Genomic DNA, 519,870 nt, shown 5'->3' with positions numbered 1-519,870 from the left:
TAAGGCACACACACATGGTATATGTGTATATACATATATGTGTGTGTATAAATACACATATGTGTGTAAGTAGTCAATATGAAAAATTATTTTGATTCACTGAACATGTTTATAATGGGGATTATTTTTCTTTAATTCCTAAGTGGGAGAGGGGTTGGGATGAGAAGTTGAGTAGGCAAATTTTTCTGATTGAAAAACAAATTTTAATTATAAAATATAATAAAAATATTTTTAAAGCTTTCTGCTTCATCTCTTTCTCACTGTAAATTATAAGATGGTTGAGGGCAGGGACTGTTTGGAAAGACTTATTTCAATCTGTTTATCTCCAGCATATAGCATGATGCCTTACTAGTTTAAGAAGATGCTTAACAATTGTTTATCATATTGAATTGGATTGGAATCTGGTACATAGTGAGAAAAGATAGGAAATTATGTTGTTTAAAAAAATAAAAATGTCAGTGCCAGAGTCTTCATACATTAAACAGACATGGGAAATAGTTGAGAAAATTAGCAACATGGGTGGCTAAAAACTGAAAATATGTATCTCCATGGCTTATCTTCATAACAAGAATGTTTAAATGATCTGCAGGAATTATATTATGCTTGTGTTTGCACCAAAACCAAGTAGCAGATACATATGAATGAACTGCACATTTATCAGGGCTTTGTTCCAGGCTCTTTTTTTCTCTGTACTCTATTTCTTGGTGACATTATTAACTCCCATGAGTTCAATGATCATTTCTATACTGTTGACCCCTAAATCGACATATCTAGCCCAAGTCCTGTCTAACCTCTAGTCTTCTATTAACGTCTTACATTGGGCATTTCCAACAGGGTTTCCTATTCAACATGTCCAAAATAGGCTTCGTTATCTTCCTCTTTAAACTTGCATTTCCTCTAAACTTCTCTATTTCAAAGGAAGCCACCATAATTCTTTGAGTTATTGAAATCCACGGTCAATTCACAATTTTGGATTCTTTCTTTTTCCTCACTCCTCATATCCAATCAATTGCCAAATCTGGTCTATTCTACTTCCATATTCTGTCTTTTATTCATTTTTTTTCTCCATTACATGGTCTCCACCTTAGTTCAGACTCCCAATTATTCTCATCTGGACTATTGCACCAGTCTTCTAATTGGACTTTAAGGCTTTGGGGCTCTTTCCTCTTCAATCTATCCACATACAGTTGACAAAAAATGCTTTACAAAACTTGAGTCTAAACATGCTGCTTCCCTTCTCAAGAATCTTTAGAGGTTCTCTTTCATCATAAAGATAAAACAAAAACTATTTATTTTGCCTTTAAAGTCCTTCAGATTCTGGCTCTAGCCAACCTATCTTTCCAGAATTATTTGTTCATTGTTAAGGGATAGGTCAATTCTCTGAGAACCTCCACAGCTGTGGATCATTGTAGTGTTCTGGTTGGTTTTCTGGAGGTTTCTGGACCAGCCTTTGTTTCAGCAGAGTAATCCCCATGAGAATAGCCAGGGATAAAGTCCAAATTCTTTATTGTCTCCTTCATAGTCTGTCTCCTTCACCTGGGGCCCAGGGCCAGCTTTTTGAGGTCCTCCAGAATGCGTCTTGGTTTCTGTGCAGGAGGCAGGAGGACCACCACTATGGTCTTTGTCTTGAAGTCTGTCTCAGTTCGGGATCTTGAGCTCCAGCCACTGTGTTCCCCCAGTCTGTTCCAGTCCCCTTCTGAGTCTGTCTCTGGCTGAGTTTGTCCCAGTTTATATGCGTATACTGAGTATAAACCAATCATTATATTGCTAGGGAACCATTATTTGTTGTAAGATTAATTCAATCATACTGAACTAGAGAACTATTAATCACCATGCTAAACTAGATAACCATTGTATTAACAAGTCCACCTTGTAGGAATCCTTGTTTCAAGTACCAAGTTCTGGCCCTAATAGATCATAACATCTGAAGGAGTTGCAGGAAACTGGGAGTGATATAAGTTGGAGGCAGAGGGAAGAGGAGGGAGGTCAGACAATGCAACAGCCTCTCAGTCAGAGAGATCAGAGAACAGCAACTGCCTCTCAGTCTCCTTGTATCATCCTCTCACATGAGGAGATCCATTCTGCAGGTCTGGGTTGGATCTCCAGCAGCCACTGTCAGGTAGCTCCAGTGTATTCCAACAGTACATTGCTTCCCTTTATGCACTCTACCTTCTAAGCAAATTGACCTAGGCAAGTAACCTGAACTTATCCTATCTCCTGCCTTTGTATCTGTACAACTTGTTAATTTACTTGCCTTTCACCTTTAGCTCTCCAGTCCTCATATACCTTTAAGCTCAGTTTATGGACCATTTATTACAGAAAACTTATCCTCATTCTTATAGTTGTAAATGGTTTCTCTCTCTCTCTCAAATTATCGTATATAGATACATCTGTTTATTTGGTGCTTCCTCCAAATACTGTGAAAGCTCCTTGAATGGTGGAACTGTTTTTGTTTTATTTTCGTATCCCCAAAGTTTAGCACAGTATTTTACACATAGGAGGTGTTTGTAAAGCAAAAGGGCTAGTTGACTTTCTAGCCCAGTTATCAGAGACAGTGAGTTTTACTTGAGAGAAAAGAATAAGTACTTTCTAGGAAGAATAGACAATAAAAATAAATTACAGAATTTAGAAAAACACTGATCTTTGTCAGGAGTAAAGGATATAAGAGAGGAAACAAAAAAGGACCTTTGAACACTAGTGTACATGTGTGTATAAAAAGCAAATTTATATAAAATATATAAATATAAATATAGCAAATAATTTGGAGTACCATATATGAAATATATGTATAAAACATTCACATGAAATATATATAAATATATTTACATAGTTGACATCACTATATGAAGCAAATAATCTGTGCATATACACAAATTACATGTTTGAATTCTCTTAGGAGGAAGCAGTTTCTTCTTTAAAATAATAAGTAGCTCCACAGAGTTATAATGAGTCTCTAAAGTCAAAGGAAGTTAGAAAGCCTAATTATGAATCCCTCTTCTGTCTTAATTCCTGTGAGACATGGGGCAAGTTAATCATTGTGGACTTAAAACAAATGAGAAGATTGGATTGGATGACATTTAAGATTCCTTCCAGCCCTAACTGAATATAACTTAGGAAGAAGTACATCAGTTTTGAGTCCCAGGAATTCAATGAAGAGATTTTCCAGGGAGAAGAACACTAGTGATGCTCATGACTTCACATACAAATACTTAATTAAATCTCTAATCCAGTGATCCACCAGAAGTTATCTGTCTTGGTCAGATGAAGAAGAGATGAGTTTTGTTGGTTGATGAATGGCTTTCAAGTGAGGGAGAGCAAGGTGTCAACTCAATAATTTGGGAAGGAGCTTCCTAGGAAGTGCATCTTTGGAGATTGTTGGGACCTATGATTTACAGCTAGCATCAGCAGAAGAATATTGATGTTAAAATCTTGGAGTAGTTTTCGGGTCAGGGAGCGGCTTGGGGTTGTTTGAAAGTGCTGCATCATTTCTCCAGGATCATTCTTTTTCTCCTGTTCAATTTTGTGCTCAGCTCATCATCCATCTGCAAGTCCTATTCAAGAATGAGGTCCTGATGAACTAACTCAATGTATTACCTTTCCAACTACATGTTGTTATTTAAGCAATATGAATTTTTCATCCATTTGGTTTTTCCTATGTGGATTGTTAGGCCAATCTCTTTTGAATATCTGTTAATCTCACTGAAGAAGCTTGATAATCACAGTGTTATTATTTGAATTTTGAAAAAATTAGAGTCCCTTACTATCATCAAGAATCAAACCCTTTTCCTTTGAGTTCTGTGCTAGATGTAAACAAATACTTTTGACAAGTGGGCATTAACCTATTTTATGCATTGCTTAATGATGATAATCAGAGAATTACTGAACAAGGTTATCTCTATGATTTTACATATAAAAGAATCTTGTATGGATATGATCTATGCATGAGAGGTTCTTTGGAAGAGACACTTTAGAGATTTTTTTTCTCTATCACAGGAGAGTAGATGTAGATCTAAAAGGGACTTTAGAGGTCATATAGTCCAATGTTCCCACATTACTAAGTTTAATTTTTTGTTTACTAGGTTTTTGTAACTAATAAGAAAGACAAGCTAACAAACCAAAATTAACAAACTAAACAAAGAGCCAAACTAACAAACAATAAGAAATAAAGTCTATCATTCTTCATCTAATTGTGGGACTGTGAAGATATTGTTTGCTATATAAAATTGTTTATGAAAGCCTGTCTGTTCCCTTCACATATTTTCATCAAAGATACCCTTGATACATGTAAAGATCATTTTCATAAGGATTTTATAGAGATGAGAAAGTAGGCATATGGGGAGGTAGATGCTGGTGTCCTCTTAATTATCTTTTTTGGATAATGATGCCATCTGTGATTTTTTTTACCAACCATTTAGTACATTCTTCTCTTCCAGGTATTTGGAAAATTGTTCCCTCAGTACATACAAAATTATGTCATGGCAGCACAGATGTCTTTTATGTATACTTGGTCTGGCCCAGTCACTTATCTCAAGTGTTCTACTTTCTCATCTAAAACTTTAGTCTCTTTCAATGTAAGAGTCCAAATGTGGTGGTTATGACATATTATTCTAGAAATGTTTGCAAATCTGTTCCATTTTGTGTCTATTTGTTAAACTTCTGGTTTTGCCTATAGATATTTAGAAGCTGATCTGGTTGGCTTAGTTGAATCACAACCAGTTTTATACAGATTCATTTTCCATTTCAATGTTTTTTGTTCTATTTAAGAAGTCATTCCTCTGGTAATATTCCACTATCCTAGGTAATATTGTACAAATGTCTTTCCTTGTACTGAAACCCAATGTTTTCCTTGGCTGACATGTTTCTTTGCTTTTAATAAGTTCTATGTAGTATTTGTTGTCTGAGGTGGACTAAGGCCCTTCTTAAGTGCTGCTTTGACCTACACACAATCCATGAATCATGTGATAGAAGCCCTGAAAGTGTGTGAGTTATTACAACAATAGATAATTATTCATTCCCTGTTAAAATAGAGTAAATTTTAGATTTAATGACATTGTTCATCATGTCCAACACTTTGTGAATTTTCTCCTGAGGAAAGTATTTTTGGTGATGTAAGTACATCTTATTAGATCTACCTCTGCCTATACCCACAGATCCAGGATTGAAGGAAAGAGATCTGGAAGAAAGACTATGAGTGAGAGAACATTGATGGTGTAACTTTCTCCATACAAGACTGTTTGGATTACCTTATTTTTCATTTTATTCTATGTACACAGAATACCAAGTGTCTGAACCTATGTAAGCAGTGGAAAATAGTCTGAGAGAATGGACACCTTCTGTGAGGTAGAGGCTCAGAGTCAATTGTAGAAGATAGAGTTAATATTTTAATATTTTGAGCAATTTTCATTTAATTTCTTAGACTAATTTGAAATCTGACCCACTAAGAATTACTCAAAGGTGTTTTGATGCTAGTAGGATGGTGGATATGAGAATACTGCAGGAGCAACCTAGATAATTGTATGCTAAATACTTTCTCAGAAATCAACAGAGGTCCTGCAGAAGGTGCTCAACCTAGATTCCACTCCCTTCCTATTCAAAGGCCCTCCTGCTAGATTCTTCATCACACATTGGATAATAACTGATGAAGTAGGGGATAATAGCCCAAGTAGAATGTCCTCTGTTGGCTAATTTAGATATCGCACTACTATTAAATTAGTTTTCTACATAATTAACACATGGACACACCATCTCTCTACATGCTTAAGTTCCAGGAAAGAAATAGAGGTAACCTTACAAATGCAATTAGATTAAAAAATTCTATTTCACAAAGCAGAGGCAGCGGTTTATTTGCAAATTTTAACGGATCACACATTCAATGGGAATGAATCATGTGATCAGATCCCTGAAAGTGTGTGAGTTATTACAACATCAATGGAAAGATAACTAAAAGAAAGCCAGACTGAATAAAGATAACTAAAAGAAAGCCAGACTGAATAACTGAAAAACTAGAAATAGTCCCAGGTAATAGATAATAAAATACACCTTCTGGCAGAAGTGGAGGACATATAGAGAAAAATATTGTGTAGATTTCAGATGGAATCACATCTTTTGACTTAACTATTTCTCCTTTTCCCTCTTATTTATATATGAGAAAGTTATATTTCTAAGGCAGGAATGAGTGGTAGTAATGAAAGTCACAAAAGCTGCTGATAAAACTTATTTTTAAAAAAGGTAAAGAGAGTTCCAGCTATCTTAAAAGAAGCCCATGATTAGGGAGGTAATAATCTGGCTGTCTCCTGCCTTAGTCTGTTCACATCTGGAATGCTTGTGTTCAATTCTAGAAGTCACATTCTATTGAAAAACTATTAATACTGAAAAGCCGACTAAAGACCGTATTGTATAAGAATTGATTAAAAGAGCTGGAAGTATTAAAACTAAATGAGAGAAAGACAGCTTGATAGAATATGAAATCTGTCATCAAATATTTGAAGTTTTCAAGTAGCAGAGGTTAGATTTATTCTGTTTGGTCCTAGAAGGCAACATTAGGAGCAGTGGGTAAAACTTCTAATAGGCAAATCATTTTGCATATAAGGAACGATCTCCTAATAATTAACAGTTTATAAAAGTACCTTATGCTAGGAATTCTGTTAAAGATATTTTCGATTAGGTTAGATGGGACTAGATAGACTCTAAAGTCCTATGCAAAAATGTGAGATTCTGGAATTTGATTATTACTAAAGGAGAAAGGTTTAGGAGAGGGAGAGACAGAAAGCAGATGGGAGATGACAAGCTACAAGAGACAAGAGGAGAGGCAAAGTGAGAGGTCTAGGACAGTGCTAAAAGGATCCAAAGGGTAAGAGAGGTGAGCAGAATGCCAACCCCACAAACTTAACAGTCTAGTCTAAAGCTAGTGTTACCTCTTAGCTCTGAACTATCTGCCCAAGGTCCCTGAGGTTTGTGAGTTCCCCAAGCTGAAATGAGAAGTTCTATTCAGCTCTGGAAAAATAAAAAGTAAGTTCCAGCCAGAGGAAAGGTGAAAGGGAGGGGTGACTGCCCAACAGTAATTGCCATCCACTTTTTAATGGGAGTTTCTGAATATAGTAAACCTACTCAGAGCCTGAGGACACAGAATTGATTTTTTTCCCCCTGCTCTGCTGAAAAGTTTCAATCAATCCTTCTCCTGGCAGTATCAGTCGCCTCTTGACCTCTAATTAATCCCCTTCCCCTCTCTCCAGCTCCTGGTGCTGTAAACTTAAAGACACTGCCAATCTTCCCTCCGCTCCCTCCCTCCTTTCTTTAGGAGAAAGGTGAGGATGGAAAGAGGAGAGAGCCTATTCTACAGAAGGCCATCAGCTCAACAAGCCCAGGACCAAAAGCTTGCAGAATGGCAGTGTGATGTAGCAGAAAACATAACTAATAGGATCCTCAAAGTCATCTAATTCATATTTTTCATCTTACAAAAGAGTCCCAAAAAGGTTGATGTCTTGGGAGACACGACGCTGTCCACATTTCTCCCTCCTCGCCTGCCCCAAACTACTTCCCACAAGATGATCCAAGACCTGAGATTCCCACAATTCGAATCATTCCTTTGTATTGCGTTGTCTCCAGAAGGTCCTGGAGTTGTTATTATTATAAGCAAAAGCAAGCCTAATTAACAGCTCAGTTTGGTTGATAAGGGAATCGTTGGAGAGATATTTGGCGTAGGAGAAAGAAGGCTGTGCCAAGAGCAACAGACCTCCGCTCACGTTCTGCAGCCCTTCTGGGTAAGGCAGTAGCCCCCCTGGATTTCTTGGGAGGAGGGAGGCTGAGAGCAGGATATCGCTCAAATTCAGTTCTTTGCTGCAGTGCAGCTAAAATAGATCAGTTGTTTGCACTAAATTTAACACCAATATGGTGAGCCTCTAGAAGCAGGGGCTCCTAAAGGCTACCTAAAGAAAGATATAGATGGAACAAGTCAGTTTCCTTGCTGATCAGCACGGGGAAAAGCCCCATGAGTGGCTGCTATACTTCTAGCCTGGGCAAAATAAGAAACTCAGGGTCAAAAAACAGCAATTCCATAAATTCTGACTAGCTTTGTACCCACATACAAATCACTTTTCCTCTTAGAACCTTCATCTTCTTATCTATAAAATGGGAATAGTAATACTTGGTGACTACTTCAGGCTTGTTGTAAACTTTTTTTGTAAACTTTAAAACAATGTAAAAAATGTGAGTTACTATTATGATTATGATGCTGATCATTATTAGGAATTTCAAGTTACCTGATAAAAGGGGGAAATGTGAACTAGATTAGAAGCCAGATGCCAAGGAAAATACTAATGGGAAGCTAAAATGAAAGGTTTTATCCATTCTAGTAGTGTAACTCTGTCTCAAATATTTTTTGTTTTTTAATTTGTCATAAGCCAAGGGAAGATTTAAAAGGGAAGGATTTAGCTTTCAGAAGATTGAAAAGGTAATTTAAATCATTTAGAAGTAGTTTTTTAATACTCAAAAGTAATGAATGGATGGGAGAGATGAAAAAGCTTTTATTTGCTCATTGAAAATCTCTGCTAGAAAGTGAATGCTCTCAAGAAGTTTCTGCTCTAATGGAAGAGACATAACATACAGGAGGTCTTATTTACAATCAAATGGAAAGGTTCTATGGGCCTTAGGCTATAATAGTAGAACAGATGATAATGCAGCTTCTTTAATGTTATTTCCACTAATAAAATCGGAACCATTTCATAGTGCCAGGGATTCTAGTGAAGAGGGCCTCCTACTCCAGGTCTTTTGTAGCAAGCTGCAGAAGCAGTTGCCATAGTGAATCTTTATAAGGATTGATTCCTTGAACTATGGCTGCAGGGGTCATCTTGGAACCAAGGCCAGTGATCTAAGGGATACTTCTGTTTCCAGGGTTCTTAGATTTGCCTGACTATTTACAGATGCTGGTCAACAGATGGTGGTGACATGAATGATGGACCTCTTCTTCATAGACATTATTCCCTTCGATCATGGCTAAAAGAGTTGAACTGGTGTTAATGATGGGAAGGGAGTAGGAACACATTGCTATCCCTGAGACTGTTAGGCTGAAGGTTCTGGCCTATCATTATCAGAATTTGAGAGGGAGATGATGGTGGAGTTGTCTGACCTTCCTGGCACAGGCCTTTCTCCTATTTCTCCCTCAGAGAACCTTGCTTGCTGTTTCAGGCAGATTGGCTTGCCAGTAACAGTAAGTAATAGTAGTCATGAGGGTGGTGGGCCACTTTTTCAAAAGGATTGCTCCCCTCAATTATGGCTGATGAAATTGGTCTGGAAGTAGGAATAGGAAGGAATACCCTGCAAATGTGGCCAATGTTTCCAGAAACTCAGTATGACAAACCTCGGTTAATTCCTTCTCCAAGAGGTTAAGGGTAATTTAGAGAACCTTTTCTTTTCAGGCCCAGAGGTGAAACAAATTAGATCACCTCAGGAAAGAGATTTCAAAGTTTAAATTTTCTACAGTATAGGGGGCTATGACTCCTGAGACACTCCAAACAAATATACATACTTCCCTTTATGAATCCCTACTTTTAGCTGTAGCACATCCATTTTCCCCTACTTCCCTCCTAAAGAAAGGAGAGGGGAAAGTGGGCTAAGAATCACTGCATCTTCTTCCAAATTCTTCCATTGAGTCTATGATAATCATAACGCTTTTCCCAAAAAGTGATTAGAAGAAACTGAAGATCAATGTGGAATTATAGTCCTTTAAATCTTGCTCTAAATTATATAATCTATTCACATGTTCTTGACTATTTAAACATTCATTTAATTTAGATATATTGTTTTAGATGTTGTATGGATTTGCTTAATATTTGTTTTAAAAATTATTTGTTTAAAAAAATTGACTTTAGTCAATTATTCTTCCAAGAATTCAAGTAATCAAACTATAATCTAGGAAATAATGCTTACCTGATCAACAGCACTTACCTAAATTTTAAGCATAATTATTGTTCACTTGTTCAGATTTGTCTGACAATTCTTTGTGACCCTGTAAACAAACCATAGCATACCAGACCTTTCTATGCTTCACTATGTCTCAAAGTTTGTCCAAGTTCGTACTAATCATTTCCATGACACTATTTAGTCAACAAATCTTCTGCCATCCCCTTTTCCTTTTTCCTTCAATCTTTCCCAATATTAGGTTCTTATCCAGTGAGTCCCATCTTCTCATTAAATTTAAATAACCATTCTATCTAGGAGAAAAAAAAAAAGATGGTTAGCAGCACACTTTTCCATCCCATTCAAAGAAGATTTGATATGCACTTTCATTCTACATTCATAATCTCTCTCTAAGGTAATAATAGTAATAATAGGCAGATAATATTTCTCCCATTTTAAAGGTCATACTATTCAGGCACAGAAAACTTGAGGCTGCGGGACATAAGAAGAAAAGTGTGGATTTGGAGTCAGAAGACAAAGCTTTGATTCATCTTTGCCAAATTCTAGATATATGACTTTGGGTAAAGCATCCATTTCTGGATCACATTTTTCTTCTTTATAAAACTGGAATCATAAGCTCCCAATTTCATAGCCAATTTCATAGGATTATTATGAAACTCAGAATAATGTTTGTGAAAAGTTTTATGAACCTAAAGTACTACTAATATGATGACATCCAGGATCACATAGCAAATCAATGACATGCTTAGGACCTGAACTCAAAGCTGAATTTTGCTTTGTCTAGAAGCAGTACAGGTGAAGCCGGGTAAAATCCTGGGAGGTGGGGCTGCTTAAAGAGGGAGCCAATGTATTTTTCCAGGGTCTCTTCCCTCACACCTGAATCCCACCTTCCTACTTAACGTTTTGGCCAAGATCCAAGAGCTAGAGCAGTCTCCTCATTTGCATGCCAATTTCTCTGATTTGTTTAATCAAAACCAAATGCAATTACAGTAATGACTGATTTCTGGAACCTCAGAGTGGGCCCTGGGGTTGGAAAATCTTACTGAGAATAACTTCTGTTTCTCCCATGTCCTGTCTTTCTTATAAACCTTTTCCCAGTGATGAAGCATCTGAAGAAAACAGGCCTTGAATCTATTTATCTGTCTTCCCCACCCCCAACCCCAACAAACATCTTTCTCTCTCCTTTTCCTTTTCCCTTTCCCTCTTCCTTTATCTCCACTAACCTCTCTTACTTTCTGGAGCAGTAAGCCAAAGTCTCTTCACTTCTCCTGCCTTCAGTTTCCCTAAAAGGTTTAGACTAGATATCTAAGTTCTTTTAAACTCCAAAAACCCATGCTCTCAAGAAAGAGGAGGTGATGGTGGAGGACAAGGAGTATAGGTACCTTCAGACATGAGCTAAAGGTCCAAGTATTCTTGGAATTGGGTTGAGGATTGTTTTCCTGACTGCACATCTTTATGCTCATCCACTGAGAAATGGAAAGGTTGGATGCCCAAAGATCAACCTAGAGAAATACTTGTTTAAGGGCACAGAGATAATAAATATTAAAATTGAGATTTGAGTCTAGTTCCCCTGAGCACAGGACCAGCATTCTATCCACTGCATCCCTGTTTGGGTTTTGCCCTACTAGCCACAAAATTTTGGTATCATATACCAACATAAGGTCAAGATGTGTACTTGATTACCATGTGTACATAAAGGGTGATATCATAAACTAAGAAAGGCATGAATAGTTCACCTATCAGATCTATAAGTGCTATATAAATGTTGTTCAGTTGCTTCAGTTCTATCTGACTCTTTGTGATCCTATTTGAAATTTCTTCTAAAAAAATTTTGTTTTTTTCCAATTACATGCAAAAATAAGGAAGTTTTAATAATTTTGAGTTCCAAATTCTTTTCCACCTTCCTCTCCCCCACCAGGGGGAGAGGCGTGCCCTGGAGAAGGGCATGCAATCTGATAAAGGTTATACATGTGCAGTCATGCAAAACATATTTCCATATTAGTCATGTTGTGAAAGAAAACACAGATTAAAAACTAAGAAATATTAGAAGGTAAAATAAGAGTATGCTTTGATCTGCATTCATACTCATCAGTTTTTTTCACTGGAGGCAGATAGCATTTTTCATTATAAATCCTTTGGAATTGTCTCAGATTGCTGTATTGCTTGAAACAACTAAGCTAATTATTGTACAATATTACTATAGAATGATATCTTGGTTCTGCTCACTTCACTCAGCACCAGTAAGTCTTTTCAGTTTTTCTGAAGCCATCCTGCCCATCAATATTTTTATAACACAATAGTATTCTATCACAACCATATATCACAGTTTGTCCAGCCATTTCCCAATGGAGGGGCATCCTTTCAATTTTCAGTTCTTTACAACCACAAAAAGAGGTGCTTTAAATATGTTTAGAAATATAAGTCCTTCAAATGGTTAAAGGATATGAACAGACAATTTTCAGATGATGAAATTGAAACTATTACCACTCATATGAAAGAGTGTTCCAAATCATTATAATCAGAGAAATGCAAATTGACAACTCTGAGATACCATTACACACCTGTCAGATTGGCTAAGATGACAGGAAAAAATAATGATGAATGTTGGAGGGGATGCGGGAAAACTGGGACACTGATGCATTGCTGGTGAAGTTGTGAATGAATCCAACCATTCTGGAGAGCAATCTGGAATTATGCCGAAAAAGTTATCAAATTGTGCATACCCTTTGCTCCAGCAGTGCTACTACTGGGCTTATATCCCAAAGAGATACTAAAAAAGGGAAAGGGACCTATATGTGCCAAAATGTTTGTGGCAGCCCTGTTTGTAGTGGCTAGAAACTGGAAAATGAATGGCTGCCCATCAATTGGAGAATGGTTGGGTAAATTGTGGTATACTAATGTTATGGAATATTATTGTTCTGTAAGAAATGACCAGCAGGATGAATACATAGAGGCTTGGAGAGACTTACATGAACTGATGCTAAGTGAAATAAGCAGAACCAGGAGATCATTATATACTTCAACAACAATACTATATGAGGATGTATTCTGATGGAAGTGGATTTCTTTGACAAAGAGACCTAATTTAGTTTCAATTGATCAATGATGAACAGAAGCAGCTACACCCAAAGAAAGAACACTGAGAAATGAATGTAAACTGTTTGCATTTTTGTTTTTCTTCCCAGGTTATTTTTACCTTCTGAATCCAATTCTCCCTGTGCAACAAGAAAACTGTTTGGTTCTGCTCACATATATTGTATCTAGGATATACTACGACATATTCAACATATATAGGACTGCTTGCCATCTAGGGGAGGGGATGGAGGGAGAGAGGGGAAAAATCGGAACAGAAGTGAGTGCAAGGGATAATGTTGTAAAAAAAAATTACCCTGGCATGGGTTCTGTCAATAAAAAGTTATTATAATTAAAAAAATATAAGTCCTTTTACTTTTCTTTGATCTCTTTGGGTCGCAAAGAGTCAGACACAACCAAAATGACAAAACAGCAATATTTATGGAGCACTTAACCATGTACCAGGCATTGTGCTAAATGCTTCACAATTATTATTTCATTTGATCCCATGACAACTGAGATATAGGTATTGTAATGACATACAGATGAGGAAACTGAGGCAAACTCGAAGCTAAGTGATTGCCCAAAGTCACCCAACTAGTAAGTATGTGAGGTTAAATTTAAACTCAGGTCTTCCTGAGTACAGCATTCTATGAACTCAGATACCTGAAAAAGCTAATAATAATAATTTGCATGTTGTTTTGAGTCATTTGAGTAATATCTGACTCTTTGTGATCCCATTTGGAGTTTTCTTGGCAAAGATACTGAAATGGTTTGCTATCTCCTTGTTCAGCTCATTTTATAGATAAATAAACTGAGGCAAACAGAGCTAAGTGAAGTCAAGTGACCAAGGTCACACAATTAGGGTCTGAGGTCAGATTTGAACCAACATCTTTCTGAATCCAAACCCAGTACTCTATCCACTGTGCCACCTAGATGCCACCTGGCATATAATAGGAACTTAAGAGATGTTTGTTGAATTGAATTGAATCATATAACCTCTGGCTGAAAGCAAATAACTCACTATATATCAAGGCAATCCCTTCTTCTTTTGGAAATTATGATTTCTCCATTCAGAGTATCTGAACCCTGCTGAATCCACATTTGACACCTGAAGGCTCAGCACAAGGGATAGGAACTTAGATGAGGGAAGAAGGAGCTGGAGCATAGTGTCCTAGCTGTAGAACTGGAAGGATATTATGGCCCAAAGAAGTTAAGAAATTTGCCCAATGTCACCTAGAGAGAAAATGGCAGAGCCAAGATTCAAACCTAAACTATGTAATTCCAGACCTAACATTCTTTCTACTATACCAAGTTCTCTCCCTAGAAGGAGGGGATACAGAAAGAGAAAAGAGCAACAAATAAGAAATAATATTCTAGAGTAGAAAGAAGACTGAAACTAGTCAGAAAACCTGGCTTTACTGTCTGCTAGAGGAGAAAATTATTATCCACCATCTCCACTCAATGCTGTTGGTTCTGTGTTCTGGGACCCAGCCTTAACCCTTTCCAGATTATATATAGAGCCTGAAAATATCAAGGCTCACATGAAATAGTCTCCATCCTTAAAACACTCACCTTCTACCAGAGGGAAACAGCGTGTGCAATCATTTCACATGAATTTAAGACCCAACTAGACACTGGACTAGGTGCACTGTCCATGGTAAGTATGATCTCTTTCCCAAAGAGACCCCCCCACCTCTAAACTCATAATTACTTGGTTTAGTCCTTAGTCCCAAAAAAGTCAAGCTCTCTAAGGATTCTCTAGGATATTGTATCCCAGATCCTCAGAGAAAATCTCTTAAACAAAATTTAGGAATGTCTTATATCTTGGATATTCCCAAACGGGATCAACAGAATCTTTTCTAGAAGAATATTTTATTTACTCTTAGACACAAAGCCTTCTCCCATCCTACCTAGACAGCACATTTCATGTCCTGGCTTCAATCTTAATCCCTAAAGATTTCTTTAGCCAGAAATCACCATTCACCACTCACCTTCTTTTGCCCCTATGGTTTTCTTTATCCTGGAACTCAAAGAAGGACCTCTCCCTAACCAACAATACTCTGCCTGGATTTGTTCCGTGATAGTCAGAATACTCTTGCCTCTTTATACTCATTATCCTAACATAGAAAGAGAAGATAGCAAATGTGTCAAAATCCACAATGTCAGAAACACAGCAAGGAGAGGGATGAAACAAGGCCAGCATAAGCCTATCCCCAAAACAAAGACTCTGAAAAAGACTCACCAATGGGGAAAGAAGATTGGTATGGCAGAAGAATGCTTCAGGATGTGAATGTTCCAGGGGCTGGGGGAAGTTTTATAGTAAGAAGCTATATTGCTGAAGTCCAGGGAGCCAGAAACTTAGCTGGAAGAATAACCCAACTTTGAAGACTCTGTCAGCAGCATTGGCAGAGAGCCCTGTGTCCCTTCCCCAACCCACCACCAAATCTTGTATTAATCTACTTTTTATTGCAAGATTGTGCAATGAAGGATTATAGTCTTTAAAGAATTGAAAATAAGAATAAAAAGGGGACAATAGTTGAGCAACATAAGAATTATGAAAAAGAAGTAGTGTAAAAGATGAGACTGAATAAGGAAATGTATGAATAAAAAAGATGACCTGGTCATCTGTGAAAGGAAGGGACAATCTACTTCTTCTAGTGGTGTTCACTCAATAAAAGAAAGCAAGTAAGGTCCCAGGATATTAGGTGTATTCCCTGTGGCAAACATGTGTAAGAATACAGATAAGTGTCCACAAGACATCCATGAATGACATAAATGAATCATAATCTGCATCCTTGGAGCTAGTCCTCACATCATTGAGATGACGGGTCCAATAACTATTAGAATTGGTATTGTATGTGTGGTCAGCAGATACAATTTTTTTTATTTTAATTTTTAAAATTTGAAGTTTTTATTCCATAAAATCTGATTATTTTGAAGATGTTTTTGGGTCAACAATATTTTGGTCACTAAAAAAACCTCACATTGTGGTCATCAAGTTGTGTCCAAATCTTCATGATCCCATTTGGGATTTTCTTGGCAAAAATACTGGAGTGCTTTGCCATTTCCTTCTCCAGTTCACTCTACAGATGAAAAAACTGAGGCAAATAGAGTTAAGTGCCTTTTTCAGAATCACACAACTAGTAAGTGTGAAGCTGGATTTGAACTCTGGAAGATGAATGCTCTATCCACTTGCCACTTAATTAGCCATACACAACCATTTAGTTTGATGTGTTCAGCTCTCATGCTTACTACTTGTATAATCTATGACTTTAACCTCCATGAACCTCATTTTCCTCATTTGTAAAATGCAGGATTGTACTAAGTAGGCTCTAAAGTCTCTTCTAGACCTATGATCTGATGCAGTTCCCTATATTAGTTAGGAAATGGGAAGCCACAGCTTTCTTTCCTTTTCCAGAGATTAATAGGCAGGGATTTTGATTGGTTCTTTCTAAACTTTTAACAGACAGAAAGATAACAACTAATATTAAGCTCTTCACAATGATAAAATCACTGAGCCCAGAACTGGATAGAACATTATAACAGGAAAATTGCATGCTGTATTCTTATGTATGCCTTCCAGTATTATGCTTAAATTTTTAATAAAAAACAATGGAGAGACAGAGGTACAACCCAAAACTACCACCTCAGGCTTGTTTTTTTCACAAGGAAAATTGTTTTTATTGGCAGCCTCCTCTTCTACTCCATGTTTCTAAATAGACTGAAATCAGATCACCAATTTCTATTAAGATCCTCAAATTTTGTATCTCTTGGATTTCTAGCATTGTCCTTTGTACTGAATTAGCAGTAGTAACTTGGATTCTTGGAATTGGATCTTTGCTAAGAATTTCTAAGAATTCAGAAATTTCAAGAATTTCTTGTTTTGTTTACCCACTACATCCTGAACAAGTCCTTTCCCCCTCACTCTGATCCCACTTCTGCATCTCTACCCTAGAGAAAGAGTATATGCATGTCACCCTCTTATTAAACTATGAGTTCTTTGAGAGCAGAGATTGTGTTGTTTTTTATGTTTGTGTGGCTGAAGTTATACAAAAACAGCCTGGAATGGTACACAGAAAGCTGGCCACAGAGTAAAGATCTGAGATGAAGTCACCCCTTTGCTGTGACTCCAAGGATTTTATAACCTTGGACAAATCCTTTACTGGCTCAATACCCTTGACAACCATCCCAGACTATGAGTTGCAAAGCAAGTACTGAACTACAATGGCAGAGGAGAAATTTCCTCGCTGGTAGTACCCTAGATAAATTAAAACAAAATGGCCAAAACAGTGCCTTGCTTCTTAAAGTGTTTGTACATGTTTGTTAGATCACTTTATGTTCTGATGAATCCTAGAGACCAGAATATCCTAACCCTGAAAGTAGATTATATTATTCTAACTAGCTTGATAGTATCTACTGTTTATCTGTTATTGTTGTTTAATCATTTTCAAATATATCTAACTTTTTCTGGTCTCATTTGGGGTTTTCTACTCTTTTGCTGAGGCAATTGGAGTTAAGTGACTTGCCCAGGGTCACACAGCTAGGAAGTGTTAAGTGTCTAAGGTCAGATTTGAACTCAGGTGCTCCTGACTTCAGGGCTGGTGCTCTATCCACTGAGCCACCTAGCTGCCCTCACTTGGGGTTTCCTTGGTAGAGATACAATAATGGTTTGCCATATCCCTCTCCACTTAATTTTACAGAAGAGAAAACTGACGGAGAGTTAGGTGACTTGCCCAGGGTCACACAGTAAGAGTATAAAGCCAAATTTTAATTCATGAAGATAAATCTTCCTGATTCCAAATCAGTGTTCTATCCACTGTGCTACCTGCCCTAGCATCTATAACTTACTTACTACCTAAGTTGTAGGATTACTCTCGTTGGAGAAATTAGCCTCTAAGTGGCATGTGTCAGAAATTCACTCAGTCACTCGGGTAGTGCTGGTAGGGGGAAGAGATAATAACTATAATTTATTAATAATAAAGCTGGTAAGCAATTATTAAGCACCTACAATGCACCAGACACTGTTCTAATCAATGAAGATACAAAGAAACATGAAGGGGGCTTACAGTGAATGGAGAAGACAACATGCAAACATCTATGTAAAAAAAACAAGCACCAAAACAACAAAAGCAAAAAAAAAAAAAAAAAAAAAAAAAAAAACCTATCAAGCTACACACTGGATAAACTGGGGAGAATCAACAGAGGTGAGGCACTAGACTTAAGGGAGATCAGGAAAAGCTTCTCAAAGAAAGTAGGATTTTAACTGGAATTCAACACATATACTATATGTTCAACCTTAAAAAATGAAATGTGAAATGGACAAGAGAACTAATGATGCAAGATCAAATAAAATGACATATGCAACAGGTTTTTTTTTCAAATTTTAAGGTTATTTAAGTTATAACTATTGTCACCACTACTGCTACTTACTACACTGCTGCTACTACTACTAACTAGTGATAATAATAGCAACAATAAGAATGCCATAAATAATGATACTGTGAAAAATAACTATGGAATTCAGAGGAAGGAAAGGTTACAAAAGGTTGGAGATCAATGAGAGCTCTACAGAGGAGGTGACATTTCAGAGGAACCTAGAAAGATAGGATTTCAAAATGGAGAGCTGGAGGTAAGGAGGACTAAGGTGGCATTTTAGTCAAAGAGCAATAAAAGCAGAGATAAGAGGTCAACATTAAGTCATCTTCACTGACCTTCACCCAACTAATCCTGCACTGAACTTCACCACCACCATATAAAGGGAAGCTGTATTGTGAAGGACTTTAAATGACAAAGAGTTTGTATTTTATAGAGATAGGTTTTAGAAATATCAATTTGGCACCTGTGTGGAGGATGAGTTGGAAATGGGAGAAACAAATATAGAGTGACTAATTTGGAGACTGTTAGAGTAGTCCACAAGGACCTGACTAATGTGATAGATGTGTGAGTAAAATAATGACATAGAAGATAAATTGTAATCCAATTTATTAGATATGAATGGTGAGGGAAGAATTAATTGAAAGGCTTTAAGTTTGCAGAGCTGGAAGGTGGTAGATGGTTAAGGGTACCCACAACAGAAAATATGGAAGTTAGGGAAATGTAAAGATTTGAAGGAAAAGATGGTGTTTCATTTTGGACATGTTGAGTCTGAGATGTCTATCAGACATCTAGTTGCACCTGTCTAATATACAATTGATGATTCAAAACTAAAATTCAAAAGAAAGACTAGGAGTAGGTACATAGATATAGTTTGCTTAGGAACAATAATCAAATACATAGAAGTCAATGAAACTATCAAGAAAGAATGTTTGAGAGGAAGGAAGAGAGTCTAGGACAGAGTCTCAGAGTATATGCGTACTTAAGGAATGAGAGATGAGGATGGCCCAGCAAAGAAATCTGAGAAAAGATCAGAGAAGTCAGAGGAAAACCAGAAGAAATCCCTTTCGCAAAGACCCATGAAGAAGAAATTGTCTAGGAGGAGCTCATACCAACACCATCAAATACTCAGAAAAGTCAAGAAGATGAGACTGTGAAACACTCTAAAATTTGGCAATTAAGAGAGCATTGGTAACCTTGGAGAGAACAGCTTCAGTTGAATGATGAGGTCAGAGAAGCCAGGTTTCAAAAAACTGAGAAGTGAGTAGGAGGATAGGAAGTGAAAGTAGATATGTTTTTTTTTTTCCACCATGCCTCTGAAATCTCATTATCCCTGAAAATCATCCTGGGTCCTGGAATGTTTCTGCATTCCTTTCTCTCTTTCTCTCTGTTTCTGTCTCTCTCTGTCTTTCATTCTCTCTCATTCTCTCTTTCACTCTCTCTTCACACACACACACCTCAGAAACGCCATTTAAAAAAGAGGGCCCCCAGACTAGCCATTCTTTCATTTCTCACTATCTCATAGTCCCAATTTTTCCATTGCTCTTCCACCCCATCCCACCCCTGCTTTTCTGTTTCCTATGATGTTCTATCTTCCCCCAGAAAGATCCATAAAGATAAAAACTTTCCTTTTGCTTTTATTTGCATTTCTATTACCTAATACAGTGTCCAGCACATAATAAATACTTAATAAATCTTTGTCAACCAACAAAAGACTTTTTTCAAGGAGTTTGCTGTGAAAGAAAGGAGAGCTATAAGATGTTAATTTAAAGGACTGGTAAAAATCAAGTGAAATTTTTTTGAGGACAGATGAGCTGTAAAAATGTTTTTAATTTAAATTTTTATGTCAAACTATATTTTTAATGAACAAAAATCATGCCCCTACCCCAATTTTTTTTGGGGGAAAGATAATAAAAACAATACTATTGTAAAAAATACACAGTCAAGACGCAAAAATAATTCCCTCATTGACCATGTCCAAAAGTATATATACACCCATACAAACATATACATATATTTTTCAATTTGCAGCTAGAGATACATAGGGTGTTTTATCATGGGCCCTCTGGAATCATAATAGATCATTGAACTGATCAGAGTTCTTAAAACCTTTTAAGGCTATTTGTTTCAACAATGATGCTGTTATGATACAATTTGCTCTCCTGGCTCTGCTCACTCCACTCTCTACTAACTCAGTCAAGGTTTCCCAAATTTCTCAAAAACTGTCCACTTTAGCACACTAGTATCCCATCATACTTCTGCATTGTTATTTGCCCTACTATTCCTCACATAATGGGCACCCTCTTAGTTTTCAGTTCTTTGCTACCCCCAAAAAATAGCTGCTTCAAATATTTTTGTACATGTGGTCTAGGAATGACTGCATAAAGAAGGGAAGGCCCTAGTAAATAAAAGTAAATAAAAAGAGAATAAAATTTATGAATAAAGAAAGGATGATAAAGTGAGTATATTCCTAGAAAAGTTTGGAGAGAATGTGTCCAAGAGTAAAAGTAGTTAGGTTGATATTGGCAAGGAAAACACCCACCTCTTCCTCAAAGACTGGAACAAAACAAGGAAAACTTGGGAAGGAAGTTGAGATGATTTGAATTATAGAATTGGGAAGAAAAGGGCACTCACAATAGATGACCTCAACTTTGTCACTGAAAAATGAGGCAAACAGATCCTCTGCTGAGAGGGAGGTGGTGGAGTAGATGGGAAGAGAAGGTTGGAAATAGATTATATGGACAATGGAAGAGAGAATCCATCAGAAGAAGAATTAAAGTGTGGTTCTATTGATGAATCTATTAATTCATACTGAGATTATGGTCCCCTAAAAAAATGACCCTAATCTTTCTCACACAAACTATTATTTAATCACACTTTCTCCACCCTGAACTTAGTCTTTTTTTAATGTTGGACTTTACATTAATTTCTATTAAATTTCTTCTCATAAGAGTGAAGTAATTTTTCTGATTCATGAAGGTCTTTTTTGGATTGTAACTTTGTCATCCAAGGTTTTTGGCTCCCCCTCAAAGTTATGACCCATGCACAGTTTTTCTTTGTATTCAGTCAAATACTGTACAAAAGGAGGGAAGGAAGGAAAGATGGAAGAAAGGAGGGAGGAAAGGAGGGAACAAAAAAAGGAAGGAAGGAGGGAAGGAAGGAAGGAAAAAAGGGAGGAAGGAAGGAAGGGAAGGAAGGAAGAAAGGGAGGAAGGAAGGAAGAAAGGAAGGGAGGAAGGAAGGAAGGAAGGAAGGAAGGAAGGAAGGAAGGAAGGAAGGAAGGAAGGAAGGAAGGAAGGAAGGAAGGAAGGGAGGGAGGGAGGGAGAGAGAAAAGAAGAAAAGAGTTGTGTTGCCCAATGAGAACTAGTAGTAGTAGTAGAACTAATAAGTTATAAAGGAAGGTCATTGCTTCCCTATGCTCAATAGAAGAACAGAATTCTGAAAGCTGAATAGAAGGTCAATGAGAATCCAACGCTTATGAGCATGCACACCCATGTTTTGTGGGTTGCAATCCCCCATGTTTATTTTGTATAGAGGGCCAGTCCAATCCACTTATTGCCTGGGATCTGCTCTCTGTGAGGGTTCTGCTCTAGCTTAACAATGAATGAAAAACATACTCTAGATAAATTTAGAATAATCTTGATGGAGAGTGCATGTGACAGAAACCATGGCAGTACAACTGTGTTATTTTCTACTCTGTTTTGACAAATATCTTACTATTGATCATTTCTGTTACTGATGATTCTTTTATGATAAATATCTTGTTATTGCTGAATTAAAGTGTCAAAGTATGGCCTATGCCTTAACCCTGGAAGGTATATAGCATCACCTGGAGGTTAGCTAGTGTTTATGTAATATTTGTTTAAAGAGTATATAAACCCTGACACTCAGATTAATAAATGAAGATTCAAAAGCATATCTTCCACCTGGCTTCAGATATTCATTCCTGCTCTCTCGGTATTCACTGGAGCTGTACTCCAACAATTTTGGAGCTCAAACAGGTAATCTATGAACCTTTTCTATCCTCTTACTATGTTCTAAGAGTTTGTTGTTTTTTTTTTTTTTTTGGTTGGTTGCTGACCTGGAACTCAATCCCTTTCCCTGAAAGTTGACAGAGGGCAAACTCTGGGTGGGGGACAGGGCCTCAGACTCTCTCTTACCTAGAACAAGTCAGGACTAGCTGCTGCATTGTACTGGAGGTTATTCCTAGAGCAGTACAATACAAGAGGAGTCAGACAAGCAGGGGAAGAGAAATTGTGGAGGCAGGAAAGACAAAAATCCATGAACATGCAGACAACTCATACACTGACTTGTCATGTTCCCTAAGGTAGCCTGCCTCTGAGGCTTAAATACAAATAATTGATAACCTGGCTCAAATAAAGGTTTTCATCCTCATTTCCTAACTCCTCTAACTCTCTCTGATATAATGTTGACAAAAACATATTGTCGTATGAAAGATATTTTAGCAGAGTGGCATTTTGGAGGTTTGAGGGTGTTTTTGTTTTTCTGGAGAAGGACAGGAGCTAACCCAACCCAGAGACATCCTAGGCCCACTGAATCTGCCCCCCAGGGTCTCAGGTGAAGGGGCTGCCATGGAAACCCAAAGCCTTCAACTCCTTCAACTCCCCACTCACTAAGCATTCACTTCACTTGAGATGAGTCATAAAGCCACTTGCCAGTTCTTCCTGGTGACTTTTCCTTAGAAAAGCAGAAAGAAGAAAAGCTAACAGTGAAAAATCGAAGGCAAAGACTTTAGAAAGTAGGTATGTAGGTGGGATCGGGAGGGATAGAATTATATTACAGTAAACATTTCTAAAGCCTTTTTTTTTTTTAAACCATGTCTGATTCTCTCACCCAGGCTGGAAATTTAGGGACTACACACAGAGTAATCACAGGTGTTTTGAACTACCCCATTTCTGACTGAAGCCATTTCTTCCCTGCTCAGGCAACTTAGTGTTCATCCTCATCCTCTTCCTCCCTTTGCTCCCACCCCATCCTCACTATAGTGACATCAAATTTAATCACACACTACATCTGCTTAGCCCACTATAGCTCAGAATTCCTAGACTTAAGGTAAAAGATCCATCAGCTCCAGCTTCCCTGATAACTAGATTTACAGACATGGGCCATCATGTTCAGCCCTATAACTTTTTAAAGTGCTTTCTTTAGAACAACTTTATGTTATAGAGAAAGCAAGATTTATCATTTCCTTTTAAAAGAATTCATAATCACTGATGCTGAGTGAAATGAGCAGAACCAGAAGATCATTATACACTCCATCAACAATACTGTATGAGGATGTATTCTGGTGGAAGTGGATTTCTTCGACAAAGAGAAGATCTAAATCAGTTCCAGTAGATCAATGATGGACAGAATCAGCTACTCCCAGAGAAGGAACCCTGGGATATAAGTGTAAACTGTTTGCATTTTTATTTTTCTTCCCAGGTTATTTTTACCTTCTGAATCTAATTCTTCCCATGTAATAAGAGAACTGTTCAGTTCTGCACACATATATTGTATCTAGGATATACTATAATTTATTTAACATGTATAAGACTGTTTGCCATTTAGGGGAGGGGGTGGAGGGAGGGAGGGGAAAAGTCGGAACAGAAGTGAATGCAAGGGATAATGTTGTAAAAAATTACCCATGCATATGTACTGTCAATAAAAAGTTATAATAAAAAATAAATTAAAAAAGATTTTTTAAAAAAGAATTCATAATCAAATCAATTCTATATGAAAAACACTATGCTAGACACTTGGAGCACCATAACAAAAATATAAAAGTCCCTATTTGGTAATTTACTTTTTCCTTAGGGAATATAGTATATAAACAAGCAGATGATAATTTGAGGAGGGCAAAGTTTTATATAAGGGTTAGTACCTGAGTTGAATCTTGAAAGATTGGTTAGTAGTGGTGGTTGTTTTTCAGTCATATTGAAGAAGGGATCCCAAAACTAAAAATCCTTGAAGGAGAAAATCTCCTTCAACTCTGCCTCAGTAAGGGACCCCGCCTGAGGGACAAACAGTTTCATTCTTTTTATCTAGGTGGGGTCAGTTCAGTCCTAAAACTCAATGAATTCAATTCAAATTCCAGCTCAAGCTGAAACCCATCAAGGAGCCAATTTGGGACTCCACCACGAGTTCCCTTCAGCTAAACCTCCTATTATAAAAGAGCCAAACTAAAACCTTCTCTTTGCAGAGGTTCCAAACATGCCATACTATGCTATGCCATGCCAAGGAGCCTTTGTCCACTGGAATATTCTTTTCCAGTGTTATTCTCTCTTTACCCTCTCTTATTTCCTTAACAAGATTTTATTATGCCTCTCTGTCAGGAATTCTAACCCTACTTCCCAATCCCTATAATAAACCTCTTTTATCAATCTAGGTTTTCAGGTCTGTAAATTTCTTTATAGAGAATCTGCCCCACCAGAAGGGAGTTCCCCAAAAACTCCGTACCCTTGTGCCAAATCCCAAGGGGGTACAGGGGAGCCAAACTTCTCCATTTGGTTCCCTGAACTCCGAACCTGCCACTAGACCTTATCATTTAACTCCCTGACCACCAGAAACCCTAATCTCATTTTGGTTTCCTAAATCTAGACCTTATCAATATAAGACTTTTTCTGAACCCATTAGGATGTTTTGTATTTTGTTTTGTTTTTGGCAAAAATACTGAGGTGGTTTGCCATTTCCTTCTCCAACTTTTTTTATAGATGAAGAAGGTGAGAAAACAGGATTAAATGACTTGATCAGGATCACACAGCTTTTTGATTTAGATCTCTCTGACTCCAGGCTCAGGACTCTATCCACTATTCCTGAATGTGGGGTTTGCTAAATTATGATTTATTATCAGTAAATATTTGATTTGTGTAACTATTTTATATACCTATATATCTGGGTCACATAAAAATTTCTCAGGTGAAGGGGTCACAAGTGGAAAAAGTTAAAGAATCCTTGCTTCTAAAACACCACTTAGATTCTTGAAGAATTAGCTGGAGGATTCTAAAAGGCAATGATGAGGACAGAATTAATTGGAGAGGTTAAATCAGTCTATAACCATTTATTTAGTTCCTATTGTATGCCAGACACCGTGCTAAACTCTGGGAATACCAAGAAAGGCAAAATACAATTCCTGCTTTTGAAGAGCTCATATTCTAATGAGAGAGAAAATAAGTAAACAATTATGTGCAAACATAGGATAAATGGGAAATAATTAACAGAGGGAATGGAAAAGTCTTCCCATAAGAAAGAAGGAAGGAAAGAAAGAAAGAAAGAAAAAAAGAAAGAAAGAAAGAAAGGAAGGAAGGAACGAAGGAAGGAAGGAAGGAAGGAAGAAAGGAAGAAAGAAAGAAAGAAAGAAAGAAAGAAAGAAAGAAAGAAAGAAAGAAAGAAAGAAAGAAAGAAAGAAAGAAAGAAAGAAAGAAAAAAAGAAAGAAAGAAAGAAAAAAAGAAAGAATGTGTGCAGGTTATGAAGAGCTTTGAATGAAAAACACAGGATTTTGCATTTTATCCTGGAAGTAATAGGGAATCACTGAAGTTAGTTGAATATGTGGGTGACATTGTTGGACTGGCAGGCAGTAATTTTCCTGGTGTTGAATAGTTAATGTTAGAATTAGAATTCCAACTCAATTCTTCTGACACTGATGACACACCACTCATCCCAAATATTACCTTCTAGCCAAAAGAGTCCCCTTGCTGTTCCCTATCAGCAACTTTCCATCTCTTCCTCAATGCCTTTATCCCATTCTTGGAAACTTCTCCCTTTTAATTTCTGACTCTTGGAACTTTAGGTTCTCTTCAAATTTCAGCTCATATGCCAAATCATTCAAGAAGCACTCACATCAATGTGGATTTTTTTTCCATTTGTCTTGTTTTTACTTATCTAGAAATGTATTCTAATAGAACTTAAAGACTGTTTCACTATTGTTTTCTATCTCAAATGCTTAACACAGTGCTGTACACATAGTAGATGATAAATATATGCTTTTTAATTAATAAAGTAGAGATCATCCTGTTATCCCCATTCCCTTCATGTTTCCCCCTCCAACTCAAATTTCACTTTTGAGTTATCCATGCTTTCTACAATACTCTTATGGAACGGAATTCCATAGGTAATAAAATTGCTTTCATCTTAAATCATTTCCTTTCCCACTTCTATTTTCTTGAACTCACTAATACCTGGCTTCCCCCAGACCTTCCTTGATCACCCTTTTTATCACTGTTTGTACTTTCACTCATATTAAAGGAATTAGAATCCTCCTTGCTGCTATCACGCCTTAACCACTCCTTTGAAGTCCATTTATTTCCTAATTACCACCCAATCAAGAGTGTACTAGCTGTTGTTTACCAACTTACAGGTCACTATCCTTTCTTCAATGAGTTAAGTGCCTGGTACACAATTTCTCTTCTCCCTAACTCCTAACCTCACACTAGAGAATTTCAATATAATTGTGGATACTCTCGGAAACAATGACACCTCTCAATTGCTCCAACGCCTTATTTCCCATGACCTTCTCTTCCATACCATCACAGCTACACACAAAGATGGTCATGCCCTTAATCTTGTCATTGCAAACAAATACTGGCTCCACTTTTCACATTCATGAATTCTAAAATTCCCTTATATGATCACAATCTGTTGTCGTTCCTATTGTGATTTTAAAACCTGTTCTTCATCCTCACAAGTCCTCCTCATTTCTTCATCTTGACCCCTTTGAGAACTCTACACTATCCTTTTCTCTCAAGTCCCCTTTTTCCTTATCCTATGGCCAATTTTGCCCTGACATATTTCAGCCCTGGATTATTGCCATGGTACCTTTGTTTTTTATTCATATGCGACTGAATAAAGCTGGAGAAAATCATAAAACCAGGATGACTGGTTCACTCAAAAATTACTTTACATTATCTCAGCTTGGTCTTAGCTATAGTAAGGCAAGCTTTTTTTTTTCTTTTCTTTTGGAAGGCAATTAGGATTAAGTGACTTGCCCAAGTCATATAGCTAGGAACTATAAAGTATTTAAGGCTGAATTCCAACTCAGGTCTTCCTGACTCCAGAGCCAGTATTCTATCCACCACACCATCTCGCTGCCCCAAGATAATCCTTGATTGATTCATTATTTTCCCACACTAGCTTTTCCAAATTGTTTTCCATTTATTCTGACTTCCCAGGGCCCTTCGCCCCCATCAAAGAAACTTGTTTTATATTTTGTTGAAAATAAATAAGGTGGATACATTGTTGGCGGAGCTGTGAATACATCCAGCCATTCTGGAGAGTGATTTGGAACTATACTTTAAAAATTATCAAACTGTGCATACCTTTTGACCCAGCAGTGTTACTACTGGGCTTATACCCCAAAGACATTTTAAAGACGAGAAAGGGACCTATATATGCAAGAATGTTTGTGGCAGCCCTGTTTGTAGTGATCAGAAACTGGAAACTGAGTAGATGCCCATCAATTGGAGAATGGCTGAATAAATTGTGGCATATGAATGTTATGGAATATTATTGTTCTGTAAGAAATGACCAGCAGGATGAATACAGAGAAGCTTGGAGAGACATGAAATGATGTTAAGTGAAATGAGCAGAACCAACAACAATACTGTATGATGATCAATTCTGATGGACGTGGCCCTCTTCAACAATAAGATGAACCAAATCAGTTCCAATAGAGCAGCAATGAACTGAACCAGCTATACCCAGGGAAAGAACTCTGGGAGATGACTATGAACCACTACATAGAATTCCCAATCACTCTATTTTTGTCCGCCTGCATTTTTGATTTCCTTCACAGGCTAATAGTACACTATTTCAGAGTCCGATTCTTTTCATACAGCAAAATAACTGTTTGGACATGTATACTTATATTGTATTTAACTTATACTTTAACATATTTAACATGTAATGGTCAACCTGCCATCTGGGGGAAGGGATGGGGGGAAGGAGGGGAAAAATTGGAACAAAAGGTTTTTGTAATTGTCAATGCTGAAACATTACCCATGCATATATTTTGTAAATAAAAAGCTATAATAATAATTTAAAAAAGAAAATAAGTAAGGTGATTCTTTTTTATCCCATCTCCCCCATCTTATTTCACTCAGATGCTTTCTGTTATTAAATTCTTCACAAAAGAGGTAGTCCTTCTCTTTGTCCCCTTCATATGCACAAGAGACTTCATAGATACTTCTTCTGCAGCTGATTGTCCTTCTATCATGCCCACTTTTGCACTAATCTTCAATCTCTTCTTGTCTACCAATTGCTTACCTACTGCCTACAAACACAACCATGTTTTCCACAATCCTCACAAAACTCTCACTTGATTGGGACTTTAATGCACTATTGGTAGAACTGTGAACTGATCCAACTATTCTGTAAAGCAATTGGAACTGTATCCAAAGGGCAATAAAATTGTGCATGCCCTTTGATCCACTGATACCACTACTAGGGATACATCTCAAAAATAGCATAAAAAGATGAAAAGAATCCATATGTACAAAAATACAAAAATTCTTCCTCTTTGAAGTGCCAAAGAATTAGAAATTAAAGGGATGCCCATCAACTGAGGAATGGCCAAACAAGTTACAGTATATGATTGTGATGGAATACTATTATGCTATAAGAGCAGGGAGATTTCAGAAAAACCTTTAAAGACTTACATGAACAGATGACAAGTGAAATGAGCAGAACCAAGAGAACATTGTGTACAATAAGAATAACATGGTGTGATGATCTATGATACAGTTAGCTCTTCTCAGTAATTCAGTGATCCAAGACAATTCCAATAGACTTGTGATGGAAAATGTCATCCATGAGCAATTTGGAACTATGCCCAAAGGGCTATAAAATTGAATAAGTTGTGGTATATGAAGGTAATGGATTATTATTGTTCTATTAAAAATGATGAACAAGTTGATTTTAAAAAGATTTACATGAAGTGATGCTGAGTGAAACAAATAGAACCAAGAATACATTGTGCACAGTAACTGCAAGACTGTGCAATGACCAACTGTGATAGACTTGGTTCTTTTCAGTGGTTCAGTGATCCAAGGCAATCCAAATAAACTGGATAAAAAACACACAAAAAATGCCATCTGTATTCAGAGAAAGAAGTAATGCAGTATGAATGCAGATCGATGTGTACTATTTTCACTTTTGCGGGAGTTTTGTGGGGTTTTTTCCCTTTTACTTTATTTCTTCTTTCACAACACGACTAATGTAGAAATACGTTTTACATTATTGCACATGTATAATCTCTATCAGATTGCTTGTTGTCCTATAGGGGGAAAAGAAGGAGGGAAGGGAAAAAATTAGGAACTCAAAATCTTTCAAAAAATGAAGTTGGAAAAAATAAAATGCTATTAATTTTTTTTAAAGTACTCATTTGATCCATCCATTCCCTATAGCTACAGACCAGGCCATTAGTGATGAAATTTCTTGATACCATCTATAACAAATGATTCCATTTCTTTTTTTCTTTCATTATCATTACAAGTTACTTGCAAGCTGATTTCTGATCTCATCATTCAATTGAAACTATTCTCTCCAAGGTTATCAATGATCACTTAATTGCCAAATCTAATGGCCTTTTCTGAACCCTTCTCTTTTTTATTTCTCTCTGAAATCAAAGCATTATTGATCATCCTTTCCTCCTCTCTTCTCTCTAGTTGTTGGGCATCATTGTCATTCTCCTCCTACCTGTCTGTCTGTTCCTTCTCTGTCACCTTTGACGAATCTTCATGGCTACTAACTGTGAGTGTCACCCAAGGTTCTGTCCTGGATCTTCTTCTTTTTTCCCCTACACTATTTGGTGACCTCATCAGTGCCCATGGATTCAATTATCATCTCAATGACCATGATTCTCGGTCTATTTTTTCCATTCCTAATGTCCATACTCACATCCAATTTTACAACTCCAATTGCTTATAGAACTTCTTGGACTGAATATCTGAAGGTATCTTAAATTCAAAATGTCCAAAGCTGAACTCATTATGTTCCCCAAAAGATCCTCCCTTCTTCCTAACTTCCCTACTCCTTTCAAGGGTACAACCATCTTCTCAGGCATCCAGGAACTAAATCTGTTTCATCCTGGACTCTGCTCTCTACCCCTTCCTCATTTCCAATCCATTGATAAGGCCTATTGAGGCAACTGGATAGCAGTGGGTAGAGCACTGGTTCTGGAGTCAGGAAGACTTGAGTACACGAATCTAGCCTCATACATTTCCAACTGTATGATTCTGGGCAAGTCAGTTGATTTCTGTTTTCCTCAACTGTAAAATGGGGATAATCAATCTAATTTCACCTCACAGATTTGATGAGGAGGACAAATGTTTATAAAGTGTCTAGTATACAGTTGGAGCTATATAAATGCTTATTCTCTTCCTCCTCTTTCACAATATCTCTAAGGTAGAAGCTCTTCTCACCTCGGCCACTGCCATCATCCTAGTGCGGGCCTTCATTGACTCATGCCTTAGAGTCTTGCTGCCTCTCTTCTCACCCCACTGGAGTAATCAAAGTGATCTTCCTTAAAGCACAGATCTGACCATGTCATCCTGCTATTTAGTATACTCCAGTGGCTCCCTATAATCTTCAGTATTAACTACAAAATCCCCTATCAAGGTTAAAATCTCTTCACAGCCTGACTGACTCCCATATTTCCAGTCTTCTTATGTCATTCCTGTCTGGATACTTTCCAAACCTGTAACACTGGCCTCCTGGCTGTTCTCCACACAGACACTTCATCTCTCAGCTCTGCATTTTCACTTGCTTTCACTCCTGCTTAGAATGTTCTTCCTCCCATCTCCCAGCTTCCCTGACTTTCCTCTAAAATCTCACCTTCTAGAAGAAGCCTGTCCCAACCCCCCTGGACAGTGCAAAGTTACAGAGACAGGAGATGAAGGAAGCCATGTCTGAGAAGGCTGCTTTGGCTGGATTATTGAATACGGGAATAATGTATGGAAAGCTAGACCAGGGACATGTTATGTAGGATTTTAAGAGTTTCAGGAGGAGTTTATATTTTATGCTAGAGGCAATAAGAAGCTAGTGGAGCTTACTGGATAGTTGAAGGACATGGTGAGAATTGCTCATAGGAAAATCACTCTGGCAGTATAAGAGGATGACTTGAGGCAGGAAGCCCAATTAGGAGGTTGCTGCAGTAGTCTAGGGGAAAGGAGATGAGGGCCTGACCTACAGTGGGAGCTGTGTGACCAGAGAGAAGGAAACAGATTTGAGAGAAAAAGCATCAAGATTTGGCAACTGTTGGATGTGTGGGGTAAGGAAGAGTGAGAGGTGGAAGACAGTGCCAAGATTATGAACCTGAGTAGCTAAAAGGAGTTAGTCAGGGACAGCTGGGCTTGGAGGAAAATGCAATCATTCCCTTTATGGTGAGTGCCCTAACCTCCCTCCAGGCCAGCCAGCCACATTTGCCCTCAGGTTGCTTAGGACTCATCTAAAGGATTGAGGGTGTTCTCTGCAATGTTCTCTGACTCAATCCCTCATTCTGGTGGCCTCTGCACCACTGTTAAGTGGCAGTAATTGGCATCCAGATTCCATTTAACCAATGAACCACGATTAACTTTTATAAAGTTATTCAAAGATATACCAAGAACAAAAGGACAAACATTTTCCCCCAGCATTTCAGGGGTACATTTTGTCCATAGTACCTCACTCTCTGAGAAAAATGGGGTCAGACTTGACAAAGTTTCTCCATAGAACTGGTCCTGCCAATGCCTGGTTGCCTTCAGGCAACCACACAATTAAGTAGCATTTTGGATGTGTGTAGAATCTGGAGTCAGGAAAGCTTGAGTTCAAATTTGTGAAACTCATGGTAACTGTATGACCCTCGGTAAATCATTTAACCTCAGTTTCCTAAACTGTAAAATGTGAGGAACAATCCCAAACTACTTTGCAGGGCTACTATTAGGAGGATCAAATGAGATAATATGTGTAATGCATTTAGCGCCTTAAAAAACGGAATATATGAAATGGGAAAAAAAATCCATAGAGCAAAACAACTCATTTAAAAATTCAATTGGACAAATACAAAAAGAAGTTTTAAAAAAGTAAATGAAGAAAATAATTCACTAAAGTTCAGAACTGAACAAATAGAAATGAATGATTCAATGAGACATCAAGAATCAATCAAGCAAAACCAAAAAAAGAAAAAGAAAAAATAGAAGAAAAATATAATGAGAAAATAACTGACCTGGAAAATAGACTAGAAGAGACAATCTAAGGATTATTGGACTTCCCGAAATCCATGATGAAAAAAATAAAAGAGCCTAGACACTATTTTTCAGGAAATCATCAAAGAGAACTGGTGGACGTCATAGAATCAGAAGGTAAAATGACCATTGAAAGAATTCACTGAACACCTCCTGAAAGAGACCCCAAAATTAAAACACTAAGGAATATTGTAGCTAAATTTCAGAACTATCAGACCAAAGAAAACATATTACAAGCAGCCAGAAAGAAACAATTCAAATACGGAGGAGCCATAATAAAGATTACTCAGAATCTAGCAGCTTCCACTTTAAAGGATCAAAGGGACTGAAATCTGATATTCCAAAAGGCAAAGGAATTTGGAATGCAGCCAAGAATAAATTATCCAGCTAAGCAGAGAATTTTCTTTCAGGGAAGAAGATGGACATTCAATGAAACAGGTGAATTCCATTTATTTTTGATGAAAAGACCAGAACTAAACAAAAAATTTGACCTCCAAATATAGGACTCAAGAGAAGCATAAAAAGAAGGGAGGGTGACAGATATTGTGTGAACCTTACTCTCATGAGATTTGGCTCAAAGAAAGAATGTTAGATATATTTGGTTTCACCAAGAAACATCTCTCACCTTATAGAAAAGTGGGAGGGGACAGGGAAACAGAAATAGTAGGGGAAAAGTATAAGAAAGGGTGAGGGTCTCTAAAGGGGAAGGACTGCTTGAGACAAGTAATGTTCATAAGTAAAATACTGGGAAGGAGGAAAAGGGGAAAAGGAAAGAGAAAAGTATAATTTGGGGTTAATAAGATGGCAGGAAACACAAAATTAGTAGTTTTAATTGTATATGTGAATGGGATGAATTCTCCCATAAAACTCAAGTGGATAGCAAACTGGATTAAAAGCCAGAATCCTACAATATGTTGTCTAATAGAAACACATTTAAAGCAGAGCAATACATACAGAGTAAAGGTTAAAGACTGGAGCAAAATCTATTATGCTTCAGGTGAAGTAAAAAGAAGCTGGGGTAGCCATCCTGATCTCAGATCAAGCAAAAACAAAAATTGATTTAATTAAAAGAGATAAGGAAGAAAACTATATCTTGCTAAAGGATACCATAGATAATGAAGCAATATCAATATTAAACATATATACACTAAGTGGTATAGCATCTAAATTCCTAAAGGAGAAGTCAAGTGAGTTGCAAGAATAGACAGAAAACTATAATAGTGGGAGATCTCAACCTTGCCCTCTCAGAACTAAATAAATCAAACCACAAAATACATAAGAAAGAAGTTAAAGATGTAAACAGAATACTAGAAAAGCTAGAAATGATAAATCTTTGGAGAAAATTGAATGCAGACAGAAAGGGGTACACTTTTGTCTCAAGAGTTTTGCCCAACTTTATGCCAGTAAGTTTGATATAAGCAAAATGGAGGAATACCTACAAAAATATAGATTGCCCTGATTAACAGAAGAGGAAATAAATTACTTAAATAGTCCCATTTTAGAAAAAGAAATAGAACAAGCTATTAATCAACTCCCTAACAAAAAATCCCCAGGACCAGATGGATTTACATATGAATTCTACCAAATATTTAAAGAATAATTAATTCCAATACTATATAAACTATTTGAAAAACTAGGAAATGAAGAACTCCTACCAAATTCCTTTTATGACACAGGCATGGTAATGATACCTAAATCAGGTACAATGAAAACAGGGAAAGAAAATTATAGATCAATCTCCCTAGTGAATATTGATGCAAAAAGCTTAAATAAAATATTAGCAAAGAGATTAAAGAAAATGATCCCCATGATAATATACCACGACCAAGTAGGATTTATACTGGGAATGCAGGATGGTTCAATATAAGGAAAACTATTAGCATAACTGACTATATCAATAACCAAATTAACAAAAACCATATGATCATCTCAATAGATGCTGAAAAAATGTTTTGATAAAATCCAATAACCATTCCTTTTAAAAACACTATACTATATTCAGTATAAGAATAAATGGACTTTTCCTTAAAATATTCAGTAGCATCTATTTAAAACCGTCAGTAAACATCATATGTAATGGAGATAAACTGGAACCATTCCCAGTGAGATCAGGGGTGAAACAAGGTTGCCCACTATTACCATTACTATTCAATATTGTATTAGAAATGATAGCTTTAGCAATAAGAGATGAAAAGAGATTAAAGGAATTAGAGTAGGTAATGAGGAAACCAAATTATCATTCTTTGCAGATGATATGATGATATACTTAGAGAACTCCAGAGAATCTACTAAAAAGCTATTAGAAATAATCCACAACTTTAGCAAAGTTGCAGGATACAAAATAAATTCACATAAATCATTTGCACTTTTATACATTATTAATAAAATCCAGCAGCAAGAGATACAAAGAGAAATTTCATTTAAAATAACTGTTGATACTATAATATTTGGGAATCTATCTGCCAAGGGAAAGTCAGGAACTATATGAGCAAAACTACAAAACACTTTCCACACAAATAAAATCAGACCTAAACAACTGGAAAAATATCAAGTGCTCTTGGGTAGGTTGAGTGAATATAATAAAGATGACAATACCACCTAAACTAATCTATTTAGTTAGTACTATACTGATCAAACTCCCAAGAAACTACTTTACTGACCTAGGAAAAATTCATCTGGAAGAAGAAAAAGTCAAGAATTTTAATGAAAAAAAAAATCAAATCAAGGTGGCCTAGCTGCACCAGATCTAAAACTATATTATAAACCAGAGGTCATCAAAACCATTTGATACTGGCTAAGAAATAGAGAAGTTGATCAGTGGAATAGATTAGGTTCACAGAACAAAATAGTCAATGACTATTTCAGTCTAGTATTTGACAAACCCAAAGACCCTGGCTTTAGGGACAAGAATTCACTATTTGACAACAATTGCTGGGAAAAGTGGAAACTAGGCATTGACTCACACTTAACACGGTACACCAAGATAAGGTCAAAATCGGTTCATGATTTAGATATAAAGAATGAGATTATAAACAAATTAGAAGAACATAGGATAGTTTACCTCTCAAACCTTTGGAAGAGGAAGGAATTTGTGACCAAAGAAGAACTAGAGATCATTATTGATCACAAAATGAAAAATTTTGATTATATTAAGTTTCAAAATTTTTGTACACTCAAAACTAATGCAGAGAAGATCAGAAGGGAAGCAATTAACTGGAAAAGCATTTTTACAGTCAAAAAATTCTGATAAAGGCCTCATTTCCAAAATATATGGGGAATTAACTCAAATTTATAACAAATCAAGCCATTCTCCAGTTGATAAAAGGTCAAAGGATATGAACAGTTTTCAGATGAAGAAATTGCAACTATTTGTAGTTTCATGAAAAGGTGACCCAAATCACTATTGATCAGAGAAATGCAAATTAAGACAATTCTGAGGTACCACTAACATGCCTGTCAGATTGACTAAGATGACAGGAAAAGATAATGACGAATTTTGGAGGGGATGTGGGAAAACTGGGACACTGATACATTGTTTGTGGAACTGTGAATGGATCCAGCCATTCTGGAGAGCAGTTTGGAACTATGCTCAAAAAATTATCCAACTGTGAATACCCTTTGATCCAGTAATGTTTCTATTGGGATTATATCCCACAGAGATCTTAAAGGAGGGAAAAGGACCCGCATGTGCAAAAATATTTGTGGCAGTCCTATTTGTAGTGGCAAGAAACTGGAAACTGAGTGAGTGCCCATCAGTTGGAGAATGGCTGAATAAATTATGATATAAGCATATTATGGAATATTGTTCTGTAAGAAACAACCAGCAGGCTGATTTCAGAGAGGCTTGGAGAGACTTACATGAACTGATGCTAAGTGAAATGAGCAGAATCAGGACATCATTATACCTGGCAACAACAAGACTATACTACAGTCAATTCTGATGGATGTGGCTCTCTTCAGCATTGAGATGATTCAAACCAGTTCCACTTGTTCAGTAATGAAGAGAGCCATCTACACCTAGAGAGAGAACCATGGGAACAGAGCTTGGAATATAACATAGCATTCTCATTCTCTCTGTTGCTATTTGCTTACATTTTGTTTTTCTTTTCCTTCCTTCTTGATCTGATTTTTCTTGTGCAGCAAGATAACTGTATAAATATGTATACATATATTGGATTTAACATGTATTTCAACACATTTAACATGTATTAGACTACGTGCCAGCTAGGGGAGGAGGTGGGGGTAAGGAGAGGAAAATTTGGAACAAAAGGTTTTACAAGGGTCAATGTTGGAAAAATTGCCCATACACATGCTTTGTAAATAAAAAGCTTTAATTAAAAAAAATTTAAGCTGACTTTGCAATTATTTGCTTTAATATAGTATAAACACTGGGATAGAGCACTGAGTTCAAATCCCAGTTCTGCCCTTGATTTTGCCCTGTGATTTTCAGTGAGTCTGTTTCTACTCAGTTATTACTTTGCAAAATAGGAATAAAGTTATTTATACTGTTTACTGCATAGGGTTGTTTCAAGGATTAAATGAAATTGTGGAAGTGAAAGTATTTTGAAGTTAGAGAAATGATTAGTGTTATCTCCCAATTAAGAGGGGAAGGACCATCATGAAATGAATATTTTAACATTATCACTAAAAGTACGCAGACATTTCTATTCACAAAGTTACTTAGCAGCTCTCAGATTCAGTCATCTGTACAAGGGTGATAAAAATAGCACCTATTTCATAAGGTTGGTGTAAGGATCAGATGAGATAATATATAAAGCACTTCAAACTTAAAGTGATGCATAAATGTTAACCTAAAAATAACAATGATGTCCTCCCTTAAATCCTCCATAAGAGGTTCATCTAATGTTCTCAAAGCCTGTCTTTAGTTCTCTGGGCAATCATAATGGAACCCACATGATGCAGTTATCTCCTGCTCTCATTACATGACATCCTACCTTCTTTTCCATTTGTATATCACACCTTATGTCACTATTTTTACACAAGTCCAGTTGGCAATGTGTAGTTGCTGTTGTCTTGAGAGTTCTTAGGATTGCTTGACCACAGGATCAAAGATGATGCTGAGGGTGAAGCAACAAAAAAACAGGCTCACTCAATGAATCCTGATCTAGTACACAATGAACTCCTGACAAGTCATTTAACCCTGTTGCCTCAATTTCCTCATCTGTACAATTATCTGGAGAAGGTAATTTTTGCCAAGAGAACTCTTAAATGGGGTCATGAAGAGTAACATTGAGGGAATTTAACAGCAATTATATGTACGTGTGTGCATATTTATGTATAAACATATATGCATTGTATGTACATATGTGTATGTGTATTTGTATATATTTCCCTAGAAAGCTAAGTTGTAAGATATTTACTAATACATTTCTGTATTTTTTTTAATAAACATTGCTTGAGAGAAAACAAAAAATCAAGAATATCAAGGAAATTAATGGGAAAAAATGCAAAAGAAAATGGCCTGGCTGTTGGTGTTCTTTTTCCAAAACACAGCCAGGTGATAAAAGTTCAGATCTTTTATTGTGTGTCCTTCAATATAACCTGGTTAGCTCAGAGGCCTATCTCTCCGCTTGGTTCTAAGAGCTCCACCCAAATGTCTCCAAATCCAAAGGTTTGTCCTTCTGACTCCAACCAGCACCAAGGTAGAAGATCCAGTGAATCTCTCTTGCCTCGAAGATGGGGCTTGTGAGCTTCCTCCCAGAGTGCTCCTCAACAAAGATAAGGCTTGTGGGCTTTCTCCCAGAGTGCTCCTCTCTGACCCCAGTCAATGCTCCCAAGAAACTCTCTCGAGTGGCTTACTGGAGCTGTATTTATGCTACTTCTCCGATAGTGGGATTGTGGGATATCTCCCAGCATGCTCTCTGGCCCTAAAGGAATATGAATTCAGATATCTCTTCCTAAACCCTGAATTCTCCCAAACTTGTGAACTCCATTGAGTACTTAGATACTTATGAGCTCTCTAAAGGTGTGAACACAAGCATCGTTTCTATCAGTTGTACTTAGTACCTTGTTTCAAGTTCTGGCCCAAAATATCTCCTTCTAAGATCAAACCTATCATATTGAACCATGCCAAATTAGATAATTATTGTCTCTATCAACTCCAATGGCTTAACAATTCGTAAAGATTCCAACACCTGGCTATACCAGATCTCAAACTATATTATAAAGCAGTAATCAATCATCAAACCTTTCTGGTAGTGGCTAGAAATAGAGTTGTGGATCAGTGGAATAGATTTAGGAACATAGATGTAGTAATAAATGACTATAGTAAGCAAGTGTTTGATAAACCCAAAGATTCTAGCCTCTGAAACAAGAACTCAATATTTGAAAAAACTCCTGGGAAAACTGGAAAACAATATGGCAGAAATCAATACTATCTATAGTCATATGAGGAAATGCTCTAAATCACTTTGATTAGAGAAATACCAATTAAAACAGCTCTGAGTTACTTCCCAATACCTATCAGATTGGTTAATATGAAAGAAAAGGAAAATTATAAATGTTGGCAAATGTAGGAAAATTGTGACACTAATACACTGTTAGTAGAATTGTAAATTAATCCAACCATTATGGAGAGTAATTTGCAACTATGACCAAAGGACAATCAAATTGTGCATACCCTTTGATCCAGTAATTATCATTATTAGGTCTATTAATACAAAGAGATTATTAAAAGAAGGAAGGAAACTACATGTACAAAAATATTTATAACAGTCCTTTTAATGATGGTAAAAATTGGAAATCAAGGGGATACCCATTAATTGGGGAATAGCTGAATAAGCTGTCATGTATGAATGTAATGGGATACTATTGTGCAACAGGAAATAATGAGCAGATGGATTTCAGAAAAACCTGGAAAGATTTATAGGAACTGATGCAAAGTGAAATATATAGAACCAGGAACACATGTACACAGTGACAGCAACATTATGTGATACTCAACTAAGAATCCCTTACCTCTTCACAGCAATACAATGATTCAAGACAATTACAAAGGACTCATGATGGAAAATGCTATCTAAATCAGAGAAAGAACTGATAGACTCTGAATGCAGATGAAAGCATACTATTTTCACTTTATTTTTTCATGGGTTTTTTTTCCTTTTGGACTGTTTCTTCTTTCACAAGTATGACTAATATAGAAATATGTTTTATATGATTGCACATATATAACCTATATCAATTTGCTTACCATTTTAGGAAGAGAAGAGGAGAGGGAAAGAGGAAAAAAAATTGGAACTCAACGTTTTTGTAAAAATGAATGCTAAAAATTATCTTTACACATAATTGGAAAAAAAATAAAATGCTATTAAAAATAAAATAAACATTGCTTGAATTCCAAAGGAGTACAATAGAAGGCTATTATATAGAAGTCTGGAGTCATTTTCAGACTTGATGTCTGGTGACCATACGCAAATAAATAAAAATAAGAAAAACTGACATTTATATATTACTTTAAATTTTGCACAATATTTGGCATCTATTATCTAATTTGAACCTCACAACACCCATGGTGGAAGCTCCCAAAACAGTGAGATCTTAGACTGCATTAAGGGGCATAGTAGGAGCTTAGACTGCATAGTACGGGCAGCTGGATGGTGCAGTGGATAGAGCATTGACCATGGAGTCAGAAGAACCTGAGTTCAAATACAACTTCAGATGCTTAACACTTCCTAGCTGTGTGACACTGAGCAAGTCACTTAACTCCAATTGCAGAGAGAGAGAGAGACAGAGAGAGAGAGAGAGAGAGACAGAGAGAGACAGAGAGAGACAGAGAGAGAGACAGAGACAGAGAGAGAGACAGAGACAGAGAGAGAGAGATTGAGATTTTAGTAAAGATACTGACGATGATGAGACTTGAACCTATGCTATCTGATGTTTTATTGACAGAACTAAGGAGAGGTAGAGGGCTGTAGTCTAGAAATTAAATTTAAAAATTGGGAGGGGGCACCTCGGTGGCAAAGTGAATAGAGCACTGAGTCTGAAGTCAAGAAGACCTGAGTTCAAATCCTACCTCACGTACTTACTAGTTGTGTGACTTTAAGCAAGTCACCACAATGCTTGCCTCAGAGATAGAAGAGACATTCAAGATGATTTAGTCAACTCCCCTTTCATTTTACAGATGAGGAAATATAAACTAACAGAGGCTAAATAACTTATCCGGGAATGCACAGTGGCAAAGCTCAAAATAGAACTCATTCCTGACTTAAGAGTCCAGTGTTCTTCCTACTCTAAGTCAAGTTAGGAAAAGAGAGTAGACTTGTTCTGGAAGATACAACCAGGAATACTACATGAAAATTATAGGAAAGCAGATTTCAGCTCAAGGTAAGAAAAACATATCAAAGCTGTTCAAAATTGGTTTGGGCTGCTTTAAGAATTAGTGAGCTCCTTGTCACTAGAAGTATCCAAGAAGAGACCAGATGACCATTTGTATTGAATATTGCAGGAGTAATTGTTGGGCTAAATGTTGGGCTAAATTGACTTTAGGTTCCCTTCCAATTCTTAGTCTTCATGAAATCATGTCTAATTAATCTGCAAGTGTTCTCGGGGGCTGTAAATAAAAAGATAGCTATAGGAAACATTTTACTTAGACTTTCTTTTTTAATTTAAACTTTTTTAAATTTTAATTTATTTTATGTTAGATTTTCAAAAGGCCTTCCACAAAGTTTCATAGAAAACACCATTAAAATATTAGTAAGCATGGGATTTAAGGAAATGATTTTTCAAGGAAAAAACCTTTAGAAAATGAAGGAAGTGGGCAAGTGGAGTCTTTTCTGGTAGAGAAGTCCTCACATTTTCCTGAAGATTCTAGCCTCTTCTGCTGCCATGGCCAAAAATGCAATGTAGTGCATCCTGGGAAAACCATTAACAACAACAGAAAGGTTCTCATGCCCTCCCACAAAGCCTAACAAGGCAAAATGTGGACTATTATGTATGGTTCTATCTCAAGAAAGAAATAATGGGCCTAGATGGCTAAGGGTATGACTGCTATCTGAAGAGATTCTGAAAAGATTGGTTCTCTTCTCTCTCTGGGAAAACAGGCTAAGAGTGGAATGAAGTGTACAAAAATGCATATGACTGAAGTCAAAAAAAATAATGAAGGAATGAATCTATGAATGAAGTATGAAAGGTCCTTTCAGAAACTTGAAGGGAAATAGTTTTAGGAGGACCAATGAATCGATTAAGAAAGCCTTTACTAAGACCTATTCTATGCTAGGCTGGGTGATACAAGTACAAAGAATGAAAAAAAAAAATCCTGTTCTCAAGAAAATCATACCATTTGAGTAAGAGGGAGCCCTAGTCTTTCAAGAATTTATGTCCTCCCTAATAGAGAGCAAAATGCCTCTTGTGCCTTAATTAATGCGCTCCATGAAGAATTACAACCAAAAAATTCATTGATGATGATGAGCCCCTGGGCACTTGGCTAGGACAATCAGATACACTGATTGCTAGGCTCTCACTCAAAGCTGATCCAGATTAGTGTTGTTCTTTAGTTATGTTAGTCATGTCTGACTTTCCATGACTTCATTTAGGATTTTCCTGGCAGAGATAACCCTAAATGTCATTTCCTTCTCTAGTTCATTGTATAGATGAGGAACTGAAGCAAAAAGGATTAAGAGAACTTGTCCAGAGTCACACAGCTAGCATGTATCTGAGATCAGGTTTGAATTCAGGTCCTCTTGAATCCAAGGCTAATGCTTAATCCATTGCACTATCTAGCTGCCCTTTGTCTAGTTGCATAGCCTTCAAGAACCCAGGGCCACAGATTCTAGCTAAGGCAGGAAGTAGTAGGAAGTGGCAGGGGGGAGTGTTAAACTTATATAAATTGATACGTCAGGAGTTCCCTGTCATCTCCTAGGAAGAAGTCACTAATAAGCCCAAAGGATGTTTAAATAAATCTTCAAAATACAATTAATGAGATTAGTGGTCTTCCCTAATTTGTGAGTTTGTCATTTTGTCATTTCTGAGTCATTGAGAATGTCATTTGTGAGATGGTCATTCTTGTCTTTCTGTCCATCTAAATCTGGATCCCTGTCAGAGAGTAATCTCTGAGATGTTGAGCTGGAAGGGAAAAGAGACAAACCAAGAATCTTATTTAGAGTGGAAATCCCTCTGTGTTTATATGACAATGGGCATATGATGGAAAATGGTGGTCTAAGTGGTAGCTGAAAGAGGACATGTGTGTACAGAGATCAAAAGGTAGGGGAGATTACAGGGAAAGTTTGGACTCCAATTATTCTAGGCTCCATCTTGGAGAAACTCTAAGAGAGGAGGTTGACATAACCCTTCTGGCATTAGTGACTGGGACCAGCAAAGAAGGATTGCAGAACTGATGCTGTGGCTTCCATGGTTGCCATGGTGAAGGTGGACCCGAGAAGGGGGCGGGGAGTTCCCCAGAGAGGGAGGGAGGGAAGACCTTCACTTATTGATTGAACTCCAGTCAAATTCAATCGCAAGTGAAAATGGATTTTTTTAATGCGACTATTAGCTGCTTTAGAGAAGCAAATTGAGTTCAGTCAGACGGAGGGAGACCGCCATAAAAAAACAATTTGCAGTCTGAAGCCCACGGAGGGAAGTAGGGCTAGTACAGGGTATTCCCAGTTCTTGGTTCTGAGAAGCCCAGAGACAAGGCAGCCTCTATCTAGACTAAAATTGTTTAGACAGAATCCAGTTAGAAAGACAGGGATGTCAGAATTGGGAGGAAAAGACTAGGGGACATTTTGAAAGAAAGAAGTGAATTAGGGAGACAGGGAAAAGAAAGAAAGGGGGCTGAAAGGACACTGATGGAGAGGGAATGGGGCATTTATGGAGATGGGAAAGGCTCTAGGGGGTGGGGAAGAACTGGATGAGCCGAGGAAAAAGAGGGAGGGGAGAGGATTCTAGATGAAAGTACCCTAGCATTGAGAACTAGCAAGTCAGAAATAGCAGAAAGACAAATCAAAAGAAGGGTATATATAGGACAGTGCTCTATTGAATCGGTTAGTTATGGAGTCCCTGCTGTGAAAAGAGGGAAGAAGCTGGAGCAGGAAACAGAAAGGAAGACGATAAGAAGCCTAAGCTAACTTTGATTCAAGGTATCCAGAAATTTCTCCCTGACACAGCCCATCAGGATGCCTGAACACCACCATTCAGGAATCATTCCAAAATTCCCCATTGACTGGCAGAAGGAGCTAGTAGGGGAGAAGTACCGTCAGACTAATGGGAAAGCCTACCAGCCTCAGGCACTGGGGACAGAGGGAATAACAGGGTTCAGACAGAAAAATGTGGGACAACAGGGGAAAAGTGGTAGGGAGATAGAAGCTAGAGAAATTCTAGAAGGAAGCTTTGGGTCCTTTCCCTTAAACTTGAAGTAATGGGACACTCTGTGGGTGGCGGGCTAAGGCAGGAGCTGGGAACTGATGGAGAAGAGACTAAGAGATATAAACCACCCCATTCGCAATTTTGCTGCGGACAAGGGATGGGTCAAACGGGAAAGCAGGACATCGGCTTGGGAGGGAGCGGGGACGGCAAGTCTAGGGCAGGCAGGGGCTAGACTGAAAGATGGAAAGGCTGAGTTGGGAAAAAGCTAGTGGGTGAGCTGGGGAAGAGGAAGAAAGGCTAGTCAGGTGTAAGCGCCAGGTAAAGGCAGCTAAATTTCCCCAAAGCAGCTAATGCTGGGGGCTGCCCTCTTAAGGGTCCCATCGGAGCCTTGGTCTGGCGAGGAAGAGACTGCCAGCTTGAGGGAGAAAGGAAAGAGGGAGGTTGGCAGGGTAGGGGGCGGCAAGCCTGGAGCCGGTGGGCACGGCGGTGGGAAAGTGCAGCTTCCTCGGGAAGGGAGAGGGGAGTCGGGAGGACTAGGTACAACAGTCGACATTTCCTTTCTTCCGAATTGTTCTTTATCACCAGCCTCTGCCAGACGCCCTCTTTGCATATGCAAATGAGCCCATCCTCCAGCAATTACACAGTAATCAGGGGCAAATTACGTTCTTGCTGTTTACTTTCCATGTCCTTAATTAATCCGGTTATTAGACAATTAATGAAGCTTGTTTGGTGAGAAATTCATAGCAAGAATGGAGCGGGGTTTAGAGGGAGGGCAGCTCAAGAGGATGCGCATCTGTTAGTCGGGGGAGGGAGGGGGGACTGGGTGTTGGTTGGAGGGAGCTTCCCAGAGCAGGAGTCTCTGGGAGCACATCTGGGTCTGGGAGCCCAAAGTGTGTGTGTGTGTGTGTGTGTGTGTGTGATATGTGAATATGTGTGTCATATGCGCGTGTCATATGTGTGTTGTGTGTGAATGTATGTGGTGTGACATGTGAATGAGAGGGTATTGTGTGTGTCATGTGTGAGTGTGTGTGTGTCTATGGCTGTGGCTTATGGGAGGTTCCGTGCCCGTGCCATGTGTGAACACTCTGTGTCTGTGCCCCCCGACACGCACACCCCTCTCTGTGTGTAACTCTGAGCCACCCGTGTGCACACACCTCTGTGTGTTACACCGCTAACACCGCAGGTTACTCACTTACAAAGCGCTTTCAGACCTGCAAAGCTCTTTACAAAGATGGTCCCATTTTACCCTCACAACACCCTTGTTTCAGAGAGGAAGACGCTGAAAGCTGCTTAAGCGAGTTGCCCCAGACGGATGCGAACCCAAGGCGGGTGTTTTGTCCATTCTGCCACCGAGGTAAATACTCTCTGCGACAGCTCCGTGTGTCTCTGGGATGTACCTACATATCCCTTGGGGCTCCCATTTACTGTGCCTAGTATGGGTCCCCATGATGCCCCATGTGTGATCCCCTTCTCCCTTGAATGCTTCCAGTCGGAGCCTTCCAGACAGTTTCCATGCTCTTGCCCCAGGGAGAACAGGCGCCAGGTCTCCCACCCTCCGACCAGCTCCCTCAGGGAGGGCTCCCTTCCACCCCGCTTTGCACACAGTTACAGCTGGGGTTCTGGCTCCGTCCCACTCTCTGCAGCTAACCAATGGAACAACGTCATCCAAGGTGGGAGAATGCTGAGTTTGGTGTCAGAAGGCCTGGATTCAGGTCCTGCCGTTTCTTACTCCCGTCTGACCGTAGGCAAGTAAGTCCCTTTTCCTCCCCAACAAAACACGGAGGTTGGATTAGACCGGCGGGCTTTTGAAGTCCCTTCGGGCTCTAAATCTGTGAAACCAGACTGCTTAGAGCTCTAGTCTCCTTTTTCTCCCAGGACAGTTTTTAAGGGATTCTGACAAACTGATCCCCGCTGAAGTGTTAATAGGTGTTTGGCGCTTTCCTGTGTCAACCCCTCCCAGGTGACATATGTGCATTTTTAGCTGGGGCTTCCTGGGGACAATAAATGCCTTAACCTACGGGAATTAATTAGTATGTATGAAGCTCCTAGTGCAGCTCAAAGTCACTGCTGGAATTAAGATGTTTGGGAGTAGGAGTCCAATCTCTGAAGCTCTCAAAACTCTCATTGTGTATATGGGAGGCTGACTGCTCCGTTTCTGAATAGGGCTTCTCTTTGTTATAATTACTCAGTTCTTGGGCCAGGGATAGGGTTCATCGGTAAACAAGCGACTGATTCACCTATGACTAAACCTCCCACTACCTTCCAGCTTTGACTAACAGACTGGGTGAATGCCTGACTGAATAACTGACTGACCGAGTGATCACATGATGGACTGACAGGCTATTTTGATGTCATTTTGTGATGGTCATTTTGAAGAAGGGGCCCCTGCTAATAGATTTCTACCATTGAAGGGTATGGTCTTTCCCTTCTTCCCTCTTTTCTTTCCCCTCTCTGTCTCCACGCTTCAAACAGAACCAGATGAGCTAAAGGAGCCAATTAAGGTCCTCATTTACATGTTCCAGTCCCTCCCCCTGGGCACACCCCTTATTGTGTGCTGATAGTTACCTTAGCAACCAGACCCAAAAGACTCTCAATCCCTCCAGGCTCTTCCCCTTTCTGTTCTGCCAGAATGCTCCAATATTAGAGAAAGCAGGAAACTTCCTGCCAATCCAATAACCTCAGTTTTACAGATGAGGAAATTGAGGACCAGAGAGAAGTTATCTGACATTTATAGAGTTATATTTATATAGCAAATATAAATACTCTGAAGTTTAACTCAAATACTAGCTCCTCAGTAAAGCCCCTCCATGATTCTTCCCAGGTGATGCTTTCTCGAGGATCTGGCAAAAGCCTAATGCATTTATCATGTATCAGTATGAATTAGAATTATATGTTTGTGCCTTGACAACCAACTACTGGTGACAAAAGGGAGATACTTTGGTCTGGAAAATTACAAGGATGATAAGGATAAAATTACTAGGATTATTACAAGGTCTTTTGGGGGAGTAAATTGACAAACCCTGTCTAGGTTGTGTCAATAGCAGAGTTGATTTGATTATGGTTCATGGTTTCAAAATGAAGGGGAGGACAGGCGAGGATAAGGTTGGAGAAAAGGGAATGGTGTGAAACATGTCTGAAACTTTCCTGAAAGTGTTCTGAGATTAGCAGTGACCAAGTAGGACAGCCAAGGTGGAAGTTTTTCACAATGTGGTCTCTGCTATAAACCCCAGAAGGTTGTGAGGAGGTTGAAAGGAAGGCTAGTATTTATAGAGAACTTTAATATTGCAAGGCATTTTACATATTTTATTTTGTTTTATTCTCATAGCACTCCTATAAAGTAGGTGCTACATTGTCCTCCTTTTACTAATAATAAATCTGAGGATCAGCTAAAGTAAGTGATTTTCCCAGCAGAAACACACAACTAGTAGGATTCTAACTTAGGTCTTCTTGATTCCAGATCCAGATGGATACCAGATATTGATTATGATTAGATAGTAGATAGATAGTAGATTAGATAGATTATTATTAGATAGTAGATTGTTAGATGTAGAAATGACAAGGGGAACCCCGAAACTCTCTATCACTCTTTCTCTTGGACTTTGGGGGGAAAGCTTGGGAAGCTCCCTCAGAGAAGCTCTCCCCTGAGAAACGCGTCCCAGAGAATAAAGATCAAGTGGCTTCATTCTGTTATCTGGATGGGACTAGTTGAGTCCAGAACCATTCCTACTTAGCTGGAGCTGGAGATAGAGATTTCTATCCAACTCTATTGAGTTCAAATATTCTCTATTCAGATTCCAACTCAAACTGCTCCCAGCCCCCACCAAGAGCTGCCCATATAACAAGCTTCCTTCAGCTGGATTCCTTGCAGAGGCCAAAAGCAGGAACCATGCCAAAAAACCTCTCTCCTTGACATAGCTACAACCTTCTGCCCGCTGAAAAGGCATTCTCTTTTCAGGGTTACTCCCTCTTTATCTCTCTCACCTATTTCCCTAGTCAGCCTGTAAAGTAAAGTCAGCCTGTAAAAGTTGACTTCTCAGTTCTAATAATAACCTTCTTTTGCCAGTTTAACTTTTTGGGCTTGTAAATTCATCTACGAAGGACCTGGGCCGACCAGAAGGGGATTAGCACAACTCCCTGCCCTGCACCAAACCTTATCACTTTTGGCTGCCTCACTGGGACTGGAACTTCATCAAAAGCAGAGTTATGATTATCAGCATGACAACCAGCTCTCTATGAAAGAAAATGTAACCGCAACATTCTATTAAGTTTATCACCCAGATAATGGAATGAAACCACTAGATCTTGATTCCCTGGGGCAGGTCTCTCAGGGGAGAGTTTCTCTGAGGGAGCTTCCCAACTTTTTCTTCATCATTTTCTTAGAACCAGATAATCAACAAAACAATCGACCAATCCCTAATTTGCAGTATTTGTAGACATTTGAAATACAAATGCTGACAACTGAAAATTTAACAATTGAATCTTAGAAAGCTGGTGGGAGCTGGCCCCAGGTCCTGTCTGAAAGGAGCCTTAGAAATATCTAGTCCAAGGGACAGTTAGATGGCAGCCCTGAAGAGCTGGAGGGAGTGAGGCAGAAAAGAAGCATTCACAGATGAAATGCACTTCTTTGCCCTTTGTCTCTTACTTCAAGGCTTGCTCGGAATGGAAGAATTCTTCCCTCTTCCACATCTCACAAGTCTGAGAAAAGGAATTCCATATATATATATATGTTATACACACATATTATATATAATTATAAATATATGTAATATATATTTTACGCACAGTGTATAATTTGACTGTTCACACTTTTCTGGAGGTGACAGACAACTCCTATAGCTTCCAACTGTAAATATCCATTGCTACCATTTTGTCTGCAGTCCTCTGTAGCTTCCAGCAGGTATATTAACATATATATATATATAAATTCCATATGAATATTTATTTTAATTATTATATTGTTATTATAATATATAATAAATTATTGTTATATTAAATTAATTTATATATATATATATTTAAAGCCATTCATAGGCAATAGCTAGTCTACTTTTCTAGACAGACTTACAAAGTATTCCCCTTTACATACAAAATGAACTCTTTGGTTTCTCTTTTACATGACCTTATATCTCAAGGCTGTTTCTACAAGCCTAGAATGCACATTCTGCTTATTTCCAGCTCAATAGAATCTCAACGTCTTTCAAGTATCAGCTCATATGCTGACTACCACATAAGATTCTTCTTTTTTCCTTTCATTCTTAGCATGTTCTCCCCCATGAGACTCCCCATTATTATTGTGCACTTATCTTGTATGTCTTTTGTATTTACTTACACATCAATATGGTGTTGCCCTATAAGCTTTCTAAAAGCAGGGACTGGGTTTTTTGGGGCTTTTTATCCCCAGCAAAATCAGGCATACAGTATCCTAATAAGTGCTTATTGAACGAATGAATAATGAATGAAATCTACTGATACTTTCAATGTCTTGTATCAAAATTGTGTCAGAATGTCTCACATTGCCTCCACCCAGAAAATCTAGGCACTTCAAAGCATTCAGTAAGTAGTCCTTACCTCCCCCTTGTAAGCACCTTGTTCACAATGCTTAGAAAAGGGGAAAGAGCATTTATAGCTTAAAGGAAACAATTAAGATTCTTCTTAAAGATCATGAAAAATATCAATCCTCACCAATGAGCAGCCCTTCCTCAGACCTGTATGTACATCTCCCACCATGCCCAGGTTCTCAGTTGACAGTGTATAATTTGACTGTTCACACTTTCCTGGAGGTGACAGACACCTCCTATAGCTAGCTCCCAACTGTAAAGATCCATTGCTACTCCTTATACTTCCTTGTACCATTCTGTCTGCAGTCCTCTGTAGCTCCCAGCAGGTAGCATTGACAGCCCTTTTTCCAGAGTAAAAATATTTCCGTGGCCATCTTGCTAAGCAGTTGCTTTTTTCCTATTGTAACCAAAACAGGGTGAATACTCTAAAGCCATTCCTTTGTATTGTGAAGATCTCTGACCTGACAAAATATGCACAGGGAACAGGAAAACAGTCAATCTCTCATATCTTAGAAACAGCCTCCCTCACTGACACTAAGCTAAATAAGAATGAATTCACTGTCTAATATTCTCTTTCCCCCAACTCCTGTGAAATCTCCTGACCATGTAAACAATTTCCATAGGCCTTTTCCCAAAAAATCGTTTCTCCAAACTCATGACTCCTTCCCTTTCAGAGGACTGACCCTAATTCAAATATTTTCCACTAGGCCATCCCTTTTCATTCATAGATGTTCTCACATAAATATGTAAACATCACTGCTTGTGCTAGGAAGAAGCAAATAAGCAGATTTTATTGGCAGGAGATATGTATTATAAATATGGCTCTTCATTTCACTTTTCTTCTTTCATTTGTATGTTAATCAAAGAGGGTCTTGGGGAAAAGACTTACCTTATCTCCACATAATTCCTCTAGGCTTTGCTAAGAATCCCTGAAATAGGATTTGGAGACCCAAGTCCATGATCAAAAAATTAAAAAGAATTATAAGGAATTTCCCAACCCGAAGTCAGAAAATTGTCTAGGGCTGCAGACCTCAAATCAATACCAAATGCAAGCAGTTAAAAATGTGTATGTGTATATACAAATATAACATATATATGTGTATACCTATAAAATATATATTATTATAATTTGTTGTATAATAGTATAAACATATATTTATTATGTTAATATATAATACATGTTTATTATGTAAGTATTTTATATAGTAGCATTTTGTGCTAGCAAAGAATTATAAACAAAGCAGAAAGGTAGATCATAAAAGATAGGGAGATAGATGATAGAGCATTAAGTGCCTGTTATGTGTTAGGCATTTTACTGATAGGAATACAAATACAAGCAAGCAAGATAATCCCAACTCTCAAGGAGTTTGCATTCTAAGAGGGAAAGAGAACATTTAGAGTGGAACTGGAAAGTGACACAACAAGATAAGGCTATGGTCTTGAAAGAGTCTATGGTTTCAGTGGGGTATATGGAATGAGGATAATGGCCAGAATGCAGGTTTCATGATATGGAGAAGGCAGGAAAATGGTTGTCCATAGATTAGGGAATCACATGATAAATTGTGCTACATAATATAGCATGACTATTTTGCAATTAATTACTAACATGATGAATACAGAGAAGCATGAAAGACTTATATGAACTGATACAAAATGAAGTAATATGAAATATAAAATGACTACATTGAATGACTACAATGAAAACATGACTATAATAATGTAATTGGAAAAAATAATGACAAAATAATCAAAACTGGATCCTGTGAAATTAAATTGATCAAGCTTGGTCCCAATGAAGACTGATGAGAAGATATCTCCTCCCCTATCTCCTTTGTAGAAATGAGGATTTATAAGTTTGGAATATTGCATATAACATTAGATTTTAAAATGTATATTTTTTTAAGTTTTTCTTTTAAAATTTCTTCACTACAACAGCTCTTTGAAAGGGGAAGGGATAGTGTGGGAAATGTAGGTGATGCTGTAAAAACAAAAGGCATCAAAAATTAATTTTGTTAAAAGAAAATAGATAATCTCAGCTTGAAGCATTCTAGTTGCTTTTTATTCATAATTGCCTGTCTGGATGTTCATAGCCATTGGCTATGAATTGGCTATGAATTAAGAATTCTATCTCTCCCTGTTCAGGAGAAGCTTTTTAAGCTCTTCACTCAAACCATTGGTGGTAGAGAGCAGCATAGAAAACTAAAGCCTAATGGATGGAGGCAATTTAGCAACTTGGAGCATAGTGAAGGACCTTCACATGGAAAAGGGATTAAATTTGATTTTCCTGTTCCTAGAAAACAAAAACAAATACAGTGAGTGGAAACAATAGAGAAGCATGTTTAGAGTCCACATAAATCTTGTGTCTACTTGACCTGAGGTGAAGAGGAAGAGGAAGCAGCCCTATGGACCTCCCCTCCTTCTCACATAACGTGAGCATATTCCTTAACCATCCACCACTGTAGAAAAAGCCTCCATGAATCTTCTGTTGGGATATTTCAAAGACTTTGACTATTCCAGGTAAGCAGCCAATGGAAAATGGCTTTTCCAAAACACATAATAGGTCACCCCCAAATACCCTTTCATATTCCAATCTTCTAGTCTCCCAGAAGCAATGCCTTAATAACTTCCAAATGGGTGATTATGTCTTAGATAATTTAGGAATGCCATTACACAAGGAAAATAATAATAATAATAAATAATAATTTAGAGCTGTCCCAAAGGTATCTCAAGAGGTTATGAAGACCCCATCATTATAGGCCTTTAAACAGGCTAACCATTTGTCATGTGTACTGTGGTTAGGGTTCCCGTTCTGGTTGGGATTGAATTAGGTGACCTCTGATATCCTTTCCAACTCTAAATTAAAGGATTCTGCGACTTGTAAGCATTAGTAAAGGGGCTAAGAGTTGAGAGCTGGTATTAAATGTGAGCAGTAAGGGAGGCTAAGTCCCTGAGCAGAAGAAAAAAAGGATCTGGGTGGTGAAGTAAGGAGCTAGCTAGTCTTTCTCTCACTTACTCAGCCTTTAGGCCAATTGACATGATACCTAGGAAGAAGCACCAAAGGAGATTATCTTTTGAACTTCCAATCTGAAAGATCTTCTGGCCCCTCCAAATTCTATGATTAAAGTTTCTAAGTTCTACTAGTAAACTCCTTTAAAAACTCCTTTAAAACTCTATGAACTTGCTGGGGGTGAATGAATCATGATTCATTCATGAATACCTCTCCCCAAAAAAGAGAACAAAAAAGTATTTATCCAGTGGTCCAAACTCAGTTCAGTCATTGCATCTTTAAATGTGGATATTCCTGAAAATTCTGTCTTCCTTCTTGTCTTTTCTTTATTTTCACTTTTCTAACTATCTTAATTACTTTTACAAATTTAATTATTACTCTTTGAAGCTTCCATCCAAATTCACATCACTTCCTTCAATTCAGAATGTCTAGCTATTTTCTGGACAGTTCCCAGTGATGTTACAATAGATATCTCAAATTCAACATGTATAAAACTGAACTCGTTATCTTCTTTCTATCAAAACCAAAATATTATTGTCACTGAACCCTTCAAAAAAGGAAGAACAGGGGCAGATAGATAGTGCAGTGGATAGAGCACTGACTTGGAGTCCGGAGGATATGAATTCAACTCCAGCCTCAAATACTTAACACTTCCCTAGCTGTGTTACCCTATGACACTTAACACCAATTATCACACACACAAAAAGAAGAGGAAGAAAGGACAAACAACCTACTCCTCGTCCAAATCTCCCATTTTCTATTGATGATCCCCACTATCTTGCCATTCACTCAGACACAAAATCAAGGCCAGTAAATTGGTTAATAAACATTTATGAAGCCAGGCACTGAGCTAAATGCTAGATATTCAATAAAAGGCAAAAGATAGTCACTACCTTTAAGGAGGTAGTGACTCCCTCTAATGAGGGAGGCAAAATGCAAACAGCTATGTACAACCAAATTATGCACAGGATAAATTGTAGATAATCACTAGAAAAAAGAGTTCCTTCATATCTCCTATTACTTATCTCACAATGACCAGAAGTCAACTATCATTCTTTCTTCCTTCATCCCTGTCTTCACAAGGAAGAAGACTGGTCTTCATCCTTACCAAAGCAAATCCCTTTATAGGTACAAGGGATTGAATTCCTTCCCTTCTTCTCTAGCAGATTGTCCTCTCCATTTTCCTCACTCTTTCATTTATCTTCATTTCTCTTCTCTATTTCCTTTCTACCCTCAAGCATTCCCATTTCTCCTCTATCCTTAAAATCTCTCATTTCATCCATCCTTCCACCCCTACCGGCTATTACCTTATATTGCTCCTCCTTTTTTGTAACTGAACTAGAGAAAAGAATCTAGAATTAAGAAGGATTGTAAAAGGTTTCCTGAAGAAGGCAGGGTATTAAACTTAAACTGGGACTTAAAGGAAGCCAGGGAAGCCTGGAGGGCAAGAATTTCAGATACGGGGAAATAATCCATAAAATGCTCAGAGTTGAAAAAAGGAATATCTTATATAAAGTACTATTTTATGCAGTTAGAAATCCAGAGTCACTGATTCAAAGAGTAGGTGATGGAGTATAAAACTAGAAAAACAGGAGAAGCCAGTTTATGAAAGGCTTTGAGCACCAATTGGATTTGATAGTTGATCTTCAAGATGATGGGAAGCCAGGGGAGTTTATTAAATAGGAGACTAATGTGGTCAGACCTATTCTTTAGGAAGATTACTTTGACAGCTAAGTGGAAGATGAACTGCAGTGGAGAAAGATTTTTGTCAGGGACATCATCCAACATATTATTATCATAGTCCATGTGTCAGGTGATGAGGTCCTCACCAGAGTGATGGAAGAGTTAGAGAAAAGAAGAAGACATATAAGAGAGATATGGCAAAGATAAAAACTGAAAAGACTTGACAATGGATTGAATATGGAAGATGAGAGAGAATGAAGAATCAAGTACAATCCAGCTAGGTTGAGAGCCTAGGGAACTGAGACAATGTTGGCACCCTTGACAGTAACAGTGAAGTTAGGAAGAAGAGAGGATGTAGAGAGAAAGATATTGAGTATAATTTTAGACAGATCAGGTTTAATATGTTTGTAGAATATCTGGTTTGAGATATTCAATTGACAGTTTGAGATTCGAGATTGGAAGTCAGCAGGGAAGTAAGGATTGGACAAGTAGATCTGGAAATTATCAGCATAGAGATGACAATTGAATAAGAGATCACCAAATGAAATAGTATAAAGGGAGAAGAAAAGAAGAGTGAAAAGAAAGGAAGTTATGGGAAAGTTAAGAGAGGATAAAAAGGTTTGGAAAAGTTACTGCCATGGGATGGTGAATTAATCAGAGAAATGTGAATAGATCGCCTTGCTGCAGTGAGAGCTCAGTTGACATACTGTAACATCAATCTGTAGAGAATTCAATTGGTACCTTTTAAACCTCATTTCATAAATACATGAATAGGACTAAAGGTACTCCTGAAGAATGTTGGGACTACTCCAGAGCTGAAGCAGGGCAAGAGACACAAGGGAAGAGTAAAGCATGCAGTCAAATTGATTAAGTGGTTAAGATGAGGAAGAGAGGAAAGTGCAGCAAGTGCAAAGATGATAGTCTGGGAAAGAACTAAGGGGTTAAAATGTGAAGAGGGTAAAGTGTGAGGGTAAAGAATGGGATTTGGGATTTTTCAAGGAAAAGGGAGTGGTAGACTAATGACAGCCTGATCAGAAAAGATAATTTCAGAGCCTCATAAACATGAAAATTGTATACTTGCAAGTGATTGCCAGATCAAGGACATAACCATCTTTGTTTACAACTGAGGCAAGGTGGAATACTAGGTTATGTATAATGAGTAAATTGAGGAACTTTAAGACTAGGGTATTTGAGGAAGTATCAATATATCTAAAATTCCCTAGTATGCTGACAGGAATTAGAGAAAAGAGAAAGACTGTGAGCCAGGCATTTAACTTTGAGGAAAATTATCCTGGAGGGCAGTAGATAATAATATATGTAGTATATTTAGTAAATGATAGCTACTAGACTTTTGATTGAATGAATGAACCCAAAGAAAAGATGGTGGTAGACAATTGAAAGTAGCAATGGCGGGGAGCAAGGGGAATTTCAATTCTCCCACCTTGCCCAATGAGTTGGGGTGAATGAATGAAAATATGACAATATACTGGAAAGGATAACAAGGGAAGATGTGTCGTCTTGACATAGCCAGACCATGGTGAGAATCAAAACATAGAAGAAAAGTGAAAGGAAAAATGTTTACAATAAAAGAAATGTTTTTACCTAATAAAATTAACTGCATATTACTATGCGATACATATATTTTAGTTGCCAAATTCAGTCAATGCTACCCCATGCAGTTCTTGTCATGTCTACCCTTTTCTCTCCATTCACATAGCCATCAACGTGATTCAGGTGTTCATTGCTAAAATATTCACCTAGAACCAGAGTTACTGCCTCTAATTTGTGCCCTCTCCAATCTGAGTGACTTTCCCAATTCTAATCTCAAACATTTTCAGTGACTCTCCATTGTCTACTTAGTACATTTCTGATCTAGGCATTCAAGCCTACAATTTAATCCTTACTTACATTTTCGATCTTATTTTATATAACTCCCTTTCCTGAAGATTCTGGCCAAACTGAATTCTCTGTCCCCTATTCTCATCTATCTCTCTTCAATCTCAATCTTTACTCACACCAATACTCCATAATTGTGTAATGGGCATATGCAATTGAGACTAGGAATAGATTAATAATATAGATTAATAATCCTGTATCCAAGATGGAGGTAAAGTCTTCCATCCTGGAAGAAACTATAAGAAACAAGAAGGGAAGCCACATGATAGAGTGGTTAGTACTTCCAAAGGGTCACCTTTGCAAATTGTGGTACTTTTAAAAATAAGGACAATATCAAGTCCAGTATCTGCTAGATTTTATAAATGAGGAGGTACTGCATCAAGTAGAATGTGAGCACAGCTAGGACCTGGAATAGTGGAGTCCTGCACATCGAACCAAGAACTTTATTTGCTGAGTGATTGAGTAAAATAGTTAATCTCTCTCGATTTTAGTTACCTATAAAACCAGGGGATTGGATCCCTTGACCTCTATATTTCATTTTAAATTCATATTGGTTTTGACACTACTTGTCATACTCTTCTACTTTTTCTTCTCTAGATTTTCCAAATACTGCTATCTTGGCTCTCTTCTCCATACCTGACCACCCCTTCTTAATCTCCTTTGCTAAATCTTCCATGGCTTCCAAGTGATATCCTGAGTCCTATTTTGCTCTTGATCCTCACCATCTCATTCAATGGTTTCATCAGCTCTTATGTGTTCTCATGTGCAGATGATTCTCAGATTATTTATCTAGCCCTGACCTCTCTCCTCATCTAAATGTCTCATAGGCATCTCAAACTCATCATCATGTATCTCCCTCACCCCTTTTGAATTTTGGGCTCACAATCTCAATGTTGTGATTCCTCACTTATTTTCATCCTACATACCCATTCTGTACCAAATCATGTCATTTCGACCTTAAGAACATCCTCCACATATATCCACTTCTCTCTATTTATATAGTCATCATCCTAGTGCAGAACTCACCATCTTAGACCTTGATTATTGCAATAAGTGACTAATTGGTTTTCTTGTCTCAAGTATCTTCCCACTTCAGCCTATCCTCCATTCAGCTGCCAAAATAAGCTACATAAAGCATCGGTCTGACTCTGTTACGTCTTGATTCTTCTCAGTCAATGCCAATGGATCCCTATTGATTCAGAATCAAATGTAAAATCTTCTGTTTGGCTTTTTTATTTATTTTATTGGCTTCATGCATTTCTAGATTTCATGTATTGTACAATCCAGTGCCGTTGCCTTTGCCCTTTTCCTCCTGCTTGACTTTCTCTCCTTTGGTTCTGTCAGTGTCTTTTCACTTATGCCCGAAATGCTTTCCCTTCCTGGTTTCCATGACTTCTTTTCTATTTTAGCTTAACTTCTACTTTCTGAAAAAGGTTTTTTTTGTCTCTTCCAATTCTACAAGTGCCTTCCTGAGACCTTCCATTGCATCATCTATATCTTGTCTGAACATAGTTGATTTCATATCTCCTCCATTAGAATGTGAGCTTCTTGAGAATGGGAAGGATGGGTTTTGCCTTTCTTTGCAGGCTTAGCACAGGACTTAAAGTTTAATAAATGTTTATTTACTGATTTAATGACTAGTTCTCTAGGCACTCACAGGCCAGAGAATGAGAGGTATGAAAATAGGATAAGTAGGACCAGAGCTAATACACATGCAGGTATTACCTGTAACCAGTCCCAACTTGTCTCACACCATTGGTATTTCCCCCATTTGTAAGGTGAATTTATGCAGGGGCAGGCACTGATTCTGCTGGAGATTGTGAAGGAAAATAGCCCAATTCCCTTGGAGTCAATCGGGTGAATCCCATTTCTGCTCTTTACATATTGTAATAAATATGCTTTATATTCATATGTTTATTAGGGACTTGCTTCTTGCAGGCAAGTTTACTTGAATATCCCTACAGGAAAGCCAGAAATGAGCTAAATTTAGATATTCTCAGATTTTTCTGGGTAGAGAGAAAATGTGGAAAGCATTAATTATTGAGAAACCTCCAAGATTGAACCTGGGTTCAGATTACTTATTCATAGTGATTTAGCTATCCTAAATTTAGAGCTGGGAAGGACTATGGAGGTTATCTAATTTATTTTACAGACAAGAAACTGAGGCACAGAGATTTGCCTAAAGTAGGATTCAGACTCAGGTCTTCCTAATTTTGAATCTAGTACTCTTTCTGCTGTGCCACAGGGCTTCAATTGGAAACTTCTTTCAGTCAGGGACTGTCTTTTCTCTTTTTTGTTAATGGATATTTAATGTGTTTATTGATTGATTAATATTGATTGGTTGGATTTGCTATCACTTGCTCTTCTCCCTTTGTACTTCTTCACTTAGTGATCTCATCAACTTCCATAGATTTCAATGCCATTTCTATGGCTGACAACTCTCAAATGCATCTATCCTGCCCCAATCTCTCTGTTGACCTCCAATGTTGAATCTCCAGTTGTCATTCAGCTGTATCTCAAACTGTATGTTTAGTAGATATCTTAAACTCAATATGTCCAATATAAAATTCATAATCTCCTCTCCCTAACTCCTCTTCTACTCCTGCCTCCTACTTCTACTGATCACTACAAATAAGGCCTACAACCTGACAACCTCATCTCCTCACTCCTCACTGTCTCTCATCCCCATATACAATATGCTAAGAACTATTGATTTCACCTTTGCAACATTTCTTAAATATATTCCCTTCTCTCCCCCAACACTGCCAGTATCCCAGGATGGGCCTTCTTCCCACATACCTGGACTATTGTAATAGCTTCCTGATAATTCTGCCTACCTCAGATGTCTCCCTACTCCAATCCATCTTCCATTCTACAATTAAAATGATTTTCCTAAAGTTCACATTTGATCAAGTCACCCACTCCTACTCAATAATCTCCAGTGACTTCGTATTGCCTCCAGGAGCAAATACAAAATGCTCTGTTTGACTTTCAAAGCTCTTCATGGTATAGCCCCTCCTACTTTTCCAATCTTTTTGCACCTTGCTCCCTTGACATGTACTTTTTAATCTAGTGACACTGAATTTCTGGCTATTTCAAGAAGACACTCATTCTTAGCTTTGGGCATTTTCTTCAGCGGTCCTCCATGCCCCCCATCTACCTTAATCCTGCCTACCAGCTCCCCTGACTTGCTTTAAGTCCCAATTAAAATCCACTTGTATAGAAAGCCTTCCCCAACCCCTTTTAATTAAAGTGTCGACCTTTGGTTTCTTAATTATTTCTTATTTATCTTGTGTGTGTTTGTGTGGGTGTGGGTGGGTATGTGAGTATATGTGTATACATAAAGATAGACATTTGTTTGCATGTTGTCTCCCCCATTTAGCTCGTAAACTCTTGGAAGTTAAGAATTGTCTTTTGCTTCTTTTTGTATCCCAGCACTTAGTACACATTGTAGGTATTCAATAAATGTTTATTGATTGATTGTCAAAGTTCTTTCCTTCCTTCAAAGCTCACATCAGGTGTTATGTTCTCCCAAAAATCTTCTCCATAAAAATCTTCCCTGATCCTTTCTCCTAGATGAAAATGATCTTTCCTTCCTGAGATTTCTCCTAAAACCTTGCATGAACCTCCCCTTTATATTTAATTTATTCTTCTTTTTATTTATTTAAAATAAATGATATATATGTGTTCATATTCTATATATATTTAAATAATTTATTTCTGTACCTATCACTGTATCCTATTATTTTTTTAAGGACAGGGAGCCTTGTCATAGTCATACTCCTATCATTCAATATATCGACTTGTGGACAGCAGATGATTAATAAATATTTCTTTAATGTAATTGATGGGGAAGAGACGGACTTAAAAAAGAAAAAAGATTTCATGGAGAAACGCCAGGAATGTCATCCCCTCCTCTCTTCCCATTTGACTTCTACACATCTATTGAAATCCTAATAAATCCCATTTCTATGTATAAGGACTTTTCATCATATCAATCCCATGTAAGTATTATTACCCTCATTTTATAGTCACAATTTGGGAGTAATCTTGGACTCTTTTGTTTCCTTTCCTTACCTAATGGTTAAGAGATATCAGTTCCATATTCATCATGCCTCATCCATTTATTCCCTTCTTTCTACTCCTATGGCCATCATCCTAGTTCAGACTCTAATTACTCTTGCTTGGACTTCTGTCTCTAATCAAGAAATCTTAGAAGCTTTCTAACATATATAAATTCTCAGCTAAGCATTTTAAACCCTTCACCACCTGGTCCCAAACTACCTCTCCAGTTTTTTGCTTGTTTTGTTCCATACTTCCCTTCAATCAATCAATCAACATTTGCTAAGCAGGCACTGTGCTAATGGCTGGGAATACAAAAAGAGGCAAAAAACAATCCCTGCCCTCAAAGAGCTTACTGTCAAATGGCTGAGACAACAGGCAAAAAAATATGTGAAGAAAGTTATATAAAGGATGAATTTGAAATAATTAACAAATAGAAGAAAGGCACATGAATAAAGAGGGGAAAGCTTCCATTAAACAATGGGATTTTAATTGGGATTTAAGGAAAACCAGGGAAGTTAATAGGCAAAGTTGGAGGTAGGGGGGAAAGGAATCATTCCAGGCATGGGGGATAGCCAGAGAAAATGCCCAGAACCCAAAGATTGAGTACTTGGAACAACCAGGACTAAGGTATAAGAAGTCTAGGAAGGAATCTTACTTTCCAGCCAAATAAACCTATTCTCAGAAACCTGAATTTAATATTCTGCATCCCTTGTACCCACAGGGAACATGCCTGAAATGCACTTCATCTTTATGTATGCCTCTTAGAATATATAGCTTAATCCAGCTCATCTCTGACCAATCATTAGGAGCTTTTTCTAATCCCATTAGTTGTTACTCTTCTGTCTCTCTTCAAATGATCCTAAATATACTTATCTACTACATGCTTACCTATGCCTTTCCCAGGCTTTAGTCTTAGGACCTTTCCCCTGAGATTACCTTTCAATTTATTTTGTGTATATCTTATTGCTAGTTGATTTGTCTTTCCCATTAGGTTGTGAGCTCCATGAGGGCAGAGACTGGTGTTTGCCCTTCTTTGTGCTTGGTAGTAAATATCTAAGATAGGATGATATCTATGACTCTAGAGATGTAACAATAGGCTAGCTGGGATGGAGAGACAGAGAGTCAATTAAAAGGCTATTGCACCGGTCTGCATGGGCAGGTACATGGCACAATAGATAGAATGCCTGGTGGAGAGTCAGTCAGATTCACTTTACCAGGTTCAAATCTAGTTTCAAACTAGCTGTATGACTCTGGGCAAGTCATCTTAACCCTATTTGCCTCAATTTCCTCATTCATAAAAGAAGCTGGAGAAAGAAATGGCAAAGCACTCCAGTGTTGCCAAGAAAATTCCAAGTGGGATCCCTAAGAATTGAATATGACTGAAATAAATGAACAACAACAATTATCCAGTTAGAAGATGATGACTCTGTGGGTGGAGAGAAGACAGAAGGTGAAAAAGATGTAATGGAAGGCACAAGATAGGGCAACCGAGTGGATATACTCTCAGTGAATATCAATGAGGTTTTAACCTATGTTAATGCTCTCAACATAAATAGGGGAGTTTGGAATGAGAAAGTGGAAGCAAGAGATAATGGGTTCAATTTCAGATATGTTAAGTTTGATATAAACATCCAGATCAAAAATTGTAGGCAATTAAATTGTTTGTGGCAGCCCTTTTTGTAGTGGCCAGAAACTCGAAACTGAGTGGATGCCCATCAGTTGGAGCATGGCTGAATAAATTGTGGTATATGAATATTATGGAATATTATTGTTCTGTAAGAAATGACCAACAGGAGGATTTCAGAAAGGCCTGGAGTGACTTACATGAACTGATAATGAATGAAATGAGCAGAACCAGGAGATCATTGTACACAGTAACATCAATATTATCAAAGATCAATTCTAATGAACGTGACTCTTTCCAACAATGAGATGATTGATGCCAGCTCCAATTGTTCATTAGTAAAGAGAATCAGCTACTCTCAGAGAGAGAATGATGGGAAATGTGGACTACTTACATTTTTTTTTCTTCCCAGGTTATTTTTACCTTTCTGAATCCGATTTTTCTTGTGCATCTAGGGAACTGTATAAATATGTACACATATATTGTATCTAAGATATACTTTAACATGTTTAACATGTATGAGACTTCCTGCCATGTAGGGGAGGGGGTGGAGGGAGGGAACTGAAAAGTTGGAACAGAAATGAGTGCAAGGAGCAATGTTGAAAAATTACTCATGCATATGTTCTGTCAATAAAAAGCTATAATTAAAAAAATTGTAGGCAATTAATGATTCAGGACTAGACCTCAGAAAAAAGGGTAGGGCTAGAAATATAGATATGAGAGTCATGAGAGTAGGGATAATTGGAGCTGATGAGGTCATCAATAGATGTGGAGGAAGAAAAAGACCCAGAACAAAGCATTAGAATACAGCCATGTAACCTCATCTGGGGGATCTGGGAGAATTAGAGGCAGTAACCTCAAGTACCACCCTGATCATCAGAGAGTCATTGAACAAAATTATCTCTGCATCTGTATCTAGCAAGGAATCTTCTATGATTAATATATATACAAGAGACACTTCTTAAGAGGTAAACTAAAAATTTTAATTTGACTTCTGCTGTAATCAGTGAAATTCTTTTTAATTAAAAAACAATAACACAACAGAATCTTGTGTTTTCTATGTCTTTCAATCAGCTGTGTAACTACAAACATATTCTGGGGTAGAAAACAATTTGGGAAAGCCTGCCTGTTTCTTTCTCATATTTTCATCAAAGATGCCCTCAATAAATGTATAGATCATTTTTATAAAAATATTATAGACATGAGAAAGAAAGCATATGGGTAGATAATTGCTAACGTCCTTTTCATTGCCTCAAAAGTGCCATCTGATTTATTCTAGTCATTTGATATCTTCACTTCTTTGAGATAACTTAAAAATTAAACAGTTCAATGCTTTCAAAATTGTATTACCTGTGGGATGAGTTCCTTGTGTCTTAACTTAGTCTGATTCAGTTTCTCTTCCTAATTTCATCTTTATCTTCTTTAGGTCAATTCCTACTTCCTCATGTAGCACTGAGGTGTTAAAAGTCCAAATGTGGTGGTTCTGCTATCATTGTTAATTAGAATAGATCACTATAGAAACACTGACAAATGTTTCACTTTGTGCCAATTTTTGTCCTCTTTTCAGTCTCATCTATAAATGCTCTTGGGATAATTTGGATTAGCTGGATCTTAGACTAAGCTTTGTCTTACATCTGTTTTCCCTTCCATGGTTTTCTATGTTTTGTGAGGAAATATTGCTCATAGTTTTCTATCATCCTTCTGTATAATATTTTGCAGATGAGTTTATACTCTATGTTGGTGTTCCCCATAGCTGCTATGTCTCCCCACATGGCAAGGAAAATAAGTATTTGATGGCTAGAATGATTTCTGGACTCTTGGAGATGCCTTGTTGCTTTTCACTATTATAGGAAACAATGACAATCAAAATCCACTCCCCATTTTTAAACGATTCATACATTAGTATGAATAGATTGTAGAACAGGTTGGAGCTATTTTTATGTACTAAACTTGTCTTTTAGTTTTCTGTATAGAAGCTATAACTTGGATCATCTGACTACAGAGAACTGATTCAGAAATACATTCCATCAAAAGCCAGTCATTTCCTGATGTTAAGAACTACTTTATTTTTTGGAATGTAATTTGCTGTTTGCCATTTCTAGCATCTTTTGAATTTCTTGATGAAAGTCCACAGGAATTAGGGTCGTATTGCTTTTGAGTAATCTAAATATCCTTTGGCCTCTTTCCTTTGTAACTCTCAAAATATATTTTCCAATAGATTTTTTTTTTGCTCCCTATATTCCACATCTTCTTGAATTTACAAAATGTGAAGGTATGTATGTGGTGACTTGGATCCAGGGGATCTTGGCAACTTTTTCAGGCTTCTTTCAAAATGTCTGTCTAGCTTATTGCCCTCACCATGAAGAAATTATGGGGAAATCTCTAAAGTGAAGCTTAGATATATCTCATATCCAGGATCTCCCTAAAGAGCAGATAGCAGAGTACCTTCCAGCAGAGGTATTCAATATAAAATATGGATATCAGGTAGAGGAGAGTGGTTTATTTTCTCAACCATGGAAAATGCTTAAATCACAAAAGACTCATAAGTGTGAGTATACACAGAAACATAAAACAATAATCCATCAAACATTATACTTTACCAAAAGGCAAAAACAATTTTGCGGGACTGATGAAATAGATATTTCACATTCATCCCATACCTATACTGACTGAATAACTCACAAGGTCTAGATCTCCTGGCCAGCTAAAGCAAGAGCTTGCTTGTTTTTTAAGACTTTAGCTGTAGCATCACCTCAGAAATGGTGTTGCTGTGGCAATAAGCTCTCCCTGGGCAATCAGCAACCAATTCTAAAACTCCTGACCCTAAATTCACAAGGCCACCACTAGGTCTAGAAACATTCATTTCTCAACTAGTATGCAGATCACTAGACCCAGAATCCATGAAGACCTGAAATCAAATCTGGCTTGAGACACTTACTAGCTGTATGACATGGGGGGGGGGGGGGGGGGTTATAATAGCTCTTTAGCTCTTGTGAAGATGAAATAAATAATGAGTAAAGCACTTTCTGATTTTACATGTATAATTGATATCATATTGCTTGCTTTCTCAGTGGTTGGAGGGATTAGGGGGTTGGAGGGAGGGAGAGAATTTGGAATTCAAATTTTAAAAAGAAAAGGATGTTTAAAATTTAAAAAATACATTTGAATTTTTTTAAATTTAAAAACAAATAGTTATAAAGGTCTTAAGTCAGTGCCTGGCACATAGCAAAGTGCTATGGAAATGTTAGTTATTATAATTATTCTCAGAATTTTTGATTCCTTGCCTGTGCTTGCCCAGGTAAGCTTTTTTTTTTTTTTTTTTTTTTTCTGCTTGGACTTTGTGCCACCTTTGTAGCTTGGGAGAAGGGAAGGAAATTCCGCTCACCTTTGACTATAAGTCAAAAGAACTATATGGCTTGAAAAATTCCAATATGGAAGAGGAAGGTAGAGAGGAGGAAGGAGGGGGGAGGAAGAGAAAGAGGGAAAAGGTGAGAGGAAGAAGGAGAGGGAGTGGGAGAGGGAGAAGGAAAGGGAGAGGGATGAGGTAGAGAAAGAGAGATGGAGACAGAGGGAGACAGAGACAAACAGAGAAATGAAGACAGAGTGGAGAGAGAGAGAAGAGGAGAAATGGGGATAGAAGCAGAAAGAAAGAGACAGACAGAGACAAAAAGGGGAAGAGTTAGAGACAGAGAGAGAGAAGGAGGGAAAGAGGAAAGCATGTGAGAGACAGAGAGATAGAGAAGGAGGGATAGAGGGATGAGAGAAATGGAGAGAGACAGAGAGGGGAGAGAGAACAGAGAGAGGATGAAAGAGAGGAAAAAGAGAGAAGAAAAAAAAGAGGAAAGAGAGAAAGAAGAGAATAGAATGTTTTTTGTCTTCTATTGCTGTTATAATCCCCTAATCTGGCAGTTTCTCCCAGGTCACATATGAGTTTATATGACCAGTCATCTTCAATGTAATCTATAGGGCCCATATAGAAGAAGGAAAAATTATAAACGCCAAACAACTTTTATATTTTGTCCTGGAGGTGTTGGGAACCAATGGCGTTTGCTGAGTAGAGGAGTGACATGGTCAGATGTGCACTTGGGGAAGATCACTTTGGCAGTTTGATGGAGGACAATCTGGAGCAGGGAGAGACTTGAGACAGACAGACCCACCAGCAGGCTATTGCAATAGTCCAAGAATGAGGGGATAAAGGTTTGCACCAGAATGATGGCAGTATCAGAAGAGAGATGGGGGTATCTATGAGGAAATGTGATGAAGGTAAAATCTCATGACTTGGCAACAAATTGGATGTGGGGGATGGGAGATAGTGATTGTGAGAGATTGTGAGCCTGGTGCCTGAAAGGCTTAGATGTCACTCTATTCCTAAGGTTTGATCTTAAGAAAAAGTATACTATGGTTTAAAAAAAAAGGATAGGAGATATATTGGAGACATTAGGAATGGCCTTTTCCCTAAAACTCCATTTTCCAGTTATATTTAGTTTCAGTGTGGCCCAGATCCATTTGACAAAGAACACAAGATCAGTGGAGGAAGGTGGAGGAAGACAGGAAAAAGAAATGTCAGTGGGGATTAGAATACAATCACATTGTCCTCTTTCCCCTGTCAGTGCTAGATCTGTGACAATCAGTGGTGCCTCTTGCAGCACTTTTTTGGTTTATTTAAACAGCTCTCCCTTTCTAGAGCTGGGGTTTTAAGAGCAGACAGGAACATAAGCCAGACTGATGAATAGCAGTTTCTGGGACCTAGAAGCTTTCAAACTCTGAATTTAGTGATCCAAATGTCTTTTTTTTTGCTCATGAAACTGTACCCACAAGAAAGATCAAAAAAATTCTCTAGTCCCCATGTGGCAACCTTCTGTGAGTCAAACTTCCTGTGTCTTGTTCCCATTCTACTGAGAGGCAGGATATTTTTTAAATAAGGTACTAAACATCTAAGTTGGCTTTCCCCATAGTTCAAGATGCTCAAGAGAGTAAAAACAGACTCCAACCTAGAAAGGGGATTTTTCCCTTGGGGATTCAAGTTGAGAAGTAATTAGAATGATGCATTGGATGACTCATGTGCCTAAACCTTCTTTGATTTTACTTATCTAATTATCTAATTAAACAACATTTTAAAAGATGAACTTGAGGTCTAGGCAAATGTTAAAAACATCAATTCGCCTAAAGGGAGCTGCTACTAGGTGAGACCAATACAAGTCAATAATTGACTAATAAGCCTAGATACAAAAATGGGGTGAAACAGTCTGATCTACAAAGTACCTTTTTTCTCTGTCCTCACCTGTTGAAGGGGATGCTGGCCTGGAATATTTGTGAGACCATAATATCACAGATGAGAAATAGTAAGATACCTGCTTAGACACAAAATGCCTACTTTTCAGTGCCCAAATGTGGTACTTCTTGAGCAAATTAACTCCCTAAGTCTCAATTTCATCATTTGTTAACTGTGGATAGTAATGTTTGCACTATCTGCCTCATGGGACTGTTGTAAAGATAGTGTCGTATAAATGAACCATTATGATAGTGCGCCTCCATATTCATTTATTCCATTCTTATTTCTTATTTTAAGTTTGATCTCTTAAGACTAATAAAAAGTTCCTTTGTATCTATAGTGAATTCAGGCTAACATTTTCAGGGTTTTTGATTCCAAGGAGATTCAGATAGAGGTTGTCTGCCTTTGGTCTTGGAAACCCCTAGCCATATGGAGAGAGGGGTCTGTGTAAAAAGATGACCTAACTAAATGAATGGGCCTTTAAAGTCAAAATGAGATAAAGGTTTCTGGAGATGGTCTATTGTACTTCAGGACTTTAAAAAGAAAATCTGTATTAGGTCTTTGTAGATAATTGTATGAGCTTTTATGTTCTCCCCCCTCCCCAAATTATCCTCCAGAGACTAATTCTTTAGTAATCTATCATTTAAGCTGTACACTGAAAAACCAGAGATACTACTATTTGTCAGTCCTGTCCTGGAAAAAGTCCTAGCTTGGTAAAATCTGAGCTATGTCAGATACGGCCTTCCAAGATGTCTGGATATGAAAAGTTATCCATCAAGAAGATTGTAGTGGAAACAACACAGCAATCAATATGCTTAAGGGAATGGAGATAAGAACTAGACCTTTAACTTCAAAGGGGACTCCCAGATGAGGATATGTCCTCTACCAATTCAGAATAGCACCTTCTGGGCAACTGAGAGACTACCTCAAGTTCACAAAGCCAGTATGTGTCAGAGGCAGCACAATGTGCTTAAACAGGTAATAAACATCGGTGGTAACAAAGTACTGTGTTTGGAATCAGAGGACATGGGATGTGAGTGAGGACTCTGTATGACTGGACAAATTGCTTCATTTTTTGGACCAATAGTTCTACCTCTAAGAAACAGCAACAGCTCGTGTTTTCCAGAAGGCTTATAGATTTACAAAGCATTTTCTTTACAACTCTGAGGTAAAAATGCAAATCGTAGTGTTACCATTTCATAGAGGAGAAACCCAGGTTTAGGTGGAGTAAGAGATTTTTTTTCAGGATCACATGGCTAGTAAATGCCAAAGCAAGAATTTGAGCCCAGGTTTTTACTGATACAAAATCAAGTGCTTGACCCAGTACACCAGTTAACCCTGCCAAGTGAGAGGCTAATGCCAGGAGATCTCTAAGTTCTATTCCAGTCCTAAATCTTAGGATCCTAACAGGCCTTGGCAGATAATTAAAAAGCTGCCATAGCCCAAAAAACCAATTCATCACTTAGTGACCAACCAACAATGGACCTCTCCACACTTAATATTGATACTGAAAAGACTATTAATCATAATTCAATATGTAACAAGATAAGCTCCAAATGAGTATATGATTTAGATCTAAAAGATGATTTCATAAGTTAAAGGATCATGGGGAAAGGGGAATTACCTATTAGATTAGATAAGGGAAGAGTTTGCGACTAGGTTCAGAAGGTAATAAGGACAATTTTGAATTCATAAAATTAAAATGTTTATATGCAAATAAAATCAATGCAGCTAAAAATTTTTAAAGAAATAGTAAATTGGCCGTGATCTTTGCAGCAAGTTTTTCTGATAAAGATCTCAGTTCTGAGATATATAAGAAAATTGAGTCAAATTTATAAAAATAAGAGCTATTCATAAATTGATAAAAATAGGCAAAGGATATGTACAGTTTTAAGAGGAAGAAATCCAAGTTATCAATAGCCATTTCAAAAAAATTCCCAGAATCATTAATAAACAGAGATATGCAAATTAACATAACTCTGAAATGCCACTTCATACTCATCAGATCGGCAAAGTTGACCAAAAAGGAAAATAACAAGAGTTGGAGGGATGGAAAGGAGGTATTTTAATGCATACTTCATGGATCAGTGAACTATTCTAGCAGACTAACAGTTTGGAATTAATAACCAAAAAGCTATTAAACTGTATATATCCTTTGAAGCTGTGTATAACTGTATTTATCCTTTGATATTTCTTCTAGGTCTATATCCCAAAGAGAACAAAGAAAGAAGAAAAGAACCTATATGTACAAAAAATATTTTAGCAGCTTTTTTCATGATGAAAAAGAATTAAAAACTGAGAGTCAATTGAGGAATGACTGCAATAGAAGTGATGGAATTTTTTTTTGTTTTGTTTTTAGGGGAGTTTTTTACTGAGGCAACTGGGGTTAAGTGACTTGCCCAGGGTCACACAGCTAGAAAGTGTTGTGTCTCAGGTCACATTTGAACTTGGGTCCTCCTGATTTCAGGGCTCGTACTCTATCCACTGCACCACCTAGCTGACCTGAGGTGATGGAATATTATTGTACCTGGGAAGACTTATATGGACTGATGTAAAGTGAAATGAGCAGAACCAGGGGATTTATGCAATTTATATCATAATAGTATTTTATAGACAAACAACTTTAAGAATTTAAGAATTCTGATCAACACAAAAAATTTATGATAAGACATACTATCCACTAACCAAATAGGAAGTTGATAGACCCAGAGTATAGATAGAAACATTTTCTTTTTTTTCTTTTCCTTTTTTGGCATGGCCAAAATGGGAATTTGTGACACTTGATTATGTATATATATATATATGTGTGTGTGTGTGTGTGTGTGTGTGTGTGTGTGTATAATTATATATATATGTGATTTGTATGATTGCATATATTTATAAGTAGTTTTGTTTTTCTTCCCTTCTCAGTGGGTGGGGTTAAAGAAACAGGAGAGAAAATGTTCAGTTGTGAACAATGAGTTAAATTTTTAAAATAATTTAACGCCCTCATTTTACAGGTGAAGAATTTAATAGGCCTGGAGAAAAGAAAGACTGTGATTCTGTGAATGAACATGTGTTTGAGAGGAAGTTAAAAATGGAGACACACCTAGAAGAAGGCAGACTGTGGTTTAATATTACTCCATAGAAACCAATGTCTGAGAGTAGAAATTTCCCTAAGAGTAGGTTTATTTAGAAGGAAAAGGAGAGAATGAAGTTTGGACAGCTCAAGGACCCCAAAGAGAAAGAACTGCAAAAAGTGCAAGAAATCTAAAGATAATTTTCTGCTTTTCATGAAACTGAAAGAATCTAGAATGAGAGATTTAGAGCTGGAAGGGACTTTTAAAAGGTCCTTAAAAACATGGGGCAATGGGGAAAACACTGAATTTGGAGTCAGGAAACTGAGTTCAAATCCCAGATTTACCACTTAGTACCTGTATTACTCAGGACAATTCATTTATTCTCCCTAAGACTTAGTTTTCTCATCAATAAAAATAAAGAATATGATGCTTACAAGCCCTCTGGGGTCCCTTTAAAATTTAAATCTATGGCTCTATGATGTCAGTTATAACCAACTCCAACTACCTCATTTTATAGAAGAGTAAACTAAGACCTAGGAAAAGCAAGTGACCATAAGGTAGCCCCAACTGGAAGCTGGAAGGTCAGAGATTCCCATGCAAGTGGAGGTCAAAAAGTTGAGCCAACTTTTCAGAATTTGGAAAAGTTATTCAGGCCATTGGGAAGGTGGGCTGCAGGCTTTTTGACTGAACAGGGATGGGAAAGAAAGTCTAATCTGGGAATCCCCACTAGACTTGATCCTTGGGGATCTCCACTCCTTCCCTCCCTTTCTTTGTTTTCATTCCTGCCTCTCTTTTTCCCCCTCACTCGCAATAAAAACAAATTTAGGGGCTGTTTTAAGAAAAAGCAAATTATAGTGACATACTTTAATTATCTCCAAGCAATGGTGGTGGGGCTAAATTACCCAGGCAGGGACTCGGAGGTTACCTAAAAATAAAGCAGAAGCCTCATTAGATGCTAATTGCAGCTTTTGCCGGCTAAGTGAGATTTTAACACAATCTGCCATTCACTGGCTTTGCCATATGTGAGGTGGCATGTGATGGGAGAGAGCCCTAGAGTGGGGGTGGGTGTTGTGTGTGTGTGTGTGTGACAGAGAAAGACAGAGACAAAGACAGAGAGGAAGACAGAGAGACAGAGAAAGACAGAAAATGAGAAGCAGAGACAGAGAGATCGAGACACAGAGAGAGAGAGACAGAGAGAGAGAGGGAGACAGAAAAAGACAAGCAGAGACAGACAGAGGGAGACAGAGAGAAAGAGGTAGAGAGACAGAGAGAGACAGAAAGAGAAAAAGATAGCTAGAGACAGAGACAGAGATAGGGAGACAGAGAGAGCAGAACAGAGACAGAGAGGTAGAGAAACAGACAGAGAAAGAGAGGGGGGGAAGAGAGGGAGGAAGGGAGAGAAAGAGAGAGAGACAGAGACAGACAGAGACAGAAACAGACAGACAGAGAGAGGGATAGAGACAAACAGAGACAGAAAGAGAAAGTGAAAGGGGGGAAGGAAGGGAAAAAGAGAGGGTGAGGGAGCAGGAGATAAGAAAGAGGGAAGAGGAAGAGGAGAGAAGAAAAAAGAGAGGGAAAAGAGAAAGAGTTAAAAGGGGGAAGGGGAGAGGAAAGAAAGGTAAAATGAGATCAGAGAAAAGAGGCATAGAAAAGGGAGGTAGGAAGAAGAGAAAAATCAAGGGAGGGGAAGAGAGACATGACAAAAAACTAAGGCTGAAGAAACAAAAGAATGGGGATAAATAAAATTAAGAGAAAGAAAAGGGAAAGGATACAGAAGAGATATAGTGATAAAGTGGGGAGGGGAAGTGTTAGGTCAAAGCTGGGAAGAACAGAAATAGTCATATGATTTATTATCCTTCACTGGCACAAGGAGAATGCCTTCATCCTTTAGCATCTCCCTACAATCTTTTTCTTATAGTCCCTCTCTTTTCCTTCTTCTCCTCATCCTCTCTTCTGCATGAAACACATGGGGAGAGAGGTATAAAGGGCAGTTCATACCAAGGAAAGGACATTATGGAAGTCAGGGAATTGAGGGGATTGAACAATAAGTTAAAGGCTGGGAAGGAGAGGAGGAAAAGATCAGATGGCTCAAAGTATAAGCGTGCAGGACATGGAATTATGAAGGGTGGTTCAAATCCTGCCTCAGATGCTTACTAGCTATTTGATACTAGCAAAAACACTTAACTTCTCAGCTTCAGTTTCCTCATCTATAAAGTGGGGATAATAACAGCATCTGCGCTGTAGGATGGTTGTGACACTTTAATAAGGTAACATTTGTAAACTGTATTGCAGATCTAAAGTGAAATATAAATGCTAGCTTTTATCATTAACTGTAGTCAAGGTAGTTAGGAGATTGCCTCAGAATAAGCAATAATAATGTCGGTTTTAAGAGCTCTCTGTCTCTTTCTTGTTGCCTAATCATTTTGTTTCATTCCCAGAAAGATGCTCCTGAATGGCTAAGAGTTAGAGACAGGGGGCAAGGTGTGACAGAGATCCACTCTAACTCTCCTTGGAAATAGTCCTTATAAAAGGAAGTGAAGGTTGGAAGGAAAATGGAGGTTGAGGGCTGGATCTGGAAGGGAGGTAGAGAAGACAATTTAGTAGAAGTGCCCCATGGGGGCAAAACCTGGTGCTAGAGATGTTTGTCATTCCACCTGGGTTACTTTCAAACCACCCTCTAAACTAATAAAGGTGTAGTATCTATAGTTCTCCCTATCTTCTCCCCAATCCTGGAGCCTTGTGGCTAGTCTTCTATCCTACTTAAAATAAAATAAAATCTTTTATGTGACTTAAAAAATAATTTAACATTTTTTTTAATCTTCTAAGAGGACTACAGCTGGTTTTCTACTTTATGACAGAGACAAATGTGGGATTGGATAATTCCACTGTGATTCTCCATATTCCTATTTAATCAAAGCCTAATTTTTCAGCCAGGCTTTCAAGGGTCTCCAACAATTCTGTTCAATATGGTCAAAGCCCATCTTAATTCTCACCTCATCCTTTCTCAATAGATACCCTGCGGTTCTAATTAAGTCAGATTACTCTTCATACCCACATGCTACCTGATCCTTATTCCCATCTCTGATCCTCCCTTCTGCCATTCTCCTCACCTATGCTTGAACTTTTCTCTAAGAAAAATGTTCAAGGGTAACTAGGTGGCATAGTAGATAGAGCAACCAGCCCTGGAGGCAGGAGGACTCAAGTTCAAATCTGGTCTCAGGCAGTTGACACTTACTACTTGTATGACTTTGTGAAAGTCACTTAACCCTGATTGTCTTACAAAAAAAACCCAAAATTCAAAATTTACCTCCTCCAAGATACCTCCCTTGATTAACTCTACTCGGCCACATTCTATCATGTTGTGTTCCTCACACACTTACTGAGCTAGTTTATCTGGATCATATTAATTAATCTACTGCTTTACACTCTCGCAGTCATTTTCATGGATACTGTCATCAAAACTCATGCTAATAAAAACTCTTCTTCTCTCATATCCTCTCCTTATCCTTCCCTTCCCCTCTTTTCTCTCCTCTTTTTCTCTATCTTTTCTCCTCTCTTGTCTTGTCTTTTCTCCTTATTCCTTCCTCTCTTTTCATATTCTTTCTCCACATTCTTTTTCTTTTTTCCCTTTATCCATCTTACATATGGCCAAAAAGTTGGGGGAAAGGGAAAGACTACTACACTTTGCCAAGGCACTCCCTTTCTGGAGGTGGGAAAACTGGGACCCTGATACTGTGAGCTGATCCAACCAATTCTGGAGAGCAATTTGGAACTATGCACAAAGGCTATCAAAATGTGCATTCCCTTTGACCCAGCAGTGTTACTACTGGGCTTATATCCTAAAGAGATCTTAAAGAAGGGAAAGGGACCTGTATGTGCACGAATGTTTGTGGCAGTCTTCTTTGTAGTGGCCAGAAACTGGAAACTGAGTATATGCCCATCAATTGGAGAATGGCTAAATAAATTGTGGTATATGAATGTTATGGAATATTATTGTTCTGTAAGAAATGACCAACAGGATGATTTCAGAAAGGCCTGGAGAGACCTACATGAACTGATGCTGAGTGAAGTAAGTAGAACCAGGAGAACATTGTACACAGCAACAGCAAGATTATGTGATGATCAATTCTGAGGGATGTGGCTCCTTTCAACAGCAAGGTAATTCAGGCCAGTTCCAATGATCTTGGGATGAAGAGAACCATTTGTATCCATAGAGAGGACTGTGGGGACTGAATGGGGATCTCAACATAGCATTTTCACTTTTTTGTTTTTGTTTACTTGCATTTTATTTTCTTTCTCTTTTTTCCTTTTTGATCTGATTTTTCTTATGCAGCATGATAATTGTAGAAATATGTATAGAATTGCACATGTTTAACATTGGATTACTTGTCTTCTAAAGGAGGGGGCAAGAAGGGAGGGAGAAAAAATTTTGGAACACAAGATTTTGCAGGAGTGAATGTTGGAAATTATCTCTGCATATGTTTTGAAAATAAAAAGCTTTAAAAAAAGATACTCCCCTTCCCCTTCATCAAGTGGGAGAGTGGGGATCAATGCGATTTACTGAATTCATTCCCTATATTCCCATATGCTCCACTTCTAACCAATATTAATCTCCCGCCTCTCCTCCAACTGAGGTATTCTTTCCATCCTTTTTTCTCTAGCTTCTTCACTCCTGGTCTCAGAAACATATAGGTGAGAGGGGAAAAGAAGAAAAGGGACATGGGAAAGGTGAAGAACTTCCTTCCAGACTTCAGCTGCTTTTTGTGGCTTTTGGGGGGAGCCTCAATAATTTTCTCTCTAGTAATTCAGCTTCCTAGCTTTGGAGTGGTTCCTCCACACTCTCAACAGCAACCACATAGTAGAAATAATAACATTTTGAGATCTATAACAAGGACATGAAGATGGGCTACACATTCTATGACAGACAGATGTAGCTGGAGATAAACAATATATAGAACCAGACAGATAACCCAAGATCAACAAAACCAAACAATTAAGTTAGTGGCTTAGGAAACACGAAAAAAAACACTAAAAAAGTTATGAAAAACACTTAGGATGGGGAGGAGGAAAAGAGGAAGGAAGGAAGAAGAAAAGAAGGAAAGGAAGGTTGGAAAAATGAGAGAGAGAGAGAGAGAGAGAGAGAGAGAGAGAGAGAGAGAGAGATTGATTTGTATATGCTGTCTCTTTCCATAGAATGTAAGCTTGTTGAGGGCAAGGACTATCTCATTCTTGTCTCTGTATTTCCATTTCCTATCATAGTGCCTGCCATATTAGAAGGCATTTAACAAATACTTGCAGATTGCTAGATGAATTGAACAAAATCCTCATTTTCCCTATCTCTAATAAAGTTAGAGAGGAGCAAGTCTTGAAGCCTGAGTTTTTACAGGTGATTGAGAGACAGAAGCTGCCTTTAGGGAAATGAGTGGTCATCATAGAAGAAGGCAGAATGAGATACTAAAAAGAATGCTGCCATTTTGTTGGAAGATCCCAAGACCCAGCTTCATCACTTGATGGCTATATGATCCTTGTTTGGAATTTAGTTTCCTGATCTGGCTCCCCTTACCTTTCCAGGGTGTCACATCATCCCTCTCATATGCTCCGGACTCCAGTCAGATTGGGCTCCTAAGGTGTTCTTCCTTTCCCCATTCCATCTACTTTGGGAGAGAGGGATGGACAGAGTCTTTGAATATTCTCCCTCCACCTTCAGGCCCAGCTCAAGGGCCTACAGGAGGCCTCTCTTAATTCTTCCAGTCCTGAATGCTCACCTTTTCCCATCATTAGGCATGTGTTTTGTCTATATCTTCTGTTTCCTCTTCTATAAACATATATGCCCAACCTCCAGTTCCTTAAATTCCTTAAGGTGTGGAACTGCCTAACTTGTGTATTTGTGTTCCCTGAATCCCAAACCATGTCTGGAACACAACAGGCACTTAATATTTGATGGATTGATTGATCACCTCTTGTCTCAGCTTCTGTTTCATCTGTAAAATGGGGAAGTTGGACTACATGAAATCTAAGGCAGCTTTTGGCTATAAGATTCTATTTCTGCTCCTGGAAATCACTCCTATTGAACAAGTAGACCTAGGAAAGCAAGCTTTCAAGTCTAAGAAAAGTAGATTGGTAAGCCTGCAGGGCTAAGGTGAAAATGCACTAGGGAAGTCATTGGATCTCGAGGCCTTCTCAGCCCAAAACAATTAACTAAGAATCCTCCTCTATAAATATCCTCAATGAGTAATTATCCAATCTTTAAGATCTCTGATGAGAATTTTTTTTGGAGAGGACTTATTTCACTGGGCAGCTGGATGGCACAGCAGATAAAGTGACAAGAGTTAGAAAGATATTTTCCTGATTTGGAATTTGACCTCAGACACTGATTGCCATCAAACCCCGGACAAATCACTTAATTCTGTCAGCCTGCCTCAGTTTCCTCAGTTGTAAGATGAGCTGGAGAAGGAAATGGTAAACTAGTCAGTATCTTTGCCAAGAAAATCCTAAATGGGGTCACCAAAAGTTAGACAAGCCTGAAAAATGACAAAACTGAAATTATTTCATTGGCATAGGGAGCTTCTGATAAGGACTTCCTTCCACAGAGCAGCCAGGCATCTAATCTGCAAACTACAGTTTTAGAAAATTGTCTGTGGCATCGAGAGGTTAAGGGACTTTGCCCAGGGTCACAAAGGTAAGACTTGAATTCATGTCTTCCTGGTCTTCAAGGCCAGGTCATTGACTCACTAAGAAAGATGCCTCTAATAAAAACACACTTAATGTTTATAGTAGCACTTTCTTCACAATTTTCCTTACAACATTCCTGTAAAGTAGCACTACTATCACTAGTCCCATTTTACAAATCAGGAAACTGGAGCTCAAATATTACTATTATAGTAGTAGTAATATAGTAATAGTGATAATAGCTAATATTTATGTAGCACTTATGTATGTGCCAGCCTAAGTGAAGTGCTAAGCACTTTACAATTATTAACCTATTTGATCCTCACAACAATCCCATTTTAGAGATGATGAAACTAAAGTAAACAAAGATTAAGTGATTTGTTCAGGGTCACATAGCAATGTTTCAGAAGACACATTTGAACTCAGATCTTCCTAGCTCCAGGTCAAGGATTCTATCTACTGCACTGTGTAGGGATAAAGAGATTTGCCCGAGATCACACAACTAAATGTCAAAGACAGAATAAATCTACATCTCAAGATCTCTCTTTTTCTCTCTCCTCTGTCCCTCCTTCCTTCCCTTCCTAACTCTGTCCCTGTCTTTATGTCTGTCACTCCTTCCCTTATCTCCCCCTCTCTGCTTCTCAGTTTTTATCTCCATGTGTCCTCTCTCTCCCTCCCTCCCTCCTTCTTTCTCTCCCTCCTCTCCCTCTCCCCCCCTCTCTCTCCCTCCCTCCTTCCCTCTCTCTCTCTGTCTCTGTGTATCTGTCTCTGTCTCTATCTGCCTCTCTGTGTGTGTCTCTCTCTCCCTCCCTCCCTTCCTCCTCCCTCTCTCTCTCCCTCTCTGTCTCTGTCTCTCTGTCTCTCTTTTTCTCTCTCTCTCTTTCTCCCTCCCTTCTTCCCTCCCTCCTCCCTCTCCCTCTCTCTCTCTCTGTCTCTGTGTATCTGTCTCTCTCTCTCTCTGTCTCTCTCCCTCTCTGTCTGTCTCTCTCTCTCTCTCTTTATCTCTCTCTCTCTCTGTCGCTGTCTCTCTCTCTCTGTCTCTCTCTCTCTCTCTCCCTCCCTCCCTCCTCCCTCTCCCTCTCTGCCTCTGTGTATCTGTCTCTGTCTCTCTGTCTCTCTCTCTCTCTCTTTCTCTCTCTTTCTCTCTCTTTCTCTCTTTCTCCCTCCCTCCTTCCCTCCCTCCTCCCTCTCCCTCTCTCTCTCTGTCTCTCTGTATCTGTCTCTGTCTCTTTATCCCCAAATCTATGCACTTCCTATTATTGTTGCTGGGGAACCTACCACATCTAAAGGATTAGGAAAACTCTATTTCTCGAGAAACCTTTCTTACACAGAGGCAGATCATTCTGTCTCTACAATCTTGGTTGTCTTGTTGATTCTACCTTCTTAGACTAAGCCAAATATGAAAGGTCTTCAGATACTTGGAGGCAATTATATTGTCTTTCCCTATCCTTTATTATTCCAGGGGAAATATCCCAAGATATCATGGCATAGCCTAGATGCCCTTCACCCAATGGTAGAAAGACTAATGAACTCTGAGTCAGACCTGGGTTGGAGACTCCAGCATACTAGCCCTGGGCAAATCTCTTCATCCATGTGGGCTGGTGGGATGTGATGGTGGATGTCTATATGGCTGGATTCTCAGAGGAGAATTCTCACATTCTGGTTTCTTAATTATGGGGACCTGAACTTCCTACCTTTAGGGTACTTTATAGAAAACTTTGTAAACTACATGTCAAGCTATAGCATCTCATGCAAGTCATTTCATTTCAGACTCATTTCCCTTATTTATAAAATGGAAAAAATCTTAACTGTAATAAAGAAGTATGAGCTATACTACTTGAGATGCAAAGGGAAATGAGTTAGCAAGGGAGTGGGCACTCGCTGAGTCATTTCTAGATGGATAGAGTCATTAGCTTTCCTTTGATACTCCTATCTATAGGCCTCCTTACCCATATTCCAAGTCTTTGAAGGAGGATGTAGACAGAGGCAGTGTAAGTGACAGCAGTAGAGTTTAGCCACAGGGCTAGGTGTCCATCCCCCTGTCTGACCACCTTCCTTCCCTCCCAGTCACCAAGCCTTCCTTTCCCTCGAGTACCCCCCCCCCTCCTTTTGCAGCATCAGCACACAGTTCTCCTATAGGGCCTTGGGGCAAAGGAGGCGGGATGCAAAACCATGTGTTTTATTTTATTAGAAATGTCCTTGGTATAAAAACAATCATGCTCTACACATTGTCATCAATAATCATAAACATCCAGGCACTGAACTCTGTGTTGTTGGTGGGTGAGCGGGCAGGTGGGTGGGCGGGCAGGACACACAACAGACAGGCTTCAATCCGTGGGTTGGGTCACACAAATAGAGGCCACCAAGAGGACTCAGCACTTTGCAACACACTTGAGATTTGTTTTTGTTTTTCTTTTTGTTTTGTTTTGTTTTTTTGTTCCTTTTACTTTTTTGCAACACATAAGATTTATTAAGGGGAATGAAATAAGACAAAAATGAAGGAAGGAAGGAAAGACAAGAAAGCAAATGCAAAAGGAAGAAAGATGGAGGATTGGGAACAATTGGAGAGAAACAGAAGGAGGGACAAAAAGTTAGAGAGAGAGACAAAAAGTGAGAGAGAGAAAAGAAGATAAAAGAGAAATCAAGAACAAAAGACAGAACAGAGAGAAGGAAGGCAAGAAGGATGGAAAAAGAAGAGAGACAATAGAAGGCAAGACAGGAAGAAACACAAAAAGACAGACACAAAGACATAAACTCATAAGAGTCACAGATTGAACTGAACATTGAGTCCAAACCTCCTCATTTTATGGAGGAGGAAACTGAGGTCTGGAACAGAGTAATAATATTAATAGATTAAAGAGAAAGACAAAAAGGTAGAGAGAAGAAAGACAGGAGGCAAGACTGGGAAAGGATGAAAGAGAGAAAGGGAAAAGAAAAAAAGGAGAAAAAGAGGGAGAGACAGAGGAAAAAGAGGAGGAGGAGGAGAGAAGGACAAGGAGAAAGAGGAAGAGGAAGAAAGGAGGAGGAGAAAATGGAGGAGGAGGAGAAGAAGGAAAGAAGGAGAAAAAGGAAGAGGGAGACAAAGAGGAGGACGAAGAAAAGGGAGAGAGAAAGGAAAAAACAGAATAAGAGAAAGAGAGACAGACAAAGACAAAGACAGAAGAGAGAAGAGAACAAGAGAAGTCAATAGGTTTAACACAAATGAATATAACCTCCTATTGTTTGGGGCAGGAAAAGACAATTCGTCAAAGAACCAGGATCCGGGGAGCAGAGTACCAGCTCCCCCAGGCCTCTTCCTCCGGCCCCTTGACCTGGCTCTGCTACCACCCCCAGGCACTGGGGTTCTTGCTTTGTGAGCACCAAGCCTCTTCCCCAAGCTCCCAAGACAATCGAGGCAACTCCTGGGGTGCCTGGAGATCACAAGAGATCACAGCCCTGTCTGGACAGGAGACTATAACATTTTCATTCTCTCCTTCTTTTCCTCTTCCTTCTCTTCAAACCTGGCAGCTGCAAGGGACTCCAACTAAATTGCATGGTTGGTATAGGTGACATAGGTCTGTTTGGTCGCCAGAGCTGTGAGGAGAAAAAAGGGGACATACATGGAAGTTACAGGATTGCCTTCCTCCCCCCCCCCTCAGCTCCTAGCCCTTCTCTGCCCCTTTCTCTTACTGCCAGTGATGGGGATGAGGCAGGGGGTACAGCAGCTAAAGCCCTAGATTTAGAGACAGAAATCTCCGGTTTGAGCCTGGCCTTGGGCATCTGCAAGCTGTGTAACCGCCCACAAATGCGGAGATCCAGCTTCCTCGGTGGTCAGTGAGAGGATTCACTACCTACCTTATATCACTGTTCTGGGGAAAACTATATCACTCCAAGTTGCTACTGTCTCATACTATAGATAAGAAGAGCATCCAAAGAGACGAGTGTCAGTTAAAATTAAAACTCAGATTCTCTATGTACAAACCTGCTGCTAGTTCTCTCTCCTTGTATTGTCTCCCTCCAGGGAGACCCGTTCTGGCTCCTTTTGGAAAAGCCTGCGGACCTTTAATTCTTTTGAAATCAGACTCTAAGAAACCCAAATTCAAAGACCTCAGGTAAAAAGCTACCCCAATACACCCACCCCAACTGTGTGCTGGCAGAATGCCCAAGGACTCAGCCCACTCTCCTCCACCGTCCCAGGACTTGGCTTCCCATTCCTCTTGTAACTGCCACTATCTAGCTAATCTTAACCTAATAATAATACAGCAGAAGTTCATATTTCTAAAGACTTCTAGAGTCAATGAGGTACTTCACAGAGTAAAGTAAAGAGTACAAGTAGTATTAATCACATTTTACTGGGGAGTAAAGTGAGGATCAGGAAGTTGCATGAGGTAACAGGCAATAAGCATTAAAGCTAGAGCAGGTAATTGCCTCTCCTGCACTCAGGATGTCATAAGTCACTAGCCCATTAATAGGATATGTTTAAAAGGTTCCTTTTCAAAATGGGACTAGAGCACTGTGATGGTCCTTCCAAGGCAGGCCTTTCTCAAGCACATGAGAATGGGGGCACCAATATGGGGCAAAAAGGGAAGTGAGAATGAGGCAATGAAAAAAAGATGCTTTCTTCACAATTTTTCCAAAGCCCTGTCTTCCTCTGTAAACAAACATAAGTATTCTCACTTACAAATCACTCATTTGTGAGTGTGATTACTGGAGAACCCTCTCACCCTGGGAAAAATGATAAAATTGAGTTTGTGAATCTTCAAAGTAGAGGGCCAGACCCTGGTGGGCAGCAGTAACAGTTAAACCTCAGGAGCAGTCACAGAAAAATCCCTGTTGACAGGGCTGTGGGCAAGGATTGCAATGGATGACAGCACATTAAAAATGTAACTAGTGGGATTTTTGAGGGGCATGGGAGCAGGTATCATACTTCCAGCTGGGGGACGGACATCTCCAAATGCTTTAAGGCAGTTGGGAATTCTTTGACGCCCTATTTTTAAAAATAAGTACGTAGCCTATTTCTTGCCCAAAGTGAGAAATAATGAGTTTTTTTTTAATATAAAAGAAAACCCTTTTCTAGTCTTTTTCTGTGCATCCATTGGATTGAGGGAGAAGTTTAGCTCCCTCAGAAGCCATGATAGTGGCAAAATTTTTCTTTGTCAGTAATATAAAAGGGTTAGACTAACTATCCCTTCCATCTCAAAACTGATAATTCTCTGAACCACAGTCTAGTACCACTTAAATGAGCTGGATTTTGAAACTGACATTTGTCCCTTACAATGAGAAAACTATGACTCTTCAGTTTTGTAATTTATGCTAATACACTCGCCCACTTTATTATATTATATTGTTATTATATTATATTATAACTTTATTAATTTATGCTAATACACTCACCCACTTTATTATATTATATTATATTATATTATATTATATTATATTATATTATATTATATTATATTATAACTTTATTAACCACAAATCTAGAGTTAGATGGAACTTCTGGGCCTTCTAATTTGGGGTGTGCCTTAAACAGCTCATACCAGCTCTGGAGTCCAGTTGTTAAATTTTCAAATGAGAATTTACATCTCAGAAATAGGCAAACTCTACAAATCAGGAATTTCTTTCTTTTTAATTATATCCTATATATCCTATATATAGCATGTTTTATATATATTTGATTGCATATTGTTTTTCCCATTAACTGAAAATTCCTCAGCAAGTCACTCGCTGTTTGCCGCATTTTCCTCATCTGTAATATAAACTGAAGAAGGAAATGGCAAACCACTCCAGTGGTTTTCTTTGCCAAGAAAATTCCAAATGAGGTCACAAAGAGTCAGACACAACTAAAAAATGACTGAACAACAAAACTGAGGGCAAGGACTGCTTTTTTGCCTTTTTTTTTGTATCTTCAGTGCTTTGCACAGTGCTTGGAACATAGTAAGTGCTTAATAAATGTTTATGGATTGATTGTTTTGTTGATTGTATAGACTTAAGTTAATAATACTTAATATAATATAATAATATTCCAATAATAATAATAATAAAAAAACTTAAAAGTGTATCATGAGTACATTTCCATCTCTCTTCCCCGAGGGCTAGTGGTTAAACATTATCCAGCATATCTCTATGTTTTAGTCCAACCCTCTCATTATACAGATGAGGCAACACCATGTTTCATATCAGTTCTGTCAAGGTCTAGTTTAGTAGCATGTGACTGGAAGAATTTGAATACATGTCCTTCGATTCCAAAGCCAACAAGCTTTCTATATTTCAACATTTAGGAAGCATCTAGTCTGTGAAAATAGAATGGTTAAAGTTGAATGAGCACTGATACAATGGGATGTAAAGAATGTTGTTCTTGAGTCTGAACATTTTGGTTCAAATCTGGCTCCAATACTTACTAAAGTGAAGTAATATGATTTTGTAGAAAGAGCCCTGAATTGGGAGTCATAGACCTGTTTAATAGATGAGAAAAGTGAGGTCCACCCAGGAAGGTTAAATTATTTCTCCAAAGTCATAAGATTACTAAACATGGAAGGCAGTATTTGAACTATGGTCTTCTTGGATTGGACTTGGGCTAGAATTCTTGTTCTGTTACTTGTGAGACTTCAAGCAAATAACTTTTCCTGCTAGGTCTCCAGGGCTTTCTTAGCTGTTAAATAAGCAGGCCCAACCAGAGGATTTCTATGGTTCTTTCAAATGCTAAATTTTATGATTCTATGAAAACCATGGGAAATCTCTTAAAATTTCCTAAGTTTCCAGCTGTAAAAATAGGTGCAATCATAAATCTATCTCCCCTATCTACCTCAAATTGCCCACCTCATAGGGTTGTGGTTGTAAGAAAAGCACAAGAGAAATGTAAATAGCGATGGTTACTATTATTAACTGTTAAATGTTCTGAAGCTTCTTTAGGGTTTGGGGTCCAGGCTCACTCCCTGCTCCTCTTCCCTGGCCTCCCTGCCATCACCCAAATTGATTGATTGGTCCTGAGTTTGGCTATGAAACTATTAACTAAAGTTAAATTGCTACTCTGGGCAACTGCTGGAGCAAAGGGATACCTCCGGGAATGAAAATAGGAAGCACAGATCAGATAATCCCGAATTCTAATTAATCTCCCCACCTCGAGTTTCAGTCCTTCCATTCTGTCCTCAACTACCTAAGTGATTTTCCTACAACATGTCTGACCACGCCACTCCCCTCCGCCTCCTCCTGCCCCCATAGACTCTTGTTGGCACTTTATTGCCTCCGGATCAAATATAAAATCCTGCTTGACATTTAAAGCTCTTTGTAACCTGTCACCTTCCTACCTCTCCAGCCTTCTTAGGTCTCACCCTTCTCCACACACTTGACAATTCAGTCATATTGGCCTAATTGCCGTTCTTGAAACGCTCCTCTCCTGTCTCGTTGCCGTGGTACTGAACCCCCCCTCCCACCTTCCCCATGCCTGAAAGTGTTCTCCTCTCATTTCCTCCTCTTCAAGGGTCAGCTCAAATGCTACCTTCTGCAGGAAGCTTTTTTGGGTCTCTCCATCCCCCACTGCTAGTGCCTTCCCCCGAGAGTGCCTCTTGTCTACTGATACACATTTTGTATATACCGAGTTATTTATAAGTTGTTTTTCCTATTAAAATGTGAACACCTTGAGGGAAGAGATTGTTTTTGCCTTTTTTGATCATCCTAGAGCTTAGCACAGTGCCTGGCACTTAGTAAAACACCTTAAATGGGGTTTTTTGTTTATTATTACATGGTCTCAAGTTAAAATGAGGAGTGTAAGTGCTGATCTAGGGACAGTCCATGTACAGAAAGAAGTTTCTTCTTGGAAAAAACTTGGCTGTGTCATTGTAGATTCTGAAGGCTTCCTCCTTGTCTCCCCAAGGTTGAGAATCCTTAGACTCTAAGCCTGAATGTGTTGTGAGAGGTACCAGTCCTGAGAGATTTTCTGAAGCCCTTTCAGGAGAAGGAGGGAGAAAAAGAAAAGGAGGAAGGGAGAGAGAGAGAAAGACAGACAAGAGACAAAGACAGAAAGACTGAGATCAAGAAATAAAGATGGAGACAGACGCAGAAAAACATATACAGAGAGATGTAGAGAGAAAGGAGAGAGAGGAAAGAGAAGAGAGAAAAAGTAAAAAGAGAAAGAGAAAAAGAAAGAGAGAGAAAGAAAAAAGAGAAGAGAAGAAAGAGAAAGGGAGAGAGAGAAAGGGAGGAAGAGAGAGACAGAGAATGCAAGGTATATCTGTGTATGCATGTGCATGTTCCCAATAGTGGGTGAGCATTCCTGTTTCCTCATGTGCCTGCCATGTGCTCACACTCCACCCGTGCTGACAAATGACCCTTTATTGCAGACTTCAGATGCTGTTACCCTCAGATAACAATTAGACGGACCATACAAAATTAGAGCTGACAGCCTCTATTTGTTAGCCCCCATGTTTCCCTAGCCAATCTGCCAGCAATCAGGCCCTGTAAATTATTTATTCTGTTGTTTGTTTAAAGATACGTGGCCTGCCAGTGACAAAGTGAAAAATGTCCCTGCTTTCTAGGAGTGACAACTCTGCCATCTCTGCCCTCCCCAGCTCCCCCCCCCACTTCCCAACCTTTCCAGAATTAATCACCTGCCTGCCAGTTCCACCAGGAAGAGGGGCTCTTGTCTCAAAGCTGCAGACTGGTCTCTCGGGCCTTTGGCCTCCCTCTCTATGTGGGCATGCAAGGGGAGGGAGAGATGGGAAGTGCCCGGCTGCCTTCCCTGGCCCTCAGGTAGAGAGCGAGTCCCCCAAATAACGTACAAAGTAGGGCCTGGGATCCCAAACTCCTAAGTCTAGTCCCTCTCCTGCTACTCCTTCCCTCACTTCCTGCCTCAGTCTCCCAAGTATAAAACTGATTCAGTGATGTTAAGGTGAAGCTGAGGAGGAGCAAGAGGTGACTAAGATGGGGTCCCAGCCCTATAGATACATACAGCTCACACAATCATGTATCACAGGGATCACTCCTTATTCCATAATATCCCATCTCATGTGTCTGCAACTTAATCTTGAATCACCCTTGGGGGAGAAGACATTATTTTCAGAAGACCTTGTAAAATGTATCTGTTAGCAGGGAGGGATAACTTGAGATAGAAGGATATGGGGGATAACAGCCAACTAGCCTGGCTGTCCATATGTGGGGATCATGGGTTCCTCTACTACCATATGCACACAGTATGCTGGAGTTGGAAGGAACTTTGGACATCATTTACTTTAAAGCGCTCATTTTACTGCAGAGAAAGTGAAGACCCAAAGGGAACATAATTTGCAACAGATCATTGGAGGGTTTAGGCTCTTGCAGTAACTGGCTGAGGGGATGGAAGACTTTCACAGGTCAAAAAGCTTCTCTTGTCGGGGAGACAGGCAGGGCTGGAGGATGAAGAATAGCAAGTTCAAGCACTGGGTAGAAGGGAAAGTGCACTTGGCTGGGTACTAGGAGGCTGGGATTCTAACAGGGGCTCTACCACTGACTAGTTATCAGTACAACCTGGTAAAACAATCTTATGGGGGCTCAGTCTCTTCATCTGTAAAATAGGGGTCCTGCCATCCCTACCTGCCTCGCAGAACTGTTAGGATGTTGTTGAATGCTCAGATGAGATGATGAATGGGAAAGTGATCTGGAAATGATGAAGCCCCGGACAAAGTGAGTTGTTATGTTTTGAATAGGAAAAGAGCCAGTGCTGAAGGGAGCGATGAATCACTCAGATTGCTGAAGCTGGAAGGGCCTGTGAAAGTTAATCTTCTCCCCTCTGAGGCTTGCTCCAGCTGAAATAAGTTGGATGTAGGGAGGGGGTGTCCCGACTCCCTAGATACAAACTTGAGGAGAATGAGACAACATGATCTAGGGAAAAGATTGTTGGAGTAGGAATTAGGAGACCGAGGTCTGAGTCACAGTTCTATTACGATATTAGCCATGTGATCCTTGAACAAGCTCTGGCCTCTCTCTGGTTTTCTGCTCTGATCATATACAAGGATTGGACTAAAAATGTTTAAGGTCCCTTATAGCTCTGTGCTTCTGTAGAGATTCTCTGGACAATCCTTGTCCAAACTTAGCCTGCTAAATCCATCCCTCCTAGGTAACATAAACATTTTAACAGGTATCCATGGCTGATCTCAAAGGGGCTACTTTTAATGACCACACGCCTGATGTAGAGGGAAGGGTTTCCCCATAGTCCCCAAACCACATTACTCACACCCAGCACTGACCACAGTGATCCCCCAGACTCCTCCCTTCTTCCTAGCCTCATACTACCTGGGCTCCCACAGGCTCCCCCCAGGTTCCCTTGCTCTACAGAGGGCTCAGCTAAGTTTTCTCCTCCTTCTCCCATGCCTTAGAAGCTGGGGTTCCACTCCCATTAACCGTGCCCCACATTCAGCCTCTGTCCTTAAGGCTGCTGGATGCCTTGGCCCAGGACAGAGCCAAGTTCCTGTGGGGCCCCAGGGCAGGGGAGCTCACCTTGGGCCTCGAGGTTGTCACAGAGCTCAGACCTGGCCTCCCCATTGGGTCGGAAACTCCCCTTCTGAGTGAACTTGTTGGACATGGTGGCGGCAGTGACCACAGCCTTGAGACTTCGTTTGCGTTTGGGCACATTCTGCTCAGGGTGGAAGAGAATAATATAGACTTTGGGCATATACAACATCCCCAGGGATACAGAGGCGCTCAGGCTCACCGAAACAGTCAGCGTTGTTGTCTGGATGTACAGCTGGGGAAAAGGAGGGAGGGGGAACAGCATCAGAGAAGGATCCAGGACCGCAGGACCACCCTCTCCATTCACTTATTCATTCATTCCTTCTTTCATTTCTTCCACCTGTTCCTACTGCTGGACTATACTTCCTCCACCTCTCTTTTAGTCTTCAAAGCTTAGCTCAAATGTCCCAGAAAAAGTCTATCTTAATTCTATCCAACCCCCAAATTACTTAGTGTCTACTTTGCGTATATATGATTGACTTTTCTGTGTTTGCATCGTTTTGCTTTAGTAGAGGTAAAATTCTTGAAAATCAAGACTATCTTAGTATTGTTTTTTTATCTCCTAGAGCCTGACTTGTCAGGTATTAGGTATTTCATAAAATGCTTACTGAATGAAAGTGTGTACAGTAACTGGCACATAGTAGGGACTTAAGTAACTTTAACTTTAATTAAGTAAGCTCATTAACTTACTGAAATAAAATTTAGCTAATTCCCAATCCTAACATGAATGAAACTTATAGTCCATTAAATGAATAAGACAGAGCAAAACATATTACAGGTTAAACACATTTAAAAGGCATGGGGGAAAATATTTTGTATTGTATATACAAATATCATATATATTATATGAGAAGGTGGGTGAAAGTAGGGGAGAAATCATGGAAGGGTCTGTGGAAGAAGGAGTATTAAAATTATCCTTAAAGAAGAGGGGATGAAGAGAGGGAAAGTTCCCTCTTTCCAGGTATAGAGAACAGAATAATATATAATTTGACAATGGACCAGTCTGGCTGGCGTACAGAGGACATGGAGGGGAAGAGCATGGGATGGTGGGGGGCTTGAAAATCAAGAAACCATAACTCCTTTTTATTTGACTGGCATCGGAAACTCACTGAAATTATTTGATCAGAGGAGTAACATCATGAGATGTATGCACAAAGATGGATTTTGACAATGGTATGATGAATCTAATGGAATTTATAGGCAGCTACTAGGTGATGCAGCAATAAAGCGCTAAAGTCAGGAAGATCTGAGTTCAAATTTTACTTCAGTTACTTACTAGCTATGTGATCCTGGATAAATCACTTAATCTCTTTGCCTCAGTTTCTTCAACAATAAAATGAAACTACCTACTTCCCAAAGTTGTTGTGAAGATGAAATAAGATATAGCTCTATATAATAAAATAAATATAATATATATGTAATTTATAATTCCTTAATATATTATTATATTTTGCACATTGTTATATAATATATAATTTTATCTAACATATAATATACAAATTAATAAAATATTGTTATATAATGTATAATTTCATAACATATATTATTTATATTATGTACATTGTTATATAACAATTTTATGTTACATGTCACATACAAATTTATAATATATCATCGTACAATTGCATAAGGTATTATATGTGGTATGTATATATACATGTGTGTGTGTGCATATATATAAATCTTATATGATCCTCAAAACAACTCTGGGAGGTAGGTGCTGTTATTATCATAGAGAGTGATCTAGAGATCAATATAATATATTCCATCTATACAAAATATATATTATTATATAAACAACAACATAATATATGATATTACATGTAACATATGGCATGTTAGATTTTATATAATAGTGTACTCTGATATGTACTAATATTATATAGAAAGATAAATATGTCTATGTATATCACATATAGTCTTCATATTTATATATATATATATATGTATATGTTTAGGTATCTATATCTAAATAAAATATCAATAGAGAGACATAGACAGAGAGAGAGACTGATCTGCAATCTGGCCAAGGAGAACACTGGAAGGATGGAAGTAGTGCAGATCTGAGGGCTAGGCGTAGGAGAAATCTGGGCAGCAGAGAGGGATGGTAGTAGTAGTACAGATAGAATGAGTTCCAATTCATTTCCGTGGGAATTGTTTTATTGATCTCAAATGAGATAATATTTGTAAAGTGTTTCACACAGAACCTGGCATATAGTAGGTATTACATAAATGCTTATTTCCTTCTCTCCCCCCGTAGTGGGAAAAGACTCAAGGCTAGAAAACCAATTAAAGGCTATTGCAAGGGAGGGTGAGAGAGGGCAGTAAATAAGGCCCCATACTAGGGTGGTGGCAGGAAAATAAAGAAGAGGAGAAAGAGATAAGGTGTTAACAGAGTCAAAACCAACAATATAACAGTGTTAAGAGGTAAGAGAGAGGCAGAGGCTGGCCCCCTGCTCTCCACATCCACCTCAATTCCCACACCCTACCTCAGTCTCTTCTGAAAACAGAATAGGATCTTGGGAGCAGAGGGACCTAGAGGTAAGGAAAAGAGGTAACTACGAGGGCACAAAACAAGGACTAATATTATGAGAGATTTTTCATTCTTCTTTTTAGAAATGCACATATTTATCAGGCCAGAAAATGCTGTTCTCCAAGGCTCATAGGTACATATTTGGTTATAAATCAAGTCCCTTGAGAAAGGAAAGGGCTCAAAGTTTCACACAATCAAGAAATAATACCATTTTTAAACCTGCTGACCTGGGTTCAATTCTGCACTCCCAATCTATGCTCCCAATCTATCTGTATGTCTGTCACTTTCCTCTTCTTTGAAGGAACAACTGCTATGGGTGAGCTTTGGTCGTGAGTAACATAGGCTAGTAGCAAGGGTTCCCAGACTGAGTCTGATAACATATTAAATAATAGATTTAAAGATATTGGGAGAAGAGAGCAAAAGTCTCTGAGGTCTTAGGATTCAATTCAATTATTTATTAAGGCAACTAATATTGGACTTGCAATCAGGAAGTTCTGAGTTCAAATCTAGACTCTGCTAACTAAATATGTGGCCCACCCCTCCTTCATAGGTCCTTCCCTGACCATGCAAGGTTCCTTCAATCCGGGAACTGTTTTATTTTGGTCATTGTTCTCTTAGCTTCAGGCACATACTAGGTGCTTAATAAATGCTTGTTATTGGATTGACTTAACTGACACAAGTACGTTGGGATCAAGCTTCCTTATTAGGAGTTCCTGTGGACCTGACTATTAGTAAATCTTATTGGGTTATATCAATTCTATTTATTAACATGTATTGATAATTTTTTTCATGTGCTTCTGTCTTACCTTTCTGACTAAACAATGATTTCCGTGAGAGTAGGGATCATGTTTCCTATTTCTCTTACATCCCTTATTATAACCTTAGCAATATTACTACTACTACTACTACTACTACTACTACTGCTGCTGCTGCTGCTGCTGCTGCTGCTATTACTACTACTACTACTACTACTACTACTGCTGCTGCTGCTGCTGCTGCTGCTATTACTACTACTACTACTACTACTACTGCTGCTGCTGCTGCTGCTGCTATTACTACTACTACTACTACTACTACTGCTATTACTACTACTACTACTACTACTACTACTATTACTACTACTACTACTACAACTACTACTACTACTACTACTACTTTTGTTGTTGCTATTGTTCAGTCATTTCAATCACGTCTGAATCTTCATGACCTCATTTGGAGTTTTCTTGGTAATGATTAACAGAACGGTTTGCCATTTCCTTCTCCACCTCATTTTACAGATGAGGAATTAAGGCAAACAAGATTTAGTGATTTGTCCAGGGTCACACAGCTAATACATGTCTAAACCACATGTGAACTCAGGTTTTCCTGACTCCTGGCTCAACACTCTATCCACTGCATCATGTAGTTATGTCACTGCTACTACTACCATCACAAATAATAGTTTTTATATAATGCTTTACAATTTACAAAGTATTTTACAAATATTATCTCATTTCATCCTCACAACATCCTTTAAGTGGCTTGCTAGTAAGTGCCAGACAAAGCCCAACCTTCCTGATTCTAAACCAATTTTCTGTTCACTATATCTAATAATCTTGCTATTCTACATCAGAGAAGTTCAAAAGAAAAATTCTATGAGGTCTAATTCCACAGGTTGATTAGAATTAGGAATAATTAGATTCTTTTTTTCTGCCCCCTCTACTGTCAGCCTCCCACCACTCTACTGATGCAACTCTCCTAAATGATATTAATGACTATGTCCTTGCCAAATAGAATGGCCAGGAAGGAATGGGAGGAAAAGTAATACTGAGATATGATAGAAAAAAAAAATAAGTAATTAAATTGTAAACTTCTTGAAGTCAGGGACTGTCTTTTGTCTCTTTGTATTCCCAGAGCTTAATACAGTACCTGACACATAGAAGGCACTTAATAAAAGTTGATTGATTATTAAGTAGGAAAATTAGGGATGTGAGGACTAAGCACTTAATAAATGTTGATTAATTATTAATTAAATACTGAAATGAGTGATGGGAGGACTGAACAAACAGATAGGAGGAGAGGTAACTAAACTTCAGTGGCTCTCCTTTCTCTAGTAAATAAAATACAAACCCCTTGCTCTGGCATTCTGGACCCTCCAGTGTCTGGTTCTAACCTGCCTCCCATGATACTCCCTTTTGTACCAGGTGTGTCAGCACTTCTGGATTTCCAGCTAGATGGAACAGTGGATAGATGCTAAGCCTGAAGTCAGGAAGATGTGAGTTCAAATCCAGCCTCAGATACTTACTGGCTGTATGGTCCTGTTTGCTCACTTAACACTGTTTGCTTTTAAAAAGAAGCCACATCAGCTATCCTTAAACTTCATGTTTTCTCCACTGTTCTATGAGATGTTAGGTCATGGATTTCAAGAGGAAGGGACCTTGAGGGTCCATCAGGCCAACTCTCTCTTTATAAACATGAGGTAATTAAGAGCTTGAGCAAGGTCACAAGACATGATCTGAACTCCTGCTCTCTGACCTCAGAGCTGGCCCACTTTCCCCTGTCCCGAGCTCCTATTATGACTTATCATTATATAACCCCAGTGCCCTGGGCAGGGTGAGGCTTTAGTAACTATTTTGATAGAACGGATTGAACTGGATGGTTGAGATGACAAAGAGAAGGGACTTCGTCTCCCAAGATACTTGGCTGCCATAGGCCTTCTGTCCTCAGTGCATTTGGGGAGGGGGTGAAAAAGTGATGGAGAGATGGAGAGACAGAGAAAGGGGAGATAGAGAAGAAAAAAGGAGAGAAGGAAAGAAAGAGAAGATAGCAAGGGAAAGGAAAGAGAGATGGGCATGGAGAGATGCTGGTTCTGACCCTATAGTTTTTTTCATTTTTATTTGGCAAGAGAAAATTTGTATTCTCAGGGAGCTTCCCCTGGATAAACATCAAGGCAAGGGCTATAATAGGGGGGAAAACCTTCAGTTGGATATCCTGAAATCTGGTGGGTTGTGGTTCTGTCTCTGCCACTGACTCACCGAGTGCTTTTCATTGTGGGAAAGTCTGGCTCTTAAGTCCCATTTCTGTAAAATGGCATTCCCAGGATTGCCATGAAGGTCAGATGAGACAGTGATGAGAAAGTACTTTTTAATAGTGTAAAATACTATACTGAAGGCAAACCTCCCTGTTGCGAGGGAAGGAACAGAATCGAGGGCTTGATCTGCATCCCCCGAGTCACAGGCAGCTCTCCAAAGTTGAGATCCTGGAGATTCCAGCCACATCCCAAGTTTCTTACACAGGGGAAAACTTTATCATTGTCTCTCTCTCCCCTCCTTACCTTCCTCCCTCTCTTTCTCTCTCCCTCCCTTTCTCCCCACTCTGTTTTTCTATCTCTGTGTGATTTTGTCTCTCTCTCTCTCACCCAGAGAGAGAAGTAACATAGTGTAGTCCATAAAACCCTGATGACCTAATTTCCGATCCCACCTGTGACAAAACAGGCCTCTGAGTGCTCCAGGCTACTTATCTCCTAAGACCCAGTTGTAGAGACGGTACTGAACCGTCTTGGGGGAGGAAGTGTCCTAGGGATTCTTTGCTTCAATTGCTACCCAGCCTTAATTGCTGAATTGGTGTGGAAGACCTTAGATTAAAAACACCAAGGTCTTCCATCATCCTAATCTCCATCTCCAGTTCTCTTGATTCATTGGACCCAGATGGGGAGTGAGGCAGGTGACCTTGCACAGTCCTCCCTCATTTAAATCCAATTCACTGGCACGGCACAGCATCAGTTCTGGGATGTCTTGGCCCTCTTCGAGAACCACAGACAAACACCAACTCTCTCAGCAGCCTGAGGCATCCCCATGGCCTCAGAAGCTCCGTGTCCTCCCAGAAGCCTTCCAGTACTATTTCAACCCACAGTGATCTCTCCCTTTCCCGACTTCTCCAGGACATGATATAGTTTGCACTATATATGTTGACACATAATTTATAATAAGTTTAATGCTTTATTTTTCATTCTCCAGTCTGGTTCTTTTTCCCTTTCTTAAATGTTGGGCTTATAAACTCCTCAGGGACAAAAATCAAGCCTTAATAATAACTCACATTCTTAGCATGCTCAACTGTATTTTAAAAAAATACCTGAATCACAACTGTTCTCCTAGGGAGGGAGCTCAAGTATTATGACCCCGTTTTACAAGTGAAGAAATTGAGATCAAGAGAGGAGATATGATTTACTAATGGTAATACAGTTAGTATTGGAATCAGGATTCAAATCTAGAACTCCTGGATCAAAGTCCAATGTTATTTAAGCTATCAAAATTAACTTCTTCAGTATTCAAGTAAAAGCTAGATTAGTATCATGTTTTTAGAACTTATAGATTTATTTAGAGGTTCAAAGGATCTTAAAGGCCAACAAGTTTATTCTTCTCATTTTACAAATGAGGAAACTGAAGCAAATAGAGTAAAGTGACTTGCCCAGAGTCAAATAGCTAAGTGTGAGACAGAATTTGAACTCAAGTTTTCTTGACTCCAAGTCAAGGGTCATTGCTGAAGTGGGGTTTCTTTTTATTTCTTGGTCTAAACAGTGGGCTTTCTAATTGTCAAATTCCATTATTCTGGGCTTTATCTTTCTGTATTTTCCACACTACCTGGCACAGACAAGGATGGACACACACTGGGTGAGGTATTCCATAAAGGGAGGGAAGGGGAATGGAATTCACATCTATAGAATGCCTACTATGTGTCAATGCTGTGTTTAAGTACTTTGTAAATTTTTTAAATGCTTACTGAAATGAGGTGGAATTGAATGGCGTCCCTACCACTGTCCAAACTCCTTCCACGCCCAGCCCTTAGATCAGCCCCGCTTCCAGTCTCTTTCTGTATCCCTTTGTCTCTTTGCTCTTCTGCTCCACCTTCCTCTCCTGGGCTGACCCTGGTGCTCAGGGGCCCCGGGCCCTGCCCTGGCAGCTCTGGCCCAGCCAGTTGGCATGTAAGTCACATAGCCCACCAGGTCTGTGCCTCTCCACAGTCAAAACTAATTTCATGCTCACTCTCCAGGACTAACGGTGACAGATGTTAAGCAAAATGAAAGCCCATTAATCTGGATGTCGCATAATCCATTTTTCAATAGTGGGGCCTTCCAGGCAGCCCTTGTCAATTCCCATCCCTCCATCCCACCTCCTTTTTTCTCTAGCGGGATCTCCCATCCTTCCCTTCCTAACCTCCTAACAAGGCCTCTGGTCACTTAGCAGGATCTCTGACTCTCCCAGGTCAGGGGCAGCACCAAATCACAAAAGCTTGTGCCAGGGATTGACTCTGGGTGCCCTGGATTAATTCAAAAAATTCAATTATACAAACATTTATTAAATATCTGCCATGTGGGAGACATGGTACAATAAAGAGACTTGGCCAGAACTGGGTTCAAATCCTGACTGTGAGCAAGGGAAGGTCACTACTGTCAGATAATCCTATTAAGTTACACTAATTGCCCATCTCCATCAGTGGAGCAGTGTAGAGCTTTAGCATATACTAAGTACTTACATGCTAGACTTTTGTGTCAAAACTTTCCACCCCCTCCCATTTTACACATGAGGAAGCAGAGAAGGACTTGAAACCCAATCTTTCCTCACCTTCAGGTCTTTTCATCTACTGTTAATTAAGAATTTCCTACAGTGATGAAATCACAGGCTCAGACAACGTCCCTCCCAAATGCAAGATACTGCACTGCTATCTTGGTAGTATACTGCAAAACTTTGAGCCAGAAAGCCTAGTTTGAACCCTGTTACCAATAGGAACAGATAGGAATAGAGATGGAAAGAAAAAGAGAAATGAAGTTCTGGACTTGAGTCAGAAAAACCTGAATTCGAATTAGGCCTCAGGAATTTATTAGTTTTGTGATTTAATCTCTTTGCCTCAGTTTCCTCATTTGAAAAATGGGAATAATAATAGCACCTATTTCCCAGAATTGTAGTGAGCATCAGATGAGATATTTGTAGAGCACTTAATATAGCAACACGATTTAAATGTTGGCAGTTATTACTATTATTAGATAAAAAGATGAAAAAATCTAGATCTTCCCTTCAAACAGCTTACAAGCCAATTATAAAAAATGGCATGTGCCACTTCTGATCATGGACAGAAGAGAGGAAGGGAGCTGTAACTTCTCCCATCCCACACCTATCCCCACAAGCACGCTATCTGGCTCTGCAGCTGTGACAGAGGAGGGAAAAGTGGTTTTTTTGGGGGGGGGGCAAGGAAGGGGTGATCTTCCAAGTCAGCTAAGCTCCCTGGGGCTCCATTCCTTCATCTATAAAAAAGGAAGGTGCTGCACTCTGGCCTGGGAGCCTCCTTCACGCTCCATCTGCGTCTGGCTCCGGGGTTCTTCTTCTGGACTGCTCCTGTTTATACCTCAGGAGAATGAGGTCACAGCTTTGCCATTGGTTTATATGCCCTCCTCCCCTTTCTGAGTCTCAGTTTCCTCACCCTGAAAAAAGATCATCTCTGCTGAGATTATCAGAGGAGATCTTGGGAAGGCAGAGGCCACACAGATGGCAGGTTAGAGATCAGCCCCGACGTTTTCTTATCCCCAATTCCCTGGGCCGCAGGCTGGAAGGTGTGCTTCAGGGTCACAGGGGAAAGGATACCTGTGGGATCCCCCACCTACCACTGAGGCAAAGATGGGGGATCCAGGAGGAGCCCCAAGGAGCCCAGGCCCCAAGAGGTGAACTCACCAGATAATCTTGCCTTCCCTATGGCTCATTAACCAAAAATTGACAAGCCCATTGTTTCAGAAACACAAAAAATCAGCTAATTGGTCATAGTGGAAGCCAAAATTAAAGAGGCTGGCACTAATTACAGCCCAGGAGCAGTGACATAAGTTGGCTAAAGACTTACAAAAAAAGAAAAGAACATGAGGCAGGGCCTGGAAAAGCCAGGAGGATGGCAAGGGGGCTGTTTGGATAGAAAGGCACGTTGGCACAGGGAAAAGAACACTAGACTGGCAGACACAAGGCTTGGTTCTGGTCCTGGGTCTGCCACCAGCAAGGGGCATAATCACCAAGAGCTTCCTCTCTCTGGGCTTGTTGTGAGAAAGATGCTTTTCAGAATTGTAAAGGATTATATTCGTGTGTGTTTTTATTATTTTTAGACAGGAGGAAAAAAAAAACCATAGCATCATAGATTTCAAGCTGGAAGAAATCTTGGAGGTATCAGGTCTGTCCCTGCCCAGGGTCACACAGGATTCAAATCCCAAGTTTCCTTGCTCACTGCATGGGCCAAGATGCTATCTTCTTCATCAGCTTGCTGGAGCTGCCCCCGCCCTGCACTGGAAGGCTGATCTCTGGATAAGATGTAGTTGGTGGAAGAAAGGTCTTCCCTTTGCCTTGCCCCCTTCTTGGGGTGGGGTGAGTAAGGAGAGCACCCTCTTGAGTTTTCTGGGATACCAGGAGGTATCCAAGCTTCCCAGCTACTCTGTCTGGCCCTTGCCTTATATCTCCCTCTGATCATCTCCACCACCTCACCCCCACACAGTCCAACCTTTCTATGTCTTCTCATTCAACTGACTCTTCCCTTCACCTGCTTTCTCATCCCATCTTCACCTTTTCCTGTCCTTCATTCCCAACTTTCCATAGTGCCACCCCATCAGTCTTATCATCCCCCAACATCTATCCTTGTATCCCATTTCCTCATCCTCCCTCATGACCTTTTCTTCTTCCTAGTCTTTACCACCCTAACTCTCACCCACCCAACTCTCCATCTACCATTTGCTCACCCAGTCCCACTCGCCTGTCCTCACCCAAGAGGTGACCAAAGGAGCAGAGGGAATAAAGCTCATTTCTATCAGGGGAGTCTTCTGTTTTGCTTTCCTTAGAAAATGATTTGAGTTTCAGGTATTTCCAAACCTAATCAGGCTTACTGGCCTGAACCAACCTAACCTAATCCCCTTCATTTTGTCACCACAACACTCTGCCCCCACTTCCACATTCAGTTTGTATCTTGAGTTGTTCATTGATTCATATTTACTCAGTGGTTGACACATCTAGGCTAGTGTACTACTAGTCACTGAGAAAGCATACACAAAATATAAATGTCCCTGTTTTTCATGTTTTCTATAGAGAATAAATAACTCGATCCCAAATGAGTAAATACAAAATAATTCGGTATGGAAAGGCGTTTCTATAGAAGCTTTCTATAGAAGTTGGCACTTCAGGTAAGCCTTAAAGGCAGTGAGAAATTCTAAGACAGGGACGTGAAGAAGAGAATACTTCCCCCTACTCTCCATGAGGGAACAGCATGTACAAAGTCATGGAGGTGGGAAATGGAAAATCATAAATGGGGACTCGATTGAAAAGTAGAGAGAGGAGAGTCATATGCAATCAGAGGAGTTTGTGTTTTATCTTAGACACAAGTGGGAGCTACTGGATCCTCTTGAGCAGGGGAGGAACCCAGTCAGACTTGTATTTTAGGAATACTGGTTTGGCACCTGTATAGAGGAGGGACCATAAAGGGGAGAAACTAGAAACAAGGAAGATTATTGGAGTTGTCCAAGGGAGATGTCATGAGGATGGTGGCTGGTAAACGTAGAGAAGGAAACAGATATAGAGATGTTGAGATTAGATAGAAGAAATTTGACAAGGAAGCTCCTGGCCACCACTTGGGGAAGGATAGGGAGTGGGGTTGAATGAACAGGAGAAGAAAAGTTATATGAATGAGAGTTATGACGAAAAAGATGGATGAGATTGAACAAGAGTCCTATTGCCCCTTCCTCCCAGAACGGGCATGCATCACACACACACACACTCACCTCAGGAAGGAACTCACTTCATTCACTCCAGTCCCAGAAAAATTTCACAGTCTCTGATCTCCAAGAGCATAGGCCCCCATTCTCCGTACCCACATACACACACACTCACATTCACACACACGTTCAAACATGCGCTCCTCTCAGTAGAGCTTGAGAAAGGCCAGGGGAAATTCCTGGGCATGTTACCTTACAAAGGGACCCCTGGCAGAGATGATTACAGCATCATCTCTGCCCGCCGAGCTATGAGTGGCAATTAATGCAACAAGCAGAGAAATGTTCTTTGAGAAACTTTGTCAGGTGCCAGGAACGACTATGGTGCCTCTGTGTGGAAGGGGGCCGGAGGGATGGAGGGGAGTGCAGGGGGCCGTGGGGAGCCTCCAGAACTTGGAGCACACGCTGGCAGAAATCTTCATTAGATCTCCAAGGGGATTTGCAAGGCTCCTACTGCCCTCTTCCTGGGCCCCAGGCACAGATGTTCTGTGGTTAAAGGCTAGACACAGTCAGAACCCGGACCTCCCCAAACAAGTGAGAGGTGGGGGAAGGCTGAGCAGGAAAAAATGAGGATCAAGGTTCCCTGTTGGCTTTTGCCTTGGCAGCATCAGAAGTGGAGCTCTCTCTGAGTAGGGACTGAATTACCCTCATTAGTGGCAACTATTAACCCCCCCCCCCAAATAAGGGCCTCAGAGAGCCAAGAATGGTGGGAGAGAGAGATGGGGAAGGGGAGGAGGAAGGGAAGCTTCCTTGAGAAAGCCATTGTCTTACCTCCTTAAGCAATGATTCTGCTTCACGTGGGGAGCTTTCAGTCTGATGAAGGACACAACCAATAACAATGGACTCATATTCTGAAGTTTGTAGAGGCAGTCAGTGGCACAATGAATGGGTCTGCAGCTGGAAGACTCGAGTTTAAATTCAGCCTCAGACCCTTAACAGCTATGTGAATTTAGGCAAGTCATTTCGATTTGTCTCAGTTTCCACAGCTGTATAATGGAGATCATCATAGCATCTGCCTCCCTGGGTTGTCATGAAAATACGACATCATAATTGTAAAGTGGCCTTAGCACAGTGCCAGTCATACAGCAGGCACTTAATACATGTGTGTTCATTTCCTTCCCCCTTCTTTGTATAAACGAGTATGGTGCCAACTGTGCGTACACCAATGCGCCTCTCATTAAAAGAGGGGTTCTGTGAGGTGAACCCATGGAAGGTGGATACCAGAAAGAGATGGAGCAGAAGGGAAGACCTCCTGGTGAAGAGAATGGGAAGCCTGGCTGGCAGAGCTGAGAACGGAGGAGCCTCAGGGAAGAGCGCCTGATCAATGAGCTAGAGACAGGAGTCCCTGTTGGGTGGTAAGGAGAAATGAGGTTGGCAGGGCTGTCAGCTTAAGTTCTCTTTGCCAAGGACGCCTGCCCGGAGCTCACTGATGGCAGAAACATCCCAGCCAAGGTAGGAACCCCTCCTTACCCACACACACACACACACACACACACACACACACACACACTCACACACTGCACAGCCCTCAGACTCTCATACTGCGGGGTGAGCTGCTAGCTGATGGAGACGTCCCACACAGTTGATTCACAGGCCAAAGAAATCTTAGCGATCACCAAGTTTTTCATTTTACAGCTAAGGAACCGGAGGCCGAAACTCCCCAGGTTACACAGGTGGAAAGTGGCAAAGTCAAGATTTGAGTTCAGCTACTCGCATTCCCAAGTCCATAGGATCGCACAATGGAAGAGACTCTACAGCATCCAACACTTAGAATCTCAGGCCCATGATATTCCCAACTGTGGCCTGAACCAGATTAGAATAGAGTTTCTATCTGAGTTTAACCAGAAGGAAGAGGAGTCAGGCAGATGTGAGTTTAAATCTGGCCCCAGACATTTATTAGCTGTGTGACCTTGGCAAGTCACTTAACCTTCATCTGCCTCAATTTACTCATCTATAGAATGGGAATGATATAATAATAAAAACAACAATAATAATCCCTACCCACCAGGGTTGTTGAAAAGACCAAATGAGAGAATATTTGTAAAGGACTGAGCATAGTATCTGGCATACAGTAGGTGCTTTCTTCATCTATAAAATGAGCTAAAGAAAGAAATAGCAAACCACTCCAGTATCTTTGCTAAGAAAACCTCAAATGGGGTCACAAAGAGTTGGACATGAATGAGCAAAATAACCATCTTTCTGGAGGACATTTAATCTATCACTCCCATCATTTTACAAATGAGGAAACTGAGATGACAAGAATCTGAGGCCAGATTGAACTCAGGTCTTCCCAACTCCAAGTTCAGTACTAAACTAAGTGGAATTTAGTAGAAAATGTGCTTGGTTGGTGGTGATTTTTTTCCTCCATTGCTTAGAGATTCTGAGGATTTATACCCTCAACAGTCATCCTATGGATCAATGAGGAAAGGAAATTTCCCAGAGAGAACATGGACAGAGAGGATAAAAGGCTTGGATTCTAGTCCTGACAGTACCATTAGCTGTCATAGGCTAGGGCACGGACAAAGTAACCCTTCTTAGTTTCCTCGTTTGTAGACTGATCAATAGACCATTTGTGAGCAGATAATGCATGAAAAAGCATTATTTAAGTAAATAAATACTGTGTTTTAAGGATACCAAAAGAAAAGCCAGATAGTCCCTGACCTTACAGAACTCACATTTTATTTGGGAGAAAATACTTGGAGGGTTCATCTGTAGGGCAAACCCAGGAGTCCTGTGGTCTTAAGGGTACAATTTCAGGATGGATGGCCAGGCCTAGGATTGCTTAGGATGCAACTATAGGTCACTGATGTTATTGCAGGGGTCCTCAAACTTTTTAAATAGGGGGCCAGTTCACTGTCCCTCAAACTGCTGGAGGGCCGGACTATAGTAAAAACAAAAACTTTGTTTTGTGGGCCTTTAAATAAATAAACTTCATAGCCCTGGGTGAGGGAGATAATCGTCCTCAGCTGCCACATCTGGCCCGCGGACCGTAGTTTGAGGATCCCTGGTCTAGAGAGTTCAAAAGTAAGGGTAATAGTAGGCTCAGTAGTGCACTATTTTACTGAAAGGATTTAGTTCATGACTTCATGCTTATCCAAATGGTACGGTAAATTGGAAGATGGTATGGGATGAGTAGATCTGGAGGAGGACCAGATTATAACAGCTGGGAAGTGGGGAATGGCTTAAGGGTCAGAGTGGAGCAGGAATTGTGGGTTCCTTCCTGAGAGATGGGGAAGATGAACAATAGACCTTCCAAGGTTTCCCCCTGCCTAATGGATGGGGGCCAATATCCTCCCTACAGCATGCTGCAATCTTATTCGAAGCTCTATCCCTTCCAGAAAACATTCTCTGATCAGTCTAACCCACAGAGATTTCTCCCTTATCTAGGCTCTTGGGCTATTGATGGGCAGCTTAACATTCATTATTGTCTAGCTCTAGGAAGGCAGGGATTGTGTCTTCTAATTCCCTGTATTTGATGGCTAGGTGGTGAGGGCTTGAGTTCCAGGTAATCTTAAAAACTCACATTTCTAAAGCTTTATTTTGAACAAAGAAGCCATAGCAAGGAGCTGTCCTTGAAACCAGGAGACCAGGAAATTCTAAAAACTGCAGACATGTCCATCTGCATTAGTGGAGAGGAGTTTCCTAGATCAGTGAAACTACAAATCTCATCCCTATCCCTTTACTATCTCTATGATGTTGGTAGAACATGTTTTATTATTCTTATTTTCAAAAGCTGGAGCTCAGGAAAGTGCAGTCACCTGCTCTCAGACACATAATTACTTAATATCAGAGTCAGAATTCAAGAGTACAGAGGTTTCCAACTCTAACTTTGGCATGCGGAACCCTCCAGCAGTATCTAAGTCAGGACAGAAGGGATCTTGGGAGAAGGATGCTGCTGCTGAATCTCAGGCCAGGCTCCATCTGAACATCACTTTGTTCTTGGGTTTAGATGCCTGGGTATTTGATTCCCAGAGGCTTTGATCTAAAGTTACCTTATAGGTCTGGGTTTCCCTGTAGAGGTGAAAGAAAGCTAAGGGGAGGCTAGTATACATTGTGGAAGCTCTGCTGGTGGACATGGGGACAGACATACTTTTTCTAACCCTTCTCAGAACCCTGTAGGGAAGGCATTCTGCCTCCTGAATGCAAAGGTAATGGAAAAAAGGGGAGGACTGGAAAGCACTAAGAAATGGAGTGGGATGGGGATGGGTTAGGAAGCCTTCATCTCTGGGATTAATGTTATCATAGAAAGAACCCTGGTGCCACTGGTGGGTTTGTATCCCAAGGAAATCATATAAAAGGGAAAAAGACCCACATGTGCCAAAATGTTTGTAGCATCTCTTTGAGTAGTGGCAAAGAACTGGAAAATGAGTGGTTGCCCATCAGTTAGAGAATGGTTGAGTAAATTGTAAAATTGAGTAAATGAAAGAAATAGAATATTATTGTTTTATTAAAAATTATGAACAAACTGATTTTAGAAAGGCCTGGAAAGATTTACATAAACTGATGCTAAGTGAAACAAGCAGAACCAGGAATACATTTTATATAGTAACAGCAAAATTGTGAGATGATCAATTATGAAAGATTTGGTTCTTCTCAGTGGTTCAGTGATCCAAGGCGATCTCAAGCTTTGGGTAGAAAATGCCATCTCCAGAATATCCAGAAGGAGAACTATGGCGATTGAATGTAAATCAACACATACTATGTGTCTTTTTTCTGGGTTTTTTTCCTCTCATGGTTTTTCCCTTTTGTTCTAATTTTTCTTTCCTAACATGATTCATAAAGAAATTTGTGTTTTTTAAGTTTGTGTTTAATTTGTGTTTAAAAAGTTATTATACATGTATAACAAAAAAAAATAAAACAATATAAAAAGGAAAGAATACTGATTCTGGGGGTTAGAATAGCTAGGTTAAATGCTATATTTGCCATGAATTACTTTCATGGGACGTTGGGTAGATCATGTCCCTTTCTTGGAAAATGAAAGGGTTGGACCAGATGGTCTTTCTATGACACCCAAGGATTCTCAGATTCCTTTGGACTCAAAGCATTGTCTTCAGAAGGTCCCTATGAAATCAGTCTATTTCCTTCGATCCTGCTCAAATCTGTTTCACCTGTCAAATTTAGCAGACAGCAAATCCCTGGGGATGTGGGACATAGCACATAGTGAAAGTAGAGAGAGCTTTCAGGTATGATTTGACTGCATTAGGAAGGTTCCTTTTAACACAAACCCATCCCCAAACTGGCTTCAAAATGCCTAAAATACTATCAAGAAAGCTACATTCTTTTTGGTTTGGGTGAAATAAAAGATTTGTCCCCTTAACATCTCCCTATTTAGATGTAATAAATATAATATTCTTACCAGTCATTTCTTTATTCTCAAACATCAACAGGTTTATCAGATGGTGTAGAGGAAAGAGCACTAGATTTGAAATTTGCTACAGTGGATCTTTTCCTCTCTTTCTTGACCTCAATTACTTTCTTTTATAAAATAAAGATGTCTTTAAGTGTTGTCTAGGCAGCCAGGTAACACAATGAAAAGAGCACTGGGCCTGAAGAAAGGAAGATCCGAGTTCAAACTTGAGTTCAATAGCTGTGTGATCCTGAACCAGTCACTTAATTTGTTTCCCTTTAGCTTCCTCATCTGGAAAATGAACTAAAGAAGGAAATATCAACTCACTCTGATGAGATTCGGGTTCCTGGTGATCAGGGTGTTTAAATGATGAGATTTGACTCCCCTAAATCCCCTTTAGGATTCGGAGCATGGGAGGGAGTTCTGGGAACCCCCTTCTGGCAGCACAGAGATCCTTCGTAAATTTAGGAACCCAAAAAGCTAGACTAGCAAAAGGAAGTTTATTATTGGCATTGGGAAGTCAGCCTTTGCTACGCCCGAATAAAAAGGCTGAATTCCTTAATGGCAAGGTCCCGACAGGGGAATAAAGTAGTGGAGGAGTCCTGGCAGAGAGATAGAGAATTTCTAGCAAAGAAATCCCAACAGAGAGGTATAAAGTCTTAGGTGAGAGAGTTACGAGAGAATATAAGTCCAGTAGGCAGAGGTTTGCTTGCATGACATGTTAGGTCCTCTTCAAGGACTGGGTTTAAAATTGGCTCTTTTTATAATAGAAATCTTGGCTAAAAGCTGGAGGTTTTGCTCTTGATGGGGGCTGGTCAGCTTCAGCTGGAATTCGAATAGAATTGAATGAGTGTCTCTAGGCTTGATCTTTAATTCAATGGGAAGCTTAATCAGTAGTGAGTGTTATCAATGTGGGTGGTGCCCGTCTCTCAGGATCTTTTACAGAGGCCAGGATTCAGGGAGAATCTGTCCTTCTAGGAGTTTTAGAGAGTTTCGGAGCTCCCCTCATCAACTCCAGGATATTTGGCAAGAAAACCTCATTTGGGGTTACAAAGAGTCAGACATGAATGAAGGGACTAAGCAACAAGTCCCCATCAGCTGCTTCAGCTACTGAGCCAAACTAGGACTTTTTCTGAAAGTAGATTTTCATAAGATAGGAGCCCAAATTGGAGATGTTAAGGGGAAGCAGGGCAGGGAGTAAGAGAGAAAAAGCTGTTAGTTCTATGTCGTGGAAAGAGTCAGAGAATCTGGATTTTAAACCCAGATTTGTCATCTGGTTTTATTTAAGTTTATACAAACTTAAACAAGTCACTTAAACAAGAAGCTTAACATCTCAATTTCTTTATCCATAAAATGATGGGATTGTAATAGATGCCCTTGGAAGTCCTATTCAGCTCTAAAGCAATAATCCTAAGAGTTTATAGCGAGTTCCTCATTCACAATTTTGCCAAAGCTACCCTTGGAAAGGACTAGGAAGGCATAATATTGAGGAGGAAGTGACTTAGAGGGAGAGCATGCCTAAAGGCATTGTTATAGGGTCAAGGGCATTGAGGGAGTAAGGGAACACTGAGGGATTGGGGTGGGGGGAGAGGTTGAGAGATAAAGTACCGAGAACAAATCTTTTCTTCACATTGTAGAACCCCAGACTCCCAGAACACAAGAGCTAGAATGTACCTAAAATTCCATCTATTCCAATCCCCACTTCATCCCATTTTACAAAAGAGAAGAATTGGTGGAAGAAACTGATCCCAATACGCACTGTTTCCACTAAACCCCCCTCACCACTGACTGGTCCTTGGGGTGGCTCTGGTGATTGTGTAAAGCCTTAATACCTGTAAATCCTAGAGAAAATAAACTCTGTTAACCCCATGGCTGAACCCTAACCTCACAAACCTGAGAAATTCTTGGCTCAGTGTAATTCTGAAAGGTTGAGGAATTAAGCCCTGGAAATCCAGGCTAATACTGGGAAATCCATCCCACTCATCCAGGGAAAAGCACCAGCTACTTAGTTTTGATATAATATACCTGGTGCTGGAGTGAAAGGGCTTCTGGTTCTCTCTGTCTGTCTCTCTCTGTCTCCCTGTCTCTCTCTGTCTCCCCATCTCTCTTTCCTCCCTCCTCCCCCTCCCTTTCTTTCTCCTTTTCCCTTCCCTCCTCTTTTCCCCTCCCTTTTTTTCTCCTTCTTTCTTTCCCCCCCTCTCCCTTTCTCATGGTTTCCCCCATCTCTGGATCTCTCTTACTCTTTCCCCCATCTCTGTCTCTATATGTCTCTCTCCCCATCTCTATCTCTCTATCCCTGTCTAATTTACTGGAAATTCAAAGATTCATCTTGAAGAATGGTTATCCTACTCTTGGCAACTCAGAGAATTTATTCTAAACATTTACCAATCTTCTCCTATTAGCACACTATTTATGAAAAGATGCTGGCAAGAATGGATTTTTATTATCTTTCTTAGCATACTTCCTGTACACAATAAGTGCTAAATAAATGTTTGTTCACTATCTGAATGACTGAATTTTGATCTGCACAGCTGAAGGGGATCCTCACTCTGCAGAAGTTGCCAATCCATCAATCAATCTACCACATGGACTACCCAAGGATCCCATGGGCTCACAAACTGCCTTTCTGTGTTCCAGCCAAAATGGCCACATGTTCCCAGTATGTGATTCCATCTCCCATCTCTAGATCTTTGGACTGGCTGCACTCCTTTGCCTGGAAAGCTCTCTCTTCTCATCTCTGCTTCTTGAAATCCCTAGGGCTTTTTCCCATGGTTTATCTCAAGTATCACCACCTATATATGGCCTTTTCTGACCCTCCTGATTGTAAGTTGTTTTTCATCCCCTAAAAAGGTGATTCTGTGGATAGAATGCCAGGCCTGTAGTCAGAAGACCTGAGTTCAAATGCGCACTTCAGACACTTACTAGATGTGTGGTGCTGGACAAGTCACTTAAATTCTGTTTGCCTCAGTTTCCTTATCTGTAAAATATGGAGCATTACAGCACCTAATATTTGTGAAGAGCTTAGCACAAATCCTGGCACATAAGAAGTACTTTTATTTTTAATTTTATATTTACAATTCAAAAGTTTAATATTAACAAGTAGTAGAGGTAGCAACAGTAGTAGAAGTAATAATAATACTTAGTTGTAGTGGGAATGGGTAGTAGTAAAATGGAAATTATAATAGCAGTACCTCCTATTGTTCTGAGGATTAAGCAAGATAATATATGTGAAGCACTTATCACAGTGCCTGGCACACAATAGACACTATATAAATGTTAATTACTAGTAGTAATACTAGATAAATATTAACTCATAATTATTATTATTATATATTTTGCATTTATTTCTCAGTATACAAGTTGTTTCCTACTAGTAGCGTGTCAGCTCTTTGAAGGCAGAGACTACTCAGAACTTAGCACGGTACCTGGCACATAGTAGGTGTTTTATTATAATAATAGCTAAAACTATTTAAAACTTTAAATATATATATGTGTATATATGTATATATTATATATGTTATGTGTTTGTATGCATATGTGTGTGGGTATGTGTGTATATAACATACAAAAATCTCATTTGATGCTCTCTCATACTGTGGAAAAAATATTGACTCTGGAGTCAGAGGACTTGGTTTCAAATCCTGCTCTTGATACTGGGTGATTTTGGGCAAGTCATTTCCTCTTTCTGGGCCTCAGTTTACTTATCTGCAAAAGGAGCAGGCTAAGCTAAATAGCCTCAAGGAGGAAAGGGAGAAGATGAAGAAGAGGAGGAAGAGAAGAGAAAAGAAAAGAAAAGGAAGAGAAAGGAAAGATTGAAGGTATAGCAATTTCCCGTATTACTTCCTAAAGAAGATGTATATCCTCATCTAACTCATCCTTTCTATCCCTGCTGTTTCCAGGTGGATTCTCCCTAGGCCATTTTAGGTCAGATGAGTCTGACTGAAAAGCCTTCCCTGCCTCTCCTCACTTCCCATGGAAGGAGGGGGACTGCCTACAGCCTTCCTCACTAACCCACCCAAAAGGCTAGTATTTCCACTGCAAAGTTCTTTCCCAACACCTCACTCTAGTCTATGGGATTGTTTACATCCTTCCCCAACCCGCCTATTTTTTCCATTCAGCTGACAGGTATTTATTAAGCACCTGCTCTTTGTTTAGTCCTGTTCCTGGGCACTGTGGGGGACACAGACACAGACCCAGTCTCTGTCATTCCCTCTTTGATATAAGGATTTGCAACCTATTTGAAGACATAAAATATATACCATGACAACACACATTTCTCAAGACCTTTTTTCATACTTACCTGTGAAATAGGTAATAGAATGTTCATAAGAGCATCAATTTAGATCTGGAAGGGATTTTGAAGCCCCTTGAGTTCAACCTCCTCCTTTTACAGTTGAGGAAATTGAGACACAGAGATATTAAAAGAGTCATATAACAAGTAAGTATCTATGAGGAATCCAACTCCTGCACCCTGCCTCTCAAAGGTCATTACTATCCTTATTTTACAGATAAGAAAACTAGAGGATATGTTATCTGCTCGTGATCACAAAGTCGAGAAATATACACACAAAATCTTATATATTTTTATATAAAATACAAAATACCAAGCAATTTTATGGTAATAGTCACAGACCATAAGTGCTATAAGAAAGTAGAGAGAACACCTTAAAGTTGAGAGCTTCATGGAGGAGAAAGAAGAGTTTGAAGAGAAGAATGGTATGCTTAAACCTCCACAATGGCCGAGTCCACGGCTGAAGAAAGATGGCTCTCAGAGCTAGAACTGGGGGTGGGAGGAATCTTAGGGAGAGGAAAGTCTTCTTGAGAACTCCTAGGACAAGAAGTCCTATCTTTTGAATTTTCATCTGTTTGCACAATGACCCGTGGTTACACCTTTGGTGAGAAAGCCCAGCTGGGCTGAGGCAAACTATCTGGCATAGAGCTTGGCAACCCTAAATTATCCCAGGATGGAAAGCCTAAGGTAGAATAAAATTTACTGTATAACATACTTCTGTCAGAATCCCACTCCATCTTTATTACCCTCAGGAGGCAGACAGGTGAGGAGGGAAAGTGAATTTTAGCTGAGAATGATTTCCTTGCAGCCACTTCCTAAGGAATCAAATCTCTTCTCTTTCTATTCCTCATCATTGCCAAACTAAGAACTCCTGGAAAGGGAGTCTTTGCTCCAAGAGGTCCCTGACTGAGTTATGGAATGAAAAAGAAAAGCAGGAAAGTCACAGAGGAGGCTTTTGAATGACAGAGGAGGGGTCACAGGAAGGGGGACTTTGAAAACCTGATTTGGAATTTTGGTTGTGTCACCTACTATCTATATGACTTCTATGACTCTGGACTAAGAGTCTGGACTATGTACTCTGGACAGTAGCCTTTTCCATAAAATGGGTCTCTATATAGTCTCCAAGATGGAAATTTTGTTCTAGATGTGATTCTCACCAATAAGGAAAAATTGTTTGCTGGGCTAAAAGTGGGAAATTCTTAAGGAAAAGTAAATACTCTCTCTTAGAGTTTGTATTAGAGGAAAATAAATCTGGCATAATTTGACTGATAAAGCTTTATCAGTGGAAAAAGGAGATATTCCCATCTGCTTTGCTGTTGCCATGGGACTTTCCTATCAGACATGTAGCTAAACATTTCTGAGCTTCACCTCCCCCATTAATATGTAAGGACCTTGAGAGTAGAAACTGTCTTTTCTATCTGCATCCCCAGGGCTTAGTATACTGCCTTTGCACATAGTAAGTACTATTCACTTAATAAATGTTGATTGATTCTTACCAAAATCCCTAGATTTCAAATCAAATTTTCAAATATGTATCAGGCAGAGTGCTAAATGCTATGGCCACAAAAAAGGCAAAAGGCCTCAAGGAACTTACAATTTGATGTAAGAGAGAAGTAAACACATAAATACAAAGCTAGCTAGATGCAGGATAAATAGGAAATAACTAACAGAGGGAAGACTGGGAAATTAAGAAGGGCTTGGGAAAGACTTCCAATAAAAGATGGGGTTTTAGTTGAGACTTGAAGGAAGATGATTGAAAGGAGCCAAGAAGGATAACAGTTAGTGAATAGGCTGGAAGCCAGGAGATTTCAAAGGGTTCAGAGAAAAGACAGGAAAGAGTTCATGAATTAAAATTTTACAAAGGAAGTGGGTCTAAGTGAAACTTTTGAGGAGGTAAGTCTAAAAACATGAAAAAAAAATGACAAGAAAAAAAGTTCTCTAATGAGAACAAGGCACTCATCCATCTGAAACTTTATATAAAATGCAAAACAAAAAATTAGAGGTAACAGGAAATGTTTATGATCTGGAAGAGTGGCATCAGCAGTGTTTTTCTAGTGGGGAAAAGAGAGCACAGCAAAAAAGGTAATAGAGATGCTTAACTCTTTTTTGCTGATATTGATCTTCTTGGAGGGTTATCAAAGATATCAGATTTGCTCTACTGACCCAAGTTAATAACAATAATGTTAATATTATATTAAGTATTAACTCTCTATTATCTAGCTTTTTATCTATTCTTCCATAAAAGCATCTATCTCTATCTGTCCATCAATCTGCAATTCCCTCTTTTTCTAGACATTATAGACACCCATATGTTATATATACAAATAGCTATAATATTAACAATAATAATAGTTTGTATTTATTATAATAGCTGACCTCAAATAATATTAATATCTATCATTCTGAGCCTAGAATCAAAAAATGAGTTCAAACACTTTGTGAAGCTATGTGATCCTGGGCAAATCACCTAACTCTATTTACTTCAGTTTCTACATCTATAAAATGAGATGGAAAGGCAAATGACAAACCACGCCAGTGTCTTTGCCAAGAAAATTCCAAATGGGATCGTGGAGAGTTAGACATGCCTAAAAAATGACTAAACAATAAACCTACCCCTCAAATTCACTTCCTGAACCAGCCTGCACACCACTAGAGTGAAGCTTAATCTCCCTAAAAGATGCTTAGCATCTCTTACTGATACCTTTCAATCACAGGTATCCTTGTCGGTATTTACTGAGTACCTGTTCAACATGCAGCACTCTCATAGGTGCTGAGGATACAGTGATTAATAGCACGAGATCCATGCCATCAAGAAGTTGATAGTCTAGTTGGAGAGATGATAGCAAACAATGGGAGGTACTGGGAGATGGGCACCAGGTGAGTAAAAGAAAGAGTAAATGGCAAAGGAAGTCATCAGCTCCTCATTGCCTATGGGAAAATTCAAATGTTCTATTCTGGCATGCAGGGACTACCATAGTTGCTCCAACATACCATTGACTTGGAGAATATCATTTGAAATTATCTCACAGAAACTTTATCTCACAGAATTAGAGACCCATTGGATGTTACAGCCGGAAAGGACCTTAGATATGGTAGTTACATACAACAAAGAAAAAAGTCAATTCAAAGGATATGAACACTCAATTCTCAGATGAAGAAATTGAAATTATTTCTAGCCATATGAAAAGATGCTCCAAGTCATTATTAATCAGAGAAATGCAAATTAAGACAACTCTGAGATACCACTACACACCTCTCAGATTGGCTAAGATGACAGGAAAAAATAATGATGAATGTTGGAGGGGATGGGGGAAAACAGGGACCCTGATACTTTGTTAGTGGAGTTGTGAATAGATCCAACCATTCTGGAGAGTGATTTGGAACTATGCTCAAAAAGTTATCAAACTGCGCATACCTTTTGACCCAGCAGTGTTACTACTGGACTTATATCCCAAAGAGATTTTAAAGAAGGGAAAGGGACCTGTATGTGCAAGAATGTTTGTGGCAGCCCTTTTTGTAATGGCCAGAAACTGGAAAATGGAAATTGAATGGATGCCCATCAACTGGAGAAGGGAAGAATAAATTATGGTATATGAATATTATGGAATATTATTGTTCTGTAAGAAATGATCAACAGGATGATTTTAGAGAGGCCTGGAAAGACTTACATGAATTTGACGCTAAGTAAAATGAGCAGACTCAGGAGATCATTATACAAGGCAACAACAAGACTATATGATGATCAATTCTGATGCACGTGGCCCTCTTCAACAATGAGATGATTCAAACCAGTTCCAATTGTCCAGTAATGAAGAGAGCCATCACCCAGAGAGAGGACTGTGGGAACTGAGTATGGACCACAATATAGCATCTTCACTCTTTCTGTTATTGTTGCTTGCATTTTATTTTCCTCTCAGGTTTTTTTTTCTTTCTAGATTCGATTTTTCTTGTACAGCAAGATAACTGTATAACTATATATATATATATATATATATATATATATATATATATATTGGATTTAACATATTTAACATGTATTGGATTACTTGCCATCTAGGGAAGGGGGTAGGAGGAAGGAGGGGAAAATTTGGAACAGAAGGTTTTGCAAGGGTCAATGTTAGAAAAATTACCCATGCATATGTTTTGTAAATAAAAAGATGTAATAAAATTTTTTTTTCTAAGTCAATAACCATTGATTGGGAGATAGCTAAACAAACTCTGGTATATGAATGTAATAGAAAATTTTTGTACAATAAGAAATAGTAAATGTAAACAATTTCAAGAAGCAGGGAAGATTTATATCAATTGATGCAGAGTAAAGCAAGGAGAACTAAGAAAATAATACATGTAGCTACAACAATATAAATGGAAAGAGTAACAACAAAGAAGAAGAAAGTAAATGACATGTAACTATAATGCCCAAGTTGTTGTTATTCAGAAGTATCAGCCATAGCCAACTCTTTATGAGTTTCTTGAGATCCCCTACAGTTTCTTGAGAAACTGAGAGTTTCTTGAGAAAGGTACTTGGTTTACCATTTTCTTCTCCAGCTCATTTTTCAAATGAGACATGCAGACAGAGTTAAATGACTTGCCCAGAGTCATACAAACTAATAAGTTATCTAAGGCCAGATTTGAATTCAAATCTTCTTGACTCCAGGCTCTATCCACTCTACCACCTACCTCGACCTATAATTCCAAGCTTGGCACCCAAGAACTCCTTGCCTTCTTTGAAGAGGTTGAGAATTATGGGTGCAAAACATTGTATTAGGCTCGATATAGTGACCCTTGGTCTACCTACTCTGATAGCAGTTATAATGGTTCAGTCTCTTCACTATGGAGATTTTTCTTTCAAGCCTTAGTTGCTTGAGTAGAATATTAGGATCCAAGCTTTGCATGCTTTTATCATCAACCAAAGATACCCACTCTGAATAGCAACCACTTCTACTTTGGTGGAGTTGATTTAGCATTAAACACTGGCCATGAAAACCTTCAAAGTGTCAGGGAAAAAGGAAACCATCTGATGCTGTTTGGTTCATATATGTCTCCTCTAGAGGGTCAAATCTCTGGCACCACTCTCTACCTGAGGATAACCCAACAGAGTGACCCTTCCCCTGCTCAAGTTATGAAAATGTGCAGCATAAACCTTGTTGTTTTACCTGCTTCCTACCACTGAGATTCTGGCCCCTTCCAAGCTCAGTATGTCACAGGAATTCCTTTTGATCTTCCCATCCTTTGGCACCTTGTCCAGATTTAGCTTATAACCCCCCCAAAAAGGTCCCAAACTCCCAGCAATCACACTTATTTCCTTGGACATAGGAAACAAAGGGAGGAGCATTAACTCTATGTCCCAAGAGGAGGCATTCCTATGTTTCTAATCAGCAACCCTACCTCCATGTCCTTCAGTTCTCTTCTCCCTCCCCACTTCACAAGTAGAACTGGCAGGTGTTGGTTAGCTTTGCTAAATGACTTCCCTTTGTATTCTTTAGTACAAGGAATGATTTGGTATAAAGTAGGACAGGATGAAAGGATATTTGGAAATGAAGGGGGAAAATGTTTTTAATAAAAAGCCCTGAACCTGGAGTTAGAAAACCTAGAGTCAAATAGCATCTCTGACCTTGGGCCAATTATTGCAATTTATAGTTCTAACACCCTCTAATCCATCTGGGTAGAAGGGAAAATGATTTGCTCAGGTCATAGAGGTGATGCTGCCAGAAGCAAGATTCTAGATTCTAGCATTTCCCAATCTGAGTCTAAGTCTCTTTTCAATACCGCTTCTTCTGTTGCACTCAGAGTACTTTATACTCTGTCCAGCCTTCTTGTATTCACTCATGCCATTATTTCCCAACCCCTCACCTTCACCTCTCCAAATTCCACCCATCCTTGATCCAGCTTACTTATGTCCAGGTTTCCTCGTTGGAGATTTGACCTTTATTAAACCTCTATAGTCCTTACTTGGGACCACATAACAGATTTTATTAAATTGTTCTCTAGTACCATCATATTTAAACACTGCTTTTATAAAGACAAATTAGTCTTATTTCTTCTACAGACAATTAGTTCCTTGAGAATGGGATACTGTCTTATACTTCTTTTGGATGTCCCAGAGTCATGACATAGTAGTCATTTAAAAAATATTCACTGTTTTACTTTGACACTCAGAAGAGACAGGAAGAATGGAAGGGATTGTTTGGGCAAAGTGAGGGCATGAGTCTCCCTTGGCTGGCAAACAGGAATAATGAGAGCAAAATCTTGGAAGTATTTATTCATAGAATTTAGAGCATAAGAAATCACCTAATCCAATCCCCTTCATTTTATAATGAGGCAACCTGAGGCCAAGTGATTTGTCCAAAATCCAAGGTAAGTAGCAAAGTCAGAGCCTTTGAACCCAGAGCTCTCTATGGATGGTGAAAGCACCCAAAGACCATTACAAATAAGGTTCAGGGGTAGGTAGGGGTAGAGTAGATCAGTGAGACTCTAGACATGTGTCTTAGGCTATCTCATTGCATAGCTATTTCCCTATTTTTCTGCTTTTGCCAAAACAGAACTACAGAAGCACCTTTGGCCCCCCTGAATTTCTCTGTATTCATTTCCATTCCCAGTGCCAATCTCTTGAGGTAATGATGACTTTGGAGTAAAGGGGTCACTTGGTACCTCAGTCCAGGTCAGTGGACTCTAAGTGCCTTACACAGTTGTTAAGCCTCACAGAAATCTGTGATACTCCTAATATGACATAAAGCAAGGGGAGAGGGAAATGTGCAGGGAAGATGGGCTAGGATTTATCTCTGGTCCCTGTTCCACAGATTCCTCTAGGGAAACACACAGTGGAGGAAACCATATTTCAATAGGAGTATCATTGAGAATCAATTCTGGTTCTCTTTTCTGTTAAAGAAAAAGAGATGGATGGAAAAAGAGGATGAAAAGAGGAAACAGGGAAGGAAGGAAGGAAGGAAGGAAGGAAGGAAGGAAGGAAGGAAGGAAGGAAGGAAGGAAGGAAGGAAGGAAGGAAGGAAGGAAGGAAGGAAGGAAGGAAGGAAGGGAAGAGAAGGGAAAGAGAAGAGGGAGGAAGGAGGGGAAGAAGAGGGAAGAAGGAAGAGAGGTTGAGGAGGAAGAGAGGGAAAAAAAGAAAGAAGAAGGGAGGGAGGGAGGAAGTAGATAACTGAAGATAAAAAAAGACATGGACAAAGGGAGGGAAAGAAAGAAGGACAAAGAAAGATACAAAGAGAAAAAGAGGAAGGGAGAGAGGAAAAGGCAAAAAGGAAGAAATGAAGGGAGCAGGAAGAAGAAAGGGAGAGAAAGTAGGGTAAATGAAGAGATTAAAAAGAAGGGGAAAGGAGACTAGGAGAGAAAGATAAGAAATTAGGAAGTTGAAATCAAAACTAAGAAAGAAGGGAAATGATGAGAAGCAAAAAGATACACAGGTGCAAACAGACAATAAATGAAACTTAAAAAAAAAAAAAGAAGACAGAAAATAAAGAATAAGGGAAGGCTTGGAGTGACTGGGAAAGTTAAATGCTAAGAAAGACAGGCTGCAGAAGCCCCCTCTGCAGCCCCCTCAGCTGCTCACGCCCACCTCCCGCCCCCTCCTCCCCCCGCCCCCCGGCTCACCTTGTCCGCTGACTGTGAGGTCCCGAAGAAGATGGGGATGAAGGCGAGCCAGACGATGCAGGTGGTGTACATGGTGAAGCCGATGGGCTTGGCCTCGTTGAACGTCTCGGGCACGCCGCGTGTCTTGATGGCGTACACGGTGCAGGTGACCATGAGCAGCATGCTGTAGCCCAGCAGGCAGATGAGGGACAGGTCCGAGATGTCACACTTGAGGACGCCCCGGGCGAAGCGAGGGTCCAGCGTCCGCTGGTCCTGGAAGTCGACCACCGAGTGCGAGGGGTCCACCACAAACCAGACGCAGATGCCCAGCAGCTGCAGGGAGATGAGGCTGAAGGTGATGGCCAGCTGCGAGGCGGGGCTGATGAAGCGCGGGGCGCTCACCGACCGCTTGCCCTGCTCGAAGATGCGGTAGATGCGGTTGGTCTTGGTGAGCAGCGCGGCGTAGCTGATGCTCATGCCCAGCCCCAGGAAGACCCTGCGCAGCGAGCAGGTGCCCAGGTCCGGCTCGGCGATCATCAGGAAGGTGGTGGCGTAGCACAGGAAGATGCCGGCCAGCAGCACGTAGCTCAGCTCGCGGCCCGACGCCTTGACTATGGGCGTGTCGTTGTAGCGCACGAAGGTGACCACCACGAAGAGCGTGGCCGCGATGCCCACCACCGCCAGGAAGAGCGGGAGCACGGCCCAGGGGGAGCCCCACTCCAGCTTGACGATGGGGATGGGCTGGCAGCCCGTGCGGTTCTCGGTGGGGCGCATGTTGTACGGGCAGGTCTTGCAGGTGTAGCGGTCCTGCTGATACTGGTAGCCAGTGCACGGCTCACAGTGCCAGCAGCACGGGATGCCCTTCACCGTCTTCTTCCGCTCGCCCGGCTGGCAGGGGAGGCTGCAGATGGAGCTGGGGAGCTGCTGGCCCCCGCCTGGCCAATGGATGCGCTCCATCTAACAACAGGGATCAGAGAACCGCACAAGCTTAGAACACAGAGCGTGAGGACCAGAGGGAGCCCAGAGACAGCTAGTCGGGCTTCAGCGTTTGTAAAGGGAGGGAAAGACTAAGATCCAGAGGAGGGGAGGGACGTGACAACGGGTCACAATCACTAAGTGGCCCATGGATGGAGAACCAACCAAGAGGAGCAGCATTCAGATTCTGTATTCATACTGTGACCCTGAACAAGTCACTTTTACACTGGCATAATCAGGAGTTCCTACCGTCAATGAACTCATAAGTGCACTAAAAATTTAAATGTTTTTCTAAACCAATGGAACTCAAAGTTTTATGAATCTGAAGTTTTATTTGCATTCCTCCTTACTCTTAGAAACAGTGTGACTCCTGATATCTTTACAGAGTTAGCACAGTAGATAGAGCACCAGGCTTAGACTCAGGAAGACCTGAGTATGTGACCTTCTGTTTGCTTCAGTTTCTTCATCTGTAAAGTGGGAATAGTAATGGTACTTACCCCCAGAGGTGGTTATGAAGATCAAATGAGATAATAATTGTAAAGCTCTTAACACAGTATCTGGTACATAATAGGCACTATATAAATAGTAGCTATTATTATATTATTATAATAAATAACTTATTATAATATTAACTTATTATAATAAAAGAACTTAGAGGCTTTAATCTATAAGATCAAATAATTAGGCCACATATTTCTCACACTTGGTCATCAGAAGTTATCAGCTGTTTAATGTTGGCATTTTCACTTTTTAAATGTATTTTTAGGGCAAAAACATGATTAATTAGATCTTATACTATATGCCTGCTCACTCATTCTCAGTTAGGCACATCTGGAAATGTCATGTGTAGAGGGCTGAAACTATTGAATTCAATGCACTGAGGTTGAGACTGTCTAGCGCTTGAGGGTAACTACTGATTGGACAATACTCTATGGGTATATGCTTGGGAAATGGTCCTTTCCACTATCTGTACTGGCTCAATGATTGGTGTATAGAGGATTGTAGGAGGGACTAGGGGGTGGAGTAAATAAAGCTAGCCAGGGACATACATTTGGCGGGAGGCAAAGGAGAAAGGCTTGTGGAGATTCTCTTCCATCCTGTTCAATCCTGAGTCTAAGAACAAGAATAAAGACGGACTTTTGCTTATCCTGACTCCGGCTGATTCTGGGGTGTCCTAGATGCTAGTCGTTACAGTCATGGAATTATACAATGAGACACCACTATCACCACATGGTAAGATCTATCTGAATTTCAGCCAATGTGCCTAGGAAATAGCTTCTTTGGAAATCAACATTTTTAAAAGGATGGGGAACATAACAGTAACAATTATAGTGCCACTGGTTCTGGAATCATGGATGTCCAATGGAGCATCTAGTCAGTTCCACTTCCAGTCTTCAGGCAAGGCAGTCATTATTATCCCTATTTTATATTATTCTCCTTATCTTACAGATGAAGCAACTAAAGCCCAAGAATATGAAATAATTTGCCAAAGGTTATACAGTCACTGGGAAAGTTGGAATTAAAACCCAGGCTGAGTATTGAACTATTTTGCCTCCTCCCGGAAGAGAAAATATAGAGGAGTCCCTAGAAAAGCTAAAGACACAGAACTGAGGAAGAAAGAAGAAGACAGTGGATGATTTAAATAAAGTGTGGGGAGAGGCTTTCCCAGGGTACTAATGATGTCACAGCCTGACCCTTCCTAATTTACCAATATAGTGCCCTCTCCCAGCTCAGCTGATACATACCCACTCCCTCCAGGACCAGCCAAGCTTCCTTTCTTTTGAGATGAGATGAGATTTTGAGATAAGAACTAGGTCTATAGAAACTTAGGAGAGAGGGAAGAGTTCCTTTTCCCAAAGAATTCAAAGCACCTGGCAGATCCCATCTTGAATTTTGCTTCCTAGTCCCCATTTCTCAGGAAAAAAAAAACAAAAACGGAAATCCAAAGTTGAAATCATCCATCTGGACTTTGTAGTGAGTCTTAATAGAACTCACAAATTTCAACTCTGAATCCTGATTCTGTAACCAATTATTTCATCCTTTCTTCATCTTTTTTTATTGTCATCAGGCCTGTTAGATGACTCCATCCCTGATCTACTACCCTATCATAGCCCTGGTAAAGGGAGGACCCACTCTGACTCCAAAGTCCTCCTGTTCTTTGCCATCCTTGCCATGTTCCTTAATACCTGAAATTCTAAACTGAATTTCAACTGACCATAAGAACTTCATTTATTTGATTTTATACTTTATCTCCTTTTAAAATATAAATCTTCCTGGAATGGAAGAGGCCACACATTAAGCAGCTGTTCATCCTTTAAACCTCAATGTGAATCAGGTGATCAGATTCTTTCCTGGGGAAATAAGGCTTTATTGGAGAGTAAGGAGACCTCAGTATCATAGATTTAGAAGGAGATTTGTACAATGTCACAATCAAGTACTGACTCTAATGCTAGTTTGTTTTCCTCTGTACATTACATTTCCATCTAGATAATAATAATAAATAACTAGCATTTATATAGTGCTTCAGGGCTTACAAAGGACTTTACAAATATTATTTTAGCTTCCCAGAAACCTTGAGACATAGGTACTATTATTGTCTCTATTTATGGTTGAGGAAACTGAGGCAGACATAGAGTAAGTGACTTGCCTAGGATCACCCAGCTAGTGCATGAGACCAGATTTAAATTCACCTCTTTTTGACTGTAGGTCCAATCCAAGCTAGATGTCCCATAGTGACCTCCAATTCAATATGTGCAAAACAAAACTCATTATCTTCTCTCTAAAACCCACCCTTCTTAATTTTTGTCAAGAGCACCATCACTCTTCTAAGCATACAAATTCATCTGTGCCCTCTTTATTATCACTCACTCCTTCTATCCAACCAGTCCACAAGTCCTGTTGATTATCCCTCCAGCACTTCCAACCATTCCCTTCTCTCTACTCTACTCTCTATTCAAAACTCAACAATTAATTTGAGTCATTATCTCTTATCATATCATCTCTTGGCTAAATTATAAACACTCTCCTAACTGGTCTCCCTTCACCTAGCTTCTTCTCTCTTTAATCTATTCTCCACCCTGCTGCCCAAATTTATGTTTCTATGATGTAAATCTGACAGCATCATTCTCCTGCTCAAGACATGTCAATGACTCCCTATCGGTTCTAGGATATAAAACAGGTTGCCTGTTTGGGACTCCAAGCTTATCTTTCCAAGCTCATTACATTACTTATCTCATGTTTATAATCTCATGTTTATATCTCATGTTTAATAAAATTAGTCTATTTGTTTTTTCTCCTGAGTAGAGACTATGGCTGATAGGCTGGAGAGGCAAGAAAGATCAGGCAGAATTATAAAAGTGGGATTCTTAAGGGGAAAAGTGTTTGCTAACTTTACAATTTTGCCTTTGGGTGAGAAAAAAGCAAAATTGTATGGTCAGGTCTGGGTTGACAGCAACAGAGCTAGGTCAAAAAAAGAAACATCCCTGAGCCTGTTGAAGCTTGATGGGACATAGGGAGTGTTGTGCACAAGATCTAGGCTAATTTCTCCACCTCTAATCCTTTCATCTTTAATGAACAACACTTGAACAAGCCCAAGGACAAAGAGGGGTTAGAAATAAGTGACAGGTTCCCACTCATGTGCCCTTCTCAACTAGAACAGGAGAGGGAAGAAAAGAAGGAAATGGGTTTAAGGAGACTGACACCCCACTTCTTAAGCTGAAGAAATTAATAAATGTAAATAGCTCATCAATAGCTCAAGGCCTCTTCTAGGCCTGTGTGAGGATTAAATGAGATCATGTATGTAAAAAGACTTTGTAAATCTGAAAGCACTATATTGAATGTTCCTAAAAGTCTTACAGCAGATTTAAGCTTAAGTCTGCACTAAGACTCTTGGAGACAACCTATATAAATGTCAGTAATTATTATTATCGTTATCAGTTAACTTAGTCTCTCCCGTATCTGGTGAAACTTTGAGTTGCTTTCTTTGTTTGTTTTTCAATCCATACCATGTTTTGACTGGATTAAGTGAAGAGATATCTCCAGATCAGGAAGAAGAATAAGGAAGCTGAGGAGGAAAAGGAAGGGGCAAAGAGGATTTTCACATCCCAGAACATAGGAAGGGACTAGCAATGGCTAAGACATGGAAGGTATTTTTCTAGCATATCTTAAAACTAGAAGAGACTTCAACTAGGTGGCACAGTGGCTATGATGCCAGGCCTGGAGTGAGGATGATTCCTCATCCTGAGTTCAAATCCAGCCTCAGACACTAACTAGTTGTATGAACCTGGATGGTCACTGTATCCTGTTTGCCTCAGTTTCCTCTACTGGAAAATGAGCTAGAAGAGGAAATGACAAATTCTCCAGTGTCTTTGCCAAGAAAACCTTAAGTGGGATCATGAAGAGTCAGACCTAACTGAAAAATGATTAAACAACAATCCACCCTAGAAATGGGAAGTGACTTGCCCATAGTTATACAAGCTGATGGCTGAACTGGAATGGAAACCCAGGGAGGGACTGATTTCCCCATAAGATCTAAAAGTGTTTCTGTTAAGGAATGTAAAAGGTTCATGAAAAGGGGCTGGGATTTAGCTATGTAGGTATTCGTTTTCCTCCTGGGGCAGTCCTTTATATAGATGAGGACCTACCCAGCTAAGGAGCCAGGAACCACCCTGCTGTTCCTCCACAGAGCATCTGAGTCCCTCCTTGCCACCCTACCAGGCCCATCCCATATCTCTTACTTTGAGGTGCAGGTGATCTGTCCAGGAGCCGATGACTCTATATTCAGGGGTAGCATTCCGGATCTGATACTGATAGATGTCATAACGACCAGGGGCATCTCCATTCTCATTGAAAGTGACCGGGGTCCCAGCAATGCCTGGGGAAATGGAAGGGTATTGTTGGAGTCTGAGCCAATGGTGTACAGGGGGAAGCAGGATTGGGTGGGCCCACGCTTAGATTCTGGGCTGAGACTGGGTTGGGGAGTACTGGTTCATGTTTCTTGAATTCCTAGGCCTTTAGAATCATAGATCTAAACCTGAAAACTCTCATGTTACAGATGAAGAAAGCAAGGCTTGGAGAAACGCTTTGCTCAAGGATAAATAGGTAGCAAGTGGCAAGGCTGACATTTGGACCCAGGTTTTTGGACTTCATGTTGTTGCTGCCCCACAGTACTTTTCAAGGAACAGACCATAGAGAACTCCACCCACCCATTGGAAAGGCCCAATCCAGAAGCTTCTCTAAACTCTAGCAGGGGTCCTCAAACTATGGCCCGTGGGCCAGATGTGGCAGCTGAGGACATTTATCCCCACTCACCCAGGGCTATGAAGTTTATTTAAAGGCCCATAAAACAAAGTTTTTGTTTTTACTATAGTCTAGCCCTCCAACAGTTTGAGGGACAGTGAACTGGTCCCTTATTTAAAAAGTTTGAGGACTCCTGCTAGGGAGTTTGGGAACCTCCTCACTATCTGAGAAAACAAGGGAACATTTGGAAAGAGTTCCTCATTAAGGTTTAATGGATTCTTTTTCCCACCCCATCCCCACGAGCCCAGTTCAACCCAGCATGCACCTGGCCTAGAAGGAAAAGTTGAATGGCTGTCTTCAGGCTGCTCCAATCTTGTCTAAGTTTATTGCATTTGATGGGCACCTGTAGTGATTGGCTTTGACACCTCCTGACATTCAATTGTGTGTGAAAGAGGGGGGGAGAGAGAGGAGCTCAAGGAAGAAGGGAGGGAGGCTGGAGATGGATGGATGTACAGAGCCCATTTCCTCAGCCTCACTCAGTATGTTCTAAGGAACTCCAGGAGCTACTTTAGCTAGTTGCCTAAGCTGGGTAAGAGGGCTTGTCTTTTTCACCTGTGGTCTCACCTTCTGCCAGGTGTCCCCATCCTAGAGGTCCCCATCCCCTGCTCCCACCCAGGCCCAACCTCAGCCCAGATGGGCCAGCCTCACCTGAGAAATTAACGTTGCGAATGTATTTAAGCAGCTCCACACCATCCACGGGGTCCATGCGGGGGCACAGTCCCACCCTTCCAGGGCACAGGTCTCGGTGCATAGCATGCAGAGCATGGCCCATGGCATAGACAGCATCGATCACGAACTGCACCTTCCCTTCCTGCTCATAGGATGAATCCTGCCCAATGCGCTCTCGATCTGGAACACAGTTATCCAGGGGATCCCAGCTGAGATCCCGGGAATCCCCAGACCTCACCTCCCTAACCCCCACTGATCTCCTTCTTAGAGGACTAGGATAGATTCTAGTCTAATCCTCTCTTTAAAAATAAAATAAAATAAAGGGAAAACTGAGCCTCAGAGAGGCAGAAATGGCTTTCTCAGTTTTTTCTCATCTGGAAGTTAACAATGGAATTGAGATAAGACTCCCCAGGCTCCCTGGCTCCCAGTTGAGGATCCTCCTCCTCTTCCCACTAGTGCTACCTAAAGAAGCAAGGAACAGAACTGATTCCCTAAATACTGTCTTCCAAGTTCTTTGGATTTTGGGAAAGTAACCCAAGGCACTGATTCTAATGCAGTCCTGTCACCACAGGACAATGTAAAGAGAAGGAAAGCCCTGTATTCTACCTTCTTCCATTCAGAAAAGATTGTTCTCAATTAAAACTCACTCTTTTAACATTTCAAGTCCTTTAGGAACTTTATTCTGCATACCTAACTCTGTGCTTTTTTACACATAACATTCTACTTTTCATCCTACTGCCTGGATTTCACTCTTTTCTTATCCCTTATCCCTTTTCTTATCCCCTTCAGAGAATGCCTAGTTTCCTTCAATGTCCACCTCAAACACCATCTTCTAAAAGAAAGTCTTTCCTTTTTCTCCACTTGAACTACTAGGGAAGTTACTTTACATTTAGCGAGAGAAGGCAGGATGGTATAGTGATTAACATCAAGAAGATCCAATTCTAATCCTGCTTTTGACACTTACTAGATGTAAGAACCTGGAGAAAACATTTAATATTTCTCAAACTCCATTTGCAATTTGGCACCACACTGTCCTAATAGGTGCATGCTTTATCTGGCCCACTATTTTCTTCAAGGTCCATCTATGTTTAATTGTATTCCCTAAATCTGTGGTCACCTTTTCTCTAGTCACCTTATCTCTAAGAGTGTGCTCTCAACTCCTCTTTACTCCCTTTTCCAGTTGGAAACCATGATTTATCAATTCTGACATTGGTCCTGGTAAAGGTATGTCAATCTACTCTTCTGTGGCTCAAATTTACCATTCCTATAATTTTCTGGACCAAAATATACCAGTCACCATTTTGTGTATTATACCCCTTCGCTAGAATCTAAATCTAAAATTTACTGGTTTTGCTTTGTTAAGTGTGTATCCCCAGCTGTTAGCACAATGCTTGGCATATGATTCAATAAATGCTTCTTCATTCATTCATTTTCTACATTTGTAAAATGGGGATAACAAGAGTGCCTACCTTATGGGATTGTGAGTTATCAAACAAGAAAATATATGCAAAGCACTTTGCAAACCTTAAAGTATTATATGAATTTTGTTATTATTATTACTTTTTATTATATTTACTGTTACATGTTATATATTATATTTAAATATAATATATATAATCACAATAGATTTAATATATCATTGCTATTATTATATTTATATTATATTGTTCAACTTAATATTATATTGCTATATTTAACACATGTTAAATGTTAATTATATTGATGTTATAATTTAATTATATTGTTATTATTTAATCCATTTATCATTAATAATAATATTATTAGTTTTTAATATATTTTATATAGCAACTTTTCCAGAATCATCCAAACTGAACTTGAATTCACAAAGTGAGGCTGGAGCCCCACAGAGGAGGCTGTTATCTCAAGTTCATAGAATAATCCTGTAAGTCACTACTCCTAACACTGTAGCTCATAAGCTCCCCCTGTGTACTTCCCATTAACAATCAGTTAGTAGATTCAATTAAGTGCTTATGTTAGACATTAATAAAATGGAATAGAAAGAAAGTAATCAAGCATTTCCCTCTAGATACCTGAGCCAGCCTCTCCCACAAAGACACACAGTCTTAGAGAAAAGAAAGAACATGAGTTTCTAGCACAATAATGGTAAGGTAAAAATGGTCATGACAACTCACACCTCTTAACAATCCTGTCTCACTTAGCAGAGTCCTCATGAAGTACAGGGATCTCTCTTAAGCTGGGCTGGCTGCTTTTAGGGCACAGGGCATCTTCCCTGCACAGCTGCATTCTTTACCACTTTTAGTCTCTGACTGAGCTGGATATATTGCCCTCTTTTCAGCTCTTTCAACAAGAATAGTGGCTCACAACCTAGGATTGGCAGGTGTCCCTCCTCTGATTCCCCGGGAGTCGCAGTTCTTCTGGGCAAGAAGTAGCCTCTTAAATTTGTCCATTTCTCCCCATTCAGAGTATGGTTCCCTCAGTGAGGAAATCCATCTTTATTTATGGTGACCAACAGATTAAATTCCCAGATTCCTTACGGGATCTTATGCAAATAAGTGTCTAGGGAACAAACATATGAAGGCAATCTGGGCCCCAAGCCTTTGCTTAGGAAGTTGAGCTACTCAAGCCTTAAACCCCTGCTAAGGGCTGGAATACTTCTATTACACATCTGAAAGGACTTCCCTTTTACATTTCACTTGATCTTTATCCATTCTGACCTCAGTTTTGTTTATGTCTGATAGTCCTACATCTGCTTGTATTTATATGTATACATGTTGTCTCCCAGTATTCCATAAAATGTAAACTCCTTGAAGGAAGAGATGAATAAAATTTTGTCTTTGCAATCCCAGGGCCGAACTCAAAATCTGCCTCACAATTGAATATAATCAGAGGTATCAATTAATAAACACCCATCAAGCACCTACTACGCGGGAGGCACTGTTCTTTCAAATGGTGCTTTGGAAAGAGTCCTGGACTAGAAAACAGAAGACCTGGGTTCAAGTCTCAGCTTTGTTACTAATTCACTGAATGGTCTTAGATTTTCTCCCTCTGTATCTCAGCTTCCTCATTTGTCAAATGACAGTCCCCAATACCTATGTCTCTTTTCCATATGCCTAGAAGTCAAGAAATCAAGTATCTTTGCTCAAATATTCTTCTGCTTTCCTGCCCCCCAAATCCTTCTGCCCCTACCCTTTTCACCATAGCTATGTTCCCCTTCATTACAGTTATAAGTTCCCCTCCTGCCAAGCCTGGCAGAGGACTGGCTGGGCAGACACAGTAATTACGCAGGACAGCTGCCTGCCTTTCTCTGTCATAACCCCTCTTGATGGCTTCAGAAATATGTTAATCATTTAGCAAAAGACACCAATTAATGTAGCACACTGGTAATTAAGGTGGCGGCAAGGCCCCCTGTGGCAGACTCAACAGCTAGGACGACAGGACATAGGCTCTGGGTTTCAAGGACACAGATTAGTTCCCAAAGTGCTAAGGGTCTCATCCCCAGTGAAGGTTTAGGAGTTGAACAAAAAAGAAGCCTAGATTCTCTAGGGACCCTAGAAAGAGGCTACCATTGGCCTCCAGGTGCTTCCACCAGCACAAATCAAAGAAGTGAAATGTGAAAAACTCCTGGGGATTTTTTGTGAACAGAAAGCTCTATTAGTCTTTCTGTCATTAGTAATATGACCTTTGCTGTTCAGTCTCATTTCAGCTATGTCTGGCTTCTAGTGGCCCCATTTGCGGTTTTCTTGGCAAAGATAATGAAGTGTTTTGCCATTTCCTTCTTCAGCCCATTTTACAGATGAGGAAAATGAGGCAAACAGAGTGAAGTGACTTGCCCAGATTCACACATCTAGTAAATGTCTGAAGCCAGATTTGAATAAAGGAAGATGAGTCTTTTGACTCCAAGCCCTGTGGTCTACCCACAGCACCACTATTATTCTCATCCCATTAGAATATAAACTCTTTGAGGGTCAGGGATAGGGTATAGCTTCTAGGGGAGATATAACAGTAATCCTGAGGTCCCCTAAACTTAGAGTGCTGTTGTTCTAATCATCTATCAATGATTCTAGTCTTCTGGCCTTAGGAATACTATAGTATAATAGTACAAACACTGCTGACAATAGATAATTTATTAGTCAGTGACAAGGAAGTTCCTGAGACAATAGTGAATAGACCACCTCTCAGACCTACCTATAAGCTACAAAATTAGCAAATAAGTAACATGAAGCTCTGGTCTCTAATTTTGTTCTATACATTTATCTTCTTACTCCTGATTCTCTGCTAAATCCTTTTGGAACTTAGTCCGCTTCAATTCACCTTACAATTATAATAAACTTTGCCCCTTGACTTGGAGACAGTTTCAAGCCTGCAAATTCTTTTACAACACCAGTCTGTAACCCCAACCTTTGGGGCCTTCTTTTGAACCTCTACATCAGGACTGTCTTTTCTTTTTTTATATATATAATTGTATCTCTAATACTAACCATAGCCTGGCATGCAATAATCACTTAATAAATGCTTGTTGTAAAAACAAAGACTTGAGGAAGAAGAGAGTTGATAGTTGTTTTTTCTTTTCTTTTTTTTGCTGAGGCACTTGGGGTTGTGACTTGGCCAGGATCACACAGCTAGGAAGTGTTAAATGTCTGAGGACAGATTTGAACTCAGGTCCTCCTGACTCCAGGGCTGGTGCTCAATAGTTGTTTTTTCTTGATGGAATGCAAGCTCCCCAAGCACAGGACTATTTCATTTTTATTGTTGTATCCATTGGGCCTAGCACGGTGCTGAATACTTAATGGATGCTTAATAAATGCTTATTAACTAATAAATATTTTGTAATGGAAGCCTGGGGTATGGTCCTCTGTAGTACTAATATCATCTTAGATGGTCTAGACATTTACCAAGTTCCCATTACAATCTGAAGAACTGTCACATTGGAAGAGAGATTAGACTTCTCTTTCTTGGCCTCAGAGAGAGAATTACAGAACAAGTGGTAGTTGGCAAAGGACAGGTTTTGTTCTACATACAGAAAAACTTCCTACTCTCAATTTGTCTAACAGTGGGTTTTACTACTCTCTGGTTTTCATTAGCTATGTGACTCTAGGCAAATCATTTCATTTCTAAACCTCTGTTTCTTCTACAAAATGCTTATAATCCTATTTGCCTACCTCACAGAATAGCTGTGAAGAAAATGTTTTGAAACTATTATGTACATATGTGTTAGCATTGATTTATTTCTAACCCACATTCAACTTACTGCATTCAAGTCAGACCAAAAGTGTATAGCCCAGTCCAGAAGACAAAATTTGGGAATTCCCTCCAGTCTGCCAAACCTCCCAGAAAGGAGATATTTTAGAATCCCCCAGCAATGTCTTATCTCAGTTTGAATGCTGCAGGCAACCTGCCAAGGGCATCCGGGCAGGGACAGCCTACTGTGGATCTGATCCGGCCTTGGGGATAGAAAACACAAACGTACAAGCACTGCTGGAAACCCAGTGGAAACTGCTGATTTTAAAATCAGAAGACCTGAATTTTAACTGAAATGCTGCTATTTATCATTAGCATGATCATTACAATAAGTCATAATCTTCTCAGCCTCTACTTCCTCCTTTGAAAAATGATAGTGCTGGGTTAGATCAGGAGGTTAAGAACCTCAATCCATGAACTTGTGGGTGTTTTAATATATTCTGATAGCTGTATCCCAATAGGATTGGTTTTCTTTGCAATTTTATGTATTTTATTTTATGCTTTTAAAAACATTCTGTATGAAGAATGACATGTTTTAACTTAGATTGCTTATTGTCTAGGAGAAAGAGAAGGGGGAAAGAGAGAGAGAGAAATTTGGGACACAAGGTTTTGCAAAAATTAATGTTGAAAAATATCTTTGCATGTATTTGGAAAATAAAATCCTATTAAAATAAAAATAAACATTCAGGGAAGGGAGCCATAGGTTTCACCAAGCTGCCAAAAGTATCCATAGCACAAAAACATTAAGAACCCCTACCCTAGACCTTTGTCAATGTTTCTTTTTTCTGCTTTACCCACAAGGCAGGGGGTCCTTAACCATTTTGATGTCATGGACTCCTTTGGCAATTCGGTGAAGCCTAGGACCCCTTCTTACAACAATGTTTGTTAACTATATTCATAAGTGAAGGAAATGTTAAATTCCAGTTTGTTCATTAGTGAAAATAATATAATAATATCACTTTTTCCATGCAAGTATCATGATTATGGTCACACAATTAAAAACTCTGGAGTTCTGAGTCTCCTGGTTTTATGTCCAATATTCTTTTCACAAGGTCACACAGAGCTGGAGATGCCCTGTCTAGAAAGGTCTTTAAGGATCAACTAATCCAACTTTTACATCTTCCAGGTCAGGAGTCAGCAAAGGACAGCCCAAGGACCAAATCCAGACCACCGCCTGCTTATGTTGGTCCTTAGGCAATTGTAGCTTCCTTACTCTTGTTATACAGGTTACATAGCTAGATAGCAGAACTGGAACTAGGATCATAGCTTCAGTCTTAGAAGGACACTCAGAGACCATCTGGTCCATTTTATAGATAAGAGAATTGAGGCTCAGAGATGACACAGGTAGTACGCACCAGAAACTGGACATGAATCCAGGTCCTCTGATTCCAGAGGCTCTTTCCACTGAACCATAATGCTTCCCAACCTTGAATCTTGCCTCTTTGTTCCTATTTGAATCTTAATTCCAGAGCTCAAACTGCACCACCCTCAACCTCTGCCTAGTATCTTTTTTCAGTAATTTATTCTATTTTTAATTTATGGAATAAATTAAACCATTTCCATAACAGTATAATAAAAAGATGATTGTATATGAAACTGCAAATCTACTATGTACAACTTGCTATTCCTTTTAAATATACTACAAAGTTATCATATAAATTTCTTTTTTTCTCTTCCCTCCCTCTTGTCTTTATGCCCTATGTCACCAATAGACACAAATACATGTGTGTGTGTGTGCGTATGTGTGTGTGTGTGTGTGTGTGTTTTTATGAGAGAAAGAAAGAGAGACAGAGACAGAGAGAACCTGAGATCCAAAACTTACAGGGAAATGATTCCTGAAAAAAAAAGAAGAATGGGATTGTGCCACAAACAGAACAAAATTGGCAGATGGGGCCTTGTAAGAATCCATACTCCAAAGATGTGTCATCTCAATTTTCTAAGCAAAAAAAAATGTGGAAACCAAAATCAATATCCAAACGTCTTTATGTCTTTGAACCTCAAGGCAAGAAATCTGGATTCAAATCTCAATTCTAATATTTATTTATTGCTTATGTGACTTTGGTCAAATCATTTTGTTTTTCTGAGCCTCTGTTTCTTTATTTGTCAAAAACAGATACTATAACATTTATACTATTTACCTCACTGAGTTTGTTAGACAAAAACTACTTCGTATACATGACAATGCTATAGTAATATAGGACATAAAACCAGGCCTCCTTGTGAGGGAAGACAAAGGAAGCTGGTTTCTGGGACAGGGGCTTGGGGGTAGCAAGTTCCCTAGAATCACAGATCCTTAGAGTTGGGATCAACTCTTTTGAACTTCCTTATTTCTGTCACAGGTACTGGGTCATCCTCCCAATCACACAAGTTTGCAACTTCAGTATCATCCTCACTGTTCTTTGCCCCTTATATCAAATATGTAAGGAAATCTTGCTGTTTCTTTCTTCACAACCTTCTCACAATCTGCTCCTTTCTCACCACTCACATGCTCCCCCCAAGTCCCAACCCCCCCAGCTTTGTTCAGTTCCCTATTTAGCTTTTACCCAGATAATTACATTATCCACCTAGATAATCTCCCTACTCAAAAATTAGAAATTGAGGGTAAGTCCATCAGTTGGGGAATGATTGAACAAGTTATGGTATATGATTGTGATACAATATCCTTGTGCTACAAGAAATAATGATCAAGTTGCTTTCAAAAAAGCTTGCAAGATTTATATGAACTGATGCAAAGTAAAGCGAGCAGAACCAGGACATCATTGTACACAGTAACAGAAATATTATAAGGATGATCAACTTTAAAAAAAGCCTTAGCTATTCCAATCAAGACAATGATCCAAGACTATTCCAAAGGACCCACAATGAAAAATGCTGTTTATCTCCAGAGAGAGAACTGATGAACTCTGAATGCAGAGTAAAGTATAATTTTTTCATTTCCTTCATTTTTCTTGCTTTTTTGCAACATGGCTAATATGGAAATGTGCTTTATACAATTTCACATGTATAATTTATATCGTATTGCTTGCCTTCTCAATGGATGGAAGGGAGAGAGGAGGGAGGGAGAAAATTCAGAACTCAACATTTTTAGAAAGGAATGTTAAAAAGCATACTTTTAAAAGTATCTCCCTGCCTCAAGTATCTCTTCAATCCAGTCCATCTTCCACTTAGTTCTCAGCTACCAAAGCTATCCTCATAAAGTACAAATCTGACTACATCATTCCTCTACTCAATAAATTTCAGTGGCTCTTTCACTTCTAAGATAAAAATATACTGTTCTGTTTGACATCTAAAATATTTCCATCCTGATCCAACCTGCCTTTCCTGCCTCATCATACATTCCTCCCCACCCCAAATGCCATTGTTGTCTTCACTGTTCTTCCCTAATATTTCATTTCCCATCACCATGCCTTTGCACTGGCTGTCCCCCATGACTACCTCCTGGTCTCCACCTCATAGAATCCCTCACTTCCTTCAAAACTCATCTCAAACTCCCCCTTTTACACAAAGTCTTTCCTGATCCCTCCTAATGGTCAATGCTTAACTACCTGGTAGTTAACTTCCTTATTATGATAGTTTTAAAGCTTAGGAAATATGGCCATACATTGGAGGGTGGTGGAAAGAACGTTCATTTTGAATTCTGAAAACCCGGATGCAATTCCCACTTCTGCCACTGATTAAGCAAATCATTTCTGGGCCTCCATTTCCTCAGCTCATTTTTGGGTCTCTCTGGACCTCAATTTCCCCAGCTTTATGATGAGGGGAGTGATATACATACTATCTAAGGTTCCTTCTAGAGTCAAATCCTTGGGACTGATATGCACTGACTGGTCATTCAACTACTCAGACATGCTCCATCTGGTCGCTAGTAGAGAATTTTAATCTTCTTCATCTCCAAATCCTGCCATACTTTGCTCCTCAATGAATGGACAGGCCAATCCATCTTGCTATGAGACAGGACAAGTCAATTAATTGAAAGGATTAAAATATATTGTTCCTGAGCACCTTAAATATCAAGGCCAAGGTCTATAAAATGGCCAGTCAGGCAACTGCATTTATTAAGTATCTACTATGTGCAAGGCATGGTGGGAATGATCATTCTTCTACTGTCTACCATACAGGATTATAGTCAGCAAAGTGGCTTATCATCCATAGTACACTATAAAAATGGAGATTATAATTACTATGATCAGCACCATTATTTGAAAAGCAACAAGGCATAGTTAAAGGCAGGTAGATGGTACAGTGGGTAGAGCAATAGGCTTGGAATTAGGAACATTCCTCTTCATAAGTTCAAATCCAACCTCAGACCTTTACAAGCTGTGTGAAGCTATTTTAACCCTATTTGCCTTAGTTTCCTAAGAAGGAAATGGCAAACTACTCCAGTATATCTGCCAAGAAAACTCCAAAATGGGGTCCAGAAGAGTCAAGAATGATTGAAATGATCCAACAACAACATGGCATAGTGCAGAGAGAGCCAGTCTCAAAGCCAGAAAGATCTGGGTTTAAGCCCTCCCTCCCCCAATTACTTGCTGACTGGACAAGTTGGAGTGAAGTTGGTGACCTGCACTGATAAAGGAAATTTCCTAGACCAACACTACCATAGACTCAGTCCCAATCTGTACTGCTCTCATTATCTAGGGTCAGTGGCACAGCATACAGATAGTATACAGACAATAAAACTGTGGGTGAAGGTAGGGGTCATTGTCAGCAATAGGGAAGCCCCACCACAGCTTTCCTAACATCCGAGGACCATATCATGAAGATTTCCAGCAAGAGGGAGCCGAAGAAGGAAGGAAAAGGAAAGGAATAAGCATTTATTAGGCACCTCCTACATGCCTGGAACTGTGCGGAGAGCTTTGTGCAACTTTTATCTCACCCCGTCCTCACCACAACTCTGAAAATACATGCTATTATTTTCCCCAATTCACAGGTGAGGAAATTGAGGCAAATAGAAATTAAGTCACTGGCCAAGGCTCATGCAACTAGCAAGTGTCTGAGGCTGGATATGAACTCATGTCTTCTTGCGCCTAGGCCCACTACTCACTTGGGGAGCACAGTTTTATTATGCCTTGGGGAATCTCTGGGTGATCAGTGGATCCTAGATTTAGGGTGCTGGCAGTACGAAGGTCTAGTCCAAGGCTATGACTGGATCCCTGCAGACCAACATATTGACTTAGAAAACCATAAATTAACATGATTTATGTTGTTAAACTCTTCAGACTTGTTTCAGCTTTATAGATGTGGATAACTGAGGTCCAGACAGGGGGGATGAGGATTAAATAGGCAGTAAAGGATAGAGACAGGATTTGAACCCAGATCCTATAACTACTTTTCTTTCCATGGTATCATAGCTAGGTGATCCAGTGGATGGGGCACTGGATCTGGATTCATGGAGACCTGAGTTAAAATGTGGCCACAGATGCTGACCCTGCTCAGGTTACTATCTCAGTTTCTTCTACTGTAAAATGGGGATAATAATAGCACCTATCTCCAAGGATACTTGGGAGGATACAATGAGATCATCCTTGTAAAATTGCTCACTGTGATTCCTAGCACATAGTAGGTGCTTAATAAATGCCGGTTCTCTCCTTCCTTCTCAGAAGTAGTCCTTAACAGAGGCAGAGTCTGAGTTAAAAATTCAGGAAAGCCTCTCCTGCTGCAAGAGTCAGAGGAAGCTAGTGCAGAGACTGTTAATCCCATCAGTTCTGGCCTACTTTCCCCTCCTTCAGCCCTTCCGGGAAACCTGTGGGTAATTAATCAGTGATTGAATCATGTCAGGCAGCTAGGTGACGCCATAGTGCACAGACTGCCAGCCCTCAAGTCAGGATGATTCCTCTTTCTGAGTTCAAATCCAGCCTCAGACACTTACCAGCCCTGGAGTCCCAAGTCACTTAACCCTGTTTGCCTCAGTTTCCTCATCAATAAAACGAACTGGAAAAGAAAATGGCAAATGACCTCAGAATCTTTGCCAAGAAAATCCCAAATGGGGTCACTGAACAACAACTCATTGTAAGTCACATTTTCATACTATTTTAAGGTATTCAAAGGACTTCCCTCACAACCTGGAGATCCTGCTGTTAAGGAGGGGATCATATTCCCATTTTACAGATGAAGAAACTGAGGCTCCAAGAAATGAACAAAGTTATCCATGTCAGAAGCCCTGTTCTTTTTCCACTCAATCAGACTACAGATGACAAAGCGTCCTCCATTCCCACCATATCCTATCTCCCTCCCCATCAACTTGCTCCTCTTCCTCCTCCTCAGTCCCCTGACCCCCACCCTATGAATTTTTCTAATCCTCCGAATCTCTCCCTCCAATCCTGGCGAAATTCTGCCCATAACTCCGGTTCTTCAGCTCCAATTATAAGTCTTGTTCCATACTGACAGGAGAGTGAATTATTAATAAGGCATCCAGCAGTGACAGCATCTCAGGACCCGGGAGGGGAGGAGGGAGGCTTTCTCGTGGCTAGCTGAGCTGCGTGACTGTGGTATTTCAAGAATACTCTACAGAAAGCAAGGGGCTCTCCTTCCAACAGCCAGGGGAGGGGGGGGAGGGGATAGTATAAACGATCACAGGATCAGAGCAGAGAGAGACCTCAGGTATCATTAAAGTCAGCCACTTCATTTTATGGATGAGAAAGGTTAGGCGACATGCCCAGAATGAGACAGCTGGTAAATGTCAGAAACAGGAGATAAAGCTAGATCTTCTTGACTTTTAGTCCAATGTGGTCTTCACCTATCTTCATACCGTCTCCCCATTTTACAGAGGAGGAAACAAAGGTTTAAAGACAGAGGAAGTCACTCAGTCAAAGTCAGAGGGCTCTGAGAGAAGCCCGGGTCTTTGGTACTCTTTCTAATATATTCGTGATACTAAGGGGGGGAACACAGTGGATAGAGGCCCACACCTGTGACTCTCTTCTTCCTGAATCCAAATCCAGGCTCAGACACTCACCAACTGTGTGACCCTGGGTGAGTCACTTCATCACACCTGCCCCAGTTTCCTCATCTATAAAATGAGATGGAGGAGGAAGTGTCAAATCACTAGTTTCTTTGCCAAACCAGATCCCAAATGGGATAACTAAGAGTCAGACTTGATTGAAACAATTCAACCATAAGCTTGACGCCAAGGCAAGGGTCCTGAGAAGAGATTCCAAACCTTCCTTATTAGTTGAGAAAGAAGTCAAAGCGTAGTTAATGGGTGATGAATCCAAAGCATCCCCTTGGTCCAGGAAGCACACCGCTTTGACCTCCTGCCAGCACTGACTCTGAGACAGGCTAGCGATTCTCAGGCTTCAGAGATTCATGCCACCCTAATATTGGCAGAGAAGTGGGTGACTAAAGGGTCTAAGCTAAACATAGTTGGGCATAACCTTTGTTTAGGTTAATTGGGCTTTGTTCTAAGAGATGGTTCTCTTAGGTTGGAGAAATGGCAATAATGAAAAGTGATGGCAATATTAGAAAAAATTGGAGCATTAATAAATATTTTAAAAGAATCATAAGCTCTTGCTTAGTAGTCCCAGAGAGTTTGCTTTTCTCAGAAAACTACATGGCAATTATCAGGTGAAGGATCTCTAAATGACAAAGTTAACAAGTGCTAGATGATAGAGTCAAGATGTTCCAGAAGATGATAGTTGGGCTCCTGGCAAGCAATGTAAATGGTTACAATAATAATTAAGAATAAGAATCATAACTCACATTTATATAACCCCTGATGGTTACAAAGTACAAGGTATTTGATCATCACATCAGCTCTGTGAGCAATTTAACCCCATTTAACAGATGTGGAAACAGAGGTTCAGTCAGTTGACCCATGGTCCTATACCAAGTAAGTGAAAGAACCAGAACCCAAACCTTAATTCAGTGCCCTTTGTGAATCCCTCATTAAGAAAACTCACCCTGGGAGGAGGTGTAGAAGTTCCTTGGAGGGAGGATGAATAATTCCTGCTCTCCCCATTCATATCTAGAACCCAGCTTTTATCAGAAGGACCAGAGTTTGATCCCAACCATGACCTGCCTCCTCCATCAATCCCTGCCCTTACAACTTTCCTGAATATCCCCCTTCACATCTCCTGCATTGCTACCACTCTTACAAGTCAAGGAAACCAGAGTCATTGATTCGGACTCCAATCTCTACCCCCCTTCCACCCACACACCTCAATAGAAGTTTCCAGTACATCTCACAATTAAGAGTGATTGTCACTGGAAAACTAAAGCTGAGTCACTTGGAGTGTCAAGGCCCTATGACCTCTGACCCAAGAAAAGAGGCAAGGGCTTAGAACGTGCTATGATATAAGGTCATCATCACTCAAGTCTTGGTGCTGACTTTGTGACTATCTGTCTCTCTCTCTCTCTCTCTCTGTCTTTGTCTATGTGTGTGTGTGTGTGTCTGTCTCCTTCTGTGTCTGTCTGTCTTTAGTCTCTAGTCTCTCTCTGTCTCTTGTCTCTCTGTCTGTCTCTGTCCCTCTCTTGTCTCTCTCTGTATCTGTCTCTGGGTTCTCTCTCAATCCATCTCAGTCTCTGTTTCTGCTCTCTCTGACTCTCTCTCTCTGCCTCTTTCTCTCTGTTCCTGTTTCCTTAATCTCTGCCTCCTTATCTCTCTTCCTCCCTCTTCCTTTCTGTCTCCCTCCTTCCTTTTGTTCCTCCCTCCCTCCTTTTCTCCTTCCCTCCTTCTTTTTCCCTCTCTCCTTTCTCCCTCCCTCTTTCACTCCCTTCCTTCTTTTCTCCTTCCCTTCTCCCTCCCTCTCTTTCTGTATCTCTGTGTCTGTATGTCTGTCTGTCTGTCTCTCTCTCTCTCTCTCTCTCAATCTCTCTCTTTCCCCACCCCCTTCAAATACCAACAATTTTCAAACTACAGTAAACTGTACCAGCCAACAAACACCAGTCCAGAGTTTTTGACTTACTCCCTCATTTTAATTCTTGCCTAGGTCAGCTTTATAATAGGAGAGGGGCTGAAGGCTTTATTAGGACTATTAGCAGTAGCTGCTACCTTCCCACTGTCAAAGCCCAACTGCCCTGCCTTCCCTAATTGTGGATAGGGGTGCCCACCCATAAGCTAGCCAACCCCAGAAAGCAGCTGTCAGTGTCAGCCCCACCCCACCCCCACCTCCAAATAGCCCCTTCTTCTTCCCACTTCTTCAGGGAGGGCAGCCCCTTAGTCCTCTTCTACCAGGCCTCCAACAAGAGGCTGTACTGCCCAAGTAGGACAGCTCCACTGTGGATTGATGGGGGAAAGCAATGAGTCCAGGCAGTGGATGGAAGAAGGATGGCAGAAGGAGGGAGCTGGGGAAAGCTAGGAAGGGGGCACGTCCCACCCAGGCTTGAGGAGAAATCAATGCTTCAGGAGACAGTGAAAACACAAATCTCCCTTGGCTATTGGAAGAGATAAATCCAAGATACCCAGTGGTGGTGGGCAACAGTGACAGCAACAATAATGTGAAGATGTCCTAATTGTGTCCCGGGGCACAATGAGGTATCCCAGCAGCCCCGATCTGCCCCAAATGACAACCAGCCTGGGAACCATCCAGCAAAGGATTTCTCCCATCAGAAACCCAGCAGCTGCAGTTACTACGGCGACTGCAGCCTTTGTCTGGGTTGTAAATTGTATTTGAAATGAGTTTTTCAAGGTTGAAATCATCAGGGTCTCTCTTCTCCTGCTCATTCCTGGTTCCTAACACCTCACTCCTTTCAACCTCAGCCCTGAAAACAGAGGTGTACACACCCAGAGGTGGTACACGACAACCATAGTTACATACACACACACCCATCACAACAAGAATAACAATTACAAAAGCAGAGCTCACCTCTTTAGAACATTTTGTGGTTTACAAAGGGCTTCCATTTAAACAGTCCCATGAGATAGATGGTATAGATATTATTAACCCCCTTTTACAGAGGAGGGCACTGAGGTTCAGAGAGGTAAAGAAATATGCCCATAGTCACACAGCTGCTTAATAAATGCATTTATTAAGCACTTACTATGTGCCAGATACTGGAAATGCAAACACAAGCAAAATGAAATAGTCCCTGCCCATCCCAGTAGAGGAAGACAACTCACAAAAAGGGATAGGAAGAAGATACCTAAGTAGAGCCATGGTAGAGAAATAATATTAATGCCTAGGTAAGAGCCAAGACTCAAGCCCTCAACCTCTGGTTCCAAGTTTTTTCTATTCTACCCTAGTGCTCATTTTCAAAATGTTTTTCATATATGTTACTACCCATTAGTACTTCATACAACCCTGAAAAGCAGGTGAGACAAAGATTATTATCTCCATTTTACAGATGAGAAACTGAGGCCTGAAAGTGTGCAAAATCACACAGTTGACTTTTTGCCTCCCCTCGGGCTGACTTCTCACCCTATAAGATCCCTCAGCCCCTATGTCTCTCCTCTGCCCTCATGTCCTCCTCCTCCAATTGGTGAGTTCTTCCCAGAACTTCCATTTTTAGGAAGTCCCCAAGTCAACCATGATTACTCCTCAGTTCTGTTCCTCACTTTTTCAGTTTCTCCATCATATCCCCACACAGGTATCTCTTTCCTGTTCTTTTTCAGCTCTCTTGTGTAGGTTGTCTTCCCTCAGTAAGATGCTACTTGAGGACAGGGATTTCCATTTTGTTTGTGTTTGTATTTGTATTCCCAATGGCTGGCATAATAAATGTTTATTGACTTTACTTGACACAAGTAGTAAGCATGTGTGTGTGTGTTATCTCCACATATTTTCTTCTTGTTGTTCAATCATTTCAGTAATATGTAACGTTCCATGAGTCTATCTGGAGTTTTCTTGGCAAAGATGCTAGAGTTTGCCATTTCCTTCTTCAGTTCATTTGACAGATGAGGAAACTGAGGCAAACAGTGATTTTTTTTGCCCAGAGTCACACAGCTAATAAATGTCTGAGGCCATTTGAACTCAGGTCTTCCTGATTGCAGGCTGGCATTTGATCTACTATACACCTACCCCTTCCCCCCCTCTCCCCTTCCTTCCCTCCCTCCCTCTCTCTGTCTTCCTTTCTCTTTCTCTCCTCTCTATTTCTCTTTCTCTGTCTCTTTCTCAAACATCAAGCTCCAAAAAAGGCCTTCTAGGGACCACTTAGACCAGCCCTGAGGCCCCAGACAGGAATGTACCAGGCCCTGAAATGCCAGCTAGATTCCTCCTCTGAGAAGGAGAGGGAGAAAGCACATCATTTAGACTGAGCCAGGAAGACACCAGAAATCTTTTGACAAGGGTGGCTTTCTCAGAGCTCCCCAATCTTCCTATTCTCGGTAATGATGTCTCAGCCTATTCTTGACATTGAGACCAATTATATCACAGCCCCTAATTCCATTCTACTCCATGCAGGACCAACCTCTACAGCCCACTGGCTTTGCCACTCCCCATTTATGTACTACTGGACAGACCACTTACTCTCTTCAGGCCCCAATTTTCTCATCTATAAAATTAAGGGACTGAATTGTATATTCTGTCAAAGTTCCATCTAACTCTCAAATTATAATCTTATGATCCAGCCCCAGGAGAGAGAGCTAGCCTTAGAAACAGGATTCAGTTCCTGTCTTTGACACCTACTGTCTGTGTGACCTTCAAGTATGTCACCTAATCTCTTAGTACTCCAGGGAGTGCTCTAAAACTGAGTTTTAGACTATAATCAGCTGGGGGAAAGACTGAGTCCTAAAGAGGGGAAGTGATATCAAAAGTAACAGACTTGAATCAGGTCTCTTCACTATAAGTTCCCTACTAAAGGTGCCAATATAAAGGCAACTAGGTGGTACATGGATAAAGTGTCAAGCCTGGAATCAGGAAGATCTGAGTCCCAGCCTCAGACATTTACTAGCTTGTGATCCTGGGGAAGTTACTCAACCCTATTTACCTCAGTTTTTCATCTGCACATCACTCTAGTATCTTTGCCAAGATGAAGAGCTGGACACAAATGAAACAACTAAACAGAAACCAATCTTGATTCTTTACCACCCCTGGCTCCTTTGACCAAGCCAGAGTTCATATCAAGTAAATCCCCTCCAATTTTGGCTAATTCATAAGCATATGGCCCAGCTACCTGAGCAACAGAAGGCTGAGTACATAGGAGCAAACCTCAATATTGTTGCGTAAAACTCACACTAATGTTCATCCAATAACTAGTAATGACATATATAACAGTTATGCATGTGGCAATTAGCCATAAATGAAAAGCTGTTCACACCCATGATTGTAATCAAGATTCCTTTACATATGTCAGCCAAGTTTGTGGTCTTCTTCCCCTAGTATCTAAAGCACCATCAATGTTTTTATTTCAAAATCTTAGTATGAGAAGGGATCACAGGGGCTGCTGAGTTTCATTTGAACCTAAACCAGAAGGGATCCCTTGAAACACTCACTCAATGAATGCTCACCTTGCTTTTACTTGGAGAAGATTTCCAACGAGAGGACCATCTACACCTGTCAAGACAACCTCTGCTATGTTGGGATAATTCTATTCATTAGGAAAGTTTCTTTACCTCAAGCTGAAAGGTGCTTCTTTTCAACTTTCATTCACTGTTTAACTTCTTCCTTTGCAAAATAATGCTAGTTTTTGTCATTTTGACTTTGTTAATAAAGCAGTCTAAGGTTGTATTTATTTTCTTGGCCTCTGTATGAAATTCATACTATTATGAATACTATTCATATTATTCTATTAATACTATTAAATATTTATTGATTCATATTGAGCTTAAAGTTCACTAAAAATCCCAAATCTTTTTCAGATAAGCTTAACTATATATATATATATATATATATATATATGTATATATATATATATACATATATATATATATATACCTTTCCCTTGATAGAATTTAGAGGATTAAATGATGCGATTATTTTGCAGAGGAATGATAATAATATCACCTGTCTCTGAGTATTGGTGTGAAGATCAATTGAAATAATATTTATAATATATTGCCAAATACTTATTTGGCAAACCTCAAAGCCCTATATAAATGGTACTTATGACAATGATGATGATGGAGATGATGATGATAATGAAAGGAAGGAAATAAGCATTTTTATGTAACATCTACCATGTGACAGGTATTTTGTTCAGACTTTTAGAAATACTATCTCATTTCATCTCCACAACAATCCTAAGAGATAGATACTATTACTATCCTTGTTTTACATTTGAAGGATATTGAGGCAGACAGAAGTTAAGTAACTTGCCCACAGTCACACAACTTTAAATATGTAAGACTGGATTTAAACTTGTCATCCAGAATCCATGTTCAGTGTTCTATCACTATACCATCTAGCTGTTTCACTATTGTTGTTCCTGTGGCTACTGTTATTATTGTCATTGTTGACTCTCTCCTCTGGGGCCAAGAAAACAAGTCTATTCCCTCTTCTAGATGACATCCCTTCAAATGTCTGGTAGCCATTATATGTTTCACCTAAGTCTTCTCTTCTCCATGCTGAACTAACCCATTTTTTTAACTGATCCATATGTGTCATTAATTTGGGGATCTTCAATATCCTGATTATCTTCCTCTAGACACCCTCCAAATTATCAAAGTCTTTCTTATGTAGCACCTAACACAATCTGGCATGATCTGACATAGGCAGAGTCCATTGATATTGTCACATAGAGTTCCTGGAACTTTGATTATCTTACTGAAAGGTCCTAAAACTATATTCATTTTCTTAGCCAGCATTTTGAATTCATTCAAGACTATTTGACATTTAGTGATTCATAGCAAGATTAAAATTTACTCAAATTCCAGATTTTGTTCAGATACATTTAATCAAAAGAAATACATTTTCTCTTGATATCATTTGTGGAATTAAATGATCCCCATCTCACATATATTTATTATTTTTTTTTTTTAAATCCCAACAATTCTTAAGCCTGGCTACTCCAAGATTCTTTCCTTCCTCCATTCCTGTTGAAAAAAGGATAAACTTTGATATTCAAGGGCTTCTAGAATTTTATCTTCACTCTAACTTTCCAGCCTATTTTAATAACAAGTCCTTCCCTATATTTAATGTTCTAGCCTTTTCCCTATCATATGAATTGTTCTTTCCCACCTCAGTGCCTTTGCTTATATTCAAACTCAAAATCTTGTTCCACCTCTGATCATAAACCTTCAGTGGCTTCCTATTGCCACTAGAAAAAAATACAAATTCCTTAACCTGACATTTCAAGTCCTCCACAATACCTTCTGAACTTTGTCTCATATTATTGCTCTTCATGTATTCTATGACCCTTCTCCTACCTCTGTGGTCCCTCTTCAGCCTGGCCTTTCAGAATCTTTATCTTGCTTCAAATGCCGCCTCCTCCTTGGAGTCTTCCTTAATTCCCCCCATCTGAAATGTTACAAAGAAAAGTAAGAGCAATGGTCCTTCAAGGGACTTCCAATCTCCTTAAACAACAATAAGCACTTATTAAGTGACTACTATATACCAGGCCTGGTCATAACTACATAGTATGCTACCTACACTGTACTAAGCACTGAAGTTACAAAGGACAAAAAAGGCTCCCTCCCTCATGAACCTTACATTCTAAGGGGTGTCCTTTGGAAAGGCAAGATTAATACAGCATGTGAAAAGTGAAATTTCACCTCAACAAGGCTACACAGAATTCTGTGATTTATAAGACATATCAACTGATGCAGATTGAAATGAATAGAACCAGAGAAGAGTTTATACATTAGCAAGAGTATGATGAAGAGAAATAACTTTGAAAGACAGAAATTCAAATCAAAACAATCAGTCATGTCTGACTCTTCATGACCCTATTTGGTGTTTTCTTGGCAAAAATCCTGGAGTAGTTTACCACTTCCTTTTCCAGCTCATTTTACAGAAGAAAAAACTGAGATAAACAAGCTTAAGTGACTTGTCCAGAGTCACATAGCTAGTGTTGAAGACCAGATTTGAACTTGAGACAATGAGTCTCCCTGACTCCAAGCCCAGCATGCTATCCACTGAGTCACCTAGGTGCCCCATAACCAATCACACTGATTAACCACTATTCTAAAGCAGTGCTTTATTGTTTGTATTTATTGTATTTATTGAATTTATTTATTTATCTATTGTATTTTTGTAATTTGTAATATTGTAATTTTGTAATATTGTAATTTATTTATTGTATTATTGTATTTATTGTATTTTTTGTATTTATTGTATTTTTATATTTTGACAAATATTCTCCAATTACATTAATCTAGTTTCAGTTGTTCTCAAGAATGTTCTAGACCACAATGGGGCACCTGGGCCATGTGTCTGATACCTCTAAAATCTAGAAAACTTACAATAACACATACTACCCACCTCCTGAGAGAGGTAACAGACACAGACCACAGGAGACTTTTTGAACATGATCATTTCAGAAATTAATTTTGTCTGACTATATAAGTTTGTAACAGAGGTTTTATTTTTCTCATCTTTTTAATAGACAGAGTAGCTGGAAAGGAGAGAAGGTGGCTCTTTATGATAACAACATAAAATTTAATTTTAGTAAAAAAAAATTAAAAATTAAAAAAATTTAATAAAATCCTAACACATTAATATTCTGTGAATATATGAAGAAGGGCTAAACTCTTCACTAAAGCCTTGAGCCTCTCAGGAAAGTCTGCTTAACCTCTCCTATGTACTTAATCACATTATGAATTGTACTATAATTATCTTTGTGTGTCTACAAGTTCTTATATTCTTTCAAGGCAAAATCTGTGCCCTTCTCTGACCCTTCCATTTCTCTGACCATTACAGAGAATGTTCCATTCTCTGACCCTCAGCACCTTACACAATGTTTTCAACATTTGAGCTATCTATGAGTTCATAATGGGATGGACCATGTCTTATCTAAAATTTAGCAAAATTTTGGCACTTGATGCTTTTCATGATGTAGATGATCCAAAAATGTTTTTTGAATGAATGAATGAGTGAGTGCATGAATTAATGGATGAATAAGTGAATCAGGGTAGAGTGGACCCACTACTAAAGCAGATTGTAACATCTTCCTTGCTAAGGAGATCAACAGCAGGGACCATTATAATTTTAAAATATGATTACCTGGTGGCCAGAACTCTCCAACAGCCCCAGCTAAGCTAGCTGGTCTGAGCATAGGCTTCACATCAAAGCCTTCATAGCTGGGCAGACCCAGTCAGAATCTGACCTCTACAGGCAGAAACTCCTAGAACTATCTCTATACCAGAACTAGAACTCTCTATCACCATGAGGAACTAGCGTGTGACATCAGAGGACAACTTGTATACAGCAAGTGTTGTATTTTTGGAATTGAAGCTGAAGAGCAACTCAAATGATTTGTGATTCCATGACACCTGGAAAGAGTGACTATTCACTCTCTGTGACTCTCTCTGTGTCTTTCTCTCTGTCTCTCTGCACTGGCTCACTTGCATTTCTTGAACATGAGACGGGGGAGTTGGGTGGTACAATAGGCAGAACACCAAGTCTGGAGTCAGGAGGATCTGAGTTCAAATATGACATCAGACATCTACTAGCTATGTAACCCTGGACAATTCATTTCATCCAATTTGCCTCATTTTCTTCTTCTGTAAAATGAGTGGGAGAAGGAAATGATAAATCACTACCGTATCTTTGCCAATAGAACTTCAAATGGGGTCACAGCAAGAGAGACACATCTAAACTATTTGATAATAACAAATAGGAGACTCCATGTCTCATCTCTGTGCCTTGTATCTCTCCATGTCCCTTTATGTATGTCTCTGTCTCTCTGTCTCTGTATATTTCTCTATCTCTATCTCTCGTATCTATCTTTTTGTCTCTTTGTCTCTGCCTCTCTGTCTGTCTGTCTCTCTCATTTCTCTCTAGCACCCTGGTTTCTTCTGTTCTGAAGCACCCTACTTTCTGGCCTCATAGTTTCTCTCTGCCCCTAAGTTCTTAATATTCCTTTCCCAGAACCTCCCTGGAACAAGTCACTTGCCCCTTCCAAGACCCACAGGCCCTCCTTTCTCCCATCTGCCTCCTGGCTGTTCCTCCTCCCCTTCTGCTCTCCAGCTTTCCCCCCTGGCTTGTTCCTTGTATCCACACAACCCTGATCAAAGATTATCTCAAAGAACAATTATCTTGGAATCAGAACCCAGAGAACAGGATTCAAGCCTTGGCTCTAATACTTACTAGTTATGCTGTCCTGGACAAGTCACTTCACTCCTCTGAGTTTGTTTTCTTACCTGTAAACTAGCCTGTAATGTGAGGCATCAGGGAAGCTGAAGAAATGAAAGAAACCTTAGGGACCATCAAGCCCAACCCCCTAATTTTAGAGATGAGGATGTCAGATCCTCACAATTTTGTTCATTTTTCAGATGGAGAAACTGCAGACCCAGGGACCCATGAATTACCCAGCTAAGCTGAGTACCCTTCCCACCACACCACACTGTCTCTCTGTAGTACTTGGTAAATCCTAAGGCACCATAAAGTGTGAGCAGTTTCTATCATCTGCACACACACATACACACACACACACACACTTTCACACACACACACACACACACCCTGTCCTAACTGCCCTTCTCCCTCATTTCCAAGTGTTTGTCCCTATATTTCTCATCATATTAGTATTCTCGAACCATCACCAATATTTGAGAAGGCTCCTGGCCCTTGTCTTTAGGGAGCTCAGTTCTCAGCACAGAAAGTGGGTCAGATAATATTATCCTTGACTTAGATGGGACAACTTGAGAGCCAGAGAAATGAAATGACTTGTCTGAGAAAGATGGATTAGAGAGGAGCCTCCAATCACTCACAGTCCTACACCTTCTTTGACCACAGGAGATCCTGAATTGTAAGATACACTCAACCCCTGGTCCTGGCTCCTGGACCAAGGAAAGAATCAGGGCTGGAAAATGCCTCGAGGAGCTTCCTAGCTGTGGAGTGGAGCCGTCCCCAGCTATCTGTCTGGGAGTTTTCCATGTTGGGAATTCTCTATACAAATGTTCATCCCTGGTGGGCTTTCTTTCTTTAGTTCCCTAAACCAGCTTCAGTGCCTTCATTCCTTTCCTCATCCCTGCTATCAGTCAGGACTTGCTCAGTGAATGCAAACTCTCTATGATATAAACCTTCCTCCCAAGGAGGAATGGAAATGTGCCACAGCACATCCTAAATGCATTTCCCAAGCCTCTAGTCCCAGGGATTTGGGGATCATCCATTGTGTTTGGATTAGCCGCATGGCTACACCCATCCATCAGACTGGTACAAAGAATAGAGAGCTGGCTGGGTATCTGAGGGAGGGAATACCCAGTGTTTGAAAGCAGAGCACAGATGGGCTCTGGAGGTACATTTTCTCCAAACCCCTCCCTTTACAGAGGGAGAAACTGAGACCAAGAGAGACCGAGTAACTCACCCAAGATAATAACCTTCTAATGACTATGCCTGGGACCAGAAATCAGGTTTCCCAACTCCAAGAAGCATGTGCTTTTCTGTCCCAGCTAGGCTTTCTTTCCTCTTGGGACTAAGTCCACACTATAAAATAAAAGCAAAACCACTGGTATCAGATTAAAATCCTTGTGTTCCTTCACAGAACATCCTAACTACTCTGGGCTTCTGGTCCCTCTAGTCCCTGTTTGAATTGGAACAAAATTATTTCTCACAGTGTATGTGTCTGTGCATTTGAGCCCCAAGAAAAAAGTTTCAAAAAACCACACAATCCTATTTTTTAAATAAACAGATCTCCTATGAAGAGGAGTAAATCTCTCCCCCACAAAAATGCAGGAGCTGGTATGAAAGAAGTCTATCCCAAATCTGGGACTCTTCTAAGATTAAAGAAAAACTAAAGATATTCCCCATCCTGCTACTGTACCCTCTGGATTGAAAATAACCCCGGGAAGCAGGCAGAAAGGAAGTCCTAATGTCCAGATTATCTAAATCTTATTTGTGATCTCATAGGATCAAGATTTAGAGTTGAAAAATAAAACCCAGAGAGAAGTAACTTCCTTACAGGAGAAAAGCTAGTCAGTATTCTCAAGTTTGAAAATTGGCGCCAAGTTCTTCTAATTTTAGATCCAGTGGTCTGCCCACAGCATCAATTGATGAACTCTCTTAGAATAAAATCTGTCTTATCAATTGCAGTGAAGATCAGCACTTTGCAAACCTAAAAGGTCTACTAGCTATTGCTATTATCATTATTATTATTATTATCATAGCACCTTGCTTGATGCAAAACATCACAATCAGCCTTTTGTAGTCCTGACTTCCTTACATTATCTCTGCTCCAGATTGCAAACTCTTTAAGTGCAAAGACCCCTTATGATTCTTCTTTGTGGCCCCCACAATGCCCAGCATAGTCTAAGAATACAGTAAGCACTCCACAAATATTTGTTGAATTAATTAATTAATGATCTCATTGCTAGATAGGGGGAACAGAGACCCTTGGAGAGCTAACTCCTCACTCTGGAGAAGCCCAAGCTTGGATTGTAGAGGTGTGGGTCTCACAACATTCTTTAATGAGGATCAAATCATATTAAAATATGATTGGGAAATAATTAACAAAATAAACAAAAAAATACAATAAACAAAGAAAATGGTTTCTAAGTCAGTATGTTGCACATAATGGATCCTTAGGTATAGTTTAAGGGCTTCTATTTGTACCCTGGCCTAGAGCTTAGTTCTGAAGCATGACAAGGCAGGAGAATGTGGTGTCTGACACACCAACTCCCTAAATATCAGAGTGGCAACAAATTCTGGCTTGGCATGTGCACGGTTAATTGGGAATGGAGTCCCCTCCTTCCTGCCCAAGCTCACGGTGACCATGTGTCTATGTCCCCCCACCACCTGTGTTCAGAGCACCGGGCTCCCTCTCCAGCCCCCCAGGGAGCAGACAGGAAGTAAATCTCTCCTATCTCTCTGTAAACATGTCACCTCTTCAAGCCTCCAACCATCACCTCACTGGCAGGGCTGTCAACAAGACAGATGCCCCATTTCCCTTGTTTACTGCTCTTATCCATGCACACCCTGGCTGACAGAGAGGCTGGAGGAAAGCAAGCCCGAGGCTGAGAACCAAGGAAGGAGGGACTCAGCATCCTCCCCGCAGTGCCCAACTACCCCTTAAACAGCTACAGGAATACAAGAGGGGCAATGCGAGTCATTTCAGCAAATATTTATTAAGCAACTCTTAGTTACAAGGAACTATGAGAGTAACTAGGGAAATAGAAAGAGGCACACGTCCCTCCAATCCCCAACATCTCATGGACTTCCTTTATACCTAATGCGTTTCCCTCATTCAGGGAATGAGGTCTTTTATTGCTTGCCCACACTTGTGCTCCAAGCTATGAGAGATGAAAGAGACTATAAATAGTCCCTGCTCTCAGGGAGCTCCTAGGTGGGTAGGAGACAGACAGCCCCTGCCCTCAGTCCGATGGCCCATAGTTATGTCTGATCCTTCAGTCCAGACAAAACTCCTCAGAGGCAAGGACAGAGTTGTATTTATATCTGTCTCTTCCTCAGTGCTTCACACAGAGCTTTACTTGCAAAAGGTGCTTAATATTTGTTGACTTGCAAAGGTATATGATACAATGGAAAGAATGCTGAACTTGGAGTCAGGAAGATATGAATTCAAATCTGACTCAGATAGTAGCTGTGTGACCCTGACCAAGTCACTGAACCCTGTTTGTTCCATTTCCTCATCTGCAAAATGAGTTGGAGAAGGAAATGGCAAACTGCTCTAGAATGCTTTGCAAAGAAAACCCCAAATGAGGTCACTATTGAGGCTCATATGCCTGAAAAATGACTCAACAACAGCTACAAGAGCCCTTCATACGTTAAGTCTATGATCCTATGAACTATAATTTGGAACAACTAGGTTCAAATCTTTCTTCAAACATTTACTAAGTGATTTAAGCCTCTCTGGGACTCAGTTTCCTCACCTGTAAATGAAGGAGAATGACATCTAAAGTCCCTTCCAACTCTAAGTCAATATAAATTGATTTTAAATTGATGGGGGTGTGAATTCCACTCTGAAATTTTGTCCCCTTTGATTCCTGACCCCCTCCAGACTCCAGAGAGTCTATGAGAGCATATTCTCCTAGCTGGGCCATTTCTAAGGCAAATCATCCCCATTGATAGCCAGATCTCCATTCAAATTCAGGCTGGAAAAGCCTTCAAAGCAATTTCATTTGGGAGATCCTGGTCTGATCAGCTCAAACTGTCCCAGCCCCCGCCAAGATCTGCTCATATAACAGGTTTTTATTTACTCATTTCTTTGCAGAAGGTCAAAAGTAGCATGCCCTGCCTCTTTGGTATAGCTACAAGGACCCTGCCTGCTGAGAAGGCATTCTCTTCTCAGTGCCAGCCTCCATTTCCCTAATAGGACTTTGCCACTGAAGAAGTCAGTTTTTCTAGCAAAGCTGACTTCTCATCCAACAATAAACTTCCATTTTTGCCACCCAAAACTCTTTGGGTTTGTGAATTCTTTCACGAAGGACCTGTGCCTCCATTCAAAAGGGGATTTCCACAACTCTGACTGCCACTAGAACTCCATCAAAATCAATTGAATTGAATTGAACTACAATCTGTAAGTGCTGATGTGGAACCGAGTGATCTAAGAAATGAGTCAGATGGAATATCAATTCCAGGATAGCTTCCTGGAAGAGTTGACCTTGAATCCCAGTTTCAAAGGAGAACTATGGACTGAAAATCAGAAGATCCAAATAAAATCCCCGGCACTGCCACTCACAGGCTGTGCGACCCTTCATTTCTGTAAGCCTCAGTTTCCTTATCTAAAAGACAGAGGTAATAATACCCCTCCTACTTACTTTACTGAGTTGTTTTGAGACTCAATTGAGAAAATGTATGCAAAGTACTTAATATGCCTTAAAGTGCTACATAAATGTCAGTTCTCATTATGAAAAAGAGAGTTGGAAGGGGGGGCGGGGGGGGGGGGAGTGGAGAGAGCTGACAAAAGAAATAAAGATGTAGATAAGTGAGAATGGGAATAAAAATAGGACAGCCACTCTCCAGGTCTGGCAGAGATCCCTGATGGTTATAGGATTGGGACTGTCAAGTCAGGCTGGGGGAGCAGAGAAGGAGCTCTGGGGTAAGAAAATACCAGAGGCGATGGTTCTCTCAGGTCACTACCAGATATTGAATAAGCAGTGAATTCAAGCACTCTCACTTGGGGAGCAGCTAAGGGAGATAACATCCTCTACCATTGTCCAAACAGGCTTACCAGGTTCTCTATTTCAGCCAAGCCTTTAGGGATAGCCCCAGGCATTTGGAAAACTGGTTCAACTGCAGGAGGGCAGAAGAAAGTGTCATGATCCAAACCCCTTGAGAGGAAGCATGGTGTAGAAGTGGGTGAATATAATGTTAGAATCCAGTAACCCTGGGTTCAAATCCCCCTTGAGCACTTATTGGTTATGTAACTCTAGGCAAGTAATTTAACTTTTCTCAGGCTATTTCTTCTTTTCTAAAAAGATGATCTCAAAAACCTCTACAATCCTTTCTATCTCTATACCTTGGATCCTATGAATCTCAAAGAGCTGCTTTTCTCAACCACCCAACTATACCTTTTGTTATTCTCTTTGCAGAGGGGAGAAAACACATTTGGAAAGAAGAAAAGAGATTTTCCTAAGGTATTAGGAAATGCCTATTAAATGTCAGAGGCAGGATTTCTGCTCAAGTTTGTCTGCTCCCACAGCATTCTAAACACTGTGACATCTAATTGTCTCATAGACATGGAACAAAAAAAATAAATTGAAGTTAGGGCTGACACAGAGGGCCAGAATTTTGTATGGTGCCTGGCCACTAGAGGGTGGAGTTGTCACACTGGAAGCTTCCTATAGATATGACCAATAAGCACCTGAGCTTCCTTGGTCCTCTCCCCTCACGTTCTCCTCCCCTCCCCCAAAATTGACATCACTTTTCCATTTCCTCTCCCATATTCCCCAAAGGAGGCAACTAGAGTAGAGAAGGCACTGAACTGGAATGAGCTTAATGGTATCTGTTCCATGAAGATCAACGGGTGCTTAGAGGTCAAGCAAGTCCAATCCCCTTGTTGTGCAGAAGAAAAAACTGAATCCCACACACACATTTAAAAAAAAAAAAAAGTGTCTTGCCCAAAATTATTCAAATAATAAGAGGCAGAGCCAATATTGGAATTTGGGCCCTCTGACACCAAATTTAGGGCTGCCTCCTAGTGCTGGTAAAAAATATAGTGGCATTTCCAGAGCAAATGGGCTCTTCATTATTTGGTGCCCAGATGTACCTTACAGTGCCTCCCTACTAAAAATACCCCTACATACACAGAAGAGGAGAGGAAATGGGTGGAAGTTGAAAAGTTTAAGGTGGTGTTAAAAAAAAAAAAAAAAAGGACAAGAGGAAAAGACAGACAGATAGACAGAGACAGAGAGAAAAACTCACACATGCAGAATCCACAAGGTGGTTTCTGAGAAGCCCAGAATCTCCAAGTGAAGCACCAATCCCATCCCACCTCCCCAACTCAAAACACACAATCTCTCCCAGGAGACACTCAATAGGAAGTCTGGAATATCCTTAGGATGGAGTCATGATACCTATGTAGTAGGAGTTGTTTGATATTAACACTCCCCTACCTCAAATTATTCTTCCTCCCATCCAGTTATCTAAGTCAGAAATTCCACCATCAAATCATAGTGAGACTTTCTTAGTGAGAAAGGACCTCAGAGGCCAATCTGTACACAAACCTCTCCCCAATAGAGGAATCCTCTCTACAACAGAGTTTACAAGAAGTCCCAGGAAGACCTCTAGTGATGGAGAACTCATTACTTCACTATTCCATTTTTAAACAACTCTAATAGTTAGAAAGTACTTCCCTCTATTCAGCCTGACTAATCTCTCTTCCTCTTCCACTCCCTACTCCTAATTCTTCCCTCTGGGACCAAGCTGAGTAAGTCAATTTTTCCATGTAATAGACTCACATGCTTTGAGATTGCTATTCTATCCTCTTTATGTCTTTTTAAAAATTTATTGAAACCTTCTGTTTTTATAACACCTTCAGTTCCAAATATGTCTCTCCCTCCCCTACCCACAGAGTCATCTCTTATAGCAAGGAATGAAGGAGGGGCACCAACGGGGGAGAAAAAAATCAACAAATTAATCAACAGGTTAACCAAGTATAACAATATATGCAATGTTCCACACCCATAATCTCCCAAATATACATAAAGAAAAATAGGTTTTCTCATTTCTTCTCTGGGGCATCTTCCCTTTTTTCCAAGCAAAATATCACCATTATCTTGAACTGACCCTCACATATTGTGACTTGAAGTGTTCCCCCACCACAACCACAATTCTTAGCAACTTGGTGACAAGTTCCTTGCTAAAATGGGGTACCCAGAATGGAATTCTATATTCCTGAAATTTTCTGGCTGGGACAGGACTATCACTTCCATTAGCTAAATATTAGGCTTCTGCAAACTCACCTTAAATCCTTAAGAGCTTTTTTGGTTCTCTTATTATCCTGCTGACTGATATAAAATTTTCCTGCCATCCAAAAACCTCTGATTTTGGGTTTTTTCCCCCAGATAAACTGCTGTCTTGTCCTCTCTTCCCTCTGAGCTGTACTTGTATAGTTGTGTCAAACTTAACATTTCCTTATTAAACTTCATTCAACCCATCATTTCTAGCCTGTCAAGATCCTTGTGGATTCCTGATTCTGCCACCTAACATGTTAGCTACCTCTCTCAGTTTTATGGCTTCCAAAAATATGATGAGCATGTCATTTCTGCCTTCACCCAAGTAATTGATAAAAATGTTGAACAGAGAAGCACCATGGACAGATCCCAGGGGCACTCTGCTAGAATTCACCCTCCAGGATGACACATCTATCAGCTATACTCTAGGTAATATTATTCAACCAGTTATGAATTTATAGGATTCCAGCAACATGCTCCAGTCCCCCCCCCCTCCATTACCATCCTTTGGTCCCTGCCTCAGAATCCCTGGGACATTAGCCTCAGAATCCTCATGCCACCATTGTCCCCTCTCCTCGTCCCACCCTGTCTTCTCATTCTGACTCAATACCCTAAAGTGTTCTAACATCAATATGACCCTGACCCAGAACTGACCAGCAGCCACAAATATAAGAAATCTAATAAAGTTAGATGAAATAAAATTAGCTCAGAGATCAGACAGATCAGATATCTGTCCTTTCCTCCCTAGGATAGTTGATCCATAGAGTGGGCTCAATGAATATAGAATTTCAGAGACTGTCTGGTCCAATTCAAACATGAAGAGGAAATACTCTTGACAAAACCCCTGACAAGCCAGCCTTTGCCTATCCTTCCAGAGAACAGGAGCCCCACTACTTCCCAAGGCAATCTGTTCTATCTTGAAACATCTCTAATTGTTGGAAAATATTACCCTACATTAAACCTAAATCTACTTCTCTGTAACCTCTATCTATTCTTAGCTCTGACCTCAAGGACCAAGTGAACAAGTCTAATCTCTCTTCCCCAGGACAGCTTTCACAACACTTGAAGATAGCTATCATGTCTCTCTTGAATCGTCTTTTCCAAGTCAAACATTCCCAGTTCCTTTGAGCCTCCTGTAATATGGTTTCTAGTCAACTCATTGCTTACAATTCTCACACCATTTCATCTACTCCTATCATAGAAGAGGATAAATTTCCTCAGCTATTGTCCGTCCATACTATCAACCAGTACAGTAGCCCCTCACTCCCTATCTCCCTGTCCTGCTATACTACCTTGGGATTGCATTCATTCAGAAAATGTTTCTTGAGTGCCCACTACTGTCAGATCATGGGGAGATGAAGACTTTCCTTTCCTTCTACCCCATCTCTGCCTGGTAGTTCCCCATACTCACTTTCTATGAATAATACAAGGAGGTTATGCTATACTTTCTATTGCTACCCTTATTTCAGGCTCCTCTCAAAGTTTTCATATTCCCTTGCCTCCCAGCTTTCAGCTCCATCACTTCCACTTTCAGCTTTCTGCCTCCTGGTCCCCTGATAGTCCCTTCTCTGCCCTACCATTCCCCAACCCCAGTTTCAGCCCCAACCCATCCCCAGCCCCCAGCTCTCACTAGTGCATTTTTTGATGTGACTACCCTTCTTCAGAGCGTGCCGGCTCAGTTTACAGTGGAAGTTATCCTCCCAGAACTCAGCAAACCATATATTTCGTCGATTGTTGTCCAGGGTCCGGCTGGAGAAGTAACGGTCGAAACCTGATCCCCCCATTGAGGGGGGTGAGAGGGAGAAGAAAGAGAGCAGTTAGAGGCTGATCTTTTCCAGTGGTCTTTTCTTTCTCCTCCCACCTCATAGCAACTAAGCTGGTATGGAAGGAATTATAGCATAGTAGAAGGAACAAGGTATTCCAAATTCATGAGTTCAAATACAGACTCTACTACTAATTGTATGACTTTAGGTAAATTGCATCTGTAAATTTTTTTTTAAAGTTTAAAAAGCAAGCAGTGTGAAATAGAAATTTCATATAGAATCCTCTGTTTTGTCATGATGTACCATGGGAACTGCTTTTTAAATCTATTTAAATTCAAAATAATAATTAAATTATTTTATGCAGCTAAGCTGGTCTCAAACACTAGTCAATATCATCTCCCAATTTTTTCTTACCTTTCCCCACTCACTCACTATATGATCAATGCATTGTGTAAACAATAGTCCCACCAACCTTAAGTGAGGGCCAGATAGAATTCTGTAACAATAATAGATTACCCAACTAGAGGAAAATTTAAAGATGATCTAGGCACTGCCCTAATTTTAAGATAAGACCCCAAAAGGTGGTTTACCCTAAATTACATGCTAAATTAATACAATAACAGAACATCAGGTAAGGAATGGACTTCAGAGGTTATCTGGGCCAGTGATTCCCAATGTTTTGTGTTCTTTGAACTCCTACCAATAACAACAAAACAACATATTGGGATCTCCCAAGGTAATTCAATTTATTCCTCATAATAATCTTTACAATTACTTCAATAACTGTTATTAAAGAATAAAGATGTCATTATAAGAATTTTCAGAGTAACTGCAACCCTCTCAGGGATTTATGAACCACTAAATGGGAACCACTGATTCAATTTTCCCAAAGTATAAATCCCTCCCATAGCATTCCTGTCCAATAGTCATCTATCATCTGTATGAACACTTCCAGTAAAAGGAAGCTTGCTACTTTTCTAGGCAGCTCACTTCATTTTTGGACAGCTCTGAGGTGGCTAGGTGGCTCAGTGGATAAAGAAAGCACTGGTCCTAAAGTCAGGAAATTCAAATCTGGCCTGACTTAGTAGCTAGATGACCCTGGATGAGCCATTTCTTTCTCAATTTCTTCAAGTATAAATTAGACTAATCATAACATCTACTAGTCAGGGTTGTTGATCAGATGAGATCATATTTGTAAAGAGTGCCTGGCACATAGCAAGTGTTTAATAAATGCTTGTCTCTTCCTTCTGTTCTTCCTTAACTCCTTCCTTTTTCTATTCCTCCCTCTGTTTGCTCTTCTCTTCCCTTCTCCCTTCTCCCTCCTTCTCTTCTTTTCTTCCTTTTTCCTTCTTTATTTCCTTCTGTTCTCTGTTCCCTTTTCCCTTCCTCCTTTCCTCCCTCTCTCTCTCCCTTTCTTTGCCCTTCCTTTCCTCCTTCTGTCATTCCTTTCTTTCTTCCTCCCTTCCTCTCTTCTTTCTTCCATTCTTCTCTTCTTCCCTCCCTTCTTCTCTTCTTCCTTTCTTCCCTCTTTTCTTCCTTCCTTCCTTCTTTCCTTCTTTTCCTTCCTCCTTCCCTCTAACTGTAAAGAAGCAAACAATCATTTCTCCTGCCTCCCAATTTGGGGATTCTGCCATAGCATCAGGTTGTCTCTCTCCTTTGTTCTAGATTGAAGAGGACTGAAGAAGGACGTCTGATAAAAGGATTAAGGTTGTGACTAAATACCTCATTCCCCAATTATATGGGTGACATTGGATAAATTATTTTACTTTTCTGGGTTTCTACTTCCCCATTTGGATCAAGTTAATCAACTACAAAGTATCTTCTAGCTCCAAATCTATCCCAAGTATATTGTAATTTTTTTTCTTTTTTTGACACAAATAGTCATTTTGTGGATTTGTTGTTGTTGTTGCCTAGATCTGTGATTTCATTGATATAAGGAACTTCCAGGAGGAGCACAGGTCAGCAATTGCTCTGCCCTTTTGAGTGATTTGCCCAGGGTCACAGAGTCAGTCGATGTAATAAATAGGTCTTGAACCTAGGACTTTCTATGGCCAGTTCTCTATAGGATATAGACTTAGGGTAGGAAGAAACCTTAAAAGCCTTCATATCCAGCCACCTCTGGATAATAAGTGTGAAAGTCAAGATTTGTACACAGGTTGTTCGACTTCAAATACAAAACCTTTCTCTTCCCCTTTCACTAGTTTGCTTCTCCAGCACATCAGGCTAACCTGCCTTTTCTCTTATGAATGTCCTACATAAATGCTTTGGAAATTTTTCCTAGGTATTTGGAAATATTTCCTAGTGGAAACAGAGGTTGCCTATAAGGAGACAGAACAATGAGAACAGCAGGGATGAAGGAGCACCCCATCACCAGAAGTGTACAAAAAGAAGCAAGATGCTTGCCTGCCAAAGATGCTGTAAGGGGAATTATTCTCCAAGGGATGGGAAATTGGCTGACTCCACAGGACCCTTCCAACTCTGACTAGACTTAGTGTTGGAGGATCTGGGTTCAAAGCCACTTCTTTTCTAGGAACCTCAAGTTTCTCACACATAAAATGAGGGTGTTCAGACTTAACATCCCTAAAATCACTCCTAGCCCTAAAAATCTCCCCATGATCCTACAATCTCCCCTGGGCTCAGTTTCCTTAACTATAATATATGAAGGATATAATCAGTGGCCTCTAAATTCCCTTATGGCTCTAAATCTGTGATCATACGATTATTGGTTTGTACTAATGCCCTCTAGTGAAATAGTATTGTACCCTGAGTGGATGGCTAAATGTGCCATCATCTGGATAACTGAGAACAGAAACAGGGACAAAAGAACTCTAGGATGGGAGGAGAGGCAAGATCTTCCAATTCTTTTCCCACTAACCCAGTTCCTGATCTGGGTCACATTTCCTTTCTGGCCCTAAGCTTCCTAACCTGTAAAATGAAAAGATTGAATTTAGAGACCCTGATAGTCCCTTTCGGCTCTGAAATTCAGCAAATCCAAGACCAAGTGAGATAACAGGTACTGGAGCACTTGGAAAAGTGGAAAGTGCTACAGGAGTGTGAAGGGATTTTCCTATTAGCACTAGAGAAAGGTCAGAGAAATATTGGAGCCTGAGGAACGGCATCAAAGCATCAAGCAAGGTGAAAGTGGGGTGGGGGGGGGGTGGGAGAGAGTTGGTGAGAGTGGAGGAAGAAGGTGGGGAGGGGAAGATAGACAGAGGAGGACCAGAAGAACCTGCCCTCCCCCATGAGCATAGCATAGTACCTAATTAAAGCTATTACCATGCTTTGCTCTCCAAACCAGTTCCGCCAGATCAATTTGTTCCACCCCAGGGTGACTCTCACTGACCCATCACCTGCAAAGTGCTTACCAGATTCTCATTTGGGATATAGGGATGCCAAGAACTCATGACCTCCTCGTCCCCTCTCCTCAGGCCAGGAAAGAGAATCCAGCCTCACCAAAGAGCCTTGAAAAGGGTTAGAAGAGGAGTGCAACAAGGGAGATGGTAGGGACTGCTCCCCCCTGACACAGTGCAGGATTTAATTTGCATTTATCACATATGTGTGTGTACATACACATATATTTTTTCTATTTCTTTTTCAATGTTTTCCACCAATTTACAAGGGTATATGTGATCTTCTCTGAGAGAATGTAAGACTCTCCCCCCGCCCCAGATCTTTTTTATCCTTGAATCTCCAAGATCCAACATAATTCCTAGCACATTATTTTATGCTTGGTTGATTCTACAACTTGAGCTCAGAGATCATCTGTTACAGCTTCCTTATTTCACAAAGATGGAAACTGAGGTCTAAAGTGACTTATCCAAGGTCACAAAGCAAAACCACATTTAAAACTCAGGTCTCCTGGCTCCTATTCTTTTCAGGAGGAACACCAGTAAAGAAAAAGAAGAAACCTTCTCTTGAGGTACACACAAAGACCTACACCTGCCTCCCTGCCAAAAGGAACTTTAGGGGATGCCCAGGTGGGCCCCTGGCCTGAGGAGGGGGAGGGAAAGGACGGCCGCCAGCCCCCTGCCTACCTCTCACAGACATCCTCTTGGGGAGGATGGTGACAGCGCCTTCAGCCACCTCTTCCAAATGCAGCACCGGAGAGATCTTGGAGCCCCAGCTGTCCGAGCCCATCCAGATGAAGTGGCCCGTCTGATTGGCCTTCCTGGCTGCCTCCAACACTCGCCTGTGGGTACAAACAACAAGTGAGCTGCCCTCCCTCTCCGCACCTCCTCTGTCTCCGGGCCCCCGATCACCGCCCCCTTGCAGGTCCTTTACCTCATCTTTCCCCATAGCTAAGTCTCTGAGTCCCAGGCATCTCTTCTCACTCCCACCACTCAGCCCTCAGCACAAGTCCCGTACCTGTCACATCCCTCAATCCCCCATCTAACACCCTTCTCCCCTCCAAAGTTCCAGGGCAGGTCCCTGACTCACAGCTACTTCCCCAGTTACAGACCCGTCCCCCATTCACCACATACCCAGTCTCTAGCACCAGACCCCCAGCTACAGAAGACAAGCATCCTCAAGCCCCAGAGCCCTGTCTCCCTGCCTGCTCCTTAGCAGCAATCCTACCTCTTCAGGTCTCAGCCTCAGATCTGTCCCATGTTCCCCAAATCCCCAACACTTCTATAGCCCCCCTGTACTATGCAAATGCTTTGATCGTGCATCCTAATACTGTACTTATATGTCCTCACGCCAAACTATGTTCACACCTGTGCTCTCAGTACTGTCTCTGCCCAGCACCTCTTGGAAGGACACCCCCCCCCCATTTGAAGAAACAATGTCCCCCAGCCATCCAACACATGTCTCCCTTGTCTTGGAGCCTCTGCTCAAGCATTGGTATGCCCTCCTCAGCTCTCACCTCCCCCCTTCCCTGAAGCCTTCCCTGACTTCCGTGAGGATTCCCAGAGCCCCAGGACCTCTGATGATCTATCATGCTTACCGTAGAGGCTGCCTTTGTGCTAGGAGCCCTTTCTATGGGAGCAAGTCTTATCTCTATAGATTTTATTTTTATTTTTAATTAAGGTCGATAGCTTAATAAGCTGGCATTGGACTACCGCTGGAAACAAACTCCGGACTTGGAGTCCAGTGATACATTGGTTCAAATCCTAGTTGTGCCAATTACCAACTGCAGGAATTTAGTCAAATGATTTCACCATTGTGGTCTCAAGTTTCCTGATCTGTAAAATAGGTATAATAATATTTGTAGCATCCAACTCAAAAACTGCTGTGAGGATCAAATGAGAACATGGTTATCTTAAAGCTATATATAGATGTCAGCTATTATTATTAACTTTGCTGGGTTGCTGTGATAAAAGCACTTCGAAAATTGTAAAGCACTTTACAAATGTGAAGTAAAAGCTATTAAATTCTGCAGGGCAAGGTCTGCCTATCTTAGACATCTGAATCTCTCCCACCTAGAAACTGGGAAGATCATAGATTGAGAACTGGAAGAAACCTTAGCAACCAGCATTCTGATTATTTAGTAGGTACTGAATGAATGAAAAGAACAAAGGGGCCCTGCTAATTGTACCCCAGATAATACCCTGGAAAGAAGAGGAAAAGCAAGTATGAGTCTCCACTCCTGACAAATGGAAAGGAGGCACAGAAACGTTGACTTGTATAAGGTCACACAGTAGACGTGGACAGAGAAATGTCTCAGAAGTCACTTCACAAAAAGAACTCTACCTGCAGCAGATGAGTTGTGTTCTTTTGGACAAAAGAGGGACCAGAGATTTTGACCTGAAAAGTGAGATGAGACTCAGGACCATCCCCCAATTATTTCTATGTATGTGTATATGTGTGTGTGTGTGTCTGTACACACAGACACAGACACACACACAGCCATTTGTCTGTTTACTAGTACTTCATTCCCAATCTCTGTATCCAAGTGATATCAGGTCACATCAAGTGCATAACAAGGGAAGTCTTGAAAAGGAAAATTAGTTCCCCAAAAGCAACGTCTAAAGGAGTGAGTGAGGTTAGAGGAGTGCTGCTATAGAAGGTGGGATGTTTATGGATTGATAAATTTGGATCCTCTTTTGTACCCAATAGGGAATGACATTTCCTATCTAAGAGAGAGCTTCTGGTAAGGGCTGACTTTCCAGAAATTCTTCTTTCCCCACTCCCTCCTCAACCTTTTGGGGCCATCTCCTCCTCCCAGAAACCTCAGCCAGAGCTATTTGAACATCCATCTACTTTATTCACTCCTTCCTCCTCCTACTGCTTTCCTCCCACAATCTTCTTACCTGCCAGGTGGTTCCCAGGTCATCTCTAATAGTAGGGATGGATAGTGTTCTCAGAACCCAAACCCACATTCCTATTATTACCCTCCCTGCATCCGGCCATTGTCCCCAGACTCCGGGCCCACATCATCCCCACAAAGTCACCCACATTTATTTTTACCTAATCTGTCTCTGAGAATGCATGTGGATTTCCAAAAGTAATTTAAGTCTGATGCCCAGTTTCCTGCTTCTCGTATCTGAGGACAAATTAAACCCCTCTCTACTCAAAGTCCAACCTCTCCCTCTCCCCATTTTTCTTCTCCCCAGAATAAATAACTCCAATGCCTCCATTCTTTCCTCCCTCAAAAGTTGGATTCTCTGAGGAGAGGGAGGGAAAGGACGGCTACCAGCCCCCTGCCTACCTCTCACGGACATCCTCTTGGGGAGGATGGTGACGGCGCCTTCAGCCACGTCTTCCAAGTGCAGCACTGGGGCCTTGCATAAGTCACATAAGCAGACATCCTCTTTTTCAAAAGATAACTAGCCTAGATGGACTCTGATGTTTTGAGAACTCATCCCTTTGGACTTCCTTTACAAAATCTTTCATACCTCTTGTCTTGTTTGATCCTCCCAACAGCCTTGTGAGGCTGGAAAGACTAGAAGTCACTATGCCTATTTGATTAGTGAGCCCCAGACAGTTTAAGTAATGTGTCTAAGACTACCCAACTAGAGTTGAGACAAAGGACAAGGATTCCTGGACTACAAACTACCCAGTTTATTCACTGCTTCTTAACAAATAGTAGATACACCGCTGTGCCTTCTAAGTCCTTTGCTGGTGATGGAGATAAACAAAGGGCATCCTCCTGATCTCAAAAAGCCCCCACGCTGATTGCTGGGGAAAACAATTCCTGACTTCAGGGAGCTCTAGGTGTGATGGGGAAAACAGTTCTTGTCCTCCCCCCCAAAAAAATGCTGAATTTGATGTCAGAAGGTCTGGTTTCAAATCTTACTCTGATACTCACTACCTGTGTATCTTTAGGCAGGTCCTTTAATATCTCAAGTGATTGTTTCCATATTTTTAAAATAAATGGAAGGATGACATGACATTCTTATCCCCCAACTTTTAGCAGTTCCCCTAGTGGTCTTTCTTACCTAGAATTCTCCACCTCCTCGTCTTCTTTTCCTGGTATCCAAGTCTCAGCTAAATTACCATTTTCTACAAAAAGCCTTTGCAAGTTCTTTTTATTCTGTCTTCCCTTTGAAACTATCCCTGATTTGTGATTATACATATATAACCTATATCAGATTGCTTGCTATCTTGAAGGAGAGGTAAGGAAAGGAGGGAGAAAAAACAATTGGAACTCAAAATCTTACAAAAATGAATGTTGAAAACTATCTTTACATGGAATTGGAAAAATAAAATGCTACTGAGAAACTATCCCTAATTTATCTTTTACATAGCTTTTTGGGACATAGTATTTTACATGCTGTCTCTCCCATTAGACTGCTGGGAAGAAGGAACTGTCTTTTGCTTTTTTATCTCCAGAACTTAGCACAGTACCAGGTACACCATAGATGCTTAATAAATGGTAATTGACAGACTGACTGTAAGATCCCTTTGAGCTTTAGATATCTAATCCATGTAAAATATGTAGAATACAAGAGATTTCCAGGTTGATAAAAAAAAAAAAAAAGGTACTATCCCTGCCCTCAGGGAAACTTCAGTTTGTTAGTAGAGATATAGCTCCAGCTCCCAAAGTAAGAGAAAAAAGCAAAAATTTGAGGAAAAAAGGAAGACATAGGCTGAGCTACATAAATCTAGTATGGCTTGAGATTCTCAGTGTCCAGAGGGAGCAGAGTCAAAGAGTAATCAAAATTAGGTTAATCGCAGAAAGTTTCCAAGATGGGATAATTTTTGAGTAGGAGATTCAAATTAAGAGAAGGAAATGAATTGCTACTCTACAGGGAATGACCTTATCAATCAATAAACAAAAATACCCTGAGAAGACACATAATTGAGAGCAAGTAGAGAGGGATGGAGGCCACATTAAGCATTAAGAAGCATTCTGAGGGAAACAGAAAGATAACATCATGTGTGACAGGGTCCAGAAAGGGTTTAGCAGCCCAACTGCTTTGTTAAATCAATTCTTAATGAGTAAAATTGGTTAAAGATGTATGGACAATTAGGGAGTAATGAAGACCTTGTCAATACAATGGTTGATTAAAAAAGCAGTTAAGGGAATATCTGGCAGTTGACATCCAAAGCAAAAGAGAAAGTGACCCAGAGTTCTTGGAAATGGCAGGTTGCGGGATAAGAATCATCTTTCTAAGTAGGGGCTATATTCACCCTGGCAGAGAGGGATTCATTTTTGGCCCTGGGGATGACCTTCTCCATCTGAACCAAAGCTTCCTAAAGATAAGAACTAGTCTCATTCTTGCCACCCAGTCCTCATCAGACTGAACTCTCCCCAAAGGCAAGGACTAAGCCCCATCTTCGACACCCAGTCAAACTAGGAGTTCCTTAAGGGTTAATTTAGTAAAAATTGTCCAAGTGGGAAGATGAATCGCTATAGGAATTGATACATATTTTTCCTGATCAGCCTGAAGGAAAAAAGTTTGTGTCTAGGTCTTTCCCAGCTGGATTCCCCCCCCCCCCCTTTCCTTGTTTATGTGCCTCTGGGTATCTTGATGTCATCCAGCCTGTCTGCCTTGGGCCTTCCCAAAGTTGCTGAATCTGTTTCCTTTTCTCCCAACTTGTCATAAGCGACTGACATTTTCCTGGCAACCTTACAGACCACACTTGCTGAGTTCTAAACATCTGTCTCTAATGCAGGCTGGGTCTCAGCTACTAATCCCCCTGTAAACTCCTGGGAAGTATGGCTGTGATGATCTAGCATTCATGTCTCTATCCAGCCTGCTGCTTCCCTGACTCATCTGCCATCCCTTATTTGGGTCTGTCTCAGTTCCTTCTTCAATCTGCTTACCCTGCTCCCTCCCACCAACGCAAGACTTGTCTGCCCCTTTGTCACTGAAGCGAGAGCATTCGGGGAGTAAAGGGGAGGCAGAAGAAGGGGACAAAAGGGGAGAAATGAGTGGCAAGAGGGAGAGAGAAAAACAAAGGAGGGAAAGATCATAGGATTTACAGGTAGAAAGGATTTTAGAAATCATTTACTTTTTCAATCCTCTTTTTACAAAGAAGGCAACTGAGGGGAAAAAAAAAAATAACATGCCTAGAATCATACTGGTTGTAAATAGCAGAGCCAGAATTTGAACTCAGGTCCAGGCTCCAAATCTAGTGCTCTTTGCACTACATCACACAATCCCTATTAAAAAGGGAAAAGATAGAGAGAATAGAAAATGAGGAAGTGGAGAGAATGGGGGCTATGGGGATACAGAAGGCAGTGTATATGTTCAATCATTTCAGTCAGTGACTGACTCTTCTTGACCCTATTTGGGGTTTTCTTGGCAAAGATACTGGAGTGTTTTGCTATTTCCTTGACCAGCTCATTTGACAGATGAGGAAAATGAGGCAAATATGTTGAATGACTTGCCCAGGGTCATACAACTAGAAAGGTCTGAGGCTGAATTTGAATCTTCCTGACTCCTATTATGTTCACTGTGCCATGTAGTTGTGAGTGAGTATGTGTATGTGTGTGTATACAAATATATATGGATAGATGGATGTATATATATATGCATGTGCATAAATAAGTATATATACATATACATATATGTATGTATGTATATATATATATATCACATAATTTCAGGTACTGATTTACTAAACTATTCAGATCCAAATGAGCTACTGAGGGAGGAGGTAAAGGATTCATACCTCTTCTTCCAATCCTTGCTCAGAATCAGCATTACAACTCATTTACTTAGGGGCTGAGTGATAATGGAATTTGATTACTTAATAAACATTAGAATACAGCTCCTACAACTGTTCCTAAATCTGGTGGTTAGGGAGAGGGTGTGGGATATGCTGAGAGTCTCCCCAGTCAGTGTCTTCCTCTCTATCCCTTCTTTTGTCTCTTCCTCTATTTCTCCATCTCTCTGTCTCTTCGGCTCTCAATTCAATTCTTTCCTTTTCTTTCTGCCCTCTCTTTTTCCCCTCCCCATCTTTCCTTCTTTGCCCCTTTCCCCAACTTTCTATTGCTTCATCCCCATCCTATGGTTCTCCCCAATGCTAGAAAGGAGTGTTTCTGTGTGTACCTCTCTGTGTCTTACTGTCTGTTACCCTGCTGTTCCCTTGTCTCTGTCTCTCTTCCTTCCCATTTCTTTTTCTCTGCATCCACCCTTCTCTCTGCTCCCGTTACCCCTTCATTTCTCCTCTCTCCTCCTCACTTTCTGCTCAGTCTTCTCCCCATCTTTTTTTCCCATCTGCCTGTTCTGCCCCTCCCACAATCTGTCTCTACTTCTCTCTTCTCCAATAGTAGGAAAGAAGCCTGCAAGCATTACGCCCAGTCTCACAAGCATCCAATCCTTGAAAAAGATGAGGATAGGGAGGTATTTGTGTCAAGGAGGAGGCTTGGAAAATGGGAAAAGGAAGAAAAGGGCAAGCACCTGTCCCATCACTGCCCCCTGGTGGACACACTTTATTTTCCTTATAAAGGAAAAATAGCCCATCTTCCCGGTCCCCATTCCTTTATTTGTTCCCCTGAGGCATTTGCAGTTAAGTGATTTGCCCAGGATCACACAGCCAGGAAGTGTTAAGTATCTGAGACCCGATTTGAATTCAGGTCCTCCTGACTTCAGGGCTGGTATTCTATCCACTGTGGCACCTAGCTGCCTCTGATCCCCATTCCTAAAGAAAGGAAATCATGGGATTTAGAATAGGAATGGACCTCATTCCACTCAAAGGTGATCAAAAGCAAGTCCTCATTTTACAGATGAGAAAACTGAGGTGCAAAGAGGTTATGAAATCCTTCCAGTCAGTCACTCAGCTAGTAACTGAGGCAAGATTTGAACTCATAACAAGCACTCTATCACCTAGAAACTGCTTTATAACTAACTTTTATATAATATTTTACACAATGTTTTAAAAGTTTTGAAAAAACTTTATATGTATATATATATACACATGTGTATATTTATATGTGTATATAGCCACACATATGTATGTACATGTACAGATATATGTACACACACATATATTCTATATAATCTCATTTAATCTTTGGGGCAATGTTTTGAGGTTAAGTGCCATTATTATCCCCATTTTACAGCTAAGAAGACTGAGGCTGAGAAAGATTAAGTGATTTGTCCAAGCTAATAAGTACCTGAGGCTGGATTCACACTCAGTTCTTTGTGACTTCAAGTCCAGCACACTTACCTATTATAACACCTAAAGGAATCACAGAATACTAGAATTCAGTAACAAAAAGTGGTGTTGGAGCCCACCTAGCGTAACCCTTCTGATTTTACAGAAGAGGAAACTGAGACCCATAAAGAGAAAATTACTTATCCAAGGTCACCAAAAGTGAGTTAATGGAAGAGGCAGGGCTAGGACTCTCATCTCCCCATCTCTGAGATTTTTCCTTCATACCGTCATCAAATTTCATCTTTGGACCCTGGGGCCAAGATCATAGGCCCCCTTTCCTCATTTTATTGATAAGAAATCTAGAGTTAGATGGCCAACCCAATGTCACATAGTATCAGAGTCAGAACCCCAACCTCTGATACCAGATACAAAGTTCTTTCCATCACACCATATGCCCGGCCCTTCCCCAGGCCCATCTCCTACCTAGCCTTTGGGAGACACCTGATCGCCCACTTCGACAGCGCTCCCCAGTCAGACATTGCCCCATTAGCCATTCACATCTTTGTCCCAGGTCCTTTCTTACCTGATGTCATCTTCATTGGCAAAGATGATGACTGCCCGGGCATTGGAGGTCTCCAGCAGGCGACGAATGATTTTGTCAAATTCCCCAGGCTTTGGCTCCCTGGGAATCTTCACTGACTGGGCTATACATACTCCTCCTGGAGGCAGAGGGGTAAGAGGCGTCAACATAGGAACCAAAACCAGGAAAATGCATAGGAAGAACGGAAAAGGTAAAGGCAAAACACTTCAAGGTTGAGGCAAAATTTCACATTTTGTCTATAGTTGGAAGGAGCCTAAGATACTAAATCCAATATCCTATAATTATGGAGAAGGAAATTTAAGAGATAAGAAATGAATAGAAATTAGTTGGAAACATTTACACGAAGTGATGCAAAGTGAAGCAAGCAGAACCTGAGAACAATCCACACAGTAACAGCAACGCTATATAATGATCAAGTGTAAATGACTTAACTACTTTCAGCGATAAAACGAATTAAGACAACATAGGACTTGGCAAGAAAAATGATATCCACCTCCAGAGAAAGAACTGTTGGGGTTTGAATGTAGATTGAAGCATACTATTGCCTTCCCATGTTTTCATCAAGGATACTCTTGATCTATGTGCATAATTCATTTTTATTCACAGTATACTTTCATTGTTGTTTGGGGATACAAAAGTAATTATTAAGTAAGTACTATTCCACTGTTCCATAAATGTGCTTAAAATACTATTTAAAGAGAGTAATCATCTGTATAATTAAATGTATTCTTTTTTATCAGAATTTTTAAAAATTTTTCTATAGTATTTTATTTTTCCAAATACCTCAGCATTCATTTTTGTAAGACTTTGTGTTACATATTTTTCTACCTAACTCTCTCGTATCCCCCCTTCCCCAAGACAGCAAGTGATCTGATACAGGTTAAATATGTACAAATGAAATGCATTCTTTCATTTAAAAAATACAGATTGAAGCATACTATTTTTCACTTTGTTATTCCTTTTTTGTTCTGTTTTTCTTTTGTCACCCAGCTAATATGGAAATACGTTTTGCATGACTTCATGTGTATAATCTATATCAAACTTCTCAAGGATGGATAAGGGGATGGAGGGAGAGATTTTGGAACTCAGAAAAAATTAATATTAAAAAATTGTCTTCACATACAACTGAAAAAAATAAAAATTGAAAAAAATTAAGGAAAAAAAAAAAGTAGAGGATAAGTGACTTATCCAATTCCATCCAGGCACTAAGTAACTGAGCTTTCCCTCTGTTGCTTAGGTCCATATACATACATACATACATACATATATATATCTTGTTTGCTTATTATTTTTTGTAGGTTGCCCTAATAGACTATATAATACCTGAGAGTAGGAACTGTATTTTGCCTTTCTTTACACAGTGGAACACAGCAGGTAATAAATGCATAGCACTAGAATCCAGGTTCTCTGACAAAATCTAATGCTCACTATCGCTATAGAAATATTAACCATTGTCATTACTTAAGAAAGAATCTGTTTTGTAAAAAAATAATATCAAAAATAAATAAGTGAATGGATGGATAGATAAGCAGATAAATGGATTAGTGAGAATAAATGAAAAAGAAAAAAGAAAATCTGGTTAATCCTAATAACATTTCCATAGATCTTTGATTTCAGTGGGATAGGTAATTCCTCTAGCAATATAAGTATTCCCTGCACAGGTACAGATAACAACCCCCTCTGCTGATCCAGCTTATGCAAATTCCTTCCTTTGCCTTCCTGTAAATAGACAAAGCTCATCCACAAAAGTAGCCCTCTGGCCTTTTAGTATTTCCTGGTCACCAAAGTCTAATTCGAGCAGTCTATCTGTTATCTCTGATTCTTGCTAGCCCACCTCTTTCTAGCCTAGAATCAATCAATAAATCAACCAGCAAGTATTAATTAAGCTCCCACTATGTGCCAGGAGCTTCTCGAGGCACTGCAAAGAAAAGAGATAATCCCTACTTTTAATGAGCATTCATTTCAGTGGGGAAGACAAGAACTATAAGAAATATATGCTACACAGTAACAGCAACATTGTACAATGATCAATTATGATTGACTTTGTTCTTTTCTCAGCAATACAATGATCCAAGACATTTCCAAAAGACTCATGATAGAAAATGCTAATCCACCTCCAGAGAAAGAGCTATGGACTCTGAATGCAGATCAAAGCATACTATTTTTACTTTGTTTTGGGTTTTTTGTAGTTTTCATCTTTTGTTCTGTTTCTTCTTTTACAAGATGACTCCTGTGAAAATATGTTTACATGATTGCACATGTATAACATATCAGATTGCTTGCTGATTTGAGGAGGTGGGGAAAGAGGGAGAAAAATATTGGAACTCAAAATTTTATTTTAAAAATGAATGTTGAAAATGTTCTTTACATGTAATTGGAAAAGATAAAATGCTATTTCCAAAAGAAAAAAGTAATATATGACACATAAAGTTTACAAATACATACAGACACAAAATAGTTAAATATGAAGTAGTTCAAGGAGGACAAAGTTTTTTGTCAGTAGATTCAGAAGCTAATGATTAGAATTGGAAGAGACGTTGAACCATCACCTAGTCTAATCCCTTTGTATTACAGACAAGAAAACTGAAGCCCAGAGAGTATGTGTGAATTTGCCCGGTCACATGATCAGCAAATAGCATTAGTTAAATATAGAAACATTTCTCCTTTCCTTCTCCTCTTCCTCATGAGTTCCTAAAGAACTATAGAGTCTGGATGCAGATAGAAGAATACTATTTTCACCTTTTTTTCCTTTCATGGCTTCCTCCTTTTGTTCTTTTTCTTCTTTCACAACATGATTAATGTGGAAATATATTTAACATGATTGCATATATATATCCTGTATCAGAATACTTACCATCTTGGGGAGGAAAGAGGGGAAAATTTGGAATTCAAAGTCTTATTTTAAAAACTATCTTTATATGTAATTGGAAAAATAAAATATTATTAAAAGAAAATAAAAAGAATGTGAACTTCTTAAGAACAGAGACTTGGTTTTATATTTGCATTCCCCCATGCCTAGCTTAGTGCTTTGCACATAGTAAGCATTTATCAAATTCTTATATATATATATATATATATATATATATGTCTAAGTATCTATATGCATGTATGTATGTATGAATGCATGCGTACATGCATCTTTCAGAAGGTAGAATTTGACCACAGGTCATTAACGATTTTTGTATCATGGACATGTTTGGCAATCCAGTGAAGCCTATAGACCCCATCTCAGAATATCATTTTTAAATAATTAAAGGAAATCTGCATTTCAGTTTGAGTCTAGTGAAAATAAAGATGCCCTGAAATCTACCCCTGGATCCTTAGTGTCAAAGAACTCCTGTGTTAAATGAGCTAATAGGTCCTCCCTTATTAGAAAAGTCTTTTAAAGATGTCTAGGTTTGTGCCAGGTTCTATATAGGGTATCAAAAATATATAAGATATGGTTCCAATCTTCAAAAAATTTATAACATTCCAAGACAGGCCATCATATCTGTACAAAGCAGATTTGAGCCTGATTCTATCCTCTATTTCTGTTTGTTTCTCTGTGCTATGTCCTTGGGTTCTGGATTTCTTGATTCTGTGATTCTCCATATTCCCAAAGATGGGAAGGAGGAGTGTCTCTCTCCTCATTCTTACTCTCCATTCCTTTCTAAATTTTTATTTGCCTTCTGGCCCAGTGGAAAGAGCACCGGCTCTAGAGGGAAAACTGGGTTCAAAACTTACCTCTGGCTTCCTATGAGACCTTGGAGAAATCAACTAACTTCTTTACTTTTAAAATAATAGAGTAAGGGGACAGCTAGTTGGTGCAGTGGATAGAGCATCAGCCCTGAAGTCGGGAGGACCTCAGTTCAAATCTGGTTTCAGACATTTAACACTTGGCTGTGTGACTCTGGCAAGTCATTTAACCCCAATTGCCTCAAAAAAAAAAAAAAAAAGATAGAGTAAGACCAGACAGTTTCTGAGGACATTTCTAGCTCTTTAACTCATGATTCTTTTGTTCTAGTTTAAACCAATTTATCTAGAACAGAGAAGAAGGATGTATGAGGGTTAAGATAGGAATGATGTTAAGTGGACTAGAGAAAGAAGACTGTGGACAAGCAAACCTGGGGGGAAGGAGTTTCTGGAAGAAGGTATTGTCAGCCCCCTTCATGATGGATCATAGCATCTGAACTGATCCCCTACTCCTTGTTCCCCTAGACCCTTGTCCAGCTGCTTAAGAAGGGGTTTGTAAACTCCATGAGAATAAGAGCCATCTAAATATCTTTGCATCCCTAGTTTCCAGCACTGTGCCCTGAATATAGACTCTTTAAAAATGGTTTGGGATACTTGGAGGAATTCCTTGAAAAACGAAGGAGTGACGCCTGAGAAAAACAGGTGCCTGCAAAGGAGGGTAAGATATAAAAAGTCTTAGGTCAGGGTTTTTTTCAACTCCCTCCAGGCAAAGAACCCCAGAGAAAGACATAGGGAGCTAGGTGTGCCCAAGAAGCTATCCCTGGCCATTCAACTAATGGGACTGGGCAGGCACTCGGCTCTCCTGCTAAATCTCTCCATATGGTTTCCTTACAGTTGGAAATTGGGCCAATTGAGTGGTTTTCTCCCCCATCTGGGGAGCCAGATGGACAGAAAAAAAAATTGGAGCTGGAGGGAAGGGGCAGGGATTAACTGCCTAGCACTGAAAGAAGATGGAGGGAGGGAAGAAGGAAAGGTTTAAAAAAAAAATAAGAGAAGAAAAGGGAAGATTGGGAAAAGAAGTGGAAGAGGGGAAGAAAAAAGAAGAAAGAGGAGGAGGGAGAAGAAGGAAAAAGGAAGAGAAGGGATGAAGGAAGAGAGTCAGGGAAGAAAGAGGAATAAATGGAAGATGAGAAGGATAGAGAAGAAAGGAGAGATAGAAAAGGTGGAAGGCTAAGGAGACCAAGTTCCAAGTTCCTTCCCACTCCCAGCCCACCCTCCTAAATCAGAGAGTTTCCTCTCACTGTTTTTTGAAGACTACAATGAGGACCTCTCTCTGCTATTAACAGGAAAGCCAATATGGGTAGCATTTCACCAGGATTATTCACTAGATTCTTCATGAATCTCAACTGTTTTAGTGTATACAAATACAGGCACACACACACACACACACACACACACAGCCCCATGATCCTGGAATCATTATAATTCATACAAGAAATAGTTTAGATGTAACTTTCAAACCCTTTCTCTTAAGGACAAAAGCATTCATATACACAACATACACTCTTTCAATTGCTGACAAACAAATGCTCATGCACTTCCCAGCAAATCACATGGACCCTCTCCAGTGTTGAATTTCTCCCAGAACACACTCCCCAAAAATGCAAATACTCAAAATCATGGATCACAACTAATCCACAACTAATCTAGGTAGGTATGCATCACAAACACACATTCTGGGCAGAAGAGACTTGGAACCACCGGAGAGAACTGAGCTATTTTAATTGCCTCCTAATTGGTCCCCCTGCCTAGAGTGTGTCCCTGTTCCAATCCATTCTCCACATGGCTGCAAAAGTAATTTTCTTAAAGCCACATTACTCTCCCACTCACTAAGTTCCAGGGCTCCCTATTACTTCTAGGATCCAATGGAAAGTTTTCTGCTTGACATTTAAAGTCCTTCATAAGCGGGCTCCAGTTTACCTTTCCAGGCTTGGTATACATCACTACCCTCACAGTTCCACAATCTAAGCAAACTGGGTCTTCTCGCTTCCTCTAATGCCAGCCATTCCATCTAACTCTGCCGTGCTTTCTTCCCCTTTCCCACAGCTGGAAGGCTCTCTCTCCTCACCTCTACCCTGGAATCCCCAGTTTCTTTCAAAATTCAGTTCACCAGATCCATTTCCCCAGGTGCTGATTTAACGTGACTCCAAAATTACTTTATATTATATAGATAAGGAGGCTTGCCCAGATCTTGCATGCCGAGATGGCCCAACATAGAGGCACCCTGTGTTCTCATTACCACTGAGGATTGGTGTGGCTGCCTCTGTTTAACTATCTCCTTAAAAATGGCTCCTGAACACTTCTTGATTCCTCGCAGGGGTCCTCAAACTACGGCCCTCGGGCCAGATGCCGCAGCTGAGGATGTTTATCCCCCTCACCCAGGGCTATGAAGTTTCTTTATTTAAAGGCCCACAAAACAAAGTTTTTGTTTTTACTATAGTCCGGCCCTCCAACAGTCTGAGGGACAGATCCCCTATTTAAAAAGTTTGAGGACCCCTGCTTCTAGGAGGTAAAGATCATGTAGAGTTTGCCCTCAGCTTGAGAGTCATGAATTTAACCTTGGAGGAGAGATGCATTACTTCCTTCTACTCTCTTCCAGAAATGGACCTGGGAGGAAAGTTGTTTTTGTTCTATTTTGTTTGTTCTTCTCAATTCCGGAGATGATCCCCTGGAGATTCCAGGGCAGATATTGTTCCCAGTCAGCCCAATAAGGAAGCCCTGTGAAGCCCCCGTACCTGGGACTTGGGACATAGGAACCAAGCTAAGCCATGAATCTAATTCCTTTCTAAATCTCTTTCCTTCTCCAAAAGACTGAGATAGAAAAGAGAAGGGAAAGGGAATTAAGCCTCCCAGGTATGGGGGAGTAAGTTTGTATATTTGTGATTATATCTTTTGAAGTAAAAGTATTCTGTTAGTGAATAAGTAGACCTAGAGTGTAGGGAATTCCTACCCCGCCCCCAACAAGTAGGGAACACCATCAATGGGAACTGGAAGCGCTTATCTTCATAAGCACTGTGCTGAACTGATCCCCTGAGGTGCTGAACACACCTCAGACCTCCTTAAAGATAGTAGAGAATCCTGGAAAAGAGATGAAATCTACCTGGCCTTCAGGCAGTGGATAGCCAGTGTTAAAACAAAGAGAGAGACAGAGACAGAGACAGAGAGAGAGAGAGAGAGACAGAGACAGAGACAGAGACAGAGACAGAGACAGACAGACAGAGACAGAGATAGAGTATCATATTTAACTGGGTACATGATGTTCTCTCTAGTGGAATGTAAGCACCAGGGATGGTAGCATATTTGTCTTTGTCTCCTTGTGCCTGACACATAGTAGGGTCTTAATATTTATGATATTTATGGATTAATTGATTGATTGACTATAGGAGTCACATAATAATTCGAGGGAGGTAAACTTAACCATAGTCTATCCTTTCTCATCAACATATCAGAGCTAAAAAGGCCCACTCATTTTAAAAATAAAAACTAAGGCTCAGACTGGGGGTATACTTTGTAAAGTGTCCAGACTCACACACCAAATCAGAATTATAAACTCAGGTCTTTTGACTTTTAACTCCAAGACCCCAGTCCTTTCCACTCTTCCAAAATAAGTTCATTATTTTATTGTTACAAAGAATAATCATGCTCCAGTAGAGTAGAGGAGAAACTTTTATAGGTTCTACCATGAGAGAAAATTTTAATACATATATGTTTTTGGAAGACCAGCCTCACTAAGCATTAAGAGGCTCATTGCCAAGAGTCTGAACCCCACTGATGATTTTGTAGTCTTGGTAAAAATAAAAATTTTATTTTACGCAGAGACAAAGGCAAAGTGGCCAGAAAGGAGAACGCAGTTACTAAGAACCACAGTTTCTAATTATCCTTAAACTTTTGTCACTGTAATCATGAAATCATTGTCCAATAAGCAGTAAATACAAACGCCACCAGAGGATATGAGTCCTATCCATCTGGACATTCTCATTATAAAAGAAATCTGAAGAAATAAGGAGTTTGCCTTTAAATGGAAAGATGGATCCCAGGATGTCCTTAGTTCAATTCATCAAAAAACATTTCATAAGGGCCTACTATGTATCAGGCATTATGCTAAGCACTAGGAATAGAAAGAAAGAGAGAGAAGGGGGGAGAGAGAAAGGAGGGAAGGAGGAAGAGAAGAACGAAGGGAGGGAAGTAGAGAGAGTCAAAAGACAGGCCCTTCTTTCAAGGAGTTTAAAATTTAAAGGGAGACACAACATGCAAACAAATACATAGAAAGCAAACTATATATCAGATAAATAGAAAATAATTAAAAGAGGGAAAGCTTTGGAATTAAGAGGGATTGGAAAAAGCTCTCTTTAAAAGATGAGATTTTACAACTCTGAGATACTATCTCACACCTATATTGGCCAATATAACAAAAAAAAAAAAAAAAAAAAAAAAAGGAAAGTTATAAATGTTGGAGAGGATGTGGGAAAATTGGAACATTAATGTACTATTAGTGGAGTTGTAAACTGATCCAACCATTCTGGAGAACAATTTGGAACTATGCCCAAAGGGCAGCCAAAATGTACATATCCTTTGATCCAGGATATCCAAAAGATCATTAAAAATATGCAAAAATATTTATGGCAGCCCCTTTTGTGGTGGCAAAGTGTTGGAAATTGAGGTCATGGCCATCAATCAAGTTCAGGGAATGGCTGAACAAGTTATGGTATATGAATGTAATGGAATACTATTGTGCTATTGCCATGATGAATAGGCAGATTTTGGAAAAACCTGGAAAGACTTGTACAAACTGATAGAAAATGAAATGAGCAGAACCACAAAATCATCATACACAGTATCAGTAACATTATGTGATGATCGACTATGACTAATTTCTCAGCAACACAATGATCTAGGACAAATACAAAGCATGCATGAAGGAAAATACTATCCATAACAAAACAAAGAACTGATGGACTCTGCAGATCAAAGCATATATTTCAAAATTACTTTATTCTTTCTCAAGGATTTTTTTCCTCTTTTGATCCACTTCTTCTTTCATAATTGTAAGTAATATGGAAATATATTTTACATGATAGTACATACATAGTACATATATAAGCTATATCAAACTGCCTACCATCATTGGAAGAAGGGAGGGGAGGAAGAAAGAAAAATTTGGAACTCAATATCCTAAAAAAATGAATGCTAAAAATTTTGTTGACAATGTAAATAGGGGGGAAAATATTACTTAAAAAAAAAAAAGATGGAATTTTAGTTGGGACTTAAAGGAAGCCAGGGCATTTCAGGCATGGGGGATAATCATTAGAGAGGCAAAAAAAGGAAATAGGAGAATTTGACTCATTATGCATTCAAAGGTAGTAAGAAACACAATTTCATGAGGACATTTTACCATTTCCTACTGTACTCTTCATGATAAAAGTCTGAAAAAGACCACCATGAAATTATCATAGATTTTCAATTAATCAAAAAGCATTTATTAAGAATTTACTATATGCCAGACACTATATTAGGCCTTGGGGCCTAATATACAAAATACAAAGACAAACATGAAAGAGTCCGGCCCTTAAGGACTTTACATTTTATTGGAGAAAACAGCAGCTAAATACTAAATATATACAAAGTAAATATGATAGTTTTAGTGGGAAACACTGGGAAGGTAGAATCAATAAAGATCACAGATAGGAGGTAGTATTTGAATTGAGTTTTGACAGAAACTAGATATTCTAAGGCAAAGGAGAAGAGGGAGAACATTCCACATCTGGAGGTAGAACATTAAATGAATTGGGCATGTATTAAATCATAATGATGTTACATATTCTTGTTATTGTTCAGTTGTTTTTCAATTGTGCCCTACTCCTTGTGACCCATGGGGTTGTCTTGGCAAAGATCCTGGAGTGATTTGCCATTTCTTTCTCCAACTCATTTTTATAGATGAGGAAACTGAGGCAAGTAGGGTTAAATGACTTGTTCAGGATCACACAGCTAGTAAGAGTCTGAGGCTAGATTTGAACTCAGGAAGATGAGTCTTTCTGACTCTAAGCTGAGTATTCTCTCCACTATGCCACCTGATGCTATGTTTAATCAATGATCATATTGCCTTGCCAGCTCAGGAGAGGAAGGAAGGACGATAGAGAGAGAGAATTTGGAGCTCAAATGTTAAAGAAATAATTGTTAATTTTTTATGTAATCAAGAAATATTTAATGAAATATTTAAATAACATTTTAAAGCATAGAGATGATAGATGAAATATCATGCATTAGAGACAGCAAGGAAGCCTAAGCTTGAGCCAGTTCATAAAGGGCTTTAAATGTCCAGCAGAGGACTTTATATTGCATCCTAGAAATAATAGGGAGCTAATGGAAGTTATTGAGCAGGAGAGTGCCATGGTCAGACCATCTGCTTTTTGAATATCACTTTGGTGGTAAGGAGATAACTTGAGGCAAGAAGACAAATCAGACTGTTGAGAAAATACATTTGTGTAAACCACCTTGGTCAACAAACCCTCAGTTTCCTCAGCTGTTTAAGTTGCAGAGGATGAGAAGGTAGAGAAATTTTACAAATAATTTTATAAGATCTTTTGAATTAAGTCAAAGTATAAATGAAGGTGACCAACACAAAAATAGAGAGAAGGATAAATGTGTATGTGTGTGTGTGTGTGTGTGTGTGTGTGTGTGGTTAAAAATATGATTCAAGAGTAAGAATAAGTCAAAAGCTTGTAGATGACACCAAAACCTCACCTCTATCACAAATGCTTGATGTAAGAAAAGAATCAGACAGTGTTGGACACAGCAAGCACCAAGAAACATCATTAAAAATGAAACTGATTATATTTTAACAGACCTATTACTGATGTGGGGGTCATTCCTGAATCAGCTCTCTGTCTATATGGTGAGACCATTGGCTTATTAGAGCAAAGATCAGAATTAACACAAAACCAGAAGAATACAAATGAGAAATAGATAAAGCAGGCAATTAAAATGACCAGCCTGACCTATTTAAACAAATTATTGACTTCAAGAAATGGGAAATGGGTGGAGAAGAAGACATCAAGCATGATTAGAATAATTTCATTAAGAAGTTTAATCAATGTAAATGAATTACCATAACAAGGAAACAAAAAAGAGCCTTAAAAACCACCTCAATAAACCTTTGATTTAGACCTCAGTGTTTTCATCTATAAAATTAGGAATTTGGAAGAGATGACCTCTAAGGTCCTTCGGAGCTTTAAATCTATGATTCCATGACTTTCCTTGCAAAGTGGAAAGATCTGGCAGCTATAGTTTGGATCTGTTTAGAATATAAATTCATTTGAAAAATCATATGAAAAAGAACGATGGAAAATCATGAACATTAGGTCTTACATTACCTTGAGAATCAATGAAAGGAAAGCCAGGTTTGTTTGGTTTTAAAGTTTGTAAAATTTGTGTCCAAAAAGCTATTAAAATGTATATATCCTTTATTATTAAGACTACCCCTCCCTCCAAAGAGATCAAAGAAAGAGGAAAAAGGACTCCCACATACAAAAATGTTTATGGGAGCTCTTCCTGTGGTGGTAAAGAATTGGAAACTGAAAGTGTCCCTATCGATTGGGGAGTGGCTAAACAAGTTAGTTTTTATGAATGCCACGAACAGCTTGAGAGAAACCTGGGAAGATTTGCATGAACTGAAGCAGTTAAGAGTTAAGAGAGCATAACCAGAATTTGCATTGGATGACAGTAATAGTGCAAAGAAGACAAATTTGAAAGACTTAGGAACACTGATCAGCACATTGGAGCCAACAATTGTTCCAGAGAACTCATGATGAAATATGCAACGCACCTCCAGATACATGATGGACACAACATGCAGATTGAGGCAAATGTTTTTGGTTTTGATTGAGGGAGGAGGTGGGAAGTATGGGTTGGACATGGTTAATGCAGGAATTTGTTTTGCTTGACTATATAGGTTTGCTTGTTTTAGTTTGTTGTTTTTTAGTGGAGTGGAAAAGAAAATTAATGCTTGTTAACTGAAAAAAGTAAAATAAAATAAAAATTAAATTTTAAAAAGAAACAATAAAGAAAGTTTGGCTAAAGATGTAATTAAGTAAGCAAAGTCATCCTGGAGACATTTGGAGAAACTGGAAGGATACAATAAACAGATGAAGAATGGGGGGGGGGGGGGGGGGGAAGGGGAGAATCTATAAAGGTTTTTATAACAAATGTTTTCCCATCAAGAACAATAGGGCTATTTAGACTCCTTAACATTTGGACTCCTAAAATCACAGTTCCATATATATATATATATATATATATATATATTTAGGATTGGATTACCCTTCCCCCTTCAGAGATCAAAGAAAGAGGAAATGTTTTTTTTCTTCCTTTCTTCTTTCCCATGTACAAAAATATTTGTAGGAGCTATTTTGTGGTAGTAAAGAATTGGAAACTGAAAGGGTCATTATCAATTGGGGAGTGGCTAGACAAGATACATACATACATATATACAGAGAGAGAGAGAGAGGAAATGGCACTTTAAAAAACAAAGTTGATAGTAATAAGTGGTCAACAGAATATGAATATGAACAGGCAATTTTAAAAAGAAGAAATCTAAGTTATCAACAGCCATTTTTTAAAAAATCCAAATCACAATTAAATAAATGGAAATTAAAGTAACTCTAAGCCAGTAAATACCCATCAGATTGGCAAAGTTGGCAAAAAAGAAAAATGACCATGTTGAAGGGACTAAGGGAAATTAGACACCTCAATGCATTGTTGGTGGAGTTGTCAATTGATCAAATATTCTAGCAAACAATTTGGAATTATGCTCCAAATGCCATTAATCTGTTCATATCCTTGGATCCAGGGATACCATACTAGGCCTCTTCTCCAAAGAGATCAAAAAGAAAAAGGACTCACCCACATAAGCACAAATGTTTATGGCTGTTCTTTTCAAAGTCACAGAAAACCAGTTAAGGAGATGCCCATCAAATGGGGATGTCTTTCATATGATGTATGAATGCAGTGGGATGCAAGCCATAAAAAGTATAACAAAAGAGATTGTTTCAGAGAATCTTGAGGAGGTTCAATGAATATTTTATACAATAAATACAAATAGCTTTAAAGATTTAAGAACACTGGTCAATATAATGACCAGCCATATTTCTAGGAGACTAATGTTAAAACATGCAACTCACTTCTTGCTAGATGACAAACTCTAGACTAAGTATATTTGTTATAAGAATATGTTTTTTTCATTTCTTTCTCTTTTTTTTTTTAAACAGGGGTGAATGGGACTGATTCGATGAAGTATTTCTCAGTATTGAGTCACATGATCCCTGTTCCCAGAGCTGGGAGATTGGGCTTTGGATTCTGGGTCCGGGAGGGTCTCTGGGGGGGTCACATGATCTCGGAAGGGTCAGGTCCTGAATTGCAGGAGGTGACAGGAAGTTGCAGGAAGTGACATGACCATGGGAGGCAGACAACATTGGTGACCATTGGTCAAGAATGGTTACTTCCTTTTAGTCTATGCAATGAAAAGGCTTGGGTCTTTTCCTGTTTAACCGGCTGTTCTTCTTCCAGCTGATCAGATTCAGGAGTACATGGCAGGAGTTGGGATGGCTCTCAGGTGTGTGTCTGGTCCTCTCCCTGCAGGGATTAAATAAATGCTTTTTCTTTGTGCCTGAAGATGTCTCTGATTAGTTAAATTGGGAAAGAGGGTCTCACACCCGTCCCACACAGGGGAAAGGAAGGAAGAAAGAAAACAAGCATTCCTCAAGCAGCTACTACGCAGCAGGTTCTAAGCACTTTGCAAATATCATCTCATCCAACTTTCTCAATTAACCTTGTGAGGTGCTATTATTATCCCCATTTTAAGTTGAAGAAACTGAGGCAGAGGTTAAGTGATTTGCCCAAGATCACATAAGTTTCTGAGTTTGAATTTGAACTCAGGTCTTTCTATTCTCCATGGCTAGTGCTCTATACCCCTGACTGATACGTGATGGATTCTAGACAAGAATAAGGCATTATTTTTAGATACAGCCAATGTGGCCATTTGTTTTGTCTGACTAGACATATTTACAAGAATATGGCCTGACTAATACATTGTTGGTGGAGTTGTGAACTGATCCAAAAATTCTGAAAAGCAATTTGGAACTGTGTCCAAAAAGCTATCAAACTGTGCATACCCTTTGACCCAGCAGTGTTTCTACTGGGCCTGAATCCCAAAGAGATTTTAAAGGAGGGAGGGGACCCACATATGCAAGAATGTTTGTGGCAGCCCTGTTTGTAGTGGCCAGAAACTGGAAACTGAGTGGATGCCCATCAATTGGAGAAAGGCTGAATAAATTGTGGTATATGAATGTTATGTAATATTCGGTAAGAAATGACCAACAGGATGATTTCAGAAAGGCCTGGAGAGACTTACACAAACTGATGCTGAGTGAAATGAGCAGAACCAGATCATTATACATAGCAATAGCAAGCTTATGTGATGATCAATTCTGCTGGACATGACTCTTTTCAACAGCCAGTTCCAATGGTCCTGTGATGAAGAGAGCCATCTATACCCATAGAGAGAGTATATATACATATATATATATATATATATATATATATATATATATATATAAATATGTAGAAAACATAGAATTTTCACTTTTTTGTTTTTGTTTGCTTGCTTTTTGTTTTCTTTCTCATTTTCCCCCTTTTTGATCTGATCTTTCTTGTGCAGCATATTTGTGGAAATGTGTAAAGAAGAATTGCACATGTTAACCATATATTGAATCACTTGCCATCTAGGGGAGGGGATGGAGGGAAGATAAGGAAAAAAATCAGAATACAAGGTTTTGTAAGGGTAAATGTTAAAAATTATCCATGTATATATTTTGAAAATAAAAAGCTTTAATTTAAAAAAAACAAGAATATGGTCTGTTAGTTTGTTTTTAATAGGGTTGTAGGGGGTAGAAGAAAAATGTTTGCTAATCAGAAAAAAAAAATTTAATGAAAAAAACAAGGATGGGAAAAGCAGCTGGACCGAGTAAACACAGAAGGCCGCTGTTGAAAGCAACAATCCTGGGAGTATGGAGAAATCAGTTCTAAAGATATATAAAAGAAAAGAAGAAACCAAAAAAAAGTCAAAAAAAATTAAAAATACCCTCAGCCTTTATTGTTATACTTCCCCCTCCAAAGGAGAGTAAGAGAATATCAATAACTGCAATCTTTATGAGAGCAACCAACATACATGTCTTTGATGAGAATGTGAGAAGAAAACAGGCAACCATTGGCAAATGAGATTCCATAGAAGAATGTATCTTCACAATCATACAATTGACTGAAAGACATCTAGGATACAAGCTCCCACTGTGCTTATTGTTTGTTGACTACAAAAAGCATTATTTGATTCACTAGAGCAAAATGTAGGCACCGAGGCTCTCCTCCAGCAAGGTGTCTCCCAAGCATAAATGGGAATCATGTGAGATTCCTTTAAAGTTAGAACCATAGAGGTAAGCGTGTTCAGCAATCTCTGATTATTTATTCAGAGTGAGGCATAAAACAGAGATTTGTGCTTACCAAAGACTCTCACCGGGGCCTTGCCAGAAATCTGAAAGAAAAGTTCAAGTTGAGGAGATGTTGCATGTGGATCACAGAATCTCAGATCCACTTGATCCTGAGAACTCATTTTATAGATGAGGAAATTGGGGCCAGGTTTAAGTGACTTTACAGCATCACCAAAGGCAGCATTTGAATCTAGATCTTGACTTTTGAATTCAGTATGTTAGCTACTTTACTAACTCTAGAAGCTCCCGCTTGCATGTTTGCATCAATCTTCCAAAATGTGCAAACCTCCAAAATGAGATCCATGAAAACCAAAAGAGCTTGGCCTAAATATCCATCCAGGAAAAATCAAATGCATAAATAAATGCCTTTTGAATGCACTATGATATACAAGCTATAGAGCTTATACATCTCAGGCAGACACTAAATGGAGGAGGAACTGGGTCCAGAATTGAACAGCCAGAGGAGAGAAATTGCTGAGTTGTTCAGATTTAAGGGTGCATGGGGCTGGGGAGTGGGGGAAAGGCAGTGATTCCAGATTCAGAAGTCCTGCCACCAATACTTACAATCTCTACCACTTACAACACTTACAAATCTTAAGTTCCTAAACCTCATTTTCCCCACCCATAAATTAAAAGGTGATTGGACTAGAGACCCTCTGAAATCTCTTTTGGCTTTGGACTCCTGATTCTAAGAATCTTTTCTCTCTTTTTTTTGATTAAAACTTTTTATTTTCAAAACATATGCATGGATAATTTCTCAACATTAACCCTTGCAATACCTTGTGTTCCAATTTGCCCCTCCTTCCTCCATGCCCTCCCTTATATGGCAAATAATCCAATATATGTTAAACATGGTAAAAATATATGTTAAATCCAATACATGCATACATATTTGTACAATTATCTTGCTGCACAAGAAAAATCAAAAGAAAAAATGAGAAAGAAAATAAAATGCTAGCAAACAACAACAAAAAAAGTGAAAATACTATGTTGTGGTTCACACTCAGTTCCCACAGACCTCTCTCTGGTGTAGATGACTCCTTCATGGCAAAATCATTGGAACTGGTCTGAATCATCTCATTATTGAAAAGAGTCATGTCCATATGAATCTTTTTTCAAGATCTCAACAAAGGCACATATTTTTAATATCATCTGTTCTTCTTTCTTTTTTTCTGTTCTTCTAATAAAGTTGTACAAACCTCTGAAGAATTGAGCTTTAGGAGGACCCAAGGAACAGAGGAGGGCAGTTAGGTGGCTCAGTGGATTATGTTCCAGGCCTGGAGTCAGGAAGATTAATTTTCCTGAGTTCAAATCTGGTCTCAGATACTAGTTGTGACCTTGCATAAATTGCTTAACCCTGTTTGCTTCAGTTACCTCATCTGTAAAATGAGTTGGAGAAGAAAATGGCAACCCACTCCAGTATCTTTGCCAAGAAAATCACAAATGGGTTCATAGAGAGTTGGACACAATGGAAAAAACTACTAAACAACAAAAGAACAATGCAGGCAATGACCCATTAAATGGAGGAATTACTGAAGAGAAGGAGAAGAAAGAATGTCATTTGGGAGATATAAATGGATGGGGAAGGAGAGGAGAAGATAGACTATTCCTACATGGAGAGCAAGGGATTAACTGAAGAATAGTACTTTATTGGTACACACGAATTGTCAGGAAAACACAAAGAAAAGCCCCCAAATTTGGATCTGGTATCTGATGGGACAGTAAATCAAACACTGGGTATGGAATCAAGAAACCTGAGTTTAAATGCAATTTCAGATTAATCTCCCAGGGTTGTTGTAAGGAACAAACAAGATAATATTTGTAAATATGCTTAGTACAATGTCTGGAATATAGTAGGTACTACATAAATGCTAGCAATTATTATCATCATAGATGTTCAACTTTCTGTATCCAACTTTCTGTGACCCCATTTGGGGTTTTCTTGGCAGAAATAGTAGACTATAGTTTATCACTTCCTTCTCCAGCTCATTTTACAAGGAAACTAAGGCAGAGTGACTTGTCCAAGGTCATATGGCTAGTTTCTGAGGCCAGATTTGTGCTTAGAAAGGTGAGTTCCTATCTCCACACCCAACCCTCTATCCCCTAAGCCACCCAGCTATCCACATGATTATTATTTATTATTAATAATGCTATTATTAATTCCTTATGACAAGATAACTTAAGAAAGGACCAACAAGAGTCCCACAAGATTAGCAGAAATGGACATCTTTACTATTAGCCTGAATACTTACATGGATGAAATTAATGATCACAATTGTGGCAGCAAGATGACCTCCTGCCAAGCCTTGTTTCAGAAGACTTGAATTCAAATTCAGCCTAAGACCTTACTAGCTGTGTCAATTGGACAAGTCACTTAATTCTGCCTCAATTTCCCCATCTGTAAAATGAGCTAGAGAAGAAAATAGCAAACTGCTCCAGTACCTTTGTTAAGAAAACTTCAAATGCCATTCTCCAATTGATAAATGGTTAAAGGATATGAACAGACAATTTTCAGATGATGAAATTAAAACTATTACTACTCATATGAAAGTGTTCCAAATCACTATTGATCAGAGAAATGCAAATTAAGACAACTCTGAGATACCACTACACACCTGTCAGATTGACCAGAATGACAGGGAAAGATAATGAAGAATGTTGGAGGGGATGTGGGAAAACAGGGACACTGATACATTGTTGGTGGAATTGTGAACACATCCAGCCATTCTGGAGAGCAATTTGGAACTATGCCCAAAAAATTATCAAACTGTGCATACCCTTTGATCCAGCAGTGTCTCTACTGGGCTTATACCCCAAAGAGACACTAAAAAAAGGGAAAGGGACCTGCATGTGCCAAAATGTTTGTGGCAGCCCTGTTTGTAGTGGCCAGAAGCTGGAAAATGAATGAATGCCCATCAAATGGAGAATGTTTGAGTAAATTGTGGTATATGAATGTTATGGAATATTATTGTTCTGTAAGAAATGACCAGCAGGACGAATACAGAGAGGACTGGCAAGACTTACATGAACTGATGCTGAGCAAAATGAGCAGAACCAGGAGATCATTATATACCTCAACAACGATACTGTATGAGGATGTATTCTGATGGAAGTGGATTTCTTCAACAAAGACAAGATCTAACAGTTTCAATTGATCAAGGATGGACAGAAGCAGCTACACCCAAAGAAAGAACACTAGGAAATGAATGTAAACTGCTTGCATTTTTGTTCTTCTTCCCAGGTTATTTATACCTTCTAAATCCAATTCTCCCTGAGCAACAAGAAAACTGTTCGGTTCTGCACACATATATTGTATCCAAGATCTACTGCAATCTATTTAACATGTATAGGACTGCTTGCCATCTGGGGGAGAGGGTGGAGGGAGGGAGGGGAAAAATCGGAACAGAAGTGAGTGCAAGGGATAATGTTGTAAAAAATTACCCTGGCATGGGTTCTGTCAATAAAAAGTTATTAAAAAAGAAAAGAAAAGAAAAGAAAACTTCAAATGGGTCATGAAGAAAAGTTGGACACAACTGAACAACAACAATATTATTATTATTACATATTATTATGATTATGATCTTTAGTTATGTTACCAACCTGATTATCCTATGGAAATAGCCCTGAGATTAGTATGTCTGTTTGCTCTGAATTCCCTTACCAGGCAGATGCAGAGGACATAGAGTAAGCTTGTTTGTTGAAATGAGCCAATCAGGAGCCTGTGAGCCAAAGTCTTGCTTACTCCCAGAGGTCTTTGCTGGTGTTTGCTGGCTGACCTTGCTGAGTTGGCCCAAACTGACTAAAACCATCCTTGTGGTCAAATGTTCTTGCAAAACATCCTGTTTCTATATCCACTTGTTCTTGGAAAGATTGCCCCTTATTTTTCCCAACCTCTCCCCAAAGTTCTCCTTTGTGGTTTTCAAGCATAAATCTCCCTTCTCTCCTCAGCTGTGAGCTTCTTTGTAGTGTCTCAGCACTGGTTTCTGATTTTCCTCCTACCAAAACTTGTCTGCTTCCAATCCAGCTTGGACTCCTCTGCATTTTGAAGGGTGGACTTCACTGGGTTGATTCCCTGCTCTGGATGCCTTCCATCATATTAAAGTCTTTCTTAGTGGTGCCCAGAACTAAGCATAGTGCTCACAGAATACAGAAGAATTATCATCCCCTCATTCCTGTCTTTCATGATGGAGTTTTTACTTTAACTACATTAATCACATTAACTGTTTTGGCTGCTGCCCGTCAAGCCTGAAGTCCAACAAAAGTCCTAGATCTTTTTTAACTGATGCCTTAACAAAATCTCCTTCAACTTGTACTCATGAATACAATTTTCTGAACCTAACTCTGAGACTATACACATCTCTACTAATGTGTATCTCCTATCGATGTGTATCTCTATTGATCCCTAATCTTATTAGAGTCATCTCAGGGTTCTTCCCATAAAATCTGTTCTTGTGGATTTTTTGGTTTTTTTTTTTTTTTTTTAATTCTGGCTCTGTCATCCAATTCATTTACTATCTCATTTAGCTTTGTATCATTTGAGACTCTGATAAGGGTAGTATCTATCTGTATCCAAGTCATTGATAAAAATCTGACACACAAAGGACTGCAGTACGTTTCCCTGGGGCATTCCACTGGAGACCTCCTGACAAGTTCACATAGAATCATTAATGACCACTTTAAAAAAATCTTATTTTATTCCAATTACATGTAAAAACAATTTTAACATTTATTTTTAAAAATTTTAAATTCTAAATCTTTCCCTCCTTTCTTCCCCTCTCTCCTCTTTCCCTTCCCCCTCCCTGAGAAGTAATATGATATGTTATACATGTGCAATCATGCAAAATATCTTTGAATATTGTAATGAACACTTTTTGATTAGAACCATAGAACCAGGTACAGATCATTTAGTCCACCTCTCTCCAATCTCTCTCCAAATCCTCCACAGAAATACAATGAAATACTTTATTATAAAATACTTCACTAAAATTTAAATTATATCCACAGCATCCCTCATTCCATCCAAAAAGGAATGGAGTAGGGCATGCTGGCTCTTTGTAAACACTGCTTCCTTTTCTAGAGGTTCACTAACCATCCCTTTAAAAATGGAGGCTCAGTTTTTCCAAGAATCCAAGTCCAGCTCCTGGCACCTAACTTGCAGATTCTAACTCTCCTCTCCACCCTGTCTACCCCTTTAAAAGAAAAAAAAAGTCGTTGCCTTTCTCTAATTTTAGCTCTTTCCTACTTATGATGATCTTTAAAATACGCATGACAATCTTCAAAATGTCACTAATGGCCATCACAACTAAGTCCTTGAGACATGTTAGTCTGTGCATTAGACTGCCCCCTGCTTGGCTAGAGAGGGTGGCCCATAATTATCGGGAGGCTGAGGCTGATGGATCTCATGAGCTTGGGAATTTGGAGCTATAGTGGATTATGCTAATCAGGTTTCCTTACTAAATTAAATCATTTACCATATTGCCTAAGGAGGAGTAAACCCAGGACAGAAACGGGCAGATCAAAGCCACAAAGCTGCTAAAGAGAGAGACTGGCCCAAGAGTAACTCCTGAACTGGCTAGAGGCCTAGTCTTTAAAAATAAAAATCACAGAAATGCAATTACCAAAATATTTTTTTCCTTAAAAAACAAGTTCATTAAGGGAGCTAGATGAGAAAGCATCAGCTCTAGAGTCAGGAGGACTCAAGTTCAAATTAAGCCTCAGATACTTTACTATTTGATTGTGGGCTAGTCATTTAATCCTGATTGCCTAAAACAAAATAAAATAAATTTTTAAAAAATACATGGACCCCAGATTAAGAATTCCTAATTTAAAAGAGTCATCATAGGGAGAGGCCAGTGTTCCCTTCGTTCCACTGAGGGGAATGTCCTAAAGAATGTCTAGCCCATCCTCTCTTTTGGACAGTCTTCCTTTCCCAGGATGAATTCTCCCTGTTTCTCTCCCACTGTTCATACCGCCACCACAGCTCCCTCCAGAAAGCCTTCTGGGACTGAGTCCCAGCAATAGCTCCTCTGGCTCTGCATCACCTGGTTGGAATTAGAGCAGATGCCACTGCTCCCTCCTTCCCTCTCCTGGGCCCATACCCCAGGCCAATCGCACATTTATCCCTAACCTGAATATGATGTGAATATTTTACAGTCATAACCTGATATCGGTTTCCTGTTGGTATTATGTGGTCTGTGCATCCTTTCCTTCTGTGACCTCTTGCATTCTCTATGAGTCAAGTATATTTATGTCAGTGCATCTGACTTACACAATGCTCGCCAAGGACAAAGTCCATTGCGGAGCACTCAAGCAGTCAGCCAGTCAGTCCACTTACTCAGCATTAACAAACCGCCTACTCTGTGCTGGGATGAGGTGGAAGAGAGAGAGAGAAGTATCTGTCAGTGTGTCTAGAAGACAGAATTTACATGGAACACAATTCCCAGATTTTCTCCAGCTCTTTTACAAAGGAAGGAACTGGGGATCAAAGACATTAACTACCAGCCCAAGATCACATAAGTGCCCGAGTACCTCATATTCAAATACAGGTCATCAGATTCCCTGAATTACAACAGCAATAGGAGGCAGTTAATGTAAACATTTTTTGTGTTTCAGTCATTTCAATAATGCCCAACATTTCCTGACCTCATCTGGGGTTTTCTTGACAAAAATATTAGAATGGTTTGCCATGTCCTTCTCCAGTTCATTTTACAAAAGAGAAAATTGAAGCGAACAGAGTTAAGTGACTTGCCTAAGATTACACAGCTAGTAAGTATCTGAAGCCAGATTTGAACTCATAAAAATGAATCTTCCTGACTTCAAGCCTAGTGCTCTATCCACTGTACCACCTAGCTATCCTGCCTAGCACACAGTAGGCACTTAATAAATTGCTTCTTAATTGACATATGATTAGGCACTCAAGTACAAGGCTCACACTTATGTGATAGGTCCCATTTATGTAGTGCTCTATGGCTTACAAAGCACTTTATGCATATTACCTTAGTAAATTGTCACAACAATTCCTAGAGTTAATTATCCCCATTCTGTCAATGAAAAGATGCAGGCCAGAGGGCTAAACTGGTTACTAAATCGCATAGTATTAGTCACACAAGTTTTCTGACTCCATTTCTTTTATATGAAGGATGTTCAAAGGAGATTTCTGTCAACTGGCATGGTCAGGTGAATTTACAAGGGGCAGGTCTTGAAGGGGCCTTGATGGCTGGAAAAAGTGGGGGGAGGCAGAAGAGAAGGTCAAAGGGAAGACATTCCAGATGAGAAACAACATAAGCAAAAGCTGAGAGCAAGAATAAAAAGAAAGAAGGAAAGAAGAGAAGAGGGATGAAACTAGCCTAATTTGCACAAGTAATTATAAGCAAAGAATTAGGAAGAGATGCTTGACTAGGATAGAAAGACACAATAGTTAGTCTCATATTACTGGATCTTTAGGTAAAGAATTTGGGCCTTTATTTAACAGTGGCCTTCTGGTATCCTAATAATTGTTGATCTCTAAAATTACAGAATTATGGGATATGAAAGATGGAAAGGGTTCAACTTTGTCATTTCACAAAGCTCCTCAAAAGTAAAGATTTGTCTTTTGCCTTTCTCTGTAAACCCAGTACCTGGCACAATAGATATTTAATAAATGCTTATTGACTGACTGACTGACTGACTGGCAAAGAAAAGAACTGAAGCCCTAAGAGAGGAAGTAGTTTATCCAATAAATAATATTTATTGATTGTTGAGTATATACCAGGCACTGATTATGCCCATAAACTCTGCTTAGCCTTGGAAATAAAAACAACAAAAACTGAAACAGTCTGTGTCCTCAAGGAGCTTGCGTTTTGCATAGAAAATGATATTTTCACAGATAAATGAATATATATACATATATTCATATGTACATGTTGTATATATACATATTGTGTAAATGTATGTGTGTCTATATATAAATGCATATGCATATATGCATGCCTAGAGAGAGAGAGAGAGAGAGAGAGAGAGAGAGAGATGCATGCATACATACAAACATGAGGAAAGCTTGGGGGTGCAACAGGAAAAGCACTGGGCTTCGAATCAGAAAAACTCATATCCTTGAATTCAAATGCAGTCTGAGCAAGTCTTTTAACCCTGTTTGCCTCAGTTTCTCATCTGTAAAATGAGATGGGGAAGGAAATGACCAACCCACTCTAGTATCTTTGCCAAGAAAACCCCAAATGAGGTCACAAAAAGTCAAATAGGACTAAAAAACAATTGAACAGATATATGTGTGTATGTGTATATATGTTATATATATATATATATATATATATATATATATATATATATGGGGTATATATGTTATAAAACTACAGGATAATATAATTTGGGGAAACAGCAAGGTAAGGGAGATGGAAAGGAAGATCAGGAAAAGCCTGATAAAGGAGCTGGTACATGAGCCAAGCTTTGATACTAAGGATTCTAAGACCCAAAAAGTGAGGAAGAAGTGTTTTCTAATCATGGAAATAACAGTCCAAGGCCCCATAGTGAATTAGTAGCAGAGTGAGGAGACTGAAAGCCAAGGTCTTCTTACTCTTAATCCAACCATTTTTCCAATACTTCATGATACTTTAATAACCCTTCATTCTGTACTGTTAATATTTTACTGTGTTAGGTATATTAACTGTACCTTTCTGCAGTGGAGGAGGTGGGAGGGGTAGCATGGGGACAGAAGAATTAGCCCTTTGAAGTAAATCGCTGGCTTACCACTGTTATACATTTTGAAGAAAGTGTTAAGGATTTTTTTAATGGTTATTCTTACAAGTTGTGGTAATTACTATTTGTTAAACATCTGCTTGTAGTTAAACCTGGAATGGTGAAATTAAATTGTGAAGTACAGTTTTAAAAATCATGGGTCATTTAGGGTAGATTAGATCCATCCCCACAGGTTTGTTTTTGGTTTAGTTTAGTCTGTATTGTGAAATGATGAAGGGAATAATGTTCACCAAGCTTGGAAAAACCTGTCTTAACATTTTTGTTTGGAATGTTTAGTTTGAAATTGTTTCATTAATTTTAGAAACATATTTAAGATTTTAAAATAAAAATGAATTCTGTTCTAAATAAATAAATGATGACCCTGCATCCTATATGGTAGAAAGAGTATCTGAACCTAGTTCATCTCCCTTCTCCCACTCCAGTACTGATTCATTATGACATTGGGGGTTGCTATTCCTCACACATTACATTCTATCTCTGATCTTAGGCCTTTCTTTACACAGTCAACTCTAACACTTACTGTGTAACCATGAACCAAATCATTTAACTTCTATGGATTTTTTCCTTAATTCCTCATCCATAAAATGGGGATAATAATACACTATCTACTTCACAATATTATTAGGAAAGAGCTTTGTAAACATGAAAGTATTGTAGAAGTGACTTATTATCATTACCTTTAAATGTTAATATACTTATTCCCTTCACTAAACCTCCTTTTTGCCTCTTGCATCAGTGGAATCCCCAGAGTAAGGCCCCTGAATTTTTTAACAGGAGCTAGTTGCCAAGTAAGAAAGTCTTCTGCGGTCAGAGAGGTTAGAGGGGAGTGGAGGAAACTGATCAGTGCAGCTGTAGCCAGCTCCTTAGAGCTCTCAGGAGGACCATTGGCCAGTGGACAGTCAGTGGTACAGGGCCATAAATTGTAAGGGAAGGGAAAAGGGGGAGGGTGGCCCACTGGAGGCCTGATCCTGGGGCTCCTGGCCAAAGGTCCACTCAGCAGCCATATCTATGGCTAAGCTAGGAGCCCTAATGTCCAGAGCTGGAGCCAGAAGGGGTAGCAAGATCAGCTTTCTGGAGCAGAGAGGGGTGATGGGTGAGAACCTCAGGGACTGAGAAAAATATCTAAGCCCACCTCCTCACAACATGACTCTACAATGTTACTGGTTCTGGCCCTAGTTACTGTAGTCTTTGGTTATACTATACAGTCAGCGCTCAATCACCCATGAATTTCTGAACATCTAATCCTTCCTTAAATTTTGAACTGACCCTGCTGTCCCTGGAAGTGAACCAAAGTAAGATAGGAGTCCAGGCTAGACACAAAAGGGAGAAATGTAAGTGTAAAAATAACTATATTCCAAAAGTGAAAGAAAATTAAAAGAAATTGATTCAATCAATTTATAATAGTAATAGCTAGCATTTACATCTATCTTTATGTGTATGTATATCTATATAGACATAGAGACATATATACATGTATATATTACATATATGTAAATTGTGTATATGCAGTTAGTTCTTCCATATCATGGGGGTTAAAGGCACAGTGCCCTCATAATTTGGAAAATCTGTATAAAAATTCGGGGCCCTCCCTTCATACCAGAGAAGAAGTCTGAATTATTATGGTATTAAAAGATAAAATATGTTGATATTATATAATACTATAGACATATTTTATGCATTTCTGAGTTTCTAAATTTCTGTGTCATTTTCAGCTTCCACAAAACTCCCCCAAAATTACCATTTAATTGCTTATGCCAATTCCCAATACATTGAAATATTGATGGGAAACTTATGATATGAAAGAGAGAGGTGTGTGTGTGTGTGTATGTATGTTGCTTTGCAAGCACTACATACATGTTATATCATTCAATCAACAAAAATTTGTAATGTATAAGGTACTTGCCTAGGTACTGGGAATAAGACCAAAGAGCTTCCCCTAAATGTACTTTAAATAGGGTTCTATTTGCAAGAAAAAATTAAAAATAAATAAAAATAAAAATTGTGACCATAGTTATTTGTTGGTCTTATCCCTGCAACTATTTCTTACAGTCAGTACTCCATTTCCTATCTCCATGCTTTTGCTCAGGGATCCTCAAACTACGGCCACGGGCCAGATGCAGCAGCTGAGGACATTTATCCCTCTCACCCAGGGCTATGAAGTTTCTTTATTTAAAGGCCCACAAAACAAAGTTTTTGTTTTTACTATAGTCTGGCTCTCCAACAGTCTGAGGGACAGTGAACTGGCCCCTATTTAAAAAGTTTGAGGACCTCTGTGTTTTTGCTCTTTCTGTCCTGGATACTTGGAATGCCCACTCTCCTCACTTTCATCTTTCAAACCCCACCTAGTGTTCCCTCAAAGCTCATCTCAAATTCTACCTTCTACATGAAGTTATTACAGATACTCTCAGTTCCCTCAATTGCTTTCCCCCAAAATTACATATTTAATAGAGGGAGAGAAAGTGGTAAATGACTACCAAATGGAGTCAGAAAGTCCTGGATTCAAGTAATGCTCCTGTTCGATATTGACTGTGTGACATTAGGTAAATCATTTGACTTCTCATTGTTTCAGGCAGCTCTATAGACTATAACTTGCATAGAGAGTACTGATCTATATTGATAAAGGGAATTTCTTATATCAATACAATCGCAAGGTTCAGTTCCATCCCATATTTTGTATCTACTACTACTACTACTACTACTACTTCTCCTTCTTCCCTTTCTCCTCTTTTCCTTCTTTTCTCTTTCTCCTTTCTTTTCCTTCTTCTTATTGTCAAGTTGTTTTTCCGTTGTGTGTGACTCTCCATGACCACATCTGAGATTTTCTTAACAAAGATACTGGAGTGATTTGCCATTTCCTTTTTCCAGCTCATTTTATAGATGAGGAAACTGAGGCAAATTAAGTGACTCACTCAGGATTATACAGCTAATCAATGTCAGAGGCCAGATTTGAACTTCCTGACTGCCCTCAAGTGCTCCAATATATATACTTACAAATATGCAGCTTTGTCCCTCAATAGAATATAAGTTCCTTGAGCACAGGGGACTAAATTATTTTTTGTCTTTATATCTACCACGCCTAGGACACTGCCTAGCACATAATAAGTACGTGCCTGACTGATACTCTACTTTTAGTTCCTTGAAGACAGGGACCCCCAAACAAGGTAACATCTGTAAAAGCTCTTTGCAAAGCCCAATCAATCAATAACAACAATAGCTGTTAATGCAAGCATTGTGTTATCTCATCCTAGTAGGATATAAATTCTATTATTTTTTTTTTTACCTTAAGCTTTTGTAGTTGTATGACCATGGGCAAGTCACTTAACCCTGATTGCCTCAGTTCCTCATGTGTAAAATGAGCTGGAGAAGGAAATGGCATATGACTCTAGCATCTTTGACAAGAAAACCTCAAAATGACTGAACAACAAAAAAAGGAACTGTGATCTTTTAAATTTTTGTAAATTGACTCCTTTTTTAAGCCAGCCACACTTAGGAAGTTGGGGAACAGTAAAGAAATCCTGTTCTACTGCTCTGCAGAAAATAGGTATCTAATGAATATATGCTGAATGAATGAATGAGTAAATGAATAAATGTGATCTTCAGAAATATTTCTATTATATAATGAAAAATATGTCAGGTTCCTTTTAGCCTTTCCGGTTAGGGGACACTGTGGGAGGGATTTCTTGAAATATTGGTTCTGGAATGGAAGTCACCAATTAAGATAACAGGATAATAGGTTCCTCAAAATGCAAAGTGGTTATAAAGGAAGAGATGAGTGGAAGGAGAAAAAGGAGAGAACAATGAATATAACATAACAGAATGTACAAAACACACTTACACACACAGGCAGATGTGTGGAGTCATACACATAGACATGCACACACATACACAGATTCTGGCAATACCAAAGCGTTATTAAAACTGGTTTGCAAGTCATAACTTATAAAGCAAAAGAAACATTTCAAAAGTGTTCATAAAACCCATGCAAGACAACTGGAATTCTACATTAGTTTAGTGTTATCTCTAAGAGGAAGGCTAAGCTTCATTATTTGTATCTCCCACAGCACCCAGCATGTTTTTTTTTTTTTTATTTAATAGCCTTTAATTTACAGGATATATACATGGGTAACTTTACAGCATTAACAATTGCCAAACCTCTTGTTCCAATTTTTCACCTCTTACCCCCCCCCACCCCCTCCCCTAAATGGCAGGATGACCAGTAGATGTTAAATATATTAAAATATAACTTAGATACACAATAAGTATACATGACCAAAACATTATTTTGCTGTACAAAAAGAATCAGACTCTGAATTATTGTACAATTAGCTTGTGAAGGAAATCAAAGATGCAGGTGTGCATAAATATAGGGACTGGGAATTCAATGTAATGGTTTTAGTCATCTCCCAGAGTTCTTTTCTGGGTATAGTTAGTTCAGTTCATTACTGCTCCATTAGAAATGATTTGGTTGATCTTGTTGCTGGGGATGGCCTGATCCATCAGGACTAGTCATCATCTAGTATTGTTGTTGAAGTATATAATGATCTCCTGGTCCTGCTCATTTCACTTAGCATCAGTTCGTGTAAGTCTCTCCAGGCCTTTCTGAAATCATCCTGTTGGTCATTTCTTACAGAACAGTAATATTCCATAATTTTCATATACCACAATTTATTCAGCCATTCTCCAACTGATGGACATCCATTCAGTTTCCAGTTTCTAGCCACTACAAAAAGGGCTGCCACAAACATTCGTGCACATACAGGTCCCTTTCCCTTCTTTATAATCTCTTTGGGATATAATCCCAGTAGTAACACTGCTGGATCAAAGGGTATGCACAGCTTGATAACTTTTTGAGCATAGTTCCAAACTACTCTCCAAAATGGTTGGATTCGTTCACAACTCCACCAACAATGAATCAATGTCCCAGTTTTCCCACATCCCCTCCAACAATCATCATTATTTGTTCCTGCCTCTTAGCCAATTTGACAGGTGTGTAGTGGTATCTTAGAGTTGTCCCAATTTGCATTTCTCTGATTAATAATGACTTGGAGCATCTTTTCATATGACTAGAAATAGTTTCAATGTCTTCATCTGAGAATTGTCTGTTCATATCCTTTGACCATTTTTCAATTGGAGAATGGCTTGATTTTTTATAAATTAGAGTTAATTCTCTATATATTTTGGAAATGAGGCCTTTATCAGAACCTTTGACTGTAAAAATATTTTCCCAGTTTATTCCAGCATGGTTTTTTATATTGACTCTGGGGTTTGCCCTTTCTCTGATACTGTCACCATCCTGGTGCAAGACTTCATAACCTTCTGCCTGACTTGTTGCACTCACCAGGATTGTTCTCTCTGCTTCAAGTCCACGTTCCCCTCAGCTACCAAACAGATCTTCCCAAAGCACAGGTCTGGTCCTTCCCTCATTCAATAAACTCTAGTGTCTCCTCCCTCTTAGCTACACAATCAAATATAAAATCCCTTGTTTGATGTTTAATGCCAAATCATAACATGGCCCTTTCCTACCTTTCTAAGTTACTTACTCTCTACTTCCATCTATTCTGTGTTTCAGTGACCCTGGCCTCCAGTGGAAGGCCTTCCTCCCATTTTTCTCACGGCTTATATCCCTACCTCCCAATTCTGAACATTTTCTGGGGCTGTCTTCCCTCCCTGTAATTCTCTCTGTCCTTATCTTTGCTTTCTGCCTTCCCTGGCTTCCTTCAACAAAAGTCTAACCTTCTAAAAGAAGGTTTTCCCAATTCCCCCTTACTACCAGTGCCTTCCCTTGGACATTCTCTTCACTTGCATGTCATGGAATCACCGCTTTCATGTCATGGTCCTCTTTGAGAATGACAAACAATAACCTCATCTCCTTAACACCAGTGCCTTCCCTTTGAGATTCTCTCTAATCTACCTTGAATATATCTTGTTTGCTTGTGGTGGTTGGCATATTGTCTTCCTGATTAGACTGTGAGTTCCTTGAATGCAGAGACTGCTTGAGTTTTGCCTTTCCTTGCATCCTAAATACTTAGCACAGTGCCTGGCACATAGTAGGTATTTAATGAATGCTTGTTGACTTGATTATGTACCTTCATTCAAATTACAGAAAAGATGAAAAACCTCCTATATAGTGATCACTTACCTCCGCTAGTTCTTTCACTATTCCTCAACTCACCAAGATCTCAATTCTATATAGAACTAGGATAAAGAATGTTTTCTGTTGGAGAAAAAAAAAAGTTGAGGGTTCTTGGGAAGTAAAACAGAGGAGTTAAGTGGAGGGGAAGCAAGCAAGACCAGCCTGTGGAACCGAAAGGTCCCAGCTATCTCTCTCTCCCACCCCAGTGGAGAACAAGGAAGTATTGGGCATATTCCTCCAGAAGACAAGCCCCCTGCCCATGTGGGTATCTTGGGACAAAGCTCCATTCACCTTCTTCTGAGAGTTCTGATCCTAAGATTCTCTTTGCCCTTTACCCACTGTACTCTGTCTGCTTCTTTGGTGCCTGGGTGTCATAAAGCTAGAAAACATCAGAGCATAGTTTTATAGCATCAGGAAGGGATCTTTGAGGTCAACCTAATCCAAACTACTCATTTTACAGGTGAGGAAACTGAGGTTTGAAGAGTGGGGAGGGAACATGCCCAAGTTCACACAAGTAGTGACAGAACTGAGAAAGGAACTGAGAACCTCTTATCAGATCACTTGCCTCTACAACCTACCATCACCACCCAGATCTCCCCCCCTTTCTCCCCCATCTACTCCCCACCCTGGCCATGTGTCTAATGTCTACCTTTCCTCCACAGCCTCAGTTGTCTAGCCCTTCCTTGGAGTGGAAGGACAAGGATGGAAAGGGAGAGAAAGAAGAGAGAAGGATGGCAGTTCTCTCTCCCCTCCAATTGGATGACTACCTTCCTTACTTCAGATGCTAGGGATGATTTCAGGAATTGGTGCACTACCTCAGCTTGCAGCTTGTTCACATTTAGACCTTATTGTGGGAAGCTGTTCTTCCTTCTCCCTACCTCCTGCCTCTCAAAAAATCCTCTCGGGGCAGCCAGGTGGAGCAGTGAATAGAGCACCAGCCCTGAAGTCTGGAGGACCTGAGTTCAAATGTGACCTCAGACACTTAACACTTCCTAGCTGTGTAGCCCCAATTGCCTCAGAAAAAAAAAATTAAAGTCCTCTTGAAGGTTAGAGTGGAAGTCTTTGTATCTAAAGACTTTAGAGTAATAAGGAATCCCCACCTCAACCATCTGTCTTCCTCTCACACCTTCTTTCCTCTCCCAGTTTTCGCCCAACTCAGTTAACTCTCCAGATTACCACTGGGGAATTGGGAGAATGAGCTGGAGCAGTAGAAAGAGAGGGGAAAAAACCACATCCACCACAAGGCAGTTAGAAGTAATTTCCATGTGGGTCCTCCCCCCTCCCTTCCCTATCCTAAACAATTTCTGTGGAGAAGTTGGTCCTTTCTTCCAGGCACAACAGAACCAGCTGCAAAAATACCCACTCTGCATAAAAGGCATGTGCTTGTCTTTAGCTTTAAAAAAAAAAAGAAAAAAGAAAAAGAAAAAAAAATGAAAGAGAAAGGGAGAAAACAAATGCTTAGGAAATCAAGTGGAAAAAATCTACATTAGAGGGAAGCATTAAAGAAGCCAATTTCAATGGGTTTAACAGGGGAAGATGAGAGGAGGAAAATGGCAGTAGATCTGCCTCATAGAGATGCTCTGGGAGAGAGAGGATGGGCCAAGGGAATCTTCCCAAGGATCCCCTGAGTCAAGGCTTCGTGTACCTACCTACCAGGGACAAAATTGTGGCCAACCTGAAGAAGTGGACCTTCCTTCTTCAGAGACCTTCCCCCACCTTCCCTTTTCATGTCCCCCTCCTCCCTTTTCATCTTTTCCCTTTTCTTCTCTGCTCCCACTCTTACTCACTCATTGGTGCCCCAGCAGACCCCCTTTTCAGCAACAAGGTATAGTTGCAGACTGAGTGTTTGGCTGGAAGTCAGGAAAATCTGAGACTGAATCCCAGCTCTTCTACTTCCTATTTCAGTGATCTAGGGCAACTTGTTTTCCTTCTTAGAGTTTAGGTTCTCTTGTCAAAATGAGGGTACTGAACTAGTTGCTCTCTAAAATTCCTTTCAACTCTAAATCCTAAAACTGCCATGCTCTACCTCCCCCTCAGTCCCTCAATCAAAATCAGCTTTTGAAAAGAACTAGATATATCCATTTACACTAAAGTTTAAGTGACTGAAAAGAATTAATGTGTGCAGTTCTTTTTCCTCCCTACACCTCACCACCACCACCACCAATTCATCTTCATTTACATTTCAACGAAGGACAAAGTCTTTGTGCCTAATAGTATCTACATTGGTCCCATTCCTCTGAAAAACTAAAATTTCTAAGAAACAAGAATAATGTCTCATCTAAAATGTGGGTCTCCCAAGGCTACTGGACACTATAAAGTCTTAATAAGTATTCCATTAAAAATGAATGAATGCATGCATGAATGAATGAATGTTCTAATTTTGGAGATCTGGGCATCTGTCAAGAGGCAGAAGAATGTATTTGGAGGAAGAAGATGTTTCTGGCCTCTGACCTCTTAAATTCCACCACAGGAATAGTGTCTGTTCTACCCACATATCATCAGTCATTCCTTTCAGGCCAAGTGAGTGAAAAGGGAGTGGGGAGTCACTTCCCACTCATCTTATTTATCTTCCTATTTTGGGTCTTCTTTTACTAGCCATGTGGGATGGGGTCCAGAACTGAGTCACAATAAGGAGTCTGTGTGGTTCACAATGGAGAGCTCTGGCTTTTATCTGGGAAGGAAGGGATATGTCACCTGGAGATGGGGAATGTCCAGAAGAAAGACAGACTCTACCTCTCAGAGAGGACCATAATTTGCATAGTGTGTTAGAAACAGTGTAGGTTGGGGTTCTCAGGAAAATGGAAGCAAAGAATCTGGGTATGTGAAGAAATAAAGCCCCAAGTATCATGTTCTCCTGTCCCTACCCCAAACCCAGGGCTGCCAGTCCATTCTAGATGTTTTCCCCCTATGGTTTTTTTCCTTCTTCACATGGAGAGAGTGTGATGTATTTGGAGTCAGAAAACCTAGGTCTTCCTTATTCTAAGGCCACCTCTTTGAATCCCATCTCTTCTACAAATTGGCTGTGTATCTCTGGGCAAATTATCTTCTTTCTCTGAGCCTGTTTCTTCATCTGTACAATATAGGAAGTAGGTAGACTAGATTATTTTTTAGACCCTTTTCTGAAATGAACTTCAGACCCTATTCTGCTCTGATCTTCCCCTGTTCTGAAGGGGAAAGCCCTCATTGTCTCTGCCACTCATTTTCTGCTTAGCTCATATTGGCTTGTGGCAATTCTCCCTGATGTTTTATTTCATTTCAATACATGTTTTGTGATTAGAGAGAGGCAGAATATAGAGAGAACTGAGCACCTATCTTAGATTCAAGAATATTTGCACTCATTCTGTCTCTGACGCTAGCTGGGAGACCATGGACAGCTCCCTTAACCAGTCTTGAACTTCAGGCAACTCTAAATTGCAATTTGCATAGATGGAGAGGTCCTCACACCAACAAAATGCAGCTTTCTGTGTATTCTATGGAAAAGGAATTTAAACTAGATAATCTCCAATGGACCATGAGGTAAACTCTGTCTTCTCCAACTAATTTATAACTCCTGGAGAGCACCTTTGAGTCTTACAAAGGGATTTCTTTACCAAGCCTTGTAAGAGGTAATAATGGCTTTGGGGCTACAGATGGTCTTGGAAGACTGAGATTCAAATTCTGTCCTAGGTACTTATTAGGATAGTCAAGTGAGAAAGTAGATAGAGTGCTGAGCCTGGATAGCTCTAGCTTCAAATACTACATGACTCTAGGCAAGTTACTTAATCTCTGCCTGTCTCAGTTTCCTATATTGTAAAATGGGAGTCATAATAGTACCCACCTCCCAGAGTTGTTGTGAGAATAAAGTGAAATTAGATTTGTACAGTGTTAAACATACATTAATAAATGCTTGTTCCCCTTCTCCACCCCTTACTGTTTGTGACATAGAAAAGTTACTTTAACTCTGTGTCAGATTTCCCATCTGTAAAATAGGGATAATAATACCTAACTCAAAGACTTATTATGGAGGAAACAAATGGGATAATGGTTGCAAAGCACTCCACCCACTTAAAAAGCTCTAAAAATGTCTGTGTCTATTTGTGACGAGACTCTCCATAGCTGACCACAGTAAATCATAGCCAGCCAGCATTAATATATCACTTTAAGTTTTGCAAAGCATTTCACAGTAGCCCAGCCCAGCAGCCCAGAACCAGAGAAAAGTATAGAAGTAAGGATCCACAGGTGTCCAGGAAATCCAGGGACCAAGGGCCCCTTCCAGAAGTAGTCTTCAACAGATATCAGAGCTGAGAGGGTCCACAACAGTCCTCCAGCCCCAAAAGATCATTTAACAAAGCAAGAAATAGAGATTCAAAGAAACCAAGAATAAAGTGAGATTTGCACATTTTTCTCATAATTTTCCCATAATACCCCTGTGAGGTGGTGGTATTACAGGTATTACAATCCCCATTTCACAGACATGGAAACTAAGGTCCAGAAAAGTGGACTATCAAAGCACACGTGCACACACGTCAAGATCCCCAGCAGTATTATGGTAGGGGAGAATACAGATCTGGAATCAAAGCAAATCCCCACTTCCCCCCACTCCTCCCTGTGTGTGACCTGGGGCAGTTGACAATATGATAGCCTTTCACAGGATTTGCCCTAGTTCTTACAGGGAGAGCTGGGGTTTTCCTCATTTGTGGTAGGCAACTGGGCCCAATTAAAAAATATTCAGAAGTATTTGGAGCTAGAGGACCTGGAATAAACCTTAATTCTGACTTGGCAGACTTGAACAAGTCTTTCCCCACCCCTCTCTTCATGTCTCAATTTCCTCACTTGGAAAATAAGAGGTTGTACTAGATGATTCCTAAGGTTCCTTCCAGCTTTAAAGCTGTGATCCTTTGAACTCCTGACTCCAAACCCAGGGTTCTTTCCCCGTGCCAAGCCCCCTGCCCTAGGCAAAGTTGTCTGGTATATACTAGGATCTTAATAAGTGCTTATTTTTTTTTTAGCTTGATTTGAAGTGGATAAAATTTGTCTTTGTTGTTTTTTACCCTCTTTTTCCATGTGTTCTGTAAAAAGGTGCCCTGGGGCCTGCAGGAAAACAACTCAATCCAATTGACAAGCGAACATGCTTTCCAGGGCACCTGTTCTATTTTTAAAAGGCCCCAAACTCCCAAAACACCTACTAAGTGCCACCAGCTCAGTTCTGGTAGTACAATGGATAAAGTGATGGGCCTACCTAACAAAACTTCAGGAATTTACTAACTGGGGCAAGTAACCTTTATCTGCCTCAGTTTCCTCAAATGGAGAATGTAATAACAATCCCAGAAGTGGTTTGTGAAGATCAAATAAGATAACACTCATAAAGCACTTAGCACTAGTGCCTGGCACATAATGGGTGCTTAGAAGTTAATAAATTGTTTCTTGCCTGCCTCTATCCTTTCGAGGCTCATTGGAATTCCCAGGATTATGTCTTTGGAGGCAGAGTATGTTGATCTTATGGGTAGGATCAAAACTATGGTGTATAGACAAATTAAATTTTTTTTGGTGAGGCAATTGTGGTTAAGTGACTTGCACTGGGTCACACAGCTAAAACGTATTAAGTGTTTCAGGCCAGATTTCAACTCCGGTCCTCCTGACTTCAGGGTTGCTATTCTTTCCATTTTGCCATCTAGTTGCTCCTAGATAAGTATTCTCATCCAGCTACTAAACTTATTGTCCTATGATGATGTTCGCTTTTGTTCCCCTCCATTTCCTACCCTTTGACAGTTAAAGGAGAGGGGGCAATGATTTCCAAATTAAATCCCAATATCCCTATTTGTTAGTTACAAGAGAATTATATTTTGTGCAATGCTAAGCACATAGTAGGCATTTAATAAATATTAGTTGACTAGATTGGATGCCTGGGTCATTTAGGACTAAGGATCTGAATCTCAATCCTAATAGAACAAATTTTGGCAGCCATTCAAAACCTCCCAGAAAAAATTATATCCATACCACAAACCCAAACAGAGACCAACAAAAAAATAGAAGAGCTCTTTCCTTACACATACACACAGAGACACGTTCTTCACTCCTTCCTCACAACCTGCACTTCCCACTCCACCCCACCCACATACATACAATCCTCTTCTAAGACCAGCCCTATTTGTAGATGAAGTAGGATACAACCAACAAGATATACCCAAATATCTCTCCCACAGGCCATTCCTGCCACTACCAAAAGTTCTCTAATTCCATTCACTCCTTAGGACTCAAGCAGGTTTCCCTTAAGGTTCAGAGTTTGTAAAGAGTTAACACCTTAAGCTGTTACTGGCCATTAACACCTTGTTGGGATGAATGTGTTGCATAAAAGGAGTAACCTTGGGGCCCATTTACACTTTTCTACAATCCTTTTACAGATTCCCAACAGATACCTAGGAACTAGGAACTAGAGTGAGAAAACCCAAAGAAATTAGACCAAAGTAAAGACAACAGTTGAAAAGAAAGAGAAGGAAAGGGCTGGAGTATAGAAGCACTCTCAGGTAGAACAAGGATGAGATTTGGACATTAGAACAAGAGGAGGGTGGAATTTTACTGAGTGATTACTATCTCCAGTGCCTAGTATAGTGACTAACAAATAGAGGGCACTTAATAAATACTTGCTAAAAGGAATGAATATTCTGCTTCACATCTTAATGAAAAAGCCCACTTAGACAAAGCATTACTTCAAACAAGAAAGACACCTTTCCCCTAAAATAAATAAATCTTAAGGAACTGCTAGAGAGAGGTTGGATGGCTCTCAGAATGGATTCACTGGCTTGGAATGTTGGGGGTAGAGTGGAGTAGTTATGGTCAGAGTTGGAGTAAGGGGAGGACCATGAGTATGTATGGGGACCACAGAGATGGGAGTGTGGAAGACTCAGGCTAGAGACCCAGGGGAGCCCAGGCTCAAGTTGAATATTTCATTACAGGGAAGCTGGCCAGTCAGCCAACCCATCTGAGGCTTTTAAAGTTGCATTATTCATGTTGCTTCTGGCTCCTAACTCAGAGGGAAATTTGCTGAGTGATTGGTCTAATATCTTAACACAAAACCCATTTAGGCAAATCACCTTTTAAGCAGAAAGGCACATACAACAGAAGGAGGAGGAGGAGGAAGAGGAAGAGGAAAAAGAGGAGGAGGAGGAGTTTTCTAAACCTTAAAAGTACTTCAAGTCATTAACTCCAATTTACCTAAGTTCCTTATCTGTAAAATGGAGATACACTAGAGAAGAAACTGGCAAACCACTGCAGTGTCTGCCAAGAAACAAGGGTACGTCCATGGAGTCACATGGAGTCAGATGCAACTAGAACAATCACAATGTGCTATCTATCATACTTAAAGCAAGAAATATGAGGATCTAAATCCTATTTCTGACATATACTGACTGTGACTCCAGGCAACTCATTAAACCTCTCAGTTGCCTCTAGGCAAATCTCTATGATTTCACAGTTCAGAGAAGGGACCAACCTGCATTAGCAGAGGGTATTTCTTCACTTGGGAATTCCATATACTAATGAAATCACAGCCCCTATCCCCCATAGGGGGATACTGTACTAAGAGCTGAAGATACAAGGATAAGAATGAAGAAGTCCTAAAATGACAGATTTAGAGATGAAGCCTTCTAGTGCAGATGAGAAAATGGAGGTTCAGAAAGGTTAATGACTTGGCCAATATCACACAGCTAACATGTAGAGATAGAATCTGAGCCCAGTGCTCTTCCACTAGCATATGCTGCCTCAAGGAGCTTACATTCACTCTAGGGGAAACAATGGTGGACAGGGTGCTGGGAACTGGAGACCTGAATGTGAATTCTGCCCATTTCTCTGGGCCCCATTTTCTCCCTCTATAAAATGAGGTGGTGTATTTCTTTAGGTTCCTTCCAGCTCTAAAGTCTATGATCTGAATATAAATGCAAGCATCATTGTATAAACATGACCAATTATCACACAAAAAAATTACTGAGTAATCTTAGGAAATTTTTGCTTGTGTCTTGAGGATAGTGCATTGGAGAGGCTAGACACAACTAGGGGACCGATGCAGGATGTGGGGAAGTCCTTCCTTCCCCCTCCTCCCCTTCCTGCTTCCCCAAGGGGTATACGAGCACACCAGAAGCATAAAGAAACAGGAGTTTGTTTTCCCTTTCCCTTTCCAATCCAATAAAGATCAATTATACCCTGACTGAATTGTACCCTTGCCCCCTACTTCCTATCGGTTTTGAACCTTCACTATGAAAATCATGTGCCTATCTTTCATATGGTAAGTACTTCCATGCTATGAAGACTGTGCATTTATTAAGCAATCATAATAATAACTTTTATTTTAAGTCATACTGAGTTTTCTCATCTGAGGGATTTGGACTACAAGGCCTCATTTCTAAATCTGACATTTTAGGACTTTTTCGTTCTTGTCCTTGTATCCTCAGATCTTAGCACAATGTCCAGGACATAGGAGATATGTACTGTGACTTCCCTTGTTGCCCTCAGCCACTAAGAGAGGTACCGCTTCCTAGACTGCTGCCTAGTGCCAACTCTTATCTGCCTAATATTTCTTTTTTTTTTTCATTTAGAGTTTTCTTTTTTTTATTATAATAACTTTTTATTGACAGAACCCATGCCAGGGTAATTTTTTACAACATTATCCCTTGCACTCAATTCTGTTCCGATTTTTCCCCTCTCTCCCTCTACCTCCTTCCTTAGATGGCAAGCAGTCCTATACATGTTAAATATGTCTCTGTCTAATATTTCTATCTCAGTCTTAGGAAGCTCAATTAAGTTGACCTAGGTTCAGCTTAGCTTTTCCCAGGGCCACGGGGGAAAAGGAAATAGAACTTCCAGAAACCCATCATCTAAGCTGATTCTCCTTTCCCTCCGGGGAAGGAAAAAAAATTATCTTCCAGGCAAAGTGGAGCTGTGGGCATGTAAAGGAGGATTTCCTGAGAGCTTGCCAAGCCTGGATTGAGCAAGTGCCAGTATGAGGAGGGGGGAAACAGGCTCCAGGAGGGAAAAAGAGGTCAGAAGGGAAGGAAGGAGAGAAGGGGGAGGTCGGGTCAAGTGGCCAGGCCTCTGGTTTTGCCATAGCAATACCAGCCAGCAAGAGCCTCAGATGAAATATTCAGGAGTCCACATCCCCAGGAAGTGGGAACTGACAAACAGAATGAAATGTTGGAAATGTAATTACCAAAACAGGCCAACCATGTCTCCCCGCCAACCATGGGCAGCCGCTGCTCCCCACTCTTCCCCTCCCATCCTCGGCCTTCCCCACTCCAGCAGACTTCACAAATGGAGACCAGGTAATAAATTTGTCTCTGTTTCTTTCTCACTAGTGGGCAAGTAGGGGAGGGGGCAAACAAGAAATGAGTGGCTTCCAGGCAGAATAGGCTTTTCTTCCTTAATCCTACAGGCCCCATATTGGGGAAATCCCAGGAACAAACCCTCTCCCCCATTCCTGTACATACACACACACAAACACACACACACACTGGCCACTCAAGGCTGTCAGCTAGGGGACAGAAGCAGCATTTCTCAGAACTGAGCCTACTAGTCTCAAAGAGACAGTGCTCTGTAGTAGAAAGAACCCTGAGCTCTAGTTTCATTTCCATGACTAATTTCAGGTGTCAATCTATGACAAATCCTCTGGACATGATCCTTTGAATCTCCATTTTCTTACTTTTTAAGCTTCAGTTTTCTAGGTGCTCCAAATCACTACTGATCAGAGAAATGCAAATTCAGACAACTCTGAGATACCACTACATACCTCTCAGATTGGCTAGGATGACAGGAAAAGATAATGATGAATGTTGGAGGGGATGCGGGAAAACTGGGACACTGAGGCATTGTTGGTGGAGTGTGAACAGATTCAACCATTCTGAAAAGCAGTTTGGAACTATGCTTAAAAAGTTATCAAACTGTGCATACCCTTTGAGCCAGCAGTGCTATTACTGGGCTTATACCCCAAGGAGATACTAAAGAAGGGAAAGGGGCCTGTATGTGCCAAAATGTTTATGGCAGCCCTGTTTGTAGTGGCCAGAAACTGGAAACTGAGTGGCTGCCCATCAATCGGAAAATGGCTGAATAAGTTATGGTATATGAATATTATAGAATATTATTGTTCTGTAAGAAATGGCCAACAGGATGAATACAGAGAGGCCTGGAGAGACTTACATGAACTGATGCTAAATGGAATGAGCAGAATCAGATCATTATACATGGCAACAACAAGATTATACAATGATCAAGTTTGATGAACAAGGCTCTCTTCAACAATGAGGTGATTCAAACCAGTTTAGTGATGAAGAGAGCCATATACATCCAAAGAGAGGACTATGGGAACTAAGTGTAGTTCACAACATAGCATTTTCACTCTTTTTGTTGTTGTTTGCTTACATTTTACTTTGCTTCTCTTTTTTTTTCTTGTGTGACATGATAATTATATAAATTATGTATACATATATTAAATTTAACATATATAACTACCATATTTAACAAATATTGGACTACTTACCATCTAAGGGGGATGGGGGAAAGGAGGGAATTGGAACATGGAGTTTTGTAAGGGTTGAAGAATTGTCTACTGTTTTGAAAAATAAAAAGCTTAAAAAAAAGCTTTCAGTTTTCTTATCTGTAAGATGGTACTGAAACTCACTCCCATGCCCTGCCTGTTTCAGGGGATACACTGTAGTGGTTTTGTGAGAATCAAATGATATCAAATTGCAACTTATTAATAATAGCTAACATTTATGTAGCACTTTAAAGTTGAATAAGTGGTTTATGGCAATTAGTTAGCTCAGTGGATAAAGCAATGGACTGGAGTCAGGAAGACCTAAATTCAAATGTGGCCTCTGACATTTTCCATCTGTGGAACCCTGGGTAGGTCACTTAAGCTCTGTTTGGCTTAATCCACTGGAGAAGGAAATGACAAACCACTCTAGTATCTTTGTCAAGAAAACTTCATAGACAGTACTGCCATGATATGGTTTAACAAATCACAAAGAATCAGATATGACTGAACAAGTGATTTATATCTCATTTGAGTCTCACAACCTCCCTGTGAAGTAGTTGCTATGTCTGTTTTAAGGATGAGGAAACAGAGGCTCAGAGAAGTCAATTGATTTACTCAAGATCACGCAGCTAGTATATGATGTCTGAAGCAGAATTGGAATCCAAGTCTTCTAGACTCCTAATTCAGCACTTTTTGCAAATAAATAAATGGATGGATGAATGAATGAACAAATAAATAAATAAATAAATACATCCAGAAGTCTAGTTCTTAAGGATTTGTTAAGTTTTATGCCCATGATCTCTTTTGATTCTCACTAAAACCCCTAGAGAGATAAGTAAAGCTTGCATTGCACATGTTTAACCTAGATCAGATTGCTTACTGTCCTGGGAAGGGGTGAGGTAACAGATGGAGGTAGAAAAATTTGGAACACAAAGTCTTACAAAAATGAATCTTGAAAACTATCTTTATATGTATTTGGAAAAAATAAAATACAATTGATAAGTAAGACTAGTATTATTACTCCCATTTTACAAAGAAAAGACCTAAAACTGAGAGTCAACATTTTACACTAACTCCCTCATGCTTTCTTTGCTAAGTAGCCATGACTGCTCTGAAGAAGATGGCTTTAGTGCTGGATTCTTGAATCTGGGACATTCTTGAATCTGAAACACCCTACTGAGAAACAGAAATGCTTGTCCCACTCTCAGCTTCATTCAGCCCCTCTCAGAACCCCAAGCCTCTGCTTACTAATGCCAAAAAGCTGCTTGTGAATTCCAAAGGGGAGCCCACATGGGGAGGAAAGGGGCTCAAGAGGTTCCCACAACTTGTCAGACATCTCTCAGGTTTGCATCCTTAACAATTCTGGGCCTCTAGAAAAAGCCAATTTAGAAGAAAAAAATAAAACAAAAACATCTCCTCCTCCTCACCTTCTACTTATAGAGCCTAAAATGGTCCCTATTTTCAGTCACAGGATCACAGATCTAGAATAAGAACTTACAGATGAGGAAACTGAAGTTAGGGGACTTGCCCAACTTTCCACAGTCAGTACAACTAATTTACTGTGTTCATATTAACCCAGGTCCCAAGACTCTACAGTTAAAGGCCCTTGAGAGGCAGAGTGCCGGATTTATTATCAGGAAGACCTGTGTTCAAATTTCACCTCCAACTCTGAACAAACCACTCTTTGGCCTCAATTCCCAATAGGGAAGCAAGGAAGATGCACTGCCCTGTATTATCTGTACTTCAGGAGCTCACGGAGTATCTGTTTACTCAGCTCCTCTTAGCACTAGGAGCATGATTGGACTGTCTGTCTGCGAAAGTAATTCCAGCTTCACAGAGAAGCCCTGGAATGGAACTGGGGTACAGAGAGCAAAGAAATAGCTCCATCGGGGCAGAACCTCGCTCTCATTTGTTCACCTGTATCAGTGGATTACTCTCCATACCCTGGATGGGTCTGCCCCTAGAGCATCCTCCAAACTGGCTCTGAGGGTCGCTGCTTCCCTCCCGGGGGCTGTGCCATCTGTTTCTTTCCTTTTATGGCCACCTGGCACAAGTCCTAGCCTCGTTATCTGGGTGGTCAGGCATATGCTGAGCACATCCTGTACGTCCGGGCCCCTAAGGCTGAGCAGATCTCAGCATTGGCACAGTCCCTACCAAAGCTTTGTCCACCATATCTTCCCCACTCTCCCCTTTTCTTCCAGCTTACTGTCCTATTTCTCCTATTTTCCAACCTTTTATTATCACTATCATACAATAGCCAGAGCCCTACACCAGCTATCAAAAAACCACAGCCCTTTGTGGGACTGACAAGAGGCCTGGAACCAAGCCAGAGCATTCTGCTAAATCAACCCGTGATCCAGGAGGCCTCTCTTCCCATGCTCCACATGCTCCTGTCCCCCTTGCCCTCTGTTCTCTCTCCCAGTTCCCCTGTCTTCTACCCTCCCATAAGACTTCCTCTTCAAGCTCATTATCCCCATTGCCTTATTCTCTGTCTTCATCTCTCTGCCACTCATTGTCCCATCTTTCTTCATCTTTCTGTCCTCCCATCCCCTACCTGCTGAGCTTGTCTGTCTGTCTTCTCTATGTCCTGCACCCCCATTTTATGCAGTCTTCATTTTTCCATCTTGTATTACTTCTGTTTTCCCAACTTTGCTCTTCCAGTGCCTTTTCTTCCCATCTCCTTCCATCTCTCCCCTCGTTTATCTTTTCCTATATGTCCTAACTTTCCATTTATCTTCCTCTGTCCTCCTATATGTTTGTACTTCTCACTCTTCCCCCATTTTCCCATCTTCCTGGTTCCCAATCCCATTTCTTGGCCTTCCTAAACTCTCACTCTCCAAATTCTGTTTCTCCATCATCCCAGAAGTCTCTGCCTATCGGTCAAAGAGCATTTATTAAGCACTTACTAAGGATGCCTAGAAAGGCAAAATAAATAAATGAGTGAGTGAATAAATGAATGAATAATATAAGGTCTCTGCCTTCAAGAAGTTCACATGAGGAAGACAGCATGCAAACTATGCATATACAAGATATATATTCAGTATCAATTGGAGACAATGTCAGAGGGAAGGCAGTAACAGTGTAGGAACAATAGTAAGGACTCATACAAAAGACATGTCTTGAAAAATCCATGGAAATCAGGAGAGGGGGATTAGAACACCTCAGTCATAGAGACAGCCAATGAAAAAGCAATGTGGTGGGGAGATAGGAATGTTATGTCTGAGGAACAGCAAGAAGGCTAGTGTTGCACTGTAGAATGTGCTGTAGGAGCTAGCTAGGTGGTTCAGTGGGTAGAGATTGAACCTGGAATCAGGAAGATCTGAATTCAAGTTCAGCCTCAGACACTTACTAGCCATGTGACGCTGGACAAGTCATTTAAGCTCTGTTCACCTTAGTACACCAGAGAAGGAAATGGCAAACTACTCTAGCATCTTTGCCAAGAAAACCCTATAAACTAGCCTGATATGAAATGGTCTATGAGTCATGAAGAATCAGACATAACTGAATAAAAATAACAAAGAATATATCAAGGGAAGCAGAGGGAAACTGGAAAGGTAGAAAGAGATCAGGTAGTGAAGAGTTAAAAACCCATCACAGAATTTTATATTTGATCTCAGAAGTAATAAGGAGCTATCCTTGGCAAGTGCACCTGTGTATGCACATGTGCTATGTGTACACACACACATACATATTCTCCTCTTCCCATCCCCCACTCTAGCATCTTTCCACCCTTCTGCTCTGCTCTCTCTCCACCCCCACCTCAGTCCCTCTTCCTCTTTCCCCAAAGCCAGGTTCCAGATCCTTTTGAACAAACCTCTGAAGGCTTGCCGAGAGAAGAATAGAGCAAACAGATGGGATTGTGTGGAAGGGGAAGAGAAATGGGACAGAGGGTCTTCTGTTCCTGATGTCAGGCATGCTGGACTATGTGCCCCAGGGCATCCCCCTCCTAGAACTCCTCAGCTCTTAGAAGAATCTCAACCTCAAAGGGTTTCCACATGAGGGAACACTAAAAGCCAGAAGAAGAATGATGGTGCAAAGGGTAGAATTGGATTTCCTGGTGGAGCTCTGATCTCCATGCAGGCAGGGAGGAGGTCCCAGGGCCAGAGATAAAAAAAGGAAATTCAGGGCTCACTGATCAAGCTGTCAAGATCCTAAGAGAATGAGGCAGCTAGGCAGTGCAGTAAATACAGCACCAGCCCTGAAGTTAGGGGAACCTGAGATCAAATCTAGACTGACATTTAACACTTCCTAGCTGTGTGATCCTGGGCAAGTCATTTAGCTGCAATTGCCTCAGGAAAAAAAAAAATCCTAAGAGAATGATTTCAAACCCTTTCCCCTTTTTTTCAGAGAAGGAAACTGTGTCTCCAAGGGAAGAAGGAACTTGCCCAAGTCATTCAGTGAATTAGTATCTAGGAGGGTTAAGGAAAATCCCTAGCCTTGGAAATGAGATAGGGACAAGAATGGGGGAGAAAGAAGAAGAAAGAAATGGGGACAAGAACATCCTCAAACCAAAGGGTCTCTTCACACACCACTGTTCACCCAAATGCTATAAACCAAACGATTAGGGCCTATTTCCTATTTAGACAGGGGCTTTAGGACAGTATCCTCCATCATCCTTCTCTTTGGTAGCCAGCACCTGAAAGGTTTCACCAGTGTATCATTTGCAGACTTTGACAAGGCAAAACACAGTCAACCACAATATGATGAGTCGGTCAGAGGATACAATTATAGACAAGTTAGAAATTTGTGTGCCCAGAACAACCTCAGAGTCCAACTTGGAGAAACTGATATGCAAATCTGGCTTCTCAAATCTACTCTCCACTTCACCCTCAGGCCAACTAGCTTACTTCCCTGGATTCTCAATGGGAAAAGTTATTCCTAAAATTGAGGTAAACCCCACAAGCATAGATTAGACCCTAAGCCTTGTCCTCCTGAATCCCACTTCCAGAATCTATAGAATCCCAGTTAGAAGAGACTTCTGAAATTATCTAGTCCAATCCATACCAGAAAAAAAGAATTTCCTTGACAATATATGCTTTTAAAAAATGATCCTTTCATCTTTGATTGAAGCCCTCTAGTGAAAGGGAACACATTACTCCCTCTTCAAGCTTCACACCCCTTAGCAAATCATCCCATTTTTGGATAGCTCTTATATTTAGAAAGTTTTCCCTATGATAAGCCTATCTCTAACTCTCTGCAACTTCTACACAAAAGCAGAATAAACTTAATCCCTCTTTCAAAAAATGGGGAAAAAACGGAAAGATAGGGAAGGGTCAGATTATAAAAATATCTTTCAAATATTTAAAGAAAGCCATTATGTCCATCCTAAGTCTTCTCTTCTCTAGGCTCAATATCCCCATGTCCTTTCAGACAGTCCTCATAATTTTCCAATTTAATGCCTTCCCTCTCCTCCTTTTTGGAGGCAATTGGGATTAAGTGACATCCCCAGTATCACATAGCTAGTAACTGTCTGAGTCCAGATTTGACCTCAGGTCCTCTTCTATCACTGAACTCTTCTTTCCCAGATCTCCTTCTTAGGACCTCTGTAATACCCAGGCTATCTCCTTGACCACCCTCCCCACCCTGAAAGAGGAAGGTAGCTAACCCTGGACAGCTCCAAACTCGGATCAAGGTCATAGCTAATAGATTGCAGAGAGGGAGACATCCACTGACGTTGGGAAGAATGGGAGGCAGCTGCTGACTTAGTGTCTGAGAGAAAAGGACTAAAAATGAAAGCATTCAGAGCCCAGGACAAGGAGACATTGCTCTTTTCCTTTCTCCCTCACTTTTGTCACTCTCTTTCAGAAATAGGGACTATACTTCCTTGCCAATCATGCCTAATCCAGACCCCCCTGTAGCAGCTTTTTCTCCATCTTCTGCCTTTTCTCTTTTCCTTTATTTTCCTTTTCTCTCCTCCAGCCTCAGAATCTCTCTCCCTAATCCCTTTACCCTGAATAGTATCTGATCTGGGGAATGGTAGTAATAAATGCTGGGAAACTAGTTTTAGTAAGTTCTCAGTACTTCTTATCTGGCCAGAGTAGACCTAATGCAAGTAGAATAAGCCTCAGAACTAAAGAGTATTTCTCTCCCCAAATGCCTTTCCATACAACCATCCAGGATTATTCCAGCCTCTAGTATACTGGCCAATGACCAGCAGCCCTCTGTCACCAGGAGGATAGCTTTGGATTGAAAGGGAAATAAATCCAAAGTATCAGATAATTTTCTGGAATGGTTTTGTGCATTAGAGAACAGGATACTAGAGATCAGGATAACATAGGACTATGAGGGATGAGGAAATCAAAAGGTGACTTAAGAAAGTTACCAAAATTCATATTCCCTGAGTTTCTCTTGACTAAAATTGATGAGAGAAGTGAAAACCGAAACAGTTGAAAGAAGAAGAGACTTAGCAGGTTTCAGAAGGAAATCCAGATGTCTTGATTGCCTAATGCAATTCTTGAGAATCCAGGAAGTTGAGACTACCCTCCCTCCCCCAACAAATACATCCCTCACCTGGCTAATATTTGATAGTCCATTATTAGAGCTTCTTTTCTTAGGCTAAAGACTTTCCTCTGCTTTGAAAATGGTAAGTTCCTAGGAGAAAGAATTATATATACTTTAACTCCTTATCAGATATTTTTATCTTGGTATAAAATAGTTTATTAGATTCTTTCCTAGTTATAGGTTGGGTTTGTTTTTTGGTTGGTTGGTTGGTTGGTAATGGTGGTAGTGATGGAGGTATTGCTTCAGACTAGTTATAGTCTGCTTAAATACAAAGTTACAGATGAATGTCTAGAAAAATGCCTTCATTTATAAGGGTTACCCTGTTTTTTCTCAATTACATGTAAAAACAATTAACATACATTATTTCATATTTTGACTACCAAATCCTGTCCCTTCTCTCCTCTTCCCTCCCCACTCCTTGTGAAGACAAGTAATTTGATATAGATTATACTTATGCAGTCATACAAAACATTATTACCCTATTAGACATGTTACAAAAGAAAACACAGACCAAAAAAAAAAAAAAAACCCAGGAAAAATAAAGAAAGTTTCAAAAGTATTTAGATTCCATCTCCTTTCTCTGGAGCTGGTTAGCATTTTTCCATCCTAAGTCCTTCAGAACTGGTTTGGATCATTGTATTACTAAGAACAACTAAGACATTCACAGATGATCATCCTTATAATATTGTTGTTATTATGTTCTCCTGGCTCTGCTCACTTTCTTTGCATCAGTTCAGGTTTTCTCAGGTTTTCTAAAGCATTTTGCTCCTTATTTCTTAAAGAAAAATAGTATTTGATCACAATCATATGATACAATTTGTTCAGCCATTCCTCAACTAATGAACATCTCCTCAATTTCCAATTCTTTAACACCACAAAAATAGCTGATATAAATGTTTTTGGTCCTTTTCCTTTTTCCTTTTCATCTCTAAGGGAAATAGATTTAATATTACTGAATCAAAGGGTATACATAGCATTATATATAGCCCTTTGGGCATATTTTCAAATTGCTCTCCAGAGGAGTTGGTTCAGTTCACAACTCTCCCAACAGTACATTAGTGTCTCAATTTTTCCACATCCCCTCAAAAATTTATCATTTTCCTTTTATGTCACCTTCGCCATTCTGGTAGGTAAGAAGTGATATCTAAGTATTTGCATTTCTCTAAACAATAGCTATTTAGAGCATTTTTTCATATGACTACAGATAGCTTTGGTTTTCTCTTCTGAAAACTGCATGTTCATATCCAAGTGACCATTTGTCACAAGAGGATGACTCATTTTTATCAATTTGATATCAACTTATATATTTGAGAAATAAAGCCTTTATGAGAAAAAAATGCTATAAAATTTTTCCAGTTCCCTACTTTCCTCTTATTCTTGACAGTATTGGTTTTGTTTGTTCAAAATCTTTTAAATTTAATGTAATAGAAAATGCTCATTTTATATCCCATAATGTTCTGTATCTCTTTTTTGATCATAAATTCTTCTGTTATCCATAGATCTGACAGGTAAATTTTTCTATGCTCCCCTAATTTACTTATAATATCACCTTTTATGTCTAAACCACACACCCATTTTGATCTTATCTTGGTATATATATATGAGATGTTTTGCTGTTGTTGTTGTTGAATCATTTTAATCATGCCCAACTGTTTGTCATCCCAATTAAGGTTTTATTAGAAAAAATATTAAATGGTTTGCCATTTCCTTCTCCACTTCATATTATAAATGAAGAAACTGAGGCAAACAAGGTTAAGTGACTTGCTCAGGGTCACATGGTTAGTAAGTTTTTTGAGTCAGAATGGACTCATGAAGATAAGTCTCTGTAATTCCAAAGCCAGTGTTCTGCTTACTGCACCACCTATTTGATCTATAACTAGTTTCTGCCAAACTCTCTTCTATAACCAGCAATTTTGTCAAATACAAACTCTTATCCTAACAGCTTGGATCATCGGGTTTATCAAACACTGGATTACTATGGTCATTTACTATTGTGTACTGTCTACTTAATATATCCCATTGATCCATCCTTTGTAACCAGTACCAGGTTGTTTTGACAATTACTACTTTGTAATACTAGGGAAAGGTTTTGATGAAAGGATAAAGGATTATGAAGAAAGCTCAAAGCTTACAGGAATTTCAGGGAAGGAGTGAATAATATAAAGGATGTAGAGAAGAGAGTCTAAAAAATTTGATGGCTAACTTTCCTGGCTTTATGCTTTTGCTGGGGACTATCTAAGAATCTTGGAAACTAACAATAGAAAGTAGAAAAGGTGAAAGAGGTTTGAGTTCCCTTCTGCTGGTTTGTCCCAAGTGAAGGAAAGCTATACACAACAGTGAAGAATATAAATTTTGGTAATTTTCTTAAGTCACCTTTTGCTTTCCTCACCCCACATAGTCCCACCTCACCTTGCTCTCCAGCATCCTGTTCTCTGATGCCCAGCACCATTCCAGAAAAGTATGGAATTTATACTTTAAATCTATCTCCTTTCCAATCCAAAGATGTCCTCCTGGTGACAGACCACACACTCTCCCCCAAAAAATAACAAAAAGCTTCTGCCATCTTTCATTCCTTTGAGTTAAGGACAATGCTTCAGGTCTCAAAATTTTACAGTCAGAGAATGCTACAATATTAGAGTTGGAAGGGGCCTTAGAAGAAAGAAGTTTGGCTTGCTATAGCATCCCTAATAAATTGCATGAATTCTTTTTAAATACTTCTAGTGATGAAAAGCTCACTACCTTATTAAGCTACTTTGGAGTTATTCACAGTAAAGTGACTTAACTTTCTACTAGCTGTCCAGAACTGTACTAAGTTCTAAGAAGCTATAAATATGTATAAGACTAGATCTTTGCTCTCAAAGAGATTGTAACCTAATAGGGTGATAATGCATATATATAAATAATTACAATATACATTAGAACATAAGAATGCAAAAAAGAATTCAAAGTGCTGTGAGATTAAAAGGGAAAAGGCCTTGTCCAGCTAGAGAGAATTAATTATCGAAGGCTTCCTAGAGAAATGGCAGTTGAGTTATACCTTGAAAGATGGGCACCACATCTCCTGTGTTATATCAAACATTGATTCTGTCCTCTGCCTTCCTATTGCAGAACTACTAGACTCAGACATGACCCAAATCAGTCATTGAGGCAGCATGTGCTAGACAAGTCAAACTATCATCACCACTTTGACCACTATCTCCCCTTAAATCCTGAGAGAGAGAAAGCCTAAGACCCTAACCCAAAAGCCCTAGGAATAGTAAAGTCCCCCAAAGTACCAGTTCCATGTCCAGCTCTAATAACCATCAATAATGGGAGAAATCATGATGAAGAAGGAGATCCATTTTCCTCATCACCATCAGCAAGAAGTGCTAACCAACTACCACCAATAGACAACATACCTACTAGGCCATCAGACTTGCTTCTAGCCTTTTGCCCAAGGCCATCATCATGGGAAGTATAAAGAAGGGACCAGCCATCACCACCAATTACCAACCAATTGCAACAAATCAGGCTGGCAAGTCCACCCGGCTGATGCAGCGGGACACCCTGAGAGAGGGAGACAGGTTCCAGGCAAGTTAATACCAATAACCACCATCTCCCCTGCGATCCTGGGAGAGACAGAGCAGAACCTTCAAACACAGGAGGCTTGGGAATAGTGACTCTTCCAACCCAGAGCCCTCAGGCGTCATCCTGGGAAAGAACCCCTGTGGGTTGCCTGGCAACTGCTCCTGCCCAGGCTAGAATGACAGCTGGTTAAGACCAGAAAGGAATGTCGTTGGCTCTGTCAAATAATTCAACACCAGAAAGTGACAGGATTTTGCCAAAGTAGAAAAGACATGGAAGAAGAAGCATTAGCATTTGCTTTCCCACAGTCTCCTAAGGACCTTGAGACTTTTCCACCTGACTTTGCAGCTGAAACTTTCCACATGTTGTTCTCCCTTTTAGATTGTGAGCTTCCAGAGATCAGGGGCTGTCTTGCTTCTTTCTTTGTATTCCAGGTGCTTGGAACAATGCTTTGCACATTGTAAACACAACAAATTTTTCATTCATTCATTGAACCCTTCCTGGCCCTCAAATGATATTGGGACCATATTAGAAAGGAAGAAAAAGAGAGCACTCTCTCCATCTCCCAGGTTCCTGGGACTTAAATTTGTCTCCCCTCACTTTACCTTCTCCCCTCTCACTCAATCCCCTACCCTATCCCACCCCCCAAAACACAAAAAGCTTCTGCCATCTTTCATTCCTTTGAGTTAAAAACAATGCTTCAAGTCCCAAAATATATTCCATATGGTGTAACACATGATTATATTATTATAATAATCTTTATGGCCCCAATGCCTGGCCTAGTGGCTTAATGTTTATTAATTAGTTGATTAAGATTTTCCCAAACTCTGTTAACACAAGAGCCCTATGGAGTAGGTTGTCCATCCATTATTATCCACCACCACCCATTTTACAGAGGAAGAAACTAATGAGGTAGATAATTTTCACAATAGCACTTAACTAGCTAGTAACTAGCTGGGTTGAGACTAGAAATTGCAGAGAGGTAGATTTTGTGTGAATATAGGAAAAAAGGGATTCCCTCTAAGGTTCCTCCAAACTCAGATTCATGATTCCAAAGGGCTTCTCTTTTCCCCAAATAGATTGGAGTGGCCTCAAAAATTCTGTGATTTAAACTGAATCTGCTTGATTTCTTATCCAGAATCCTTTCTACTACATCAGACTAGAAAATAGCCCAGGGTCTGGTCTCCTCCAAATCAAAACCTACATCCTTCCCCAACTAACCTTTTACTGTCCCTAGCCCCAACCCCAGCCAGCAGCCCCCAGGCTGTGCCCTGGGGAACAAGCAGAGTGAAGTCGTAATGACTCCATTAACCCTGTAGGTCACTGTGGTTACACTCAGGAAGAATATTTTCTGGGTATTTGGCAAGGAACCATCCTGAATTCCCCACACAATCCTCTCCCCTCACTCCTAACCAGTAGACTTGGTCCAGATCTGACTCAGCAGAGGCCAGAAGAAGGGTGGACATAGAAAGAAACATAGCAAGAGGCCAGGCAAGAGGGAACTAAAAGAGATAAGGCTGATACTACAGAATGTAAACTCCTTAAGAACAGGGACTGTTTAATTTTGTCTATTCCCAAGGTTAACATGCTTCCCAATTGATTGATTAAGGTAAGAGTGGCAAAAAATGTCCAAATATGAAGTCATAGAATTTTTTAAATTGTCATGTAGAATTTCCTATGCCCATATTTCCTCCTTTGTATTGGAAGAAAGGCTTCATGGGAGAACATTTATTATATACCTACTGTGGACTAAGCCCAGAACAAAACACAAAATTTAGTTATGACCTGGATGCTGCACTCAGGAAGAATATAATCTAAAAAGTGAGTAATACAGCCACGTGTCCCTGTCACCATCACCACCAACTTTAAACCTGGTCCTATAGAAGAGAAAGAGAAAATGTACCTCCTTTTAAAATTTTTTTTTCTTGCAGAAGTAGAGAGGGCTACAGGGGTGGAGCATTCCATACATAGTACTGTCCAACTCAGTGGAGGTCTTAGGTCTTCTGAAATTCTTTTTTTCCCCCATCTTTTCACTCTTTTTTTATTCTTTGTTATAAGGGATGGCCCTCTGGGATGATGATATGAAAAAAATATGTATTTTCTAAATAATAAAGTTGTCCCTCTTTATTCTTTCCCTATTGAATGCTCTCAAAATCTTCCTCAGGGAGGAAATTTTCTGATAAACTCATTTACACTCATGAATTGCTGTCACAACTGCATAGTACTCTCTATATAAGTAGACTATTACATCAAATGTTCTCCTCCCAGGAGATATTGTTGAATATATTCCCCCTCTCAGAAACCTGGAATGACAATGCTCAATCCAAAGTTATACATTTCTACTGGTGGAATTCCACATGCATAGTTTTTAGCAAGGGAACTTCCTCAACATATCTCAGTTGAAGGTTTATTCTACTTCTGGGTAAGATGAGTCCGAAAACAGCAGAACTACCTTGGGAAGACTAGGGAAGGAGACAATTCTTCTATCTCTAGGGCAGAAGGGTTGAATTAAACCTACAGTGGCAGAGACAGAAACTCCTCTTCCCCACTAAGACTTCTTTCCACATAGATTCCATCCTGAGATTCCAGATACCAAAGTAGTTCCCCTTTATCATCTCATGTCTGAATTATTACAATAGCTTCCTATCTTTCACACAATTGCCAAAATCATCTTTCTAATGCACAGTTTTCACAATCTCACTTCCCTGCTCCAGGACTGTTATTGGTTCCCCGTTGCTACTGAATAAGATCCTGATTTGGTACTTCATACCCCTCTTCCAACCTAGCTCCAACACACCTCTTCAGTCTTACCTCATTCCACTCCCCTGTCTAAACTCCATTCTAGCTCTAGCCAGTTCCTTCCACATCACCCATACAAGCCATGACCATTTCTCTCTTTAAACTATGCTAATATGGATTCCCTTACCTAGAATCCTTGCCCCCAATCCCCTTGATTCAAATTCCACCCATCCTTCTTCAAAACCCTGCTGAATTCTCACTTCCTAAAGGACTCTGTGGAAGTTACAACATATACAGAAATAAATGTTATTGTGTGTAACTGTGATTACTGTGAAGGACAAATGAGAGAATGCAGTTAGATTGCTCAGTGGATAGAACACTGGCCTACAGTCAAGGAGTCCTGAATTCAAATCCAACCTCAGATACTTATTAACTATGTAACCCTAGGCAAATCATTTAATCTCTATTTGCCTCGGTTTCCTTATCTGTAAAATAAAACTGGAGAAGGAAATGGCAAATCGCTCCAGTATCTTTCCTCCCCCCCCAAAAAAAAACCCAAATGGGGTCATAAAGAGACAGATATAACTAAAATGAATTACAACAAAAATAAAACAAACCAGAAATCTTAAACGAATTACAACAACAAAAATAAAACAAACCAGAAATCTTAAAAGTTTCATAAATGTCAACTGGTCATCCTTGTTCATAAATACCCTGGCTCTGTCTGGTGAAAGAGGCAGCATGATACAGTGAAGAGAGAACCGTACACCTTGCCTCTTATACACAGTAGTTGTGTGTTCCTGGCCAAGCCATTTGTCTCGGGGCTAGCGGCTATTCTCTAAAACCATATTTTCAGAGAAGCTACCCATTTGCATTGCTAAAAGGTGTTTCCTCACATGGGAGCTATTCACACTAATAAAGTCATAGATCCCACATCTGTCCCTATCCCTATCCCTATGTCTTAAGGATGAAAAAGGAGCTGCCTACTTTTTGTAGCTCTCCAAAGTCAGGCAAACAGCAGGTACTCAATCGACTAGCCCACTGACTTCTCATTGCAGAATTCCAGAGATTCTCTGGGTTCCCCAATCCATCTTAGCACACCTTGGTCTCCACTTCGGTTTCCCACTGTTACCTTTATAAGATGCACCTTGCATTTTGCAGCCCTTTTAGCTGTGGTATCTCTCACCCTGACCTTTCACAAATGAGCCACTGGGCACCCTCAGGAAGGAGCAGCAGAGCAGCCCCCCAGGTTCTAAGCCACACTATCCTCTAACATTTCTGCCTTCATCTCTTTCCCACTCCCAGCCCTACTCCCCATCCTCCCTCTAATCTCCCGCCAAGCTTCTAGCTGCCCTGAAAGCCCAGACATCGAAACTGATTCGTGGCAGATCCACTTCTGAAACAGCCCCAAGGAGTTCCTCAGAATGGACCAGGGAAGGAGGAGACAGAAAATTGGTGGAAGGGTAAGCCAGAATGGAGTCCAGAACACAGATGCAGTCTTCCAGCACTGGCTATATCTTGTTACCATTCTTCATTCTCCATCTTCCTCTCAAGCACCAGAGGAGCTTCAGCAAACCCTGATTTATTCATATAGAATGCCCTCCTGCTCCTTTACCTAAAATCTGCCTAGCCTTTAAGGCGTAGCAAAAGCATTTTGAGACCTCTCTCCCTCCTGCACTTCTACAGAAGTTGGACTCCCTAGCACACAGTTTAGATTTTAATAATATATTGTCTCATCTTGTTCCCTGGGGCTTTCTGCGTGAATATCTTGTATAACCAAGTATGAACATGTATCTGAGTGAACACACATGTATCACCAAGTAGAAATGTAAGCAAACATGTGTGTGGCAAATACATTAGTGTGCCTGAGTGAGTGAACGCTCTAGGATGACCAAGCAAGATCCCTGCATGAGCAATCACGAGCTTCAGGGCTGAAAGTGGCCAAAGAAAACATTACATGGGGATCGTCCTTGCGTGACATGCTATGAGAAGATCTGCCAAAATCATCTTTAGATTCTGACGGAACACAGGAAAGTAAAAATAGGAGACACCTGCTGTGGGCCAGGATAAGGGCTGCAGGAGAGGTTACCAGAGAGCCAAGAGGGAGAGGAATGTAAACAGAGAGGCTAGAGCTCGGATCTAAAGAAATCTTCTTTGCAGAGGTGGAGGATTATGGGTGTGAGATGCTGTGTACACTGTCAGATTTGATTGATATGTTAGTTTTGCTGAATTTTTGGTTTGTTTTGCTTTATTTTTTGCTATATTTTGCTTTATTTTTGGTTCTTCATTACAAGAGAAGATATATTATAAGATGGAAAATGATGTATTTGGAAATAAAAGTGATGTTATAAACAAGTGATATCAAAGAAAATAATTTTTAAGTGAAATAAACAGTCCAGAAGGAAACATGAGAGTTTACAACTGAGCCTACTGACTTTTTTCCATCATGTTATTTTCCCTCTCTCATTCTCCAAGTGTCATTGGGGAAAACCCATCATCTCTGCCACCAGCCCTTTCCTGACCCTCATCTATGATCATCCTAAGGATGAACATAAATGGTTTAAGAGAAAAGGGGGATGTTGCAATATCAGCTACAGACCAATTCCTCATAGAGTATTTGTCAGAGATGCTTTATCTTATCCCCCTTGCCTGGAGTCCTACATCACAGACAAACTGAGATGAAAACTACATGCTGTGCTTGAGAGCTCTGTTGTTCTCTCCCACATTTATTTGCTCCTAAGATGTGAGGAAACTCTGTTGTAGCTTAATTCCTGTCCCATTTCTTGTGACTGTTATTCTATTGGCAACTCATGCCCAGGCCCATGTCCCAAGGTGCAAAATAAAAGCTATTACAGGTACCCCATTTATGGGGCAGGCAATACAGCTGGGAAGGAAGGCAAAGTCAGACCTTGTCAAAGGAAAGGATGCAACATCCTGAGTCAGAGGACCTGAATTCCAATCTCAGTTCCCCGTTCTTAGCCTTAGTCTGGTCATCTGTAAAGTGGAGACAACTGCCCTGGCCTGACCTACTGCCAGGAGGACCAAATGAGAGAATGAAGTATATCCAAATGGGAAGGACTAAATTCTTTTGTCTGGCTCTCTCTTCAGTTTACTTAAGAATTCTCTTTGAGATTCCATCCAATTGCCTGAAGAATAACTTTCTTTAAAGTAATTAGTTCTTTCTTCTTGTCTTTTTCTTTCCTTCCCTCTCACCTTGCACTGCTAACCCTAATTCCCAGGACATTCCATTCTCCTGTAAATTGTATGATCAAGTGTTTTATACTAAATCATTCATTCATTTATTTAATGAACATTTATTAAGCAACTACTATGTACACTTCAGTGGCACAATGTCTAAAGAACCAGGTCTGGAGTCAGAAAGAAGTAAATTCAAATCCGGCCTCAGACACTGTGTGACTCTGGGCAAGTCACTTCACTCTCCCTCAGTTTTCCCATCTGTAAAATGAGCTGGAGAAATATATGGCAAACAACTCCAGTATCTTTTCCAAGAAAACCACAATTGGAGTCACAAAGAGTCAGATACAACTAAATAACAACAACAAATATGCCAGGGACATAAGAACAAAACAGAATCATTCCTCCTTTCCAGGAGTTTACCATCTACTGGGGTAGAGGGAATAAGAAAAATGTACAAAATATATACACAGTCATTCAAAAACACTGCTCAAAGGTCTGTTGTGTGGAGTGAAAGAAAAATAAAAAAGAAAATAAGGCAGTGTTTCTGTTCACAAGTTCTGTTCAAGTCTACAGGCTTGTTGGGAAGAAGAGTCATTTATGGAAAAGACAAGTGCCTTAAGAATAGGGAAGATCATTTCTCACTGCAGGGGAGGGCTTCGTGAAAGAGATAATATTCTACCTGTCATTGAAAATTGGGCCAAAGGATCCCAGATTTAGAGATAAAGCAGATTTTTTAGCTGATTTAGTCCATTCCCCCCCCCTTATTTATGGAAAAGACAAGTGCCTTAGGAATAGGGAAGATCATTTCTCATTGCAGGGATCAAGGAGGGCTTCATGAAAGAAATGACATTCTACCTGTCATTGAAAATTGGGCCAAAGGATCCCAGATTTAAAGACAAAGTGGATTTTTGAGCTGATTTAGTCCATCCTTTGGATGCTTCCTCTACTGTACCTCTACAGAGAGGGTTTTCTCAGGAAGAGATGAAGAGAAAGGTATTATGAAAGGGAAAAGCTCAGGTCATACAATTAATTAATTAATTCACACATGAACAAATGAAAAAATATTTTAGGTGCCTATTATATGCAAAGTACAACAAATACTAAGCAATGGGGATGCTCACATTCTCACGGAAGAGACAATGCATATAGGTTTAGTTGCAAATCAGAAAGAAAGGCCCATTGGTCCTTGGGGTATAGTAGCAAAGCAGATAGTAATGCATCTTCTTTAATGTTACTTTCACTGATAAAACTATATCCGTTTCTGATGTTGAACCATTTGAGAGTGCCGTGGACTTTGCCTGAGAAAATTCTTTTCTCTTTTTCTTGATAGATAGATAGGTAATTAGTTAGAAGCACAAATACTAAAGCTGAAGCTTTAAATGCTTTGATCACATAATAAGACAACTCATTGAAAAAAATCCTGATAGCTGGGGAAGACTGAAAGCAAAAGAAGGGGACAGCAGAGGATGAGATGGATGGAATAGTAGAAACAATGAACATGAATCTGGACAGATTTGGGGAGAAAGTGGAGGACAGAAGAGCCTGCCATGCTAGGGTCCTGGGGTCACAACAAAACAGGAGGGGGGTTATAGTACTTAATAAGGAAGGTATCAGTTGGTCCAAAGAAGTTACTTACATGAATAAGGGCTTAGGATAGGGTCAGAGGCTGGTATGACTGGGCTCGGGCCCTGTGTTATCCCATTGGAAGCTGAGGAGAGGTGGGCAGTTGACATGATTGACACTGAGTGACCTGCCTGGTGAGTTGGTGTGTGTGTGAGGAGGGGGATAGCCTGTCTCTCTTTCTGGGTATCTAGATTGAATTGTGTGCCCTGTTGGTGGCGGTTGGAGAAAGTGGCTGCCCCTTCCCCAACAGGGCTTGTTCCCTTCCAGTCAGACTAGAAACAAGGGTCACCGTGATTCCTTGGGTTCTTAGCTGCCTATCAATGGCAGCTGGTCCCAAGCTGGTGGTGATAGCAAGGACACACACACAGGGGAAGCCCTGGATTGGAACTCAAAGATTTATCTCTAGCCCTGGCTCTATTACCAATTTGACTATATGACTGGAAAAAATCACATCCTTATCTTCCTGATCTGTCAAACAGGGATTATAAGGCCAGCTCTATCAGAATCATCATGCAATGGAATAGGGAAGGGGATGGCCCTGATGCAGCTCTGAAAAGCACAGCTGCTGGTGGAATATTGTTAATCAAAGGTCTTTCTCAAGGGAGCCATTCCCCTTGGGCTGTGACAGTGCCAGAAGATTCTCTTTCCCACAAACATTCACTCATTGAGACCCAAGTCCTGAGGAATCCCAACCCTCTCTAGAGACTTGTTTTTACAAAGAAAAGATTGGCTCATCTCAAAACATTCTATTATCTCAGAAGCTTCTGATGCTTTTCACGAAATTCTACCCCCAAATGCTCCCTGGTTACAGTTCACAGGATTTCGAACTAGAAGAAACCTCAGAATTCGTTGAGCCCAACTCCCTTGTGAAGACAGCCCAGAGAGCTTGTCCAATATCACACAGCTAAGAAGGAATAGAGGGAGGATTTGAACCCAGGTCTTGTCACTTGTCTCACATTGCTTGGGCTGGGAATTTTGCAGTCACACACAAGGCAACCAAGGATAAGATAAAAGAACTAGGAATACATGGGCTGGAAAGGAGACGAATTAGGAAGAAACATGATAGCTGCCTTCTAGTTTTTAAAAAAAAAAATTGTTGTGTGGAAGAGAAATTAGACTTGTTCTTCAAGTCCTCAGGGGCCAGAAGCTGGGACATAAAGGTCTCACCAAAGATGTCTCCATTCATCTTTTCATCCTGGTCATAGATATCTACTTGATTTTTATTTTCCTTGAAATTATCTCTCATTGGGCCAGGAAAAGGTATCAACCTATATAGAGAGAGGGCTCTGTTCCCCAAATCTGGCCAGAAACAAAAGCCCTTCTTTCCTTAAACCACATGAAATAAAATCAAGGATTCATAGATTTAAGGTTGAATGGAACCTTTGAGGCCATTAATGCCTCTTATTTTACAGATAAGGGAACTAGGACACAGAGAGATTAAGTGATTTTTCAGCAATCACACAGCTAACAAGTATCCATGGGGATATTTAAACCCAAGTTTTCCTGGCCCAATGTTCTATGCACTAAAGCACTTCAGTGTGGGGGCACTGATCCCCCTCTTACCGCTCAGGCCCTATCCTCCACCAGTCATCCCCTACCCCACAGTGCTCCAGCCCACACTGCCCCTTCCTCTCTCACCTCCCACATCCCTCACTGTCTACACCCCTCACTCTGCCACTTCACTCCACAGCCTCTTGTACTCGGGATGCTGAGAAACACCATCTCTACCCCTCTGTCTCTCAGAAACAAAGAGAAAGCCCCAGCAGCAGGAGGGGAGACAGCGAGTGGGTTAGTTCCTCGGGGACCCCAAACTTGTCTCACACCAGGGGTCCTGAGGCCGGAAGGCTCCTCCATCATGCCTGCCAAGCACAACACACTGAGAGGCTCATCGATACGTCCTAGCCCCGCACAATCACAGCCACCTAGATCCAGGCCCAGAGCCGGAGGCAACCTCAGAAGTCACAGAGTCCGATACCTGGTTTTAGAGAGGAAGAAAATGAGATCCGCAGCGTAAGTGGCGTGGCCAGGATCAGGCAGGGAACGGGCCAGGTGGATAGTCAAGGTTTTATGTAGTCACGCAATCACCAAGTCAAATGGTACAGCGGGGAGGGACCCAGAGGCTGACTAGAGAAACCCCTTTATTTCACTGAAGAGAAAAACGAGGCTTGGGGGACACTAAGAGATTTTACCCAACAACTCAGATTTTTATAGGCACTGAGACAAAACAATAGATGAGTAGATCAATGATCTAGAGTCAAAGGAACCAGGTTTGAAATCTCTGCACCTCAGTTTTACCTGTAAAATGAGGAGCTGGAATTAGATGTCCTCTGGGGACACTTACAGACATAAATGTATGCAATATGCATAAAGTGCAATATGCCCATTTTCCAGCTGAGGAAACTGAGGCTGCAAAGAGTTTAAAATAGCTCACTCCAGATCACAGGCTACCTGGCAGATGGCAGAGACAAGGCTAAGACCCAGATTCTCTGACTGAATGAAGTGCTCTTCTCTTTGTGCTGTCCTGCATGCAATCAGGCATATGCATGTGCGCACTTGGGTTATGGGCCAGAACTCTGAAACAAGGATTCTTACAAGGTGCTAACCCAGTGGAATTGATGTTTCTAGTTTATCTAGTTCAGCATGGTGATTAATAGTTCTCTAGTTCAGTACATGTACTTAGTACTTAATATAGTTCTACAAGATTCATACCTATGATGATGTAATTATAAGAGAGCATAAGCTGTGAACCTCAGTCAGAGCGAAAGCCAGAAAAGACAGAGGACTGCAGGTGGGAGCTCAAGCTCTCGGAGCCAAGGAGAGACATTCATTCTCCCTTCAGTCAGGCTCTTGGTGACTCTCCTGGGAGACTGAGAGCCAGATTCATTCATCCCATCTCACACCACCATGATGGCAGGACTCTCCTCCTTAGTTTCTCCACTGAAACCAAGACTCTGGAAGGCCTCTAAGAAAGCCCGGGCCCCAGGCAAGGAAACTAGACTGTGAAGGAGAAAATAAAGGATTTGGACTTTAATACCTGGCTACTCTCCTGGTGATTACTAACTGAAAGGAAGGCTGCTCCAAGACCTCCAGAAAACCCACCAAGATCACCACATACTTATGTTTCATATAATCAATTAACCCATAGGCACTTATTAAGTACCTACAATGCATTCGATCAGTCAACAAGCATTAATGAGCTCAGCCTATATGCTAGGTACTACCAGAAGCCCTAGGAATGCAAAGACAAAAGCAAAAGCAGAATCCACCCCCAATGAGCTGGCAGTCTAGCAGGGGAGAAAACACGGCCCTATGCAAGCAAATATAAAGTTTGTTGTTGTTCAGTTATTTCATTCATGTCCAATTCTCCCTGATCCCATTTGGGGTTTTCTTGGCAGAGATACTGCAGGGGTTGCCATTTCCTTCTCCTGCTCATTGAACAGATGAGAAAACTGAGACAAGCAGGATGAAGTGACCTGCCCAGGGTCACACAGCTGGTGAGTGCCCAAGACTGGATTTGATCTTTCTGACTTCAGGCTCAGCACTCTATCCACTGCCCCATAGCTGCTCCACAAAATAAGTGCAATGTAGATAAAGATCATTTAGAAAGCAAGGCACCAGGCATTGAAGTACCTGAGAGGCTATGATAGAAAAGTAAGATAGTCTCTACCTGAAAGAGCTTATATTCTCCTGCAGAAGGGAGATACATTATGTTCCCAGAGAAGAAAATAAAAGACATACAAATTAAATATACAATGAGAAGGCATTGACATCTGAGTGAACATTGACATCCTTTGTAAAGGAGGTGAGAGCTGAGTTTAAGGTCACACCAAGAGATGATGATGATGAAGAGGAAGAGTATTCCAGGCTTCAGGCAGGGACAGCCTTTGCAAAAGCACCCAGGGGAGAAATGGCTGTCAAGGACAGAGAATAGCTAGGAGGTTGGGGAACAGAGTGCGGACAACATGAAGGGAAGTAATGCCCAAAGAGCCTAGAGACACGGGCTGGAGCCAGACTGCACAGGTAGACCACACACATTCAGACCATGTAGGAGTGTGAGCCTCCTAGCAGCAGCGACAAAGCAGATATCCCATGTTCTCTCTGCAGCTCTGTGCATTGTGCATCCTCTCCTCCTTCTCAATCAGTTTCAGAAACACCAGGCTGCAGGCCCTGCTTGTCTTTCTCCAAACATTTATCTCTCCTTCTATAGTGCTTCATCCTTTCAGTCCTGCAAGGACTTGAGAAAGACCTTTTTTTTTTCCTGGTCTCAAAGCCCTTCATTATCTGGCACCAACCTACCTTTCCAGACTACCTCATATTATCCTCCACTCTGCTCCAGCCAAACTAGTCTATTCTCTGTCCTCCCTCTAAGACTTTACTCATTCCATTCCTATGTCTATAATGTTTGTTCCCCCTCTTCACCTATAGAAAGCCTGCTTCCCTTTTAAAGCCTAACAAAACACCACCACCCTTCCTCTACCCTTATCCGGAGGTAGCAGATGGTATTTGATTTTGCACCTACCTTCTAGGCTGTTAGGAGGATCAATGACATTTAGTCCACCTAGCACATAATAGGTGCTATGTAAACATGTATTTCTTCCCTTACTCATCCTGAAGGAAAAGAGAAAAATTTTCCATCCATCCATGATAATTAGGGAAATAATGTTAAGAAAACACATTTCAAATACGGCACAGAGCACCAGCAAAAAAAAGAAGAAGAAGAAGAAGAAGAAGAAGAAGAAGAAGAAGAAGAAGAAGAAGAAGAAGAAGAAGAAGAAGAAGAAAAGAAAGAAAGAAAGAACGAACGAACGAACATCCACAAAGGAAAAGGCCAAAGAAAAGCCAAAGAGACAATTCAGAGCCTTGGCATTTTTAACAGAGAAAAGACAAGATTTGTGACAAGAGAATTAATCTGGCTAGTCCAAAAGAAAGCCGAATGACACAAGGGAAAGGACACACTGAGCAAAGTCACAAGACTTGGGTTCAATTTGCCACAAAAGCTTGCTTGGGCAAATCATGCCCCTTCTCATGAAAGGGGTTAGATAGTCTCTATGTCATTTTAGGATCCCTTTCCAGCCTTAGATTGCTGTACTCTGATTGATGGGTGTTTGCAAAAATGTAAATGGGGAGGATTCACAGAATGTCAGAGCTGGACATCCATAGTCTGGGGCCTCCTGGTTCCTAGATCAAGACTTTTTTTTCAGCTTCAGCCAAAGGAAAGCCTAAATAGCATGACAGCAGAGACAAGGTTGGGATGGCCAAAGCTTGAAAGGAGCTGCCAACCAGCCAGAGGAATTGGGACAAGGGAAGTAAAACCTTCCCATATAATGAACAGAGAAAAAGAACCAGAGAAAAATGTGCTTCCCTGGTTGACAAGGAGAGAAAACTAATAAGAGAGAGTAGTGAAAGGGTTGAAGCATTAATGTCTTCTTCACATCTGTTTTTTTAGAGATCAGATTGGAACAGCTGATGAGAAGACGTCTCTGTTGTGGCGGAAGGATGAACTAAAAGAGGGAGGAAATGTCAGAGTCTGGAAAAACTGGATAAATGTATTGAAATCAGTAGGGCATAAAACCACCCACTGTAGGAAGCCCAAAAGAATTGGGTCATCCTCCACTGAGCTCCCCAGAAAGAAGTCAATCCAGAAGACAGGAAAGAGCCAACCACTAGGTCCGGCTTTCAAATAGCAATAATAACTCATATTTCCTTATGTATTTAAGGTTTGCAAATCACTTTCTTCCCAACAAGTCTGTGAGGTAGAGATTACTAGTATTTTTATCTTTATTTCATGGGTAAGAAAAATTAGAGTACGAGAAGGGATGTAGTCAGTGGTCAAAATTATATAATTGGTAAAAGCTGGAATTTGAACTGTGGTTTCCTAATGCTAAGTCCAGTGCTCTTTTTCCACAATGCTTCTCTCTCTGTCCCTACACACCACACACACAGTCACTTAATGTGTCCCTAAAGGTTCCTATGCACATAGTCTCACAGGGCCTCATAAATACTAAAGAAAATACTATTAATCTGAAAGCCCAGAAATTGGGCAGGGTAACAATAGCTTCTTAAAAATGAAACAAAACATGGTGGGCTAGCATGTTCTTTTCATGTGATGGAATCCCAGGCTATCCAGACAAGAGTAAGATCATAAATATGGTTTATGTAGGCAGCTATACAGTAGATAAAGTGCTGGACTTGAGCTGGAAAGACCCAAGTTAAAAACTATCCTCAGACATTACTAGCTTGATGACTCCGGATAAATCACTTCATTTCTATTTGCCTTAGTATGCTCCTCCATAAAATGGAAATAATAATAGCTATTGTGATTATATTAAAGTACATATATAAAAAAAACTTTAAGTTCATAGACCCCAAGTTAAAAACTCATGATGTAAAACAATATCTTCCTCAGTGCAGAAATCCACTCTATGCTATACAATCTCTTCTATTTCAAGACAAGAGAGAAAGAGAAATCATCACTTCAGGAGAAAGCTCATTCCAACAGTGAACAGTACTAATTTTTAAAAAGGTCTTCCTATATTAGGTTGAAATTTGCCTCCTGAGAATTTCCACATTGATCCCAGCTCTGTTCTCTGGAACCAAGCTGAATAAACTTCTCCCCTATCCATGCTACAGTCTTTTAAATTTTGAATGATAGCTATCATATCCTCCCAGTGATCATAGCACCAGCAATTTAGAGCCGAAAGGTCCCCTTAGAGGCTATCTTGTCCTAGCTCCTCATTTTACAGGTAAGGAAACTGAGGCAACAAAGGTTAAATGTCTTGCCCAAAGTTACAAAGGTATTAATATCAGCCATTCATTGAACCCAGGTCTTTTGGCTCCAAATCCATCACTTTTCCCACTGTACTTTTGTTGTTTTCTCCAAATTGAATATCCCTGGTTCCTTCAATGCTCCTTTTAGTGGATCTCTTGCCACACCCTCCATTTCTATACTATCACCTCAGCAAAAGCACTGCCTCCTTTTCCATGCACCGTTCTGGCTGGTTTTGATATTCATTTTAATCTGCTTCCATTTGGGTAAGAATTTTGGAAGTTGAGACACCCTTAATCTTGCTATCCTCTCAAGCTATCATTGTCTTCTTGTGCAGCCCTTTCCTCCTAGATCAGATGGTCTATACCTATCACCTATAACTATAGCGATCATCTCCCCTTACTTACTACTTAGCCACTCCTCAGCCTCTTCAAAGATGTTCAGTGAGTGATACAGTGGAGAGAAGGCTAGAGTAGGAGTTAGAAAGACCAGAATTCAAATGCAGCCTCAGATAGTTACCAGCTGTGTGATAATAATACACCTCCCTTCCTCGGTTTTGTAAGGATCAAACAAAATAATAACTGTAAAACACTTACCACAGTGCCTGGCACGTAGTTGGCACTACATACATGTAAATTTACATTATCTGGATCCTGGGCATATATCCCAAAGGAAGTCAAAGACAGAAAACACACCAGAATGTTCACAACACTATTTTTGTGGTAGCAAAGACTCATAAACAAAGATGCTGTCCACTAATCGGATAATGGCTAGCCAAATGATGATGGAGAAGTATGTGAAATATCATTGTAACATAATAAATAATGTATATGAGGAATTCAGAGAAAGATGGAAAGACAGAACTAGAATGAAGTAAGTGGAAACAAGAAAACATTATACACAACAGCTACACCAATACAATTAGAATAAACAAAAATGAAATTTAATTTTATACAATTATGAATAATTCTGGCCCTGCAGATAAGAAACTATATCTCTTTTTTTCACAGGTTCTTGGCTGGTTGGGGGGAACATGAGAAACCATAGCTCCCAATTCCCTCATTTCAAGGATGAGGAACCCAAGGCAGAGAGGTTAAGCAATTTTCCTGACTAGTAAGGGGAATATGAACCAGTCTTCTTGACTCCAACTTCGTCATTCTATTCCTTATGCAATACTCTCTTTTGTTGAAGAGGTGGGGGTATTATCAAAATGGAATGTTAGTCATGGTGGGTATGTTGGCTGTTTTTGCTGAATTGTGGTGGGGGGTTTTTTCTCCTTTTTAAAAAAATCTTCGTTACAAGAGAAGGTTCCATGGACAGGGAAAGTGAGGAGACTTTTATTTGTTTATGAATGTGACATAAAAGCAAAAGTTAACAATAAAATTGAAATAAAATAGCTATCTTCTCTATCTTTGTGGAAAGTCCTTTAATAGAAGAGTCTGCTGTATTGTGTCTCTCACAATAGTCCCAGAACTTAGCATAATGCCTTACACATAGTAAGCATTTAAGAGATTTTCTGTGGAATTGAATTGAATTGAATGATCAATACACCCCTCTAAACAGAAATGATTCTGGCTCCCCTTACTCCAACCCGAAATATTAGTCCTATCACCAAGTCTGACTGTGCCAGAAATTCAATTCTTAAAACTCCATTCCTTTGGGTGTAAAAGACTTTCAGATCTTTAGGAATCCCCTGTTGACTTGCAAAAACTCTTGACAAAAAAAATTCCTTAAATCCATATGTCCAACATGTGGCCCATAGGACAAATGCAATCTCTTTGAGATTTCAATCAAAAAATATTACTCTTAGACTAGAAAGTCTTAACCACTTCCTAGCTCCTAAAGGTTATATAACTGATTGCCAACAACTTGACCAATTAGTAATATTAATTGTAAAATAAAATCCAGGTAATCCACATACATAGGGATTAGGGTCATGTAGCCCACCATAAAAAGAGTATAGCATGACTTACGCCATCATCAAACTATCTTACAGCAGGATTCATTGTCAGCCTCAGAGAGCAAGTCTTAGCAAATATGGAACACAAGATAAATGCAGGGAGTGGAAGGAGAGGACATTTCAAGTCAGAAGAGAGGAGTGAAAAAAAGGGATAAATTTTACCTCCTTCTTCCTCATTATGCCCAGGGCTGGCCCAACTTGATAGCCCTGATGTTAGCTAGGTGTTGGTGATGAGATCTAGATTTTGGGGTTCCCAGTTAGGGAACCAAATGATGAGATTAGGGTTCCTGGTAGCCAGGGAGTTAAATGATTAGATTAGTAGCAGGTTCGGGGTTCAGGGAATCAAATGAAGAGGTTTGGCTCCCCTAAATCTCCTTTAGGATTTGGCACATAGCAGGGGGTTGTGGGAACCCCTTCTAGCAGTGCAGAAGTCCTTTATAAAGGAATTTACAAACCTGCAAAGCTAGACTGATAAAAAGAAGTTTATTATTGGCACTGAAAAGTCAGCCTTTGCTATGCATGAATAGAAAGACTGAATTTCTTAGTGTCAAGGTACCGACAGAAAAGTAAAGTTTCTAGTAGAGAAATCCAACAGAGAGGTATAAAGTCTTGTTAGGGAAATAGAGATGGTAACACTGAAAGAGAATATCATTTCAGCAGGCAGAGGGTTCCTTGGCATGGCATGGCATGTTAGGTTCTCTGCAAGGACTGAGCCCCAAGTTGGCTCATTTTATGGCTACAAGTTGGGGTTTGCTCTTGATGGGGGCTGGTCAGCTTGAGCTGGAATTTGAATAGAATTGAATGAGTCTCTGGACTAATCTTTTAATAGGGTTGGAATTCTCAAGCTCAGGACTCAACTAGGCCCACCTAGATAACGAATGAAGCTGTTTATCTTGTTTCCCTCGGGGTCTTTTACAAAGGCAGGATTCAAGGAGACTTCTCCTTGAAAGAGTTTTCAGAGAGTTTTGGGGTCCCCTCCTCATTAGGATTTCCCTGGGAAAATCCCTAGGAAATCCCCCAGGTTTGGGATTTTGTTCCCTGAACCAGATAAAGGCCCTATTAGTTAACCCTGACTCTGTGGCCTTGAGCTGACCTGACAGAGTCCCACACTCTCTTCCGATAGGATTTTTCTAAGTTTGTTGATCAATTGTTGGACTGGTTAACATGGTCTTACAAAAAACAGACTGAAATGAAATTTACCAGGGATGAGGTAGGGAACTTAGGGACTCAACAATCAAATTAGTAGTGAGTTAAATACAAATCACAGGAGGAAGAAATCACTCAGTCACACAGATCACATAGCTGCAAGCAAATGTTGCAATTAAGACCCAAATCTGGATGGGTAGGTGCTCTAGAGGTAATCACCCATTTCTCAAATCTCCTTCTTTAACTTCCCCAGAAAGAGGGCTCGCTGATCTTCCTCTCCTAGGGTCACCTAATTATTGATCATTTTCAAAAGTATTTTCATATCCATTCTTTTCATCTGTGTGGTGGGATCACTGTAAAATGGACAAAGTGCTGAAGCTAGAGACATGGGGGTTTTATTCTTGACTCTAGCACAAGGTCATATTATGACCCCTTGGTACAAGTCGCTTAACTTGAATTATTTTCTTCATCTGAAAAATAAAAGAGTTGAATCATAGTCCTGTCAGCTCTAGCATCCTATGTTCTACAAGTTTGTTATCCATATCTCTCTAGCCCTTACCATACACCACCTTGTATAATTATTTAACTTGTTGTAGTCAGAAGTACCAACTAACTGTATGACTCTGAACAAGTCACAGCCTCTCTCTTTGAGGCTCAACTTTCTCTACTGTAAAGTAGAGATCTGTACTACCTACCCTACAGGGTAATTGAGAGGCAGGTGCCATAAAAATGAGGAATTACAGTCATTATGATGATGTGTAGGAATGAGATCCTCTCTGCTCTGAGAGGTGGTTCAAAAGCAAAAGAATTCTTGAATCCCAAAGTCTGTAGCAAAAAAAAAAAAAAAAAAAAAAAAAAAAAAAAAAGAAGAAGAAGTTTTATTTTTCACTAAGAAGCTTTCCCTTAGCAGGCATATTTCTTAATGAAGAAATCTGTAAAGAATGAGTAAGCAAAAACCCATTTTATGAGCAAATCTGGGGGCAGTTTGAACTGATTATCAGACCAGGATCTCCCAAATGAATGAAAATCACTTTGAAGGCTTTTTCAGCCTGAATGAGGGATCCATTTCCCAAAAAGATCAATGGGGAATGATTTGCCCAAGATTTCCAATTGAATGATACTGCTCTGGCGAATATGCCTTTTCCTAAACCCTCTGGAGCCTAGAAGACCCCAATCTCTCTTCTTTTGCAGATCAAAAGGGACATAGTTTCAGTGATTATTTTACACAATTTTTACAGAGTTCACCTGCGTCAATTATTATTGGACTGTGACATTTTCCAGAGCAGGGACCATGTCTTGTAATTATATATGTTCCCCATACAGAAAGTAGATTAGCCATGGATTTGTTCCAGGGTGCTTAGGGAAGGTGTCTTCTAAGGCCCTGCTAAGACTTGCCTTGCTTTCACAGCCTAGCTCCTACTTAGCAAGAAAAACTAGTTAAAACAGGAATCTGATCAGAGATGTTGCTAGGTGAGTGCACCAATCCTATTCCCATCCCATTTGTTAACCCCAGCAGTGACCTTGAGGTCTGTCTCCCTTCTACATGGCAGTGTCCATTGCCTCCACCCCTCAATTAAGTGCACTTTTCATGATCCTCTTGCTAGGCTGTTTGTGGCACTTGTCCTGAGCATAAAAACTTGTGACTTTACTCCACATTGATGTTCAACAGATTCATGCAGCTTGATGGATTCGGACGTATTAATTCCAACTCAGAGGATTCTCTGTGAAGGAGCATCCACAGTAGAAAGAGGGACGGCAACAATTGTCTCCAAGCTGCTCCTTATCGACTCTCTCATTGACTTCCTGGGCCCATCTGTTTCATGAGTCAGATAACAGGCACCATCTGGGAAATCTGCCCTTCCCCTGCACTTCATTGCCTTTCACTCATCGCACCCAAGGTCACCCCCAGCCTATAGGCTAGAGGGGCTGACATGCCAGGGAGATACGGATGAGGTCATCTTTAGCTAAGGCAAGGAGATTTTTTTCCTTCCTCTCCCCTAAAACCTACCAGAGGCCTGAACACAAAGTAAGCACTCAAAAGAAGGATGGAGCTCTCCTTCCCTGGAACGCCACTTCAATTGATCCCCCATCCAGACATCCACCCTAGTCATCTTGCCATCCACTCTGCGGCAGCATCCCCTAGAGCTCAGCACAGGGGTGGAGTTGTCTATATTGGTAAATGAGCACAAATGCATTGCCCATTCTATTTAACCAACCTAGATCAACCAAACCATATTTCACCTGCCATCCAGCCTTTGGAAATTTAATTAAATCAATACAATCATTGCTTCTGGAAGGAATGCATTAGTAGATTCCCCTAAGGTTACACTCACCATCCTTTTGACTTCACAGATCAAAACATCCTCCCCCAGTCACCACTTCTCTATCTGTGTAGTCACTCCTATTAAATCCTAACCTTTTTGAGGACAGGTACTGTCTCGCTTTTAGTATTTGTATCACCAGAGTTAAGCTTGGCCCACAGGACACTTAATAAATGATTTTCGTTCATCCATCCATGGGAGGCAGGGGTAACAGGAACATCTTTTAAACTTCATTTCACTGAAACAAGTTAGGCAGCTCTCTTAGCCAGGGATCTGCCAGAACAAATGGAAACCACCAGGGATGGAGGTCACAGAATAACAACCCAAACAGCCCAACAAGCACTAAAAATAGCCAGGCTAGTGGAGAGCTCCCTATCCAAGCTGATCTGTCCTCTAGTCTTCCAGGCAGAAGGGGCCTTTGTCACTGCCATGTACGCTTTGTGCACGCCTACATCTGCCCAAAGGTGGCTACCATGTCAAGGGTTTTGTACCTGGGACCAGAAGTCCCAAACCCAAGGCCTGGCTCTGCTACTTCAGCTGCAGACAAGTCACTTCTCTTGGTCTCATTCCCCCATCTCATGGAAACATGAGGATCAAATGAGATGAAAGGTGAAAATTTGTGCATATTCATATATATACATATATATATATATATATGGGTACATGTGCATATGTATGTGTGTGTATATATATATATATATATGTATATATGTAATATATACATTTATTTATTTATTTGTTTGTTTGGGGCAGGGAAGAGAGGAGTGTCCAAACTATAATTTAATCATAGTGTTACAAATCTCTTAATTTGTCTGTAACGTATAGTCTTGGAAATTTGCCTGGAAGGCACCAAGAGGTTAAACAATTTGCCCATGGCCATACAAGGCAGACAAGGAGCTAAGCTTTATGTCTGCAGTTGCAACCTTCCGGTTATTACATCATGTGGCTGTACATGCACATACTATACATATGTAATAAGTATTTTATATACATAGATTATATATTACCAATGTACCAAATGTTCAAATGTAAGCTACATGAAAGTATGTTCATTTATACTGTGCTTCTTCCGGCCTAGACTGCACTGTCTCAATTCTCCCATCTTCTTCCCTTGTCTAAGTCCTGCTTTTGTTTAAGACAAGCTCAAAGTCTCAGTTATCAGCAATAATTAGTCAAACATTTCTTTATTAAGTGCCTACTATATGCCAGGCACTGTGCCAAGTGCTAGAGAGAATACCACTACTAATTATAACATAATAGCTTCATTTATCTAGTGCTTACTATGTGCAAGGCACTATGCTAAGTACTGAGGATTAATAATAATAGTAAATATTTATATTCTGTGACAGGTACTATGCTAAGTATTGTGAATTAATGATAATTAATTAGTAATTAATAATAATAGCAAGCATTTATATAGCATTTACTATGTGCCAGGTACTATGCTAAGCATTGGGATATAAAAAGAGGCAAAAGACAATTCCTGCCCTCAAGGAGATCACAATTTAATAGAATGTCACTGTATAGAATTTGGCTCTGGAAAATATCTCAGAAATCTAGTTCAATTCTATCCTTTTACAGAAAAGGAAATGACTTGGCCAAGACTGCATGGCTAGGACAGAGCAGAATCAGGACTGGAAGCCAGTCCCTTGCAAGGCCAGGGTTCAGTGCCTTTCCTGACTACCCCAGCCCTCAGTGATCTCCTCCTTCTCAAAACTGCCCCTTTGGGGAGAAGGCCTGTGACCTGGAAGATAGAAGGAGGGACCTAGAGTCGGAGACACTTGGAGTCAAAGTTCCCTTTCCCCACCTCTTCCCAGGCACTTATGGGAATAAGCAAGCTATTCAATCTCTCTGAGCCTCAATGTCATCATCTGCAAAATGGAGGTGATAATAGCATCTACCTCAGCAGAATCTTATGAGCATCTAGTGAGAAAAATGCTTATAAAGCACATTGGGAACCCTAAGATAAATGTGGATTGTGTTCATAATTACTGCCGTTTGCTGTAAGCTGCTGCCTCCTCATCTTCTCTGTGAGCTCCTGGAGAGCAGAGACCCAATCACGCCAGCTTGTCCTGCCATCCTCCCCAGACCAACCTTCCCGGACCCCTACCAGCCCTGGGCACACAACAGGCGCAGGAGCACATGCCGACTGATTGATGTCAGGGATGAGGAGATGCAGACTAACCTCTGGGAAGCCCGGGCTAGGTCAGAAACTCTGTGCCTTCCCCCGACTCTCCCATTCCAATCCGCTCCACCATCACCCTATGCTTCTCAGGATGAAGCCCTAGGTAAGATACAGTGCCGCTGAGGAGATGAGAAAAAGCCCAGAGCCACATTTCACCCTCATGTTTCCCAGGGGCAGGGTTCTGAATCCTCCCATCTCCTGCAATAGGGAGCAAGAGACTCTATCCTTTGTAATTCTCATATCTGGGAGCAGACCCAAGACTCAGAGGAGAGATGTAGGAAACAAGGGCAGGAAAGAGAAAAGATATTTTGAGGCAGACTCACAAGCGGGGTGGCTGAGGCAATATAGTTTTGCTCCCCAAGGGCTATGCCCTTCTCTAAGACACCTCATCTGTATGTTGATAAGATTGGCTCTTAGACCAGGAAGATATATGCATAAGGTAGGGATCCCTCTAGTAAAGCTGAAATATTTTGAGGATGTTGAAAAGAAGGGCATGAGTTGCATCCTCCTTACCTCTTCTGCCTTGCCCAAGGATCACAAGTTCATGAGAGGAATAGTTCATGAGACGAACACACATTAGCATTCATGAAGCAACACAAGAAACTGGAAAAATTATTGAACTTGGAGTCAGGAAAACTGAATTCAAAACCATACTCCAAGATTTAAATCACCTGTGAGATTTTGCAGAAGTCACTCAACCTATCTGAACTTCAATTTTCCCATCTGTAAAATGGGAAAAATCAAAATCAAAATACCTATCTCATGGGGTTATTGCAAGGAAGGAGCTTTGTAAACCTAAGACTACTATACTGAAAAACAAGCATTCTGGGGCAGCCAGATGAAGCAGTGGATAAAGCACCAGCCCTGAAGTCAGGAAGACCTGGATTCAAATCCGCCTCAGACACTTAACACTTCCTAGCTGTGTGACCTTGGGGATGTCACTTAACCCCATTGCCTTAAAAAAAAAAAAAAAAAGGAGAAAAACAAGCATTCATTTTTTAAAAATTTATTAATCATCTACTGTGGACATAGCACTACTGGATCCTGAAGCATGAATAAAACATAATCCCTGACTTCATGGAATCACAAATAACTATAAATACTTGTTCTCACCTTTGACACTTAATTAGCTGTATGACCCTGGGCAAGCTTGAACTTTTCTAAAACTGTTTCATCATCTATGTCGATGATCCTCAAACTTTTTAAATAGGGGGCCAGTTTACTGTCCCTCAGACTGTTGGAGGGCCGGACTATAGTAAAAACAAAAACTTTGTTTTGTGGGCCTTTAAATAAAGAAACTTCATAGCCCTGGGTGAGGGGGATAAACGCCCTCAGCTGCCGCATCTGGCCCTCGGGCCGTAGTTTGAGGACCCCTGATACGAGATGAAGATATTGGGCTGGATTGACCTAAAATGTCTCTTTTAGCTCTTAACCTATATGATCTATAAATTCATTAGATAAGGGGCAAAACAAAATATTATGTGAAGTCCAGGAGAAAATGACCAAGAAAGCGGAATCCTAGAAGGTTTCATGAAAGGGATGGCCTTTTTATGTAAAAGGAATATATAAAAATATAAGCTATTACATTTCCCTTGCAGTAGAATATAAGCTCCTTGAGGACAGGTATTTGTCCCACTTTTGTATATATTACAGCTTGATTAAGCACAAAGTTGGTGCTTAATAAATGCTTCTTGGTTGACTGACTGGTTGATTATAGGCTTATAGGATCCTTTATTTAGAGCTGAAAGGGACCTTAGAAATCATGCAACCCAAACCACTTATTTTACTGATGAGGAAACGGAGGTCCTATATAGTCCTATGGTCCTATATGCCCAAATTCGCACAGCTTTAGTAAGTGGATGAACTAGCATTAGAACTGAGGGTTTCCTGACTTTAAGCTCAGTCTCTCAAGTAGATTGTTCTCATAACAATCCCTTTGAGAGAGACCAGGCATTAATAACTCCATTTAACAAGCTAGAAAACTGTGGTATCTTACCTAAGGCCACATAAGAGAGTAAATAGAGTTGGAACTGGAACCCAAACCACCCAACTCCTGGTCCAGCTCTTAAACTGCCTCTTTAATTAAGCTCAGTTGGGTGCCACTGGGGAGATACTCTGATGGAAGGTCCTATCTAAATGCAAAGTTTGGTGTTCCCCTTTGGGAAACTCTTTTGCTTGGAGGTCAGACTGGGTTTTTTTTAAAAAGGCTCTAGAATAACATCTCTAGAATAACGATTATGCAGCTGTGGAAACAGGTGAGAAAACTAGAAAAGAAAGCTTTCTTCTTGGCAGTAAAATAAGACAACCCTTCACAAAGCAGGCTGGGAAATTCCTCTTGATAAGCCAAGATGGCAAGGTTTCTGACTAGTGCTATATACTCAAGATCACACAGCTTAGTAAGTGACTGAGCAAGCATTAAAACCCAGGATTTCCTGACTTTAAGCCTAGCCTCTCAATTGGATTGTCATCATAACAATTCCTTTGTCTCATTGCTTCCCCAGCATATTTTTACCTCAAACAAAATTGTAATCATTTGAGAGGGAGCATTATTCTCCATAACTTTTGAGGATTCAAGTCCTCTTTCCATTTGTGGTCATCTGACTTAGCTCAACAGAAACAAAGGTGACATTGAGGTTTAGGGAATAGGGCACTGGATTTTGAGTCAGAGTATCTGAATTCAAATAATTGCTCTGTTACTTTTTACCCATGTGACCTTTGATAAGTCCCCTACCTTCTCAAATATTCAATCTTCTCATCTGTAAAATAAGAGGGTTGGATCAATAAGATCTCTTCCTTCCCAAAGTCTCTTCCTTCCCAAACATTCAATGTTCTAACATAAGAGACAAATCCAAGAGAGAACACTGGATGAGTTCTACATCCAAAGGTGAAAGGTTGATTAAAAGGGAGAAAAGAAGAGGCTACCACAGAATTTGTAGCCTGATGCATGATACGATTAAATTCTGCATCACTGGAAGTATTCAAAGGAAGGTTGCATGATTATTTCTGGGGAATTTCATAGGTGGGATTTCCAGCCATGAATAAGCTTGACTATATGACTTCAGAGACCCCTTCTAACTGTAACATCCTAGAATTCTGACTGAAATCACTTTCCTGAAGGAACTTAAGATATGATAAACCTAAGAAGGGAAGGTTTAGAAAGGAAATGGTAGCTGGCTTTGAGTATATGAAGGACTATTACCTGGATAAGAATTTTTATTTGCTTTACTTAGCACAGAAGTTTTGGAGTACTAGGTAAAAGTTGGGGAGGTGGATTGGACTCCTGAACAATAAGAACTATATAAAATGGAAAGGGATACCTTAGGTTCCTGATCATTAGAAGTCCTCAAATGGAATTTGGATAGCAATTTGTCAAGTATGCTGATAAGAACCAGGTGGCCTTCGAGGTGTCTTCCAGTTCTGACATAGCAAGGGACCCATAGTTCAATGAATTCAGTGACTCCATGACTTACAGACAAGAACCTAAAATGGTGAAATCTGCCTTCACAGAATCCTCATAAACAATGGGGCTTGGGTACTAGAAAAGCATTCCTCTGGAGATGCAATGAGAAGGGGTCCCCTTCTGCAGAAATATTCTTCTCTATGTCCTCCTCCAACCCACAGCTCTCCTGTGCTTAAGAATGTTCAGCCAAGATACTTTCCTAGATGCTGTTGGTTGGATCTGAGATGGGGCTAGCTGAATAGTTCCCATGAAGTGACAGGGGAACCAGACCATGAGTTACCAGGGATGCTTACCAGGGCTCCATCCAACTCATTCATAACTAAAATGTATATCTTCTCCCAGGACCCAACATCATGCTTGACAGTGATGTTAGTGGCTGCTTTCACTGACAAACATTTGTGAACTGACTGGCCCATTCATCCATCCCATTCAGTGGATATTTATTGAATTCTGGGTCCAGACCTGCACACTGTGTTAGAGAATACAGAGAAGTGTAAGACAAAGTACCAACACTCAGGAGCTAACAATTTAGCTGGGAACATAGGAAACAATGAAACCTAGTTGATTTGTAGTTAAGTGTCCCCTGAGAGCTACAGATGGAGAAATGCTAAAGATGATCAGAGGAAAGGCGAAATCTCATGGGCTGAGCTGACCAGAGAAGGTATCATGAACTGGATTTTAAATGAGGGGAGAAAAATAAGTAGAAAGTAGATTAATATTTAGCATACAGCTTGCTCTCTTGCTCTCCTCTCTCTGGAAAGAAGACAGAGAGAAAAAAAAGGAGAAAGAGAAAGGAAAGACAAGAAAGAGGGGAGAGAAGAGAAAGAGAGGGGAGAGGGAATGACAAAAAGAGAAGAAAAAGGAGGGAGTGAAAGAGAGAAAGGAAGAGAGGGAAAAAGAGAAAAGAGGAGACAGAGACAGTGTTTTATGATTATAAAGCACTTTGCATCCATTATTGCTTTGTCTTCACAATAGTCCCATGAGGAAGGCAGAAAAGAATTATTATCCTCATCTTAAAGATAAGGAAATTGAGATTTAAAGAAAAGACTGGCCAACAGTGACATAGCTAATGCCTGTGGTAAGAACTGAATGAAGATCTCCTGACTTACTCCCTTGGGACTCTTCCCACCATGCTACATTGTTGCTTAGATAAACTGGCCGGATTTGGAATCAGCACATATTAGTTCCAATCTCAGCTATACTACAAATCCACTGAGGGTCAGTTTCCTTATCTATAAAACAGAGGACTCCCGATGTCCTTTTGGCCCTCAGCAATCCCTATGAGTTATCTTACAGTCTTGCTCACCAGCAGCAGCCTTACCAGAACTGTGTAATTGTAATACGTGTGTGTGCATGTGTGTGCACCAGTGCTGGCCCAGAAATGGATCACAAACCCAAAGAGAACCTGAAAAGTTGGGCCACAAGACGCTGAAAAAAAATTAGGCAAAAAGCTCCAAAAATCTGTTCCAAGCCCAGACCAGGAAAGTTTGTGTTTTCCTCCCGTGACTTCTCTGCTGGGTCTCTGCAGGGATATCTCTCCTTCTGCCGTCCATTCTCTTCCGACTCCCATCATCATTCCCCTCAACAGAAAGGGATCTTGCCCTTCCTGCTTACTCAGGGGCCCCGGAGGCTGGCACTGAGTCCCGAGGCTGCCTCCTGTCTCAGCAGGGCCCCTGGCTGCCTTCCTGGAGGCCAGTGCAGAAGGAAGCCAATCCTCAGCCAGAGATCTGGCCCCATCCCCAAAGCCCATGGGGACAGTTGGGCATGGAGAGCAGGCTTCCTCTGCCAGGATAAACCACCTGTGCCCAGAGCACACAGCCCAACCCACCCAGGGATACCCACAGAGAAGCACATGTCCTCACACAGGGGCGCCCTGACACACACGGCCTCCTCACACGAGATCCAGATGGGTACAAATGCCAAGTGTGTGCCCGGTGCTTTCTAAAGTCAAGGCTAGATCCTGAAGAAACTGGCACAGAACAAGGGCTTAATAAGTGTTTGTTAACTGACTAATTGACCACTGATAGAAGTGAGTTTGTCTGTTCCCAGCCTCCTCTTTCTGAGCCTTTACCGCTTTACCTTGGCTTAGAAAGGACCAATAACCTTAGAAGTTCCGTACTCTCTCTTCTCTCCCTCCCTGCCATCAAATCTCGGAGGAGCCAAGAAGGTAAGTGTGAAAATGACTGGACTGAAAGAGAGGGGCACAGATTCTAGTCCTCACTTAGTCCCCGAGGAGATGTGCCCTGGACAAACTAACTGACATCTCCAGGCCGCAGTTTCCCCGGCTACAAAAAAAGAGAAGGATTAATTTAGATGGTCTCTGAAATTCCTTCTGCTCACCTAGTCTTTGACAAACCCAAAGATCCCAGCTTTTGGGATAAGAACTTACTGTTTGATAAAAATTGCTGGGAAAATTGGAAACTAATATGGCAGAAACTAGGCATTGATCCATACTTAACGCCGTACACCAAGATAAGGTCAAAATGGGTTCATGACCTAGGCATAAAGAATGAAATCATTAATAAATTAGAGGAACATAGGATAGTTTACATCTCAGACCTGTGGAAGGGGAAGGTCTTTATGACCAAAGCAGAACTAGAGATCATTACTGACCACAAAATAGAAAATTTTGATTATACAAAACTGAAAAGTTTTTGTACAAACAAATCTAATGCAGACAAGATTAGAAGGGAAGCAATAAACTGGGAAAATATTTTTACAGTCAAAGGTTCTGATAAAGGCCTCATTTCCAAAATATATAGAGAATTAACTCTAATTTATAAAAAATCAAGCCATTCTCCAATTGAAAAATGGTCAAAGGATATGAACAGACAATTCTCAGATGAAGAAATTGAAACTATTTCTAGTCATATGAAAAGATGCTCCAAGTCATTATTAATCAGAGAAATGCAAATTAAGACAACTCTAAGATACCACTACACACCTGTCAGATTGGCTAAAATGACAGGAAAAATAATGATGATTGTTGGAGGGGATGTGGGAAAACTGGGACATTGATTCATTGTTGGTGGAGTTGTGAACGAATCCAACCATTTTGGAGAGTAGTTTGGAACTATGCTCAAAAAGTTATCAAACTGTGCATACCCTTTGATCCAGCAGTGTTACTACTGGGATTATATCCCAAAGAGATTATAAAGAAGGAAAGGGACCTGTATGTGCACGAATGTTTGTGGCAGCCCTTTTGTAGTGGCTAGAAACTGGAAACTGAATGGATGTCCATCAGTTGGAGAATGGCTGAATAAATTGTGGTATATGAAAATTATGGAATATTACTGTTCTGTAAGAAATGACCAACAGGATGATTTCAGAAAGGCCTGGAGAGACTTACACGAACTGATGCTGAGTGAAATGAGCAGGACCAGGAGATCATTATATACTTCAACAACAATACTAGATGATGACCAGTTCTGATGGATCAGGCCATCCTCAGCAACAAGATCAACCAAATCATTTCTAATGGAGCAGTAATGAACTGAACCAGCTATACCCAGAAAAAGAACTCTGGGGATGACTAAAAACCATTACATTGAATTCCCAATCCCTATATTTATGCACACCTGCATTTTGATTTCCTTCACAAGCTAATTGTACAATAATTCAGAGTCTGATTCTTTTGTACAGCAAAATAATGTTTTAGTCATGTATACTTATTATGTATCTAAGTTATATTTTAATATATTTAACATCTACTGGTCATCCTGCCATTTAGGGAGGGGGGGGGTAAGAGGTGAAAAATTGGAACAAGAGGTTTGGCAATTGTTAATGCTGTAAAGTTACCCATGTATATATCCTGTAAATAAAAGGCTATTAAATTAAAAAAAAAAAAATAAAAAAAATAAAAAAAAAAAAAAAAGAAATTCCTTCTGCTCTTAACATTCTGTGCTCCAGTGTTCTCTTTTACCGAGGATGGCTACATCTATTGCCTCTTTTCTTACTGTTGGATGGAAGGTTCTGTGTTCAAGGCATCTAAGATTCAGATAGCAAAGAGGCCTGGATAGCTCCTGGAATCCTGCAAGAGAAGTATCCACCTGCTCCACCAAACAGGAGCCGGATCCTGTTCAGAGCAGACAGTAACACAGAATGCCTTTCCTGGGGCTCTCTGTGCCTTTGGTCAAATGCATCCTAATATTCTTGCACCAAGCTCTGTGTCTGCTTGAGCTCACAAAGATACACAGACTGGCCTGTAACACCTTACGATCAAACCTCACCACCACCAGCATCCCTTCCTTTCCCCCTCACTGAACAAGTATTCAGTATTCGGACCCTAGAGACCACTAACTATCTCAGAAGGGTGTTCTGAGGTACAAAGGAGCTAAATGACTTGCTCAAAGTCAACCCAAATAATAAGAAATGAAGTTGGGATTCAAATCCAGGACTCCTGACTCCAAACTCAGTGTCTTTCCCTCTGTCTTTGCCACTTAGGAATTATAAGATTATAGTGTTACAGATGGAAGGGATCTAAGAATCCACAAAGTCCACCCCCCCCCATTTTATAGAAGGCAAAAAAGTCTAATGTCTAGGGTCATCTCAGTTAATAAGTAGCACCACCAGGATTGGAACTCAAGTCTCTGACCAAAAACCAAAAGAAAGTGGAAAGGACCTTGGGGCTTTACCCAATATATCTGTGGAAACTTAGACCCAGAAAGGCAATACATTCAATATATATTTTTGTTAAGTACTAAATCAGTCAATCAACAAGCATTTATTAAGTGCTTACTATGTACCAAGCATTAGGGACACAAAGAAAAGCAAAAACAATCTCTGCCTTAAAGTAGCTTTTATCCTATTACACCTTATATGTATGTATATATGTATACACACACACACACACACACACACACACACACACATATATATATATATATATATATATATATATATATATATATACACACACACACATATTATGCCTACCCCATGAGAGGCACCATGCTTTACTTAGCATCATAGATTTGGAACTGGCAGAGATCTGAAAAATTGTGTAAAGAATACAACCTAAAAAGAAAAGGGAAAAACTGAGACCCAAAGAAGTCAAAGAATTTGCTCAGGGTCATTCACATAATAAGTAGCAGCCACAAGAGGATTTTAACCCAAATCCTGTGTCCACCATGCTGGAAAGATAAACCCAGATTCTCCAAATCCAAATCTAAGACTTTTGTCCTGGAACTCTGAATGATAAACCCAAATGATTGTGTGTCCCAAGATAGGAAGAACTCGGCGCACTCTATCCTAACTCTTGTGGGTTGGGATTCTCACTTGGGGACTTGTCACCAACCCAAACCCTTAGACGTGTTTATCAGAATCTAGCCCAGCCAGATGGCAGGATCAGCTTCCCCGTGGCATTTGATGATGTTCAATTAAGCCTCCCTAACTGATCACGCTCTGCAGTGCTTCCCATGCCTTGGCCCTCTGGCCAACAACAACCACAATTAATACATCACACAATAATGGCCCCAGAAGAAAAGCCAATGCCTCTCTCCCCTGGTAGTCTGCTCCAAGCAGATGCTGAGGGGTGGAGATATATCCTGCCAGGAGCCCCCTTGCAGGGGGGACACTCATAGCATCTCAAAATTACAATATTTCACAGTTGTAATGACCTCATCAGCCATCTAGTATGACTCACACATGAAAGGAATTCCTAATAAAATATACCCAACAAGGAATCATCCAGCATCTGCTTGAAGATGTCCAAGGAAGGGAAACCCACCATCTCTTAAGTACGTCCAATCCTTTAATTGTTAGGAAGTTGTTTGAGTTTGTTTTACTTTTCTGTCATTGAGTCTAAACAACTTCCAACCATTTTTCCTGGGATCTGCCTTCTGTGGCCAAAAAGAACATATTATTATTTGCTTTTTACAGATGAGGAAATAAAGGCAAATAGCAATTAAGTGACTTGCCCAAGGTCACATGGCAAAATTCTGAGACAGAATTTGAACTACTATCCCCAGCTCCAATACTCTATTCATTGCACCACCCTACCTGCCAAATATATATCTCCCAGTCATTGAGAGGATAAAATTAGATGTTTACAAAGTGCTTTCCATAAAGTACTATAAAAATACTAGCTGTCCAGGGAATACTAGTACTTCTGGCATGGAGGCTGTCAAGCCCTTTTCAGGGCTGCTTGCCATCTCTGGTGTCCTCCTAATCCACCTAACTCACCTGAAGCTTCAAGAAGCTATTGCATGCACAGAGGCCACACTCCAGCAAATCTTTTTGGCAAATGGGATAAACTAGGTTGAGGGTAAGTAACCAAGGGGTTTCAAACCCTGTGGTGAGTTAAAAAGATGCCTATGCCAAGCTCTCCTCTGGTGGAATAGGTGGATGAGAATATTTTTTCAATGGCTATGAAGGTGCTGTGGAATACTTCAAGCTATTTAAATATCAAAGATACCAAGGTCATTCACTACATCTCAAGCCATCACTGGTCACATCGACTCTATCCTGGAACTGGACAGTGATGACTCTGGAAGAGAGAGTGAGAACAACAACTTCATGAGATTCTGCTTCACTTTAATCCAGTTTACACGTGAATCAAGACATCACCAATATATTTTACCACATGTATACACTAGACTCAAAACTGATTTCAGGGGAAAGTGGTCCTCACAAAAGTCCTTTTCTCATGCCTTAATGTGATACGAAGGCTGAGCCATGATGGCATGTCTCCAAGTCCTGAATAAAGGCTTATCCTTCTTACTTCTGTATTCTTCTTTTTCTGGATCCCATGAGCTGCTGAAACTTTCTCTCCTAAGATTATCTCGAACCTATTCTATAAATTGTAAATATATCCATATCCACATATATATATATATGCATGTATATATATATATATATGTTTTACATATAAATGCATATGTCTATAGATATTACACATTTTATATATTATGCATTATATAATATATGTGTGATATATATATTAAATTATAAATCTTTTTTTTTTTTTTTTTTTGCTGAGGCAATTGGGGTTAAATGACTTGACTTGCCCAGGGTTATACAGCTAAGAAGTATTAAGCGTCTGAGGCCACATTTGAACTCAAGTCCTCCTGACTTCCGGGCTGGTGCTCTATCCACTGCACCACCTAGCTACCCCTATATATATTTTTAAAAGGCAAAAATAGCTTTGTTATCAAGGAATTCACAGTCCAATGAGAAAAGTATACAAATATATAAAGATACACACACCCCTCCATATATATTAGACTGTAAATTCCTTGAGGGCAGGGACTATCTTTGGTTTTTTGTTTGTTTTTTGTATCCCCAGCATTTAGCATAGTGCCTGACACATATAAGTATTTCATGCTCTTTGATTGATCAGAGATGACTCCTGTGCTCAGCATAGTGCCTGATATATAGTAATATATGTTGACCATTGACAGATTCTGTGCTACATAAACTCTGTCTGGACCTTACAATCTAGAAGGATTCTGAACTGGATCACAATGTACAGATCTAGAGCTGGAAGGACCTGAGGGTCCAACTCTTCATTTTATAAGTGAAAAAAGTGAGGTCCAGAGAGTGTGAGTGACCATCCTAAGGTCACATAGGCAGTAAGCATGAGAATTGGTATTTGAACCCAGGTCTTCTAACTACCCAGCCAAAGATATTTCTATTGTACCTCACTGCCTACAAGCCTGGAGTTTGCCATTTACTATTTGTGCAACCTTGGTAAGTTACTTGACTACTAGCCATGGGTTCCTCATTATTAGATTCAGTGGCTTCTTCTAGTTACGTGTCAAAATCCTGATGGGCACATCACCCAAGGACCAGCCTAGCTACATTCAAAAGGGCTCATCACTTTTTGAGAGATGATGGCTACCAGGTAAGAATTTTTGGTCGTAGCAACTTATAGAGATAGTCTACTAAGGTACAAAAGAGCTAAGATGTTCATCTGGGAAGGGAGCACCCATCCCAATAGAATTGTAGATCTTTAAAGTCCTGAAAGAGGGATGAAGTTGATATCTTCTTTTATTTAAAGAAGAACTGGGGTCTCTCTGAGGCTCAGAAAAGCCTCTGAGGATCTCTGAGGCTTTTATGATGGGTCTCTTGGATGTAGGTCCAGATTTTTATTAGGAGAATAACGTAGTACCAAAGGAGAATTCTCATTTGTAGGCCAGCCCCTGAGACTGGGGACACAAGAGGACAAAGGAAGGAAAGGGTAAGACAACTCCCTATAGATATTGATAATGTATGATAGGATCATACGTTAGAGCTCAAAGGCCATCTAGCCAACCCTCTCATTTTTACCGATAAGGAAACTGAGGCCCAAAGATACTAAATGACTTTCCTGATTCCTAGTGAAATGGCGGAGACAGTATTTGAACATGGATCCTAAGATTCACCGCCTTTTTTTACTCTATCATCCTGCCTCTTAATGGACACTATTTTTTTTTCACTTAATAGTATTTTTACATATAAATTACATAAAAAATAGTTTTCAACATTCATTTTTGTAAGATTTTGAGTTCCAAATTGCCCCCTTCTTTCCTGACCTCTTACCTCCCCAAGACAGAAAACAATCTGATATAAGCTATCCATATTAGTCATATTGCGAAAGAAGAATCAGAACAAAATGGAAAAACCATAAGAAAGAAAAAGCAAACAAAAAAGATGAAAATAATATTCAGACTCCACAGTACTTTCTCTAGATGTGGATGGCATTTTCCATCTCAAGTCTTTTGGAATAGTCTTGAATCACTCTATTGTTGAGAAGAGCTAAGTCTATCATAGTTGATCATTGTACAATATTGCTGATTCTGTATAAAATGTTCTCCTGGTTCTTCTCACTTCATCAGTTCATGTCAATCTTTCCAAGTTTTTCTGAAATCTACCTGCTATCCTTTCTTATAACCCAATAGTCTTCCATTACATTCACATACCACAACTTCTTCAGCCATTCCCCAATTAATAGACAGCCACTTAATTTCTACTTTTTTACTACCATAAAAAGAGCTGCTATAAATACTTTTGCACATGTGCGTCCTTTTCCCTTTTTTATTATCTCTTTGAGATATAGACTTAGTAGTGGTATTTCTGGATCAAAGAATATGCCCAATTTTATAGCCCTTTGTGTACAGTTCCAAATTGCTCTCCAGAATGGTTAGATTAGTTCACAATTACACCAACAATGCATCAGCATACCAGTTTTCCTACATCCCTTCAACATTGATCATTTTCTTTTTTTAGTCATAATACCAATCATACCACCAATTACTGTGAGGTGGTACTTCAAATTTGTTTTAATCTACATTTCTCTAATTAGTAGTGATTTAGAGCACTTTTCATATGACTACAGATAATTTTAATTTTTTCATCTGAAAACTGCCTGTTTATATCCTTTGACCATCTATCATTTGGGGAATAATTTCTATTCTAATAGATTTGATTCTGTTCTTTATATAAGTGAGAAATGAGGTCTTTATCAGAAATGTTGAATATAAAAAATGTTTGCCAGCTTTCTGCTTTCCTTCTAATCTTGATTGCACTAGTTTCTTTAAGCTTTTTATTTTCAAAACATATGCATAGACAATTTTCAACATTCACCCTTGCAAAACCTTGTGTTGCAAAATTTTTCTCTCTTCCCCTCTTTCCTAGATGGTAAGTAATCCAATATATGTTAAACATGTGCAATTTTTCTATACAGATTTCCACAATTATCATGCTACACAAGAAAAATCAGATCAAAAAGGAAAAAATGAGAAAGAAAACAAAATATAAGCAAACAGTAACAAAAAAGTGAAAATACTATGTCGTGATCCACATTCAGTCCCCACAGTTTTCTCTCTGTTTGCAGATGGCTTTCCTCATCACAAGACCATTGGAACTAGCCTGAATTACCTTGCTGTTGAAAAGAGCCACATTCATCAGAATTGATCATCACATAATCTTGCTATTGCTGTGCACAATGTTCTCTTGATTCTGTTCACTTCATTTAGTATCAGTTCATGCAAGTCTCTCCAAGCCTCTCTGAAATCATTCTGCTGATCATTTCTTCTAGAACAATAATATTCCATAACATTCATATATCATAACTTATTCTCCATGAACCTAACTTTTCCTGATGCTTAAATATAGCTTGAATATGATTCATTAAATAAACTCTAGGTTTCTCCATTCTCCATCTGATGGGCATTCACTCAGTTTCCTTGCTGCTACAAATATTTTTGCACACAGGGGTCTTTTTTCCTTTCTTATGATCTTTTTAGGATTCAGGCCCAGTAGAAACACTGTTGGATCAAATGGAATGCAGTTTGAGCATAGTTCCATGTTGCTTTCCAAAATAGTTGGATCAGTTCACAACTCCTCTAACAATGTATCAGTGTCCCAGTTTTCCCACATCCCCTCCTACCTTCATCATTATCTTTTCCTGTCGTAGTACTTAAAAGTTGTCTTAATTTGCATTCCTCTGATCGATAATGATTCAGAACATTTTTCCATATGACTAGAAATGGTTGTAATTTTTTCATCTGAAAATTGTCTATTCATATCCTTTGATCATTTATCATTTGGAAAATGGTTACATTCTTATAAATTTGAGTCAATTCTCTCTATATATTTTAAGATTGCATTACTTTTCATTGTGCAAAACTTTTAAATTTAATCTAATCAAAATCATCCATTTTGTATTTCATAACATTCTCTATTTCTTGTTTGGTCATAAATTCCTCTTCTCCAAAGATCTGATCAGTAAACTGTATCTTGCTCTCCTGATGTGCTTCTAGTATCAACCTTTATGTCTAAATCATGTCTTGATGTAGCGTGTGAGATGTTGGTCTATATCTAGTTTCTATCATACTATTTTCAAATTTTCCCAGAAGTTTTTCCATAAAGTGAGTTCTTAACCCAGAAGCTGGAGTCTTTGGATTTATCAAATAGTAGATTAATATAGTCATCTGTACTATTGTGTTTTGTGTACCTAACTTATTCTAATAGATGCTCTTTAAAACCCAGAGTTTATTTAATGAATCATATGTAAGTGTCAGGAAAACTTAGGTTCACATCTTGCCTCTCATGTTTGCTGGCTACATGATTTATTGAGCCTCAGTTTCCACAATTATAAAATGTAGCATACATGAAGGTAAAAGAGACCTCAGAGTTCATCTAGACCAAGCCCAAGTAACTGAGGCCCTCTCTAAAGTTACTTGCTCAAGAGGACAAAAAGGGAACAAGGAAAGATTTAAAGTCAGATCTTCTGAATCCAAATCCTACCCTTTATCCATCCTCCCACCCTGCCACCTTCCTTTTGAAGATCGAATTTGATCACGCATATAAAGTCCTTTGCACATTTTAAAGTTTCATATAAATAGGAATACTGTGAGTTATCATCTTCCTAAATCTACCCAATGCCAGGGCTTTGGATGACAAGATCTAGCCCCGAGTCTCACACCTAAGTGGCCCACAGGCAATTTCCTGAGATATGTACTTTTCTACCCAAAGTGGGCCCAGAGGAACCATCTTCAATCCTACTTTTCTCTCACCTTGATATTCTTCCTAAAGCTCTGAGATCTTTGAAGTTCAACTTAGTGATACCAACCCCCTGGATTTTCCCCCCCACCAAGTTACCCAAAAGTCAGGCCATGGCCATGAGTGAAGAATGAGTACTTCCTGCCTGTGCCATCTCTGCTGCCTGGGATTGGAGGAGGAACTTTAAGTCTCTTAGAGAGACCCCTTACAAAGAAGTCAAGAAACTTCAGTCCTGGCTTTGCTGCTCACTAACCTGATAGGTCTGTGGTCAACTCTAATCCTCTCTGGGATTAAGTTTCACAATCTGCAAAAAGAGTTGTGTATATACTATATATGTATTTTCATAGATATGTCGAATTATATCATATATCAGATCAGATCATGTTATATCATATCATATCATGCCTACTATGTGCCGGGCACTTTGCTAAATATTCTACAAATTTGATCTTCACAACCCTGGAAGGTAGGGTGCTACTATTATGCCCATTTTACAGTTGAACAAACTGAGGCAAAAAGAAGTTAAATGACTTGCCCAGGTAGTATCTAAGGTAAGATTTTAATTCAGATCCAGCACTCTATCTGCTGCATCATCTAATTGAAATTGAAGGAAGTTTAATTATAATTACCATGCCTGGTACTGAGGAAGACAAGAAAACAATTTACTTTCTTTTCGTTGGAGGGGTGGGGAGCTGGAGAAGAGTACCTCTGCATGTAAAGTTATATTCTGTTATGTTGGTTGGCTTTGTAGAACTGCTTTTTTTCTTTCTCTTTTTTTTTTTTTTTGTATTTTGTTATAGGGAAAGGAAAGAGATTTATTTGGAGATAAAAGAGATGCAAAAGCATGAGACAGAAATACAAATTTAAAAAGAAAACCTAGCAATGGTCCTGGAGGACAGAAAAAGAAACCTACTTTCCAATCATGGCAAAGAGGTGGAGCACCACTGGGACAGAGTATTTATATATAGAGTGTGATCCCTGATTTAAACCTTTTTTGTTTGTTTGTTTTTCTTCGCCAAAGGAAAGAGCTCGATCTGGGAGAGGGGGGAGTAAGAGGATTGAAATAAATAAGTTATAAAGAAAAAATTACCAATAAAACATTTCTTTTCTTTCTTTTTTTTTTTTTTTTTTTTTTTTTTTTTTGGCTGAGGTAATTGGGGTTAAGTGACTTTCTCAGGGTCACACAGCTAGGAAGTGTTACGTGTCTGAGGCCAGATTTGAATCCGGGTCCTCCTGACTTCATAAAACATTTCTTTTAAAAAAAGATAAATAAGGAAGAAAAGATAACCACTGAATCCCAAAATGGTCAATGTCATAAAAAAAAATTACATGGAAAGGGCTTTAGAACATAGAATGCTAGATCACAGATCATAAAATATCAGAGCTAGAAAGGGCGTTAGAACCTAGAATGTCAGAAAGCAGAGCATGAAATATCAAAGCTGGAAAGAATTTTAGAACACAATCTCAGAGCTAGAAGAAACTTAGAACTTTGTTGTTGTTGAGTTTCTTTAGTCATGTCTAACTGTGAACCCTTTGGGGGTTTTCTTGGCAAAGATACTAGAGTGGTTTGCTATTTCTCTGGAGAATTAAGACAAACAGGTTAAGTGATTTGTCCGGGGTCATGTAACTGGTAAGTGTCTGAAGCTTATCTCAACTCAGTGCTTTTCTGATTCGAGGACCAGGTGCTCTATCCACTGTCCATGTAACAGCTTTCAGGTCTCAGAAAACAAAACGTGGGCTATCAGACCTGAAAGGAGAGAGCTTGGGGATCTACCTCCTTCCCATCCAGCCCATCCAGAAAGACACTGCTGCCATCAGGAGCACCCTCCTCTTTGCCCTCCTCCTCCACCTGGGCTGCTTGACTGCTCACTAGGTTTGAAAGAGATGGAAGTCAACAACTCCAGGCCTGGCAATGAGCTGGAGGTCCAGCAGGCCATCTGCCCTTCCTTCGGGCTCTACAACACTGTCATCTGGTCTACTTAGGTAACCTAAACAGCCCTGAGATTTGCCATTTGCAGAAGGTTTTACTTAGGCTTTCCAGGTCTTTTCATCTGCCTGGAAGATGCACTTTCTCTAAGTTGTCTCCCCCAATTAGTGTGAGCACCTTGAGAGCAGTGACTGCCTCACTTTTAAAAAAGCTGTGTGCCCACTACTTAATATATTGCTTGGCAGTGATAAGTGCCTCTTCATTCATTCATTCATTCCAGACCCTTAGTCTCTATTTAAAGAGGGCTAAGGCCCCAGAGGAATGAAGGAGGGACTCACCCAAAGATAGATAGGTAATAGGGTCCAAATCCAAGACTGGAACCCAAGTTTCTTTTCACTACTCTTGTTGGGCAAGGATCACAGACCTGCTGGGGAGTTAGACTCTTTTTAATTGTCACCAATCTCTCTGGAGTTCTCTTGGGTTGGTGGGTTCTCCTCCTGCTTTTTCTGGACTCTCAGATGGAACATAATCCCCTCTCTCCCTTCCCCTACTTTGAATGAGAGATGGTTCAACCAAGGGTAATCAAAAAGTAATTCTATCCTTTGGGAGCTAAATTTGTATTTTTCCCCTCCTTCCCATCCCATCTCCTCCCTTTCTTCCTCTCTTTCTCTCTCTCTCTCTCTCTCCTTCTCTCTCTCCCTCTCCTTCCCTCCTTTCCTCTCCCTTTTCCTCTCTCCTTCCCCTCTTTCCTCCTCCCTTTCTCTTCCTCCCTTCTTCTCCATCTCTCCTCCTTCTCCCCCACTCTCCCAGCAGCAGTTCATTCCTTCACAGGCTGGCCACAGTCTCCTCAGCCTGGGGCAGTGACAGAAGGCCCCCAAACGAGTTGCCCCTGCTCATTAGGCTGTCCCTGTTCATCCTCAGGGCAGTGAGCATCCATCCCTTCCTCTCCCTCCACTCCACTCCCCACCACCGCCCAACTTCAGCTGCAGCTCCTCAATACTGCTGCTTCGGCTGCCAAGAGGCCCACAGATGATTTATATTTCAGAAGATGAATCAATACAATATACAGGCCAAAGACATCTTTAATCTTTCAGAGGGATTAGGCTACAAGGTACATCAGCCCCTTTCTACTGCCGCTCAATTCAGATTTCAATTTAGAGAGCTAGAGAGCCGCAGTTTTTCTCCTTCTGTCTTTCACTTGGGCTAAAGCTGTTTTCCAACCTCCATCCCAATCAAAATTCGTTTAACAGGCTGGGGCTGTGGTAATCTTGTTTACTCTTTGTTGCCTGCCTCTGGACCAGACCAGGTGAAGGGGTGGGAGGTGAAGAACCGCTGGTCTCCCAGCCTGAGGCAGAGTGAAGAGTAGGAGGGGATACAAAAGAGCCCAAGAAGTACCTGCACACAAACAGACGTGTCAACCTTGACCTGCTTTATCTGTCTCTCACGACTTGGGCCCCCACTCCCTAGACAGTCAGGCCTCGGTAAGAGAGAAATGGCCCAGAGAAATGGCAGGTAATGTCAGGGTTTGTCTTTTCCTCTACTGCCCCCTTCCAAGGCCTCAGCTGGGGCGGCTGGGAACTGAGCCCATCCATCAGCACTGCCCCACTTCCTGGGCTCCCTCCAGCCTCGGTTGCAGGAACCAGAGGCTACTTCAACTGTACAATTAAAAGGGCTTATGTGAGATTTATAGCAGGATTAGACCTGCAGGGTATTACCAACGGACAGCATTTGGACACTATGTGGTCCTTATGAAAAGCAATTATAATTCTGGGCTGTGAAAGTATAAATATATAGAGAGGCGTTAGGCAAGGTCGGGGAAGCATACATTAAGCTATTTAGAGACCTGAGCGTCAGCTGCCAGGAGGCTGGGGCACAGAGACTGAGAGGAGGGACAGGGTTAGTCAGCATTGCTGGGATATAAGGAGCAGGAAAGGGGATGGGGGAAGGGAGGCCTTTACCAGAGCCAGGCCAGCCCTGTTCCCTTCTCCCTCCCAGCACAGCGTGTGGACCCCAGAGCAAACCCCTCTTCTCTTTTTCTGGCATCTAGAAGCCTAACATCTCTGCTGGAAATGGCCCCTTGAGTAAAAAGCTAAATTAGTCTTCAGAGCTTCATCCCCTAACATCCAGAGCCCTAGAAATATATAGAAGCACAGGATGGCAAAGCCAAAGGGTTTTTAACATATTATAGAGTCCACCTGCCTCATTTTGCAAAGGAGGAATCTGAAACTCAGAAAGTGATTTTCCCAGTATCATGTGGTAAGCAGCAGCATCAGAACCCAGTCTCCTGACTGCCAGGGCAATGCTTTTCCCACAGCATTGTCTTCATACTATCCCATCTTTCTTAGGGTACCTAAATGTGGGCTGGTCCTTTCCTATTCTGCTCCTTAATTTTATTCCTCCTCCACCCCCATCAAACCTTACCTGCCCCCTTGCCCCCTTCCTTCAGAGTTCTATTGAGTTATTTTTCCTACTAAAAGGTTGATGAATGAGTTAACCTGATAGCCCTAATAGGTAACACATATGGAAACTTCAAGAGAGGCCTCCTGACAACAATGCCTTAGCTCAAAATGTGGAGATGTCCTACAATCATGGAAACTGTACTGCCCTTGGAAATCAAAGGCACTAAATTCAAATTCTGTATTTGCCACGAAATTGCTGTTGACATATTGATTAACATCTATGTATTCTGGTGTCTCATTATGAAGCGGGTTCAATTGGATGAAGTCCTAAGTCTCTTCTAGCTCTAACATTCTGTGATTCAGGTTGGGTAATTCTAAAGATAAAATCATAGGCATTGAAACAGGTGGATGGGGGGTTTTCTCAGAATCTCTCAAATCTTATCATAAAAGCAGACACTGTCTCCAAGCTTTTTGTCTGCTAAACTCCTCTATCACTCTGCGTTTCACAACCAGGTAACACAGTTCATAAAAATCTTGGTTCTAGAACCAGGAAGACCCGAGTTCAAATATGACTTTACACATTTACTAATTATGTGATTGTAAAATGGGAATAATAGCATCTGGTCAGGATTGAATGAGAGTGTTTGTAAAGCACTTAGAATAGTGTCTGTATATAGCAAATGCTTAATAAATGCTTGTTCTCTCCTCTATCCACTCCCAATGCCACATCCCAATGTACACTAGCCTACACACCCCGGCAGGCTAACTCAGCCATAACATCCACAAAGGCCATCTCCCTAACAGCCCCTGATACCTGGAACTCAACCTCACTGTTTACCCTTCACCGTCAATCAATCCACATTTATTAAACTCCTGCTATCCCTCCTAACCAGGGCACCAGAGCTCCAGTTTGCTCCTCTGTGAATGTGTAAAATCTCTGGCTGAAAGAGTCTTGGCGAGGACTGCAGGGTCCTCAATAACCATCAGTATGGCCCTGGCTGAAGAAGCCAGTGGGATGTTGGAGTGCATTGATAGAGGTTTGTGCCACAGAACCTGGATGGTGACAGCCTCCGCTGCCCGCTCAGATGAAGGCTGGAGTGATGTGTTCCCTTTGGGACGACAGATTTTCAGGACATCAACAAATGGCAACTGGGGAGAGGGTCAAACTAGTGGGAGGGCTCTAAGCCATGCTGTGCCAGGATTGGTGAAAGAAGTAGGAACATTTATGGGGAGAAACATTGTAAGGGAGAAAATGAGAGCTGCCTTCAAATATTTTAAGGGTTATTAAGATTTCTTAATAACCCTTCTTAATGAAAGGTAAAACTTATTCTGTGTAACTACCAAGAACCCAACTCCATGGAAGTTCAAGGAAACAGATTTGGGTTCCATTAAAAAGAATTTTCTAACAATTAGAACTTTCCAGTAATGGAATAGATGACTTTAATAGGCAGAAACTGCCCTATTATTGAAGGTATTCAAGAAGAAATGAGATGACCAGCTATTATAAAATGGAGTCCTGGGGAAAGGAAGAGGAGGATTAGATCCCTAAGGGTTCTTTATCTGGAGATCATAGAAGGGTAAAGGTCTAAGAGGGGGAAAGGAGGAGTTCCATGAACTTGGATGACAAAATAATCATGTCTTTGTTTCATTGAAATTAGCTTCCTTTGTAATCCTATGTAATTTACTTTATTTATTAAAAACATTATTCATCCATAGGACTCATTAGATTGCCAAAAGGATCCATGATACCAAAAAAAAAAAAAAAAAAAAAAAAAAAAAAAAAAAAAGGTTGAGCCTTTTCTATGGTCACTTCCAATTGGAAGATTCTATGAATTCTAAGAGAATTTGCGCTATGAAAGAAGTTTTTTCTGGTTGGCCCCAGAGGGCAAAACATGGAAGGCGTGCCTTGTAGAAAGGCAGAGGACCCCAAGCTGAAACGGGCTGCCTTGAGAGGTTGTCAGTTTCCCCATCACTGGAGTATTTTCAGGGTAGTTTGGATGATCATCCTATCCAGGATCAATCAGAGGGTCTTGATTAGGAGCAAATTGGGTGTGATCACTGCCAGCGTTTCTTCCAATTCTAAGAGTCTGTGAGAAATCTACCATCCAAGTACTTGAATTCAATTATGATACAAAATATATTATCGAAAAGCCTCTTTCAGACAACACAGGAATAAGAAAGCAGTGTACGTGCACCCGCAGAAGAAGAGAGTTGAACCACGCTGGACACTCCATTCCAGGTTCCTACCTCCCCCCTCAGTCCCCCCCCCAAACACACACAGACATAGACACACACCACCACGGGGTGACTGGCTCACCATCCTCACGGGACTTCTGGATGAAGGCCTCCACCCCGCTCTCGCCATAGCTTCCCTCTGAGGCCAGGGTGGAGACATAGTTCCACTTGAGAGCACGGACGATGTCCACCATGGCCTGAGCCTGGTATGTATCTGAGGGCACGACCCGGGAGAAGAAGTCATAACGGCTGTTGTCACTCAGGTCGGGAGCGGTGGAGGCGTAGCTGATCTGAGGGATCTGGGGGGACACAGAGAGACAACTCCTAATTACAGTGGCCAGAGAGAGGGCCCGCAGCCCTAGACCAGACCACCCAGCTGGTGACCCCTCTCTAACCCCCATCACCTTCCAGGGCAAATTCCCCTTGAAACATGGGTGCCCAGAGACAGCCAACATCATTCTCACCCATGGCCGCTCCACATGCGGCCTTTTCTTTCCATCCCACCCTAAGATTGCTAGACTTATCCCAGTGCCTCCTGCCACTAAATAATTCAGATAAATCCAACCAGCATTTATTAAACTCCTACTGTATGCCAGTTACTGTGCAAGGGGGGTACAAAGACAAAAAGGAAAACAATTCCAGCTTCAAGAAGCTTATATTCTATTAGGTGGTGGCAGTGAGATATAAAGTATAACAAAGTAATTTGAGGAGGAAGGCGAAATCATTAATGAGCAGAGTAATCAAGAACGCCCCCCTACCCCCATAATGTGGCACCTGAATTGAACCATGAAGGAAGTTAAGGATTCTCAGAGAAGATGAATATTTTAAGCATGAGAAATATTCTATGCAAAAGAAGATGGGAGGTGGAAAATCGAGTACAGGAAACAAGCAGGGCAGTTTGGACAGATGTACATGAATAGAAATAATGAGCAATAAGTCTAGAGCAAAAACAAATATAAAAAAGTTCCCTGTGCTCAGAAAACTTATATTCTAGTAGATGAGAGGGGAGAATAATACATTTCCACAAATACAATCATAAGATAAGATAATTTTTTAGGAGAGAGAGAGACAGAGAAAGAGACATCAGCTACTAAAAAGAGCAAGAAGAGCTCTCCCATCTCTACTGAAATTCAGATCCCCATAAGGAATACAATCAGGTTAATATGATACTAAAAGTAACAGGAAGTTGGGAAATCTAACTGAAGTTGAATATCCAAATCCATCAAGACTTCTGAGACAAGCTCCACCTGCTTCTTCTGGCTTTGCCTGTGATATACATATATAGACACTTACACATATTCTATTCATACTAACCCCCTCAGCACCCAATACAATAATAATAATAAAATAGCTAACATTTCTATGATTCTTTAGGGTTTGCGAATTGCCTTATATGTATTATTTTATTTTCACTAGTCTCTAGTATCCCCATGTTACAGATGAAAAAACTGAGCTTCAGAAAGGTTAAATGACAGTGTGGTTCAGTAAGAAAAAAAAAAAAAAAGGATTTAGTATTTAAAGGCTTAGGTTCAAATCCTGAGTCTCTATTTACTTCTTGATTGTTAGATTATATAATACTAGGTAAATATATTTATAGACAGATAAATGATAGATTCATAGATGAACAGAAAGATATATAGACAGACATATATTTATAGATATATAATAAATGACAGATTTATTGATATAGACAGATAGACAGATAGATAGATAGATAGAGCAAGCACTAGTCCAGAAATCAAGATAGACTTCAGTTCATATTTTACTTCAGACACCTATTAGCCATATGACCCTGGGCATGTTATTTACATAACATGTTATTTAACAGCCTTGATTTCTTCATTTATTAAATGGAAATAGTTATAATAGTACCTACTTCACAAGATTATTGTGAAGATCAGATGAGATAATATATGTAAAGCCTTTACAAAACATAAATAATTATACAAATGTTAGCTATATTATTTGTGTGGTCTTAGGCAAGTTGTTTAACTCCCTTTAGCCTCAGTTTCCATAATAAAATAAACTTACATTTATGTAGCATTTACTATATGCCAGGCACTGTGCTAACTGCTTTATAAGTGTTATCTCATTTGATGCTCACAACAATCCCAGGAAGTAGGCGCTATCATCCCCATTTTACAGATGAGGAAACTGAGGCAGAAGTTAGGTGATTTGTACAGAATCTCCTGGGGCTTCTTGAGTCCAAACTTGGAGCTCCAACCACTACTCCACCTAGCCACCTCAACTGTCAGATGAGTGGGGTTTGTATTAGATAACCTTGAAATATCCCTTTCAACACTACATTTATGATTATGCAATCGTTTGCCCAGAATCAAAGAATTAATACTGTGTATACTATGGCAAAAAAAAAAAAAAAAAAAAAAACTATTGCAAATCAAGAAAAGACCATATAAAAATAACTGCTAATTATTTAAATAATCATACCCTTCCTGTCTATCATATAAATTGTTAATCCAATTTATTTAGGCTACATGATTCTATCTAGACCTTGAAGTGCCTTGAAAGCCATCTAATCCAACCTCCTCATTTTTGCAAATGAGGAAACTGAGACATTGCCCATTGGACACAGGTAGTAGACTAATTCAGAAGTTCCAGTGTCTAGAGGGGCAACTTTGGAGTCAATGAAACATAGGGTTCTATCTTATCTCTCACACTCTGTGTGATGTAGAACAAATGAATTAATCTTTCAGGACCCTGGGCAGCTCTCTATAAATATAAGTTACAGAATAACTTCAGGAGCTTTCTATCACCTCCCAGAATGATTTTTTGACAGAGTAAAAGAGGCCATTCTCAGGGCAGCTAGGTGGTGCAGTGGTTAGAGCATCAGCTCTGAAGTCAGAAGGACCTGAATTCAAATCTGACCTCAGACACTTAATATTTCCTAGCTGTGTGACCCTGGGCAAGTCACTTAACCCCAGTTGTCTCAGGGGGAAAAAAAGAGGCCATTCTTTGCCTCATTTTTACCTAGCCTTAATCACTGATTGAGCATTGCCTCAGACAAACTGAGACTTGGAAAAGACCTTAGCTCAAAAAGGCCAAAGTCTCCCACTATATCTGGGCCATCTCCAGTCATTCTAATCTATATCTGGCTGCTAGATACAGATGGTTCCAAAGGAGAAAGTGAGGCAGGTGATTTTGCACAGGCCTCCCTCACTTATATCCAATTCATGGCATCTTCACAATGCCATGGTCCTCCTTGAGAATGAAGAACAAACAACAACAACAAAGTTCTTCATAGCTTCCACCTCCCATCACTTTTTTTTCTCCCATCACTTTTGTAGTCCTCTCTTGCCTTACACACACACACACACACATACACTCTCACACACTCACACTTACTCTTCAATCCAATGCTGCAATGTTCTCCCTTCTCCTTTCCCCCTTCTGGCTTTCTTAAAGTTCTAGTTAAAAGCCTACCTTTTCTGGAAAGCCTTTCCTGATTTCCTTTTAATTCTAGTGCCTTCCAATTATTTCCCATTTTATCCTATATATAGTTTGCTTGTAAATAATTGTTTGCATACTGTCTTTCCCATTAGACTGTGAGCTCCTTGAAAACATGGGCTGACTTTTGCTTTTCTTTGTACCCCAATATTTACCACAATACCTGGCATATAACAGATACACAGTTAATATATTTTTATTGTTATTATATTATTATGACTGACTAATATACATTGATGGAGGAACTTTTCCTCACCAACAGTTATTTACATTAATGAAATCAGAGGTAAATACCATCTTGCCCCCAAAGGAGATTCTTTAAATTTTATTGAAGAATATAAAATAGCAGTACCTACACAAACCAAGTCTCCATTACCCAGAATTATACAGCTGTACTACAACCTGACCCCCATTCCTACTTTTCCCAAAAGAAGAGTCCTAAAAAATCTTTAACATATGTAATGAGCTAGAAGAGCAAGCCTAGGAAAATTAATTCCACTAACTGAGATTATTCAGCCTTTATTTGGAAGCTGTATGGTAGAAGGGATCTTAAGATGTCAGTTCATCCCTCTGCCTCCAAGTCGTGTTTGTTCTCCCAACCTCTGTCCAAATAGTCTCTGGAAAGGAAATTCTACTATCTCACAGTCCCCACCTCTAATTTCAACTCCTCCCTCTGGTCTTGGTTGCTCTCCATCCTAACAATGAAAAGAGAGAAATATACCAGGGGAACTGGAGGAGACCTTCAATATTACCTAATTCAAGTCCCTCATTTTAAAGTAGTGGAAATCTTCCAGAAAAGATGGAATGACTAGCTCAATATCACATAGAAAAATCAGAGACAGACCTTGGGCTCTTTATTCAATTAATTAAAGGGTGAAGAAACCCCTTCTACTTCCACCCCAGTTCTTCAAATGTCACCAACCCTACTGAGATTTTCCTGGGGTGATAGAAGGTTTCAGAAATCCATCTCAATCAAGGAAATAGTGGATTTGGCTATCCAAGGTTGAGGGATTTTCTCTAAAAAGTCTTCCCTGGTTAGTGCTATCCCATTCTTCATCCTTTGAACTTGCATGTGAGCAATTATTTTATGTTTAAGGGGAATGGGAATGGCTCACTGAATTTGCTTGTGGGTTAGCCCCCAAATCTTTTCATTTCAATTCCTCTTGTTCAAAAATTATTTTTACTGAAAGTTCCTAGGCAGGGACTCCAAGGTAGTCAGGCAATCAACAAGCATTTTCAAAATGCCTGCTGTGTTCCAGGTACTGTGCTAATTACCAAGGATACAAAGAAAGACAAAAAAAGACTTTGCTTTTAAAGAATTCACAATCCAATGAGGAAGACAACAATGCAAACAACTATGTACAAACAAGATAGATACAGGATAAATTGGAGATAGTCTCAGAGGAAAAAACTCTAGTCATAGAAGGTGAGATTTTCGAGGCAACTGGGTGGCACAGTGGAAGGAGGACCTGAGTTCAAATGCAACCTCAGACACTTAGCTGTGTGACCTTGGGCAAATAATTTAACCCTAATTACCTCCTTAAAATAAATAATATTTATTATTTATAAATAAATACTTATATTTATTTATTAAATAAATATTATAAATAAAAATAATACATATATACATAATCTTTTTAAAATTACATTATGCTGAGATCTGACCAACATGGGGATATGTTTTGCTTCATTGTATATTTGTTATAAGAGTTTTGTTTTTTCTTTTTTTTCCCCTCACTGAAGGAGAAAGGGAGGTGAAGAAAGAAAATCAATGCTTGTTAATTGGAGGGGGGAAAGATTTAATTTAAAAAGAAATGAAATAGCTTTTAAATTTAAAAAAATAGACTGTGGCGGGGCAGCTAGATGATGAATTAGATAGTGCACCAGCCCTGGAGTCAGAAGGATCTGAGTTCAAATCCACCCTCAGACACTTAACATTTACTAGTTGTGTGACCCTGGACAAGTCACTTAACTCCCAATTGCTTCAGCAAAGAAAAATTGATAATAATAAATAGACTGTGAGATTTTAAGTGAGTCAGGGAAGCTTGAAGGCAGAATGAAGCAGGAGAATTCCAAGCCTGGGGGCCAGCCAGGAGATGGAAAGTCTTGTGAAAGGAACATCACAAGAAGTTGGGCTTTAAAGGGCAAACAGAGGATTTTATCTTTGATCCAGGAGATAACAGGGAATCACTGGAGTTGGTTGTGTTGAGATGTAGCATGATCAGACTCAAGCAAAGGAAGATGACTTTGGTATTTAGATAGATAATGAACTGGAGTAGGGAGAGACTTGAGATAGAGTCCAACCAACAGGCTTGGGCAATGGTTCAGGAGTAAAGTGATAAAAGCCTGCACCAGGTTAATAACTATGTGAATGGGGGAAAAGGGATGTATATGAGAAAAGGGGGATATATATGAGAAATGTTCTGAAGGTAGAAATGACAGAATTTGGCAATAAATTGGGTATGTGGGATAGGTGTGAAGGAGGAGTCACAACTCTGCCATTGTAAGCCTACAACAGTGGGAAGATGGTGGTGCCTTCTACTATAATAGAGAGGTCCTAAAAAATAGGACTATATGTAAGGGGGACTGGGGGACTCTATTTGCCATTTGTTGCATTGGGGTGAATGTGGGAATATCCATTTTGAGATGTTTAACTATGACTGGTTATTAGGAAAGTGGTTAGGACTGGATAAGTAAATTTGAGAATCATCAACACAGAGATGATGGTTGAATCCATGGGAGCTGATGAGATCACCAAATGAAATAATATAGAAGACAAAGAGAAGAAATATGTATCAGTGTAGAGTGAAGTGTGCAGGAACTTGGAAAACAATATATACAATGATTATCGCAATATAAAGAAAAAGAAAGAAAGTAGATACCATATGTTGCATAATTATAATGTCCTCGCTTGACCCTGGAGAAAAGATGAGGATTTAAGCCTGTCTTCTTTGCAAAGTCAGGAGACTATAAGTATGACATATTACATATATAATCAGATTTTATTAATGTGTTGGATAGTTTTATTGGATTGGTCTTTTTCCCCATTATATTTTTATGCTTTGCTACAAGGACTATACAGAAATTGCATACATACAAATTACATACAGAAATTAAAGGGATATAAAAACAAAAAATACTTAAAGAATCATTGTAGAAGGATTAAATTCCCTGAGGAAGAAGAATAACTTGAAGGGAAGTCCCAAAGGTACGTCCTTCACACATTTCCCATCTCAACTTACTCTCCAAACTGATCCATCTTCTCACCAGCAGAATTATTCCTAAGAGAGTAAGTACCCTTTTTCTAATCCCATCTTTCTGTATCTCCTTTAAGTTTTTTCTTCCCTTGTTATGATGTAAGCTTCTTGAAAAAACAAGGACCATCTTGCTTTCTTTTTTTTGTATTTTGTATACCTGGTTCTTAGCATAGTGACTAGAATATTTGTTGTTATTAAGTTATTTTCAGTCATAGCTGACTTTTTATGACCCTATTTGGGGTTTCCTTGACAAAGATACTGAGTGGTTTGCCATTCCTTTCTCAAGATCATTTTACAGATGAGGAAACTGAGGCAAACAAGAAAGCTAGTAAATATCTGGGGCTGGACTTGAAACCATGAAAATGAATTTTCCTGATTCCAAACCCAATGCTCTATCCATGGGTACCACAAATGCTTAATAAATCTTTTATCTATTTATCTACCTATGGGAAAGGTGGGGAAAGGAATAGACTGGTCATACTTAATGTGGGATTATCAACCAGGCAATGCTCCCTTCTTCTGTGTCCCCATCTTCTCTTCCCCTATTTCCCCTCTGCCCCCAAAATCTCCCCAGCACCATCACCACATTGTCTGTGAGCTGGTGACAACTACTCTGAACACTAAAAGGATGCAGGTTTTTTGCAAAGAGAAATGAGTAGGCCAATCAGCACTAATATTCCTTCAGATATGTATTTCAGTTATTAGGACCATGGGATTAGACAGAATTGCTGAAAAAAAAAAGAATCATTTCAATCCTTGAAAAATATTACCTATCCCCAGCATACCCTTTTACTAAATGACGCCTGAAATTTCTTTATAAAGAACCAAGCTGACCCAAAGGAGTTGGTGTTTTTTTCCTGTTGTCAAGCAACTTTCTCTTGGTGGTTCTCCTCTGTTTCTATCTCTCAGTCTTGTTGCCTCCCTCATTATTCTGTTTGTTTGCATTTCTCATTCTCTGTTTCTGCCTTTCTCTATTCCTTCTCTTTTTCTCTCTCATTTTTCTTTCTCTCTGTGTGTCTTCTCTTTTCTGTACTTTGTATTTGTCTCCCTGACCCTTTCTTTTCTCCCCGCTTCCCTGTTTCCTTCACTTTCTCTACTATTTCTTCCTATCTCATTATTTCTCTCTCTCTCTCGGTCTCACCTTTCCCCATATTCTCCCATTTCTCTCTCTTCTCTCTGCCTGCCATTCTGTTTATCATTCTCTTCTTTCTTCCTCTCTTCTTTGTTCTCCTCACCTCTCCACTCTGTCTCCATCTCTTTCTATGTCTCCCCCATTCCTTTGTGTCTCCACCTCCTTCTGCCTTCTCCCTTCTTCTGTGTCCCCATCTTCTCTGTATCTCCCCCGTCCCCCAAATCTCCCCAGCACCAGCACCACATTGTCTGTGAGCTGGTAACAACCACTCTGAACACTAAGAAGATCCTGTAGTCTGCTTTTCCTCCCTCTCCAGCCCTGATCCTTCCTCTGTAGGTGGTGAGATATTCCCATTCCCCAACTGGTGGTTATTTGGGTTCCAATCTGGTTTGTGCCAGTGGGGCTCGACTCAGCTCAGTCTCCCTCTGTAGTCACAGCCCAACAGGGAAGGAATAACACTAGTTTAACCTTTTGCATTCATCTCACAACTGTTCCTCACAGAAGCAAAGAGGAGATGCTTTCTTCCCATCTTTGTCTTAGTCTTTTCTTAGTTTCCCTGAATCTTCCCTTGGTTTGGATAATCTTCCATCATTTTGGAATGCCCTGACTTTTACATACCAATAATAAGATACTGATAAGTGTAGTATAGTAGATGCTGAACTGGGCGTGCATTTAGGAAGACCTTGGGTTCAAATGGTGCTTCAGACACTTACCAATTGACCAATGTCAACTCACCTCATCTATAAAATAAGGGGTTGAACTCAATAGCCTACAAGAACCCTACAAGTTTTCTATCCATAATCCTGTGATTTCTCATCTTTGTTTATCAAAGCCTTCCTCTTCCTTCAAGGCCCAACAACAAGCAGAACCATGCTTCCCTCATCTCCCCAGTCAAAAATGCTCTCACTTCCCCTAGGATTCTTGGAGTACCTCGTATATACGTCTCTGATGGTACTTTGAAATAATTTCTAAGATGCTTTTAAGTGCTTTCCAAAGAAATTTCTTAGAAACCACCTTATGGAATGGATAATACAAGTGTTATCCTGCATTAGCAGAGGAAATTGAGAGATCTGCAGAAAAGTGACTTCTCCAAAGTCACACAAAGGGTACATCTGGTGGGTTTTGCTGACTTTAGATCTATCTATTGTTCTTCTGCTACACTTTCAAATTATACTTTGTGTGGAGTTACTTGTTTCCTGGTTTTTGATCCAATCTCATTAGGAAAGAAATAAGAAAACAAGCATTTGTATATTATATTTACATATATTATATATATATATATATATATATATATATATATATATATATATATATATTTAGCATACACAGTGTGCTAAAGGCTTTACAAATTTCATCTCATTTGATCCTTACAACAATCTTGGGAGATAGATGTTACTATTGTCCCCATTTATAGATGAAGAAACTGAGGTAGGCAAATTAAGTTGACTTACCAGGGTCACACATAAGCATTTAAGACTGAATTTGAATTGAAGTCTTCCTGATTTCAGGCTCAACACTCTATATACGATACCACCTCACTGCCTCAGCCAATAAGGCAGGAACTCTATTTTATTTATCTTTATATCTTCTCCAGGTCCTAACACAGTGCCTTACACAGAATCTGTTCTCAGTTAATATTTGTTTTAAATAAAGGAGTGAAACTCCTTCATTTCCTTAGTGACAAAGATGTCTAAGTTGTTAGCTTACAGCAATAATGAAGAGGAAAGCTGAGGATATTTCTCTGAGTGTATCTGAGTGCATTTATGTTGTCTGAGACTATGAGCATATATGTGGATCTGGGCCACTTAAATCCATGGTAAAGCACTTTGGTGGGATTTTTTTAATTAAATTTTATTTTATTTTCAAACAAAGATCAATCTTAATAAATAAAAGCTCAATAAAAGCACTTTGCAAACCATAGTGCTATGTAAATGTTAGCTATTATTATCATGGAAAACTGTTCCCTGACCACAGATAATACTCCAGGCTCTAGGCAACCATGTGATTATAATTATAATTATATTCATTATTATCATTAGACCTTACATCTGGATAGCTTTTTAAATTTAAAGCTTTTATACCCACTCTCTCATTTGAGCCCCAAAACCAGCTCTTTGAGGTAGGACAAGTATTATCCCCATTATACAGAGAAACTGAGGCCCAGAGCAATAAAACTGCTATACCAAGATCCCTAAAGTGGCAGAGCCAGGCTCGATTTCAGGTCTCCCAACTCCCTACATTCTACCTCAACACCCACGTTGTTGGCCATTATAGTCATTGGGAAGAAAAGCAGATCAGGGCAGTGCCTTCCCACCACAGAAGAAACAAGGAGCAAGGTCTTCATACTGCCCAGGTACAGTGTCCCCAGGTACAGCAGTCAGAAACATTGTGATGGCAAGTGTGTTTAGGATGCCTTGTCCTTTACCTACAAGATTACAGGGTTCTTGTGGGATAGGAAAAATATTGAAAAAAAAAAGGAAAAATCCCTTTAGGCACCTATCCACCCAATCCCACCCATTCTTCTCTCTCTCTCTCCTTCTTTCTCTCCCTCCTCTCTCTCCCTCCCTCCCTCCCTCTTTCTCTCTCTCTCTCTTCTCTCTCTCTCTCTCTCTCTCTCTCTCTCTCTCTCACAAAGAATTTAGAGATTTGGAAAACATTGGAAAAGTGAAACAAGGAAACCTCTCTCTTTTATTTTCTCTCACTTTCTGTCTCTGTCTTTTTCTCTCTCTTTCTCTCTCTTCCTCTCCCTCTCACTCACTGTCTCTTTCCTTCTCTCTCCCTCCTTCCTGATTACCCTCTCTCCCTCTTTCTCTTTCTCCTTCCTTTCTCTTTCCCTCTCTTTCTGTTTTTTCTTTCTCTCATTTTTTTTGTCTCTCTCCCCCATCTCTGTCTCTATTTTTTCTTTTTTTCTTTTATTCTCTCACTCTCTCTCCTCTTTATCTCTTGTTCTCCTCCTCTCAATCTCCTGCCTTCTTGCCTCTCTACCTTCTTTTTCTCTTTTTCCCTCTCTCCCTTCTCTCTCTTATTTCTGTCTTTGCCTTCTCTCTCTCCTCTTCTCTTCACTCTTTTTCTCTCATCGTCGTTGTCGATGATTGCATAGTAAACTGTACTCAGGCCATGGTCTCCCCTTCCCACATAAGAATGACAGAGCCACACACAAAACATCCTTGGATATACACTTTGAACTTTTTCTCTACTTCCCAACCCAACAAGCCCACCAAAATGTCTCCCTCCCAAGTTCTCTGGCACAGGTTGTCTGAACTCTACTTAGCAAGTTCCTGTTCCAGTCATGTCCCCATTTGGGGTTTTCTTGGCAAAAATACTACAGTAATTTGCCATTTCCTCCTCCAGCTCATTTTATAGATGAAAAAACTGAGGCAAACAGAGTGAAGTGATCACACAGCTAGAAAGTATCTTTTGAACTCAGGATGACAATTCTTCCTGACTCCAGGCTTGGCACTCTATATACTGTGCCACTGTAGCATAGGTAACTTTGAATGATGGATCATCTTTTCCTGGCCATGTCCTTTCTCCTCTAGACAATAAACTCCTTGAAGGCAGGAACAAGGTTATCTTCAGTGAAAGATAATTGCTAAATGTTTGTAGCAGCCCTTTTTGTATTGGCAAGAAACTGTAAACTGAGGCGATGCCCATTAGTTAGAGAATGGCTGAATAAGTTATGGTATATGAATGTTATGGAATATTATTGTTCTGTAGGAAATGACCAGCAGGATGAATACAGAGACTTGGAGAGACTTACATGAACTGATGCTAAGTGGAATGAGCAGAACCAAGAGATCATTACAACAACAAGATTATACAATGATCAGTTCTGATAGACATGGCTCTCTTCAACATGAGATGATTCAGGCCAATTCCAATGGTCTTGTGATGAAGAGAACCATCTGCGCCCAGAGAGAGTACTATGAAAACTGAGTGTGGATCACAACATAGTATTTTCAGTCTTTTTGTTGTTGTTTGCTTGAATTTTTTTTCTTTCTCATTTTTTTCCTTTTTGATCTGATTTTTCTTATATAGCAGGATATTTATGGAAATATTATAGAAGAATTGCACAAGTTTAACATATATTGGATTATTTGCAGACTAAGGGAGGGGGTTGGGGGGAGGGTAAAAATTTGGAGCACAAGATTTTGCAAGGGTGAATGTTTAAAATTATCCATGCATATATTTTGAAAATAAAAAGCTTTAATTTAAAAAAAGAAAAGGAAAAAAGAGATAATTGCTGATTGATCCTTACCTCTGGTTCTTGAATTCCCAGTTTCTTTCAAAACTTTGTGAGCTGCCCTCCCCTCAATTATCTTCTCTTTATTTTTTTTTTTTTGGCAAGGCAATTGGGGTTAAGTGACTTGCCCAAGGTCACACAGCTAGTACGTATTAAGTGTTTGAGGTCAGATTTGCTCTCAGGTACCCCTGACTCCAGGGCTAATGATCTGGTCACTTGTTGCCCCAATTATCTTCTCTATATTTTGTAAAGAAATAAATAAGGAGGTCAAAAACAATGAGGTCAAAATATACCTAGCAGCGCTTTCTCTTTTTTCCTTTTTGTTAATTTTTATTTTATTAAAGCTTTTTATTTTCAAAATATGGTATATGAATCATCTGAATCACCATGAATGTGCAGTCCTCAACCATTCTGGAAAATACTGACTCATTTACTAGTTGTGTCACTCTGGACAATTCATGTACCTCAGTTTACTCATATGAAAAATGCTTAGGGAGGTAAGTGGGCTCAATGGTCTTTAAAGTCTTCTTAATCCCTAAGATTGCATTTTTTTTTAAAGTGGCTAAACTGCCTATACCCTTTGACCCAAACATTCCAGAGGGATCAAAGACAGAAAGATTTTATATCAATCAGTCTTTTTATGTTAGGAAAGAACTGCAAATAAAATCAGTATAGGAATGGGAATGACTAAATAAGTAGTGGTAGTCAAATATAATAGAGTTTGTTGTCAATCAGTCACGTCTGACTTTTTGTAACCCCATTTAGAATTTTCTTAGTAAGATACTGGAGTGGTTTGCCATTTCTCTCTCCAGCTCATTTTACAGATGAGAAAACTGAGGCAAATAGGGTTAGTGATATGTCCAGGGTCACACAGCTAATTAGTATCTGAGACCAGTTTTGTGCTTAGGAAGCTGAGGCTACAAGACCAGCATTCTACCCACTGCACCACCCAGGTGCTCAATGTAAAGGAGTATTGCTGTGCTATAGGAAATTATAAACAAAAAAGAATTTAAAGAAGATTTGGAAAACATTAGAAAAGTGAAATAACAATGACACTAGAAGAATGTAATTGAAAATAAGGATAACAAAAAACAAGTCCAAACACTTTGTACACTATCCTATTGGACAAGCTAGGTCCAGAGAAAAAGATTTTAAAAAACACACACCTCTCATCCTTTTTTATAGGATGACATAACAGGGGACTCTGGCTGAAAAACATTATACATCCTGTCAAATATATTTGATATCTTACTTAAATTTTGCCCCATTGCTTTTTGCCTTTTACTCTTTTATACTTTGTTAGAGAAGCTGATTCACTGAGAATAGGATTGGGGAGGAACATTAAAAAAAACAAAGAATATTGATAAATAAAACTTTTAATCCAATTTTGTCTTTGCCACTTATTTAGCTGTATAGTCCTCACCAAATCCTTTCTCTAGGTCTCAGTCCCTTCTGCTATAAAATTAAGAGGGTTGGACCAAATGATTTCTAAGGTTCTTTGCTGCTCTTTACCCTCTGAAAAGTATCTATAAGATATCTAGCAGTCAGTCTCCAGGTAGGGGGTGAGGGGTAGGCCTGGGGCCGGGATTGGAGTTGGAGCTAGAGCCAGAGATGAGACTTGCAGAGATTTTCTGAGCCCTTTGCTGTACAGACGGGGCCAAAATAGGCTCTGGTTTTTGCTGCTTCTTCCTCTCTCTTTTGATCTTCAGCTCTCAGGTGCCTATACAATGGCCCAGCTCCTGCATCAGCTATTTTCTCAGATAAAAGGCAATGATGCTTTTAGGTACATGAAAGCTAGAGCAGTCAGGGAATTCACATTTTAGAAAAAGCAGACAAGGTGAGGGAAGAAAGAGCCTGCCTCTCCAAAGGGCTTTAGGCAGGGCCCAGGAAAAGATAGCTCAGCCTGTCAAGTCCACCTCTCCTCAGACATTTCCCTGACAAGGTTAGGCTGATCTGGCAGAGGCCCATGATCCCGGACATGGGGCCAGAAGAGTCCTCTTGCAGAACCCTTGTGAGACAGAAAAGAGACTGAAAAGAGACAACCCCCACCCCAATAACTGTTTAATCCATTCTGCTCCCTTCCTTCTCTTCTCCCTTCTTTCTCATTCCTTTCTCCTCTCCTCAAGCATAGTCTTATATTTCAAAGGTCATTGTCAAGTATTAATTTATTCAGTGACTATGTGTATATGTTTTTAATAGGAGAAGCAATGAATTGTCATGAAAAGAGACCTAATCAGAGGAATTGAATTCAAAACCCACCTGAAACACTTGCTATATAACTAGGGACAAATCACTTTCCCTCTGTCTTCCTCGTGAGACCACAACCCTAGAATTAGAAGGGGATTTAGAGAGAATCCCCATTTTAGAGGGGGAAACTGAGGCCCAGGGGAGGTAAAGCAACCTCTCCAATCCATTGCAGAATTGGAACCCAGCCCTTTTAAGTCCACAGCTAAGTACTCTTCCCATCTCCCATTTCCTTTTGCTGACTTCAGTTTCTTTATCTGTAAAATGGGGATAATAATAACCAAGGTGGTGTGTGACTCAAAAGAGATCACGATATAAATTGCTTTGTAAATCTAAGAGCCTAATATAAATGTCAGCTCCTGTTACGACTGTCTCCTTGCCTGCTTCTCTCTCTGTTTCTCCTTTCCCTACCTCCTCATTCTCTATTTCTTTCATAGTCAGCTGCTTCCAGTGCCCAAATTACTCCACTGCTAAGTAAGGAAATCTCAGGGTACAAGCAATATACAAATGAGATTACGCTAGGTACAAAGTTTCCAAGGCCCAGTACAGTCTGACTCAACCACCCATTAATCAGTCTCTTGAGTCAAGCTAAAGGTGGGCAGAAAAAAGGGAGGATGGAGCTACGGTTAGAGAAGGAATGGCACTGTCCTGGAAGCTCTCCAAGCAAGCTCAGGCACAAAGGGGTCTGACCTATTACAAAATGCTCTTATCCCAGCTCCATTCAAGACTGGCCTGGCAGGAACTCTCCTACCAAGTCCAATCTGTCACTGCTCATCCGTCAATTGCAAAACTGACAGCACTAGGGGGAACAGTGAGGGCAGTACTAGACTTGGGGTCCAGAACACTTGAGTTCAAATTCTGCTTTGTTTAACTTCCTAGTTATATGACCACTCACTTTATCACTCACCTCGGCCTCAGTCTCACCATCTATGAAAATGGGGATGACAATACCTATCTCACCAGTCTGTCGTGAAAAGACATATTTTAGATGCTGTACAATCTTAAAAGATTATCTGCAAACGCTATCAATGACTAATGCTAGGCTGTGCTCTGATCAAGTGAGAGATATTTCCGCTGTCCATAGTCTCTGGACCCCTGCCTCAATCACAGAAATTACCCTAAATTAACCTTTCTCTATCCAGGGCACACCACCATACTAGGTCAACTCCCCTGTTTTAAACTTTTCCTGGACAGGCTCCATGACACTCATCTCTCATTCTAAGGTCTCTCTCATCTCCATGTGGCCCCTGTATTCCCCATGCCCTCCATCAGCATGCTGTTTGTCTACCCCTCATTCTCTAACATGATTCCTACCCTTTCTTCATTCTGACCCTAAATTGGCTACCGATGAATCTTTGCCACCTTAAAACCTATCATAAAACTCATGGACCATAATACTTGCAGGCTGGAAAAAATATTTGAGATTGTCTAATCAAGGGAATGGCAACCTGATACTGGAGAAATTTGTCAAGGGGGTATGGGAAATACCTGGTAAATAGCTCATTAATACTATTGAAATTAATCTTTTTTATATTTATGCGTATGGTAAAAATCTATCATTTATTTCCTTTCATGTTAAATAAAAAGTACAAGCAAGTTTACTAAAAGCCAAAGGGTACCCATAGGAAACAAATATTTGTTGAACATAAATATTATGTACCAGACACTACATGAAGTGCTTTAAAAATATTATTTTGTTATATTCTCACAACAACCCTGGGCAGGGGGCGGGGTTGGAGGGGGGTTGGAGGGGGGGATAAGAGGCTATTATTATACCCATTTTACAGATGAGGAAACTAAGGCAAACAGGCCAGGTGACTTGCCCAGAATCGCACAATTAATAAACATTTGAGGCCAAATTTGAACTCTGATATTTCTGACCCCAGATTCAATGTTCTTTCTATTCTTAGTGATAATCTAAGGCTAGGAACCCCTGAACCCTTCCTTTGAGTTTCAGAGCCAGAACTAGAACATAGTCTACTGACTTCTAGCTCAGAGTACATTCCTATTACCTCTGTTTAGAAAGAGGAAGAAAAAAAATGATGAAATTCATCTTGAGGATAATGCTAGCAACTTCCAAGTGAGTTATGCAGCATCCAAGGCCCCTCCTGCATGACCTCTAGATGGATCTATTCATAAAATCACACATTTAGAGGTGGAAAGGTCCTCAGAGGCCAATGGCCTCATTTTACTGGTGAGGAAACTGAGGCCCAGAGAATGAATTAAATGGCTTGCCCAAGATGTTTTCTGACACCTAATCTGGAGCTCTTTCCACTATGCTATGAGGCAGCTAAGTGGTAGAGAAATGAATGGAACAAATCAGGAGGAAATGAGTTTAAATGCAACCTTAGACACCTAAAAGTTCTATGATCCTGGGTAAATCACTTAACCTCTGCCTCAGTTTCCTCAACTGTATAATGGGAATAATGACAGCACCTACCTCTAATGAGAAAATATTGCTTAGTATGTAATAGGTACATGTTCATTCTCTTCCCACTCTGTGCAACACTGCCCTGTGCTCTAGGGAAAGACAAGAGATTTCTTGGGGTAGGAGAAAGAGCATAGACTTGGCTCTGCTGTTTGACCAAGTCACTTCCCCTTCTCTCAGAATCGATCATTCAATCAATAAACATTTGCACATCAGCTCATTTGGTCACAGGTCATAGGTGGAAAAAAACTTTGAATCATATTTATTTATTTAATATTTTCCCCAGTTAAATTTAAAACAATTTGTATAGTTATATATTTATAAACTTTTGGAGGCAGCAGAATGGCACAGTGGATAGTATACCAGCCCTGGAGTCAGAAGGACTTGAGTTCAAATCTGGCCTCAGACATTTAACATTTACTAGCTGTGTAATTCTGGGCAAGTCACTTAATCCCAACTGCCTCTAAAATATATATATATATATAAAACTTTTTTTATAAGATAAGAAATTACATGTGAAGTTATGTAAAACATTTCCATAAAAGTTACATTGTGAAAAAAACATGGATCTCCCACCCTAACATAAAAAATCCCTCAATAAAAATAAAGTTTAAAAAAGATAGAGAAAGTATGATTCAATCTCTATTCAGACATAATCAATTTCTTCTCTGAATATGAATAGGATTTTTCATCATAAGTCCTTCAAATAGTCATGGATCATTTTACTGCCAAGAATAGTAAAGTCATTTATAGATGGTCATCCCAAAACATTGCTGTTACTTTGTATACAGTATATTTCACTTTGTTTGAATTCATGGAGGACTTTTCAGGTTTGTTTGTTTTTTTAAGCATTCTGCTGGTCACTTCCCATAGAACTATATTCCATAACAATTATACACTACAATTTATTTAGCCATTCTCCAATTGATGGGCATCCCTGGAAAGGGACCTTGGAGGCTAGGAAGTCTAGTCCCCTCATTTCACAGATGAAGAAACTGATGCAACTTGCCCAGAGTCATATAGCTAGTAAGAGTCTGAAGCAGGATTCAAATTCAGTTCCTCATCTGTAAAATAAAGGGTTATGGTCTGGTCATTTTCAATTATGTCTGACTCTTCCATACCTCATTTGGGGTTTTCTTGGTAAAGATACTAGAGTGGTTTGCCATTTCTTTCTCCAGCTCATTTTACAGATAAGGAAACTTAGGCAAGCCAGGTTAAGTGGCTTGCCCAGAGTCACACAGCTAGTAAGTATCTGAGGTTAGATTTGAACTTAGGATGATGAATCTTCCTGACTCCAGGCCTAGGACTCTATCCACTGCAACACCTAGCTTCCCATAAAATTTCTAAGATCTCTTCTTGCTCTAAGTCCTTAATTCTAAGAGTGGTAACTAGGACAGCCTCCATTGTGCAAGGACTCTGCCTCTTGAGGGAGTCCCTGCTATTGTAGCTAGGAAAAGGGACGATCCTGGACCCTTCCAAGCTATCTGCTTCCTAGCAAAGAAAAAAGGCTCCCAGTCCTTTGCTGAGATTGGTTGAGAAATTGAAGAATAAAACTATTTTCTGCTAAGGATCCGTTGTAACTTTTCTGAGGACCCTAGGAAGTTTAGGGTTGTCAGAACAGAAGGCTAGGATTAGCAATAGGAAGATCTAAATTCAAACCCTACTCTGAGAATTAGCTGTCCATGGGTATCTTCTCTGTGACTGCTTCCTCATCCCTAAATTAAGGCTACTGATCTCTGCATTGCCTACCTAACAGAGTTGTTTTGAAGCTCAAAGGAAATTAAAGAAAACTATTACTATTCTTTATGGTAATTCTTATTTGGGAAGAGGCTGGGACACATTTATCCAAGAGTTCCTAAACTATTTCACTCAATTTCCTCAGATATGCCCTCTTAAGTGTATCCCCCTCCTCTCCCATCTCAATCTGAGCTCCATGGGGAAATGACCTCCAAAAGACCTCTTGTCAATCAGTCAGGCAATGAGTATTCATTAAGCACTTACTATGTGCCAGGGCCTATGCCAAGCTGGGGAGATTCAAAAAGAGGAAAAAAATAGCATCTACCCTCAAGGATCTCACAATCTAAAAGGAAAGACAACAAATACACAAATTATGTACAAACAAGCTATTTATTTATTGAGATATTTCAAATTTGTCCGATTTTTCATGATCCCATATAGGGTTTTCTTGGCAAAGATACTGGAATGACTTGCTGTGTCTTTCTCCAAATCATTTTACAGATGAGGAAATTCAGGCAAACAAGATGAAGTGTTTTGCCCAGATACACAAAACTAATAATTCTTCCTGAGGGAGATTTTGAACTCAGATCTTCCTGACTCTAGAATCAGTAATCCAATTAGCAGCAAAGTAAGGGCAGGATAAATAGGAAGTAAACAAGAAAAGGAAGGCACATGAATTAGTTTTAAGGAGGACTGGGAATGGTTTTCTGTAGAAGATGAAATTTTGTATAGGATTAAAGGAAGTCAGGGAAGGTAATAGGTGAAGAGGAGGAGGGAAAACATTCCAGGCATGGGGGTACAATCAGAGAAAATGTATTTGGCATTTCTGGCTTCCTATGGTCACATAGATAATGAGCAATATTGAATCCAGAATGCCTAACTCCAAATTCAACATGATCTTGGCTTATTTATTTATTTTAAGCATTCTGTTGTTGTTTTTAAATTTTTAACTCCAAATTCTCTCCCTCCCACCAACCCCTTCTCACCCACTGAGAAAGCAAGCAATATGATATCCATTATACATGTGAAGTCATCAGCATGATCTTGTAATAGCCCACATTTCTTGAGCACTTTATAGTTTACAAAATGTTTCCTTCAAAATCGCCCTATGAAGGAGGCAATAGAAAAAATAATGTAGAATATTTTGTCAGTAATAATGATAGAAACTAGACTTGTGATGTCTACAGTATTGAGAACTCTCAGATGACAGAATTTCTTCTGCCAATGCAAGTTGGCACCTTCTCTGCCACTTACAGTCTCAGTGAGTCACCTAAAACAGAGAGAGTTTATGTGACCAGCTCAGGGTTACACAGATAATAAGCATCAGAATCTGTTTTCCTGGGTCCATGTCTTGCTCTCTCAGGATGTCTCTCATGCAAATATATGTATGTATGTATGTGTATAATTTATATATTGAGAGAGAGACTGAAAGACAGAGAAAAAGAGAAAAATGAGAGAGAGAAAAGGAGAGAGTCAGAGACAGAGAATAAGAGAAACAGAGAAAGAAAGAGAAGAAATGTGTGAGAGAGAATGAGACAGAAAGACAAAGAAATTGAGAGAGAGAAAGAAAATTAGAGAGATACAGAGACAGAAAGATGAGAGAGGGAGAGAGATAAACAGAGACAGAGAAAAAGAGAGTGTAAGAGACAGACAGACAGAGAGACAGAGACCAAAAAAGAGAAAAAGATAGACAGAGACAAAGAAAGAGACAGAGAGAGACAGAGAAACAGAGTCATGTGAAAACAGAATGAACATAAATAGAAAAAGCCTACTAACATTTAATAATCATTATACTATTGGCTAATTTAAGTCATGCTTTAAGGTTTGCAAAAATCTTTCCATTAATTATCTCATTTAATATTTAAACAAAGCTATAAAGATTCCAATCTTATCAATGAGAAAAGTGGGGATCAGAGAATTTAAGGGACTCACCTGAGGTCATGCAGCTAGTAAGTTTACTGAGACAGGATTCTAACTCAGGTCTTCCTGACTCCAAGTTTTTATGTTCTATCTGCTATGCAAATATTATCATTGCCATTTCCCAGATGTAGAAATCGAAATTCAAAAAGGTCAAAATTTTTGCCTAGGGTCATTCAGTTAGTACATTTGTATAGCTAGCAAACTTATTCAGCATATCTCAGGTATGATTTGAATCTAGGCCTTCCTGATTGAAACATTATATCCATCCACTACATAAGTACAGGATGTCCCAAAAAGTCTTAGGGCAGTTTTTATCAATTAAAGCTTTAATAACTTTAATATTATGATAATAATTAAATTGTATTGTCCAGGGCCAATAGGGAGCCAGCAAAGCTAAGTGAACAAGAGAGATGACACAATCATCTTTATATGTATAGTCTATGCTTAAATAAATGGATGGAAATGGGAAAAGACTCTAATCAAGAGGCAATGAAGGTCTAGTATAGGGCTATGGTTATATGAATGGAGAGAAGTGGATATGTGAATGATAGATGGTGAAAATGAGATTTAGCAAAAAAATAAAATAAAATAAAATATATATATATATATATATATATATATGCAATATGTGAGAATTAGGAGTAAAAAATGTCCCCAAGGTTGGGACTATGAATAACCAGGAAGATGGTGGAGTCCTTGACAATAATTGGAAAATTTTGGGAAGAAAAATAATGAGTTTTGTACATGTTGAATCTGAGATGTCTATAAGACATCTAGTTCAAGATGTCTAAAAAGCACTTAGTAACACAGTCTTGGAACTCAGGAAAGAGACTTGTGCTGCACATATAGATGTAGAAATCATATGCATGAAGATGATAAGTGAACCCATGGAAGTTAATAAGATTACCAAGTATAGAGCAAAAAGAGAAGAGGGTCCAAGTCAAAGCCTTGGGGGAATACCCACAGTTAGTAAGTATGACATGGATAAAGAACCAGCAGAGAAGATTTAAGGAAACAGAAAGGAGAACTAGATTGAGAGTAGCATCACAAAAAATTAGAAAGAAAAGTGTCCAGGAAGAGGAGGTCAACAGCACTAAAAGAGGAGGTCAAAAAGGATAAGCACTGGAGTAAAAAAAAAAGCCATTAGACTTAGCAATTAGCAAATCACTGGAAACTTGGAGAAGAGAGTTTTGGTTGAGTAATGATAGAACTCAGACTGCAGAGAGTTTATAAAAGAGTGAGAGGAGAGGAAGTAGAGGCATTGAGTATAGACGGCTCCCTCAAAGAGTTTGGACAGAAAGGGAAGGAAAAATAAGAACAACAGCTAGCAAGTATGGGAGGATCAAGTGAGAGGAGTTTATAGAGAGGGGAGGTGTATAGGCATGTAAGTAGCAAGGAAGCAATAACAATAGTTGGGGAAAGATTACAGAGAAGAGAGATAATAAAGATAATAATAAGGGCAATTTATTAGAGAAGTCCAAGGGGATGGGATCAAGTGTTAATGTAGAAAAGTTGACCTTAACAAGGAGAAAAGCTACTTCTTCATCCAAGACAGAATGCAGAAGGAAAGAATAAGGAGAGAAATGTTTGATTATGTGAGATGGGAAGAGGAGGTTTCAAAAAATAGTCTTGTGTTTTTTTTTCAACGATAATATTGGAGAATTTTTTATTGAAAAGTGTGGGGAAAGAGTACATGGGAGGTTTCAAGAGAGAAGAGGAAGTACAGAACCACAGTGGAGAATGTTATAGCAAATGAATTAAGGATAGACTAGAATGTTTACCTTGTTGCAGTAAGGGTCCAGTTAAGATTGAATAACATACATTTTTATTGGACCCAGTCTAGGCGGTTTCATGATTTCCTCTAGTTCCTTTCAGTAGTACATGAATAGGAGTGAAGAAGAAAGATGGTAAGAGTAATCCTGGATTAGATTGGGATTTCACAAGGTGTGGTCAGAAACAAGACAAGGGAGCAAAGGATTCAATAATAGGGGACAGGGTAGAGTTGAGTTGTTTCAGAAAGGGACAAGACAGAGAACAGAGAAAAAGTGTAGCCAGTGCGGGGTGATGGCCTGCAAAGGCTCTGAGAACTGGAGGAATGGAACAGTTATCTTGTTTGGCTCATAGCTTGGTAAGAGGCAGAATCAAGACTTTCGAAGTGAGGGCTATCAAAGCTGAGAATGAACTCTGCGACTCCCTCGTCCGCCTCTTTACTTTATAGGCAGGAAAAGTGATTTTTCAAGAGGATAAGTATCTTGCTCAAAGATCACATTTGTAGTAATTAACAGCTGAAATTTCAGTCCAAGCTTTCTTATTTCCCATCCAATCCAATGTTCTTTCTCTCATCCCATGCTGCCTTGAAAACGAATTCAGAGACAGAAACAGAGCCCCAGAGAGCAGACCCCCCATCCCCTGCATGCATTGCTTCTGAATCTGGGGAAAGATTGTGGACGTGGGGGAGCGCGCACGGTGCAGAGAAGGAGCAGAGAAGGACCTGCTGCCTTGGAAGTCTGCCCTCCTCTTCTCCCCCCCCCCCCTTCCCACCTTGGGAGAAGGAGTGTTAATGGCCGTAGGAACACAGAGATGAACGTACGATGTAACGTCACACGGACGGACACACAGAACCTGTGCACACTCAAGGGAACACATGCATGCTTAATCTAACAAGTGGTCTTACAGATTCTGGGGGAAAGGAGGAAGGGCCCGCAGCTCCCTGGAGGCTTGGCAGAGCGGTGGGAGGGGCCAGACAGGCTGGCTGTATCCCCTCTCAGTTTCCACTGCCAGTCTCCCCCACCTCACTCACTGTCCCTGCTGCATGCTGCCAAGTCAGGCTCAAATGACCCATCCGCATCCAAAACCAAGGGCAAGGGGGGAGGAGGGGGACGGGCAAGCATCGCGGGCTTGAGCAGTGGTTAATTTCTAAACATAATTATTAATTTCATGCTTATCATATGCAAACCTCTGTCTCCCAGACGAGATGAAATTGATTTAATTAGAAATTCCATCATCAAGCCTTTTGGATCAGGGCTTTTAATTAGGATCACCAGCTAAAACCGGAGGGGCTGCCAAAAGAAAGACTTAAATCCACTGTCTCCTCTCCCACTCTCCCCCACCCCAACACACGCAAATAACCTCAATACAACTAGCCAGAGATGGGAGCTGGATGCTGGATGTCACCGCTTCTGCCATGTTCTATCTCCAAAGACCTAGAGGTTTTCAGCTCAGCATCAGCTGGTACCCAAGCAAAAGTTCCCCCATAAATCTCTATCATGAAGCCCATCTTACTCCCAGTTCACCCTTTATTTTCATTCTCATACTAACCTAAAGAAATGGCTTGGCAGATGTATTCCCATTTTAAAGCTGAGGAAAGCTGGGGCTGCAAAGAGGAGAAAAGCCCTGGGGAGTCATGAATGGGGAAACAGCAATCCCCTTCTCACCAAAATATTTATAGCAGCACTTCTTTTGAGATCAAGGAACTGGAAACAAAGTGGGTACTCATGAATCAGGGAACGGCTAAACAAATCTCTGTGGGCAAATGGGATGAAATGTTACTCTAAGACACAATGATTATGTTGAATGCAGAGAAGTGATCAAGATTTCTATGAACTGATGCAAGGTGAAATGAGAAGCAAGAAAGCAATATACACAATGATTACAAGAATGGAAATGGAAAGAATGACACTAAAAACAAAGCAATCAAAGCTGAGTGCTATAAATGTATACTCTTCAAGCCTAGGTCCAAAGAAGGCAAGGATAGCACATATTGAACTTGCATCAGGTTGCTTGCTCTCTTGGGGAACATAGAGGTGAGGGAGGGAGAAAAATTTGGATCAAAGTTTTACAAAAATGAATGTTGAAAACTTTCTTTATGTGTATTTGGAAAAATAAAATACTACTTTAAAAAAGAAGAGAAGGAAGATATTTATCCACACTTCTTTTCCAAGGTGAAGGACCATTCATTTGGAATGCTGTTTAACATCAGATTTTTTTCAATATGTTGGCTAATTTGGTTAATTGTCTTTTATCCTCTTTTTTAAATTATTGTTTATTATTGTTGCTTATATGGGAGGACTCTCTCTTTTGCCCACAGAGTATGGGCAAAATAAAGTGGGAAATGTAGAAGATGCAAAAACAAAAGATGTCAGTAGAAAAAAATTTAGTCCCCTTTCTCCAAGTCCCACTCATAAGTTTTCCCTTAAGAAAGTTCTTTCTTCTAGGACCAATCTATCCAATCCAAACTAAAAAGTATCAGCAAAGTACCTAATATGTGCCAGGCATTAATGCTCACTATGTTGGGCATTAAGAATATAAATGGAAAAGAAAAAACAATCCTTGTTTGAATGAGATTGTTTTCTGCCACTGGGAAACCATTTTTAAGCAAGTAAATATATTAAATACATACATGATAATTTGAGGAAAGAGAGAACATTAATGGGGTAAGGGAATGAGAAGTGATTTTTTTATAGGTAGCAGCAAATAACAAGCCTTGAAGGAAAGCTACAATAGTTTTTAGGAGTTAGAGATGAGGCAGAAGCATATCATGAGCATTAAGGCATCTTTTGCAAAAGCATGGATAAAAGTCATGGAATGAGATTATTCAGCTGGATTGTAGAAAGCATGAAGAAAATTAATAGCAACAAAGCTAGAAAGGTCTTTAAATGTCAAACTGAGGAATTTGAACTTTATCCTAATGGGAGAGGGAGCCACTGAAGTCTTCTAAGCAAGAGAATGACGCTGTCACCCTTGTGCTTTTGGAGGATTATTTTATCAGTTTCATGAAAGATGAATTAGAAAAAGGAGATACTGAAAGCTGGGAATCTAATTAGGATGCTAAATAAAGAGGTGAGAGAACCCATGTCAAGCAAGGACCATTCAATAAATGATGATAATGTAATGGTTAACATACATATACCATTTTAGGTTTGCAAAAGCATTTGATATAATTAAAATTTATGTTCATAGGTTAATATTAATATACTATCAATCAAAATTAATAAAACTAAATTTATAAGAATTAATATGTATCATTACATATAATGATATTTTATCCTCACAATGATCCTGTAAGACAAGCCCCATTATTATCCCCATTTTATAGATGAGGAACCTGAGGCTAAAGTTCCTAAGGCAGGATATGAACTTGATCTTCCTTTACAACAACCTTATGAAGCAGAAAAGACAAGAATTATTATTCTCACCTTAAAGAAGAAGAAACTAAGACCCAGAGAGGGAAAGAGAATTTGCCAGAAGTCGCATAGCAAGTCAGTGATGAAATCAGCTTTCCTGATTCCTAGACAGCTAGGGTAGCACAATGGACTAGAGCACTAGGCCTATAGTCAGGAAGAGTTGAGTTCAAATCTAACTTAGCTGTATGATCCTGGGAAAGTCATTTAACTCTGCCTCAATTTCCTCCTCTAGAAAAGAAAATGGCAGACCACTACAGAATTTTTGCCAAGAAAACCCCAAATAGGATCACAACTGAAATACTCAACAACAACAGCAAAAGTCCTGTACAATCCACTTTCTCTCCACAGTAGTCGGTCCTCTGATTCTAAGCCTAAATACTGTTTCAGACATCCAAGGGTCACTCCCCCTTCTTCTCAATCTTCCCAAAATGCTGTATGACTGGGGACAGTACTCCCACAATCTTGCTGAAGAAAAAAGCTAGATTGTAGCTTGGAAGTCCTGGATTCAAATCCTGGTTCTGCTATTTACAATCCATACAATGTTAGACAAACCTCTCAGCCTCATGAATGTTTAGGACTAGCCAATTGCCCAGATTTCTTCATACTCTAAATCTATGTGCCCTGTCATATGTCACCATGACTGCCTCTCAGGCCAATAGGAATGCAAGATCAAGTGTGGAACAACTTCTTATCTTCTTTGACTGGAGCAGAGATGATGTGAGCCCCGTGATATGTCCCTTCTTCTGAAAGAAATGACCTGACCCCACAGCCCTTCCTCTGAAGGAGCCAGTCCTGACCAAGTTATAAGATCATCAATTTAGAGTTGGAAGGGGTCTTAGAGGCTAGACTCCCCCCCCCCCATTTTACAGATGGGGAAAATAAGGCCTAAAGAAATTAACGGACTTTCCCATAATCATACATCTAAGTGAATGCTAACATAGGATATGAGCCCAGATTTTCTAACTCCAAATCCAGCACTCTATTAGCTAGATAACATGTTACATCTTATCTGGGACTATCTTCCCTGGTACTAACTAGGAGCCCAGAAGAAGGCTCGTCTTTCCTCCTCCCTGCAGCCAAACACTATCCTGCTTATCAAGAAAGCCTCCAGACACCTGGATTAATCTCCAAACCTGTTCTGAATTATGTTTTCCATGAGAGAAACTGACAGACTCAGTCAAGGAGTATTTGAACAAATATTTCCCCAGAAAGTGCTTTATTCAGTCCCTTGTCTCACCCTCTCAAACATTAAATGTTTTTTTTTAGGAATCCTAGGAGTGGGGGAGGGGGGAGAAGGGGGGGGGGGGGGTAAGCAAATAATAAAGCCTGGAAGTTAAAGAAGAATAGACCAGAGGGGGTGCTGGAGAAGACTCAAAGGGGGCTAACAAAAGGATGGGAGAATTTTGATGCAGGCTCAGAGGAATTACTGCAGATAAGAGAATCAGGGTAGAGCAGAAAGAGCAAGGGGAAGCAAGGGAGGGAGGGAGAGAGAAGAGAGAAAGCAAACAAGGTTCTCAAATCAGCACTTGTCCTATTTCATAAGCGAAATGTAGATCAATAAATTACACTCACTTTCTCAGGTTTTACATGCTGACTCTGTAACCTTGTCAAGTGTGATACATCTTGGGAAGGAGGGGTGGAATCCTGCTGGGATGGGAAAAAAAAAAAAACCTAGAGAGGATGCAGAATGGCAGATCAGAGCATCCCTCTTTCCCACCAATAAACATGCAGCCTAGTTTGTTCCCTGCCTTCTCTTCTCCAGGAAGAACCCTGTACTCCCTGAGAATTTTCACAGTCATCTCCCTTTTTTCTCCCTCTTGGATTGGGGGTATTTAAGATTGCCTGTAATCAGGCAATAAGCTCTTGTGAAGAGCCCTTCAAAGACAGGGAGTAAGGAAAGTTGGGGTCTGGGCCTATCTCTGCTATCCATGAACTATGAAATCTTGGGGAAGAACCTTCAACTTTCTGGGCCTCTGTTTCCCTTCTGGATAAGGAGGGAGTTGGACTCACAGAAGGGTAAGTTTAATGTCTACTTCCAGCCCTAGAAAGGCCATATTCCTCCTATAATTGATAGAGCAGAGACAGTCACTTAGTCCTAGTTCATGGATCCTGTGGTCCAAATAATAAAAGCATCAGAAGCTAAAGTCAGGGACAAGAGTACATTTCATACCTTTAAAGATAGAGACCTGTTTCCTCAGGGGCCCTCTTCCTAGTCTCTTTAATGCCCAATTCATTCTACCTTTCTATTCCCCACATAGGAACCCAAGTTCAAGGTGGTTTGGGAGAGGAAGATTAAAATGGAATTTATATTAGACAAAAGATCAGGAGACCCAATTTCAAATCATTCAGGTTAGAGTTAAAAAGGACTTGAGATCACTTAATTCATCTCCCATGTTTTAGAAAAAAGGAAACTGAGGCCCAGAGAGAAGAGCTGAGTTATCCATAGTCGCCCAAGTAACAAGTTAGCATTGGTGGTCTTCTGTCTGATGTCAGATCCAATGTTCTTTTCTCTACGAGGACTGATTCTTCTCTCCCTCCAAGGATGACAAGCACCTTACAGAATTCATGATGTGAGAGGCCATGGGGCATATTGTCCCCCCTACTTTGGGGTTAAATAATATGGGTTATGCCATTTATCAGCCATACCACTGAGTTTGTCATCTCACCTCTAAATCCCACTTTTCTCTTTTGTAAAATGGGAATATTAACATTGAACAAATTACTATAACTCACAGAGTTATTCCCAGGAGGTTGGGAGTGGGAGAAAAGGAAAGAAGGGGGAAAGGAGAAAGAAATAATCATTTATATAGCACCAACTATGTGCCAGGTGCTGTGCTAAATGCTTTGTACAAATATCTCATTTGATACTCACAACACCCTATTATCCTCACAACACTCCATTTTACAGTTGAGCAAAATAAGTCAGACAGAGGTTAAAATAACAATTTGCCCAATACCTTGTAAGCTTATAAGCTTACATAGCTTGTAAGCATCAGAGGCTGGATTTGAACTCAATACTTTCTAACTCTAGGCCCAGGGGTCTCTATAAACCATATTCCATCTGCTTCCAATTATCAAGAGAGTGATTTAGAAATTATAGCCTTTTCTATTATTGTGAACTGTTGTTACCATCACACCATAATTATGACTAGGAGAACAGAAGCTAGAAGGCACAGAATTTTATTTTTCTTTTCTTTTTTTGGCTTTTTATTTTCAAAATATATGCAATAGATAGTTTTCAACAATCACCCTTGCAAAATCTTGTGTTCCAAATTTTTTCTCCCTTCCTTCCCTCCACCCCCTCCATTAGACAGCAAGTAATCCAATATGTTAAACATGTTTAATTCTTCTATACATATTTTCCACAATTATCATGCTACACAAGAAAAATCAGAACAAAAAGGAAAAATAATAAGAAAGAAAACAAAAAGCAAGCAAACAACAACAAAAAGAGTGAAAATAATATGTTGTGATCCATACTCAGTTCCCACAATCCTCTCTCTGAGTATAGATGGCACACTTCATAACAAGACCATTGGAATTGGCTTGAATCATCTCATGGTTGAGAGGAGCCACAATCCATCAGAATTGATAATCTTATAACCTTGTTGTTGCCGTGTACAATGATTTCCTGGTTCTGCTCACTTCACTTAGCATCAGTTCATGTAAGTCTCTTCAATCCTTTCTGAAATCAACCTTGCTGATCATTTCTTATAAAACAGTAATACAGAATTTTATTTTTCCAAAAAGATGCTTGATACAATGGATAGAGTATTTGACTTGAAGTTAGAAAGATGTGGATTTTAATTCTTCTGGCCAAGTCCCTTCATCTCACTCACTTTAATTATCTATAAAAACAATCAAGTTCGACTCAATAACCTTGAAGGTCTCTCCTAGCTCTAAGTCTGTATTCCTATGACCACTGTATCCACACTGGTTAAAATGGTGTCTTGCATATGGAAAGTCCTCAATAAATGTTTATTTCGTTTAATCAGAATTAAAGTGGTACATAATCAGAAAAAATACTACATAAATGTTGAACTTAATAGGTGCTAGGATGTTTGTTAATTAGCTATCAGACTGCCAGGAGAAAAGAGGAGGGATAAGACATCCTCAATCAGAAGATAGAAATGAATAATAATAATATTAACAACAACTCACATTTTTATAATGACAAAAAGGCTTCCTCAGAACAACCTAAGTTGTAAGGTATAATGTAAGTAAAAACAATGATGGTGAATAATTGCACTCAGGTCACAGAACTAGAAGGGGTACCCAAAGTTACCTACTCCTATCCCTTCCTGGACAGAAGCCAAATCTATGAACCAACAAGTTTTTATTAAATAGCAAAAGTGTCGAGCACTATGCTTTGGAACTATGGATACAAAGAATGAAACACTCGGGAGCTTATATCCTAAAGACATGTAGAAATCTATTTGGAATCAATGTAAATAGAATAAAAATAAATAAATACAAAGTAGTTAAATACAAAGCAGTTTGGGATGAAGGGCATTAGCAACTGGGAAAATAATGAAAAGCTTCCTGTAAAATGTTGGTGCTTTAACGGCATCTGGAAGAAAGAGAGGGGTATTCTAGAGCCAAGGTAAGGAGAGAATGCATTCTAGGTGTGGGCAAAGGCCAATGCAAAGATGCAAGGAGAGGAAATGGACTTCCATGAATGAATAATAGAGAAAAGATGATTTGTATGGATTGTAGAGTTCAGGAAAGCAAATCATATACTCAAATCTGGGGGGGAGGGGAAGACAAGATTTTGAAGGCTTTAAAAGCTAATAAGAGAAGTTTATATTTGATTCTAGAGGCAAGTGGGGAGCATAAATAAATATTAAATTAAAATAAAAATATTAAATAACTATGTTCCTAGCATCCAGCATAGTACATCCAGTAAGCATTTAATAAATGCTTGTTGTATAGCTGAGTGATACATCTTCTACTCTCTAATGGATTGTAAGGTGCATGAGGGCAGGAATCATATCTTATCTCAATTTTGTCTTCTCCGACACCTAAACACAATGCTCTATACACAATAGGTATTCTAAAAATGTATGGTGTATTTGAAGATCAAGCTGTCTTCAAGAGTCTGCCTGAAAACTTTACTGAACAAGAACCAAGTCATTGCCTCCCATGGTAGCACAATTCACTCTGGGATATCTTTGTTAGAATCTTTCTCTTTGCATTGTATAGAAATCAGCCCAATAGTGGGCTTCATAATTAATTGAGTTTTTCTTACAACAGGCTGGTAAAGTAGAAGATGCTAGTGATATTCCCGTTCTTTAGGTGAAGAAACTGAAATTCAGGGAGAAAAGTATCTTGCTTCTGATTATGCAACAAGTATAGGTAGCTTTATTCCCATTTTACTTATAAAGCACCTTTGACCCAGAGACTTTGCCTCAACTATGAAGACAATTCCCTCTTCTTCCTCTTAAATTTGAACCCCAATTCTAAATTCAAATCTGGGCTCTTTTTCACAGGGACAGGGGAAGTTCCCTTGGCTCTTGGGATTCTGTGATTATTTTCATCATGACTGAGGTCATTTAACACCCACTGAGTGCAGATAAGAGGGGAGTGCCAGCAATGAAGGCCGAATTACCCTGCCCAGTGGCCTCCTACACTAAGTTAATGTGCTGCATTGTGTATAATATATTGCTCTATATTAATATAATATGATATAATGGGATGTATTAACATCATTGAACACATGAGCCAATAAAATTTCACATCACTATCACTCTACTTAATTTATATTACAACCCAGACCAGAGATAGAATGAGAGCTCAGTTGGGGGTCCAGCAGCTCTGAAGAATTGAGAGTAGGTCTTCTCAGAGATTCCTACCAAAAACATTAGGAGTAGATTCAGAATAAAAAAGCAGAATTGGTTTAATTTATTTAAGAACCAAATCCACTGCCTGGCTTCCTTTTGGGACTGACCTCATTTCTTTTAGAGATCCAGGCACTTGTGGATTTTTTCAGTTGGCCCAATCTCAATGGAAGGAGGGAGGAAGATGAATTTAGTAGTGGTATTTATGCCTACAGCACAAGCATTGTGCCTCTTTCCTTTGTTAGTTTCCCTAACATCATCATCCCATCCTCAAGGACCTGGAAATACAGTCATCTTTGGACTGGACAACTGCAGCTACTCCCTACAAAGCAATTTTTAAATTTTATTTATTGACTGATGTGATTTTTATCACATTCATTTCTAAATCTCCCCCTTCTTCTACTTAGTAAGCTACCCTTTAAAAAAGAAAAGAAAAGAAAGAGAAGTTTGACAAAATCAAATACATTTATTATATTTGACAATTTTTGCAATATTCCATACATAGCTCCTATCTCAGGTGTAGCATTTTCATAGAAATACAGGATCCTCAAAGCTTGAAGAGCTCTAAGAGAAATATTCTATCTAATCTCATCTATCTTTTTCAGTGGAGGGTACTAGAGCCAGGGGAAATCTTCAATAGTCCCTTTTTAGAGGCCTTCAGTGTCCTCCCTCCTTAGAAAAAAAGTATAAGATATCCCAAAAGTCTTAGTGCAGATAAAATATTAAAATTTTATATTCACACTCCTCAGTCTGACCATGATCCCCAATCTAGGTTCAGTTTGACTTTCCAGATTACTGTGTTCCAGGCAAACTCTTTTTTCATCTTGTCTTGCATGCATTCAGACCAGCCCCAATACCTGCATCCAGACTACCTTCCTCATCTATACCTCTTGAAATCTTTCATTTTCTTTTCAGGCTCATCTCCTTATGAAGTTCTTATTGATCATCTCTCCTGAAAGGGATTTCTCCTTGATCAAACTTTTCTGGAAAATTTTTTGTCAGATTCCCTAAGTGGAGCTATTTATTACTATGCTATATCTTTCGGGACCCATTTTTGTGCTCACTTCATATCCTCTATCCTGTTCCTCGAAGTGGAAGAACCAAAAGGATATACAGCCAGATTTGGAATCAGGAAAACCTAGATTCTAGTCCTCCTCTCTAACACACAGGGACTGTGCCATTCTGGACAAGTCACTTTAACCCCCTACTGCTCTAAGCAATTCTTAGGGATTCTCAATTGTAGAGAAGATGCTGAATTGCATGGGTAGAGGAAATTTCTTATACAAATGAAATTACAGGTCTAGTTTCTATCCTCAGTGCCTCACTATCCCAGGGGCATAATAAACACTTAGTAAGTATTTGTTTGTTGAATAGAATTGCATGAGATTCTACAGCTAATAAGTGGTAGAGCTGGGGCTGAAAGTCTCTCGACTTAAACTCCCTAGCTTTTCTTTCTATTATAATATGCTGTCTTCCTAAATTAAGGGAAGCAACCTCCCTTCCTCCTCCAGCCACCATGGGTGTGTCCATTGTATTTCAGAACAGATCTTTGAGTCATTGGCCTGCAGCAACCCATAATCATCAGCTCTCTGGCTAAGGGAGCAGGGTGGGGTCCCCTTTTACCTGAAGATTAAAGAGGCAGATTTTCTCACTTGCCTATTTAGATCCCTAACAACCTAGTCTGCTGCAAAAGTAGATGACACTGATGAGGTTTAGGTTTTGGAGTTCCCTTTAGTAGGTAACAAAATGATAAGGTCTAGATTTAGGGAACCAAAATGAGATTAGAGTTTCTGATGGTCAGGGAGTTAAATGATGAGGTCTAGTGGCAGGTTTGGGGTTCAGGGAATCAAATGGGGCTGAAAGTCTTGGCTCCCCTGCACCCTCTTGGGATTTGGTGCAAGGGTAGGGAGTTTTGGGGAACTCCCTTCTGGCGGTGCAGAAATTCTCTATAAAGGAATTTACAGACCCAAAACCCTAGATTGATAAAAGAGGTTTATTATGGGGATTGGAAGTAAGGTTAGAAATCCTGGCAGAGGCATAAAGTCTCGTTAGGGAAATAGGTGAGGGTAAAAAGAGGATGGCACTGGAAAGAATATTATTCCAGTGGGCAGAGGCTTCCTTGGCATAGCATGGCATAGCCTAGCATGGCATGTTTGGAACCTCTGCAAAGAGAGGATTTTAGATTAACTTTGGCTACAAGTTAAAGGGGGTTTGTGGGTAGAGTCCCAAGTTGGCTCATCTACTTGCTGAGTTTCAGCTGGAGCTGGAATTTGAATAGAATTCAATGAATTTCAATTCAATAGGACTGGAATTCCTTTTGCTAGATAACAGAAAGAAACTGTCTTGTTTCCCTTGGGCAGGGTCCCTCACTGAGGCAGAGTTGAAGGAGATTTTCTCCTTCAAGGAGTTTTAGAGTTTCGGAGTCCCTTCTTCAACACCAAAAAAAAAAAAAAGAAGTCTTTTCATTGTAGTATGGAGGGAAAGATCCTGGTTTTGACATCAGAAGACTTACATTTCATGTTCAGTTCATACACTTGTCAGGTAGGATTGCAGGATTTACAGATGGAAAGGTTCTTTAATGACCTGAGTTCAAATCCCAGACAATGGCTTAAGTTTGTGCAGATGCACAATGATTCAAGAGGCAGAGGTTTATTAGTGTTGTTGAGTCTAACCTCAATCCAGTGATTCAATCAATGATAGTATTGCTACTTCCCCCCAAGCTAGGTGACTGGACAAGGTATATCCTCTCTATACTTCACATGATTGGAAGAAAATAATCTTTATATTTCTAATAAAATTCTGATATCCAGGCTATAAAGAGAAGTGATACTAAATACATAAGTTCAAAAGTCATTCCCCAATAAATAAGTAGTTAAAGGATATAAATAAACAGTTTTCAAAAGAACTTCAAATTATCAACAACTATATGAAGTAATGATCCAAATCACTAATAATTGGATAATAATTGGATAAATCAGAATCTGAGTTTTAATCTGTTACCCAGAAAATTGACTAAGATGATCAAAAAAGAAAAAATAGAAAAAGTCAACATTGAAGGCACTGTGAGTAAACAAGTACACAAATACATTTTTGGTAAAGCTGTAAATTAGTTCAAATGTTGTAGAAAAGAATTTAAATTATTTGAGAAATATTACCTCATAAAAATAATTATAACAGCATTGTTTGTGGTTGCAAGAAAATTGGAAACAAAGTATTTCCCATTAATTGAGGAATGGTTAAGCAACTTATAGTACTTGAATGTAACAGAACAATACTGTGTTGTAATAAATGATGAATGTGATTAATTCAGTGAAGATATATGAACTAGTTCAAAGTAAAGAGAACAGAACCAGAAAAATTGATGCAACAATGTAAATGGAAAGAACAATAAGACAATTGAAACACTGTATATCATGTTAGACTTTTTTGATTTGTTAGTTACTTTTGCCAAACTGCTCTTTTTTCCTCTTTTGATTCTTTATTATAAGGAATGCTCTTTGGGACAGAAAGGGAAGATATAATAGGCAATATAAGTGATGTAAAAACAAAGGATATCAATAAAAATTGACTTTAAAAAAGAAAAGTTGTCATACCTTTTAACCTAATAATTCTACCATTGGCCATATACTCAAAAGAGATCAAAAGATAAGAGAAGGACTTCATATAAAACAAAATTTTCACAGCAGTGCCTTTTATAGTAGTAGAAGGTTTGAAGGGAGGGAGGAAGTTGGTATCCATTGATTGACTAGACCAACCATGGTATATGAACAGGATTGAATATTATCATCCAGCAAGACATAATAAATTTGAGAAATTCAGAAAAACATAGAAAAATTCATATGTACATATGAATGTTCATCTATTATTCTAATATAGAGTAAACTAAAATTGATCAGTATAATATGCATCATGACTATGCAGTCATATAAACAGAAAGAATACTAAAAGAAAGCAAAATTTTGATTAATCTTGGTAACAGAGAAATCAGTGAAACTTACCACTTTGGCAGAGCCATGGAGGACAGTCACTATATCCCTTAGTTTTTGCTTAATTGCTGAAAAAAACTTACTAGAGAGTGCTCGGTAAGGGTTTAAGATTGGCCATGATTATGATATTTAAAAGGAAGCAACGATACTTTAAAAAAATAATTAAAGTAGTATAGAAATGTGTATGAATATTATATCCACAATAGGTGCCAATTAACTTTTGTTCTCCTACTCCTTTCTCCTAACAAGATACTTCATTGACCAAAATCGTGAAAGACACTCAGGAGCAGTAGATAGCATGGGAGGCAGGGGCAAGGAGCAGGTGTGTTCTTCAAGAGGAATCCTGTGGAGTCTTTCTAACTTTTCTAACTTGGTTGTGTGTTGAAAGAACTATGGAAGCCCAGACACTATCTTTCCATCCCTGCTGGGCACAGGGATAGTCCTAGAAATAGACAGAGTAGGCAGCCACCTACCTGGTGCAATTTGGAAGAGTACTGAACACCTGCCTCCCTCCTCCAAAATATCTCTTCTACCAACCTGCCTTAGGCCCTTCAGTGCTCATTACTGAGGTCAAAGATAAGGGATTGTCTGTGGAAGGCCTCTGGATGAGCCATTAACCATAGACTAACTTTTACAAGTGTTAAAGACAGAAAGGACCATAGAGGTCATCTAATCCTACTTTCTATCCCAGGCAACAACCCTTCTACATTCCCCTTGACAGCAAATAGCAGACTCTGCTTGGACCCCTAGGGGCTCATCATGCTGCAGAGGTAGTCCATTCCATTATAGACCTAGTTTTCATTATTTCAAGATCCAACTCTTACAGGGTTCTCCCTTGTTCAGTCTAATATGGAGAATCAAACAATTTTAAAGTTGTAAAAAAATTGAGGGCAAAGTCAAGATGGCAGAATTAAAAGCAGGAATTCACCCAACCTCTCCCCCAAACCACTCCAAATTCCTTTAAATAATGACTCTAAACAAATTTAAGAGCAACAGAACACTCAAAAAGACAGAGTAAAACATTTTTCAGCTGAAAGCAACCTAAAAGGACAGAAGAAAAGGTCCGTGACATCAGAATGGGAGTCCAGCATACAATCCTAGTGCAGGCTGAGCCAGTGCAGCCCTGGTCCTAGGCCTCAGAAACGGGTGCTCTGAATTAGCAGCAATGCTGGAGGCTTCTGGACCTCTCAGCCTGGGGTCACCAGGGAGAACTTGGAAGTTCAGCAGAGAAGGTCTGTGGCAACGGGATTGGAGTCAAGTTTGCAGTTCTAGTTCAGGCCTCACAGAATAGCCCCACTCCCAACCCTGGACCCTGCATCAGCAAAGCAGGACTCTGTTGCTTTAGCACACTAGATCTTACAGCTACAGTGGGGCTGAGACACTCCTAACAGTTACAAGGGCTTGCAGTTAGATCCCTAGACCTGAAAACAGCTTGGGAAGTGAACCCTACATCCTGAAAACAGAGCCCTACTTTAACAAAGACTTAAAAGTCAATCAATAGGCTAAGAAAATGATCAGACAACAAAAAAAGTTTCAGACTATTGAAATTTACTGTGGTTAAAAGGAAGATCAAAACATACTTAGAGGGCAGCTAGTTGGTGTAGTGAATAGAGCACCAGTCCTGAAGTCAGGAGGACCCCAATTCAAATTAGTCTCAGACACTTAATACTTCCTAGCTGTGTTACCAAACAAGTCACTTAACCCTAATTGCCTCAGCAAAAACAAACAAACAAAAAACACTCAGAAGATGATAACAAGGTCAAAGCTCCTACATCCAAAGCCTCCAAGAAAAATAAGAATTGGGCTCAGGCCATGAAAGGGATTTTGAAAATCAAGTAAGAGAGATAAAGGAAAAATTAGGGGAAAAATTGAGAGTGGTGCAAAAGGAAATATAAAATACTAATGAGAAGAAGAATGCTTTAAAAAGCAAAATTGACCATTTGGGAAAGGAAGTACAAAAACCCACTGAGAAAAATAATTCCTTAAAAATTAGAATTGAACAAATGGAAGCTAATGACTTTATGATTTCTCATAAAGATACAATAAAGCAAAACCTAAAAAAATAAAAAAAAATGTGAAATATCTCATTGGAAAAACAACTGACCTAAAAAAGCAATCCAGAAAAGGTAATTTAAAAATTATTTTTCTATCTGAAAGTCATAATCAAAAAAAGAGCCTAAACATCATCTTTAAATATATTATCAAGGAAACTGTCCTGATATTCTAGAACCAGAAAGTAAAATAGAAATTGAAAGAATGCACCAACAACCTCCTAAAAAAGATCCCAAAATGAAAACTCCTAGAATATTATAGTCAAATTCCAGAACTCCCAGATCAAGGAGAAAATATTGCAAGCATCCAAAAAGAAACAATTCAAATATAGTGGTGCCATAGTTAGAATAACACAAGATTTAACAGTTTCTACATTAAAGAATTGGAGGACTTGGAATATGATATTCCAGAGAGCAATGGAACTAGGATTAATATGGAATTAGGACATAGGTGCCATGTCGTCCAACTCATATACAAATCCAATGAAATATCTGTCATGTGATCATCCAGATTCTGCTAGAAGACTTCCAGTGAAAAGAAACTCATCACCTCTGTCCCGAGGAGGCCCATTGTATTTTGGGACAACTCTAATTGTTTCAGAGTCCTTTTTCTGATCTCAAGCCAACTCTGACTCTCATATTCAACTTCTTCTAGTCATCACTCCCAGTTCTGATCTCTTTAGCCAACTGGCATAAATCTAATCGTACCTCCTCTAGGATCAAAGGCAAAATGCTCCTTCATATCCTAGTCCTCTACTACTTTTCTAGCTTTCACCTATTCCCCATCAACACTCATCTATCTAATGATCTTCCTTTAAATTACAAGTTCTTTGAAGACAGGGACTATTTTTCATCCTTTTTTGTATCCTCTTATGCACTTATGGGTATGTACTTAAACACAGTCATTGCCTGGTACATAAAGCAATATATAATAAATATTTGCTGATTGAGTTATGATCTCTCTTCCCCATGTCATCCTTTCAAATATTTTAAGAAAAATCTATGAACTATCATATCCCACCCACCCTTCATACCAAGTGTTTTTTTCTCTGTGCTAAACATCCCTAATTTCATTCAATCAATCCTCAATGGCATGGACTCAAAGGTGCTATTATTGTTGCCCTCTCCTAAATATTCTGTAGCTTATCAATGAATAAAAAAGCATTTATTAAATGTTCACCATCTGCCAAGTACTGAATGCCCAGAACTGAACATAATACTCCCGATATGATTGAATCAAAGAAGATAATGCCCATTTGTTAAGTGTTCCATATATTCAGTAAAATGACAGGTAGTGAGATAGATAAGATGTTACTTTACCTCAAGCCACTCATAACTGAATCAGGGAATATGACATAGATTCAAATAACTAGAATATAAAATGGAACATGAGAAGTGTAAACCAACCAAGTGTTAATGGGGGTCTAAAACAAAAGATTAAGGGAAGATTTTAGGTTTAAAGATTTGGGTTTAAATCTAGTTTTGCCTCCTGTGAATTTTTTAAGGCTCAGTTTCTTTACCTTTAAAATTGGGGGTACATTGGAACCTTGGACTATATGACCCATTAAGTACTTTTTGATCCTAAGTCTGTAATCTTATGGTCAGTGAAGAGATCAGGGAAGATTTCTTGGAAGGGAGGCATTTAGGCTTTCAAAGAAGTAAGAAAAATAAAATAAAGAAAAGGGAGAGATTCCGTTTACAGGAAGACTTATCTTCATGAGTTCAAACACTGGTCTCAGATGCTAGTTATATGACCTCAGGCAAGTCACTTAACACTGTTTGCCTCAATTTCCTTTTCTGTAAAGTGAGCTGGAGAAGATGGCAAACTACTCCAGAATTTTTTAAAGAAAATCTCAAATGGGATCATGAAAAGTTTGACAAGAATGAAATGACAACAACAAAAATTCAATAAGAGGGTGTGTTGATATTGATGTTGATATTGATGAGCCTAATCTGGATGAAGGGTGGAATAAATGGAAAGCAGTGTGAGATGGAAAGAGGTGGAGAACACCAGATTTTACTTGAATATTGGGCAAAGCAATTTGAATTTTTCCCAGTAAGACATAGAGAGTCATTGAAGGGTTTGAAGCAAATGGATGACAGGACCAGGTTTTTGTATAAGAAAGATTAGTCAGGCAATGGTATGAAAGATGAGTTGGAGAGAGGCAGGTGTAGAGGTTATATGTACAGGTTATGGACAACCAGAACACTACAGTTTGCCATCACCACTTTGTCCTGGATGTCCCCCCAGACCCAGACCCTGAGCCCGAGAGCCTTAGAAATAGAAGTGATCCCCAAACCATCACACCTGCTACCCACACAGCTCCCATGTCCATCATTGACAGGAAAAATCATTATAGAGATGGAGTCTACCTTCCTTGCCAATACTAGCAAAAACTGCTGACGAACTACCCTGAGAGTAGCAGCAGCATCCAGATCACTAATCCTCTTTCTCAGACTAATTCTCAGAACCATCATTCAAGGAAAAAATTTGTAAAGAAGGCCATCCCTCCACTGCCATAATAGGGAGGCAAACCCACCTCACTGAACCATGGAGCACTCCAAAGGAGAGACACGAAGCACCATTTACCAGGCAAATCAAACCACCAGCATCACTTTGACCACCATCAGGCCTCAGATCTTAAAGGACCTTAAAGCCAAGAGCCTTGTGAATAGCAATGCTTCCAGTTCAGCACCCCCATCCATCATTCCGGGAAACAGCCTTTGTGGAGACACAGTTTGGCAAATGCCCTTCAGGTGCTGAAGCCACAACTACAAAGACTCCAGAAAGACAGTTCTTGTCACCAAAGTCCTTGGCATTGTCAAGTGGTTCAACATAGAAACTGACATGATTTTGTCAGTAGGAAGGACATTAAAGAAACAGCTTTAACAAATGCTTTGCACCCTAAGGTCTATGGGATCTTTCCATTCGTCTTGTAGCTGAAATCTTCCATATATGGATTCTCCCCCATTAGAATGAGAATGACTTGAGAGTAGAAAGAGTCTTATTTCTATACTTGTACCCCTAGTGCATAGAATAGTTCTTTGCATATAATAATAAATACTTCATTCATTCAGTGAGGTAAGAGTGCTTTCCAGGCATGGGAGACAGCCTGTGCAAAGGCAAGGAGGTGATAGATATATGCCAAGTTTGGAAAATAGCAAAGTCATTCTGGAATGTAGATGGTATGTGAGAAAGGAAGAGAGGAGAAGGCAAAAGAGAAGGGGAGTAGAAAAGAGAAAAGAGTAGAGGGAAAGGGAAAGGAGGAGAGGAGAAGGAAAGGGAGGGGAAAAGAAGGGAAAGAAAGAGAGGAGAAAAAAAGGGAGGGAAGAGAAAAGAAGAGGAAGGAAGGAAGGAAGGAGAGGAGAAGAGAAGAAAGAACAAAGGAGAAGAGAGAAGAACAGAGGAGAGGAGAAGAAAGAAGAGGAAGGGATAAGAGAATAGAGGAAAAAGGAGTCAGAAAAGCTGAGTTCAAATCCCACTCTCCTACTTAGACAAGTCACTTCATTTCCTAGGACACAGTTTGCCAAAAGGAGGAAATTGGATTAGATCAGTCATTCAGTCAAGATGCAGTGCCGATCACTAGGCTAAACACTGGGAATATCCTGTCCTAAAGAAGCTCTTCATCTAATGACTTACATGACTTCTGAGATCACTTCCAGGACTCAAGTTTATAATAATATGATTTCTGGAATAAGATCCTAGAAAAGATGGAGGGATGGAGTAATCAACAACAGAGATAGAGAGGTAAATTGAGAAGAAATAGTGCCTTCTCTGTAGTAGATGAGTCCAAGAAGCCCTTTGTAGGAGGAGCTAAGAGGATTCACATAAAGAAGCCTCAGTCTTCTTAGAGAAATAAAAAGCTAGACTATCTGTTGTAAACAGGAAAATGGAGTCATAGGTGGGGATTTAAGGAGAGGAGAGAAGGTTTGGCCCAGTCACTGTAGGATATAAGGGGAAAAAACCAAACTAGATGGACTGCTAAGAATGTTCAGCATAAACTGACACGGTTAAAATAAGCTTTTTTTCATGACTTTCTCCCAGAACATCTCAGAATCCAGGCATGAAGAAAGTAGGTGATGGAAGGTTAATCAGAGTTGAGAATTGGCAGCAGGGTCACAGGTAAAGGCTGGGTATGGAGTCCTTAAGGAAGAAGATGGGTGTGGAGGCACATGAAGTCAGAGTAGATGAGACTAGCTGGGACAGAATGAGTCTGTGATGAGCAAAACTTGCCTCCCTGAAAAATGAGAAAAACTTTATATATAATGACCACAATACTGTAAAGGAAAACAACTTTGAAAGCCAAGAATGATAATTAACGCTGTGACCAATCACAGCCTCTTAAGTCTGATGATGAATGAATCATGTCTCTCCCTTTTTAGTGAAGAGATGATATTAGAGGAGTGCAGATTGAGACATACATTCTCAGATACAGCCAAGAAATGAATCTGGTTTTGTTTATTTGTTACCAAGGAGGGCTTTTATTGTTGATGCAATAGAGTATTGGCCCTGAAGTCAGGAAGATTCAACTTCCTGAGTTTAAATCCAGCCTCAAACACTTACTAGCTATGTGATCCTGAATACATCTTGTTTGCCTCAGTTTCCTCATCTGTAAAATAATCTGGGGAAGAAAATGTCAAGCCACTCTAGATCTTTGCCAAAACAAAACAAAACAAAACAAAACAAAACAAAACAAAAAACAAAAAAAAAACCTGTGATGACTGAGTTAGCACCCTGAATACCTTAAGAATCAGGCGGAGTCAGGATAAGCAAAAGTCCTTAGTCTATATTCTTGGTCTTTAGAGGTAGGAGTGAATTGGATGGAAGCAGAATCTCTGTGACCTTCCTTCTTTGTCTCCCGCCCAGAGTGACCCTGGCTTATCTTACTCCACCCCGTGGGAGTCCCTCCTACAATTCTCTGTATACACCAGTTATCAAGCCAGCACAGAATAGTGGGAAGGGCCATTTTCTAAGCATATGCTTATAGAGTATTGTCCAATTGGTAATTAGCCTTAAATGCTCAGTTGTCCAGACCTCAGTGCATGAACTCAAGAATTTCATCCCTCTACAAAAATCCAAATGGGGTCAGGAAGATTTTCATAGATGAAACAGCTGAACAACAAAAAGTTGGTACAGTGCAGAGAAGGTTCTAATTTTAAATCTTGCCTTAGATACTTACCAGCTATATAATCCTCAGTCATCATATCAATGCTAATTATTACTGAGTGAGTGATTCTGAATAATGCATCTCTAAGCCTCAGTTTTCTCATCTGTAAAGCAAGGACAATACCAGCACCTCCATTCCAGGGTCATGGTAAGGATCCAATGAAACTATGTACAGTGATTTGTAAACCTTAAAACTCTGTATTGATGCTAGTTATTATTATTTACTGAGTGACCTTGAGCAAAGCATCCCTTAGCGCCCCCAGGAACTCTGTAAGTGCATAAGTTACAGCTCCTTGTGTAGAGGAGAACAGGTTTCCTCTCTAGGAACGTCTTATATCAATGAAATCACACATTCTGGGCAAAAGATCATATTAATTTTTAGCAGCTACTGGATCACCCTATTGACTCATATTGAGCCTGTAGCCCAATGGAGCACCCAGGTCTTTTTTCAAAAGAATTGTTGTCAAGTTAATTCCCCCCCTATACTTAGAGTGGAAAGACTGCACTGAGTTTCTCCCTCTGCTGGGACCACTCTAGATCAAGCCCTGACCCCCTCTGGCTAAGACTAATAAATAGTCTGCTAATTGGTCTCCCTGCTTCCAGCCTTTCCCTTCCCCAATCCATACTCTGTACAGCTGCCAAATCAATAATCTTTAAATTGAAGACCTGACTATTCCTTCCCCTTTTCAAGAAGCATCAATGGCTCCCCAGTGCCTTTAGGATAAACTGCAAACTCCTCTGTTTGGCTTTTAAAACCTTCATAATCTAGCTAACTCCTATACATCTTTTTTCTACTAGACACGTAGATACAGAGGGAAAGGAGAGAAAGAGAGAGAAAGAGATAGAGAGACAGAGATGTATGTATGCAGCATGTATATATACATATATATATATATATGCATGTATATATACATATATGTATATATATATATATATGCCTGCTAGTATCTATGTATATATATATATATATGGACAAAAATAGATATAGATGCATATATTTATACACATATTTGCATGTTTGTGTGCATGTGTATATACATATATATTTTATATATATACAAATATGTATACATACATACACACACAAATATATGTGTGTCTGCATATACAGATAAACATAAGTATTATTTGTATGTATACTGTGCATGTATCTCTATATGTACATATATGTAGATCCATGTACACATGTGTGTGTGTATTTTTAAAAACACTGCTTCTCACACACTCCAGTCAAACTGGCCATCTTGCAGTAAATGCTTCATCTCTAGCAAGGTTATGTTGTTAAATGTTTAACAACCATGTCTCCAAAACAAAAAAAAAGGAAATGTACACATGGCACACTTTTTTATTTAGTCTGTATTATTAGAATTTTTCTCCACCACTAAAGAATCAACAATAAATGCAGCCCCAATTTGTAGTTTGCTGTTTTCCAAGATGTAAATGCTCACTGTGAAAATGTAACAGTGGCCCTCCAGAGCTAGTACAAACCAGGTCCAACAACCAAAGATTCCAGTCTCTGTTCCCTTCACACAGGCTGCTCCTAGATAAAATGTTTCTGTTTCCTCTCATCATTTTTTCCTTTTGAAACTTCTAGTTACCTCAGTTCAAATGCTGCCTCCTTCAGGAAGTCTTTTTTGATTCCTCCCCAATTATGAGCATACTATATTCCATCACTGTGACTTTATAATGTATATATACATATATGTCATTTATATAATACATATAATATAATGTGTATGTATTTACTTATATGTAAAGATGTGGTATCCCCTAGTAGAATATAAGTTCCCTGAAAACCAGGGAATGCCTTATTTGTGTGTGTATGTGTGTGTATGTGTGTGTGTGTGTGTGTGTGTGTGTGTGTGTGTGTTTCTAGGGCATGGTATATAGCAGGGGCTTAATAAATGTAAATTGATGTACTTCATTTAAAATCAGACCTGAATTCTAATCCCATAAATTGTACTTATTGAGTGTCCCTGGTTAACCATTTAGACTCTCTGAGTTTAAGTTATTCTCATCTGTTAAAAAAAAAAAAAAATTAGGGCTAGGTTTTGTCCCACTCTAAATCTGATCTTATGATCTTACTCTCATAATTCATGATTTTAAGCAACATGCAGAATTTGATATCAAACTCTGTTACATTTTTCTCTTCTTGGCTCCACAGAGTTTTTTTGCCTGTTAAGATCCTCTTTCTGTACCATCACCACCCATAACTTTATCTTTCTTTCTACTATTTATGTCCTCTGAAAATCTGATAAACATTCCTTCTATGTCTTCATTCCAGTCATTGATAAAAACGGTGAATTGGTCAGGGACAAGAACAAAGGCTTAGGCATATCTCTAGAAACCTCCCTCTAACTTGATAACAAGTAATTAATCGACTCCCCTGTGAGCATTACTGTTCAAACAATTATAAATCCACCTAATTGTGCTATCATCCAACCTACAGCCACTTAATTTCTTCACAAGCATATTATGAGAGGTTGTTCAATGCTTTCCTAAAATCAAGATATGGCTATTTTTCTGGCCCACTAGTTTAACCCCTTTACTGCAAAAATAAATAAATAAATAAATAAAGTAGTTTGGGATAATTGATAATTTGTACTGAATGTGAATCAATGCTAGCTCACAGTGATCGCCTCTTTCTTTTTTAAGTGAAACAATTCAAATCAATTCAACATTTTTTAGTCACCTACTTCTTACATACAGTGTACAGCTAGATAGTTCAATGGATAGAATGCAGGAAGACCTGAATTCAAATCCAGTCTTACACACTTATGTGACCCTGAGCAAGTCCTTTCACCCTGTTTGTCTCAGTAGAGAACTACTCTAGTATCTTTGTCAAGAAAGTGAACAACTTACTTACATGCAAGGCCCTGTGCTAGTTTGCCAGTGATTAAAAAAAAAATCCTGCCCTCAATAATCCATTTTAGATCCTTGTGGAGAATTGACTGCAAGTTTACCAGTCTATAATTTCTACTATTTCTTTCAAAAACCAGAAAATTATTTGTCCATCAATTTATTACTATCCATTGTCAATCCAATTGGCAAGTTTAGAAAGGAAATAAAAAGAAAGGCCCCCAGATTTAGTTCTATGAGGCCATGGAATATTGCCCAGAAAGGAAAGATCTAGGAAAGATACCACAGTGAGGGAACCTAGAGAATCAGGAGGATGATACCAAGAAGGTCACCAGGGAGAAGGGGATTCAAGAAGAAATAAGAAGGGCAAAGATAAGGAAGACAAAAGGATATCAAAGACAGTCTTTGCCTTCTTCATGATTTTACTTAGAGCTAATCCTACTTAACATAAAATGAAAAAAAACCATCAAACTGAACTACCATTGGCTTACTGTATGAATCTGAGTCAGTGTTTCTGGCTACATGCCCCTGGACTAAATTAAGTTCATCCCTGGGAAGTGGGTACTAGTCCTGCCATCCTGTCCTAGAATAACCAAGTTAGAACTGGAAGCATTCCATTGATGGTGACCTCAAGGACTATCAGAATCAAGACTTTGCTAATCCAATCTCATGCTCTAAGGCCTAATCTGTGAGTTGTTAGAAAGAAGGAAAATAGTCATCAAGGGAGGGGCAAATATATACAATCATTCATGCCTTATCACACTCACAGTGACTTGTACAAGTGTTATAAACACACATCACAATAATAGTTGCAGCTCCCAACAACTTTATAAGTAGACAGGACTGCTTCTGTACCCATTTTATAGATGGGGAAACTGAAGTTCTTGAGTAGTGAAGTCACCTAAGCTAGCAAGTGGTAGAGTCAAGACTCAAAGCCAGGTCTACTTTTTAGAAAAAAAATAAGTAAATTTCATTGATATCTTTTGTTTTTACATCATCAACATTAGTCCTCCCTCCTCTCTCCTCTCCAAAAGCCATTCCCTGTAAGAATTGTAATTAAAAAGAGAAGAGGAAAAAAAGTTCTGTAAAACAAACCAACAAAACTCAGGTGTTCTGGCTCCTGATCCACCCTATTGCCTCTAGACTCAAAAAACAAAGCTATAAAGAAAATTTTTAAAAGAGCAAATCTGTGATTTCCTTGATAAATGGAACCCAAAGTCAGGAAAACTCCCTCTTATACCTCGTATCTGTTCTACAACATAAAAGTCTTCAAAAGTTTGTTGCCTAGCTTACAGAAAGATAAAGTCACACTATTCAAGGCAGAATTTGAACCCAAAGCTGGTTCCCTCTCCACCATATTGTGCCATCTCTCAGACAGATACACAGGAATGTGCAAATAGGATGGACCTAAGTAAAAGAAGCCCCCAGATCCCCACCCCAGGCCCTAAATCTCCACCCTATTTTCCCTAAAGTTTGGAATTTCCACTGTTTAGATTAAGGAATTCTCCACCAAAGGCTCCTGTTAAAATATATACATGTTTCCTGGGAGATGTAACATACTTACCTTTTATTTCCCTTTGAAACAGCAGTATGGGATTCATTAAGCAGATTGGCTGATTGTCAGAAAATAGAGCCAAAACGAGAGGGGGAGAGAAGAGAAGGAAAGGGAAAGGAAAGGAAGAGGAGGATGGAAGACAGGTAAGAGTGGAAGGGAGAAAAGAGTAGGGAGGGAAGAATAAAGGAAAGAAAGAAGGCATGAAAGGGAGAAAAAAGCATTTAAATTTTTGCCGAGCATTGTGCTAAATTCTGGAAATACAAATGGAAAAAAAATCACCTCTCACTCAGGAGCTCACATTCTAATCCCAGGAGATAACACATGGTCTGTTGACCATTTGACTGCAGGGCAGATGGTAAAAGATCTTCACAATTTGGTTCCAGCCTTCCTTAGAATCACAGATTTAGAACAGGAAGGTTTTTTACAACCTATTTAGTCCAATCTCCTCATTCTGTAGCATTCAATAGCTGAGAAGTAAAGAGGTTAATGAGATTTGTCCAGGATAGCATCTTTGGAAGTATCTGAGACAAGATTTGAATCTAGGTCTTGACTCCAGGGCCAGTGCCCCATCTATTACACTATGCTATATTTTAAGTCTTTTCTCATGCTAATAGCTAAAATTAATATATCACATCCCATCCTTCCTTTGGGTTTTTGTTCATGCTATTCCCTACCCTTGGGCATGAATGTGCCCCCTGTAACAGTGAATAATAGAAGTAACAGTGATTACTTCTATTTTTATTATGTTTTAGCTGCCATCTTAGACTGTAAAATCTTTAAATAGGGATCATGTCACACCCAGAGATGTACTGGGGCCAGCTCAAATCCAGATCTTGAGAGCCCAATTATTAAATTTTCGCTTGGAGCATTTGCATCTCAGAAATCAAAAACTTCTCAAGCCAGGGCTTGCCTTATTGTTCTATCACAGGCCTATCTAGGATTAAGAGAAAATGTTAATAATGGTGTTTTAACTTTAAAGTTTTAAGTTAAAGTTTAACTTTAACTTAAAGTGTGTTGTGCATATCTGTTCTTTCCCAGAAAGCCTGTTGTTAAACATCTCACAGGTCTCACAAGAGAGTCATCTGACACTACTGGCCTCAGAATGTTTGACTGATGTCCCAGCCTTGCCTCTTTGCCCTTGTGATCTTGAAAACATCGTTTAACCTTTCTGCATCTTCTTTACTTGCAAAATGTAAATAATTCCTGGTTGTCCTACTCCACACAACTGTTTTGAGGCTCTGGTGAGATTAGCCCGAGTTTCACTCTGAGGAATAATTTTCATAAATTAACTACTCTCTATGTGATTTAAGGGATAGGGATTAGAGCTGTGGTTTCACAGCTCCCAGATATAGGAACTCCCAGAGGAGGAAAAGATATTCCCTCCACCAAAGCAGGTCAGCACCTTCTCTGCAACATAAGGAGTAATCCAGAGTGACTAGGCCATTATTACATAGCTAGTATGGATCACAGGCAGCTAAAGATTGAAAGGAATTGTGTCTGCACATAGATCCCTTCCACTGTGGGTGGTGTGGTCTGTATCCTAAGGAGGCTGAGGGGATAGGGAACAAAAGAAAGGGAAGTCAGCAATAGGACTTTGTGGGGAAGGTCCAGGGCAGTAATGTTCCAGGATTGAGACAGGGAACTATAAGCCTCAAAATTTTGCTCCCCAGATTTCTTCACTTAAATCTGATTCAAGTCAAGGCATCACCCTCCTAATGTCATTGATTCTTTTCTAGAATGAAGGACAAATGATAACAGACATTTACTAATTGTGCAATTCTAGGCAAGTCACATCGCCATTCTTGCCACATTTGTAAAATATCTGTATATTCTGTATCTGTATCTGTAAGATATCTGTAAAATAAACTGGAGAAAGAAATGGCAAATCACTCCAGTGTCTTTGCCAAGAACACCCCAAAGGAGATCACAAAGAGTCAGGTAGGTCTTCCTAGTTTCAAGGGTAGTTCTGTATCCACTAGGATATGCTGCTTCTCTATGTGACTTAACATTTCTTTTTAAGATCCAAATCAGAGACATAATTAGCATGGGACAAACAAGGTTTTTTTCTAGAGTGGTGACAGATAGGGGAAAAACTATGCTTCTGAGAGGATGAGAAAAACAATTTTCTCCCCAGACAGAGTTCCCCTGTCTCAATCCTGGATCATTACTGCCCTGGACCTTCCCCACCAAGTCCTTTTGCTGACTTCCCTTTCTTTTGTTCCCAATCCCCTCAGACTCCTTAGGATACAGACCACACCACCCACAGTGGAAGGGATTTATGTGCAGACACAATTCCTTATACTCACCCCAACATCCTCCAATTCAAAATTTTTTCCCGGATGACAACAATCCTAGTCACAACTGTGTTACAAACTATTTTCTTCAAGGTTCAATATGACTTAGAGGGGCTTTATTATAGCATATAAGTATTTAGCAAATAATTCTGCTTTTTTCTCCCTTTTGCAAACTTGTTCTGGTTGTATAGCCTTCAATCCTATTTTATTCTTTCTTTGCCTATGAATCTACAATTAAAGAAAAAATCATTATATTGCAAAGGGCCATATAAAAAAGGAGAGATCATTATTTTTTATCTGTGTGTCTCCCCTCCAGTACCTAGAATAGGGCCTTGCTGTAGCTAATGTCCAATAAATGTTTGCTGAATGAACCCACCACTGAATGAATGAAGGTCCTCATGCTCATTCACATCCTCGTCCTGGCCTGGTACTCTGGCAGCTGCCTAAGGAAGGGGAAGCAAGTGGCTGACATCCAACCAGGAGAGCCCCTCCCCCACCTACAGTCCAGTCAAAAGGAGCATCTGGGCTGCTGGAGAAGGGTTAACCCTACAATATACAACTGAAGAGATATGGGGACTAGAATTAGAATCTAGTCAACTCCCCCATCTGCTTTGATCAAGATCTTATTCTTGTTGATCTGATTGTGTTACAGAGTTATAAGGGGAAAGAGTGAGTCTGGAAGAAGCCTTTGGGAAAGGAGGGTGGTTTGGAGACCATGACTGACATGGGGTGGGTAGAAGCCAGGGTGGAGAGAAACAGTTAATTGGGTTTGTCATAAACCAAGGGAAACAAGCCCCTGGCAAAGACCTGAATTAGGGAGAAAGGGAAGGAGGGGGGAGAGAGAAGAGGAGGGGCAGGGCTGAGGGAACATGGAGGTGGAAAAAGCTATTTCTGAATGGCCACCCTAGGGAGAGTGGGGCCCGTAATTTGTTTTAATAATCCCACTGAACAGGGAGAAAATTAACAAATGAGAAGCCAGCTTGAAATTAATCAAACTTCTCCCTGTCCATTCCCCCACCTTCCCATCTTAATGAAGGTTATTTATCCAGCAAGTGATAAAACACTGAATTAAATTAAATGTGCTTTCTCTTTTTCTCCTGTCCCTAGTGAAGTTAAATGCAGGATTATAGCTCTATAACTGTACTGGGCAGGGACTTCTGTGGGTTTCAGCCTGGTTTGTGATGTGCTCAGTGGGGAAAGCCCCCTAATTCACTCTTCCTGTAGTCCCATGTTACCCACTCCCTGCCAAAAATATGGGCAACAGTGAATGGAATCAATCTCCTGACAGAATGTTCCCTCTCTCCCAGCTTCATATTTGTTCCAGGGACCCTGACTTTATGGGTCTTTGAAGCCTCGTGGTCTTAAATGGAGTGGAAGGTGGTAAGATAGGGAAAACAATTTGTTTGTCTTGGCGCCAGCAGATAGAGGAGGGCCACGCCTAGCACCGGGCCTGTCTCCTGTGCCTTGTCTCCCACATAGCATCAACCCCCTCCCTAACTGTATACAGAAAACATCCTCCTCTGCAAAGCGTCCTCTAGGGACCCAGCTCTCTTAGTTTGAGAACAGAGATTGGGTCACTTTTATCTGTGTATTTCTAGTGCCTAGCACAGTGCCTGTTACCTAATATTGCCCAATAAGTTTTTGTTAATTGTTCATTTGAGTTGGCCTACACACACACTTCTTCAATTTGATTCAGTTCTGTCCAATTCAACACACATTAATTTATTAAGCACTTACATGCAGGGTAATAGTCTCAGCTTAAGAAGTTCCTAGATGAAAAGCTACAGTTTCTGCCCTTGAGGAACTTCCCATCTACTGTAGAAAGAAGACAAGGAATATGTAGAAATAAACCTAATACAAGCCTAAGTGCATGGTCAAGAAAAAAATAGTGGAATCACAGAGTGTTGTGAGGAGCATTGGGGAAGGGAAGTCATTGCTAAACTCACATCTGGAAAGGGAAGAGCAGGCTCTGGGAGCAAGATTGCAGATCTTTTGGTATCAGCTGTCATGACTAAAAGGCTGGGAACACCAAGAGTCATCAGGGCCTGCTCTCTGTTGGGTGACACTAAGTGTGAATGCATATATCAATATCAGTCAATCAGTTCTGTTCTGTTCACTCTCCCAGGTACTTAATACAATGTTTTACTTAGCCCAGTTACAATGGACATTAAGAAGTGCCTTCAAGGGTGACTCCAGTAATGAGGATTTCAAGCTTAGCAGAGAACAGATCCCAGCAGAGGCAGATCTTTACACATCCCTTAAATCTCATTCACCAGCACCCACCACTGAGGACCAAGTCTCCTCTGTTCATGGTTAACTTCCCTTCATGGGAATATCTGTCAGAGGAGCTACAGTGTTCATCAGGGCACAGAAGGTGGCTGGGAGCTCTGTTTAAATGGCAACAGCTTTGACTCCACCCAAGCTGCCAGCCCCTAATAGCAGCTTCCAGCCCAGCACAGTGGTTTGCATGTGTGGGAGGGAGCATGAGTATGTCCACCCCCATGGGGGAAGACAGCAGGCATAACACATCCGCCACTGAATTATTTATCCCATACATTATTAGTGCACTATAGATAGCAACAGTGTCTCCGGGCTTCAATTAAAACATCAAGAGCACCAATTTTGTCTGTGCGGACACATGCCCAGAACCCACCAAAAGCAGCTGGAGATCTAGGCTGATAGCTTGTTCACCCTCATCCTCAGCCCTGCCTTCTTTGGCTGCCTCTGGAAGTCAGATTCTTATTTCAGGACTAAAGAGAGCGATTTGCCATGCTACAGATTCCCAAGGAATCCAGCCAGGTTTGGTCCAAGCCCCAGTTTGGAAGGGAAGGCTCTTGAGAGCTCCATCAAACCTTTTCGGGATATCAAAGAGACCACATAGTAAATCGATAGCTTGAAAGAGTGTTCAACTTCCCAAGAGGCCTTGGGACTATGCTTAAGGAATCCTATTTCTCTTACAATCTCTAGTCTGAGACTTGATCCAATATCTACTAATGATTTGCTGTGACACTTTGGCCCAAAACAAGTATCACCTCCTCAATAAAGCCTTCTCTGACTGCCCCTAACAAAAATTATATCTTTATGTTTCTGAATCACTGTCCCTCTATATTTGTCTCTGTTGCTTTCTGTCTTTCTATAGGTAGACAGACAGATAAAGATAAAGATAGACATTTCCTTTAAATTTTCTTTGACATTTTACCTGAATTGATGGAGAAATTAGTAATATAATAAATAGCCCTGAAGCCAGTAAGACATAAATACATCCAGATGTATGACCTAGAACAAGTCACTTAACACTTAACTTAACCTATCAATATCCCAGGCATTTCTCAGAGACATTAATACAGAGCAGGTACTGACCTTAATTGGTTTTATAAAAAAAAAAAAAAAAAAAATTAAAAAAAAAAAGGCCTTTTCCAGGAGTTTCTTAAAATATTGAAATTAGAAGTCCAGTCTCTTTTGTACTTATCTCACTGTCCCTGGTATAATTTTTGTATTTAATTCTTAAGAGAGTTATCTATATTACTAAGAAGGTAAATGACTTGCCCCAGCTTATAGCTAATGTATATATCAGAGGCAGGACTTAAATTTAGGTCTTCTGAGACCAGTTCTATTTCCACCCATTCATTCATGTCTTGCTCTTAGTCTGTATTTAATACACATTTTTTGAATTGAGTTAACTTAGGACAAGTCATTTCAGCTTTCTAGATGCTTCAGTTTCTTCATTTATAAAATGTGAACAATAATTCTAGTTCTATCTACCTTCCAAGGATATAAAAATTAAATGACATTAAAAGTTTGAGAGTTTTTGAAATACCAAAAATGGTACAGATAGGTTTATCACTAATTTATGATTATAATATATAAAATTTTAATTACTAATTAAAATAAATTACACCTTCCATGTTAAATAGAAAACCTTTGATACTAAGTCTCCAATTCAGGATGAGGAAACATGGGAACTGAGAAAGTATAGGAATATCAGAGCTCTCTGAATTTGTAGTACCCAGATGAGAGCTTCCTCTATTGTATCATTAGATAAGCCATGTGTCAAATCAGATTTACAAACTGGAATGACAGCAAGAACATTCCCAGCCAACTTCCACCACCCAGCTCACCTTTCAGGCCCAAACATGGTAGTGGATGCCACCTTCCCTAATACTCAGAAACTGCAAAGTCTAGAAAGGACCTTAGAGATCCTCTAAACCCACCCCTCCATTTACAGAGGAGGAAACTGAGATCCAAAGGGGGGAAATGATATGCCTAAGTATCCTTAGGTCATGGCTGGTCAGTACCCAGATAATATAATATAAGTCCACCCAGTCTAGTCCTCTTCCCCATTCTCTTTTTTGCCCTGTCCACCATCTTTTTTTTTTTTCTCCAATTCTTCCTCTTTACCCAACCCTCATTCAATTTAAATCACTCAAATTGGTTTTCAAACATCCATTGGGTTCCTGGAATGATTTAAATCCAAATGGTGAATAAAATACCTCCTCCTCTACTCTTCTGATCTCTCTGGTTCAGCCAATAACACCTGTTCTGAGCCCCTTTGTCTCTGGATCCCATTTCTGCCTCCACACTATGCAGTCCAGGACACCTGGTATTGCCTCCCACTTTCCACCTGGCAAGTCCACCTTTCTATCCTCCTCCCCCTTCCCAAAATCACCTAAGCACCTGTCTTTCTCTGGAATTTTGGGCTAATTAAACAGGTACTTCCCACTTCCCACCTCCCATCCCCCCAAGGCATTCCTGTCAAATCACTCTCCCCTTCAGGTAAAAAGCTTCACTTTTTTAAATAAATAAATACTTCAAACCTTGAAGGATATCTGATTTCACCAGTGTGGGTTCTTCCTCTACATATACAAACTGATTCAGACCACAACCCACCCCACCCCCGCTTCACCTTAGTAGGCAGTCTTTCGTAGTTACTGTGGCTGAAAATAATTCATCACATGCTGTCCAACCCTCTAGTAATGAGCACTTAGCTGGGATGGTCTTCCAATGCTCCTACCGCCCATCACTGGCCCAAACTCAAAGGCTTTCAACCTTGTGTTCTATTGCACAGTCTTTGAGAATCCAGCATCCCCTTCATACTAGCAAAAGACATCAGAAAAAGATTTTAAAGAACCTTAGCCTTTGTCATCCATGTATGTTTAATACAAATTAATAAGGCTGCAAGAATATGAGCCCACACAAAATGAGTGGAATTCTTTACCAAACAAATATACTAAGACACATATGTGAATTCTTGTGAATCCCTTTGGAAAGTGAGGAATATATTTCCATAAAGCTGCCACTATCAAAAGAGCTTTAAGAACAGTTTGTTCAGAATTGCCCTCAGATTCAGTTTAGAGACTGTTTCAAATCAAACAAGACTGTGAGACTTTTAACTATTAAAGCTTTTTTAATAGTTAAAAACACTGCACCAAAATAAGGTAACAATAGCTCACATTCCCTATTTTTGTAAAGTTTACAAAATTCCCTCCTCCACAGAAATCTTATGAGTTAGGCAGTATATAATTATTATAATTCTCATTTTACAGATGGAAAAGATAATGGCTTGTCAGGATCACAAAGTTAGCCAAAAACCAAAGACTTCGTCAAAGCCAAGACAACCACAGATTCTCTAACCTTATGGCCTTTCACACCACTGTTCTTACCACATTCTTCCTCAGATATACTTATAATGCTTTCTTTGCACTTTCTTCTCCAAGCTGTGCTGGGTAATGTTACATCTTCTTAATAGTTCCCCTTTCTCCCAACCTCATATTCCAAAGAGACAAGAGAATCTCATTAGTAGGGACTTAGAATCAGAGAATGTAGAATGTGTGGAGGGTGGGAAGGGATCTAATTCTCTTAGGTTCCAGAGCAGGAAATTAAGGCCTAGAGAGGAAAAATAACTCACCCAAAGTTGAACGGCTAATTAGCTGGCAGAACTAGGAAAACTCAGGGCTTCCATTGATTGCCTTTTCTGTACTACACTATCTTTAAACACACCCAGGTAGCAAACACCATAAAAAGACTCAGAGTCTGGTACATAGTTGGTACTTAATACCTGTTGGTTTATTAGTTGAATTCTTTATTGAAATCAGGACTAAATTCAATATTTTTCTCTTTTTAATTGAACTTCATCCCTCACTAAAACATCCTTCCAATGCTTCATGATGCCCAAGAAAAGAATTCATGCCCCTGAAAACTGGGCTAGGGAGCAGAGATAGAGCAAATCTACTAGGATATAGAAGCTTTATAAATCTGTCCTATAAGGACCAGTCCACATACAGAGAAATTCATTACCAAAAGGTTGCCCTCCTCCCCAGGTGATAAATGCTTTCTTTCACAACATTTTACAAAAGCCTATGTTCTAGGAAGTGATGTGGCAATCTGCTTTATAATTTATGAAATGGTTAAGAATAGACACTAAATTGTAAACCATAACAAATACCAGTTGTATTATGAGATTTTAAAAATTGTTGGGCTAGGAGATAAGAGAAATTTGGATTCAAATTCCATCTTTAATTGTGTGACTATGGAAAGTTCAGCAACTTCACTAAGCCTCGGTTTCCTTATTTGTAAAATGGGAATATTATTACCCAGCTCACAGAGTTGTGAAAATTATATAATGATATATAATTAGCCATTATTTTTATTCAAATAATACAATTACAAAGCAAATCTTAACCTGGCATAGGAAATGCCCAATAAACAATTTTTTTTATTATAGCTTTTTATTTACAAGATATACGCATGGGTAATTTTTCAGCATTGACAATCGCAAAACCATTTGTTCCAACTTTTCTCCTCCTTCCCCCAGATGGCAGGTTGACCAATACATGTTAAATATGTTAAAGTATAAGTTAAATACAATATATGTATACATATCCAAACAGTTATTTTGCTGTACAAAAAGAATCAGCCTTTGAAATAATGTGCAATTAGCCTGTGAAGAAAATCAAAAATGCAAGTGGACATAAATAGAGGGATTGGGAATTCTCTGTAGTGGTTCATGGTCATCTCTGAGTTCTTTCACTGAGTGTAGCTGGTTCAGTCCATTACTGCTCCATTGGAACTGATTTGATTCATCTCATTGTTGAAGAGGGCCACATCCATCAGAAATGATCATCATATAGTATTGTTGTTGAAGTATATAATGATCTCCTGGTCCTGCTCATTTCACTCAGCATCAGTTCGTGTAAGTCTCTCCAGGCCTTTCTGAAATCATCCTGCTGGTCATCTCTTACCAAACAATAATATTCCATAATATTCATATACCACAATTTATTCAGCCATTCTCCAATTGATGGGCATCCACTCAGTTTCCAGTTTCTGGTCACCACAAAGAGGGCTGCCACAAATATTCTTGCACATACAGGTCCCTTTCCCTGCTTTAAAATCTCTTTGGGATAGTAGTAACACTGCTGGATCAAAGGGTATGCACAGTTGGCTAACTTTTTGAGCATAGTTCCATATTGCTCTCCAGAATGGTTGGATATATTCACAATTCCACCAACAATGTATTAGTGTCCCAGTTTTCCCACATCCCCTCCAACATTCCGTATTATCTTTCCTTGTCATTCTAGCCAATCTGACAGGTGTGTGGTGGTATCTCAGAGTTGTCTTAATTTGCATTTCTCTGATTAATAATGACTTGGAGCATCTTTTCATATGGATAGAAATAGTTTCAATTTCTTCATCTGAGAATTGTCTGTTCATATCCTTTGACCATTTATCAATTGGAAAATGGCTTGATTTCTTATAAATTAAAGTAAGTTCTCTATATATTTTGGAAATAAGGTCTTATCAGAACCTTTGACTGTAAAAATGTTTTCCCAGTTTATTGCTTCCCTTCTAATCTTGTCTGCATTAGTTTTGTTTGTACAAAAACTTTTCAATTTGATATAATCAAAATTTTCTATTTTGTGATCAATAATGTCTCTAGTTCTTCTTGGTCATAAATTCCTTCCTCTTCCACAGGTCTGAGAGGTAAACTATCCTATGTTCTTCTAATTTTCAATAAACAATTTTTCAAAGAACTCCTCTATTCAGTCACTGATCAAACTTTTTTTGCATACCTGATGTGTGCACAACAACTCTAAGTGCTAGAAGAGAGATGATGTTTAAATAAGGTACTATCTCTTATTTCATGGAGCCGAGAACCAAGAATGAATGAATGAATGAAACAGTAAAAAAATTGAACCAAAACAATGAAAAACCTATGAACATAGAGAGTAAAGACAGAGATTGTACAGCTTGAGGATGAGAATGAAAATATCAAGAAGACCAGTTGACTAGACTAGAAGGTATATGTTTGGAAAGCAGTACTAGAAAAAGTCAAACTAGGGAAAACTGAAAGACAGGGTCTGTGGTGAGTCCTCAGAAATCAAGGACCCATTCAGGTCCTTTTCAGCTATATCAATGCAGCCGTAGAATTACTATTTATTTTTTTAATTCCTCTATCTTATTGATCCTAATAATAATAGCAACTCATTTATTAAGAGAGTTTTAACAAAGTGCTTTCCCCCACAACAACTACTCCTCAAAGGAGAGAATGTCAAAACTTTTTTTTTTTTTTTACTTTTGTTCTTCCTTTTATCTATACTTGAATTTCATCAGGATGAGAAACTCCAAGTATGGATATTCCTTCTGCAAATGCAGATCAACAATTTGTTTGTAGCTTCTAGTTTTAGCACCTAGGTAACTGAGTGGTCAAGCCCTTCACCAGTGGTCACAGGGACCAGCATATGTCACAGTCAAGATACGAACCCAGGTTTTCCTAACCCCTAACTTCCTAATTATCACAGTACCTCTTAAAGACAGGTATAAAAATTCCATTTTACAAAAAAAGGGAAACAACTCACCCAGAATCCAGCAGCTAGTCAGAAGTAAGTTTAAACCCAGATTCCTTAACTCTAACATTCTTTCTACCATAAGCACTGCTTTCAGTATCTTTCTTATCAAGATACCCTACATAATAAGTGGAGAGAACAGGTGAATTGGAGAACAGGGGAAAATAGTTGTCTACTATCCAAGCACAGCTTTGCACATAGTAAGGTTAATAAAGGCTTGAAGAATGCATGAATAAATGAGAACAGTGGCATAGAAAGATAAGAGACAGGGAATGCCAGATACAGAGTCAGGACCAGGGCCAGGGCTGGCAAAATTCTGCTAGAAAGGTTAAGCCTGGTCCCAAGAGCTCCCCGGGGACCCCAGGCTCCAGTTTGGCAAACACTACTTAGAGGAATCAACTGTCACTGACACCAAGGCCCTTCTCAGTCCCTCATCGGACACAATGACAGATTGATGTAGCCCAGGCTCTCCAGTGTTGCCTGCACCACAGGAGTGCAGGGACCAAGCTTGTCCCCAAATAACTTTCATGAATGTCTCAGAAGTTCAAGCCTAGCTCTGGCAGATTGTTAGCCGTTCTTTTCTAGGAAATAAGTTACATCCCAGGCTCTGCCCTAGGACTCCCACCAGAAGCTGTAGTGCTTATTCATTAAATTCATCCACAGCTCACAACAAACTAAGAGGGTCATTATGCAAAGGTCATTGAGGTTCATAATACATCCAAGAGGAAAGCCCAGCAGGGAAAGTAATGGGATGTAGTGGAAAGAGCTTCAGACAGGGAATTTGAGGATCTGAGTTTTCAGTTCTAGTTCTTAACCTACCATTTGAGGCCATCTGTAGTCTATATCCAAAGTCTCTCTCCAGGTTGACCTCACACAGCTACTTTACCTAAGCTGCCAATCCAACTCCAGTCAAATAATATTTCTTGCCATAGACACTTGAGCAAAACTGGAGAGCATCCTATGCTCTTATAACTCCATCCTCATGGTCCTCCCATGGCTTTTTATAGTTGGAATGCCTTCTTCGTTGACCCAGTATCTTCCTAGCAACATTCTTACCCACCATTCAAGGTCTAATTCAAATGGTGTCTCTTCTGGAAAGCCCTCCCAAATTCTTGCACTTGTGAGATGGAAGTGAGTTATTCATTATCTGAGTCCCTGGATTTGGACAGTTTTCATATTTGTCCTACATTCATTTTTATCTATGTAGATACATCATCACTGGAATTAGACTATTAGTTCTTAGAAGGGTAGGGGTTATGTTTTAGTTATACAGAAAACTCAGTACCTTACAGAATGCATAGTGTAAAGCAAATATTCAGAATTAATGAATAAATGGGTGAATTAATTAATTAATTAATGCAACATGAGAATGAGAAGCAGTGTGAATGGAAAGACCACTGCATTTAGTAGATATAGGCTCAAGACCCAATTCTGATATTAAGTGGGTGACTGAGCATATTGTTTTACTCTTTGAGCCTCAGTTTCCCCATCTTTAAAATAAAGGTTAAACTAGATGGTTTTGTTTCTAGAATGCCTTTCATCTCTAAACCAAAGATTCATTCCTATAAGTGGTTCGATTAAACTGAAAAACAGACTACCTCAAAGAGGAAGGAAGGATGAAGAATTGGAAGTGCTTCCAAGTGGATTGTTTTCTCTGTTTCCACTGATATTTAATTCTACAGCCCTTTCCAGGCTTCTCTGCTTCATGCCCAGGTTTCTAGACAACACTTCTCACAGTGTCTCAGAGAAGGTAGACCAAAGAGGCAAAATTCCCTGATTTCCACTTAGAACTCCCCCATCTTTCCCCTCTTTCCTTGCCCTTCTCAGTACTGGGCCTGTGGTTTATTCTGAGCCACTCTCTAGGGTCAGGATCTGTTGCCCAATCAGCTTCCCCAAGGCCAAGTCTTCTTAACCAGCTTGGTCTCCTCCTCCTCAGCATCCTCCAGCAAATCCCAACGCTGCTGGATGACAACACCCAAACATGGAGGGAAGAGGGGGCCCACAGTGGAGAGGGGGAAAAGACTGCTTTACTCTCATTTGGTTTGTTGTACTTTCCTAATTGATTTTGTGTCTGTGTCACCGGGATATGTTACGACCATCTTAGAAAACCACTTAAGCAATTTAAAATAATCAAAGTACTTATAAGGCACTTAACATTTCCTAACACTTCAGGCTTCCCATAAAACCCCCCTCCAGCTGCTAGGACTTCAGCTCTTGGCTGTTACCACAAGAGGAACTCACAGGGCCAGCAGGAACAGATCTGCCTCACTGGTCCCTTCATTATAGGCCCCTCCCTGTGTGGCCTGAGACCCAATCCTTGTCTTCTCTCCCCAATTCCTCTCTTCTTCTAATCTATTAGCTTCTTTGCTACTCCTTTCATCTCTTCCCCTCTCTTCTCTTTTTTTTAAAATTTCCTTCCTTTTTTGAGACAATCAGAGACAATCTCTGCTCTCAAGGAACTCACATTCCACTGGGGGAGAAAACCTGAAAATAATTATTACAAACAAGATATGGGAGAAACTCATAGAGGAAAGGCACTAGAATCAAAGAGGAACAGGAAACCTTCTTATAGAAGGTAAGACTTAAATGCATTCTACAACATTACAAAGGGCAACTAGGTGATGAATAGGGCACCATGCCTGGAGTGAGTTCAAATGTCTTCAGACACTAGTTGAATGGCTCTGAGCAAATCGCTTAACCCCACTTGCCTTAGTTTCCTTATTTGTATAATGAGTTGGAAATGAGAAGGAAATAGTAAATGACTTCAGTATCTCTACCAAGAAAACCCCAAACGGGGTCATAAAGAGCTGTAACTGAAAATAATTGAGCAACAAAACAACAACGTGTTCCAGGCATTTTGCTAAGCCATTGTAAATATTAAAAAAGGCAAAGAATTTCTGTGCCCCTAGCAGTCTAGGACTCTAGTTTCAGAAGAGCTCAAGGCAGGGGAGACAATTTACAGATGACTCCACACAAATATACCACGATGCAATACAACCTGCCTCTGATGCTTACTATGTGTGATAAATTCCATGAGCCTCAGTCTCCTCAGCTGTAAAATGAGGATATTAGTCTAAATGACTTCTGAAATTCCTTCTGGCTTCACACTTTCCTCTCAGTATCTGAATGAAGGATTGGAAGCAGCACTCCACTCACATAGCCAACTCAGATTTCTTGCCTTGCACCCCAAGGTGGGGAGCACCGTCTGTTGCCCTGAGAGATGGGGCTTGGGTGGGGAAAGAAGGTCCTTGACCCTGACCAATGAAGCTGAGATTGGGGTGGGGGGGTGTTGATAACCAGTCAGTTGCCACAATAGTCATACCTCTTGTTCCATACCCCTGGCTACTCAGTGTTTGGGACCAGTGTGATTAAGTTCAGAGAACTGATATCTATGTGGGTGAACACCAGGTAGATTTTAGGGCTCTAGGATGTTAGAGTAGGAAATAGCCTCAGAGATCCTGGCTCTAACACTCACTATCTGTGTGATCCTGGCCAATCACTTTCCTGGGCCTCAGTTTCCTAATTTATTTAAAAAAAAAAAAAAAAACAAAGACTTTAGACCATATTACACCTAAGGTCCTTCTTGCTCTAGACCTACTATACAAGAATCAAAAAAGTAGCAGAAATACAATTTAAACTTGGATTCCCTAACTCCAAATACAAGGCAGAATGTTTAAAAAGCAAAGAAGAAATCCCAATAGAATGCTATAAGAATTCACCTTTTTGAGGAAAGAGAAGAGGAAGAAGAAAGCAGAGCTGAAGAAGAGAAATAAGAAAACAAAAGAAACCATTATAGCTATCTTCAACTATATGAAGATCTGTACTGGGGAAAAGAAACATAGTTTGGTCTCTTTGATCCCAGGAGGAAGAACTAATCATGGGGGGAATTTGCAGAAACAGATTTAATGTCAGAGTAATGAATAACTTTGTAACAGAGCTGTCGAAAAGTGGAATGGGCTACTAAAAGAAATAGTAAGCTCCTCATCACTGGAAAGCTTTGAAAAAAAGCTAGAGGACTATTTATTTGGGATGTTATATTGTTGTTCAGTTGCTTTTCAGTCATGTCTGACTCTTGCTGACCACAATGAGGTCAAGAAGAGTCAGACACAATTGAAAAATGGCTGAACAATGCAGCTGTAGGCTATCCTTCTCCATCCCTAATATGAGCTGGAGTACGGGTGGCTGATAAAAACGGCTTCTTACCCAGAGAAGACTGTAGTCTTTTCACGGAAGATCCTAGAGACCTTGCCAGAAGCCTAGGGCTGGGGAGAAGGGGGGGTTGTGAAGTGATGCCCCCGGGAATTAAGCTTTCATTCTCCTCATTATTGACCTTGTCTGACTCTATAGTGACAGAGCCAACAAATTACAGGGATCGGGCAGCCCCTCACTGAATGTTAGCTGGCATAATGTAAATCCATCACCCACTAAGTGCCTGTTTAACACTGGAGATAGGAATGACACCAGCAAGGGCAGCAGCAACATGTCTGGCACACAGCTGCTGGTGTCCACCTCCAGGGAGCTTATAAGCATCTCCTTCTCAGCAGAGCCCGCCCCCCCCCCCACCTTCCCAGAACACTAAGATGAAGCTACTTAGAGTGGGGACAGGAGACAAAGGAAGGGAGCTGGGCAGCTGATAGAGCAGAGGATAGAGCTCTGAGTAGCCTGTAGTCAGGAGTTCAAATCCCACCTCAGATCCTTACCAACTGGGTGACCTGGGGAAAATCATTAACCCCTATCTGCCTCATTCCTCATCTGTAAAATGGGGACATATTGGAGAAGAAAATGCAAATGAAAAGATCAGTGCCAGACAGAAAAATTCAGTTTTCAAATAGAGAAGAGAAGCACAAAAAAAGGTAAATGGGAAAGAAAAAATATATATGTATATATATATATATATATATATATATATATATATATATATAATTCAGCAAAGATAGACACGACTGAGCACAATATGAGTAAGGAACAAGCACTAACTGGGGTTGGGACAGAAGAGTGATAAAAGGTGATACTGTTTAATATCACTCTATCTTAGTAGACAGGAGTATGAAATTGAAGTCAGAAAAACCTGGGTTCAAATTCTGTTTCAGATACTAGTATCTTGGGCCTTAGTTCTTCATCATGTAAAGTAAAGAAGCTGACCCAGTCCCTTCTGAAGTCCCGTCCAACACAAAAGAGGGGAAAAGTGTCTAGTATGAATCTGACCTAACTCTTAAAGGAAGGCTAAAAGGCTACAGTAGGAAATGAAAAGGTTCCAGGCATGGGAGAGACCGCCTACACAAAAGCCAATTTGTCTGATTTGTCAATTTGTCCAAGTTGATTTCAAAAAAGCCTGAAAAGACTCACATGAACTGATGCTAAGTGAAATGAGCAGAACCAAGAGAACATTGTACACAATAACAACAAGATTATGTGATAATCAACAGTGTGATTCTTTTCAACAATGACATGATTCAAAGCAATTTCAAATAGACTTGAAATGGAGAAATGCTATCCCCATCCAGAGAAAGAACTATGAAGACTGCAATATGGATCAAAGCATGGTATTTTCACTTTGTTGTTGTTGTTTGCTTAGGTTTTTTTTTCCTTTGCTGTGTTTTTTCCCTTTTGATATTGATTTTTCTTGCGCATCATGATGAATATGGAAATATGTCTAGAAGAATTGCACATGTTTACCTATATTGGATTGCTTGCTGTCTTAGGAAGAAGAAAGGCAGGGATAGAGGGAAGAAAAATGTGGAACACAAGGTTTTACAAAAGTGAATGCTGAAAACTATCTTTGCATGTATTTAGAAAAATAAAATACTATTTAATAAATAAGTTAAGCAGACTAAAGAGCTGATATTTTCTCCCAAAAGCAATGGAGAGCCACTGAATATTTGGAAATCTATATCTTAAAAATATTATTTTAACAGCTATTCACAGACTGGATCAAAGATGGAAAACCATGGAGACCAGAAGACCAACAGAAAGCAGCTGCAACTGTCCAAGTTAGAGGAGACAAAGGCCTGAACAAGGGCAGTGAAGCCATGTGAGTGAAGAGAAGAAGGCAAGTAGAACTACTCAGTTGTCAATGCTTAGCACAGGGACTCACTCACTCAAAACTCAGAACTACTCAGTTATCAATGCCTAATAACTCTCTAGTAACCGAATAAAAGAACCAACAGGAAAGAGAAATCCAAAGGTGCCTCATTGAATCAGTGATAGGTCAGAATTTTAACTTAGAACCCTGACATTCATTTATTTATGAATCAAGCATTTATTAGATGCCAACTGTCTACAACCACCAGGTATTGGGGAGTTTCTGGGGAAAAAATTTTACATGCAAGGGTTCTGATAAAGGTCTCATTTCTAAAATATATAGAAAATTGACTCAAATTTTTAAGAATACAAGCTAATCTCCAATTGATAAATGATCAAAGGATATGAAAAGACAATTTTCAAAAGAAAAATTAAAGCCATTTCTAGTCATATGAAAAAAATTCTCTATATCACTATTGACTACAGAAATGCAAATTAAGACAACTCTGAGATGCTACTACACATCTCTCAGATTGTCTAAGATGACAGGAAAAGATAATAATAAATATTGGAAGGGATATGGAAAAACTGGGACACTAATACATTGTTGGTGGAGTTGTGAATTTATCTAACCATTCTGAAGAGTAATTTGGAACTATGCGCAAAGAGTTATTAAACCATACATTACCCTTTCATCACACAGTGTCTCTAGTGAGTCTGTATCCTAAAGAGATCATTAAAAATGGAAGAGGACCTACATGTGCAAAAATGTTTGTAGTAGCCCTTTTTGTAGTGGCAATGAACTGGAAAAATGGGCAGATGTCCATCAGTTGGGGAATGGCTGAATAAGTTATAGTATATAAATGTTATGGAATATTATTGTTCTATAAGAAATGATCAGCAGTGGAATAGGTTAGATTCATAAGACACAATAGTCAATAACAATAGTAATCTAGTGTTTGATAAACTCAAAGACCCCAGCTTCTGGAATAAGAACTCACTATTTGACAAAAATTGTTGGGAAAATTGGAAATTAGTATAGCAGAAACTAGGCATTAACCCACACCTAACACCCTATACCAAGATAAGGTTGAAATGGGTTCATGATTTAGATATAAAGAGTAATATTATAAGCAAATTAGAAGAACAAAAGATAGTCTACTTCTCAGATCTGTGGAATGGAAAGAATTTGTGGCCAAAGAAGACCTGGAGTATATTATAGAATGCAAAATAAATAATTTTGATTATATTAAATTAAAAGGTCTTTGGAAAAAAGTAATGCGGACTAGATAAAAAGGAAAGCAATAAATTGGAAAACATTTTTACATTCAAGTGTTCTGATAAAGGTCTCATTTCTAAAATATATAGAGAGTTAACTTAAATTTATAAGACTTCAAGCCATTCTCCAATTGATACATGGTCAAAAAAGATATGAACAATTTGTAGATGAAGAAATTTAAACAATTTCTAGTCATATGAAAAGGTATTCTAAATCACTCACTAAATCAGAGAAATCCAAATTAAGACAACTCTGAGATGCTACTATACACCTCTCAGATTGGCTAAAATGACAGGAAAAGATAATGATATAAATTGGAGGGGATGTGGGAAAACTGGGACACTAATATATTATTGGTGGAGTTTCAATCATTCTGGAGAGCAATTTGGAACAGTGCCCAAAGGATTATCAAACTATGCATACCCTTTGATCCAGCAGTGTGCCTACTGAGTCTCTATCCCAAAAAAATCATAAAGGAGGGAAAGGGACCATATATGCAAAAATGTTTGTGGCAGCCCTTTTTATAGGGGCAAGAAACTAGAAGCTGAGTAGATACCCATCAGTTGGGAGAATGGCTGAATAAATTATGGTACATGAATGTTATGGAATATTATTGCTCTATAAGAAACGATCAGCAAAATGATTTTAGAGGCCTGAATAGACTTACACAAACTGATGCTAAGTGAAGTGGGTAGAACCAGGATACTATTGTACATAGTAACAGGAAGATTATACAATAATCAATTCTGATGGACATGGCTCTTTTCAACAATGAGATGATTCAAGCCAGTTCTAATGGTCTTGTGATGGAGTGAACCATCTGTACCCAGAGATAGAATTGTGGGAACTGAATGTAAATCATAGCATAGTATTTTCATTTTTTTGTTGTTGTTTGCTTGCATTTTGTTTTCTTTCTCACTTTTTTCTTTTTGATCTGATTTTTCTTGTGTAGCACAATAAATATGGAAATATGTATAGAATAATTGCACATGTTTAATCTATATTGGATTACATGCTGTCTGGGGGAGGGGAGTGGTAAGAAGACAAGAAAAATATGGAATGCAAGATTTTGCAAGAGTTAATATTGAAAACTATTTTTGTATATATTTCAAAAATAAAGAATTATTATAAATAAAACATAGTTTCTTCCCTCATGAAGTTTGGTCGAGTAAAGGGATAAGACAAATTCAGTAAGTATATGAGAGGGGCCAGGATAAAGGTTGAGTGAATAAAGAGAGAGATTGGCAGAAAATAATAATAACTGACATTTACATAGCTTCTGAAACCTTGAAATCAAACTTACACACATTATATCACTTAAAGCCTTACAACAATCTTGAGTTAAGTGACATAGACATTATTATTGTTCCCATTCTACAGATGAGGAAACTGAAACTGAGGGAGGATAAGTTCCAGAAGCAGGATTTGAAGCCTGAACACAAAACTGACATTCTCTACATTAGGCCACCTGGTTTCTCGGGGAAGAATTTATGGAAGAAGTAGTGGAGTATAATTTTTTTTAAACTAACAGGGATAGGCAGTGAAGTTTGGTAGGGAAAGAATCAGACTCAGAATCATAAAGACTTGGGTTCAAATCCCACTTCTGAAACCTAGTGGTTGTATGGCCCTAGACAAGATGTTTAATCTTGCAGCAGACCCCAGGCTGCTCTAAGACCAAAATTGAAGAGCAGCTGCCTATCTACATTGGCAAATGGAGCTACCTCACTAGGAATTCCTATTGCTAATGGAATCATGTTTCTGCATTAAAAGGAAGAGGAAAAGGGAGGATGCATTTCAAAAGTAAAAGTGAGTGCACATGATACTCCTACATCCTTTAGCCCTTCCCCACATTATAAACTCTCCTCCCTCCCTCTCTTGTCTCTCTCCATCTCTCCTTTCTGTTTCTATGCATTTCTGTCTCTCCACTCTGTCTCTCTTTCTCTACCTATGTCTGTGTCTGTCTGTGTGTCTTTCTCTCCTTCTCTCCCTCACTCTCTCCCTCTCTCTCTCTCTCTCTCTCTCCTTCTTCACCTCTGAGACTATTCCATCGTGGTCTCTCTAAGGACAGTATTATACAATGGAGAGAAAACTTGAAATCAGAAGATCAGAACTCAACTCCCAGCTTTGTCATTCATTGCCCATGTGGCCTTGAACAAACCCTTCCCACTCTCCTACTCTATAAAATGAGAGAGATGGATGCTATCAATTCTAAGGCTTCTTCCAACTCTCACATTCTGTGAGCACTGTCAGTCAAATGACTCATTTGGTATCCCCCCCAACACACACATGATTTTATCTTATTTTATATGTTGTGTTTCTCTTGAACCTTTCTCTTATTACTGAACTTTTCCATAAGCTATCCTGGCTCCCCATCTGGGCCAAAAAAGCTCTTTTGAGGATACGACCAGGTCACATAATGAAATAGCTCTCTCCAAGGTATCTGGTGAGTCTTTCCCATCTTCATCCTTCTTATCTTTTCTGTAGCTTTTGTCAATCACCTCCTCCTCCTAATTATTCTCTACTCCCTTGACTTCAGTGACAATGATCTTTCCTGGCTCTGCTTCCACCTGCCTGACTGCCCCTTCTCATTCTCCTTTACTGGTTCATTGTCCTCCGCTGGCCTTAGCATGGGGTATCTAATCAGGGATCTGCTCAGGGGGCTTTTCATTCTACACTCTCTCTCCCTTCAGAATCTCACACATTCCCAAAAGTTCAGTTACTGTCACTGTTGTTCAGTTATTCAGTCATGTATGACGATACTGTCTGTGAAATTTTCTTGGCAGAGATAATGAACTGATTTGCCATTTTTTTCTCCAGTAGAATGAGGCAAACAGATTTTAAAAGTGACTCAACTAGAGTCAAAAAACTAATAAAAGTCTAAGGCCAGATTTGAACTAAGGTTCTTCCTGCCTCCAGACCCAGCACTTTATCTTCTTGGCCACCTAGCTACCTCTGGTTCGATTATTACCCCCTTGTAGATGATTCACAAGATTCATAGATTTAGAGCTGGAAGGGATTGTAAAAGCTGTCTAGTCAATAGAGAGAGTACTGGACTTGGATATAGGAAGATCTGAGTTCAAATATAACCTCAGATCCTTACTAGCTGTGTGTCCCTAGGTAAGTAACTTAATTCTGATTTCCTCAACTGCCAGTGTCTTCCCTCCCAAACTACCTTATATCTGTTTTGTTGAGTCATGTCAGTCATGCCCAATTCTTCATGACCTCCCTTGCAATTTTCATGGGAAAGATACTGAAATAGTTTGCCATTTCCTTTCCCAGCTCATTTTACAGATGAGGAGACTGAGACAAAAATAGTTATGTGCCTTGCCCAGGATGGTCACACAAATAGTAAGTGACTGAGACTCATAAAAATGAGGCTTCCTGATGCCAAGTTCATCACTCTATCCACTAGCTGCCCATAGTAGTGCTAGAGTAATCTTAATACCTGGCTCTAGTCTTGTCCTTCCTCTTCTCAAAAACCTTCAGGAGTTCCCCATTCTCAGTGGATATACTTCTGATTCTCTCCTTCAAGGTCTTCTATAGCCTGACTTTAATCTCTCATCAGTCTAAAATCATACTATTGCCTTCCTATTCTCCCCAAATTCTGGTCATGTTGTATTACTAAACTCCGGCCCTCTGTTCTCCTCCAGTCCTCCTCCATATTTGTTCACATTATCTCCCAATGGATTTCTCCATCCCTCCATCTCAAGTCTCTCCTCCTTCAAGGTTTAAAACAGGTATCCCCTTCCCTGAAAGGACCCTTGTCCAAGAAAAAGGGACATTTCCCTTCTCAAATTTCCCATAGCTCTTTGGCAGCCAAGACTGATCCTTCACACTTACTTTTTCTCTATCTATCTGTTTGATGATGCACTCCTTGAAAGAATCATTATCCAGTTATTTGTATCATTATCTATTTTCATATCCCTATAGTTTCTTTTTTAATTATTTCTTTTATTTTCAGTTAACAAGCATTCCCCTTCTCTCTCTATCTCCCCCTCCCCAGAATAGTTTCTTAATTTATGTTTGTTAGATTGTTGGACTGAATTCTATTTCTCCCTGCAGCCCACACAAAACTGGACTCAATAAATACTTGCTGATTGATTGATTGAATGACCTACTTATTCAGTCCTGTAGCAGAATGACCTCATCTTTCCTGTGAAAGGTTGGTATATTTTGCTGCAATTCTCTGACATACTCTGTAGTCTATTTTTCTGTTATTGCTATTTGTGATGGTCTTGATTTTCTTCCTAGATAGTAAGCTTCCTGAGGGCAAGGACCCCATCCCATCTGCTTCCCTTTCTTTTTATCCCTTTCTATTTCCTGTCTTGTTCTCAGGGACAGGGAATCATGACAAAGGAATGAATGGAAAGAAAAAAACATCAGATTTGTAATAAAAACAGACAAAATTATAACCCTGGCTCTATGGTTCTTCAGAGACCTGTGATCCTAGGCAAGTCACTCCGCGAGTGACCTCCTCTGACAAAGAGATAATACTTGTACTGCCTAAGAGTTCTTGAAGAAAAGTACTTTGCCAATTTTAAAGAGCTTTTAAAATGGAAGTTAGTAGAATTTCCCTTCCAAAGACCCATTTCCTCCTCATTAGATTGTGATCTGCTTGAAAGGAGGGATTGTATTCTCAGTGCCCCCCATATAACCTACTATATGCTATATATACAAGAAAGAAAGAAAGAAAGAAAGAAGGAAAGAAAGAAAGAAAGAAAGAAAGAAAGAAAGAAAGAAAGAAAGAAAGAAAGAAAGAAAGAAAGAAAGAAAGGAAGGAAGGAAGGAAGGAAGGAAGGAAGGAAGGAAGGAAGGAAGGAAGAAAGGAGGGAGAGAGGGAGGGAGAGAGGGAGGGAAAGAGGCAGGCAAGTCAAGGAGCAGAATTAAAGTCAGTAGGCATAGGGAGATAATGTGTGTGTGTGTGTGTGTGTGTGTATGCATATGTATACATAAATATATCTATAGCCTCCTTGGCAGGGGTGGGGGGGGGGGGTTGAAAGGGGAAAAAACAATAAAGCAGAAGAAAATAAAAGCAAAGAATAAAAGAATAATTTACAAGGAAGTAAAGGGAAAATGGATACTCATGAATATAATTTCTTCTATTAATATATATACTTTTTTTGAAATGGTAATTTGTTATATATTTTGAATCCTCACTGATGTTCTGCTGGGCACATGACAAGGTTCTCTTTTGTTTTATTTTGTTTTGTATTCCTTTTCTATTTTTCTTTTTTCTTTAATAAAGTAAATTTAAAAATAAAAAAAGGAAGGAGAAAAGAATGGAGGAAGGAAGGAAAGGAAAAAGGAATTTTACAGGTTATAAGGAATAGTATGAGCAAAGGCAAGGAAGTGGAAAGCACATGGCCACTTAAGGGACAGAGAATAATTCAATTTGGCTGGAGGAAGGGAAGTAATATGAGATAAGCCTGAAAAGACAGGAATTGCACCACACTATAGAGAGCTACACATTGCAGACCAAGGAGTATGACCTTCATTTTGGAGGTAATCGGGAGCTATTGATAATTTTTGAGCAATAAAATGACAGTAAAGTTCTGTGTAGAGGCTCCAACATGAAGGGCAGATTGGAAATGATGAAATTTGAAGCTCAACAATAGTTGTAAAGTTATTTCAAAGGGCCAGGTGGATAGTGATATAACCACCTCTACCAGTATGGCAGAGTGCCCCATAGGCAGAGTAAGTGCTTGTCCATCTGGTGTGATTCAAGGACATAAAAACACAATCCAAAAACCCGTCCAAAAAATTTTGCAACACCCAGGTATTACAATGCCTGAGAATCCACCATTAGAAATTCATCTCTTCCCCTGTTTATAATTAACTCATAAAGACATGGGAATGACTCAGAGTAGATAAAGTCTGAGATTTCTTCCAACTCTGAGATTCTGGAGCTATATAATTCTGTAACTCCTTCCTTCATGTCAACCCTTCCCACTAAGTCACCAGACTCAGGTACTATCTTGTTACTATCTTTTTTCTGCAGCTCTGATACGAGATATGAAAGAATCTATTAGAGCTAAAGGAGGAGGGGGAGGAAGAAAGAGAAAAGGAGGGAAAGAATTAGAGTGGGAGGAATTAGGCAGTAGAGATCCTGCCAGGATATTTTAGTAGTTGTTGTCCAGTTATTTCAGTTGTATTCCACTCACTCTTCATTACCCCATTTTCCAGTTTTCTTGGTAAAGATACTAGAATGATTTGATATTTCTTCTTCCAGCTCATTTTATAGATAAGGAACTGAAGTAAACAGGGTCACACAGTAGTAACTAACACGTTTTTAATATGTAGTAGTAAGTGTTTAATTTCTTTCTAAGAGATAGCCTCTGTGCTTAGGAACACTAGATATGCATCATCTCTGATTTTTTACTCTTGTAACATGAAGAGGGTTATTGCACTGATGGGCTCATGCCCCAATGGGCCACCTCTCCTTACTAAAGAACATAAGTTTTTTTTTTAATAATTATAACTTTATTAACAGAGTCCATGCCTGGGTAATTTTTTACAACATTATCCCTTGCACTCATTTCTGTTCCGACTTTTCCCCTCCCTCCCTCCCTCCACCCCCTCTCCCAGATGGCAAGCAGTCCTATACATGTTAAATATGTCACAGTATATGCTAGATACAATATATGTGTACACATCCATACAATTCTCTTGTTGCACAAGGAGAATTGGATTCAGAAGGTAAAAATAAGCTGAGAAGAAAAACAAAAATGCAAGCAGCTTACATTAATTTCCCAGTGTTTTTTCTTTGGGTGTACCTGCTTCTGTCCATCGTTGATCAATTGAAACTGAGTTAGATCTTCTCTTTGTCAAAGAAATCCACATCCATCAAAATACATCCTCATACAATATCATTGTTGACGTATATAATGATCTCCTGGTTTTGCTCATCTCACTCAGCATCAGATCATGTAAGTCTCTTCAGGCCTTTCTGAAATCATCCTGCTGGTCATTTCTTACAGAACATTCATATACCACAATTTATTCAGTCATTCTCCAATTGATGGGCATCCACTCAGTTTCTAGTTTCTGGACACTACAAAAGGGCTGCCACAAACATTTTGGCACATATAGGTCCCTTTCCCTTCTTTAAGCCCAGTAGTAGCACTGCTGGATCAAAGGGTATGCACAGTTTGATAACTTTTGGGGCATAATTCCACATTACTCTCCAGAATAGCTGGATTCGTTCACAATTCCACCAACAATGCATCAGTGTCCCAGTTTTCCCGCATCCCTCCAACATTCATCATTATTTTTTCCTGTCATCTTAGCCAATCTGACAGGTGTGTAGTGGTATCTCAGAGTTGTCTTAATTTGCATTTCTCTGATCAATAGTGATTTGGAACACTCTTTCATATGAGTGGAAATAGTTTCAATTTCATCATCTGAAAATTTTCTGTTCATATCCTTTGACCATTTATCAATTGGAGAATGGCTTGATTTCTTATAAATTAGAGTCAATTCTCTATATATTTTGGAAATGAGGCCTTTATCAGGACCTTTAACTGTGAAAATGTTTTCCCAGTTTGTTGCTTCCCTTCTAATCTTGTTTGCATTAGTTTTGTTTGTACAAAGGCTTTTTAATTTGATATAATCAAAATTTTCTATTTTGTGATCAATAAAGAACATAAGTTTTTAACAGCTCCACATTGTTATCTTGATCCTCATGATGGAATGGGAAGAAATTTAGGGGAGAAAGAAAGAACTACATTGAAGATTATTGGAAACTGACCCAGAAATAATTGCCCCCTCAGTAACTTTGGAAAGAAAGGCCAAAGTCTCCATCTGTCTCTCTAGAGCATATTGCTTTTAACTTTTCCAATTTTCCCTTTCTCCTTTGGATCCCCTCATGGGTGGGGAGACTGATTTCTACCCCCTGACTCTCCCCAGCAACATCTGAGCTACTGAGTGGCAATGGCAACATTACGGCAACAAGTATTTGTGCTTGCCTAGGTGGTCCTGAGACTGCACCTCAAATCTCTGGTTGTGTTTTCTGTTTTATGTGCACATAAAACACAGGTGACCAAAGAGTGATGCTAGTAGATATATTTACAATTTTGGCTGCTATCTTGTGAGCTCAAGAGGTCTAGAATTACCTAACAAGATGTGCTTCCCTTCTTTCTTTCTCAGAAAAGGTGACTACCCACAGGAGAATGAATCAAATTCCTGGTTTGCTAGATAATGTAGATCTTGGATTTCTGCTTAGACAGACAGATTCAAAGTGATGAGAAGATTAATATTGATCCTGTATTGTTTATTGATTGAGCCTATTTGCAATTAATTTATTTTGTCTTATAACTGTTTAAGTCATAGTTCTCTATAATTGAACTTAGTTCAGAAATTCAGCTGGTCTGCAATGAGTTAATTTTAGAAATCCAGGTCCTTTGCTAATCACTGATCTATTCTTGCCCCAAGGAATTTAACTGACCTTGGAGAATGTATGTCTAGTGTATGTTATCTTTACTCTCCAACCTATACTTCAAGTATGTCGAGTTTGCTTTCCAAAAAATCTGGGCTGCTATCTCACAAGTAGACTCTGAATAATAAGCAGTTCTTAGTTTCATGAGGGAAAGGGTAATTTATTAGCCCCATTCCCAAACTTCCAACCAATTATTTTGTTCCCTACACCTCAACTCTGTAATCAATCACATAGCCCTCAGTTTCATGATGCCATCTACCTTGTTCTGTTCTTTGTACTGCATTGTGCTTCCCCAAACCTGTCCTTTTGCTTGGGGTCTTTGGCATAAATGGAGGCAATCCATTGACCCATTTATTGACAGGCAACATGCCCTTACTAACAAATGTTAACTTGCTCAGAAATTTGCCTCAGTTTACCCTTTTATCAAATTTTAATTGAGACAATGAACATGAAGTATTTGTTTAGCAGACCAACAGGTCTGCTACCAAGGTAGCCTTTACCAGTCCCAGGAGTGTATAAAAGAGATGACAAGTTAATCTATGTTTTCAACATATATTAATACACAATTAAGAGTCTTTGGTATTTTAAACATTTCTTTCGTTTTGGAGGAATAAATAGCTGTCCTATATCTGCTAACTACTATTTTGCCCATTTAGTACTTTTTTACAAGGCACCCTACGCATCCCTTTCAGGGAGACATTGGATATGAACTATACCTAAGTTTAGTTGAACCATACCTCTGTTTAAGAAATTATCCACAGAACTCCAGGATGAGGGCAGAATAAGCTAAAAAGTACAAGAAAGCATGTAATTCCCTCTTTTCAGGAGAAGAGTCAACTTCCGCTAGGAATGAATTTGATATTCCTGAACTCAGAGTAAAAACTCCTTGTGAAAAAGGGAATAGCTCTCTAAGTCACAAGTGCCACCTACAATTATATATCAAACTAATAGAAGGCATATTTAGTGGGGGAAGGATGGGAAGATTTCAAATAGTGGGCACTTGAGTTGCTTTTTAAAGAAAACTAGTAATTCTCAGTGTCAAAGATGAAGAATATTCCAAGCATGAAGGTAAGCTGGTACAAGGACATGAAGGTAAAAGGTGATTAATAGCCAACTTTAGTGTTGCCTTTGAAAGTTTACAAAGCACTTTACATTTGTTATTTCATTTAATATTCATAACAATCCTGGGAAATGAGTACTATTATTGTGTCTTTTTCAAAGAAGAGGAAACTTAAAACTTAAATGACTGCTCATGGTCATACATCAAGTAAATGTCTAAAGCAAGTTTTGAACTCAGGTTTTCCTGACTCCAGATCTAGTGTTCCTTCTGAAGCTTTAAGATCCAGCAGTACATGGGAAGAAGAGCAAAATCAATTTAGCTGAAAAGGGAAGGGCTTCAGTTGACCCCAAAGCCATACTCAGTCTTACTCTCCAAGGATAAAAAAGAAACCATGCCTAAGAAAGAAGATCCTGATGTTCGTGGCAGCACTCTTTGTAGTGGCTAGAAACTGGAAAATGAGTGGATGCCCATCAATTGGAGAATGGCTGGATAAATTATGGTATATGAATATTATGGAATATTATTGTTCGGTAAGAAATGACCAACAGGACGATTTCAGAAAGGTCTGGAGAGACTTACACAAACTGATGCTGAGTGAAACAAGTAGGGCCAGGAGATCATTATATACTTCAACAACAATACTATATGATGACCAATTCTGATGGATGTGGCCCTCTTCAACAATGAGTGAACCAAATCAACTCCAATAGAGTAGTAATGAACTGAATCAGCTACATCCCAGTGAAAGATCTCTGGGAGATGACTAGGAACCACTACATAGAATTCCCAATCCCTCCATTTTTGTCCACCTGCATTTTTTATTTCCTTCACAGGCTAATTGTACAATATTTCAGAGTCCGATTCTTTTTGTACAGTAAAATAACTATGGACATGTATTCATATATTGTATGTAACTTATATTTTAACATATTTAATATGTATTGGTCAACCTGCCATCTGGGGGAAAGGGTGGGGGGGAAGGAAGGGGAAAATTGGAACAAAAGGTTTTGCAACTGTCAATGCTGAAAAATTATCCATGAATATATCTTGTAAATAAAAAGCTATAATAAAAAAAAAGAAAAAGAAAGAAAGAAGATCCTGGCTTGGATCCATCCCACTACTACCCCAGTCACTCCACTAAGACTAGTGCCTGAAGCAATCTTCCACCCAGAAGTTACCAGGATTCCTAGGACCAAGCTACTGGGGCCAGAGCAGGCTCTCCTATTAAATGGTTTAATGAAGAGATATGGCAAAGTTGGAAGTGGAAAAGAGTTGTACTTGATAAAGAACAAATGTACATGTCAACAGCTGTTTGACTCAGTTCTGCTCACTGAAATCACTGCACAGAGTATTAAAAGTAGCAATACCATTAACTTAGAAGAATGAGAGAGACAGAAAGGAGGAGGGAAGGAGAGGCAGTCAAATGGATAATCAGACACATAGAGACAGAGAGGAAAATTGAATAAAAGAGAAGGAGAAACAAGACAGACAAAGAGGTGAGAGAGAAATGAGACAGGTGATAGAAAGCCAGAGGAGAAAGATATGGAAGAGCAAGAGGGAGGGAAGAAAGGAAAGGAAAGGGAGAAAGAATGAAGGGGAAGGAAAGAAGGAAAAAAGGAGGGAAGAGGAAGGAAGGAAGGAAGGAAAGAAAGAAGGAAAGAAGGAAGGAAGGAAGGAAGGAAGGAAGGAAGGAAGGAAGGAAGGAAGGAAGGAAGGAAGGAAGGAAGGAAGGAAGGAAGAAAGGAAGGAAGGAAGGAAGGAAAGAAGGAAGGAAAGGAAGGATGGAAGGAATGAAGGAAAGGAAGGAAAGGAGAGAGGGAGGGAAGAAAGGAGGAAGGGAGGGAGGGAGGAAAGAAAGGAGAGAGGGAGGGAGAGAAAAAAAGAAAGGAGGGAGGGAGGGAGGGAGAGAAGGAGGGGAGGGAGAGAGGGAGGGAAGGAGAGAAGAAAGGGAGGGAGGAAGGAAGGAAGAATGAGGGAGGAAGGAAGGGAAGAAGGGAGGGAGAGAGGAAGGAAGGAAGGAAGGAAGGAAGGAAGGAAGGAAGGAAGGAAGGAAGGAAGGAAGGAAGGAAAAGAAGGTGGGAGGGAGGAAAGAAGGAGGGAAGGATAGGAGGGAGGACAAAAGAGCAAAGGAAGATGGAGGGTAGAGGACACAGAAAAAGAGAGAAAAAGAAAGTCCTCTGGAAAAAGTCAGGTACACCTAGAAATTCATAGATTGGTGGGGAGAAGAGAGACAGGGAAAAGTAGAAAAAAAGGAGCGAGGAAAAGGGAGAATTCAGAGACAGGAGGGAAATAACAGAAATCCCCCTTCAGTTATAGATCACGATGCACAGACACAGCTCAAGGAAGGAAAAGGAAAATATGCATCTCATTACCAATGGTGCTTAGAAGCCTTGTGTCCAAGCCTCATCCATTACCCTGAGTTTAAAGGGTCAATTGGAATATGAGGTGGAATTTGCCTTATTTTTACTTTTAACATATCTGGGTAATAAAAATGCTGGTTTAATAAATTGGAAGGAAAATGGAAAATCATATATCCTATTCCTTGACTGGTAGAGGAAGAATTGGAAGGGTGACTCCTTCATTACATCCTCACATTTCTCCTCCCCTCCCAAATCCATATAGCTTCTTGCCATTCTGTGGAGCTGCTCCAACAAATTTAGGAATGTCTGTGCTCACTAGATAGAAATATTATTCCTAATTCCCTAGCCTTAGCTCTAGCCCAGAAACCTTAAAAAAAAAAAAGGAAATTTCCTTCCTGCCTATCCTCCCAACACACACACACACACACACACACACACTCCTTATTCATTTAGTTTCTTCACCTGATGTATAAATTCATCAAAATGACTGTTCATGAAAAATACTTCATGATGATTTTAGACTTTGAACTTTGGGCAAAAAAGAACCCTGGAGCTCAGTGTGTTTAAAGAAATGTTCTACCAAATCATTCCCCTAACTTATAAGATATAAAATACTCCCATTTGAAGCTTATGATCTCTCAAAGGAGATAGAAAAAATGGAAGCAACATCCCAGTGGTGTCAGATCATTTTAACTAGATGTAACAAAAAACCAAAATGTTACTAAAGCATACAGTCTTATAAGATTACTACTTCTGTATATGTGGCTGTATTTTGTGACAGACTTCTACCATAAGGGGATTCCTCTATTGACTCTTGCTTTCCACAACTAGGCTCACAATTCTCTACTCCCCCATCAACAGGGTCAGTCTTTGTCCAGGAACCCAGTTTATTTCTAAGGAAAGGTCAATGGTCTAGTCAGAAACATTGGAGGAAACAATCTCTTAATGAGTTAGGGTGCTGAGAATATCATATGAAACAATGGGAATCAATTCAATTAAAAATTTTATTCCAAAAAGCAGGAAAGAGAGGCAAGTAAAGGAAAAGGGAACCCAACAAATAACTCAGGCATTTACCCTAACAGAGGGTAACTCACAAAAGGGCAGTACTATGTCAGGGGACACAAAGACATAGATCTATTAAGCAGAAAGGTATCCTGCTACTGGAGGGGAAGAGTGTGTTCCAAAGTGCCCTTTTGAGAATGACTCTGATTTGGAATGGCTTCCCTGGAACTGGTCAAGTTGTATACTAGAGATCGGGGGGAAATATTATTTTAGGGATGTTTTTAATTAAGGAGAAAAAACAAATTGGTAGTCGACAAAATATTATTCAAGGCAGCTGTACCAACCTTTGAAAAATTCTGTTTTCAGAATTTTCCATGAATATGTTCTATAAGCTTCCAGCCTCCTTAATGGAAATGTCATGACGACTTAAAGACTGATATCAGTCTTAATCTTTTTTTTTCAGTGAGATAATCAGGATTAAACGACTTGCCCAGGGTGACACAGCTAGTGTCAAAGTATCTAAAACTGGATTTTAATTTAGGTCCTCCTGATTCCAGGGTCAGTGCTCTATCCACTGTGTCTCCTAGCTTTCTCAAGCTTAATCTTATAACAATGGTTTCCATGCATATATTCTATAACTACAGCCTCTCTTACTGGAAGACTATCATGAAGATCTCAAGACCACAAAATCTATTATAATAAGCTATATAAAGACAGCATTGTGGTTCCGTGGATAGAGTATTGGGCTTGGAGTCAGGAAAGGCTTAGTTCAAATCTGGCCTCAGACACTTACCCTGATTGAGCAAGTCATCAACTTACCCCTGGCCATCGTCTAAAACTGAATTCATTATCTTTCTCTCTAAACCTTCCTCCCCCCACATTCTCTGGTACTGTAGCAGACATTGCCCACTCTTCTAGTCCTTCAGGCTCACCACCTAGTCATCTTTACCTTCTCATTCTATACTCAATCTGTTGCCAAGACGTGGACTTGTACCATCTCTGCAACACACTCTCTTCTTTCCTCTGACACTGTTGCCACCACTCTGTATTGAAGCTTCATTACCTCATGCAAAAGGCTGATGGTGAGTCTTTCTACCTCCAGTGTCTCCTCATTCCTCATCCATCCTTCATTTAAAGTGATTTTCTTCAAGCTCATGTTTGATCATGTCATCCTCCTCCTCAATAGATTCTAGTGGTTCCTATTACCTCCAGGATCAAATACAAAATCTTCTGTTTGGTGTTCAAAGTTCTTTATATCCTAACCCCCTCCTACCTTTCCAGTCTTCTTATACCTTATTCCCCAACATGTACTCTTGGATCCAGGGACGCTGGCTTCCTTGTTGTTCCAATAACAAGATATTCCATCTCTATGCTCCAGGCATTTCCTCTGGCTATTCCCTCTTGTCTGCAATATTTCCCCTCCTCATCTCTGCCTATTTTCTTCCCTGGCTTCCGTTAAGACTCATCTAAAATTTCATCTTCTACAAGAAGCCTTCTTCAACCCGTCATAATTCTAGTGCCTTCTCTCTGTTAATTATTTCTTATTTATATTGAATACAGTTTGTTTATACATATTTCTTTGTTCGCTGTATCCCTCATCAGAAGGGAGCTCCTTAAGGGAGCTGCCTTCTGTCTCTTTTTGCAGCATTTAGGACAGTGCCCGGAACACAGTAGGTGCTTAACAAGTATTGATTGATAGAGTGATTAAATGCTTAGAAATATGATCACGTTTCATCTTCACAACAACCTTGAGAAGTTTCATGCTTTTTTCCATTCTTTTGGTGTCATCTCCAATGTGAGATATCCTGTAAAATGATCCCTCAGTGTTTTCAAGATTATATCACCTCCAATGTGGATGTGTTCACTGTGTAGTCGGTCTGATTCAGCTTTTCTCCCCTAATTTTAGTTTAAGTGCCATTTCTATTTCCTCAGTGCATCTGGAACCAGGGTCTAAATGTTGCAATTTCACTGTCATCAACAATGAAAATAGACTTATAGAAATGTTGACAAACGTGTTCCATTTTTCATTTAATTGTTGCTCTCTTGCCAGTTTGATCCACAAATACTCACAAGATGATCTAGCTCATTTGGGTAACATGCCAAGTTTTCTCTAGACTTGTTTTCATTTCTATAGCGCTTGACTTTTATGAAATGATACTTTTCACACTCTTCTAACATCTTATTCCATAGTGTCTTACAAATGAGTTTGCACTTTAAATCAGTGTTGCCCTTGGATGCCACATCTCCCTGCTAGGCAAGGAGACTAAGCGTTTCTAGCTTTCTGTTCAGGGTCTTTAGGCCTCCTTATTGTGGTGACTGTTTTATATTGGTTAAGCTTTCTTAGGAAACATTGATAACGTAGATTATTATGTTTGCCTTTTTTTCTATTTCCCATATTACAGTATCAGCGGCTTATTTGAATAGATAAGGTTGAAGCTATTGCAGTTGTACATAGTGTCTTCTCATTTTTGTCCTTTGTTCTAATTCAATGTCTAGTTTGGCCTTTGCTCTAACTAGTCAATGGCTTGGCTTCACAGGCAGCTGACTCTGAAATGGCTCTTATGTTCCTATGAGTACCCAGTCATTCAACAAAAAATAACATATATTTAAAGTCTGTAAAGTGATTTCCTCCCAACATATTTTTGAGGCATTTTTATCATCCTTTTACAGATGAGGAAATTAAAATTAAGAGAGGTTGATCTTCCCAAAGCCACTGAGCTAATCAGTATCAGAGCTAAGATTTGAAACCAATCTCCAGATTTCAAAACCTCCTTTGGAGCAGCTAGATGTCACAGTGCACAAAGCTCTGGGCTAGGAATCAAGAAGACCAGAGTTCTAATGTGGCCTCAGATAATTACTGTTTAGTCTTATCTGTGGCCAAGACATGTCACTTTTGCAACATATCTCACCAATGTGTCCCCTTTTCTCCTCTGACATCTCTCTTGTACAAGTCTTCTTCATGTCTGGACTATCGAAATAACCAGCTCTCTATCCTCTCTGCCAAAAGCATTTAAAAACTCTTTAAACATGATATAAGTGTAAGCTTAAATTAATGTTACTATTATTGTTATGATACTGGAAATATATATTAGCACTAGATTTGTGAAGCCTTGAATGCCAGGATAACAGAAGGTAGGTGGTACAGTGGATAGTGTTGCACTTTGTTTCAAGTCCTGAGTTTAAATCCTGCCTTAGATACTTACTAGCTATGAAACTGTTTACTTAATCTCTTTCAGCCTCAATTTTCTCCTCTGTAAAATAGGGATCATAATGGCATCTAACTCACAGGATTGCTATGAGGATTAAATGAAATATGTAAATACTCACCACTAAATATAGAAATATTACCCATGTAGTACCTAGGGAAACTTTTATATCTCTAAACATTTGCATCAATAAAATAAAGAGATCAATGAATTTGACATGCAACAACAACAAAAAAAAAAAACCTAGAAAAAGAACAAATTAAAACTCTCCAATTAAGCGCCAAATTGGAAATCCTGAAAATCAAAGGAGAGATTGATAAAATTGAAAGTATAAAAATTATTGAACTAATAATTCAAACTAGAAGCTGTCTTTATGAAAAAAGTAATAAAATAGAAAAATCCTTGGTTAATTTGATTTTAAAAAAGAAAGAAAATCAAGTTACCAACATCAAAAATAAAAAGGCTAAATTTACCACTAATGAAGATGAAATTAAGACAATTATTAGTAGCTATTTTGCCCAATCATATTTCAATAAATCTGACAATCTAAATGAAATGGATGAATATTTACAAGAAGTATTAGCTATTATTATCCCAAGCACATCTAGATGGAATGGAAGGAAGTAGAAGTATCATGTGCCCTACTTTCTAAAAGTTCTCAGGAACAAAGCACAACAACCCTCAATCACCCTCACTATCTTTCCTTAGATCTAACCTAAATCTTTCACTGTGGTTAAAAAACTGCCTGAATCATATCTCCCAGTTCCAACAAGCAGCTTTATCCCTTTAATTTAATTCAACAAGCATTTTTCAGCATCTACTACGTACATGGTACCGTATTAGGCCCTTATGTATAGACATGAAACAAACATACACATGTATACTGAATCTCTTCCTTCAAGAACCTAAACCTAGTCTACACATTGAATTAGATTAGACTGAAAATAAAATCCAATTTGATTTCTGATGCTGCCTGAGGCAACATCTTCCTCTCTCTCAGCATGTTATTCCTAGTCCTGTCTTTCTTACACCTTTACAAATGCTGTTTCACTGATTCTTGCCACAGCCTGCAGAACAAGGAGGAACCCAGAGCTGTCAGTCCAATCAATCATCCATTCAACAAGTCTTTATCACCCACCCACCATGGACCCAGTCATGCCCTAGTTGGAGTAAGAGAATAAAAACCACAGTGTGAGATAATTCTTTTGTATCCTGCACAGATCTGGTTATGTGTCAAATCCCAAAAGTTATCCAGTGTCTGGTGTAAGGCAAAAAATTCTAGAAGAGAACCAGGACAACAATATACACAGTGACCACAATGACATAAAGGAAATCATCACTGAAAGAATTCAGAATTCTGATCAATACCATGAACAGTTATGACTTCAAAGGACAGACAATAAATCGTCTTCCTGCCTTTTGGCAAAGAAGTGGTGGACTACGAGAGTAGAATGGGCATAGCTAAAGTTTTCATTTGTTTTGTTGTATTGAACTTATTTATTGCAATGGGGGGGCTCTATAAGGGAGAGGAGAAGAGGAGGAGGAGAAAAAAAGTAGGAAAAGAAAAAGGAGAAGGAAAAAAGTTACTAGGAGATGAAAATGATCTTTTTAATAAAAAAAAAAGGAGCATTAATAAAATATTTTAAAATAAAAATCTCTGTGCCCTGGTCAGACAACTTGTGTATGAATCCTGGCTCCTACAATTACTAGCTATGTAATGAGAATTTACTTAATGTAAATAAGTCACTTCCCTTTTCTGGGTCTCAGTTTCTTCATCTGTAAAATGAAAATATGATATTATATTACTAATTTTACAGGATTGTGAGGAGGAGGATACTTTGTTATTCTTATGCAGCATATGCATGTTGTTGTTCAGTTGTGTCCAAATCAACATGTTCTCAGCAAACATGCCAGAATGTTTTGCCATTTCCTTTTCCAACATGTCCCCATTTTATAGATGAGGAACTGAGGCAAACAGGTGTAAAATGACTTGCCCAGGGTCATACAAAAGTTAGTGTGTGAGGTTAGATTTGACCTATCTTCCTGACTCCAAGTCTGGTGTTCTTCCACTTATACTTCCCATCATATACCCTATGCTCCATCCCAAACTATTTGTCACATTCTCATATACCCACCATAGTCTTATTCACCTATATCTAGAATGTCACTCCTTTAAATCTCAATTCAAATGTTACCTCTGCATGAAGCCTTCCCTGATTCAGACCATAACCCTCCTTGGACTTTACATTGTACTTTAAACTTCCCTTATGTACTAATTATGTGTTTTTATTTATTTTATTTTATTTGTATATACATATTCTATATGTCACAGAATTGCACATGTGGAACTTGAGGAGACCTTGGTTGTCATCTAATCTAATCTCCTCCTTTTACAGATGAGGAAACTGAAGCAAATTTCTGAGCTAAGATTTGGAATCCATAGTTTTTATTCTATTCATTCCCTCCCATGAAGATTCCCTGCAGTAAAATGTGAGCTCCTTAAGGGGGAGCACTATTAATAAATGTTTGTTGATTGATTATCATATATGGTTTTCTGTGCATATATATAGTAAACTCTAAATTTATTTCCTTTCATATTGAATGGGATATATGGAAAGGTTTACTGAAATCGAGGAGGCATGAGAAACCTAAAAAGTCATGTTGGACTTGGATTCAAAAAGTCCTGCATTCAGATCCAGTTTCTGGCTCCAGCAGTGTAAACAAGGGCAAATCAAGTTACTTAATCTCTCTGACCCTCAGTTTCCTCATCCATAAAGTGGAGATGATAGTAATATCTATAGTCAATCACCATTATTTCAAATGAAGAAAGTGAACTCCACAGAGATTTATTGACTTGCCCAAAATCACACATAGTAAATTCACAGAGAAATCATCAGCTTTAGAACCAGAAGATAATTAGAGGGGCTTCCACTTTGATCCCCTCTCTTCACAGGAGAGGAAACAGAAATCCACTCAACGTCAATGACTTGTTCATTCAAGGAGCATTTGGCAGAGTTCAGATTCCAGCACAGGTCTTCTGACTGCAAATGCAGTGAATTTTCACTATATGGTGACTGTCTCCTGTCTGTTGTAGGACCTCCCATGTTTGCCCAGAGCTCACTTTAACAGCTTCAAAGAGATTGTTACAGATCATGTTTTAATCCAAGTATTTAAAAACCTCCTTCCTGTTCCAGAAGGAGAATATGGAGAGAGAAGGGAGAAGAGAGGGACAGTAATTGATGAATATTCCCATTTCATAGATGAGAAACCAAATCCCAGAAATTATTCTGCAGAGGAAAGAATAAAGATAGATTCCAAAACCTAGAAGCTAGTTCCATAGATAATGCAACCTCTAGACTCTGTATTCCCCAGGGAAACCATAGCCATGTTTTCCCCAAAAATCAGTATTTTCAACATCCCTCCCCAGAGACTGAAGGATGGTAAGAGAGTTGGCCCCAGTTCAACCAGGTGCTCTGGCCCCAGAAGCAGGCCCAATCTTCTAATGAAGGACCCACTGGGGGTTTCTCCAGAGCCTGCCAAATGCTTCTGCTCCCTTCTTTCCCTTTCAACTCCATGATAATTAGCCTCTATTTGCCAAGCTTGAAACACCCCATTTGTGTGCTTCTGAATTCCCCTTCCGCTTTCATTTCACTCAATTGCTTCTTAGATCAATTTTTCCATTTTCATAGAGAGACAGAGAGTTGGCAATCCCCCAGGCCAGCCTAGGGCATAACACCCCAAGGCTTGTGTCTTGAGAATGGAGGGGTTGAAGGGAAGAATCTATACTGATTAGCAGCACAAGAATCCAATTAAAAGCTTAATTCAATGAATATCTCTTAAACACCAGCCCCTTGCTACAAATAAAGCTTAGTGCTAGGCTGATGAGAATACAGAGACAAAAAAAGCAATAGCCCTTGACCCAAAAGAGCTTACATTCTACTGGGACAGGTCTACAAGTAATTTGGACAAAAGAAATTTCAAGAGGTAGAAGGTCCTCTTAACCCTCTCTTTGGTAATTTCCTCAACTCCCATGGCTTCAATTATTATCTCCTTATTGATCATTCTCAAACTTACTTCTCTATCCTTAACTTCTTTCCTGATTTCCAGGCTTACATCTCTAGATGCCCATGGGCATCTTGAATTGGATATCCCATAGATATCTTAAATTCAACAAGTCCAAAACTGAACTCATAATCTTTCCCAAAACCTTCCCTATTTCTGAACTTCCTTATTTTTGTCAAGGAAACTACCCCTGTGGACCACCTAGGCTCTCAAACTCAGAGTCATCCTTGACTCCCTACTCTCTCACACCCCACATCCAATCTGTTACCAAGTCCTGTCAATTTTACTTCATTTCTCATCATCAAATATCTCTCACACATGAGCTGTTCTCTCTGCTGACACTATCACCACTCTGCTCAAGTCTTTATTGTCATTGTTGCTGTTGTTTAGTCATGTCCAACTCTTCATGATCTCATACACCATAAAATGCCAGGCCCTCCTATCCTCCGCTATTTCTCAAAGTCTCAAAGCTCATGCTCATTGATTCCATGCTTATCATCTTACATCTGCACTATTGCAGAAGCATGATGGTTGGTCTCCTGGCCACAAGTCTCTTCCCATTACAATACATCCTTAACTCAGTTATTAAAGTGATCTTCCTAAAGTACAGGTATGACTGTGTCATTTCACTATTCAACAAAATCCAGTGGTTTCCCATGACCTCCGGATCAAATATAAACTCTTCTATTTGGCATTCCAAGTCTTTCATAACCTGGTTGCCTCTTTCCTTTCAGTCTTCCTACACCATACATACTACTCTATGCTCCAGTGTCATTGGCCTTATTGATAAGACACAATCTCTGAATCTATGTGTTTCCACAGACTGTTCCCTATTCCTGGAATTTTATCCCTCCTCATTTCTATGTCCTGGCTCCTCTGGCATCCTTCAAGTCCCAGCTAAGTTCTACTTTTCTACAAGAACATTTTTACAATCTAATGCTAGTGCCTTCTCTCTGTTCATTATCTCCAATTTATCCCAAAATTCTTACTTAGTCTTAATTGCCAAAATGCATTAAGGTTTTTTTACTGTGGGAAAAATACTTTATTATTTATTAATATTTTTTGAACTTGACTAGAAAGTATCTAACCTAAAACCATGGATCATGCTAATATAAGAGAACTCCAGGGAAGCCAGAGGAATTGTTTTGAGTCCACCCAAAATCACTCAAAAAGCTTGTTTTGGATACATCTAAAAGCTTTAGCGTTGTCCAGATTTTATTGAATGCTTATACTGTACCAACTGATATACATATCTCAAGCAACTTTTTCCAAGTAATTGACCACCCAGCTGCTTCTTCTTACACCCACTTGAACTCCATATAATGTATATCTCACAGAGACTCAAGAGAGGAGTCATTATTTTTTCCAGCTTTTGTTCTGAACCTACATGAAATACTCCATATATCTTGTCAATACATACTTGTGTATACATTGTCTTCTCCTATTAGACTAGAAGTTTTTTGTGAGTGGGGGCTGTCTCTTGCCCTTCTTTATATCCCCAGCACTTAGCACAGTGCCTAGCATGTAAATGCCTGACTAAAAACTTCAAGGATTAGGAAAGGCCTCTTGTAAGAGATGGGCTGGACTTTGAAGGAAGCTAGGGACTCAATCAGCCCAAGGTAAGGAGACAGTATATTCTAGATATAAAAAACTACTAAGACAAAGGTATGGAGGTGGGAAATAGGATATTCCATTTGGAGAACAACTGGAGGTGGGGGTAACTTGCCCAAGTAATAATAGAACTTAGACTAAAACAAAGTTGTTACCAGATTTGGATATATATATAAATTTTTTACAGGTTATAGGAATCCCTAGAAATCATCTAGTATAACCCCCTCACTTTCAGATGAGGAGATAGAAGATCTGGGTTTTGATATCAACTCTACTACATTGTGTGATCTTGAGCAAATCAGTTCACCAAATGTGAGCTTCAGTTTACATGAAAGGATTTCACCAGATAAATCAGTACCTGTAGCTAAGACTAAATTATTGGGGGGGAAGTAGAACAACTTTCACCTTGGAAGCCATTTCAATAAGTCCAGAGAAAATGGCCCTCACCTCCATAGGACTTGGGGATAGTCAGGACCTTGGAGAGAAGTGACTAAGTAACAGAATCCTAGAGATAGTGAATCACTTGCTCTTAGAAGACTAAAAAGCAAGGCATGTATGGATGAATAATAGGTGTCGGCAATCTAGGTAAAGTCCATTGAGCTTATGTTAGTTACAGCTCTGGTTGTGGAGGAAGCTGGAAAGCTCTAAATCACATGATTATGATCCCCAGATTTTCTCTCTGAAGATTTCTGGCTTCTTCCTCTTGACTTTCTGGGTTATCCCAGGGTCTATTCATTCTCATCCCCTATTCCACATATTCTCTCACTCCAGTTTATAAACATTATTCATGGAATCTGACTTGCTGAAATCCTTCTTTGCCAAAACACTTGGCTCTTAAACTTTCATATATGGGGCTTCTGAGGGGAGGAGGAAGATGTCATAATAGTAGAAAACAGATAAATCTCTCTTGTCTAGAGTAGGGCAGATCTAAATCTAGAACCACTCCTGGACAAAACTGATGCAGGTTGGTTGGCTGTCTTGACCCAGATTCTGTACCTTCTGTCTCTTGCTCATATTTTTTTTTCCAGCTTCTTTTTCATCCTAATCACAATCTACTCTCAGGAAAGGAGAACATTAGACTAAGGGACCTGAAGGGGGGTGCAAAATCTCTTTCCCACTTTTGGCTTCAGTTTCTTCCTCTATGAAATAAGAGAAAGCAAAAGAATATGGAAAACACAGTGAAAAGAGGCCTGGATTTAGAGTCAGAGGACCAGGATTCAAATCTTGACATAGTCACTTACTTTGTGGGTGATTTGGGGTAAGTCCCTTCCCTTTGGGGGAACTCAGTTTCCTCCTCTGAAAAATAAATGGATTGGAATAGCTGACCTCTAAAATCCCTTCCAGCTATAAATGTGATAGTAAGTAAGGTCTCTTTCCAATTCTGACATTCTATTCCATGTTCCCATAAATTCAGTCACACTAAAGGGAAATCACTGATAACACTAGAAAATATCACCTCTCCTAGGAAGACTTGAATTTTTATAGGATTCAAAGCCTCATTCTAAAGGCATTCTAGACACGAGTCAAGCAGGTGATAAAGATATTTCTTTGGGGAGAGGGAGAAGCCTTCCCATGTCCTTGAAACCCCACTGCTAGTTGTCATTAAATACTTCCCTAACCAGGAAGATGACAAAAGGCTCAAAAATCTAGGCTTAAATGGGATAAATTATCTCCGTGGCCATAGAGATCTGGACCTGGAATCAGGAAGACCCCAAGTTCAAATGTGACCTCAAACACTTACTTAGCTATGTGATACTTGGCAAGTCACCCAGTTTCTGTTTGCCTCAGTTTCCTCAGTAAAATGCAGAGACTAATAGCATTTAACCTTCACAGTTGTTCTATCAAATGAGATAATTTTTTTTTAAGTCAGGCACATAGGAAGCACTTAATAAATTGTTTCTTTCTTTCTTTTCCCCCTTTCCTTCTGCCAAATTTCTTCCCAATATATGGATCTAATGATGTGTTAGTTACAAACATCTTCCACAACCAAACTTAAGCCCATCAGGATTATATCAACTATACCTGCTATATCTCTCTTATCTTTAAATCCAATGCTTCTTCATCATTTGCCTAAATGACTCAATAGATTCACTCATGATGACCAGAAGTCAGAAGATTTCAGATTCTAATTCACTATGTTGCCTGAAGCTTCCATTTCATAGATATGTTGTATCAAAAGAGTTAAAAAGCTATCTAATCATCATAGTGTGGTGGAAACTTGGATTTGAATGCTAGACCCTGGGTCTTCATCATTCAGTTTCCTCCAATGTTGTTGGAGGTGTTGATCTAGATGACCTCTAATGTTCTTTCCAACTGGATTAGCTATGATCCTGCAACCTTCCCCTGTTCCAAAGAGGCCATTCTTTGATAGCCTCAAAACCAGGACTTCACTATTCCTAAAACACCCTTCTGGAGAGCTCTAATCCTCAGTAAGTTTTACCACCTCACAACAAGCTGGAACCTGCCTCACTGCCTCATATACCTAGTTCTGTCATCAGGGACCCAATAGAACAAGCTTAATCCCTTTTTCACAACAGTCCTTCAAATACTTTCCTCCTCAGTCAAATATAGAGAATGCCCATGTTGCTGTGAGGATTGAATGCAATGATTCAAGTAAAAGCACTTTGAAAAGTACACAACACTGTACAAGTGGGAAATACAATTTATTATTGTCATCAAATCAACAAATATTCACAGAGCGTCTATGATATGCCTGTTGTGCATCAGGTGCTATGGGGTATGCAAGAGATGTTAAACAGCTCCCTACAGAAGACTGACAGAATCCTTAAAGTGCCTCCATACATTTATATTTGCTCTTAGAATCCAGGTGGTCAGAATTGCAAGGGACCTCAGGGGGTCATCTCAGCTGACCCTTCATTTTACTGAAGAGGAAACTGAGGTCCAGAATGGGTAGGTGACTTGTCCATAGACATAATAAGCCAGAATAAGAACCAGGTTTCCTGAATTCCTATCCATAATTTTTTCTACTGAACCATGAGGTTAAACTTGAGAGATCAGACATATGTGAATGGGGGAAGATGCTGTCATTTTGGGAGCAACATCACACATAAAAATAAATTATGAGTCAGTGGGATATAGAAGAAAAAGGCTGGAATCTCATAATTTACTAAATCTTGGAAACAGGCAGTGTAGTGTGTAATGGAGAGCTGTGGTTCCAGGGTCAAAGGTTCTGAGTTCAAATCCCACCTTTAATACTTACCACCTATTTGTCCTTGAGAATGTATTTCCCAGGAGGGCGATAAAATGAGAAGATTGGACTAGCCTTTAAGTTCCCTACCATTTCTCCTTTGTCCCTTGGGTCATACATAATCTTTCTGAGACTTCATTTCCTCATCTGTGCAATATGGATTGAGAAATCCCGCCATACCTCCCTGTAACCCCCCCCTCACTCCCACCCCACATCAGAGTTGTGATGAGAATTAAATGAGTCCTTGGATGGGAAAATGATTTGTAAACCTGCCAAGGGCTCCATAAATGTAAGTTATTATTACTGACAATACAAGGCAATATGTGATAAGTTACAATTGTTGCATATTATAATGAATGGATCTCGCTGCCAACAGCATCTCTTGAAACAGGGATCCAGCTTCCTGGACGAAGTCAACATCCCTTACCTCCCCTTAGTGCCTCTTCCTTTGTCCAGGCTCCTCACTGTCCCCCTCCACGCTTCCTTCCCCCTGCTTCACTCCTTTCCCCACTCCTCTCTAGACACTTTGGTTGTCTATCAGTTAAGCAAAAATAACTTGCACAGCTGAAATACTGTAATCCTTGAATGATAAGCCCAGAAGCATAGCACTAAAACAGGAGTTTCGAACCATTTTTGTGTCATGGACCCTTTTGATAGCCTGGTGAAATCTATGGATCTCTTCTCAATATAATGTTTTTAAATGGCATAAAATGAAATACACAGAATTACAAATGAAACCAATTATATTTAAATAAAGATGTAATTTCTTTTTAACCAAGTTGATTGACTTCCCAAAATCCATCTGCAGTCCCTTTGAGGGTTTATGAGCCCCAAGTCAGGAACCCCTGCACCACAGAGAGTCAGACAAACATGTCCCTGACTTATGTGGCTTCTCAGGCTAGAGAGGAAAACAAAGATCAGAATAACAGAGATTCTGCCGAATCTCCAGTGTCCTCAAAGGTGTCCTCAAAGCCAAGGCAAAATTATTCTATTAACTGAGTATATTTCCTGACCCCTGGGACCCACAATTTTATACCTTCTCTTCTCCTCTGAGGCCTGCTCTCTTCCCACCACCTTCTTCCCCCAAGATTAGAAAGTTTAAAATAGAAAGCAACCTTAGAAATCATCAGTTCAGGACAGCTAGATGGTGCAGTGGCTAGAGCACCAGTGCTGAAGTCAGGAGGACCCAAGTTCAAATCTGATCTCAGACACTTAACACTTCCTGGCTGTGTGACCCTGGGCAAGTCACTTAACCCCAACTGCCTCAGGAAAAAAAGAAAAAAAATCATCTGGTCTTGGAAATCACCCTCTCATTTTACAAAGAAAGAAACTGAGGCACAGAAACAGGAAGATCACAATGGTATTTAGTGCAGAAAAGACCAAGTAATCTCTAGGGTCCTTCCCCACTCTGATAGCCATGGCATGATAGCTTTTTCCCAAAAGAGTGCAAGATGGTCTCTCTATGCCACGATCTCAACATAATGTGGCAAAGGTCATTTATCCCCCCTAAATTCGGACAGTAATGTTGTGGCTCCACCAGAGGCCTATCCTGAGTCGTTTCCCAGGATCACCTACATTAGGAAGCAACAAGGCACCCTGAAGGAGAGATGGAAAGTAGCATGCACCAAGCAAGTCAAATTACTCATACCACCTGCCTGCAAACTCCATGGAGACAGTCCCGGGCCCTGAATCCTTAGAGCTCTGGATACAGAGGAGTCCTATCCCATCCCCAGACCATTGGTCCTGCTTCTAGTCCAGCCTTCACAGGCATCCTGAAGGGAGCAAATGGAAAACAGGCCCCCTCTTCTCTCTACCACAGACCAATGACCACCAAGGGGCAAACAGACCCAGGAGCCCTCAGAGAAGTGGCCCTAAACCGGGCCTGCTTCCATGGCCATCCTAGAGGGAGCAGTCCTCAGGGGAAAGTCTCCTGATCAATTGCTACAAGTGCTGCAGACTCCGAAAAGAGAAATTTTGCCACCAAAGTCCTTGGCACAGATAAATGTTTTAACATCAGAACCTGATGGGATTTTATTAGTGAAAAAGACACCGAGGAAGGTGGCTTACCACCTTGCTTTGGCGCTGTACCCTAAGCACAATGGAGCTTTTCCATCTGACTTACAGCTGAAACCTCCTAAATGCATTTTAGAAGGTGAGCTCCTTGAAAACAGAGACTGTCTTATTTTTCTATTTGTATCTCAAGCACTTAGTGAAGTGGTTTTTTGAGGAGCAAGTGCTTCATAAATACTTTTCTATTCATTGTTAAGGGGAAAGATGAGGAAAATAACAGAGAATGAGAATCAGGGGATTTGGTCTTGGTCCTGGCACTGCGAGCCAGGCAAGAACCTTGCCCTTTTTGGCCCTCATGTTCCTTCTTTTATGAATCTGTAAGTTGAGGTAGTTTATCTTAGGAAGTAAGACTGAGTTTTTCCTCAATGATCCAGTGTGTATCTTAATACCTAACCTCAAGAACCTTGTTGTTTGTTATTGATCATTTATTCATTTCTATTTGTGACCCCATAGGTCATACTGTCCATGAGGTTTTCTTAGCAAAGACACTGGAGTGATTTGCCATTTCCTGCACCAGGGAATTAAGGGAGACAGAAGTCACATGACTTGTCCCGGGTCACACAACTTAGTAAATAAATGTCTGAAGTCACATTTGAACTCAGGACTTCTGTCTTCAGGTCCCACATTCTATCCCCTGAGCTATCTAGCCAGATCTTAGAAACCATGGAATCCAGCCTGCTTAGAAGGCTCTTTTATAGGGAACACACTGCGACCCAAAGTGGAGAATGACTGCCTAAGGCCCAGTCAGCTCTTAGCAGAACCTGCCAAAAGCAGGTCTGTTAGGTAAGGGGGTGCAAGGCTGGAAAAAGGAGCAGTGTGTGAATAAAGAGTCACAGCTATAGTAGGACAATGTTACCAGAGCCAGCCTGATAGAAAAGCATAAGACTGATAGACAGAAGAGAGAGGTATGGAATCCTAGGTCTGCTACTTGACCTACTTCTTTTGGTCTCAGTTTTCTCATCTTTAAAATGTGAGAGTTATTATGCCCAAAAGACTATAAAACTGTGTATACCCTTTGATCCAGTAATATCACTACTGGGTCTGTTTTCCAAAGATATCATAAAAGAAGGAAAATGATTCACATGTGCTAGAATGTTTGTGGCAGCCCTTTTTGTGGTGGCAAGGAATTGGAAACTGAGAGGATGCCCATCAGCTGGAGAATGGCTGAATAAGTTGTGGTATAGAATGTTATGGAATATTATTGTTCTGTAAGAAATGATGAGCAGATAGATGATGAACCTGAATTACATGAATTGATGTTGAGTAAAGAGAACCAAGAGAACATTTTACACAGAAACAAGATTATGATAATTAATTGTGATGGACTTGGCTCTTCTCAACAATATGATGATTCAAGGCAATTCCAATAAACTTTGGATGGAAAAGAATGTTCGCATTCAGAGAGAGAACTATGTATGAAGATTAAATATGGATCAAAGTATGCTTTGATTTTTGTATTTTCACCTTTTTGTTTGTTTTTTTTTTCTTTATGGCCTGATTTTTCTTGTACAACATGACAAATATGGACTTAGGGAGGAGAAAGGTAAGGAAAGGAGGAAGAAAAATTTGGGACACAAAGTCTTACAAAAATGAATGTTGAAAACTACCTATACATGTGTTTGGAAAAATAAAATACTATTGAGGAAGAAAAAAATCTTTACTTATAACTGAAAAAAATAAGATACCATTAAAATTTTAAAAAAAAAAGTTTTAATGCAAGAGTTCTTTATCTAAACTCTATGCTGTTTTTTTTTCCCCAAGATTCCTCAAAAGTTCCATGAGGCAATAACTTAACATATGAAGCCTACTAGACTAGAACCTCCCTCAGTACAGGGGCCCCGTTTCATTTATCTTTATTTTTTCATCTTTCAGACATAGTATTAGCATAGCATAAAAGTCTTTATCAGGAGTTCTTGAGCTAAGGTCTGTGTTTTTTTATTATTTTGATAACTTTTTTAATATAAGTAATTTCCTTATAACCCTATTTATTTTATTTAATATGTTTAAAAATATTATTCTGAGAGGGGTCCAAAGGCGTCATCAGACTTCCAAAAGGACTCATGATACATACAAAATAAAGTTGAGCACATTAGCTTTGGATGGACGTAGCTTATATGTATCCAGGACATAGTAGGTGCTTAATAAATGTTTTTTGACAGAATGGAATGAAGGAAACAGTTGTTTCTTAAGTACCTACTATATTCCAGGCAGGGACAGCTAGGTGGTACAGTAGAGCACTGGGCCTAGAATTGGGAAGATGTGAGTTCAAATAAGGCCTCAGATGCTTCCTACTGTGTGACTCCAGGCAAGTCATTTCATCCTGTTTGTCCCAGATTCCTCACCTGTAAAATGAACTCGAGAAGGAAATGACAAATAACTATAGTATCTTTCCCAAAATCCCAAATGAGGGATATAATATATATATATACATATATAAAATATAATAATACATATAATAATGTAAAATATAATAATATTTCTCACCCCCTTTTTTTAAGAGGAATTTGAGACTCAGAAATATTAAGTGATTAAATGTCAAGAGATAAGATTTGAACTCAGGCCTTCTAACCCACCTCTCTCCTACAGTGCCATTCTGTCAAAAAAAAAAAAAATGGATGGGGAGGAGAACTGCACCAAATAGTTTCTAAAGTTGCCTCCAGGTCTATGTCCCATTGCAGAGTCACCATAGTTTCAAGGAAAATACACTAAATTTAAAACCAAGAGACCTTGATTTGAGACTCAACTCTGCAAGTAGCTGAGCAATCTCTTTAGGCTCGAATTTTGTTGGTAATGGTGATGTCATTTAAACTAGGTCTGACTCTTGGTGAGCCCAGCTGAGTTTCTTGGCAAGGAGACTGCAGAGGTTTGCCATTTCCTTCCCTAGCTTATTTTACAGATGAAAAAACTGAGGCAAACAGGGTCAGGAGTCATTTGCCCAGAGTCACACAGCTGGGAAGTATCTGAGGCCTGATTTGAACTCATCTTCCTGACTCCAGGCCTGGTGTGCTGTATCCACCACACACCTCACTGCCTGGACCTCAGTTTACCCAACTAAAATATGAAGAGGGTTAGTCTGTATGACCTCTAAAGTCTCATCCAGCTCGGAATTCTCTGACCCAAGTTGCCTTTTAAGCAACCTTTGAAAGTGGCTCTGTGCTAGGCATTTGTATAAAGCAGATTAGGCACAGCAGTACATGATGAATTCCCCTGGATCAGAAAAGCCCATGTCACATTTAATTTATTTATTTTAATTGGACCTGTGATTTAGGTGATGTAGAGAACTCCCAGAGAGAAAGATCCTTTTCTCCATGCAAGTTAGCACCTTCTCTACAACGTACAGTCAAACATATATTGTATATTATATCAAATATACAGCCCTCGTGTGGCCTGCAACACTGCTAACTAAGACCTGAGTGATTAAAATGTCATTGGAAATAGTTAACAAAATAAATAAAAATAGAATAAAATATATAAAGTTAATATGTAGTTTTCTAAGTCAATATGTATCCTGAGGGACCATTATGTACGGTTTACCGGACCTATTTCCATTTAAGATTGCCACACAGCCCACAGCACTGACAGATTAAGTAATTATACAGCCAGTATGTCAGAAGTAACATTTGAATCTAGATCTTTCTGATTTGGAGACCAGCTTTCTATGTTGCTTTTCTCCTGATCCCAAATCTTTTGAAAATTCTGGAGGAGAAATTGCCCCCCCAATTCCCATTCCTCCTCGTTCTGGACAGGACTTCTCGTGAAAACCTTTCTAAGCCAAGGTAAGGCCTGCCCCAGCCCTCCAGGCCTTGCTACCTCCAAAAAAAGGCCTCCTGGAAGGAAAGAAGCTACTAAATATAATCTGCTTTGCCTCTGGTCCTCACCAGAGGCCTGTCAATCATTCCAGAGCGGGAGAGAATCTCCCTCTCCTCCCCCTGCCATGATCCCCCTCTCAGGGCACTTTCCAGACAAATCAAATGAGCTCTGAAATTAAACTATTAGACACATTCCTCATCAAAGCTCCATCAAGGTGCCTCACTGACTTCCCAACCCCACCTCCTCTTCCAAACACAACCCCCCTCTTCCCTCCCTGCCGGCTCCCTTGCTGAAGCTCAATCTTTTTTGCCTCTCTAAATGGCTTTTCAGTTTCTCGCCTGGCCTCTCATTTCTATTATTTTAATTATTAATAGCCCTCACAACGCTCTCCTGGAGCATTAATGCTTTTAAAAGGAATCCTGGGAGCTCAGACCATCAGCTATCCATCTCTCTCCACCATATTCCTACCCCTCTCCCTCTCCCTCTCTCTCTCCATCTCTCTCTCTCTCTCTCTTTCTGTCTTTCCCTCTTTGTTTCTTCTTCTTCCTCCTCCTCCTCCTCCTTCTTCTTTTCTTCTCCTCCTCCTTCTTTCTTGAGCTCCTCTTCTCTCCCACCTTCAAAGATTCAGAGGTCATCTAGCCTGGTTGCTTCCTTTGATAAATGAGAAAACTGAGATTCAGAGAGATTAAGAGAGCAGCTAGTAAATTCTTGAGATCTTATTCAAATCCAAATCTTCTCGACTCCAGGTTCAATATTCTAACCACTGAGAAATACTGCCTCTCATTCTTCATTCTCTTTGAATTCTCCCTGTCTCATCCCTCTCCAATCCCCTCCCCATCTTTCCTATCATCTTCTTTTTCCTGATTCCTTCTTTCCTATCTCCTCTTTTTGTTCATCTTTTTTACTTATTCCTTATCTTAGTCCTTCTCCTCATCTTTGTTTTTCTTTGTCTTGTTTATTGGTAAGCCCTAGATAGTGTGAGGGTTTCTCTCACAATCCTAATATTATTCTGTGACTAGAAAATTTATAGGAAGAATAAAGGTAAAAGTTTGTGTTTGGTCAGATGATGAGGAAGAGAAGGGTAGAATCAGGTCCTCCAGCACCTGCTTCAAGTTCTCACTTATGTCACTATAAGTTACAAAAAGAATTTATCTCCTGGTACAGTAATAGTAGTCTCCTACTACCTCCCCATCCTTAAAAAAAAAAAAAAAAAAAAAAAAAAAAGCCCAGAGACTCCAATTCCCTCTCCCCCCCCCAAAAAAAAACCAGCCCTTATCACCCCCCAGAAAAAATGAAAACAATTCATCTTTTAACAAAAGTAGTTTGGCACAACATAAAGAGAAATAAACTTGGTGTCAACAGACTGAGTTCAAATTTCAAGTCTGCCTCTTATTGCCTGTGTCATACTGGGTATCTTTTCTGGAAAATTACAATGTCTAGTACATAATACATACTTAATAAATGTTTGTTTTGGGGGGACGCAGCTAAATGGAACAGTGGATAGAGCACCATTCAAATCCAGCCTCAGGCATTTAATACTTCCAAGCTGTGTGACCATGGACAAGTCACTTACCTCAGAAAAAAAAAAAAAAATTGTGTGTGCCTGTGTTAAGAATTGGACATTGAGTCTTAGAGATAAGGAAGAAGAAGGAGGGAGGAAAGGAGAAAATTTAGAACTCAAAATTTTTTAAACGAATGTTTAAAATTGTCTTTACATGTAATTGGAAAAAAATAAAATACTGTCAAAAAAAAAAAAAAGAATTGGATCTTAAGATGTCCATAAATTTGGGCTGAATAAGTTGTGGTATATGATCGTGATGGAATACTGTAAGAAATGACCAGCAGGGAGGTTTCACAAAAACATGGGAAGACCTATATGAACTGAGGTAAAATAAAGTAAGCAGAACCAGGAGAATATTGTACACAGTAAAAGCAATATTGTAATGATGATCATCTGGGGAAAATTTTAGCTACTCTGATCAACATAATCATCTAAGACAATTCTAAAGGCCTTATAATGAAAAATGTTATCCACTTCCAAAGACAAAACTGATGAACTCAGATTGAAGCATATTTTTTCTTGTTGTTTTTTTTTTGCAATATAGCTAATATAGAAATATGTTTTGCATGACTTCACATATATAATGGGTTTCATATCGTTTGCCTTCTTAATGGATAAGGGAAAGAGAGAATTTGGAACTTGAAATTTAAAAAAAATAAATAAATGTCAAGGATACAGTTGGGTGCTGCAGTGGACAGTGCACCAGCCCTGGAGTCAGCAGGAACTAAGTTCAAATCCAGACTCAGACACTTGATCTTGAGCATTTCACTTAGTCCCAATTGCCTTCAAAAATAAGATAAATAAAATTTAAAATGTTCATTGGTTGGTCAGTTGATTGATTAAAATGAGGTGATAAAATTGGCTATCTTCCACAGTCTTAGGAACATGGTTGAACCACTGATAGAGACAGATGCAAGGATCAGAATAATATTTGCTGATATTTATATAAGGCAGCCTTGGCATTACAGATAGAGTGTTAGACTTGGAACCAAGAAGACTGGGATTCAAGTCTCCCTTCTGAAATTTCCTGGCTATGTGACCCTACTCAAGTCACTTAACTGCTTGGTGACCTAGGTTATGCATTGGAGAAAATGCTTTCTACTTCATTGGTAGAGGAAGTTTCCAGTTTCTCTGGAAAATCTCTATGGTAGTGAAATCACAAACTTAGTCCCTAAACTAACACTTTAATGTTTATAAAGTACATATTATCTCAACTCACAATACCCCTGTGAAGGAGGTATTTCTTCCTCAAGGAGGAAGGAAGGAAATCCCCAGTATACAGATGAGAAAACTGAGGTCAGAGAAATGACTTGTACAACCTCACACAGTTGGCAAATATCTAAGCCATTTAGAATTCAAGTCTTCCAGGCTCCAAATTCAGCAGTCTGTCTCCTAAGCCAATCTGACTTTATACCCTTCTTTGAAGAGGTAGGAGGTTGGAAGTTCAAAACCCTGCATATCTTATTAGATTCAGTTAATAAGTTGGTTGATTTTGCTGAGCCTCTTTTTTCCCTCTGTTCTTAACAGGAGATGGCTCTCTGGGTAAAAGAGTTGGGAGGGATATATTTGGAAATGTAAGTGATGTAAAAATGAAATCTATTAATAAAAAAATTTTAATTAAAAAAGAAGAAGTTTAAAGCCTGAGGTTAGGACAAAGAACTCTTGGGAAATTCTCACATACACAACAACCCCCAGGAGAGGTTAGCATAGACATCAGAACTCCAGACTTTAAAGACATTAACACTAATTGTAAAATGACTTACCCATACATAGACGGGTTTTTAGGAAACAATTCAGTCACTGAAAAACTGGCCATATAAAGAGCTATTCTGCCTTCCTGGGATAGCATCTCTTTCTTCAACAACTACCACTCTCATCACCCCCATAAGCATCTTGTAGTCATAGAGACTAAAGAGACATAGAGGCAGAATTGTCAAACCAGATCTCAGCTCCCCTTCAGAATGAAGCAACAGAGGCAAAGAATAATCAACCCAAAGTTTCTCAGTATTCAGAATGCACCAAGTGCTACCCCTCATCAAACAGTACAAATCCCCTACCTCTATCAAGCTCATTGAAACTTGAAAATTAAGAAAACCCACCCCACAAGAACCAAGAAGGCATTGGAAAGAGCCCCAGACAGGGACTTGTCACTCTCTTTTTCAATAAGCTCCAGTGGCTCCCTATCACCTCCATTATCAAATATCAAATCTATTTGATACTTAACACTGCATAGACCTACTCTTTCCTATCTTTCCAATCTTCCATATTTTTCTACCCTCCACATAGTACAATCCAACAAGACTGGCCCACTTCCTGTAAGATGCTCCATTTCTCATTTTCAAGCCTTTTCCCTGGAGGTTCCTCGGGTCTGGAATACTTTCCCTATTCACATTACCTCTCTTGACATGGTTTTTTGCCATCTTCAGGAGACCTTCTCAATCCCTTCCCACCCCCAATCATTTGACATCACCAGTTTTTTTATTAATTGGCATAATTTGATAATTTTATTAATAATTAGATGCCTGCTTCTCATGCCTGTTTTGCAGTATGTGGTTGTGTGTGTAAGGGAGTACAGGAGCAGGAGGATGGGTTTATTTGTGGCAGCCATGGCAAGAAGAGCCCCAAATAATCCCACACCCTCCTCATTTTCCCTGGGAAGTGGCCCCAGCTTTGTCCCAAGAGAGAAATTTCAGGCCTCACTCTCCTTTTACTTATTATTTTATGTTTGCCTATTTGTTTATATGCTGTTTTACTCATTACAATGTAAACTTCTGAAGGGTAGGGACTGTTTTTATGATTTTGCCTTTCTTGGTATCCCCAGGATTGCCAACATGATTGATAATGGTAAGAGCTTAATAAATGTTTGTGGATTGATTGATTGATTACTAAAATCAAAAGCAAAAAGAAATAATGCTTTCCATAACACAGTACATCTAACTTTTGCCTCTCTCTACAGCTAAAATACATTTAAAATACCCAACAATTTCTGTAATAAAATGTTGGGCAAACCAGTGAAATACAATGCTAGCAGGGCAGCTAATGGAAAGAGGTCTGGGCCTGAAATCCAGAGGACTTATTTTCCAGAGGGATTCCTTCTGCCAAGAAAACCCCAATGAAGAGTCGGACAGGACTTGGGAACATCAAAATCTTCAGAAGGCCTAAGGCATGCATAACTCTGGACCTCATTTTTACCACCTCTAAAGTGAAAGGGAGAGTTTTGGGGTGAGCACATTGATGGTTGCATTTGGTACAAAGAAGTTCTGATAAAGGATCTCCCTATACCTTCATTAATTAGCTCTTGTCTTGGAGTTTATAGTGCTAGAGAGCTCCCTGAGACACTGAAAAGTGAGAAGGGATTACACAGCCAGGATGCATCAGATGTAGAATTTGAACACAGCTCTTGCTGCTTCTAAGGCTCTGTCTTGGTACTCTAAGCCTTAATGCCTCTCACAGTGAAGAGGCTGAAGTACATAATGGCTGAGGCTCTTTCCAACCCTACAATAATGTGAAATATGATATAATTGAATTGATAGCATATCACATATGACATACATGTCTAGCCTCCTTTCTGTCATTCGACATATTCCTTCCCATCCCCCTCCAAACCAAGTCCAAGTCAACAAGCATTTATTCTGAGCCTACAATGTGCCAGACTTCCTGCAGAAAGTAGGATTTCCTCACTAATTCTCCCACCACATGATATTAGCTACAGAAATGGGATACAGAGAAAGTATCTAGGTAAGGAATTGCCCCTCCGAAAGCTTCACCATCTCACCATCACTACTGCCTCTTTCAAAGAGCCAATTCTTCTTCTACTCCAGACCTGATTCTCAGACTGTCAGAAAAGGCCTGATCTTTCCCTGAAAAACCATCTCTCTCCTGAGACAAGGCTGGGCCCACTTCCCTAAGGAAATGAGAAGGAAATACAGGGGCCAGGGCCGTCTCTCCCATGACTGCCACAAACAAAACCCATCCTCCTGCTCCTGCACTCTCACATACACACAAGCACACACACTGCAAAACAAGGCACAGAGAAGCAGGGACATAATTATTGGTAAAATGCTTGTAATGTTGTTTTTTTTTCCTTTCTCCACTCGGTAGCTTTCAGTAGTAGTAGCAGCTTAGCGAAGCACTTGGCTCCGATTGAATTGCAAATCAGCAGCTCTTGCCCCAGGAAGAAGGAAAGGAAACAAGGGAAGAGGGGGAGGGGAGAGAAGTGAAGGAAAAAGGAGGAGGATGGGAGACAGGTAAGAAGAAAAGGGAGAAAAGAATAGGCAGAGAAAGGGAGGAAGGAAGGAAAGAAGGAAAGAAGGAAGGAAGGAAGGAAGGAAGGAAGGGAAGGAAGGAAGGAAGGGAGGGAGGGAGGGAGGGAGGGAAGGAGGAGGGGAGAGAGGGAGGGAGGGAGGGAGAGAGGGAGGGAAGGAGGGAAGGAAGAAACAGAGGAAAAGAAAGAGGGGAGGAAAAGAGGAATGGAAAGGAGAAAGAGGAAAATAGGAAACAGATAAAAAAGAAAAGAGGAAGGGAGGGAGGGAGGGGAGAGAGGGAAGGGAAGGAAAAGAAAAGAGGAGGGGAATAAGAGACCAGTAAGAAGGGAAGGGAGAAAAGAGAAAAGAAGGGAAGAAGGTCATAATAAATGGAAGAGAAAGAAGGCAAGAAAAGGGACAAGTAGAGGAAAAGAAATGAAGGAGGGGGAGAAAGGAAAGAAGGAAAAAGAAGAGAAAGGAGGAAAAGAAAGAGGAAGGGAAAGAAAAAAAGAATCAAGAATGGAAGTACTGTTCAGTAGATAAAGACTAGTGACATAAAATAAAGATCTTGTTTTTTCTACCGTACCCTCACTAGTAGTCTTTATGGGATTGGAGGAGAACCTCCAGCTCTCTCTCTCTAGAAACAAGAGGAGAAAGGGAAGAAGAAGCAACACATCATTTGGAGGCTCCAGCACCAGAGGCACACTCACCTTGAAGAGGCGAAGGATGTTGGCCACCATGATGGAGACTGAACTGCCCGATGCCCCGATGACACCCACCACACGCTCTGGCTTGGTGATGATGGGTGGGCCTCCATTGATGCAACGCACCTCAGTGCCGTCCTTTTCGATCAGGGCCTGCACAAAAGTCAGGGACTGCTCTAGAGCATGGGTATCCCTGGAGCAGGTATCCAGGATGCGGGCACCCAGTGTGATATTGGGCAGTAGGTCAGGATCATTATTGATCCGGTCAAGTGCAAACAGCATGGCCTCCAGCCGGTGGATGCCTTTCTCTTTCTTAAGCTCCCCACAGGCTTTACCTTCAGAACCCCTTCCGTGAACTGGGAATAGGCCCCCAAGAGTGATGTCTCCATCAATCCGGATAGAGTTCATGTGGGGGTGACCCTGGCCTCTGGGTTTGCCCAGGGAGGGGGCTACCCAAAAAAAGCTCAGGCTGAGAAACAGCAGAAGAGGCAGCCACTGCAGGCACCAGCAGCCTTGGCTCTTCCTAGTCATCGCCAAAGGACAGAAAGGGAAGGAAAGTCCTAAAGACCCATGAACAGCAGACAGAAACTCCTGGCTTTAGCGAGGTCCTGCAGCATGGGCTTCTGCTCCAGGTTCCCCCAAGGTTCTCACAGGGATCGGGTTAGGAGCAAAGCTTTGGGGAGTTCCCATGAGATCCAAGGGGCCAGACCATGATGTCTTGTTTTCATGGACACTAGGAATGCTGTCCCAGGGATGAAACTCAGTGACTCCAGAAGATTCCACGATCCATGCCAGAGAGTGACCAGCAGCCAAAGGGATATCCAACAGCCCGTGGTCTATGTTTCATAGGATTCACAGGTCCTGATGGATGGTCCTTCAATTGCTCACTGCAGAGAGAGACACGAAGGCTGTTGGCTTTTCATCATGTGGTGTTAAGAAGAAAATTGTTCTGTTCTTCCAGCCTTAGAAAGTAGAGCTAATGAGAGGGAAGGAGAGAGAGAGAGAGAGAGAGAGAGAGAGAGAGAGCGAGAGAGAGACAGAGAGAGCGAGAGAGAGACAGAGACAGAGAGACAGAGACAGAGAGACAGAGACAGAGACAGAGAGAGAGACAGAGAGAGACAGAAACAGAGAGAGAGAGAGAATGTGAAACAAAACCCCACAGAGGACATTAACTATTCTGATCTCTGCCAGAGAGATGGAGATGCCAGAGGTTATCGCCAAAGGCTTTGCAAATCTCCAAAATTTGATTTATTTCCAGCCATCCTACTCTAGAGACAGTATGAAATAGAAACCCAGCCCTCTGGAAGACAACTGAAGCTCTCCTTTTCCCATCTACACCCAAAGCATCCATAAGGGAGATGCCTATGTCCTCCAGGGCCCGGCATGCTCTGGCCAGAAACAGCTGTGGGATGCACATCACTCTAAGCAATATACAAACACACACACAGCTTCCTGCTTCAGGGTCCTTCACAAATGCTTGCTCCCAATAAATCAGGGTGTGTGAGACACCAATCCCTGGTTGGTAATCCCCAGAAAAATCGGAGCAACTCACTCCAGTGCCCAGTGGCTACTTTATCCCTCTCTCCTGTCAATCAACAAATGTTTCCTAAGTACCTACTAGGTGTCAATCACTCCTTACTAGAAACTAGATACTAGGGATGGGGAGATGGGACCAGAGAGGGTCAGAAGTGACTAGAGGTAAAGACACAAAGACATGATGTCTATATAAATGCTTAATTTGTTCATTCATAGCGAAAGAAGCACTGGCTCTGGAAACTGGACTGGATATAAATAAATCCCAGCTTAGCTACTGACTGTACCTGCATGGACCATAAACAAGCCAGCATCTCTCTGGATCTGACTTCTTCATCTATTAAAAGAAGAGATTGACCTAGATGATCTCCAAGATCTCTTCCAGTTCTGTATCTTATAATTGTAAAAATTGGGCCCAATCCCTGACTCCAAGAAATTTACAACTTTGTAGGTGAGGTGAGACTTATATTCAAATAAAACAATTAAATAGCAGTACAAGGCAGTATATAATTAAGGGCTAAAATGTGCAGTTAAGACCATTAGCACTTCAGGATTTAATAATAACACCTCTCATTTAAGGAGTAGTGCTACAATCTCATTCGATCCTTAACCCTTTGGGATACAGAATGAAAGTATTATGAATCTCCATTTTATAGAGGGAAAAGCTGAGACCTAAAGAGGGAAATAAATTGACTTCTGACTCTCAACATAAGGCTCTATTTGCTCTCCTGAGGTATGTCCAAATCACACCTGGACAACTCATAGATTAAAAAAAAGAAATGAGCTGGGACCATCCAGTCTCCCTGGAATTTTTTCCCAAGAGATAGGAAAGTTTCCCCTCTTCTTCCCTTCTCCTCTCCAACCCCAGGTTGCCCAGTATCCCCAGGTGAAATGACCAGGTGATGATGCCTCACTTAAGGAAAGAGACCATGGCTGCCTCCTCTCTTTGGTCTTTCTGTCCTGGATTAGAGCTCAGGTTACCACTCCCACTGCTGTCTATTATTATTATCAATGTCATTATTATTCTTATGGGCATTAAATATTTATCCAGGAGGGCAGAGAATGCCAGCTTTTCCTTTATTCTCACTCCTCTGAAGCTAGTGTTGCCCTGGAATCAATCGTTCCTGCCATCTACCACTATTACCATTTTCAGTCCTCTTTTCTCTGTCAGCAAGAATGAGAGGGTTTAGGTCACAGGGGTCCTCAAACTTTTTAAATAGGGGGCTAGTTCACTGTCCCTCAGACTATAGTCTGAAGCCAGACTATAGTCTGAAGCCGGACTATAGTAAAAACAAAAACTTTGCTTTGTGGGCCTTTAAATAAAGAAACTTCATAGCCCTGGGTGAGGGGGATAATCATCCTCAGCTGCCGCATCTGGCCCACGGGCCAAAGTTTGAGGACCCCTGGCTCTAGGAGGACAATTATGGGCCTGGTTGGGGAGTAAGATGCTCGGATCATCTCTTCATCCAGTAGCTGCCCAAAATGAATCTGAAAGGAATACCCTTGTCTCTGTTTCCCTCAGTTTCCCAAGAGAAGAAGTTAGAATTGATTTCAAAGCCTTCAGGGAAAGTCACAGTTTCCCCCACCCTGGATAAAAGGATCTAACTGAGAGAAACCTGCTACCCAGGAAGTAAATCTTCCATCTTAACTGCAGGCCTTTCTGGATTCTAAGATCTTAGAACCCACCTCTCTCCTGTATTATATTAGAAGGATGAAGCTCAGCCCCTGTAATATTTTCAAGTCAGAGACTGTAGCAATATCAACACCTGCATTTATATACTCCACCAACCACATTCACATCCATTTGCCTCATTCAATCTTTTATTGCTTCTCAATAAGTGACTTTTATTCCCATTTTACAGATAAGCAAACTGTGGCACAACGAGGTAAAGTCACTTGTCCAAAATCACCAAATTTGTTGGGATTAGAACTTTCCCCAATACCTTCAACCTCCTACAATCAATAAGCATCTCTTAATTGATTATTCTGGGCAGGCACTGAACACTGGAATATAGAATCAACACAGACTTTGCCCTAAAGGAGCTTACATTCATTTAAGGAAATGTAACATGTTCACAGATAAATAAATAAATAAAATTATGTGCAGACGCCAGCTCTTCCACATACTAATTATGGACAAATGATTTGGCATCCTGGAGCCTCAGTTTTCTGATATGTAAAATGAAGAAGTTGGACTCTACTACCTCTAATGTCTCTAGCCTATTTATCTCTAAATCTATAATTTTAATGAGATTCAAGTGAGAGAATATATATAAAATTTACAACTTTTAAAACATTGTCAACATCAGCTCTTGTTACAAGAATACAAATTGTTGTTTGTCCTTTGTTCTCAAAGAGTACCATGACATCAGGGAGGTGATACTATGACATACAAGTGAATTGGAATAAAGACTGTGCAAGGTCACCACCTCACTTTATCCTCCAGAGGCATCTGGGGTCAATGGCCAGCTATTGGTCAAAATGACTGGGGAAATAGCAATGAAATGGGTCCTCCCTTCAAGGAGTTTATAGTCTATTGGAATATGTAGTGCTTGCGCCTCTCCACCAGCACCCAACCCTAGCTTCCCCCTGCCAGTCTCACTAGTTCAATCATCTTTCATTTCTCTCTAGAACAGAGACAGAAGGAGGGTCTGGTGTGGCGGATGACCTGTTGATTGACCCCATTAGAGCTATTAAGCTCTGGTTTTGTTCACTTTTATTTCTATGGAATTTACAGCCCATCCCATTTTTTTTTTTTTATATTTTGCCTTTGTAAATAAATTTGTAAAAAAAAAAAAAAAAAAAAAAAAAAAAAATTTAGCAGCTCCAGGGCAAAATAAATGCTTCAATACATTTACCTGATATGTGATCTTGGGCAAGTCAATTAATCTCTCTGGGCTCAGTCTCTCATCTGCAAAATGTGGGTAATTGTATGAAGTACCCTATAAAGATGCTTCCTAGCTGGAAACCTATGGTCTAAGGATTACAGTAAAAGCCTAGGTTTGAGCTAGGTTGACCTGGTTTGCCACTTATTAGCTTTATGACTGACTTCAGGAAAATTACTTTACCCCTTTTGGGGGGACTTGGTTTGTTCATCTATAATGCTTCAATGGTTCTAAAGATCTGTGATTTACTAGCAAGGCTTTTTGTAGACAATATGATGGTTTATTTAGAGAACCCTAGGAAGTCAAGTGAAAAAAAACCTAATTAAAATAATTAACAATCAACAAAGTTATAGGACAGAAAATAAGCCCACACAAATCACCTGCATTTTCTATGTATTATCAACAAAATCCAACAAGAAGAGATAAAAATTCTACTTAAAATAACTACAATACTGGCCTGCCATGACTTATATAGGAACTATATGAACACAATGACAAGACACTCCTAGTAATAGTTCATGGACCAATATAATAAAAATAACAATACTACCTAAGTTTATTCAATGCCAAACCAATCAAACTGCCAAAGGATTACTTCACAGAGCTAGGGGAAAAAATAATAACAAAATTATTCTGGATTTAACTAATGTGAGCATTCCCTCCAATGACACAAATCCCAACCCATCCATTCATTCTTGAATGATTGTTGTCATGAATTGCTGTGATCAAAAAAAAAAAATTAATCTGTCACTTGTATTGGGTGATAGGTCTCTCTGAATTTAGGCTAGTCAGTCTTCCCAGCTTCTAGGATCATGGAATAACCTTCAAGAATTCAGGGTCAAGATGAGTTCCTTGCAAGGTCATTTTTTTGATTTCCCCCCCTAAATTTATAGTTTCTTTAATACAGAACAGCAGTTCTCAAACTTTTTGGTCTCAGAATCCCTTCACACTTATAAAAATTATTTTAAATTGTAAAACAGCAAGATGATACGTTATATAGAACAGTGGGTCTAGAGTCAGAAAAACATGAATTCAAATCTGAATTTAGACACAACCTAGCTATCTGACCTGCCTCAGTTTCCTCAACTGTAACATGTTTTGTTGTCCTTCAGTCATTTTTAACCATGTCTTCAACAACCAAATTTTGGTGTATTTGCAGCTATATTGGAGCAGATTGCCATTTCCTTCTCTAGCTCATTTTTATAGATAAGGAAACTGGGGCAAACAGGGTAAAGTGACTTGTTCAGGATTACACAGAGGTAAGGATCTGAGACCAGATTTTAGTTCAGGAAGATGAGGTTTCCTGATTCCAGAACAAGCACTATTTCACTGTCCTAATAATCACATCTACCTCCTATGAGGTAATGAGATAATAATAATTGTAAAACATGGCATATAAGAGGGGTTTAAGAAATGTTTGTTTCCTTCCTTATTTAAGACCTCCAAAAACTATGCATATTTTTTCTATTACTATTTACTGTATTAAAAATCAAAATGTCTTAGTGTTATTATGGAAATGGGTCTTAGAAACTCCTAGAGGTCCCTGGACTATACTTTGAAAACTGCTGGGTAAAAGAAATTCTTGGTACCCAGATTTCTCTCTTTCTCTGTCTCTCTCTGTCTCTCTCTGTCTCTCTCTCTCTCTCTCTCTCTCTCTCTCTCTCTCTCTCTCTCTCTCTCTCTCTCTCTGTCTCTTTCACACACACACACACACACACACACACACACCCCACTCTGTGCAGCTTGGTGTCAATTAAGTGATCTCTAAGGGTCACACAGTTAGGTAGCACTTGAACCAGGATCTTCCAGACTTTTAATCTGACCTTCTAATCTTCTGTCTCTCTCATCTGTAATTTTTGCCCGTTATAAGTTCTGGGACTTTGACAGTGTAGGGAGCCCACAATGGAACTCCCTCTGCCAAATACATCATTATCTACTAGAGAATTGTCTGCAGCACACCGGGAAGTTAAATGCTCTGCCTCACATAGCCAGTATGTGTCAAAGACAACTTCCCCCAGCTCTCAAAGAGAAATCATTTGGGATTCAAAGAGATAAAAGACTGAAAAGTTAATGTTTAGAAAACTGTAAAAGGAATATATAGAATATAATGAGGAATATAAGGAAAACAGAATAGGAATAGAATTCAGAACACTGAGAATCCCTACTTGCTCAGGAATGGCAAAATTCCTTCTTTTTGCCAGGCTCCAGGAGATGGGTCAGAATGGGAGGTGGGAAGGGTTTCAGTCTCACAGGACATTTGACAAAGGCACACTATTTACAAGCCCTGCCCTCTCTGAGCTCCTCAGAGAGCTAGGCAAACCACTGCCTGTTATAGCTCCCCAACACCCCCCTACCACTACCACCACTCTTTTGTTGGAGTAATGGGAACAAGTAGAAGGTAAAAATACTGGGTGAGTGGAAGGAGACACAAAAAACTGTCGGAGGGAGGGAGGGAGGAAGGAAGGAGAAACTGCATGTGAAATGAGCCCCCTCTACCCTTCAGGCAGGTCTTGCCTCATTCCTAAATCAGGGGAAGAGAGATGAGGAAAGAAAGAAAGGATATATGGCCAGACAAGACAGGAGGAAAAAGGGGGTTGGAGAGGGGAGAAAAGAGAGAGAGAAATGAAGAGACAGAGAGAGACACAAAGTCATCTCTTATTAAAGGAGAAAGAGGAGAGGGGAGCTTTCTCAGAGAAAAGGTTTCCTCTCCCAGATCTGTAACACTTCCCTCCCCTCAATCCTAGTTCCCTCTATCTTTAAATCCCATTCTGGCATTCTCTCAGCATAGCCAAGCAAAATTCAAAAGTGGAACATTGGGATGGAAAGTATTTTCCACTCTAAATTACCAATTATTTTCTGAAATATTCAGCACTGATCTATCTATTCAGGTATATGCAAAAGTATCTCCAGATGCAACTTTGTTACTCCTTCTTCCTTCTCTTTTCTCTGTAACTCTTTCTTTTTCTTTCTTCTCTTCCCTCTTCTCTCTCTCTCTGAATCTCTCTCTAAGTCTCTGTCTCTCTCTCTCTCTCTCCACTTTTCCTATTCTAGTCTCTTTACCTTCTCTCCTTTTTCTCTCCTGCTCCTGTGACAAAAATAGAACAAAGAGAAAGTCAGGTAACAGGAGAAGGGAAAGAGAAAAGGGCTTCAGAGAAGAGAGCTCTGAAGCAAATCAAGGGGCTAGAATCCCAGCCCCTTTGTTTAACTAGGTCAACAATTACAAGATTAAGATCTAGGTGAAAAATTAGACATCACCTAGTCCCTCCACCTGTGAAGAAAGTAAATGAACCCTAGTACATGACTGTGAGTTTTGGGAAAACTGTTCTCCCCAGATAAAGTAATTTCTGAACTCAAGGAAATGGAGCTTTGCTACTAGCAACAACAGGGTGAACGAGAATTATTCTACTTTAAAAGGGGCCTCCACCATCTTAGAGATTTCCTGCCAATATAGGGAATACAGATAAGACTAACCTCAAAGAAATGAATTTCCCCTAGGAGTAAGGCTGATATTTAGCAACTCCCCAGACCTTAAGATTTGCACAATTCCCCATTTCCTTTTCAGCAGAGGAATGCCAGTGATTAGTTTTATATTCTAAGCAAACCTACAAAGTTACAAAATCCCAAAATTTACCCTAAAAATCTGAAGCTGCAGCTAGCCCAAGCCATCTTCCTTAGTACACTAAAAACTTTCTTTTCCTTTCAGTTTGACTACTCATTTTTTGACTGCCAGTCAAAGTAATTAGTACTTACTTCCCAGAGTTGTTGAGAGGTGCCTGGTACATAGTAGGTACTAAATAAATGATTGTTTCCTTCTAGTGTTACAGATATAATAGTGGGTAAGACTCTCCCTGGACTTCAGAGGAACTTGGTAGGGAAACTCTCACAACACACTTCATTTTATAGGCAAGGCTAAGGTTTCTGTAGTGAATGAGGGCGAGTCATTTAATTTCTAGGAACTAAGCAGAGGGACCTTATAACTGGATTCTTTCTAGTTCTAAGTCTGATGAGTCCATGACTGGAAAATCATCTCATCCATACCTTTGTCTCCAAGCTGAATTCTACCTACCCCAGCTGAGCATCTCCCAGTCTTAAATATCTCCATCTCAGGGAATTAGAAATCTGAACACTAGGGCTTGAACCTCTTCAATTTGTGAAATCCTCCACTATATCCCAATGTTAATTTTTTATACTGAACTAGTTTTGTTTTGTTGTTGTTGTTCATTTTTTTAAATTATCAAATAGCCAGTTTGAACCCAAACTAAACCTGTTTATTTCTACTGAACTAAATAATAATCATAACAATCTTAGTTAATGCGTATACATGTACTACATATACCTAATACATATACATGTAATCCAGAAATAGGGATGGTTCAGGTGGAAAGAAAACTGGGTTTGAAATAGAGAAATCTCTATTTCACAAGAGTTCAAAAATCACCACAGAATAGGAAAAGATCTGGGATTTGAATATAATAGTATGAATCAACAGTTCAACAAAGCAATCATGATGTCCAGAAAGATGATGGTTATTAAGTCTAGACTTTGTCCTGTGACAATAGAGGATAATGGAGTCAAAGGACCTCGATTTGAATCCTCAATGCTATATTCCTCATATGTGAGGTTGAGCAAGTAGGTAAATTTCCCTAAACCTCAACTTCTTTATTTATAAAATGAGGGTGCCAGACCAGATGATTTCCCTATCCAGCTCTATCTACGTCTACAATCCTGTGAGTCTATGATCTGGAAGTCAATTCTAGGTATCACATTTTAGGAGAATCCTGGACAAACTTAATTGCTTCTAATAATAATAGCATTTATGTAGGGTAGCCAAGTGATGTAGTGAACAGAGTGTTGGACCTAGAAATAAGGAACTTCCTAAATTCCAAACTGGTCTCAGATCCTTACTGGATATACAATCCTGGGCAAGTCATTAACTGTGTTTGCCTCGGTTTCTTCATTTATAAAATGAGCTGGAGAAGGAAATAGCAAATCATTCCTGCATCTTTTCTAAGAAAACCCCAAATAGGGACAAAAAGAGCCAGACACAATGCAACAACGAGAAACATTTAATATAACACTTTGAGGTTTGCAAAGCACTTTACAAATATTATTTAATTCTCACAGAAAGTCTGTGAAGTAGATGTTATTATTCTCCCCATTATATAGATCAGGAAACTGGGATAAACAGACTAAGGGATCTGCCTAGGGTCACACAGCTAGTTATTGTCTGAAACAAGAGTCAAAATCAGGTCTTCCTGAGTTCTAAATTCTGACTCCCAGTCCAGTGCTCTAACTACTGCACCACCTAAGCTGCCCACCTAAAAAGTACCAACTAAAACACTGGGAATGTTTAGATTAAAGTAAAAATGCCTTATGGGCCTTATAACAGCTGAATCCCAGATGTGTTCTTCCAATCAGAGTAAGAAAAAGCAGCTTGACTGCCAGAAGGAAAAGTCCCAAGAAATAGCCATCCACCTCTGCCTTCTGAGGATCTGCCCTTCCTCTGGAGGATGGAGCATTAGTCTCTTTTCTACTAACAGTCAGGACCCACCTACCTAACTGGATTCCTAGCTCTACTGAATATTCTTTTCCCTAAATTCCACATTCTGTCTTCTACCTCGGCCCAAATATATCTCCCCAAATCTAAACATTCCTCCCCTCTACCTCTCAGAATCCTGGTCTTCCTCAGTTCAGGTGCCATGTTCTCTGGGAAGCCTTCCTGGATTGCCTTTGGATTGTTAATGTCCTTTCCTTTCTCAGTTGGCCTTTTTATCATTTGTACAGCAGAGAGCTCAAGCTCCTTGAACATAGGGCTTTTTGTGTCTTTGCATCTCAGGCCCCCCACAATGCCTTGTACATGATAAGTGCTTAAAAAATGTCTGTCAATTAGACTGTAGTCCTTGAAGAGATTTCATGTTGAGGAGAAAGGTTTTAGCTGCCATACACTGGCTATATGACTCCAGGCAAGTCACAAGCTCTAAGTGAGCAGGCAACTTTAGAAGATTATAAACAAGATGCAAATCAGTATTGGTGGGTGAATTTTCCTCCTCTGGAAGTACCCTAAACCAATGAAATCATAGGTCCAGACCCCATGGCATAGAAGCAATGGGTAACAGGGAATGGGTTACAGGAAGTAAATTTAGGCTTGACACCCAGAAAAACTTCTTAACAATTCTAGGTGCCCCAAAGAGTCCAAAAGTGAGATATAGTTGAGATGTGCAAGATGAGGCTGAGGGAACCCCTTGTTGGGGATGAGTAGCAGGGATTCTTATTTAGGAAGAAGTATGAGATGAACAATGAGGTTTCCTCTAAATCTGAGATGCTGTGACTCTGTAACCAAGAGAAACCACTTAATCTGAACCTCAGTTTCCTTATCCATAAGAGTATGGCAAGAATGCTTACACTGCCTATGCCACAAGTTGTTAGGACTAAAGAACTCTCTGAATGTGAGACATTATTCAATTGATTATAATATGATAATCATAACCTTATTATGTATTTATAATTTGTTTTATTATAATATTATATATTTATGTTATTATAATTAATTTAATCAGCCAATTACTAAGTATCTACTGTATTATGAGTAGAATTATTTTATAACATTACAATGTTTATTTCTTGTTATTCAGTCATGTCCAATTCTCTTTGAGTCCATTTGGGATTCTCTTGACAAAGACACTATAGTAGTTTGTCATTTCCTTCTGCAGCTCATTTTACAAATGAGGAAACTGAGGCAAACAGGGTTAAGTGACTTGTCGAAGGTCATACACCTAGTAATTGAGGCTGAATTTGAACTCATGAAGATGAGTCTTCCTGATTCCAAGCCCAGTGCTCCATCCACTGGGTCATGTTAAATATTTTAATATTTAAATATTTTATATATTTATAATAATATTACATAATAATTTTTTCTTATAGCTTTAAAATATAACTATTCTGGTAAGTGGTTCATCCAATCAACTAATTATTAAGCAACCATTATGTCAGAATTATTTTATTCTATAATAAAAATCATTTTATTATAGTTTTACAATATATAACTATTCTTATAATTGATTCACTCAATTCATTATTTTTACCTACTATATTATAATTATAATTCTTTTATTGTATAATAAAATTTATACTATTATACTTTTATAATATATAACTGTTCTTATAATTTATTACCTCAATCAATTAATTATTAAGCATCTATCATATGATAAAGCAGCTACTTATGAGAAAGTGTCCTAATGGCTAGAATGCTAGAGTTGTTCTCATGAAGAACTGAGACTCCTAACTTCAGACATTCTTAGTCTCAAAATTTCTCCATCTATATATGAAGATAATGATAGCACCTACCTCACAGAGTTGTGCAAGAATCATGTAAGAATGTATGCAAACCAATTTGCAAACCTTAAATCCTCATAAAAATTCTAGCTGTTATTATGTAACTTTGCAAGCTTTAAAGTGCCATATAATTAGCTGTTATCATCCATTGGAATCCAGGCTCCTGGTGGGCAAAGAACTGCATAAAACTTTTCCAGGTATTCTCAGTACTTAGCATAGTACCTGAAACATTGTAAACTCTTAATAAAATCTTGTTGATTGATTGATTGATTGATATATAAGACACTGTGATGAGCCCTGAAGGTACAAAGATGAAAAATGACCTAATCCTCACAATACAGGGCCTTGCAATCTAATAAGGAGGATGTGACATGTGCACAAATCAATAGGAAGATACACAGTGGAATGTGATAAAAGCAAAGGAGAGATTCAGACAAAATGCTTTTGAAAAAATTTGAGAAGGAAGTAATCACTTGGAATATATCACATCATGAGGGTGGGTAAAAAGCAATGTATGTCAAGGTAGACAGAAGCCCTGGGCTACCTTGGACAAATTATTCAATCCCTCTTGCCTCATTTGTGAAATGAGGGTGACCAGGTGGGAAATCAAACCAGATGGCCCTTTTCAGCTCTAAATTCTCTGATTCAGGTTCTCCTTTCAGCTGGGGGCAATCAGGGAAGGCTTCCTAGAGGCCCCAGCAGGATGTGAGCCTTAAAGAAAGAGAAAGATTTGAACAGGCAGAGGATCCAGTATGTTTTAATCTTGCTGGGTGGGCTTGTTTAGGAAGCTTTGCACAAAGGCAGCCTTTCTCAAATATTTTGGTCCCAGGACTCCTTTTGTGCTCTTAAAAATTATTGAGGACCCTAAAAGTTTGGGTCATATCTATTGATATTTAATTTTTTTTTCTTGGTGAATGTCTATTATTCCCCATCTCTTTTCTTTTGATATTTAGCTGTGTGTTGTTCAGTCATTGTCAATTTTTCATGACTCCATTTGCAGTTTTCTTGGCAAAGATATTGGAATGACTTGCCATTTCCTTCTCCAGATCATTTTATAGATAAGGAAACTGAGGCAAAACAAGGTGACTTCTCTAGGGTCACAGAGCTAGTAAGTGTCTGAAGCTGCATTTTAACACAAGTCTTCCTGACTCCAAACCCAGCACCATCTAGCTATTCATGATATTTAACTATTAGATATTAAAATGTCTTATATTATTATGAAAATTGTTTCGACCTCTAAAACACCCTAAAAAGGTCTCCTTTATTATTTCCTTTAAAACTACTTCAGCACCCCTTCTTTCTACATAAGTTTTTTTAATTCCCTCCTCCTATAAATTAATCATATATTTATTTTGTTTATGCTTATTTACATAAGTAGCATGATCAATTTAGAATTGGGAAAAACTTGGTTACCAAACCCAAGCCCTATTTAACAGATAAGGAAACTAAAACCCACAGCCAATAAATTCTTGAGGCAGGATTTGAATCTAGGTCTTCCTGATTCTATTGCTCCATTGATAAAGTGAAACCTACTTGAGGGAAGGGATTATTTCATTTTTTGTCATGGTCTCCCGGTTTAGTGCAGTACTAAATAATTTACTAAATAACTATTAATCAGTGCATCAGATATTAGAATTAAAGAGGTTTCTGAGGATATTTAGTCCAAGTTCTTCATTTTACAGTTTCAGGAAACCAAGGCCAAGGGAAATTAAGAGGCTTGCCCAGGGACCACATATGTAGTAATGATGGGAAGTGATTCACCCAGGATCACACAGCTAGGATTTGAATACAGATCTCTCCTAAATCCTGTGTTCTTTCTAAGTCTGGAGTGTTCTCTAAGACTCAACCACCATATCTCACAATGCCTTTAATAGGAAAATGCCCTCAGAGTTCTGACCTGGGATGCCATTTCCACATTAAGCTAAAGAACTTTCCTTCCTTACCTCCCTCCCTCCAGACAGTGGAGACAAGGACTTCTCCAGCTCTAGCACATTTGTCAAGCTACTGTGACCCAAGGCAGAGGATCCAGATGAGCAGCACTGTCTGAAGGATGAGGCTAGTGTAGGATGGGGTCTGAGGGAAAGAAGCAGCCTGAAGCAAAGAGTGGAGACCAACATAGAAAGAAAATGAAAACCAGGCAGAAGTGATAAGATTCCAGTCCCAGGGAAACCTGGGAAGACTATATAAAACTAGTGCAGAGCAAGCAGAAGCAGGAGGAAACTTTGTACTCTTAACACTGTAATAATGAACAATTCTGAAAGATTTAAGAACATTGATCAACAAAATGATCAGCCTTGATTCCAGAAGAGCAATGATAAAGAATACTGACTATCCACCTGCTGACAATTAGGCAGAATGAAAGACACAATTTTGGGCACAGCCAACATGGGAATCTGTTTTGCTTGACTATACATATGTGTCACAAGGGTTTTTGTTTTTATTTATCTCTTTATTTTTCATGAGTGAGAGAGCTGGGAAGAAAAGAAAATAAATGTTTCTTAATTTTTTTTTAAGGTATCTAGGTAGCGCAAGAGATAGAACACGAGGCCTAAACTCAGGAAGATCTGAATTCAAATCTAGTTTTAGACACTTAGCAGCTGTATAACCCTGAGCAAGTCACTTAACCTTGTTTGCCTCAATTTCCTCATCTGTAAAATAATCTAAAAAAAGAAAATGGCAAACCTTTTGTTCCAATATCTTTGCCAAGAAAACCCATAATGGGATCATAAAGAGTCAGACAGGACTGAACGACAAAAAAAAATTTAATCAGAATATATAATCAGTACAGAGAGATCCAGTACAGAGAGAACTCTAGGTCACTTCATTCTTTTTTTTCCAGGGTGGCCACTGCTATATGACACGGGGTGCTGCCAAACCAAACTTGGGGCTGTCTTCAGCTAAATAGCAACAGTAACTTACATTTCCATAATGTTTTAAATCTTTATAAAATGTTGTCCCATGGCAATCTCATGAGATAGCTAATACTCAGCATTAGGATCCTGATTTTACAGATGAGGAAATTGAGGGTCAAAATGATCAAAATGACCTATTTGTAGTCACACAGCTGTTATACTTGAACTACCTGAGGGCAGAGATTAGTTATTTCATTTTTGAGCTGGGATTTGAATCCAGGGCTCCTGACTCCAACAATATTTCCAAGTCATGTTGTTATACAAGGAGGCTTTTGTAGGTTGTTTGGGGATTTACCTCCTCTTTCTGACCATGTTTAAATATATAATTTTTAGGTTTCATATAACTTTCAGTTCCTTCCCTATATATCCTTCCCTATTCCCTAAACATAGAGCTATAGACATGTAACAAAAAAAGGAAAACAGAGAAAAGCAATTCAGCAAAAATAAGCAATATATGAACTCAGACTGACTGAAGGGCCAAGGCTTCCTACCCATAGTCCCTCACTTCTGCAGAGAAGGAAGAGATGCAATTTTCTCTCCTCTCTCCTCTGGGTCCATTATGATAGTGTAGGATTCTGATAATGTTTTTAGAGAGGAAATCTAGTATAGTGTCAAGAAGGGACTGGGTGACTGTGAGGAAAGGACTTGTGAAAGCCAGGAGTGCTATAGAAAACAGGAGCTGTCTCAAGCATGCTCGGAGTTTCAGACAACAGATCTGCTGACAGACTTTTGCAACACTCCCTGTTCTAAGTGAAGCTCACAGAATCCAGAGTTGGAAGGGACCTCAGAGTCTGCTTATTATGGCCAATCTCCCTTCCACATGACAGCCCTTCTCCCATTCAAAGACAACTTATCACAGTCCCCCTGAGTCTTCTCTTCTCCAGACTAATTATTTAATCACTCCTATTTCTTTCTGTCAATCTTCCCACTGAGAGTTTTCCAGACCCATCCCTATCTTGAGTGCTCTACTCGGGGCATGTTTCAGATTATATGGCTCCCCTTAACACCTGCATCTGCCTGGGATGCACTTCCCCCTGCCCGGTTCCAGTGCCTCTGCTAACCCCAGTTTGATGGCTTACTTTCTTTCTCCTACGAGAAGGAAACCAGGACTCTGACCTAGAAATATGTACAGCATGATTCTTCCTAAGGACTCATTCAAATATATAGATTAGGGGAAAAGACAGAGGTGAAAGGTAAGTATTCTCAAGGTATGGGGACAGTCAGATGGCTAGTGCAAAACAAGGGCTTGGAGATGTAAAAGTATGTTTGAAAGCAGCAAAAAGGCCAGTTGAACATGGACAACAGAGTCTGAAGATAGGGTAATGTAGAATAAAGTTCTAATGTAGGTTGGGGACAGATATAAAGGACTTTAAAAGCCAGAGTAACTTATATTTTGTCCTGAAAGTAATAGGGAGCTCAAGTAGTTTACTGAGTACAAAAATAACAAGGTCAGATCTTCCTGTTAGTGTCCTCTGAAGCTGTTTTTGTTAACAGTTCATCTATAAAATGAAGAAAACTTTTGCTGCCTACCTTACAGAGTTATTGTAGATGGAGTCCTTCAAACATTATAAAAGTGTAAATGATTATTAATATAGTATTATATACTATACTAAGGAGTGCCCCCACTGACTAGCTGGGGACACACAGCATGGGATTACTAGTTCTTAGAGCCTATGTACCATTCCCTCTTCCCTCACCTGTTTAGAACAGAAAAAGCCTTAATTCTCCTCTACTTATCTCCAAAGAATTTTTTGTGGATTTTATGGTGTGGGAGTGTGGGAAGGAGGAAGCAAGGAATAACCTCCAATGATCTCACATACACACAATATCTTTCCACCACCACCACCACCACCCCCCCAGGATTTAACACCGTGCCTAAGGCACACAGTAGCCATGAAATAAAAGCTTATTAGCTAGACTTGACTTTTCCTTAAACAAGTGGGAAAAAAAAAACTTCACCTAGATATTAATATCAGATTCTCACAAGAAAAAATTGAAATAGATTTAAACAATGTTTCAGAAGAAAACCAAGGTATGGTAACTTGGAGTAGAGGGCTGGGGATCCAGGGAAATAGAAGAAAAGTGAAGAGATAGATAGAAGGATATCAGGATGATTGACGTTCCTATGGTCACTGGGGCATCTCACTACCTAAATGGGCATTCCATTGGTTACTTTATGCAAGTTAGGATGGGTCTGTATTTTATATACTTCCGTAGAAATTATGGTGAGGTAATTTCAGTTTAATATAAGAATGAATGTTCTAATAACTGGAGCTGTCCTAACATGGAATGGGCTTTTCTGTTCTGTAATGAATCATCCATTGCTGATAGTCAATCAACCACCTTTAAGAGATATGTAGAAGGATTCTTTTCCTAAGTAAGAGATTTGTCTAAATTAAAAATTCTTAAATTTTTTTTATTCATGGATCCCTTTGGAGTCTGGTGAAACCTATAGACCACTTCTCAGAATGATGTTTTTAAAATGCATAAAAGCATACATAGGATTATAAAGGAAAACAAACATTCATAAAAATAATAATAAATAAAGATCTCTTTTTCTCCATCCAAATGTATTGACCTCCTTAGCTCTATCCACTAATTCTGTGGGGTTAAGAACTTCTCATTTGGATGATCTCCAAATAAAGGGTATATCTAGGATTCTATAATACATTCCAACTCAGAGATTCTATTGTTCTGGGGGGGGGGGGTAAAAAAGTGAAAATAAAACAAAGGAGCAGAAGAGAGACTGGCAATCAGGACTGAGCTCTGCCACTCATCTGCCACCAATACGCCATCCCATACACATGGGAAGGTCATTTGGTCCCCTTTGCCTACCTTCCCCCATCACCTGCCATTTCACTGGACATCTGAAGTCAAGGACTAGGCAAGATATACTAGCATATCTACTATCTTCTAGAATTCTCAATTTATTTCATTTAGTTTGAGTCCTATCGTCCCCACATCCCTGATAGTTTCTTGAAGGCAAGAAGCAGATCTCGTACTTCTCCAGTATCTCCAAACATCTCTTGTTTGGATATCCTCCTGGGCCTCGAGCACCTAACACAATACTGGCTACCTAGTAGGTTATGGATGAACTCTTAAAGGCTCTCATCAGGAATGAGGACCATGCTGTGCTACCCGACAAAGAAATGATAGGCTCAACTTGCAGGAATAAGTCATACATTTCTGGACGTGGCTAATAATGAGAAATTGGTTTTGCCTGACTATATATGTTATAAGGATTTTGTTTTTCTTTTTTCCCCTAATGGGAAAGAAAACAAATGCATGTTAATTGAAAAATAAAATAAAAAGAGTTCAAATAAAAAATAGAAAAACTTAAGATCTTTGTTCCCCTATATCCCTTATAAATATCATTTATGTCCCTGGCCCATATCCATCATGAGAGTCACAAATAACCTTCCTCCTAAGTGCTGTAGGGAAGACAACTCTAGAGACAAAGTTTCCTCCCTCTCCCCCATTCTAAAAAGAATGCCTGAAAGAGGGGGTACTCAACAGTGAGAGAAGAGGTTGGACTGCCAGCCCCTCTGAAGAAAGGCCCTCCAAGTAGTGGCAGTCACTTTTAGCCAATTTATTGTCTCCTTAGGACAGCTGGATGGCGCCACAGTGACAGAGGGCTGAGCCTGGAGTCACTTTTCTATCTCCCTGAGTTCAAATCCAGCTGCAGACATTTCCTAGCTGTGTGGCCCCAGGCAAGTAACTTCACCCTCTTTGCCTCGGTTTCCTCATTTATGAAGTGATCTGGAGAAGGAAATGGAAAACACTGCAGTATCTTTGCCAAGAAAACCTCCAAGAATTGGACATGACTAAAAAACAACTGACCAGTAACAATAAATCACATCCTTCCCTGAAAATAGTTTGTACGAGAGAAGATTTCTGAAGATCTGAAAGTGAGGTTAGGGAAAAACTATGGAATCCAGAAAGGGCAAAGGAAAGGAGGGGGCCGTTAGTCAAAACCCAACTGAGACAATTTTATAATTGGAGTAGGGGGTGATCAAAGAGGAGTATGGAAAGAGTTCTCCCTGAGAACTCTAGAAAAGGCATTTGTGGGTTTCCATAAGACACTGCCAGAAGTGGCTCAGCAAAACTGAGGAGCGGGTCTTTGGTACTGCCCCCACTTCCCCCCAGCCCCACATCTTCACCACTGCAGGCAGCTGGGACTTTCCACTGATCCCCACTATTGAACCCCACTAACACACTTCTCCACCCCCAATATATGATCCCAAAACAGGTAACCCCTTTGAGCCTGAACTCACTCCCCACAAAAGATCAAACCAGTTGAGAGAAGTCTTATGTTTATTATTAAACAATCCCATTGATGTGACAATGGATGTCAAGGGGTAAATGGGTTCCCACCAACTTCTGGTAATATATTTCCATTTTAAAAGAGGCCTTCTGGAGACAACATGCCTTAACTCTAAATAATATCTCTAGAAGCAGCTTGGTGGCACAATGACTAGAGCACCATCCCTGGAGCCAATTGAAGTTCAAATCTGGCCTCAGTCATTTGACACTCAGCTATATGATCTGGGCAAGTTATTTAATCCCTATTGCCTCACCCACCAAAAAAATGAATAAGAATATAAGGGTAGAATTTGAGAGATACCTCTGTAAACAGGTATGATTCTGAGATTCAAATTCACTCTGGGTGAATTTTATACATTACTCATCCACCATTATCATCTGTCTCTCTCTCTGTGTCTCTGTCTATCTGTGTGTGTGTCGCTCTCTCTCTCTCTCTCTCTCTCTCTGTCTCTCTCTCTCTGTCTGTCTCTCTCTCTATCTCTCTCTCTCTCTCTTTCTCTGTCTCTCTGTCTCTCTCTCTCTCTCTCTATCTCTCTCTCTCTCCCCTCTGTCTTTCTCTCTCTGTCTCTGTCTTGCTGTCTCTGTCCATCTCTCTGTGTCTGTCTCTATTTCTGTGTGTGTGTCTCTGTCTGTCTGTCTCCTCTCCCTCCCCTTCCTTCACTTTCTCTATCCCTATTTCTCTCCCCTTCTTGTCTCTCTCTTTCTCTCTTTCCTTTTCTCTCTGTCTGTCTTTCTCTCTCTCCAGACAAAACTAGTCCCAGTCCCCACAGATGAGAGAACGCACTGCTCTGAATGTAAGCCAAAGTCAGATGGTGATGGATGATGGCTATAACATCCACATCAGCCCTGAGTTGCTCCAACCTCAAGAAGAGAGGCTTTCAAAGTCTAGAAGGTTTGGTGATCTCTAAAACCCATCTCCACATCCATTTGTCCCTATCTCCTGTCAAGATAAGACCTTATTCAGAGGCACTTAGCATTGAGCTGTGTTCAGAGTAGGAACTCAATAATAGCTATTAATAACTATTTGTTGAATGAATTAATGATTTTTTTTTACTTTAGTAATGCTGGAAATTAAAGATGGAAGGGGGACACTTTGTCAGCTCCCCAATACCAATCCTCCAAATTGAAATGGCTCTGCCTGGTCAAATCTTCCAGTCCTTCGCTACCCAGCCAAAGTTCTACTTCCTTCATTAAGCCTCCCACGACCCCAGAGCTCACCAGAACTAGAATTAGGGTGGGGTGGCCCAGGGGGTTTTACATGTTGCCCCAGAGAGTGTGTCGTTCCCTACAGTGGCCACCAAAACCCTTGTTCCCTGGGCTGGTGGACTGGCTCCTAATGCCTCATCCCAAGATTATCTTTCCTCACATAACCTGTGTATCCTCATATAATTGCATTTTGGGTCAGATATCCTCTGTAATCTTCTGCCAGCTCTGAACCCCTTCAACAGATTTTGTCATAAGGGAAAAAAAATTCCTAGTTATATTTTTGTAGCTCACAGTAATCATTCCCTCCTTGAAAAGCAGCTAGCTGCCCTCTATATACATATATACACAATATACATTTTATATGTGTGTATATGTACATACATACACACACATACACATCTTATATACACGTATACATGTATACATATACATCTTATTGTGTGTATGTATGCATATATACACATGCATCTACATTGTATACATGCAAATCTTATTGTGCCTATATACACATCTGTGTATCTATATGCATACATATATCTTATGTGTGCATACATAAATACATACCTACCCATCATATACATACATATACATACCCATTAAATACATACATGCACATCTTACATGTGTACATATATACATGCATGTGGGTACATACGCATTTTGCATGTATGCATACATAAGTGTGTGCATGTGTTCATATGCATTTGTGTGTGTATACACACATATGCATATATATATATATGTGTGCATATTTCTTCCCAATTAAATGTGAACTTCCTGATAGGGACTAAATCTCATACTTTTTTGTAACCCTTTCCACAGCAGACTACATAGTATGCTATATATTCTGCTATAGTAGAAAAACCACTCAATAAAAAAAGGAAATATGCATTTATTAAGTGTCTATCATGTGCCAAGCAATATATATATATATATATATATATTATCTCATTTGATGCTCACAACAGACCTAAGAGATAAGTGTTATATCACCCCCATTTTACAGTTGAGGAAACTGAGGTAACTAGAAGTTAAATGTCTTGCTCAGGGTCACATAGCCAGTAAATATCAGAGGTCAAATTTGAATTCAGGCCTTCCTATCTCTAGATCGAAGGCTTTATCCACTGTACTACCATGACTGCGGCTGGCATGTGTCAGGTAACCTGAATTCTAGCTTGTCTCTGTCACAAACTTAATTTCTCCTTTCTAGGTCTCAGTTTTCCCCTCTAGAAAACCAAAGGGTCCACATAAGATGTTCAAAGCCCCCTCCAGCTCTTACCATTCTAAGTTCACTGAATTTGATCTCATTTTGCATTGACCATAGCAGGTGTTTGGGGAGTAGGGAGAGGAATTATTGGTGAGTTGAAATGAAGGAAACATGAGGCAGAGGCAAAAAATAAAAACAGGGGCCCTGAAGAAAGATACAATCCAAGACTGAATTTTCCTAGAAATTTGCAAATGCATGTAGTTCACCCTTAATTTTCAGATTATGTGTGTGTGTGCACACCCACATGGCATGCAAGGACTCCTAAGCCTGATATCTTTGGAAAGGATCAAGGGGATTCATCCAAACAGCTCCCATTAGACACAAAGAGACCCTGGGTTTCTCAATATGGCCTTTTCTTTAATCAAGCCTTTCCCGACCCCCTGACCTCCAATCCCGCACACACACATTGAAATTAGGGCTGCAGGAAATATTGAGTAATATTTTGATTGAAAAAATGAATGAATGAATGAATGAAAAAGCATTAAGTGCTTTCTTTATTCACAGTCTGTGAAAAGTTGAATCATTCAGATCTCTTATCCATCATCATCCTTGATCTAGGATCTAAAGCATCAACTCCTCTGAATAAATACTGTTCTGACTCTTCATGATTCCATTTGGGGTTTTCTTAGGAAAGATGCTTAAGTGATTTACCATTTCCTTCTTCAGACCATTTTACAGATGAGGAAACTAAGGCAAACAGGGTGAAGGACTTGCAAGATCATAAGTATCTGAGGCTAGGGGCAGCTAGGTGGTACAGTAAATATAGCACCAGCCCTAAAGTCAGGAGAACCGGAGTTCAAATTTGACCTCAGACACTTAACATTTCCTAGTTGTGTGACTCTGGGCAAGTCACTTAATCCCCAATTGCCTGGGGGGGGGGGGGGGGGGTAAGTAGCTGAGGCAGGATTTGAACTCCTCTTTGAGTCTTTATGATTCCAAGTGTGGTGCTCTATGCACTATGACGCAACTAGCTGTCCTTCGAATACATAATTCAATTCAACTCAATTCAACAACTATTTATTCACCATTAGTTAGTATGTAGACGACATGACATGAGAGGGCTGACCTCAAAGCCAGGAAGACCTAGTATCCCTACAGGGCCATGAAAATGAGGAACTATCTTGAGGTTCACATGAGTGTTGATCCTTTCAGACATTGGAGGAAGTAGAGGCAATACCCCTTAGTCTTGCCCTTCAAAGGAGCCTGCAAATCCTCCAACCTTATCACTAGACAGGTCTTCTTCACCAGTGGTATCAAATTCAAATAAAAAGGCCATTAATGTGTCATAGGACCAGATCCTTGCAAGTCTCATAGAATTAGAAAATTATGTACTAATTTTATATTTTATTATAATTTTTATTTATTTTGTTAAATATGTCCCAGTTACATTTTAATCTGATAGGGCAGTTAGGTGACAGTGGATTGAGCAGCTCTGAAGTCAGGAGGATTTAAATTCAAATCTGGCCTCAGATACTTAACATCTCCTAGCTGTATAACCCTGAGCAAGTCACTTAACCCCAATTGCCTCAGCAAAAATAATAATAATAACAAAATAAAAATAAAGACATTTTAATCTGGCTCAGGCCATTTTGGGGGTGATGTGGCCCATAGGCCAAATGTTTGATACCTTACCTCTGTACCATGGGCTCTACCAGCTCATATTTACTAGAATATGGGGGGGAGGGGAGGGAAGGGGAAAGAGAATGAGAAATAAATATATATATACACTCTTGGATTTCCTAAGCTTTCTTACATAGTTAGTAAATTGCCAAATCTGATGGCAGAAATTCCTTTCCTAAGAATTGTTGTCCAGTCCAAGCCAACCATCTTGATTCTTCCCTAATTTTCTCTCCTAAGGCAACAATGGGACTGTGGCCTAATTTTTATGTTTGGTTCACTGAAATTATGGGTATTAAGGAATTAATGGGCTCTCCATCCTTCAAAGAGGGCCTTCTGAAGACAATGGCTTAACCTAAGGCTGACAAGTCAACTCACATCCCCAATAATCATCCTTCACCTTCCTATACTTTAAAGAATTTTCCCTCTAGATCACTGGTTTAGAAGTTAGAGTATTAGTCCTCATATAAGTTTTGCCATCAACTCACTTTTGTTGCCCTAGGCAAGTAACTTCCTCTCTGAACCTTCCTCTTTTTGAAAAAGAAGGGGTTGAAACTGGATGGTCTTCAGGTAAGTTCCTGCTCTGATATTCTATGACTATGCAATTATATGAAAATACAAACACATGTTCCTGTACAACAATTTTTTGGTGTGAAGCTTAAATGGACAAGTGTTTTGTCTACAGCTGCTTCTATTGTGGATTTTTAAATCTCTCTCTCTCTCTCTCTCTCTCTCTCTCTCTCTCTCTCTCTCTCTCTCTCTCTCTAACTAAATCAGCTAGCTCTCCCTCTATCAGCCTCTCTCTACAGAGCCAGGACCTGGACTTGAAAACCTGTTATACAGAAAAATAAATGTGGAATTCCTACAGGGCTGTTGGAATTCTCCCTCCCTACAGGAGAGAGAAAGGGACAACTTAAAGACATAAGTTTCTGCCAGAAACAAAGCCTTAAGAATTCAGATTTGAGTCTTCCATCACCTGCCACTAAGAAAATCAGCATGGGCTGCCTCACTGGACTCGGGCTCACCTGGCTCAAGGCCAGGAGGACAGGCTCTATGGGAGGATGAGTGTGAAGAAAGAAGAGGCCTAGAGTAGGAAAACTGGTGCTCCTAGGTCCTGGCAAAGCTTCCCGTTGGTTCAGTTGTCATGAAGTCGAAAGGGGATGATGACGTGGCCTTCCTTCTTCCCTCCCTCTTTCCCTCTGAGGCTTAACTAGAAACCTCAGCACGAAGCTGCTCAGAAAAGGGGCCTCAGACAGGGGAATGCTGTCTGCTGTCACCATACAATGGCACTTCCCAATTACAGCAGATAATATCTCCCTTAATTGAACGGGGTCCAGATAATGTCATTATACTCTGCAATTCCCAATTTATTTAATATACGTGTACGTGCACATATTTATGCCTCGGTGCTGCCACGAGCTCACTAAACGGTCAGGTTAATAATAAAGCATCTCGACGGGAAGCATCAACCTCGATTTAAGAGGAGGTTTTTACTATCCTTGTGACTCTCGTTTTCGTAGGAGCTAAGAGAAACACAGATAGAAAGAAGATTCCCCTGAGCTGGCCAGCCTTCTGGGGTAGGGGAGGGGTGTGTGTGTGTGTGTGTGTGTGTGTGTGTGTGTGTGTGTACTCCAATGGGAGCCTGGGGGATTTTTTGTAAAAGCAGGTCAGCTTTTATGACTCCCTTTCAGGGAGGCTTTCTCAAGCTGAGGAAGAAAGGTCAGGGGAAGAGGTGAGCTCAGACAGAAGTCCTCAAAGCTTAGGACACCAATGACTGGCAGAGAGAGAAGCTTGTTAGGAATATGGAGCAACAATCAACAAAATCTGTTGAACAAAACTAAGAAGAAAGAGGGGAACAGAGAGACGGGGGGGAGGGATGGAGAGACAAAGAGAGATAGAGAGAAACAGAGAGAGAGAGAGAGAGAGAGAGAGAGAGAGAGAGAGAGAGAGAGAGAAACAGAGAGAGACACAGAGACACAGAAACAGAGACAGAGAAGGTAGGGGAGGAAAAGAGACAGAAAGCTGAAACTATGGAGAGAGAAGGTAAAGATAGAAAGAAGGAAGGGACAGCCAAAGGAAGAGAAAGTATGGCAAGCAGGTAGATAGAAAGGAAGGAAGGAAGGAAGGAAGGAAGGAAGGAAGGAAGGAAGGAAGGAAGGAAGAAAGAAAGGAAGGAAGGAAAGGAGGGAGGGAAGGAAGGTAGGAAGGGAGGAAAAGAAAAATGGAGAGAGGGAGGAATGGAGGGAGGAAGGAAGGAAGGAGGAAGGGAGGGAAGAAGGAAGGAAGGAAGAAAAGAAGGAAAGGAGGGAGGGAGGAGAAGGAGGGAGGGAGGAAAAGAAAAATGGAGGGAGGGAGGAATGGAAGGAAGGAAGGAGGGAGGAAGGGAGGAAGGAAAGGAGGAAGGGAGGAAAGAAGGAATGAAGGAAAGGAGGAATAAAGGGAGGGAGGAATGGAGGAAAGGAGGAATGAAGGGAGGGAGGAAGGGAGGAAGGGAAAATGGAAGGATGGAAAAGAGAGAGGAAGGAAGGGAGAGAAAGAAAGAGAAAGGAAAGGGACAGAAAGAAGGAAAGAAGGAAGGTAGAAAGGAAGGAAAAAGAAGAAAGAGACACAGGGAAAAAAGAGATTGGAAGAAGAGGGAGGCAGGAAAGGAAGAGAAGGGAACAAACATAAATTACAGTGAGAAAGATAAGACACAGATGGGGGAAGAGGAGAAGAAAGAGGGAAAGAGATTAGGGAGAAATGAAAAGAGAGGAAAGACAGCTTATAGTAGAAGCTCCACAAGGGCAGGGACTGTTTCAGTTTTTTATTTTTTGATTTGGTTTGATTTGGTAGATGTTTAGTCTTTGCCTCCCTAGTGCCTCACACAATGCCTGGCACACATTAAGTACTTGGTAAATGTTTGTTGAATTGAATCAAGGAGAGAAATAAGAAGAGAAGAGATATAGGAGGCAGCAAAGGCAACCTATATTCTTGCAAGTGCCAAAGGCAGTGAAATCTCCAAATTAATTTTTGATAGTCTCCTGCTAACTGGGACACAGCTTACTCAGGCTCAGGAAAACAGAGATGTCTCTCTTCCAGGAGACAATTCCCAGGGACATGGGTTTCATTTTGAGGAAGCAGCTCCTCCACCCCCATGCTCCTTGCTATCCCTATACCCAGCTTCTCTCACCTAAGCTCTGTCACACACACACACACACACACACACACACACGCACGCACACGCGCGTGCGATTCTCATCACCCAATCTGAGGAAGTCATTTTCAGACAGCTGGGCTCAATGCCTCATCTCTTTTTCTAGTCGACCTCCAACCACAAATCACCCCACTTGGTCCCTCATCTCCAGATCCCTCCCTGGCTGAGCTATACAGGCAATCAGCACTCTGCAGAGGACAGATCACCCCAAACCTAGCAGCTGGGCCGAGAACCAGAATAACCAGCTGCTAGAGCCACCAGGGACAGCTCCCCACTGGAAAGTTTGGTTATAGGATTGGGGAGAGAGGGAGTGGTGAGGAGATGTCTCTGGGGTGAGTTATAATTAGTGACTGTTGGTTCCCAGCACTGGCTTTCTGGCATATCTGTGGGGGAAGGGGATAAGTCTATCAGCCATAATTACAGAGGCCCACCAGAACTCTCTTCTAGCACCAGCCATGGCAGGTTCCTGAAATCCGCCCATCCCCTCACAACCCAACCTCCTTCAGCTCTTTGTGATCCTAGAGTACTGAGAAGATAACAGCTGGTTCAAAGCAGCCGAGACAAAAAGGTGGAGATTGTACTCCAGGTGAAGAGAGTGGTAGGTTGAGGGCCCTCACCACACCTACCTTTCCAGTCTTTTCCTGCCTCAATGACACCATATGCACAATTCAACAACACCAACTTGCCCACCAACGAGCTCCTCATTGATGGCAGTCTCTAGCAGAGCTAAAGTAGTTTAGACAGCTGGTTAGAGAAAGAGAAGTGGGGGGGGGGGGGAATCGAGCAAGGAGCAGGCTGAAACATCTGGTCCTCATATTCTGGCAGACTTTATGGGTACTCTGAAGCTGGCAGAATATAACCAGAGGGACAGGAAGGAGCCCCTAATAAAGATCACTCCCACCACCCCCAAAAAAATTTCTCCCACTAAGGCATAAAATCCTAATTTTAAGCAATGAATTTATTTTATGTGAGTTAAATTTTGCCTCCCCCTTTTCTACTTCTCTTTGAAAATACAAATGTCTACTAAAATATCATAAATAGAAAGAACTGCTCCCCTCCACTGAAGGGAAAAAAAAAACTCTAAATGCTATGTAATTATATGACCAAGCCATGGAGAAGAAACTCCTGGAGAAAGATCATATGACTAACAAAATGTCTTAAGATATTTGAACTCAAATCTTCTTAACTACAAATTCAACAACAAGCTACTTCTGGAGTTGAGATAATGAACTTCTTTCTCTTCTTTGCAAAGGTGGGGGTTTATGAATATTGCATACACTGCCAGACTAAATTTATATTTTGGTTAATTTTGCTGAACTGTGGTTTTTTCCCTCCTCTATTTTCTTTGTCACAGAGAATAGATTTCTAGAGAAAGGTGGGATATGTTTGAAAATGATGGTGATATAAAAGCAAAAATATATATATTTTAGTGCAAATGACCTAGGGAAGTGGGTGTATATATGTATATAACACATTAAGTCCCTAAGATCTCTGAATGATTTGCATATTCAAACACTTTCCTCTTAGAGCTCAAGGACTGGACCTTTAGAACTAGAAGCTTAGAGATCTTGGATCTAATCTATCCTGTTATTTGACAGAAGAGGGAAATGTATTCTAGTAATTTGCTTGAGATCACACTGCTAGTCAGTAATACAACCTGTACTTGAATTCAATCTACCAACAAGTATTTCCTATGTGCCACACACTATTGAAATCTGTAGCTTAAAGCTCATTATAATGATTCTTCTCATTGGTGGAAAGTAATTACTTTTAATATTGCAATCCTGGATGATAAGGGAGTTGGTCTTGGGAGAAAAGAAATCCTGGTCTATACATATGTTGGTCACTGATAACATTCTAATAAAGAGATAACAACTTGCACACAAAGAAGTAAATAAAGAACAAATACAAATTAAGTACACAAAATATGAAGAGGGATGCTAACAACTGAGTAAATCAAGAATAGCTCCATGTAAGAGGAGGAACTGGCACTGATTTGAGGAAACCTGGGACTCAGGGACATTGAAATTGAAAGAGATGGCAAATGAATAAGAAAAGGACACAGCAGGAAATCTATGCTTGTCCGTGGCTTTGGAAAGTGAGGGAAACCAGAAGATAAACCTGTATCTACTTCACAGTTTTCTGATGGACACTGAGAGAGAGTGAGAGAGAGAGAGAGAGAGAGAGAGAGAGTTCAAACTGCATCAGAAAGAAAACCTTCCCTGAGCCACCTGTAGACAGAAGGATTGATTGTCTAGTGGATTTGACCTAGCTGACCAAAACACCCTTATCACTACATTTTCTCCATGAATTTCTTCCTCATTTCATCCCTCAAAGAAGAAACCACTTCTTGATTACAAACTATCAAAGTCTCTGAATGGATCTCTAAGGTGATTCCCATCAACTACATCCAGGCCTTTAAGTATAAATTTTCTTAGCCTGTGATGGCACCCTCCAGTCATAAAGAAGTAGCTAGTAGTGAAAAAACACTGGGACCAGAAAATTCAGCTACTGGCCCCAATTGTATCACTTACTAAGATCTTGAGAAAGTCACTTTGCCCTCTCTTTGGGTTTCAATTTGCTCACCTGTAAATGTGATAGTTATACTAGATAATATCCATGGTCTCTTTGGATTTTAAATCCTATAATTATAGAATCCTAACCCACACCAGCCTTCCACAGTCACAAGCCCAGGGCTAAAGCTATAATAGATAAGGTGAGCAGGTACATGGAATTAGGGAAATGGGAAGATGTGTAATGAACAACACTTTTCCATATTTTTTTAAAAATGTACACATTTTTGATACTGGAAAATTCCACTATCCATGCTTACCCCACCCCATCCCAGGTATATGTTTTTCCATAAATCCAGTCCTGTGTGTTTGGATAGCCTAGGATTGATTCCTTGGAGCTCTATACCCACTTCATTGTGTCAGCCCAAGCTAAATGTCCTGGAACAAAGGTAAGGGTCAGAAAATGCTTCATGTTAGGCAGTTGGGCTAGATGAAGAGAGGTAAGCTATGAATGCACTTTTGAAAGGATGAAGATTCTACAGATATGAAACTAATATGATTTTCTAAGACCAAGTAGGCAATAAGAGGGTCTGGCTACTTCCTTAGCAGCTCTATTTCTCTCAGTCCCTACAACCACCACCATCATCATCGCTGAGCTGAGGTCACCTGGCCTAAAATGATCTCCAACCCCTGCACCTCCTAACTCCACAAGAAAGACAAGACCCCCCCCCCCAACTATGGCAAGAAACAGGTGTGGTCTGAGGGTCACTGCATCTAAAAAGAGCGATCAGTATGTCTCTAATTTGCAAATCTGTTCCCTGTCAATACTATCTTCCCCCGCCCCCCCCCAAAAAAAAATACTCTCATAGGAAAAAGTGAAGGAAACTGGTGTACATGTTATAGAAATGCACCTATACTGAGGACAAGAAGTCTCTATGGTGAAGGGAAGGGAGTGTATATTGAGAAGAAGGAATCACCCCATGCCTACTGTGAAAAAGGAGTTGTTGGGAGGGTGGTTCAATTTCCTCTGCCTTTTAAGTCCCCTTCCCACTACAGCAACCAAAATCTTATTAAATGTCTTTGATAAGATGGCATACAACCCATCCTCATATATACAGCCCAACCTCAGCAGAAGACTGGAGAAGGTGGGAAAGGAACAATCTAACCCCAAGGCCTGGAGTAGGCACGATCACACAGGACTCCTTACTAAGGAAACCCTATCTTCCCCCACCAGAAGCCCAGACTAGGTTCAGGGGATTCCGGGGAAATGGGGGAAAGAGCGCGCGTACCAGAGCGGAGGTCGGGCTGCGGAGAGAGCGCGGGAGTCAGTCTGTTCAGAAAAGCCCGCAGCTGTCCGGCAGCCCGAGAGCCGGGCCAGGAAGAAAGAGCCCGATAGGAAAAAATGAGGAACAACTGAGGGTTGTCACTGCCCTCCCGAACTGATAGAACTGTCACTGCCCACCCCGGGGAGTTGGCTACACTGCCAGACCAGGCGGCAAAAGAAATTCCCTCCTCCCTTCCCTCCCCTAGTAATGCCCCGTGCCCCCACTTCCAGCAAAAAAGAGAGAGGGTCAGGAACGCCTTCATTCTCATCTGAGAGTACTAACATGGACCCCACCCCTCATCCCCAATTCCCGACCGAAGAGACTGGCAACAACCCCCCCCCCCGACAACGGATTAAAGAAATTTATATAAAACCACTCCCCATCCAGACTGAACAAATTATCTTAGAATCCCCCCAAAAAATCTGGTGGCAGCGACATCCCACATACCCCCATCCCCTCTATACACCAGAATGAGGAAATTGGAATGAACCCCCACCCCCCCAGCCCCGCCGCTAATCCGGACTCAAGTAGCTGGCACGATGCCCCCATCCAGACTGAGGAAATTGGCACGACCTGCCCCCCCCAAGCTGAAAGGAGCTGACATGACCCTCCCCCTTTCCTTCTCAATCCTGATTGAAGAATCTGCCGCCCCTTCACTCCCGGGGGAACCGAGGAAGCCGGCAGTGCCCCCACAGGGAAGGCATTCTCGTTCCAATGCAGCCCCTCCCTCCACCCCTTCACCCCAGCCCCAGCTCACAGGCTCCACGGCCCCATCGCTGCTCCCGCCCCTACCTACCCCATCCAAAACCTCTATCCCCTCCCCCGCGAGCCCCAGTCTCAGCCCACCCCCTCCGGGCTGCCCCGAGCAGCTTGGAGTGAAACAGCGCAAGGGGCTCTGGCTAGAAACCGCTGAGAGGGAACCTCACCAGGGTCCGGCTTCCCTCGCCGCAGCCTGAAGCCTCAAGGAGCAGGCAGTCCAGAGACCGAGGGTACAGTAGTCCATCCGTGCTGATCCCCCTAAACCCCAGCCCTGCGCCAGCTCGCCAGTCCCCCTCCAACCCTGCCCAGCTCCCCGCACCAGCTCGGGCTCCCTCCAGCCGCAACTTACCTTGGGCTGGAGAGGGAGGAAAGCCGCTACCTGGAGCTGGATCCTCCCGAGCTGCCCGCCCTACCCTGGGGCAGAGGCAGAGGCACCCTGGGCTCAGCCCCTGCGGCCAGGCCAACAGTCAGTCCTGGGCACGGAGCCCCGCGGTGGCGGCGGCGCTCGGCTCGGAGCCAGCCGGGACGCAGCGGAGCTGAGCGGGCAGCAGCAGCTCGGCTCGGGGCCGCTGGGCTAGCGGGCGCACAGCATTCAGCTGCCTCAGTGCAGAAGAAAAGGGAGCAAGACCAGAGAGCGCGCGAGAGAAGAGACACGGAGAGAGGGAGGGAGGGAGGGAGCGAGATCCTCCTTTTCTAACAGCGGAGGACCCAAGAGTCCGAGCCGCCGGGAGCAAGTGAAGCCGCCGGGGGGATCCGAGTCCTGAGAAGTCAGCGGGCAGGGAAGGAAACCGAGAGCTAGAGGGAAGAGGGAAGCGAAGCTTCAGGCGGCCGGCAGCGCCGCAGCAACAGCAGGCGGAAAATGCGAGTGAGCTAGCGAGTGATAGAAAGGGGGGCGGGGGGGAGCGCGAGAGCCCGGGAGGGGGGTGGGGAGAGAGGGAGGGAAACAAGAAGGGAGAGAAGGAGAGAGAGAGAGCGAGAGCGAGAGCGCTGCAGCCCGCTCAGCCCCACTGACAACATCTGCCGACCTGCACACACCGCACCCGGGGCGGGAGCAGGGCAAGTTTGCGTTAGAAGTGCGGGCGAGGCGGGCATGCAGCAGGGCTTCCGGGAGCCCTTTTAAGGCTAGACTATCTGGGGGCCTACCTCCCACACACACCTTTAGAAGAGAGAACTCAAAGGGTCCTCACCTTCGGTCCTCCGAAGCTCCCACACCCTCCCTCACCTCCCTGTGTCTTTTAGCCCCATCTTACCCTTCTCTCCTGGAAAACTGCTCATACCTACAAACCTGTACCACTTATGTCACCATAGCCCCCCTGGCCTGTACTGTCATCTCTCCTCAGGTTCATAATAACAGCTTATATTTATGTAGGTAGTGCAGGCGATTTTTTTGTAACCATTGTCTCAATTGAATCTCACAGCTGCAGCAGTCTGTGTGGCGGGGAGAGCAAGGAAAATCCCCATTTCACAGATAAGGAAACAGAGCCCAAGGTTACAAGGCTAGTTATGAGCACAGGTGGCCCTCCAGTCTCCCGACTCCAGGACTCAGTTTGATTTCTTTCCAGGGAATGTTTTCTCCACACTGCCCACCTCTCCTTTCACAACAAAAATGCCTCCAGAACTTGTTCCCCATCTCACCCTATTCCCACACACACTCTTCCCTAACATCTGATAAAAGGAACAATTAAGCACTCAGATAAGACTAGCAAGGGGCCGTGCACTATGCTTTGTGCCAGACCTCAGGAAAACCCACACACTACCACGAAAGCCCTTGGCACCCCCCATTTCCTCACACTTATCTGCACTGTGTCAGAGTACAGTTTCTTTATGTACATTTGCAGACTAAAGGGCACTTGACATTCCAAAGAGGCCTTCCTATCCATTACCCTATTCCAAAGCCAGATCAGGGGTTGTCGTCCCCATCTGACCAACTAAGAAAGTATTTGCAGAGTCTCCAACAAGCCACTTGTTCTCATTCTTCCCTATTTGCTGAATGGGGACAATTAAGACTAGATGATTGATTTCTAGAGTCCCTTCCAAGCTCTGGCATAAAGGTTCTGATCTGCCAAAAGATCACTAGTTCTTAACCAAGCCAGGACTAGAATTACTGACTCTAATCAACTCTGGTGCACACTCCTCTACCTCCTCTCCTCAGAGGAGGACCTATATATAGTCTGTAATCCTACAACAAACACACACTAACTGAAGCCTCTCGCAGCCGTGCTGATGGTATCCCAACAATTCTTGGGTTTCCTGAAACACCATTCTCCAAAGGCTCCACAGAGGGTGGGACTGGTAAGCTTTGGGGGGGGGGGGAGCCAAGAATTTATTCAACAGGTTGGGAGCCAGGAGAAGATGTGCACTAGGGTTTCCCTGAAGAAATTTGGTTGGAATCTTCAAAGGAGCCTCCTAGTTGGAAATGGCAGCAGTTGAGGAGAAAACCACCCGGACCTTTTAGAATTGCAAGTGCATCTCCCTCCCAGACTGCAGAAATGACTTCAATTAGAGCCTTGACGTGTGACTGTCCTTGTCCCAGAGATGGAGCTCAGTGCCAGGGAAGGAGAAGGGGGAGGGGGTGGCAGTATAAGTTGGCAGAGGTTTACAAAGCAGCCTCTGCATCTATGCCCTTGCCTCCCTCTGAATACTCCCCAAGTAGACAAGGGAAGCACAAGAAATGACTTAGTCCTTCCAACAGGGGCCTTTGCAACTGAGTTCCTTATATCCATAATGTAACCTCCCTTACAGGATAGTAGTATCTACATGGAAGAGGGCCTAGAAGGAGAATCTGTCTTTCTCCAGTTGAAAAGGAGTACAATCTGATAGCTGTAGGTCCACTTTCTCTTTGTCTCAGTAGAACTTCCTGCACCATACTCTGAGCCTTCAGAGTCATCTCCCTAATTGGAGTAAACCACAAGAATCTCTCCCTCCTTTTCTGTTTCTTTTCTCTCCCCTTATTCTCATTCTCTCTCTCTGGCACATAGCAAGTGCTGTAAAAATGCTTAATTCCTTCTCTCCTCCCCCACTTTGTATGTATGTCTTTCACTTTCTTTTCACTCTCCTCTCTTTCTCTTCTCTTTTTCTCTCTCTTTCTGTGTGTGTCTGTCTCTGTGAATCTCTCTCTCTGTCTCTCTTTCACTTTCTTTCCTTTTATACTCCTCTCTCTCTCTTTCTCTTTCTCTCTCTCTTTCTCTATGTGTGTCTTTCACTTTCTTTCCTTTTATACTCCTCTCTCCTTTTTCTCGCCTCTTTTTCTCCTCTCTCTCTCTTTTCTCCTTTCTCTCTCTCTCTCTCTCTCTCTCTCTCTCACACACACACACACACACACACACACATACAATCATATATTGCCTTAGAGTCAGGAGACACCTGTATTTTTCCTCTGAGATATTAAGTGGAATAGAACTACCCCATCCTGAGGTGATGAACACTGATTTCTTCCTAGGGGCTCAGCCCTGTACTATCCCAGACTAGCTCTATATTCTGCACTCAGTTTCTTCAACCCTTTAAGCCTCAAGGGTCTCATATGTAAAACAGGAAAAAATAGTAGTAATATTTACATACCTACTTCCCAGGGTTGTTTGGAAGAAAGTGCTTTGTAGCCTTGACTATAGAAAAGTGAGTTGTGATTCTCTTTACTATTAACTTCTCTCTCCCCATATGAGTGCCTAATTTTCCCCAGCTAATGATAAGATTCCTTGAGAGGCATTTCTGGAAAAGGAGAGAATTGGATTAGATGATCTCTAAATTCCCTTTCTACTTTGTGATCCTATCGACGAGGAATAAGCATTTGTTGGAGTGAATAAATGAATGAGTGAAAGTGAAAAGAAATTGGGTTACAGATTGCTGAGAACATTAAGAATTCAGCCAGGCCACTCACACCTAGGCAACTAAGGTATCTACTTTTACTTTTGCTGAGGCTAATGCCCTCACCCCACCAATTCTGTGACCTAAAAGGGATGGAACCCTCAGGGGATGGAGCCCCAAGGCAGGAATTTCTTTTGTTTGCAACGAAAAAGAATCAAATAGACTGACAGATGGCTGCATTTGTTGGCAAATTTAGATTGAATGCTTTCAAATGTGCTTCAAGGTCCAAGACCTTCCTGTTTCTCCATGAAACCTTCCTTGATTGCTCCATCCCATATTTATATCCCTCAGCTAGACAACTTAATATATATAATGCCAGATATGGAGTCAGGAGGATCTGAGTTCAAATGTGACTTCAGACACTTAGCAGCAGATGTGATCCTGGGGAAGTCACTTAACCCTGTTTACCTCAGTTTCCTCATCTGTAAAATGAACTGGAGAAAGAAATGGCAATGTTGTATCTTTGCCAAAAAAACAAATAAATGGGGTTATGAAGAGCTGGACAGGACTGAACAAGGGTCATTATAAAGTGCTTGGCCTTATAAAGGTTGCATAAATATTAGCTATTATTATTTTAAAAAATAATTTCCAAAATAATGAGTTAGTAATCAGAATCCCAAGGCTCTGACTCTTGAGCCAGTGTTTTCACCCCTGTACCCCTAACCCTATCTCTCTGGCCCTACCTGCCAGTGCTGCCAGTGCCTTTCCAAGTACTCACCAAGCAAGTTGTGGTCAAAAGCAGTGCCCAATGTATCTATTTATTTTCATCTTGTGTCTTACATTCGAATGTTAACTACTTAGGGATTAAGGACTGTTTATGTCTTTCTTTGTAACTTTATTGCTTAGCACAATGCCTGACACATAGTTAGTGCTTAATAAATTCTTTTTTATCAAAAAAAAAAAAAAAAAAAAAAAGCAGTGCCCATTGTGCTGCCTCAGAGGAGTCACATGTGGAAAGGGCCCAGCTCTGGTCCAGCTGGTCTGCAATGTTGACTTCGGAACGGCCCATCTCTGCAAGCTGTTTCCTCCCTGCCGAGGGATCTGAGGTGTCGCTGCAGCTTGCAGAGTCTGCACAGGGAGGCTGGACCATTTTGGCCTCAAACCTCAGGGAAAGGCCTACACATCCCCCACCCCATCCCCAAGTGATGAACATTGATTTCTTCCTAGAAGCTCAGCTCTGTACATGTTCTTAAATTCAGAGATGGGGTTCAGCCAATCATTGTCTCCACGTGTTTGTTCTTCCAAAGGTATTACCTAACTCTCTCGTGCTTCTCCTATTTTGTTCTTGAAACAGCTGGAGTACAGCTGCTCTTTCTTTATTTTGCCTCCAGTGTCAAAGGGGTGATTTGGAAGTCATGTTTCTTTATGTTTTGAGATCTTTAAAAGAGAAGCATGCATTAATTGACAGAGAACCAGGAAGATTTGGATTTAATTTTTATTTCTGACTTTATGAATCAATCAATACATAAGTATTTGTTCATGGACTACTATGTGGGATTATTCTTGGAGTCAGAAACATGAGGTTTTGAAACCAGTCTTTGACATATTTTGGCCGTGTGACTCTGGTAAGTCATTAAACCATTCAATATCCAAGGCTGTATCTCCTTCCCACCCCCTAGCTATTTCCTTTCCCCCTCATTTTCAACTTCCCTTTTCTGTGTTGTCTTCCCCCAGTAGAATGCAAGCTCCTTGAGAGCAGGGATTTCTTAGTTGTATCCCTAGCACTTAACTCAATGCCTGGCACATAGCACTGATTAAAAAGCATTAATTAATGCTTGTTAACTGAATGACTGAATAACTGAATTATATGCTTCCTATTCCCAGACATATACTATATCAATGAAGTTACAAGTAAATGTTCTCTGTCTGACTTCTTTAAATACATTTTTTTCATGACCCACTTTGGGGTAAGTAGTCTAAGCATTATGAGTGCAAATTTACAAATGAGGACATTGAGGCACAGAATAATGAAAAAAGACTTGTAGCTGATAACAGAGCTGAAACTCCAACTCAGGTCTTCTGATGACCAAGCCATATGCTTATGGAATATTCCCAGACTGTCCCATTTGTTTTAACACATCCAAAAATGATGCTGTCTGAACATAGGAGGTAAGATTTTTTTTCAAAAAAACTAAAAGCTTGAAAATAGGAGTAAGCAGCTGTTTAAGGTGGTCTGGAATTACCTGGCACCTTTAAATAATAACTAAAAGTACCCAGCTCATGTCAACCCCTAGGGAGTCCCCATTTTTAGAAATAGAACCCCTTTAGAGGGGTTCTATTTTGGACCCTTCCCCAACCTCCTTGGTGAGAACATCATATAAAAATGGCCATGATAGAGAGAAGTCAGCTTAAACAATAACCAGCTCCAGGCAAGGCATTTCTCAGAATGAATGACCAACAGAAATAAGATGACAGCCAGTGGAGAAAACCCATAAATCACCCAGTAAGAATGGATTCCTTGAGCCCAGAAGTCAGAACTGGTGGCTATTTGGATCTTTGTGATGTGACTACCAGGCTTAGTGTTTAATAAAAGCTAAAACATATTCATTAACTTATTCAGTAAGCATTGCTTGAGCCTCGACTGTGAGCCAGATTCTGTCCTGAGCATTGAGCACTCACAGACCAAAAAAAAAGAAAGAAAGAAAAGAAAAGAAACAGTTCTCAACTCTCAGGTAACCAACATTTCCCTAGGGAAGTATTTAATGGGGGTGAGGAACAACACAAGCACATATAAATAAATATCAACTATATATAAAGCCAATTATAATGTCAGTGTTCCTAGCACCTCCTTATATCCAGCCCTGTGAGTCCTCCCTACTCCACTGACCCCATCTTTTATCTTTATATTTCCTTTTCCAATGGAAATTAATTTTGAATTTTTAGAATATAATGCCACTGGAATTCCCACCATGGATCTGTTCCATGGTTCCCCCCCAAGGCAAGTCGTCTCATTGTAACTGGCTCCCAAGGGACCTTGAGAAGGCTAGGGTGTCTGAATATTGCTTTCATGACGTCATGGAAGAGAAAAGGTCAGGCAAGGGATACAGTCCCATATAGCTAGTCCTACCCTTAGGACTGTTTATGGATCTGATATGCAATCATTAACTTACCCCTTTAAAACCTGTTTTAATTTTTAGCCCATTTCACTTCTTGAGGGGAATAAGTGCCTTAAGTTTATGCCCCCTGGATTTAATTTCTAAGAAAAGCCACTGAGGCCCCCTTCTGGGAATTCACCCAACTGTCTCTACAAAAACAATCCACGGAATGGTTTTTAAATGCTAATGGGAAATATTTAACCCAGTGCTATCTCATGTTAAAGCTATATTCTCTGCACCTTAGCATGGCACCTAGAACACAAGAGGTACTTGTGAAAAGTGTGGATTGATTGACTTGCTGGGCTTTGAGGTCCTTTCCACCTCTAGATTTAGAGATCCAATGATCTCCAAGGATTATTCCAACTTTAATCCATGATCTCCAAAATCCCCTTCAGCTCCAGCATCCCAGAAACTGTAGCCTCTGTCCTGTGTAGTCCCTCCACTTACTCCAAACGCCTAGAAGAACAGCTTCCCTTCCTTTTCCTTTCCCTGCTCTTCCTCCTTTCCCCCTGCTCTTCTCTTCTCCCGTTTCTCAAAGACTTAGGATTTTCTACCTCCTTTGCCACTAGACAATTTAAAACAACTTATCATCCTTCTCTGCTCCACATGTCCGGGGGCTGTCAGCCTCTGGCCAAATGTCATTAGGATGGATGTCAAAAGCTTCAGTGTCAAAATATAATTAACATTTAAAAGCCCCTCCTCCCCGCTAGTCTTCCCAGGCCAGTCAGTCTCCCAGTACAGAGAAGCACAACTCTCAGCGCTCCTGAGCAAGGCCAGGTGACAGGCAGAGGAAGGAGTGTGCAGCTCAGGGGGCAAGGAGGTATTTTCAAAAGGGTAAAGGATGGGGATAAGGAACAGACCAACTTTTCTAAGGTTTATTGGGGCAATCTAAGCCTATCCTTCCGTCCTACCCAAAGAGATTGCCTTTGCTCAGGAAAGTCTCATCCCCCTATGCCCATTCTCCTGCCCATCACCTAGCCATTTCCTCCCCATCTTTCAAGCCCACCTCCCCCATGAAGCTTTTGACTCCATGGCTTCCTTCACTCACAAAACTCTCTCCTGCCTCTGCACTCCCACAGCCATGTATTCCTCATTCAGGACTCCTCAATTACCTGATTTACTTATTTAGTGTAACTCTTCATGAGAGACAACTTTGGAATCAGAAAGACCTCCCTTTAAGTCTCACCTCTGACCTTATCTGGGCTTGGGTATCCAAGTTTTCTTAGGCAACTTTTTAAGACTGAGATGCAAAATATACTAAGCTATGTTGGTAGAGAAAATTTCCCCTTACCAAGAATTCCCAATATTAAGGAAAGGAAAGTAAGTCAATATGATATTGGGGATGGACCAGAGTAATTCTGTTCAAAGGACTTGGATTCAAATTCTACCTCTGACACTTATGGCTATATGACTTTGCTAAGCCATTTCAAATGTAGAACAGTGCCTGGTACATAGTAGGTACTTAATAAATGCTTATGGGTTAGTTGATTAAGGAAGACTAGCTAGCCTCTGAACTCTTTTCTAGCTCTAGATCTTAGATTGTATTCTCATTATGTGTTTGTGCATAATATTGAAAAAAAAGCATAAATTAGAGGATCTGGATTAGTGTCCAATTACCTTTATATTATTGGGCAAGCATTTTAACCATTCTAAGATTTATTTTGTTTATTCGTAAAATGGGAATGATAATTGTACATGTATGTTTCTGTTGAGTCATTTCAGTAGTATTTAATTCTCCATAACCCTTTGGGGAGATTTCTTGGAAAAGAGAATATAGTGTTTTGCCATTTCTTTCTCCAATTCATTTGACAGATAAGGAAACTAAGGCAAGCAGGGTGAAGTGATTTGCCCAAAGTCACACAGCTATTGGTAAGAGTCTGAGGTTGGATTTGAAGTTAGGTCCTCCTAGATTTGAACCACCTAACTTCTCTAATAGTACATATACCACTTAATATTCTAGGACAAAATGCAGTAATCGATCCGAAATTGCTTTGGAACCAAAATATTTAAATAAATATGATTTATCATCATTATTTCTAATTTCCCTCACTATAATTTAGGGTCAAAAATCATGTTAGGGGAGCACCTAGATAGTGCCGTGGATTGAGCACCAATCCTGGAGTCAGGAGGACCTGCATTCAAATCCAACCTCAGCTACTTAACACTTCCTAACTATATGATCCTGGCAAGTCACTTAATCCAACTGTCTCAAAAAAAAAAAAAAAAAAAGAATCATGTGTTAGAAGCCGAATGTGTGATGGAAAAATCAATTAACTGGAAGTTAGTGATATATGGTCTCCAACATTCGCTAATTATATGGCCTTGAACAAGCTACTCCCAGGCTATAGACCTCAATTTACTCCTTTGAAAAATGAGAGAATTGAAACAGACCCTTATAGATCTGCCCTTCTAGGATTCTCCCACTACATTGGTATCTAGGGACAGAGTAGCCGTGATTAATATTTGCTTGGGAATTTGGGAAATTATGATGAAATTGATTTATCAATTAATCACCTATCATCTTTATAAAATTCTTAACATTACATGGATTCAAAGTAGAAAAGGGACCATCTCCTTCATTTTATAGACAGGGAAACTGATACCCAGGGAGATGGTGATTTACCCAGGCCTGGAAGTCCAGGATGACTCAAACTCCATCAGCCTTTGTACTGTGTCTCAAATGCCTGAAAAGCTAAAGAAAACTCCAAGAGTGTTCTCCAGCCTGCCTAAGGCTGCCTCTGAAGGACTTATGAAGAAGCTCAGACAACTGATCAGATAAAAAGTGGACGCTAACCCCCACCATGCACTTGCCTGGCTGGCTACAGCAGGGACTGGAACTGTGATCATGGAGAAATAGCAATCCATTAGGCTGAAACTCACATAGAGAAAGCATCGGCGCTCCCTTTTAGAGCCTAAGGGAAGGGGGTAGAAGGGCACAGAATAGAGAGAGGCTGAAAGATTTGGGGAGGAAAGAAAGCCAAAATCTGGCAGAATCTACTTCACAGAGTCCTCTGTGAAAATTCCTGAGAAAGTAAGGAGATTCTGGAGCTGATCCAAAGGGACAGACCATAAGTGGCTTTGATTTTGAAGCAAGCTGGCCCCAGGGGCTGAGGGCAATCTCCTCTCTCTAGCCAATCCTGCATGCCTCAGTCAGAAAGAGAAATATGATTCCAGTGGGGCAGGCAACTATTCTTTGCCTTGTTATTTTTACAAACACTATCCCTTACCACCACTTCATTCTATCCCTACCTCTCCTCTCAGTTCATCTCCCACTCCTCCATTGCCTCTTCTCTGTTTTCTCCTCCTCTACCATCATCTTCCTTTCTACAGCTTCTTCTTCTTCCTCCTTCACCACCTTCTCATCTTCATCTTCCTCACGCCTCCTTTTCTTCTACTTCCTCCCACTTTGCTCTCTTCCCTCTCCATTTCCTCCAAAAGGATCACATCATCACATAGTACTCTTTGAAGATTCATGAAGTTCCATTGATTCAATTGCATTTTTAATTCCTAATGGGGAAGAGGGAATGGAAGAGAGGTGAAGGAAAAAAAGCTCTAATTCAGTCGGCCAACAAACATTTATTACACAATTATTAGGCATTAGTATTGGGGATGACAAAAGAATCAAAACAGTTCCTAACTTCAGGAAATTCACATTCTAAATGATCAAACCAAATAGTAATAGAATTATTAACAAGCTATAATGAACTATTATTAATTACCCATGCAATTAAAAGTAGAAGGCTTCCCCTGGCCAGTGGGAGCAAATTTCAAAGATGGCATGTGAAGATCGTGTATTTTAAGATCAGCACGAGACAGGAATTCAGGTTAGGGGAAAATCGTCAGTCTTTATTCTCAGTGAAGAAGGATCGGAGGTGGAAGAGAATCAGCGATAGCAATGTGTGCAGCTGAGTCAAGAAGCTAGCTCGACCAGCAGCCACACAACCAGCAGCTCGGAGTCTCGAACCCAGCCCAATCTCTCCCAGCTTGTCTTCCTCCCTCTCTCTCTGCCTCCACCCACCAAAATCGTCATTTCCTATACAACACATCAGGACTTGCACGGAGAGTGGGCAGGGACCATTCTTTATCCAATCATGTATATTAATAGAGTATAGCCCAATTACTATGTACTTGGGACCTCAGTGCATCAGCTCAAACCTCAGCCCATTACATTTCCCGCTTTCTTTTATTTTAGAACACCGGTGGTCATGCCATCCCTGACTCCTCAGGGAGGTCAGAGCCCCAAGGGGAGGTGATCACAGCCTCCTAACTTCTCAGGGAAGGAGGTGAAAGCACCGAAAGGAGGTGATCACAGCCTCCCTGACTTCTCAGAAAAGCGGTGAAAGCACTAAAAGGAGATGATCACGCCCTACCTGACATCTCAGGAAGGGAGATGAAAAGCACCAAAGGGAAATGGGGGTTGCTAGCGGGTTTCTGGGCTGAAGGGTCTTATTATGCACAAACCCATCAGCATGGGAGGTATTACACAAGCACATAGCAATAACGCAGAAGGCTATTAAGGGATGACCCTCCCTCAGTCAGTGCAGGCTCGATGTGGTGTAACAAACATGAATTGTACACGCAAGTAGCGGAATAGCAAACAATATAAATCAACATGGTGTTGGAAAAGATCACCAGAAGTCTTAGAAGGTGGGTATGTAAACAACAGTCACACATACACCTTCTTCAGCAGCCAAGAGATAGTCCAAAACCAATCTATTGTCCATTGTTTCACATGTCAGGGAATCCAATGATCCCCCTGAGTTTTTGAAGTCCTGAAAAAGTCTTTTTATGTGTTAGGGAATCCAATGATTCCAGCAGATTTTGAAGTGTTGTAACAGTCTTATCATTTCTCAGAGAATCCAATGATTCCTGAGAGTTTTCAAGTCCTATGGCTCAGAGAATCCAATGATTCCTGAGGGTTTTCAAGTCCTATGGCTCAGAGAATCCAATGATTCCTGAGGGTTTTGAAGTCCAACAATCTTTGATGTCCATGAGTCAAACGCCATAACTGCCACGCTCTTTCAGTGGTGAGCACAATCAGCAACAGCACCACCCGATATTTCTTGGGTCTTCTCCTTGGTTTCAAAGGTCTGCTCCGTCTCTCTGCGATGGACAAGGCGAATATGGCTCGTTGGCACCCATCTGATTCCTTCTCCACCTGTAGAGATACAAGCAAACCCTCTCCCCAAAGCAGTTAGCCTATCTGGTCCTTTCCATTCACACTTTCTGGATCTTCCACATCACCTGGCGATTATCTAAAGATAGTGGAGCTGCTCACACTGGACACTGACCTTCCGGTGGGTTATAAAACCTGTCTGCCGGAGCCAGTGCATCTTTGTCAAAAATCAGAAGTTAATAGTATAAAGAGCTAGATTTAGAAGTTCTCTAGGGTTACCTGTGGCTCCCCCTTTCTTTTGTTTTTGGAGGAGTGTCTTAATATCTCTGTTTCTCCTCTCCACTATTGCCTGTCCTTGAGGATTAAAAGGTATGCCCGTGGTGTGTAAAATCTTATACTGTGCACAAAAGTGTACAAAATGTTTCGAAGTATAAGCAGGACCATTGTCTGTTTTATTGCTTGTGGCACACCCATAATGGCAAATGCTTGTATGAGGAATTCAGTGACCACTCGGGCTGTCTCTTTTGCTGCTGGCATTGCAAAAGTGAATCCTGAAAAGGTGTCTACCACAACATGGATGAAAGACAGACTACCAAAAGATTTATAATGGGTCACATCCATTTGCCAGATTTCATTGGGTCTCAAACCACGAGGGTTCTTCCCTGGAGGCAGTGTAGGAACGTGGAAAGGAAGGCAAGCCCTACAGGCTTTTACTATGCTCCTAGCTTCCTCTTTTGTTATTCCAAATTGTAAACGTAAAGCTCGAGCAGCCTGATGATATTTAGAATGAGATGCCTGAGCTTCTTGGAACAAAGGGGTATTGACCAACATAGTTAGAAGGCTATCTGCCTTTGAATTGCCATCAAATATGGGAGCTGGAAGTCCACTATGAGAATGGACATGTAATATATAGATCTTACCTGGATGCTTTCTCACTTGCTCTTGAAGTTTCTTAAAGAGCTGATATATATTAGAGGCTGCAAATTTTATTTGGGTTGTGGCAATTCTTTGTACCACACCTACTGAATAGGCCGAATCAGATATTATATTTATATCTTTTGGATAATAAGTAAGGGCTAGAATGATCGCATACAATTCATTCTGCTGAGTGGACTGAAAAGAAGTTCTGACTACTCTCTTTATAGTTAGATCATGAGAGTACACAGCACAAATATTATGTTTAGATGCATCCGTGAAGATTGTTGGTCCTTGAAGAGGAACTTTAGAAACTTTTTCTTCAAGAGTCCATCGCCAATTATGTAATAGTCTAGTTATCATTGACTATTACCAGAAGAAAATTAATATTAAAAAGAATTTGAGGGATTTTTGATTTCATTAAAAATGCTACATGGACTGAATTGTTAACAAAGGACTAGATGACCTCTAAGCTTATAGAGTGGGGAATGACTAAACAAATTGTGGTTTGATTATGGTGGAATATTACTGAATCATGATAAGCAATAAGCAGCTAGGTGGGGCCATAGTGCATAGAGTACCAGGCCTGGAGTCAGGAAGAATTCAAATTTTGCCCCAAGTACTTATTAACCAAGTTATGCTGAACAAGTTGTTAATTTTTAAAATAATAGCAAAAGCTTTTTATTTTCAAAATACATGCAAATATAATTTTCAGCATTCATTCTTTTATTAAAGCCTTTTATTTTCAAAACATATGCATAGATAATTTTCAACATTCACCCTTGCAAAACCTTGTGTTCCAAATTTTTTCTCTCTCCCTTTCTCCCACCCTCTCCCCTAGACAGCAAGTAATCCAATATTTGTTAAACATGTACAATTATTTTATACCTATTTTCACATTTATCATGCTGCACAAGAAAAATCAGAACTAAAAGGGAAAAAATGAGAAAGAAAACAAAAATCAAGCAAATAACAACAAAAAAAGGTGAAAATACTATGTTGTGATCCACACTCAGTCCCCACAGTTCTCTCTTTTGATGCAGATGGCTCTCTCCATCACAAGTCTTTTGGAATTGAGCTGAATCACCTCATTGTTGAAAAGAGCCTCATCCATTAGCGTTAATCATCACATAATCTTGTTGTTGCTATATATAATGTTCTCTTGGTTTTACTCAACTTCACTTAGCATCAGTTCATGTAAGTCTCTCCAGGATTTTCTGAAATCATCCTGCTGATCGTTTCTTATATTCCATAACATTCATATACTATAATTTATAAAGCCATCCCCCAAATGATGGGCAACCATCCAGTTTCCACTGAACAAGTTATTTAATCCCTATTTGCCTCAGTTTCCTCATCTATAAAACAGGGAAAACAACAGTCCCTATCTCATGCTAGAACTCTGAGAACCAGAGTTCTCATGAGCATCAGTTGTAAAGACCATAATTGTAAAGTACTTAACATAGCGCCTGGAACATTAAATACTATTATTATTTTAAAGCACTTTGCAAACTAATGCAGGGCACTATTGCTTCAAGTACTACTTCATATAATTGAAGTAAGTATAACTAGTAAAACAATACATACAATGAGTGCAACAATTTAAAAGGAAAGAAATTGTTTTATAATTATAATTAACCAAGTTTAGTCACAGGGAAGAAATGAGAAAATGTACCTCCCTCCCTTGATCATAACAGCCTGCTTGTGTTATCAGACTTAGATGATGCATTAGTTAATTGCATTAAAACCTGTTGTTCTTGTTGTTATCTTTTTGTTTTTACATTTGTGTTACAATGGGACAACTCACTAGGTAGAGGACAAAGGATATGTTCAGAAATGAATGTGATCTAAAAATGAAATCTATCAATAAAAATATGATAAAACTTTTTTTAAGTGTTATATAGTTTCCAAAAGGTAACCTGGTTCCCTCTTTTTCATCTACTCAGTTTGGGGCTTAGGTTATTATCTATTTAAGTAATAAAATACATATTAATGAGAAAATCACAGACTGAGAATTGAAAGGGACCTCAACAGCCACAGAGCAGGAACAATAGACAACTGAATATCTTAGTCTGGTCAATAAATAGTCTACATACACTTGGTTCTTCCTATGTGAATTGTTAGGGCAAACTTTTTTTTACTATTTATAAATCTCATTTAGTAGAAGGCTGTGAGTGAACCTTCACATAATCAGCACAATGAATTCTGCAGACAGGAGAACCTGGAAAATGTTACAATCAAAAAGAAATTCTTTCCACATCAGTGGCCACATCAGTGGCCATCCTTCACAACACTAGAAAATACCTTTGGAAAACACATGTCACCCTGTTTTATATCTTGCTTGATATTAATAGATGATTGCCAAAGAGAGTTATCTCTGTTGTTGCATCTGTCAAGGAATCTCATATGATCTTGACATGTGAATGGGAGGCACCTTCTTAGAAGAGTCTTTAATGCAGCCTTTGGAATCAGATGCTTTTTATGGTCAACAAACAATAAACATAGTGGGATTTGTATTTTCTGCCTATCCTAGTCATTTTTGTGACTGAAAAGATGTGGTCTGCTGCAAAATGTCATTTTTTAAAGCCTGACTATCCATTTCCCACATTTTAATAATAATCATTGATGCTTGAGAAACAGTGTGGGGTGGCGGCTTGAAGGATGATATCAGGGAAATCTGGCTTCAAGTCTTGCGTCTGACGCATGCTCAAGTCAGTTAGTGTATCTGGGTTCCAAGAAATTCTCTCAGTCTGTCTTATGGACAAGGGATATTATAATCCCCATTTTGCAAATGGGAAAACTGAGACTCAGAGAGGTTAAGGGTCTTGATCAAGATGAGCAGCTAATATGTGTCAGAGACGTTGTTGTTCTATGGTGCCCGTTTCTTTGTGACCCTATTTGGGGTTTTCTTGGCAAAGATTGATTTGACATTTCCTTTTCCAGCTCATTTTACAAATGAGGAAACTGAGGCAAACCAGGTTAAGTGACTTGTCCAAGATCATACAGCTGGTAAGCGATGGCTTTTCTCAGCTCTGCCTCACTCAAATCCAATTCACAAGCAAATTCTCTTGGTTAATTGAGGGAGGAACAACAATCTGTCTGCAGCTACATTTGAACTTAGGAAAATGAGTCTTCCTGACTCAGGGCCCAGCACTCTGTGCTATAGCACCACCTAGAGACGAGAATTTAGTTCTGATATTCTTGACATCAAGTTTAGGACACTTTCCCCTTCTCCCTGCCTCTCATTTCATCACTGTCTCTCCATTTTCATCAGTAATAACCTTGATAGATGGGTCGATCATTCTCATAAAGATTTTGTAGGGATGAGAAAGTCGGCATATGGGTCAGTAGCTAATTGATGTTCTCTCAATAGCCTTTTTGTGGATTTTTTTTTCCCAAATCATTCAGGATCTTACGCTTTTTCAGATATTTTGAAAATTAATCCCTCAAGAACCCTTGCTTCCATTACAAACCTCCTCTGTATCCTTGGTCTGACATAACTGTTCTTTCTCATTTTTTTCTGTAAAACTCTGTGAAAATGCCTGTGTTTCCCTTAGTGAGTGCCATTTCCATTTTCTCACTCAAGATATTAGAGATTGGCAGGTTAAAACTCCAAGTGTGGCCCAAATACATAATATGGACCTTTTCTCTTAGCGATGTGGATATGAGTGTTCACAGAAGCATCTCATCTCCCTGCTCTACACCCTCCATCAACTAGATAGTAAATTCCTAGAAAGTAGCTGGGTAAATCAGTTAACCCGGTTTGCCTCGGTTTCCTAATGGGTAAAATGAGCTGGAGAAGGAAGTAGAGTGAAAACCACTCTAGTATCTTTCCCAAGAAAGCCCCAAATATTGTCATGAAAAGTCACACAAAACTGAGCAACCCCAGGAGTCTACATAGGCCTTTTTTTTTAAATCCAAGGATATAGTAAATTCCCAAAAGGTAGGGTATAATAGAGACCTTTTATTGACTAAGGAGTGGGGAGCTCATAGCAGACACTGAATACAGATTTACAGAATACAGCTTACCTCCCTTCCCAATAGAAAGGAGGGATATATTCACAAATTAAAAACAAAAATATATATAAGTAACATTTTCAAAATATCAAATTCAATCTTAATGAAATTAGTCTTTGGGCTTTATCTGTTGGAGACTGGAAAGAGTCCCAGAGTATAATCTTAGGCGCATTAAGGGGAGTAAATCAGGAACTGCAGAATCATTCAGAAGCTACACACATAACCAATAGGGATAAAAGATAAAAAACTGTAAATAAATCCTGAGAGAGAGCAAAGGGATTAGAATTAGGGATCTGTTGATGACTGAGGGCTAAAAAAAAAAAAAAAAAAAATAGGGTCTAGCAAATGGGATCAAGTTACTGAGGGCAAGAAGCTAGTGGTTAGTATCTGGAGTTTAAAAATCAGGGTTAGGAATTAGGGGCTAGGGATCAGGGCTAGAAGAAGCTAAAGGTCAGTGCTTGAGACTAGAAAACAGTATTAGAAGGAGATTAGCGTGTGAAAATTATCTCTAGGAAATAGGAACTGGATAGCATCCTGGCTAGATTTAGGAAAGCTGTACTGGAATTTAAAGGGTCAGGGATTAAGGGGACTGAGGGAGCTGGGGGCTGGATGATGGCTAGGAATTATGCCAATAAGAAATTAGGGAGTCTTCGGGCTGGAGTAAAGAGGAAAGAGTATGGGCTAGAAGCTGGGAATTAGAAATCAGTACTAAAGGCTGAAATCTGAAAGTGGAAGGTTAGAGTTGAGAATTAGGAAATAAAATGGGAGCAGGAAGCTCCAGATTAGGAGAATGGAGCTGCAGCTCTCAGATTCATTCTTACCATTTGTCCAGGGACTTCCTACTTGTTGGACACAAGATCAGGAGGAGAATTTAGATTTTCTGGGCTCTAGAACCAATCAGGTTGAATTCTGGGAGGGATGCTCCCCAGAAATGCCTGATAAATAGCTAATGCAGCTAGGCTAATGGTGTTTGGTTGCAGGGAGGAGAAAAAACCCAAAGAGAGGAGATGTATGTGTCAGCAGAATCCAAATGTCCCTGTTACCTCCCTTTCTGACCAGAGAAGGAAATGGAGAAAGCATGGAATGTTGGTTAGGGACCTAGACTTGGAGACCATTAGACCCATATTCAAACAAATGAACAGTCGCATTCTGTCAGAGCTAGAAGGGGTCTCAGAGTTAGATATCTAATCCAACACCCTCGCCTTCTAGAGAAAATTGAGACCCCCAGAGAGAGGAAATACTTCAAACAAGTTCACATTGATGAGGTTAGGCTCCCCTCAATTCCCAGTCAGGGAACCAAATGATGAGGTTGATGAGATTAGCTTCAGGGAACCAAATGATGAGGTTAGGGTTCCTGGTGGTCAGGGGGTTAAATGATGAGGTTAGTGGCAGGTTTGGAGAACCAAATGAAGAATCCCCTTAGAATTTGGCGCAAGGGTAGGGAGTTTTGGGAACCCCCTTTCTGGTGGCACAGAGGTCCTTTGTAAAGGAATTTATGAATCCAAAAAGCTAGACTGGTAAAAGAAGTTTATTGTTGGCATTGGGAAGTCAGCCTTTGCTATGCATGAATAAAAAGGTTGAACTCCTTAATGGCAAGGTCCCAACAGGGGAATAAAGTAGTAGAGGAGTCCTGGCAGAGAAGTAAAGTTTCTAGTAGAGAGATCCCAACAGAGGGACATAAAGTTTCATTAGGGAAATAGGTGAGAAAGATAAAGAGAGGGTAACACTGAAAGAGAATATCATTTCAGCGGGCAGAGGGTTGCTGCTATGTCAGGAAGAGAAAAAGGTTCCTTGGCATGGCATATTAGGTCCTCTGCAAGGACTGAACCCCAAGTTGGGTTATTTTATAATTGAAGCCTTGGCTATAAACTGGGGGTTGCTCTTGGTGGGGGTTGGATAGAGTTTGAACTGGAATCAGAATAGGGAATCTTGGAATTGAATGAGTGTCTCCCAACTAATCTCCACCTCAATGGGAAGCTTAATCAGTAGTGAGTGTTATCAATGGGGGTGGTGCCCGTCTCTCAGGATAACAGAATGAAGCTGTTTATCCTGTTTCCCTTGAGCAAGGTCTTTTACAGAGGCCAGAATTCAAGGAGACTTTCTCCTTGAAGAAGTTCCCCCCCTTCAGTTAGGAGGGCTTTGATTTAGAAGAAAAAGCTTATTAAAAGGACTAAGTAGCCTAGGGCAGTCATGGGATCTCACTTTATTAAGTTATCTCTCCAGAGCTGTTCTTGGAAGTGTGATGAGACACCCCTCTCCCTACCTTCGCCCCCTTCCCCCAATCTTACCCAAAATATCTCTCCCACTATCTATCACTGTGTCTGAAATTCTACTTTTATATGGTCATTCCTTTGGATCTTACAGTCTCCCCTTATTAACAGATCCCCCAGTACAAAGAAAAATCCTAAAACTCCATCTCTTCATTTAGCCTGCGTTCCTTATTTATCAGATCTTTTCAATAGCAAGCTGAGAAAATGGGGGAACAGAGTGGTTTCCTGAGAGGAGTGGAGGGGCCTAGAAGAGGAAAGAGGACCTCAAAAAGGAAAAGTAGGAGATATAAGTTTGGAAAGTACTAGCCCAGTATGTGGATATATATATATATATATATATATATATATATATATATGCCTCCCCCCTCCCCCCTCCCCACAAACCACTCCTGCCTCAAGGGAGTTAGTGTGGGACATGATCTAGCCTAGAGGCAAGTGAATAAGCAAAGTGAGTCCAAGGCAAGTAGGTTCAAGAGCTCAGGGCACTTCCGTATAGGCTGTGCCTGGAGTGGGACTAAGACTGGAAACCAAAAGCCAGGCTCTCAGCTTTCAAGTACCAAGCCCCTAGGCAGCCCTGAGCCCCAAAGGAATAAGGCTGGGAAAAGAAGAAATAAAAATAAAAGGAGCAAGTCTGGGAGAGTTGGCCAAAATTGCCAAGGACAGATCACCAGCTCCTTCCAGTGGCCAAGCCTCCTCATTGCATCAACGCCAGGGACTCCAGGAGTCCGAGTCGGCCGACCCCGGCCAGGGGTAAGTTCTACCCGCCCTGAGATGACAGCGAGCCTTAGAAGCTTGCTGAGGCACGGAAGCTGGAGCAGCTCCTTGGTTCTCAGTACAAGCCATAAAGAAAGGGGCCTAGCTCTCTCCTGAGAGAGAGGCGTCCAGATGGAAAGGTTTGTTTTCCACCTGAACAGATTTCAGGAGGAGGAAGCAGTGGGGGAGTGGATTGGGGGGAGGGGAACGAGAAGGAAAGGGGTCTATTTCAAGGCTGTTTCCCATCCTCCTCCCCCTCAGAGTCGTGCCTGGGGCCTGGCTCACCTGCTCTGCTGTGGGGAGGAGGGGTTGGGAGAGGTACTGCCTTCCTTTGACGGCCTCCCCCAAATGTGGCAGAATCAAAGTCAGAGGCATGGGATGCAAATGAGAAGATGGGGAAAACCTGAGACAGGGAAAGGAGGCAGGGAGCGAGAAAGACTGAAGGGGAGGAGAAGGCAGAGAAACTACCTTCAGAATTAGATGTGGAAGAGAAAAGAAAGAGAGAGGAGGAGACTAGAAGGAAGGGAGGAAGAGGAGCGGATGGAAGGGGACAGGGGGAAGAGGTGTGGGGGTAGGAGACAATCTTAAGATTTTGAGTTAGGAAAGAGGGGCAAAAGAGCAATAGAAGGGAAAGGACTGGAAAGGGGCTTGGGGGAAAGATCTTAATATTCAGCACTGGAAGAGGGGAGAGGAGAGGGCATAGGAAGAGAAAGAGGGAAAAGGAACAAGAGAAAGTTGTATAGGAGAGAGAAGAGAAACTTGGGGAGAAGAAAGAAGAAGAAATTCCTATCCTCCCTAAGCCTGGCTGTGAGTTCCATGAATGTCTTATGTTATCCAAAGACCAAAGAGCCCAAAGCAGAAAGTTAGAAGAGGGATAATGCATAGAATAAGATGCTAGCTGCTTGAGACAAGCTAATGGGCAATATTAGAACATACCTGGATATGAACTAGGGAATAAAAATAGAAGCAGGGAGTGTAGGATGTAACTAAGTACTGGTACTTGTATTATTCCCCACTCATGTCCCTGCTGCATACAGACTTATTCAAAGTCACACACACACACACTCACTCACTCACTCACCCTTCTAAAGAAAAATACCACTGCATTTTCTAAGGTTTTAGTTCCTACCTGATCTGCCCCCAAACTCAGAGAATGAGATTTAGACTCTGCCACTTCATAACTGCTCTCAAACATTTTCAGTTCTGTTCAGCAGACATTTTATGGGTAGCTGGTTAGCTCAGACTACTAGGTCTGAAGTCAGAAAGACCTGAATTCAAACGTGACCTCAGACAGTTATGAGCTATGTGACCCATGGCAAGTCACTTAACTCTGTTTCCTCAATCCATTGGAGAAAGAAATGGCAAACCGGTCCAATGTCTTTTCCTATATCTTTATATCTATCTATCTATCTATCTACCTATATCCCAGGGGCAGTATTGACATGCTATGGTCGGTGAGGTTATGAAGAGTCAGACATGATTTTATAATAACAAGAGACATTTTATTAAATAACAACAATGTGCAAGACCCTCAGCTATTACACATTTTTATATTGTAGAATCCTACCTGAAATGCTCACACTGCCTCATTATCCTCATCATCTACTCTTTTCAACTCATTTTTCACAGCAAGTGCTCATTGTCCTCTCTCCTCATCCATACAAACACAAATGCACACTCACAACCTCATTCTCATATAATGATCCCGTGTGTTCTAAGCTCCCTTTCATTCCTTTCTTCTAGCTCCCCCAAAACCTCTCAGTGTGTTTATCAAAAAATAAAAATTATTCCTATCTCAGTATCATCACCCTACATCACTCATCATTTTCTCTTGTCCCAGAAGAATCTATTTCTGCTCTTCACTGTGAAGGTTAATTTCCTTGCCTCTACCCTTGACCCTATCATCTCTCATCCTTCTCATCTCTTCCAACCTTTTGCTCAAGCAGTCGTCCCGTCTTTCTCACACATGCCCAAGCTTCTCTCCTTAAAAAAAAAAAGTCTCCCTTTTACCCTTTTATCATATAGTTACCATCCCATTTCTTTTCTTCCCTTCCCAAATGAACTTCTCAAGAAAAGTGTCTTCCAAATCTAAAATATGGAAAATGCTATCCACATCCAGAGAAAGAACTATGGGGTCTAAATGCAACTTGAAGCATACTATTTTCATTTTATTGTTTTTTTTCTTTCTTGTGGTTTTTCTCCTTTGTTCTGAGTCATGTTCACTTCATGACTAATGTGGAAATACATTTAATGTGATTGTACATGTATTACCTATATTAGATTGCTTGCTCTCCTGGGCAGTGGGAAGGAGAGGGAGGAAAGAAAAAATGGAAATAAAAATCTTATAAAAGTAAATGTCAAAAATTAATAAATATTTTTTAAAAAGAAAAAATAATGAAAAAGTCCTTACAGGACAACTAGGTGGAACAGTGGCCCTAGAAGAAGAAAAGAAAAGAAAAAGATGTCCTCATAGCACTTTGAGGTGGGGAAGTGGATAAAACACTGGCCCTGGACCTGAGTTCAAATTCAGAAAATTCAACTTTATATACTTACTGTGTAACCTCAGGTAAGTACTTCATTCCAACTGCCCCTGTTTAAAAAAAAAAAAAAAAAAAAGGTGTCTACATACACACACAAAGTCTGAGTAATAGAAAAGCCAATGAAAGGATTGCTAATCAAGATCACAGGTTTCAAGTTAGAAGAGAACTTCTAGGCCTTCAACTTCAACCCCCTCATTTTATAAATGAGGAAGTTTAAGTACAAAGAGGATGAGAGACCTTGCCTCTACTCATTTAATCCCTATTTGTCCCTTAAACCCCAATTTAAATACCACACCCCTATTTTAGGAAGTATCTCCTGATCCCTCCACTTGGTGGAAAATCAAACTTCAATCATTTTTGACTTGGACCTCAGCACTATAAACACACATATACAGATACAGATACACACAGGAGGTCATATCTTATCCAAACTTTATTCTATCAACACTTAGCTCAGTGCTTTGCATACAGTAATACATATTCATCACAATGAATTGAATTCTTTTTTTAAAATAGTATTTTATTCTTCCAAATACATATAAAAGATAGTTTGCAACATTCATTTTTTAAAACTTTGTGTTCCAAACTTCCCTTTCTCCCTCTCCTACTCCCCTTCATCCCCAAAACAGCAAGCAAAAAAAATATATATATATATATTTCCATATTTGTCATGTTATATAAGTCAGATCAAAAAGGAAAAAAGCATGAGAAAAAAAACCAAGCAAATAACAACAACAACAAAAGTATTTCTATACTATGTATGCTTTGATACATATTCAGTCTTCATAGTTTTCTCTCTGGATGTGGATGGCATTTTCCATCCTAAGTCTATTGAAATTGTCATGAATCACCACATTGTTGAAAAGAGTCAAGTCCATCATAGTTGATCACATAATTTTTGAACTGTATACAATGTACACCGTTCAAAAATTATGTGACAATGTACACAACAGCAGCAAGAATGTGTGATGATCAACTATAAAAGATTCAGTTCTTCTCAGTGGTTCAGTGATCCAAAGCATTTCCTATAGATTTTGGGCAGAAAATGCCATCTGCATCCAGAAAGAGAACTATGGGGATTGAATGTAATCAACACATGCTATGTTCACTTCTTTTTCTGGTTTTTTTTTTTCCTCTCCATGATTTTTCCTTTTTATTCTTATTTTTCTCTCCCAACATGATTCATATAGCAATTTATATTAAAATAAATAAATATTTAAAAGGAAAAATAAGTAGAAGTTACACGGCTCTCTCCTAAGGTTTTTGAAATCAACTTGTCCAAGACCATTTCTGGGACTGGGGAATGTCCCTTATGGAAGTTAAAGAATATTTTGCTGTAATAATCACTGTACTGTGTGCAGGCCACAGGGAAGGAGTTACAGAATTTGGATAAGAGTCCTGCTTTCTACAATTTTACATTCTAACAGGGAGAAGGGATAAAGTCAGAGGGAAAGTCATATATCTTTGCCAAAGAAACTCCAAATGGGATCATAAAGAATAGGACATGACTGAACTACAACTGAACTAGACAATCAAAAAGGATCTTGGAACCAAAAATGAATTTCTTTGTCATAGCCTCAGTGGAGCTCCTGTGGAGGTTTAGGTAAAGTCCCTAGCTCATGTTGCTACTGGCTCACAAACAGGGATATCACAGGAGCTTCGAGGAAGTTCCTAGCACTAAGTCAGACATCTTCCGGCCCTTAAATCAACACCAGACAAAAGCAATAAGAGGATTGACAGTTTTAGCACTTTAGGCTGGGGGCTTTTGTTGGCTCTCCTAGTTCGATGTGATTGCTAAAAGTTTACACACTATAAGAGCATTAACCAGCCTGCTTTCCAGATAAATCGCTGTAGCAGATTGGGGGAAGGAGGTTCGGGAGTGGTGAGGGGAGAGGGAGGAGCAGCTAAAACAGCAGTGCCATGATAGAGCACCCTAGGCCTGGAAGATCTGAGTTCAAATTTGACCTCAGACACTTACTAGCTATATAACCCTAGACAAATCATTTAATCCCTATTTGCCTCAGTTCCCTCAGCTGTAAAATGAGAACACAGGAGAAAGAAAAGTGGCAAACTAATGCAATATCTTTGCAAGTCCGGGGGATGATGAAGAATCGGACAGCACTGAAAGAATAAACGGCAAGATGTGAGCAATGAGCATAGCAAATGGTGGCAACAAGAAGGTTGGTTATCACAAGCTCAATAAAAATTGAGTGATTCCCAGCAGAGAACAGTACCATGACATCACCAGAGGATATCAGCATCTATTACTTGCCTTGGAAGCTTGAGCCTCCCTGACTACTTTCTATGGATGTTTCCTGATCACAGAGGTTTTTGGCTGGAAGGCTACTGTGGTATAAGAAATGATGAGCAGCTTCTGAACAATGAGATAATTCAAGGGAATCCCAATAGACTTGAGATGGAAAATGCCATCCACATTCAAAGAGAGAAGTATGGAGACTGAATGGGGATCAAAATATAGTATTTTCACTTTTCTGTTGTTGTTTTTGTATGCTTGGGTTTTTTTTTCCTCATGGTTTTTTTTTCCATTTTGATCTGATGTTTCTTGTACAACATGATAAATATGGAAATATGTTTAAAAGAATTGCACATATTTAAATTATATCAGATTGCTTGCTCTCTTAGGGAGAGGGAGGTGAGAGAGGGAGGGCGGAAGAGAAATAAATTTGGAGCACCAACTTTTACAAAAACGAATGTTGAAAGAGTAGCTAGATGGTACACTATATAGCGCAGCAGCACTGAAGTCAGGAGGACCAAAGTTCAAATTTGACCTCAGACACTTAATGCTTCCTAGCTGTGTGACTCTGGGCAAGTCTCTTAACCCCAATTGCCTCAGCAAAAAAAAAAAAAAAAAAGTTTAAAATTATCTTCTTATGTATTTAGAAAAATAAAACACTATTTTAAAAATAAAAAGAAATGATGAACTTGTTCATTTTAGGAAAACATGGAAAGACTTGCATGAAATGCTTGCAGAAACAAGCAAAGCCAAGAGAACATTGTACATAATAATCACAATGTGGCTAGAAGAGTAACTGTGAATGATAAAACTACTGTGAATTATATGAATATTCAAATTAACTCCAGAGAAAGAATTGGTATATGGAACTATGTATTGTTTAGTTTCAGATAGATAGATATAGATATGTGTGTGTATGTATATATATGTCAAATGTTGGCCCGCTCTAGTGCTGGGTTGGAAGGGAGGGAAACAACAGGGAGCTCAAATTTAACAAAAATTAAATAACAACAAAATAAATATAAAAATTTTAGAAACCCACAAGTTCCTATGCCCATTTATGCATGTTCCCACAGCATACACCTCTCTACCTTCCATTTGTGGCTGGAGAAATTTCTTTTTTGGTCATTTTATTTGCTATATTATTTTATAAAATATCCTTGGCTTTGAACTAACATGTCTCCTCGCTGATTGGCATAAGGAAATACATTGATGGGGCTTGAACTATACTTTTGACTCATTGCTGACTCACCGAGTATCTTAATTCCAGGGAAACTTTTTCTAAGGGCCCAAGGGATGATTCAGAAGCTATATTAAGATGGAAGTATGCTTACGGAGTCGGTATCCCAAAGATCATAAAAGAGGGGAAAGGATCCTCATGTACAAAACAATATTTATAGCAGCTATTTTTGTTATGACAAGGAATTGGAAATTGAGTGGATGCTCACCAACTGGGGAATAATCGAATAAGTTATGGTATATGAATATAGCGGAATATTACTGTTCTATAAGAAATGATATTCAGGATGATTTAGAAAATCACTTACATGAACTGATGCTGAGTGAAGTGAGCAGAACCAGGAGAACATTGTACATGATAACAGCAAGATTATGTGATACTCAACTGACAGATTTAGCTCTTCTCAGCAATATGTAATCCAAGACAATTCCAAGAGACTTGGGGTGGAAAATGCTATCCACATCCAGAGAGAAAATCATGGAGAATGATTGCACATCATAACATATTATTTTCACCTTTTTTGTTTGCTTTTTTCTGATTTTTCTTTCACAACATGACTAATGTGGAAAGGTTTAAAATGATTGTACATGTATAACCTATATCAGATTCCTTGCTGTCTTGGGGAGAGGAGAGGTAAGAAAGGAAGAGAGAAAAAAATTGAAACTCAAAATTTTACAAAAATGAATGTTGAAGACTATCTATATATGTAATTGGAAAAATAAAATACTACTGAATTTTTTAAAAGATGCAAGTGGTACATAATAAGTGCATCAAAGTGATGAGAAACAAAATATTATGTGAGTTTCAAGAGGATCAAGAAAGACTTCTTCAAGCAAGTAGTATTTGAAATGGATAAGAATTCAATAGCTAAGTCAGAGAGTGAGAGTGAAGGGAAATAAGTTACCTCTGCAGGAAAGGTACAAAAAGAGGAAACATAGGGCATGGTTTGGCTGGATCATAAAATGTCTAAAAGGGAGTAATATGAGAGAATTCTGGAAAGATAGAATAGCAAGAAGTATAGCAAGAAGTGAATGTCAGAAGCAGGAATTTTAACTTTCTTTGGTAGCTACAAGGAAGCCATTGAAAGTTTTTTCTTTTTTTTTTTCTAAAAATCATCTAATATTTCATTTTTCCTCCAATGGCACATAAAAACAATTTTAACATTATTTTTTAAATTTTGAATTCCATATTCTCTCCCTTTTTTCTTCCCTTTTCCCTTTATTAAGGGAGAAATTTATTATAGTTTATACATGTGCAGTCATATAAAACACATTTCATCATTAGTCATGTTGTAAGAGAAAATTTAGACCAAAAAGATCTCCAAGAAAAATAAAGCATACAAAAAGTATACTTCAATCTGCATTCTAACTCCATCAATTCTCTCTGAAGATGAATATCAGTTTTCATTATAAACCCTTTAGAACTGTCTTGGAGTATTTTATTGCTGAGAATAGCTAAGTCAATCACAGTTGATAATCATACAAAATTGATATTACTGTTCTGCTCATTTCACTTTGTATTACTTCATATAAATCTGTCCAAGTTTTTCTGAGGTCATCCTGCTTGTCATTTCTTATAGCACAATAATATTCCATCACAATCATATCCAAGAACTTGTTCAGTCATTCCCCAATTGATAGAGTCATTCCCCAATTGATTAGACAGCCATTTCTCAATTGATAGCTATCTCTTCTATTTCCAATTATTTTTCACCATTATAAGAACTTTTATAAATATTTTTGTACATATAGGACCTTTTCCTTTTTTTTCTTTAAATCTCTTTGGTGCAATGTTTGTGGCAGCCCTGTTTGTAGTGGCCAGAAGCTGGAAAATGAATGGATGCCCATCAATTGGAGAATGGTTGAGTAAATTGTGGTATATGAATGTAATGGAATATTATTGTTCTGTAAGAAATGACCAGCAGGACGAATACAGAGAGGATTGGCGAGACTTACATGAACTGATGCTGAGTGAAATGAGCAGAACCAGGAAATCATTATATACCTCAACAACGATACTGTATGAGGATGTATTCTGATGGAAGTGGATTTCTTCAACAAAGACAAGATCTAACTTAGTTTCAATTGATCAAGGATGGACAGAAGCAGCTACACCCAAAGAAAAAACACTAGGAAATGAATGTAAACTGCTTGCATTTTTGTTCTTCTTCCCAGGTTATTTATACCTTCTAAATCCAATTCTCCCTGAGCAACAAGAAAACTGTTCGGTTCTGCACACATATATTGTATCCAAGATCTACTGTAATCTATTTAACATGTATAGGACTGCTTGCCATCTTTGGGGAGAGGGTGGAGGGAGGGAGAGGAAAAATCGGAACAGAAGTGAGTGCAAGGGATAATGTTGTAAAAAATTACCCTGGCATAGGTTCTGTCAATAAAAAGTTATTTAATAAAAAATAAATAAATAAAATAAAATAAATCTCTTTGGTGCATTTTAGGCATAGTTCCAAACTGTTCTACAGAGTAGCTGAATCAGTATACAATTTCACCAACAGAGAAATAGTGTCTCAATATTCCCAGATGCACTTCAAAATTTGTCATTTTTTAAGTAATAGAGTAATAAAACCAGAGAGATTAATGGTTTTGAAGTAAGAGTAATAAAGTTTGATAATCATTGTTATATGGGATGGTTCACATAACAATGAGAAAGAGCGAAGGATACTAAAATAATGTAGGTGATGTAAAAACACAACATATCAATAATTTTTTTTTAAATTTTGGTTCAATTTACAGTGATTTGGTCTACCCTTGAAGGTCCAGGAAGAAAATGAGAGAAGAAAGAAAGGAAAGTGGCTAGATGCAATTGCCTCCATACAGAAGTATATGGTCTAGTTTCCTTTTAACTTTATTATATGTACAATAAACTATATAATCACAGCAAGCAGAATCCCATAATTTATGAATACAATGGAAAGTCATCTGAAAGAGAAAAATTCACTATAAAATGCGGGCTCAGAGCTAGATAAAGCAATAGATTTCAAGTTTTTATATTTTGAACAATATTTTTCTTCAGCTCCTAGATTATATTGGAAACTAGCCAGCAAGGGATTAATCAAAACTGCTTCAGCTTTACTTGAAGGGACATAGTATGTATTTGCAGTCTGCATGATCTATGGCCATCTTAAGAAATGACCTCCCCAAAAGGGGCCCACATGTGCAAAAATGTTTGTGGTAGCCCTTTTTGTAGTGGCAAGAAACTGGAAACTGAGTGGATGCCCATTAGTTGGAGAATAGCTGAATAAGTTATGGTATGTGAGTGTTATGGAGTATCATTTTTCTGTAAGAAATGATCAGCAGGATGATTTCAGAGAGACCTGAAGAGATAAACTGATGCTAAAACCAGGACATCATTTTACACAGCAACAAGAAGATTATAGGATGATCAGTTCTGATGAAAGTAGCTCTCTTCAACAATGAGAGGATTCAGACCAATTCCAATGATCTTGTGATGAAGAGAACTATCTGCACCCAGAGAGAGGACAGTGGGAACTGAATGTGGATCACAACATAGGATTTTCACTCTTTTTGTTGTTTCTTTGCATTTTATTTTCTTTCTCATTTTTTTTCCTTTTTGATTTGATTTTTCTTGTGTAGCAAGGTAATTGTATGAATATATATGCATATATTGGATTTAACATATATTTCTACCATGTTCAACATACTACTTACCATCTAGTGGAGGGGATGGGGAAGAGAGGGAAAAATTGGAACACAAGGTTTTGCAAGGGTTAATGTTGAAAAATTACCTATGCATATATTTTGAAAAATAAAAAACTTTAATACAGAAAAAATATATAACTAATCAATAAAAAGTTAAATAGTAAAAGAAAGAAAGTAAGAAAGAAAAGAAAGAAATGACCTCCCCTCAAAAAAAAAAAAGAAATGAGCTAAGATGGGCACAACCATCTAGTTGAAAGAAACATAGCAGTTATCCTTCAACATTGCAACTTTCTCCATCCCAGTTTTGACATATCACAGATTGGCATAAGAAATTTCATGGGAATTTGGGGGCAGTTTTGAGGAAGCTGCTGACAAAGCCCAAGGAAAGCCAGCAAACAACACAGAAAATATTTGGAAACTTGGATATGCATAAATTTATATATAATATGCTATATTATCAACACATTTTATCTTTTAATACTGTTAAACACTCCATAAAAAAAAAGAAAAAAAACCAGCCCTTACTGGAATGAAGAGCAGGCCAACAGGTTTATGCTGATTTTCCAGATCCCCAGGGATGCCCCGCCTCTACCCCCACACACAATATGCCAGAGACAACCGTAGAATGAACAGAGAAAGGCACTTTAATTCAGTCAGGGATTGAGACTATGATTCTGAGCATCTCACCAGAAGTATGCTATAATCAATGCCAGCCTTACTCTCCATTACATCTATAAGGAATGAATTCGTGTCTGATCATTAGCTTAAGTCTCCTCCAAGGAGAATTTTAAGATTTTAGTAGATACTAAAAAAGCTAATGTTACTTTAAGTTATGTTATATAAACATAGTGTCCTAATTATGAGAAGTAATAGTCCCATTGTACTCTGGGATGGTCAGGAAACAGAGCAAGAGCTAGTCCAGGGTGATGAGGATCTTGCCCAAGAGAGCTAAGATAAGGGGACCACTTCTTCAGTATCCCATCCTGGTCCTTTTCAAGGTCCTCTGTAAGACAAGCCCTGAAAGGAAGCACAAAGGTTCTCTTTCTACAGTTTTCCATCTCTGCAGAGAATAGAGGGAAACATTCTCATATCTCTCTTTATAGCACCAAGCTTGATCACTGCAATTACAGTATAGGAATACCTTGGAGATATTATTTAGTTCCAGACCACTTCAATAAAGCAAATATTGCAATAAAGTGAGTCACATGATTTTTTTTGTTTCCCAGTGCATATAAAAGTTATGTTTACATTATACTATAGTCTATTAAGTATGTAATACTGTTATGTCTTTAAAAATGTACATACCTTAATGAAAATTATCTTATTACTTAAAATGCTAATTATCACATGAGCTTTGAGCAAAGGGTGTTGCCTCACTGTTGATGGCTGCTAACTGCTCTGGATGGTGGTTGCTTAAGGCTGCTGAAGGCTCTGGCAATTTCTTAAAATAAGACAACAATGAAGTTTGCTGCATCCTTTGAGTCTTCCTTTCACTTGAACACTTAGAGGCCATTATAGGTTTATTAACTGACCTAATTTCAATATTGTTGTGTCTCTGAGAATAGGGAGGCCCAAGGAAAGGGAGAGACAGGGAACAGTCAGTCAATAGATTTGTCAGAAAACACACAACATTTATCAATTAAGTTCACTATCTTCTATGGATATGGTTGCATTGTGAAAGTGAAGTAAGGTAGACTAGCAAAGATGGGGAAATAGGTAATATGAAATCTGTGTGTGAGTGTGTTGAAGGGAAGAGCATGTGGAGAGAGGGAAGTAGCAGGAGAAGCTGAGGCACCCTCAAACAGTAATATCACAAATCACCCTAAGAGATATAATAATGAAAAAGTTTGAAATGTTGAGAGAATTATCAAAATGTGACACAGACACAATGTGAACATAAGCTGTGGGGGAAATGGTGCTCAATGCAAGATTGCCAAAAACTTTCAATTTATAAAAATATATATTTTTGCAAAGAACAGTAAAATGAGAATTGTCTATATTTGTCTTCAATTACTGTCATAAACAACATAAAAATGTATTATTAAACGTTTTTAGAAATGGAAAGTTTCCCTATATGACAAGGAAACAGAGACCCGGAGAAACAAAGTTAAGCTGCCTAAGGTTGTACCTCTTCTACCTCTAGTTCTTTTCACTGTCTTACCTCTTCCCATCCCTAACATCTACCTCAGGAAACATCCACAATCACTGTGAGATTTTTTATCCTCAAAAGATAAAGAGGTAGATGATATGGTAAGTTGCATTGTAAAATTGGAACAAAGTAGACTGGAGAAGTTAGGGAAATCGTTAATATGAAATCTATGTGTGAGTATGTTGAAAGGAAGAGCATGTGCAAAGAGGGAAATAGGAGAAGCTGAGGCAATATGCTACAATGAATGGAGAGAAGCAATGGCTCTATAGTCAAAGAAATGAGTTTGAAATATCACCTCTGAAAAGTGTCACCTGTGTGACCTTTGATGAGTTGCTTTTTCGGGTCTGTTTCCCCTTCTGCAAAATCACAGGTTTCAATTAAATCAATGGTATCAAATTCAAATAAAAACAGACTTAGTTTTAAAGTGTAATATTATATATGTTCTAATATATTCTTATTTATTTTGTTAAATAGTTCTGTTGTATTTTAATCTAGTACAGAGTGTACTTGGGAAGGTTATGGGAAGCTTTTGGCTTGCAAGCCACATGTTTGACACCTCTTAGTCACTAGATGATCTTCCAGCTCTAGATTTATGGTTCTATTTTTGTAAATGGCTTCTGTAAAGGGAGAGGAAGAATTTTTCCAGATGGATAACTTGCAACAAGGGTGTTCTGGTAAATATTTAACAACCTGCTGTATGAGAGGCTCCAGGGGGCAGAGAGAAGGATCTCTGAGTTTGGAGAACTACAATCATTCCATTGTAGGAAAGAGCTACAGTTCAGCAAATGTCCACTAGGTGACGTCTGGAAACCACATGAGAACTGCTTAAAACTATACACCATGGATCACTTCTACACTTATGGTTCTCCTCCCTGCTTCTGCTCCTGGCTTCCAAGATCCTATGCTCCCTTTTGCTGGTTCTCAAGACTATTGCTATTATTGAGCCATTTCAGTTATATCTGCTTGGGATTTTCTTGGCAAAGATACTAGAGGGCTTGCCATTTCCTTCTCCAGCTCATTTTATAAGCGAGGAAATTGAGGCAAGATTAAGTGACTTGTCTGGGTTTGGATTTAACTCAAATCCTCCTGATCCCAAAATTGCTTGTCCTATCTATGGGACATTTATTGTTCCACCTACGGTGAATTAGAAATGACTGGAGAGATTTATATGAACTGATGCAAAAACACCAAGAAAACATACATGCCTAAAATAATGATTTAATTATTGTTCTGTAAGAAATGACCAACAGGATGATTTCAGAAAGGCCTGGAGAGACTTACACGAACTGATGCTGAGTGAAACGAGCAGGGCCAGGAGATCATTATATACTTCAACAACAATACTATATGATGACCAGTTCTGATGGACCTGGCCATCCTCAGCAACGAGATCAACCAAATCATTTCCAATGGAGCAGTAATGAACTGAACCAGCTACGCCCAGAGAAAGAACTCTGAGAGATGACTAAAAACCATTACATTGAATTCCCAATCCCTATATTTATGCCCACCTGCATTTTTGATTTCCTTCACAAGCTAATTGTACACTATTTCAGAGTCTGATTCTTTTTGTACAGCAAAATAACGTTTTGGTCAAGTATACTTATTGTGTATCTAATTTATATTTAAATATATTTAACATCTACTGGTCATCCTGCCATCTAGGGGAGGGGGTGGGGGGGGGGGGTAAGAGGTAAAAAATTGGAACAAGAGGTTTGGCAATTGTTAATGCTGTAAAGTTACCCATGCATATATCCTGTAAATAAAAGGCTATTAAATAAAATAAAATAATGATTTATATTTAGCACATGTATTTATATTATTATATCATATATTAAACATATTTACATAGTGTTTTAACGTTTGCTAGCAAAGAACTTCACATATTTCATTTACTAAGGCAGGTGCCATTTTACAGATGAAAAAACTGAGGCAGAGATTAAGTGATTTGCCTAGGATCATATGGCTAGTAACTGTCTGAAGCCGTTCTTAAAGACTCCGAGTCCAGCCCTCTATGTATTGAGGAATTATTGATAATTGATAATAATCAATTATTATGATTGAATATACATGGAAAGAACAACAACAACAAAAATATGTCAGCAGAATGCTACTAAATCAGAATGAGAGAGACAGAGAGTGGGAGAGGAGAGAAGAGAGAGAAGACTAATTTTTAACAGAGCCTGGGGGCCATGACTGAGGAACAGCCTATATCTATCTCCCTAGGTAGGTGGGTAGATACAATTTGTCACTTTCGCAATTTTTTTCTTCCTCTTTTAAGAAAAATAATTATAAAATTCATAATTTATAATTAATAAAAAAATAAATGTGTGACTAGAGACAAAGGTCATTTTTAGAGGACTAGAGGCCTCCATTTCCCCCTCGCTCAGCTTCCCAGAGGAGCAGCCCCGCTGGTTTCCCGCCCCGACCCTCCTCCATCTCCCGGCCCTCCTATCTCCTGCACTTCTCCTCTCGTCCCTCCCCCTCCGGCCCTCCGGCCCCTCAGGTCCTAACTCCTCCCAGAAGCCTCCCCGGCTTCTGGGAAGCCGCCCTCCTCGCCCCCAGCCCAGCCCCCACGCTTCCCCACGCGCTCCCCCTAGCCCACATCCCCTTAAGGACCCTCCCCCGAGTTCTTTCCATCTTTTGTCTTTTACCTTTCCTTCCCACGGTGGGGGCGGGGGAGAGAGTACAATGACTCTCACACACACTTATTTATGTATTAGGCCGGTCCTAGGCACCGAAAAAGATAGGAAGATGAAAAAAAAAAAAAAAAAAAAAAAAAAACATATTGGGGAGGGGGCGATAGAATATTCTAGAAACGCGTATGTCTGAAGTTTCCGTTCACACTTTAATTCAGCATTTCAATGCCTTCTGAACGCAGAGCCGCCCCCGTCCTGGACTTGGCTGGAGAAGACTCGGCGCCAACGGGGCGCAGGTGGGAGCAAGAGCCGGGACCCTTTGTCCCCTGCCCCCTCCCTCCCCCGCTGGAGGGACTGGGAAGAATGGGGACTCCAGCAGCCTTGCATAATGGTAGGCGGGAATGGTAGCCGGTGCCGAGGGGGAGGGGAGGGGCGGGAAGCGGGGACACCGGCATGTGGGGGCTGGCTGGGAAGGGGCTCCGGGGAATGTGCTCGCGTTTTCTAGAAGGTACCCGAAAGATGCCTCCTCCGTGGCCTTGGAGGACAGCTGCACCCGGAGAGAGAGAAACCGCCGCCTCCCCTCCCCCACTCCTTTCTCAGGCAGCTGAAGATAACAGGGCTGAGGAGGGGGAGGCCTCGGTATGAGGAAGCCTCACAAAATGGTTCTTCGTTCTCAAGTCTCTTTTTCTTTTCTTTTCTTTTTTTTTTTTGCATCATTTTCTTTATTTTTTTCTCTTTTATTAATATAATTTGTTTTGTCAATAACAGTTATGTCCACGTGCACCCAAAGCTCCCATGAAACAAAGAAAAAGTGAAGCAAAACCAATAGAAAGTGGTCACCTGTGATCTAAAAATGTAGGAAGAATCCGGGGCCCGGCGCTCCCTCTGCCAAAAGCAGAACAACTATTAAAAAAAATTTTTTTTTTTACTTGCCTTTACAGCCTTTAAAAGTTGGAAGAAATCAACGAAAAGAAATTCTTTCCTGTGACTGATTATTACCCCATAAGGAAGGAATCTTAGAGAAAAATAACCATTCCGGCTTAGAATTTGTGACTGAGGAAAGACGGGATAAGCCGTCTTTAACACATGGAAGAGAAATTCTGTTCCGTTCTGCTTGGCCCCAGAGAAGGGTCTTAGGAGTAATGTGATTAAAAAGTTATTTTTAAAAATAAATAAATAAATAAAAATGAATAATTCTGAAAAAAAAAAAAAAAAAAAAGGAGTAATGTGTAGAAGTTGGGGGAGGGGGGATTAAATTTAGACCTAGACCAAAGAAAAATTTCCTAGTATAGGGCCCATTTTGGGCTAAGCTTGCCCAATTTATTCTTGTAATTTGAATTCTCCAGGGGATTATTACCTCAGTTTCTAGGTACTCTGTGAGACTTATTAAAATTATAGCTTATAAGCCCCACTAATATGTTTGTTTTTAACTAGTCAGTTAATTAAGTCAACACCAAGGTGTTTACTAAAATGACATAATACAAGAATTAACAACAAAATATCTTTCCCATAAACCTGGAACATATACTCTCGTGGATAACCAAAGCATCAGCCGGAGTGATAGAATTCCTAAGTGGAGAATTACACAAGGAGGAAACATGGGGAGTAAGAGATAACTTACCTCCCACACAACTTATTCCTTACTCTCCATGTCATTCTCGTCTTCTTGTGTTGTCTTCATGCTCCTATAAATGGGTTTTAGCATCTCTACTGGGATTATTTTGACTAGGCTCCAGTGATTGGCCATGAGCTCTTCAGCTGAAATCTTGGCCTAGGGTACTGAGGAATTAGAATAATACTCTAGAACCATCAAGAATCTCATTTCTCAGGCCTATTATTTCCTTGGTAAGATCTCAGCTCCGGGATAATGGATTCTTTTTACCAATTCAACTCATTTCTGTAGTCGAATTCCACTCCGGCTTGACTTGCTCCTCTTGAGCTCCTTGACTTGACTTGATTTGCTCTGCTCATTGATATCAGAACTTGCAAAATATTTCAAACCCATAAAGTCTTTACCTGTCCTAGACACATTCATCCACTAAAGGACACTAAGATCAGAAAAGACATGGAGGCGGCAGGATAGAAACTTCTTCCCGTGCCAAAATCTCTGGATGCAGCTCAAATGCTTCATAATCAGAGAAAACTGGAAAAACTAGTAGCTAGTTAGTACAGAACAGGAGCCTCGATGCAGGAAGATCTGAGTTCAAGTGTCTCTTCTGACTAGTTGTGTGATCCTAGGCAAATCACTTAATCCTGTTTGCCTCTGTTTCCTTAACTGTTAAAAGAGGATAATAATAATAATAATAGTCCTTATATCCTAAGGTGAGGAATCAAATGAATTAATAATTGTAAAGTACAGTGCTTGGTACATAGTGAATGCTATATAAAGGTTATTCATCAATTCTCATGAGGCCATTTAAGAGATCCCATTCACCTCCCATAGCAAACTCTTCAGTCTTGGATTTTATGTGGTTGCATTCTATTTATTTCATGGGCAAACAGACGAGGCAGGGAGTACTTTTAAATGTGTTGGACAGCTCACTTCCCTGGATCCTGGTGCTTGTGGGACTGATTAAAGCCCATCTAAGCATTTTCAGTGCTTTGCTTTAGATTAAGCTACACAAACAATAAATAAAATTTTGATAAATATATATTTTGATATAAATTCCTTGAGGGCAGAGCTTGTTTTACTTCTGGTTTTGTATCCTAGCTTAGCACAGTGTCTGGGGCATAAATATTAGTTTAATAAGTAAATGCTTGTTGATTGACTGATTGAGAGTGAGGATTTTTTCAGCCTTGGAAGTCTCTAAGCAAAGATTGGGTGACAGCTTATTAAGTATATAGTGGAATGGTACCGGTTTTCAGGCAGAGTTTGAACTAAACAGTCACTGGGATTCTGGGAAGTCAGGGCAAAGATTGAAAAATCTTTCCCTCAGTCAACAGTGTAGCTAGGGGCCTCCTTAAAGTTTAAGGAAGGCATGAAAGGCCAGTTGAAGGGAATCGACTTGACCCACCTCACCTTATTAGGAAGACTTAGTTAGTAGTAGGAGTACATTGAAAATAACTTTGGTAACCCAAAAGGACCCTACTCGGTGCCTCCTGGGTGGGGTTAACAAGAGAGCCAAAAATGATTGATTAACCTTAGGATTGTTAACTAGGGCAAGAGTAATATTGATAACTCTCCTGAGAAGGAAAAATATCTTAGCTACAGCAGAGATGACCAGAAGATGGCAGCAGCATCCAGGCAAAAGCAAAACGGCCACAGTGTGAGAGCAGTTTGTTGCTGGGAGACTGAGCCACAAGGAAGCCAGTTGTCCAGGCAGCATATTCTCTCCCGTGGTGGAAGCCATGAGAGATTATTCTTTTGTGTGTGTGTGTGTGTGTGTGTAAGAGAGAGAGAGAGAGAGAGCAGGGGAAGGAGTTAGATTGATTCTAAGATTTGATTTTATCTTATTTTACCTTACTATTCTGTCCTAATTAAAAACTTTACTACTTTATGTTCTTGCCATAAAGAATAGATACGTGCTAGAGCTGTATTTATATAACTATGACTACTCCCAAACATCCCACGCTTGACCTGGGAAAGTTTCAAGAGGTTCTGGAATTCAATAGAATCCATACTCCACAACAAAAAAAAACAATTAAACTGTGGAAAACAGAATGACAGACATCAGTGTTAAAGCAGAAGAATAACAGGCTTAGAAAATAATGAAACCAAAAAAACCCAAAGCAATGCATTTGAAAATTATAGATTTGGTAGATGAATCAAGAAGAAAAAAACTTCAAAATTAGCTGGGCTCTTAGAGCCAATTTTAAAAGGAAAGCATTTAATTATTATGCCTAAGGAAATTGTGAAAGAAAATTTCCCAGAAATATCAAAATAATTTTGAATCTGCAAATAAAAATAATTCACAGACCCTTAATAAAAGATAAATTAAATATTTAACTCAACAAGGCACACCACTGGTAAACTTCAAGACTGCAAATACAAAGAAAAAATATTTCAAAGTCGATACGAGAGACTACATTTGTCAACATTAATTTGAGAAACCAACATTTTTTTTTTTTTTTACAAAAACCACAAATGTCAAAAAAAATTTGATTTTGTGTGGGTGGGTGTGTGGGTGTGTGGGTGTATGTGTGTGTGTGTTTTTAGAACTTGAAAACATGGTCTGGATGCGAAGATTAGCTTCCTAGAAAACGTAAGCCTTTTTGGGCAACTAGGTGGTGCAGTGGATAGAGCATCAGTCCTGAAGTCAGGAGGACCTGAGTTCAAATGTGAGCTCACACACTTTAACACTTCCTAGCTGTGTAACCCTGGGCAAGTCACTTGGCCCCAATTGCCTGAGCAAAAGAAAGAAAATGTAAGCATTCTTTAAAAAATAAACAAAATAAATGATATATTCATATAAAAAACGTTCTCATACATAACAAAATATTTATAGCAGCACTTTTTGTGATAGTGAAGAATTGTAGACAAAGTAGATTCCTACCAATTGGAAAATGACTAAACAAAATGTGACAGATGAATGTATTAGAATATTGCTGCTCCATAAAAAATGGTGTATGTGATAAATACAGAGAAACATGGAAAGATCTACATAAACTAATGCAGAGTGAAGTAAGCAGAGCCAAGAAAACAAAATAAGCATTTACTATGGCAATGTAAATAAGAAAAACCATATACACAAAAAAAATCTAAAGGGAATGTTACAAAATTACAGAATAAGCAAGGCTCCAAAGAAGAAATATCAGAAGATACTTCCACATCATCTCTTTGCAAAGGTGGGAGATCCATAGCATTCTCAGATTTTTTTTTTTTTGATCAGTTATGCTAATTATGTTTCTTTTTTTCTTTTCTTTTTTTGTATTTTAAGAAATACTGTTTGTTGTCTGTGATAGTTCTTTGGGAAGAGAAGGATGAAGGAAAACAAAATAAAAAAACAAAAATTATTAATGAAAGAACTTATTTCTAAAAAGAAAACAAATGTAGACATTTAAAAACCAAGAAGACCTAAAATATTTAGTAGAGAGGAGGGAAATCCCTCATTTTGGAAAAAAAAAAATAGAATCAAGCAGGAAAAATACACAGAAAGTTAAGTATTTGGAAAATTTCAATTGCAGCTTAACATAAAAGCAGAGGTGTGCTGGCAAATGTTTAAAAACCAGAAAAAAGTATGTGTGGGATACTTTTAAGCTTAATCTACATTATTAATATTTTTCCATTGCTTTCTTAAAAGTCTGGACATTCAATAAAACAAACAAACAACAACAACAAAAAAAAAAAACCCTCTGATTTATAGCTTTAATGATTTCAGAGGTTTAAATGCTCATACAGGCAATTTAACAATCAGCTCTACTATTTAAGTTTGATCCAGCACACCTATCTAAGTCTCTTTCATGAAGTAAAATGACAACAGTATTATATTAGTTAAATTACTGAATAATAATGTTGATCTTCAAAGGGGAGGGGAGAAGAGGAAACACATTTAAATAAGAAAAAAATACAAATGAGAAAAGGCAAATGAGAACAAAGAAGAGGCATATGGACATGCTATGCTTATTTTGGGGGGGAAAAAAGATTCCAGCTCTAGAGATACAGAATTAATAATATAAAATAATTTAGCATTTTTCTTTCAGTTTGGTTTAGGAATAATAATAGCAAAATTGGAAAGTTGTGTTATATTCTGACAAAAAATTAATTTAACAAAGAATAGCAGAAATAAATCAAATTTAACCATTGTAACAATTAATATAAATTGACTGAACTGTCCCATAAAAAGAAAAAGGGCTACTCAATTAATTGAAAAACAGAATCCAACAATAGGTAGTCTAAAGGAAACTCATTTAATACAAAAAGAAATATGTTGGTTTAAACTGAAATTATGGTTTTAAATTATCATACTATAGCTATTTTTAAAAATCTAGAATTTCATTGATTATGTTACAAAACAAAACTGAAGACAGAAATTAACAACAGTTAAACAATTACCAAGCTTAAAAGCATCGCTGAAAATGAAATCACACAAATTTTTAAATAAATTTGTCACTTACTAATTTAATGGAAATGTACTCTCACTCATATGGCTATTCTCTCCAGTAATGTCGATTGAAATTCAAACCATGCTTTTCTGAATTGTACAAAATTAGTCCATGTTTTTTGATAAATTCTGCACTGGGAATTCACCCAACATGCCTGAGATCTTCCTCCTTATCCTTGATATTATCTGAATCTCAATGGACAATGTTTAGTTATACTTTAATCTTGCCCTTTGAACAACCTACCTTCTTTTCAAGCCATACATTCCTGATAACATCTTTTATTGCTGCTTTTCTTATGAAGTACTTCATTTGTTAGTATGTTGCAGGCTCCTTGTGCCCAATATGTATGCTTCTAAATGGTCCTTTGAATGATACTTAACTTTAATTATTTGCACTGAATAATAATTAGATTTCTAGAGGAAAACTCAGTCTCACAAAAAAAAAATACAAAATCAATCATAGATTTTACCATCACAATAGATTCTGATAAATCAAGCAAAAGGAAAGTTATTATAGGCATGATGACAGTATAGAATAACATGAATGTAAAATGGAGATATAGTAAGAAATTCATGAAAAAAGCAGGAAAATATTTTTCTCAAGATATGCAAAACAAATACAAAATGTTGATCATATTCTTGACCATCCTAGGTAATTTTAGAAAGGCAGAAATTTCTAATACTATATTTAAAGGTCATAATACCTTAAAACAAATCAAAGCAAAGCAAACAATCATCTAAGTAAAAGAGGCAGATCTATGTGGAAATTGTGGAACATTATTATATTAAAGTTAGAGAAGAAATTTTTTAAAAATCAGTCACAGACTACCTAGAAGATAACAAAAAATTATTGCATATTAAAATTTAGAGAATGCAACCAAAGTCATATTAAGTGGTAAAATGGTGTTAAACATTTATAGTAACAAAACATCCGAGAAACATAAGTTTGCATTTAAATAAATTGCAAAAGAAACAAAAGAAAACATTAAAGAAAGCCAAAAAGGGGGAAACTGTCAAAATCAGACATTAATAAAAAGGAAAACAAAAGAATAATGAATTAATAAATCCAAGAGCTGTTTTTTTCAAAAATCAAAATGAATTATAAATACTTTGATATTTAATTAAAAAAAGAAGAGTAAGATTTTCAAATTATCTAAGTTAGAAATTTGAAAGGTGAGAACACAGCCAATGCAAAGCAATCATTAATCAAACATTTCTATGTTCAATTTTATGCCCATACATTTGAAATTAAAAAGTAGACAAATATTTTAAATAAATTTTATCAATTTCTTTATTTACAACAAAATAAGTATTTTATATATTTTTATGTATTCTTTTAATATCATCAAAATTTCCCTTAGTATTCCCCCCCCTCCTAGAAAGCCATCAAATATAAGAAATACTATTTTAAAAGAAGAAAATCAGACTGATGAATATTTTGAGAAATCTGAAAACGTCTGCAATGTGCAACAGCTATGGACCTCCCATCTCTGAAAAGGGATAGAGTGAAAGTATTTTTCCATATCTCTTCTTTTGAACCATGGTTGTTCTTGGTAATTCTTTAACATTCATTTTTGTTTTGTGGCTGTTCTTTCCACTTAGGTTGTTTTAGTTATTGTGTATACATTTTCTTGGCTCTGCTTCACTCTACATGGAGATCTTTTCATGCTTCTCTGTATTCTCTATATTCATCTGTATTCTCTGTATTCATCACATTCATCATCACTTATAGCACAGTAATATTTCTTTGTATGTGTGTACCCCGATTTGTTTAGCTATTCCCTAATCAATGGATATCTACTTTATTGCCAATTCTTTACTCTCACAAAAAAGTGCTGCTATAAATATTTTGTTATATATAGGGACTTTTTTTCTTATCAATAGCCACTTAGAGATATAAACCAATTAATGCAATGAGTCAAAGAAGGTGGATTTAACCACTTTATTTACATAATTCTAAAATAGTTTTCCCAAATGGTTGTACTGATTCACATCTATATGGACAATGGACTAAGTGTTTCTATCATCCCACAATCTAGCCAATATTGACTATCACCATCTTTATTATCTGTGTGAATTTTCAGGATGTAAGATGAAATCTCAAGGTTGTTTGATTTGCATTTTTCTTATTAGTGATTTGAAGTATTCTTATAACTGTAAAGAGTTTGCAAATTTATGCATTTATTTTTATTTTCATTATTTTGCTTTTATTTATTCTATTTGTTTTGTTTATTTTTCTATTAATTTCCTTTGACTATTTATTTATTGAGGAATGGCTTTAGATTTTACTTCTGTTCATTGTTTACATATCTTGGATACCAAACTCTTAACAAGAAATTGCATACAAAGATTTTTCCCCTTTATTTGACACTTCTCTTAGTATCTTAGGGGGACATTAATTTTGCTTGTGGAAAAGCTTTTCAGTTCCACATAATTAAAGTTATTACGTTTATCTTTTGTAATTGTCTCTATTTTGTGTTTGGTTAAAAATACATAGTCTACCTATAAATGTGAAAAGTCTGTGTGATCTGTCTTCGATTTTTTTTAATGGTATGTTCTTTAATGGTGTATATCCATTTAGTATGTAAAATTAAATATGATGTAGTATGTTGGACTGAGCCCAATTGCCACTAAACTTTTTTCCCCCCAGTTCCAGATGATTTTATCAAATAAGGAGTTCTTTCTAAGTAATTTATGTTTTCCAATTTATTAGCCTAGGTTATAGAATTCCATTGTTTCTGTTTCTCCCTTGTTTAGTCTGTTCCATTGATCTATCTCTATTTTTTTTTAATCAACACCAGATGACTTTGATGACTGTATTTTCATAACATAGTTTAAAGTCTAAAGGTGCTATTTTCCCTTCAATTTTACCTCTTTTCATTATTTCTCCTGATATATTAGACCTTATATTTTTCCAAATGAATTTTGTTATTATTTTATTGAGTTTTTAAAAGTATCCCTTTGATAATTTTACTGTAGTATTCAAAGTGTAAATTAATTATGGTAGCATTATTGTTTTTATGGGGCCCAGCCATGAAAACCAAATATTCCTCCAACTATTTAAATTGTTCTTTATTTCTTCATTTTATAGCTAATTGGAGATTTCCCTTTCTATTACTGCCTCTAAGATTTATCATAATTATGTAGAAATCTTTTCAGTTTCAAAGACTTATTTTATAGCCTGTAACTTTGCTGAAGTCATTATCTCAAATAGTACCTTTGCTGATTTCCTAGGATTTTCTAAGTAAAGCCTCAGTAGCAAATATCTCTTTACTTATGCCTTTATATTTCTTTATCTTGATTTATAATACTGCTAGTAGATGAATATATATGAAAAATAAAATATCCAAACTGGAAGAGATTAATTCCAAAAGAAGTCATTTATGAGCTGTTGTATATAAAAGAATTGGGACTGGATAAATTCACAGTGAATTTTCCTAAATATTAAAAAAAAATGTTTTGTGTTTATGTAAATATGTATATATACATATATGTAAATGTATATATATATTTATATGTGTGTGTGTGACTTTTAAATACAGAAAAGGAAGGTATATTACCTTATTTATGTGGTCTTAACCCTTAAACCTAACTGATAGTGCCTGCCACATGTGGAGTCAGGAAGACCTGAGTTCAAATGTAGTCTCAGAAAATTACTAAGGTGTGTGACCCTGAGCAAGTTACTTCACATTTTCCTCATAAATAAAATAAGCTGGAGAAGGAAATGGCAAATGGTTCAGTATCTTTGCCAAGAAAACCCCAAAAGGGGTCATGAAAAGTTGGACATGATTGAAAATAAAACAATGACAATAATTTTTTAAATTATATTTTATTTTTTATTGCTACCTTTTGCTTTTGTTACAGTCGTGTGTTTGTATCCCTCTTTCATTATCTATAAGTCTTATAATAAAGATTAAAAATGAAAGAACAAAGGTAATTTAGCATAAACAACACATTGACCTTTTCTAATACACAATATTCTACACCCAGAATTCCTGCTTCTCCAATAAAAGAAGACTATTTTCTCAATTCTTCTCCAACGCCAGACTTGGTCATTATAATTATACAATGTTTAGTTTCCATTTTTTTCTGTTTATATCATTGTAGTAATTAAATAATTTTTCTGATTTTGATTATTTCACATTTATTAAATGTCTACTGAAAGCAAATCACAATGTTAATGTTGAGTATGCAAAAACAAAAACAAAATAATTCCTGACCTCATGGAACTTATATTTTACTAGGGAAGATATAGTGCCTATACAGCTAAGTATTTTCAAGGTCTCTGTAAAGTAAAAAATAAAAATTATTTTAGAAAAGAAAGAAGAGGACAGCTGGAAATGGGATGGCTAGCACTAGAGATGACTTTGAAGAAAGGATTTTAATAACTAATATTTTGGGAAGGATAGCATTTTAGGTGAATCTGAAAAAAAGAGAGCACTCAAGGTATGGATCAATTATACAAAGGCAGGAATGAAGGCTTGGAGTGTATGTATGGGGAACAGCAAGTAACCTAATTTGACTAGCTTTGAATATGAAATGTATAAGTAAAAATAATGTGAAATAAGCCTAACTAATTAAACTGGAGTTTTTATGAAGTAAAAATTGGTGTAAAGACAAAAGACCACTTATAACAATGACAAATTATTTATTAATATATTTAGATATAGATATTTATCTATGTATGTTATTATATAGTATCAGAGGGATTTCCCTTGGATATGATTAGGTTGAGCCTACATGGTAAAAAATGTCAATAATTTTAAATTGTAGATTCAATGAAATATTAATCAAAACAACAATGCATTACTTCATAGAATTACAAAGTAATAACAAAATTTATATGAAAAAAAATGATCTATTTTTTAAAAAAACCAAAGGGAGGAAAAAACAACCCAGATAACTTTATTATCACCATGATTTATTGGAAAGAATATGGGGCTCTAAAAATAATAATAATAATATTGAGCTTGTGGTCAGAAAAGTAGCACTTGAAGCCTGGTCCTGACGCTCACTACTTCAGCAAGCCAGAGGCAGCTAGGTGGTGCAGTGATAGAGCACCAGCCCTGAAGTAGGAGGATCTGAGTTCAAATGTGACCTCACACACTTAACGCTTACTGGCTGTGTGATCCTGGGCAAGTCACTTGCCTCAGCAAAAAAAAAAAAAAAAAAAGATAGAAATCAGCAAGCCACTGAGCTTTTGATTAACACCTTCTTATTATTCAGTTTACTCACCTTTAAATGAAAAATTTAGACAAGACGATATTTAGAGTCCCTTTGCAGTCCTATGATTGATTTAACCTTCTAGTCTCATGGAATCATAGACTGCTAGAAGTAGATCTTACAGGTCATCTGTTCCAGTGGCTTCTATTCTTTTTGTTTGTCTGTTTTTTAAACAAGGGCTTTTATTGAAATACTATACAAGAAAAAGAAAGCAACAATAAGACATTTCCTCCATAAATTCAGGATATATTTTATTACAAATATACAAGGGTTACAAACACCGAATTCACAAGTGGAAAGATACACAAATAGTGAACACACATGACCAAGACAACTTATATCTCTAGCATCGCAGGACCCATAAGCAATGCATTCTCCTGATATCTTCACATTGCTCCTCAAGGAGGTCTGTGCTTTTCTGCCTTTTTTGAGTCCAGGGATTCCTTTCTTATTTCACAACAAATTTTCAGATCTCCTTAAATAATAATTGTACCTATTAAGTATCCTTTCAATAAGAAAATGCATTTGAAAAAGTGACTATGAATTCAATATCACTTTTCAATCCATTTTTATTTGCTAGTTGCAAACTCATTTATCTTTATTTGAAAACTAGCAATGTGTAAAATGTATCAGTATTAAATCATCATCATCCTAAGCCACCAATCCATACATAAGCAGCATATCACAAACCACTGCTCCCACTTCCAGCTCATCCCTCAAAACTATTATTTAGGGAAGCGATTCCTGCAGTGAAGAGTCTAACTATCCCAACCAGCTGCCACCTACTGAAGGGAGGCAAAGCAGCCTGCTGAAGCAGCGAGCCACCTCAGGAGAGAGATGGAAGGCAGAAGCACAAACTAAGCAGGGCAAGCCACCAGGATCACCATCTTGATCATCATCTTCCCTCAGATTCTGACGGAGATAGCTCAGATCTCTCAAACTCGGAGCTTTGGGAAAAACAGCCCTGCACTCTGAGCCATCATCTGGGAAAGCAACCCTATGATGATGATGTGGTTTGCCTGGTGGTCTAGAGGTTAGTGGCTATAAGGGAGTTGTTAAGAATCCCCTTTAAATCGGCCGCAGGTTTTAGGAGTGAAAGAATTCACTCATTCCCAGATTATTAGTTGCAAATGAAAGTTTATTGTTAGCTAGAAATCAGTTTACCCGAGGCTGACTTCTGTAGTGGCAGATGTATGGAAAATGGAGTTTTGCAAGGAGAATGAAGTTCTCAGTGGACAGAAAGGTCCTGATAGCTGAGTGAGCTACTAAGGTCCATCTGCAAAAGTCCTTCGTTGAAGGAAGCTGTTATATTGAGTCTTAGTGGGGGGTGGGACAGCCCAAGCAAGTCAACCCAGTGGGGGCTGGGACAGCCCGGATCTCCTATTGGAATTAACAGCACTTCAAAGGGGTGCTTTTTTGACCAGGATTTCTAATTGAATCAAAGGCCCTGGCATCCCGGAAAGATAATTTATCTAGGGGGATGTCTTCCCCAGGAGGAGCTGAGAATCTGAAAGGGATCACAGATCAATAAAAATACAGTTTCTTAAAGGGACCACAACCCGCTTTGATGTGGGCTAGTAACTGTTCCTGCTGGTGCTTGTCACCAAAATCCTTGACATTGTCAAATGGCTCACCATCAGAAATTGATACAATTTATCCGTGGAAATGACATTAAAAAAAAAGGGGGGGAGGGAGGAAATTGCCACTTTCTATGTCACTGTATGGTATAGTGGGCACATGGGATATTTTCATGTGATTTTCAGCTGAAATTTTCTACATGTGTTATCTCTCCCATTATGAAGTGAACTCTTTGAGATTAGGGATTATTTATTTGTATCTCCAACACCTAGCACACAGCTTTCCAAATGATGGATGGATAATAAATGTTTTATTCATTCATTCATTAAACAAATGGTTTAGTGATCAGAGTTGTTTAACCACTCTTATTTGCTCCTCACTCTCCTATTAACTCATTGCACATTTAAGTTTCCTGGTATAGAAGCCTCCTTTTCTGTTCTGGAAAGTAGCATCAAAATACCTATCATTCACTTTACCTTTTTCTTAGCTCCGAGCCCCCAGCCAGAGATAGTTCTTCTGGGAAAACAATTCATGTTAGTTTTAAATCTAAATCTCTTCTTTGGTATTTCCCCTTCAATTGCCAGTTCCCAATAAGCAAACTGCCTAGAACTGTTGGTGATTATATTGTTTATAAAGATATAAACATTTAAAATAAAGAAAGATAGACTTTCTATGTCCAGAGGAAATAGTTTCAAGCTCCCATGAAAGAGATAGGAGAGAAAGAAAATATAGAATTACTTGCTTGGATTTGGGAGGAAAGAAGGAGAGGTTCATCAACGTTGTTTATTTCAATCCACAAATTGCTTCATTGTCCCAAGCAGCCTAACTTCCAGAGTCCCTTTCTTTGGTGGCAGTTGTTCCTATCTGTTTTTCCACTCTCTCAGCCAGCTCCATGTAGCCTCCATCTTCTTATTTTTTAGCTTCATTCATCTTCTTTTTATGCATTTTCTACACCTACCTGAAGAGCCTGGGTTCCTCTTCTGCTGAGATTCAATCCCCTAGACTCCTGGACTTTTAAAAGTCACCATAAAGAGTAACCTATCATTCTTTATCCTATTATATTGTTTTATGTCTAACTCATTCAAAGCACCAATTTTCGTTGAACAAAGTGATCACTTATTCAGAGGTATCTTTTCTAGTTAGATTAACAGCTTATTATTCCCCTTTCTGTTGCTAGGTCCTGGGCTTTGAGGAATCACTCACTTTCACAAATATGTGTAGTATATAACTTATTGCTTTCATAAGAAGTAAGTTTGTTTATTATGCTGAATAATTTATTCATATGGACACTTTGCAATAATTCCATGATCCTATAGAAGGCTGTAACCCACAGGTTATTTCCCTTTATTTCACAAGAAGTGACCCTTCACAGTCCAACAGGCATATGTGTGGCTCAAATGTATACAAATATATGCACTCAAATGCAAGTCTTGAAACCAGTTACCTTTCCAATATATCATTTTACTTTTCAAAATATACCATATATCAAAATAAACCTGCAACACCTATCTAGCATATGCACAGAGTGCTTCTGATGGTTCTCTCTACTAAGATGAAGACCTCTTAGTAACATGAAACAGATATGCCATGGATTGTCCCTTGTGGTTCGGAGAAACCAAAACAATTATAGGATGTCTACAAATGTTCCAGTCTTTCTAAGTTACCTCTAGAACCATGCTATCACTCAGAAGCAGGCTCCTCAGTGCTCAGGCACAGAGAGATGCTCTTTAAATGCATCAAACCCCATTACACACCACATTCCACTTCCATTCAACAAGAATTGATTATGTGTTTTCTTTCTATTAATTATTTCCTAATTATCCTGTATGTAGTTTACTTTCTATATATTTGTTTGCATGTTCTCCCCCATTAGATTGTAAGATCCTTGAGGACAGGAACTGGTTTTTTTTGTTTGTTTTTTATGGGTTTTTTGATTTCTCATCCTTGAGGTCTGTTAACCTCAAAGTCACACAAGTAAGTATTTAATAAATGTTTGTTGATTAAGTGATTGTTCTGTGTAAGGCATACTTATAAGCAAAGGGTTCTCAAAGACAAAAACAAAAGTCACACAAGTCTCACAGATTTAGAACTAGAAGAGAATTTTCCAGGCTAGTGAGTCTAAGCCCCTTATCTTAGAAGTAAAAAAAAACTTGAAACGAGGAAGATTAAACCACTTGCCAAAAATCACAAAGAGAGAAAATAAATTTTGTAAAGTTATATAGTTTATAAGTGACAGTGCCAGCACTTGAACTCATGTCTTAAATCTAAATCTAAACACTTTCTACTATGCTAGGCTGCCTCCAAGATAATCTCTGCTTTCAAGAAGTTAATATTCTATTGGAAATGAGGATGAGAGGAATGACATTTGTATTTTATTAATTTTATATTTGTTTATTACCATAATAAAATAATTATCAACACTATTGATTTTTAAAATATATAATAAGAACAGAATAAAGTGTTCAGAACTGGAGTAAAATACATGGAATGTCCCAAAAGTCTATTAAAACTCAGAACTACACTAAGCTGTTTGGAAAGTCCTGTGTATGAGAATTTAGGATTCAAAAAACTTAAGACAACAAAACATTAGGGAAAAGAATAATAATAATAATATTATTATTATAACAGTTTCTTTGTGCCATGTATTGTGCTAAGTGCTTTATAAGTATTTACAAGTATTATTTTATAATTGTTAGATTATGTTCACATTAATATATTAATAATTATTCGATAAAATGGGGAAGGGATTTGGTTGACATTATGGGGGAAAAAAACCTTATAGCCATTTTTTGGCTCATGTGCTATTAGTACATTGCAACTGGATTTATAATCCAAATACCACCCACAAAAAAATTAAAAAGAAAAAAAAAGAAATATTATGTTCATATTATAAAAGAAGAAAAACCAAACAAATTAAAGAAATGACTAGAGACAAAATAGTTTAACTGTAAAATTGAAAAGATTTTTCATAACAAAAAAACATTTTACCTAAAATACAAAGAAAAGCAACAGATAGTGAAAAAATATTTACAGTAAATTTATCTGATAAAGGACTGACATTTGTAATTTATGAGAAATTGAGAGAAATTTACAGGAGTAAGATACAGTTCCCAGTAGAGAAATGATTAAAGACTAACAGGTAACACTCAAAGAAGGGAGTATAAATGTTTGATAACCATTTTTTAAAGTGTACCAACCCTAAAATAAGTCATAGACATGTAAATGAAAACAAGTTAAATGAAATAAAATTGACACCCATCAAGTCAGCAAACTTTGTTTCAAATAGCAACATTCCAAATTAATAGCTGGTGGGACTTTGGGGAAATAGCCATTGGTTCATGGAGCCCTCTTTCTGAAGAGCCAGTGGGTCATTTGTAAGAATTACTCTATAGATCAGATCCTTAGTTCCACAGTTAGGACTTATGTCCTAAGGGTGTTATTAAAAAGTAAAAGATCTATGTGCATAAAAATATTTATAGCTGTTTTATTTCCTCTATCAAAAAATGGAAGGAAAAAACCCTATGTCTCTTAACGATCAGAAGAATGGCTGAATAAATTGTGGTATATTACTGTAATGGAATAGTATTGAGCCATAAAAAATGATAAACATGAAGCCTACAAAGAAATATGGAAAGACCCATAAAGACTTATGCAGAGCCAGGAAAGTGAAATCGGAATTGCCCACACATTGACTACACAGCATAAAAAATAACAACAGCAACAAAACTTTACAAGTACACAGATGGAAAAGAGCTCAGAAGGCAACAAACAAGAACAAATCAGTTATTTTGTTAAAACTGAAATGTAAACAGATTGGAGTTTATGGTTGCATTTGGGGATTTTAGTCTTTGTTATGTTTGATGTTTTACCTTTGTTAAGTTTATAATAAAAATTGATTTTTAAAAATAAAATAAACTGGGGTAGAGGTGGGGGTCGAGGTGGGGGAGATTGGGCTAGATGATCTCTAAGGTGCCTTCTGACTCTGACATTCTATACATCTAAGAAGCCATGAATTCCAGGCTAAGCGATAAAAGGAGTTTGGCCTTTCTGTAACCCCTCATCTCACACAATGAAGGGACTGACTGTTCTGTGTCATCTTGGAAAGTGAAAATAAGCAACCTGATGGAGATAGGAAGGAAAGGAGTCCTACACAGACCTTTGGGAAATAAAATGGACCTGTCCAGAAATGGAGTCAAATATATAGGAAAAAGAGGGAAGGAGAAAGGAAACAAGACCTATGATTATATTGATAGAGAAAAAGGGAATGTCTGATGAGGAAATTTCCTTTTTCACTGCAAATGATTTGTCCAAGGTCAATTAATCAACATTTATTAGGTGCCCACTATGTGCCTGACGCTACAGATACAAAACAAGGCAAAATACAGTCCCTGCTCTCAAGGAGCTTACAATCTAATAGGAGAGACAACATGCAGATAAATACAAAAAAGCAAGCTATATACAGGATACATAGGAAATAATCAATAGGGGGAAGATGCTGGAATTAAGAAGAGTTAGGGAAGGATTCCTGTGGGTGATGAAATTTTAACTGGTACTTAAAAGGAGGTCAGGGAGGTCAATAGTCTAAATGGAGGAAGGAAAGTCTTTCAGGCATGGGGGACAGCCCGGGAGAAATGCCCAAAGATGAGAGGGAATGTCTCCCTGAATTGAAGAGAACAAGTGTTGGAAAGTAAGGTACAAGGAGCCTGGAAAAGCGGGGCGGGGGGGGGGGGGGGGGGGGAGGGGGGAGGAGGAGAGGTTAAGTTAGGATTCTATGTTAGATTCTTCCATGCTCTGCTCCTGAATGTGCTGCTCCATAACTACTTCCTTTCCTTATCATGACTAAGGCAGGGCAAAAATGAGCTCCAGGCCCTGAGGGCTCTGAGTGCTGATAGTAAAACCTTGGCTAGGAATCTGGATGCTCATTTTCTTCCTTTCCTTCTCAGGATAGCTCCTCTCTTCAATGCATCCCTCTGTTCCCAATCCAGGTCCCTAGCCCAGAAGTGTCACAGCTATTCTCTTTCCTAGATCAGTCCTTTTTCTTTTTGCTTTCAGATTTTCTCTATTTCTTAATCTTCATTCTACCCGTTTCTACTTTTTATTTGATTTCTTTAGACCTGTCTCCATCTGTTTCCATTTTCTATTTTTCTACTTTTTTAATCTTTTTCTATCACTATTTCTTTCCATTTCTTTTTTCTAGCGGTCATGTTTCTTTTCTTTATCCTTCAGTCTTTCCATCACTGAGGTCTCTCCTTCATCCCTCAGCATTTCTGCTCTCATCTTTAACCTTTCCATCTCACCAAAGGGCATCTTGCCTCAGGATGACACATGAGATGGTATCTTTTCTTCCTGAAAATTAGTAATTGTCCCCATACCTCATCTCAAGGACCTCCACTGCTGCTAGCCTTAGAGATCACTGTCAGAAATGGGCCCATCTTGGGCTATTCCTCCTAAGAAGTTCTCCTTTCCCTGTAATCTCCAGCAGCCTGAGAGTTGAACCTCTGAATTGACTGCCCTCTGGGGTGTGTTATGTTTTGTACCCATGGCCCCTCCTGTGTCACTCATCCATCCCCCCAATTTTTTTATCCAATTATAGCTCTGTTATCTCTTGGTCATTTGGTCTCAGCTTCTCCCCCTGGGTCCCCTCGGTTCTACATCTCTCTGTCCTTTTTCTCTGCTCCCAAGTTCTGTTCCTCGGTGTCTCATCTCTTTGTCCCCGTTTCTTCGTTTCTCGTCTCCACAGCTTTATTTCTCGCTTTCTTCATCTCTGTGTCCCTCAGTTTCTTAGTCTATTCTTTATCTATTTCTGACCTTCACTCATCTCTCTGTTCCTCAGTCGTAGCCTTTCCCCATCTCCCTATCTCTCTCTGTGTATCTATTCCCTGTTCATTTAGCTGGTTTGTGGCAGACCCGGGCGAACAGAAGGGGAGGGGAGAGGGAAGGAGGGAACTGGCTGGAAGCCCAGGCCTGAGTCAGAGGCATGAGGCATCGTGAGTCAGGCTGGAAGGGAAGTCCCTGCAGTAGGGGCTTTCAGAGCTGGGATCACAGGCAGAGAAAGTGTCAGAAATGCCCCTTTGACACAGTGACCTTGCCTGAGCCTGGAAAGCCAGACAGATGCTTATCTCCCCTCCCCACCCTGGCCTCCCCCCCCAGATATGCACAGACACAGTCACAAATACGAAACATGTACGCAGGGATGCACACAAACAAGGCTGAAAATCATTCACATGCATTTGACACGGAACATCGAGCTCCCAGGCTTGCTCGATCTCTGTGTCACAACACATACATACATACACACACACCTGGGATTCACACTTTCCCCCCCATCCCTCTGTCCACATAATAATGCTGACTCTCATACCAAAAGGTATTACTGATGCCTCATGAGCACAGGGCAGTTTGTGCTGCTCGGACAAACGGATCACACAGCCCCATCCTCACTCTCTCTCCCACTCCTCTGGATTTGTGAGACAGCTATGGCTGGAGGGGCCATACATGCAAAGGCAGGGGCTGATAAGTAGAAAGGTCTCTAACCCTCACCCTGTCACTTACTCGCGGCACATCCACCAGTCGTGACCCTTCAATGGGGATGCTATCCCTTATCACACCTACCTGGGAAGGATGCTTACAATCCTAGAGCCCAGAGATGAAGTCCGTCTCAAGCAGGCCAACCCCAGAATTTTACAGAGGAGGGCAGCAGGGGCCCTAACTTGCCCAAGTCACCCCTAGTGAAGTTGAGATTTGAATCCAGGTCCTCTTAACTCTACACCCAGTCTCCCTTCAAAGCCCTTCAAAGATAGAAGCTGGGCCAATTATCTGGAAAAAGATAAAAAGGGAGGGGAATACATTCTTCACTAAGGCAGCTAAGTGGTGCAATAAATAAAGTGTTAGACCTGGATGATCTCAATTTATTTTGTACTTCTGTAACACCCTCATTAGAGGCAATTGGTGGCTCATTAGAGCACTGGGACTAGAGTCACAAAGACCTGAGTTCAAATCCAACTATGTGACTTAGGCAAGTCACCTAACTCTGCTTGCCTCGTTTCTTCATTTGTAAATTGAGCTGGAAAGAGAAATGGCAAACTACTCTGGTGTCTTTGCCAAGAAAACTCAAATAGGGTCAGGGAAACTCAACCCAACTAAAATGACTGAAGAACATTAAGGCATTCCTTGTGTATTATAATTCTCTTATTGTCACATTGTTTATTGTTAAATGTTCTGAACCAAAGGATTTCTTGAGAGTCCCTCATGATGTGTATCTTAACCCATTTACTAGAGAGATGAGTCTAGAACTTCTGTGAGGACAAGATCATATGTAATCTAAGTTTTATATCTCCCCCGTGTGTCTAAAGTGCATTGTTCTTAGAATATTTAACAAACATTCATTGTGTAAGAAATGAATCCTCTCCACTTGCCTAGATCCATCTGCCACTTTGGGTCCAGATGCCCACACCTTCTCATCTTTTCTCTGGTTCTTCCCCCCTGTATCCCTAACTAAATAGATCTCTAGTGTGGAAAGAATTCAACTTTTCTTAACATGTCTAAAACACAGTGTATACTCTTTTACCTTATCCTAGAGTCTCCTCACTTGACTGTCTTTGTCCATTCTACTATGGTGCTGGGGTTATTCTTGACTTTCTTTTCCTTCACCTCTCACAGCCATATAGTTTCCAAAATGTTACATGCTTCTATCTCCCCAATAACTCTCCAATCATCTTCTCCTCTCTCTTTCCACTGTCACTGCCTTAATACAATTCCACATTACCATCCAACTAAATTGTTGCCATGGCCCCCTAACAAATCTTCCCTTTCCTCTCCAGTCATCTTGCAATATTTTCTCCCTAATGCATGAATTTGAGAATGATGTGCTCAATCATTCCTCTATTCAGAATTCTTCAATGGCCTCCTGTGAACAAAGTTCAAATACCTTAGGCTGGCATTTAAGGTTTACCAAAATCTGGTTTCATTTTATTCTTTTTTTAGTATTTAATATTTTTATTTTTCCCAGTTACATGCAAAATAAAATTTTACATTTGTTTTTATAACTTTGAGTTCCAGATTCTCTCCCTTCCTCCTTACCCCCATACCCCATTAAGAAGACACATGTGAAGTTAAGCAAAACATTTCCATAAAAATCATGTTGTATCACTTTATTCTGAGAGAATTACCTCTATATACTCTACAATAAAGATAAATTGGACCAGTGATGTTAAACTCAAATGGGAAGGAGGCCATTAAACAGTATATTAGAATCCTGGCACCCAGGACTTCTCTTCCTATCAAATCTGGTCTCTGATACTCATTAGCTGTGTGACCTTGGGGAAATCACTTTACCCCGTTTGCCTTAGTTTCCTCGTCTATCAAATGGATTGGAGAAGGAAATGGCAAATCACTCCAGTACTTCTACCAAGAAAATCCCAAATGTGGTCATAAAGAGTCAGACACAACTGAAAAGCAAAAAATATATATATTTTATTAAATATTTCCCAAATTACATTTTAATCTGGGGGCTTCAGCAAGCCATGTATAACACCTCTGAAGACAACCCAAGTCTTTTCATATTCTTGCCTATATTCACAACATTATTCACCTTTAGAAAGCCTTCTCCTTACTTCTGTTAAATTCTTATCCATTCTGCTTCACCTTGTCTAAAACTTCCCCCAGAACCTTTAGACTAGCCTCTCTATATAAAACCAAAGCTCTGATTTGTATCCACAAGAGCCAACATTAGTGTATGTTATGAAGCAGCATTCAAATCCTCCAAGGCCTGGGTAGGCCATCTTGTCCAGTTGTCTCAGAAAGAAGAGGAAAAAGAACATTACCCTTATTGGTAGAGAAGCACCTTCTTTTACTTCCCCTACTCATGATCAGGTTATCTCTCTTTTTCCCTACTCTATCACTGGAAAGAGTGAACTGTTTCTGTATCAGTTCAGGCTCTAACCCAAATGTCTGCTTTTCCCCAGATCCCTTTTCCATCCCTTTTCCTTCCCTATTCCCCCAAACCAAGTAAGTAATGTGTCAAATTTGACCCTGGTGATAAGGGCTATGAAATAGCATCTTTTTATCTAAAACAGGGCCTCTTATCTTGATTTTTTTTTAATTGATAGTTTCAATATAAATGATTTCCTTTGTAATCTTGTGTATTTTATTTTAGGCATTTAAAAACATTATTCTAAGAAGGGTTTTACATGTATTTTAACATTTAACATGTATTAGACTACCTGCCAACTAGGGGAGGGAGTGAGGAGAAGGAGGGGAAAATTTGGAACCAAAGGTTTTGCAAGGGTCATTGTTGGAAAAATTACCTATGCATATGTTTTGTAAATAAAAAGTTGTAATTAAAAAAAAAGAAAAAGAAGGGTTTTATTGGGCTTCCCTAGACTGCCAAAAGAGGCTCAGGACACACAAAGGCTAAGAAACTCTGATCCAAAGGGAATTCAGAGGAAGCTGGATAGTGAAGATGGTGATTCAATCCTGGGTTTTAAAAAACAAGCCCAGATCATTTGAGTCTGGAAAATTGAAAGAAAACCGCTTCTGAAACTCAATTTATTGCTTACCTCAGTAACCCATTCCAGATGTCACTTATTGACAGAGCCCTTCAGACCTAGTTTTGATCCATATTCATGTTTCTTCATCTAATCCTTACAACAATCATGTCCTTAAAGAAAGGCAGTGTATTCGTTATCCAATAAGGGAGTACAATACCTGAGTTGTCTACAAGGTGATGTTCACCTTAAGACACTAGCCTGATAACCACGCCAGATCTCCCTGGCACATGAGCAGGAGAGGCTAAAGCACCCTCTATGTCCACTAGATGATATTTGGCTTACAGATGTCTAAATTATTTCCCTCCCTCTCTCCCCCAAACTGGAGACTAGCCCATGGCTTTTAGTGGCATGCTGCCTCACTTCAGAATTTAATCTTGTAGATCAAACAAGAATATTATTTAAAATATCTAAAATATATGATCTGTAAGTAGTTATAAAGCCCCACTTCATCTCTTTCTGGCTATGATTTTCCACATTCACAGGACTCAAAGACTTAACATATTGTGAGCATATATTTTACTGGGCACAGCAAAAATGGAAATAGGTTAAATGATCTCATATGAATAATCCATCTCTAGTAATTTCCTAAACCTTCCCCCAGTTTCCTCCCCCAATTTCTAGATCCTTAGGTATAGTCAGAAGAATTCCCAAATCAGAAGTATCCAAAACTGTGAAGGTCTTCTGAAGGCAGCCTTAGTCTCAGTTGAAATAAATAAATTACTCCAAAATCGCAGCCAGCTGGTAAAAATGCAAACGTTTATTTCTCCTTCCAAATTAGCCCGGTTAGTTGAGGCCTATCTCTCTGCCTGGCTCCAAGAGATCTTGCAGCTTTGTCCTTGGCTTCTGCCTCCGCTTTCTTCAGCCTCCAGCCAGCACCAAGGTAGAAGATGCAATGAATCTCTCTTGCCTCGGGAGATAGGGCTTGTAGGCTTTCTTCCAGAGTCTCTCTCTTCTAAGTCCCCCAAGAAGAACTAAGCCCAAGCTTCAAAAGCTCCCTATATATGTGATCTCCCAAAGGTTAACTCCGCCTTCTGGAGGGAGAGGGATTCTGGGTTATCTCCCAGAGTGCTCTCTAGCCATAAGGGAGTGTGAATTCGGACTAAGCCCTATACCTGTGAACTCCATTGCGCACTTAGATACTTATGAGCTCTCTCAAGGTGTGAACACAAGCATTGTTCAATCAGTTCCACTTAGTACCTAGTTTCAAGTTCTGGCCCAAAATAACTCTTTCTAAGATTAAATAAACTCCAATGGCTTAACACTTTGTAAAGATTGCAACACAAAACTCTCAATGAAGAAAAATAGAGAAATACATCCAGGACTCTACTTGGAGGTCACAGACTACATCACGATCAGCCTTCCTCTACTTGTTTATTAGTTTGGGGGTTTGTCAAAAACTGCCAGTTGCAGAATCTGTGTCCTTACTCCAGATCATAGATTTAAAGCTGGATACAACTTTAATCCATAGGTGAGGAAACTGAGGCTTACAAAGTGATTTTTCCAGATTCACTTAAAAAGTAACATACTGGAACCAGGATTTGGACCTGCGTGCTCAGACCCCTAACATAAGATACTTTTTACCTAAGATATTTACTACCTTACTCACTTCTGCAGTCTCATTTCTGAGAGTCTTTTCCCAAATCTCAGGCCACAGAAGCAGCAGTTGTAGCCACCACCAGTTCAGACTGATCTAGTCCACTTCCTAAAAGTCCAGCAATTCAAATTCAGAGGTGGTTCCCACTTAGCCATACCTGTTAGGCTTCCAACAGCAGTGCTGAAAACTCCAATCCACAAATCCTAGAGGGAAGTGAGAGGAAGGAGAAAGAATGAATCCTGCAGGCCAGGATACAAAGTTAATGTTTCTCATTGGTGAAACTATTTTCTATTGAAAATTCTATTGGAAGCTTTACACCAATCACTAGCATGTGCTCCCCTCATGACTCCCAATTCAGGTAAAGTGATGATTTAAAAGGGAAGAGCAGGCAATCAGCCACCTTTTTATGTCAGGACCATAAAATTCGTTTTGCAGTCTTTTTTGGGGGACCATTACTACCCTAGACTCCGAAATCTGGCAGATAAGAGGGCAAGCTGATGGTATCAGCTATATTCCCTTTGCTTTCCCATTCCCTTTTAGGTCAAAAACTTACCATTTGGAATTGCCTCACTTGACAGCCCTTGGTTCCCAAACTAGCAGATATATAGTAAAGACCATGAAACCAGTCAGCTAAGGCTCATGATAGGTTCTTCTTTCCCTATGGGCAGAGAAGGGTGATACTCTTAAAACTCATAAACTTCAAATAGCATCTCTGTGAGTTTGTGAAGATATGAAGCTGAAAAGAACTGCTAAAACCATCTAATCCAAACCCTTCTTTTTATAAATGGGAAAAATTGAGGCACTGAGAGTTGAAGTGATTTGACAAAATCACATAGATCAATAATTCTTAAACTTTGGTCCACAAATCCAAATGAGATCGAATAACTGAATGGAGGAGGGTGTCAAAAAGTTACGATTTATTATTAGTAAATGTTTGAGTTACATACCTTTTTTACATGTATAGGTACCTGGGTCACCTAAAAACATCTCAAGTGAAAAGGGGTCACAAGTGGAAAATGTTTAAGAAGTCCTGACATAGAACATAAATATCATTTATTCATTTCTACAATGTTTATTTTAAAATACATTTTTATCATTATCATCTTTTATTTTTACATTGCCAAAATTTCTCTCAGTATCTCTCCCCCTATTCCTTTCTCCCACGTGATATCACAAAAAAACAAAACACAATTTTTTTAAAGAAAAGGACAAGGAAAAAATTCAGCATAATTAATTGTTACATAAAAAAAAAAAACTTGAAAAACACATGCAGTATTATATACCCAGGGACTTCTATCATCCCTGCAAAGGGATGAGTTCAGAAAGTCTTATCTCTTGCTCAGGATCATACTTGTTTTTTATAATTCTTCAGTGTTACCTTTTGATGGGTTTATGGTGGTTGTTCTTTCCATTTACACTGTTATTGCCATTTCACATACTGTTTTCTCAACTTTGAATCAATTCATGTAGGTCTTTTAATGCTTTTCTGTTTGTCATATTCAAAATTCTTATAATATTCCATTATGATCATATACCACAAATTGTTTAGCTCTTTGTCAATCAATGGGCATCTACTTTGTTTTCAGGTCTTTGCTACCACAAATGGTGCTGCCATAAATATTTTTATTAATATGAGGGCTTTCTTCTTAGCAGTGACTCCCTTGGGCTATATGCTTCAGTGTACTCATGTAACAGTATATGTTATACTTATCTGTGTAGGTTGATCTGGATGGGACCTAACTCAGGCTATTTATCTGACAGTTTAAGTCATACTGAAACCAAGAAAAACGAGCATGGAAGAAAAAGAAAGATGCACTCTAAGAAAGAGGACTAATTAAACTACAATGAAATAAGATACCCCACAATTAATAAAAGGAATCTATTTAGTTGTCAGAAAAAGATACTTAACCAAGATAATTCAAGAGGACATCATGAGTTGATTCATCTGAGCATAAAATTGCCCAAGTGGTCTTGCCAGTCAAATATCAAAGAATGCCTGGAACTCTATTTTTTATTCAGGTGACCAAGAAGTGATGTCAAGAACCTCAGTCTTCAATTTCCTCTCAAGTTTCAAGGATGGTTTAAATACTGTTTAAGGAAAATTTGCAGGGGCATATGTCATTACCCCCCTAAAATGTAAGTTTCTGGTCCAACCTTTCTGAAGAACAATGTGGAACTATGCCCAAAGAGCTATATCAAACTGTGTATACCATTTGATCCAGCAGTGTTACTAGTGGGTCTGAATCCCAAAGAGATCATAAAGGAGAGAAAGGGAACTACATGTGCAAAAATGTTTGTAGCAGTTCTTTTTGTTAGTAGCAAGGAATTGGAAAGTGAATAGATGTCCAATCAGTTGGAAAGTATAAACATTATGGAATATCATTGTTCTATAAGAATTGATCAGCAGAATGGTTTCAGAAAAACCTGAAGAGACTTAAATGAACTGATGCTCCGTAAAGCAAGTAGAACCAAGGAAATATTGTACACAGCAATAACAAGATTATGTGATGATTAATTCTGATGGATATGGCTCTTTTCAACAATGAGGTGAATTCAGGCCAGTATCCAATGATAAAGAGAATCATCTACAACCAGAGAGAGGCCTGAGGGAACTGAGTGTGGATCACAACATAGCATTTTCACTTTTTTGTTGTTGTTTTCTTGCTTTTTGTTTCCTTTATCATTTTTTTTCCTTTTTTTGATATGATTTTTCTTGTGTAGCATGACAACTATGGAAATATATTTAGAAGAACTGCAAATGTTTAACAAATATTCGATTACTTATTGGTAGAGGGAGGGGGTGGGAAGAAGGGAGGGAGAAAAAAATTGCAACACAAGGTTTTGCGAGGGTGAATGTTGAAAACTATGCATGTATTTTGAAAATAAAAAGTAAGTTCCCTGAGCTTGCTAATGGTTTGTTTTGGGTAAAATTTATATTTTTTTCCTTTAGAGTCTAATAAAAGGTGTTAGGGCAGCTAGGTGGAGCAGTGCATAGAGCACCAACCCTGAAGTTAGGAGGACCTGAGTTCAAATCTGGTCTCAGACAATTAACACTTCCTGGCTGTGTGACCCTGGGCAAGTCCAATTGGCTCCAGAAAATAAATATAAATAGAAAGTGTTAAGGCAACACAGAGTGGGTGCTTAAATGTTTTTTTGTTTTGTTTTGTTTTTACTGAATATTTAAATTTAAGTTAAATTTTTCAATTGAATTTGAGTCAATCCCAGGTTTGAGCTAGGGAACAGAACTAAGATAAAGGGTTATTGATCCCCCTTCTCAACTAAATTGTGACTAAATCAAAACGATATACCATGGAGTAAGGAAGAAATGCCCCCCAAAACACATGCTCCCTCCTCCTCCATTATCCACTCTGAATACCTCCAGGGATCGCCCAAAGAGACTAAATAAACAAGCAGATTTCTCTCCTAGGGATTCTGCTTTTCTGTGTTATTAAAGACAGGGTGAAGCACTAGATGGGACAATAAAGGCACCTTAGTTGTAGGACTGTTATTGTAATATACATATGTTCTTCACCCCCAAGTCAATGGGCCAAATTGAGATCATTTTGGAACTTGAGTACTTAGTGAGAAGGGTGTAAACTAGGACCAACCTACCCAGGAGGAGGAACTTGGAAGACTGAGTAGAGAGAGGAGGTGCTTGGCTTCGGGGGCCCAGTTGTGGGCAGGGCCTGGGATTTGGCAGGGTACCCTGTATAGTGACCTAGAAATATATGCTGCCAGCAGCCCAGGGAAGCCCCACCTGGCATTGCCCAGTGGCTAAGCGGTATCACTAAAAGGCATCAAAGTATGTCTGTCACTCTCCCACACTTACAAAAATGAGTCTCTCTTCCCTCTCCTATAGCCTAGTGTTGCTGCCTGAACTGTCTTCAGTATACCTGCCCTATCTAGAGAGAAGACAGAATAGTGTAGAGTACAAAGCAATATATTTATAGGACGTGGGCTTGATTCCCAGCTCCACTGTCTAATAGGTGCCATCCTGAGAAAAATCAAGTTCCCATGCCTGTTTTCTCACCTATAAAAGAGGACTCATTTTCCTTTCAGTTTCAATTCCTATGACCCTAGGATTTCTGGATTCTTCTTCCTAATTAGGATAGTGGTCCATAATTTTATGTGAACCTCTTTCCCTTATCCTACACTGTTGGAATCTTTACAAAGTGTTAAGCCATTGGAGTTGATTTGATCTTAGAAGAAGATATTTTGGGCCAGAACTTGAAACTAAGTACTAAGTACAACTGATGGAAACAATACTTGTGTTCACACACCTTTAGGGAGCTCATAAGTATCTAAGTACTCAATGGAGTTCACATGTTTGGGAGAATTCGGGGCTGGCTTAGTCTGAATTCACACCTCCCTTGAAGTTTTTAGGACCAGAGAGCACTCTGGGAGATAACCCATAATCCCTGCCTCAAGAAGGAGGAATTAACCTTTGGGAGATCACAGATATATGGAGGAAGCTCTTAGGGCTAAGGGGAGAATTTCTCTGGAACATCGACGGGGGTCAGAGACAGGACACTCCGGAAGAAAGCCTACAAGCCCTATCTTTGAGGCAATAGAGATTCATTGTATCTTCTACGTTGGTGCTGGCTGGAGGCTGAAGAAAGCAGAGGCAGAAGCTAAGGACAAAGCTGCAAGATCTCTTAGAGCTCAAGCAGAGAGGTTGCCTCCAGAAAACCTTCACACTACCCCATTCCCCCAAACCCTACTTTTTACTTTTCTTGTACTTGAGATGAACCGTACATCACTATCCATTCCACAGAGTGATCTTGTTTTTAATTTTTATTTTTAAAATAATAGCCTTTTATTTTTTTCAAATACATGCAAAGATAGTTTTCAACATTCATTTTTGCAAAACTTTGTGTTCCAAACTTTTCCCCCTTTCTGCCCACCCTCATTATGGAGTGATCTCTAATCATTTCCTCCCTCCCAGTCTAACATCCCTCCAATTTACAAATTTGCAGTCAGAATGAGAAGTTTCCAACAGCTAAAAATGTAAGATCATTGTCAGCCTAGTAATGATAATACATTACCTTTTTAATCTTTTCAAGTCAAAAAAAAGACATACTTTAAAGTTTAGTATATAATAATAACACTTTCTAAAATTGGGGTGTATGGATTGTTCAGGGAGGACCAGCACCTCTGCTGTGAGAGCTTGCTGAGAGCCCTCTTCAGGACTGCTCATTTACCTTTGGTATCTACTACTCATCTAATTCTCACCCATGGCTCTGAGAATAGCATGTACAGTAGCCACATCCCAGTAAACTGTCTCATAAAAGTCTAAGCCAGGTCAACTGCCACCAACAGTCCTCAAACCCATTGGTGAGTTAGGGGATGTCTACATGCAAGTGAAGGTCTCCCACAGTGAGACAAGAGGATGAGAACACCAGGAAGGCAGCTGAAGCAGGTGCTGTAGTCCTAAAAATGTCATCCACAGATACCTTGACTTTTATTTTGCTAATGGACTTCCACTGACTCTAGAAAAGAGAATGATGACTTTGTGCAGCTCTGCCTTCCTTAAAACCAATTAACCCATATGTCAAGACATCCCCTGTGATGTCGTTGATCCTCTCTGAAAATGAAGAACAAACAAGACTAGACAATCCACAAAACAACAAATCAAGCTCTGATTTGCAGTTTTATTCATTCTGAGAGATAAATAGCTCATGATGAAAATTTAACTAACACTCTCTAGGTAGGATTTGGTTGGAGCTAACTCCAACACATGCCTCCAATTCAACAAAGAAACTGAGGCCCAAAAGGCCTTGCTTACTGCCTCAGAGCTAATCCCTGACCCTAATTGGAGTGCTATATTTCTATCATGTGCTGCTGTCTCTACTAGCTAATCCAAAAATAATGGATTTAACACCTAAAAAGACTTTTAAAAAGATCATGCAAAGTCAAAGCCCATAATTTTTCAAATGGTGTAAAAGAACCGAATAAAAGTGAAATATCTTGTCATACAAGTAATAAATGGCAGAGATAGAATTGGAACTCAGGTTCCAAGATTCCAAATTCAGACCTCTTTTCCAGTGCATTTAAGTTGCTCTCCAGTTTGACTGAAAGACTGGGGAAAAAATCCATGCTTGAAAGCAGGAAAGATAAGATCTTCTTTTTCTCTTCTTTCCAAGCAAAATTATCTTTTTTCATCATTATCATGAAACATCCCCTATACTTGTTATCTTCTCCTATTTGCATATAAATTATTTGAGGGCAAGGGTTATCTTGCATTTTTAATTTGTACCTCCAGTGGTTGGCATACAGTAAAAGCTTAATAAATGCTTTTGAGTTGTTTGTTCATTCATTCTTCTGAATATCAAGTCTGTTCCAATAATACCAAGAAATAAGAGAGAAGTTTCACAGCCCACATCTGGGGAAAAGACAGCCTGAACAGGACATAAAAACTTAGTCAGCAGGATGGGCATACACAGAACCCCATGTTCCAACCCTCTGACACATCTGTACAATATTCAAAAAAACCAAGAAATCATTTATTTATTCACTCACTCAACAAGCATTTAGTCAGCTTTGACAAAGGGCCCAGTCCTATACTACGTGCCAGGAAGAAGACAAACTATAAGGCTGAGTCTCACTCTGTCTTCAAGGAGCTTATGGTCCAGGTACAGAGATAATCAGTCAATTAACAATTGACATTTTAATTTTTAAAAATTAATATTAGCATTTTAATTGTTCTGTGTGCCAGGCATTGAGCTAGGTCCTGGGAAAAGAACTTGACTATTTCATATAAAGACAAAAAGATGCAACAGTCCCTGCCTTCAAAAAACTTAACTATCAAACAAGTACACATTTAAGAACAGGAAATGGACCTGTGACTTCAGTGAAATAGGGAACTCCTCTCACCACTGCTGTTTGGCACCTTCTCTTCAAGTTGGTATTTAGTCTTTTAGAGTTGTTCTGGGTCCAAAGCCAATCAATGTCAGAAGTGAGACTAGAATCCAACTTTCTTTATCTGCAAGGCTGGCTCTCTACTGCCTTTAGTACAAAAATAAGCATGTATAAAATAAATAAATACAAGGCAATTGGAGATAGGGGAGGGCACTAGCAGCTGAGGGGGTCTGAGGAGGTCTCATATTGGAAGCAGGACATAAACAGTAATTCCTCTCCCTTTCCCTTCCCTAATTCCCAGAAGCCAAAGACTCAAAACAAAGGTCCAATATAGAACAAAATATTCATAGAAACTTTCTTTAGGGTTACAAAGAAATAGGAACAAAGTGGGTGCCTAATGATCAGAGGATGGCTACAGCATACAATGTAAAAGCCTTGTCCACCAAGAAATGATTCAGGAATTTGGAAAAACCTGGGAAGATTTGCACAAACCAATAACTTAGTGAAATAGGCAGAGCCAAGAGAACAGTATATGGAATACTCATTCCATACCAATATACATGAAAAAAAAAAAATTACAAGAAAGGAAGCTGAACTGAGTAATGGGAAAACCAGCAAAGATAATAAAACCTAAAAGGGGCGGGAGACTACTATTTATGATGCATTTTGTCAGACAAGGTTTATATAGCCAAATTTTTTGTTGTTTAATTGCTCCTTCCTCCAAGAGAAGGTTCAATATCTGAATCAAGAGAGAGGTGGGAAATGTGATATCACATCAACTAAACATAGTTTATTTTAAAGGTTAAAAAGAGGTTAGGTGGTATAGTGGATAGAGTACTGGCCCTGAAGTCAGGAGGACTAGAGTTCAAATCTGGTCTCAGACACTTAACACTTTCTAGCTGTGTGACCCTGGGCAAGTCACATAGCACCAATTGCCTGAGGAAAAAAAATTAGAAAAAGAAAGAAGGTAAAAAGATACTAATTGACAGTTTCATACAGGTTACTGAGTGATTTGAACTCAGATTCTCAGCCCTAAAGTCCTTAGGAATCAGTTTTACAGTAGAAGAAATTCAGGTTCATGGGTCACACAACAAATTAAGAAGCAAAGGCAGGAGTTGAATCCAGTCTCTTGACTCCTAAAACTCGGGGTTCTTCAGACTACATCAAGCCAGCAGACCCCAGCTCAGACGCTCTAAAAGGCTTTTTAGAAGAAGGTCTCCCTTTGCTTTGTCACCAAGGAGGTGACAGGCAGAGTATATATACCCCCTCCAACTGCTCCCCACTCATTCCCACTCTCCAATTTCCTCCTCTACTCCTTCCACTTTCCCAGACCTTTTCTTTTCATTCATATTCATCCGTGAGAAGAGGGGGTGGAGGCATCTCCGGGATAAGACAGCCATTAGGCCGGAGGTGGAAAATGGAATTCACACCGTGGCAAGTTTAGAGACTGACCCTGTGATTTCATTGACTGTTGAGAACTTTCAGGTGAGGAAATTCCCTCTACCACTGAAGCTAGGCACCTCTCTACAATGTATAGTCTTAAGAGGGATGCTGAAAGTACTGAGTTAAGTGAATTGTTCAGGGTCATACAATAGTGTATGTGTGTGTGCAATATACATTGTAAATGTAAATATACATTTACATGTATATACAAAGGAAGACTTGAATGCAGATCTTCCTGTCTCAGGAAGATCTTTTCTTAACTAATTCTCTTAACTAATACTTCACAACTGATTCTGTACTTTATTAAAGGTTATGGCCAACGAAAGGTGTTTTGTTTGGAGAAATCACAGGAATTTGTTTATTGTTGATTTCATTTGATGATTGTTCCCTGAGCAAGAAGTGAAAAGGGAGCATAGTGGCTAGAAACTGGAAAATGAATGGATGCCCATCAATTGGAGAATGGCTGAATAAGTTGTGGTATATGAATGTTATGGAATATTACTGTTCTGTAAGAAATGACCAACAGGATGATTTCAGAAAGTCCTGGAGAGACTTACATGAACTGATGCTAAGTGAAATGAGCAGGACCAGATCATTATACACTTCAACAACTACATCATGATGATCAATTCTGATGGAAGTGGCCCTTTTCAACAATGAGAGGATCCAAATCAGTTCTAATTGATCTGTAATGAACAGAGCCAAAGAAAGAACACTGGGAAATGAGTGTGGACCACAATATAACGTTTCTACTCTTTCTGTTATTGTTTGCTTGAATTTTTGTTTTTCTTCCCAGGTTATTTTTACCTTCTTTGTAAATCTGATTTTCTTGTGCAGCAAGATAACTGTACAAATATGTATACATATTTTGTATTTAACATATATGGGACTCCCTGCCAACTAGGGGAGGGTATGGAGAGGAGGGGAAAAGTTGAAACATTAGTTTTTGCAAGGGTCAATGTTGAAAAATTACCCATGAATGTTTGGTATATAAAAAGCTATTTAAAAGAAGAAGAAGAAGAAGAAGTGAAAAGGGAGGGCTAGGCAGAGGACATTGAGGAGACCAGGTTTGGAAGTCAATAGGATATGAATGCAGAAGGAACTTACCATCTACCAAAGCACCAGATTTCGTTTCTGGATAGCTGTTACAGTAATATTCTCCTGAAATCAACCCTAAATTTGCCTCTTTGAAACTTCTACTGTTGACTTGTAGTTCTTCCCAAAGTCTTGTCATTTCCACCTTTGAAATATCTCTCATCAATGTTTCTTTCTCTCTTCTAACACTACCCCCACACTGATGCAGTCTCTCCACCTCACATGACACCTGGACTACTGAAAGTCTCTTGGTCAGATGTCCGGCCTCGCCTATCCCTACTATGGTCCATTCTTCTCACCTATCAAAGTGATCTTCCTCAAATGCAGATCTGAACATGCCATTTCTTTATTCAATAAACTCCAATGACTCTATTACCTTCAGATTCTGTTTGGCCTTTTTGCAATCTGGTCCTTTAGTACCTTCCTAATTTTCTTTATTCTCTGTTCTCTATGATCCAGAGAGAGAGACATTCCTCACTGCTTCTGCTTCTTCAATTCCCTGGTGTCCTTGAAACTCAGCTGTTCAAATCCCACTTGCTATGAGAGATCTTTCTCTGAGATAACTCCTATTTATACTGATATGTCTGGTATGTACAAAACTGTTTATATATTGCCTTCCCCATTAGAATGTAACCTCCTGCTATAAAAAATGACAAGCAGGATGCCCTCAGAAAAGCCTGGAAAAATGTACATGAACTGATGCAAAGTGAGCAGAACCAAGAGAATATTGTTCACAATAATAGCAACATTCTATGATCAACTATGAATGACTTAGCTATGTCCAGCAATACAATGATCCAACACAATTTTAAAGGTGTCATGAGGAAAAGTGCACATCCAGAGAAAGAACTGATGGGAGTCTGAGTGCAGATCAAAGTATATTATTTTTACTTAATTTTTTGGGGGGGAGGGTTGTCTGTTTCTTCTTTCACAACATGACTAATATGGAAATGTTTGCATGACTGCGCATATATACCCTGTATCAAATTGCTTATTATCTTAGGGAGAAGGAAAGTGAAGGAGATAGGGAACTCAAAATTTTTAAATGCATGCTATAATTTTTCTTTACATGTAATCAGAAATTAAATACAATTTAAAAAAACTAAAATAACAACAACAACAAAAATAATTTCCTTTAAAGACAAAGACTGTTTTTGCTTTAATTAGTATTCTCAACATGAGAATTTCCTCTTTTATAGGCTCACCAGCCTTCTAGATGATAGGGACTCAAACTCTGTTGACATTCTGGCTGTCTTTTTCTGGAATTTTCTAGAAATCAATGTCCTTCCTAAAATGTGATCGCTTCCAGAATTTAAAGACACATTACATATAAAGTTTTTTCAAAGCATCTACAGAGGGACTATCTTCTTATTGCTGGAAGCTAAGGCCTCTCATAATGTAGGAGGAGATGAATTTTTTTAAAGTCACATGATTAGCTTATATTGAATATACAAGTCATTAAAATCCCCATTTATCTTTTTCAGATTGCTTTCTAACTGCTCCTTCTACTACCATCTTGGTAAAGACCATTTCTCAAACACATGTATAAGGCTTTGTATTTATGCCTGTTACTTTTTAGCTTATTATATTCAGCTAACTGGATTTTTTTGAAAGATAGCAGAAAATTACATAACCAAAATAAAAAATGACAAGGTAAAATCATAGTAACCACAAATGATTGTATCCCAACCAAAATAAGCACCTCACTATTCCTCTCCCTCATCTGACAGGGAAAATTCTACATACTTTTATACTTAGTACTAAATATCTATATGCCTGGAATTAGGAAGCCCTGAGATCAAAACCATCAAAACAAGGTGAATCTGTGCAAGGTATCACTGTCAGTTTTCTCTTCCTGCTAATAGAGATAATAATAGTACCTACCTCCCAAAGTTATTATAAGGATAAAATGAAACATTTGTAAAGCACTTTGCAAATCTTAAGACATTCTACAAATGTTAGCTTTGTTATTATGAGCTAGGTACTACTCCTCCTCCAAGATCTACCTTATCTGTGAATCAGCTCACACCAATCTACAAAAATAATCTTTCCCCTTCTTAACAGTCTGAAATATTTGATCTACTTTGACAAGAAGGCTCACTGGCTTTAGAGCTAGAAGCAATTTAAGAGTTCTTCTAATCTAAACTTTTCATTTTACAGATTGGCAAATTAAGTACTAAAAACAAGGGGAAATAACTCGCTTCAAGTACATACCACTAACACAACGGCAGAGCTGGGACTAAAATTCAGATTAAGGGATCATAAACTTGGACATAGTTACTTATCTTGGAGATTACCCAATTCAACCCTGTCATTTTATAGATTGGAAAATGGAGGCTCAGAGAGGTAAATTAAGTGCCCAAAATGACAAAGGTAAGTTGTCTTCAGGCTCCAAATTAATTCAGCACTAAGACACTCTTCTTACTCAATGTCTTATAGCATCTCTCCTCCTGCTACCTAATTTTCTTTTAATCTTGCTGTGTCTTGGTGCTAGATTCATTATGGGGACCTTGAGGGCTGCGTATCTTCTTATATTCCTTCAAAATACCTGATACAGGGCTTACTCAGCGCGTAGTAAAACAGACAACAAGAAGTGAATGAGTTCAGGAAATGTGGGAAGGGATGGGAAAAGGAGTTAAAGTGCAAGGATTCTTAAGACTTCCAGAATGTCAGGGATGCAAATTGACCCTAGAAATAATCTAATAACCCCATTCTCCCCGTTAAATAGAATAGGGAATTGCGGCCCAGAGAAGGAAAGTCACTCATTCCTCTAAGGTTACTTGGTGAGTTCATGACAGAACCAGGAGAACCCAGGTTTCTTTTCCATACATCAGGTTGCCTGTGTAACAGAGAAGCCCCTCCCCCTTTCCAGGCCACACAGGAAGCCAGGGAGATGCATACTTCCAGCAGTTAAAACATTTTTAAGGGGGAGGGGAGTGAGTGTGTGTGAGTGTGTGTGAGTGTGTGTGTGTGTGTGTGTTGAGAAAACCTAAAATAGCACTTGGCCAGACAAGCCCTTTTCCACCCCCACTTCTATTTCCAACCATTCCCAGCAGAAACTGGGGAAGCCCTAAGCACATTCTTCAAGGACAGATGGATCCTTAGGGTACAACAAGATGGCTCCCAAATCAGGACTTTTGGGAATGCAACATTGCAGCTCTGGTCAATGACTGGAGGGGGGAGGGAGGGCAGGGAGGGGAAAAGAAAGGGGAAGCTCCAGCAGCTTCTATTAAAAGCGCTCTGAGGGTCATATACAATCAGCTCTCAATACTCACTTCCCAGTCTCTGAAAGACTTAGACTGCACCTCCCTGCTGCTGCCTGATCTTTCACCCTGGTCTCTCCCCCCAAGCTCCCTCCTTTTTTTCGACTTCCTTCTATGCCTTCAATTTCCTTTACGTCACCTGAATAAAAATCCTCTTCCACCCCCTTTTTTCCCCTGCTGGGAGGGAGGGAAAGGACTGAGTTTTTAAAAATCCATTAATATGTGATTTGGGCCATTGCTCCCTTACAACACCCTAAGCAATGGTCCAGGTTACATCCTCCAATCTCAATCTCCTCACTCTCCCAAAACCTTCTCCATTTGGGAATAGTTCTCTCGACTGTCTCCTGGCCCTGACGCTTGGAGAAATAATCCAAACTTCCCTTCTCCCTCCTAAGATTGCCCCTAGCTCCATTTCCCCCCTAACAGCCCAAGTTACACCAGCTGCACTGTGCCTCCCCTACCTGCATCTGTAAAAAAAACTTTTTCAGATCAAGGCAGGAGAAAAAGCTAAGGCTCCCGTCCAGAACTGGCTCTTTCCTACTACCATCCTAGGTTTAGGGGTTTCTGAGTTTTCCTCCCTCAGAACTTTTTCCCCCTGAAGGGAAAGGGCCAGAGAATGAATGACACGGGAAGGAAGAAATAAAGGAAAGAAGCGCGTGAGTCACGGTTGAATGTGTCACCGAGCTCCGCATCGCTACACCCTTCATCACAGGAGGTAGTGAGGACTCCCTCAGGAATTCTGGGGCTCCAACGCTCGGGACAAACGGAGCCCGGGTCTCTCCCCTCCAAGTCTGCCCCTCTCCCTCCCGGCATCTTTCTAGTCCTTCCTTCTCTCCATGCTCAAGGTGCACGGACCTCCTGTGGTTTTTTTTTTTTTTTGGGGGGGGGGGGGGAGGGAACAGAAGGGTGACGAGCACCAGGAACCCCAGAAACAACTTTGACGAGGGCCAGGTCACCTGCCCAAAGGAGGCTCCGCTTCATGTTTTAGCCGGACAGGGCGGTTACTCGTCTAGCAGGCTGTGCCTCGATTCTAAGCCATTAGTGCCCATTAATAAATCACAGTTTGGTTTCACAGTTTTAATTCAAACCGCCTGGAGTTTCAGGACCAGCCAAACTCCGGCGGACCCTCTCGCAAGGAGGGAAGCCCCGGACCAGTCAGTTGGGGAGCGGAGTGCTTTATATAAACGGTCGCGCTTCCCCTCTCAGGGCCCCGCTAACAGGTGTACCAGTGTCTCGCCCTACTTGCACGGGGGGAGGGGGCGGGGGGGGGCACTGGGACCGTGCGCGCCGCCTCGGACACCCCCCACCCCACGCTTGGGACCGCCCACCCAGCGCCTCCCACCCCCACGGCAGGAACTCGGGTTTGCTCGGGGATTTCCCCCAGAGTGAAGCTCCAAGGGACCCCAGAGGTGATTAGTGCTGGTCCCCGTGTTCACGCATGAGGAAACTGGGTCCCGCAGAGATTACGTTGGACTTCCTCTAGATCTCGCAGGCGACAAAAGGGCAGAGAGGACCTCCTGATGGCGGTCCCGGCGCCCCGCACGCTATGAACTGCCCGGCCTCTCCGGCTCGCAACTGCCCCTAACAAACAAGGAGAGAGACCCCTCGTTTCGCCCAGGCAAACAGGGAGGGGGAGGGGAAAAGGGGAGGGGAAAAGGAAAGCGACTATCCAATCGGGCCCGCGCGTCCCTCCCCAAGAAGCACAACCCCGGGGCTTCTCCGAGCGGTGCGTAGTAACGCACTTCCACCTCCAGACCCCACACTCGACCACGCGCCTTCAGCCCCCAGCCCCAGGACCACGTGGAGACAGGTACTAAGAAACTCACCACGCTCTTCGCCCGCGCCCCCCCTCCCGCCCTGAAACCCGATCCCTCAGGCCCGCACTTAGCCACTCCACCCTCACCCCACCCCCACCCGCGCCCACCTAGCACGATAGCCCGAGGCCGCCTTTTTAAATCCCCCAGCTCATTTGCATGGCCCCGCCCCCATGCGGTGACACAGCCTCAGCGCGGGCCAGCCCCGGGGGCCGCCCCCAAAAAACTCCCCCCGCCTTTGCCCCCGGTCTCTCTTTTTAAGCTCTCCTGAGCCGGGGCTGCGCTTCTCTAATTGGGAGTGTGAGCCGGGGCTATTTCTGGAGCTGGCGCCACTCCAAGAGGGCGTGAGTTCGCGGCTGCTGCTCGGGCGGTTTTCTACCTTCTTTTTCCCCCCTTCTCTTCTCCCCCCCCCCCTTCTTCTTCCCCGCTTCCACCACCCTTTAAATAATTTATTTTTGTTTATTTATGGGGAGGGGGGGAATGCACGGGCCGGACCCGGCTTCCTGCCTCATGCCTTGGTTTTTTTTTATTTTATATTTATCTCCCCTCCCTACCCCCTTCCCTTCTGTATCCGTCCCCCCCCCCTCCAATGTGACACATAAATACCCCGCGGGGGCCTGGGCGGCTGAGCACGCGGCCGGCGGTCTCTGAGCGCTTCTCTCCTCTCTCCTGGTTTCAGATCCGCATTTGCAACAAGCGGCGGCGGCGGCGGCGGCGGCGGGAGGAGCCCAAGCAGGGAAGCTCAGCGAGGTCATTCGCTAGCAGTCCGCGTTGCTCCCCCGCAACCCGGAGCTACGCACCCAAGACGGCCCGCTGCCGGTGAGTGCCTGCGGCTTCGGGGAGGCCGCCGATGGAGGGGAGGGGAAGGGGGGGCGGGGGGCGCCGCCGCCGCCGCCGCGCGTGAAGGGGAGGGGAGCGGGAAGCGCGCGCGCTGCCGGCTTTATTCCCAGGCTCCCGGGCTGCACGAGCGGCCGCGGGGGGGGGGGGGGGGGGGGGGGGGGGGGAGGGGGGGGGGTCCGCACGCCCCTTCCCCAGCCTCAGAGGCGGAAACCCAGCGATTGGCGCAGGGGGTCGGGGGGAGGGGACTCGCGCGCCCGCAGGTAGCCCCCCGGGAGAGAGAAGCCGAGGTTTGGTTCTCGTGGCCTCCTCTACCCCCGCGTTCACCACCAGCTCTGCATGGAGGCTTTATAATAATAAGGGTATAGGCTTCTCTTTGCGAAGGATCGGAGCTCACCCGGACCTGGGGGGGGGGGGAGGCTCGGCGCTCGGGTTGCAAGGGCACGAGGGAGAAGCTGGAGCTGGGAGGGGGAGAGAGTGGGCACGTGCGTCGGGCTCGTGCCCATCCCCCCACGGGAGCGGAGGGAAAGGAAAGTCAAGGTAGTGTAGGAGGAAGGGGAGGGAGAAAAGGGGCAATCGCCTCTACCCCCAGTTTGTGACCCCACCCCCTCCCGGGAGGCGGGGCTCCTGTTGGATAAATTGGGCTAAGCCGACCCTGCCCCACCCTCCTTGAGACTAGACCCCGCGGCTTGCTGCTTTTCTCACCCCGGGCTCGGCCAGGCCAGCCTTCCCGCCCCCACAAACAGGTTTCTCAGCTTTGCTGGGCCCTGTTGGAACTAGCCTTTTTTGGCACCCCAGGTTTTATTGAGGGTGGTGATGTGAAGGGGCGCGCACCCCTACACGTCCATTGTTTCTTTTTTCACCCCGAAAGGGACAGGTGAGAGAGCGGGATGTGTAGAGGCCGGCTGGTGAACTATTGGGGGTGGGGAAGCGTTCTGTAGGCAGTCACTCGGTGAGAAACCGAAGGCCTGGAAACGAGGTCTCCCCAAAAGCTTTAGAGGCTGGCCCTGAATCCCGGCCTGCCCGCCGGCCTGGTGATGGCCTTGTTTCTGCACAAGCCCTGCTTCCTTGGGGGAGGAGGCATGTGTTAAGTCTCCCACCCCGCTCGTGTGATTCCACCTGTGAAAAGAAAGTGAGGGGAGGCACCACGGTGACTTTGAGCAAGCCTTCCCTCCCTACTTTCTGCCCATACGGAGCCTTAGTTTCCCCGTTAGCAAGAGGACGGGAGTTGGATAGGCTTTATAAGGGAAAGGACTCTACGTCTTCCAAGACTTTTAGGTGGAATGATTTCATTTGTCCCTTCAGAATTGTACTTCCTTATAGTTACGGCCATTCTTTTTCATTTGATTCTCCACTCTCCCAGGAAGTAGTCACAGATTTTCTGTGAGCTTAGCAAAAGCAATTGGGGTTGGCTTAAAGTCACCCGGGCTATTAGGGAATGGGGCGCAAATATTTCAGGTATGACTAAGCAGGAAGATAGTAAAAAGGGGCTAGGGTGGGGTTCCTCGTTCCTTACCTCACACCCCAATACCCCCCCTTCCCCATCCCCAAAACAAGCAGGTGTTTGTGTCTGAAATGACTTGAAAGGGTGACTGAGAGAATTGCCTCTCCTGGGTGGGAACTTGGGGGGGGGGGGGATGGGGCAGATGGTCCAGATTTCATGTGAGTTGGGATCTAATTTAGCTGATTAATTTTGTTTAGTTTTTAACGGAAACTTGTGGTGTAATATAAGATTCTAATCACTGGCTAATTACAAAGCAAAGCAAACCACTAATTACAAAGCAAGATAAATCACTAAACCACCTTGTTTTTAAAAGTATCTCAAAATCTGAAATGTTATAAAATGGAATAATTATGAACAGGGCAAAGACTATGTGATGGAAAGGGAGGTCTTTCTCCAAGGCAGAAGAATGAGGGGACTTCAGAATTCATTGAGAATAGTTGGCAAAAACATATTTTGCTTTTGTTTTAAAGTCTGTGTGTACATATGAGTATGTACTGGGGAAACTTTTTTTAAAAATTTAAAGTTTCTAGACTTAATTTCTTGAGTCTAATGGAATTGGAAAAACATGTTTGTCCAGGAAGAAGAGAGCTGGTTTTGGAGTACAAACCTGGATTCAAATCTTGCCTCTTGTCAATCACTTCTGTGTGATTTTGGTCAAGCCACTTAAACTCAGTTTCAGTTTTCCATTATCTTATTTGATCTTTACTGTAATCCTCCAGGGATAAGCATTACAAGTTATTACTTATCCCCTTTTCATAGATAAAAAGGAAAACTGATTTCTATTGAGGGGATGGATTGGATGTTTAAGGGGAAAGTATGTGGAATTTGGAACAGATTAAATGTCTGTTCTCTGAGCCTTTTTTGAAATGTTAATCCTTGCCAGACAAAGGAGTTGGAAGTTCAAACTCTTAAGGTTTGAGAGTGGAGTCATATTATGTGACCAATCAGTGGTTGTTTTAATCTTTGTCTTCCCATCTGTAACTTGGGGGTGATAATAACAACTTAGAATGGGATGATACCTATGAATTGTCTAGGTTAAGATACATTAAGTCTGGGAAAGAGATTCTAATCTCTCATAGGAACCGAAGTTCCTTTCTTCAAGGTTCTAAGATTACATGAAGTAATGGGGGAAAATGGTGGGCAAACTAGTTGATGGCCCATATCTGAGGGAGGAAGGCTTATTGAAGTCACTTCACATCAGCAACTCTCTAAAATCTGCATTTGTAGCAGGAATTTTCTCATAGGGAAGGTGCCAAATGTGCCAAATGAAATCACAGGTCCAGCTGCTATCTCCCTTACAGGCTTCACAATAACCCTGTGAGGCTTCAAATGGAATTGAAGGCAAAGCTTCTGATAGGGTCTCCCATTGCCGCACAATCCTCTTGACTCCCTAATTGTTAAATGCTTCACTCTTTTTGCAGCAAGAGAAATCCTGGGTTTAATGTTTGGAAGAATTTACAAACTCAAAGTGACTCAACCTTAGAATGAGCTACAAATAAGAGAGAACTCTGAGGAAAAGTTAAGAGAATGCTTTAAAAGCATGAGTTACCTTGAAGTTTCTAGAATTTTCTGGAAGTTTTTAAGTCTCCAAATGTTCCCTTCTTGGTACACAAAAAGAATATTTCGACCTTTGATCTTTCTGAGATAACAAGGTAGAGAAGAGGTGTGTGGGTTTTAAAAAAAAATTTAAAAAAATGCCAAGAAAAGAGCGCATAGAGTTGGGAGGGGGAAGGAATAAACATTTATATAGCTACTGCTGTGTTGAGAGCTTTACAAACATTTTCTTTGATCCTTACAGTAAACCTGTCAGGAAGGTGTTGTTCTTTTTCCTCATTTCAATTCAGGAAATGGGCAAACAGGTTAAGTGACTTACCCAGGGTCACACAGGTGGTATGTCTTCTAAGGCTGGATTCCAAATTCAGTCATCTGGACTCTAGGCCCAGAGCTTTAACCACTATGTGACCTAGATGGCCCTGAATACTCAAATGTTCAGTAGCAGAAACTGGATTGGAATCCAGGATCATAAATATCAACCCCCTCAATTAACAGATGAGGAAACTGAAGCCAGGGAAATTAGATAGCTTGCTAGACACAAAGCATAATGGTTTCTCTATGTCTCTCCAAATGTGTTCTCTACAAACTTGCCCCATCCTCAAAGGTGCTTTCTCCCTTAGTACTTTAGTTTCTTTTCTTCTGGAAATGGACTTAGAAGAGGAGGCTCCTAAGTGAGATATGTTTGTGGTACTAAGCACAGTCTGACACTATGAATTCTCTGCTACCTGCTACCCTCCTCTCCCAAAGTTTACTCCTGGGCTAGAGCATCTGGGCAGGTCCCAACCTGGAAAAGCCAGGTTGGTCAGCAGGTTGTGCCTCCACTTATGCCTTGGGCCCTATGGGGTGGCAGAAGGTGGCTAAGGACAAAGAGCCTTTTTGAGCTGGGGAGATAAGATACAGATTAACTCCATCCTGGCCAGCCCCCATCTCTGCTTAGATAGTAGACACTACTGGAGGAGGACGGGAGGAATTGGCTTGGGTTAGAGCCAGGGAATTCCATCCTTAGGACAGAGAGAGGGAGAATGGGAACATCTTGGTGTGTAGTAGGGGGAGGATGGAACAAGGGAATGGTAGCAGGTGGCTACACAAATAATTTTTAATTATATGTGGGGTTTTTTATGATTATTTTCCCTAACCAGTACCCCATCCCCCTGCCCTTTATCATCTCTCATCAAAGAAGAGAAAGATGAGTGAATCTAGTTCCAAGTCCAGCCAGCCTCTGGCCTCCAAGCAAGAAAAAGACGGGTCTGAGAAGAGAGGGCGGGGCAGACCCCGGAAGCAACCTGCGGTAAGTGCAAGGCAAAAAATCTGTCTGAAAGTATCAGCAGCCCCAAAACTGTCCTCAAATTCTGTGTTCGCATACTGGCAGAATGGCAAAAAAGAGAGTGTTACATGTTTTTATTTTTCTCCTCAGTAGAAAGATCATTGAGTTAAGATTCAGGGAACCAGATTTGAATCTAGCCTTCCTTAATTTTGTGACATTTGAAAAATTGATTGCCTCCCTCTGAATCCCACCAATTTGTAAATCTTACTATATGATTATGAGGACTTACGCTATAACTTAAACTATAATTTTCTGGTGGGCCTGGACTGAGTATTGTAGCAGTGTAACTGGAGAAAGTTAATTTGAAATAGCAGGAAAATTGGAACAAGGAGGAAGGAAGGAAGACCAGTAGGAAGATATACTTCATTCTGTCCTCCCTCTCATACCTACTGCTACAATATTGACCTTGAGAAAGAATCTGGCATCTGAGAATGGAGGAAGAGCACAGAACTCAAGGGATGTGGGGAGCTGGGGTACAGAAACCAAGGAATCCTAGCTCCCATCCCTGAGCTAAGCTTAACCCAAAACCATGGGACTGTATCAGTGTAGTGGAATGAGCTGGCACTACCAACAGACCTGGTTTTTGGTGGCATATCCCTAAGCAAACCACTGACTTGCTTGGCCTTTGTTTTCTCATTTGTAACATGAAGGGGTTAGATTATGGTATCAATTTTCTCCCGCTCTGCCACAACTCCCTCAGTCCTATCCTTTTGTGTGGGTAGAAGGGACAGCACAGATTTTCTGTTGCTCTGTTACAATCCTCCAGAATATGAAGATAAGTAAGTGATAACCCTGTAAGCATCGGTCTGATTTGTTGGGGGCTGTAGAGCACTTGGGCCAAGCAAGGACCGAATGAGCCTTTGTCCTTGGGCTGGATCCCAGGTGGCTTGTTTATAGCTGCGGTCCAAGTATTCCAACACCCACTCACTCCCCTTTGCCCACAAACCTCTTTCTGGCCAAGTCCAGCCAGAGGGAAGGAAGGTGACCACTTAAGGTGGTTGGGTTTGGAGGGAAAAGGAGGAGAGAAGCCAAAGTCGGTTAGGTGTTAGAGTGGATAGAGTCCTGAACTTGGGGTTGGAAAATCTGAGTGTACTAGCTGTGTGACTCTGGGAAATTCAGTTAACTTCTGTTTCCTTCAGTTTCTTCATTTGCACAATGAAAATGAGAATAGTTCATATGTTCCAGGGTTTCTATGAGGACCAAATGGATGTGTACTTGGCACATAATAGGTGCTGAATAAATAAATGTGCTGAATTTACTGGGTGGTGAGCCTTGCAACTGTCATCTGATAAGTGGTGATGTCCATTAAAATGATCTGCCGATTAAAACACTTAGATCCCCTTGTGGGATGAGTTTTGAAGGAACTAAAGAGGGTCTTGGATGATGTAATTTCTCCTACCTTCTCTGTTCCTAATCTGAAGCCAGAAAGGCTTGGTGATCTTGGTGGAGGTCAGGTTACCTTTGGAATATATTAATAAAATGGGGATATAGGCCCATCATTCAGAATCCTTGCCTATTGTCTCCCAGGGTCATTGGATGAGTAATGGATATGAAGTCTTTCAAGGGCTTTCATGTCTAGATGAAAGAAAAGGGAAGAATGTCCCTGAGAAGCTGGTTGGTCTGCCCTTTCTAATTGATGACTCCATTCCTCTTAGTCCCCCCGAGCATCCTTTCCGTCTCTCCCTCCCTTCCAAAGCCTATTACAGTGGGCACCTTCCCTCTCCTAGCTGGTGGAGGGGAATGGGTGTTGGATTACTTGGCCTGTGACTATAAACAGCCCAAGTGACTGTGAGGAAACTATAGCTGGGACGCCTTTCCCTTACTGCCCATGCATTATTTATGAACTTTTTATTTGTCTTTGGCTTATGAAAATTTCAACAGCAAAGATTGGAACCTCCAGGGTAGGGTCCCAGGCTTCATGTGCTTTCCCTGGAGGGGAGGGGGTTTGGCAAAGTCCCAGAGTTGTGGTGGAAGTAACTTCCTTCTTTGCCTCCCTCTCCCAGAGGGTCTTAAATTTATACTATTCTACTCCCCTTATCAATTTTTCCCTACCAGGGACTGATAAAGGTGGGAAGCCCTTGTGTAAGGGCTAACACACAGAAAAATGGAATAGCGAAAAGAGAATTCAGGATCTATCTCCAGGGGCTCCAGGGCCAGGGTTGGGTTTTTGCTTTGATGTTTTTTGTATTTTTTTAATATTCTTTTGACCCTAAGAAAAAACATTGAGGAAGAGTGTCTCAATGTATAAATGAAGACTTGGAGGTCTAGAAATATGTCATGGTTGCCCTTCAAAGACCTTAGACATGATAAGGACCCAGGGGTAAGCACGCTTGGAATTTCTTTCCCCTTTGTAATGGAAAGGGAAGAATAAGTAGTAGTTGGATGACCTTGGTCAAATCCTAGTTCACTTTATCTATAAAATGCTTTCAGGAAATCTATAAGGAAAGAAATTTGTGACTTTCAAAATGCTTCAGAAATGTGATGCAGTGTTTGAGGTGTGTATGTGGTGAGGTAGGTGACACTGCCTGCACTTTCCCGCTCTTTTCTACTCCTACTCCTTCTTGTCCTTCCAGAAGGAACCCAGTGAGGCACCAACTCCCAAGAGACCCCGGGGCAGACCAAAGGGAAGCAAGAACAAGGGGGCTGCTAAAGGCCGGGTGAGTAACTGGGGCATGGGAAGGAAAAGTTTATTCCATTTATGCAGCAATTTTGGTCTCCTAGACATTCCACCTTAAGAGGAAGTTTAAGGGGTCTGGTCTTTTACCTCAGCAGAATTTGGAAAGCATCAGTGATGATTTATTGGGATGGAGAAGGGCTGGAGGCAGAGTGTATGTGTGTATATATAGGTAGGGGCTTGTGTTTGTACATATAGCAGACAGACCAGTAGCACTCAAACTCATCTGTATGAAAATATAGGAGGAAATCATGGCTTTGGGTGTGTCTTCATCCTTACTACTAATCCTTTCCCAAAATTGGGGGTATTGCAGGACAGGGATGTGAAAGAGAATATCTTGATCCTCAGCATCAATTTAACATAGCAATCTGTCTGGGAAGTATAGACGGGAATACCATGGTAGGGATGAAAAATGTTTTGGAAGATAGAATTGTGGGCCTGAAATCGGAGTTTTATTCAAATCTGGACTTCTACACTGTGATCCAGGGCAAGATGCTTACTTATCTGATACCCTCATTCTTCTTAATGTTTTTTTTTTTTTTTTTTAAACCTATTCCAGAGTTGTGAGGGTTAAATGACATAATTGTTAAAGAGTCTAGCACTGTGCTGGATACATAGTAAAGGCTATATATTTTTGGCTATTAGTGGGAAAGAACATTCCAAGGAGAAGATGTAAGGTTCCCAATTCTGTTACTTGCTTGTGTGACTTAGTTATATATGTGCCTTGGTTTCCTCATTTGTAAAATGAGAAATGAAAGAAATTTTTTTTAAGTTTGCTTTTATCTCACAGGGCGGTTTGAGGATCAAATGATATAGAAAATGAAAAGCATTTTAAAAGATGATCTGCTATAGACCAACACTTTATAAAATGGCTTTTACAAAACTTATATAAAATTTTATATAACTAAGTTGGTTTGTTGCTTAGGGCTGGATAAGAAAGAGTTTGGTATTGCCCAGAGGGGCTTCAGTCCCTTTCTGTTTCTCCCAGCCTTTGGGGAAATGGGAAATGATTCATCTGGGGTATGGGGAGAAGGGGGGAGGGGCTGATGTTCCATTCATCCCCCAGGAAATTAAATTATTGAGGGGGTGGTGAGGGAAGGGGAGGGGAGGGACAGCTTAGAGAAGGGGCCAAACACTTGGGATGGGGGAAAACATACCATGGCTTCTTTGAGAAGCTGTTTTAGCTTGTTTTATTTATTTATTTATTTTGAAGATTCGACTCATATCCTCTGAGTCATGGGTGGAAGAGGCTTAGGTCTCTGGTGGGAGGAAAAGGGGGGAATGAGGAGGTGGTGTGGTTGTGTGTGTGTGTGTGTGTGTGTGTGTGTGTGTGTGTGTGTGTGTGTGTGGTCGGTCTAGTGTTGGAGGATAAGCCTACCTACCTAGCTTGGCAGAGTTGTCAAGTGTTGTGAAAGGGTTATCCTGTATAGATGGCATCAATTCACCATACCTGTGGGAGAAAATTAGAGCCTTTGCTTTCTTTTTTTAAACTGTTTATTTAATTCCTGGGTCTCTTTCCCTCTAGAAAACCACCACTGCACCTGGGAGGAAACCAAGAGGTAGACCCAAAAAACTGGTAGGTACAAGAGATGCACATGTGAGAGGATGAAAAGGGATGCTGTTCTCTGGGGTAGACTGGGCACTTTCTACTTCTAGGATCTGTCTTGGTCAAGAGGGAAAAAAGCCTTGAGAAAGGGAGAATGATGCTGCTAGGAATCTCTCAAGTATTGGTACTCTGCATATAGCGTCTTCTTTCTTTTCCCATTTTTTTCTTTTCTCTCTTTTTTCCTACTCTTCCCAACTTTTCTCCTAAGGACATTCCATTCACTAAAAATCCCAATTTCCCCTCCAAAAACTACCTATCCTAAACCAATAAAAACGGGGAAGTTATATCCAGTAGTACTGTGCTTACTGATGTCAAGGTTGGAATCTCTTGGTGAGCATAAATGGCTGTAAAGGCTGGGAGAAGCTGCCCAGGTGGTCTCCTGATAAGATGGTAGTTAGCCTGAAGCTATAGTCTTAAAAGCAGCTGTGTACAATACCGTTTTCCTCCTCCCACTCACCCCCTTTTACCCTGTTCTACCACCAGTAGCTTTCTGTCTTCAGCCAAACCAGTCCCCCTCCCTGGGGGTGGGGGGTGGAAGAAGAGAAACAGCATCTGGCAGACCTCCAGGAGTGAGTAACAGGAAGCAACTTGTTTTGGAGTCTCTGCCTGGCATGGGGGCCACCCTGGGTCTGTGCGGTGTCCCCAAATTCCCACCCTGTGAGTGTGCTCCAGAACTCACTTCCCTTTCCTCCACCAAGGTCAGCTCTCGGCCACTCCCAAGCCAACTCCTGCTCTCTAATATTCTGGGGATCTTGTTTAGACCCTATGGGAAATTTCTGGGCTGGCCAGCGTCCCTCTGAGAGACCCAGGGTGAGGACCCATAGAGCCCAGAAAGCTTAGGGAACAAAGGTTAGATCTCTCCAGGTGGCTCACCTCTTTTATTCCTGCTTTGCCACAGCTGCCCACCAGGGGTGGAGGTACCCCTGACTTCCATCTCCTCCTGTGCTTGCTTTTCTAAGCATTCTCTTGCTGAGGAGGTTTGCTCAGTTGTTTCCTTCCCCCCATCCTGAATTCCCTTCCCCCACTGTTGTAGTGGAGAGGAAAGAATGCCTGGGGGGAGGGGGAGAAATAAGACTGCTATAGGAGCCAGCAGGGCTTGGGGAGGAGCTCCAGGAGGAGAGGAAGCAAGTGGAACGATCTAAGCTCTGTTTTCCCTTTAAATTCCTCTTCATTTTATGAATGAAACTGGGCAGCAAGAGTGCTGAGTCATTCACACACTCAGCCCTGAGTCATTCCAACCCTAAAGCACTTGGGGGATGAAGAAGGTGGAATGAAGGGGGGGGGGGGGGGGGGGGGGGGGGGGGGGGGGGGGGGGGGGGGGGGGGGGCCTGAGTGTGCATGAGGGAGTGTGGTGGGGCGGGGAAGAGTCTGGGTTCCCCTTCCCTTACAATGTCCAGCTCTGTGGGTTGGAGGTGGGGGAGGGCCCTTCCCTTGGAGGAAGTAAGAGGGCAGAGCCAGCTGGTGTATGTGGGTTTCTGTGGGACCTTCATGGACTCTGCCCACACAGACAACCCCCTTTCATCCCATCTTAACCACTAGCTTCCCTTCTCTGCAGGAGAAAGAAGAGGAAGAGGGGATATCCCAGGAGTCTTCAGAGGAGGAGCAGTAACCAAGTCTGCTTGCATCTTGCTACCTCATTCCCCATGATGACGATGACAACGGCGGCGGCCCTTTCATTCTGGGACTAGACAGAAAAATGTTGATCTTTAAATTCCCATTTTTCTTCCCCCACCTTTCCTTTCCTTCAATCTGTCCTTCTTGGTTCTACTGGTCAGAGAAACAGCTCTACCAGGGAAATGCCTCCCCATTTACACTTTGGACATATTCATACTAACCCTGGCCACTCTATATGGGATTGTGCTGGGCAGGGTGGAGCAGGCAGCAGGTGGTTGAACCTCTAGGGACACTCCCTACCTCCTTCCCCCCCACCTCCCATATCCATCCTTCTACCCATTGACTGACCTACCCATTCTTTCCTAGGATTGGGATTTATTTTGTATTCCTCTTTCCCTGGACAGAGCTGATTTTAGCTGCCAACACCTGTTATTTTGTTTTTTGTCTCCCCCCACCTCCACCCTTCCATGGAGGCAGAGTTACCGATTTCTCATCTCCCTCTCCCCCACCGTCATCCCAATCAAAAATTTGAGAGGGAAAAGCAGATGTTTGAGCATCTTGATCCCAGGAGCTCAACTTTAATCAATCTCTGGGGATATTCTGTAACTCCACCACCCGTTCTTTCTACCTTCTACCCAGTCAAGATTGGTCCCAAGGATGGAGGTGGAAGCAGACTTTTTTTCTGGGAATAGAAGGGGGAGCCCCAAACCCACCCTAACCTTCCTGTCTTCTCCACACTGGCATTTCCTGAGCATCAAACTGGAATGGGGCTGGGCCTAGGGTGTCAATTTTTGTAATTGAGGTAAGAGGAAGGGAGAGGGCCTGATTAATTTGTTTTCCTTGCTGCTCAGAAGATGTAGGGAGAAGGGGGATTTGACAATCCTATAGATTTCCCCCAATCCTGGGCTGGCCTTTCTTGGCCTCTGATTTTGCCTTTGAAATGCTTGATTTAAGCAAGGATATTTCCTACCTGTGAGCCCCCCTTCCCCAATCCCTCCTTTCCAAAATGCCATCCCCCTCCCCCTAGGAGCTGGTTACATCTTCTCTCCATTCACAATCTACCTCTGAACACTTTTGTTGGTTTTCTTTTTTAAATGGTTTTGTTCTTAGATTCTGTGGCTTCCAGACATTCAGCCATGAGGTTTTGTTAGTTCTCATTTTCACCTGCCCTCTCTATCCCTCCTCCATCCACCCTGCTCATCCTCCCCAAATCATCACAAGGAGGGCTTGGGGAAATAGTGGATACCAGGCCTAGTTTACTAAAAAAAGTGACATTGTTGGGGAGTTGCCCAACTCCACTACTATCCTCCCTCCTTTGATAATCTCCAAGTTGGGAGGGTTAAGGGAAGGAGATTCAGCCTAAGTGGGGGAAAGGGTGGTCCCAGACTATTGTGAGGCCCCACCACTCTGGTTTCCTATTTGCAGTTACTTGAATAAAAATAAACTCCTTTTTCTGGATGAAGTAATCTTATTTAGGGGGTATTGGATAGATAGCCATAGGTTACTTTGTGTTCTCAAGTGGACATTTTGCAAGTTATCTTCTGGAACTAAAAGAGGGACTAAATTGGGAAGTAGAAGTGCTTTCTCCTCAGCCAGAACTATCTCAAGTCACACTCCCATTCACAAAACGTTTTATTTACAAAATATATATATACTGTATAATATAAACAAAGCCATCCCTAGGAAACCTTTACCCTGAACTCAACAGTAGCAAGGGCTTTGAGCATGCTGAAATGGGGGAGGGGGGAAAGGGAAGCAGTACAATAAGTCCAAGTAAATCCTATTCCCTCCTAGTTTTATGGTTTGCCAAGCAAAGAATAATGGTTGAGTAGCCCCTTGGTGGGGGGAGGGATCCCAGCCTAAACGAAGGATAGCTGTCCCAGCCAGCAGGTCAATTAAGGGCTTGTATAGCCTATTGTAGGGCAAGGGTAAGGCCAGGAGGCTTTTCAGCAGAGATAACAGAAATAAGCAATTCTGGACTCCTGTAAAGGAGTGAAAAGATCATCTCCAATAGGGCCAGGATTTGGTGTGCTGTTTCCTTAGATTATGTCTTCACATCCAAAAGGGGCATCCGTTTGTGCTGGTAGCTACTGTGCCAGCCATGGACCACCTGTAAGGAGGAAAAGGTAGCTTGAAATGTCCTGTTCCTACCTGCTGCAGTCCTGATTTCTGGACATTCCCATTAGGTGGCAGGAAAAGTATTTTAAACATGGTCCCCAACCCTGATCAGAAAGGTATTTCCTCACTCCCCCTCCTTTCAGGAATTCAAGGTTAAGGGACGCTCAGGCTCCCAATCAAATTGGCCCACTCACCTTGGGATCCCCCACTTCACAGAGCAACTCCTGCTCAGCTTCATGCAGTTCTTCTGCTGGGTCATAACTGTACATGGGCAGCAGGTGGTGCCGGAGCCTGTCCACCCTGGGAAGGAAGGAGTCCCCCAATTCCCCTTTGACCAAGTGGCATTAGACCCCAAAACAGACATTGAGAACTTCTAAGGCAAAATATACTTTCACCTGAAATAAGTAACCTGACCACTCCCCACCTTCCCAAACCCACTAAAGCACTCAAGAGAACCAGCTATCGGAGTTGTTACAACAGATGGGAGATTGGAAATAGACGGCCTCACAGGATGTAAAATACCTAGGTATTTTAGTTTAGTTGTTGAAACTACCAGTAATTTAAGGTTTGCAAAACACTGCAGACATTTGATCTTTAGTACCCTACGAAGTGGGGAAACTGAGGCACAGAGCCTCGCACTACACCGACATTAAGTGACTAAAGCATAATCTGAACACCAGTCCTGACCTAGCTTCCAGTATTCTGTCCAGTGCGCCACCTAGCTGTCCAATTGAAGAGGTCCCCAGGCTGAAGTAGCATCACCTCCCAAAACAATGCTGCCTTCACCTGTCCCTCTTCCCCCTCCATCAGGAAGAGCTGCCTGCTTCCCTTTGTACCTAAACAAGCACTTACCGTTTCTTCTTCTGGATGTACATCATCTGCAATAAAGACAAAATACACTAGATGGGGGTTAGAGGGCTGGTCACCCCCCCTCCCCAATTCCCACCTCCAACATCCTTCCATCACCCTAGGAAGAGTCTTTGGGATAATGAGAGGTACAAGGAGGGATAAGGATAAGGGCTTCTCTCCTTACCACAGCCACCACCACTCCTACTAGGGTGATGAGGAAGAAGGGGCCAAGCACATAGCCCACCATGGAATCGCTGGCAGCCCTGGGGGCGCTAGGTGCAGTCGTGTTACTCATCACACCAGCAGCTAGGGCAGGGGCAGGAACAGCAGGGAGGAGCCGTCAGCATGGGGCACTTCGGGAGGGACACATCCACCTGGGTCCCTGGGGTCAGGAGCACAAAAGTTCTCCATTTCATTCAGGGTGCAATTCAAACCTTGAACCCCTCCAGGAGGCTGACCTTAACCTTGCCCTTTCCCTACCCGAGGCCTCAGGACGCTGTGCAAGAACAATAATAATACTAACTCACATTTCTATGGGGCTTTCGGATTTATAAATTTCTCACGACAGCACTTTGAGGCAGAAAGGTGGAAAGGTAGGGTTTTAAAACAAATACAAATAGGAAAATCACCTTTTTACAGTGGAGGAAACTGAGGCCCAAAAAGAAACTTGTTCAGGGGCCACAAAACCAGTAAGTGGCAAAACAGCTTCAAATTCAGATGTCTCTCCTAATCCACTAATAGAATGTACCACACCTGGGTTCAAATCCCATAGGTGTGGTCTCAACCAGAGAAGTCATACATAACCTTCTCTGGAGCCTGTGGTCTTTCTTTTTTATCTTTTAAATGAAAAAGTTGAACTACCGAGTTCATCGGTCTAAGATTCTGTCCGCTTCTTAAAATACTCTGTCTTTGTTCCACTCCCCACTTCAGACTTTTAATTCAAGACTACGAGGGACGGCGGTGTGCAGGTTCTAAGTGCCAAGAGGGAAACCCTACCTCATAAGTAAGGGGTGCTGGAACCCACCTGACGACACACGTTTCACCCCCACCTTCTGGGACCAAGGCCAGACTGGGCTGGAGAAGCTCATAGGAGCACCCTCAGAGTCATTTCCAAGAAGAGCACCAAGTTGGCAGCCCCACCCACTCCCGAAGCCACCTCTGGGGGATGGCAAGATACACCTTCATCCCAGCAAAAGACAGCCCGCCCCTAAGGCTTGGAAGAAGCGCCACAAGACCAGGGCCGGAAATTTGGGGTGGGCTTAGAGAAGGGATGATGTCATGATCTCCCATGTAGCACCCTCAGTGTGGCATGAGGTTGGACAGTGAGGGGAGGGGCCTAGGGACGAGCAGCATCAACATGACCCAGCCCCCAGTTCCGAAAATCCCGAGGACGTCCGGAGCAGGTGACATCACACCGAGATGGGGGAGGAGGCCCTCAGGCTCATGCAGTCAGTGTCTCCGGGCAGCTTCCAGAAGCAGCGCGCCCCACCCTCCAAGTTCCCGGCGGGCAGGGCGTGCGGGGCTGGCCCCCGTGTTTCTCCGGCCCGGCCCACACATCCCCGCCTCCCCAGCTCTGCACAGCCCGGCCTGGTTCTGGGCACCTGGGCCTGCTCTGCCCCGGAGCCACTTCCCTTCCAGTGCACCTGCTCATCTTCTCTCACTTCCCGCAGTCCGAGCGCCTCCGGACGCTCCGGGGCCGGGTGGGAGGGGAATGGGGTGCAGTGCTCCGGGGGAGCCAGACAGCGGCCTCTGTCCGAGCAGGCCTCTGCGCTCCGGGTCTCGGACACCGGGCCCGCGCTCTGCAGCCCCCCGGGGCTGCCAAACGGCCTTACCTCCCGCGGCTGTGCCCCAGCTTACGCGGCCTCCTCAAGGCTGCACGCAAGGACCCCCCGCCACCCCCACCCGCCCCCCGGAAGCCGCCGGAGCAGCGCATGACGCGGGGCCCCGGGTAAATGGGCGGGGCCCAGAAGCCAGGCAGCAGCCAATCCGAAGGGAGGAGATGGGCGAGGCCTGAGATGTAAAAAGCACGGCCAGCCCCAAATGGAAAAAGGGGCGGAGTCTCTGAGCCACCAATTACAAAGAAAGAGAAGGAGGGGGCGGGACCAACTTGCTCCCGGAGGACGGAAGCGGAGGGCGCGGCTGTGAGCCGCAGGGGCCAGAACGAGACGTCAGGGGGCAGCAGAGGGCTGCAGAGCCCGAGAGGGTTAGGGGAGGGTCAAGGAGGAAGGGAGGGGGAAAGAGAAGAGAGAGAAACCTGTTTTCCCAGCATCCTTTGAGACTGGCAAAGAAAATGGAGATGCTACGGCGTCCGTTCTCCTGCAGTTTCCAGGATACCCTCCGCACCTTCACCTAGAAATAATAGCAGCTGGGAAACTGTTATGGGAGAGGAGAAGGAAAACTTAACCGAATTTCCAACAAAATATATAAACTAACCCCGCCCCTCCCCCCGAGTATCTCCTGGTGGCTCGCCTTTGGCAGCTCCCCAAGCCTATCTGACTCATTAATCTGCCCCCAGTGGATCCAGTGGATCCTGCTTTCCACGGTAAACAGACCTTGGCCTTTGGGGCGCAGAGAGACACCCCTGCCCGTTGCTATGTTCTTAGGAGGGATTTGCCTGCTAGTCCAGGATGGACCACGGACTGAATTCATCCTTTCCATCTGCGGCACCCAGGAAGGAAGAGAGGGCGAGGCAAAGAATGGCAATAACGGCTCATACTTTTGTACATTTACTCAAACTGATTTTTACAAAGCTGGAAAAGGGCCTTTCCCCGGTCCGACACTCTCATTTTATGAATAAGGGAAAAGACCCCCACCCCCCCACCCCCATAGGTGACTTGTCTGAATTCACATACGTAAAGGACAAGAGACCACTCAAGAACGCTTACAGATAAGGGGTTTGTTAACACCACTGCTACTTTTCAGTGGGGTCTTCTTTTGTGAAGATGCAGTTCCTGCCCTCAGGGAGCTTCCAGTCTAATAGAACAAGAACGGAAGGTGTTAGGGCAAAAATGGGTGATTATATAGCAGTTCCCCTCCAGAGTGTAGATAGTAGGCAAAGGATGCACTGAAAAGAATATTGGAGGCACATGTAATTATTACATGTTGTATATGTGTGTATATTTATATATACATATGTGTATTACATATGTTATGTATCTAGATATAAACACACATGCAAGGTGCTCCAAAAGTCTTAATGTAATTTTAAACCTTCATGTCTCAGAACCGAACTAAGACTTTTGGAACACACTGTGTAATGGTTACAGAACAGATCATCCAAGCTGCAAGGAATCCTAGAAGCTGCACGGTTGAATCTGTTCCTTTATTGGGGGAGAAGCAGAAGGTAGTGAGTCATCCCCAGAGGGATGCAAGCTCAGAGTCAATGATAGGACAAAAGTGAAACAATTACCCCCGGGGACTTCAGAAATAGTATCTTATAGAAACTGGCATCTGAGATGAGCTTTGAATGAAATTAGGGAATTGAAGATACAGAAAGAATTTGTTCCAGTCATGGAGAAGAACACGGATGAAAGCATGGAGCCGAAAGATGATATTCTAAGTACATTTATTAGACTTAATAAGGCAGGACAAAAAAAATGTAGGAATCCTTCCCAGGTAACACATGAATTTTATTATTTTTTAAAATTCACACATTTTATTTTGATGTATTCTCTTCCAATAATTTCCACAAAATATCTACTTTTTCATTTAAAAAAGTTATGAAAAACTAATAGCTTGATTGTAACATTGTATGTTACTTTCTGGTTTTTTGTCAGCAATTACTGCAATGGCAATGTGCATTGTTTTTGATCTGAAGTTTATATATTTTGTTTTGATATCACCTTCTTGTGTAAGTTTAACTCTCTATTACTCAGAAAAACAATCAATATAAAGATTGAAAAAAAATTAGGAAAGGGAGGGGATAAGCTGTTTAGCAAAACCAGCCAACCTATCAACCAGATCTGATGTATTTTATATACACAATAAAGATTCACATATGCAAAAGTCCACATCTAAGTTGTGTTTTTTTAATCAAATACTTTTGCTTTTTTCAAATTCAATTTTATTTTATGTTCAGTTCTTAATTCTCTCTCTGTCATCTTCCTTTTCCTCCACCCCACCCACTGAGCAAGCAATTTTGTTTACATCAAATTATCTTTTAAGAGGAATATTTACTTAAAAGATACATAGCAAGACTAAACATATAAACATGTCCCTCCAATATTCAGGTACTTTTTTCTTAGCTGTTCTAAAATAAATTGCAATTAAAATAAAGCTTCTTAACATTCCATTAGGCTTTTATTTTTATTTTTAAAATAAACCTTAAACTCGGCTTCATGAGTTTTCAAGAAACTAATCAGTAACTGTTACACTTGGAATATAGCACAACCTCTTGTCGTCTATGTTCTTAATAGTAATCTACTGTAATTTATAGCATTATAAAAATAGAAGAAGAAAATACCGTTAAGTACAAATCAGAAAGGAGCAACAAGGAGTTTGTTGCCAATCTCCAAGCTGCTGCAGAGAGACTAATCAAGCTCCAATCATCATTTACCCCTCTCCAAAAAAAAAAAAAAAAAAAAAAAAGAGGAATAAGTAAGGATGTACCAAACTGATGGTTGTAATGTCCAGGCTAGCTTTCTGGAGGTCCTCAGGAAGAGCTTTGGGACCAGCCTTGGTCTCAGCAGAATAATCATCAAGAGAATAGTCAGGAATAAAGTCCAAAGTCTTTATTGTCTCCTTCAGTCTCTGAATTGAACCAGTCTGTTCCACAGTCCCTTCCAGCAGTCGACTGTCTCTAGTTTCTTCCAGCAGTCTTCCAGTCTGCCAGTCTCCCCCATAGTGCAGGAGGCAGGAGAGCCACCATGAGGCTGATCAAAGATGGAATGTCTGTGGCTGACTTTGTCCTCAATTTAAAGAGCCTTTTACAAATGACATCAATTGTAGAACTATTACATCACCATACTAAGTATATGTAAAGTAGATAACCATTGTCTCATCAATTGCACTGAGTTAACACCTTGTTTCAAATATACTTCTCTACAGATGATGACCCTTCAATAGTTAGGGAATAATTTCCCCTCCCCGCACAGCTCAGGGTTCAGAGAAATTTATTACATAGTTTAGCTCAGTTTCTTCAAAGTGCTAGTCCCATCAAGTTCAAGTTTAAAGTCCCACCAGTCTAGCATCTCAGACCTTTTTCCCACATCGATCCCTTCCTAGGAGGGATCCAACATCCAGTCTAGAATTCTGGTCTGTGAAATCCCTATGACTCAAACTCCCAGTTCGAGACACCATCACATGTAGAATTGAAAAGGACAAATGGAAACAATATGAAAACTTCAAGTCTGTTTCTTGGGGCAACATGACCTGGGGTCAGAGGAAGAGAAGTAGCTTTTCCCAATTATTTCAAGGAGTTACCTGCTGTGAATTAATGAGTCATTCTCCCCTAGATGCAAATGCAAGAAAGAAGCAGGGTACGGAACTAATGGAGAGGATGCTTCCACGATAGGCCAACCCAGAAGGTGTACAGATGGACCAGATCTCTGTAACTCCCAGAAGCAGGTCTCCCAAAAGAAAAAATGACTGGCATGGGCACACTTCTTAAATGGAGGTTCTGGAAGAAGCTGTTCAATTACATGGAAGGGTTCCAGAAGCAGAAGATATTTCCAGAACATGAGTTCTAGGGATGAAATGATCTTCTAGGACGAAGATGTGTCTGGGGCATGATGAAATTCAGAGGACGGCAGCCTGACTAGATACCTCTTAAAATGGAAGAATAAGGCATTCAATTAATTATAGGCAGGACCAGAGGGTTGGGCTACAGTGATCTTCCATGCCTCCTCCAATTTGTAATTATAAATTTGATTTTTTTAATTCAAATATAAAATTTTATATTTAGTATTATTAAATGCCACATTATATATTCAACCCAATATTAAAGCCAATCAAGATACTTTTTAAAGGAAAGTACAGGAGTAGACACACAAGTCTTTAATGATCCTAACATATGGAATGGAACAGACCACACCAATTTTAGGATCTGAATAATTGATTGGTGACAACAAGACCTATTAGACCAGTAACTAGGCTAAGCTGTGATATTTCAGGTAAATCTAAAGATAATTATACATGTATCTAGGCAGCAATATTAAAGACTGCCAATGTGAAAAGTGTCTTGCATCCTTGCATATATTTACTGTTGTACATGTGAATTGCTACATACTTAAGCATGCTTGTTTTTTTTATTTTGCTGTTATGTTTGAAATAACATAGAAATAATTATTAATTTGTGTTTGTGTGTGTGTATGTGTATGCTCCACCACTTCTAATTAAATTTTATTCTAAATATTGAATTAGTGATAGCATTATTGTTACAGCTAGCTACCTTTGCTCTGTTAGTTATCCATGCTTGCTGTCTTTGTCAATATACATTTGAATCCCAGCTGTCATCTTGTGTGTTAGTTATTTCTCATGTTTGGGGCCATCTGCCAATTTGATAATGTCCATTATAATTTATCCCATTCCTTGATAAATGAAAAAAGGGTCAGACGTTCCTGAGAGTGTCCACTGGAAATTTTCCAAATAAGTATCAAATAATTAATGAATGTTCTTTAGAGTTGTTCACTCAATTGGTTCCAAATTCAAATGATATTTTCATTTAGTCCATACCATTCCATCTTTTCTATAAGAAAACATGAGACACCTTTTGAAAGGTTTTGCTAGAATCTAGGCAAACTATACCTAAAACATCCCTTAACGGTCTGGTCTAATAACTCTGGCATGAAAGGAAATTAGGATAGAATTGCATGGCCTTTTAAAAGAATTATCATTCTAAACTTAACACCAAATAAAATTAGCATTTCCATATACAAAATAAAAGAGAAAAAGTAAGAGTGTACAGCTGTGTCCTGATGAGTGCAAATAATGAATCCAGTGACATGGTTTCATTATTCAAATTCCCACTGCATATTTCCATTGGATTGGAAGCAATTACCATATTTGACATAATTATAATTTCAAATAGTATGAATTTTAACATACACAACCACCCCACAGGATTCATTATTTGCATTTATCGGGACTTAGCTCTGTGTGAAATCATGAATCCCTATTGCTTTTCCTTTTAAATATATAATTAAGTTCAATATGTAGCTCTCAAAACTGTCCCACTTGTATGCATTTACTTCCGGCTTGCCTTCTGTTCCTTTCTGTGCATTTCCTTTTAGAGAGGTAGGAGAAACAAGGAGAACAAGTTTATTTGACAACATTATTTAAAAACAACAACAACTATGAAAAAGTTGAAATACCAGTCATTGAAAGTAGAAACCATGATTCCAGAAAATCAAAGATGAAGCACATTACCCTTCTACATTTTCTTTTTTTTTTCCTTTTCTTTGTATGTTATACAGGTTATTTTCTTTTATTTGTCCTTTTTTAAAAAATTAATATTTGATTTTTCCCCAATTACATGAAAAAAAAACCCAATTTTTAGCATTCATTTAAATTTTTTTTTCAGTTCCAAATTCTTTCTCTCCCTGCTGGACTCACCTCTCCCATTAAGAAGGCAAGCAATTTTATATACATTGTACATATACATGTACAGCCATGCAAGATAACATGGAAATACCATGTTAGTCATGTTATAAAATACAAAGAAAAATAATGAGGATAAAGAAAAAGTATTCTTCAACATGCATTCAGACTCCATCAATTCTTTCTCTGAAAATGGGATAATGTTTTTCATCATTAAATCCTTTAGAATTGTCTTGGATCATATTGCTAAAAACAGCTAAGTCATTCACATAATACAATATTGTTGTTATAGTATGCAATGTTCTCCTAGTTCTGCTCATTTCACTTTGCATCAATTCATGTTAAGTTTTTCCAGGATTTTCTGAGATCATTGTGTTCATCGTTTCTTATTGAAATAATATTCTATCAGAATCATATAAAACAACTTGTTCAGCCATTCCCCAATAAATAGACATCCCCTCAATTTCAAATTCTTTGCCACTACTAAAAAAAATTGGTATAAACACATAGTCCTTCTCCTTTTTTAATTTTTAAATCTCTTTGGAATATAGAATTAGCAAGTGATATTGCTTGGTCAATGGGTATGAAGGTTTTATAGCATTTTGAACATAGAATAATTCCAAATTGCTCTTCAAAATGGTTGAATCAGGACTTCAACAACAGTGCATTAGTATCTCTATTTTCCTGAATTCCCTCTAACATTTGTCATTTTCCTTTTATGTCAGATTAGCCAATCTTAGAGCTGTTTTAATTTGCATTTCTCTAATAGTGATTTCCTTGGCAGAAACAACAAAAACAAAATGAGGGTTGAGTATCTTTGCCTTACCTCCATCTTTGACTCTATTTGTTCTGTGCAAATAATCTTCTTTGATTATTCATTTGTTTTAAAGGAGATCCCAGTAGTCTTTTTATTGACCTTATCTTTCTTGAACAGTCTTACTTCACATTGATTTTTAGCACTCCTAAAAAGCACTCTTAGTACCACAACAAGCTGTTGTATATCAGTAGCATCTATTTAAAACTAGTAGTGTTGTATACTTTTGTATATCTCATCTATTGCTTGTCCTTGTTTCCCTTGTTTCACTGCTTGTTTTACTCAGCATCAGTTCATATAAATTTTTCCAGGCCTTTCTAAAATCAGTTTGTTCACCATTTTTTATAGAACAATAATATTCCATTACCTTCACATACCACTTGTTCAACCATTGCCCAATTGATGGGCATCTATTCATTTTCCAATTCTTGCTACCACAAACAGAGCTGCTACGAACATTTTTACACATGTGGGTCCTTTTCCCTCCTTTATGATTTCCTTGGGGTACAGAACAGTAGTGGCAGTACTAGGTCAAAGGGTATGCACAATTTTATAGCCGAGCTGATTTTCAGTACATTGCAGTGAGGTTCCCATTCTGTTACTTTTGAAATTCTAACTGAAACAAGGCATCTGAGAAAGATCTAGTGTCAGGTGAATGCTGCACCTTGTACACTTTGGGCAAGGAATTGGAAACTGAGTGGATGTCCATCAATTGGGGAATGGCTGCATAAGTTATGATATATGAATGTAATAGGATACTATTTTTTATAAAAAAAACAATGAGTAGGCTAATTTCAGAAAAGCCTGTAAAGATTATATGGATGAACTGATGCTGAGTGAAGTGAGAAGGAAACATTGTACTAAGTAACAGTAAGGTGATATAATAATCAACTATGTTAGACTTAGATCTCAGCAATGCAGTGTTGCAAGACAATCCCAATGGACTGGGGATGGAAAATGCCATCCACATCCAGAGGGAGAACTATGGAGACTTAATGCAGATTGAAGCATACTATTTTTACTTTTTTTTGGTTTGTTTTTTCTTTCTCATGGTTTTTTCCCTTTTGTTCTGACTTTTCTTTCACAGCATAACAAACATGGAAATAAGTTTATAATTATTTAAAATGATAACCTGTATCAGATTGCTTGCTGTCTTGAAGAAGAAAAAGGCAAGAGAGGAAGAAAAAAATTGGAACTCAAAATCTTACAAAAATCAATTTTGAAAACTATCTTTACATGAAAATACTATTGAAAAAAATAAGTTTAGTTTCTAAAATAAATTAATGATCTGTATAATTATGCTGACAGATACTTTAGTAATCCCAATTAATATTACTCAAACCATTTTAACAATTGACCTGTTAAAAGTGTTGTGACATCAAATACTATGTATTGGGAAAATAGTTAGCAGTAAAAAGAAAATATTAAAAGATCTTTTTTAAAAGTGCACTTTACCAAGCTCCTCTTCGCACTTTGCCATCTCTCTCAGTAGAATAGTCTTCTAAGCCTGTCACCATTATAGGCAGTTGAGATTTCTTGGAACTGAAGTATGTTCACAGTTTTCATGGGATGTTTTACTTAGAGATATTCAGCTATAATCTCACATATGGCAATGACTCCTTTTGGCTCCTCAACCAAGTGCACACTTCAAATGGCTGAACCTACAGGATATCTCTTTTTAAAATTCAAGTTTGTAAGTTCCTTATGAATTCAAATCTAATTTAAACTTTTTAACTTGATATAATCAACATGGACCCACACTTAATACCATATACCAAGATAAGATCAAAATGGGTCCATGATTTAGGCATAAAGAATGAGATTATAAATAAATTAGAGGAACATAGGATAGTTTACCTCTCAGACTTGTGGAGGAGGAAGAAATTTGTTACCAAAGATGAACTAGAGACCATTATTGATCACAAAATAGAAAATTTTGATTATATCAAATTGAAAAGACTTTGTACAAACAAAACTAATGCAAACAAGATTAGAAGGGAAGCAACAAACTGGGAAAACATCTTCACAGTTAAAGGTTCTGATAAAGGCCTCATTTCCAAAATATATAGAGAATTGACTCTATATTTACAAGAAATCAAGCCGTTCTCCAATTGATAAATAGTTAAAGGATATGAACAGACAATTTTGAGATGATGAAATTGAAACTATTTCCAGTCATATGAAAGAGTGTTCCAAATCACTATTAATCAGAGAAATGCAAATTAAGACAACTCTGAGATACCACTACACACCTGTCATACTGGCTAAGATGACAGGAAAAAAATAATGATGAATGTTGGAGAAATTGCAGGAAAACTGGGACACTGATCTATTGTTGGTGGAGTTGTGAACAAATTTGCTCTCCATTCTGGAGAGCAATCTGGAATTATGCCCCAAAAGTTATCACACTGTGCATACCCTTTGATCCAGCAGTGCTACTACTGGGCTTATACTCCAAAGAGATACTAAAGAAGGGAAAGGGACCTGGATGTGCCAAAATGTTTGTGGCAGCCCTATTTGTAGTGGCTAGAAACTGGAAAATGAATGGATGCCCATCAATTGGAGAAAGATTGGGTAAATTGTGGTATATGAATGTTATGGAATATTATTGTTCTGTAAGAAATGACCAACAGGATGAATACAGAAAGGCTTGGAGAGACTTATATGAACTGATGCTGAATGAAATGAGCAGAACCAGGAGATCCTTATACACTTCAACAACAATACTCTGTGAGGATGTATTCTGATGGAAATGGATTTCTTCAACAAAGAGAAGATCTAACTCAGTTTCAATTGATCAATGATGGACAGAAGCAGCTACATCCAAAGAAAGAACACTGGGAAATGAATGTAAACTATTTGCATTCTTGTTTTTCTTCCCGGGTTATTTTTAGCTTCTGAATCCAACTCTTCCTGTGCAACAAAAGAATTGTTCGGTTCTGCACACATATATTGTATCTAGGATATACTATGACATATTTAACAAGTATAGGATTGCCTGTCATCTAGGGGAGAGGGTGGAGGGAGGGAAGGGAAAAATAGGAACAGAAGTGAATGGAAGGGATAATGTTGTTAAAAAAAAAAAAAAATTACCCAGGCATGGGTTCTGTCAATAAAAAGTTATAATTATTTTAAAAAAAAACCTTAATATAATCAAAATTATTTATTTGGTGTTCAATTATGAGTTCTAGTTCTTCTTTGGACACAAATCCATTTTTTCTCCACAGATTTGAGAGGCAAACTATCCCATATTCTTCTAATTTGCTTATAATATCACTCTTTATGTCTAAATCATGAATCTATTTTGACCTTATCTTGGTATGTGGTGTTAGGTGTGGGTCAATGAGTTTCCCATTTTCCCAGTAGTTTTTGTCAATTTAATGAATTCTTATACCAAAATCTGGGGTCTTTGGACTTGTCAAACACTAGATTGCTGTAGTTATTGACTGTTTTTTCCTGTGATCCTAACCTATTCCACTGATTGACTACTCTATTTCTTAGCCAGTACCAAATGGTTTTTATGACTGCTGCTTTATAATATAGTTTTAGGTCTGGCACAACTAGGCCACTTTCATTGGCATTTTATTTTTCATTAATTCCCTTGGAATTATTGACCTTTTGTTCTTTCAGATGAACTTTGTTACTGTTTTTTCTATGTCTGTAAAATAATTTTTTGGGAGTTTGATTGGCATGGCACTAAAAAAGTAGATTAATTTAGGGAGTATTATCATTTTTATTATATTCGATCACCCTACCCATGAGCACTTGATATTTTTCCAGCTGATTAGATCTGACTTTATTTGTGTGCAAAGTGTTGTGTAATTGTGTTCAGATAGTTCCTGACTTTCCCTTGGCAGATAGATTCCCAAATATTTTATACTATCAACAATTATTTTGAATGGAATTTCTTTTTTTATCTCTTCCTGCTGGACTTTGTCGATAATATATAAAAATGCTGATGATTTATGTGGATTTATTTTGTATCCTGAAGTTTTTCTAAAGTTGTGAATTGTTTCTCATAGTTTTTTAGTTGATTCTTTAGTTTATATCATCTGCAAAGAGTGATAATTTGGTTTCCTCATTATCTACTCTAATTCCTTTAATCCCTTTTTCTTCTCTTATTGCCAAAGCTAACATTTCTAATACAATATAGTAATGGTGATAATGGGCAACCTTGTTTCACCCCTGATCTTATTGGGAATGGTTCTAGTTTATTCCCATTACATATGACGCTTGCTGATGGTTTTAAATAGATGCTACTGATCATTTTAAGGAAAAGTTCATTTATTCTCTATACTCTCTAGTGTTTTTAATAGGAATGGGTATTGGATTTTATCAAATGCTTTATCTGCATCTACTGAGATAATCATGTGATTTTTGTTAGTTTGGTTATTGATATAGTCAATTATGCTAATAGTTTTCCTAATATTGAACCAGCCCTGCATTCCAACCAGGTCCTTTTTAGTAATAATCAAATAAAAACAGAATTTCTTCTTTTCAGAAAAAAAAATTCAATCAAAAAGTGCTTATTATATTCCAGGTACTGTGTTAATGAGGATAAAAAGAAAGGTTAAAAACAATTCTTTCCCTCACAGAGCTCATATTTTAATGAGGAAGACAATATGTAAATAGTAAGGTACATATAAGATAGATGCAGAGTTGAAAGGTACTAGATTAGAAAAGATTTCAGCAGAAGGCAGGACTTGAACTGTCTTGAAGGAAACCAGGAAAGCCAGAAGGCAGAGACGAGAAGGAAAAAATTCTAGTCTTGGGGGTAAAATGTAACAGAAGTTTGAGATGGAATTTCTTGTCTGACAAACTGACTAAGAAGGAGGGTTCAAGACAGTAGTACAAGGAGAAAGAAGTGTCACAAAAACTTAAGAGAAGGTTAGGAGACAGCCTCAGTGCTAACCAGAGGAATTTTCATCTCCAGGTCTGTGTGGGGAAAGATTGAGGGAATCTCTGCTGATAAGGGCTGCCAGGTAGTCTGTGCAGCTGAGATGTGATTCTGGGAAAGAAGGAATAAGAACACATCCAGTGAGTGCAAAAGCAGTGGTGCTGGGACACTGTTGACTTTGGGCACTCAGAAGAGGGAAAAGTTGTTGATTTTCAGGTCCAAGCCAGAGGGGAGAACTGAAGGAGGAGCTTAGATCAGAGGTACCCTCCCTCATATGCCAGAACTAGAGGTGATTACACTAACAAGCTCCTATAAAGAAAAAACAAAAATGAGCAGACAAAAGAGAAAGAATATAACCATAAAAAAGTTACCATGGGAATAGAAAAGACCAAGGTTCATTTTAGAGAAGGATATTGAAGTTAAAAAAAAAAATAAAGGCTCTTTTACCCCAAAGAGTAAAGTCAAATGGTCACCGGCTGCCTAACAAGAATTCATGGAAGATCTCTAAAAAGACTTTCAAAATCAAATGAAAGAGATTGAAAAGGGAAAAAAATTTCAAATCTAAGAAAAGCAAGGAAATTATGAAAAGAAAGTCAACCAACTTAAAAAAAAAGGAGGTCCAGAATTTTAAGGAAAAAAATGACTCCTTGAAAATTAGAATGTAAGACATCTCATAAGAAAAACAACAACTCTGGATAACAGATCAAAAAGAGAAAACATAAGAATAATTGTACTGCCTGAAAGCGAGAATACAAGAAGTAATTAATGAAATTTATCCCAAAGTGTTAAAACAAGAAGGGAAAGTAAACATAGAAAAAAAAAAAATCCACTAAGCACCACTTTAAAAAGATCCTATGAGGAAATCTTAGAGGAACATTAATATCCAAATTCCGAAACTCTCAGGTCAAGAAGAAAATACTGCAAACAACAAGAAATAAATAATTCAAATATAGCAGAGCCACAATTAGAATCACACAAAATCTAATAGTAGCTACAATAAGAGACTAATGGTCTTGAAACACTATATATCAAAGAGCAAAAGAACTGTGGTTGTGGCCAAAAATATCATACCCAGCAAAGTTAAGCATAATCCTGAATGAAAAAAAGACAGATATTTAATGACTTGCCAAACTGTCAGGATTTTGTTGCAAAAAAATCTAAACTTGATAGAACATTTAACATACAAAATCCAAGTGTAATATAAAGTAAACATCAAAGACTAATTACAAGGGACCCAATAAGGATAAATTTTTAAAATTATGTGCAAATGTAAATCATACGCAGAATTGCCATTAATAACTGGGTAGTTTGAAAGAAATTGGAAGAGGGCTAAATACGGTGTGATTAAAAAGCAAAATTACGTAAGAAAAGGTAAAAAGAATAATTATACAAATAGAGGGGCAAGAAGAACTGACAAAAGAAGAATTAGATGTGGGAGAAAAGCTGATAGTTCTGGGAACCCCGTTGTCATTGGGAATGGTTAAAGAGAAAACAATACATATTTATTTATATATCTAGAGGGATATAAATGTCTTCTAACTTCAGAAAAAAATAAGAGGGTAAAGGAATGGGGAGGAAGAGAGAACAAGGAAAGGGTTTCTAGAGCCAACCCTATTGATGAGATCAGGGTTAAAGAGAGAACAACATTTAGAAGGCAATAAAAGTCTCTTAAATTTATAAAGAAATAAGTGGATAAGGAAATAGGACAAGGGAGAAGATATAAAACAGTGTGTTTCTTAATGGGAATGGGATAAGATGTGTAAAATATTGGTAATTGAATAAAGAGGAAGGGATAAATTAAGTAATAGAAGGGCAAAGTAGTTTTTACATTAAAGTAGAGGACTCAGGATATGAGAGGAAATGAGAGATACATAAAGATAAAATAAAGATCTGTGTAGAAATTATTATATAAAAACAGCAGGAGTAGTAATCATGATCTCAAATTTAAAGCTAAAATATATTTAATCAAAAGAGAATAACAGGGCAACTATACTATATGACAGTCATATCAACTTAATTACATTTATTTTGTTCATGCAAAAGCTTTATATATTTAAAATGATCTATTTTATCTTTTATAATCATCTCTATCCTATGTCTACTTACTTTTTTATTTTTAAATTTATTTTATTTATTTATTATTATTTATTTTAAAAAACAATAAGAAAAAAGTAAAACAGAAAAGGAATACAAAACAAAACAAATGAGAACATTGTTTTGTGCTCAAGCAGAACATCAGGGAAGATTCAAAATATATAACCACAAATTACCAGTTCAAGAAAATATTTATTAGTAAAAGAAATTATATTTATGAATGTCTATCTTTTCTTTACTTCCTTGTAATTTGTTCTTTCATTCTCTACTGTGCACCTTTTTTACTTTATTCTATTTTTCTGCTTTCATCCCCCCATCAAACAAGTATAGTTAAGAAAAGATCTATTTATGTATATATATATATATATATATATATATATGTAGATACACACACACACACACACACACACATATACACACATACACCACTTTCCACCCACATACACATACACATATCTTTCCTACTACTGTTGACTCTTTGTTTTAACTCTGTACTTTAACTTGCCTCACTTAACCTTCCCCACTCATGGATCCCTCCCTTTTTTTCCCCCTCACCCTTTGCTTCTCCATCTGCCCATCCCTTCACCCTTATTTCTATATAGATTTTGGAAGATGCCATATCCTTCATGGTATATATTTAGTCTTTTCTATTTACCCAGTCCTGATGTGATAGATTTTTTAGAACTACAAGCCTTCCTTCCACCTCTGTGCCTATTCTTCATCTGTACCACATCTAAATGACATAATCACTGTTTCTATCTTAACTCTGTCCCAATCTTTTTTTTTTTTTTTTTTTGAGCTATCCTATTGATGTCAGTCTTAAACATTTGGTATACATTTCCCATGTAAAAAATAAACAATTATTTTATCTATGTCTAATTTGTCGAATTCAAGTCTATTCCTTGAAAATGGTCTTAGATATCTTATGTGTTAAATTTTTTATTAAGTTTTGGTTGATAGAAGGTTTTGAAAATCTGCCAGTTCTTTGATGTCCATTTTGTCCTCATTCAATATTATAGATAATTTTGCTAAATATAATATTTTGGCTGTAGGCCTAATTCTTTTGATTATCAGTAGGTATGATTCCAGTATCTGTGATATTTTATTGTTTCTTGCTAAATTTTTTGTTTGATCTGGGGGTTTCAAAATTTGGTAATAATATTCTTATGTGTTTTCCACAAAGGATCTCACTGAGTTGGTGATTGGTGGATTAATTTTTATTTCTACTTTCCCCTCATGTTTTATCACTCCAGGACAATTTTCTTGGATTATTTTTTTAAAGCTTTTTTTATTTTCAAAATATATACATAGATAATTTTCTTGGATTATTTTTTGCATTAATGTGCCAAGGTTCTTTTTTTAAATCATAACTTTCAGACAGTCCAATTATTCTTACATTTTCTTTTCTAGATCTATTCTCCAGATCTGTCATTTTTCTTAAAAGATATTTCATATTCTGTTCCATTTTTTCATTCTTTATAATCTTTTTTGTTATTTCTTGGTCTCTCATAACTTCACTGGCTTCCCTTGCCCAATTCTAATTTTCAAAGAATTATTTTCATCTTTGAGACTCTATCTCCTTCTCTAGTTCATTCACTTTTTTCATAATCTTCTTGTTTTTCTTGAATGGTTTTTAGTTTTCATTTTAGTTTTTTTTAGTTTTTCCTCCATATCTTATTTGATTTTTAAATTATTTTTGGAGTTCTATAAATCCTCTCTGGTCAGGGAGTCATTTCATGTTATTCTTTGAGGTAAAAGCTTTTTTTTTACTTCAGTATACTCCTCTGAAGGTCTTCCTTGTACCCTGTTCTGCCTAAGTTTCTGTGATTGGGGTCTTTCTTCTTAACTGGTTCATTTTATTTTTTTAAATAAGAGATATTAATGTAAGCATCTCTCATGTGGGGATGGGAGGATGGTGCCTCTAGCTTCACTCAAGCTATCCCCTCTGACCAGTAACCCTAACCCAAGAGCTTCACCCTCCTTCAAGTGCCCTCAGCCATCAGTATGTCTCTGCCCCACTGCTTCTGCATTCCTGAGTGTGCTGCTTCCTTCTCACCCAGAGGCTTGACTTTGCACCACAGCTGGGCCTGGCATTCCTAAGCAACCAAAGTTCACTCAGTCTTCCAGGACTCAGACCTTCAACTCCTCAATCTGCCAGGGAGGTGAAAGTTTTTGTGGTTCCTGCTGAGGTTCCAGCCAAACCCAATTAGCCCCAGGGCTCCCCACTGGGTGTTTCTGCAGAGCAAACAAGGAGATGTTTGCACTTCACACAGATTAATCCACAGTTCAAATCTTCTGATCTTCTAGGGGTATATCAAGAGGACCCCAGTTCTGCACCAAGTCTTCTTAATTTTCCACCAATCTGTGTTTTCCCTGAGGCACAAATTTGTTCTATTTGTGGGGGAAATCTGGAGAACATGAAAATTTACCAACCTACTCCACCATCTTCCCAGAATCCTCCTATAATTTATTTTTCTTTAAAATACATTTTATTTATATCTTTTGTCTTTACATTACTTACATTTTCTCCAGTATCCCTTTCCCTCTAACCTAACTAAATAATTTTTTTTTAAGTGTCAGGGAATCAGCAAAACACTGAAAAAAAAAATCTTTGATGATATTCAATATCTTGTCATACCTTTTTTGGGAGGTCTTTTTTTGTTTTGTTTTGTTTTATTTCAAAGGTTTTGTTGATGCCTTTTGTTTTTGTATCCTAGTTACTACTAGATAACACTCCACCACCATCCCAAATGAGCCTTCCTTTATAATAGAGGAAAACAGTTAGACAAAATCAACTGACAAAACAACCACATCTAATAGCTTATGTAATGTGCTTGTTACATCAATACCACCCCTTTCTGTGGTATATTTCTTCATCTTGGTCATTATGATATGTTCAACTTCATTTTTTCCTAATAACATTCTGTAGCTATTTTGTATGTTATTCTCTTGGTTCTGTATTTCTGAATTATTTATATTCACAGTTTCTTAGAGAATAATAATATTCCATGCCATTCACATGAACAATCTGTTTAGCCATTCCCCAGTAGATGGATATCTACTTTATATGCAAGTTTTCTTTGCCACAAACATTCATGTTGTATATATTTTAGTATGGTTATATTTCCAAACATTTTTTCTCTCTTCAGCCTGGAGTATTTAGTCTGTGAAATCTCTTGGAATAAACAGTATGAATAGCTTAGTGACTTTCCTTATATTGTTTTCCATTTTTTCCATTCCAAAATAAAACCATGTTTTTCACAATAGTTGGACCAGCTTATAGATGTATAAAGTGTTAGCATTCTATATCTTATCCAATAATGATTATTAGTATCTTTTTTCACTGGTTTTCAGAGTATAAAGGGATATCTCAGAATTGTTTTAGTATGTTATTTCTTATTAGTGATTTGACACAATTTTTCCTATAGTTACTAATCATTTGTCTTCTTTTAAGAACTCTTCACTTATATCCTTAGCAGGGAATGATCTCTTAATCTTTTAGATTTGTGTCAAATCTCTTTAGAATTTAGATGTAAAACTTGGAGCAGATCAATTTTACACAAAGATATTTCCCTATAATTATATCTTTTTTTCTGATTTATTCTACATTGATATAGCACTTTCCTCCCAGGGTTGTTAAGAAGAACTAATGAGATGGATCTTAAAATATTATTTAAGTGCTAACTACTACTACTATTATTATTGTTAGTATTAAAGATTTTTTTAAAAGTTTCAAATGGTTATAAAGTATGATTATATACTTAATATTTTATAATTACTTCTATTCCATACTTGGTTGTAAATTCTTCTGTTATCTAAACTGTATTTGAGCAAGGATTTTTGGAGTCAATAATTTAAACTGAAGTCTTGAAGCAAAACCTCTGAACCTATAATACCAGAGAAACTGAGCAAGATAGAGATTAGAGAACAATTTAATAATTTATTTAAAAGGGAGAAATTTACTGGGACCAAATGGATCCATGTTTGGTCCCAGGGCTGAATGAGACTATTGTCTCCAAGAATCCATCCGTAAATGTCAGATACAAGATTCTTTTATAGGGTAACAAGAATGATGACATAATGGGGGAGATACCTGGATGGGGATGACCTAATGGGGGGGAGGTACCTGGGATGACATAATGGGAGGTACTGAGAGGCTCCTGATATGCTAATGATGTCTAAAATAGATAAAGACCTTTATCCCATCAAACATTAAGAGGGAATAAGTATAGCCTAAGGTCTAAGATATAAGACCTTTATCCTATCAAACATTAAGAAGGAATGGTTATAACCTGAGACAGAGTAACTGAATAGGACAATTAGGAAAACTGGGTCAGGACATTAAAAGAGAACTGTGGCACAACAAACCAATAGGCTTCATATACACCACCCCCCTCCCCAACACACACACACACACACACACACACAGACCCTTCTCTGTCCCATCTTTTCCAAAGTTTGCCAGATTTTTAAGGAGCTGGGCCAACATTATGCTATATGCACAGATACACATATACTGATGATATTAAGGTTTCTAGAAAATAAAAGGTAATCATCTTCATTTTAAGAAGATCTGCCTCCACTAACTTTTTAAAAGACTTAAAATGACCCTGTGGGGCAGACTGAACAGAGATTACTATTCTCATTTTGTAGGTGAGAAAACTGAAACCCAGAAAGTGGAAATGATTTGACCATGATCACAAAACTATTCATTGACTAAGCCCTACTTTTAGAAACCAAGATTTGACTCCCAGACTAGTGTTCTTTTTAATTAGAAGTCTGACTTGAGATATGTTAATCAATCAGTAAATATTTATGAAGTACCTAAGTGCAGTTAGTTGGCACCAGAACTATCATCAGGAAGATCTGAGTTCAAATCTAATTCCAAACATGAAATGTGACTCTAGACAAGTCATTTAACCTTGTATGTTTGTTTCCTCATCTGTCAAATAAGCTGGAGAAGGAAATGACAAACCACTCCAGGATGTTTGTCAAGAAAACCCCAAATGTGGTCACAGAGTTGGACATAACTGAAACAACTCAACAATAACATAATTTTAAATACATTCAGGATCAATTTTTTTTAGATTTTGAAAAAAAAACAGATTAACCCCCAAATAGACAAGATTACAAGTGGATAATGTTACTGATGTGGTTAGTGGCAGTGTAGGGAGTTGAGGTGTGAGAATCCCCTTCTGGTTGGTGCAGGTTTAACATGAAAGAATTCATGAACCCAAAAAGTTTGACTGACAAAAGGGAATTTATTGTTGGCACTGCAGAAATCAACTTTTGCTAGGAGACTGACTTCCTCAGTGGCAAGGTTTTGGTAGAGAAATAAAGGTCCTAGCAGAGGAATCCTGGCAGAGAGATAAAGAGGTGTTATCACTAAGAAGAGGATGTCTTCACAGAAGGCAGGGGTCCTGGTAGGGAGCTGTGCCAAGAAGGGAGAGGTCCCTTGGCAAAGCACATTCCTACTTCAGGCTCCTGCAAGTTATGAGTTTAAAATTACCCTTTTTTATAAGAGATCAATTGAATGAAATTCCTTTAATGTTGTCACTGTCCCCAGGCCTAGATTTCCAGTTGAATAAGACCATTTAAGTATGAGCTAAATAGGGAGTGGTCTATTTTTTCAGCTCATTAGAGGGTACAGCCAGATACTCAATAGAAATATCAGGTCCAAATCTCCAGCTAGATGAGGTCACTTAAGTTTGAGCTAAGTAGGAAATGGTCCTGGACCAATCTTAATGAAACCACTTAATTGTCCCAAAGGTGGGTCCCTGTCAATACCCTCTCAGGAGAGTTTCAGGGCTTACCCCCAAAGTCAAGAAAGACAGTTTCAGGGGTCACCCCCGTCATTACCAAAGCAGCAGAGAAAAAATCAGCAACTATTGACTAGTATGTCTATTATCCTATCTCTATAAAGTTGTTATGAGGATAGTCTTTGTATTTATGGAGGATATCCTTGATGAAAGTGAGAATTCAATTTAATTTAATAAACATTAATTAAGTATCTATTATATGCAAGGTTCTGTGTCCAAGTTCTTGGTTTTTGTTCGTTTTTTCCAAGTCTGTACCAGTGATTTCATTGATATGGAAACTCCCAATGTAGAATTTCCTAAACTCTTCCTGTTCTATACATCCATTCTAATTCACAGAATAAGAGAGTTGCCTGACATAGCTGAAAAGTTAAATTACTTGCTCAGTGTCATGCCTTGAAACCCCCCCACTCCCACCCCCAACTTCCTAACTCCAAGATCCTCTCCCTAAACTTCCCTACTTCTCATGTACTGGAGATAAAACAACAAGAACAAAAATAACTCCTCCCTTCAAAGAATTTACATTCTGTTGTGGAAACATCATGTAAAACATTAAATACAAGAGAATTTAAGGAGAGAGATAGATAAATAGAGAACTCTAGTAGCTGGGAGAACCAGTAAAATTACTTGGGCTGTGTTTGGATGGAAGTTAAAGATGCCTGGGGGCAGAGGTGAAGTGGAATGTGTTCTCAGCTCATGGGAAGGCCTGTGGGAGATAAAATGTAAGGCTGAGACTATGGTTCCTGCAGTCCAGTGGGTCTGGAATGTAAAGAATGTGAAGGGGAAATCATGTGACAGGCCCGAGGAGGTAGGTTAAAGCCAAAATGTGAGGCTTACGAGTTGCTTATAAAAACAGTAACAACCAGGCCCCGGATAACTGTGAGCAGGGAAATTAAATTTTCAGACTTGTCTGCATCTTAAGAAGATTAATTGTTTTCTGCTGATAGACGAGAAGAGGGAAACTAGAATCGGGGAGACCTCCTAAGGGGTTTCCAACTAGGTGGAAGAGTTAAAGGGAGGAGTATAACTTTGTAAGTGTAGAAAAAGTAGAATCAATAAGGCTTGGAAACTGATTGGATATGTGAGGTTGTAATGCCGGAGAAACTGAGCAAGACAGAGATTAGAAGTCAATTTAATAGTTTTTTAAATGAAGAGAGATTCTGGGACCAATGGATCTTGGTCCCAGGTTTGGGTGAGACTATCATCTCAAAGAATCCAGCCTTTAGCATTAGACAACAAGACTATTTTATAGGGTAACAAGAACAATGACATAATGAGGGAGGTACCTGGATGGGGATAACCTAATGGGGTGAAGCACCTAGGATGACACAATGGAGGGAGGTACTGGAGAGGTTACTGATATTCTAATGATGTCTAAAATGGATAGACCTTTATCCTGTCAAACATTAAGAAGGAATGATTATAGCCTAAAGATATAAAACTTTTATTTTATCAACCATTTAAGAGGAAAAGGTCATAACCTGAGACAGAGTAACTAAATAGGACAATGAGGAAACTGGGTCAGGACATTAAAAGGGAACTGTGGCATAACAAGGTGATGGAGGGAGAAGAGTTAAGGATAACTTCAAAGTTTTAAACCTAGGTAATGGAAGGAAGGTGGTCCTCTGTCTTCAACAAAAATAGGAAAGTTTGAAGACAGGGCTGGTTTTGGAGAAAACTTAAGTTCTATTTTTGGACATGTTGAGTTTAATATGCCAGTGGAACATCCAGATGCCCAGTAGCAGGATTTCAGAAGACAGATTGGTGCTAGATTTTTCTAGATTGGGAATTATTAAGAAAGAGAAGGCTATTCATAGACACAGATGAGATCATGTAGGGAAAGAAAAGAAATAAGGGGAGGGAGCCCATGCTGGAACCTTGAGAAACACCTGCACTGAAGGAGTGAGGTGTGGATAGTGATGCTTTTCCAGTTTGTGCTCCATACCACCCACAGGAGAATCAGGGGAGAACAAGACTATCACAAAAACCTGAATAAGGGATTGTCTAGGAAGAGGTTTTGGTTCATGGTGATGAAAAACTGCAGTGGAGTCCTTAAATTTAGCTGCTAAGAATAGTTTCTAGATTGATGAGGTCATTCCCGGTCAGGGAACCAAATAATGAGGTTAGGGGAAATGCAGAGAGTTGTGGAAACCCCTCTTTAGTTGGCGCAGGTACAATGTGAAAGGATTCACAAACCAAAAATATTAGATTGACAAAAAGAAGTTTATTGACACTAGGAAGTCAGCTTTTGCTAGGAGACTGACTTCTTCAGTGGCAAGGTCCTGACAGAGAGATAAAGGTCCTAGTGTAATGCCAGAGAAACTGAGCAAGACAGAGGTCAGAGACCAATTTAATAGTTTATTAAATGGAGAGATATGCTGGGACCAAATGGGTCTTGGTCTCAGGGCTGGACATGACTACCATCTCAAAGAATCCAGCCCTAAGTATCAGAGAACAAGCTCTTTTATAGGATAACAAGAACAATGACATAAAGGGGGGAGGTACCTAGATGGGGATAACCTAATGGGGGGGAGGCACCTAGGATGACACAATGGAGGGAGGTACTGGAGAGGTTACTGATATTCTAATGATTCCTAAAATGGATAGACCTTTATCCTGTCAAACATTAAGAAGGAATGTTTATAGCCTAAAGATATAAAACCTTTATCTCATCAACCATTTAAGAGGGAATGATTATAGCCTGGGGTTCAGGGGCAGAGCAACTGAGGTAGACCTTTATCTCATCAAACATTAAGAGGGAAAGGTTATAACCTGAGGCAGAGTAACTAAATAGGACATCAAAAGGGAACTGTGGCACAACACTAGCAGAGAAATCCTGGCAGAGAGATAAAGAGGGGTTAACTGTGAGAAGAGAATGCCTTCACAGTGGGCAGGAGTCCTGGCAGGCAGCAGGAGAGAGGTTTCTTGGCATGGTGTGGTCCTGCTTTTTGGACTTCTGCAAAGAAATGAGCCCCCAAATTGCCCATTAAATAGGAAATTTGATGGCTAAGATGGCAGGAAAAAATAATGATGATTGTTGGAGGGGATGCGGGAAAACTGGGACACTGATGCATTGTTGGTGGAGCTGTGAACGAATCCAACCATTCTGGAGAGCAATCTGGAATTATGCCCAAAAAGTTATCAAACTGTGCATACCCTTTGACCCAGCAGTCCTACTACTGGGCTTATGCCCAAGGAGATACTAAAGAAGGGAAAGGGACTTGTATGTGCACAAATGTTTGTGGCACCCTGTTTGTAGTGGCCAGAAGCTGGAAAATGAATGGATGCCCATCAATTGGAGAATGGTTGGGTAAATTGTGGTATATGAATGTTATGGAATATTATTGTTCTGTAAGAAATGACCAGCAGGATGAATACAGAGAGACCTGGAGAGAATTACATGAAATGATGCTAAGTGAAATGAATAGAACCAGGAGATCATTATATACCTCAACAACGACACTGTATAAGGATATATTCGGATGGAAGTGGATTTCTTTGACAAAGAGACCTAATTCAGTTTCAATTAATCAATGATGGACAGAAGCAGCTACACCCAAAGAAAGAACACTGGGAAATGAATGTAAACTGTTTGCATTTTTGTTTTTCTTCCTGGGTTATTTCTACCTTCTGAATCCAATTCTCCCTGTGCAACAAGAGAACTGTTTGGTTCTGCACACATATATTGTATCTAGGATATACTGCAACATATTTAACATGTATAGAACTGCTTGCCATCTGGGGGAGGGGGTGGAGGGTGGGAGGGAAAAATCGGAACAGAAGTGAGTGCAAGGGATAATGTTGTAAAAAAATTACCCTGGCATGGGTTCTGTCAATAAAGTTACTATAAAAAAAAAAAAAAAAAAAAAGGAAATCTGAGCTGAAGTTTCAGTTGAATGAGATTCCTTCAATGTTGTCACTGCCCCCAGGCCTTGATTTCCAGTAGAATGAGACCACTTAAGTTTGAGCTAAGTAGAAGTGGTCCTATACCAATTTTCAACTCAATAGAGGGTGCAGCCAAGAGACCCAATAGAAATATCAGGTCCAGATCCTCAACTAAGTGAGACCCACTTAAGTTCGAGCTAAGTAGGAAGTGGTCCTGGGCCAATCTTAATGAAATCACTTAAGTGCCCCAAGAGTGGATCCCTGTCAGAAGAGTTTCAGGGCTCACCCCAAAAGTCAAGGACAGTTTCAGGATTCCTCTATCAAGATTACCTTAGAGAGCAGTATCAGGCAAATAGTGAAGTCAAAGATCAGGCTGCAAGGGGTTAAATGGATGAGTAGAGAGGAAATGGAGACAAAGAATGAAGACTTTTTTTTTTCTTGGGAGCTTGGTGGGGGAAAAGTGGAATCGCTATAGTTTAGGGGGGACTTTAGGTCCAAAATGAGTATTATTTAAGGAGGGAGTGTTATTTGGTCATGTTTGTTGGCAACAGAGATGAAGCAAGTGGGTAGGGAAATAATAGAGAAAAGGAGAAGAAATGTTTGAAGAGAAAAAAAGAGGGAAAAAGAGATCAAGGGTACAAGAAGAGAAATTGGATATGGCAAGGAAAAAAGCTACCTCTTTCTCAGAGCCTTGGATCTAACAAAGGAAAGAAAGAAGAACAGAGGGAATTTATGGTGTGGAGTAAAGAAGGAGACAGAATTCACAATGGATGAACTTGATTTTGTCAGTAAAAGAAGTGGCAAAGGTCCCCTGCTAAGATCGAGGGGAGGGCACTGGAGGCCTGAAAGAAAGGAAGGTTTAGAATAGTTGCTATAGGGAGCAGGGAAGAAAGAAAAGAATGCTATGCCTTGGGGACCAGTTGAGAGAAAATAATATACATTTTACTGGATCCATTCAATTGTTTGACTTTTAAAATGTTAATTTTTAAATCATGATGAATTTGAAAAATAGCAACAAGCACATTTCTTTTTTTCTAAAAAATCAATTTTTAAAAAAATCTTGAGTTCCAACTCCTCTCCTTCTCTCTCACTCCTCCCCCACTCACTAAGAAGTTAAGCAATAGAATATCAATTATACATGTCATGCAAAACATTTATATTTTAAATATGTTGCAAAAAATAAACAAAAAAGCAAGAAAAATAAAGTGAAAAAATAAAGTATGAACATTTCAATATACAAAGAACAGAAAAAAGAATTTCATAAAAAGTTATGAACTTTTATTGCATGGTTTGTTTTATATATATATCATTTAATGACAGTTACAAAACTGCTCTGCTTTTCTGTGTTCCTCCTTGAACATGCTTCTGCTTTCTTCTGTGAATTTTTTAAATGACTCAGTAATGTTCCCTTTTTTGTATCACTTTTCTTCTTCATCCTTTGTATAGAAGCATTTAGTAATTACTGAAAGAAGATAGAAATTGGGGCAGAATATATATTGGATTTAGAGAAGTCAGATTCAAACTAAATTTGGATCCCCATTTGGCTGCATCTGGATGACCTTGGGAAAAATCATTTAACTTTTCTGCAAATAATTTCCTTTCTATAGAATAAAGGATCTGACCAAGATGACCCCTAAAGGTTCTTTACAATTCAATTATTCTAGCAAAAGTGGGAACAAAGAAGGTAATTGGTTAGAGTAACCGAGGCAGGTTGGTTAGTTTGTTTGACTTTTATTCATTTTGAATTTAAATACAGAAAGACAAAATACAAACAAACAAACAAAAACAACAAAAATCCAACCCAAACACCTGTACATAGTACAACATAAAAAGAGGATTCAATATACAACCATAAATTTCCATTCCACACTGCTTACTTTTTTGAAAATCTATGTAATAAATATTACACATCCTTATTAAAGCTACCCTCCTTTTCTGGGGTTCCTTCTAATTTTTCTTTTCTTTTTTGCTGTGCACTTTTTTTTTTCTCTCTTTCTCCCCACCTCTGAGAAGTTTGCCATTAGGTATATATACATACACACATATGTAAAAAATACTAAACATATTTCTATTTATGAATTACTTCTCTGGATATGATAGTATCTTCCTTCATAGATTCTTTTTAAAATTTTTTCTCTTGGCCTGTGAATTTCTTTCTTTTTAAAAATTTATTTCAAAATGGAAAAAGAAAAAAAATTGCCATGTGTATGGCAAAACAATGAGAGAATTCAAAATATGACAATAAATTTCCATTTTTAAGAAAATCTATATAATACACAGTGCTCAGAGTTCTTGATCTTTTCTTTGTAGGGTTTCTTTTGTTCTCTGCTGTATACTTTTTACTTTATCTTTTTTTTCCCTTTCCTCTTCTCCCCCCACCCCCCAGGCTGTACGATTAAGTTTAAACTTCATAGATCTTTTACTGTTGATTTCAAAGTAGTTTAAAATATGATAGAATTCACTTGTAAATCCATATGATCCTGATACTTTTTTCTTAGGAAGCTCATTTATGGCCTTTTCAATTCCTTTTTTCTAAAATTGATTTATTTAGATTTTCTGTTTCCTCTACTGTTAATTTTAGGCAGTATTTGTAAATATTTTTGTAAATATTCTTCCATTTCATTTAAATTGTTAACTTTATTAGCATATAATTGGACAAAATAACTCCTAATAATTACTTTGATTCAATCTTCATTATTGCAGTCATCCTTTATATTTCTATTTCATTGTTTTTTTCATAAAACCAAATCCTAGTTTCATTTGTTGATTTAATGCTTTAATTTTTAAGATATTTGACTGGGGCTTTTAAATTTGTTTATTTTCCAGTTTTTAAAAATTGCATACCAGTTATTAGCTTGTTTAGTCTCCAACTAAATTTTAAATCTGTGTTTCCTGCAGGGTTATTTTTAAACTATTTTGTAACCAGACCTTATTTTTACAGTTTAGAAAGAGGCATAGAGAGAACAATACCCCACTATGTTTATATTTGTTGATTTAAAAAATATTTTATTTGATAGAGCAAAATTCAGTTTTAAGATCTCTCTCCCAACAATTTTCCCATGTAGTTGCGGAGGGAATTGTTTTCCTGTCAGAATGTTATTATAAGATAAACATAGTCCTTAATGTATGAAAAAACTCCTTAATTGTGAAATAAAAAGGAAAATGGCCATTGATTGGTTAAAGATGGGTCATGCTTCTGGTGTCCCTTGTAAGGAGTTTGGGAAACAATTTTTACAGCAAGCATTTCTGATAATGAACTCGTTTCTCAAATATATAGAGAATTGAATGAAATTTGTAAGAATACAAGTTATTCCTCAATTGATAAATAGTCAAAGGCAGTTTTCAGATGAAGAAATTAAAGATATTGATAATCATATGAAAAAAAGTCCTACATCACTATTGATAAGAGAAATTACATCAAGACATCTTTGTAGTATCATCTCACGCCTTTGAAATTGACAGGAAAAGATAATGATAAATGTTGGAGGGGATGGGGGAAAATTGGGACATTAAAGCATTATTGAGAACAATTTGGAACTATGTCCAAAGGACAACAAAACTGTGAATACCTTTTAGTCCTGCAGCATCACTATTGGGTATGTATCCTAAAGAAATCTTTAAGAGGGAAAACTTTTTTTTTTTTTTAGTCTGCAGGCTTTTTTCTTTTCTTTTTTTTAAATACCTTTTTATTTACAAGTTATATGCAAGGATAATTTTACAGCATTGACAATTACCAAACCTTTTGTTTCAATTTTTCCCCTCCTTCTTCCCACCCCCTCCCCTAGATGGCAGGATGACCAATACATGTTAAATATATTAGAGTATAAATTAAATACAAAATAAGTATACATGTCCAAACCATTATTTTGCTGTACAAAAAGAATTGGACTCTGAAATATTGTACAGGTAGCCTGTGAAGGATATCAGAAATGCAGGTGGGCAAAAATATAGGGATTGGGAATTCGATGTAATGATTTTTAGTCATCTCCCAGAGTTCTTTCGCCGGGTGTAGCTGGTTCAGTTCATCACTGCTGCATTGGAACTGATTTGGTTCATCTCATTGCTGAAGATGGCCAGGTCCATCAGAATTGATCATCATATAGTATTATTGAAGGTCATCATATAGTATTGTTGTTGAAGTATATAATGATCTCCTGGTCCTGCTCCTTTCACTCAGCATCATTATTGACTGGTCATCATATAGTATTGTTGAAGTATATAATGATCTCCTGGTCCTGCTCCTTTCACTCAGCATCAGTTTGTGTAAGTCTCTTCAGGCCTTTCTGAAATCATCCTGTTGGTCGTTTCTTACTGAACAATAAAATTCCATATTATTCATACTCCACAATTTATTCAGCCATTCTCCAATTGATGGGCATCCACTCAGTTTCCAATTTCTGGCCACTACAAAGAGGGCTGCCACAAATATTCTTGCACATACAGGTCCCTTTCAAGAGGGAAAACTTTGTACATAGTAACAGCAATATTACCTGATCAACTCTGCTATCATAGCTTAACTCTTCCCTTCAACACAATGATCCAAGATAATTGCAAAATACTCATAATGGAAAATGCTATCCATTTCCATGGAGTCTGTATGCAGATTGAATGCAAATTTCACTTTTTTCGGTTTTCATTAGTTTCTCCCCCATCCCCACCATAGTTTTCCCCATTTGTTCTATATCTTCTTTCAAAATCTAATGTGAAAATATGTTTAACACAATTGTACATGTATAACCTGTATCAGATTGCTTGCCATCTTGGGGAGCAGGAAGGAAGGAAGGAAGGAAAAAAAATACGGAACTCAAATTTTTTTAAACAAATGCTAAAATTTGTCTTTACATCTTATTGGAAAATATAAAGTACTAAAAAATAAAATAAAAGTTAAATAAGAAAACTTCCTTTTTAGCTCTGCAGTTAGTCCATATAAGAAAGAACTCAGTCCTTTAAAGGAAAGAATCTCTTAAAAAGAGATTCTTTCTGCTGTCCATCAGCTACTCCTTGATAGGAGTCATCAAGCCATTAGCAAGATTATCTGAGAGATACTTAGTTCATAAAAGTTCAAGGCACAGTAAAGTTATATCCAGAAGAGTTTAGAGACACATAATCTTTATAGAGACATAAACACAAAGTTGAGTAGCATTCCAGGAAGCATGACTGGCAGAATAGAAGAGAGCTGACTATGTGTTTGATAGGTAACTAACTGAAAACTAACAACTGACTTAGGGAGAAAAGTAGTTTCAGGGAACCCAGTGGGGATACAGGGAAAACAGTATGAGGACTCCACAAGAAGGGGAAAGGCATGAGTCAGTCTGGCCACAAGAACTTCCTACATTTGTACCTTACTACTGAGCATGTGTGCTAATACTGCGTGTGTCTCACTAATGCTGTATGTATTTGTGGGAGACACTGTACCCCAAGTCATTGGTGGGGTTTTTTTATGCCTTTGCTTTGAATTAATTGCTGACTATAATTGAATTAATAGCTGACTATTAAAGTGCACTGATGGGACTCCATGGGTTATATCAACATCCCATCACTACCACCAACAAAATATTTATTTATGTAACATTTACCATGTGCTAGACAGTATAATAAGAGCTTTACAATTAGTATTTCATTTGATCCTCACAACCTGTTATCCCCATTTTACAGATGAGCAGGTTTTCCAAATTCAAGACCCAGCAATTGATCCACTGAATCATCCAGCTGCCCAATAGTGTTAGGACATCCAAACCCACAGACTCATCTCCAACCTGGGGACAATAATGAATACAGTTAATACTTAGAAAGCATTAAGGTTTGCAAATATACATATTATCTTTGTTCTTTGGGGAGTTGGTGTAGGGCGGGTTCTATATATATGTTAGGACTACTCTTTGATAGGTTTTGTAGAGTAGAAATAATACTTTTTATACAATCAGGGAACTTGGATTTGACCCCCCACCTTCAATATTCATTATCTGCATGATCTTGGGCAAGATATTCTCTTCTAGCCTTACTTTTTTAATTTGTAAAATTAAAGGATTGGAATAATGGTGTTGTAAGTCCTTTAGAGCTCTAAATCTATGACACTCTATGATTCTCTCTCAATATCAAAAGAAGCATAAAGCAGGGAGATACACATTTAACACAAGAGGATTGTCATTGTGTTGTAGAATGTCCTGATAAAAATCTTAAAAAAAAAAAAAAGGAATCATATAGATTGTGAAGCCTGATGTCCTTATGTGTGGATGGCATTGTGCCAATTACATCAAGCCCAAGAATACTGATGATGAGAAAGGGAGATAGGATGGGCATATAGCAATCTACTTTTCCTGGAGTTGCAAGGATACTCTTCCTCATGAACTACTCTAAATATGATATTCAACAACTTTCAAAGCCCAAACAGCTACCCCTACCTATAGCTATTGTTGAGGGGAGAAATGATTGTGGAGGAATTATTGTGCGTCCATTTCTTCATCAACATCAGCCACAACTGCTGATCAACTACTATCACATAAGTAGAAAGACATTGGGTTTTGGGAGAGGACCATCAGTCCTGGTTCCAGGCCAAATCAGGCATATCATCTGGGAAAGGGGCCAGTCTTTTCTACCTACTGCCAGGTGAGCCTAGCTGACACAGCAGGAAATCCTGAAAAAAGTACACCAGGCAAGTCAGACCACCTTGGCCATTATTTTCACTTAGATCCTGATGGATATAGCTCAGGTCCCTGAAGCCAAAAGCCTTGTAAATGGCAATGCTTCCAGCCCAGTGTCCCTATCCTTCATCCTGGGAAGCAGCCCCTATGGAGATGCAGCTTGGTAAGGTTGTGCCACAGTTCCCTTTTGATGTCCTGACCCAGTTTCCCTGTTGTCCTATTTAGTTATTCTGTTTGATGAGATAAAGGTCTACCTCAGTTGCTCTGCCCCAAACCCCAGGCTATAATCATTCCCTCTTAAATCGTTGATGAGATAAAGGTTTTATATCTTTAGGTTATAGTCATTCTTTCTTAATGTTTGACAGCATATCCATTTTAGACATCATTAGAATATCAGTAACCTCTCCAGTACCTCCCTCCATTGTGTCATCCTAGGTGCCTCCCCCCATTAGGTTTTCCCCATCCAGGGACCTCCCCCATTATGTCATTGTTCTTGTTATCCTATAAGAGTCTTGCTGTCTAATGCTTAATGCTAGATTCTTTGAGATGATAGTCTTGTCCATCCCTGGGACCAAGATCCATTTGATCCCAGTATCTCTCTCCATTTAATAAACTATTAAATTGGTTTCTAATCTCTGTCTTGTTCATTTTCTATGATATTACAGGTAACTGCTCCTACAGGGGCTCTAGCTTCAGCTACAACCCCAGGAGAGAAAGTTCTTGCCCTGAAAGTCCTTGTCACTGTCAAATGGTTCAGTATCAGAAACTGCCATGATCTTGTCAGTGACATGAAAGAACAGGCATCCCCATCTCCTTTGGTGCTGTCCCCACAACACTTACTAGTTGTGTGACCCTGGACAAGTCACTTTAATCCTGACTGTGAATTGCTTTCATATATATTTTCTCCCCCATTAAAAAGTGAGCTCCTTGAAAGTAGAAACTGCCTTCTATTTGTGTACCTACTACAATGCTTTGCATATGGTAAATATTTACTAAATGCTTTATTTATTCATTCTTTCACTCAATTGCCCACCAGATCAATAGATTCCTAAACTTGCCATTTGAATTCTTCCACAGCCTGGCACTGTACTAAATACAAAGAATGTTTTTTAAATAGGGCATTTAACGGAAGAGACAACACATATAACTATGTATATCAAAGATGGAGTCAGAGTAAATGAACCGTTTCTCCCTGAATTGTACTGACTTCTAACTACAATCATCTTCCTTTCTCCCTCTCTGTCCCTATGTAGGCCAATAAACACAAGTGGTTCAAGGACACATTTGGATCTGAGCGGTGTGAGAGAATTTCAGGACACAGTTTGCATCCAGGAAAGGGGGCTTTTCTGGATGATTCTAATCAATAAATTATAAATCATAGTTGATCAACACATAATCTTGTTGTTCCTGTGTTTAATGTTCCCTTGGTTTTGTAAAATCAGTATATTATGTATAAATACATATTATATTATATATATGCATATATATATAAATATATATAGTATGTATAAATATATACTATAAGAATGTATTTAAATTATAAGACATGAAATCTTGATAGTACATCATAAATGGATGAATGTAAAAAAATTAGCTTTGTAAATTCAATGTTAACATTTAAACTTTTGAATGAAGAGCTCCAGACGGCTTCATTGTATACACTGTTTTTCTCTTTATACTGTAATAAGTATTAACTTTTCACTTAAAAAAAAAAAAAAAAAAAAAGCTGATGGAGTACAAGATCCAACCCTCCCAAAATATATAGGGATGGTACATCAAATGTTGAAGTTTAGACCCCAAAAGTATATTGGGGTTTGGGCTAGTGTCATGACATGTCTCAAAAGAATCTGTAGGCTCAGACCATTTCCAAGTCAAAGATTTTATTATGCTATTAACAGTGGATTATTTTCTATATGGGATTTAAATTCCCTGGCAGAATTTATAATTAACCAAGGAGAAGGTACCATAAAGCAAGCAAAGTTAAATTGCTGCTGTAGGGCAGGTGACTCCTAATCAATATGCAAAGAATAGATGGGATAATCCTAGAAGGATTTTGGGTCCTAATAGGAGTTAGGAGAGATTGGGGCAAAGATAGGTTCTTTTATAGAGAGAAATAACCTTAGGGGTTAACATCATAACTTGGCCTTCTGCTTGGATATAGTAAACTGTGGGATCATGATTTTGTCAATAAGGAATTCAAAAAAGAACAAAAGGCTTACTTTAAAAAAAAAAAATCTACTCAAAGAGGTAATTGTATCAGTACTTGCCCTAGGGAATAGCTTGGACAATAATTCAGGTTCTCTCCTGTCAAACCACACATAAGTACTACCAAGGACCAAGGATTAAATCAACTGCATCAATTCATAGATCCTATGTTAAATGTTTGTCTTCCAACTTCAACATTTGTCAGTTTTGCCATTCTGATGGGTATGAGTGACTTGAATTTACTTTCTGTAATTATTAGTTGATTTAGGACATTTTTTTCAAATGGCTGTAGCCAAGTTGAATTTCTTCCCCTAAAAATTGTCATATCTTTGGACTCCTCATCAACTCTCATTCTTATAAATTTGAAAACATTCCTTATAGACCATTGAAATGAGACTTTATCGGAGAGACTTGCCAGAAGCCATCTTCAGAGTCATGTGATTCATTTAAAAGTATACAGAACACAAAATCCTGCTTTCTTATTGCTTGAATTATAAGAGATTAGACAATGAGGGCCCAGTCCTGGAAATATGTGTAAGGGACTCTTATGGATGCCTAACTTTACTTTTAAAGGAATGAATAATGATCCAAAATGGAAGAGTCCAGTTCTCCATTTCAGAATATGCACAGGTAATTATTTCTTATTCCCATATTACATGGTGGCAGGAACTGGGTACCAAATATACTGACAAAGCATCTCTCATTTATCTTGTGGTAATCAAGGGAAAGACTGCTGTAAGCCTCCAGGTGGTGAGAGAGAAAGAAGGAGAGAGGGAGAGAGAGAGAGAGAGGGAGGGGTAGGGCTGTAAAGAGTAAAGAGCTGACATGAAACCATGAATGCATAGTACAATTTTCTATCCCACCCAGAGAGTCAGATCAGGGGTGTTTAGCAGGACAGCCTGATATCTAATAAGCTGCCCACCACCAAGCCACTGATGCCCTTTTGTAATGGGCTGAAACTTGAGTTGATGCACTGAGGTCCCAAGCACATGAGGTTAACTAGCAATTGGACCATACTCTATTAATATATGCTTGGAGAAAGAATGGCCCCGCCCACTCTCTGTGCAAGTTTTGATGTGTTGTATAGGAAATGATATAGAGACGATTTGGTGGGTAGTGAGAGAGGCAGAGACATTGCTGGCCAGATTCGTGTCGCGATTGCTCTCACTTCGTATCGCCATTCACCTCCTTCACCTCCGCAAAGAATAAAGATCAAGGATTTTCCCTTATTCTGACTCCAGCTGATTTTAATATATTCTGGGTGCTAATGCGGTCATCACATTTGGCGCCCATGGTGTAGCCAAGGATCCTCCTTTTCCTCCATTTCCGGTGACCAGGAAATTAAGTGAGTATTTTAATAGACAAACAAGGAACTTACTTTGTTAACCTTTGTTAAGGTTAAATTAGTAACCTTTTCTGGCTGAAATGGGATCGATGTTAGGAAAAGATTCTCCTCCATCCCATCCCCCGCCCCGAAGTGGTGCTATAGAAAGCATGCTTAAGTTGATAGAATGACAAGGCTTACTTATAACTTGGGAACAGATGGCTAGACTTCTGAGTACATTAAAACGCACCTCCCCTTGGTTCTTAGAGGAATAGCAAATCTCTCTAAATAATTGTAGATTAATAGGACAACAGCTCTCTGAATATTACAACGAAAAAGGTCCTGGTTCAATTTCCATTGAAGCATTCTATGTATACAATATAATGCAATTGGCCTTAAGGAATCCTGCAAGTTATAGAAAAAAGAAAAGTTCTAGGAACAGACAGATGAGAAAATGAGCAAGACAATGAACAGATTAAAGACCATATCCCCACAGGGCATGGAGATTTAAGCGAGGTTCAAGGGTGTGGTGACTTTCCACCCCACAAGGCAACTTCAACACAGCCTATGGAGCAGATAATTGACTCTCCTCCATCAACTCCACCTTCTGGGATGGAGGGAGTAGTAGTAGTGGGGGGGAGGGGCAGTGACACCACCATGACCTCCCCCCCAGCATCCAACCGCTCGCATGATTAGATTGCAAAAGGCACTACTCAAAGCCAAGGAAGAAGGGAAAGATGTAACTGAGTTACGACCACACATTTTTGCTGTGATTCAACAGTTTAACTCTTCAGGTCAAGAAAGTAGAAAATACGCTCCTTTTGATCTAGAAATCCTCAAAGACCGGAAAAAGGCTTGCACTCTTTATGGGACTACACCAGCTTATGCTAAGATGTTACAGAATTTGGCTTTTGAAATCTTAACCCCTAATGACTGGAAATCTATAGCAAGAGTATGCTTAGAACCTGGACTAAACTAAACTTGTTGTGGCTTTCTGAATGTAGTGAGCTTTGTAGGATACAAGCCCAACAAAATAGTCAAAGTGGAGTTCATGCTACAATCACCTGTAACCAACTAACAGGTGTAGGTTCCTATGCAGACGTTGCAGTACAGATTAATTACCCCATAAGCACGGGCTTCTCTTCACAATAAAGACGACAAGAGTGAGGCCTTCACAAAAATAACACAAGGTCCAAATGAACCCTTTGCTGATTTTGCGGGACGTCTGCAGACAGCTGTCATATAAACTATTGGTGAAAATGCAGCAACAGAAATTATGATAAGACAACTTGCTAAAGAAAATGCTAATGAGATTTGTAGAAGAATTATATAGGACTGTGCAAGGATGCTCCTTTAGAGGAGATCATAAGACGCTGTGCCACAGTGGGCACAAATGCCTTTTATAGCCAGGCTATGATGCAGACTTCCCAAAATCCAAACATGGGAAGACAGGGTCACTTCTGGCAAGGGACTTCCAGAGAGACTCATCAATGCTTTCATGTGGTAAAATAAGGCATCGGAAAGCTCAATGTTGGTATAGAGACAGAATGAGAAAACAGGGTGGGAAAACAAGACCCAATACCCCATGTCCAAAATGCAACAGAGGCTTCCATTGGGTCTCAGAATGTAGACTAATTCAGGGAAATGGGATGAGGGGCCCAAGGCAAAAAATACTTGGGGCATAAAAGCAGCTGATGGTGCACCCAGAGAGTGCCTAGAAGTCCAGTACCCAGACATGACCAATCAGCCAGGAAGCCAGATCTGATGGGAGAAAGGGATTACACAATCAATCAGCCAGGAAGCAACCTGATGGGAGAAAGGGATTACAATTGGGGAGAATAGAGTTGTATGCAGCTGGGACAACTGAGATACCCCCTGGAGAGGTGAAATCTGTTCCTCTCCAGCCTCCAGGCACAGTAGGCTTGACCATTTCATCTCCTGAGAGCACTTACAAAACAGTGTCCATCCGCACACTGATGTGGGAAAACTGGGGAATGTTGTGGTTTTCCTTGGGATGGGAGCCTTAGTATCAGTTGCAATCAATAATTAATCCAAAATTGAAGCCAGCTGGTAAAATTGCAAGCATTTATTTCTCCTTACAAATTGGCCCGGTTAGTTGAGGCCTATCTTTCTGCCTGGCTCCAAGAGATCTTATAGCTTTGTCCTTGGTTTCTGCCTCTGCTTTCTTCAGCCTCCAGCCAGCTCCGACTCGTGGCTTCTCAATCTCCAGTCTGTGGCGAGTAGTCTTTTCTTCCAGAGTGTTCTGTCTCAGAGCCCTGTTGATGTTCTGGAGAAAATCTTTTTTGCTCCAAGAACTTCCTTCATTTATGTGATCTCCCATGGGTTAACTCTGTCTTCTGGAGGGAGAGGGATTCTGGGTTATCTCCCAGAGTGCTCTCTGGTCCTAAGGAAGGTGTGAATTCAGACTAAGCCAGCCCTGAATTCTCGTGTGAACTCTATTGAGTACTTAGATACTTGAGCTCTCTAAAGGTGTGAACACAAGCATTGTTCAATCAGTTCCACTTAGTATCTTGTTTCAAGTTCTGGCCCAAAATAACTCTAAGATTAAATTAACTCCAATGTCTTTAACACTTTGTAAAGAAATGTCTTAACACTTTAGTAAAGATTCCAACAGGAGAATGTGTAGATAATATCCTAGTCACTAATACGGGGAGACAATGTGTGACTTATCACCCAGGAGAAATAGTAGCATCAGGTTTACTGATACAGACCCCTAATAAGCAATCTGGTGATAGACGCCCAGATTCTGACTCCAAGACACAAAATCCAGGAATATACTGGACTGCAGCTGTAACAACTGACCAACCTATGCCCACTATCTATATAAATCACATACCATTAGAAGAATTGGTAGACACAGGTGCAGATCGTACAGTCATTAAGAGGTGCCAACTGGCCCAGTCACTGGCCAAAGATTAAGGCAGACACCTACATGTCTGGTGTAGGAGGATCAATAGCAGCTGAAGTTAGTGCTGCCCCTATGAGATGGACTTTTGAAGGCAAAACAGGAGTTTTTACTCCTTTTATAGTTGAAAAAATCCCCATCAATCTGTGGGGAAGAGAAGTTTTATAACAATTAGGGTTAAAATTGAGTACTTCGGTTTTTTAGGCAGGGCTGCTGTTGAAGGCCTGCCAACACTTTCACCTGTTGCTGTCCAACGGAAAACTGATACACCAGTGTGGATAGGACAGTGGCCCTTAGGTAGCAATAAAATTCAGGCCTTATTAGATATAGTACAGGAGCAATTTGACCAAGGACACTTACAACCTTCTCTTAAGTTCTTGGAATTCCCCAGTATTTGTTGTAAAAAAAAGAAATCTGGAAAATGGAGGATATTAACAGATTTAAGAAAGGTGAATGAACAGATGGAAACTATGGGAACTCTTCAGCCTGGACTTCCATCTCCTACTCAATTGCCTAGAGAATGGCCTCTTTGGGTCATAGATATTAAGGATTGTTTCTATTCTATCCCTCTAGATAAGGAAGATAAAAAAAGATTTGCTTTTTCAGTGCCCAGCGTTAACTTAACTAAGCCTTATAAAAGATATGGACAGTTTTGTCACAGGGAATGAAAAACAGCCCTACTATGTGTCAAATGTATGTAGC

At 39.7% G+C, this 519,870-nt stretch overlaps 3 protein-coding genes, 1 long non-coding RNA gene and 1 other non-coding gene across 12 annotated transcripts; 1 reads left to right on the top strand and 4 right to left on the bottom strand.

Annotated features, from left to right (window-relative positions):
* Positions 1-79,855: 79,855 nt before the first annotated feature.
* GRM4 (glutamate metabotropic receptor 4) lies at positions 79,856-394,847 on the bottom strand. 4 transcript variants are annotated; one of them, XM_031965049.1, is made up of 12 exons: positions 394,314-394,847; positions 363,103-364,072; positions 260,346-260,562; positions 166,090-166,225; positions 158,051-158,205; positions 153,884-154,024; positions 122,637-122,837; positions 121,427-121,563; positions 115,737-116,672; positions 87,399-87,431; positions 87,185-87,320; positions 79,856-80,308 (listed from the first exon to the last, which is right to left on the bottom strand). In XM_031965049.1, exons 2-12 carry the CDS (start codon positions 363,625-363,627, stop codon positions 80,259-80,261), a joined length of 2,667 nt encoding a protein of 888 aa, XP_031820909.1. In that variant the 5' UTR covers positions 363,628-364,072; positions 394,314-394,847; the 3' UTR covers positions 79,856-80,258. The 4 variants fall into 4 exon arrangements, with proteins under 4 accessions (XP_031820909.1, XP_031820906.1, XP_031820908.1 ...); XM_031965046.1 differs by having other exon boundaries at positions 87,185-87,431; XM_031965048.1 differs by having other exon boundaries at positions 87,185-87,431; positions 153,908-154,024.
* Positions 394,848-466,198: 71,351 nt separating this feature from the next.
* LOC116423210 lies at positions 466,199-467,630 on the bottom strand. The gene is made up of 2 exons (XR_004233716.1): positions 467,557-467,630; positions 466,199-466,717 (listed from the first exon to the last, which is right to left on the bottom strand). It is a non-coding gene; the product is annotated as an uncharacterized LOC116423210 (long non-coding RNA).
* Positions 467,207-479,519, top strand: HMGA1 (high mobility group AT-hook 1). Of its 2 annotated transcripts, XM_031965044.1 has the most exons (6): positions 467,207-467,294; positions 467,630-467,769; positions 471,985-472,133; positions 474,743-474,826; positions 476,369-476,419; positions 478,005-479,519. In XM_031965044.1, the coding sequence occupies exons 3-6, from the start codon at positions 472,032-472,034 to the stop codon at positions 478,056-478,058; spliced, it is 291 nt and encodes a 96-aa protein (XP_031820904.1). In that variant the 5' UTR covers positions 467,207-467,294; positions 467,630-467,769; positions 471,985-472,031; the 3' UTR covers positions 478,059-479,519. The 2 variants fall into 2 exon arrangements, with proteins under 2 accessions (XP_031820904.1, XP_031820905.1); XM_031965045.1 differs by lacking the exon at positions 467,207-467,294 and having other exon boundaries at positions 467,680-467,769; positions 472,023-472,133.
* Positions 478,866-482,985, bottom strand: SMIM29 (small integral membrane protein 29). Of its 4 annotated transcripts, none has more exons than XM_031965042.1 (5): positions 482,674-482,985; positions 481,215-481,412; positions 481,034-481,080; positions 480,376-480,481; positions 478,866-480,173 (listed from the first exon to the last, which is right to left on the bottom strand). In XM_031965042.1, exons 2-5 carry the CDS (start codon positions 481,323-481,325, stop codon positions 480,108-480,110), a joined length of 330 nt encoding a protein of 109 aa, XP_031820902.1. In that variant the 5' UTR covers positions 481,326-481,412; positions 482,674-482,985; the 3' UTR covers positions 478,866-480,107. The 4 variants fall into 4 exon arrangements, with proteins under 4 accessions (XP_031820902.1, XP_031820901.1, XP_031820903.1 ...); XM_031965041.1 differs by having other exon boundaries at positions 482,863-482,983; XM_031965043.1 differs by having other exon boundaries at positions 481,034-481,059; positions 482,863-482,980.
* A 2,519-nt stretch (positions 482,986-485,504) lies between these two features.
* On the bottom strand, positions 485,505-485,649 carry LOC111720993. Its single transcript, XR_002770383.1, has one exon. It is a non-coding gene; the product is annotated as a U8 small nucleolar RNA (small nucleolar RNA).
* Between the last annotated feature and the right edge of the window lie 34,221 nt (positions 485,650-519,870).

The sequence above is a fragment of the Sarcophilus harrisii genome, chromosome 4, assembly GCF_902635505.1.
Source record: "Sarcophilus harrisii chromosome 4, mSarHar1.11, whole genome shotgun sequence".
Lineage (NCBI taxonomy): Eukaryota > Metazoa > Chordata > Mammalia > Dasyuromorphia > Dasyuridae > Sarcophilus > Sarcophilus harrisii.
Note: the sequence above shows the minus strand (reverse complement) of the source record. Positions and strands in the feature narration are given on the sequence as shown.

Coding starts and splice junctions, on each gene's coding strand:
- GRM4 (XM_031965046.1), bottom strand. CDS start 363,627: ATGACTAGGAAGAGCCAAGGCTGCTGGTGCCTGCAGTGGCTGCCTCTT. Junction 260,563..363,102: donor ACATCCTTCGCCTCTTCAAG/GTGAGTGTGCCT, acceptor GTGTCCCCCCAG/ATCCCTCAGATCAGCTACGC. Junction 121,564..122,636: donor TCGCAACGTTAATTTCTCAG/GTGAGGCTGGCC, acceptor CCATTTCCCCAG/GCATTGCTGGGACCCCGGTC.
- HMGA1 (XM_031965044.1), top strand. CDS start 472,032: ATGAGTGAATCTAGTTCCAAGTCCAGCCAGCCTCTGGCCTCCAAGCAA. Junction 474,827..476,368: donor AGGGGGCTGCTAAAGGCCGG/GTGAGTAACTGG, acceptor CTTTCCCTCTAG/AAAACCACCACTGCACCTGG. Junction 476,420..478,004: donor GAGGTAGACCCAAAAAACTG/GTAGGTACAAGA, acceptor CCTTCTCTGCAG/GAGAAAGAAGAGGAAGAGGG.
- SMIM29 (XM_031965042.1), bottom strand. CDS start 481,325: ATGAGTAACACGACTGCACCTAGCGCCCCCAGGGCTGCCAGCGATTCC. Junction 481,081..481,214: donor TAGGAGTGGTGGTGGCTGTG/GTAAGGAGAGAA, acceptor ACCCCCATCTAG/TGTATTTTGTCTTTATTGCA. Junction 480,482..481,033: donor TACATCCAGAAGAAGAAACG/GTAAGTGCTTGT, acceptor CTTCCTTCCCAG/GGTGGACAGGCTCCGGCACC.